Source organism: Heloderma suspectum, chromosome 2 (assembly GCF_057233095.1).
Source record: "Heloderma suspectum isolate Gila_16-S chromosome 2, 16-S_ref, whole genome shotgun sequence".
Classification (NCBI taxonomy): Eukaryota; Metazoa; Chordata; class Lepidosauria; order Squamata; family Helodermatidae; genus Heloderma; species Heloderma suspectum.
Genome location: NC_139459.1, coordinates 296,396,784 through 296,864,944, shown reverse-complemented (window position 1 = coordinate 296,864,944; position 468,161 = coordinate 296,396,784). Strand labels below are relative to the sequence as shown.

Here is a 468,161-nt window from a genome sequence, read left to right as displayed (position 1 = left end):
CCAATATCCCCTTAGAGACACACAGAACTCTGAGATTCAGACCAATGCAGTTTTATTTGGCAGGAGACAAACAGCGCTGTTCAGGTGGATTGTCGTGGCTAACGCGACAAAGGAGAACCACATCCTAGATGTTTTTGGTACAGCTTATATACATTCAGTAGATACTGAAGCTGAAGCTCAAATATTTTGGCCACCTAATGCAAAGAGAAAACTCTCTGGAAAAGACCCTGATGCTGGGAAAGATTGAAGGCAAAAGGAGAAGGAGATGGCAAAGGATGAAATGGCTAGATAGCATCACTGATGCATTGAATATGGACTTGAGCACACTCTGGGAGAGAGTGCGGACAGGAAGGCCTGGCGTGCTATGGTCCATGGGGTCACGAAGAGTCGGACACAACTAAACGACTGAACAACAACATATACATTCAGTATGATGACCTCATTAGCTATGCAGGGTGGGCCACATAATATTCATGAACTTCATTAAGCATGTGTAGTTGACATGTCTCTACAGCTGACCTGCCCTTGCAAGCTGGGCAGGAAGCGATCTATCTGGAACTGGTTCTAACCACCTGCAGGAGTGGCGGCTACTGGGGGGGGGGGGGCTCCTCTGGCTGTACCTGATATGAAACAGACCATTACTATTGGTGTCGACAAGGCAGTTGATAAGACTATCTTCCTCTGGGACTTTCCACTGTGGGAGGCTGCCTCAGATGGCTGCCAATACTTTCAGATGGTGCCTCTTTGGTTCTGTCATGGGGGCAGCAGAGAAATGTTTGTTTTGTGTTTCACGACTGAAGTAATACACATGACTGTTTAAATTGCCCCCCCCCCCCACACACACACCCATAAGATCATTAAGTGCAGGGTCTTTGTTTTTACCCACAAGTAAAATTCCTCTACCAGCCCTGCATGGAGGCTAAAAAAGGGAAAACACTTCCAAAGGTCATCCCCACCCCCCACCCGTTTAGCCACTGTGTATGGAAAACAAACATCTGGAGGGGATAGTTTAAACTACCTGCATGTGGACATCCCAATCTGGATCAGGGCCTTGCACACTTACTTGTGAGTATGACACAGAGAGGGGGTCAGCTGCATGCTACATGTTTCACATAATATGTAGTCATTCAGTAATGTGATGATAGATGCAAAAAGTTTCACCACAGCCTTCCCCAGCCTACACCCTCCTGATGTGTTTGACTACAACTCCCATCACCCCCAGTGAGGGCAGCATGGCTGGGGATGATGGGTGTTGTACTCCAACACACCTAAAAGACACCAGGTTGGGGAAGGCTGATCTACCAAGTAAAGGCTTATTAACATAAAAAATCAGTGACAGAATCGGACCATCTGCAATATCCTCTTTGGCTCTAGCGTAAGTTACATTGCACTAGCCTAAGCAACCCCTACCCCAATGTCAATAGTGTTTGCTGGTGCGATGGGTTTTGAATAGAATACTGCCCCATTTACAGACAAATCTTAACCAAATTATACCAATTGGTGGTGGTGAAACAAAACATTATGATGGGTACAATGTACATATGTGTTTATTTTAAATATTTATAGGCTGCCTTTTCAGGCAGGAGCCCTCCCAAATAGAAACATTTCTTGTACTTTTATAGCGACTACAGAAGCGACCATCACGAATACAGATGGCAGCAATTAACCCATACAGGAAAAGGAGGTTCTAGTTTAAAAAAAGGAACAGAGACTGACAAGACAAAAATAGAATGGCTAAAGGAATCAATGTAGTAGTTTTTCAAGGTTAACTGGTATCACTCAGAGCCTGGAATACTTAATCTTCATAAAGCCTTCCGCAAAGGAAACCTTGAAATAAACAGTTATAAGTGAAATATGGGAATTAGAAAGCTTAAATACAAATCTTAATAACAACCCTTGGGCACCAACTTTTCAACTAACAATTAGGGTTGGATCCAACATCCCTCCAGGCAGATTTGGGGGTCATGAAGGAGGCTGCACAGAGGAGGAGAGGATGGGGAAGTTCTGCCTCACCAATGTTCTCTGTTCGAATGGCAAAGCAATGATGCTGGATCCTTAATGAGCTAAATCTGGCAAAAAATATTTATTTGAACTGCTTGTATCTGCTTGCTCTGGGTGACTCAACCTTCTGAAGTGAGGTGGGTAGATATTGGGGACAGGGTCTTTTCTGTTGTGGCATCTAGACTTTGGAATACCCTCCCTGAGTTCCAAGGCATCTTTATTAACCACCTTGTTGATCTTTAGGCACCAAGTAAAATGCGTAGGGTGTTGTTGTTTTTATTTTTATTCTCTGTTTTATGATAATAGATTGTTTTATTATTGTTACTAGCCCCCTTGGGGGCCTAAATTTGATAGAAAATGGGATATATAAATATTTTAAATAACCAAAACAAATCTCTAATTCCACCCCATATGCTTGATGGTTTATACTAATTAAAATCATAAAATGTATAATAACTTTGAAAACAGATACAGTGCAGTCTGCAGCAGCCTCATCATATACATTGTTGTTGTTGTTGTTGTTCAGTCGTTAAGTCGTGTCAGACTCTTCTTGACCCCATGGACCATAGCATGCCAGGCCCTCCTGTCCTCCGCTCTCTCGCGGAGTGTGCCCAAGTTCATATTCATTGCATCGGTGATGCTATCTAGCCATCTCATCCTCTGCCGTCCCCTTCTCCTTTTGCCTTCAATCTTTCCCAGCATCAGGGTCTTTTTCAGTGACTTTTCTCTTCACATTAGGTGGCCAAAATATTTGAGCTTCAGCTTCAGTATCTGTCCTTCCAATGAGCAGTCAGGGTTGATTTCCTTTAGGACTGACATCACATACATATCTATGCTAAATTAAACATTACATGAAAATCAATGGCACTTATTTCACCACCAGTTCCCATAGTTGAGATGTAGAGTTGGAAGGAGATGCTTCAACCTGACCTGGTCCCCAATCATAGAATCATAGAAGAGTAGGGCTGGAAGGGGCCTACAAGACCATCGAGTCCAACCCCGCAATGATGAAATCATAGAATCATAGAATAGTAGGGTTGGAAGGGGCCTACAAGACCATCGAGTCCCACCCCGCAACGATGAAATCATAGAATCATAGAATAGTAGGGTTGGAAGGGGCCTACAAGACCATCGAGTCCAACCCCGCAATGATGAAATCATAGAATAGTAGGGTTGGAAGGGGCCTACAAGACCATCGAGTCCAACCCCGCAACGATGAAATCATAGAATCATAGAATAGTAGGGTTGGAAGGGGCCTACAAGACCATTGAGTCCAACCTGTTCAATGCAGGAATCCCTGACAGATGGCTGTCCAGCCTCATCTTGAATGCCTCCAGAGTGGGAGAAACCACCACTTCCCTAGGTATTTGGAAATGCCAGGCTGTGTATTCCTTGAGGCTGGCTTTTCAGCCTGAGTACAGGGTTATCTAGGGGAAATGGGTACTTGAAATACAGCACCCGCTTAGAAACATGTGAATTTACAATCTGGACACATCCTTGGGTTTCTGCATTCAACATTTGAGTTGTTCACTGCTTGGGGTTAGGTGGCAGGATTCTGGCTTTTTGGCGAGTGTGTTTGCATGAGCGCATATGTGCAGGGAGGGTGCCTGTGGTTTGGATCCAAACTTAGTCATACTTAGAACAGACACATTGAAATGGGACTGGTTAGTCATAAGTTACTTAAGTGCCATAGATTTCAATAGATCTACTCCAAGTATGACTAAGTCTGGATCCAACCCTCTAATAATTACAGTGTCATTTCTAATTTCATGTCATGCAATTACCTGTGTGTAGCAATCAGTGGAATTTGCTCGGGACAGAAACTAAATGTCAAGGTGCCGTATCATGCTGCATCACTAATTCCACAGATTGCATTTATGTGAATAGTCTCTCATAAACGAAAGACTCCAAGATCCTGGCTTGTCCTGTTGATCACACCTGTGCATTCATCACCTGATAACTGCAGCATCAAGTGGTAACTTGCATGTGTACTTGAGCCATGACATATCAGACACCACAGAGAGATGTCATATCTCACACAGTGTGATGGAGTCAATTCACACATTCAGTTTAGGAATGGCAACTTTTCTTTTTCACTGCCTCTCCTGCTCTTTCCAGCAACTCTGGTCTACAGACATAAGCAGGTGCTAGATTAGCAGGTGTAGATAACTAATGTCTGCAACACTGAGTTGCTAACCTCAGTGTTGTGGAAATGCATGTGGAAATGCAGTTAAAGGCGCAGAACAGGCAGGGAGATCTTTTCTCTGCTCAGTTGGCAAGCCAAAAATCAGCCGTAAGCCGTTACATTGTTGAGTCTTTAAAAGATATCCATGCATTTGCGAATCCCTTACTAGTGTGTAAGTTCCATTGAACTCAGTATGACTGAGTTATCAGTAAGCATGCTTAGGCTGATGTGCACAACAAACAAGAGGGAAAAAGAGAAGCCAAACAGTAGAATTTTTACAAAACACAGCCAGACAATTTTTTTAACTTTATGAATCGATGTATGCAGGTTATCCAATGCTTAAATTTGAAAATGCTCTATTCACAGCTGTATAAGCAAAGATTACTGTGTCATCTACAGCAGATCTGCTGTAGCAAGAGTGCAACTGGCAGCTGGCCAGGATGGCAGGAGGAACAGTACTGGGATTGGGTGAGAAATTCATTGGGTTCTTGTTTTTTGTGAGAATACTGAATTCACACCTCCCTTAAACAAAATCTGTATATTTTCAAGACTTGCAATGAGTTTCGGGGAGTGGGGTGGGGGGTGGGGAATGCATATAAAGAAAAAATCATATATTTGAAATGTGTGAACAAAGAATGTGTACATTAAAAATGCACCCCAAACTGCTTTTCTCAATGGGAAAAAATGTACATTTAAGAAATGCATTCAAATATTGCATATGAGTATGCTTATGGAAATATGCATAAGCTTCCATGCAGAGGGAAAAGGGCTTGCAATCCTGTGCGGACCCAGGTCAGAACAACCTGGGCAGTGGAAAAATGAAGACCTTGATGAGATCAAGCTTGACATATTTGTCCATCCTAGCACTGCTGTCTAGGGGCAGCTCCAAGTTTGAGGAGACCCTGGACAAAATGCTGTCTGGTGAGCCTACATAAGTAGACTTCCTTGGCCTTACATGGCAGTGGCGATGGCAGCAGCATTCTGAGGGTAGCTGAGCTACCCCTGTAATTGCCCACAATGCCCTGCGGTGCCTGATGTAGCACCTCCCCAGGGCACTGTGGGAAATTTAAATAGCTGCTTGCACATGGTGGTGGTGGTGGGATCAGCAGCTATGCTAAGCTGTCAGGTGCTAATGCTGGGCATGCTGCTAGAGGCAATGCCCTCAGTTACAGAGGAGCACCATATATGTGGGTTTTGAATAAAAACTCTCTCATGATGCTGATCAGTTCTATTCAGCTGGGTGAAAGGATTGGGAAGAAGGTGCCTAGACTGGGCCTGGTTAGAAGCACTAACTAATTCTACAAACAATTCTCTGAATTCAGCCATTAATTCAAGTAGAAATGTTTTGGAGAATCAGTAAGGCCAGCCTGCATTTCTGTAAGCGAATTCCTGGCAGTTTCACCGTTTCTACTGGGCAAAATACCGTGCCTGAGGGCACAGCAAACGAGAAGGTAAAAGCTGGCAGATAACTGTCTGGTTGCCTAGGTAACACAACATAGAATCTCTGATTTGTGCTCACCCCAGCTGCTTTTGTCTGGTGAAGAGGCACGGTTCTAGGCTGTGAAAGAAGTGAGTGGTTTAGGCTGCTGAAGAATGTGAGCCCAGGACCAGTTACTTGGGACTCAATGAAGCTTACTTCTGAGTAATCAAAAGTTCGTGTTTACAGGTCGTGACCATCGGCACAACATTCATTTTTTTAAAATGGGAATGGGAAAGAGGCAGCATTCCAAATGTTACCAAAGTGCTCCCACTTCCTAATAGATCACATATACATACATGCTTTCTTGCACACTGCTGCACACTGACGTTTTAACGAATTTAAATCTATAAAACATGTGCAGTTCTACTGAGCATGTGCAAAGTGTTCTTTCTTGGTTTTAAAGGGTGGTTAGTGGGAAACAGCGAGCTTGCACATCAAGAGCCCCACAGACTGTGCAATCCAGATCTCTGCCACTTAAAATTTTTTGTTCTCTCTCCCCACTACACCTTTTAAATTTTTTTAATTAAAAAACTGCGGGTGGTAGTGGCGGACGGCGGGGGAGTGGGAGGAGCTGATTTTAGACATGAACTTGGGGCATGGATAATAACATTTTTCATTCAGGCTGTTAAATAATAGGGATAAATGCCAAGTTCTGCACCTAGGAAAAAGAAACCAAATGCACAGTTACAAAATGGGGGATACGTGGCTCAACAACACTACAAGCGAGAAGGATCTTGGAACTGTTGTCAATCACAAGCTGAATATGAGCCAACAACGTGATGTGGCTGCAAAAAAGGCCAATGCTATTTTGGGCTGCATTAAGAGAAGCATAGCTTCCAAATCCCGGGAAGTACTAGTTCCCCTCTACTCAGCACTGGTTAGGCCTCATCTGGAGTACTGTGTCCAGTTCTGGCACCACACTTTAAGAAGGATGCAGACAAACTGGAGAGGGTTCAGAGGAGGGCAACAAAGATGATCAGGGGACTGGAAACAAAGCCCTATGAGGAGAGACTGAAAGAACTTACAATGATCAATGGAAGAAAGGAATATTTTCACACAAACGTCTCATATGCTATATCATAACATCAAGGGGAAGAAAGGAGCCACTGTTGCATAGTTTTGCTCCAAATGAGAAAATTCCAGATTATGCGCTGAATCCAATTGTGCCATTCCCCTGATGGAAATAATTCCATCAGCAGGATCAGGAGGGTGCAATTTCCTCTTTCCATACAGGCCCCCATGGGCCCCTCAAAATCTGCTCTGGAGGGTTGGGAAACCCTCTGGAGCAGTTTTTCTGGGGGCACAGAGGGCCATGGAGAGGAGAAAGTACTGTCATGCTAGCAGATTTTCACTAACACTGTAGCAGCCATATCGGGGGTCAGACTAAGTAGCCTCATGCAGTCTCATGCTTCATGTTCTTGCTGAGCTCTTTCTCCCTTGAATATATTGTTGTAAGCTGACGAGACACAGGAATTCCTTATCTTGTCAAAGGTCATACAATTATATATCTTGTTCTCTGCTGTTCTCTTCTGTTCTCTCCTTATCATGGCTACCCTATAACCCAGTTCTTGTATTATAAACAATGGTGCTAGGAGGAAAAATGTTGAGGATTGCAACCCCATGCGGGAGGGGGAGGAGGAGCCGTTTCATATGTGTCACAATGTCTATAAAACCAATGTGCTGATGTACTTCGGGGCTTCTGGCTTTTTGGAAATGATTCCAGCCTTATGCCTGCACGTTAAATAAAGAATCTCTTTTTCCTTCACTCCGTGGTCTCTCTAACTCTGGGTTCTGCAACTTAAATGGTGCCGTGACTCGGATGTGGCAGGCTCTGAGCCAGACAGGTGGCAGTTGCCTGCTCTTGATCGCCGCACCGGGAAGACGAGCTCGGTGCATGCCTCCCTTTCTTGGTGCCACCGACCTTTTTGTCGAGTGAATGGGAGAAAGCCTGCACCGGGATCACCCAAACGGCAGCGAGTGGCAAGAGAACCTTGAGAAGCGGAGGAAGGAACTTGAGCCCTGCCTGTATCGCAGCTGCAATTGAGTTGAAACCCACATTGGAAGCCTTCAGGAGAAAGGCAAGTATATGGGAAAAAGAGGGCCCCGCCTTTAGGGAGAAAGGCCACTGGGCAGAAAAAAAGAGGGCCCCGCCTTATGGAGAAGGTCAGTGTTGGTGGTATACGTATACAAAAGAACCTACTCCTTGCGGGTAAAAGGGGGGCCTGATCACACCCCCGAGTGGGCGCCAGTACCCAGCACGCCACTACTCAGTAGGAAGCTGAGGAAGCTGGGGAAGCCGCTTTCTGCTCTGGTAAAAAGTGGGAAAAGTGGGTGGCAGGGACATATGGATGCAGTGGAGAGACTGATGATTGTGTGAGTGGCTACTGCGGTTTCTGACGCATACCGTTGACTGTCCGGGTGCCCAGGCCAGTAGCAAAGTGCGTGGTGTGTAAAATCCTCTTGTGTCAGCCAGTGAGACCCCTTACTCACTGACCAATTCCCATTCCCTAATTGTGTCTGTCTTCAATTTAGGAGGGAGGCTATGGGTGGTGGGGGAAGCAAACCTTGCACCCCCTTGAGATGTATGTCAAACAAAGAAGGAAAAAGGTTTTTTTAAAAAGATTCAGAATAGAGAGAGAAAACAGCAAAAAGCTCAAGGTCGAGCTGAGAGGAAAAAAAGAACAAGATCTGAGGCTGTTAATTAGAAAAATGTTGCAGGACAGTCTGGCTTTTAACAAAGCGTGGGAGCGTGAGAGTGTAAGGCCGAAGAAGTAGCTGTTAGCCTAGCGTGCCGAGAGGGGGGGGGCAGGAAAATTGCCCACAACGTTCTGAGTTGTGCAACATCATCACCTCGCCTAGCACAGGCTAGACCCCTCTTCGAGTGAAAAGTGTGCCATAAGACTGTCCTAAAGCAGAATGAAGCGGAAAGACCATGTTGAAGATCTCTGTCAAGGTAACCGTGTTTAGCTTTGAACTGTGTTAGAATTGCGTAGAGCCTGTAGCTACTGACCATCGGCTATATGATTTCTGAAGAGCATAACCATTAAGCTTTTGCCGTGGGATTCCCTGCAATGAAGAAATCTCACTGATTTGAGTGTCCAGTGTTACACTGCCTAAGTGTGTGTGCTGAAGAGACCGAGAAACCAGACAGCATGTTCCTTGCCAAGCCAAAATCACGCTACTACCATGCTCCTAAAAGCTGCAATAAACTGTGTAAGCTGGGAGACCCAACCTGATTGAGAAGAAAAGAAGATATTGGAGCAACTGTCTTAAAAAACAATGAGATCTGTGTAGCTGGCTGGCTGATGCTGTCAGTGATGTTACAGCTTTAAATTAAGACTGTTTTCCTGTTTGAGACCCCAGCGAAGAAAGCTGACCCGAGTTATTTGTTGCCCGTGCCAAAGCAAGAATTTGGCTGCCCTGTACCTCATCATGTCCTGTTTTGAGCTTGGGATTTACAAATACAAACAAACTAAGAAGCTTGCCTTTGAAGTCCTGCAAATCACCCCACCGCCTCCCCGAAGATTAATGGCTGCCTGAAAAATGCAAGTATAAGGCGATGCCCATCACCCCCCAGCGTCCTGAGTTTCGGCACTCAGTGTTTCAGTGCTTTCGTGTACCAGGTTAGAAAAGAAAAAAAAAAGAGTAAGTTTTTAGAATGTCTGTGAGAACCTGACAGAAGTAAAATAAAATTTACAGAAGAGTTGCCCTAGTTAAAGCGTCACGGCTAGAGAGGTGAGCTGTGCCGCTCTGTTTAGACAGAGGCCTTGCTAAAAAGTTAAAGGCCCTTGTCTGTCAGAAGGGGTGTAGGGCCACACTTTCCCTTTTTAAACTGATGCAAAAGTGGAGAGCCTTTGCTGGAAACATCTCATCTTCATTGCCCAGAGCCTTCTCTATTTGCCTCCATCATCATCTGGGCTTTTTAGAGACACTCTGTACATGGACTAAAATTTTAAATTGTCAAAGACTTGCCATGGACAGTACTGTGAAGCTTTTGATAAACTTGAACTCTCATCGCTGTGGACCGTGTGTCTGTGTTTGTAGTCAGCTCAGTGTACAGCAAGCTGAGTTTGATCTATGACTTTTAGATTTCCTTCTGCCAGAACTCATGCAGCATAGAGATGCCGATGCAAAAATGGTCACCTAGAATTCTTTGCGTGTGTGGGTATGCCCGTCCCTTGATTTTAATGGGCCCTGAGCTTTCAGCCAGAAGAGCAGTATGATTGCTGGATCTGCTCCATCATGCCTTACCATGCAAAAAGTGTTTTCCATTCATTGTGTTAAATTGCAGAAAAAGTTTGTTGTGTATATTTTATGATTTCTTAAATATCATGAAATATATGTGATATTTGCAAATTAGTGTTAGTTGCAACTCCAAATGATACTAAGTGTGGTTCCCGATGGATGACAAGGAGAAAAGACAAAGGCAAGTAGAAAAGAAGGAAATAGAGAAAGTAGCAGACAGATAGAGAAGGGAGAAAAAAAAGAAGAAAGAAAAGGCAAAGAAAAAACATTTGTAGAAAAGAAGCCATAGTTGCCCCCAGGGTAAATTAAAAGCAGCTGATTGTGCCTGGAGCTCATTACCTGGGGTAAAGTAGCCACAATAATGTAATAGTTCTTTAAAATGAAGAAAATGTAACTAGAAGGAGAAGAAGAGCCTATCCCAAATGTGTGTCATTGGGACTAGTGTAAGGCAGAAAGGTTTAAGTAAGTGAGTTTAACTTAAAAAAGACAAATAAAGAGACAAGGCTGGTGCATGGAGCAGAAAGTTTTATATAAAAAGTTTGAAACATGATCTGCAATACAGGCAGATCAGCAAAGAAAAAGAAAGCAAAAGAAAGAGAAAAAATTTGTCTTCCCATACTAATGAATAAAAGTGTTATCAAGCACTTTGGGAAGCGAAGTTGTTTACAGGAAGCTGTGCCTGAGAACCAAACACTTCTAGCCTATGCTGAAAATGCTTGCTAGTGTTGTGTTGCCTCATGGGTAACATGTATGGTATAAAACCCATTTAGCCCAATAGTTCGTGGTTCAGAGAAGCTGTCTGATCCAACCATTAAGTACGCCTGCGTGCTGTAAGTTACCCAATAAAGTCTCCTTGTAAGTAACCCCCCCCCCTGCTGGAATCCCAAAACACAAGTTGGGCTAGAGTGCCTCACCCAGTATCAAACCCTGCTGTTAGAAGCCATGAAAGCAGGTATGAAGAAGTCAATTAATATGACCAAAGTGTCTAAAGTGCTGCAAGGTGCCACCGAGGCCCCAGAGCGTACTTGGAGCGTCTTTGAGATGCCTATCGCCAGTACACCCCCCTCGACCCAGAGGCCCAAGAAGACATGGACGAAAGAAGAAAAGAAGAAGACCCGGCAGAGGCAAAAGATTCTTTAAAAAGAACCAGTGTGCCCAGTGTAGACAAGATAGACATTAGTGGCCCAAATAAAATAAATCAAATACACAAAAGAGAAAACCAAAGGGGCCAGAATGGGCAAAGAGGGAGACAGCTTGAGAGGGGCCATGACATTGACTGTGAGGGGCCGTGACATTGACTTCATAATTGACACTGGAGCGGCATCAAAAGTAAGCAAAGTTAGCCTTAAACAAGAAGTCCAAACACTGAGCAAAGTTCTTCAAGCCCAGCGTCGCTTTGTCTTAAAAAATAAGCCCCCAATTCCCATCACAGAAGTTCATCCTTTCCAACCAAGAGTTAAAGTATGAGTTAAAGAGGGAAAAATAACCCTTTGACTCCCAGATGGAGAGGACTGAGAACTATCATACTTTCCACCCCTGCAGCTATGAAAGCAGCTGAAGTTAAACCCTGGATACATTGGACATGAGTCAAGAGAGCAAGAGGGGGAGAGTAGACTGTAAACAGAAATCCTGAAAATCCTTTAAAAATCATTCTGAAAAAGCAGTAAGAAGACTCAGGCTAGACCTTACTGTAGACACACCGGGAGACTGTCCCCCTGCATACGGTCAGACCTGCAACTGGAGAATTGAAGAAGGGGACTAGATCTTACTGCAGCTTGCCAGGTGAATAGCTGCCCGGCGTACGGTCAGATCCCAAAGAAGATCAAACATGCGTGTTGTAGTGTTAGTAGTGTTGCATTGTGTTTCCTTAATAAGGTGCAAAAAGGGGGGTCTGCGCCTGGAAGGAGAAGTTTGTCCCAGTGATTTGCTGATAATTACTGGCTCCACATGGCTAACATCACGAGAGTAAAACATTTTTGTTTGCCAAGAGGTATACCTGCAAACAGGCTTATTAGCTCTTGCCTAATACCTGTCTGTAGACATCCTGGGAAAATTCAAAAAGATACCATGTTAAGAGTTTATGGTGTAAGTTTAACTTATTCCCAAAATGCTAATTGGGGCTGGTTGCAAAGATCCTACCCCCTACAGAGTTCACTCTACGCACCCCCATCGTTGCTGAAACAAATACTACGTGTGCATGAATGCTTAATTGTCAAAAATTTTCCAGAAAATATAAAGCTATCCCTGGCCCCCTTCCACTGTAATAAAATTCAAAACATATCTTTTAATGATGCCCACATACTTTTGCCTCATGGATGGTTTTAGACATGTAGTTCCTGCACTTGGTCATTCATTCCTGCCAACTTGTCTAATAACCACCCATGTTGCCTCAGCCGCCAATTGAACTGGTGCCAATTCTTCCCCTGTGGCCCCAGAAAATCCGTCGACGGCAGCCTCGAGCACTCCAACTAACTAAAAATTGTAATAGTCATGTGCAGTTATATTCTGACTCAGAAAAATTGGCCTTAACAACGTCACTGGTTGGGGTTCCAGGTTTAGCCTTGGCTGATGGTCTGAAGATCAACCGGTTAGCTTGCAGCTTAGCCAAAAGCATAAATGCCACCTCACGAGCATTGTCATTGTTAAATAAAGAGTTGCGTGATCTAAGAGGTGCAGTTCTAGAAAATAGAGCTGGTATAGATTACCTCTTCCTTCTTCATCATTTAAGTTGTGAGACACACCAAAAGCTCTGTTGTTTTAACTTAACTGATAATGGCAATGCTGTAGATGAGCAGATCAACAAGCTGCACAATATAGTAGCTAACAAAACAATAAGACAAAACAATTAGCTCAATTAGTTAACCCCTTGGCTTCCAAATCTTAGCTGGCTTGAAAGCATTGTTCATCCTAATTCTACCAGTGTTGTTCATAGAGATACTGTTATGTCTCTGCGTTCCTTGTCTTATGCGCTGTTTAACCAATATGTTTTATGTCTCAGCTAGTAAAACTGCTGCCCTCTACGCTCTAATAGCCCAACAAGAGGCTAAGTAATATGTATGTCACAAAAAGCTTTGTATGGTTATCAGAAATGCTATAATTGTAATGAAATTATGCATTTAAGGGGGGAATGTAGCAGCCATATCGGGGGTCAGACTAAGTAGCCTCATGCACTCTCATGCTTCATGTTCTTGCTGAGCTCTTTCTCCCTTGAATATATTGTTGTAAGCTGACGAGACACAGGAATTCCTTATCTTGTCAAAGGTCATACAATTGTATATCTTGTTCTCTGCTGTTCTCTTCTGTTCTCTCCTTATCATGGCTACCCTATAACCCAGTTCTTGTATTATAAACAATGGTGCTAGGAGAAGAAATGTTGAGGACTGCAACCCCACGCGGGAGGGGGAGGAGGAGCCGTTTCATATGTGTCACAATGTCTATAAAACCAATGTGCTGATGTATTTCGGGGCTTCTGGCTTTTTGGAAATGATTCCAGCCTTAAGCCCGCGCGTTAAATAAAGAATCTCTTTTTCCTTCACTCCGTGGTCTCTCTGACTCTGGGTTCTGCAACAACACAATGCTGAATTTAAGCTTTTTACTGTTACCACACCATTATTTTATATTAGCCACGCTAGCCCTGGAAACACCTTGTTAGTATTAATCCCGTGCTCTGGCAGGATTTAATTGGCTTTCTTGAAATCTTCCACCGAGTTAATATTTCTGAAACCTACGCAGTGAAAACAAATATAAAAACTTGTCAGTAAGGTTTTCAAACACCTGTTAACACACACTAATCTGTGTCTGTGGGAATACAACAAAAATGAATGTTTAGATGTTCAGATGCAGGGATTTCAGAAACATGACAGTGAGTAGCTTTAGTTGTCAACTAGCAATCACTAACATGACAGTTAGTGCTTAAGTGTGTACTGGAAGCATGAAAAAAAGACCACATGTTTATCAGTCTTCCTCCAAGACCTCAGGGCAGTTCAGCTGGGTCTCCCTCTTTATATTTTATTCTCACTGCAACACTGTGAAGTAGGTTACACTGAGAGACAGTAACTGGCCTGAGGTCACCAGTGGGCTTCATGGCTGAGTCAAGACTTCAGTCCTAGTCCAGCGCTAACCACTACACCATATTTGCTGTCTCTATAATACATTTCAGGTGTCCAAAGCACTTCACATTACATTCTTCCAAAATTTGTCAAGGTAGGCCAATATTCTCCCTGTATTTCTAAAGGGAGTGGAGCCTGGGAGAATAGTGGCCATCTAGTAAATTTGTCACAGGGATGCACATTCAAAGCACTTTTAGGAGGGACAGAGAGGCCAAACATCACCTTTTAATGTAAACACGTGCCCTGCTCCTATACTTGCGTTTTTCTTTAGGGGAAAATAAGACAGGGGGCATCTCAAACACCAGCCTAAAATCCTGCATTTAAAACGGGGCTTTCTGTTTCCATTTTAAATGCAGGATCGCAACGATTCTCTTTTTCACATGCTTCCTTTCCCCCCTCCCCTTCCCCTCTCCTTCTCCCCGTATCTGAGTCTTCCATATCTTTCATTGATCTTGTTCCTCTTCTTGCTGCTTTTCCTCTTTTCATGGAGGGAACTGAAGCAGAACACAATGGTATAATTTGGTAGCTCATTATCTGCGATCTATTTAAAAATGGAATAAAGGGCACTTAGCTGGAGGGTCACAGCATCATGTCCCCTTCATGGATCACTGCCTTGTTGTGGCAAAGGGGCTTGCATAACTCAGTGAAGCCATAAGCTATGCCGTGCAGGGCCACCCAAGACGGACAGGTCATGGCAGAGAGTTCTGACAAAATGTGGTCCACTGGAGAAGGAAATGGCAACCCACTCCAGTATTCCTGCCAAGAAAACCCCATGGAACGTATCACAAGGCTAAAAGAGATGACGCCGGAAGATGAGCCCCTCAGGTCGGAAGGTGTCCAATATGCTACTGGGGAAGAGCAGAGGGTATTTCCAAGTAGCGCCAGAAAGAGTGAAGCGGCTGGGCCAAAGCCGAAAGGACACTCAGCTGTGGATGTGTCTGGTGGTGAAAAGAAAATCCGATGCTGTAAAGAACAATATTGTTTAGGAACCTGGAATGTCAGATCAATGAATCAAGGTAAGCTGGAGGTGGTCAAACATGAGATGGCAAGATTGAACATCGACATCTTGGGAATCAGCGAACTAAAATGGACAGGCATGGGCGAATTTAATTCAGGTGACCATCATATCTACTATTGTGGGCAAGAATCCCTTAGAAGAAATGGAGTAGCACTCATAGTCAACAAAAGGGTGGGAAAAGCAGTACTGGGGTACAATCTTAAAAATGATAGAATGATCTCAGTACGAATCCAAGGCAAACCATTCAACATCACAGTAATTCAAGTCTATGCCCCAACCACTGAGGCCGAAGAAGCTGAGGTTGATCGGTTCTATGAAGACCTACAACACCTTCTAGAACTAACACCAAAAAAAGATGTCCTCTTCATCATAGGGGATTGGAATGCTAAAGTAGGAAGTCAAGAAATCACCGGGATAACAGGCAGGCATGGCCTTGGTGTACAAAATGAAGCAGGACAAAAGCTAATAGAGTTTTGCCAAGAGAACATGCTGATCACAGCAAACACTCTTTTCCAACAGCACAAGAGGCGACTCTACACATGGACGTCACCAGATGGTCAATATCGAAATCAGATTGATTATGTCCTTTGCAACCAAAGATGGAGAAGCTCCATACAGTCAGTAAAAACAAGACCTGGAGCTGACTGTGGCTCAGATCATGAGCTGCTTCTTGCAAAATTTCAGCTTAAATTGAAGAACGTCGGGAAAACCACTAAACCGTTCAGGTATGACCTAAATCATATCCCTGATGAATATACAGTGGAGGTGAGGAATAGATTTCAGGGATTAGACCTGATAGACAGAGTGCCTGAGGAACTATGGACGGAGGTCCGTAACATTGTTCAGGAGGCAGCAACGAAATCCATCCCAAAGAAAAAGAAATGCAAGAAAGCCAAGTGGCTGTCTGATGAGGCTTTACAAGTAGCTCACGAAAGAAGGGAAGCGAAAAGCAAGGGAGAAAGGGGAAGATATACCCAACTGAATGCAGAGTTCCAGAGAATAGCAAGGAGAGACAAGAAGGCTTTCTTAAATGAACAATGCAAAGAAATCGAGGAAAACAACAGAATGGGAAAGACTAGAGATCTCTTCAAGAAAATTGGAGATCTCAAGGGAATGTTTTGTGCAAAGACGGGCATGATAAAGGACAAAGAAGGCAGGGACCTAACAGAAGCAGATGAGATTAAGAAGAGGTGGCAAGAATACACAGAAGAACTATACAGGAAAGATCTGAATGTCCCTGATAGCCATGATAGTGCGGTCACTGAACTTGAGCCGGACATCCTAGAGAGTGAAGTCAAGTGGGCCTTAGGAAGCATTAGTAACAACAAAGCTAGCGGAGATGACAGTATTCCAGCCGAGCTATTTAAAATCCTAAAAGATGATGCTGTTAAAGTGCTGCATTCAATATGCCAACAAATCTGGAACACTCAACAGTGGCCACAAGACTGGAAAAGGTCAGTTTACATTCCAATTCCAAAGAAGGGCAACGCCAAAGAGTGTTCAAACTACCGCACAATTGCGCTCATTTCACATGCCAGCAAGATGATGCTCAAGATCCTACAAGCTAGGCTTCAGCAGTATGCGAACCGAGAACTACTGGAAGTACAAGCTGGGTTTAGAAGAGGCAGAGGAACTAGAGATCAAATCGCCAACATTCGCTGCATCATGGAGAAAGCAAGAGAATTCCAGAAAAACGTCTATTTCTGCTTCATTGACTACGCTAAAGCCTTTGATTGTGTGGATCACAACAAACTGTGGCAAATTCTTAAAGTGATGGGAGTACCAGACCACCTTACCTGTCTCCTGAGAAACCTGTACGAGGGTCAAGAAGCAACAGTAAGAACCAGACATGGAACAACCGATTGGTTCAAAATTGGGAAAGGAGTATGACAAGGCTGCATATTGTCACCCTGCTTATTTAACTTATATGCAGAGTACATCATGAGAAATGCCGGGTTGGATGAATCAGAGGTCGGAATTAAGATTGCTGGGAGAATTATCAACAACCTCCGATATGCAGACGATACCACCCTAATGGCAGAAAGCGAAGAGGATCTCAAGAGCCTCTTGTTGAGGGTGAAAGAGGAGAGTGCAAAAGCTGGTTTGAAACTCAACATTAAAAAAACGAAGATCATGGCATCTGGCCCCATCACTTCCTGGCATATAGAAGGGGAAGAAATGGAAGCAGTGACAGATTTTACTTTCTTGGGCTCCAAGATCACCGCAGACGGTGACTGTAGCCATGAAATTAAAAGACGCTTGCTCCTTGGGAGGAAAGCTATGGCCAACCTAGACAGCATAGTAAGAAGCAGAGACATCACCTTGCCGACAAAGGTCCGTCTAATCAAAGCTATGGTTTTCCCAGTAGTAATGTATGGCTGTGAGAGCTGGACTATAAGGAAGGCTGAGCGCCGAAGAATTGATGCTTTCGAACTGTGGTGCTGGAGAAGACTCTTACGAGTCCCCTGGACTGCAAGGAGGTCAAATCAGTCCATCCTAAAGGAAATCAACCCTGTGTGCTCATTGGAAGGACAGATAATGAAGCTGAAGCTCCAATATTTTGGCCACCTAATGCGAAGAGAAAACTCCCTGGAAAAGACCCTGATGCTGGGAAAGACTGAAGGCAAAAGGAGAAGGGGACGGCAGAGGATGAGATGGCTAGATAGCATCACGGATGCAATGAATATGAACTCGAGCACGCTCCGGGAGAGAGCGCAGGACAGGAAGGCCTGGCGTGCTATGGTCCATGGGGTCACGAAGAGTCGGACACGACTGAACGACTGAACAACAACAACACAGCATCATGTAAAGAGCCCACAAAGGAGCAATCCCAATCATAGGATAAAAAGTCAGTGTGAAGGAGTTGCACGCATGACCTGCAGATCTGAGGACCTTAGGAGCTGCTTCAGGACACATCTTTTTAGCCTTAGCCCTTTTTCTCAGGATGAGACAGAAGGCTTTTCTAAAATTAATTGTAAATATTAACAACTCGAAGGTTTCACAGGGCTTTGTACAGGCACAATAAGAGTGTAGTATTACCAGGCATTTTGAGTCTGTTCATCAGGGAGATCAAACTTTCCAGGATGCTGTGAATGCGGTACACTATTGGAAACCAAATGACATGTGGTTATGTACACAGTCTTAGAAACAAGAAAGAAGTGGGGAGGCATCGTGATATCTCCATTACAAGCACATTTCATTTTTGAGTAATCAAACTAGTACTGTTTTAGTAATAATGATATCTCAAGACTTCAATCATATACACACATTTCTGGGAATAAACCCCACAAAACACAATGCAACTAACTTTGGAATAGATATACATAGGATTGAACTATAAAATGTGATACCCTGGATCTAAATATGAAGCAACTTATTTTGCTCTCTAATGTGGTACATACAAAATGCTTACCTAGGCTAAAATAGATTCCAGTTGTTTCAAAGGCTGCAAAGGTTATTAAACCAATACCAAGGGAAATGTACCAGTCTAAAAAGATACATATTTATATGTTACATATTTTTCTGTGTTTATCAAACCAATGAAATCAATACATTACAGTGTTGACTTACTGTTATATTGGTAGTAGCAAACTAATACAGTTCCAATGGCCAGGCAAGCAATGACAAAGTGGAAGAATTGATCTGAAATGAGAAAGAAAAGAAATATCACAGAGTCAAATTCAAGGGTTTGATTTATGGGCTGTAATTCCCAAATGTTCTGACACCAGTGAAAACCTTTTCCTTTTGGAGTGAGACTGTGTGTGAGAGAGTGAGATCTGATTATTCATGTAGTTTAGATAGCAGCCAGATTTAATCTGGATCAACTGCGTTGACAGAAGTGGACTTCCTCACCCCCTTCTTCCTATGGAATCCCCTCCAGCCCCTGATGAATGGGGTGAGCTGCAATGTGTGGGGGAAAGGGGAATCCTAAATATTGGGTGGAGGAACCTTCCATCAGGCAGATAATGGATCCATGGAAGGCAGATACTGGAAGGCAGATACTAGATCCAACCTTCTACCTTTATTAGCTGCACTCAGCATAAATAATATATGTATGCTTTTCAGATGCATGATGCATTGTTAGATTTGAGTAGAAAAGAACTTGAGTCAGCAACCTGCTTAGCCATATACAATATTTAAAATTTTGGAGTATGTGTTATATAATTCACAGACATGTAGAGATACTGAGTTATGAGCATATTCAGAGATTAATTGTCAAGAGGAGTACAGGATATTTACTGAGGCCATTCTGTCTGGATGTCCAAGATGTGGAGTTTAGCTATGAATATTTAGTGTTGGGGAAAAGGCACTCTACTCATGCTCTCATGTATGATTTCACTTGTTACTTCACAATCTAGGACAGAACTCTGGTATTTAAAACAGGTGGGTTGGCCAGGTGGGTCAGTAAGAGCAGACCCATTGAAATCAATGGGACATAATTTAGTCCCATTATTCTCAATGGGTCTTCTCTAAGTATGACTAAATCTGGATCCAACCTGATATCTTGGGTTGAACCCTGGATAATTGAGCAGGCTTTGGCTAGGTCTACAGCTTGTGTCATATCATTACAATCCCATCACAGTAACACTATATCCTTCTTGCGCATTTCTACCTTGTAGGACACAGAATGACATTTGTTGCGGTATATTGGATAATGTGGAATAAAAAGCAGGAAATAACACTACAAAAGCAGTATATCGAATGTGTAATGTGCCCCAACAGTTATCAGTGTGCCTCAGTACTGCTATAAAATAGTAGCGTAGATCTAGCCTGAGTGATTATGTTTGTGGTCACTTAAATTCTTACCATCTTTTTATATTCTTGGTATCGACCATCCACCAAACATCGACCATCTTCTTTTATACACTATGGGAAATAAAACTTGAATTAAAGAAATAGTTAGACAAGCCCCTTTAGCCAAGGAATGGCATGAAGCTGGAAAATATAAGCTTAGCCAATAGGTTATCCTAGGGTGCTTTCCGGTGAATGTCTCCTAAGTGTTACCAGTCAAAAGACAGTGGCTTGGATTCAAATAATTCATTCTGCAAGCAGGAGGATACCATTTGTGGAATGGGAGGTCCCTGTCCTCTCCTCCCTGCTGTCCTCTTCTCCACTGCCTCCAAATCTGCTCCAGAGGAACCCCTACCTCTTCAGAGCAAATATGGAAGGCAAACGGGTGTCTGCCAAGTAGAGGAGAGTATGGGGAAACACCATTCCACAAAGATCTGGATCCAACCCACAGTGCTGCCATACCATCTTCCTCCTTAACAGGTTTTTGTAGAAAGAAAAAAGATGGAACAAGGAGGAGGAAGACATGGGAGGCTTACAGGTAAAAGACAACATCATCTGGACTTCCTATATTTCATAAATGAGGCAAGTTGATTATACAATGAAAGCCTTACCTGGAAGCACCCCCACAGTACTGGATAGTAATGACATTTCCCAGCAGTCAGGCCAGGACTGAGCACAGATGTCACATGCCAAGATGCCATTCCTCGCCCAATTCCAAAAGATCCTCTTCTAGCTCTTTGGGTCCTACCTTTGTTTTGGCTCCAGTATCCCAGTTATCTCTACATATCTTTTCCCCAAGCATTAAGATCGCTACCTTGGGCTAACTTCAGGAAAGGAAAATGGAGGAAGGGAATCGGGATCTCGTATAATCGAGGCATACTGACTCCGAGATTGGAAGATATTTATTTATTTAATTATTTCATTTCTATACCGCCCAATAGCCAAAGCTCTCTGAGTGGTTCACAAAAAACCACAAAGCACAGCATAAAACAATATAAATATGAAAGCATAAAACCACAACAGTACAGCCAGAATAAAACCTAGCAGCAATGCAGAGATTTGAAATACAGATTTAAAACACCAAAGCTAAAAGACTAGAGTGCTAAAATGCTAAAATACCTGTAGAATAAAAGGTCTTCACCTGGTGCCAGAAGGAGTACAACGTAGGTGGCAGGCAAATCTCTCTAGGGGGCTCATTCCACAGCCGAGGTGCCACAGCAGAAAAGGCCCTCTTCCTGGTAGCCACCCACCTCACTTCCTTTGGCAGGGGCTCATGGAGAAGGACTGCTGAGGATGATCTTAAGGACTGGGCAGATACATATGGGAGGAGGCAATTCTTCAGATAACCTGACCCCAAGCTGTTAAGGGCTTTGAATGTAAATACCAGCACTTTGAATCGGACCCAGAAATGGACTAGCAGCCAGTGCAGTTGGAAAAGTACTGGCCTAATGTGATCTCATTGGCCAGTCCCTGTTAACAATCTTGCTGCCCTAGTTTGGACTAGCTGAAGTTTCTGGACCATTGGATAAGGGGTTGGATCCAGATTTAGTCATACGGAGAGGACCCTTCCTCTCAAAGAAAACAGAGCCTGGATCCAGCTCCATATGGGAGTCAATCAACAGTGCTCCACTGACTTCTTTGGAGAAAGGGGAGGGGGTGCAATAAGGACAACCACTGACGGAGGGAGCCCTTCTGTATTCCCTGCGGCTGCACCAGCGACCGGGGGCGAGCCAGGTCCATCCGGTTACTCCAAAAGTTAGCCTGTATATGGGGCACGTGGGATACGGTGTTTTTGTTTCACATTTGAAGTCCTTTCTGAAAGGCGATAATGAGCCAGGACATGGAAGATGGTGCAATGTTTAAGCTTTCTTACTCCAGCAGATAACTAGCATAAGACATGGAATGAGAAGGAAAAGGTACAAGTTATATAGGTAGAAAACCCACAAATGTTTAATCTGTCATTTATATTTACCAGCTGCAGGTGCCTCTTCTTTCCTCATAACCTCTGAAAAAGAACAAGATTTACATCAAGAAAGACAGTCCCTAAAAGGGCTTCAATTATACATGTCATACATGTCACAACGCTGGGATGTGTGCACGTATGTGAATCTTCCCCCCGGAAATAAATATTTCAGCATCTTAAAAAATTACTTTCTTCGCTCATCAGGCTTTCATGATTGTAACTCATTAAGCAAAATAGCTGAATTATCTTAAATGCGCACAAATCTTTGGTTGTAGTGACCACTAGAGGGAGAAGTGAGAGACTTGAAACACCCAAAAGGCAGCAAAACTAGATACAAAACAAAACTGAAAACCAACAGTTAAAAAAAAAATAACTTGATGTATGAGTCCAGGGGAGCTTCCAGACAAGGCTTTTTTTTTTCCCACCATTGCCTTGCCTCGTTTATGGTGAGTCCAGATATCACCTGTTCATGGCCAATGCCATGTTTTCTTACTGCTTCTTTTGTCTTTCTCATTGACCCAGAAAATCTATGACGGAGAAAAAGACAGAAGAGCTGCACTAATGCTAGGAGCCCTCCATCTGGGAGCACCCCTGGAAAAAACAGACCCCCCCTCAAAAAGGCAGTTGCCTCCCCCCAATATAGCTCCTTTATTAATCCTTGCCTTTAAAAAATGTTTGATAAAACTGCATTCCTGCCATTAACATACCTGGGGCCCTAACCCCATGGAGACTGCACACATTATGTGGCAACAAACATGTTTTACCTGCACATGCTTGTGTGGCATGGAGCCCTGGCCAGTCCTGGCTCCCCAGCATATGTCTCCTTATGATACATTCAGTGGTGAATGATTGGAGAGTGCGTGTATGTGTACATGTAAAAAATATTTTGTACATGTACATAAGAGCCATGCTGAGTCAGACCGAGGGTCTATCTAATCTAGCACTCTGAAACCCACAAGTAGGTCATCCCACTCATGTTCCCCAGCAACTGGTATACAGAGGCATACTGCCTCTGATACTGGAGGGAGTATAGCTATCATGACTAGTAGCCATTGATAGCCAGCGAGAGCAATCCTATGCCCCCTAGAATGTGTCTGGGGGACACAGGATATTTCAGTTTCCTGGCTCTGAGCTCAGAGACAGGGCTTGGAGCTCAGAACCAGGAAACCATACTCCCCGCCTCCTCTCTCACCGCCAGCAGAGAGAAAACTGCACTGGATGCTGCTACGATCTCACAAATGAGAGCTCATAGGTGGTGAAATGGAGCGTTCCTGGGGGAGGAGACTGGGGACGTGGGGATGCAAGATATTCCCAGCCATCCCCAGCCTCCTCCCCTCCCCGAAGCCTCCTCTAGATGGGTGAAATTGCCTGTCTAGCTAAAATGCAGAGCGGGAGGTGCATCCTGTGTCCTGCTCTGCATTGGATACTTGTAAGCCTCCACGTTCAGAGGCTTATGAGTACCCAGGGTGGATCCGAGAGGATTGTGCAATCCTCTTGGATCCACCCTGGGTACTCATAAGCCTCCGAACTTGAATTTGTTTCATCTCCTTTTAAAGCCATCCAAATTCATGGCCATCACTACACCTTATGGTAGTGAATTCCATTGTTTTAACTATGCATGGTGAAAAAAAATGTAATAAAAGCAACATGTGATATAGTCCTCAGAATTTAACTTAATTTGCTTGCTTGCTGTGAGTTTGGAAAACATTCTTTCTAGAATTCCCACAGAATTCCTACAGTAAAATTAATGATGCGCAATGGGAATATGTGTGAATTTTTTTTTGACAGAACTCCATAACATTTTGTTATGCATCCCTGTATGTCTGTGCCCATTTCTCTTAGGGGGCAATCTGATACTGAAGGCCTGCTGGCCAAGGGGCTATAGGATTTGACAGAAGCCTCGCTACACTGCCACCATGACAGATGGCGCAGCACCCCAGACGTACCAGCGGAATTGCTGAGATGGATGGAGATCAGGCCTTTCCCTACCAAGGCCTTTCTGCTTCAAACTGAACTTCCCAGAGGCTTTTCTCTTTTCATTAAACAGCAGCAGCAGCAGCAGCGGGACTTTGTTACACATGTTTATCGTAGTCAGACCCTGGGTCAATACCAAGCTGCGGAGAATTGTGATCTGTGCGTTGCCACGGGTTGGCATCCATTGGGCACCTGCTGAGGCCTGCACCCCAGTAGAGGGCCCAATGCTGATCTCCTGGGCCTAAAGTTCCTCCTCTGTGCTGTTGCTGCTTGCCCATTTGCCTTAAGCGAGCAGTGAGAAGACCACGGTGCGGAAACAGTAACCCCCATGTGCTTTGTTCTCCCCCCCCCCAGAGGTTGTGCCAAATGAGTCCAGAGGAGAAGTGAGAAAATGGGCAGTGGGAACAGATGAAGAAGAGGTGGGCCCCCTCAGAGCGTCTTGCTTGAGGACCTCCAAAATCTGGAATGAACCAGCATTGGCTGCAATTGTGGGAGAAGCAGTAAAAGACTAGAAGGGCCTAGAAAATCAGGGGTTCCCAATTTCTCAATTGGCTCCTGTGCCTTTAAAAGCAGCTTGACGATCTATAGTTTTCAGCAAGTGGTAATGCTTAACTCCATGCCCTGGAAATGGCATGTGTGTGCCACCATTTTGGAGTTGTTGTTCTTCTCTCAGAAGAGCAACCTCATGCATTAATAAAGTAATTAACCAAATCCTCCGAACACATGTGACCTCCAGTCCTTTGGACCACAATTTCCCTGACACAATGTTAGGTCACTTACCTGTTTCATGGTATGGAATGACTTCTTTGGGTGGATCTAAAAATGATGCACAGACACATAATAGATAAAATTACTGTTTGTTCATTTAAACATCTAACTTGCTCCATTCAAATTATGTGGGCACACATGTAGATCAGCCTTCCCAAGGATGGCTGACGATGAAGGGAGTTCTAGTCCAATAAATCTGGGGGTGGGGGGGCACCAGGTGGAAAGGCTGATGAAGATAAAAGAAAAAGTGATGCTGGGTGGGGGGAATGCCTTCCCCCAAATGTCCAGTATACTGTTATCAGTGGGCTTTATCACTGGGCACCTATTTCACTGTGGATATTGCATAAATATACCTGACCTTGACTTTAAGGGCATCTCTACACCAGCCTAAAATCCTGCATTTAAAATGGGGCTTTCTGCTTCTGTTTTAAATGAAGGATCACAGCGACTCCCTTTTCACACACTTCCTTTTCCCCCACCCCCACCCCCACCCCCTTCCCCCTCCTTCTCCCTGTATCTGAGTCTTCCATTACCTGTCATTGATCTCGCTCCTCTTCTTGCCACTTTCACAGAGGAAACCGATCTATTTAAAAACAGAACAAAGGGCATTTAGTGCAGGAGATGCCTTGAATGATCACAGTGTGATGTAAAGAGCCTGCAAACTTCCGTGAAGGAGCAATCTCAATCGCAGGATAAAAGCTCGTGAAGGAGCCCCAAGATTAAAATATCCTCTTGTTCAAAGTGGCCCCCTTACTGAAGGCTGGGGTTCAAGATACTTCCCAGCAGGGGCGTTGCTAGGGTCTTAAAAGATCCGGGGCACAGGCCCATAACACAAATTTGCACATACACACACACACACACAAACTTATATACGAGTGTAAGCACACATCTAATATGTGTGTGTATGTTTGTGTGTGTGTGGTGCATGCATGCAGTGTGCTTGCGTGTGTGTATAGATTACATACATACATACATAAGAAGTGTGCACTGAGCCCCCACCCCACTTCAACTCAGACCCCGATTCAGCATTTTGGAAAACATCCCACTTCTGCTCTGGCCAATTTGAAGTCGGGCCACTTCAGCCCAGCACCAAACCTGAGTCAAGGTTTGGAAAAATGAGTCTTTATGCTTCCTGTTGACTACCATGGGAAATTAGAAAGAAAAAAAACACCTGTAACTTTTTTCTCTTGGTCAGAACTGGATAATAGTAGCCCCCTAGAAGGGTATTGCACCTGCCCAATGTCAGGAAAATAGGTGCAGGGTTTATATTTTCTTTTAAAGGGAACTGCCAATAACGTTTTTTTTATTCCTTGAAAGAACTGGATAAAAAATTCAGGATTCATTGCCCCATCAGAGGAGATCATGTCTACCAAATTTCAGAATGCTGGCCACAAGAGTTTTTGTGCAAGGGTGGCCTTGACATTTTGAGGTCTCCAAAAGAAGACATACTTACCTCCCTATGTTCCTTGTGGACCATTGCAAACACAGATTACTGGGCTTTTCCGTGCTGCCTGCGAGGCAGAGTGGAAGGGGGGCAAGGTTGGTTCCTGGAAAACAAGATATCCTATGGCCATCTAGCCGCTGACTAGCAGCCATAGGATTGCTCCCTTACCCGTTGTTCTCGTTTTGGAGTAATTTGGATTGGCAGCTAAGCTCATGTTCTGATGTTTGATGTGTTTCATTCTGCTTTTTTACTGTTAGAGTTACAGATTATTTTAAATTTTGTATTGCTGCTAATAATAGGTAATTTTATTATTGTTTCTTATTTCTTGATTGTAAGCCATTTTGAGAAAACCTTTTAGTTCGGAAAAGTGACATTAAAAACTCATTAAAAAAAAACACCTTACGGCTATCCCCTCTTCTGGTTCTTCCCCCAACCAGATGGTTCCCAGTGGCTTTACTAGCATGCCTTCGGGTCTGATGCTGCTGCTGCTGAATGCCAGGTTAGTCCAAAACAAAATCTCCTTCATCCATGATTTGATTGTGAATTAGGGGGCCGACCTGGTATGCATTACTAAGACCTGGGTGAGGGAACTGGGAGGGTCCCTCTCTCCCAGCTATGCCCTCCTGGGTACTCAGTGCAGCACCAACACCGACTTGAGGTTCGGGGGGAGGGGGGCGGTTGCTGTGGTTTATAGGAATATGATTTCCCTCTCTAGGCTTGCTCTTCAATTGAGTGCGGATCTTGAATGTTTGTACCTCGTGTGGGTAAAAACACAAACCTGAACCTTAAGAGGAAGTGCAACACTGTCCGGAACAGGTTGAACACCACCTCATTAGTCAAGAGCAAACAAAACCTGTTTTATATCAAGTTATACTATTTGTTTATCAAGCCCAGAATTGTCTACTCTCACTCACAGTGGCTCCCCAGGGTGTCCAGCAGAGGTCTTTTACACAATCTCCTACCTGATCGTAACTGAAGATGCTAGAAATTGAAACTGGGACTTTCTGCATGCACTCTACCACTGAGCTATGGTCCCTCCCAGGCAAGCCACATACCGACGACACCTCGGTCTTATCTGGACTGAGCATCAGTTTATTAGCTCTCATCCAAACCATGCCACCAGACATCTGTGTAGCATATCTACCGTCCCAGTTGCATTAGATTAAAAGGAGAGATAGAGTTGGGCATCATCAGCATGCTTATGGCACATCATGCCAAGTACCCAGATGACCTCATTCATTGGTTTCGTATAGATTAATATTAAACAATATTTGGGGGGTGCGGGGATAGGAGCCCTTCAGTACCCCATGGCAATATTTGCCCGGTATCATGTTCTGGAAAAGATCTGCCAGGTAGGAACCGCCAGAGTGCAGTTATTAGCATAATCCCCAAGGATTCCATGGTTGACAGTATCTGATGGTACTGAGGGGTCCAGGAGAATTAGCAGGACCACACTCCCTGTCCTCCTAACATGAGCATAGGTCCTCCAGCAGGGCAATCAAGGCAGGTTCAGTGGCAAAACCAGGGCAGAAACCAGATTGAAATGGATCCGGATAATCATTGTCTACGAATACACCACAGCCACCACTCATGCAAACACCTTGCCCAAAAGTAAAAGATTGTCACCTGCTGATTGTTATCACCGTCTTCTGGATACATTTAGACAAAAGGATAAAACATTGAAAGACCGCTTGTCTTATGGCAATTACATGCTGCTTCTGTTGGACTTCTGATGCTTGTCCTTGGAGGAGTGATCTGCAGAGGCACCATCTACTCTATCGAACTTGCACTCCCCAGACATAAGGACCCCCTCCCCCTCCCTTGAGATAATCTTTGTGGTTATTCTGTAACAGCCTTCTCCAGCTTGGTGCCTTCCAGTTGTGTTGGACTACAACTGCCATCATGTCCATCCAGTGCTGCTCATTGGCTGTGCTGGCTGGAATGATGGGAGTTGTAGTCCAACACATCTTCATGGTACCCGGTTGGGAGAGGCTGCTCTGTAGCTATAGCAGACATTATGTAGCATGCACATTCATGCTGTATGTATGTGCTTCCCAAATGGCCATAAGAATGAGGGGAACATGTTTATATCCACAGTGTACACGTGTGGAATAACCTGAATAAATACAAGGTGGCAACTGCATGTACTACAGGGGGAATGCAACCCTGTTAATTCTGTTCCATCTCTCATCAGCTTTTGATACCATCAACCATGGTATCCTCCTGGATCAACTCCTTGGGATGGGTATCAAAAGCACTGTGTTACAGTGGTTCCAGTCCTACCTATGGGGCCGATTTCAGACAGTAACACTGGATGACTATTCCTCAGCCCTTTGGCAATTGAGCTAAGGGGTGCCGCAGGGCACCATCTTGTCCCCAATGTTGTTTAACATCTGTATGAAGTTGCTGGGAGTGGTCATTCGGAGATGTGGAGCTAAATGCCATCAGTATGCTGATGACATGCAGGTCTATGTCCCTATGACATCTGAATCAGGAGAGGCTGTGCAGGTCCTGGATCAGTGTCTAAACTCAGTAATGGGCTGGATGAGGGCCAATAAACTGAAGCTGAACCCTGGCAAGACAGAAGCTCTGTGGGTCAGTGGTTCCTGAGTCGGGGAGATAGGTGCATTGCCTGTTCTGGATGGGGTTGCACTCCCTTTGAAAGATCAGGTTTGTCATCTGGGGGTACTCCTAGATCCATCATTGTAGCTGGAGACCCAAATGGCCACTGCGGCTTGGAGTGCCTTTTACCAGCTTTGGCTAGTTCACCAGCTACGGCCTCTCCTGGACAGGGATAGCTTGGCCACAGTGGTACGGGCATTAGTAACCTCAAGACTAGATTACTGCAATGTGCTCTATGTGGGTCTGCCCTTGAGGCTGGTCTGGAAGCTGGAGTGCAGAATGTTGTTGGGAGCTGCCCCTTTTCAGCATGCAACTCCTCTGCTGAGGGAACTGCACTGACTGCCTATTCACTGCCGGGCCAGGTTTAACATATTAGTACTACTGTACAAAGCCCTAAACAACTTGGGACCAGGATACCTGAGAGAGCGCCTTCTCACTTACCAACCTGCCCAGTCACTGAGGTCACTGCGCTTGCAGAAGCGCTTGCTCCTGATGGTTCCACATGGACCTATAGCTCGGTTGGGGTCCACCAGGAACAGAGCCTTCAGCGTAGTGTCCCCTGTGGAATTCCCTGCCTTTGGAGGTCAGGCAGGTGCCAATGTTGTGTTGCTTTCGGTGCCTCCTGAAGATGTTGTTATTCCGAGAGGATTTCCCTGAGAGACCAGCCACGTTTATTATGTTCATCCGTTCTTTTAAAATGTTTTAATTGTTTTAATTACGGGATTTTATTATTTTATCTTGCTGTTCACTGCTCCAAAATCTTTGATGTGTAGTGGTATATAAATATTGCAAATAAATAAAAATAAAGTAACTATCTAACACAAAGATTACCAACCCAATCATCACCAAATAATGGTCATCAAAGACAAAGATAGCAAGGGTTTAACCAAAAAGAATCAAATGCGTTGGTCAAATGAAATATAGGGAAGATTCTGTCTTTAACAGTAGCCTACAAATCATTTTAAATAAGTTTGAAACATATAGCACACTAACAAAGCACTTACCAGTACAATGCTTAGACTTTCAGAATAGCCCTGTTCTTTTTAGGTAATGCACCAGGGGCTGGTCAGGATCCAACCTACAACAAAATTAAGGCTTTTCTGAAATAGTAACACAGAAGCATATAAAACGTACAGCGGTGACTCCTCACATGTATCCACAGAAACAAGACTTTTTGGTCTGTTGAGCTGCGCTCCTCAGATGACATTGTTACTCACAGACTTCGTTACTAATGGCTCAAAAGCTATATGCTAAGGGTTTATGCTAATTTTATTTAAACCTAGTGGTTTCATAATAACGCATTGGTACATTCGACTAAGGTTACTTTTTCCTGCTTGTGGTAAGAAGGATCTTACACAAAACAACGTGACTTCCCCCAAATGGTATTGAGAAGCTGGAAGATTGCTTCTTCTGAACTGGAATTGGGATCTTGTATTGGACTAATCATTCTGATCCTTCTGGTGTCTGGAAATTCAGACCCTGAGAAGATGTTGTCATCTGCCTAAAATCCATCTCAGACCAGATATTTAGATAACTGTTTAAAAGTTTGCTTTTGTTGAGAATTCAGATAAAGCATTTTTGTGCAGCTGGCATATACTATGGGGCTTATAGTATGATAAGTATGCTGGATATGCTTATAGTATGATAAGTTTATAGTATAATAGTATGATAATGACTACACCTGCAATTTATTGCAAATTCATCATTGACCACTCATGGAAGTTTGCTGCTCCATTACATGACATCGTGATCCTCCAGTGATTTTCCCGCCATTCCCCCCCGCCTATCCCATGTTATCCCCAAAGAGAAAAACTTCTGTATTTTTTCAGCCTGCACAACAGGCACGCTGTGACCTCCCCATGTGTTCTTCCCATAGCATGAAGAAACCACTGTGTGTGTGCATGGCTGTGGCTGGTTGTTTTGGTTTGTTGGGGGTGCAATCATGATGGCAACAACAGTGACGTCAGGGTGGTGAGCATGTTGGTATACTGACTTGCCGGCTTGCCGCCATGCTGTGACTAAATGCAATGCACTGGCTTTCGCTCCCAAGCTTACTCCACAACACAGAATGGCCAACATGCTGGCATGTCAGCATTCCAGCAGTTCACTGGGAAGCCGGTGCCTGTGGGGGCGGGGTTCGGGCAATTTGGTGGAAGTTGCTGTCCACCCTCATTGCACGTCAATCACAACCAAACCGCCAGTAATCTGTTAGGGGAGGAAAGGGGGCAGGATCAAGGGAAAAAAATTCACGATGCCCCCAGTGTGTGTAATGGTTTTTCACGTAAAAGTAGCAACCCCGTGAAAAGGTAAGGGATGGAATATAACGAGATGGAAACAACTGTGTAAAGGAGCCCGAATCTAATCCCACGATTGGGCTGGATGGAGAAAGCCCCAGTACTGATGCAGATTTCTGCCCCCATGTGATGAACCCACATGTGAGACCAACCTCTTCTTCTTTGGAAGCCCAGAGGAAGTTTGCTACTTAATTGAGCGGGAACCTTTGGAGACCGTATTTCATATCAAGGAAGTGTCCTTCCTTGACCTCTCTAGCAGTAAGCAGAATATCTCAGAAAATCAGGGGTTAAAAATGAGGATTGCCTTCTAGTTTAGCTCATAGCTCCACAACTTGCCTAGTTTGGTGACACACATAATTGCTTCTAATACTTTGGCATTCACAGCATGCAGTTCTTTGCAACTTCAAAGCAGGGAGCAGCAACATAGGTAATTATCTATAGGTGTTAAGTTTATCCAACCCACCCTTTGGGGAATGTGCTGTTCAACAGAGGAGACAAGGATTATGGATAGCAGGCATTTGCAGTGCAAGAGATCTTCATCTTTGGGGAGCTTTTGCTCCCCACTATTTTACAGTGAATTTATTTACCTTTTGGCCTCTGCTCATTTCTGTGCTGCCAAACTGGGAGTGTAGCTGGTTCAACCGTATCAGCACATAAATATCCCTGGCATTTATGGGCGGGGTTTGCTTACCTCACATTTAAACAGGTGAATGAGTCTGGCTGTGGGCTGCAGCTTTTGTATGACAATGTCAGCAGAAAGAAAGAAGCAGATGGGGAGCAAATTACACACACAGCAACAACCATGGTGGCCAAGTCTCAAGTTTCATGTGAGATTTCCTTCTGTGTGTGCATTTTATTTGCAACGCAAATTCTATATCATCGTTTTGCTGTTCTGCTTCCAAGAGGTGAAAACAAGTTAGATAGTCCATCCATGCAATATTTAAAAAGATGGCTACCTTTTGCAGATTTTTTTTTTTACAGCTCCATTGGCCAGCATGTAGAGTTTGGTTTAGATACCTTCTAATACAGTCTTCCCCAACCTGGTGCCCTCCAGATGTGTTCAACTACAACTCCCATCAGGCCACGCTGTCTAGTGATGATGAGAACTGTAGTCCGGCACATCTGGAGGGCACCAGGTTGGGGAAGGCTGGTTCAGCACATAGCTTCAGTTCTTCCAAATAATCTCATTGCTCTCCTCCATTTTCCCTTTTACTCTGATCTTTCGTGGCACCATATTACTTGCGGTACTATAAGGATCATGCTACATTAAATACATAGCATGCAGCTGAGCCTTTCATTGTTTTTTACTCATAGGTAAGCATGCAGGGCCCCAAACTGGATTGGAAAGACTACATGAAGGTAGGTGAGATTTAAACCTTCCACCCCAGTGACTTCTTTTCTGAAATCCCCCTTCCCCATTGGGACTAAAAAAAGGAAAATGCCTTCAAGGATTCCCCCCATCTTTTATAGCCCCTGCATAGCGGCGAGAAAATGGCTGGAGGGGAAGCTTTAAACTTCCTCTACCTCCACAGAGTTGTCCAAACCTGGATGAGGGACCTGTGTACAGACTTCTGAGTAAAAAGCAAGGAGACCATTAGCAGTATGCTACATATTTAATGTAACATGTAGTTGTTTAAATGTGTAATGTCAGATGCAAATAGCTCTACCACAGCCTCTTCCAACCTGGGACCCTCCAGATGTTGTAGTCCAGATAGGCTTGACTGCAGTTCCCATCATCCCCAGCTAACATGCTCATGATTGAGGATAATGGGAGTTGTAGTCCAACACATTTGGAGGGCGCCAAGTTGGGGAAGGCTGATCTAAAAGTAAGGGTTTATTAACATAAAAATCAATGAGACAATTGGGCTATATATTTAAGAACAAAACTTAGCACAATTATAGTAAATCTTACATGGGGGGAGCAAAAGATTATGGTAGGCACAAAATACATATTAACATCTTAGTCTTTCATGTAGACTAGAGAAGCAAACATCATGAACGCAGATGGCAGTAAGAAACCCATACAGGAAATGGAGGTTCTAGTTTTAGAGATGAACAGAGACTGACAAGACAAAAAATAGAATGGCTAAAGGCATCAATGTAGTAGTTTTTCAAGGTCAACTGGTATCACTCAGAGACTGGAATACTTAAACTTCATAAAGCCTTCAGCAAAGGAAGCCTTGAAACAGTTAAAACCACCACCACTACAATTTGTATACCACTTTTCCACATAAATGTGTCCAAAGCGGTTCACAACATCATAACACATATCAATACATCATTACAATCAATAGTCTAGTACCAATTCATCTCGGCATGTAATACAACAACCCAAATAAACAATTCATTTCAATAATGTGAACATTCTAACTTTTTTCATTCACTATAAAACAGACAATACCAATAATTAAAGCACAATACCAATAATTAAATGTGGAAGATGGGAATTAGAAAGCTTAAATACAAATCTTAATAACAAGCCTTGGCACTAACTGTACATTTAACAATTAATGTTCCAAGTCTGCCAAACTTATTTATTTGAACAGTTAGTATCTGCTTGTTCCAGGTGACCTGACCTTGGCTCTCTTCACACCTGGCATTTTATTCCACTACAAACCATTCCTTTTGATTCCTGATCCTTTCCGGGATTTACACTGGCCCTTTAAACAGGCATCTCTCATAGCGCATCCTTCAGCATTATATCTTTTCATGGCTGAGCAGAGCTGCACGGAACAATCAGGACAGAAGGGGGCTGCTGGCTCCATGCCCCCTCCCCTCCTCTGATCATCGGTTCCAGTAACTTGATTGATGGCTCCGCCCCATCCTCCACTCCTCTACAGCAGGAGGGAAGTCGGAAGCAGTTCTAGTGGGCAGGATAGGGGGCTATGGGAGCTGGTCCCCTCCTTCCTTCAAGGAAGAGACAGCCTTCTCGGTGGCTAACCCCGAGGTTGCTGGCACTGCTAGTCCTTCTCTGCTAAATATGTCAGTGTGCAATGGAATTAAATGCAGTATATTGCTTGCACTACTCAGTTTGAAGGGTATACTGATTCCCGGGTTCCCAACTACAGAAGTAAGAAATCCACAAATGGACTTGTATACAGTCAATGCAGCAAGCCATCCCTAGTAGCCGCCTCCCCCCAGCAACTGCTTCACAGCGGACACCTTCTTCATTAGACCCAGCTTGCTTCCCTCCCACACACTGTTGTTGCTCTCCCCCCTTATTCTGGCTTCCCAATGACCCTGCAAGGTGGGCTAGGAAAAGAGATAGTGGCTGGCTAGGTGGGAGGGAGCACTACGGAAAACCACTTCAGCATCACCACCTTACCTAAAACAACTCCACACACACAGAAGAAACCATTAAAAATGATAATTCCAAGCTCTGCATAATGAATTTATTCCAGGGGGGAGAAAAGGCACTTTTAATACCCATTGAAATCCTAACTGTCAAGCCTTTCTCCTGCGTGGCTGAGAAGGGAGATTTCTCCATCACCTGGGAAGAAGAAAGCCCATCAAACTGGTGAGCAAAAGGGAGAAGAAGCAGTCATTGAAGTCAATGGGAGGGAGAGGTTCCAAGTACATGCATTGAAGGGGATGCACGCCTATGCATGCCTACTCAGAAGCAAGCCACACAGATTTCAATGGCACTTACTTCCAGGAAAGGAAAGCCTTACAGCCAGTGAGCTTACTCAGAAGTAAGCATTGCTGTGTTCAAGGGATCTCGGAGGCCGTAGTGAAATGAGAGAGGCAGAAACGGTCACTGGAAGCCTGGACAGTGACCTGCCCCCCCCATCAATTTGTTGTCATGACAATGTTATTCAACACTGCCTAGCAACACTCCCTATCACACGCACATGCAAAGCGGGACAAAGCGCTAAAGAGGAAATAACAGGGAGGAGACAGCACTTTCAGTTGCAAGCACAGAAAATGCCAGGTTTTCCCCATTCTCAGATAACACAGAAAGAGGGAGTCAGAGTTGTGAGATAGCAGCAGGAGAGCAGCAGTGTCATCTAAAGCTCCTGCAAAAACCAGTGATTAAAAAGAAAAATGATCCTGCTAAAAAACTCAGGTGTGAAGAGAGCCCTTTTGAAGTGAGGTGGGTGGCTATTTGGGGCAGGGTATTTTCTATGGTAAAGGGGCTGCGGTGGCTTAGTGGTTAAGATGCTGAACTGCAGACTGGAAGGTCGGCAGGTCAGCAGTTCGAGACCCGAGTGCTGCGAGACGGAGTGAGCTCCCGTCTTCAGTCCCAGCTTCTGCCAACCTAGCAGTTCGAAAGCAAGAAATTGCAAGTAGATAAATAGGTACCGCCTCGGCGGGAAAGGTAACAGCGTTCCGTGCACCTCGGTGTTCAGTCATGCCGGCCACGTGACCACGGAAGCGTCTTCGGACAGCGCTGGCTCTTCGGCTTAGAAATGGGGATGAGCACCGCACCCTAGAGCCGGACACGACTGTTTGGGGACACCTTTACCTTTTACCTTTTTATTTTCTATGGTAGGACCCAGACTTTGGAGTACCCTCCCTGAGAGCCCAGCCATCTTTGTTAGGTATCTACCTTGATAATCTTTAGGCACTAAGTTAAATGCTTGGGGTGTTGTTTTTATTATTTTTATTTTGTTTTATGATAATAGGTTATTTTACTAGCTCCCTAGGATTATTTGTTATCAGCTCCCTAGGAGGCTTTGATTTGGTAGAAAAGTGGGATGCACAACTAAACAAATATCTAATTCCACCTCATATGCTTGAGATGGTTTATACTAATTAAACCCATAAAATGAATAATAACTTCAAAACAAATACAGCAGCCTGCAGCAGCTGCACTGTCTACACTAAATTAAACATTACATGAAAATCAATGGCACTTATTTCACCACCAGTTCCCATAGTTGAGATGTAGAGTTGGAAAGGGATGCCTCAACCTGACCTGGTCCCCAGTGATCCACAGAGCTGAAAGGTCAGGCTGTGTATTCCTTGAGGCTGGCTTGTCAGATATATCCAACTGAGTGCAGATTTCCAGAGAATAGCAAGGAGAGACAAGAAGGCCTTCTTAAATGAACAATACAAAGAAATCGAGGAAAACAATAGAATGGGAAAGACTAGAGATCTCTTCAAGAAAATCGGAGATCTCAAGGGAACGTTTTGTGCAAAGACAGGCATGATAAAGGACAAAGAAGGTAGGGACCTAACAGAAGCAGATGAGATTAAGAAGAGGTGGAAAGAATACACAGAAGAACTATACAGGAAAGATCTGAATGTCCCTGATAGCCATGAGAGTGCAGTCACTGAACTTGAGCTGGACATCCTAGAGGGTGAAGTCAAATGGGCCTTAGGAAGCATTACTAACAACAAAGCTAGCGGAGATGACAGTATTCCAGCTGAGCTATTTAAAATCCTAAAAGATGATGCTGTTAAAGTGCTGCACTCAATATGCCAACAAATTTGGAACACTCAACAGTGGCCACAAGACTGGAAAAGGTCAATTTACATTCCAATTCCAAAGAAGGGCAATGCCAAAGAGTGTTCAAACTACCACACAATTGCGCTCATTTCACATGCCAGCAAGGTGATGCTCAAAATCCTACATGCTAGGCTTCAGCAGCATGTGAACCGAGAACTACCGGAAGTACAAGCGGGGTTTCAAAGAGGCAGAGGAACTAGAGATCAAATCGCCAACATTCGCTGGATCATGGAGAAAGCAAGAGAATTCCAGAAAAACATCTATTTCTGCTTCATTGATTATGCTGAAGCCTTTGATTGTGCGGATCAAAACAAACTGTGGCAAATTCTTAAAGAAATGGGAGTACCAGACCACCTCACCTGTCTCCTGAGAAACCTGTATGAGGGTCAAGAAGCAACAGTAAGAACCAGACATGGAACAACCAATTGGTTCAAAATTGGGAAATGAGTACGACAAGGCTGTATATTGTTGCCCTGCTTATTTAATTTATATGCAGAGTACATCATGAGAAACGCCAGGTTGGATGAACCACAGGTCAGAATTAAGATTGCCGGGGGAACGATCGACAACTGCAGATACGCAGACGATACCACCCTAATGGCAGAAAGCGAAGAGGATCTCAAGAGCCTCTTGTTGAGGGTGAAAGAGGAGAGTGCAAAAGCTGGTTTGAAACTCAACATTAAAAAAACGAAGATCATGGCATCTGGCCCCATCACTTCCTGGCATATAGAAGGGGAAGAAATGGAAGCAGTGACAGATTTTATTTTCTTGGGCTCCAAGATCACCGCAGACGGTGACTGTAGCCATGAAGCCATAAAAGATGCTTGCTCCTTGGGAGGAAAGCTATGGCCAACCTAGACAGCATAGTAAGAAGCAGAGACATCACCTTGCCGACAAAGATTCGTCTAATCAAAGCTATGGTTTTCCCAGTAGCAACGTATGGCTGTGAGAGCTGGACTATAAGGAAGGCTGAGCACCGAAGAATTGATGCTTTCGAACTGTAGTGCTGGAGAAGACTCTTACGAGTCCCCTGGACTGCAAGGAGGTCAAATCAGTCCATCCTAAAGGAAATCAACCCTGACTGCTCATGGGAAGGACAGATACTGAAGCTGAAGTTCAAATATTTTGGCCACCGAATGCGAAGAGAAAAGTCACTGGAAAAGACCCTGATGCTGGGAAAGATTGAAGGCAAAAGGAGAAGGGGATGGCAGAGGATGAGATGGCTGGATAGCATCACCGATGCAATGAATATGAACTTGAGCACACTCCAGGAGAGAGCGGAGGACAGGAAGGCCTGGCGTGCTATGGTCCATGGGGTCACGAAGAGTCAGACACGACTTAACGACTGAACAACAACAACAACAACAACAGGGTTATTTAGGGTAAATGCAATACAGCACCCACTCGGAAACCTGTGAACTTATGAGAACTTACAAGTCTTCAGGTCTCTGCATTCAACATTTGAATTTGTTGCTTGGTGTAAGATGGCAGGATTCTGGCTTTTTGGTGTGTGTGTGTGTGTGTGTGTGTGTGTAAAAAAATGCTATGTATAAAACCAAAGAAATGTCAGAATCATATGTCAGAAGTAATCTATTTAGGTTATAAAGTATGAAGTGGTAACAACAGTCCCTTAACAGATAAAGCGGAAGCTATTAAAAACTGGTAACCCTCTACTACAAAGAACCAAGTAAGATCATGTCTGGAGCTAGCAAGTTATTATAGGAGATTTGTTCCACACTTTGGAACAATGGCTGTCCCATTGACTGAACGAACAGGGAAAAAGAGCCCTGACAAAGTTGTATGGTCCATGGAGTGTCAAAGCGCATTTGACAACTTAAAGGATGCTCTAATATCATTACCTGCTATTAAAGCACCTGCTATATGAGAACGTGTTTTTTTGTTTGTTTTTTCAACTGATGTGTGTAATGTGGGTTTAGGAGTAGTGCTTTTACAAGAATATGAGGTAGTGAATATGTACCTAAGCAGAACACTAATACCAAGGGAAGTGAACTTGTCATCTCTACAGAAGAAGTGCTTGGCCGTAGTGTGGGCTATAGCCAAACTAAGGACTTCTGTATGGGGTCAAGAAGTTACAGTGCTGACCGACCACCGCTGGTTGCAGACCATGAGTAACACAAATACAAAACTGCCAAGTTGGTCATAGATTCTGCAAGAGTTCAGTTTTAAGGTAGAACATATACCAGGTAAACAGAAACTAATAGCAGAGGCATTCTCTAGACTATTGGAACACTGCATACAATATCTTGGATTGGAAGACTGTATTCCACTTGATCCTTATCCCTCATTTTGGATTGGAAGAGGGCCCCCAAACCAGACTTCTCGCCTACATTGACAGATGCTGCACCTGTGACCAAGGAGGATGCACGTATGAAGATGTGCCAAGGTGCTGCAGATCCATGTGTCTAGCTGCAGGCATCTTCAGCTGCATCCAGCACTTGTTTTGTGCCGCAGCTGCAGTGCAGGGTTCACTAGCACCTGAAAAGTGCTGCTTTTCATCCCCAGGTTTTGTAATGACTTTCACCATTACGTAAATGCTGTCAGTTCTGGTTCAGCCCACAGTGCCGCCACGCCTCAGGGACAGCGCCAATGTAACTGCGGTCAGTTTTCTTGGTGAGACTGTCTCTGTCACGCTCGACAATGCACTGCATAAATCCTTTGCGGGCATTTGGAGTCAAGTACTAAAAGTTCATCTCAATCCTAGGTACAAATTCTGCACTGTTATAGGAAAAAACAGAGGCTAACTTACTCACAACTACTCTTGCAGGAAATGAGTACGCACTCAGAGTCAGTTTTGTCGCATCTCCATAAGTGTGCAGGAGGAGGGCACCAGCTTTTTCTGCTAGTTTTCAGTGGCGTTGGATATTGCTTTTCCCAGAGGGGAAACCTGTGTGGTTTCCACAGGTGTCAAGGTTGACAGTTGGAGTGCTTCAATGCTTTCACTGTGATAGGTTTGTTCCAGATCCTTCTGAATTGTCTCATTCCTGTAAATACTCCCACATTCCTTTGCAATTGGGGGCGGGGGGGATTTGAGTAGTCTTTGAATTTTTTTTTACTATGTTGGGAAACTTGGAACATACCCTGCACCATTTTATCAAAATGCCCATAGTGCCAGCCATTTTGATAAAAATGTTCAAAGATGTTGTCTTTCGGACTGTGGTCTTCAAAGCTTCACAACTTCAAAGCTTCGAAGATCATGCCTCAATTAGAAAAGAAACATCGCGGAGAAGCCCCGATTCTGCGAGGATAATGCCTTAATTTAAAAAACACACAACCGGAGCGGGGGATAGGAGAGGGTAAAACTTAATCTCATTTGAAGGGATAGAACAACCCCCTGCTCAGTGCAGGAAGCCTGATTTCCAGGCAGTCGCCCATCCAACTACTGACCAGGGCCGACCCCGCTTAGCTTCTGAGATCAGACAAGCATGCGCACATCCAACCCTTTGTTTGTTGCTGAGGAAATGGGGGCTGCTGAGGAAGCTATGAAATCAGTAGCTGGAAGAAGACATGGGGCCGTCGAGAGCTGTGATTGGACAGGAGGGAAATATAAACAACGCGGTATATGGACAGGTGGGGGAGGGGACTACAACTGGATACGGTAGCAAAGGCAGAAAATCAGAGCACATTAAGGGGAAATACAGGGATATTAGGGTATTGAAAGTGGGAACACGAAAGTGGGAAATTCTGGTTCCAATTCGAGGCGGGTACTGCGTAGTGTGCAAGGCGGGTGGTGAAACCTTATTGGAAGCAAAAAAAGGTGGTAAGTGTAGATCCAGCCCTATTTTCCCTGGTATACCATACAGAACACCAACATATTTTTCAGGACAACAACCATCATGCGAAAGGATAAATTCTAGTCACTACAATTATAATCAGAGGAGAGATGGTTCTCAGCCTCTCAGTTATACTTCTTGTGGGGAGGGAGTCTCAGTCCTCAACTATAGTTTAGGGAGGGAAGAAAATCTCACCCATTCTTTGCAAGGCATCTTCATTTTCCCTTCTCTTATTTTCCTGTCTTCCCTTTCTTCCTTTTTTCCTTCCTGTCTTAATTTCTCTAATCATCCTCATGTACTATTCCCTCTTTCATATATATTTTTTTCCATTAGAAAAATTTTGGGAGGTGCGCACACATTGGGAAGGGTGCACTGGCTTCTTGTGCGGCTGGAAAAAATGCATAGAATAAACCCTGTCCCACCCACCCCCATTTCTCCCACACAACTGCAGATCATTGGCATTGTGAGAGGCTTTATTGCTATCAGCATTGGTGGGGGCCACTCAGCGTCCAAGAGCCTCACCGTCCTGTTCTCACCATACTTCCTAGCTGACTGTGGGAAACCTCTGCTGTTCAGAAGCTATGATCTTTTTGTGACCAGTCAAAGGGCTCCTTCACACGGAGCTTTTATCCTGCAATTGAGATTGTTCCTTCACGGAAGATTGTGGGCTCTTTACATGACGCCGTGACCCTCCAGGACATCTCCTGCACTAAATGACCTTTGTTCCGTTTTTAAATAGATCGCAGATAATGAGCTATCAAATTACCCCATTGTGTTCCGCTTCAATTTCCTCCGTGAAAAAAGTTAAAGTGGCAAGAAGAGGCGCAAGATCAATGGAAGATCATGGAAGACTCAGATACGGGGAGAAGGAGTGGGGAAGGGGAGGGGGAAAGGAAGCGGGTGTAAAGGGAGCCAGTTGTGATCCTGCATTTAAAACGGAAGCAGAAAGCCCCGTTTTAAATGCAGGATTTTAGGCTGGTGTAGAGATGCCCAAAGGATTACTGATTTGTATGTGCAAAGTCATTTGACCATAGTAAACTAAGCATGTAATCCTATACAGGGGAGTAAGTCCCATTGAACTCAATAGGACTTACTTCAGAGTAGACATGCATAGGATTGCAGTGTTAACCACTTGGAGCTTTGTTCCTTTAAAGGACAATCCTATGCATGTTTAGACAGAAAAAAGTCCTACAACTCCCAGCATTCCCCAACCAGCATATTTTAATATATATATATTTTAAAGGTTTTGCCTGGAGCACTATTTGGAGTAGCAAAAGGCACACCCTACATTAAATAAAGTCAGGTCTGACATTTAATGTCTCTGTTGGTACTTCATGCACTGGGCTATTCCTGTGGAACAGTTTTTGGGTAGTTCAGCCACAGTTTTGCAGTGAGAATTTGGAACATGCATTTTTCATATTTATACAAAGCTGTAAACAAAAAGCAGCATAAAACATGTGTTACAGTAAGCAGCTTCCAAACTCATCTCGAGGCTTCCATGTCTTTATTTATTATAAATAATAATTTGATTTTTTTTTATCCCATCCATCGTGTGAGCTTAGCAAAGCGTACGTGGTTCTCTTCTTCCCTGCCATTTTATCCTTTATGTTTTCAGAAATCAAGCCTGGCAAAGAGGCTGAATAACAAAAAGGGCCCAATGCTTGCTTAAAGGAAGCTGAACAGAATGACAGTTTGCCCCGGCAGGACAGAGGAATTGGCTATCGAAGGATACAAGGTGTTGTCATGGCAGTGGCTCAGCTGGACTTTCAAGGACTACGCCGACAAGGTCTGCACTCGCAAAAGCTTTATTCAAGATGGAATACTGACATCGCGATGGGTCACTCCTCTACACTTGAGTGACCCTGAGTGGAGCTTCCAGCTCCCTGATATGACGGGCATGATAAAGGACAAAGAAGGCAGGGACCTAACAGAAGCAGATGAGATTAAGAAGAGGTGGCAAGAATACACAGAAGAACTATACAGGAAAGATCTGAATGTCCCTGATAGCCATGATAGTGCGGTCACTGAACTTGAGCCGGACATCCTAGAGAGTGAAGTCAAGTGGGCCTTAGGAAGCATTAGTAACAACAAAGATAGCGGAGATGACAGTATTCCAGCCGAGCTATTTAAAATCCTAAAAGATGATGCTGTTAAAGTGCTGCATTCAATATGCCAACAAATCTGGAACACTCAACAGTGGCCACAAGACTGGAAAAGGTCAGTTTACATTCCAATTCCAAAGAAGGGCAACGCCAAAGAGTGTTCAAACTACCGCACAATTGCGCTCATTTCACATGCCAGCAAGGTGATGCTCAAAATCCTACAAGCTAGGCTTCAGCAGTATGCGAACCGAGAACTACCGGAAGTACAAGCGGGGTTTCGAAGAGGCAGAGGAACTAGAGATCAAATCGCCAACATTCGCTGCATCATGGAGAAAGCAAGAGAATTCCAGAAAAACGTCTATTTCTGCTTCATTGACTACGCTAAAGCCTTTGATTGTGTGGATCACAACAAACTGTGGCAAATTCTGAAAGTGATGGGAGTACCAGACCACCTTACCCGTCTCCTGAGAAACCTGTACGAGGGTCAAGAAGCAACAGTAAGAACCAGACATGGAACAACCGATTGGTTCCAAATTGGGAAAGGAGTACGACAAGGCTGCATATTGTCACCCTGCTTATTTAACTTATATGCAGAGTACATCATGAGAAATGCCGGGTTGGATGAATCACAGGTCGGAATTAAGATTGCCGGGAGAATTATCAACAACCTCCGATATGCAGACGATACCACCCTAATGGCAGAAAGCAAAGAGGATCTCAAGAGTCTCTTGTTGAGGGTGAAAGAGGAGAGTGCAAAAGCTGGTTTGAAACTCAACATTAAAAAAACGAAGATCATGGCATCTGGCCCCATCACTTCCTGGCATATAGAAGGGGAAGAAATGGAAGCAGTGACAGATTTTACTTTCTTGGGCTCCAAGATCACCGCAGACGGTGACTGTAGCCATGAAATTAAAAGACGCTTGCTCCTTGGGAGGAAAGCTATGGCCAACCTAGACAGCATAGTAAGAAGCAGAGACATCACCTTGCCGACAAAGGTCCGTCTAATCAAAGCTATGGTTTTCCCAGTAGTAATGTATGGCTGTGAGAGCTGGACTATAAGGAAGTCTGAGCGCCGAAGAATTGATGCTTTCGAACTGTGGTGCTGGAGAAGACTCTTACGAGTCCCCTGGACTGCAAGGAGGTCAAATCAGTCCATCCTAAAGGAAATCAACCCTGAGTGCTCATTGGAAGGACAGATAATGAAGCTGAAGCTCCAATATTTTGGCCACCTAATGCGAAGAGAAAACTCCCTGGAAAAGACCCTGATGCTGGGAAAGACTGAAGGCAAAAGGAGAAGGGGACGGCAGAGGATGAGATGGCTAGATAGCATCACGGATGCAATGAATATGAACTTGAGCACGCTCCGGGAGAGAGCGCAGGACAGGAAGGCCTGGCGTGCTATGGTCCATGGGGTCACGAAGAGTCGGACACGACTGAACGACTGAACAACAACAACAACAAATAACTTACGCCAAACTACATTCTTCCGTGCTCCCTGTATCTCCTATTCATCATTGTGGTTTCTCATAGAAAACAATAATGTGTTACGCTTCTCGACTTGAAGCCTAGATGTAAATTCATAAAGGTCAGGATGACAGACAGGAAAATGCTAGACCACAAGCTCTATAGGAAACTGCAGAAACCCACAAACTACATCTTGTTATTGTCTACCTTCTCTCCAAGCAAAAGCCTTTCAATAAGTATTGTGCCTTGCCTTCCTGCCCTAATCTTATTGTGGCTGCTAACTTAAAATGGAGTCTCTTTGGCCAAAGCTAAATGTCTGTTACAGCCATGACAGTGTCAAGTCCAGACCTGGAAATGGTTAGAACAGCTGTACGCAACTTGATGTCCTCCAGATATTTTGGATCTAACTCCCAGCATTCCTGCCCATTTGGGCAAGACCAAAATATCTGGAGGATACTGGGCTGGGGAAGGCTGCACTGGAGGCTTCTTAATTAAAGGCAATATTCCTTGCAAAAACACAATCCTATGCATTTTGACTCAGAAGTAAGTTCCACTGAGTTCAATGGGGATTACTCCCAAGTATGTGCATTAGGATTGCAGCCATTACATGTCTATTTGTTATTTATGTAAATGGATTTTTTTAAACTGCAGAGAATGCTACCGCTACTTCCATTGCTTTATGAAAGGCAATTTGTGCATTCCTTCAGTTTCCTTATTGTATTCTGTCTGTCATTCGATGAATTTGTGAAGTATTATCACCACCTTGTGGTATATGATTGCATGTTATATCTGCTTCATTTCAACAAGTCATAAGTTGAATACAATACTCCTTTTAAATAAGGCTGAATCCCACATGTCACTTTCCCCCAACAGGTGTTTCTTTTTAAAACCAAAAGCATTTTCTTAGGGCCAAAATGCATGTGATGATGGAGATGCATAAATAATTCTCAGTATTTTTATATTTTTTCTCCCAAATTGCAGCTGTAGGGAGGCCTAATCCCTATTGGGACCACAGCACAGATATGTGTGCGTTAACCATTTCCCTGATGAGAATCCCTGCCTGAAGCTGCTGTTTGTTCTTATAGGAAAAACATGTGTGTACACATACATGTTTTTCCAGCCAGGGCAAATAGCAACGTGTGTGTGTGTGTGTGTGTGTGAGAGAGAGAGAGAGAGAGCGCAATTTTGATCAGAAAACTAGTGCAGGGCATAATTTCCCTAAACTACTGTCCTGTTACAGATCAGCACACACACAACTGCTATTTGGAAAAAAGGCAGCTACAAACATAAGGCTCCAAAACCTATATTAGTCCAATATCTTTATTAAGCCAGCCAAAAGACCACCAAAGATGTGCAAGCTTTCAAGATTTTCAGATCTCTTCATCAGGGAAGATGTTATAAAAGCAAGTGTGTGTGTGTGTGTGTGTGCGTGCGCGTGAACATGGGGGGGAATAGGGGAGGGAAAAGAAATCTGACATGATGTCAGTGTCCACATGTTCAGACTCCCAAGATGGAATGGAGGTCTGTTGTTGTTGTTCAGTCGTTAAGTCGTGTCCAACTCTTCGTGACCCCATGGACCATAGCACGCCAGGCCTTCCTGTCCTCTTCTCTCTCCCCGAGTGTGCTCAAGTTCATATTCATTGCATCGGTGATGCTATCTAGCCATCTCATCCTCTGCCGTCCCCTTCTCCTTTTGCCTTCAATCTTTCCCAGCATCAGGGTCTTTTCCAGTGACTTTTCTCTTTGCATTCGGTGGCCAAAATATTTGAGCTTCAGCTTCATTATCTGTCCTTCCCATGAGCACTCAGGGTTGATTTCCTTTAGGATGGACTGATTTGACCTCCTTGCAGTCCAGGGGACTCGTAAGAGTCTTCTCCAGCACCACAGTTCGAAAGCATCAATTCTCCTGCACTCAGCCTTCCTTATAGTCCAGCTCTCACAGCCATACGTTGCTACTGGGAAAACCGTAGCTTTGATTAGACGGACCTTTGTCGGCAAGGTGATGTCTCTGCTTCTTACTATGCTGTCTAGGTGTGCCATAGCTTTCCTCCCAAGGAGCAAGCGTCTTTTAATTTAATGGCTACAGTCACCGTCTGCGGTGATCTTGGAGCCCAAGAAAATAAAATCTGTCACTGCTTCCATTTCTTCCCCTTCTATATGCCAGGAAGTGATGGGGCCAGATGCCATGATCTTCGTTTTTTTAATGTTGAGTTTCAAACCAGCTTTTGCACTCTCCTCTTTCACCCTCAACAAGAGGCTCTTGAGATCCTCTTCACTTTCTGCCATTAGGGTGGTATTGTCTGCATATCTGAGGTTGTTGATAATTCCCCCGGCAATCTTAGTTCTGACCTGTGATTCATCCAACCTGGCGTTTCTCATGATGTACTCTGCATATAAGTTAAATAAGCAGGGCAACAATATACAGCCTTGTCGTACTCCTTTCCCAATTTTGAACCAGTTGATTGTTCCATGTCTGGTTCTTTCTGTTGCTTCTTGACCCTCGTACAGGCAGACATTCAAATTAGGTTCTGCAGGTCATGTGATGGTTACAGGTAGGACCTGCTACTAGGGTTACTAGGAGCAAGAAAAGGAAAAACTTGGGATCCTGCATTTTTTAAAATATGAAATCCAGCTGTTCTCAGAAGTGTTTTCCATCCTGGGCAAACCACATGGGTTCCTTTTACTGGTGGACCACAGGGAGAAATAGGCAGCATTTGACGGGGTTTGGATGTCAGGATAGCCCACGATGGGTTAACTAAGCCACAATGGGTTAATTAACCATCGTGGGTTATTGTGTTGTCTGGTGGGAGTTTTTTTTTAACCCAAGATGGCTTATTTGTCGAAAATAATGCACTCTGATAACCCACGGTCTGCAGAGTGAGTTATTTAAACCACTGTGGGTCATTGTGTCCTCTGTTGGTCATTGTGGGTTATTTTGGTCAGCCAAAGAGCTGTGCGGGAAGAGCAGTCAAAACTGCAGCTGCTCTGCTCTTTGCTGGCTTAGCGCTTAGAAGCACGTTAAAGCGGCCAAGCGAGCAGTGCAAAAGGGGGGGGGGGTCGGGATAACCAGGATTTTGCTGACAGCCGCGAAACTCCCAGGTGCAGCAAAAAGGGGGAGATACCTGTAATATCTTTGGGGTTTGCAGGATTGGGACCAAGCCTCATGGCTAGCCTCACCTACTCAGGACGCACCCCATGCATCCTCAAAACCCAGTGCCCTGACAGCAGCGAAAATCCAAGGTGGCTAGAAAACCTTGGGGGTTTGCAGCATCCAGGGAAAAAATGCAACTGCAGTATTGGGAAGACCTTAAAGCCTCTTTGCCGGCAATGGCTATGGGGAGAATCGCACTTTGAGCGCCTCAGCAAAGGAGCGTCACATCTCTATGAAGCTTGGTCCTGATCCTGCAAACCTCCAAGGTTTTATGGCCACCTTGGATTTTTGCTGCTGTCAGAGTGCTGGGTTTTGAGGGTGCATGGGCTGCCTCCTGAGCAGGGGAGGCTGGCTATGAGGTTTGGTCCTGATCCTGCAAACCCCCATGGTGTTATAGGCACCTCCCCCTTTTTGCCGCACTTGGGATTTTTGCTCCCTTGGGGTAATTGTACAGGGTTTTGAGGGTGCGTTGGGTGCCTCCCAACTAGGAGAGGCTGTGTGTGGAGCCCATTCCTGCAAACCCCCAAGGTTTTATAACCACATCCCCCTTTTTGGTGTACTCGAGATTTTCTCTGCTTGGTGAGTGGTTGTGCTGGGCTTTGATTGTGCCTCCTGACTGGGGCAGGCTGCATATGAAGTTTTGTCCGGATCCTGCAAACTTCCAGCGCTTTAGAGGTGAAATGGTGCCACTGCTCAGACAGGACGACTGCAGCAGGACAGGGGGCAGGATGAGTCAAATCACATACAATAATTTATTAACCTGGTCTTATGGTGGGGCATCAGGGACTATTTAAAAAAAATAAGCTACTGTGAGTCGCTTATTAAGCCACCATGGGTTATTGTGACGTCCGAATGCAGCTATAATATTAACAAAGCAGGGGATACTTTTAGATGCTGTTTCAGGTTAAAAAAAAGAAAAGAAAAAGAAAGTACACTGAAGCCCAACCCAATTGGATAGCTTTACCTACTAGCTGGAGGGGATGAACCCTCAGAGAATAAAGTCTCAGTGCCTGGTGGTATAAAACCCCCTTCCTCCGGTGCAGGGCGGCTAAATTTGGTATTCTGAAATTCTCACAAAAAGCAAAGGTAGCTGTTTTGATCATAAGTAAAATTCCAAAAGTGTAAGGATGTAACCCTATGCGCACTTTCCTGAGTGGGGTTTACTTCTGAGTAGATGTTTATAGAATTGTACTGTCAGTGGAGCAACAGCCTGGAGGGACTGTTTTGTTTTCTTTGTCCTGGCCAGTTTTTTGCTCAGTATCACCACAAGCTGCTTTTTCACCTATGTTGGGGACGAAAATACAAATATCACTGTAAGCATGTTATATTTTATTCTGAATAAATATTTATACTTCAGTTGGGTTTGCTGTTAATACTACTTTTTTTAAAGAGATGGCATCGAAAGAAATGGTACATTTCTTAGCTGTTTGTTGTTTGTTTACCTATTCAAAATCATTTTTAGGCCACCTTTAAGCGCAGAACCCTTTCAAGGCAGCACTTGCTGTGAGTCCTAACCTTTTTTTGTGCTGATAAAAGGAGCAGCTTGATAATGCTATGTCACTAGGATGTTTCAGTATCATATGCTGTGCTGTTCAAATGCTTTCCCAAGCTGTGCCTGTCCCTTATTGTACTCATAGAAGAGAAACTAATATGATCTAAACAGCATGGCTACTATTATTCTAATCTAGGTCCAAGGGCTGCTTCACACTCTTGTGTTTTATTTCAGTTCACAATGCCTGGGACTCATTGTGTACATAACTCAGAACACTTGTGAAAGCTTCATCTTGTAAGAGTCCTTCCAGTCCTTTTTCTGCCGGCACGCTGCCAGCATATCTTAAGAACTAAGACAAACTGACATGCAGAAGAATCAGCAATTTCTGTTCCACTTGGTGCAATAGCCTTCAGTGAGCTGCTTTTTCACCTTGGCACATCCTTATCTTTAGAACCCAGTCATTCTGCCTGGGCACTTTTGCCTGTCATTATTTTGCACCAGATTAGCTCAGCCTGAGGCTTCTCAGACCAATTTAATGTGTATTTGGGGTGGGGGGTGGGGGGTGAAAGACAGCAATCAAGTAGTGGGAAGGGGACAAATTACTGTGATGAAAAACCCACCTCTTGTCCTGTACTTAACCACCACATCCCACCTTCTCACTGCCAAAATTAGTCCAAGCCTTGATTGATTTCTATAGCTAGTTGTAAGAGTGCTCAATTAGTGTAAACTATCGTGATGTCCCTCAAAGGGACGGCGGTGGCTTAGTGGTTAAGACGCTGAACTGCAGACTGGAAGGTCGGCAGGTCAGCAGTTCGAGACCCGAGTGCCGCGTGACGGAGTGAGCTCCCGTCTTCAGTCCCAGCTTCTGCCAACCTAGCAGTTCGAAAGCAAGAAATTGCAAGTAGATAAATAGGCACCGCCTCGGCAGGAAAGGTAACAGCGTTCCATGCACCTCGGTGTTCAGTCATGCCGGCCACATGACCACGGAAGCGTCTTCGGACAGCGCTGGCTCTTCGGCTTAGAAATGGGGATGAGCACCACACCCTAGAGTCGGACACGACTGGTTGGGGACACCTTTACCTTTACCTTAGGCTGTAACCCTATGCCTATACCTAGGAGTAAGTTTCACTGAACTCAGAAGGACTTATTTCAGAGTAGGTATGCATAGGATTGCACTGTTAACTACCTAATGTTGAGGAACCAAATGAAATGCGTGTGGAAAGGTGAGAAGAAGGATTTAAAATTGTCTTCCCACAGTATTATGTCCCTCATGTATATGAGGGACCCAAATCCTTAATCAATTCACTGACTAGATTCAGTAAACTTTTACCTGCATGCTAGAGTATGTGCAATGAAATTCTATTATTTACTTTTTTATTATTTACATAATTTTTAAATTATTTATAAAATATTCAACTTTTTATTGTTGACACAGAGCTCAAGAACATTCAGTTATTTGTTCGCTCATTCCAGTATTTATTTTTTAAATGTGTAAGTTGCTTTTTGGTGAAAGCTTCCAAGGTGGCATACAGTAAAAATATAAAAGTGTGACAAAAGTGTGTGTGTGTGTGTGTGTGTGAGAGAGACAGACAGACAGACAGACAGACAGACCTACAAAAGAAATTAAGAGAAAACAAAAGCTGAACATCTGAAAGAGCCAAATTTTAAAAAACACACTAATTGGTTTGCCTGCTTAAATAATGTGGTCTTCACTCAGTTCTGAAAAACTCAAAGGAAAGGGCTTTCCAGGGAAGGGAGTTCCAAAGTGTGGATGCTACAACCAAGGAGGGTGTAGCATCCCACATAGGTACCAACCTTACTACAGACAGTGATAGAATGCCAAGCAGGGGTGCCTTGGCAGATGGGTGAGCAGGTTCATGCAGGAGCAAGTGATCGTCCATGGAAATGAATGAGATTTCAGGATGAATAGTCTATGATCTGTAAAAGGGTTTATTGATGAGGACCTTTTGACTTCTTTTCACTGAAGGTTCAGACTATAGACTGATGGAACTTATCACCAACATATTAGAAGAACATCATCCAAAGCCACAGAATATCTTTCTCCCTTTTTTAACATATGGCTTCCTATGTACAGGAGAAAGTAACTGAAAATTAAAATAACCTAGGTATATTTCCATGTGATCCTACAGTCTACAATACAGCCTTGGAGCACAATGGCCTTGAAAGATGACCCAAATTCCATGTGGAAATTGTGCACAGCATGCTTGGGCACATCCATTCCCTTGTTTCACCACATAAGCATATGCAATTTCAAATTACCCTTCTTTTTCTGCACTGGTGCCTTGAAAGGCTTGCTGCAACAAAGGTCAATGATCATTTGATCAGACTTCAGCTGATGAGCCAAGAGGAATCCTGCCTTTAAAGGAACTGAACTGAAAATCATGGGGCTTTGTTGTTACACAATGAAGGGCACAATCATATGCATGTTTAGACAGAAAAAAGTCCTGCTACTCCCAGGATGGCTGGCTGGAGCATGCTGGAAACATGCATAGGATTGTGCCCTAAATTACTCCAGTGCAGTATTTCAGAGTTGTCTCCATGCTCCCTAGATTGTAATTAAAAATATCCTCCGTGCTTCCCAATCCATTATCTAATCTAAAGTGACATACCTGCAGGGCAGCTCTTCGCACTGGTCAGCTCGGAGTTATTTTACTGAAGCATTCATGCTAAGGAGCACGTCCGCATCTTCTCCTTTTATCAAATCTAATTTAAAAACAGCCTTCCCTACCCTGGGACCCTTCAGATCTGTTGGACTATGACTCCCAGGTTAATATCCTATTATGCCCATGCGCTCACGTGAATAACCCCAAACAAGCGGAAATGCTTGTTTCCAGAACATGGCAGGTCAGCGGAGCTCATATACGGAAGCTCTGCTGATCTGGAACGAGTGTTTCCACTCGCTTCTGGGGTTAGTTTTAGAAGTGTGAAAGCCCCATTACACAACCATTCACTCCCACAAGTGGAGGCAGAGCAGCCGCATTGGATACTGTACCCACTATCCCCAGCCCCACAGATCTGTGCTGGCTGGGGATGATGGGGATTTTAGTCAAACACATCTTGGGGACTCCAGTTGGGGGAGGCTGCAGTATTCTTTATCACCTATAAGTATCTTCAGGCAACTGAGCAGAACAGGGGTACAAGTATTTCATGTTTCTCAGAGGAAGCAGAAAGACAACAAGGATGCAAAGGGAATAAAAACCAGCAAATTTGTCTGTATCTTGTGTATTTGTCTGCTTCAGTTACCAGCATTCTGTTCCTTGGCACATTGCTGCTGATGGATTCTATGCAGCATTCTTTTGTGAGCCGTATTGGTTGTTGTTTGGGCTACACACAGGTTTCCACCTTGTATAGTAACTGGGTTGTGCTTTCCTCTGTGGTGGCAGGGGCGGACTTTGTGGGGGAAAAGTCTCAAAAAACCTTCACCTGATTCATCTGTCTTGGTTCACTGGTTCGCACCTGATTTCTGTATCCTCTCATGTGCATCATTGATGTGCACGCAGGGATGTGCAAAACTAGAAAAGAAGTGGGAAACCACTGAAAAAAATGGTATCCATTAAAAAGGGGTGTGTGAGAACCAAATTACATACGTTGTTCTGCTATTTTTCCCCCAATGCAGCTTTATAATATGAAAAAGCACCTATGGGTGGCTTCAAGATTGAATTGACTGGTGTGTGTGTGGGTGTGTGTGTGTGTATGAGTGAGTGAGTGAGTGAGTGTGTGTGAGAGAGAGAGAGAGAGAGAGAGAGAGAGAGAGAGAGTACTATCACTGAGTACTATGGGCTGGAAATTGTTATATTAAATTAAGTCCCTCCTGTAAACCCAACAAGAGAAGCAGATGTTGTATTTATCGTATTCACATAAGAACGTCTAATAATTTAAGTAGTCTGTATCTTAAGTAAACTATATTTTCTAAAATTTACTCAAGGCATGTCCCTCGGTTCATTTTCATTTCATTAAAAAAAAAAATCTTTATAACTCCCACATGAATTTTCTTCATGGTCTTTCTCTGTATGTTCCTTCTGTTGAACTACAAGACTGCAGAATTTGGCAGGCTGTAAATTTTCAGATTCTTGCTTTAGGATTTGTTCTTTGACGTTTACTTATGCTCTGTCACAACAAGAAGCAATTTGTATTGTACACTGTTTGTGTATAGTGACCTCCTGGGGAGCCAAAAAGCATTTGTCTAAGCCCCTAAAGGCTTAAGGAGTCGCAGACTGTACATCCAGGAAGGCAATACTAATATGGGCCTATGGACATATGCCAAACACCCAGATGACCCATTAACAAAAACTCTTTAGGAGCTGGCCTCTGGGATATCCTCAGGAAACAGAACAAGGAGGAGGAGGAGGATTATAAATGCTGATTTAAAACTTCCATGCTACAGAAGATTTTTACTTTTTTGGTGGATGAAAATAAAATAAGCCCCCTTAGCCAGAAAAGCCAATAGCAGGAAAAAAGCATACATGTTTAATCAGTTACAGAGGAGAGATTTCCTTCTGTCAATTAATTCCTCCCACCCACCTTCCGCCAAATGTTTCACATAGACATATAAATTACTGCTGAGACATTTCCATTTGTGCTAATAATTGCTGCACAAACAATGTTCCCATATCTGGAGTTTGTTTTAGAGCATACATGTGGTGGTGGTGGTGTTTTTAATCACATGGCCTTTTGTTATATAAGTGACAGCTTGTGCATAACTACTCATTAAAGGCAGTGAGATTTCCTCACTGCTATAGGAGTCCATGATCATTGTCATCTCTGCACATTAATGAAACCTACAAGATCTCCAGTCCAAGGAGATCTTCTTGTTCCAGGCCATTCTCTGGTCAAGCTTATAGAAAAGGAATGAACATAAAAGAGCTTCCAGGGTTGAATTTGACCTAAAAGGGGCGGGGGGAGTGTGTGTGTGCTTGTATTTGTTTGTTTTACTGTTGGGGTATCATATTAGAGGGAAATTCTGTTTAACAGTTCACTTCCTGTGGACAGGAAAGCTGTATTTTGCCCTGAAACTTGGGTCGGTGACTGGAAATAAAAGCTCTTTATTCAGTCAGCTGTTCTTTAGCAATTTTCAGAGTGCTTTTTCCATGCTGAAAAGGGCACTCCATAGCATAAGCTACAGAATTAGGAGGAGCAAGCGGGGGTGAACAGCAGGCAGATTAGAGGCAGAGAGGATTGAAACAGAAGGGAAGACTTTAGGAAAGTGGGGGAGCTTTGCTAAGGAAACCACTGGGAACTCCTACCTGCATTCAGAGGCATTGGGGGTGTTCAGACGATCACAGGGGCAAAAGAAGCCATTGTGGTTTCTCCTCCTGCACATCTGATTTGCATAATTACTCGAGCTGCAGCACGGTTGCCGTGTCACCTGAACCTGGTGCGGCAGGGCTGGCTTTGTAGCCACTCTACAACTCTTACTGAACGTTGTGAGTTGTAGGTGGGTACGAAGCCACCCCCACCATGCCACGTGCCAGGTTCGGACAACATGGCAACCTGCAGTGCAGCACAGGTAATTATGCAAATTACAGTTGTGCACAGGGGCAGGGAGAGAAACCAGTGGAATCAATACAAACCAGTTAAAGCCACATTCAATATATTTACAAGTCAGCTTGTGGGCCAAAGGCCTGTCTGAACAAGGATGTATTTGCTTGCTGATGGAGTGTCTAGAGATGTGGCTAGCTAGGCCTACAATAGCAAGGAGTTCCAGAGCCTGTCAGCAGGTATGTCTCATCCCATGGTAAAAAAATTTCACACGCCTCTACACATGCATCATCAACATTCTGGAATACTCCTTGTTGTTTTTTAAATGAAAGCCAGTGAATAAATCCATATCTATATGTGCTGAACAACAGTATGATGTGCTCTGCACTGCAACATTTTAGAAATGTTTCTTGATTGCTTGTCATTTGCTGTTGTGGTACAGAACAGCAAGTGGGAAAGAAGCTTAGAGGAATACTATGATGTTTAAGGTTTTTATAAAGCCATCTACCACATTTTCCCCAGATTTCCAGAATGCCTTGTTCATAAATGTATCTTAGGATGACAGAAAATTATTTTTTCAGATACTAGGCAGAGATTTCATAATCAAATTGTCAGAATTATTTTATTATGCATTCCTATTGATAGTTAAAGAAAAATATTACAGATAATCTGTTGTTTATATTTTCCCTTTTCCCTTTGGGCTGAAAAGATATTATAGACAGCAATAGAGCTCCATTTTAAAATCCTATTAATCATATACCAATAATACTGCCAAGATAGTTCTACATAGTTAGCAGGTCTTTACCTGCTTTTGCTAAATTCCATAATTGTCATCCGTAGGCTTGTGTGTATCAGCAAAATAAAAACTAGCCAAGCCAACGTGTATATAACTGCATAGTTCTTGAACTGACATGAATCAGAAATAATGTTTACTCAATAACAACTAGATTAAAGAGATTACTCTGCATTGCACTTTTACAAAACATCTTGAATGAGATAGCTATCAAACTTTAAAGAAAGCTGTTTCTTCAAAGCTTTGAAGGAACATGTAACATTAGACTGTTTATTGTAGGAAGGAAATTTGTGGTTGAAGCTGTACAACAATACCCTTTTCCTCCCTTAAAAAAAACCAAACATACAGTGGGTTGTATCCAGTGGTGGTTTTGTGCTAGCAGAAAGCCTTTACTCTCATGCAAATGAGGGCCTTCAATTTTCAAGAGTCTCCCCTACCCACTGCAATCCCCACCCCAACCCCAGAAAAGCTGTTTGTATATTGGATATGATGTAGAAACACTCAGTGAATTGAATCGCTATACCCCTGAGAAAAGTTTCCACCAAAAGACATAGGGCATGTCACCATTTTTATTAACATTCTATGTGTATTTTTTTCAGTACCATTTTGAGATGTATGTCTCTCTTTTGTATTTAGTGCCGACTCCTCTCTCTCTCTCTCTCTCTTGTGTGTCACTGGGCAAGACAGGCCTGCAACCGTAGAAACTGCTATTATGAGAATATGATAATTGGATAGATGGACCAATGGTCTTACCTAATATAAGGCTCCATATGTTCATATATGATCAAACACACCACTGTATTTTTAACTGTGGTGCTTATGTTTCCATGACTGAAGGTGTTTAGAGAGCAGCTGTGGAAAGGCATTCGTTTGGCATAGATAATCCACAGTCCTTAGTTGCTATTGGGTTGTACTGCTGCTAATATTATAGTGCTCCAGGAGCTGTTCCATCGTCCAAGTGTCTTTTTCTTTTAGTATTCTGTTTTATAAAGCCTGAAAATTCTATTCATTTAAAAATTAAGACAATTTGTCTTGCCACTAGGAAATTTGGCATGGAACATCTAAATTGTGAGGGGTATAGTCCGAGCAAATCTCAAAACATTCACATGAAGAACAGTTGAGAAAGCAATTTTGTCACCGAAGAAGAGGCAGCATAGTGTCCCTTCATGTTTGTACACTCGCACCTAGTTTTTTGTGTTCCCAAAACATGACTCCCCCCCCCCTTTGGCTTTTTAAAATATGCCACAAATGGTAGGGTATGGCAAGGTTGTGCCTTTAACTCCTGTGGTAATTTCCATTTTAATGGAAGTATGAATTGCAAGTTTTGTAACTCAGATCCGTTTGGCAGATTGACCTTTCCCTGGTGGAAGCTGCTTCCCCAGAGAGAAATAAGGGTTGCCAGAATGAGCAGGTAGTGTGTTGTTGTGGATGTGGGAAGTGGAGCTGCTGCATCTGCGTGTTTTTGAATGTCATACGGTGCTGCATGCGCTCGTGCATGGAGTGCAGTTGGTTCCTGATGAGAGTGTTTGTGTGTGATGCGCTGCTGAATACTGACGCATGTGCTTTCATTTGGTTTAGGGAGAATGACGTACATTGGTAGTGAGAGGCTATGGGGTGGGGGAACAAGGTTGATAGAACAACACAGTGGCACCATTGAAGCTGGACTTTGGAGCCTAAGGCTGCAATCCTATGCACGTTTAGACAGAGAAAACTCCTACAACTCCCAGCATTCCCCAGCCAGCTGGGGAATGCTGGGAGTTGTAGGAGTTTTCTCTGTCTGAACATGCATAGGATTGCAGCCTAAGCCTAGAATTCCACAACCCCTGGCCTTGGGGGTGGGGACAAATGCCCTGGCTTTCTATACCCCCTGTCCCAGGATTGAGCCTAGGGTGGTTGCTGGGGCTGCCAATCTGATCTCCACCGAAACCACAGCTTGGAACTATAATTTGAATTTTAAACTGCAAGCAAAGGGTACCAAAGAACGGTACTTTGAAATCCAAGCCAGAGCTCCAGGCAGCAGTTTTAGTGAGAGATCGGACTGACAGGAGCCCTGGTCAGGCAGCTGCCTGCCATTTTAAAAAATGGAGCTAAGAGGCAGCAAGAAGGAAACTATGCGATGTGATTACGCAGCATAGTCTCCTTCCAACTGGCCATCATTTTCAAATCAGCCAGAGTTTCTGCTGTCAAGCTCTCATCTAAGCTGTCACAGAGGGTTGTATTTTAAAGTGCAAGCTACATTGGGGCTGTGAGCCAACCAGGAGGCTCTGGGGGTCAGAAAGGAGGCATGAGCTGTGGACATCTGCACAGCTGTAAACATATTGCAAAACGGTGCCATTGTGGGGAAAAACATGTGTCATCCCCCCCCGCCCAACTTAGGAGTTTCAATGCTAAAGAGTAAGGCAAAGACAAAATCTGGGCCATGTCTTGACCACCCTCTGAGCTGTAGCTCTTCACTTATTAACACCCCTCTTGCTTTTAGAAATGCCCATTCCTGCTCTCCTTTCTCCTCCTAGAACTTCTTCCTTTTTCCAGGTCTGGCCCAGTGGGCTAATGTTCAGGGATCTTGTTTCCCATGGCCTGCTAGCCCCTGGGGCTCTTAAACAGCACTCGCTTTCTGCAGTTCTGTAGCCACTGGCTGTTTTCTTGGGTGACCGCTTACGCATCGCCCAAAAAGAGGACAAAGGATTGCATGGTTTTGCATGAACTTGACATATGGATGATGATTGATATGTATATATGCAAATTTAGGAATAATTGCTATATGTTAAATAGAAAACCAGTACATCTCACATAGTAGGAAAGACTGTGACCAGGTGACCTGTGTGTGTGCTCAGCCTACTTGCCCAGGTGCTCACTGTCGACAGGCAACTTCAAGGCCCCTGCTGCTCTCCCTCCTTAGGGTTCTTTAACCTAGACTTGGACTGGACAGCCCTTCAACTAGAGGAACCTTCAAATAGAGGACTGTCCTCTGTAAATAGGCCAAATGGCCACCCTACTGCTTGCTCAGACAGGGCTATTAACCTCTTCTGGCTGGAGCAGGGGTGGGAGAGAAAATAGGAAGGAATGTCTTGGTGGTGCTGTTCAAATTAAGCCAACGTGGAGGAGTGGAGTGGCCAGGGAGTGCAGGGGTCCCCTCCAGACCCCTTCTCCAGGGCACCTCAAACCTGTCAATGCTCCTATATAGAGACATGAGAATGGGAACATGCGGAACAGGGGCAAGAATGCACCTGTTTCATCGTGTCATAGTATGTTATTGGCCTTTTCACTAGATTGGTCTGTTTAGAATGAATGAATAACGTCTGTAGAATTTACAACAGAGCAAAAAGTAAGTCCAAACTCCTAGTGATCTGATAATGCTTGAATAGTTGCTGTTCTGGTTTTGCTTTTAGTTCAGTGTGCGCAAAATTGTGCTCTGCAGTTTAAGCTAAGCTATGCAGGAGGTTGGTTGTCAGAATTAAGAGTTCAAAACAAAGTTTGTCATAACTGAATAAGTATTGCCTTAACCCGCAGGGAAAAAAGGATTAGGGCTGAACAAAGGGCAGTGTAGGCCCAGGGAGACAAAATTGTAAGCGAGAACAATACATGAAGCTTTAGAACAGGGGGTACAGAACGCCAGGCCACAGGCCCAATCCAGCCCACCTGGGGTTCTAATCCAGCCCTGTGGGGTTCCCCAGATGGCCTCCCCACCTTATTCTGGCCCCTCACCTTTGCCCAACCACCACTCAGTTGTTGATTTCCCAGCTTTTGCACATGCCCCCACCCCACTTCTAAAAGGTTGAAATTCCTAAGGCTTGGTTACTGGCTTTCAGCTAAAATATACTGATATTTTTAGCATTTTGGCCCTGCCCAATTTTTCCTCAGCCTCTCCCACCACTGGAAGATGGCCCCTGATAGGTACTCTGAAACTGAATTTGGCCTTTGGGCTGAAAGAGGTTCTGCATCCTTCTTTTAAAACATGTCAGCGTTTATGTGACACAGAAGTTAACCCCTTGGGCTCAGAGGACAGCATGGCCCATCTAGTCCAGTGTCCTGTTTCCAACAGCAACCAGTCTTTATGATATGTGGGTAGTTTTGATGAAGGCTCGATCAAAACAGGTTTTACCAGCTGCCACCATATTTATTATATAACCAACATTTCAAGAGTGACTTACTGTGCAGACCTAAGTGGGGTTGAGTGTATGCAAGGTGGCAGCCCAGCCATTTTGCTGCCCAAGGCGGAGAGCACTACGCAATGCTCCCTTTGCAATGTCAGTGTTCAAAGGCAAGGCAAGGCACTTGAGTTTTTTTGGCACCAGAAGCAGAGTCTCACAAGCACCTCTCGCCCTCCCTCCTAGGTAGTCAAAAAACAACAGCAACAACTAATAATTGGCTCCCTTTTCATGACACCCACAAAATCAGCTGCCCGAGGCAGCCGCCTCACTTTGCCTAATGGTAGGACCCGTGGGCCAGTTCTAGTATGCTTATGTCCTGTACGTTACTTAACAAAAACTATCAGTACCAGCAGCTTTAGGATCAGTCTGAGGATATATGTGACCATATTACAAGTACAAAGGTTGGGCTGAAATTCTAAAGACATTTTCTTCAAGCTGTGTGCCTCACCAGAATGAGTTCAGACATGTGAGGGACATTTTGCCTCATCAGTGATTTAAAGTAATTAGAGAGTGCACTGGTATATTACACTCTCGCCATCAGCACAACATACATGTTTTCACTTAATGATGATCATTGTAACTGTGAGCTCCTTTTGTGCAATACAGCAGGTCATAATTTCCATACAATTTGCAGTCATTAGCACAGAGTGCATTAGGCACTTCCAGCCATAAGTGCTCTTAAGGTTTTATTTGAAGGAGAGCAGCTTTGCAGTCTTCACAAAGGGGATGAAGTGGGGAGTTGGACTTGAGTGCTGGTAGAGATGATATACACCAGGCTTTGTTCATCTGAGGCCTTTGCTGTACTTGACTCTTATGCTGCTGGAGAATTGGCTTACCTCATGTGAAAAACATGAGGAATTGGGGCCTTTTTGTACATACTTTCTTTTGCATGTAATAGATTTGCAGTTGTTTGCCACTAATTTCAATATATCATTTAGTTCATACATTTAGATCCTACCTGTCTCCTAAAAGGCAGTGTAGGGGGATACACAACCATATACATTGGGGGAAAACATATTTCTAATCTTGTATCCAGCCCACACATTTTCCCTCCAGGCAGTGCTTTTATTGACTCAACATCTTTATATGTGTGTGTGTGTGTGTGTGCAATCTGTAGTGTTTTGTATCTGGGGAATCATGCTGCTTCCCCAAACAATACACTATTGCCATAGTGTGGAATCTGCTTACCTGTGTAAAGAGAACCTGTGTCGTATTGTTTGTCCCCAAATGGGTGATAAGCCTGTATCATTTTTAGGGTGGGGTGGGGGGCATACTTTAAGAAGTAATTCTTGGAGTGCTGCTATTCAGCTTTTGATTGGGAGCATGCATTTAATTAGAATATTTTAGAAGTGAAGAGTGTGTGTGTGTGCGTGTTGAGGGGGGATCAGACTAGATCTGCCCCCACCCCTTCCTGGTATGGCCAGTACTATTTTGTGAATGTTTTGTTTGGATGCTATGGTTTCTAAAAACAAAAAACATTTGCCAGAGGATAGCCATGTTAATCTGCTTCAGCAAAAACAACAAAGGGTCCTGTGGCACCTTAAAGACTAACAAATTTGTTCTTGATATGCTATTGTAAACCATAGCCTACTTCATCAGATGCATGGAGTACTGTGGCGAGTTTCAGGTTTATATACAATACATGTGGTGGTAGTAGAACTGTAAGCAGTGAGGTCAGAAGAAATTAAAACAAAAAGTTTGAATCACATTATTAACAGTGGTCATTCACACTGCAGTCATTAATGATAACTCAAACACTCTGGCATTAAGTAAGCCAACTAACACATGTAGCGTGAGAAAAATTCAAGCCTCTGGTGATAGGATGAAACTTTATTTGGAAGCTGAGCACAATATTTCTCCTATGCAGGAATCCACATCTTCCCAATCTTTGCTTGGGAAACTAGGAAGAGAAAAAGTGTGTGGGCAGGAAATAAACACAACATTCCAGAAGCTAAAGCAAATACATTAAGGGTTACTCCTTCTTTTCACATTTCATTCCAGCCCCTTCAGATATGAAGAAACCTCACAGGTAGAAAGGGGTTGTGGGGCTGTATCGATGGACCGGCCCCAAGGCTGTATCGATGGACCGGCCCCAAGGCTGTGTGGCTTCTCAGCACCTGCTTCATGTGAGCTGGAACCCTGCGTGAGAAATCTATGGGCACAAGCTTTCTCCTGCAGATGTCCACGCCTAGCATGTGGATGTTGGGTGTGGGGAGGGAAGAGCCCTACGACTGTGGCAAAGCAGCAGTGCAGCCCCTTTCCACACAATATACCTGTTCACAGGATTCATATGCGAAGGGGCTCTGGTCATGGCCAGCTTGCTGTAGTGATAGTGAGAGCCAAAGTGTTAATGAACCACATCAGCCTTTCTTAACCATGGCTGGCTGGAGGATGCTGGGAGTTGTAGTCCAACACATCTGGAGGATGCAAGGTTGAGGAAGGCTGAACTAGATGGAGGATAGCAGTTCTGGGAACACTAGCAGAGAACCGAAACCAAGGGAAAGTTCATGGTAAGAGGAGAGTGGTACCAGAGACAAAAGGAATACAAAAGATAGAAGATAAAATTATGTGTATATATATATATCATTAACCTGGATGACAATTCCTAGGTTTTATACCACTCACACCTCTGTTTTTTCCTCCTTAGGAGCTTTCATCTCCCAGCATTCCAAACTGCCACACTTGGTATCCATTTAACATTGCAGCTACTGATGAGGCCGGAAGCTGAAACATTTAGCACTAAATATATTTCAAAATTACTTTGTTGTTAGTCTACCTATATTTCATATACATCTCTCCATACACACACACATACATATAATAAATTGCATACTGTAGATGAAAAGAAATGAGACTCAGCTCCACTGTTAACATCTTCTCCCTTTCTCTTTGTTTCTCTCCTTCATTCTCATGTATAGTCTATCAAAGTGAATTTTTAAAAGCAAATCTTTCATTCAAAATAGAGCTCTTGAGATCTGCAAAATGATCTGTCTGGCAGTTTGCTTTGAGCTATCAATGCCTTTGAGCGATCAATGTAAAATACCACAGGGAATGCATCAATCAGCTGTCAGAAGCAATGTAATTTTCATTTGAAAATGCATACCTCTCCCATCAGCCGTAGCTATCATACCCAATGGTGAGGGATGCACACCTTGCTTTAATAGCACAAAGCTTCTGACAAAACATTTTGCATCCTTGTGTTGTTACTGGAGCAAAAGCGTGTAGGGTCCTGAGGCCCCCCCTTTTTTAATACCTCATGATCCCACTTCTAGTCACCACTTGTGGGGTTCCCTTTACCCAAGGGGGGGAGAGGTCACCCTCCATCCCTTCTAACCAGTATCTATGCTCCTGTACTAGCAAGGTTCTCCCCAAAATGCCTTTCCTAGTCACCGGGTCAGGTGCTTTGGTCAACGTCTCTCCTCACCCTGCCACCGTTAGGCTCTCACCCACAACCCTGTGTTGGTGTATTGTGATGCTTCACCACTCTCTCAACTGCTGCCACCAATAACCCTTTTACAGCTGCTGTCTTCCTTTTCGGTAGCACAGACCAAGCAGCCAGCCCGTGGGCGTTATTCCACAAAACCCTTCTTAGTAACTAAAAAGGAAACTGTCTTTTAAAACTGAAAACAAAGCAGGTTTATTTGGTACAACAGGATTGGAAATAGGAACTGGGTTGGGATGAGGAAAGGACATCAGGAATGATGATTAAAATATGGCAACGCTATGAACTGCACAGTACAACTCTTGCTTTTAGTTCTATATTCAAAACCCTTCACACCCTCTCCCACACTATCTGACACACTCTCGCTCACCCACAGCCTATTTCACTAGGTGTTCTCGCTTTTATCTCCCAGTCTAATCCCAGACTTATCGAGCTGTTCCAGTCTATCTAACTCCAAGACTTACCTCACTCACAGAAGCAATTACCCCACCTTTTATGCACAGGCTCTCCTCCAATCACACTGCATTCCATTCTCACTCAGCCACTCCCCCTTTCCTCCACTTGCCAGACTGTCATTCTTGCCCACGCTCTGCCAAACCCCGCCTCACACTCACCTGTCAATCATTCCAGATACATACCAGCCACCATACATATATACAAACCTTTAGTATTTACATACTGAACATGTGGAATTGCCACAAAGTGGTCCTGCCTTTGTATACTAATTATAGCCCAAGGACTCCTAGGGTTATAAACAAAACCTAGGCAGCCTTAATAGCATGAAAAATGATTATATTATTGCCTTACATCTTCAGGTGTTTCATCCTTGCTCTTCATTATGACACAGGGGTGATGGAGGGGAAAAAGGCACATGCAGGACAATCCTGCGCATGGCTATTCAGTATGTTTAGGATTGCAGTCTCCTTCTGCTTTACAGCTTTTGTCATCTCCAATTCATATCCAGATACCTTTAAAACAACCCTTTGGTTATAAGTCAGAGAGGAATGAAAAGCTGAAATGTATATATGAGTGTTAAATATCACTGTTACTTGATCTTTGCTGTAGGTCCCTTTTTGCCGTTTCCCCCCAACTCTTAATTCATTGTAACTTTAAACTCAACACTGAGTCCCAAAGCCATCTGAAGTTCATGGGGCAAAATATCTACATTGGAACAATCCATCATTACGAAAGGAATTGAAAATAAAACTGGCAATATCGTAACGCCTTAATCAAATCTATGATGCAAACACATTTGGAATACCATGTACAGCTCTGGTCACCGCACCTCAAAAAGGATACTGCGGAGCTGGAAAAGGTGCCAAAAAAGGCAACCGAAATTATCAAGAGGCTGGAGCAACTCCTCTGTGAGGAAGGGTTACAGTGTTTGAGGCTTTTTTTAGGTTAGAAAAAAACGAGTAAGGGGATGGCGCAGTATGAGACTATGCATGTGGAGAAAGGAGTTTTTCTCCCCCTCCCATAATACTAGACCCCACTGAAGCTGAATGGTGGGGGATTCAGGAAGCACTTCTTCACACAGTACATAGTTAAGCTATGGAATTCACTTCCATGAGATGTAGTAATGGCCTTTTACTTGGAAGGCTTTTATGGAGGATTAGACAATTTCATGGACGTAAGACTATTAATGGCCAGTAGTCACGTCAGCTGTGTGCTATCTCCAGAATCAGAGTCAGCGTGTTTCTGAAAACAGCTGTTGGGTAATAACAGTGGGGTTGCCGTCATACCCTGGTTGTGACCTTCTCATATACATCTGGTTGGCCTGTGGGAAACAGGATGCCAGACCAGGGAGGCCTTTCATCTGATCCAACAAGGCTTATCTTATGTTAACAATCACACTTAAAAGTCAAAGGATGGCTTTGTTAGGGTACAGAATTAATGGCATTGTGGCAGGAAAAACAACAGCGCATAAATAAATACAGCTTTCTAAAACATATCATATTCTAATTAGGCAGACTTAGGTTTCAGCAGAGAGCTTGCAATGCAAATCAACAGAAGAAAAAGCTACTCGCCAGTGTCAGAGGTGAAGGGTGTGAAAACAATTCAAGGAATGGTCGAGTTTGCACGGAACACTAAGCCACCTTGGAGGATAAGCCAGCATGAGTTGGTTGTTTGCTTGCCAAGCCATGTTACTCCCAACAGGTGGTTGGGCAAGCAGGAGCTCTACATGACTTAATTCCCCTCAGTTCTCCAGCCCACTCCCCACATATATTGCAGTGTCCTTGGCAGCACAACACATCTCATCCCAGTCCCCTCCCTGCTCTGACTGCTAGCCTTGTTCAGAGCACTTACTTCATTTGCCACTTTTTGGGGGGTGCGCCTCAGAATTGCTCAAATGGGGTCAGGGTTTGGGGGGAGGGGGGGTCTTTCACAAGTGTGCAAGATTGCAGATTTGACTGTCTGCTATGTGTAATCTTGCATGGACAATTTCCTTGTATGTTTCACTGTCAAAGGAGCACCGAATTAGAGTAGGTTACATATAAGGAAACTGACATGGCAAGACTGACTAATATAGGCTAAGTTGCATGCAGAGGACCTGTGGGGGGGAATATGAGGAACCCATAAACACAATTCAGAAGCACACAAAAAAGGGGGGGAGGGATGCAAACAAAGTAGGTGCACCAAAGAGGGGTGTGTGTGTGTGTGACAATATATCCCACTTTACCATGTAACTGTCTCACTTTAAGTCTTGAACTGACACCTGCCAGTGTCCTCCACCCTTTGAACATTTGATGAAACCCCTCCTCTCTTCACCCAGCCTACAGTCTCTCAAGACGAGGGGTGGGGGGTGGGTCGTCTTTGCTTCCATCTAGGCAGGTTATTCCCACCCACCTCAGGTTTCCACCTTTTACCAACTTTCTTATACTCCTTTGGTTTCCTAGAGTATAATTGTGTGTGTGAGGTGTGCCCATTTTTAACTTCTCCCTAGGTTAAGTATAAGTAGCGTGATGAAGACATCAGTACAGATTTGATGTAAAGGAATCAAAACAATTTATTTATATTACTATATGGATTGAGTTTAACGATAGGTCTCTCAACCTAACCTATGCTAAACTAAAGCCTAAAACTACCAACTACCTCTCCCTATCCCCAGGAGATGTTTTATCTAAGAGATCAAATCCCTCTCTCCCCTCCCATCAGCATTCTCACTGACCAATCACACGTCCCCAGGCACTCAGCCACTCACACGTCCCATACATTCTCACCCACCCACTAGGCAACCTACAATGTATGGAGAACTTATAAACCTTTAAGGGTGCAATCCTGTGGGGATAGGCAGCCGCCTCTGAACTCGGAGGCGACCACCTATCCAATGCAGGGCAGGAGAAGCATGGAGGGGATTGTTCCCTCCACGCTTCTCCTACCCTGGGAAGGTGGAGCAGGAGAGGAGGCTGTCGGACGACACATAGGATGTGTCGTATCGGCATTTCCGCCTTCCCTGCCCCAGAACACCCCCAGGAACGCCCCATTCTGGCTGCTCTGTGCTCCTCTTCCTAGCATGGAGCGCAGGGGCAGTTCTGCACTGCCTGTGAGGCAGCGTGGCAGCGGGGGAAGATCAGTTCTCTGGGAACTGACCTTGGAGCGCGGGCTCCAAGGTCAGTTGCAGGAAAACCACATATCCTAGCTGCTGACTAGCGGCCATAGGATTGCTCCCTAACACTGTGTTTAAATAAATAAAGCCATTGAGATGTGAAAATGGGGGTGGGGGGAGCCAATAATTCTGACTGGAGATAATGGCGATTCACTTGCTGGTGTGCACCTGCAGTGGAACCCCCCACTATTATTTCTGATTTGTGTTCAGAGGTAACAGCAGGAATGCTGGATGGCTCAATTCACCTGTGCTGGGGAGAGCAGCTGCTCCCCTTGGCATAGGCAAGGCCCGCTGCCACACCACCTCCCATCCCTGCTGCTCACTCCAACCTGAGATCAGTGATAACAGCAGGGATGGGGATGTGGGATGGCCTGTCTATGTTTCACCCACCCCGCCTCTTCCTCACAATGGGGTAAAGAGGCAGGGCAGGCAAAGACGGGGCAGAGCCAACCTAGTCCCCATCCCTCCAGGCTGGCTTGGCTTGGCTGCACACAGGGCTTACCTAACTGGGAAAGCCTGTGCACAATGAAGTCTGGCCCTGGGCCAAGGGCTGGACGGATGATCCACCCAGTGCTTAGGCCAGGGAGCAAATGACAGGTGTGGCCACACCTACTGATGTCAGGGCCACAGCCAGGCCCACCTGATGTCATGGCCCACGGAGGGCTGGGTGGGGGCTCATTTGCCCACCCTCCCATCCCAAAATAGTTCTGTGCCACTGTACTATGGAGTAAGCCCCATTGAGGACAGTGGGACTGATTCAGAATTCAGAAGACAGTGGGACTGATTCAGAATCAGTGGAGGCTGATGGCTCTGATGTAGGTGGGGCATTGAATCCACTCTGGATTTCAGTCAGAATTCTAAAGGAGCCTTGGATTGTTCCTTTAGAGTTCTGACTGGTTTTGACTGAAACCTGAAGTGGATTCACCATCCCACTGACATCGGAGCCATCAGCCTCCACTGTTCAGAATCATGGAATTGGAAGGGACCTTGGAGGGCAGCTAGTCCAGTCTCCTGCTCAGTGCATGCATCTTGCAACTACAGGAGTCCTGACAGATGGCCATCCAGCTCCTGCTTAAATACCTTCAGTGAAGGAGAGCTCACTACCTCCTGAGGCAGTCCAGTCCACTCTTACTCTTAGGAAGCTTCTCCTAATGATTAGCTGAAATTGGCTTCCTTGCCATTTCCATTCATTGGTTTTAGTCCTTCCCTCTGGAGCAATAGAGCACAAATCTGCTCCATCTTCATGACAGCCCATCAGATATCTGAAGACAGCCAGCATGCTCTCCCCTTAATCTTCTCGTTTTATTTCTGAGTAATCATGCATCCTATGCACTATGTTAAACCCACACAGAAATAAAAAGGATTAAAAAGCTTGCAAAAATAAAAAAGGTCTTCACCTGGCACCTAAAAGTTAACAACACAGGCATCAGGTAAGCCTCTCTGAGAAGTGAATTCCAAAAGCAGGGTGCCACAACCAAGGAGGCCATATCTTCTTCTTCTGCCCACCACCTCACCTCAGATGCTGGGCAACCCAGAGAAGAGCCTCTTAAACATGGACAGGTTGATTTGTGAGAAGACAGCCTCTCTTTCCACCATTAAATGGAAGTTCTGTTTACTGAGCTCCAACTGAGAAGAAGCCATTGCTATCTCCTGACATTTTTTTCATTTTAAATCTGTGTCTTTAAAGAAATGAGAATTCAAAAGGATGAAAGTAGAGCTGCTGTGCTTTCTTCAGCAAAAATAGCCTTTTAATTAATAGAATTACCTCCACTAATTCGTCCTTAATCTGATCAAGAAAGCTAGCTGGAGGAAACATTCTCCTTTAAACTGTAGAGCAAACACAAGAGAGTATCAATTTCACACCTCATCAAAGCAGCCAACAGGTTAATAGAGGCTGGAGAACATAAACCAGAAAGGTAATTTACAATACAAAGCAGGTTCTACTGTGGGAGAAATGTTTACTGCTGGAGCTCTGTCTAAACCACTGAAGAATGATTAATCCACCCTGTGTTTCCTACTAAATATTGTATTGGGAAAAAGTATACATGTACTGGGGAGCAATCATTATATGTATACCCCGTGTATAAATGGGAGGGGCCAAAGCTCTGTAGTGGAGCACATGTCTTGCAAGCAGAAGATCCCACCTTCAATCTCTTACATCGCCAGCTGGGGCCAGCAAAGAATCCTGCCTGAATGGCTGGCAGGCAACGTCAGCATTACTGGGCTAGATGAACTAATGGTTTGACGGTATAAGGCAGTTTCCTATGTTCCTAACACACAGTTAAGGAACTAAGGGCAAATCCTATGCATGTTTAGACAGAAAAAGGTCCTACAACTCCCAGCATTCCCCAGCCAGCACAGCTGACTGGAGATTGTTGGGAGACTAGGACTTTTTCTGTCTAAACATGCATAGGATTGCTCCTTAAGCAGAATTTTTTAAGGGAGGGGCCATAGCTCAGTGGTAGAGCACATGTTTTGCATGCAAGAGTTCCCTGGTTCAATCTCTGGCATGTTCAGGCTGGGCTGGAAAAATTCCTGCCTGAAACCTTGGGGAGCTGCTGCCAGTCAGAGTTGACAATACTGGGCCAAATGGACTCATGGCCTGACTTCAGATAAGGCAGCTTCCTATGACCACTTCAACTCCACACCAATATAAGATTCAGACAGGGATGTTATCCACAGAGATTGAGAAATCCCAGTTATCTAGTTGTCAAGGCACCTAGAAAAGACATAAGAATTTGAAAGAATACTTTGCATCCTAACCCACAAGTACTACCTGTGACTTCATATTTGCATCACATCTTACTGTGAATCCTTTCCAAGAACTACTAGAGAGCTAGAACTTGCAAAACAATAAATAAATCAGCAGCTAATCATGTCTCGTATCCCTGTAAGTCAGAGACAATCTAAGGTAACAAATACAGGGGAAGCAAACAAATACATGACTAAAGATTAAGAGTGGGATTTAGAAGGAAGGGTAATTACCAGTCCCTGAGTGGTTCCTCAGCTGCCTTTACACAAAAGGGCTGTTTGTAGCACTGGTGAACAGCTGAAGATTAAATATTTTCCCTCCCCCTCCACAGAACTCTCCCATCCCTGCCCAACCAGGGAATTCGTTTCTTCTTGAGTAAGCACACTCAGAATCTACTTTGCAATACAGCCTGGCAGATGGCATGCCAGACATATTGGAATTTGGGCTCCCTAGTCATTTCCCCTGTGTCTCTCCCTGTGGCAGTGAGCCAAGATACTGCCACTGAGATAGACAGGCAAGTCTCCTGCTCCTTCCCCTCCCCATGCGGTGCTAGTTTCTCGAAATTCAGTATGGCCAGCCAGATTTTGGATTGAAATAACTTATTTCTCTGTCTGCTGCTCTTTCAGGGCTTTTTCTTGTTACACACATTTCTACCATGTATGAGATGGAACTGATTTCATTCATAGCTGGATCCAAGTGTTCTATCATGGAAATGGACAGAGTGAATTCAAAAAGAGAATGCCAGATAACCGAGTGGTGGATTTCTTTTGGCGGGAGGCATTGCATTGGGAGCGCCCGGTTTCCTTCTAGGATTGCAGCTCCAGCAGCAGGCAATGCATTTCTGATATAGCACTGTTCTGTTCTAAGGGGCTGGCTTCAAGTGGGGAGAAGATGCTAGCTGAGCCCAGCTCCTTGGGTCGGTGGGTGAGAGCATTCGTTGCTTGCGTCTTCAGGGAGCTGCAGTCATTGGCTTGGTGAGTCAGAGGCAGGGCCAGACCTCCTTGCTCCGCCTACACACTAGAGGAGGGGTGGGCAGAAGGTAGACTTTAACTCCCAGCATTCGTGAGCATTGTTCTTGCTGGCAGGGGCTTCTGGGAGCTGATGTCCAAAACATCTGGGGATTATTCACTTATTTGCAAGATTTATATGCTGCTCTGTATCCAAAAAGATTCCTAAGCAGTGAACAATTAAAAGAAAGGGGGGAATCAAAATACAGAACTAAAATCTGTAAAATCAATTTATGCAGATCAAACTATGGCTGGTCAGGAAGGAAGGCTTGTTCAAATAAAAATGTCTTCAGCAGGTGCTGAAAACAAGACAATGTTGGTGCCTGTCTGACATCGACTGACCTACCTTCTGCCCTGTCCACCCTTGGTTCCAGCAATTCAGTCAGACAGTTTAAAAACCACTTTTCTAAAGAGGAAAGTTTTAACAAACCTGTGGAATGCTGTTAAAGAGGAGGCAAGATGAGCCTTCCTTAGAAGGGAGTTCTAGAGCAGGGGTGCAGAACCTCAGGCTGTGGGCCGAATCTGGTCCTCCAGGGGTCTGAATTTGGCCTTCCAGGGTATCCCAGATTGCCATGTCCCCTTGTTCTCAATTACTGATTGTTTGGTGGATTGTTTGGCAATTGAGCCCTTTGTTGTTTAGTCGTCAAGTCGTGTCCGAGTCTTCGTGACCCCATGGACCATAGCACGCCAGGCCTTCCTGTCCTCTGCTCTCTCCCCGAGTGTGCTCAAGTTCATATTCATTGCATCGGTGATGCTATCTAGCCATCTCATCCTCTACTGTCCCCTTCTCCTTTTGCCTTCAATCTTTCCCAGCATCAGGGTCTTTTCCAGTGTCTTTTTGCGTTAGGTGGCCAAAATATTTGGGCTTCAGCTTCAGTATCTGTCCTTCCCATGAGCACTCAGGGTTGATTTCCTTTAGGATGGACTGATTTGACCTCCTTGCAGTCCAGGGGACTCGTAAGAATCTTCTCCAGCACCACAGTTCAAAAGCACCAATTCTTTGGCGCTCAGCCTTCCTTACAGTCCAGCTCTCACAGCCATATTGAGCCCTATTTGCATATAAAGATCAACTGCACTGAATTGATATAATATACATGAACATTAAGAACCTTGTCAATAAAGCCAAGCATTTCTCAGCTACTGAGCAGCTGCTGAAATTGAATATGGATATTTTTGAACAGTTTCTCATTTGTTCCAGGAGATACAAATATATTTCCCCAACGTTGTCACATTTTAGCAACAATAACACTACGGTATCCTATTGCTGGGGAAAATATCCCCTCCTTTTCCTTGCCTCAATCTCACTAGTGAATGGAGTTTCAAACGTGGTTGTGCAAATGTAACAGGGCACCTACTGACTAGCACAACCTTCCCTAACCCAGATTCCTCCAGAACAGCTTTCCCCAACCTGGCGCCCTTCAGATGTGTTGAACTATAACTCCTATCAACTCCATATGGCATGGCCATACTGGCTGGGGACACTTGGAGCTGTAGCCCAAAACATCTAGAGGACACCAGGTTGGGAGAGGCTGCTCCAGATGTTCTTGACTACAATTCCAATCAGCTAAGGTCAGCATGGACAATGGGCAAGAATGATGGGAGTTGTCATCCAAAACATCTGTAGGGATTCAGGTTGGGGAAGGATGAGCTGCCATCTAGTGCAGGGCTGAGCAACATGTGGGCCCCTGGCCTCTGGTGTGGCCCCTGCCAAAATTCATTGGCACAGTGGTGGCAAAAAAATTGTGGTTTGCCACTGAATTCAGTGGCAAACTGCGAGGGTCTGTTGTAGTTTGCTGACAAAACTTGGTGGAAAAGCACTGTTTCTTTGCTGCTGATGCATTGCCAAATTTCATGGCATGGGGTGGCAGCAGCAGGAGTGCATCCCTGAGGGCCCCAGGGGGTGTAAAAGGCCCCCGGACCCATCAGAGTTGCCCACCCCTGATCTGGTGACATACCAGCATGGGGATTCAAGGTTAAGCTACAGCTGATCTCATCTCCTAAAGATGCATAGGACTTTGGTGTAACAGAGCAATCCTATACATGTCTACACAGAAGTAAGACCCACTGAGTTCAATGGGGCTTACTCCCAGCTCACAGCATAAGAGTGTGAGACATGAGCCAGGAGGTCCTCAGTTTAAGTTCTACCTTAGCAATGAACCAAATTCCCTTAGGCAAGCCATATTTATTTATTTTGTTGTTTAATTTCCCTCTTCTGCAACACAAAAATAGCACCATTTAATTATTTTAACTTTTTCTATACTGCTCCTTCATCACCAAAGGCAATTGCAGGGTGGTGCACATAACGTGTACATAAATGCAACATAATACAACTGTAAAATTAAACAGTTCCGTTTAAAATTAATATTAAACATTACCATTCAGGGCTCTTGTAACAATTACTGAGATGTAAACCCTGAACATTTGAAATGCACAATATAAGCATTATGTCTCACATTATAATTTCCATATTGTAGTCAGTAGGTTAAAAAGAAACAGTGGGCGGATTGCACAGGCCATCCGTTTCCTGCCTAACAAAGATAGAATTCCCAAAAGACATGTTGGGTAATTATGCCTTGATGCAGGTGTGGTGATTCTGGACTCAGGCCAGTCTGGACAACATAGTCATTATGAGCTTTTATTATGCTAATCACATAGTCTCATCCTCTCACACATGTTCCATCTTTGGTAGTCTGCCATTTTTGAAACACAACCAGATGCGCCTGTGAAATAGCAGTTCCTGCTTGCCGCTGAACACTGTCCTTCATATTTTGGGTGAGACTGCTGTCAAAACAGAACTAGGAAGGCAAAAGCAGATCTGAAAACTCACAGGCTGGGTTTGTACATAACACTAACCCATGGTATGGGTTGTCGTGTTGTGCAAACCTAGCCATGCTAACAAACCATAGTTTGTTAGCCATGGACAACTCAGAAAGAGAACCCATGGTTTGTTGTGGGTTATGAACTCTGGTTCGTTTAAAACATGGGTTGTCAGTACAGGTGAACCCAGAACTTTGGGTTGTTTTGCCAGACTACAGAGGTGATGCACAAGAGTGGTAAAAAACAAAACAAAAACAAACCCCCCTGCTGCTCGACATGCCAGTACTACAGCATTGCAAAGGTACTTGGGATGCAAGGAGGGAGTGGACAAAGGATAGGAGAAACAAATAACCCAAGGAAACAAACTGTGGTTTGTTTGATCATCTGTCAGATAGGATGTCTCTACAAGAATGATATATTGGCAGTGTGTAATGCTGGTGTAGCACTATGAACTTGCTGAGGAAGGACTTTCCTGGATTCAAACCACATGTCTGCCATGTAAATGCTTGAGCACATTTCTGGATCACAGGACAATCAGAGGGAGGAGAGGGTAATGCCTCACTGCAATGAAGGGAGACAGATCTGATCCCCCACCCCACCAAGCTCAGCATCAACATCCTCTGTTGATTCAGAGCACCCCATTAAGTTCAATGGAGCTTACTCCCAAGTAAGTGTGCCGAGGGTTGTAGACATGGCACAATCTTACATCTACTCAGAAGTAAGCTGTAGCTTTCCTGTGGGCTTCAAGGAAACAGTACGGCACAAGTTAAGCAACACAAACAAGAGGGAGTAGGACCCCCACTCCTTTGCCCAGATGTCAGGGAGGGAGGGAGGTGCTCTCTCAATTCAAACTATGTACCTGTGGTGTAGAGGAGCCCAGCCTAATCCTGCAGAGAAACTGAAAGCAGAAAGCCCCAGTAAGGATGCGGGTTTTTTACTTAATGTAGAAACACCCATAAACTCTGAGTAGGACAACAAATCATGGTTTAAATAACAAACCAGGTCACAGAGGCTCTCTTCACAACTGGCATTTGGTTCCACTACAAACTGGTCCTTTTGATTCCTGATCCTTTCCGGGATTTACACTGGCCCTGTATACAGGCATCTCTCCTACCGCGTCCCTCTGCTCTATACCTTTTCATGGCTACACAGAGCTGCACGGAACAATCAGGACAGAAGGGGACTGCTGGCCCCATGACCCCTCCCCTCCCCTGATCATTGGTTCCTGTAACATGATTGATGGCTCCGCCTGTCCCTCCATTCCTTCTAGTGATCTGGATAGTGGGCTATGGGAGCTGGTCTCCTCCTTCCTTCAACTTTGTGGCAAGGGAAAGAGAGTCTTCTCAGTGGCTTACCCCAAGGTTGCTGGCGCTGCTAGTCCTTCTCTGCTAAATATGTCAATGTGTGATGGAATTAAATGCAGTACATTACTTTCACTACTGAGTTTCAAGGGTATACTGATTTCCTCTTCCCAACTACAGAAGTAAGAAATCCACAAACGGATTTGTATACAGTCAATGCACGAAGCTATCCCTAGCAGCCCCCCCCCGACCGCTTCACGGGGGACACCTTCTTCATTAGACCCAGCTTGCTCCCCCCCTCTGCACACTGTTGTTGCTCTTCCCCCTTATTCTGGCTTCCGAATGACCCTGCAGGGTGGGCTAGGAGAAGAGATAGTGGCTGGCTAGATGGGAGGGAGTACTATGGAAAACCACCTCAGCATCACTGCCTTATCTAGAACAATGCCGCACACACAATGAAAGCATTAAAAATGACCATTCCAAGCTCTGCATGATGAATTCATTCTGGGGAGGAGAAAAGGCACTTTTAATATCCATTGAAATTCTAACTGTCAAGCCTTTCTCCTGTGTGGCTGAGAAGGGAGATTCCCCCATCCACCCTGGGAGGAAAAAGGCCCATCAATCGGGTGAGCAAAAGGGAGAAGAAGCAGTCAGTGAAGTCAATGGGAGGGGGAGGTTCCACGTTCATGCATTGAAGGGGATGGGAGACCTTAAGACTGCTACTCTAAGTAGACTTACAGTACACTCCTATGCATGCCTACTCAGAAGCAAGCCACACAGATTTCAATGGCACTTACTCCCAGGAAGGGAAAGCCTTACAGCCAATGAGTTTACTCAGAAGTAAGCATTGCTGTGTTCAGAGGGATCTTGGAGAAGCATTTGGGATGGTTAACCACTTCACAGTTCAAGCTCCCGTAGTGGAATGGGAGTGAGGCAGAAACCCCCACCCTCCCACCAATTTGTTGCCATCACAAAGTTATTCATGTTACTTGCCCAGCAACACCCCCTAGCACACGCCCACACAAAGCAGGACAAAGCACTAAAGGGGAAATACACAGGGGGAGATGGCGATTTCAATCGCAAGCACAGAAAATGCTGGGGTTTCCCTGTTGTCAGATAACATGGAAAGAAGGAGGGGAAGTTGTGAGATAGCAGCAGGAGAGCAACAACAGCGTTGTTTAAAGCTCCTGTGAAAACCAGTGATTAAAGAAGAATGGTTCTGCTAAAAAACTAAGGTGTGAAGAGAGCCAGAGTCACTGATCATCCATGGGAACATTTGTTTTGGTCCTCTGTGGAAATGCAACTTCTCTGTTCCTTGGGGGTTGGTAGGGTTTGACCTATATAGCTTCTGTTGCTTTTTGAGGCATAGTAGGATTTTGCTTAGCTCTTGGATAACTGTAGAAATCAGGATGCCAGATTTCTACAGGCATATGCATGCCCAGGATGGATTTGGCTTACACTTAATTGCCAGGAGGATTTTAAAGTCCCCAGTTACTTAGTCAGCATTTCAATTTCTAGAAAACAGACTTAGTTCTCGAGATACCTGTTTAACGTGATACTAACCATGATAACTTGCTAAGTTGGAGATGACTTACTAGGGCATAAATATGCTGAAATTATGACTGCAACTTTAGGCTGGATCTGCCTGGGGCAATCTCTGAGTTAACTGCAGATACCCTGTATACAATTTACCTGTATAAGCTTCATCATGCAGGAGGTCAGCTGACTGTTATTTGGTGGAGAAAGAGGAAAACGGGGTATGGCACAGATCATGAAAGGCGCTGTGTGATAATTATCTTGGGATCTGCAAGGATCTGGGCACAAGATTAGGGCCAAGTTATGTCTTGGCTCACTTAACCTAATTTTAAAGATTTGATTTGTGTCTTTTCTGCTCACCTGTGCAGTATAAGCGCTGCACAATGTTAAGCAATATTTGGAAATTCTATTTCTTATCAATGGAAAAGGCTAGAAACACATCAATTCTGTCCAATCATATCCTCATACACTGACTAAATATCACCCTAGGCTTCCCCTATTTAGGAGAATTCCCAGATGTCTACATTACATAAAGAATCAGATCAATTTTTTAAAATTCAGATTGGAAGGCCTTCTTTACTTACTTGCCTGACTAGTTGACCCTGAATAGCCTTTAGTTTGTTCCTGCTGTTTACAGGATGTGGAGCAAATCATCTTTGTTGTACTTTATACCAAAAGATTCTGCTACTGACTTTTCTTTTGTGGAATTTAGAATGCCAGGTTACAAACTATGGAGAAATGGTTCACATTAAGGTTTGAACATATTAATTTTATATCAGCTTTGGATAATATATTATTTAATAATATATTAATAATATAATAAAATCTCCAAGCAGTTTACATATAAAAATATAGAAGTAATGCCTTAATTTCTGTGGTGATGGGTAACAGTTTGAATTGTCCAGCACCATTTCCTTTCTCTTTTAAGAGTAATAACTCAGTATAGTTACTACTCCATTCTGAACATAGTGTATGTTGGAATGTAGGCAAAACATATTGTTACTATTTATTTTCTAATGTCCAGTTTTTTATTATGTTTATAGCCTGCCTTTCTTCTATCATGGAGCTCAGAGCAGCATACATGGGATTCCTAGGTGGTCTCCTATCAAGGCAGTGATGAAATCTAGACATGCTTAACTTCAGCTGCATCATGTGCTAGAGACCATGACTAGGATACACTGACTTCACAATAAATTAATTTATTATTTATTAGACAGTTTTGGAATAGTACTATTGGATAAACTGTTCAAGTGCATAAATACAGCAAGGTGAAAAAACACGAACTATTGTTAGATTCAAATATAATTCATAATGTTAATGTACAAATATTATGCTGGGGAAACTCACCCCTGTATATCTGCTCTTGTTCAACATCTTTATCAGAAATAGGACACACATGCACACTGCAAATGTAAAGTGGCCTACTTACTTATGATCAGGCTCAGAGGTTCTGACAAAATTCCCAGCACTCGCACAAGTAAGGGCATCATCCTTCTTTGTTTTTTCCTGGCAGGAGACCTGCGCCTAACACCTGCTCGGAATTCAGAAATTTGACAGGGCAAGATTTTCTGGACATAAAGAGGAAGTGATGGCAAATGTTCACCTACTACATTTGTGCATGTTGGAATGTTAAAGGCAAGGGAGCCTTTCCAGGAAAAAAGAGCTTCCCTACATGTTATTATACCCAATTGTCTTTGTTTAAGGGTCTGCAGGATACCTTCAGAAGAGCACTGTCAAGAAACTGACATCTGCTAGTCTAACAATAAAATGTGAAGCTTCTGATGAACAAAGCAATTAATGTTATTACATTTCTTCTGTCACGTTGCAGAGCTTCTCACGTTAATTCACCTAATGCAGCTTCTGATAATACTTTAAGTTCTTTGTGTGCATGTACGAAATGGCAGAGGATACTGTGCGACATTTTCTCCCTGGCCTTTTCAAATAGAGCCAGGGCGGTTTCTCAATTGAGCTAAGTTAGACTAGATTAAAGTAGTGACAATTAGAATGAGGGGAAAACATGGCAGGAGAGACAAGCACCCAGACTTTATTGTCTCCACTGAACTGAGAAATGTTATGAAAAACATTTAATGCTTTGCTGGAACTGGAAATGTGGTTTCAACTGCTAAAGTTGGTAGTTCTTGCACAGCCTTTGGATGCAACGTGAGGGAAGACTTACTGCCTAACTTGCTGCTGCATGAATGCACGTGTTAGAATTTGGAATGGGCTGTATCCATGTGTGACATGAAAAACACTGCATAGGTTGCCAGTGTTGCAGGTATAGATGCAACAGCAAGTGTTTTCAGTATAAACAGTGTTTAAGAACATAAGAAGAGCCATGCTGGATCAGACCAAGGGTCCATCTAGTCCAGCACAGTTCACACAGGTGCCAATCAGTGGCCTACGGGAAACTCACAAGCAGCACACAAGTGCAACAGCACCTTCCTGCCCGTGTTTCCCAGCATCTGTGTACAGGCATACTGCCCCTGATACGGGAGGTAGCATATAGCCATCAGGACTAGTAGCCATTGATAGCCTTCTCCTCCAGGAATTTATCTAACCCCCTTTTAAAGCCATCCAAATTGGTGGCCATCACTACTTCTTGTGGAAATGAATTTCATAGTTTAACTATGCGCTATGTGAAGAAGTACTTCCTTTTATCTGTCCTGAATCTCTCACCAATCAGTTTCATGGGATGACCCCGAATTCTAGTATTACTAGAGAGGGGGGAAAATGTGTCTCTATCCATTTTCTCCACACCATGCATAATTTTGTACACCTCCATCATGTCTCCCCTTAGTCGCCATTTTTCTAAGCTAAACAATCCCAGCTGTTGTAACCTTCCCTCATAGGGGACTTGCTCCAGCCCCTTGATCATTTTAGTTGCCCTTTTCTGCACTTTTTCCAGGTCTACAATATTTTTTTTAGGTGTGGTGGCCAGAACTGTACACAGTATTCTAAGTGAGATCGCACTATAGATTTATAGAAGGGGAGTATGGTCTTTGCAGTTGTAGTCTCAGTTCCTTTCCTAAGTATGCCTAACATGGAATTTGCCTTTTTTACAGCAGCCGCACACTGGGTTTAATTTGTGTGCCAAGGCTACTGACAAAACTGTACTTTGAATGCCAGGATACAGCCATATAACTGACAGCCAGTTCCCAGAGCTCTCTGACTCTAGTGAAATCCAGAAACCGAACCTGGAATTGGACAGTGCAGATGGGGCTGGCTTGGCTCGCAGTAGCTCCCAGCAAGTTCTATATAAATGAGACAATATAAATGGCCTTCATACAGGACAAGTGAGAGGTGGCAAAAACCATCTCTCACCACAGTGCCTGGGAGTAGTAAGGTGGCCGTGCTGATCAACAATTTCCCCTTCTCAGCTGAGACAATAGCAACCCTGGGCATATCCAGTGCCTTGCACCTGCCTAAACTAGTTTATAAAGGTGTAGGGTTCCTAGTCCTCTACCCTCTGCTGCTCCAACACTCCCCCCCCCCATTTGCTCCCATTCCTTGCAAACAAACAACCCTGAGTCACTCTCTCCACTTCCTCAAGGGCACTGGAGGGAAGCACAGGGCTGGCCCTGCCATATAGCAGGGTGAAGCAACCTGCTTCAGGTGCCACTGTGTGGGGAGGGGAGAGATGATGGTAGGAACTGATGCCTGAATGGTGCACAAGACTTTTACAAGGAAGGGATGGTGAAGGAATTTGCTTGACTGAGAAGAGAGAGAAGGGAGCACTCCACTTCTATAGCTGCTGCAGGAGAAGGGAATCCACTTCCACTGGGGTGGAAAACCTGTGGCCCTCCAGAAGTTGTTGGACTACAACCCCCCTCAACCTTGCCCATTGGCCATGCTAGCTGGGGCTGATGGGAGCTGAATTCAAATAACGTCTCAAGGGTCACACGTTCAGCAGCCACTACTGGAACATTTTTTTGCACAGCACAGGGCCGGTTCAAGATATTTTGCTGCCTGAGGTGGAACAGCAAATGGTGTGTTGTTGTCCTTCCTTTCAAGGTGCATAGTATCGAAGGCCGGGCAAGTTACTTTAGCACCTGGACTCCTAGCATGGAGGGGAGCGGGTCTTTCACCCCTTGCACCTTGCTGTCGTCCCAATCTAGATGGATTCTCCTGTGCCAGCAATGTATATTGCAAAAAAATGACACTTTGTTGCATTCGATCACTTTTGGGTAATATAAATTACTGGTGTAGAGGCTACAGATTGGGACTACAGCAGATTGCAAAGGTTTAAAGATACTCTACCCCCCATGCTAGGTTGTGATCCAGATCAGATCCTCTGCAGTTACCTTCAGTAAAGAAGAAAGCAAAACATAGTTGTTAGCTACATTTTAAAAGTAACATGCAATTCAGCTGCCTGAAGCAGCCACCTCACTCTGCTTAATGACAGGGCTGAACCTGACAAGACTGGCTTCCAATTAAAATCCACACATAAGTAATATGTTGATGGGTGTGGCGGGGCAGTCTCTTCTGGTCCATTTCAGGTTCTGGACTCTTTCCTCAAACTGAGGAGACAAAAGAAGCTAGAGGAGGACTTGGGGCTTGGCTAATGGTAATTTGTACACCAACAAACCAAAGCAGCACTTCTGTTGAGGTGCAGGGTTTTCTGGCACCTGGCATCACTTTTAACACAACTTTTAGGGCCAAAACAGATATTACGTTAAATCTGTGTATAAAGCTGATGTCTTCCCCCGATGTCTAGAGTAGGTACAGGGCCTCCTGATCTGAATTGGGACTGTGTGTGTGTGGTGGAGGGGGGAGGGAAGCTTTTATGATGAGGATTGGGCCCCCTGCACCTACTCTAGAGTAAAACTTAAAAAGAGAGCCATAGCTGCTTGGTACAGTTTTAAAGTAATGTCTGTTTTGGTCCTTCTATTCTAGGCTGGAAGGTATTTGGTTGGAATTCAGCATCACGTGTAATTCTTGGGGTTTCGGTGTCAACTTTTTATATTAGGCTCCCAGCTGTTCCCCATCTGGGTACTGATGAGGCTTACACTCGCTTAGCTTCAAGTGTACAGGACTGCATGCTCCCGTTCACTGAGGCCCCATGTAAAATTTGTGAGAACCAAGACCACAAAGGGTCTAATTAAATCCAAGTCACATGGATCTGACATGAGCTGAGGATAAAATTAACTGAATACATTCTAAGGTGTCCAAGTACATGTGAGCGTTTTCAGGGCTGAGCCAATTAAACCTCATTTTAGAGTTTTTATATTTTGGCTTCAGGCAAGTTTTATAACAAAGAAGAGAATGAGGGTGTTACCTCCATTTTGTCACATGATAAATCTAGTCTCATCATATGCATGACATGAAGTACCAAGTTTGCATAAAATCCATAATAAAAAAAATACCCAGGTTGGCACATGATTCTGAAGCTAAACTTCCGTTGTGCCAGGTTGTATTAAAATGATTGAAAGCTAGATGATTAAAGTGTTTTATAAAGCCCTTTGGCAGTAGGTAGGGCAAATCTTCAGTGATCTAATCCTTAGGTGTGTTCAGAATGGATAATGGTTTTTGTTTTAGTTGGCACTTGTCTTCTCAATTCACTACCAATTATTTCTGATGACAAGTAAAATTGTGATTCGCATTGGCTTCTGTTAAGTGAGAAGCCCGGTTTCAGAAGGGATATAGAAGGAGCGCAATGTATCCTTCAACTAGCAAATTAAGGGCACAATCCTATGGCTGCTAGACAGCGGCTAGATGGCCATAGGATAGTTCGGTTTTCAGGAACCAACCTTGGAACCTGCATTCCAAGGTCAGTTCCTGGGAATCCACCTCCCTGTCCCCACCCCGCCACCTTGTAGGCAGTGCAGATCGTCCTTGGGCTCTGTGCTCAGAAGAGCAGTGCAGAGCCAGGCAGAAGGGGGCATTCTTGGGGGGCAGGGAGTGCAGAAGTGCCAGTATGACACTTCCTATGTGTCGTCTGGCCTGCTCCCTGCTCCAAAGCCCCGTGGCTAGACAGCCAAAATCAGCTGTCTAGCCACAAATGCAGGGCAGCCAGAGCACAGAGGAGAAAATCCCCTCCATGCTTTGCCCGCCCTGTATTGGATAGGTGGTTGCCTTTGAGTTCGGAGGCGGTGGCCTATCCTGATAGGATTGCTTCCTAACTAATTTCAGAGAAGTTACCCCAGATTTGGGGGTTGGACTCGATGGCCTTGTAGGCCCCTTCCAACCCTACTATTCTATGATTCTATGATTTACTCTGGCATAACAAACCAGAACTAGTCAAAACAATTAGCTGTCTGTTTTATCTGTAACTTAAGTGTGTCTTCCTGCCACATAGAAGCAACTGAATGTGATAATTCGCTTGTTCCATTATGGCCACGGAAAGTTTTTTTAAAAATTGCAAATACCATATGCTTATAGGAAGCCACAAACAGGACATTTAGTTGTTCCTCAGCGACCGGTATTCAGTTAGTACATAGCCCACATGACTAGCAGCCATGGATAGCATTATCCTCCATAAACCTGTCTAACCCCCTTTTAACGTCATCTAAGTTGGTAGACATCACCTCACCTCGTGGCAGTGAATTCCATAGTTTAGCTATGTGCTATGCAAAGAAGTACTTCCTTTTACCTGCCTTGAATTTCCCACCAATCAGCTTCATAGGATGACCCTGGGTACTCGTATTATGGGAGAGGGAGAAAAGCCTCTCTATCCACACCGTGCATAATTTTATAAACCTCTTTCATGTCCCCACTTACTCATCTTTTTTCTCAAACTAAAAAGCCTAAAATTTATTTATTTTATTTATTACATTTATATCCCACCTTTCTTCCTCCTTAGAGAACCCAAGGCGGCATACATAATCTTCCTCCTCTTCCATTTTATCCTCACAACAGCAGCCCTGTGAAGTAGGTTGGGCCTAGAGTCTGTGACTGGCCCAAAGTCTCCCAGTGAGCTTCCATGGCCACGTGCGGACTAGGACCTGAATCTCCCGACTCCCCGTCAAACACTCTAGCCACTATACCACACTGGCTCTCCTAATGTTGTAACCTTCCTCATGGGAACTTGCTTCAGTCCCCTGATAATTTTGGTTGCTGACTTCTGCATCTTTTACAGCTTTTCCATATCCTTTTAGAAATGTAGTGACAAAAACTGTACACTGTATTCCAAGTATGTCCATTGACTTGGACAAAGGCATTATTTTATTTTTTATTCCTATTGTAATGATTCCCAACATGGAATTTGCCTGTCTCACAACAACTGTACACTGGATTGACATTTTCATCAAGCTATCCACCTTGATCCCAAGATCCCTTTCCTGGTCAGTCAGCACCAGCTTACTGGTGCCACTAGCACATATGCAGTTAGGATTCCCTCACCCGACCCTGCCCTGCCAATGTTCATTACCTTACACTCACATTGGACTGCGAATGGCATTTGCCATTTTAATGCTCACTCAAATCAACCCTGACTGCTCATTGGAAGGACAGATACTGAAGCTGAAGCTCAAATATTTTGGCCACCTAATGCAAAGAGAAAAGTCATTGGAAAAGACCCTGATGTTGGAAAAGATTGAAGGCAAAAGGAGAAGGGGACGGCAGAGGATGAGATGGCTAGATAGCATCACCGGTGCAATGAATATGAACTTGAGCACACTCCGCGAGAGAGCGGAGGACAGGAGGGCCTGGCATGCAATGTCCATGGGGTCACGAAGAGTCGGACATGACTTAACGACTGAACAACAACACCCAGTTTAGGGAGATCCTTTGGAGCTTTTTGAAATCCACCTGTGTGTGTGTGTTTACCCATGTGAAAACACTTAGAATTGAATCCTGAAAGTGGATGGTGCAGAAAATGGGTTTCCAGATTCAAATCCCTGTTGAGCTATATGAGGCTCACTGGATCAGCTTGGGAAAGCAGCACTTTCTCAGCCTGACCATTCTCACAATTTTTTTTTGGCTACTATGCTGCTCTGAGCTTCTTGGAGGAAAGCTGCATACAAACATGATAGAGAACCTTACTCCCAGCAGGCCCTAGGTATGTAGTGAGGCCTAGAGGCATTCTGGGGAAATGAAGATAGCAGGCGGCTGCAGCCTCACCGGCCAGTTTGCTTCACAGCTCTGGCCTGAGTTCTGTTACCCCCGTCACAGTAAAAATGTTGTTACATTTAAATAGAGATGGGCAACTTCGGCAGGTCTGGAGGCTGATTTCCCCCTCTATAACCCACTAGGGGCAGTCCTCATTGAAATTGCTGCCACCACCAGGCTGATTTCACCAGTGAAATTTGGCAGTGCAATGCCAGCAAACGAAACCATCATTTCCCTTCTTAAAAAGCGCACTGGGAGCATTCATCTTTTGGGGAAGCAAAATCGCTCTCCTGGGGAATGCAATTTTGCTTGTTTCACATGCCAGTAAGGTAATGCTCAAGATCTTGCAAGGTAGACTCCAGCAATTCATGGAACGAGAATTGCCAGATGTACAAGCTGGGTTTAGAAAAGGCAGAGGAACTAGAGACCAAATTGCCAATATCCGCTGGATAATGGAGAAAGCCAGGGAGTTTCAGAAAAACATCTATTTCTGTTTTATTGACTATTCTGAAGCCTTTGACTGTGTGGATCATAACAAATTGTGGCAAGTTCTTGGTGGTATGGGGATACCAAGTCATCTTGTCTGCCTCCTGAGGAATCTGTATAACAACCAAGTAGCAACGGTAAGAACAGACCACGGAACAACGGACTGGTTTAAGATTGGGAAAGGAGTACGGCAGGGTTGTATACTCTCACCCTACCTATTCAACCTGTACGCAGAACACATCATGCGACATGTTGGGCTTGATGAAGTCAAGGCTGGAGTTAAAATCGCTGGAAGAAACATTAACAATCTCAGATATGCAGATGATACCACTTTGATGGCTGAAAGTGAGGAGGAGCTGAGGAACCTCATGACGAAGGTGAAAGAAGAAAGTGCAAAAGCTGGGTTGCAGTTAAACCTAAAAAACCCCAAGATTATGGCAACCAGCTTGATTGATAACTGGAAAATAGAGGGAGGAAACGTGGAGGCAGTGACAGACTTTGTCTTTCTAGGCGCAAAGATTACTGCAGATGCTGACTGCAGCCAGGAAATCAGAAGATGTTTACTTCTTGGGAGGAGAGCAATGACAAATCTTGATAAAATAGTGAAGAGCAGAGACATCACACTGACAACAAAGGTCCGCATAGTGAAAGCAATGGTATTCCCCATAGTAACCTATGGCTGCGAGAGCTGGACCATAAGGAAGGCTGAGCGAAGGAAGATAGATGCTTTTGAACTGTGGTGCTGGAGGAAAATTCTGAGAGTGCCTTGGACTGCAAGAAGATCAAACCAGTCCATACTCCAGGAAATAAAGCCAGACTGCTCACTTGAGGGAATGATATGAAAGGCAAAACTGAAGTACTTTGGCCACATCATGAGAAGACGGGATACCCTGGAGAAGATGCTGATGCTAGGGAAAGTGGAAGGCAAAAGGAAGAGGGGCCGACCAAGGGCAAGATGGATGGATAATATTCTGGAGGTGACAGACTCGACCTTGGGGGAGCTGGGGGTGGCGACGGCCGACAGGAAGATCTGGCATGGGCTGGTCCATGAAGTCACGAAGAGTCGGAAGCGACTGACCGAATAAACAACAACAAGGTGTGGGCTCCTCAGACAGTGCACGCCTTGTTTCAAAAGAAAAAGGGATGCCTATCTGTGCTGCCGCCGCCCTTGCTACTTGCTAAGCTTACTGGGAGAGTACCAGCGTAGTGCTGGGAGGGGGGCAGAGGGCATCTCGCTCGGAGTCGCCTCGAACTTGGTGTCAGCAGTAACTCTCAGACCCCCTCCCCACCCCGTGTGTAGCCAGTGGAAAAAAGTCCTTTGCACGCAGCTAAGCAGGTCGATGTTCGCACGCTTTGAACGTGAGCGTCTGTCGGATTTTAGTTTTAATTGATATCGCAGACCGTTGTCTGCACTGAACGAAGATACAACAGAGAGCCACGGCCGGCCTGAGGAACAATGTAGCCCCACAGAGCAATGAGCGTCCTTCCGGGCACGGCCTGCAGAGGTCAGTGTTCCAAGAGGGAAGCCGCTTTGCCGCCACAGCCACACTTGCGAGTTGCGGCGCCGACAACAACGGCGCTCGCCGCGAGGCTCTTCCTCTACCAAGAACTCCTCCAAGAGGGCAGGGCTCGCTTCCATCTGTGCTCGCCCGCCCTGTGCATTGTGGGATCCGTAGTCCGCAAGGGCCAGAGACTCGCTCGGCGCAAAGGAGCCGAGACTACGAGTCCTACAATGCCGCAGGGCAACTGGCTGGCCGTTCCTTTTGAATGATTTCACTGCGGTTTACATTCCCAGCGAGTTTCGCAGCAGCAGCAGCAATCATGGTGTGAGGCGGGCGCGCATCGCGGGCGCGTTCGGCAGGCAGGGCGATCCAGGGCGCCAGGAGCCCGCCCGCTGAATGGTGCTGAGGCTGCGGGAGGGGGCTGCCGCCGCATCCATCCTCCCTGCTTGCGCGCTCGCCCGCTGCCTCGCCCGCGAAGATGTCTCTGGCCACGGAGGAGGAGGAATACGCCAAGCTGGTGATGGAGTCGGAGCCCGAGTGGCTGCGCGCCGAGGTCAAGCGGCTCTTCCAGGAGCTGGGCGAAACCACCCGGGAGAAGATCCAGGCGGCGGAGTACGGGCTGGTGGTGCTGGAGGAGAAGCAGCAGCTCAAGCAGCAGTACGAGGACCTGGAGCTGGAGCACGAGACCATCCGCACCGAGATGGAGCAGCTGAAGGAGGTGAGGGTCGCGCGGGGGGGGGGGGGGCGGCAGGGTCGTGCGGGGGCGGCTGCGTCGGCTGTCTATGGAGTTGCGCGGGAGGAGGGTGATTAAGAGGCGATCCGTGCTGCAGGAAACAGGGGCCATTTCGGACGCCGGCTGCTTTCTGCTGCGAATAAATGCAGACGGCAGGGAAGCGTGGTGAGAGCGCAGTCGGGACCCTCGCGAGCCAGGCTCTGCGCTTTCTAGGCCGTTTAATCCGCTGCGTGCGTGTTATGTAGTGGTGGGGCGCGCCTAATTTCCCACGCCCCGTGACAAGCAGGCATTCTCTGAGTTTGCACGTTTGTAACAGAAGCCGTGGAGGGTCGATGGTGATGTTGCGTTCTGCGGAAAGCGTCCCCCAGCCCCACTTCCACCCAATCGTGTCCTAAGGCCGGCAGGGCTGCGTGTCCGGTGCTGCCTGTGTGTGTGTGTGTGTGCTGTAAGCGTGGCGATTGTAGCGCCTAGCAAGCCCTCCTCCTGCTTGCTTGGGACGTCCTGTAGGGAGCCCTCGCCGGAAGGCAGCTGCTGGCTGCATCATCTTTTGGTTTTCCATCCAGCCCACACGAGGCTCATCGCCCCCCGCTCCCTTTCCCCCCGTGCGATGGGGTGTCACAGGAGCAACCAGGATCCGGAGCATTGGCCCTCCCCCTTTTTTTCTTTTGCTGGCGTAATGCCGTGCAGCCCCCTTAAAGGGGCAGCTCAGCAATTCTGCTAATGCGCCGTGTCCTTCCCGTGACATCTGTTGTATCTTCTTGCCCTGCCGTGAAATGTGCAGGACAGAGGATACTTTGAGATTAATACTTTTGAGCTCGGATGACCGTCTGCCCACCAGAAACGGTCATTCTTTGTCCTTTCCCCTTGCAGAGTCTCATACCTGTTGGTGAAGAGACGGCATTCCATTGGCTGTTTAATGGCAGGGAACCCAGTACAGGCCTCTGCAAGAAATGTGCTTTTTTTTGTTCTTGTTCCAAATTGCCTCTTTAGAATTAGGTACATGTTCTGAATTCAATTATTTCTCCCTACTTCAATAGACTGTTGTATTGTGTCTTCAGATGTACAGTTCTTACATTTTGGAAGCATGGATTTCCAGGACTTAAGCATATTGCCTAACCTAAGAGCAAAAATGATTCTGAATTTTAAAACAGAAAATCACATTTAAGGGTTCATTTGAAAAGTTTTCTCTGCTCAAAGATTGCGGTGTTGGTATTTGACAAATAGAGGTGAGGTATATCGAAAGCAAGAAAATAAACTGATTAAGGATCAGTGAGTAAATTGCTATCACCCTTCACAAGACTGCAGTAACTCAACTATCTGGATTGCTATCAGCTATCTGGTCTTAGAAATTTGATAGCAATGCTTAGGAATTTGAAATCCCAAGAATCCGATTTTTTCTGTCACTCTAGCCCATTGTGTGCTTATGTTTATAAAATATATGCTTTTTACTGAATATCCCTTCATGGAATCTTATTTTGAAGACACAGTCAAGGCCTCTTTTGTAGTTCCCCTGCACCAGGGTTGGGGAACTTTATTTGGGCTGGATGATGTCAGGGGCAGGCCACATGAAGTGTCAGATGGAGCTCCTCCAGCTGGTTCTTCAGTTGGGAACCTGGCTTTGCTGCATGCCGGTTTTCCTGGCTGGGGAAAGCCCCCACACAGCAAAGCTGGGTCCTTGACTAAGGCTCTGTCTCCTCCAGCTGGTGCCTTGTTCAGGGCAGCTTTGCCGGTGGGGAGGGCACAGGGCAGGCAAAGAGCACTGCGTGCTGCTTGCCTTCTCAGCTGGGACAGTGAGTTATCTCCCATCAGGCTGACATACACAATTGTCCATTTGTTTCTATATTCTCACAGCCTCTGTGATATAATGGAAGAGTGGGTGCTTCCTATGGTTTCTGATTTTTTGGATATACTTTAATCAGGTGACCGCCCCCTAGCGCATGATTCAGTTTTGCCTTTCTAGGTTTTCTACTCTGGGACATCAGTTTTTAACCTTCTTTTAGTGGTGCTCTGACAGTTTATTGTGCAAACAAATGTAGTTTTTCCTCCCATCCTTTTGGGGGCATGGTCTTTAAGGTTGAGGAAAAGGATGGACACTGTTTTGCTTTCATCTGTCCTGCTCAGTAACAAGGCAAGGAGAAGAGTTTGAGGGAAGACTGGGAGTTTGCAGGCTGGGGACAAACAGGTGCTGGCTGTCTCCTTTGCCATACCAGTTGTACTGAATAGTGAATTAGGAAGTGGGAGCCAGTTATCTCTTGGATGTGCTTTGGAGACAGCTAACACTGAAGCAAAAACAGAGAAGGGAACATTTGAGAGAGATAAAGAACAGGTGTGCTTTTATTGTGGCATAACGTTAGTAATTTGCTAGCCACGGGGGCAATAGTGCAGGTTCAACTTAAATAACTACTTAACAGTGCAAAACTTCCCTCTGATTTAATTAAACAGTGCAAGTCCCTGTGCTAACACAGTTTACTAATGAAACCTGTCTTACAGAACTGTATTTAATGTTGTCCACACCATCCAAGCAAAAGAGTTTTTAGGAAGGGACCATAAACTAAATCAGGGTGTCTTTCAGGCCTCATTTAAATCTATGCAAGTTTTCGATCTTTGTCAGTTGCTGGAAATGTATGTCTACAGAGTCATGGGTATATCTGGAAATGCTACTGTGGAGTCAGGAAATATTCTTATAGGGAATGTGGTTGCCTGTATCGCCAACAGTTTAATCTCTGTTTGCTCCCTATTGTCTACCCCTCCTGTTCTGTACCATAAGCACAGACAAGAGGCCTTTTTGTGTCTTGGCTGGAGAAGGAGACTGGATTTCCAGTGATCAGATGGGGTGATTCAGTGATCAGGTATCCTTTCCGGAGGTAGTTGCCACTTCGTATGACTACTAGAATTGGAATATGTTATGCCAGAAAAATAAGCAGGTATTTGCAATTTTTTCAGTCTACACAAGTAACAGAATTCATTTTTCGTTTGTGCAGAATTTTCTTTTATGTGAAGAGTATACACAGTGTTGACACTGATTGCGTATGGGCTGGGCTTGGGAAAATTATAGTTTTTAAAATCTTTATGATGTTATGGAGAAATCTGGACCTCATAAAGATCTTCTAAATCTTTAACAGATGTACACTAAGCAGTCTGGAAAAAGAACTCTTAGTTATAGGGATTTTTTAAAATACAGAAACTTGGTATTTTGTAAGTTTGTGTGGAAGATTTTCAGTCTTATCCTGGCATGTTTAGTCAGAAGTAAGTTCACCTGATCTTAGTGGGGTGTTTCTCTAAGTTGCCAGGTCTAGCTGTGAGTAAAGTTAGCTTTAGATCCAGCAAATATTCTACAACAGCAATTACTGAGGGTATGAGTCAGAAGACCTTTTTACTTACAACTTAGGGGCAGTATCCAGCCGCTGCCACTCGGCTTATGCAATTGGTGTAGCACTAGCATAAATGACTTCTAGCACAATGGCAATAGCATATGCTGAAGTGATGGGTTTTCTGGGGAAACCCGTTGCTCCAGGATGTACGATTGGTGTTGCTCTAGAGGTCACTATGCTAGAGCTACGTCAATGGCATAAGTGGAGCAGCAGCATTGGATACTGCCCTAAGTTTCTAAGGTGACAGTATTTAGGCCCTGTCCACATCATATGGCATAGTGCTATGGCACAATACAAAGAGCAGGGTACACAACAGGAACCAACAGCTTGCTAAGCCTGAAGAGGTTATGCAGCAAGGTCTGATCACTCTGTGTGCAATGATATCCTGTATACTGAAAATGGGTGACGGTGGAATCAGAAACCTGTAGGATGAACTCAGTGGGCTGCATCCAATGGTATCATTCTGCTGATTGAATAAGTGCAGGAACTCAGTCGATACATGTTACTACTTCTCCGCAGTTTTGTTTAGACAAAGGCAAAGAAGCCTGCTGAATCTGGAGGCATGCTATTTCTCTGTGTTGTTTCTAAAGTCTAGGCAAACCTATTTAAAAGGAAAATAAGAAATGAGTCCTTCTGTTGAAATGACTGTAGTCCTCACATTATTGAATGGTTGGAATTATGAACACCTGTGGGTCTGTAACGTAGTTCCTGACTTTCCCATTCTCTTGCAGCTTTAGGTTCTGGAATTTTCTGTTACTTCTTTCAGTTATTAGTGGAAGTGGAAACCTCCTGTGAAAAAGAATGCAACTCAACTATTTGTCAGGCAGTGATGAAAAATATGCAATTTTATTTCATTTGAGGAGAAAATGATGCAGCTAGAACTTGTACAGTTACCGTGTTTGTCCTCTTTGTCATTGTTGCTCTTTACCAGTATTCTTGAATTGAGCAGTGAGATTTTAAAGGGTAAGATAAAGGTAAAGATAAAGGTAAAGGTGTCCCCAGCCAGTCGTGTCCGACTCTAGGGTGCGGCGCTCATCCCTGTTTCTAAGCCGAAGAGCCAGCGCTGTCCGAAGACGCTTCCGTGGTCATGTGGCCGGCATGACTGAACACCGAGGTGCACGGAACGCTGTTACCTTTCCCGCCGAGGCGGTGCCTATTTATCTACTTGCAATTTCTTGCTTTCGAACTGCTAGGTTGGCAGGAGCTGGGACTGAAGACGGGAGCTCACTCCGTCACGCGGCACTCGGGTCTCGAACTGCCGACCTGCCGACCTTCCAGTCTGCAGTTCAGCGTCTTAACCACTATGTGAAAGTTCAGGTTTGCATGATAGTTAAAAAAATGGGAACATGAATGACAACCATTCCAATCCTGCCAATGTGGCCCTTGCAGGAAACAGGAGTCTGTTCACTGGTCACCTTGCTGAACATGCTGCACAGAACAGGGATTGCCCAGGGTAAACATTTCTGCAGCTACTGCCTTGAGGAGGTCTGTATGCACATCCCCTGGTCAGCACTGTTAGGTTCTGGGGTTTATACACGGTGCCCCATCCCGTCTTCTGTCCTTTTGACAGCTCACTCCGTCCTTCTGTTTTATCAGGTGCATGCAGGGGGAGCCTTGCACGTGGAAACATGTTGTCTGCCTGCTAAAGTGCATGAAGGTCTGTGGATCAGGCTCATCATTTCCGTAGCAGGACAAAGTGTGACGTGTCCTCAGCTATATTTGGAGGATGACTCTTCTAAAGGTAGCTGAGAGCTTGTCCGCACTTTACAGTCGTTTCTTGAAGTTCCAGGAGATACGACACTTTTGTGGTTATTCTCAACTGATCTTTGTAGAAAGACTGCTTCAAGTCTTATCACATTGCACTTCGCGTCATAGCAGCCTTTTCCAACCTGGTGCTCTCCATAATTTAGGACTACAACTCCCATCATCTGTGATCATTGCCCATATGGCTGGCGCAGATGGAAGTGGTAGTCCAGAACATCCAGAGGGTACCAGGTTGGGGAAGGCTACTGTATAGAATGAGAAAGGGGAGCTCTTAACGTCATGGTCCTCATTCCACTGACTCTAATGCCCACCTCCAGGATGCTACAAGACATTAAGATTCAAGGAGACCAGTTATCTCCCTCCCTTTCCCTTCCTCCCCACCCCCATTTGATAACCTAGATATTCTGTAGGTTCTGGAAGCTATTGAGGAAAGGTCCTAGCTGGATGTTTAAAAAATGTTTTATTATTATTATTTTTTTCAAACTAATATCCTTTCACGTACCTGAGGAGGCTCCTGAGTATTCAGAAACCACTGCCTTTTTGCAGAGGCATGGTGGAGAAATTTAGCTGCCAGGCTGACAAGTACCGGACCATGCAAGTTCAATATTAGAAAGAAAGATGATGTACTAAACAGTATAGTTCTGATTTGAGTATGTTTTATGGATGTGCTCATATTTGTTAAGGACAGTACGGGCAATGAGCACGGAAGAAAGGAAAGAGATTGTATTGCAGCAGGTGGTGATGTGTGGTTAGAAGTGGCAGAGGAACTTGGAGTTGGGGACATTGAGGAGGTTCTGGGTTGTATCCAATGTTAGTCTAACTTAAGCCCCACTCATGTCAATGGATTTACTCTAAGTAGAACACATGCTATTTTTCCTGGCCAATGGCAATTCTTGAGCTTTTGCTGTCTTTTCTGCATAACCATGAGGGTTGGAAACACTGAAAGCAACCCAGAGAAATTTAGATTTCTTGGTACTGACATCTATTATCCGAAGCGCTAACCTATGAACATAGTTCTGTTATTCTTTCTCCACCCCTGATGTAATTTAGGTGTACTTTATTTTCTCTGTCTTTAATCCATTGGTTTTGACTGGAGAAAAAAATCTTGGATTTTCAAGAAATCAGTGCTTTGCCACAGTACCCACAGCCCCACCTTTACTTCCCTGTAAGTGGTTCTATTTTAGATAGCACTACCATTATAAATCAGGATTACTTGTTTGAACTTTGCCAAGTCAGTTTTGGCTTCAAGATGGTGGTTGTATCCAGAGCTTAATCACCGGCTGTCTAGGTGATCTGTTGAAAAAATGAGGCTTACAATCTGTACTTCAAAGGAGGTTATCTGTTCTGCATGGTGCTTTGATCTGTATTTGTGATGTCAGCTAGATTTATAGTTAGCTAAAAACTTAATGAAGTTGGCTGCTGCCTGGAGCTGCTTTCTGATTGGCTGCAAAGGCCAGTGGGTGTCGTCCTCATTATTAAATTCCTTGGTGCACACAGACCTGACAATACTCTGAATTATTAATTTTTATCATGCAAGGAGTGTGCAGTAATAAAGCATATAATATGTAAGATGGCATGACTGGCTTAAGAGGCTAGAGCCTTTAAACGTACTTCTGAGTAGACATGTACAGAATTGAGCTGTGATTTGTATGCTTGGTGGGAAAATCTCCAAATTGGTAAGAATTTCATTTGTGGATATGTGTGCGACCCTGGATTTCCAGCATATTCCAGATGTGGCCCTCAGCCTGAAGATGTTGTGCACCCCAGTTTTAAAGCTTTTGCAAGTACAATATATCAAAATCCAAGTCTCTATTAACATTTTGTGACGGTTATTCTGAGTGAAATTCTGCTCGGGGGATATTAGAACTAGTGGAGAGAAACTGCATCCAACCCAATATGCAGTATGTTCTTGCTGCTATTTTAGGTCTTATTTTGTGCTAGTGCTGTTTTTATATATTTTATGCTTGATGGGATTGTATTTTAAATGATGTGTTTTAATTTTTTGTTGCTGTCCTTAGATTCTGTATATAAGCTGCCTCGAACATGTTTAAAATTATCAGGCAGAGGACAATTTCACCCTCCTGCCCGAACAAATAAATAATTAGCATGGAGCACAATCCACCAGGGAATTAATCTCTGCAATTCACATTGAAATGCTCTTGCGAAGCTGTGGGGTTTGCTCAGGAAAATTTACTGGTGGATTGTGCCCCATAAGCTAGATCTGTGCTGTGTGTGCAGATATACAAATCTTAGTGTTTGAATTTCCTTTTAATAATAAAAAGGGTAAAAGGGCTGAAGGAAATTGCCTGGTCTTTATAGTTATGATGAACATATCTGCTTTGACATACTAGGCTTTATTTTTTTTTTAACCTTCTTTTCCCCTGAAGGAGCTAATTCATGTATTCCAGTTTTTCTTGTGCAGAACGTTGAGAAGAACCAGTTAGACTGCATATTGTGGAAGTTTTATTTATGCATAGGTGACATTCTCTTAGGCTGCAATCCTGCATTTGCTCCCCTATTGAATTCAGTGGGGCTGACTTCTAAGTAGACATGTCTAGGATTGTGCTGTTAAGCATTTAAGATAAGAAAACCTCTTTCTTTCCTTCCTTCCTTCCTTCCTTCCTTCCCCCTCTCTCTCTCCCTCCCCCACCCCATTTTCTCTCTCTCTCTCTCTCTCTCTCTCTCTCTTTCCCTTTCTCTCACCCATCTTGTCCTTCAATTCCACATAAAGACAACATGGTTAGTTGCTCAGACCCTGGAATCCTGAGGTGAAAGAGAGCAGCTGAGAAGCCTAAAGGGTTCTTTGAAAGGAATTGTTAGTGCAATCTGAACAAAACCAAGATGAAATGTTGAGAAGCCGCGAAACATTTTACAGATGGTCTCCAGATGAGTTTTAAACTAAGGTTTCTTCTGTCATCTAAAAAAGATCTTTGCCATCTCTGATAGTGTTGGGGCATTCTTAGTAGCACAACTGGCCCCACATCCTCTGCTTGTTTTTAAAATGGGCCCACAAAAATGGAGGCTGGAAAACAGTGCTCCCTCAAGCAACTTTGGGTTGCTGCCCCGAGTATCAAATCAAAATAACTTTGCATCTTTACCTTCATATATATTACCCATTAGTTGAATTTGTCTTTAAATGAAAGGCTATATGTAAAGGCTAACATTTGTAGAAGGTAAATCCTTGTGATTTGAAAATGGTTTCCTTCTTAACAATGGGGACAGCTCACGAGTGAATAGCTTCACCATTTCCTTTTTTCCAGTCTACTATATGTGAGGTAATGACTAATCTGTTACACTGCAGGGCCATAAGGCTACTTCCAGTGGGTGATTCATTCTCCAGGCATTCATCTGAGCTTTCTCTGTCCACTTCTGCCAGAATGCTGAGATGTATTAGTTCAGAGTTGGTAACAGAGCAACAAAAGAATATGGCATGAATTTGGAATAAGATCTAGGAAAATCTTAACTGACGGAAGAGACACAAATAAAAGTTGGCATCTAAGTAATTTTCATAGCTTGAGGTGTGTGTTTTTTCCAAATACAGCAGTGTGTGATTTTTTGTGTGTGCATTGGTTGGGTTTCCGCTTCTCTCCCCCCCCCCCCCGCCCACACACATACTGACGAGATCCTTAGTAGTGAAAAACTGCTGATCCTGTTGTTAGAAACGGGAAGAGAATGTTTGCATCTCTGTAGGACATTCTTTCTGTCTGCTGGCTTGCATGCTTGCTTTCAGATGAAGTTTTGCCAAAGGCTGGTTCTTTTTTTAGAGGGGGTGAAGGGAGAAATGTATCTATCTCAAGATGAAGCTGGACAGCCATCTGTCAGGGATGCTCTGACTTGGATTCCTGCATTGAGCAGGGGGTTGGACTCGATGGTCTTTTAGGCCCCTTCCAGCCCCGCTATTCTATGATTCTATATCCTGGTGTGAACAAGTGCCTTAATTTCCCCTCAATGTTTTCTTAACATTTAGCAAAACAAAGTTTGCACTAGCCGAGCTGCATGTTTTAAAAAAACTATTGTATAATCTAAGGCTTTATGTTTGTGGGAATATGATGGTGGAAAACTTTCCGCATGAATCTCAAACATGTTTATTTTAAATCCCACTGAGTTCTATGGGACATACTCCCTAGTAAAGGTATTTAGGGTTGCAGCTATAATCCATTATCTGTTTGAGTGTCCTTGGCCCTAAAAGGAAAACAAGTTAGTTTTTAGGTTTCTTTATCCCATTTGGCAGATTATGCAAACTGGTTGAACGGGCAAATAGTGGAATAGCTGTTGGGAAAAAAATTGTAAAGCTATTACTACCTGATTGTGGCTATACATCCCCTGGCAGTGACAAAATGCGAACAAACTTATTAATGAGAATATTGTTGACTGTAAGGCTGATACTTTTATGCTGGTTTTTAAAAAATCCATTTTGTTTTTAGCTGCATGGTTTTGTTTTATAATTTTGCATTTCTGTGTCTCAACAAATAACTGAAGTTCTCCTGAACAACATAACAAGTAATGTAAGCCAAAGATACGTCCATGCCCAAAGGAGCTTCCAGCCTTAAACTTAGACTGGGGATTGGAGTAACAATTCAACAACATCCAGAGGATCACAGGTTCCCTGCTCCTATACAAGATCAAGCTACAGCTCCTTGGAAGAGCTTGGCTTCTTTGCAGAGTAATGAACATAAATCCATTAAGAAAAGTGACATTTACAGACTTCTTAGAGATTGCAAGCAGCAGACTAAAAGAAAAGCTCCCCACTGCTTCTTCTGAAACCTGCCTTTTTAAGGCAGCAGTAGGGTAGCCACTTATGAATAGCCAAAAAGGAGGAATTGTATCATCCCAAAAGAGGGCATGCTAATTTATATGTATAGCTGCAAACTGCAATAGAATACAGTACATCTCACCATCATGAGGAAGACTGTGGCCAGGAGACCAGTGTGCCTACTCAGTTTGTTATCTAGGTGCTGTTGATAGACAGGTTCAAGGCTCACCTTTTCCTTCTGATGAGTGTACTGTACTTGGACTGGGCATCCCTTCAAACAGAGGATGCCTTCAAAATAGAGGATTGTCCTCTGTAAAAGAGAATACATGGCCACCCTGGGCAGTCGTCAGAGGCCTTATGTCTGTCCCAGCCTTGAGCCTTAGGCTGCTCAGTGAATCATTGCCAGAGGCTTCCTCCCACTGTCACATATTAAAATGTCGATGGTGAATGACGAGTGATTTAGAAGCACCTATGTCTAATAAAAATAAATTGCACCCTACTTACAACATGGAATATTTTATGTGCTGCTTGTAATCTTTCAGCACATATTCATATCTTCTTACAAATTATGCAAGGCAAAAAGCTCATGGTCTGCCCAAGGCACTGGAAGCATGAGAACCAATATGACAGTGTGGCATCTTTCTCCCCATTGTACAGCTGCAAGTTCAGGCACTGGGATTAAACAGGCTCCTGAAATGCATTTAGTGTGACAAAATCTGTAGGAAAATTCAGTGCATTTGTCTCGCTTTTGACAAGTCTATACCTTGGGGAAATCTTTGCAGCCTTAACTTTTCTTAGAGAACAACTCTGTTGATTTGTTTGTTACAACAGCATGATAAGCTTTGTAATCTTAACTGCACTTTGTCAGCCGCCCTGCCCTTCAGATCTCTGACCAACACCAGGGAACTTGAATTTGAATGGATTGTGGGTTTTCAAGCTGAATGAGATCTTATGTTGCATATACATCCAGTAACACCACAAATATAATCTTTAGTACAATTTTAAAGATGCCTTAATGGCTTATTCATTTTGTTTTTGTATAGCAGATACTAAAATGCCTGTATTTATGTTTGCATTAGCTGATTATAAAAGCTTTTAATTTTGGCAACATTTATTTTTTGCTATGATCTAAAAGTCCCCCCCCCACCATTTATTTATTTAAAATAAATAAACTTTACTTAAATGTATCTTAAATGAAATGTGATAAACTGGGCTAGGAGCTCTTTCCATAGATATGGCAGTGCACTTTGATTTGTGGCATCAGAAGCTCAAAGACAAATTGACCATAAACTCTATTGATACCAAATAGTACTGTCTAGCAGAGTTTTTGGTGCTATGTGCTGTTCCTTCTAATAGTGGATTCAGTTACTCAGTGCCGCAAAGCTTGTAGCCAAAATGGGGCCACCGAAAAACAAGAGGGAGGTATCGCCAAGCTCAGGAAAGGTATGCAGAATACCAAAAAATCTTTAGGAAAAATCCTAAAGTGGGCAACCTCTCCACCCCCCCAATGAAAGCAGAGCATATTTAGTGGCCATGGAATACTTTAATCTTGGTGGAGGGTCAGCCTGGAAAACTTGCAGGGAAGATGGAATAAAGTGTCCTGGAAGAATGGCTGGCTGGAACACCGACTAGGAACAATCCACACTGCAACTTTTTGTTGCAGGTCCCACTTCCATGAGTTCTAATGGGAACTGAAATAAGTTTTGTTACAGCATTTTAGTAGATACCCATCATATAAGTGGGCTGATTCCTCTCATTTGTCTTCCATGGTTTACCTTACAAGGCTTTGACACTGGTTTTTGAATTCCCGTGTATCCCCATTCATTGTGATGGACTGAGAATTGAGTGGAACCATTCTAGTGTCACAGTGACCTGGTTCACACAAAATGCCAATTCCTGGGTTAAACAACCCAGAGTTTTAACCCAACAACAAACCATGAGTTAAAACTCTGGGTTGTTTAACCCTAAGTGCCAGATTCACACATCTTGACAAGAACCCAGGTTGTTTTAAAAAGCAGAAGGGGGTGAGTGGGTAGGAGCCAGCATGCTCACTCATGCTCACAGTCCATGGTTTGTAAAGTAAGCGCATGGCTGGTATCCCTCAAGATGCATCCAAGTGACTAGTGTTCACTAAACTTACAAATTATCACATGACAAAAAGGGAAAACTATGCATGTAGTACTATAAAAGAATTTGCATACACTAGCGAAGTTATGATAAAACAATAGCATTTTGAAATAGAAATATTGCATATTTGGACTGATGGCATAAATTGAATATGACTAAATTCTTTAAGTTCCTGTGGTCTAGAAATACTGTCCCGTACAGACGAAATCTTGGCTTTGTACATGGTGTCGTGTCATTTAATAATCAAATGGGATAGCTTAGTGCTTTCATTTCATCAGTGTGTAACTGGTAAGTACCTAAAACCTTGTTGAATCAGATGTGCATGCAACATGATGTCAATGATCATGAGTATAAGTTATGCATGACTTCAGTCATAACACACTTTTGTAGTTTGAGCAATATTGCCAAATTGATAACCTTCCACTACTTCACTGTCAGTGGTTGTATTTAGAGTCATGGTTAACTTGATGAGCTCTGGAGGAATACTCCACAGGTTGTTGTGACACCTTTTGATAGTGAAAGTGCGCGTGTAAAACATTACAAAAGGATGATGGATTAGTTTACATTATTGAAATATTGATTGATTGATTGATTGATTGCATTTCTGTACTCCCAATAGCCGAAGCTCTCTGGGCAGTTTATACGTGGTGGGACTAACTCTTCAAAGCTGACTATGAACTCTGGCTAAACCTTTGGTATAGATGGGAACTTCAGTGCTGGCAGTGTGGCTCTCACCTCCCACAGAATTCAAACCGTCTTTGTTTTTAAAGCTTTTCTAAAAAGAACGAAAAAGGCATTGTGCTCCAATTACTCACAAAATTAAAGACTTAATGGGAGCACAGACACTGAAATCTAATGACTTGGAAGGCAGGGCCCATTTATCTTAGATTTTGGCAAAAGCAGTATTCTGCCCCAGCAGTACGGTGAAACACCATCTCAGCAAAAAAGATTAAGAAGGCATTATGCTTTGGTTGTTCTTAACAAAATGCTGTTTTTCAGGGTTGTATTTAGTCGGTTTTCAAAGCAGAAGTTGTTTTGTCATTTTGGCTCTCTCCACTCTTCCCCTCTGCATTTCAAATCATTTAGCAACATTTTATGGACAGGAAATAGGAACTTCTGGTTCATACACACAGCTGGTTTAAATAAATCTCAAAGAGAAGAGAATATGCAGACCCTTCCCCCTCCTGTCCTAACTATATCGAAAAGATCTCTACCAAATTTAGATCACTGTACACTTCCAGTGTATCGTTTGTTAAAACTGCAATCCTTGTAACAGGTATATTTTTAAAAAAGAAAATACCTGCCCTTCAGTTTGTCAGAATTACTACTGTGGCCTCAGTACACAATATTAAAATATCAACATCTAAACATGCAAAAAAGAAAAACCACAAAAAAACAGCATAGACCTAAATCCGACATCGTGCAAGTGGACTTCACCATGTTCTCCTTCTCCCACTGCAGGCCCCCACGTCTTCCAAATCTGCTCTGGAGTGTTCCTGAATCCTCCAGAGTAGATCTGGTATGTGTACAGTGGGCTGCAGAAGAGGGGAAAATAATTCCACCAGCATTTTTTGTTCAACTGGTGAACAGTTAGGGTTGGATACCCATAAAAAGGACAGCATGAAACCAAGAAAATAAAGACATTGGAATAAATCCCAAGGACAACAGTAACATTCCAAAATAAAAATTCAGTTACACAGAGGCAAACAAATACGTTTTTTAAACAACTTAAGAGTTGGCACCAGGCACTGCCACAGAGAAGGCCTTGTCCCTAGTTGCTACCCATTTGAGGTGTCACCTAATCTGTCACCTGCCTGACCTTTGAAATACTCCTAGCCTTGCCTCCTTCTGATCCTCTTAAAATTCTAGTTGTGGGTATGATAAGGCAATTTCCCAGAGAAAAGCTAGCTTTAAATAGGCTGCTGGTCATTACCATTTAACTAGTTTTTCCTAGTATTCATCAGAGAAATGGGAAAAATGTCAATATTCTAATTTAAAAAGCCTGTTTTTAAGGACTTGATTTGCTTTTAAGTGATGTACACTAAGTTGCCAATATACAAGCTACTTTGTACTTTGCTGTCTAACGCATTATGTCCTAAGAAGGCTGCACACACGTATAAATCTTTAGTTTTCTTATTTTAATATACATGTGAGCAGTGGGCCCTTGCTTGCTTGAAGGGATTAGGCCAGAAGTGGGGAACCTTTTCCAGTCCAAAGCCAGTCTGAGAAAGGTGTGGGGTGATGGTGGAGGAATGCATCTCATTGGGGTGGGGTGGGCAGAGCCAAAATGTGATTCTTACTGATTTTGAGCCTGTTCAGAAGTAAGCAGGACACACCTCTTTCAAATAATGTCCAACAGCGCTGTACCAACTCCGTCTGATACGGCGGCTGTGCCCCTTCCTTCCCGACCAGCGGTAGTACGTGCCCTGGTCTCCTCCCATTTAGTCTACTGTAATGCGCTCTACGTGGGGTTGCCCTTGAAGACGGTTCAGAAGCTGCAGCTGGTACAGAATGCGGCGGCTCGCCTGATTACAGGCAGCTGCCGGCAAGATCACATCACTCTGGTGCTGAAGGAGTTGCACTAGTTACCAGTTGTTTTCCAAGCCAAATTCAAGGTGTTGGTTTTGACCTTTAAAACCCTATATGGTTCCGGCTCAGTCTATCTTAAGGAGCGCCTCCAGCAACACCAGACAGGCAGCTTAACAAGATCAGCCCTGGATGGCCGTCTCTCTGTCCCATCAGCCGGCACAGCTAGGCTGGTGAGGACAAGGGAGAGGGCCTTCTCTGTGGTGGCCCCCACTCTGTGGAACTCCCTCCCTAGGGAACTCCGCCATGCCCCCTCTTTAATGAGCTTCCGTCGCACATTAAATGTGGTTGTTCAGGCAGGCATTTGGGTGGGTTAGGGTATTTTTTATGATGTTTGTAATGTAGAATCTTATTGTTTTAACTGTTTTGTTGTTGTACATCGCCCAGAGTGGCTGGGTGACCAGCCAGATGGGCGAATAATAAATTTAATAAATAAATAAATAAATAAATAAATAAACAAACCAATACTAAGTATCTGCATGTCTACTCAGAAGTAAGCAGAATAGGCCTCTGCGTGTCTAGTTAGAACTAAGCAGGACTGAATCACCAAGCAGCACTTTCCATTAGCATACCAGCTACCAAGCCTCTGCACATCTACTCAAAAGTAAGCAGGGATGAATAATACAGCAGCTTCCTGCCCAGGCACCATCCTTTTTCCCCAGTAGGAAAAAGCTCATCTTATCTTATCTTATCTTACCTCACCTCACCTCACCTCACCTCATCTTATCTTATCTATCAGCACTGGTGCTCAATTCAGTGGACTGAATTCACCTTCTTTCCAGCAGTGGAACAGGGGAAGGCAGTCTTATCTGCAGCTTCCTGTATCACCTTCCCCACTGTTCTGGAGGGTCCACCAACCTTCTGCAGCAGACTTATGGGGGTATAGGGGAATGCATGGAGAGAGGGGAGGCCTATAGTCATAGAATCATAGAATAGTAGGGTTGGAAGGGGCCTACAAGACCGTCAAGTCCAACCCCCTGCTCAATGCAGGAATCCAAGTTAGAGCATCCCTGCCAGATGGCTGTCCAGCCTCGTCATGAAGGCCTCGAGTGTGGGAGAGCCCACCACCTCCCTAGGTAATTGGTTCCATTGTCGTATTGCTCTAACAGTCAGGAAGTTTTTCCTGATGCTCAGCCGGAATCTGGCTTCCTGTAACTTGAGCCCATTATTCCGTGTCCTGCACTCAGGGATGATCAAGAATTGATCCTGGCCTTCCTCTCTGTGACAACCTTTCAAGTCCTTGAAGGGCGCTATCATATCTCCCCTCAGTCTTCTCAAGGCTAAATATGCCCAGTTCTTTCAGTCTCTTCTCATAGGGCTTTGTTTCCAGTCCCTTGATCATCTTTGTTGCCCTCCTCTGAACCCTCTCCAGTTTGTCTGCATCCTTCTTAAAGTGCGGTCTGCAGAACTGGACACAGTACTCCAGATGAGGCCTAACTAGTGCTGAGTAGAGGGGAGTTAGTACTTCCCGGGATTTGGAAGCTGTGCTTCTCTTAATGCAGCCCAAAATAGCATTTGCCTTTTTTGCAGCCACATCACATTGTTGGCTCATATTCAGCTTGTGATCGACAACAATTTCAGGATCCTTCTCGCTTTGTAACTGTGCATTTGGTTTCTTTTTCCTAGGTGCAGAACTTGGCATTTATCCCCATTAAATGTCATTCTGTTGTTTTCTGCCCAGCGCTCCAGTCTATCCAGATCACTTTGAATTTTGTTTCAGTCTTCCAAAGTATTAGCCATCCCGTCCAGTTTTGTGTCATCTGCAAATTTGATCAGCATTCCCTGCACCTCCTCCTCCAAGTCATTAATAAAAATGTTGAAGAGCACTGGGCCAGGACTGAGCCCTGCGGTACCCCACTCGTTACCTCTCCCCAGTTTGAGAAGGTCCCACTGATAAGCACTCTTTGAGTCCGATTCTGTAGCCAACTGTGGATCCACATGATCGTTGTTTCATCTAGCCCACTTTGAGCTAGTTTGCTCATCAGGATATCACGGGGCACTTTGTCGAAAGCTCTGCTGAAGTCGAGGTATATTATGTCTACAGCATTCCCACGGTCCACAAGGGAGGTGACTTGATCAAAAAATGAGATCAGATTCATCTGACAGGATTTGTTCTTGACAAATCCATGTTGGCTTTGAGTAATCACTGCATTGTTTTCAAGGTGCTTCCAGATGGATTGTTTTATCATCTGCTCCAGAATTTTCCCAGGGATTGATGTCAGACTGACTGGTCTGTAGTTCCCAGGTTCCTCCCTTTTACCCTTTTTGAAGATAGGGACAACATTAGCCCTCCTCCAGTCATCTGGCACTTCACCTGTCCTCCATGATTTCTCAAAGAGAACAGACAGCGGTTCTGAGAGTTCTTGTGCCAGTTCCTTTATGACTCTAGGATGCAGTTCATCTGGCCCTGGAGATTTGAACTCATTCATAGTAATGAGGTGTTCCTTGACCATATGCCTGTCGATCTCAAGCTGCAATCCTGCCCCTTCAGCCTGTACTTCGCCTTTGCCAGGGGGGTCATAGCCCCTCTTTTGGGAGAAGACTGAGCCAAAGTAGGAATTGAGCACCTCTGCCTTTTCTTTGTCATCTGTTACCATTTTGCCATCCTTATTTAATAGCTGAACAACCATTTCTTTCCTCTGCATTTTACTATGCATGTAGCTGACGAAAGCCGTTTTGTGGTTTTTAGCATCCCTCGCTAACCTCAGCTTGTTCTCAGCTTTAGCCTTCCTGACGCCATCCCTGCAATTCTGTGCTACCTGCCTGTACTCTTTCATAGTCGATTGAGCCCTGTAGGTTTTAGAGTATGATTGCATATTTGCAACACATGATCCTGAGAAGTATGAAAGTGAAGCTGTGGAGGCTAATTGCGTGACTTATTGAAGCAGCGCAGTTTGTCATTCAGTAGGTAGAGATCTGATAACTCCCTGAGAGATGCAATAGTCACTTCCTGGAAATTTCCTCTTGACTTCTTTTCTAGAGTAGACACAAGGTCCCCTGCACTGGATTGGGCCTCCTACTGTAGAGTAAAGATGAAAAGAAGGCATAGCTGCTAGGTACAGATTTTAAGAAATTGCTGTTTTGGTCCTGGGTTTAGAATGAGCAAGATCATAAACCATGGTTTGAAGTTGGTGTAAGATCCTGGCTTGTTCTGAACCTGGTAACCATGGTTTCTTGGTTTGGACAAAAAGGGTAACTATGGTTATTTGGAAACTTCCAGGTTTAACTGCTGAGTGCCACAAAGAGAGGAAAGAAGAGACTATGTGTGCCGGCACAAGCTCATTCATATCACTGCTTATTAAGCAGAAATATGATCATCCAAACTGGGCCATTGTCTGACCTGATATAAGGCAGCATCCTCTGTTCCGGAGCATGTAATTGGGCAACGCTGTTTGTCAGCCAGGCAGGAGCAATTATGTGGCCTCCTCAGGATTGTTGCTCTTAGCAACTGCACTTTAAATGAAAAAGAACCTGATTCACATAAACTAGGACACATGTCCAGAGCATTGAGACTAGAGGGCTGGATTCAAATGGTCTCTACCTGTGTAACATCTGCTATTATGTCAGTGACTGTACTGTTTTTCACCTCATTCAATTTGCAAGAATGCACATTGAGGGAAACTGATTTTGGTACATACAGCTCAGTGCTAGAGTTTAATCCTAGATTTCAGCTCATTCATGTAGCTCTGTTGAGAGATTATAATATTTAGGGCGACGAATATGCAAGGAAAGGAGTGTATATGGCAGTTGGAAAAGCCCTCATCCAGACCAGAACTTGAATCAAGAAATTGCATCAATAATACTCCCTGATTCCCTAAACCAAAGTCTATTAGATCAGTGGGTCGGGGGAGAGGATGATTCCCCTTCCCCCTCACATTGGTAGTATAGTGCAGGCAATTAAACCTGAGTGGATGGGCTTAGCTAATTTAATGTGACCTTGATGTGAACTACATTAAGAAATCTATTTGAACACAATATGAAACCTAATCATTTTAAAAGCATCTGTCCCCATGACATGCAACTGGAAGAACATGTCACTCTAAAATCTATGGGATGCCACTGGGACATGTGATTATATAAATTATTGGAAATGTTACAGCTGGGGAAATAACTGCTTACTTGGGGATTTTTCTGGTTGCATTGGCAAGGTTCCTAGCATTGTGAACTCTCCCTTTAAATGGGGATTGTGACTGAATTTTCTTTTGTCTTTTTATATAGTGTGTATGTGTGGGTGGGCAGTGGAAGTGATAATTCAAACCATAACAGCTTGTACTACCTTTTTTATCTTTGTTTTTAAAAAGCCCTTGTGTAGAATTATATTTAATGGGACTGTCCATTTGGTTTTGGAGAGGATACATATGAATAAACTTACTTTTGCAAGGGGGTAACACGGGAACAATAACCTTTTCCTCACTTCTGACAGTTTTCATATGAATATCAAGGGGTATTCTGTGCAAATACTCATGGAAACTATTAGTTGCCCTAAATTAAGTTTCAGGTAAGTAGGGGTGCTGGAGAAATCCGCAATATATATAAATGCATTTGGATTTCTTTGAATCCAACCTACGGATTCCACAGTAGACTGGCTTTTTCCAAATCGTGTGAACTTATGACCTGTTTTTTAAATCTTTGGAGGATTTGAGCAAATTTGCACTTGCACTAACGTGCATTAGCGCATGTGTGAAGTAGCTCTACTGTGCATTAGCGCAAGTGGAATGCAATTTGCATACATCCCTAAAAAAAAATCAAATTCTGTCAATGAGTGGACAACAGAACAAAAGACACCTGACAATCTGCAAAACACAGATGGAACGGATTTAACAAAATCCATACATCCCTTCAGGTAGGTACTCCGATACAGACTTTTCACTGTTTTGTGTGAAAAGTGGGAAACATACAAAATGCTCAAAAATTCGCAACAGTAAAAAGCTCCGTGTAATGCTCCTTGGATTTATTCTCTGTGTCTTCCCGGTCCTATTTAGATAATGGGTAGTATTCAGTGGTGCTGTAGCACTAGTGCTAATAATGTTGCAGTACCATAAGCCAACAATAGTGCAATGTCAGTAGTCCCTGCTAGGGCAAAGGGAAAAAGTTGCGAATCACCACCTTTCTCCTTTGGACTAGCAAGTGATAATGATGTTGCACTAGGGTCAGTTTATGCTAGTGCAATATCATGAGCGCTAGTGCCATGTCAGCTTTAGAGCTTTCGTAACCCAGTGTACTTGTACACCTACTTTCTGTCAAAAATTGAATGACATTATAAGGAGTCGTTGCCTGTCCAGCTTCCTGTCCCTGTGCTGCAAAGGGGCAGGGGCAAAACATCTATCTGTGAGAATAGGATTCAATCCCAGCACTGATTTCTGATACTCCTTTTTGTCATCACTGAGGGCCAAACTAGACATTATGCAGGAGGTCCACGATCAGGGTCTCCTGTGGGTATTGTTTGGTTGGTTTCTACTAATTAACAGCCCCGTGTAATGTGGCTGCTTTGAAGGTGGGAGAATTGGCACTGTTTGGTCTGGAGTATGAACCCTTTCCCCTGGCACTGTTTTCCCAATCTGTGCTCTCTCTCCCCCACCCCCTGAAACATAGTGTTAGCTCTTGAGGGCACGGGGAGGATGAAATCCACAGGTTTGTTGGGTGGGACAGCTAATTAGAGGTTTAAAAAGCAAAAGCAGATATCCATGATCATAGATACCCTGCGTCATGTCTAATTTGGCCTGGAGGCTTCAACTCCAATGCAGGTGCACGTAGGATGAGCTCATAGCTGCTCTTACATGGCTCTCCAATTAAGGAAAATATGCATCTATAACTGTGTAATCGTTCCTAGATGAAGCAATCTGCCAAATGGAATTTGGACAATAATGTAATTTTGTTAATAAGCATGCCAGCTGCTTCTGTTACTCAAACATAGTTAGCTGTATACATTCTTTGTATCTTCCCATACCTAATTAGCTCAATAAAACTAGCTGGAGCATACTGGCAGGAGATGGAAGTGTTGGGGCTGCCTGTAGGGGAGGCATTTCCATGTGCTCTAAGGCTGCCTTGCAAAGACATGAACAAAAGTTAACAAGCCCCAACTGTTTTTACTGGCTCAGCTGTTCACAAATACGTACCTGTGTTTAGTAACTTGTGATCTAACAGAAAGAAGAACCAAGTTCTGTAAGTTACGCTTGCCTTGTCCCCTGATCAATGATATTGCTGGCACAGTTGACCAAGTAAATGGCTTTAGTTTTTACAAACGTGTTTTAAGGCTGAGGTGTTTTCACATTTGGGGTTTTATTTATTTATATAGCATCATTTGTGGGCATGGAGCATTACAGAATGTAAGAGGACAGGTCCTTGCCCTGAGGAGGTTATAATTTAAATTACAAAAAAAACCCAACCCTGGTTTGTGGGTGTTGCTTCTGATTGGGGTGCAAAATATTTGGCCCTCCAGATGTTGTTGGATTGCAACTTGCATCAGCCTTATCCAGTATAGCCAATGCTGAGGGATGATGGGAGTTGCAGTCCAACAGCATCTGGAGTGTTACATTGGGCAGTATCCAGCGTTGCCATCCTGCAGACTCAAAAGAGTGCTTGTGGATCGCTGATGAATATTTCTGTTGTGCAGCTGGTTGTGCATTACGCTTGCACAACTAGTGTAGGTGGTTTCAAACTGGTTGCACAAACATAATGCACAACAGGTTGCACAAGTGTAATTCAACATAATGCAGAACTGCTTGCACACCTGCACTTGTGCAAATGTAATTTTAGTTGGATTCTCTTGCACATAGTTTGGAACCTAGCACAATGTCATTTGCACTAACGGGATGACACAGTTGGATACTGGCCACGAGCACCATCCCTGCATCCTGTGGGACCCCCAACTTAAGATGCTCTTGAGCCGCTAGTCCAGAGGTGGGGAACCTCTTTGAGCCTGCGGGCCAAATTCAATTTTGGAGAAGCTCTTCGGTGCTGTACTCCACTGATGGGCTGAAGGCAAAGGGGGCTTGGCCAAAGGCAGACAGGGTGGACCCCCCCAAACAAAAATATATCAAATACTAGCATATTGTAGCTTCAAGCTCATATTGCCAGGAACTAAGCCTTAGGAGAGGCATTTCAACCTTTTAGAATGGAGGAGAAACTGCACAAAAGCCAGGATGGCATCAAACGAGAGAAAGTGCATGGGGCCATTGGGAAAACCCTGGAGGGCTGGATTGGGACCCCAAGAAGAAAGGATTTGGCCTTCAGCTTCTAGGATAGCAATAAGCAGTGCAGCATAACAAGGAGCTAAGTATTTAGCTTATGGGCTAAGCTGTGGGGGAAGGAGGACCAGCCAGCAGCTGACCAGGTGGATCCTGAGCCTGCTTCTGCCCCCGCCCACAGGTACTTAAAGCGGGGCTGCCAGAGGCAGCGCCTCGGCGTGTGCCTCGGTGTCGCGCCAAGTGCAACGCTAAGTGCGCACTTAGCGTCGCACTTGGACTCGCGTAGAACAGGACTGGAAGACCTACCCACCTGCCTCTCCAGAGACACCAGCAGCTAATAGCAGCAGCAGAGGGCAGCAGCTTTAAAGACGAAGGAGGAAGGGGAAACGTGGACTTTATCTGCTCCTTCTTAGCTGCTGTTCTCTTTTATCTCTTTTATCTTTTATATTCTTTTATACTGTCGAACATTTTATACCCTAACATTTTAATATGTGCCTGGGAGGACTATTGGGCAACTCAGGGGGTCGGGGAGGTGCCACTATAACTGTGGCCATGGGCAGGGGGAGGTATGGCGTTGGGGGATTAACAGGCCAGCTGAGGAGAAGAGGGGCTAGACACCTTACAGCTGTCCCCTCTTCTGGTTCTTCCCCCAACCTGATGGTTCCTGGCAGCCTTACCAGTCTGCCCTCTGGTCTGGTGGTGCTGCTGCTGAATGCCAGGTCGGCCCAAAATAAAATCTCCCTCATCCATGATTTGATTGTGGATGAGGGGGCTGACCTGGTATGTATTACTGAGACCTGGGTGGGGGAACTGGGAGGGGTCACTCCTGGGTACTCGGTGCAGCACCAACACCGACTTGAGGGTCGGGGAGGGGGGGTTGCCGTGGTCTATAGGAATTCAATCTCCCTCTCCAGGCTTCCTGCTCATTCGAGTGCAGATCTTGAGTGTTTGTACCTTGTGTTGGGTACCCGGGACAGATTAGGGATTCTGTTGGTGTACCACCCACCCCGCTGCCCATCAGACTCCCTGCCTGAGCTGATGGAGGTGGTCTTGGACTTGGTGTTGAGGACCCCTAGGATGATGGTCCTGGGGGATCTCAACTTCCATGCTGAGGCCGCTGTATCTGGGGCGGCTCAGGACTTCATGGCTGCCATGACAACCATGGGGCTGTCCTAACATGTTATCGGCCCAACGCATATAAAAGGACACACGCTTGATCTGGTTTTCTCGACTGGGCAGGAGGATGGTGATCTGAAAGTGGAGGAATTAACATCTGTCCCTTTGTCATGGACAGATCACTTCCTGCTGAGGTTTAGACTCCTGGCAGCCTTCCCCCTCTGCAAGGGTGGGGGACCTATTAAAGTGGTCCTCCCTCGGAGATTAATGGATTCTGATGGATTCCAGAGGGCTCTGGGGGATTTTCCTGCAGGTATGGCTGGTGCTCCTGTCGAAGCCCAGGTCGCTCTGTGGAGTGCAGAGGTGACTCGGGCGGTTGACATGATCGCGCCCAAGCGCCCTCTCCCTATGAGCAAAGCCCAGCCAGCTCCTTGGTATACACCTGAGCTGAGGGCAATGAAGCAAGAGGGGAGACGGCTAGAACGCAGGTGGAGGAAAACTCGTGTTGAGTCTGACTGAACACAGGTAAGAGCCCACTATCACGCCTACTCTGTGGCGGTGAGGGTGGAAAAGAGACAGTTCTTTTCCACCAGCGTTGCATCTTCTCAGTGTCGTCCAGCAGAGATTTTCTGAGTGGTTCATGGCCTGTTACATTCTGGGCCAGGGAGAGAGACGGTGGAACCCTCGGTAGCACGCTGTGACGAGTTTTCACAGCACTTTGAAGATAAAGTCGCTCAGATTCGTCATGAATTGGACACCACCATTAATGCAGTTCCGTTGGTAGAGGCGTTCAGAGCACCGTCTGGTCCAGTTTTATTGGATGATTTTCAGTTACTGAGGCCTGAGGATGCGGACAAGGTGCTTGGCCAAGTCCGATCGACCACTTGTGTGCTTGACCCTTGCCCTTCATGGCTTATTAAATCAAACAAGGAGGGGATGTCTGGCTGGGTCCAGGAGGTTGTAAATTCCTCCTTGAGAGAGGGAGTGGTGCCTGCCGCTTTAAAAGAGGCGGTAATTAGACCACTCCTGAAAAAGCCTAACCCGGACCCAGAGGATGTTAACAATTATAGGCCAGTGGCCAACATCCCCTTCCTGGGCAAGGTGCTTGAGCGGGTGGTTGTAGGACAGCTCCAGGCAGTGTTGAATGAAACGGATTATCTAGATCCATTTCAGTTGGGCTTCAGGCCTGGTTTTGGAACGGAAACTGCCTTGGTCGCCCTGTGGGATGACCTTTGCCAGGAGAGGGACAGGGGGAGTGCGACCCTGTTGATTCTCCTGGACCTCTCAGCGGCTTTCGATACCATCGACCATGGTATCCTTCTGGATAGGTTGTCTGGGTTGGGAGTTGGAGGCACTGCACTACAGTGGTTCCGCTCCTACTTGGATGGCCGATTCCAGAAGGTGGTGCTGGGGGATTATTGCTCTGTGCCATGGCAATTGTGCCATGGGGTTACACAGGGCTCTATTTTATCCCCCATGCTGTTTAACTTCTACATGAAACCGCTGGGGGAGGTTATCCGGAGGTGTGGGCTGAGGTGCCATCAATATGCAGATGACACCCAGCTCTACCTTTTTCTCATCAAAACCAGGTGAGGCAGTGGCTGTTCTGAATCAGTGCCTGGGCACGGTAATGGACTGGATGAGGGCCAATAAACTGAAACTCAATCCAGACAAGACGGAGGTACTGTGAGTGGGTGGTTCGTCTGCCCGGCTAGGTGATATTCAACCTGTTCTGGAGGGGGTTGCACTCCCCCTGAAGGATCAGGTTCATAGTTTGGGGGTGCTCTTGGATCCAGAACTGTCACTTGAGGCACAGGTGAACTCAGTGGCACGGAGCACTTTTTATCAGCTTAGGTTGGTATACCAACTACGCCCTTATCTGGACAGCGATAGCCTAGCTACAGTTATCCATGCTCTGATAACTTCTCATCTGGATTACTACAATGCGTTATACGTGGGGCTGCCTTTGAAAACGGTCCGGAAACTTCAGCTGGTCCAAAATAGGGCAGCAAGATTGTTAACAGGGACTGGTCTGCGAGCTCATATTACGCCAGTACTTTTCCAGCTGCACTGGCTGCCAGTTCATTTCCGGGCCCAATTCAAAGTACTGGTGTTAACATTCAAAGAAAGCCCTTAATGGCTTGGGGCCAGGTTCTCTGAAGGATCGCCTCCTCCCATATGTGCCTGCCTGGACCTTAAGATCATCGTCAGCGGCCCTTCTCCGTGAACCCCTGCCAAAGGAAGTGAGGCGGGTGGCTACTAGGAGGAGGGCTTTTTCCACTGTGGCACCCCAGCTCTGGAATGAGCTCCCTAGTGAGGTTTGCCTGGCACCTACATTGTATTCCTTTCGGTGCCAGGTGAAGACCTTTTTATTTTCCCAGGCATTTTAGCATTTTAGCTTTCTAAATTTTTAGCTTTGCTGTTTTAAATCTGTATTTTAAACTCTTGCACTGCTGCTAGGTTTTATTGTGGTTGTATTGTTATATTGTGGTTTTAATGTTCTATATATTTTAAATTGTTTTATTGTGTGTTGTTTGGTTTTAATTTTTGTGAACCGCTCAGAGAGCTTCGGCTATTGGGCGGTATAGAAATGAAATGAATGAATGAATAAATAAATAAATATTTACCCCAGAACCTCTGTCTCTTCCCATCCTCATTTATTGTATTTTTAGTGAGTAATAAATGGACAGAACTGAATGATTCCTATCCATCTGTTCTTTGCTGAATGCTAGATTAATTTAGGATTTTGTTGCTTGTCGATTCTTTGCTCAAAAATTCAGGCAGGGCAAACAAATGTTATATTGCAGGCTATACCATTGTGTTTTGCAGTATATCATGTGAAATCACAGAATGGAACCGGTTAACCTTGCTTGATCCTTGTTTATAATATGGCCTTTATGTTGCAGCTCACAAGTATTGGACTCATTAGTAAGGAACAGAATGGATACTTGTCTGAGAAATTTATTTATTTATTTATTTATTTTCTATCCTGCCCAATAGTCAAAGCTCTCTGGGCAGTTCACAAAAATGTAATGATCACATTTCAGATTTTTAAAAATACAATGAATGATTTCAGTTTAGAATTCTCTTTAGAAAATGTACATGGCTGTTTTATGTTGATTATTTTCTTATCTTGAAATGTTATGGAATGGTTCTCCCAATTGGTCTTAAAGTATTAGGATTGCCTTTTTCTTATATTACATGCACTTATTTGAATAGACCCTATAAACGTTTGGGAATATTCCTTCTAGACATTCTTGTTGTGCTCAGTAGTTTTTGGAGCACTTCATGTACGGGCTTTAATAGCAATCCATTAGCTTGAATTTTTTCTTCATGAAACTGGCCTAAGGTGATCAAGCAACAGAGAATCATTAGACTTTGTGACTACATATGAGCGTCGTGATTCTGGAGTATTTATTCCTTAGAGCTGTTTGTTGTTGTTTATTCGGTCAGTTGCTTCCGACTCTTCGTGACTTCATGGACCAGCCCACGCCAGAGCTTCCTGTCGGCCGTCGCCACCCCCAGGTCCCCCAAGGTCCAGTCCGTCACCTCCAGAATATCATCCATCCATCTTGCCCTTGGTCGCCCCCTCTTCCATTTGCCCTCCACTTTCCCTAGCATCAGCATCTTCTCCAGGGTATCCTGTCTTCCCATTATGTGGCCAAAGTAATTCAGTTTAGAGCTGTTTATTGGTTGCCAAATCCTAAATTGTTTGTAATGTGAGATATGTAGAAGAACTGTACAATATGCTGAGTTGTTTTGCAAAGTATTTCATAGCAGCCTTACAAATATGTCCCCAGAATATACTAGCCAGCAACAATTTTACTAGATTGCCTGTCAGTGCATATGGATACAGGTCATTTGGGGAACAGTTGGTTCTCTTCCAATTTTAAAATAACTTGGTTACCTTGCTTTCCTGGAACCAGTTCTTATAATAGGCAAGTAGGGGAGCGGCTACTTACAAGCCTGTTTTATGGTGGACTTAATTTGTTTAGTTTAAATAACCACGCATAAATAAATTCTGTACTAGTTGCTTTGCATTTGACTTACAATCTGTGAGCATTGGGTGAAGGGCTTTTACTTAATTAATTAATTGCTTTGTTTAGTCTTGTAAAGTCAGATGCTCTGAAATATACATGGATTATAGGTCACGAAGAGTCGGACACGACTGAACGACTGAACAACAACAACATAGTGAGTCTGAGCAAATGTGGTTTCTTTTTTAAAGCTCTGACAGCAAGTCTACTAGCATAAACATTGGTCTGATGTTCCCTCTGACCTTGTAGTTTGCAGGGAACTTAGTAAAGCATTCACTCCTTTCTTTTTTGTCTGTATGCTGGACTGCAGCTGGGGCCTGTGTCTTGGAATCTACCTGTTCTTGAGTATGTCCCTGGCAAAGCTATTACAATACTTTTAACAGAAAATGATAATCGCCCCCAGGGTGGTGCCCGCCAGATGTTTTGAACTACAACTTCCACCAGCCCCAGCAACCATGGCCAATGGTCAGTAATGATGGGAGTTATAGCCCAAAATATCTGGAGGGCACCACACTGGGGAAGACTGGACTATGAGGTTCTTAGTTTTTGGAATTGGTAAGACAGAGAGCATTTATTGACCCGTATAATCTAGACCTGGTTCACACATAGCAGTGGCAAATCATGGGTTAATTAATTAACCCATGATTTGCTGTGCTACATGCTGCATTGGCCCAATCAGAAGCTATTGCGTGACATGCAAACCCAGACACTATGGGTTATTTGTGGTTTAAACAACTCAAAGTTAACCTTTGAGTTCTTAGTTTGATTAGTTCTTAGGTTACCTTTGGGTTGTTTAACCCACGAATATCCTGTAGTGTCCAAGTTCACATGTCATGCAACAACCTCTGATCAGGCCAGTTGGAGGTTGATTATGCGAAACAGCAGCGGCTCGTGCAGAGCACGTGACCCACGATTTGCTGCTATTACATGTGAACAAGGGCATTAGTCTGCTTATTTTGCTGAAGAGTAGTCCTTTATCCCCCTCTTGTTTCACACCATCTCAGCCATACCTCTCCCCCATCTCCCCCCTACACACTAAAGAATGGCTTACTGTTAGTCTTGCATTGCATTTTACCTGCACTTCATAAAAAGAATGTCTTTTCCTTGTCCTGTTTCTATTGCTTCCTTTTGCAGCCAGGTCAGCTGCAGAGGCAGCCTGCAGCAGCGCACCCTCTCTTCCTTTTTGCTTTGGGCTTCAAGACTTGTTCAGTGGCTCTCTGCTACTGTAGCTCTCTGCTACTGTACATAATGTTAGCTTTTGCTTGTCAGATATGTGCCTTGTACTTCAGTAAACACTGAAAGGGTCCATTCTCTAGGGAGGCAATCCAGTGTTCGGGTGATTTTTTCCCATTGTAGCGCTACTGAAAAGAACCAGAGGGCATTCCATTTTATAGAGACTGCTGATGTTCTCCCAAAGAGGCCAAAGCTAATTGTTTGTCAGTTTAACAAACACTTCCTTGTCAGCAGTAATCAAAATTCTGAAGGCTTCCCGTTATTTTAAGATGGGCTTGCCCGTCTGTGATGACATTGTGAAATACCATGATAATTCCAAGCTAGTACTCATCTAGTTTTATTTTATTTACTGTGTCATTATTGCAGAAATCTCACTCCCTTCTGTGTTTTTAAAGACAATAACCTATAAAATCAGTGTTCATATTTAGAAGGCCTATAGCTAAGGCATGGCAGTTCCCTTTCCTGTTGCCTTTCTTTAATGAGACCTTATCTAGCACAGTGTGATGAAGCATGGCTGTCATTGTATCTGTGAATGCTTGTAATGACTCTTGGAATACCTACAGGTTTTTCTCAAATTCCATCTGTGAACGTGAGTTCCACTCCTATGCATGTTTCTGTGTAACAGAATTTCCCCCAGCTGTTTGCCCTCAATTTCACTTGTATTTCTTAGGCCCCCTTTTGGGATCTATAGCTGTGCTTTGTTCTTCACTGTGATTTACCACCCTGAGCCTTGGAGGGGCGAAGTATAAATGTATTTATTAGACTACATTCGAATGAGAAGGGTGGTGATATGCATTTTGTTCCTCTTTTCATTTGAGAACAATGGCTCTTCCTTCAAAGTTCCAGTGCTGTAGAAACTTTCATTGTTGTCTTCAAAAGCCAAGGGGTGGTTTTGAAGTGGGTTTCTTCTCTCCCCCACTTCCCCTTTTATTTACACAGATGACAAACTAAGCTAGAATGTATGCTCATGTTGAAATAAAATGAGTTGAAATTGCACAGAGTTGGGTAACAACCGCAGTCTGATTTTTGTAATGTTTTGCATCGTTCTTTGTGTGAATCGAGGACACTGTGTGGTGAACATATAAAACTGTCTTATATTAAGTGAAGCCATTGATCTGTATACCTCAGTATTGTCTCTTATGGTCTACACGATCACTGGAACCCACCATGGTTTATTTAAATTACGGTGCTGTGTGGTGCATGTTGGCAGTCATTTTGAATTTTCAAGCTGTGGTGGGTGGTCACAGGATGGCTTATGGTGGTGGTTGTCCCGGCAGTTTCTATTGCCAGTCCTACTTTAGGACCTTTCTAAAACCAGCCCTTCATTCTCTTTAGCTCATACAATCTTCATACATTGAGACCTGGTTCGCATGTAACTGGGTTGCGTGCCATGCACAAGCTGTTCCTGCTTTGTATAATCAACCTCCAATCATGCTCATCATAAGTTGTTGCAGGATGTGTGAAGCTGGACACTTTGACCTGGCATACTGCGGCAGGAGCCAAATTGCATATGCAACCCCTGCTCTGGGGTTGTTGGGTTGTGCAAACCTGGTGGGCGTGGGTTATGTGAGGGTTGTTTAACCCATGCATAAACCAGGCTTGCCAGGTTCATATGACAACCCTTGAATGGGGGTTGCATATTCAAAATGATGGTGGCATGTGCCCTGTGTGTGCCACAGCGTCGTTGTGGGCTGTCATGGAATGCAAACAGCCTGTTTGGGTTATTCGTGGGTTAAACAACCCAGAGTTGACCTATGATTAGTTCTTGTGTTAACTTTGGGTTGTTTAACCCATAAACAACCCAAAGCGTTCAGGTTCACATGTCACGCAACAACCTCCAGTCGGGTCGTTGATTATGCACGATAGGAGAGGCTCATGCCCGGCGTGCAAACCAGCAAACGTTGACCTAATTAACCCACAATTTGCTGTTGCTATGTGCAAACAGGCTTTGCCTTTCATTTCCTGTGTGTGTGTGTGTGTGTGTGCACGCACTGCTGGAGAAAAGTGCACTTTTATGTTCCTGATATTGAACATGTATGTGGAAGTGGTATTTTGCTCTCAGACAATGCCTGCTTTTCATGGCCAACATCAAGAATGTCCCAAAATAATGGACTGCTTCTTAAGCGTCTAGCGCACCTAACAATCTATAGCTTTTGATAGGTTTTCATTCTTGAAGGGCGTTAAAGCAGGAATTTTATGTAGTTATATTGCACAACAGCTTTTGCTAATGCATTTTGTGGAAATCTGATTTTGCTTGGTTTTGCAGAATGAAAGTATTTCAATAAGGCATTTTCTTTGTTTTTGCTTTCTTGTTTTTGTTTCTTAAGCTTTCCATTTACATTTTAAGCCTCCAGCAGCCTGGAGTTGTTGCCTGTACATTTTGACAACTTCTCTTGTCCTGTGTTCTCTTAATTTGCATGCTGATGAATGAGGAGTTTGTGCCTGAAGTGAGATAGTGATGTATATGCAAAAGAGCCAGCAGCTGTTCCTAAAGAATTCAAGTTTATTTTCCTCCCTGTGGTGCGTGTCTCCTTGCCTTGCACTTTAGAAAGTGTATGAGGACTCCATGCTGATGACAAAACCTTTGTTGATCGCTCACTTTTTTCCTCTGCTCTTCTGGCTATGCCGATAGCCCAGCACAGAAAGATTCACTGGATAATAGCGTTTCATTGTTGCCTGTGTCTGCCAGCTTCTGTTGCAATTAAGGGGTAATCTTTTCTAAATGGTGCTAAATTAAGCTTAAATCCCTCTCTCATGCCACATAAGAGGATGAATCCCTGGTTTTCTAAAAAGAGCTTATTCTTTCGGACAGCGGCCTATCCGGTAGTACAACAATGGTTTTCAATATCCTGCTTTGTGGGTAGACTTCTCAAACTTACTATTTTTCAAAGAAAGGAAAGCATAGGCAATCTAAGGACTCCACCAGTACAGGCAAAAATCTTTCTCCTTGCTAAAAGATCTCATAACTTCCCCTTGTCTATTGATTTCATACATGAGAGAAAAAAGGCTGCTGCACAATGACGACTCTCAACTACGACAGTAACATTTATTTTCTCATGTCAAATAGATGTGGTTTTTTGTGTAATATGTATCTCGCCTTATTATGGGATTACCCTGCCCCTTTTGATCTGATCTTTGATTTTGCTGCCCGATTGATTTGTAAAGGTGGAAGTTGGCAGCTGGCAACCTTTATACCGGATTGTGTCCGTTAATGTTTGTCATCTGGCCCAAAGATAATTTACCACCCCTTGTTGCCACTATTACTAGCCTGATGGAATTGTTTTCATCTTCCTGGTGAGTGGTAGGTGTAGAGGCCCTAAATTGGCCCTCTAACCCCACTGACTTTGATTAATAGTGCAATAAATGAAAAACGAAAGAGCAGTTAAATTGTGGGTGGGATGGTCAATGAATAGCATTCCTGTTAGTTAGAAATAAAGCTGTACAGTATAGATTTCTATATGGGCTTTGACCTATGCTAATGAATATGACACGCAAGCTGCTGATTTAAACTGAGCTAAGAATCTTTTATTCCAACACATTTTGACATGGTTTCCTGGAGAATGTTCTAGACAGCTGACCATAATGCACGGATATAGGCCCACTGGCTGTTGGCAGAACGTTGAACTGTCCATTCATGGTTTGCAGCATTCGTGTGATGTTTGAGCCAAAACCACTTTGGAGCTGGGCTCCAACTGGAAGCAAAAACAGCTGTCCCAAACTGTTAAAGAAGGGGATGGATGCTAAAAGTCTGTGGTGAAATAAACAAATTGAAATGGTATGTATGTATGTATACACACTTTCTCTTTCTCTCTCCAAATAATATGGGGACATGTGGCTAAGCTAATACTAGAACAAATTTGTACTAGCTGAAGAAATTGTTTCATACTGTTAATTGCTGTTTACCCTGGGATTTATCCTAAAGTTGAACAACTTTGATACATTTTGTAAAACTAAAATTTCCGTCTCAATTTTTCTTTGTGGGCATTGTATAGGCAAAGAGCTTTCATCTTCCCTGTAGTGCCTACAGTTGTCTGGGAGTAAGCCCCATTGAACTCAGTGGGATTGAGCAGAGAGGTATAGGCATCGGCTCGCACAGCTATCCCTATGTTCAGCAGAAATTACCTCCAGGATTACAGCAGGGGATCGTAGCATGTCCCAGTGTGAATAGGATTGTCCTGTTCAGGTGTGGGAGGTGATATACTGTATGATATAGATTCACAATTTTTCAAGGTTTCTGTCCCTCTGCAAAACTTCGTTACATTACTGGCTCACTTGTTCCATTAGCACATGGGCAAAAACCACTCCCTGCTTTTGAGTTGCTTGCTTTTATGTTTTATATATATTCCATTAATAATTTATAATCCATAAAATGAGAAAACATTGTGCACATATACATTTTAAAATTCAAACTGGTCAGTTCCCATGAAATACTGAGGGCTGTTAGTATGTATGAATGAGATTTTTTGCTGGGCAGTGAGGGAGGCTGGCATCTTCCAAACATTTTCATCAGCTGAGGAAAAGTGAGTCCATTGGCAGGTGGGGGGCCCTGTGAAAAGGCAGAGAAACTGTTAATCCAAACAGGGTATGGATCAAGCTGATCTGGGAAACATTGCTGTTACTCTGAATTGGCTTTGTGACATTGTCATGCAGCCAGATCAGATTGGGGTTATGATATGACCTTGTTCACTGCATGATTCCCAATTTACTGTGATCGCTTCTCAGGAACAAGAAGTCCTGGATTTGAAAACACACACACACACAGTTGCCAGAGTACCTGCTAATTTTGTGGCGCATAGCCAGCAAAAGGTAAATGTGTTGGGGTATATTTATTTCAAACCTCGTCCTCCAGCTCTACTTTTACACTGAAAATGTTCATGGGAGAATACGTGGGCTAGTTCTTACTATAAAGTGAAATTATGGTCAATGTAGTGAAGGGCAGAGAGACAGAATTGCCCTGAAGAGGAGCAGAAGGATGGAAAACAAGACAGAGGCTAGCTTGTGAATGAGCTGCAAACCATGGTTTGCAGGGCCCTGGCCTTATGACTGCAGCAGCCCTGACACAGAACTTCTTGAATCTAGACTATGATTGCAAACTGAACATTCAGGTATGGAGAATATCAAGCTATCTTTCAATCTTAATTTTAGTGTTCATGAAATTGTAAAAGTATACAAATATGCCATGATTACAGTTGCTGTTTGGCCCCATTGGAAAATAGTTGTTTCTCAGATGCTGGCAAGTGAGTTGGAATCAATAACCCTCAAGCTGCATGTGTGCACTTTAATCCTTCTACTACTCCAGTAGTTAATTAAAACAAAATTGACATTTTTTTAATTAGATGTGCAGTCCAGCAGGCAATGAGATCCTTAGCAGAATGCTAAAGGTCTTGATAAATTTAGGGAGCAATCCTACTGGGATAAGCGACCGCCTCCGAACTTGGAGGCGACCCCCTATCCAGTGCAGGGCAGAAGAAGCGTGGAGGGGATCGTCCCCTCTGCACTTCAGCCACTTTGCATTTGCAGCTAGACAGCCGATTTTAGCTGTCTAACTGCGGGAAGGCGAAGCGGGGGAAGCAGCTGCTGGATGACACGTTGGATGTGTCATACTGGCATTTCCGCCTTTCCTGCCCCGGAATGCCCTGTTTTTGCCACTCTGCACTTCTCTTCCAAGCACAGAGCACGGGGCTGTTTCAAGCTTTCTATGAGGCAGCGCAGGACGGGGGGAAGGTCGGTTCTCAGGGAACCGACCTCGGAGTGTGGGTTCTGAGGTCGGTTCCTGGAAACCAACATATCCTATGGCCATATAGCTGCTGACTAGCGGCCATAGGATTGCTCCCTTAATTATAAGAAGTTTTCAGTTAGTGGCTGCCATCTGTGACAAAAAAAAACAACCTCTAGTTGCATTACACATTCACAATTTCTCACCAATTTCTGCTGAAAACTGTGTATCAAATGTAGGTCACAGTTGTAGCAGAGCAGTATGCCTTTAAGTTGCTTAGGTGAAGAAGTCAGCTTTAAATTTGTAATGGTTTATAAAAACATTGGTTAATGCTGTTGGGTGGTGGAAAAATATGGTAGCAAAGATCCAAGTATGGACACTGTTGGATTTTCATTTATTTCAACATAGCTATAGGTTTGGTGTATCACTGTCTTCCAACAATAAAAAGGGTGTCTTGATTATTATTTTACAGAAAGGCCAGGGTATAAATACAAGGGAAAACATGAAACTGGAAACCAGCCCTTTGAAATATGCTCCCTCCCTTTCCTGATTAGGTCTTTGAGCCAGTGTGGTGTAATGGTTAGAGGGTTAGGATTGGGACTCGGGAGACCTAGGTTCTAGTCCCCGCTTGGCTATAAAGTTCAGCAGTAACTTTGGGCCAGTCTTTGACTCACAGCCTAACCTGCCTCACAGGGTTGTTGTGAGAATAAATAGAGAGGAGAACCGTGTACTTTGTCTTGGTTTCCTTGGAGGAAAAGGCAAGATATAAATGTAACAAATAAATACATTTACCCTTTCTTTCCTGGTTTTAGCTATGGTCACATCTATGCATAGTGTCACAAACTATGGGTAATGCATAAATCGTTCCTTTGTAAACCAGGGGATTAAAACTATGGTTATGAGGGGGGACCTAGTTTGCCTTAACCATGGTTTTTATCAGTGCATATGTAATGAGCCCCATTCATGGATCACTACCTTGTTGTGGTGAAGGGGCTTGTGTAACTCAGTGAAGCCATAAGCTATGCCGTGCAGGGCCACCCAAGACGGACAGGTCATGGCGGAGAGTTCTGACAAAATGTGGTCCACTGGAGAAGGAAATGGCAACCCACTCCAGTATTCTTGCCAAGAAAACCCCATGGAACGTATCACAAGGCTAAAAGAGATGACGCCGGAAGATGAGCCCCTCAGGTAGGAAGGTGTCCAATATACTACTGGGGAAGAGCAGAGGGAATTTCCAAGTAGCACCAGAAAGTGAAGCGGTTGGGCCAAAGCCGAAAGGACACTCAGCTGTGGGTGTGTCTGGTGGTGAAAAGAAAATCCGATGCTGTAAAGAACAATATTGTTTAGGAACCTGGAATATAAGATCAATGAATCAAGGTAAGCTGGAGGTGGTCAAACATGAGACGGCAAGATTGAACATCGACATCTTGGGAATCAGCGAACTAAAATGGACAGGCATGGGCGAATTTATTTCAGATGACCATTATATCTACTACTGTGGGCAAGAATCCCTTAGAAGAAATGGAGTAGCACTCATAGTCAACAAAAGGGTGGGAAAAGCAGTACTGGGGTACAATCTCAAAAACGATAGAATGATCTCAGTACGAATCCAAGGCAAACCATTCAACATCACAGTAATTCAAGTTTATGCCCTACCAATGAGGCCAAAGAAGCTGAGGTTGATCGGTTCTATGAAGACCTACAACACCTTCTAGAACTAACACCAAAAAAAGATGTCCTCTTCATCATAGGGGATTGGAATGCTAAAGTAGGAAGTCAAGAAATAACCGGGATAACAGGCAAGCATGGCCTTGGTGTACAAAATGAAGCAGGACAAAGGCTAATAGAGTTTTGCCAAGAGAACACGCTGATCATAGCAAACACTCTTTTCCAACAGCACAAGAGGCGACTCTACACCTGGACATCACCCGATGGTCAACATCGAAATCAGATTGATTATGTCCTTTGCAGCCAAAGATGGAGAAGCTCTATACAGTCCGTAAAAACAAGACCTGGAGCTGACTGTGGCTCAGATCATGAGCTGCTTCTTGCAAAATTTCGGCTTAAATTGAAGAACGTAGGGAAAACCACTAAACCATTCAGGTATGACCTAAATCATATCCCTTATGAATATACAGTGGAGGTGAGGAATAGATTTAAGGGATTAGACCTGATAGACAGAGTGCCTGAGGAACTATGGATGGAGGTCCGTAACATTGTTCAGGAGGCAGCAACTCAATCCATCCCAAAGAAAAAGAAATGCAAGAAAGCCAAGTGGCTGTCTGATGAGGCATTACAAGTAGCTGAGGAAAGAAGGGAAGCGAAAAGCAAGGGAGAAAGGGGAAGATATATCCAACTGAATGCAGAGTTCCAGAGAATAGCAAGGAGAGACAAGAAGGCCTTCTTAAATGAACAATGCAAAGAAATCGAGGAAAACAATAGAATGGGAAAGACTAGAGATCTCTTCAAGAAAATCGGAGATCTCAAGGGAATGTTTTGTGCAAAGATGGGCATGATAAAGGACAAAGAAGGCAGGGACCTACCAGAAGCAGATGAGATTAAGAAGAGGTGGAAAGAATACACAGAAGAACTGTACAGGAAAGATCTTAATGTCCCTGATAGCCATGATAGTGCAGTCACTGAACTTGAGCCCGACATCCTAGAGAGAGAAGTCAAGTGGGCCTTAGGAAGCATTACTAACAACAAAGCTAGTGGAGATGACAGTCTTCCAGCTGAGCTATTTAAAATCCTAAAAGATGATGCTGTTAAAGTACTGCACTCAATATGCCAACAAATTTGGAACACTCAACAGTGTCCACAAGACTAGAAAAGGTCAGTTTACATTCCAATTCCAAAGAAGGGCAATGCCAAAGAGTGTTCAAACTGCCGCACAATTGTGCTCATTTCACATGCCAGCAAGGTGATGCTCAAAATCCTACAAGCTAGGCTCCAGCAGCACGTGAACTAAGAACTACCGGAAGTACAAGCTGGGTTTCGAAGAGGCAGAGGAACTAGAGATCAAATCGCCAACATTCGCTGCATCATGGGGAAAGCAAGAGAATTCCAGAAAAACGTCTATTTCTGCTTCATTGACTACGCTAAAGCCTTTGATTGTGTGGATCACAACAAACTGTGGCAAATTCTGAAAGAGATGGGAGTACCAGACCACCTTCCCTGTCTCCTGAGAAACCTGTACGAGGGTCAAGAAGCAACAGTAAGAACCGGACATGGAACAACCGATTGGTTCAAAATTGGGAGAGGAGTACGACAAAGCTGTAAATTGTGGCCCTGCTTATTTAATTTATGTGCAGAGTACATCATGAGAAACGCCAGGTTGGATGAATCACAGGTCGGAATTAAGATTGCTGGGAGAATTATCAACAACCTCAGATACGCAGACGATACCACCCTGAGGGTGAAAGAGGAGAGTGCAAAAGCTGGTTTGAAACTCAACATTAAAAAAACGAAGATCATGGCATCTGGCCCCATCACTTCCTGGCATATAGAAGGGGAAGAAATGGAAGCAGTGACAGATTGTATTTTCTTGGGCTCCAAGATCACCGCAGACGGTGACTGTAGCCATGAAATTAAAAGACGCTTGCTCCTTGGGAGGAAAGCTATGGCAAACCTAGACAGCATAGTAAGAAGCAGAGACATCACCTTGCCAACAAAGGTTCGTATAATCAAAGCTATGTTTTTCCCAGTAGTAATGTATGGCTGTGAGAGCTGGACTATAAGGAAGGCTGAGCGCCGAAGAATTGATGCTTTCGAACTGTGGTGCTGGAGAAGACTCTGACGAGTCCCCTGGACTGCAAGGAGGTCAAATCAGTCCATCCTAAAGGAAATCAACCCTGAGTGCTCATGGGAAGGACAGATGCTGAAGCTGAAGCTCAAATATTTTGGCCACCTAATGCGAAGAGAAAAGTCACTGGAAAAGACCCTGATGCTGGGAAAGATTGAAGGCAAAAGGAGAAGGGGACGGCAGAGGATGAGATGGCTAGATAGCATCACCGATGCAATGAATATGAACTTGAGCACACTCCGGGAAAGAGTGGAGGACAGGAAGGCCTGGCATGCTATGGTCCATGGGGTCACGAAGAGTCGGACACGACTTAACGACTGAACAACAATAACAATGTAATGAGCATATTAATGCTGTGGCCAAAGTTAATGTCAGGAATTGAGAGAAATTGTTTTGAAGGGGGGAGCTGGAAGGAAGGAAGTTTTCCCCAGACTGGTGTCTTATTAGGAAGTCATGGTTTTAAGCAATATTTGTTCACTGCTATCTCCAAGTAAAGGGTTATTTTCATCCTCCTTCACCTCCCTTGACAGGGGCTATCAGGTTTCATTAAGGTTTTTAAAACCTGGAATGGTACCTTTGGTCCACCTAATAGTTCTAATGTTTCTCTAACTGATCCCCTCCCCAGTCCAAAACTATTCCTTCTGATACACTGTTGAAAATCTTTATTCGGTAGGGTGTCTACTTTGATTTCAAGATCAGCTTCTATTTTTCCATGACTGTAGATCTCTCAAGAGAAAATCCATTTAGTACATTGAGTTTTTGCATTTGGATATAACTTTTTTTCAGAGACAAAAAGTAATATATATTAGCATAGCTCTCTGTATCTTATTCATAAAATCATAGAATAGTAGGGTTGGAAGGGGCCTACAAGACCATCGAGTCCAACCCCTTTCTCAATCACTTGATGATCCATGAAGGTTGAAAGTATTACATAAGTTTTGTGAAAAAGGTTGAGTAAAATTACCTTCCAACAACTTGACTAAGTATTTGCAGTTACTCAGTCATGTGTCCTGTTGTTGCTACCATATTGGAGTGGCTGGTGCCTGTATAACAGGACATAAGGCCATTGCTGTCTTGACCATATGGCTGTTCGGCCATATTCTGCTGAGTTTAAGACTGCAGCTACCCTGCTATTTCTACACACTCTTAATACAGTGTTCCCAAAGCCGGTGTCCTCCACATATTCTGGACTATACCTCCCAGCACTTCTGAACATTGCCCATACTAGCTGGGGCTGATGGAAGTTGAAGTTCAAAATATCTGGAGGGAAGGCTGCTCTATTACTTTGAATCTCTTGTGGGCACAGGCAAGAGGTACATAAGAGAGATGAGAATTCAAGAAGTGGCCACTCTAGAATAAAGACCACTAGAAAAATAGGCCAGGAATGTGTGTGTGTGTGTTTGTTTGTTTACAATATTTGTATCCTGCTCCACATCCAACTGTTTCAGAGCGGTGAACAGCGGATAGGATAAAAGAATAAAAACACCATGTTAAAATAATTACTATTTTTAAAAAGAGACAAAGTTCTGATAAAATCAAACTCTGTTGAATTTTAAAAACTTACCTAGCTATCATATTAAACTCAACATAGTAGTGGAATTATGTTTGGATTTGAGGGAACCTCAAATTATTTGAAATCATTCAAGAGTCTCAAATTGAGAAGATGATCCTAGGGAAGGATCATGTTAGGGAAACATAAATGTAGGGATCATAACCTTATTTCGTATAGTTTCTAAGCCTTTCTGTTACGGATAAAAACATCTTGGCAGCACGAGGGCTAGAGTTTTGTTTTACTGTTTAAAACTTACTGTCTTGGGGACCCAAGGTTTCCTACTAGCTCTGAACTGCTCACCTGTGTTAAGATTGTATTTTTTTTTTGTATATTTCTGAATCGACCTTGCACTGAATGAGTGCTTGAGGTGATTTATAGTGAAACCATAAAACCAATAAAATGCAACAATTTAGAACAAATTAAATTTAAACGGATAAAATACATACATTGCAATAAAACCGGGGCTTCGACAATCAAGGAAGCATTAATCACTAAAAGCTTGGCAAAACAGCATAGATTTTACCAGCCATCTAAAGGCCAATAATGAGGAAGCCAACTTAACCTAAGATGCATTGACCCAGCTTGTATGTAACGCTAAGCCACTGTGGGTTAATTAATCTGTGGGGCTTTGCAGTGTGGACCGTCCACCATTTTGAATATGCAAGACATACAGGGTACACTCCATGGCTTGTTGTGCCGTGCAACCCATGTGGTGTGGATTATGTGAGGATTAAACAGCCCTCAGATAATCCTAGAACAATGTATCAATTGTTTAAGCCTCACATAACCCACACTGCCTGGGTTGCACGACACAACAAGCCACGGAGCTTGTACAACATGGTAAGCCATGGTGCACACCCAATGCAGCTTGTATGTTCAAAATGGCAGCTGGCGCATGCCACAAAGCCCTGCAGGTTAATTAACCCATTGTGGCTTAGTATTCTGTACGAACCAGGCCAGTGTCTTCATCTCTGCTTTTAACCTATTGATAGTTCAATTGCTTTTCTCTTTCTGGTGTTCAGTTTTGTTTTCAGCTCTCTCATCTGAAAGTTTGTCCCTTCCTTCTCCATATTTTCACTATACGTCAGCTTTTTCCCCTTGCAGAAAGAATGAATATGTAAATTTTACATTGTAAAGCAATAAACTTTAATGACCTAAGGTAATCTACTTCAAGCTGTGCTATGTTTTTTGATGTTTTGTAGTACTGTAGAAACTTCCTCTAAGCAAAATCTGTACATTATGCTCATTGAAAGCTATCTAGTCACTTTGATTACAGTTTCTCTGTATATAGAGAGAGCACAGTTTAGGCATTCTCTGTAGAAGATGATTTCACTATTGCATCAGTATTGCCTTCAAAGCATGGCAAAAAGCGCTTTTGTGTTTACAGTAGGAAAACTGCATCAAATTAGGACTGTGAAAGAAAAGCTCTATTTATTGTGCTTTGTTAAGAGTTCACAGGAAGCCCATAGATCTTACTTCTTCAATGCAAAGCTGATCTGAGAATTACGTCTTTATTGGACATTTACAAAAGTTTCTACTAGGGTATATATGAGATGTGAAAAGCTGTTTGACTTAAAGTAAAGTATCCCTTTAATGTACAAATTGGACTTTTAAAAAATGCACACAGCAGAATGTTAACAATGCCCTTGTATTCCAACTCACAAGCAAGCAGACGTGTAATGGCAGCAGGGCATCTGCCTCCACAGCAGGTGAGCAGTTCTGCTGAACTGTAATAACTTTAAAATTGCATGCCAGACTTCTGACCTGAATCATTGGTCTGTGTTCTAAGAGCATGACAGACCTCTTGTTCAGCATATGCAGCTTTAAACAATGATTAGCTGGTTTGTGCTTCTTGTTTTGTTTTTAAAGCCTCATTTAGTCATTTGATCCTTGTGGTTCAGGAGTTCCCTCCTTCCATTTAAAGCTAGTGGGATGGCATAATGCTGGGAAGCAGAAACTTGGGTCTACTATTAACGCAGTGCTGGTCAGATTCTGTTTTTGGATAGGTACCCATACATCACAGTTCTCAATTGGCACACCGATATGTGAGAGAGAGGAACTTTAATGCTGTGGAAGATTTAGCATAAGTAACAAGTGTGGGGTAGAATAGTCTTGGGCAAAGTTAGAGTTAGGGTTCCTGTTCAACTTCACCTGCTGCACTGCAAGTTTTGACTCTTCCTCCTGCAACCCTGCACTGCTCCTTTCATGGTTCTTTATTGTGATCCAGGCTCCCCATATGTGCCTCCAATCCGTCATCCCTCAAGATCCATCACTGAGCTACAGGAGGGGCTGTAGCTCAGGGGCAGAGTACATACCTTGCATGCAGAAGGTCCTTGGGTTGATCCCCTGCATCTCCAGCTAGGGAGGGCAAAGAAAGAATCCCATCTGAAACCCTGGAGAGTCACTGCCAGTCAGTGTTGACAATGCTGGGCTAGATGGGCCTTAATGGTCTGACTCGGTGTAAGGCAGCCTCCTACGTTCCTAATATTGATATTTGGGAGTACATAATAGCGCACCAGTACCTCGATTGTACAACCTCTCTTCGGACTGCATGTGAAAGGCAAGGCTGAAGTATGTATGTGTGTGTGTGTGTGTGTGTGTGTGTGTGTATATATATATATATATATATTCCACCTTTCGTCCATCGTGGAACTCAAGGGGGCTACATGTGGTTCCCAGATGGTCTCCCCTCCAAGCACTGACCAGACCTAGACCTGCTTTGCTTCAGCAAGGTGGCTGCCACATGTGCCTTCAGCCTATGCCCTGGAAAAATCTGGCCTATGCTCAGCAAATGGGCCAAGACTGGTATTATGGCCCTGGCACAAGGAGATTTTGACTGAATTCGTGAAGGAGGGGAAAGGGGGATTTGCAAAAGAACTTCCAAAGAAAGGCGTTGAAAGATAAAGGGAGACAACATGGCCAGCCACAGAAGGAGGTATGGAATTATGAATGATAAGGTGCTGTCAGTGCAAGACTCCAGACCCATGGTTTGTTAGTGCTGGAAAATAACTACTGAATCCTTACACTAAGAATAAAATGGTGCCAACATATTACTGTTACAGCATCTGGACTGTTTAGCGAAAAGGCAAGTAAGGGAAGAAATGATAGAGGTGTACAAAATGATGCATTGGTGTGGAGAAAACGGATAGGGAAACATTTTTCTCCCTCTGTCATAATATTAGGACCCAGGGTCATCCCAGGAAGCTGATTGATTGGAGATACAGGTCAGGTAAAAGGAAGTACTTCTTCACACAGCACATAGTTAAACTATGGAATTCACTACCATAAGACGTAGTGATCGCCACCAATTTGGATAGCTTTAAAAGGGGGGTTAGACTAATTGATGGAGGAGAATGCTATCAATGGCTACTAGTCCTGATAGCTATATGCTACCTCCAGTATCAGAGGCAGTATGCTGGGAATATGGGCAGGAGGGTGCTGTTACACTGACGTCCTGCTCGTGGGCTTCCTGTAGGCAGCTGATTGGCCACTGTGTGAACAGAATGCTGGACTAGATGGACCTTTGGTCTGATCCAGCACAGCTCTTCTTATGTTCTTATGTATCTCAGGGCCTGGCTTTGGCACTGCAGTGGGCCTTGTAGGTTATAGCCATGATTTGATTAGAAGTAGCCTGGAATGGCTTGGGCCTATTCAGCCTCTGGAATGTCAACATCTGTGTGAACTTACCTCTGTCAGTGTTCTCAGAGCAGAGCCAGTGGGAGTCACCCGACTCCCTGTCTCCGTGTTGGTCTGGCCTTGGGAGGCTTGAAGCTGTCTGTGGGAACCTGACAGAGGTGGGGTGGAGTTTGCAGAAGTGTCGCCAAGGTTGAAGTGTCCCTGCTGGAGGGCTGAGCAGTGCTGCCCTATCTGGACAGAGGCCTTGCTAAAAGGCCGAAGGCTCTTGTCTGTCAAGGGATCCGGAGGGGGTGTCTTACAGTCATGTCTTCCCTTTTAAGCTGATGCAAAGGCGAAGAGCCTTTGCTAGGAACATCTCCTCTTCATCGCCCAAAGCCTTCTCTGTTTTGGTTCTATCATCATCTGGGCTGTTGGAGGCACTCTGCACATGGACTCTCCCTTAATTGGAACTTTTCATGGGTCTTTAGCAATCCAAAGTACTCTGAGCCTTTTAATAGACTTCAACTCTAGTTTGCTGTGGATTGTGTGTCTTTGTTTGACATCAGCTCAGTATATTGGCAGGCTGGGCTTGATTTACGACTTCTGAACTTTCTTCTTCCTGGGCATATGCAGCGTGGAGTTACCAGTGCGAAAGCAGTGGCACAGGACTCCCTGTGTGTGTCTAGGTTTACCTTTATCTTGATAGGCCTCAACCATGTAGCCTGGAGTTATCAATAAAAGATTCAAAGTTGAACTCTCTATGGGTGTGTTTTTGTTTAGGCCTTTCAAGAATTTATCTCTTGTTTGCCTGAGGGGTCATTCCAGGAATCATTCCCATTCCTTGTCTAGGGTTTGGAACACCATGTAAGGATTCCCTGGATTAGGTATGCCAGGTATCTAGAGTCCCTTTCCCTGTGTTCAGAACCATGGAGATGGCACTGGGGAAACCACATTGATGAGGATCTGAGTCACACTAGTAGTGTTTAGCTTTAGACAGTTCTGGAATTACATAGAACCTGATTTCTGAAGAGTGTAACCACTAAGCTTTTGCCGTGGGATTTCCTGCACTAAAGAAATCTCACTGGTTTGGGTGTCTGGTGACAGATTGCCTGAGCGTGTGCGCTGGGGGGGATTGGGAAATCTGACAATGTGCTATCCAGTGTTGTTCTGTATTCCTCTTATCTTTCCATTGTTCAATATTGGTAAGAAACCTCTTTGATTTGATGTCATTTTGATGTGTGGCTATTGCATGGAGGATTATCTCAATCTGGCCAAATGTGGTATGCCAACATCAAAAGGCTTTATGTTTGGAGCAGGGTTTGCTGTGATTGTGGCGTAGAAGCAGGGCTGGTAAAGAGCCCAATGGGCACTTAGTTATCCAACTTGCTCTCCAGAGAATAGCAAGGAGAGACAAGAAGGCCTTCTTAAATGAATAATGCAAAGAAATCGAGGAAAACAATAGAATGGGAAAGACTAGAGATCTCTTCAAGAAAATTGGAGATATCAAGGGAACGTTTTGTGCAAAGACGGACATGACAAAGAAGGCAGGGACCTAACAGAAGCAGATGAGATTAAGAGGTGGAAAGAATACACAGAAGAACTATACAGGAAAGATCTTAATGTCCCTGATAGCCATGATAGTGCGGTCACTGAACTTGAGCTGGACATCCTCGAGAGTGAAGTCAAGTGGGCCTTAGGAAGCATGACTAACAACAAAGCTAGCAGAGATGACAGTATTCCAGCTGAGCTATGTAAAATCCTAAAAGATGATGCTGTTAAAGTGCTGCACTCAATATGCCAACAAATTTGGAACACTCAACAGTGGCCACAAGACTGGAAAAGGTCAGTTTACATTCCAATTCCAAAGAAGGGCAATGCCAAAGAGTGTTCAAATTACTGTACAGTTGCGCTCATTTCGTATGCCAGCAAGGATATGCTCAAAATCCTACAAGCTAAGCTTCAGCAGTATGTGAACTGAGAACTACCGGAAGTACAAGCTGGGTTTCGAAGAGGCAGAGGAACTAGAGATCAAATCGCCAACTTTCACTGGATCATGGAGAAAGCAAGAGAATTCCAGAAAAACGTCTATTTCTGCTTCATTGACTACGCTAAAGCCTTTGATTGTGTGGATCACAACAAACTGTGGCAAATTCTGAAAGAAATGGGAGTACCAGACCACCTTCCCTGTCTCCTGAGAAACCTGTACGAGGGTCAAGAAGCAACAGTAAGAACCAGACATGGAACAACCGATTGGTTCAAAATTGGGAAAGGAGTACAACAAAGCTGTATATTGTCGCCCTGCTTATTTAACTTGTATGCAGAGTACATCATGAGAAACGCCGCACTGGATGAATCACAGGTCGGAATTAAGATTGCCGGGAGAATTATCAACAACCTCAGATACGCAGTTGATACCACCCTAATGGCAGAAAGCGAAGAGGATCTAAAGAGCCTCTTGTTGAGGGTAAAAGTGGAGAGTGCAAAAGCTGGTTTGAAACTCAACATTAAAAAAGCTAAGATCATGGCATCCGGCCCCATCATTTCCTGGCATATAGAAGAGGAAGAAATGGAAGCAGTGACATTTTATTTTCTTGGGCTCCAAGATCACCGCAGACGGTGACTGTAGCGATGAAATTAAAAGACGCTTGCTCCTTGGGAGGAAAGCTATGGCAAACCTAGACAGCATAGTAAGAAGCAGAGACATCACCTTGCTGACAAAGGTCCATCTAATCAAAGCTATGGTTTTCCCAGTAGCAACGTATGGCTGTGAGAGCTGGACTATAAGGAAGGCTGAGCGCCGAAGTATTGATGCTTTCCAACTGTGGTGCTGGAGAAGACTCTTACGAGTCCCCTGGACTGCAAGGAGGTCAAATCAGTCAATCCTAAAGGAAATCAACCCTGAGTGCTCATGGGAAGGACAGATACTGAAGCTGAAGCTCAAATATTTTGGCCACCTAATGCGAAGAGAAAAGACCCTGATGCTGGGAAAGATTGAAGGCAAAAGGAGAAGGGGACAGCAGAGGATGAGATGGCTAGACAGCATCACCGATGCAATGAATATGAACTTGAGCACACTCGGGGAGTGAACGGAGGACAGGAAGGCCTGGCGTGTTAAGATCCATGGGGTCACGAAGAGTTGGACACGACTTAACGACTGAACAACAACAACATCAGGGAGCCAGGATTCTGATTTCAGCGGCTTCATGTGGGGGCTTGCAGGACTAGCAGTGGGGCCCACCAGGAGTACATCATGCATGAGAGGGATGTGTAACACTTTCAGCAACTGATTTGGGGTTCCAAACCTACTTGAATGAACAGAGAACATGCATCAATACTGAATAGTTTCCTTGTAGTTCGTTCTCTTCTTCCCCTCCTCCCCAAATGCATTTTTGATGCGGCAATTCAAAAATAGCTATCGGTGCTGTTAAGTAATGTCATTTGATCCTGCTGTTTCTTTATACTTGCAAAGTTTTTATTTCTAAAGGAGTCCTATTGGGTAAAAATGAGGGCATGTAAAGACAATTACTCCTTCCTGTAATCTTGTAAGTAATTCTTGGCACTGCTTATTCCTTGGAGACATCTGACCAAATATATCTCCAGCAGGAATTTTCCATTTAGTTTTGTTTGTTTCTTTGTTTAGAATGACCTTAAGTCATTATTGACTAATGACATCACCATAATGCTGGCTGCAAGTTCCCTCACACAGTTGCTCTAGATATTACTAGTGTTTACTTGGGTTTATTTTAAGTCATGTTTCTTATACTCCCGGTTGCTTCAGCACCAGCACATAATAGCTTTGGGCCCTGGGGCCCACCTGTGACATGAGCAGTGGTTGCTGGATGACCTTGGGCTGACCTGGAAGCTGACAAGGGGACTGGGATAGGCTGGTTGGCAAGGATGGAGTGTGACCAAAGTGGTTTGGGCCACTCAAAAGGCAGGCAGAAAGCAAAGAGGAATGACAGGGCTGGACCAGAGTAGAAAATGGAGTGAGGAGGCAGCAGGCTATGGCCAAGATGGAGGCTGGAGAGGTGTTAAAGGAAGAGGTGAGAGAGCAGGAGAAAAAGGCATGAAGTAGAAGGAGACAGAAAGAACCTGAGGGTGACCAGCAGAAGTGGGAGAGGAGAGAAAATGGAATAAGAAGCAGAGAGGTGAAGGCCTAACAGAAACGTGGCCAAGAATCAGGAGCAGTGCACTTGAGGATTAAGACCCATGCTCTGTGCATGGCTTTGGTTGGGGGATCCAGAAGAGAGCTTGGCCCCAAGTGAGCCTAATCGTAACAGGGTGGGGTGACACCACCTTCCCTATGGCAGATTGATTTCTTACTATCTTTTGAAACAACATTTGCATGCTGCCCCATAACATAAAGTTTTCTGGGTGGCTTATGATAAATAAGTAATAAAAACCAATTTAAATAGAAATGAGATATAAAACCATAAAATCAAAACCAGCATAAATACAGCAACAAAACCCAAACCTGGCAGCAACCCAGGTCCTCTCCATGATAGTTACCGGCCTGCTTCAGAGGCCCCCTTGGAATGGGGCCTCTGAAGAAGATAATAAGTTTGGGTAGGTACATATGGCTGTTCCCAAGCCATTTACGGCTTTAATGGTTGTGGTGAGTGGGGGAGGGGGAGATGGATGTGGCAGATGGGAGGGACGGCAGAGATGGACGTGGCAGGCAGGTGGATGCAGCAGTGACCATGGCAGGTGGTGGCATCAGCACATGCGTGCTTTCCTGCCTTGGGTGGTAGGAGAGCTGGTGCTGCAGATTTTGTGTGTGTGTGTGTGTGTGTGTGTGTGTGAGAGAGAGAGAGAGAGAGAATAAAGAAGACTAAATGTCAAATAATGTGTTCTTGTGGTTGCAAATGTTGAGCTAACAGCTACATTATAATGCCTTTTCGAAGTAGCTTAGCACAGACCATCTTCTTTAGCAGAAGTTCAGCTGTTGGCACTGGAAGTGCAAAAGCTAATAAAGAATTCACCCAGTGTTGACTCATTGGAGACCCCTGGGCCCTATGAAAGGATGTATTAAGGTGCCTCTTAATAAACATTGAATTGTAGCTCCACATGTGGCTGTCACTAGCATATTTAACAAGCAACCTCTGTGACAAACATCATGGCAAGAATGTATATTCTTTCAGACTGCAGGCAACAGTGCCCTTTTGAATTCTTTGCAAGAGAATTCCCCACACCCCTTTAAGAAGTGGATGTTTCTGTCATAATAAATATCATTCCTGCCATCTTATGTTTCTGATGGAAAGGTGTGGTTCATTGGGAGGAAAAGGTGGAATGTATAGATTCTAACTCTAGCATCCTTCCCTCATATCTTCCAGTTCTCTGCTCAAAGGACAGATGAGTGTATGTGTATACTCTTTGAGCGTTGTAATTAAAGGGGTTTTGGTGGTTGGTATTCTAACATTTTAAACATCGGCCCAGCCATTTAAAGAAGAAAAACATTTAAAACTCTTTTCAATGTGAACTTCCTTGAGGCATTTCTTAGTAGCATTACACAACATTAATTAATTGATTTTTAATTTTGTAGTTTCACTTCAGTACAATTAACACTGCGTTTCCGGGGCCAAACTTTAAACTCAGAATTATATATGTGTATTCAACCCCTTTCTGAATTTTCGGACAATGCCTATCTGCACTCGCAGACATGTTTTACTCTACAGTGTAGTTCTGGACAAACTCTCTTGTGGACAGAAGTCAAGAAAGGATCTGTCTTGAGTTTTTTCAACTCTGCTTGGTATAGAAAGCTAGAGCATCCTATGCAGATAGAGAACAGAGTTACGAAAGGAGGCCTGAAGGGGAAATGCCCATAAACATACTTAAACGTAAAACCCTGGATAAGGATAAATATAAGCATTTACTTCCAGCCCCTCAGATTTCTTTCTGAGGCAAAGCCTGTTGTCCTGGAGACCCTGCCTTGAACTGTGAGGGGCTTATGTGCAGATGCCTGCTACTGGCAGACAGAGAGCCTTAGTTAGTTCACTGGTGCATTATGATGAATCAGAAAACTGTGTTGGGGAGGGAACCTTACTTAAACTGACCCATTTTTCAAAAGAATTCAAAATTACTGCTTAGCGAAGTCTTTCCTTCTCTTATTTTTTTTACTCTCTGCTGAATGAACCAAAAGTACTGTAATTACATTCAGCAAAATTATTTGGGGAGACTCTAATTTTTCTCCTCCTCTGCAGCTACTTTGCTGTTTTCTCTGAAGACCTCTGGATGCCTGCCTGTTTTTTAAGCCACTTAAAAAAACCCATCTCAAGCCGCTGTTGGTTCAGCAGTTTACTCTCAAGCCATCTTTGAGCTCACAAGGGCAGCATCTCCCCCCTATCATGAGTAATGTTTTGTGAACTGCGCGACTATTCAGTGGCATAGAAATGTAATAAAATAAAATAATGTGGTTGCAGGCAGCAAGTCAGATTTGCCTACCTTAGGAGCATCTGTCTAATTGCTTTCCCCTTCTCCCTCTTTCTCTTCCTGTTCCCAAAAAAACCAGGGTGCAAGGAGGGACCCAGTTTCTATGGCACTAAGAAAAGAGGCGTTGAGAAAATGCCTCATTAAATGTCCAAATGTGTTTTGGCATGGAGGGTTCACTTGGCGTGTGTGTAGCAAGGATCTCACTTTCAAGGCCATGAATAATGATCACAGCCTCAACTGTGTTTAACAAAACAAGATTGCCACTGAGCAGGGCAAAGGTGTTTGATTTCCTGTTTCCTGGTCAAAAGAGTTCACATTTATTTTAAGCTGGAAAAAATAAATGCTGACAGATGAAGCACCCTCCTGGCTGTGACTAACATCCCTTGGCTTTTGATGCTTTGTAATTAATCTTAGGACTACCCGTTTCCCCACATTGGGAAAAGTGGTTATCTAATGTGGTATTTGTCAAACATTGCAGACATGGGAGTGGGAGCCAGCTTCCTCCTTCCATAATACTAGAACCTGGGCTCATCCCATGAAGCTGATTGGTGGGAGATTCAGGACAGATAAAAGGAAGGACTTCTTCACACAGCACATAGTCAAAAGTATGGAATTCACTACCACAAGATGTGGTGATGGCCACCAATTTGGATGGCTTTAAAAGGGGATTGGACAGATTCCTGGGGGAGAAGGCTATCAATGGCTACTAGTTCTGATGGCTATATGTTACCTCCAGATTCAGAGGCAGTATGCCTATGTACACTGGTTGCTAGAGAACTTGGGTGGGAGGGTGCTGTTGCACTCATGCCCCACTTGTGGATTCCCCGGGCCACTGTGTGAACAGAACGCTGGGCTAGATTGACCTTTGGTTTGATCCAGCATGGCTCTTCTTATGTTCTAGAGTCAACACCACCACCACCATCACACAAACACTTTCCAGTCCCATGCAAGCTCTCCGAGTATATGAAGATCCTTGCAGTCATGCATGTGGCTCCTGAATTTTGCCCACAAGGATCTGTGGGATCAAAGCAAATGTTAGCTGCCCCTATTGCAGACATAATTAATTAATTACTTTTGTATCCCTATAAGGAGCTTACAGTCTCATATATTGTATTGTTGCCTCCCCCCCCTTTTATCATCACAATAACATCACAACATCACATCACAAGTGACCTTCATGGCTGAGTGTGGCTTTGAATCTGTGGAACACTGTCCACTGCACTACAGTTGCTGTCATTCAATAAACATAGATGTTAGGGACAGCAACTAAACATGTCCATTCTCTAGCTCAGCCTTCCCCAATCTGGTACCTTCCAGATGTTTCAGACTATAACTCCCTCAGCCCTGACCATTGGCCATGCTGGGTAGGGCTGATGGGAATTTAGTCCAAAACATCTGGAGGGCACCAGGTTGTGGCTGCTCTAGCTGCTGGTTGACTTCCCACTTGGGGTCTTGAGGTTGAGAGGGGAAATTGGATAGCATGAAATGATCAGCTTTAGCCAATGCTCATCTTTCAGCAGTAGTGATTACTCTCAAAATTTGTGACCCTCTTGCAGGTATCTTTTGACTCAGCCATAGGCACTAACATAATGTTTCCAAACCTTGTTGCGACTGTTAATGAATATTTGGAACTCCTCAAGCTCATTATGGATACATTTTAGTTATTTATTACATTTTTATACTGCAATCTAGCAAACATCTCTCAGTAGTTTGCAATAAAAAAATAAGACCCCAGCAATCACATTGACAGATACAAGCATCTCATGAAGCAAGGACTAAAACCAATACCACCACTAGAATACCACCAATTTCAGCTAAAAGCTCTCTGAAATGAAATAGTTTTAACATGCCAGATTAAGGCTTTCAGGCTGAAATCCTGGGAGTAAATCCTTTGAACTCATTGGGCCTTACTTCTGAGTAGACATGTATAGGATTGCACTGCAAGTCTGTTATACTTATCAGCTTATCAGAAATACTTTTACTAGTATTCTGTAAAAGGAATTTCAGATAGTTGGAAACTAGTTTTTTTTATGTCTACAACATCTGTTTCTTCAGACGTAGATTGGAGCTATTTAAACTTAGTTGAGATTTCTTCCCCATGTCTCTTTACTGAATATTTTACAGATCTGTGGATGTAGTCCTAAATCAGCATTGAATATATATCTGATTGGAATTTAACCATTATATTAAAAATGTATCAATGTTTTCCTATTTTTCTAAACTTTTAAAAAATAAATAAACAGTAAAAGAGACAGCGAAAAATGGCGTTAACCTGCATTCTGGGATGTAAGTGTATGTTTGTTATGTTTACTGAATGGGGTATTTAAGGCAATGCAAGATATTAAGGCAAGGGTCCACCTCTACCAGCAGAAAGCTGTATATATATATTTAGCAGGGCTGGGGTGTTGCCACTGAGAAGGATCTATCTTATAGTGATGGTGGCGGCACTGTCAGCAGCACATCTTTGGATGATCTTAACATTTCAAAATTCAGACGTGCTCCCAAGTGAATATTTCATCCTAAAACCACAATTGCAGAACTGCATTTAAGAACTGCAGGATTAGTAGGAATAAAAGAGGCTGATGGTGTTTGTTCTATATCACTCTGCATGACGACGACGACACAAATAAAGGCTGGCCTGTGCATATTAAAGGCATGACTATGGAAACAGCTTAATATGGAAGCTGTTTTAAATTACTTCATAAGCATATGGCAATTGTTATAGCATGGTAAGCCATTTGTGGGCAGCAGCACATCATGTGGTTGAGGCAGTTTTCTCTATGCCATGTTCATGTTGAACATTTGTTCTGTGTGGTAGAAGGCATCTCTACTGTTATGCACTGAAGCTTTGTACACAAATAACTTTTCATGTGAAATCAGCTGCCCTGTGGAAAGGCTTTTAAGTTGCTTCTTTCTGGAGGTAGTAGCACTTAGACCAGTCTTTAATCTCTCTCTTTCAAAAGCAGTTAAGTACATGTTCAATTTTTTTAAATCCTTGAAAATGTTGACTATTACAAAATTGGTGGTTGAATTCCTATTGCATTCCACAACCCCAAGATACTTTTTTTGCATTCTGGTCACCTAGAATGTGAAAGGTTTCTTACAAACACATGTCAAATAAAGTCCTTTGTTACATGAGGGTTTATTTGGGAGACAAAAGGGAGAGCAAAGCATGGCTTTTGTTCCTCTGATCTTGTTTGTATTTTAGTACACAAAAATGAAACCAAGGCACAGCAGGGAAAGTTTAATGTGCTAATGTTTCTTAGTACCCACTTCCAGATCCAGCTAATGGGGGTCAAGTACCTGGATTGTGTAATTCCTTTTTTATTTCCCCCCCCTAAAGAAGAAGTTAGATCTTGGCCTTCTACTTTAATGATGGCAATGGGAAACTACTCTCAATAAGACTACATTATTTCTTTTACCCTCTTTTTTCTCCTTTCCCCCTCCCTCCCTCCGTCCCTCCCTCCCTCCGGTACTGCTTTGACTGAATCACAATACTTGTCTTTTAGTCGGGGGGGGGGGGAAATCATGTATACACATTTGTTAGCTTCGAAACACAGTCTTATTGTGAAGTGGGGTGCTGTACATGGTAATGTAAATGTAATAGGGAGAACCCAGCCCCTTGAACCTGCCTGTGAATGAGTGAAAGCAACAGTTAATGCCTCATGTTGGTTCATCTGTTGAGTACAATTAGCTTCATCTATCAGCCTTTCGCTTCAGAGAAAAGGGCAGTGTTGCATTTATTAAAGGATTGCCTTGTTTTGCTTGACATTTCAGAGCCACATGTCACTTGGGTGGCTCAGTCAGAGGGACGGGCGTGAGGCTGGGGGAGCACCAATGTAGGCTGGATTAAAATCGGCAATGGCTTGGAAATGTGAAACAAATGTTGGCTCTTAGTGGTGGTGTGAGCACAGAGAGTATTCGAACCGTGAGTTCTCTCTCTCTCTCTCTCTCTCTCTCTCTCTCTCTTTATGACATGCAAAGCTTTCGAGGAACAATTTGCTACACAGACTCTCCCTCTCTCTTGCCTGGCCTCCCAACCAAGCATCAGCCTCCGCTCCATGGGCCATTAATGATGCCCCTTCTCCCACTTCCAGCAGAACTGTTTAATTGGCGCCTGCTGTGAGGAGAGCTCTGATTCCAGGACGCACACAGTGCGGTAAAGGTTACATCATTTCAGTGCCAATTTAGACTTTGGTAACATGTCGAGCTCTCTTCCTCCCCCCCTTATTTTTAATAACTGTTGTAAAATATGTATAATTATATGTATGTGGGTTTTCTCTCTTTTCAAAAATCCCTGCCCAGAATTGGTCAGTGAAATAATTTCTCTACACATGAAGGGAAGAAGGATGTGGCACATAGTTGGACTTGTTGCTTTTTAGTGTAATGTCAGAGTAAATGGAAATCAAAGATATCACACAAGAAGAGCCCTGCTGGATCAGACCAAGGGTCCATCTCGTCCAGCATTCTGTTCACACAGTGGCCAACCAGCTGCCCATGGGAAACCCACAAGCAGGACATGAGCTGAAGTGAATTCTATAGTTTAACTATGTGCTGTGTGAAGAAGAACTTCCTTTTGTTTGTCCTGAATCTCCTACCAATCAGCTTCATGGGGTGACGCCGGGTTCTAGTATTATGAGAGAGGGAGAAAAATATTTCCTATCCACTATCCACCTAACATTTCTGAACTGCAGCCTTCTGCATGTGGAGCAGTTTTGGGTGTTCTGGGCAAGCCATCTTGCATTTGTATGGAGACTGCGTAGCAGTAGAAGATGTGGTTTGCACCTGTTCTCTATGTGCTTTTTATAAGGAATTGAATGGCAGGGAAGAAAAATGAAAGGTGCAACATCTGTAGCATACTAGTGGCATTCCTCCCTGACTCTCTTGAAAGGCTGTTTACAAACCAAAGCCAGGCAGGTGTGTATTTTTTGTGTTATTTCAGTGGTAATTACACATCTCAGCTGAAAAACCTGGATTGCATGAACTACTGTGTGTATGTTAGGTCAATGTGCTTGGCATATGATGGAGTCTTTGCTTTGAGAGCAGTGAGACTTCTGGAAAAGTTGCATATCTTCACACACAGATTTCTATCCAGATTTAGCACCATCTGGATATCTAATGCCTGGGGTAGCAAATCTAAATGCACTACCCCCGGCCCCGTTAATGAATACAGGTCCTGTCCAGTGTTGTGGCTGTCGCACCCAGATTCAGAACTGGCAGGTCTGCTCTCCATCTCAGGACCCCAATGTCACCGGCCCGGAGCTGCAGAAGCTCAAAACCAGTTCCAGAAGCATGGCAAGCAGAATGCAGTGCTCTGTTGATCAGACAAAGACAGACAGCGAGGAAAGATTGAACAGAAGAACTTCCCAGTGGGTCTATGTTTAGAAAGAAAAGTGGGGGTATACATGTCTTAAAAATAAATAAAAATAGTGGGTCAGATCTGGTTGTCTCATTCTGCTGCATTTATTCGCACCCCTTAAACAGTTGCCTAACCTTGCCCCATGGAAGGACTATCTCTCCATGTGGGTGGGAGGAGGGATACTTGGCGCTATCAATCCAGGGACGGTGAAAAGCAAACATTCTTATTAAACTACACAAGTATACATTGGGTTGTTTGGCACTGCTTATACTGCAAGCATCATTGCATTCAGTAACCGGTGGCATAAATACATCTGAAGCAACAAAGCCACCTTAGTGCCATTTTGTGGTAGGAAGGTGGGTACAAATAAAATACAATCCATCAATCAATAGCTCATTATTGGATCACTCTCCAGTCTTGTCACCTTCCAGGCTTTTCCCCTGGGGATTCTTCCATATGGATGTATGTCAACTGCAGTATTTTGGAATGCTCCTGTGAGGTCTGATGAAAGTCAAGGCTGAACTTTGCTGCATGTCTCACAGGAGACTAAAAATAATAATATGCAGGATCCAAGCTTTCCCTGTGAATCTGTCACCATTTCTCATTGAATCAAAGGACTTCATAGTTTCTGCATAAGCCACTACTTTTCTGCAAATAGTATAAGCAAAGCAAGCTACTTAAGCACAATTTTGTGGCTCTTAATATACTTTCATATTTTGCTACCGATTCTCCAGTTGTGTAGGTGGAATCTAAGGGGTTACCCACATTACATGGCAGCAAACATAGGTTTAAGATCAAGTCTGCACTTGAACGGGAGCTCTAGCCAATCCTGGCACTCTAGGTATACATGTTTGCTTCATTCACACATTACATTTCACTCTAAAAACATAATGCTTGAATAACCCCTTACATAGATGGTTTCTGTTGACTGGCTGATAGCTATGATAATGAGTGTTCGTAGTTCTCTGCTGATTGCCTCCTTATGATTGGGTCGAGTGAGTGGTGGTGGTTCAATTCCAGGCTCTCTTGGATGAATCTGATTATCTAGACCCAGTTCAATCCAGTTTCGGGCCTGATTGTGGCATGGAAATTATTAGGGCTTTGATTGCCCTAATAATTGATCTCTATCAGGAGAGGAATAGAGAGAGTACAACTCTGTTATTCTCCTTGGTCTCTCAGCAGCTTTTGATATCAACCATAGTATTATTGTAGACTGACGCTGTGGGTTGAGAGTGCAAGGCATGGTGATATGGTAGTCCTGCTCCTATCTACATGGTCTGTTCCAGGAAGCAGCATTGGAGACTTCCTGCTCAACCCTGTGGCACTTGTGCGGTGAAGTTCTGCAGGGGTCCATGTTATCCCTCACAGTCTTTAACATCTATATGAAGCTGCTGGGTGAGGTCATCCAGAAATTTGGAGTGAGGCGCCATCAGTATGCTGATAACACCCTGTTCTATTTCTCCTTGTCATATAAATACGTTGAGGCTGTAGAACTGATGCACGGATATAGTAAAGGGCTGCATGATGTCCAATAAACTGATGTTGGACCCTGATAAGACAGAGTGGATGGTGAGTGGATGGTTGTTGGACCAGAAAACTGGTATTTCTCCTGTTTTGGATGAGGCTGCACTCCCCCTGAAAGAGCAGATGTGTAGTTTGAGGTTACACCTTGATTCAGCTTTGTCAGTACAGAACCAAGTGGACTCAATGGCATAGAGTGCAATATCAAAAACTGCTGAGAAGTCCAATAAAATCAACAGGGTTGCACTCCCCCTGTTCCTCTCCCAGGACAGGTCATCCCACAGGGTACCAGGGCAGTTTCTGTTCCAAAAGCAGACCTGAGGTTGGATTGAAATGGATCTAGAAAATCAGTTTAATCCAAGAATGGCTGGACGTGATAACTGACCACCCACTTGAGTACCTTGCCTAGGAGGGGGATGCTGGCAACCAGCCTACAGGGTCCCCCACCCCCATCTTCTGGGTCCAGATTAAGTTTCTTCAGGAGTGGCCTGATTATGACCTCTTTTAAAAGAGGCTGATTCTGCTCTCTCTCTCAAAGAGGAATTTACAACTTCCTGGACTCCATTGAACATCCCCTCCCTGTTATTTATTTTTATTTTATTTATTTATTGCATTTATACTGCGCCTTTTTTCCTAATGTTGAACATGCAAGTAGTCTTCTGGACTTGACCAAGTATCTTGTTGTTAGTCAACAACTAAATTTATCCAAGGTCATTGGACCAGATTGTGTTCTGTACAATTCCACTATCGGAATTGCACTCACTGTGGAGTCTTAACGTTGTGGTGGATGCAAGGAACTTTATCTTCAAAGTGTCTCACAAATTTGTTCCACTAAGGGTGTAACCAACTCTCTCTGTGCCAGATTGTAACGGGCCCCATACCACCTGGAAAAGCTCTGCTGGAACAACACTGTGGAGATGTGACAGAAGTGAAAAAGACATCCTTCTTCGCTACCCTGTCTGCAACAGAATAAGTTTGATAATGGGCTTGAACCTGCATTTGATTGATTTTGACATGAGTTCTCCTACACTTATGTTATAGCTGATGTCCTACGTACTTCATTGCCCTCTGCTCAGGTGTATATTGAAGAGCTGCACGGGCTCTGCAGAGAGGGAGAGAGCACTTATGCATAATTATGTCAACTCACTGCCTGTGACATCTCCATATCCCCCTCTGTGACATCTCCATATCCTTATTTAGATTACTATCCTCCTGACTGTCTGAGAGAACTTCTAAGTGTGTTCTGTGTCATGATGGATCACAAAGAAGAGAAACGGGTTCTTAGGATGTAAAACTGAATTTATTATAAGAAGCCCATGAAGGGCTTCTTACAATAAATTCAGTTTTGCATCCTGATAACCCATTTCTCTTCTTTGTGATCTACAGTACTTTGGATACTCACCTCTTTCTGTTTTCTGTGTTACGTTGGGACAGCCCATGGTTGTCACGATGGCCATGAAGTCCTGAGCCAAAACTAGAGGCCTTGGCATGCATGTTGAAGACTATCATCCTGGAAGTTCTCAGTACCAAATCCAAGACCATTTCTGCCAGCTCAGGCAGGGAGACTGATGGGCAGCGTGCAGTATACCCGTAGAATCCCTAATTTGCCCCAGTTGCCCAACACAAGATATAAACAATCAGAATTGATACTCAAATGAAAACGGAAGATGGGGATGGAATCCCTACAGATTACAGCAATCCTTCCTTGGCATCTATGTTGGTGGTGCACTGAGTACCCAGAAGGGCACAGCTGGGAGAGACTTGCTCCTCCCTGATGCCCCACCCAATCATGCATACCAGGTTGACCCCTCCTTCACAATTAAATGGCAGATGAGAGAGGGTGTATTTTGGACTGACCAAGCATTCTGCATCCGCATCAGTAGTCCAGAGGGCAAGTTACTAAGGCAAACATGCTTGTGCATGTTCTTCAGAATTAAGGGTTTTAGCTGTTTTATTGTTGAATTTTATGTTGTGATTAATGGATTGTACACTGTCCTGGAATTCTAAACAGAATGAAGAGTGATGTAAAAATGTTTTAAATAAATAAATGGTGTAATCTAGATCAGGGTTAGACAGAAGGTAGATCCGGATCTAGTGGCAGATCTTTGGATGACTTGCTGTAGGATTTCTGACTCTCAGTTTTTTAACAGAAGCAGCCACAAAATGACCCTCTCCTCCAAATTATGCTGCTGAAATTAAGAAAGCTTGGTGTAACCAGGAGTGGATTTTTGTGTGGCAGGACCGTAAGCCCACTTCAGTTCTGGTACTCAAAACAAATTCCTGGGCTCAGAATTCTTTAATTCTGTGAGTATCTATTTTTTCACCAGGCTCTGGTTGGTGGATCATGGGATTCTAGTTATAAACAAAAAACAAAAAGTAGATCCCGGAAGCCTGAAGTCTGCCCACCTCTGATTTAGACAGTCCTAGATAGTGGCTGTTTCTCAAGTGTGGTGTCTCTCAGCCAAGCCTTATTGTCAAGTTGTTAGTAATGAATCGTGGAAAATATTGATCAAATCTGTAGACATTCTGGTAGCGGCTTTTGTATGGTGTGCTCCCTTATACGATAGTAAGGAAATTTATTTTTAAAAATTCTTTGTCCTTGACCAGACTATTTCCTGTCATTCTTATTTCTGCCCAAGATAGGAACAGAGAAGTACAATAAGCAACTTGCCAGACTTATCCAGTGTCTACAGCAGAGTAGGATACTTTAATCAGAGACATCTCTATTTTCATGTGGCTTGTGCCAGCAGTAGCACAAGGAAGGATCTTGGCTGTTCAGCATTTCAACATTTACAGGAGAACTCTATGCATGTAGATTCAGAAGTAATCCCCATTGAGTTCAATCCCGTGCACACTTTCCTTGGATTAAGCCCCACTGAACACAGTAGATATGCATAGCATCGCACAGTTAGCTGCTTTATTATTGTACAATTTTGCATATATCAAGCCAAAACAAACTTTAAATGAACTTAAATGTATTATTTTAGCAGGGTATATTTGGTCATTCTTATAATCTTGTGTGGGAGGAATGTTTGGATGGGAATTTTCAACCAGAGGTAATGAGTGATTTGAAGATGCATATGCGGGGTATACAGTAAAGCCTGATGTAACAGCTTGGGATGATTCTTCTCTTGGATGTTACTGTGCCAACTCCAGATTAATTTTCAGTTTATAAGAGATGCATGTCATCATTATGCTGCTGACCAGTCTTTAACCCCATAGCTATATCATCCTCCCTGTATGTGAACCTCAGTCCTTCTGTCCTTTTGAATGTGTTGTAACAAAGTCTCTAGGGATAAGATTAAGATTGTTGGAAATGAAAATGTAAAAGGCAGAATTGGCTAGAATTGTTACTCTCTTGTGGTAAATGTTTCCTAATTGCTGGATTCTTGGAGGAAATGTGATGTGTGTATGTAAGGGGGGGGAAGAGGCCCCCCCCTTTACTGTTTTAGTAGAAATAATCCCATACCAAAGCCCTGGATCAGAACAACTGTGTTAGGGGAGGAGGAATGGGTGTCTTGGATTTTCATTCTATTTCTGAGATTCTGGAGACACACAGGCCCTGATCTTCACAAGATTGCTATGTACATTTTCTCATACAAGCAGACCTGAATATTGTGCTTTAACCAATTAAAGCATTGCAACTGCGATTCTGAATCTTGTACTTTTAATAAATTCAGGAGTGTTTGGTTTGCTGTTGATTGCACCGCCCTACCCCACCCCATCAGTCTTGAAGCATGCAACTGGGGCAGCCTCAGATCCGTAGGCTGCCTGAGCTGCATCAAAAGCATTATTTGTGATGCCTGGATTCGGCCCACTAATTGTTTGGTTTACAAAGTAGCCTTCTCATAGGGACCACGTGGTGCAGTGGGTAAGTCACTTAGGGAGCAATCTTATGGCCGCTAGTCAGCAGCTAGACTGCCATAGGATACGTCGGTTCCCTGAGAATCGACCTTCCCCCCCCCCCCCCCCGTGCTTCCTTGCAGGCACCTTGGAATGGCCCTATGCTCCACGCTTGGAAGAGGAGCATGGAGCAGCGAAAACAGGGCATTCCTGGGGGCGTTCTGGGGCAGGGAAGGCGGAAATGCTGGTACGACACATCCTATGTGTCATACTGGCAGCTGCCTCCTCCGCTCTGCCTTCCTTTGGCTTGACAGCCGAAATCAGCTATCTAGCCGCAAATTCAGGGCAGCTGAAGGGGACAGTCCCCTCCGCGCTTCTCCTGCCCTGCATTGGATAGGCGGTTGCCTCCAAGTTTGGAGGCAGCCGCCTAGCCCAATAGGATTGCGCCCTCCAGGCAATTCTTCTCAAAGTGACCTTAAGTTGGGGCTACAGGGGAGTCCACAAAGTATTCAGGGTGGTGGCAGGCAGTGCCACAGCAGAGTCATATCCCTTTACAAAGTAGTGGAACAAGCTGATTCCTCTACTGCTTCTTCAACTATCCTTGGTGGCCCCATTTGGGCAACGGTGATATGTGCCTCATTGAATCTGTTGTTCCCACTTATGAGCAAATGTTCCTCAGGATGACATCAGCAGACTTTGGCAGCTACTTAAAAAACTGGACGAAGTCTTGCTTGCTCTTGTATGCACATGGTTATGTGCAAAGTGCCGTGCAAATTATTTTGCCAGCATAGGCTGGAAACCCAATGTCCTTCGGGAAAATAGCTCTCAGTCTAGCCTGTGTTCACAAGGATAGAATGAGAGAAAAATACAATAATTCCTGAGACTTCTTGGGATAAAAATCTGAAAATGGAATGTTATACTCTTGTGTCTGTTAAATGTAGTGATGTTGGGGGGAATTGAGGCTAGAATTTGTCTGTTTCTTCCTCTCCTTATGTGCGAATGCAAACTTGCACATTTTTGTTAATTGCTTGCCCTGTGGTGCTCCACTAAGGATATGTGTCTAGATGAGCATAACTGTGTGTGGAGCAATGCCATATTATTCCATGAATTTAAAAGCTGCAAAAGCCCTTACCATAGGAATGAATGGGACCAAAAGACTTGCTAGGCCCACCACCCCTTGTGCAAACGACCATCCTGAGCACCGTGTCCATGATCCTCTCTCAGATCAAGCAGTGCAGTCCATGCCGCAGTGTGCGGCAAGCAGAGAACAGGTAACCGGATAAGGACACTGCAGAGCAAATAGCTTCAGATGACTCACACCAGTGAGCCAAGTAACATGCTGTAGGGGAAAGCAAACGGTAGACAATCAGTAAGAACTTGAGCTCGAACAAAATCTACCTATATTGTCCTCCCAAAGGAAAAGTGGGGAGTTTTTTGTTATGTTTTTTGGAGGAGCGAAGCACAACTATAGCTATAAGGAACCCTTTAAAGCAGCCTTTCTCAACCTGGTGCACTCCAGATATTTTGGACTTTAATTCCCATCAACATCAGCCAGCATGGCCAATGGTCAGGATTGCTGGGAATTGTAGTCCAAAACATCTGGAGGGCACCAGGTTGGGGAGGACTGCTTCAAAGTAAAAGCTAAGATTCGCAACATTTTTTTTATGCATCAGGTACCTGTGTAAGGCAGGTATGCTCCCAGCCTAGTATAGATAAGCTCCTTATTCCTTCCCCCTTTGTGTCTGTGGGGGCTGGGTCTGTGTCCTTGTGTCTTACTGCTCCTAAGGCAGTTGCCTTTTTGCTGGTTAGAGGAACTGCCACTAACAACACTGGAGAATTTTGGAGCTCCTGCTCAGTAATGGCTCAGGTCTACTCTGCCAGCAGTATCTGGTATAACCTTAACAAATCACGTGGAGGCCGCTCTGCATTATGCAGGACAGCCTGACCCATTTGCCAGCAAATCTATTTGCAGGGCAGGGCAGGTCACATGCTGTGCCGACTGTGGGATTGCATTGGCAAATAAAGCTTCTCGCCTCTGGGCTCCTGAGAGCACTGTTTGCCTTAACTGCATGTCTGTTGTTCAGTCATTAGGAAATAATTGTCATGGGGGAGGAGAGGGGAGACTACTGGAAATATTCCAAGCAAGAAAGCTGTAAAGCCTTCAAGGTGTGTTCTGGTCAGGTGACATTGCTGCGATCAGATAGCAGCTCAAAACGCCTGCCTTCTGATTTTAGTTTAACTGCTGAGAACAAGAGAAACTGTTCTGTTAACATTTACTTGTTATGTCCTTGTGCAAAAAGACGAAGAAGACAAGGTTATAATTGTTTGGCTTGTTATAATGTGAGTCATTGACTTACATACATCTTATACACCTTAGTGAATAGCAGTATCTTGACACTCCAATCAGGTTATTGCACAGGTCAGCGAGAGGGAAAGCACTGCCATCATACCTGAAATGCAGCTGTGCAGTCCTAGTGTTCTGTTACTTGGGCATTGGAGGCCATGCACAAATTAAAGTCTCACCAGTATAGTCCAGAAGACTGCTGCAGGGGAGGGGCAGGTGGTACCGATTCAGGCCTGGGATGAGTGCAGTAAATCATTTGTCTCTTAGGGACTCTACACATCCCTAGGGGTAGGGAGGAGTTACCAGAGGTCTGTGATACATAGTAAATTGAGGGCATGCATATAAAAAGTCTCTAAAGCCAAACGTTGTGCATGTTTCTGTATTGCTGCTCCCTGCACCTCTTTGCAACACGGATAGAATATCATCCTGTACTAACTCTAATGAAGTATAGCAATATTACTTTACCAACTTCTTGAATGAAATCGGTAAGTCTGTGTTCTTTCTGTGTATAAGTATAGGCTCTAATTATTGCACTACTAAGCAGAACAGGAGGGCTCGGGAGGCTAACTGTTAGTTCTATCCAAATCTGCCTGCCTTTGCCTACAAACATAATTGCTAGTTGATGGATGGCTGCCCAAGTGAGCAAAATTGATGGCTTCAGGGAAGTTGCTTGTGGACAGATGTCCACACCACAACAAACCCTAGGGATTACATTTAACGGCAGTCTGACTGTCTGGGGCTGGCTGTATTCAGGTCTGGGGCACTGCCAAATAACCACAGCAAATCCAAGGGACTTAATGATATAGCAGTCAGAAAATCTGGGAATCCCGGTTTTTCCAATCTTCAAGCCTTTGCTTCTAGCTTTGGGAGGATGTCAGATGATCTGATGTTTACAATCACATCATTCAGATTACCTTTCCCCCTCTATTTGCCACATGAGAATGATTAGAACTGAAAACAACTCCCTCTGTTGCGTTAAACCTCCCCTATATTTGCCTGTGCAAAGGGCCCACAGATTGGTGGTGCAGCGCAGGCTACGCATGCAGAAGCTTCCAGGTTCAGCTCCCATTTAAAGGATTGTAGGTAGCAGAGCTGAGCAGGTGTCATTGGTGAGCTTCTGCCAGTCAGAACAGCCAGTATGAGGCTGAATGAGCTGACGGGACTATCTCACTTAAGGCACAATGCTATGCATGTTTAGACAGCATGGGGCTGGGGGATTCTGGGAGTTGTGGGACTTATTTCTGTCTAAACATGCATAGTATTGCACCCTTTGTCTACTAGTATGCCTGCCAACCTGACCCTATTCATGTGAGCTGAACTTATTTGAGGGGGAAAAATTATCCTTGACTAGATTAGCGGGTTTTTGTACCCAGACTCAAATTCTTTGCTGGTGTGGCTTTCTTGTATGGGGACGATGCTCCTTTGGTTCAGGATTCTCAACATGCTATATACTGTCCTACAAGTGGAATTCAAGTCACTGTACTAGAACTAGAACTTTGTGCATATCCACGTTCAAATTTTACAAAGTGCAAACAAATAAAAATTAAAATTGTACACATGCAATGATCAATTTTTACTTAATGGTAAACAAGTGAATTCATTCAGCTTCTATCTGTGAGCAGGTATCTGAGCACTGGAATCTCTGTCCATCTCCAGCTCTGGCTTTTGAAATGTCACCAGATCCTTCCTCCGTGATCTCATCTTTATTATCCATAAGGAATAGATCCATAAGGAATAGATGCTTTCCTTTTAAATGAAAGCTGAAATTCTCAGGATGCTGGATTCTCAGGATGCTGGATTCCCCACCTGATGCTCCATGCTTGCATGATGCCAATATGCAAGCACATAGAAGTGCACAGCCCTGATCATGAGCAAGATAGTGCACAAAATATAGGGTAGACCTGAAAGCAAATCCTTTTTCTTAGATTTTAAACTCTGCTAGCCAAGGGCGGGGGGGATCACTACCTCTGTAACAATAATAAAAAAGAAGTAACTATGTTCTGGAGCTACAGTGCAAAAGTGTGAACAACAGCAACAAACCTATTCCCTTTTACTGCTAATTAAGCAGGTGATTAGTGCAATGTTGATAGTTAAAAGCTGCTGCAAAGCTGCTGAGAGCCAAATGAGAAACTTTAAAGTGAACATCTTAATGCTCATTGAAGAGTTTTACAGTTATAATAATGGAATAATGTAGGCCCAGTTCATTTTCATTTGCACCTCAGAGCTAAAAGTTTGCTCTCAAAACAAAACTTAGGCTTTATTTCACACTTGTGATTCCACCTGGATATTTTGATTTTCTTTCTCAACTGGTGCTAAAGAAACATTATGTTTAATTTCATTATTACTGTGTACCAAATTTTTACCCTGCCTTTCCCTTCCATTGTGCTCGAGTTGGCTTATAATGTGCTCAAAACAAAACAGATACAGCAACTGAACAACAATGCAATAATAAAACTGAACCACAGCAATGTAACCAAAACAATGTAAGAAGATTGTTCTTACATTGCCATGGCCACTGGAAACATTCTCCCCATGTTTATGCTGCCTCTTAAAATGCAAAAAATGACTGGAAAATGACGACAAGATTCAGGGCTGTGTTTGGACGTAACACTAAACCATAGTTTAGCCTTATGGGAATGAGTGTAGTGTGTCCCTAGGCTTGCACATTTCCTCCTTCTCATCTGGCGTGGCTGCCAGAAGCAGTTTGGAAACATTTGCTTTTTAAAAATTCACTGCAGCTTGCAGTGCCATGCAAACCTGGAGAAATTGTGGTTAATGGGAAAACACTACCATGTTGCATATCCGATTCACCTGATGTTACCAGGAGACACAGGAAAGTGATGTGATTTGGCTGTGGCTGCACATTTCAGGTAACATCTAGTTTGATAGCATGTGGCATATTTATGTAAAAGCACTCCTATTGTCCACACCTTGGTTGTTCAATTGTCATTATTGCCTGCATTCACATGACTTCCCTGTCAAAATGTATAAATGAACTTCTGACTATCTGAATGTTCTTTATATAGTGGTTATACAATATTTCTGTAATGTGTATTGCAGAGAGCTCCTATTTGGAGGGGAAAATCCATTTTCCCCTCCTTTAATTTGTAAACAAAGTTTCTGTTCATGCTTAATGCCCTGGAGAATTAATCAGTTTTTAATGAAAGTGTTGCTGGGAAAGGGTTTATCTGTGGGAGAAAGGGAAGCAGAATACAAAAGATATTACGAGATCAGGAGGGAGGATGTGTCATCTGTCATCTGCTTGATGTGCTAGTCTGAGTTTAATCTGAGAGTGATTTTTCCTCCTCTGACAGACAACATAATGGAGGAAAGAAATATGCATATTGCGAACTCCACCTGAGTACTAGTCCTGTCAAGAAACACATCAATAACATACACGGTCACAGTAGGACACATAAAGTATTCCTAATCAGGCTTTAATTGCCGTGCTAGAGATCTTATTAAAATAAGCCAGTAGGAGGCAAGCAAATTGTTTAAAAAGCAGCAACCACCCAACACCACCCCACTTAATGGTCTCAAATGCTCTTTAATTGCTATGCCATTTAAACATGCTGCACATATATAATGTTTAATCTTGTGTTAACCTCCTGTGGGCCTTGTAGGTTAAAAGCTAGTAATTCCAAACCGGCAAGCTCTTTAGGTGCCAAGCTAATTTTTCTCACCTGAAACGTACTTTAGCATTTAAAAGATTTCAGCCTAATAATCCACTGGCATGGTTAAAGTTGCAAGGGCAGTGAAACGACTTGCCCACAGCTGCAAGAAATTAATGGGCACTTTGTGCAAATTATGGTCAATGCAGGGCTTCAGCATTTGCCTACTGATGATCTGAAAATGCATCTACGAAAGTAGCTAAAAATATATAGGTGTAAATGTGACTCCTTTGTATCGACAGGAGAATCAGTGTCCCTCCACCACAATTACTTATCTTATTGTTGATGTTGCAGAAGGCAAATACCATAGGACAGCCTTCCCCAACATGGTTACCACCAGATCTTTTAGACTGTAACTCCCATCAGCCACACCAGCATGGCCAATGGTCAGGGCTGATGAGAATTGTAGTCTAAAACATCTGGAGGGCATCAGGTTAGGAAAGTCTGCCCTAGGGATATTGGTCAAAACAGGCTTGTTTGGACATCATGGCGGCAATTCCTGGGTTGTTTAATCCAGGCATTGCCACAGACAAGTGCCATGCATGAGCTGTGCATGAACCACTTCCCATTTCAGTTGACAACCCAAGAGTGCTCCATTCCTGGGTCGTTTCATGACATCTGAACCCTGGACATCTGTCCGACATACCTGGACGGTGCTAGGTTCAGGAAGGCTGAGTTAGGAACTTCAGACCAATCTGTAATGTGGAACAAATAAATAATGTTTTTTGTTCACATCTGCTACATTGCAGGTTCAAAGGTTTTCCCCAAAAGGCATAAAACTACCTGTGTAACTTCCTGGCATATAGAAGGGGAACAAATGGAAGCAGTGACAGATTTTACTTTCTTGGGCTCCAAGATCACTGCAGACGGTGACTGTAGCCATGAAATTAAAAGACGCTTGCTCCATGGGAGGACAGCTATGGCCAACCTAGACAGCATAGTAAGAAGCAGAGACATCACCTTGCTGACAAAGGTCCGTCTAATCAAAGCTATGGTTTTCCCAGTAGTAATGTATGGCTGTGAGAGCTGGACTATAAGGAAGGCTGAGCGCCGAAGAATTGATGCTTTCGAACTGTGATGCTGGAGAAGACCCTTACGAGTCCCCTGGACTGCAAGGAGGTCAAATCAGTCCATACTAAAGGAAATCAACCCTGAGTGCTCATTGAAAGGACAGATACTGAAGCTGAAGCTGAAATATTTTGGCCACCTAATGCGAAGAGAAAACTCTCTGGAAAAGACCCTGATGCTGGGAAAGACTGAAGGCAAAAGGAGAAGGGGACGGCAGAGGATGAGATGGCTAGATAGCATCACCGATGCAATGAATATGAACTTGAGCACACTCCGGGAGAGAGCGCAGGACAGGAAGGCCTGGCATGCTATGGTCCATGGGGTCACGAAGAGTCGGACACGACTGAACAACAAAAAACTTATGTGCACCTGTTCTAATATTTTATACACAAACCAGATACCTTCATATTCTACTGACCAGTAGCATATTTTTGTGAGCAGATGCCTGTATGGTACAGAAAACAGAGTTGTCAATATCTACAATCAAATAAACAGTGTGTGAAAAAATAGCGACTCACGGAGATAAATCTTTGCCTGTTATTCAGAAACAGTAATAAGAATTGAAGGGTCTGTTTTTTAAATTGCAGCAAGAAATTTGCAGTGTACACCGCATGCATTTGAAAGGAAGAATGGGTCGCTGAAAGGCATGAGGGAACATACTTTGTCATGGCAACCGTTTGTTACAAGTTCAATGGGTTGATAGAAATGAGAAAAGAAACTGTTTATGATAAGTATATGATTTATGCAATTAAAAGGGGAGGCAAAGGTTCAGTCAGCATGACATCTTAGAAACTGAGACCCCAGGTTCCCCTATGCAAGGCAGAAATTCTTTAAACTGTATACTGATTTCATAACAAAGACAGCCAGACCTTTTCATAATGGTTGTGTTTGGGAGCAATTTTTCATACACAATTGTGACTGAATGGGCTAAGAGCTCTAGGAAGGATGCAAACTGAAAATATCTTTTAAAAAATGACCTGTCAAATTACAACAAATGAAAATTTTGTATGTGCGTCTAATCATGAGGCTTAACTCATAGTATGAGCATGTAATGTGTGTTTGCTTTAAGTATACGTATTTGTGAAAACGTATTTGTACTAGGTGGGAAACAAAGTCAGCATTTCAAGAGTTTTTGTTGCAAAGCAATTGCAGATCAAGTAAGCATTTCTGTTCTGTTTGTAATGATCATAAAGCGTGTGTGTGTGTGTGTGTGTGTGTGTGTGTGAGAGAGAGAGAGAGAGAGAGAGAGAGGAAAAAACCCCCTCAGAATATTTCCAGGCCTTTTACTGAGCATTGCAAATTCATATAGCCCCAAAGGTATGATTAGGTCCCAGTCATATGTTACACTAGTGGTGTGGTAGCTTCTTGAGAACAAAATGCGTTTCTTCCATTGTATCTGGGAAGCTGTTTGTGTGAAGAAGCTTCCCATGTGCTTTGGCCAGTTTCAGGGCCTTTCCAGAATTTTCTGCTGTTTTCCTCACAGTTTGGCTCTGGATGGCTATATACAACCTTCCCAGGGAGCAAAAGCAGGAGAATGTTATTGCCTATGGGAAGCCTACAAGCAGGACATGAGGTCATCTGGTTGGCCACTGTGAGAAACAGGATGTTGGACTAGGTAGATCTTTGAGCTGATCCTGCAGGGCTGTTCTTAATTCATAACGGGCTGTGTTGTGTTTATGATTTAAGTTGAGCTAATTGATGGCACAGCCCTTCGTTTGAACTCCTTGCTATTCTAAGGATTTGGATATAACTTAAGCTATTTAGGGTGCAATCCTATTGAGATAGAGAGTCGTCTCCAACCTCCTCTGAAGTTGGAGGCGACTGCCTATCCAATGCAGGGTGGCTGAAGCACAGAGGAGAGGATCCCTTCTCTTTTCTGGTTGCCCCGCAGTTTGCCTGAGGCACAATGTGTTGTGTGAGCACATTTTCACTCATGCAATGGTAATTCCATTTGTGCAATGGGACTGCCCTGTCCTCTCCTCCCCCTGTGTGCCCCAAATCTACTCCTACAACCCTCCAGTGCAGATTTGGGGAGTGCAAGGGGGGCTGCAGGGGGGAGAGGAAATCCATTCCTCTAGTGGATGGCCAGCATTGGATCCAACCAACTGACCTGGTTCGCACAACCCATGGGCTGTTGTGCAAGAGTGGGAGAGAGTGGGATAGTTGTTGGATTAACCACTGGGTTGTTTAGCCCCGAAACCACCCAGCAGTCCTATGAAGGAGCTTATTGTAGGTTGCTGAGTAAAAAAGCGGATATGGCAGGTGCACTGCAGGCAGTGCATGTGCTCTCTGCCACTCATCTCCGACAGCCCATAAGTTTTTTAACCCATGGATTGTCATTACATACAAACTGGCCCAGTGTGTATCTTTTCTTGCACCCGCCAGCAAAACAGTTGAGGTGTTGAATGTTCACATGTATGTAACTTCATGAAGATTACTTGGCTTCTGGCCGTAAGTGATATTGTCCTTTTCAGATAATATTTACGAACAGAAAGGAAAGTGATGCCTACTGCTGTAATCCATTTGTTCCCTCTACATGTGTTGTATTAGCCCTGGTTTAATGTCCGAAAAGCTCTACTCCAATTACATTTTCCATGTTAAAATGGGTAATTGGGTTAAATAAATACAGACAATATCAGTGAGAAATTCTGTGTGGACAGCTGTTTGTTATCCCAAATGTATCAAGGTCTGTTAACTTAATAAATGTATTGGGGGAAAACTTCGTATTAAACTTTTAATTTGTATTTTAGTTCCATGTGACCCTCTTCTTAATGGAGGATAGTAGAAGACGGGGCATAGTAATTCATTCTCCTGAGCCACTTTGAACATGAGCACCTATTGAGATTCTCTTGGCTTTATAAATGGCTTATTTATCCACTAATAAGGCCACATGCTTATGTTCTCAATATGAAATAGTGCTGCAACAGCAACCAAATTACTAAGGAATCTTTTTAAAGATTCTGTATTCGGACCGGTGATTTTTTTACTTGTTCATAAATGAACTGGGATTGAGAGTGAGCAGTGAGGTGGCCATGTTTGCTGATGACACCGGCTTATTTAGGGAGGTTGAAACAAAAAGGGATTGTGAGGAGCTCGAAAAGGATCTCTCCAAACTGGGAGAATGGGCATTAAAATGGCAAATGCAGTTCAGCGTAAGCAAGTGTAAAATGATGCATGTTGGGGCAAAAAATCCCAACTTCATGTATAACCTGATGGAATCTGACCTAGCATCACTGACCAAGAAAGAGACTTAGGGGTTGTGGTGGTGAGCGCGATGAAAATGTTAATCCGGTGTGCGGCTGTTATGAAAAATGCAAATTTTGTGTTGGGCATAATTAGAAAAGGAATTGAAAGTAAAACTGCCAATATTATACTGTCTTTATACAAATCTATGGTGTCACCACGCTTGGAATACCATGCACAGTCCTGGTTACTGTACCTCAAAAAGGATATTGTAGAGGTGGAAAAGGTGCAGAAAAGGGCAGCAAAAATGATCAAGAGGCTTGAGCGACTCCTATATGAGGAAAGGTTACAATGCCTTGAACTGTTTAGCTTAGAAAAAGGCTCAGTACAGGGAGACATGATAGAGGTGTGCAAAATTATGCATGGTGTGGAGAAAGTGGATAGGAAATTTTTCTTTCTCATAGTACTAGAACCCCATCAAGGTCATCCCATGAAGCTGAATGGTGGGAGATTTGGGACAGATAAAAGTACTTCTTCACACAGTCCATAGTTAAAAGTATAGATTCCACCACCACAAGATGTAATGATAGCCACCAACTTGAATGACTTTAAAAGGGGATTGGACAAACTCACGGTGGATAAGGCTGTCAATGGCTGATGGCTATATGCTACCTCAGGTATCAGAGGCAGTGTGCCTATGTACACCAGTTGCTGGGGAACATGAATGGGATTCGCACTCATGTCCTACGTGTGGGCTTCCCACAGACTGCTGGTTTGCCACTTGTGTGAACAGAATGGTGGACTAGATAGGCCGTTGGTCAGATTCAGCAGGGCTCTTCTTATGTGCTATGCACCAATTATCTGTGGCGTTTTTAGCAGTCTAAGCTTCCATACCCTCTTGTGGGGCAGCTCTACACAGATGTTGCAGTAGACTAGTTGTGATGTAACCAGGGCGTGGATACTTGTTCCCAAATGAGACTGATTCAGGAATGGCTGCAGTTGGTACACCAGATGTAGCTGTGCAGATGTACTCCCTGCAGTCTGTCACCTGGGAATCTAGGGACAGTGTCAGATCAAGGATCATTTCGAAGCGATGAACCTGACCTTTTAGGGGGAGTGCAGCTCTTTCCAGAACAGGTTGAATCCCATTCCCCGAGCTAGGCGCCTTGGTTTTGTCAAGATGGAGTTTTTAAAAGGAGCAAAAAAACCCTCCATTCGTGCGTTGAGGGTGTGCGTGTGTGCGAGTCTGTTTGTGTATATATACGCACCCCCCCCCCTTTAACATACACAGAGATCTTGGGCTTTTAAGCTGCTTTGTACAGTTGAAACTCATTTGACAGCAACTTGCACAGATGGCGTTTTAGTTTCCATCTGAAATGTGATGCTTTTTAATTTCCCTTGGGGCTGCTTTGTAAACCTGGCCAGAATTTACTCAATGGGTATTTGTCTCTGGTTTCTCTGATTTGCTTAACTGAAACCGACTTCGATCTGATAGGAGCAGTAAGTGGATGCCTTGAATGCAGGCCAGTTCAATCATATGTTTCAATCCAGCTTTATTCGATAATTGCTGTATCACTGAATGCCTCCTATCCAATATATCCAAGTAATGAAATCCTGAGGCCTGTTTTGTGCATGTTGGAAATACATTTCCTCCTGTGATGACAGATATGGGCTGAAGGGCTACAATATAAATGACTAATGGAAAACTGGATGGACAATTAAACAAGGAGGTCTGTTTGGAGAAGGAGGTGAAGCTGGTTTGCCCTTGACCTGATTGAAAGCACGGCATTCTTATTAGCAATCTTTCCTTCTATGAAAATGTGTCTTTTTAGAAACTGGGATGTTGAACTTATCTGTTCACCTGGAAGATCCAAATCCATCTTGGAAGACACTGGGTTGCAAACACACTTTCATTCAAAAATAGCATTTATTAATCTCCTTGGCTCCAGTCCATCTGTCAGACATATTGTTGCCAGAGTATGCCTATTCAAAATGTTAAAAGTCTTTTCTTTATAAACATATGTTGAAGAAAGCAGTTAACTGGGCTCCCAAAGAGCTAATTGCAGGTATTTGATAACACCCAGAGAGATAAAGAGCATCACTTTTGCATCTTGCAACAGATTTCACGTTCCAGTGGCAGCAAGAAAGGACAGCTTACTAGCAGTAAGCAAAATGAAATGAATTTCCAAACAACTTAGGGCAGTGCATATGAATCTCACATAGCATGTGCAACTCCAATTATACCATCTATAAATAAAAGGCTGTACCTCAGGGTTACATATCCATACCAGCAGGACAATAAATCCTGTGAGCATATTTGCAGTTTAATAATAGCAGTGGCACTCATAGTCAACAGTTATCATTTTAATGTTTTAACCAGAATGTTCTCCATAGATAACAAGGGAACATTTACATTTAGCTGGCAGTTAAATCTCATACACATGGTACTGATGTAGGACATAGAACTGAAATTTTGTAAGATTTCATTTTTCATTGTGAAAATTGCTGTTTAGGAGGGGGAAAATTCCGGGGTGGCGGGAGCTGTCTTCAGGTCTTGTGCATTTTTTCATGCCTGTTTTAAAGTGATTGTTTCCCTGATTTACTGCTGCTTTGGCAACATTTTTATTCCAGGCAGTTAAGGATCACATAGTGAACGTGGCCATGTTAATCGCATACGATAACCAATCAGATTTGGCTATATGGCATCATCATTAAGGGAAAAGAAAGCCCTGGCAGTCTGAATGATGGCAGCGTGGTGGTGGGGGACCCATTACCACTGGCCATCACTCCCTGTGTTTCCACACTGTCCAACAGTACTGTGCGGCAAGACTTTCACTCTGCTTCAGTTCTGTACTCACATAAGCTCCCGTCACATGATTAAAGGGTGGCAGGACCATGCCAAATGTCCAGCCCCCAATGTTTTGCTCATTTTCTGGCTCTGTTCCCCCAACCTCCACATGTTGAGCAAAGGTCTAGAAGGAGAGCCAGCTGTAATGGCGGAGACTCTGCCTTGTGAGGCAGGATATGGACTGGGGTGCACATGTGACTGCACATGCCATTGAAAGTAGTGCAGTGTGGATGAATGACTTCTACTGCCAGGTGAAAGCTGGTGCAGATGTTGCCCATCCACACTCATTGCTCTCAATGGAATGCGCATTTGGATGTGCATCCAGGTGTGTGTACCCATCCATGTTCTGCTCTCAGCCAGTCAACAATGTGTGACCAGATCAGAGTGAGATAGTGCTGGTTGAATTGACAACACAGCCATGTCCTTCTTCCCTCAAGACCCACCCACTTACGAACAGTTTTGCACCCTTTTGCAGCAGGGTGTGAATATTGCCCCAAAGGAGGATATATTCCAAGGAGAAATTGTTTACAAAATGCACCCCATTTTGATTTGGCATTAGTAGGGTGTAGATTAGGATGGCAGATGTTCTAATGTAAATGTGGCCCAAAATGTACAAAATATGTGGTTGTAAACTTGTTGTAGGAAACAAATGTGGATCCTCTTTTGGCTCTGTTGGTTTTTATTGCACATTTGAACATCAGGCCCACAAATCTACTTCTGATTTTGTGCAGCTGTATACCTACTCAGATATTGGATTACCCACTGGAATTGTTTGCATATATTTTTACTTCATTCATTTGGTCTATTGTTTTTTCCTTGTGTTAACTGTATTTAATTGGTATGTATCTTTTGCAAGTATAATACATTTTAAATATAAACTTTAAAAAAGAGGTAAAAGAAGGAGGCCTTCAAGTGGTTACATGAGCTGAGCTCCATTAACTTCAACAAAAGTGTACTGATTTTAGTCTTGTGCCAGGGATAATTTGGTTTGGCCAGTGCCTATGTGGCTCATCTGTGGATTCAGTGCATTGTCCTTAGCACTTTACGATATCTCAGCCTTGTATCTGTAAACTGGAAACCTACTGACCTAGCTGAACAATTGTGAAGACTTAACAAGGCCTTAAACTGATAGTTTTAAATCAGCCTTCTACAACCTGGTGAGGTTAGACTACAACTCCTATCATCCCCATGATGGGGGCTGTAGTCCAACATGTCTTGAGGATGCCAGATTGGGGAAGGCTGTTTTAAACAATTAATTTCCTTGGTTATGGTTGCCATTTTGAAAAATTCAAATTTTCTTTAGCTTAAGCACTGCTTTACATATGACATTCTCCTCCCACCACAAAGAGATAATTTCATTAGAAGAGGATGTATGTGTGCCATCATGTATGAAGTAGGTTGCTGCCTGCTCACACACGGAGATGCTGGTGTGCTCATCAGCTTCTTAACCAGGGTATTTTCCTGTGCACTGTAAACATCCATGCTGTTTAGATGCAAATATCTTTATCAAAGGTCTGATTTCTTTTTCAGGCTTTTGGTCAGGCTCACACTAACCACAAGAAAGTAGCAGCAGATGGAGAGAGCCGGGAAGAGACCTTGATTCAGGAGTCCGCCACAAAGGAAGAGTACTACATGAAAAAAGTCATGGAACTGCAGACAGAGCTAAAGCAGCTGAGGAACGTCCTTGCCAACACCCAGTCTGAAAATGAACGCTTGAATTCTGTTGCCCAGGAACTGAGAGAGGTGAGGGTGGTTCTTATGTGAGAATGCCTGAACTGAAAGAGCTCTGAAGCCATCTTGTTACATTCCCTCATAATTCCATGGCTATTTATGTGGTAGATTCTTCTTAAATTAGATATGTCGAGGACTGTTCAAAGGCATTCTTTTAGTTTACTTCCGTTTAATAATTTGGCTTTCACTCCAATGGGGCCCTTGAGACTGCTCCTCAAGATAGCTGTATTACAAATGTCATCCTTGAAGCCATTTAAAAAAAATAACTTGTCACATGCATAGGAAATTTAGTTAATTTCAAGGGAAGCGCTGCAGAGGTATCTGACACTGAAGGAAGCCCTTGAGTTCTTCAGTTGTGTATCATGCACAAAGCTCTTAAAATTCTCTAGCCATCACTAGTTTTGCATCTGTAATATGCCTTCACTTAATTGTTCCCAGCCGATAATATAGATTAGCAGGATGCAACATTTTGTACAGTCATAATGTCACCACTGGTAATACTGTGTGGTAAAATTAACCCTGTCAGCTACGATGAAAGCATCAGCTCCAGTTCCAACATTTGTGAGGCCAGTTTTTTCTCATGGTAGAGGATCGAGCGTACAAACCTGTGGATGTCCTCAAGGTACGTATTTGTAAAAGGGTCTTTTTAACATTGGCAATAATGCATCTTTGGCAAGGTGGAAGCCAGTAATCCACACATTTAGAAGCTTCTTCAAACAAGATTTATTCATCACAAGCAAGAATTTAAAATGTACACTGATTAATTAGGAGAAAGTAACTTAGTAGACCCACTGTAATTCAAATACAAGCATACAAATCAATCACAAACTTCAGAGACTGTGGAAAGAACCGGATTATGGGGAAATTAGCTCAGTTCTCTTGCAGGCTGAATCTGAGGGTTCCAGACCGTAAACTGGACTGTGGACATGTGCTAACAGTTCAACCTGTAATAGGATGGGCTTGTCAGTGTGAGAGGTCAAAGAGGTGGGGATTAAGTAAATCACAGTCCTGAACACTTGGGAAAGGAAAAGAAAGCTTTGGGGGTCAGAGTATGGGGATGAGGAAAAGTTTTTTTAGGGAGGTTGTGCTAACAAGAGACAGTGTGATCAGGGTAGCCCTAAAGCACAGTCACAATAATGAAAGAGGATGGGGGAAGAAGGCTACCTAGAACTCCATAATACGTGCACTTCAATGTATAGTGATTTATGTATTTTACTCCTGCTTTTGAAATAACCACCTTCAACTTGAACAAATCCTCCAGAGGATTTGGACAAGTGAGGTGGAGCATGAAGCGGAAACAGGAAGAAGCAAATAGGGGTCCCAGCTGCAGTTCTTTCCACTAGTTGACCAGGAAAGTCTGCACAAAATTAGTGCACACATACACACACCATAGAAAAGGGGATATAGGGCAAAAGGCGACGCAGTGTAGAAAGAGTACCTGAAACTAGGATAGGGTTTTAAAGATACCTCTCTCTGGGTTGGTTTGACCCATTCCTGAAGCTGAAGACTGGGGTACATTGAAACCCCTGAGTCTCCGCAGCAAAGGAAAAATATGTCTGTTTAAAAAGGGGCCTTTGCGGACCTAAGCAGCCAGACTAGGCTTAGTCTGGGCAACAGAAGAAGTAGCGGAGGAGTGAGAGAACTGCAGTGTCCAGTACTCTTTAGGCCATTCTTTCTGGGTTTGTCCAAGGGTAGCAGGACTCTGGGGTTGTCTCTCTCTGGGGGGAGAGATTGGCTGGAGCCCCTGCCAAGAGTCCGAAGTGTCCAGTAGTGAAGGCCCAGATAGATGTTACTGGTCGATCAACTATGGTTGGAACTGCTCCCAGGCCGGCACATTGAGTGCACAAAATTCAGGATTTTTATTCATTTTTCGGCTCTCATGACAAAGAGCACAAAAGTTGGAGGACGATTCTCAGTAACAAATGACCATTCCTGGATGAAAACAAGTTTGATCACCCTAGTACCAGAGCCATCAGAACATACAGAAGTGGGTGATTCTTGGAAATGGGTGCTCCCTCCCATGGAGCTGTGCCCAAACAATGCAAAATTGTGAAACCTTTATAAACTAAACCATTTCTGTTTCTTACAACTCAGGGGTGTTTCCTGTAATCAGGAGAGGGAAACTATGTCCTGACTGGTTATTTGCAAATTTTATTTTATCTCTTGCCTGCCTTGAGGCTTTTTGCATATATGCGGCTTTGATTGATTTGGTAAAGCTCAGTTGAGCTTCACATACATGACCTCAACCTGCTGAGTAATTTCTTTTGTTAACGCCAAAGTCTCCCATCTTGGACTGCCACTATCTGGGAGGGTGCAGGACCTGCCCTACTACCGAGTAGCCTGCTAACAATATTGTGTGACTCATGTGGTACCCAACAGGTTTTTATTGGCCGAGTGGCAGATAGTCACAAGCAGGTGGATATTGTGGCAATAATGTCAGGAAAAAATATGACTGCAAAGTTTTGATAGTGCAGGAAAATGTGGAAGGGGAGAAAACTTCAAAAGTGCCCAGGCAAACAACAGTGTGGGATATTGCATGCAAAGAAAAGATCAAAGCTTAAAATAAGATGAAAACTCTGTAAGATATTAAATCCAGGGCACACAGTGACATAACTGCCTAATGGAAATATTTCTTGGTTTGCCTTTTGTAATATTCCCTGTTGGCTACAGCGGAATACAGAATGCTAGACAAGAGGGATCACGTCTGTCGGTTGGCCTGTCTCAGCCAACTGGCTTTTTTTTAACTGGTGCTGTTCTCCCCTTTAAATATTGATACATTTAAACTTAGACGGATATTACGTATGACTAAGGCAAGCTGTTTCTCTCAACTCAGTGAATTTGGTATTTATAAGTGAAAAATATATGGCAGAGAAACTGTGTAGTGGGAGCCCTTAAATCTTGTTATAGTGAGACCGTCCATAAAATTGAACAGGCCCAGCAAATTTGAATTAGCATTTTGGAATTAGTGTTTTTCAGTACAAATTGCTGGGAGTAATCAAAGAGGAGTAATCGTAACTCTTCTCTGGCTTCTCAACTGCCAGGCCGCAGGGCTATTAAAAGTGGAACTAAGTTGTGCCTTTTGTGTTTGGGCAACGTGAGAAAGGAGAGCTGCTCTCCTGGAGCACTTCCTTTAATTTACTATGCATTTTACTACTTTCCATTAAGGTCAATTAGAAATATTCCCCATTTAATTTATCAAAGGCTGACCTGCACAACTACTGAGTGTTTTTACTGCACATTCTCTGTTCATGGCCATGATGACAGATAGGCCGTTCTGTTGAGATGAATAGAAGTTGCACTGAGTGCAACCTTTTCCAACCCTGGGTCCCCATATGCTGTTGGAGTACAACTCCACCATCCCCAGTCAACATGGCTGGTCGAGGATGATGGGAGTTGTAATCCAACATCATCTGGGGACCAAGGTTGGAAAAGGCTAATAGTGAATGTGATATCACAGTCTGTGCATGGAACGCTCCTTGAACTATCAAGATGTGTATACAGTTGTGTTTTTGGAAAATGCAACATGGTGGCTTCAATAGAATAAGCTGTTTGCTTGGTTGTGGTGTTGCCTTTGTTCCGCCAAAACATATAGTTTCATACTTGAATGTAAATTTAAATGTTTGTGTTTTGGGGACAGGCAGGATGTTGAAGTCAGATCGTTGATATTTCACTTCCTTGCAGTAAGAAAAAATAAAGTGCTGACTTGATTCTCTAGGTTAGTCCTTCTCAAACTGCATGCTCCCCAATGGAACAGATTGGTGCTGGGTTGGGGGACCCATAAAGGCAAAGTCAATTTAAAAGGGAGAGGGCAAACTCAAAGAGCTTGAGGAACCTACTGGTCAAGGCAAGGAAGCTGTATCTTCATCTCATGTATTTGGTGATGGTGTACTTCTCTGCAGCATATTTTATTATATTAATATTATTTGTTGAGTACCTATAAGTCAGTGTACTGTAAAGGGGACCTGGTGCTACTTCTCTATCCTATCACATTTTTTTTAAAGTATGGCATGGTGATGATGTGTTGGAAGGGGAGACGTGCTTGAAAACACACAAGGAACATATTTTGTAGAGTTGTAATCAACTACAGCTTCTTGCCACATATTATCTTTGGATGTTATGGTGTTCACTGCACATTAAACACTGATGAGACTTCTGCCATGTAAAATTTGAGTGGCTGTTCAGATGGGACTGTGGGTGTCATATTTTATCAAAAGTCTAAAATGGGTGGGCATCTTGTGGTCCTCCAGATGTTTTGGCCTAAAAGTCCCATCAGCCCTAGCCAGCATGGCCAGCTCAGGACAATTTGCTGCCTGGGGCAGAACAGCAAATTATGTCCCCACTTCACCATCAAAGCGCAAAGCAGACAATCTCATAAGTCAGTGTGGTGTAGTGGCTAGAGTGTTGGACTGGGAGCCGGGAGATATGGGTTCTAGTCCCCACTTGGCCATGGAAGGTCACTGGTGACTTTGGGCCAGCCACAGACTCTCAGCCCAACCTACCTCACAGGGTTGTTGTTGTGAAGATTAAAAGGAGAGAAGGAGGATAATGTACGCCACCTTGGGTTCCTTGCAAGAGGAAAAAAGGCAGGATATAAATGCAATACATACATACATACATACATACATAAAATAAGTGCCTCTCCCCCTCCATAGCAGTAAAGATACAATAATTCATCCATTCAATCAATCAATCAATCAATCAAATAAATAAATAACTAAAATATTGCTGCCCTTTCATGTTTGAAGCAGTGCCTCGCTGTGCCTAATGGTAGGGTAGCCCTGCTTATAGAAAATACCTGCTCTCTCATAAGTAAAGCATGGGCTGTAGTTTAAGCATGTTAGTATTGACAGCATCAGCTACAAGCTTAGCCTTCTGGGGTGCTAATAAACAAGATAAAAAGTTGCCAAAGATCTGGGAACAGAGCTTAAATCTAATTATTTAATTATTTATGTAATTTGTTACATCTCTACCCCGTCATTCCAGAAGAAAATGCCCGAGACAGCAAAATATGCCAGTTTGTGCTAAGGAAGAATGGCATATAAATATTTTAAATAAAATGTAAAAAAAAAAAGTTAGGTGAGCCTGAGCTTAGCCGAGTTTAGCTTTAGACCCATTTTCAGTGCCTGACCACTCCAAGCTTGTTACTTACTGCTGTTTAATAATGCTAAAATAAAGACATCTAGGCTTTCGCTCTGCAAAACTATCCATCATCGGTGCAGCTGCCTGCTTCTGTTTTAAACTCTCAGCTTTTCTTGAAACCGTGTGTGCGAAAAAACCTTTCAGAATCCTTTAATCCATTCAGAGTGATGTCTAAACATAGGCTATTTTTTAACTTTGTCTATTTCTGCTTGAACAGGTCTGAAAGTTTCCGACCTCAAAAGAGTCCCTACGTTAGCCTGCCTCTGCAACGTTTTCAGGAGTTAAATCGTTGCTGTTTTATTTGAATGAAACTGGGAAGAATCATCATAGGAAAGAGTGCCAGGCATAGGCCCATCTGATTGCAGCTTTTGGTTAGAATCAACTGCACAGCAAAAGTTCTGAAAATAAGTGAAAGTTACCTTTAGGGACCTGTTGACACAGTGGGTTGTATCCAGTGTTAGTCCAACTTAAGTCTCATTCATTTCAGTGGGTCTACTCTAAATAGGACTAACTTTGGATTCAACGCACTGTGTGAGGTCTTAGCTAATCAACGTTGCATATGAGGACAGACTGCAGATGAAGATCTGTATAATGCAGAACAGAAATCTCTTAATAGTGAGACTGCAAGGTTGAGGTCAGTAGAGGTCATTCATTGGCTAGAATCCACCATGCATGTGGAGGGGAAAGTGAAGATTGCAGTTGAAGCTATGGTTCTGCTGGAGATAGGTGAAGATATTGTTTTTTTCTATTCTGCAGCTCTAGAATCAAGTCTCTATGTCTTTCCAGATGTTACTTACCAGGAGATATTTCACTGGATGCACATGTATATAATGTATGCATATATGTAGCCATTTTGGTCTCCTCACTATGGAGGAAAGAAGTAATGTGTAGACCCCAACTGTGCCTTATTTCTTTGATAAAGCTGTTACTAAAAGCTTCCATTCCTTCACAAGACAGATAAGGGTATGAGAGTGATAACGTTCAAATAAATGTTATACAGCCATGATCAGATTGGAGGTAGACAGAAAGTTCCAGCCAGTATTCCATTCTACCTTTAAAGTATTCCACTGCCTGATGTGTATTCTCTGCAACAATAATATTTACTCTATTTTTCAGCAACATAAGTTGTTCTACTAAGAGCGATCACCTTTCTGAGTTTGTATATCTTTTCAAGAAGTCAACAATTTAATAAGCAGCAACCGATTTCTCTGTAGAGATGGTGGGGTCATCAACCTGCCATCCATGAAAACGAAACATGGTCTGTCAGGAAAAAGCTTGAAGGTTGATTTTGCAGAGAAGGCAAAATAGCTTGAAGGTATATTTTGAAGAATAGGGCGACTAAACTATGAAAGCAAGTCAAGACTGTGCAAGGACTGCCGAAGGAAAAAGGAGCCGCTAACGCAATGCTAGTCAGGGAGCAGCATTGCTAATGAGAAGCTTCCCTTCCTTTGAAGTGTCAGAAGGCGCTTTTATGTTTGACATTAGCTAGTCGGGGTGCTTTCTTGGCTATAAGAAAAGCCCTGCAGGATCAGACCAAAGGTCCATGTAGTCCAGCCTTCTTGTTGTTTCCCATAGTGGCCAACCAGAAGCCTTCAAGAAGCCGTGAGAACATGAAGGCAACACCCCTCTCCCACTATTCAGTGGTAGAACCAGAACTGGCCCAAGATACTTGCTGCCTGAGGTGATGATAAAATGAGCCCTCCTCACCCCGCCCCCCATTTTCAGCTACAGAGGATGACCAGACTAGCAGTATATTACTTCAACATTGGTGATGGAACAGCATCTTCCACCTCACCTGAGGGCAGAAGGCTAGCTTTGGGGGTGCAGGCCAAGGCCACATGGAACACACAACTCTGTACTCCAGCAGAGGGGGACAGACAGGGCTGCCCTCTCTGCCCGCACCACACACCGCCCATCACCTGCTGCTTTACTTTACCTAATGGTAGGGCAAGTTCTACTGTGTGCACCACGGAGCCGCTGTCTTAACTACTCAGCCACAACTTCAGTCAGTCAGCAATCCATTGGCATGGCTACATCAGCACTAAATCATATCTGCAGGACCATTAATAAACACTGGGACCCACTCATTCCTGGTTGAGTTGTGCACGCCATCCCTAATATGTTCTGTGACATCATATGCTACAGGTGAGGGTCTGGGAATGAATTTTAGGTTGCTGCCCCTTTTATGAATGCATATTATAGGCATTGTAATGGCTGCTGGGTGGGGCACTGTTCCCCTCTTATGCAGCACTGCTGTAAGGAATCACACAGTGGGGAAACCAAACAGCACATTTGATTATATCAATGGACAGATAAGCATCTCCAAAGAATAAGCATCTCTTACAGAATAAGCATCTCCAAAGAGGACTGGAAGGTCTAGCTAAAAAAAATGTCTCAATATGCTGAGAAATTCTGGGGGCGTTATCATAGACTAGTTTTAGGAGCTGATATTTCCAACAGATGAGGGCATCCTGGATCAAAGAGACTTCTTTACAAGATGTGTGTCAGAACATCGAAAAGGGGGCCATGGACTCTTGGGTCTTTCGCAGAGTGGGCCAATAAGCTGCATGCAGCCTATTGAGTTCAATTTTGCAGTCACCTCTGTAATCCTCTTACACATGTTGAATGTATTTTTTAGGGCTCTTTTCTGTAGCCCGTACCAGTTTTTTGAGCCATTTTTAAAGCTAGACCTGCCAGTCCTCTTTGGAGATTATTATTCTGTAGCCACGTGCACATATGTATGCGCACAGAAACTATCCTCCCATTTCCAAGGACATTATGGACCTTTAAGACATATGATGCAAACGAAGTAATTGCCAGTGGGTGGGGTGTTTTTTTTGTTTTGTTTTTGTGGGACAACTGTTTGTTCAGTTTTCCAGTTTGTTCCTGTTCAGGCATGCTGATAGGGTGGTTACTGAATATGAGTCTGGTTGTTGCCATGAGCTAGCTCAGCAAATTATGCTTCCTGAAAAACAATGTACCACTGATTTTCCCATTCTGTCATTCAGCATAGGGCCATAGCTTAGTGGCAGAGCACATGATTTGTATGCATCAAGTCTCGGGTTCAGTCCCCAGTATCTTCAGCTTGGGTTGGCAAAGATTCCTGCCTGAAGTACTGCTGCCAGTCAGAGTAGAGTCTACTTTGGGGTCACTAAGGGAAAGCCTTTTCCCCACGCCAGTGACCCTGACTGGGATTGCTGTGGGATCCCAAAGTCGGCGGGGCTGCCCCAGGCTTGTGCAGGCTGCCTGGAGAGTGGAGGAGGGCCGCATGTGGCCCAGGGATTGCCTAGCCATGGTGTAGACAGTATTGAGCTTGGTCAGCCTTGCCCAGCTTGGTGCCCTCTTAATGTTTTGGACTTCAACTCCCACCAGGCCCAGCCAGCGTGAACAGTAGTGAGGAATGCTGGAAATTGCAGGCCAAAAACTTCCGGAGGGCACCAGCTTGGAGAAAGCTAAGCTAGGTGGACCTGTGGTCTGACTTCCTATGTTTCTGTATTCCACTTAGCAAGGGGATGGTAAATAAAACAGCAATGGTGCCTGGAGATATTGCTGCTCCTTAAGATCAACCACGTCGTTTTCTAGGTTCCAAAAATAACAGAGCACTTCCATTTTCAGAATAAAGTGAAAAACAGAATAGTTCTGCAGTTTATACATCCCATGAAGCAACCAAATGTTGCTTAAAATGTATTTGCTTTTAAAGAAAATCAAAACAACATGGCTATTCCTAATCTTTCATTAAATCACGTTTGGAAAAAACAGAACTCTGGATTCATTCACTGTGATCAGGAAGGTATGAGCAGTTTCTATTCCTTTTTAAAACCTTTAAAAGGGAGCAATTCTCCTGAGGGTACTTTTGAGGAAAGTTTCTTTGTTATTTTCAATCTACATTAACACTCATCTTCACTAGGCAGGGCTGCATAAATAAACCACAAGTTAATCCACAAAATGCAGTTTCCCTGATTGTAATGCTTGCAGTCAATTTTCCTCTTTCCCTACTTCTTGCATGATTTATATTAGCAATCAGGCTTTTATTCAGTAAAGCTGTACTGGGGCTATACATTTACTGAAAAGGAGCTATACAAATACATTTGTGGAAGGACAAGTGTTTTTGTCTGGGCCTTCCTTATTTAGAAATGGCAACCTTTTACCTTTTACCAGATTAAAAAATCTTTTGGAGCGAGTGAAAGAAAGAACATCAAGGTGAGTGGTTGTCTGGGGAATTCATGTAGAGTTAGTGCTCTTCTTCGCTGTATTTCATTCCTTTCTGTTCTAGTATGAACAAGCCTTTTAGTTTGTCTTCATTCTTCAGGTTGCGATTCCTTATATGATTCTGTTTGGCCACTGCAGCAAGTTCAAATAAAAGATCTCTAATGTTTGTCATCTGTTCTGGTGACATGTAAAGGCTAGATCACTGTTGGCGTAGGGTTGTGTTTTTGTTTTTTTTTAACACTTTGGATTGGCAGTTTTGAATCTTGTATTACTTTACAGGACAAACAGAAGCACTTTCAAGCTGTGTCTCTGGTTCCTCTTTCCACAAAGCCCATTTGCTTCCTGTTGTCATGCAGTCATTCCAACGGAGGCAAGAGATTATGGCATGAATTATCCTGTAATGGCACTTCCTCAATATTGCAGCTGGTGGTCATGTGTTTCTTGCAGTCCACTTCGCTTTTGCTCACATTGCGTGGGGCAGCAATGGTGTGAAGATGCCACTTGTCCTTGGTTTTTGTTTCCCTGGTGTTTCGGCCTGAAAGTGCCCCTCATTCGAAGTATACATGGGGAAATGCTTCTACCCAGAGTGAACTTAAATCATGATTTAAATACCAAGAAAAAAGTTGATTTAAATTACTGATTTAAATCATATTTCTCATTGAAACTTTTCATATATTTCCTGAACAATGCTGCAAATCTGCTCACTAAACCACGTTGATTTACAACTACATAGAGTATTATTTACACTTTTTCATTTTTACAAGCAGGCTTTTCATCTCTTTGTCTCAATGTATATATTTGCATGCTTTCTTTTTTTACCTATAGAAGACATGTCTTTAAAATCTTCCCATATAGGATCTTTCTTATGACCAGCACCCATGACAGTTTGAAGTTAACAGCACAATCTTATGCATGTCTCCTCAGAAATAAGTTTAATTGACTTCAATGGGGCTTAGTCTCAGGTAAGTAGGTATAGGATTGCAGCCTTAATATGAGAATACAGGAAGAGCCACACTGCGCAATTTTGTCTTTTCTTTTTCTTTCCAGTGTTGTGCCTTCTTGCTTCGCTCTCTTAGCCCAGCTTCACCCTCACAAAAAACAAAGTAGCAGGCAAAATCGAAATGCTAATGACTGAAAGGTCAAACCAAGGTTTGATCATTAACAGACTGAAAAAAAATCCGATTTTAATTTTTTTTAATCATTTTTTTGTTTTATTTTAAACATCGGTTTTATTCCCCTGCTGTTTTGTATTTCTGTCTTAACTAACTCCTCTGCCTTGCTTAGCCCAACTCTACTACCACATAAGCACAGAGCAACAATCCTATACAGCCTGTGTTGTTGCGCACGTGACTTTAGTCAGAGAAACTGAACGCCCCAAACTTTCAAGAAGCAAGAGCTGTTCGGCTATTTCATGATCATGATCTCTATTTCATGAGATGAAAAACTGAAATTAACGCCTGTGTTTAATTGTTAGGCAACTTCATTTTTATAAGACTCTTAAATTTGGGTTTAGCATATTTATGATGAGATTTAATTGTAACATATGTTATTTTTTAAGTTAGAGAGAAATGTAGTATTTATGTTTTTTAAACAAATACAAATTTGATTTAAATCAAACAAATCCTATTTAAAATTTTAAAATCTGATTAAATTTTTTTAATGATTTTTATTCACCCTGCTGGTGCTCTCTGTATAAGATGGGGATAAAATATTTCTCCCTTCTAACCTGTAAGTTACTTAGCTGGGATTTCTTCAGGCTGACTCTCTCTGAATGTATATTCAATTTTGAGGTTTTGCCAGTAAAAATATAAATACAGAAATACAAATACAGGTAATGTATGCCTGGGGGAAAAAGAAATCTGGATTCTGGTCTATTCATCAAGATTTGTTTGACTGTATATAAGGCTTCCCCCGCCCCCACAGGCACCTTCATCTCCCCCCGCCCCCAATTCAGCTAGTGTTATTTCCAGCAAGTGTTTATTTTCAGGTGCCAGTACTGTCACCATAGTAGCCAGCTAAGCTTGTTGTTAGGCCCCATCTGCCTACATTGGCTCTGTCTGGTGCTCTTTTCTATATACACAGTAGCCTAATTGTTCCAGACCTCCAAGTTCCCATAAGCACCTGCCTTAACACCATTACCGAGGGCAGAGTATTCCCAAAGTCAGGGGTGCACTTCTGTTCCCAACAGGAGTTATAGCTAAAATGCTGATTAGTCCTTTGTGTATCATTATCCTCAAACAGCTAAAATAGTCAGATAAGAGGGGCAGGACAAAAACTTGGGCCGTACTTTGCGACTAGAGGTTTCCTAAAGCTTGCACTGACAGCCAAGACTAAATCAAGTGTTCTAAGAACATATATTTGCTTTACAAATGGTTGTTGTTTAAAAATAATAGACAAAACATAAAGCTTCTTTACATTTATCTAATATATAGTGTTTGGCAGGTAATAACCTGGATGAATGTAGATGTTCCTAAGGAAAAAATCTGTATAGTGGGATGCTTGGTTCATGAAGAGCTATTAGTGGTCCATTAAATGTATTAAATGAGTGATAGATTTTTTTTTTAAGGATTTTGTCCCTTTCATGTTAATGTTGTCACAGTGTTACCCAAGTTGAAAAACATGACTCCGAGGACGTGAACAAATCCGACTCATTCCCCTGACAGTTCAGAATAAAAGCCCAGACTTGTCATAATTGCAGCACAGCAAGATGAGGTTGTAAGATGCACATGAATCATATGTGCAGAGTGTATCTTGAGTTCATAGAACTGATCTCACTCCCTGTTTAAAAGATAATATCAAAAGAAAATTGGCAACGTGGTAAGGAAAAGGAAAGCATGCAAAAATGAAAGAGAATAAAATGAAAATAAATTCCATAGCATGTACCAGTGGTGTTTTTTTTCGGAAAAAAATACTTGAAGAATCTGCCAGGAAAGTACATGTGCAGAGTGCAATGTAAGGAAAGAAGGAACAGTAGAGGTAACAGCTGCAAAATGGGAGGAAGTGGAACAGCCTTGCAGCTAAGTATAAAAATTAAGTAATTCCACACAGAAAATGTAGTTAGCTATATGCATTTGTGTTAGGGTGGGTAGGAATTTAAATTAAGATGCTGCTGCAGTAAGCTACACTTGGTGCTTCTCAACCTCTGCACCCTAAAACAAGGGAAATGACCCCAGATATATGAGAAATATGGCAGAGGACAGCTGTCTTCATAATAGCCTTTGAACGAAATCTTGGCATGCAGTTGAAATCATGAGCATAACGATTTTCACAATCCTAAAACCCATGTCCAGAGCGTAAACCTTAGAATTCTAGGATATTATTTTTTAAAAGACTAAAATTTTTGCCTCTCTTGGGAGACAACCAATCTTGTGCTGACAAGATTGATTCAAAACAGAAATAGGAGCATAATACAAAACGTGCCTGTAGACAAATCACATTTCCACCATATAGACAAATCACATTTCCACCATAAACTCTACAAGGTGACTTTTCCCCGCTCCCTGCTCATTAATATCTGTTAGGGCATTACATAGCCGTGGGACCAGGACCCAACATCATGGCTCTCTCCCCCTAGGCCAGCCACCTTTCCTTAACCGGTTAAGCATTACCCAAGCAGCAATGTTAACGGCAGCTTAGGGATGTTGGAGGAATCCAGAATGGAATCAAGTGAGTTCAGATTTCTATGCATCTGATCCATGGATTCCACAGCAAACTGTCTTGTCCTGAGTCACATGGATTCTATGGACTTATGGACTGATGCATAGTAGTGCAAGTGGAACAATATTCTTTGTGGTGCATCTTGTGGTACAAAAAAGTGGTATATCCGTGAAGAACATCCAGTTCTATCAATGAGCAGATGATGGAACAAAAGACGCCTGACAATCCATGAAATAGAGATGGAACGGATATAACTGAATCTGTACATCCCTACAACAGCTAAGTAATCAGGATATCAACGTAACCTGGTTTTGAAAATAGGGCTCCTAGTTTGTTTTGAATTCTAGTTAAGCCGGAACCCTGCATTGCCTGAACAGAGATTTACAGGTCTAGGGCAGGATCCAATGGTGCCCTTATGTGGATGGCCAGGTCCACCGGTTCTGGTGTGCATGCAGCCGGCCCCTACTGCTGAAGGCCACAATGTAGCACTTCTGCGGGCAAGCCCCGAAATGAACAGAAAGACTTGTTTCTAGCAGGAGCATGACTTGTCCCTTCCAGAATGTGTGTTTCTGCTCATTTCAGGGCTTGCCTTCGGAAGCGCTACATTGGGGCCACCACACCATTGGGAGTGGTGGACCTGGCTGCCCGCACAAGGGCACCATTGGATCTTGTCCCCAGTATCCTACTTGTTGCATGTGGTGGAGGGGCTTATAATATGCTAAGCATGAGGACTGATAAATACTTATTTTATGAATGGACTCTTGGCAAGTATGAATCCAATGTATCTGGGAGTGAGATTCTGCAAGGCCTAGATACTGGGTGTCTGGAATGTGTTTGTGATAGGGCCTAGGGCGATAGCACTTCAGCGAAATAATGTGATGTAAAAGGGCTCTTAGGATTTAGGAACAGCAGTTAAGCTAAACCCGAAAACAGAGTGGTAGCAGATTGAGACGGTGTGGAGCCTAAGAAGTAACTGTGACATGGTGAAAGCTATTGTATGAAGGAAGAGGTACATTTTTTGTATTGCCATTGAGTATATTCCCATGAAATTCCTCCCACTGCCATTGGAATACAGTTGCGGTGTATCATCTGTATGTAGATTGTGGTATTGTGAGAAAGCACTTGTTTTCTTCAATAAATGCATGTGCTAATACCTCTAATATTAATTTGTATTGAGAAGGATGCCTGCTTTGCTGGGAGTGCTCTGAAAGACTGCCACACTTAACCAACTGATGGGCTGTCCCTGAACCTGGTGTTCTGCCATTTTTGATGGGGAACCCTTTTTAAGAATCTACTGACTGCTTTTCATAGTGCAGTGTGTCAGCCGGCTTATCTTTCACTGCAGTTGCTGTGTGGCAGTAATGATAGGTAGAGAAGTTCTAAGTGGGTCATGAAGGAGAGATCCTTCATGGGCTGCCAAGGCATTTGGAGCCCTGCTGGCACATAGGGGAGGAGGTGTGTTTTTTTTCCTCCAGTGGTTTCTCTCTCTCCCCCCCCCCCCACAATTGAAATACATGGATGGGAAAATACCTGCTGCTCGGGCCGCACAGGAGAATAGAGGTGTTTTGGATCCAGCAAGTCCAAAGCTGCCCCCATCCCCAGAACACTGGTTTAGGGCCTACTGATAGCTTCTGACAGTGGTAGCTTTTTCCTTGCAGACCTTTCCACAGACATTACTGTGACCTACTTCTTCTTGCATGTTGGTTATCCTCAGTTACTGAATGCCTGAATAGGGCTTTCTGCTCCTTCCCACGTGGGAAGGGTTGTATCCAATGTTGGCCTAACATAAGTCCCATTCATTAAGTGGGACTAACATCAGACACAACTCAATGCTTTTTGTTAATGCAGGCTAGAGAGACCCCTTTTTGTCCTATAGAAACTCATATCAAATTTAGTCTGCAGGACCAGTCCTTCTACTCCAATATATTGCCCAAATTAGGAAGGTCAGCATATGGTTCCTCCCCACCCCCTTTTGATTTTAAGGCACCAGAAAGCATGGCAGGATAAACTGGCACAGTAATTGCATTTCTTACATTAGATTCAAGAAAATTTAGGTGCAGAGAAGAGTAGTCCTCTGCTGGGTGCTGTCTCAGTGTACTGTGGACTGTTGCAGATGGCAGCTGTTGGGCTTCCCACCTTTTATCTTTATTGAAGCTGATTTTAAACTGACAGTTTCTTTCTTTGTCTCCCCCCACCCCTTAGAATAATTAGAAGAATTTTGTATTTCACTCAGTAAGAAGCTATCATTTATCATTTGTAGCACTTTGAGAGCCCATAATGAAAAAAAGCATCCCAAAGATGATGAATTGTGATGGAAATGCAGTTGGGATGCTCTGCATATTATTTAAGGGGGCATCTGTTTCTGATTTCCTCCATTGTTGTTGTGCATTGATATATTCAAAAGAGGGTTGTTAAGAAGCAGCATATCTCTTTTAAGGGTGACTGCCTGGAGTCACAGTCTCTGATTAATTCAGAAATCTGAAGAAGCATTCTGATTTAAAACGCACACCATTTTCAGAAAGCACTGGTTTTAAAATAATGTATCAGTGCAAATATTGTGTTTAATGTTTTGATTTAATAAATCTGTTAACCAAATGTCTTACACTCCTTTTCTCAGCTGTACTCTGTTGTTTGAGAATTAATACTCTTACCATGGATGAGTGAGGATCTATCCTCATCACTTAACTTTTAGTTAAATCATTATGTGACCATAAGCTCCATTCTGGTAGAAGAGGGTTTGCCTCCCCCACTCCCCCAAACAATTGTGGCTTGCTTTGACTTTCATTTTGACTTTCAGCCTGCTGTAAATTAATCAGCATAGAAATAGTAATCACAGCCTCTTGCAAGGTATTTTGTGATGATGGGGGTGGGTGGAGTATACTTAAGGGTACAAACATCAGAATAAAATGCAAAACAGCAAAAATCTGAGTGCAGGTGCTCTAATATGTTTGTTACTTAATGTATTAACAGAAGTTAATTAAACATTAGGTAATTTAATTCATTTAGGGCACAATCCTACGGAGATAGTTGGCAGCCTCTGAAGTTGGAGGCTGCTGAGTATCCAGTGCTGGTGGCTCCAGCAGGATGGCTGAAGCGCAGAGGCGATCTTTGCCTCTGTGCTCTGGCTGCCCTGCATTTTCGCTAGATGGGCGATTTTGCCCGTCTAGCTGCGGCACTTCTGAGCGAGGGAGAAGGAGCCTGTGGCACACATAGGAAGCAGCATAACGCAGTTTCCCTGGTCTCCTCCCCGCGCCGCCCCCGGGAATGCCCCCTTCTTTCCATTTCTGGGCACAGAGAGAACTGTGCTGGCTCAAGGGGGAGTGGGTAGGAAGTGTGGTTTCTGAGCTCCGAGGTCAGAGCCCTGGTTCCGACCACGGATTCCAGAAACCAAACAATCCTATGTCCTGCCCAGATGCTCTCTAGAGGGCATAGGGTTGCTCTCTTAATAGTTATGGTTGCTAGGGCCTGAGAAGACATTTGTGGAAAGTCACTCTCCCCACAGTCCAATGGTAAAGCTATTTTTATTTACTTTATGCCAGTCTCCTCCTCACTAATAAATATCCAATGGTGTAGCGTGTATATAAACCATTCTGTAGTGCAGAGAAGGGTGATGACCTAAAGGCAGTGGTCTTGTTCTCCGATAGTTACCTATTTCTGCTCTCTCTTAATTTCACCAGCTCAAATGCCAGCTCACAGCAACTCCATATGCAGATAAGAGTCATGAATATTATTGCATATAGCTGAATTACGTAACCACCCTTCCAACCTTACATGATGTTTCCAGAGTGATTTTCTCTGTAACATCTCAGTTTAAACAAATGTGAAACAGATGTTTAGTTTGGCTGTTGCTTTCTTTGTAAATGAAGCTAGGTTTTTAAAAATATTTTTCATCAAAGATCTTGCTTGGACCACCGCAAATATTGCTAGGCTGGATCTGCAGGCCACCCCTTGGCTATGACTTGATGCTCATCCCTTCCCTAGAGATTGCTTGCTTAGTTCTGCCAGCCAAGCCAAAACTTGTAACCATTAGCTGCTGTCCCTAGAAATGTCAGGCTGCTGTAGAGCAGAAAAGCTCAGTTGGGGTGGGGAAGAGGGACTGGCTACTTTTGTTGTGCATGGCCAAGGCACTCCAGGTGTCTTAGCCAGGCATGTGCCAACAACCCCCATCCTTTCTTCCAACTTTTGAACTGAGGAAGGAATGATGATAGTCATGCGACCACTGAGGCGACCTCTGCCCACCTTGGCAATTTCAAATTTGGGAGAAATGCCCATCACTCATCATGCTTGCCAGACCCCCCTCCCCTCCTACATGGGCACAACTGCCTTTGTCTAGATCCTTTTGCTTAATGCAGGTGGTCCTGGAATCCAACTTTTCAGGTGAAGGTGTTACTGGATGATCAGCCATAATAAACCCTTCTTCGGTCATTACTTGTCTGGATCTAAAATCTAAGTCTAAGTCTAATTTCTAAGCCGCCTTCAAAGGTAGAACCCTCTCAAGGCAGCAGACAAGATAAAACCATACAAAGGGGATACTTAAAAAAAAAAAAGAGTTGAAGGGGTGACATGAGTAGAAAGGAGCTGTGAAGCCCCACCTTTGGCCCTGCCCCACTGTTGTGTGATTCTTTTCTGGATTCCAACATGTTTTGGGGAGACATTTGCTGCATGGCAGCTGTTATGCAGGGGCCCCACACAGTTTAGAACCCATATTCTGCAGGGACGCCTACATGAGTAGATGTTTGCTCTGAATACGTAGGAATCCGGAAAGAGCAGTGCAACAATGGGCGGGGTGAAGGTGCATCCTTTTGTACTTACATAGCCTCTTCAGGTGAATAACAACTGAATAGTGCTTAGCGCTGGTTTTCCAGACTTGTTCTGTGGAACGCCTTGGTCTTCTCCATAGCTCATTGGGAGTTCCCAAATGAGAAGGCCAGTAATGGAAGACAAGATTTCCTGAAAGATGGCTTTCCCACAACTACTGAACCTCCCTGTAACGTGCTGCTGCAGGCAAGTATTGAGTGTGTTCCAGGGTGCACTCTCAATTTACGTGCAGCCCAGCAGGCCTCATGCCGATGGTTTTGAAACTCTGAAAATACTCCACTGCCGACAAAAGAAAAGCAGGTGGAGGAAAGATGGAGGTCCTCTCTGTTTCTGAGACCCTGAACGTGAACTCTGCAACCAGCAGTGGGATGAAGGAGCTGCTTCAGTTCTTGCAACCAGCAGTGGGATGAAGGAGCTGCTTCAGTTCTTGTCCATTGTGTCAATGTCTAGGGTAGCCAGGTGGGTCCTGCTGCCAGGGGATGGGAGTAGTACTTCTGCTAACATATTCTTCAAAACCCATTCACTCCGATTCAGATTCTGTGTTTAAGACTCTCCACACATCCACTGAACTGATAGTTAGTGCCGGTTGGTGGGAAAAGTAGAGTAAGTTTACATGGAGAGGCAGGTGCTAAATATTTGAGAAGCACCCCATGGAGTTGTCTTCTGACTGATCTAGTTGCTTTTAAAATGAATGGCCTTTTTGTCAAGGAGTACTCTAGTCTTATGCAGCTTTAACGTAACATAAAGAACCAGAGGTGTGCGTTATTATGCATACAGGATGTTCAGATCATGGCCATTACCATTTTACACTTCAGATATGGAAGTGAATCAAGAAAAATGCATCCTCTGTGTGCCCCATTAAAAAGTAATGCATGAAGCAGCTGTAAAACATCATAATCATTGCGATTCCATAATTGTCACCCAGGGGGTAGGGAAAGAGGCTTTCCTTTACATTTATTTGTATCATTTTCACAAGACTACGCCCCAGCATCTGTGATTCCTTCAGAGGCAGTTCTTGCTAGAAAACCTATGCTAATTAATTGGGAGAGAAAGGAAGTCCCTTGAAAAAATATATCCAGACAGCTGTCCAAATTACCATATCTTCACATTTGTTTCTCTGAATTACACACCAGCTCAAAGGCATTGTTTGTGTCTCAAGTATGGGAAAATTGGGCAGGTTTCATCATAATGAATGTTGTATTTTATTTCATGGAATCATGAATATGTTTAGTGTCTTTTCCAGCAGCAGCAACAACATCATCAACAGCAACAAACTACACGGAAATAGCAGAGCAAAACTTGGTAGTAATATGCTAGCTTTCCTAATACACTTTTTAAATTTTAGCGATGTTCTCTGTATAGAAATATCTTCAGCTTGGAGTAGTAGATGCGTTTATTGCAGTGTGTGTGTGTGTGTGTGTGTGTGTACGATTGTGGCAAGGATTAGTCAAGCGAATGCCTGACGTGGATCTTATATCCAGAATTAATAATGTTTCCAAATTTAGGGATCACAGCTGCGGATGTAACTGACTGTGGTGAACAATCTCACATGAATGAAAACTGGCAAGGTCAATCATGTTTGTGAGGCTACGTCTGGCTCATTTGAAAAAAAGAGAGAGAGAACAATATTTGAACTTAGTTACAGCACTGAAGGAGAAGGGATAATAGCTGTTCTAGTTAGTTGCTTGTATTAGTCTCATCTTGCTTGTATTTCAAGAGTGAAGCATCTCGGCAATCTGGAAAAGCATCTGAGGGCTTTTGCAGTTGGTTCCAGCCAGGTATTCTGTACAGAACTACCCAAGGACTACGGGTTGGGGGCAAGTGACAGTGAGTAGCAAAGAGCCAGTTTGGCCTATTGAAATTAATTGGTGCTTGATTTGCTTGATCCAGCATGCGTGTTCCAAGTCCTGGGATAGCCTGAAGATACTTTTGGTAAAAGTAAGAACTGCAACAAAATGTTGTAGTGTGGAGTGCTTCTGTTCAGAGATCCTGCCAGCCATGCCCTCTTCCAGGATACTTTCTTCCATTCCCATCCCCAACAGTCAGCAATTTGCATCAACTGAGCGTGCTTGGTTCTCATTGGGCTGATACTTTTTTTGCTCCTCCTCCATAGGGTTTTTCTATCATCATCATCATCATCCTGCAAACCTTTGAGTTTCCCCAATCTTGCTAATAACAAACCCTTGTGAATGGTGCCATTTTGGCTAAATAAGGATCCACTCTTTGAGAATTGAGTTCACTATTTGTATATAGGATAGTGGCCACCCCACTGTCCAGCAGATACCCTAAGCTAGGAATGGGCAGAAGGTAGATCGGAATCTACTGGTAGATCTCTGGGTGATTGGCAGTAGATCTCCAAGGAGTTTTGTTTCCTAATACTTTAACAATAGGAAGTACAATTGTAAGTAAAGAAAAAAATCTCTGTCATGGTTGACCTTGTGCTAAATGCTTATCTCTTGGCCTCAGTGTTCCTCACCTGTAAAATAGGAGTATTAATTTATTGCCTTTGACCATGACTTGGTCAGCTCTACTGGCACTTCGAGAGTTTTGAGTTAAAACTCGTGATCTATAGTAATTTAGATACAGATTTGTATATACCCGGTATGGCCCATGGGGTTCAGTAGATAATTTACTCTGTCCCCTGAGCCACCATTTTGTGTCTGGCCCTGGTTGGTTGACCTTTGGGTTCTAGTAAAAAAATAAAATAGATCCTGCAAGCCTGAAGTCTGTCCATGCCTGCCCTAAGCCAACTTGTTTTGGAGGCCGTGTTGAAGTCTCCCAGAATTATTATGCATGGAACAGAAGGGAGCAGTAATTTCTGTCTGTCCCTGTCAGGGTGGACACTGAGCCCATAGAATCCCAGAGTAGTTCTGATTCTGAGGAAGAGGAGTCACTCCTGGGAGAGGAGCACGCTCCTCTTTCCCAGGGCCAACAGCTGATGGAGATTCCTCCCACCAGCATTCCTAGCTTAGATAGCAGTCCTGGGAGTGACAGAGCGTGGGAAGCAGACTTGATGGATGTGCGATGCCGACGCAGAGAGCGGCGCCAAATGGAGGGCGCAGAAAGGAGGCGTAGTGCCCGTTTGGCGCGCAAACAACGGCTGCGCCCAGAGCATCCAAGGGAAAAGGGGAGGGACTCTCCCTAGTCCTTAAGTTCAGGGGTCTGCCAGTAATTCCCTTTCAAATGGGGACCAACTGTTCCAACATACGGCATAGGTACTCTGCTGCTCATATCTAGTTGCTAACGGTAGAGTTGTTAAGTTGTAAAAGAGGAATAAAGCTTTGAAAAGAATCCCTTTGTCTGTGTCTGGACTTGGCTACTGGATTAGACTGAGAGAGGCCTCCAAGGAGCCCTTGACAGTCCCTATACTTCCCCATTCTGCTCCAAATATTTATTGAAAATAGCTTTGTGCTTCCCGTCATCTTACGTTGCCACAGTAGTGTACAAAATGTAATAAAAAATCCTCATACACTATATAATAAAAGCAATCAAACAGGATCAGCTACAACCATGAAAGGCAGGAAATACATAAAATAGAAAGCTCACATCAACCAGTGTGACAACGCTATAGGTTGGCCAGTTCTGCCATAGATGATAAATCTCCAAAATATGGCCCTTAGCCACTATTTTACATCAGTCAACAGCTGTGCAGAAATTATTAGCCAAAGAGAGTGAGTTTTTTTTGTTTATCTTGCCTGTTTGGCATTCTATTCATTTGTAGCAACATATATCCTGTGCACACTGAGATATCGGAACAGCATTTGCCATGCATGTTCAGGGTGCAATTCTACACTCCAGGTTTCAGTATCACTCGACCTCAGAGATGTAAAATATGTAGTTTTTGGAAATTGTTTTGGAAGAGCAAAGGCTAGGAAGTAATATATGAACACCTTATCTTAAACATGTTATTCATTACTCTAAAAGAAAATATTTTGTAATCCAAAATTGTTCAGTTTTTCCAAGGACCAAAATGGTTCTTGGAAAAAAACAGGAAAGAAGACCCAGAATGTTTGTGTGTTTTCTGGGCCTTCACAACTCTACCTTATCCCCACATGCCCACTTCAGAATAGAAGAAGAAAATATGAGATATATAGTTAAAGCAGTATCTGTCTTGAAGATTGTGATAACTGAAGGGGAATTGATGTGCTCATGACACAATTCTGTGTTGCAAGTTCAAACCCCATCCCCACATCCATTTTCAAAGGGATAAGGAAAGATGCAAAACACACTCAGCTGGAACCAAAATAAGCCTCCCATTAGGGCTCCTTTCATCTGCTAGAGTCTTCTAATCCAGTGGTAAAATCCCACTGGCAGAAGGTGGGGTAGGCAATCTTCGATTCCCCCCTCTCCCAGTAGTCTCCTATGCCACCTGAAAAACTGCTCCATAGGGTTGGGGCATCCTCCAGAACAGTGTGGGAGGTGATGCTGTGAACTGCAGAGGAAGGAGGGAATCAGCAAAGATTACCTTTCCCCCATTCCACTGCCAGGAGTGTTGTGAGTGGAACAGAGGCTACTTGTCACTGGCATAATAAAAATTAGGTTCTGCCCACTGTACATTTTTATCTGCTTGAAGTGTGAACAATGGTTGAACTCCACACCCCTTTTACTGAGGGAGGGGAAAGGGATTGTGGAATCAACTATAATGCAGTATCTGAACTGAGGCATCTCAAACTCTGACTGGTGACGCAACACGACAGCCCACGCTCAAGGTTGAGTATGGGTTGAATGCAGCTTGTCATTGAACTGTGGGTTGTTGCGTTGTGTAAAACCACCTGTGCTAACAAACCATGGTTTGTTAATCATGAACAATCCACAGTTCACAGCCCAATAACAAACCATGGGTTCCCTTCATGGGTTGTTTGTGGTCAACAAACCATGGTTTGTTAGCGCAGCTGGCTTGCACAACAATCCACACTTCAACAACAACCCACGCTTCAATGACAAGCCACACTCAGCCTGTACTCAACTATTAGTATGGATTGTCATATTGTGTGAACCCAGCTGCTGTGTTTTACTAGTGTATATTAACCTAATTGTGTGTAAATAAAGAACATACATTAGCCATGGTACTCAGGTTCAAGATCAATTTCTAACACGACCCTGGATTCTGAAAAAGTCACAAACATCTTTATTTATTTATTGGGTAAGTGGGGAAACCTATTTCTTTAGGCTTGACCATTTCACAGCATATTTTTGTGAAAAGTAATGCAGGAAAAAGATGTTTGGGATTCACAAACTAAGCTATGCAAATAAATATTTAAATATCTTCTACATTTACAAAGCAGTTCAAGGCAAAACTCCTGTAAAATTGCTGAGTGCACAGTTTAATGCACAGTTGCTTTCCTCATATTTTGGAAAAACAGGCTTTTATATACTGTATTAATCAATGTCATGGAATATTGTTCTACTGTGCACCAGTCATGGTGGTAGAACACTGAACACTAAAAATGAAAAAGGAGAAGAATGGAACAGGGTGGGGGAAGAAAGGGAATGTAAAAAAAAAAAAAAACTATGGTGAGATGTATAATCGTATTGAGTAGAGAGATTATTAGAGTCAGGATTTTAAATGAGAAATATTCTTTAAAAAAACTATTATTAGCCCCTATAGTGCTACCTTTAGGTGACATCATTAGACACAGGGAAAACTTGCTGGTCTAGTGAGTTCTAGATTTAGAAGGGTACCTAAGCAATTGCCTCCTGCCACATGAACTTGTGTGGCATTAAGATCGTCCTTTGAGGCCTTTATCTGTGCCCCCCTTCTCCTGCTGTCAGAAGTAAGTTGAGTGGTGATCAGAGAAGTCGTTCCTTTCCACTTGTTGCACCCCACTTTTGGGATGCTGGCTCCAGGTAGGATTACCTGCCACCATCCATAAGTTCATTTTGGTGCTTAAGATCTTTATATTTCCCCAGGCATTTTAGATTTATTTGTTTTTAAATTTATTTGCTTTCATTTTTTCTTTTTCTTTCCATTTTTGTTTTGTGCTTGATTTTATTATATCATTTCTTGTATTCTTGTAAGACACTTTTGAGAATTATTTTTGCTGAAGAGCAATGAATAAATTCTGTCTTTGGCTTTATCTCTAGTGATCGAAAGGCAAGTGTGCAACACAGTCCTTGGCAGTTTCTCCAGCCCTTTGCTTCGGTTTCTACTCCTCCCTCATGATGGCATCCAGTAGTGATGGCAGTGCCTCAGCACTCTCCTTCCTGCAATCATCCAAATTAGGATGGGTTGGAAGCTAGAAAGTTGCCTTTGTAAAAGAGTAAATTTCAGACCACTCCAGATTGCCCAGCATTGTCTAAACTATGGAAGGCTTTGGGCCAGTGAACCCTCTAGCACCAGACTTTGTTTCTTTGTGTCGTTTCCTTTCTTCTACATACCCATTTGATAATTGTGATGTTACTTCATCAAGACTGTCATTATGCATACACACAGACATAAAGAATATGTGAAGGTCCTCCTCCGGGTATCCTTGCCTACTGAGTTGGGTGGTGGCTGAAGAGAGGGCCTACTCAGTAGTTATGCCCTTCCTACACAACTCTCCAGGGAGAGGCTTGTCTGGCACCAAGGGCTGTGGAGGCAGACAAGGCCTCTTATTCACTCAAGCAGTTTTATTTATTTATTTATTTGCATGTATGTACGTTTGTTGTTGCAGGCCCACTTTTAAGCCAATTTACTGTCTTCAGTTACTGTGCTGTACATTATTGTGTTTTATTGCTTTATCTTAAGAACATGAGAAGGACCCTGCTGGATCAAAGCCCTATTTTGTCCTGCATTCTGTTTCCCACAGTGGCCAACCAGCTGCCCCGGGAAGTCCACAAGCAGGACATCATTGCGATAATCGGCTCCCGCTGGTATTTGGAGGCATCTCATAACTGTGAGCCATGGAGGGATGGGATACTAAGGGCACAATCCTATGTAGATAGGTGGCCGCCTATCTCCAATGCAGGGCAGGAGAAGCGAGGAGGGCATTGTTTCTTCCACGCTCCTTCTGCCCTGCATTTTTGGCTAGACAGCCACATTTGGCTGTCTAGCTGCAGGAGGGCAGAGTGTGGGAGGAGGCTGCCGTACGACACACAGGATGCGTAGTACAGTCATTTCTGCCCTCCCCGCCCCAGAATGCTCCTCCCAGAATGCCCCGTTTCGGCCACTCCACGCTCCTCTTGTGAGCATGGAGTATGGGGCTTCTCCACACTGCCGCACAGACAGTGCAGAAAGGGAGGAAGGTTGGTTCCCGGAAAACAAGATATCCTATGGCCATCTAGCCGCTGACTAGCGACCATAGGATTGCTCCCTAAGTTCCATAAAGAAAAGCTGCTGTTGCTTATGTGCTTCTACAGTACAATTGATCCTGGATATACCTTTCTTGCATGAATTCTCCCATAACGTCTTGGATATCGCCTGGCTATTCCTTGCTTCCTTGTAGCATCAGCTCTTCCTGGTAAGCAGATGTTTATGCACTGAGATGGTGTGAGAAAGAAAGCATTCTGTCCATTTGTTGTTGAAGCACGAAAGCTGACCTCTATAAAATGCATTTTGGGTTTACTGGAGCTAGTCCTAACCTGCCTAGACATTGCTAGTGCAGTTGCTTTAGGAAATAGAAGATGTTCCAGTAACAATGAGGGGAAAAATTCAATTTAGCACAGGGATACTTAATATGGATGTGCGAACCCTCCCCAGCTCGGGTTTCTGGGCACCTGCTGAAGCACCGTCCCGGCTTCCCTGGACCGGTGCTTGAGCCCCCATGAGCTCAGCGAGTCACCCACACTCACCCTGGACCCATCTGGTGAGCGTCTGCCATTTTGCCACCTTTTTTTAATAGAAAAAAGGGAACTAAAAAAATGTGCATATTTAAATATGTGCAGTTTGGGCCTGGAAAGCTTAATATGCACAATTTTAGGGTCCTAATGACAAAGCAATGAAAGTATGGACAGAAGGATTAGGAGCCTCATCCTTACCGCCCTCTAGTATGAGTGCTGATAAATATCTATTTTGGAGGCATCCTGGACACTTGCAAACTTGAAAGTGTGTTTAATGCAAAGAGAAAGATGGAACAGGCAAGCCACTAAACATTAATTGCTAGTTGCATACCACTGCTGGAAGTGAATAAGGTTGTCTTGCTAAATGTTGGCTGTGCTGTTGAGTCAGTGATGGCATAGATATAGTGACGCCACCATGATTACTAAACTACTACAGAAATCCTCTGTATTCTTTTGCTGTTTAGATCTCTGTGGGAGGCTGTATGTAGTTACAACTGTATTTGGCTTTTCTTTTACAGCTGAAATTGTATAACAACTTTATTTTCTCTTCTTCTTTTCTCCCATCCCACCATGATGATAATGTTTAACAGACAGCTGAAGTAAATCATAGATTCATAGGAGAATCACAGATCATCAGCCAGCTTCTCTGTACTTAAATGATACCTGACAGATGCTCATCCGCTCCCTCTTTTAAACCACCGGGGAAAGAGAATCCATATCTTCTCTGGTCAATTTTGTTCTCTTTAGGAAATAGAGAACAAACTGTTCTTGCATTTAGAAGCATTTCCTGATACCCACTGTAGTTCCACTTTGCTCCAGTTAAGTCATGTTGTCTCTTCTTTATAGCAGCCTTTTAGCTTCTATAAGGGCCTCTTTAAATAAATTATTAAATCCAGGCTTATAGTTTTAAAACCAGCACTTGAAGGTTATGGTCTTTTGAAAGGATGCCTTACAGATGAATTCAAGTCTCGCCCTTTAGGTGCTGTTTGCCTTTGTGATGGTTCTTTTTCTGGGCAAGGGGAGTAGGGAAGAGGTATGGTTATGTGTGAAATATCAAATAGTTCCTTACGATGTTCTAGATCATAAGGTCTTGTAGAAAGACAAATGGTTAATTAGTTTCTGTCCATTGCAGATAAATCAGAATGTGGAGATCCAGAGGAGTCGCTTGCGTGACGACATCAAAGAATATAAATTCCGAGAAGCTCGAATGCTGCAAGATTACACTGAACTTGAGGAGGAGAACATCTGCCTTCAGAAACAAGTGTCTGTTCTAAAACAGAATCAGGTGGGTGTTGAAATATCTTGCTTTCAGAGGCAGAACACAAATCAGGGTTGGTTGTAGACCTGGAAGGCTTCTAGTTTCCCTTCAGTGCCACAAATTTCAGTCCTGAAAATCCCAAGATCGGCTTTTGTTACGTATTACAATACCACTGTTGGATGATATCGGGCAGTTTTCCACAACCTGGCACCATCCAAATGTTTTGGATTACAACTCCCAGTATTCCTGACCATGAGCCATGCTGGCTGCTGGGGCTGATGCGAGTTAGTCCAAAATATCTGGAGGGCACCATATTGAGGAAGGCTACTATAGAAATTCATCTCTTCTTTCTTATTTTTCCGTTTGCCTGTTTCACTTGGCAATGCAAGCAACTTTAATATATTTTGTAGAGGGGTAGCCATATTAGTCTATAGTGGCAAAGACAACACTAAGAGCCTTGTGGCACCTTAAAGACTAATAAATGTATTACAGCAGAAGCTTTTGTGGACCAAAGTCAGCTTCATCAGATGCAAGAAATGTTATCCTCAGTTGGCAGGTACATGTTGTGGGATCTCTTGGATGTGTGATTAGACATGTTAGTTTCATGACAGTTTTACCTTATGCAGAAATTTGTCCTAAAATTTGATATGCATCTGATGTTCCAAAGTGACAAGTCTATAATAAATTAAAATAATCCTGATACAGAGGTCTTAGGTTAGGCAAGACAGGTCATAATTAAGAGTACAGTGTTTTGCAACTTTGCAATGTTGATATCTTAAGAGAAAGGTAAAAGTGAGGTAACATCCAGCCTTTTCCTGTAAAATATGTTGCTGTCTTTGCGCCATCTTCTTGTATGAACAACTCTTGACTTTCTTGGTCTCACATTCACAGGTGACATTGGAGCATTTTACTACTTTCTCTTTAACCTTTTCATGTTGGGCATTTTAGTGACACTTTTTATGTCATAGGTGGAATTTGAAGGGCTGAAACATGAAATCAAGAGGCTTGAAGAAGTTACTGAATTCCTCAACAGCCAGCTAGAAGATGCCATAAGGTTAAAAGAGATATCTGAACGTCAGCTTGAGGAGGCCTTAGAAACCCTGAAGACAGAACATGAACAGAAGAATAACCTTCGGAAGGAGCTGTCTCATTATATGAACATCAATGATTCCATGTATACCAGCCATTTGAACATCTCTTTGGATGGACTGAAGTTCAGCGATGAAACTACAGAGCCCAATAATGATGAAATTGTGAACGGCTTTGAACAGAACTGCCTGAGTAAAATCAACAATGGCAATAATAAAGCACCCATACCCAAGAAAAATGAGAGCTTCCCTCCAGCCCCTAGTCTTGTATCTGATCTCTTAAGTGAGCTGAATATATCTGAAATTCAGAAGCTCAAACAGCAGCTTATGCAGGTAAATATTTGTTACCCATATGTGTACATTAGCATCCTGAAATTAAGAATTTAGCAAAAATATGTTACTTTTGGATTCTGTTTTGTTACAGGGAGCTTCTTATTGCTACAGTGATATAGCATCAGGAAGTATTTGAATTTATCTTCGCAACATGTGTCTCAGGCAAATTTGTAATATTAACTCTAAATGACAAAGATCTCAAGTTATAAGCAAATCAATATTCTGAGTTCCAAAAAAAGGTGGACATAAGACAGGGAATTAATTTTAGTAATTTCCGTTGGGTGCTAGACCAGGCTTGGGTACTGCCTTTCTCATATGGGCTGACATCCCCTCATACTGTATAAACATCCTTACACAAAGTATTGTTTCAGTCACAACAAAATATAAATAATCTGTTAAAATTTGAAGTCTTCTTTTTGTCCCAAGTTCTGTAGGATCCCACGGACAGCAGTAATGTCACATTTTGTCAGTTGTACAGCAATGTATGCATTTAAAATAGATTATTTCTCTTACGGTGTGACTTTTTCTATTTTTAAAGTACTGTTTTAAGGAAAGAAAATGTTCCTAAATTTCAGCGCATGAACCTGTGCTCCTAATATATTTTAATTGGGTATGTGCTGTTGTTGTAGAAAGGGGCCTAATTCTGTACATGTTTGTGCTAGGAACTCTGTGAATGGACAGAAAAACCCAGTTTGCATGTAGCAACAATCCATGAGTTGTTTAGCTCATGAATTGTTGGGGCTTCATGTGAGTGAGTGTGCTGGATTCCACCTGCTCACCACTTCCGCTTTAGGACACAACTCAACATTCCTGGGTTGTTGGTTGTGTTGCCCAGAGTTTTAACCCAACAACAAACCATGGGTTAAAACCCTGAGTTGTTTGACCCTCAATAATCCAGAGTGCTGGGTTCAAACGTCACAACTAACAACCGGGGTGTATGTAGGGTTGTTTCCCAAAGTGGATGCAAAGTGAAAGTAGCGAGTGGGCAGGAGGGAGGTGCTTTGTAAGGTGTTAGAGCTTACTTTCTAAAGATACTTCTTATTTCTGTTTCCATAAAGGGTGTGTGTAAGTATATAGGCTTGTTTTGACCCATTAATTATTTTCTTTTAGGACTTATAAGGTGCTGCCTAAGTACTATTCTTAGATAGGCATAGACCAGGGGTGGGCAACTTGTTGCCTTCCATATATTTTGGCTTACAGCTCCCATCTGCCCTAGCTAGGAGAGGCAATGGTGAGGGATGATGGGAGTTGTAGGCCAAAACATCTGCAGAGCCACGAGCTGTTCATGCCTGACATAGACCCTAGAGAAACCTGAGGCTGCAATTGTGTTTGAAGAATCAATTATCAAAGTGTAATGCAAGTCGCATTAAGTTTTGCAGCATTCTTATTGATGCACAGGCTGCATGATCCATGAAGAACATAGCTACTGGCAAAAATTAAAATGAATAGTGTGACACCTTAGTCATCAGCATTTTGTGAACACACTTGTAGCCCCAGGTTGCAGTTGATCACTTTGCTCATGTGTCAATGCAGAACACAACTAGCTGAAAGAATTAATGTGAATTATACCGAGTCAGATCAATGGTCAACCTATGCCAGTGCTTCTCTGGAATTAGCTGACCATGGTCTTAAGGAGATATCTACCTCTACTACCCCTGTTACCTGAGATCCTTCAACTACTGTGCTCTACTAAGGATCTATGGATCTTTTATGTCAGCTGTTAAATCAGATGTATGTTCAGAAAGGTCAACATTAATTTTTATTTATTATAGATGGAAAGGGAAAAAATGAATTTGTTGTCTACGCTCCAAGAGTCTCAAAAACAACTGGAGAACACCCGGGGGGCACTTTCTGAGCAGCATGAGAAAGTTGGCAGACTCACAGAGAACCTCAATGCCATGAAAAAGCTCCAGGTCAGCAAGGAACGTCAGTCAGCACTTGACAATGAAAAGGAACGCGACAGCCATGAAGATGGAGATTATTATGAGGTTGACATCAATGGCCCAGAGATTCTGGAATGCAAGTATAAAGTGGCTGTGGCAGAGATTAGCGACTTAAAAGAAGAGCTTAAAGGCCTTAAGGCCAAATATGAAGAGTGTCACTCCAAGTATGAAGAGGAGAAAAACAGGTATGAGACAGAAACTCAAGCTCTGACAGAAAAGATCACTTCGTTGGAAAAATCTAGTAGGCAAGATAGGGAACAAGTAGTCAGATTGGAGAAGGAACTCAAGAAAGTCAGTGATGTTGCCGGGGAAACGCAAGGCAGCCTTAGCGTAGCCCAGGACGAACTGGTCACCTTCAGCGAGGAGTTAGCCAACTTGTACCATCATGTCTGCATGTGCAACAATGAAACTCCAAACAGGGTGATGCTGGATTACTACAAAGAGGGGAAAGGAGGACGCACCAGTCCAGAGGGCAAAGGCCGCAGATCGCCAATCCTGCTCTCTAAAGGCTTGTTGTCTATAGACTTAGGAAAATCAGAGAGTGGGAGTGGTGACAATAGCCCTTCACCAGTTTCATCTCTCCCTTCACCAGTCTCTGATCCCCGGAAAGAACCCATGAACATTTACAACCTGATTGCCATAATCCGTGACCAGATCAAGCATCTGCAGGCAGCTGTAGACAGAACAACAGAGCTGTCTCGACAGCGAGTGACTACCCAAGAACTTGGGCCAGTAGTGGACAAAGACAAAGAGGCTCTTATGGAGGAAATCTTGAAGCTGAAGTCACTGCTGAGCACCAAGCGGGAGCAGATAGCCACTCTGAGGACTGTACTGAAGGCCAATAAACAGGTGGGCAAGTCTGTGAGTATGTGTGAGTGGATGAGTGTGTGTGTACATCTGCAGTGTTACACAGGGCTTGCACTGTAAACAAAAGGGATTCAGCATATAAGTGGTTCTATTAAGCCAGGTTTGAAAATAAATACTAGCTCACTGCATGCATTCAGATATGCAAATAATAATTTTACTAGCCCGTTCGCATGCATACTAGCTCATATGTGCCATATGCTGTATCATGCTCCAATAAATGCCAATTTTTCCTGTTGGTTCAGAGAACTCTGGGCTGGATATTACATTAGATATGAGGATCACCATCTCTGTAGTACCATGGTGTTCAGTGGGCAGGAGGTCTTTGACCTTCTTCCTGGACGTAGATTCCTCTACACATCAGCCCTCCTCTGTAATCCACCCTTCCCAACTCTTTACTCTTTCAATTCTGCAGCTCCAAGTCGTATTTCTCCCCTGTCCTGGGTAGCCAGTATTTCACAAGTAAAATAACGCATTTTGGTAGATTGAGGTTTGGGATCTGAAAATCCAGTAAAGTACGGAAGTTCTATTTTTTACTTTCATCTTGCTCCCAGACTCACCAGGGCTCCCATTTTGGCTGTGTCCAGTACCCTTTTCAGGAGCTGGGAGGGTAGTATTTCTGCGATCAAAAGTTGTTATCTCTACTGTTATCTCAGCTGAAAGCCCATGCTGCCATAGCTTCTGCCTTCGTTAAGTCATTCAGGCCTGCCCTATATAGCAGCATGAGGTGGGAGGTTCCTGAGATGGTGGCATGAACTGCAGCACTGCTGCAGAACGATGTGTGTGTGTGTGTGTGCGTGTGAAAGATTTGAATGCTTGCCCTATATTAGAAACTACCTGCAACTGGAAAACCAGCACATCAGCCACAACCGGTTAAGCTAGAGCCATGTCCCCTGATGTGCTAGTTGTTTTTTTTGTTTTTGTTATTCACATGCTTTTTTTTAAATGTGGGGAAACATCTAAAAGTGGATCACCCACCTGTAGTCCAAAGCGGCCCAGCCCATTCTTCCACCTCATTCTACTGCATTTGTAGACTCCACCTCTGTCTCTGTATCCCTGAGTCCTGACTGCCGCTAACTAGATGCACAGCCTTGATCTTTTGCACCTGAAAAAGCACACCCCAGGCAGGTATTTTTCAGCAGCACCCTATGTGCAGGTTTAATGTTCAAACTTTATCCTATAGCCCTTGAACCTGCTCTCCATGGCAGCTGTGACAAAGGCAAATTCACTGCTCAGGATCATTTGGAAAGACAGCGAAAATAAAACTGCAGCATATAATTTTATAGCGTAGCCACATTTGGAATATTGTGCACAAGTTCTGGTTACCCCATTTCAAAACGGAAACCTTGGAGCTATGAAAAGTACAGAAAAGGGCAACCAGAATGGTCAGGGAGTTGGGGCATCAAAGGTTTTTTTAAATCTTAGAATAAAGAGAGGGGGAATATGATAGATAAAATTATGTGTGGTGTAGAGAAAGTGGATAGAGAGCAATTTTCTCACTCAGAATACTAAACCTCAGGGTCATCCAATGAAATGGATTGGCACTATATTTAGGATGGGGAAAGAAAGCACTTTTTTACACAATGCACAATTAATTTATGGCATTCGCTGCCAGAAGATTTGGTGGTGGCCACTAGCTTAGATGGCTTTGAAAGGGGATTAGACAAATCCATAGCAGATAGATCTGTCAGTGGCTATTAGAAATTATGGCTGTATACAAGGTCCATAGGCAGGATATTATTGAGCACCAGTTGCTAAAGAGCAAGGGCAGAAGAGGGCCTGTGTACTTCCCAGAGGCGTTTTGGTTGGCCATGGTGAAAAGTAGGAATCTGGACTAGAGAGACCTTTGGTCTGATCCAGTAGGACTCTTTTTATGTTCATTCGATGTTCAGTAGCAAGCAGTTCCTTTCACCTTGCATCTCTGCTGAACCTCACTGGTAGGGTAATATGCTCATATTACAAGAGTACTCCCTGATGATTCTATACCTTCAATAGGCATCAGTCTGAAGTAAACTCATATTGTAGTCCTCTGTTTTCAGCTCCTGATTAAGCTTCAGAGCTTCGTGACATCAGCTGTGTGAAGTTCTAGGATGCTTACTACTTAATGTTATTGTTTCTTATTTAGGTGTAGATATAAGGAGAAGAATATTCTCAAATGTAATGTTGTTGTTCAGTCGTTCAGTCATGTCCGACTCTTCGTGACCCCATGTACCATAGCACGCCAGGCCTTCCTGTCCTGCGTTCTCTCCCGGAGCATGCTCAAGTCCATATTCATTGCATCACTGATGCTATCTAGCCATCTCATCCTCTGCCGTCCCCTTCTCCTTTTGCCTTCAGTCCTCAAATGTAATAAGATGTGATTTATTTAATTGTCCTATGGAATTGACTCTATTGCCAAGTCATTGTTTTGGTATGCAAACAGATTAAAACCCTCTTTATTCAACTATTTCATGAAAAGTTCCATTAACTGTGAACATTTTCTTTTGCTCTTTTTTGTAAACAATAAGACAGCGGAGGTTGCCCTCGCCAACTTGAAAAGCAAGTATGAAAATGAAAAGGCCATGGTTACAGAGACGATGATGAAGCTGCGCAATGAACTGAAGGCTTTAAAAGAAGATGCTGCTACATTCTCTTCTCTGAGGGCCATGTTTGCTACCAGGTAAAATGCACTGAAAATTCTATACAAGATGGTTACATAAGAAATAAATAGAACTTACTTGCTACATTGTCAACTTTTGGAAGTATAAATTAATGAGCTTACTTGATAAGTGGAGTGTGTATGTGTATACAGGCATGTGTGTATATACATATATACAAGCGTGTATGTGTGTGTGTGTGTGTGTGTGTGAGAGAGAGAGTTGGATTGGAGCCCATACAGCCCCAAAGCAGTTCTGATTCTGAGGAAGAGATGGAAACTATAGGAGAGGAACCCACGCGCTGTTCAGAGGCGCCACCAGAGAGAGAGCCCCTCCCTGCTCACATTCCTGAGAGTGGTAGCAACCCTGGCAGGCAGGGGGAGGGACAACTGGAGCTTCGGGATGCTAGGCGCCAGCACAGGGACAAGAGGGAGATGGAGGGTAACAATCCTGTTGCATTATGTGGTGGAGGCGGTTCCAGCCAGATCAGGCAGGTGGAGAGTTGCGTCCCTGCACCAGCACTCCAGGAAGTTAAGCATGTCCGAGCGGAACTATACCATCTGGGAGAAGGAACTGTTAGCGATTAAGTCTGCCCTGGAGACGTGGCGTCATCTTCTGGAGGGGGCGCAGCAACCCGTCGAAGTCAGGACTGACCATCGCAACCTGGAAAATCTCCAGACAGCCCGCACCTTAAATCAGCGGCAGATTAGGTGGTCTTTGTTTTTTTTCCCAATTCAGCCTGAAGATCTGCCATGTGAAGGGCACTGACAATCAGCAAGCAGGCACCCTCTCTCGTAAGCCGGACTTCCAGCCAGGGGGTGAGGAGAGTCCCTCCCCCACTCTCATTCTTCCCCCCCCCCCGAAAGTCTGGCCGCGGCGGTGGGGCCTTGGTCTGGGGAGGAGCTCCTTCGCACTGAACAAGCTCGGGATTATTTGGTCCGCGAGAAGGTGGAGGAGTTGGGGCTAGCCTCTGGCCCCCCCAGTCTACCCCCTTCTCCCTGCAAGGCAGGTTGCTTTACCATTCAGGCGGGGTATATGTGCCTTCTAAACTCCTCCGCGAAACAGTCCTCCGTCAGTGCCATGATTCCCCCACCTCTGGGCATTTCAGCTTCGCCAAGACCCTACACGGGGTGATGTGGGAGTTTTGGTGGCCCCGAGTGTGTTGGGACGTCAAGACTTATGTTGCTTCCTGCATGACCTGTCAGTGGGCGAAAGCCCTCCCGGGCAAACCCACGGGTTTACTTCACCCTCTGCCTGTCCCCTCGGGTCCTTGGAAGCTGCTCTCCCCGATTTCATCACCATCTTGTGTCGCTCACAAGGTAAGACCACCATTCTGGTGGTGGTGGATTTATTTTCTAAGATGGCTCACTTCATCCTGTGCTCCGGGCTGCCCACAGCCAAGGAGACGGCAGAGCTCTTTTTGTCGCATGTTTGCTGTCTTCATGGATGGCCGGAGGGACTTATTTCGGATAGGGGGGCCCAGTTCATGCCTTTCCTCTGCTCACCACCCCCAGATGGATGGTCAGACCGAATGCACCAATGCGACTCTAGAGCAATAATTATGCTGTTATGTAAACTACCAACAAGATGAGTGGTCTTCCCTGCTGCCTCTGGCAGAATTTGCTTATAACAATGCCTGCCATGCGTCTACCCACCAAACTCCCTTTTTTGCCAATTTTGGGTACCATCCCAAGGCTTTCCCTTCCTTGCTTGGTCCATCCTCAGTGCCCGCAGCCCATGAGTTTTTAGAGGAGCTGCGCTCGGTGCACCACCTCCATCGAACAAGTGAAAGCAGCGTAAAAAGAAACTGCAGACCAGTGTCGCCAGCCCAGCCCGCCCCTGCAGCTGGGGAACTGGGTTTGGTTGTCCACCCGATACCTCCCCTCTCACTCTCCCATGAAGAAGCTCGCAGCCCGTCGCATGGGTCCTTTCCAGATTACGGCCCAAATTAACCCTGTCGCTTTTCGCCTGGCTCTTCCCCCCCCCCCATGAAAGTGCATCCTGTTTTTCATCATTCCTTGGTCTCTAACAACCCCCATCGCTCAGTCTGCTCGCCCCCACCTCTGGTGCTGGTGGTGGTGGAGAGGAGTTTGAAGTCACTGAGATCCTGGACTCGCGCCTTTCCTGCAGGTGCCTACAATATTTGGTGGACTGGAAAGGCTATGGGCCAGACGAACGTTCCTGGGAACCCGCTGAGCAGGTGCTTGTCCCTTTGCTGCTGCGGCACTTCCACCAACGATACACCCACAAGCCGGGGGCTCCGGGGGGGCATGAGAGGGGGCCTCATGAGAGCAGGGATAATGTCAGGGTTGGACCGGAGCCCATAGAGCCCCAAAGCAGTTCTGATTCTGAGGAAGAGATAGAAACTGTGGGAGAGGAACCCATGCGCTGTTCAGAGGCACCGCCGGAGTGAGAGCCCCTCCCTGCTCACATTCCTGAGAGTGGCAGTGACCCTGGCAGGGAGAGGGAGGGACAACTGGAGCTTTGGGACACGAGGCGCCGGCACAGGGACAAGCGCGAGATGGTAGGAGCTGAGAGGAGGCGCTCAGCCCGCTTGGCGCGATGTCAACAGCTGTGCCCCGATGCCCCACAGGAAAGGGGTGGACTTGGCCTCCTAGCCCTTAAGTTCAGAGGCTTCTCGCCTTTCCCCTCCAAACGGAGACCAACTGATTCCCTAGGGCTAGAAACCCCTGGTAGGCAGCTCTCTTAAGTTTCCCTCATTAGGCTCAGGCAATTAGCATCTGTAAGAGTCATTAGGTTGAATGGAAATAAAGCCTTAGAAAAGAGCCCTGTCGTCTGCATGTTGATTCTGGCTACTTGAGGATTTCAGAAGGCAGCAAGGGCACTCCTGACAGTGTGTGTGTGTGTGTGTGTGTGTGTTTGAGAGAGAGAGATTATTTCCCATAGTAAAATCTTTTTTTCTGGTTCACAAGAAAGTAATAGATTCTCTTTAACTATATGCATTCTCTCTCGCTCTCTCACTCACACACACATACACAGAATTCCTCATGTTGACTATGTGTGTTTTCTATAACATGAAAGCAGGAAGGCATCACTAATGGAAATGAGTGTTACTTGGGGTTAGAATTCCCTGTGTTAAAAAAAAACATAAAATGAGAATTTAGAGCATTATGAAGCATTATTATGCTATACTTCAACAACGATTAATAACAGACAAAATTTGGTAATATGCCAAGTGTGGATAAAAAGTGAAGATACAAACAGACTTGTACCTGTCTTACCATTCAGTTTAATAGTTTAATCACTGAATCACAACATGTGACGAAAGTTTGTTTCTCTTAGTCATAGATGTGGTGTTGTTGGAGGACATGGTTGTATATTACATGCCATAAAAGGTGGTCTGTATTTTATCTGCATCTTGCAAATCATCACCTATCACAGGCATACTTTTTAAAATCAATATTGCTGAGGACAAGTATTGTGGGAAAACAGGGAAGAACATTTTGTCATGTACATTTCAGCTGAGAAATCTTTGCGGAAACTGCTGTGAGGAAATTATTCTGGAAATGTAATTGGCAGTAGGTAGGAACAATAAGAGCTAATGTGACACCTGGGATGGGAGAAGCCAATGAAGGGACTATATTGCCAAATGCAAGAGGGACCAGACAGATGTTGGTTATGACTACCATTTGATATAACTTGATAGTCTGCATGTCTGACTGAAATAATTTTCACAAGCCACATGGGAAAAGAACCTGAATGAACCTTGAAGGGTATTGCTTGCATCTTTTTCTCATCTGGCATGAATGGTTTTTAAACTGAAAGGAGATGTTGTGCAGACTTGCTATGCAAAAACAATGGCATTTTTTCAGATCTTCCATGGGGCTATGGTTCGTCATGACAACATTTCATAGAATAAGGTTGTAGCATATGAGTAGAAGCCTATTCTGCTACCCTCTCTTAAATACAGTCATATTTCAAGAAAGGGTTAGAATGCACCTCTGGTTAAAACAAGAAAGGCAGCAGTCTTCAGGGAAGGTTTGAAGAATGACTATGTGGTTATTATGAATATTTCAGAAAAACTAATATGCTACATACAGAGTACTCCTTATTATTTATATTTTCATGACTCTTTAACACAGTGTGGACAAAGTGTGGCTCTCCAAATGTTGTTGCACTGTGACTCCCATCAGCACTTGCTGCATACCCAATAGTGAGAGATCATGGGAGTTGCTGTCTAACAACATCAGGAGGACCACACGTTCCCCACCCCTGCTTCAACAGAGGCTACATAAATTCTCTGCACAGCTAGACTGTGTTTTTAAAATCAGTCTGAGAATGCAAGAATGGATCAAAACAAAGGGCTATTTAGTCCTCCATCCTGTTCCTTACAGTTGCCAACCAGCTGCCTGTGGAAAACCCACAAGTAGGACATGAGTGCAACAGCAGTCCCCCACTTGTGTTCCCCAGCAACTGGTGTACCTTTTCCAGCTCTGCAATATCCTTGTTGAGATGCAGTGACTGTAACTATACACAGTATTCCAGGTATGCTCAGTTCTCAGATTTGAGTTTGTGTCTGCCTCACAAAATCAAAATTTTTGATGCTGAAATAACGAAGTCAGATTTCAGAAGCTAACATTTTTGTTTCAGTTAGTTCTGTTCGAATTATTAGGATTTCATCCACTAAGTATACGTATGTGTGTTGATTCTTAAATTGTAGTGACCTTTCACTTTCAGTCCAAATTCGTAGTTCTTGAAAATCAAATGTCCCTATTGTTGCATGTCTGCACTGGCTCCCTGTCACTTTCCTTTGGGTACAGTTTGGCATGACAGTTAAGAGCATGTTTCTGTTGCAAGTGGTAAGGTTTTGTTTCCTGGGACATTGGTCTTTGTTTTCCTTGTGCAGCATGCATTTTGAGCTGTGTGCACTGTGACTGGCTTATGTCACTTAAGTGCTTTCATCTTCCCTGCTTCCTGGCTTGCTATCTGAATTGCTGAGGTGAACCTAGAATATTTTCTCCCTGCTGCCTGTGGGAATAGAACATGAATGTCTGGAATGCATTTAGCACCATGTAGCACTGGGTTCTTAGTAATAAAGGGTCCTATCCACACCCTGCAACTCTCAGCTCCTTGTAAAAATGTGTCAGAAAGGTTACTAGCCTGATTGTGTGTTTTTTATAGCCTGGTAAGAGGCTACTAGCCTCTCAGCAGACTAGTAAAAACGCCTTCTACCAAGTGGCTGGTGGAGGAAAGATCTCCTTTCCTTGTCCACCAGCCTGCTGCATTTCGTTGCTGGTGATGGAGAAAAGAGCTGGCCTTCCTCCGCAGCTAGCACGGAAACCATGCTGTCCCTCCCCTTCCACCCCAGTCGTTTTACTGGATTAAATTCTATGCGCTTGCCTTCATGGAATTCCTTGTTGCCTCTGGCAACCCAGCGAGTAGTTAAATACATGGCTGCATTAATTTGTTTTGTCTTTGGAATTAGTAGCTGTTAGATATATTTTTTTAAATAGCTGCTAGAATTTCTGGTTAAAGAACCAGTTGCTGTTTAGCATAGTTAAATGCAGCTGGTTCTTTAACCAGAAATTCTAGCCCTTGTGTTAAGAGAAATAGTTGATAGGGCAAATTAGAAACAGAAATTCACAGCTCCCATTACCTTAATACTGAATTGTGTATGGGACTTTGCATTCTGTAGTCGCCGGTCTTCTGCCTCCATTTTCTTTGATCTCGTGTGCCGCTTACATTCCCCACTACAAGTATTGTAATTCCACTTATGGGTAAATTTTCCGATTCTGCTATGTTTCTATTCCTAGGGTAGAATAACACATAATGTGATGCACATAGATCAGCCTAATCCCAGGGTGGTTCTGAGGATAAAATGGAGAGGAGGAGGACCATGTATGCCACCTTGGGCTCCTTGGAGGAAAGGTGGAATGTATCTGTAACGAGTAAATAAATAAGAAGAGGAATGGGGCATTGTGACTTAGGAATCTAGTCCCTGTTCCTCATTGAACAGGGATTTCTTGCCAGAACTCCCTCACATCACACCTGTGTTTCCCCAGCCAGGATAAGCTGCTTGGCAGGGTTGGAGGATTCTGTGGGAAAGACGGGCAACCTTTCCAGTCTCCCCTGGACAAAGACTTGTTCTGACTCCCCTTTCACCCCTTTTAGCAGAGACCAGAGAAGCCAGGCAGGCACTTGAGCAAAAGTCCCGAACATACAAGTTCACCAGTCAAAGCAGATCTCTAAACTAAGGCACTTATTTGGGAAAGGGACACATAGAAACATTAGGAAATGGCAGAGTTCCAGACAGCCTTAAAAAAAAGAAAAGAAAAAGGGAAATGATTTATCCGATACAAAACGTGAAATCCCACGTGAGGGAAAATGGACTGAAATTCTGAACAGCCGATGACATTCTACAGGGCAGATGAAGAATTTCAGTTCTGCAGTTTGGAGAAAGACAGGCTGGAGGGAAACAGCTTGCCCAAGTCAACTCTGTCCAATGAGAGAAGATTTTCCCATAGCCATGTAGGATAGCATTATGCAAACAGGGTAAGGTATGTAATGCACATCAAACTTGGATGCCTTAGTAGGATCAATTGACTTCACAAAAAGATCAAAAGGAAGGGAAATCTTTTCCAGTCTCTGTGGAGGAGACCACCTCTGTCCCTTTGTGTCCTCTCTCAATCCTTTGGAGGGTTCTTAGCCCTCTCATTACCCAGGCACCCTACGGAGTCATTAGGTAAGCCGAATTAGATCGGTATCTAGTTTCTCCAGCTTTACCACTGAGACCAGATCCATTCTGAAACACCCAAAGAAGCAGTTGCTGCCATCAACTACTGTGTTTTAAAAACAATAGGACTCGAATTTTATGGGAGAAGAGAGCAAACTGTGATCATAATTGGAACTCTGCCAACTTACAACCCCTATCAACCCAGCTCTCCTAGAGGACTTGCACACAATTTGCCATTGTGTGGCTGAGAGGACCAAGGCAATAATGCTGGACAGGATTATTTCGAATCCACACAGATTGGAGCACATCCATATAATAATGCACAAGTTAGGTTTACTAACAAACAGGCGTCAAGAAATCCGCTTAACACAGCAAGTGTGACGCTGCCCATTGGCAACCGTGATGAGTGGCGGACCTTCCTCCTGATTTTGAACCGGCAGCACCCAGCAATGCACATTCCCCACCCTGCCTCCTGATTTTGAACCGGCAGCACCCAGAAATGCACATTCCCCACCCTGCCTTTTTGGGGGAAGGGTCCTGGGGCAGTGTTGGACGCTGCTCCTGAAGGCACATGCGGTGCCTTCAGGCAGCACTACCCAAAGGTCCAGGTGGAAATACGGGGGTGAGGGTGGGAAGCTTGACCGGGGGGGGTGGGGACTACAAATTGTAGATCTCTGTTAACAAAACACACAGAACATAGACCTGCAGTCAAGTCACAAGAGAGAAAATGTTGGGTTTAGCTACTAATACTGGCCCTAGCTGTTAGAACAGGCTGGTAGGTCATACCTTGCATGCTATCAGGAACTATAGCAACAAACACACGTTGAATCAGAAATCACATGCCTCTGTCTGCCATTCTGGGAGAAGGTATGGCCTGGAATCTAGGGAGTATAGCTTCTTTGAACTCCAGGCTGAAGATGGTTAAGACAGACTAGGTTGTACATTTATAGGACTATGCTTGTGATATTGGCTCAATGGCCTGCTTTAGGCTATCAGTCAGGGGTGAAACAAAGGCCAACCAGTTCAGCAGCACCTTGTTTTGCTCCTCAGGCAGAAAGGAATGCAGTCTAGGGGTCTGAATGAAACAAAGTTTAACCAATGTAACAAGATGCACTTTTGCCCCTTAGGGAGACAGGGAGGTGGGTCTGTGTATTGCCCTTGCAGTAGGCTTTGAACTCTTAATTTAGAGGTGCCAAGATAGTGATAAATCAGATCCAGGTTTACTTACAAGGGGATACTTTTTTGAGTACAATCAGCACACAGGTGTACCCAGTGGTTGGATCAGGCAGCCTCTCTGAACCCAGAGCCATGGGGTAAAATGGGTTTTATACCATACTTGTTAGCAGTGAGGCAGCATGACAGCAGCAAGCGTTAATTAGTGTTAGTTCCCAGCACAGATACCTGCAGCTTTAAGGCAAACACACTTCGCTTCCCAGGCACATCTTGATATGACCCTCTAGTTTGTTAGTATGGAATGTGCTTGAGGCCGCACAATTGGCCTTTGACTCATTCTGGTAAATCAAGAGGCCTGTTGGGGAAAACAGCAGCCTTCTGAACCAAAGTCAGAGAGCATTATGAATCATCTAAGCCCCTCTAAAACTACTAATAGCTTGGTTCAGGCCTGGGGCCTTACAGTCTGAATGAAAGAAAAAATTAGATGCAGACTTGTGAATTATCTATAATTTAAGCCTGTGTGCACCAGTGTGGCCTCGGGACACCTTTTGTGCCGCCCACCAAGTTGCCCTACCCTACCTACTTTAGAAATGAAACTAAACAAAACAAAATGTCTTACTGGGAGCTGGGATCATTTCAAATCAAAGTGAGGGCCTCTAGCTGCTCCCGTCTTCTTTTCCCATGAATGCCTCTGGGCCACACGTGGGGCTTTGAGACATTTTTGGGAAATATAGATGGCAGATGGTTGCTGGCCAGTGCTTTCATCTGCAGTGTGCCCATTTTGTGTGGTGCTCAGGACAGTTTCTCAGATTACCAAATGTGCCCACAGGCCCAAAAGGTTGCCTACCCTGATTTAATCTGTTGCATCCCTAACTGCTTGTGACACCCTGCTAGGCATGACGCTTTCCAAGCAGGAATCCCAGGGATAGGTGATCAGCATATACACCCTCTACATTATGCCCTGGCTGACTGCTTATGGTGCCAGGAAGGTAATTTAATCTTAAAGCAGCTGAGGTTTCAAAATGTGGGTTATCAAAGATGGGACTCCTATATCTAAAAATGAAGGGGGTGTTTCTCCACAAGACCACAATCAGCACAAAAATGAAATCAGCTGGTTTGTGCACCCAATTCTGTAGGGTACATGCAAATTGGCATATGGTCCAATATGGAACTCTTGGAGTGCCATGTAGGACCATATCTGCTGTTTTAATTGCTGTTCCCTTAGTTTATTATCCACCTTTTGAATAAGAAAAATAATTTTGAGGTCTTTCTAAATCTCATTTAGGCTGCAATCCTGAGTATACTTACCAGGAACTAAGTTCCATTTGAACTAAAAGGAAATCACTTCTGAATAAACTTTCTTAGGATTGGCCTTGTTAGTCTTTTGAAAAGAGTTTAGTGTGGTTGAGGTTAATGTAGTACATGGTGTCACCCAAGGATATGCTTGTTAAGTTTATTTTTTCCATTTTGTTACACGTTGTTGCTTTTAAAGAAACTGGCTTGAAAGTCACCACTCTGAAACTACAAGGGAATTATGGGAATAATTCATGGCAGGTGCCACTTTCAAGTAAAGATCTTTAACTGTATGATGTCATAATGAAATGCCGTTTGGAAAATAACCTGGGATTAATTAACCATTTTTCAAATGCAGTATTGAATTGCAGATTATTAAAAAAAAAGTATTCAGAGAAGTAGTAGCATGTGGCATTTTTAATAAGTAATACTGGTGCTGACTGCTTTTGAAGCTGTTAGTAATATAACTACTAACAGATTAACCCCTGACATATTTTAAAGAGAATAATATAGCCACAACTATAGCATCTTAAAGGTTTTGAGCGTTGCCTTGTCTTCAACTTTTCAACTTTTTTTCCCTCTTGTCCCAAAGACTTGGAGGGCACAGTCCTATGGGGATAGTCGGCCACATCTGAGCTTGGAGGCAACCAACTATCCAATGCAGGGTGGGCGGAGGGGATCTTCTCCTCCACTCTCCGGCCGCCTTGCATTTGCGGCTAGATGGCCAATTTCGGCTGTATAGCTGGGGTGCTTCAGAGTGGGCGGGCGGGGGGGAGTCTAGACAGCGCATAGGAAGCGTTGTAACGGCACTTCTGCCATCCCCTCCCCATCCCCTTCTCCCCCGCTCTGTGCTGCTGTCATGAGCACAGAGCCGGGGACAAACCGTGCTGCCTATGAGGGTGCTGGGGAGGGGGCAGGGAGTCAGTTTTCTGGGAACCGACCCCAGAGTGCTGTCTCCAAGGTTGGTTCCCAGAAAACTAAAAATCCTGTGGCTGTCTACCCACTGTCTAGCAGCCATAGGATCGTTCCCTAAATTTATTGCTACATTTTTTATTTAAAACATGACAAATGAATGACATACATTAAATTCTGATTTTGTTATATTATTAGGGCCGAGAATGTGCTTGATGTGATATCAAGCCTTAGTCGTAAGTAACCTTACCTTTGTAATTTAAAAAAAAAGATGTAACACTAGTAGCCAAGCCTGCAAACCTAATGGAGGCTCAGTTATTATCTTGCGTTCTGCCTGTTTAATGATGTCACAGTTTAATAAATTGGCTTTGCTCATACCATCACATGGAACTTTGGGGGTAAAAGCTTTCTAGCCATTGGCCGTGTCTGCACAAAACAAAAACCCAGGATTCCTTCCTGTTTTGTTCCTCCCTGATTTTCTTGAAGAGATCTCTAGTCTTTCCCATTCTGTTGTTTTCCTCGATTTCTTTGCATTGTTCATTTAAGAAGGCCTTCTTGTCTCTCCTTGCTATTCTCTGGAACTCTGCATTCAGTTGGATATATCTTCCCCTTTCTCCCTTGTTTTCGCTTCCCTTCTCGATGGCCTTGTAGGCCCCTTCCAACCCTACTATTCTATGATTCTATGATTCTTTCCTCAGCTACTTGTAAAGCCTCATCAGACAGCCACTTTGCTTTCTTGCATTTCGTTTTCTTTGGGATGGATTGAGTTGCTGCCTCCTGAACAGTGTTACGGACCTCCGTCCATAGTTCCTCAGGCACTCTGTCTATCAGGTCTAATCCCTGAAATCTATTCCTCACCTCCACTGTATATTCATAAGGGATATGATTTAGGTCATACCTGAATGGTTTAGTGGTTTTCCCTACGTTCTTCAATTTAAGCCGAAATTTTGCAAGAAGCAGCTCATGATCTGAGCCACAGTCAGCTCCAGGTCTTGTTTTGACTGACTGTATAGAGCTTCTCCATCTTTGGCTGCAAAGGACATAATCAATCTGATTTCGATATTGACCATCTGGTGATATCCATGTGTAGGGTCACCGCTTGTGCTGTTGGAAAAGAGTGTTTGCTATGATCAGCGTGTTCTCTTGGCAAAACTCTATTAGCCTTTGTCCTGCTTCATTTTGTACACCAAGGCCATGCTTGCCTGTTATCCCGGTGATTTCTTGACTTCCTACTTTAGCATTCCAATCCCCTATGATGAAGAGGACATCTTTTTTTGGTGTTAGTTAGAAGGTGTTGTAGGTCTTCATAGAACCGATCTACCTCAGCTTCTTCAGCATTAGTGGTTAGGGCATAGACTTGAATTACTGTGATGTTGAATGGTTTGCCTTGGATTCGTACTGAGATCATTCTATCGTTTTTAAGATTGTACCCCAGTACTGCTTTTCCCACCCTTTTGTTGACTATGAGTGCTACTCCATGTCTTTTAAGGGATTCTTGCCCACAGTAGTAGATATGATGGTCATCTGAATTAAATTCGCCCATGCTTGTCCATTTTAGTTCGCTGATTCCCAAGATGTCAATGTTCAATCTTGCCATCTCATGTGAGACCACCTCCAGCTTACCTTGAATCATTGATCTTATATTCCAGGTTCCTAAACAATATTGTTCTTTACAGCATCGGATTTTCTTTTCACCACCAGACACATCCACAGCTGAGTGTCTTTTCAGCTTTGGCCCAGCCGCTTCACTCTTTCTGGCGCTACCTGGAAATTCCCTCTGCTCTTCCCCAGTAGTATATTGGACACCTTCCGACCTGAGGGGCTCATCTTCTGGCGTCATCTCTTTTAGCCTTGTGATATGTTCCAGGGGGTTTTCTTGGCAAGAATACTGGAGTGGGTTGCCATTTCCTTCTCCAGTGGACCACATTTTGTCAGAACTCTCTGGCATGACCTGTCCGTCTTGGGTGACCCTGCACGGCATAGCTTATGGCTTCACTGAGTTATGCCAGCCCCTTCGCCACAACAAGGCAGTGATCCATGAAGGGGATGCTCCTGGATGAGACCAATTATCTGGATCTATTTCAGTCAGGGTTCAAGCTGGCTTTGGGCATGGAAACAGCCCTAGTTGCTCTGTAAGATGACCTATGTTGGGAGAGAGACAGGGAGTTTGACCCTGTTGATTCTCCTTGATCTGTCGGCAGCCTTCAATACCATTGGCTATGGTATCCTTCTGGGGTGATTGCCTGAGCTGGAAATAGGGGTACTGCATTGCAGTGGTTTAAAAAAGTTTTAAAAAAGAAAAAAAGACTGGCATCAGCTTTGGTGATCCCTGGTGTTTATTCACCATGCAGGTACTGACACCAGGCCTGCCACCAAGAACTGTGGATGGTTTAGAATCTTGGAGACACAAAAGAGGAAGGAGAAATCATTTTTTTCCCCATTATGTATGAACCAGGCCACAGTCACACTCTCAGCTGAACTACCTCACATAAAATGGATGAGGGAAGAATCATGTATGCCCTATTGGGCTCTTTGGAGGAAAGGTGGGATCCAAATGTAATAAGTAAAATATACTGAAATATATGGTCAGGAAGTAACCTGCAACTGAATAATGGCCATATTGATGATGGCCAATTGGTTAGAACATGTGACATCTATATTGTACCAGTTGCACTCGTTGCAGGTGTGTTTCTGGGCCCAATGTAAAGTGCTTGTATTGACCTTTAAAGCCCGAAATAGTTTGGGACCAGATTACTTGAAATACCACCTTCACCCCCTATCAGTCTGCCCATACCCTGAGAGATGAATGAGATTGGTGGGTATGAAGGTTGACGGGTTTCTCGGTGGTGGCCCCACATCTGTTGAATTCGGTTCCAGTTGAAATAAGTATAGCCCCATCATTACAGGCCTTTAAGCAAACTTGAAAGACCCATTTGTTTTAAAACTCCCTTCCTAGAGAACAGTATTTCATTGGGTTGCTCCATGATATGGCGCTGGTCTAGTTCTAGCTATTTTATTTGTTTCTATTTGTCTTACTGGGCTGGATGTTGTGAATAGTGATATTGCTAGTTCTTGTCATTTTATGGTTGTTATTATAGGTCTTCATGGTTATAATTGATTATTGGTTATATATTTTGAATTTATATGCTGAACCCGGAAGCTGCTTTGAGAGCTTTTGATCCTAAAAGGCAGCACATAAATATTTTAAATAGTAAATACATAAATAAAGTATGAACTCTCAATGTCACTGTTCTCCTTATGAGCAAAGGGCATTGCCTAATATGCAGAGTCTGCAGCTGGAAAGCTGCAGTGTGTCAGATACTGAAACTCTGAGCCTGATAGATCCCTGCAGCCATCTCTGAATTCTTGCCTCCCCTGAAGCACCATGTCCTTACCCTGTCCTTGGGCCACTCGGCATTAGGCTGACATTCCAGCAGCTCTCTGCAAAGTACGTCTGAAATGTAATGCTACATGTGTGATAGATTCTTAATTTTTAAAAGAAGTTGTTCCAGGGTAGAAGTCCACTTGGTTTGGGTGCTCTTCTTCCCAATCTTGATCGTATGAAGTCCAGCTTTGGTTACTTAGTGGTAAGGGAAATCCTCTGGTCTTGTTGCAGGGCTGAAGAGTTCCCATGTGAACTCTTTCTGTGTGTGTATGTACGTGTGGAAGCCCCACCTTAAATAAGCACTAGAGGTTATGCAAAGCATCTATAAGGTCTATAACTAGCACTGGAATGACACTGCATGACTTTCTCGAAGATTGTTTTTAAATTAATATGTTAACGAGACTGTTATAGGTACATAAAATGTACTACTGATACCTTCTTGCAAGGAAAAGAAAATAAACAGTGTTCTGCCCTAACTAATGAGGAATGTGAGTTATATTATAAGCTGTGGTTTGAAAATATTGCAACAGTAGTATTTCTTAAAACCTGAGGGCTGGACAGTAGCCACTCTGAAGCTTGATCTGCAACTGAGGATAGTCCAGTAAAGAAAACACACATTTCAATAGTGGAATGACTGTATTATGAAGTGTGCAGAACTTTGGGAAGTGGAAACAAGTATCTGGATTTTCATAGTATAACTTTTATTGTTGCCCCAAAGTCTGCAGTTCATAACAGTCTTAAAATGGAATTTAGCAGAAGTTATACAGACAAAATTGGGTTAGCCACCCTGTGTGAAAGACAAAGTGCAGAATGCACCTAGGGCCATTGGGAGAAAGAAGCAAAATATGGCTGTTCCTCCATTTTAAAAATATATAAAATCTAGTTGTTACTTGATTCTGTCTCCCAGTCCTGATCTGAACATGCAAGTCCTATGTGAGACAGAGAGTAGAAGTAAAGAGAATTATGGCAGTTTTTATATGAGCAAAGTTGGAGAATAATTTTGGGAGGTGCACTAGGTAAAGAGTCAATAGAATCCAACTTGGGCAGTATTACTTCATGATTAGAGGGTGCATAACCTGCCACATTCCTGACAAGATACAGTTCCTTTGTGTGTGTGTATATGAGTATGAAGTTCAGCCTGAAAGCACACTTCAGTGTAAAAACCATACCCCATATGAAAAGTTTGCATTTCCTTAAGCCAGATGGACACTTCAGTCTTGGAGCAGATTAGTTTTGACTACATCTGTAGGTTTTGGAAGCCATATACTTGCATAATCAGTATATCATGTAAGCTAGGAACTCATGGTTCTCTGTTATACCAAGATCTATTTTACCCCTTCAGAGACCCCAGAAGCTGCTGCAGTTAAGGTCAATGTACTCTCTTGGCATACATGTTTTGCTGCTCGTACGAGTGGATTGCTCTTGTGAGTTTCAGAAGTGACTAAAAGTAATAAGTGAACCAGCTCTTGGATGTTAGTCAAAACTCTGTTGCTTAAAAGGTGCTTCTTTCATTGCAGGTGTGATGAATATGTCACCCAGTTGGATGAAATGCAACGCCAGCTCGCTGCAGCTGAAGACGAGAAGAAGACGCTGAACTCACTGCTTCGTATGGCCATTCAGCAAAAGCTGGCTTTGACCCAGCGCCTTGAGCATCTTGAGCTGGACCATGAGCAGTCCAAAAGGGTGCGCACAAAGTCTGCTTCCAAACCCAAGAGTAGTACCCCCAGCGTAAGTCATATACGATCGTGTGGAGACAGATCTGAAGGGTCTGGGCTTAATAACCAGGTGTTTTGCAGTGAGAAATATAAGATCTGTTGTGATTAAGAATGCAAATAGGAGGCCATAAAAATGCTTCTGATGTTTGTGCTGTTGAGTGTCAGCATAAATCCCCACTATATTAATGTTGCAGTGATGAGTGGATTTGTACTAGTATGTTGTTAAACCATGTAATACAGCCTGTATTATAGTGGTCTTAACTGTAACGGATTCACAAGCATGGGGAGGGGGGATGCTGTTAACAAGTTGATGGTGGAAAAGCCCTTGGCTCTTTCCACAATGAGCAACTTTGGTTTTTCTGTTTATGGGTAAGTGTTAAAGGTGAGTGCCAGGTATATCTCACCTGGTGTTACTAACTGTAGCTTGTATAGCACAAATGTGATCCTTTCCCCTGGGTTACAAGCATTCTTCAAGTAATGGAGATAACTTCACTGGCAAAAGCATCTACTTGTTTAATATGATTGAGAAGTGGTGAAATGCAACATTTAAAATTAGGTGCATAGTATGGTCATTAAGAAACTATGTGTAAAGCCAGAACCAAACCTGAATTAAAATGGCTGTGGCAGTGGTATGCTGTCATTATCACCACTAACTTAGTTCTAAAAAGCTTTCTTATAAGCTGTAAAAGCTGGGACAACCTAGTAGGAAGGATAGTTTTTGAAACCCTCTGGTTCCCACCCGGCTTGGCTTCAGGGTTAACGTATAGAAAATTGCACACTTAAAAAAAGAAAGGAGATATGCAATATTACCTGCTCTGGAATAAAACGTAATGCTAAAAAAACACAAAATTAGGATTCAGTGCTTCAGAGCAGTTATGTTGTGAGACACTACCATATACTACAAAGATTTCTGTAGTATCATGTTGTTGCTTCTATGCCAGAAAGAAAATGTATTACGCTTTGGGCTTCATCTAGCCAATTAAGCTCCTTTTAATCTCCTTGATTTCAGTGAAAAGTTAAACAAGTGTTTAACTCTCTGTCATTGCAATCAATGGGATTTTAAAGTGATTAAGGTCATGTCCATTATTGCTATATATCTGCACAGTATATGTATACAGAATTAATAGGAGTATGTTCTAGTATTGTCAAGTTGCAATGCAGTTCTCCTTAACTGTCAGTATTAAGGCTTATAGGATAGTATTGCAGAGCTCTGAGTTTTGTTTAAGTAAAAAAAAAAATGCATTTTCTTATGCACGCACACATTTCACAGGGCTCTACATTCTAGGCACCAGAAATTAAATAATCAGTTTATTCTTGCAAATAATTATGAAGTAGGTTAGCATATACGTATTACTCTATAAAAAGGTACTTCATCCACTGTTGAACTTTTAAGGGGCCTTTTTAGCCACTTAATTTCAGTAGTCTGATAATTTTTGAAAAGTGTACTTCATAATTGGTGCCTATAGAAGTGGTAATGTTACAAGACTGGAGGAAAATGTTGCTTTTAAAATTGTGGTAAATTTAAGGAGCACAATAAGGCGCATTTTTTTTTTTTAAAAAAAGAAGGAACAAAAGAATTCAAAAGTGCCTAGCCTCAAACTTTGTTTAATGTAAAGCCCTGTTCATTTTGTACTCTTTTCAAATAACTTTGTATGCTTAGAATATTACTAAGAAGTAATGCAGGACTGCACAGCTGTGTCTGCTGATAGTAGTACAATTCTTTTTTCCCTAAAGCCATGCTAATAATAATCTTGGTGTTGTACTGCCTCATCTCACGTTTCTTTGTAGATGATCAGCAGCTTGCTTCTTCTGTATTGCCGCTCTGCCTATAAAGTAGTTAGGAGATATTGCAATGTTACTGTAAGGTAATAAGGGGAGTGCTGCCTGCTTTCCTAGTGAAGGGAAGTCAACTACTGCTTTGATGTCTAAAGAGATTAGGAAGAAAAACAAACAAACAAACAAACTAGAAAAACAATCTGCAAAATGATAGTTTGGGCGTCTAGAGATTAGATGAGTAAAGTCATATCTGCTGATGTAGAAACAATTGTGAATGGGCCAGTTTAATGTATTCCTGCATATTCAGCAAACATGAGAGGTAATTTTAAATAGGTTGTTGCCTAAGGTCAGAATGGCAGGCCCTGTATGCCTCACTTTATTACTGCATCTGCAGAAAACACTGTATTCTCCTGAATTTGAGCTTTAATATTGCTGTTTAGCAGGTTTGATGTTTTTAGAAGCAGAACACCTTTTAACAATGTGCAATCCTGCTTTTCTCCTCTTTGATGCACAATAATCCAAAAGGCCTTTTTTAACCCCTCCCCCCTCTTACAAAATGCCTTGGAAATAACCAGGCATTTAGAACACTAAGCTATTTGCTCCATTAGAAGCAGCAATCACTTTTGCTTCCATGTTGATGGGGAGCTGTTAATCACAATTCTAAATGTATCCTTTTTTCTGGTGGTGCTCATGACACTGAATACTCACCAGGGGAAAGGAAATGTTTAAGAAATCAATTGCATTGGCAAGTTTTCAAGTTAACTGGAATGAAATACGGAGGTCTCAGTATTGTGAGATGGCCACAGTGTGTCAGTTCGTATTACTCAATAAAGCTTATTTACAGCTTGAGAGTTTTCAGTAGGCTTACTAATAGTTTCCATTGTTCTCTCTCCCACACCTAGAAAAGCCTTCAGCCCAATAAACCCTTGCACCATTTTAAGTTTGGGACATGCGCAACAGTTGGGGTTAGAGGGTAGTGCCCCGGAGCAGCCCAGCTGCACTTCCTCATGGGTCAGTTCTATGTGTCCAGTAGGTTTTAAATCCTGGTAGAAAGAGACATTTGGGATAATCCACAGAAGTGATTTGTTCATGTGTGTACACTTGGACTGTGTTTGGGTGGGCTTGCACCGGTTGGGTTATCAGCTCCCTAAAACTAATTCTATCAGTGTCTCATACTGCTTTCGTTGAGTTGGGATACAGCATGGGAAACTTACTAAGCCAACACCTACCTCTGCAAGCAGGACTTCTTTCCAGAATGATTTGACTGTTCTTTGCACTGGCTGGCATGATACACTGACTGACCTGCATGTTTCTGGAGAGGCTACAGCTTCACTGATAACTTCTCTTGCATTCTCACTGCCGTTTACTTCTGCTTGAGCAGCGTAGCTTGATTTCAGGACTTGTAAGGAACTTTTCTTCCTGCACAGCTTTTGCTAACAGACCGCGCACCAAAGCATTGTTTCAGATGCTTGAAAAGCACACACGAGCTACATTGGCTTCTTCACCTTAGAAGACTAACAGATGCCCCTCAGCTGACTAATGTGCTATGGACTTCTTGCAGCACACCTTTGTGTGTGTTTTTTACGTTTTCCTTTCTTGAATAGAAGAATGACTTTTTTTCGTCATTTCTAATGTTTTTGTTTTTTACTTTCCACTTTTCAGCTGTAGAGTAGTTCCTGGAGAAGGCCATTGCAACAGTGCAACTTCGTTTCTTAGCCTGTGTCGTTATGGTTAGAAGTGGTGGTTAGCCCCTTGCACAGCGAATGGAAACCACTGATAATGAACCTCTTTTTTCTTAAAGCAAAATCACATAATTTTCAATATGCAACCTGGTTTGTTTTTTCTTTTCGGCATTTTATGTCTGGATACAAACAAATAAAGCTTTATCCTTTAAGTGCTGCTGCAGGAAGAAAACTTACAAATGCTGAAGAAACCTACTTCATAATCTAATAATTGCCATGTTAGTTTATTATGGCTTACTTAGGAATGTTCAGATGGGTTTTTTTTTCCTTATTTCATTATAGAGCATTCATTTATTAAAACAAAACAAACAGTCTGATTGTTTAAACCTGTGCACTTTTAATATTTTGATATTTAGTTTAACGTCTTTTTATTCTTTTTGTAGAAGAGTTTATATTAAAGAAAAAAATCCAGTGACTTATGCCAATAGTCTCTCTCCATTTTGGGCTTGTGCTTGATGTTTTCCCATCCGCATGTGGCAGAGTTTATACTATATTGTTTTGCTCGACACTGTGTTTAGAAAAGAGCTTCGACACGAACCAGGAGTTCTGCTAAACTATATATGTGCTGTGCATCAGCAGCTTTTTTTCTTTGTTTTTTAATTATAAAATGTTACGCTTTATCTGTTTTAAATTACTGATTTTTGACTGCCATGTTAATTGAGAAATCCAGGGTATTCAAATTCTGGGATTTTTTCATATTGTATTATTATTCTTAGGAATAGTTCAATGTAACAAGAAGAAAACTTGACTTTGCTCTGGTTAAAACAGTTATAGGCACTTGAAAATAAATATTAGTGTTACCTATAAATTCCAGAATGTCTGGGTTTTAGGAAAACCTTATGGTGTATGATTGGTTAACAGAATTTTATACAACTATACCACTTAAATTCCAAATTGGAATTGTTTTTGTTACTACTTTGTTTTATTGTGCCAAATTGTGGTACATTTTAGAAAGACAAATTCTAAAGTTGTCAGTGCGAGGGTGTTCTATTTCAGCGCCTTTTTGTCATTTAATTCTTGCCAGTAGTGCCTTTCATGATTTTAAAGGGAGAAGCCTAGGCTAGCTTAGTCTGTCCAAGAAGAAAGGAACCATGGTTTTGAAACCTAGTAGTTATGTGGAGCAATAAGTGCAAAGCAAACTCCCCTGTCGCACATTTTTTAATGGGTAACCCTACTATAGAGAAGATATATGTGCAGATTGTAAAAAATTCTGTTAGTCAACGATACTCCATCATGCAAATTCAGGGGCACAGAAGAAAAACAAATGAACAAACAAATGTTAAAACAAAACCCGAATATACTTTGTGAACCAAAATGGACTTTATGGAACAAAATAATAAGCAAGATGTATTAACACATTTGTGGTTGCAGTACAGAGGATGTTTTGGGAATGTTGGTGTTCTGGTAGCTTTGTATGGTGGTGGATCCAGTTAACCATAGTATTGTTTGCAAATGTGAAGAAGAAAAACAAGACATTTAATATTTTTCTCTTGCATGCTGTATCTAATCCATTGTGATTTCAGGAAACAGAAACTGATATGTGCATCAACAAGATGTACCTGGTGGTGCTATTTGTTGAGGCTAACTTTCAATTATCAAATTTGGTACTTCTGGGGAAGGAGAAACCACCTTCCTCTTTATTTAAAAAAAAGAGAGAGAGGAGAAATTGTAATAATAATGTCACGGGGAAAGGCTTTCTGTTTGCTGGAAGAAACTTTATTATTCCTAGAAGGTGGGGACTTATATTTTCATCTTTTTGGTTACAGTATTGATTCATAAGTGATTACATTTAAAATGACATCTCTATGTGGGTATTTATTTGAAATGTCAAAGTACTGTATTATGTTTTTATGTGCATTACCTTTTAGTGGTGGATTGGTCTCCATTTTATTGTTATATGCATGTACTCTTGCCAAGTAACCTTTACACAGACCTGGAAAAAGAAGTTAATGTAATTGCTTAAAAGGAATATGTGGAAATTGATTAAGGTACAACTATTTTGTTAAATTGATAATTTTAGGAGGTGTAGAGGACAAAAATGTTAATTCTAAATTAATCCAAAAAGAGCATATGTTGTATAGGAAAGCAATCTACCTGCATAAAGGTAGTCACATTGGCAGTATCAATAAAGGAGAAAGAAGACCTTCTGGCTGGTTTGTTTTTGAAGTACATTACTTTTCTTTGCTGAAGCATTTCGAGACCTCTTAACAGTGTTACTATACAAAGCATATTTTATTTCCCCCTTTAGGATGGTTTTACATCATATAAACATGATCCAACCAAAGTTACACCCCACTGATTTCAATAGGAAGAATTTAAGCATGCATACATAACTCTCCCAATGAAACCAATGAGACTTAGAAGGGATTTAGCTGGACTGAGTGCTATTTAGTATAAAATGCACCCCCCATACCTCAAATATGTTGCCAAAGATAACCGTAGTGGTATTTCTCCTTCTACTGATCTTTATTAATGGTTTTATATAATTTATGGGGGGAAATAGCCTCTCTTCTTATGGTATGTGGCAGAAAAAGGGTTATCGTTTTATTCCTGAACCATTTATTTTATGCTGCAATATTACAGTAGACTAGCCTTGTTTAATCTAGACCCCCCGCCCAGATGTTTTGGATTTAAGCTTCCATAAGCTTCCATCCAGTATGTCCACAGTATGTGCAATGTTGAGGAAAGCTGGGAGTTGTAATGCAAATCATCTGGAAATCGCCAGGCTGGACAAAGGTGCAACTGACCAATAATAGATTAGGTAAAACAGGTTTCAATCAATGTAAATAAAATAATTCATTCAGATAAATATTCAGATTGTTCTACAATTAATCAAAAACTATAAGTATCTTGACACAGATTTCTTTTTTCTTTCCCTTCCTTATGTTTAATTAGGTGTGTCTGTTTTACACAAAGCAATGTATTCCACACTCTTGCGATCCAAACATCACTAAATAACATTGTTAACGGTTTCATTTAGATCCCAGTTTGGTTGCCATGGGTAAAGTTTGCAACCTTAGGAAAAGGTGGAAGCTGCAGGATGACAGATGTTACTCTTAATTTCAGGAAAAGGAATCTTCTACTAATGTAACACTTACTCCTCCCGTCATGAACAATTTAATGCGGAGTGCTTGATGCCCGTCTGTAGTGAGGTTCTTGACGTCCCAAAAATGATTGGATTATGGCGTAACCTTTTGTTATGAGAATAGAATAGAGTTTACCACAGCCTCCCCCAACTTGGTGCCTGCCAGATGTTTTGTACAAAACTTGCTGTGGGGGGCAGCTGATTGGGGAGAGCTAGTTTTCAAGAATTAGTTGACTGAAACTTCAAGCTGTTGAGTTTTCTTATCTTCTTAACTTCAGAAAGTGCTAGAATTATTTGTCTTCCTGGAACATCACATTGTGGAATGGATAGAGTGGAGAATATAGATTTTTTTCTGCATCACATCCTTGGCTGTTAAAAGAAGATGACAGCAGTGATGCCTTCTGTTGCCTAGAAAGACATGAAAATAGGATTGGTTTTGGTAACATAAGCTCAACACTTTTCTACCTAGAATTAAAGCAACCAAGTTTCATGGACAACATCTCTACCCAGAAAGAATGTGCCCAGCTACTATGACATATTTAAAATGGGTAAGTCATATTTGGGCTGTGCCACAAGGTTTTTGTTAGGCACATCCTTTGTACAATCCAAATTAAGCAACTTTCAGGGCTTTACCTCAACCTTCTGAAAGTAGTCATGTCACGTGTCTAGAACATTTACACATAAAATTATGTATAAATAATATGCATACATACGATTTAGGCCAGTACATTAATGTAAATCACAACCCTAATCATGCATTCAGGTGATCACATGTGGGCTTACAGTGGGGAGGCAAGCCCAGCTCTCAACATCCCCATGCATGCTAGTTCCACTTCCATATTGAGAATGTAGTTCTGAAGGGGTATTCTAAGCACATTCAGCGTAACACACTTAGGGCACAATCCTATGGCTGCTAGACAGTGGCCAGATGGCCATAGGATTTTTTTTTTAATGGGAACTGAGCTTGGAGCCAGCACTGTTGAGGTCAGTTTCCAGAAAACTGCCTCCCCTGTCACCTCGTAGGCAGTGCAGTTTGTCCCTGGCTCCGTGCTCATAAGAGCATCATGGAGCCAGGGAAAGGGGGGTGTTCCTGGGGGCAGGGAGGGGAGATAATGGTGGAAGCATCGTTACAACACTTCCTATGCGCCATCTAGCCTTCCCCCCTGCTCTGAGGCACCCCAGCTAGACAGTCAAAATCAGCCATCTAGCCACAAATGCAGGGCAGCCAGAGAGCAAAGGAGAAGAGCCCCTCCGTGCTCCATCCACCCCGCATTGGATAGTTGGTCACCTCCGAGTTCGGAGGCAGCCAACTATCCCCATAGGATTGCACCTGTTGCTGCCCTGATTGGGAAAATGGCTCCAGATCTTCTGGCCTACAACTTCCATCATCTCTCACCATTGGCTATGCTAACTGATGAGAGTTGTGGGGTAAAAGGTCTGGAGCTCCAAAGTTGCCCAGCTCTGCTCTATAGTTTGTGCCCTCACACATTTACCTGAACACCTGAATAGGGCTACTGAAGTCATATGCATCTGCAACTAATTAGAATTTCTTAGGGTGGGAAACAATCTGAAACTCATGGAATGAAGAGGGTTTCCGTCTACTTAACAGTTGTGAAGCCAGTTTTAGCTTTTATGTTTCAGCCCAAGTGCCTAATCTATTCAAGGCTATTGCTATTTGGGGGTGGGGGCTACATTTGTGGCCTGTTTTTCCTCCAAGGAGTGGTAAATTATGTTTCTAGGGTTGCTTAAGACTATCCAAGCCTTATCTAGGGGTTATCCCCTCGTGTGATCTACATTATTTGAGGAGGAGAGCAGGGCTGTGCCTTCTGGCCCCTTCCCCCATTGCCCATGTATTGGGTGGGAAAGTCTGAAAAGGGAACCCTACACACATAGACTGCACAACAAAAAAGTATAACAAGGTTGATCAATCCATTTTTCCATTCACCTGCTCTCCAGATAGGGAAGTATGGATTGTGTAAAATCTGTTCCATCTGTGTTTTGCAGATTGTCAGGCACCTTGCATTCTGTTGTCTGCCCATCAACGGAATCAGACTTTTTTGTTTCCGAATTTGTACAAATGCGCAATTGTGCGATTTCACATGTGTGAAAATGCACAAATCCCCCAAAATGCACATTTTCATGCTTTAGCCTATGGGAGGGTGAATGCGCATTTTTGGTCATTTTTTTAAAAAATGTGTATTTTCCTTTGATGAAATTTGTGCAAATTCAGGAAAGTTGGAAAATCAGTCTGCAAGTCCACGGAATCTGCCTGACGGGGGAAGCAGAGCTGCTGTGGAATCATTGGGGCGGATTCGTGAAAATCTGAACTCATTTGGTTCCATTGTGGATTTCTCCCACATTCCTGTTTCCAACTCCTTTAAATAAGTGACAGTCATTTTCAAATATCTCTCCAAATATGTCTAATACCATTTCTCTCCAAAGTGACTGCTACAGAGGTGAGGAGGTAGTTTTTCTTCATAGCAGTAAAGCTAATACAAGCATAGCTGATGGAAGAAATTAATGGAAAGGATAAATGAAGACACATCAAGCAGCAGCCATGTAGCATTTGAGGGTTCATTTACAGGGGGGGAAATCATTTGTTATAAGCTGCTTTGACTTTTGTTGAGAAAGGCCGGATAAAAATGGTCCAATAAACGGATGCAAGAATTAATCAAGATGAAGAATAATACTTTCATTTTTTAAAAGAGAATGTCATCCATATTGTTAGAGGGGTGTGGTTTTTGGAAATGAGGGAAGCTTGACTCGATTAATACAACCAAGCTTTTTAAATGTTAATATTATATTTCTTATAATGGGTAGATATCATGGACATTAGAGGCATTAGGCAAAGCACATGGAAGTAAACCTACCAAGTTAAATTCCAATTTCTGAGAAATCAAGATCTAGAAAATGAAGATGTAATATATTTCTGTTTCTGTGAAGACCTAAGGTAATTTTCTTTCATGATGTCCTAACTTAGGGCAAGACTGCAACTTTTGCCTGGAATAAAAGTTTGTTCCCTCATACCTAGCATGATGATGATCAAATGGAGGGTCAGAGACCACCTTTGGGTGAAGAGAAGCCTGGGAATAGATGAGCAGGAATGAATAGGAATTCGGAATTACTTGATACAAGAAACTATAGTCAATGTAACTTCTGACTCAGTAAATGTGACTATCAAGCTCTGACGAAAGCTGTGGGAGCTATTGATCAGGAGCAGTATGACATCATAATTTGTAGTCATGTTGACATATTTATAGTCTATGCTTAAATATGCTATGAATATAGTACCCTTGTAGGACAGTTCTCTTCCTGCCCAACACACTGACAGCAGAACTGAGGATCTGTGGTTAAGGCAGTAATCCTAAACTAGAATCAAACCATCATCATCCTTTCTTATACCAAAAGGAAGGGATGTTGAGCCCCTTGTAAGGAGTAGGGAGCCCAGAACTCTTTACTAGGTGCATGTCAAGAAGAAATTTAATGGGTGCAGCTTTACAAGAAACTCGAGCCTTGTGTGGCGCAGAGTGGTAGGCGGCAGTATTGCAACCGAAACTCTCCCCACGACCTGAGTTCGATCCCAGTGGAAGCTGGGTCCCAGGTAGCTGGCTCAGGTCGACTCAGCCTTCCATCCTTCCATGGTCGGTAAAATGAGTACCCAGCTTGCTGGGGGAAAGGTAGTCACGAGTGGGGAAGGCAATGGCAAACCACCCTGCTACAGTCTGCCATGAAAATGCCAGCGCAAGCGGCGTCCCTCTAGGAGTCAGCAATGACTCGGTGCTTGCACAGGAGGAAGCTTTCCTTTCCTTACAAGAAACTCAGCAGCCCCTTCGCTCTGTGAAGTACAGAGCTGGAGGGTGTTAAAGGCAAACAGCAGTGCTAAGGCCTACCAGTTTTGAAGTAAAAAGGCCACTTCCAGATAGAAGTAATCATATGAATACTACTACGCTAAGAGACTTATGCAAGGAACAGGCCTAATCTACCTAAAGACACATAAGTTACACCATTCAAGTTGGTTGCCGTTCCTTTTCAAGACGATTCTCCTATATTGCCAAATTAAAATATGCCTAAAAATAATACTGATGGATAATAAACATTCTATATATTATTTGTACTAACACTGAAATGGTCCTGACACACAACATGGATTCTCACTGAACAACTTTTGTCATAGCGTCTATCTACACTTTTTGGTGCTTCTTTTCTGTAGGAACACACACAGATGTATGTCCAGTGTATTTCTCATTGTGCTCTGGCACAATGCCACTATACGCCATTTATACCTTCTGGAATTTATTTATTTATTTATTATTGCATTTACATCCCGCCTTTTTTCCTCTTGCAAGGCACTCAAGGCGGCTTACATGATCCTCCTCCTCTCCCTTTTATCCTCACAACAACAACCCTGTGAGGTAGGTTGGGCTGAGAGTGTGTGACTGGCCCAAAGTCACCCAGTGAGCTTCCATGGCCGAGTGGGGACTAGAACCCGGATCTCCCAGCTCCCACTCCAACACTCTTGCCACTACACCACACTGGCTCATTTTGCAAAACAACAGTTGTTTTCAGTCATATTATTACAGGAAACTTCACTCTCCATGCTCATCAATTCAAAGAAAGATGAGCACTTGTGATGACACACCACAGCTGCACTGACTGATGCCTTTTGGCGGGGGGGGGGGGATGGCCACAGTGGAACTTTCAGCCTTAATTTCAGCTGTGTAGATGCAGATTTCAGCAAAAATGACAACCAAACCAGGTGAATTATAATTGCTTTCTGGAGAGAACTGAAATATATCTATATATCTATATATATCTGGAACCCTTTATTTATATCCTGTCTTTCTGGATAGAAATGCTTCAGAGATGGCTTACAAGTAACACAGATATTCTATATTAAAACAACTCATCAACATCCTTCCCACAGGGCAGTAGATAATTCATTTTAGGGGGTCCTCCACATCACAGAGCATGCATTATTGCCTCGCCATGTCCATGTGCCATAAACCTACAAACCAGCACTATTACAATTTGCATGCTTCAAGCAGTTTATCCGTGTTAACCTAGACAAGTGTCATTATTGCCCTCTGCAAATTTATAGGCTGTTCTAGGCAGTTTGACAGAACCACTTCCTGGCATCTCCTCTTTTTGCAACAACTATTGATCGTAGGTAATGACAGCTGGGCTGTCTGTACAGGGAATGTGATACCAGGAGCTTCCTCCTTCCACGTCTCCCTTCCTGTGAGCCTTGCTTGCTGCTTACTCAGATTTCACATCTGACTTGCCTTTTAGAAGATATTTTTAGGTGGAAAGAACGGTGTGTGTGTGTGTGTGTGTGCGCGCACGCGCACGCGTGTGCATGTCTTTTGGAGTTATATTTTTTCATTTTACAAAGGGGGCAAGAAACATGAGAGCCAGTGTACTGTATTAGATATGCATATTAAAAGAGAGTTTCAGCTATTGGGTGACATGAAAATGTAATACCTTTTTTAAAAAGAGCCAGTGTGGTGTAGTGGCTAGAGTGTTGGATGGGAAGTCAGGAGATCTGGGTTCTAGTTCCCACTCGGCCATGGAAACTCACTGGGTGACTTTGGGCCAGTCACAGACTCTCAGCTCAGCCTACCTCACAAGGTTGTTGTGAGGATAAAATGGAGAGAAGAAAGTTTATGTACGCTGCCTTGGGTTTCTTGCAAGAGGAAAAAAGGCAGGCAATAAATAAATAAATGAATGAATAGATAAATAAATAAATAAATAAATAAAATCCCTGTTCAGTAATGAATCTCACTGTGCTCCACAGCTTAAGCTATTATTTCCCTGCCTAACATACCTCATAGCAGGATTTTGAGGATAAATGAAATATATTGTAATCTCTTCTCACCACTCTGTGGGGGCTGTGCAAGTAAGATATATATGGAGCCATTATAAACATACGTTCAAGGTGTGTATTATTTTTTCAGGGCCAGCGCTAGACATTTTGCTGCCTGAGGTGGAGCAACAAATCTGCCCCCTCCCCCATCACAATGCATAGTACCCATGGCTGGCCATGTTATTTTGGTATGTGAGGCAGAAATTCCACAAGTCTCTCTACCTCACCCTGATAGTAAAAATTCAACAATAATAAATTAAATAACAACTTGCTGCCCTTTCTTAACACCCTAAGGGCACTGCTGGCTGAGGAATGCTGGGAGTTGTAGGCCTTTTTTCTGTCTAAACATCCATAGGGTTGTGCCCTAAATCAGTTGCTTGGAGTGGCTGCTTCACTCTGCCTAATGGTAGGGCTGGACCTGGTTTTCCTAATAATTTGCTTGGAACAATTACCGTCAAGAAACTTCTCTCCATCTATTTTTAAACAAAGAGGCATCAGAACAGCATCTAGAGCAGTAATAGTAGCACCATGGATTTGGAGGGAGGAAACAGAGTTGAGAAGGGCTGGATCCATAATTAGTCATGCTTAGGCATGACTCATTTAAGTCCCATTGATTTCAGTGGCTCTACTCTAAGCATGACTAAGCCTGGATCCAACCCATTCTATCAGAGTCAAGCTTACTGAGGAACATACCTCTCTGTTATCTGTAGGAAAACAAGAATGAAGACAACTTTCCACTTGTGCCCTAACCACTGGTGTGATACCAGTTTGGAAGCAGGCATAATACCGGTTTTATGTATTATTACACATATATCTTTTCTCCAAGGAGCTCAAGGCAGCATCCATGGTTCTTCCCTGCCTCATTTTATCCACACAACAACCCTGTGAGGAAGGTTAGGCTGACAGCCAGAATGCAATAAGAGACTCAGACAGCAGCACATAATTCTCAGAGTGTTGTTAATGCAAGGAAGCAATTAATAGTTCCCTAGCAGGGCTGTAGGGGCTTTAACATCTGGTTGATTGACGGTTACTCCACAGCAGTGTCTCTGCACTGGGAAAAGCTGCCCTGGCTGGGTTTCTGTCTCCTGCTGCAGTAGTTAAAGACACAGAAGGACTATTGAAAATAAGGCAGTGAACAGCTTTCTCTTAAGCAGAACTACTAAAGTGAACATAGTGAGGGATTCAAACAAACCTTTCTACACAACTAATATAATTGGGAGACATATAACAATGCAACCACTAGATGGTAGTGCAGCATAAAATGGTATAATAGCAGCAGCATCCAATGCAAGTAGGCAGAGATATCAAGCAGCAGCACTAGATGCAACGAAGATTAAATCCCCTTCTTTTTAGGGTATTTGACTTTTCCGCTACAGAGCCTTTCATGTATTTTACAGTATATGTTTCCTTTGCAAAATAGTTATTATTTGCTCAAGTTTTTTTTTAATAGAGCAATGTGAACTTCTGAGCATGTCTATCTCAATGTGGCAGCACTCTTGATCATTTTTTAAAAGATGAGGCATTTTGTCCAGCATGAAGCGTATGTGCCTAAACAGATGTTGGTTTAACCTAGAATCATCTACCAGTCTGTAGCTCTGGGACTACCTCTATACCAAACACAGCATGTTTTAAACTTACTTTTGAATAACTTCACTGTATGTAGGGAGTGCATGTTGAGGAAGAAAATGTATATTTTCTGCGGTCTGCACTACTTATTCTGTGTATGTGGCCTGCTAATAACACTGGTAAGTCTGCAAATAGTGTATGTGACATCATTTAATTTTATGCCTTCCTTATTTACATGCATACATACTGTTTTCCCCCTGGGTGTAGAAAATCAGCTGATGAACTGGAGTTGGACTTCAAAGCTTCTGCTTTCCCCTGTGGTTAAAACCACAAAAGAAGTCTTCCCATCAGCTAGAGAAGAATTGTTTGTTTGTTTTATGTTTTAATTCAGTACAACAAAAGGATGTCCTGTAAACTATTACTAGGTGCTACTGTAGCAGCTAGTCTCACCTCTTAACTCCTACACTTCTTGCCTACAACATTTAAGAGAGGGATTGGCAACTGGATGCCTTGGACCGAATGTGATGCTCTGAGAGGCCACGTCTCCACTTGCCAACCTAGAGTCAAAAAAGAAAGTGGCATCTGTGGCAATAGACCTGGTGCAAGTCCACCCAACCACCAACATGCTGGCTGGGAATACTAGGAGTTGCAGGACTTTTTTCTGTCTGAACATGCATAGGATTGCGTCCTTGATCTGAAATCCTACACATGTTTACTAGGGGGTAAGCCCCCCTGAACCCAGGACTTATTTCTGAATAAGCATGCATAGGATTGTGTTGTTATTCCCTTTTCAGTGATGAGGGATTGAGTTAGGGACATGGAATTATAATATCTCAAAATGTGATCTGGTGCCAAGAATGACGAGACCCCATCTGGCTTTTTCTTCTCTTGATCTCAGTAGTTCAGCTGGAGGGCACTACAAGCCATCACCCATATTGGCCAAAGTTTGTCTGACCACCTGCCCCTGGTCCTGAAGCAGCAGATTGGTTGGTTCACTACTGTCATTCTGAAGACCAGAGGCAATAATTGTAACAGATGGCCAAATATTTACTTTGGTGATAAAGTAGTGGTGGGGAGATAAGGGCTGCATATACACAACTGTTTCCTCCCCCACCCCATGTATTTTCACGAAGAAGTGTCAAAGTAATTAGTTAACAAGGGAACAAGTGCAATGCACAAGACAGCTTTTCATGACAAAAATGAGCTTCATACCATTGCTGAAGAAGCAACGGCAGCATCATTTCATCCCAGAATGCAGGACACGGAATAATGGATTCAAGTTACAGGAAGCCAGATTCCGGCTGAACATCAGGAAAAACTTCCTGTTAGAGCAATATGACAATGGAACCAATTACCTAGGGAGGTGGTGGGCTCTCCCATGCTCGAGGCATTCAAGACGAGGCTGGACAGCCATCTGTCAGGGATGCTCTGACTTGGATTCCTGCATTGAGCAGGGGGTTGGACTCGATGGCCTTGTAAGCCCCTTCCAACCCTACTATTCTATGATTCTATGAACTTCACAATTACCATGGATATTATACCATTATTGTTGTTACTTCTTCATGGAGAGTGTCAACAATCTCTCTTTGTATTCCAGTAGTGGAAATCTTACTACTGTGTGTCATGTACAATTATAACCGCCTTGGCTGTGTGAATGCACCACTAAAGGAATATTCATTCTGCTGGTCTCATATTGGACCTGAGCTTCATACCTGCTGGTCTCATATTGGACCTGAGCAGTACGAGACTCCAGTTTTGCAGTAAAGGTAGCAACATCAGTGTGACAGCAGGGTGTGTGTGGTGTAATGTGTAGTGGCTAGAATGCTGGATGTGGAAACCCAGGTAAAAATTGCCATTTGCCTATGAAGACTACCATGTGACCTTGGGCTCTTGCAGAATATATTACCTCATAGAGTTCTTGTGGGGTTCAACCACTGCTTTGAGCTTTTATCCTCAGAGAAAGGGTTGGATAAACATGTAATTTAAAAAACAACAGTACATCAACTGTAATATACAAGAAAAGCCACAAGCAAGTTCCTTGAATTGGGTTTTTTATGAGGAGTGATACAAGGATTAACTTGTGGCAAAGAGACACATTTTTAGCATAAGAAATCTGCTCATGGTACCTTAAGAGATTTTCAAAGCAGCTTGTTCCTTAAAAGGCAATCATTTCAAAACAAGACCAGCCAGTCAGTTAATTTTGAAACGTTGCCACCTAGTGTTTCAAATAAAAATTAATACCTGTGCTAGGGGCAAATATATCAGCATTGGGTTGTAATTCTGTGGATACTGACTTGGGAGTAAATCCCATGGAAGAGCATAGGTCGGACTTCTGAATAAACATGCATAGGAGCCGGCTGCCCACACCCAGCAACAGACCCTGTTAATTAGGTAGAAGAAAACTGCACACGTTGCTGTGGCTGTAAATGATCCAGACATTACTTTTTTGTACTTGAAATACAAGACCAAAATGTTTGGCGCTATTAACCTGTTTCAGATGACTTTGCCTGTAGTAACATGGTGGGCGGGGGGGGGGGGGGTTAAAACTAAATGATCTAAAGGCCTGTCTCTTTTTGTATGAACCTGCCTACACACTGAGATCATTAGGAGAAGCCCTGCTGCATATCCCATTGTCTTGGGAGGCAGGACGAGAGGAGAGAGAGGGGATTTGGCCTTCTTTGTAACAGTGCCTAGGCTAAGGAACTCATCACCCCCGGAGGCCTGGCAGACTCCCTCACCATGTTGGTTAGGTGTGTTTAGGTGACAAGTATAAGTGATTTTGTTTCGGCATGTTTTTCTCTATGAATATTTTCTGCAATAACATATGAATATTATTTTTGTTAGGGCTGTGCATGGACCCCCCCCCCTCACTTCACTTTAGATGGTGCTTCGGACCTCCAAGAAGCCCCACTTTGCTTTGGACTGATTCAGACCCAATCCACTTTGCTTCAGATCCAAAGCGAGATTTGGAGATCCGAATCATTCAGCTTTGATGTTTTCCCATTGACTTACATAGGAAAAGAGAAACAGCCATAACTTTTTCCATTTTCATGATAAATACTTGAAATTAGGAGACCTGTCAGCCCCTATGATTTCTGACAGTTTTGGCCCAGTAGTAATAGTGCTAGGCGGAGTTAAAATTTTATTTTTTTCAACAAAAACTCTCAAAGCAAAGGGCTATAACTTTTCACTGTTTCCACAGACATGCATGAAATTTGGGGGCCTGTCAGCTTCCATGGAGGGGATTCCACCTGCCAAATTGCAGATAGTTTGGCCCAGTAATTTGTGTGACAGGCACAGATAAAATGTGCTGTTCTCAGAAACTCAAACCAAAGGTCATAAAGAGATAATCAGAGAAGTTAGGTGTATAACAAGTGATTAGGAGGAGGTCACTATCCCTAATCTCTGCTGTAGGATTCTTTGAAGTGCAAATAACCCCTCTCCCCTAGTACTACTAAATTTGGTAATCTGGGGCCAGATAAAGTTGGCATCCAGCATCTCACCCATCTCTGCCCCTGCCAAGACGTGAAAGATACCTCATATTGGGCTTGCTTGCTTTGCCACACAGTGTAGTATTATTTAAATAATAGATGTAGCACTTTGCTCACTGTATTTTGAAATGTGGATGTGTGTAGTGCTTTGCTTGATCATAACCCAAGCACACACATGCAGAGACACACAAGAGCAAAAGAAAAGCAAATGCAGAACTACTGACAAGCAAAGAAAAGTGTTTTTAATTTGTTTTGTTTTAGGGAAAAGATATAGAGTTCAAAAATGGGAAGGGAAGGAATACAGAAATTGAGAGGGGTGGGGCGAGAGCCAAGAACAAGGAAAGAAGGAAATCACACACATACATCTAGAATGTAGTTGTAGAAAACTACAAAGAAAGAGTTGAATTGAGAACTTGAGGGGTGGGGGGAGCTGGAGGGCAAGGCAAGGAAACTAAAACACTAAAACTACTTCTTAATATTTTTTTAAAGAATCTAGAAAGAACGAAAGAAAGAAAGAACAAAAGAGAAAACTAGTAAGAATGGTTGAATGATTCAGAAAGGTGGGGAGGGTAGCCAAAGAACAAGGAAAGGAAAGGAGGAACCTAATGTTTTTGGTTTTTTAAAAAAAATTATCTAGAAAAGAAAGTAAGGGAATAGTTGAACTGAAAAGGGCTGGGTGGGAAAGAATAAGAACAAAGCTGCAGTGTGGTGCGGTGCAGTGCAACATGCGCACGCGCACACACACACGCACACATCTAGCCAACTAACCGACACATCTCTCTCTAACTATAACCACCAGCTCTCTCTCTCACAATGAAACAAACACAGGCTGATCTCCAATATATCCGGTATCTTCCCCCACCCCACCTCAACCCACCCCCACCACTGTCACTAATTGGAGACTGCTGGGTTATGTTCAGCCCTAATTTGGCAACTAGAGTTGCCATTCGCCAAAGCTCACTCCCTCCCCCTGCTCCCCTCCCTTTCCCTCCTCCCTCTTCCTCCTTCTCCCTGATCTTTCTCAAGTTGATACATTTTGGAGATGGGCTGTCTGGGCTTCAGAAGAGCTCTGAATCTCTGAGGCGAACCAAAGTGCTTCAGTGGTGACCCGCTTCACTTCGGAGTGCCTTGGTACTGGCGTGATTTGCTTCAGGTTGCACCAAGGCACCCCCAAAGCGCCCCAATTTGCTTCGGGATTCAGATTCGGCACTGAAGCAATGCACAACTCTTACTTTTGTACTGCTCTAAGTCTAGGCTCTCTGGCCTGCTGCTGATTATTATTACTTTGTTTATATTGCTTATTTTTATTTTAATACGATTATAGGTTTTGTGTACATTGTTAGCCACTCTGAGGGCCCTTTTTAGGGCCAAAGGTGTAGGCTATAAGCTAACACAGTCCTCAGCATTTAAGCGGGCTAAATTGCACCACTGCACCTTTCTCACTGGAGAACCAGCTAATACAAAATTGTCATGAGATACCGCTATACAAAAGAAATATTAATCACTGGTACAACACCCTACAGTTAGGTGGCCATGATTTATTGGCTCATATAGCAAATCATCATATTTATTTCTTTAAACTTGTAGACCACCACATCTTGGAGGCTAGGGCAAGAACAACTCACATTCATGCTCTCTAACTCTTCCCATCTCTACTCTCCCAAACACAGAGAAGGCGTTGGAATCAGGAATCATCACATTAGGTCTTATGGTGAGAGAATAGCATAAGCCTCGCTGCCTTTTTTTTCTGATAATGGTATCCTGCCATTGCATATTTTCTACTTCAGGCACAATGAGCCACCACAAGTCTACTGTCGGAAAACTACGTAAATATAAATACGTTACATACAATAATACATAATTGTGATTTGTACTAAAAGATACCCCTTCATGGATCACTGCCTTGTTGTGGCGAAGGGGCTTGCGTAACTCAGTGAAGCCATAAGCTATTCCGTGCAGGGCCACCCAAGACGGACAGGTCATGGCAGAGAGTTCTGACAAAATGTGGTCCACTGGAGAAGGAAATGGCAACCCAGTCTAGTATTCTTGCCAAGAAAACCCCATGGAACATATCACAAGGCTAAAAGAGATGACGCCGGAAGATGAGCCCCTCAGGTCGGAAGGTGTCCAATATGCTACTGGGGAAGAGCAGAGGGTATTTCCAAGTAGCGCCAGAAAGAGTGAAGCGGCTGGGCCAAAGCCGAAAGGACACTCAGCTGTGGATGTGTCTGGCGGTGAAAAGAAAATCCGATGCTGTAAAGAACGATATTGTTTAGGAACCTGGAATGTCAGATCAATGAATCAAGGTAAGCTGGAGGTGGTCAAACATGAGATGGCAAGATTGAACATCGACATCTTGGGAATCAGCGAACTAAAATGGACAAGCATGGGCGAATTTAATTCAGATGACCATCATATCTACTACTGTGGGCAAGAATCCCTTAAAAGACATGGAGTAGCACTCATAGTCAACAAAAGGGTGGGAAAAACATTACTGGGGTACAATCTTAAAAACGATAGAATGATCTCAGTACGAATCCAAGGCAAACCATTCAACATCACAGTAATTCAAGTCTATGCCCTAACCACTAGGAAGTCCAAGTAGCGCCAGAAAGAGTGAAGCGGCTAGGCCAAAGCCGATCGGTTCTATGAAGACCTACAACACCTTCTAGAACTAACACCAAAAAAAGATGTCCTCTTCATCATAGGGGATTGGAATGCTAAAGTAGGAAGTCAAGAAATCACCGGGATAACAGGCAGGCATGGCCTTGGTGTACAAAATGAAGCAGGACAAAAGCTAATAGAGTTTTGCCAAGAGAACATGCTGATCATAGCAAACACTCTTTTCCAACAGCACAAGAGGCGACTCTACACATGGACGTCACCAGATGGTCAATATCGAAATCAGATTGATTATGTCCTTTGCAGCCAAAGATGGAGAAGCTCTATACAGTCAGTAAAAACAAGACCTGGAGCTGACTGTGGCTCAGATCATGAGCTGCTTCTTGCAAAATTTCGGATTAAATTGAAGAACGTCGGGAAAACCACTAAACCGTTCAGGTATGACCTAAATCATATCCCTGATGAATATACAGTGGAGGTGAGGAATAGATTTCAGGGATTAGACCTGATAGACAGAGTGCCTGAGGAACTATGGATGGAGGTCCGTAACATTGTTCAGGAGGCAGCAACGAAATCCGTCCCAAAGAAAAAGAAATGCAAGAAAGCAAAGTGGCTGTCTGATGAGGCTTTACAAGTAGCTCACGAAAGAAGGGAAGCGAAAAGCAAGGGAGAAAGGGGAAGATATACCCAACTGAATGCAGAGTTCCAGAGAATAGCAAGGAGAGACAAGAAGGCCTTCTTAAATGAACAATGCAAAGAAATCGCGGAAAACAACAGAATGGGAAAGACTAGAGATCTCTTCAAGAAAATTGGAGATCTCAAGGGAACGTTTTGTGCAAAGACGGGCATGATAAAGGACAAAGAAGGCAGGGACCTACCAGAAGCAGATGAGATTAAGAAGAGGTGGCAAGAATACACAGAAGAACTATACAGGAAAGATCTGAATGTCCCTGCTAGCCATGATAGTGCGGTCACTGAACTTGAGCCGGACATCCTCGAGAGTGAAGTCAAGTGGGCCTTAGGAAGCATTAGTAACAACAAAGCTAGCGGAGATGACAGTATTCCAGCCGAGCTATTTAAAATCCTAAAAGATGATGCTGTTAAAGTGCTGCATTCAATATGCCAACAAATCTGGAACACTCAACAGTGGCCACAAGACTGGAAAAGGTCAGTTTACATTCCAATTCCAAAGAAGGGCAACGCCAAAGAGTGTTCAAACTACCGCACAATTGCGCTCATTTCACATGCCAGCAAGGTGATGCTCAAAATCCTACAAGCTAGGCTACAGCAGTATGCGAACCGAGAACTACCGGAAGTACAAGCTGGGTTTCGAAGAGGCAGAGGAACTAGAGATCAAATCGCCAACATTCGCTGCATCATGGAGAAAGCAAGAGAATTCCAGAAAAACGTCTATTTCTGCTTCATTGACTACGCTAAAGCCTTTGATTGTGTGGATCACAACAAACTGTGGCAAATTCTTAAAGTGATGGGAGTACCAGACCACCTTACCTGTCTCCTGAGAAACCTGTACGAGGGTCAAGAAGCAACAGTAAGAACCAGAGATGGAACAACTGATTGGTTCAAAATTGGAAAAGGAGTACGACAAGGCTGCATATTGTCACCCTGCTTATTTAACTTATATGCAGAGTACATCATGAGAAATGCCAGATTGGATGAATCAGAGGTCGGAATTAAGATTGCTGGGAGAATTATCAACAACCTCCGATATGCAGACGATACCACCCTAATGGCAGAAAGCGAAGAGGATCTAAAGAGCCTCTTGTTGAGGGTGAAAGAGGAGAGTGCAAAAGCTGGTTTGAAACTCAACATTAAAAAAACTAAGATCATGTCATCTGGCCCTATCACTTCCTGGCATATAGAAGGGGAAGAAATGGAAGCAGTGACAGATTTTACTTTCTTGGGCTCCAAGATCACCGCAGACGGTGACTGTAGCCATGAAATTAAAAGACGCTTGCTCCTTGGGAGGAAAGCTATGGCAAACCTAGACAGCATAGTAAGAAGCAGAGACATCACCTTGCCGACAAAGGTCCGTCTAATCAAAGCTATGGTTTTCCAAGTAGTAATGTATGGCTGTGAGAGCTGGACTATAAGGAAGGCTGAGCGCCGACGAATTGATGCTTTCGAACTGTGGTGCTGGAGAAGACTCTTACGAGTCCCCTGGACTGCAAGGAGGTCAAATCAGTCCATCCTAAAGGAAATCAACCCTGAGTGCTCATTGGAAGGACAGATAATGAAGCTGAAGCTCCAATATTTTGGCCACCTAATGCGAAGAGAAAACTCCCTGGAAAAGACCCTGATGCTGGGAAAGACTGAAGGCAAAAGGAGAAGGGGACGGCAGAGGATGAGATGGCTAGATAGCATCACGGATGCAATGAATATGAACTTGAGCACGCTCCGGGAGAGAGCGCAGGACAGGAAGGCCTGGCGTGCTATGGTCCATGGGGTCACGAAGAGTCGGACACGACTGAATGACTGAACAACAACAACAACTAAAAGATATGTAATAGTATCCAAGCATTCAATATACATGCTAATATACAAAGATGTAAATTGTTACATAAGTAGGGGTACTAGGAGAGGGCCCATAGTGCAATGGTAGAGCACATGGTTTGCATGTATATGTAGTTCACCCCATAAGAGTTCTAGTTTAAGGAGCTCAGGGACAAAACAGACATTACTTTAAATGTGTGTCTAGCAGCTATGTCTTTTTTTTCATTTTTACTATAGTTTGTTTGTTTGTTTATTTATTTATTTTACAATATTTATATACCGCTCCTCATCAGAAGATCTCGGAGTGGTGAACAACATGATAAAAGAACAAAACAATGGTTAAAGGAGTTAAAAAATTTTTTAAAAAAAACAAATCCCAACAAAGTAGAGTTCAACAAACCACGGTGCCGGAGAGGGCACTCAGGTGCGATCATGTCGATGGCCCTCAGCATCTCACTGTTCCACAGTGGGGCTAGGGCCTCGGCTGGATCACCAGCTCTCTCCACTGGAAAATCACCAAGAGCATTCAGAAATCCATTGGATTCCATCAGTCTCCTGGGACGGACCATCCGAATAGGTCCCCCACCCCGCGGGAGGAGAGTAATGCCGTAAGTTAAAATCTCACCAGGAAATGGTCTGACCATGACAATGGGGTTACTTGGAGCCCCCCAATCTTCAGACTACCCATCCCACAAGTTGGAGCAAAAACCAGATCAAGGGTGTGCCCTGCAGGGCCCCTGATTCAGATCTTAAAATCTCCCACCCTACTCCCTACACTAGGGTCCTGACTCTAGAGTACTCTGCCTACTCTAGAGTAAAAAAAGACATAGCTGCTAGACATCAATTTAAAGTAATGTCTATTTGGGCCCTCAGGTAGCACTTTTGGGGAAAAACTCTGCCGGAGACCTGGGAAAGCTATTGTTAAGAGTAGACTGCATTGGTTGAAATGGACCCCTACAAGGCACCTTCATATTTTATTGCAGAATATTTTTTTTAAATACGAAGGGTATCAATTATGATGCTCCCCCAAAGTATTGTCATTCAAGAACTGATGTTGTGGTTGGTTAGAGGCGTGTCTTCTGCTGCTGCGCCTGCTCCTGCTGCCACCACCAACCCCAGTCCTTCCTTGTGGACTTCTGCCTGGCAAAATGCCTTATCTATTAACTTCTAAATCATATATGAAAAGCTAAACGCAAAAATATCCAAAGATCCCCCCTCAAATGGCATGCCACATATCTAATATGTCAATACACAGCAGCCTCCAACCTATCACTGCAGAACAGAAACCTTCCTGTGCAATTGTATCATTTGCAAGATGGCTTTCTCCACTGCAGGCCACCACGAAGCCAATTTATCCAATGAGAATGGGTTACAGGGATAGTAAGTAAGACACAGGTGTATGTTCTCTTGAAACCTTCCATATGAGGAACCGATGAGTGCCTTGGATGCCTTGTCTTGAACTGGGCTTCCCATGTAGAGTTGTTTCTTGTGGAATATTACTAGAGGCAGGTACTGCAAAGGCCTGCCTGCCTGGGGCCCCTAATTGTCCTGAGCATATTAACATATGCTTAATTCCTAATCAGCATAGACAGATTCTGCACCTGAGTTGCAACATTGCTGACTGGAGAGGAACAATGCACCTTGCAACCTGCTTTCTGTCATGTTGGAGCTGTGGTGGCCAGGGGTGGCTGATGCCCAATGAGGCTGGTGGGACAGAGAACAGGGCAACACACCGTAGGTGAAGCCAGGCTGCACGACAGGCAGACCTAACTTCAAGAGGCAAGTAAGCAGACCCACACAACAGCACAAAAGCACTCCCTTGGACCCACATTTTCTTGCTCCAACAGCAGTCCATTGCACAGAAAAGGCAACCTGAGGCAAGTAACTTCAAGAGTATGAGTGCAAGCAATAAAAAAATGTATGTGTGTGTGCTTGTTCCAGGGGACCTGTGCTTATGTGCTGCTAGCACAGGAAGCCTTCAAAATGATGCTCTGCTGTGGTCTTCTTTCAGGCGACTCCTCTAGCCCCAGTTGTATCTGTTTCCTGAGGTATAGACTAATTGACAATGCGTCATTATAAACTTGCGTTGCAACTTATTTCGTAGTACACATTTCAGTTTTCTGCATCCAGAAGAACAGTTTGAGAGGATTTGGGGGTCAGTATAGCTGTGTTTCCTGTTTGTAGCATAACCACATCTTAATTCCATCACTGTTTCTGTTTTATGTATGATAGAGGCTCAGTCTGAAGCACTGCAGTAGCAAAGTGCAAAAATAGTTATGGTACAACAATTTCAATTCATCTTGGTGTGAAAATTCTCATGTAAGAAAATGAGTTCTAATTTAAAAGCTTGCAATTTATAAATGGGGGGCTTTGCACAAAATAACTATTTTGTACATTCAGAAGAGTATCATATGATGGCAAAAGTACATGAGGGTCATTCTGAGGATTACCTCATTCAACAGAATGAAACACGTATCTCTTATAAGAAACATGTCGGGAGACACTGTCTACTTTCAAACTGTTGTAGTTTATAGACTCTGAAGTCTCATAAAATAATGAGGAATTTATATATAGATTTATCTGTCATGGACATATTTTGGGAATCTTCAGTAATGTGAAAAGCAAGCACTAGGAAGAACGGAACTGTGCATAAAATGCTTTCCTTCTGGATGAATTTTAATGCATTGTGGACAGCAAGAATGAATGGTTATATAAATTTGAGATGAACTGATCCTCCTTACCCCATGCATCAGTTGTTTATTGCCTCCTAACTCCATGTTTCGTACTAAAATATTTAATTTTGTGCACACACACACATGCGTGCACACACAAATCGAATGCCTGCCTGAAAAATAAAAACTGAGTTAAAGCTGAATCCCCATTTACTGGGAAAATAGGCATTATAGTGGAAACCTCAGATCTAGTATCATATACCAAAGATTCTGTTTTCTTAGGCTGTAATTTTAATATAGGAAAGATGGATACAGATTACCATTTACTGAGTGATAACATACCACAATGTGTATGTAATCACTTGGGCTTTAGTATGTGCTGAGGAGAATCTGCTTCCCAAGATTTCTGATGAGGTGAAAAAGCATGGTACAATTTTCCTCAGCACTGAATAAAGACAAGATAGGAGACTGACCTGGTAAGACAGGTACACAGCGGCAAGTTACCACTTATCTCTATGGCCCCCAAGTTTATCAGGGATCTGGATCAAAAACAGTTGTGTCAAACCATTATTTATTTACAAGATTTATATACTGTTGTGCAGCCAACAAGATTCCTGAGTGGTGAATGATAAAAAAACAAAATCAAAATACAAAATTAAAATCAAATCATAACAATAAAACCGTGCATGGTCAATCGGGGAAGCTTCTTTAAAGAAAAATGTCTCTATTTTGTGCCAAAAATGTCAGGGCCTGCCTTTAGAAAAACATTGGCAAAAGATTCACTGGAACTTCAGGGGTTTGTTTTTTTAAACTTAAATGAGGAAGAAGAAAAAGTTATGTCTCGGTAAGAGCACAGAAGAGATTTAGGGAGGTTTTCCCTTTTTCTCCCTCCCTCATCTGTCACTTGTCAGCAGCCATTCCATCAGGCTGTAACAGAGGGAGAGATGGGAATCAGAGCCACTCCATCAACTCTGGTGAGAGATTAGCTCCACTTGACTCCTCCCTCCATCAGCTGCCACCTGGCTGCACTAGAAGGGAAGAAGGGACTGCAGAGCCACTCCATAGGCTTTGCTGAGAGACCAGCTCTGTTGGGTTCCTCCTCTCCCTGAAATGTTTCCATTCCAGCTGGTGTTATTATAAATAACACTTACGTGTTTCGCTGCCTGAGGTTGCTTGCTTTTCTCTTCCCTGCTCACACCTTTTCCCTTGTGTGTCTTGTCTTTTAAGACAAGGTCTGTCTTGTTTTTATTGAACTTACGTAATCTGTTCTGCGAAACATTTTGGCTGAAGAGTGGGGTAAAAGTGCTTCAAATCAATCAATCAATCAATCAATCAATCAATCAATTTGTTTGTCTGACACAACATACTTCTCTGTAACCTCACACATAATTGTTATCTAATTAACCTGTAAGCACTTCCCCCATTACTGTCTTAAGTTTTAAACAAAGTGTAGACTTAAAACTACCCCTCCCTCACCACATCCAGAAGTATAATTTCCCCCATACTATTTTTAAACAACTTTGGGAACAATCCTATGGCTGCTAGACATTGGCTAGACAGCCATAGGATATGCTGTTATCCGGGAACCGACCCCACCCCCCAGAACAGCCCCATCCTCTGCGCTCACAAGAGGAGTGCGGAGCAGCCGGAAAGGGGAATGGCTGGGGGTGTACTGGGCGGGAAGAGTGTAGCTGCTTGTACGACACATCCAGCAGCCTCCTTCCCCGCTCTGTGGTCCTGTGGCTAGACAGCCGCAATTGGCTGTCTAGCAGAAAAAGCACGGCAGGAGGAGCACGGAGGGAACGATCCCCTCTGTGCTTCTCTTGCCTTGCTTTGGATAGGGGGTCACCTCTGAGTTTGGAGGTGGCCACCTATCTAGATAGGATCGTACCCTTTATAGAAGAGTTCTGTATTACTCAAAAGCTCATACTACATGGTAAATATTGTTTAGCCATTTTGGCTAACGTGGATCAGCTTTGTAACATCTGATGTTCCAGAAGGTGGTGTCAACCGTTGGCTGGTGACTGCTTGTTTCCAGCTTCTAATGCTGTTCTAAGCTACATTCATTAACATGATATTGCAGATGCAGTCTGTGAAACTTCCACCAAGACATTCCTACTGGACCTATTTGTCATGAACTGAGTCTGTGCCCTAAAACCAGCCCATGCTCCCCTGTGAATTACATTGCTGGAAAAGTAATAATGGGGTGGGGTAAGCTGTCTTTCAGGCACATTGTATCCACCATTACTAAACTTTTTACATAGTGGTGTGCCTTTCTCTTCAAGCTTCAAAGGCAACACCAGGCTTCCACATGTTGCAGGTTAGTAAATCACTGCCTCGTTGTAAGACAGTGAAATCGCTTGGAAAAATATGGATTCGCTCTATAGCTCAATGAGCAAAATGACTGCATTTCCTATAGTGAGTAATGGGAAAGGATGCAGGCAAAGAGCGTGACACATAAGTCTGAGGAGTGTAGGCTCAAGTGATACCACTTAGGATCGGGCCTATAACACCATCGAGTCCAACTCCCTGCTCAATGCAGCAAAAAAAAATTTGCAGCAAATTTTTTCAGCAAAAAAATTGTGTTACTTAGGATCAACGGTAGTAGTGTTAGTCTGCTGCAGTAAAAAAAAAAGGAAAAAAAGATAAAAATGAAAAGAAAGGAAGGAAGAAAATTATCTTGTGACACCTTAAAGACTAGCAACTTTATTATGGCAGAAGCTTTTGTGGATTACACTCCACTTCATCAGATGAAACATCAGATGAACGGCCACAAAAGCCTATGCTACAATAAATTAGGTAGTTTTTAAAGTTGGTTTAGAGCAGGGGTGGGAACTGTGGGAGGTCAATTTTTGCCCCCAGACTCCTCTTTCTCCTAGCTTGGCAGCACTCCATAGGGAACTGCTGTCTGTGAGGCACCCCATTTCAAAACAAAAAACAAAACACATTGGCAGTTTCCCACAGAAATTCAGAGGCAAACTGCTCTGTAACATTCTAAGGCTTACATTCCGCTTGTTTGCAAGATGAAATAAACTCTTCTACCACTCCGCAGCAGCTACAGAGCTTTTAAAAGCTCAGATTTAGCTTGCAAACAAGCTACATTTAGGGCACAATCCTATGCATGTTTAGGCTGGCTGCAGAATGCTGGGAGTTGTAGGATGTTTTTCTGTCTAAATACGCATAGGACCTTTAATCATTTTAGCAGTGTGTAGTGCTAAAACCACCTCCCCACCCCCAAATATTTTTGTGTTGCCGCCAGCTCTGGCCGCATGGTGGCAGGTGCTGCACCAGGAGGGAAGTGGGGGCCACCTGTGGCCCACCCCTCCTTTAGGATCAGACTTCCCACATTCCAACAGAGCTGGCACAGACAGATTGTATGATCTTACTTGGGGGCCAGAGCAGAGCAACTCCAGAAATTTGGGAGAGTGAAGGTATGGCAAACTTCATTAGGGGACCAAAGACTTAATCCATAGGACCTTAACATACTGTAAATGAAAGCTAGGAGGTGAATGATGAATTGGGAAATATTGGAGGGAGGGGTTTGCTACTAGGGTGGCTATGTGTTCTACCTTACACAGAGAAGTCCTCTCTTTGAAGGTGTCCTCTCTTTGAAGGGCTGTCTAGTCCAAGCCTGGTTTAAGGATAAAGAACTACATAAGGGGAGAGCAAGGGGGTCTTGAAGTTGCCCATCAGCAGTTAGCACCTAGGTAGCAGCTTGAGAAGGCACCCAGGTCACAGTCTTCCCAACTATGATGAGATGTATTGTATTTATATTTAAGTGATAGTAATTATTTCTAAATTTACATCATATGAATCAGCTCATGCAAATTGTATGCAAATCTGCCCTCTTTTTTTTTTTTTGGCCATGCCTAAGTCACTACTTGCCATCACCCTTGCTACCCCACAGCATCATGGGGCCTGAGCTGCTTGGCTCTCCAGAGTTCTCACCTCACCAAGATGTGTCAGATTCTGCCCCTTATTTCTCCTGGTACTGGTGGGTGTGTGGGTTGGCAGGAGGCCCTGAGCCTCAATGTTCTTTCAAGAGCGCAGAAGAAAGATAACACACGGAGTCTTGTGTCGCTTTAAAGCAGCGTTCTCCAGTCCTGCACCATCTACACGTTTTGTACTACAACTCCCAGAATTCCCGCTGACCATTAGTCACGCTGGATGGGGCCAATGGGAGATGTAGTCAAAAATATCTGTAGGGCACAAGGTTGGGAAAGACTGCCTTACGCTGCTTTCCTATCCATGTTGAGACAGAAACAAGGCCTAAACTCCCAGCTTGGTTGTCTGATTCTGGGAGTTGTAGGATTTTTTCTGTTTAAACACGCATAGGATTGCGCCTTTGACAACTAACAGATTGCTCCTCTTGCGGCGACAGACTTAACGGGGCTACTTCTCCAGGAAAAACAGCAACCCGAATGGTTCTTTTTCCTGGAAAGGGAGCCCTGCAGACGAAGTCACTCTCGGAGAGGTTGGGGCTCCGTCCGTCCGTCCCCGTCCCCCCCGCGTGCGGCTCGGGCCCTCTCTTTACCCACAATGCCCCGGCCTCGAGGGAGGCCAAGAGAGCTTTTTCGCTCTTGGCTGTGGAGGGGATGGGAGCGGGGAGAGGAGGAAACCTGAACCTGAGCCGCCCCCCGAGCCTCTGCAGCGCTACGGCTGCACCTGGCGCCTTGGCAGGCTGGGCGCGTTCCTCCCCGCCGGGTCGGCCGGCCCCAGCCGACGAAGCGCATCATCAGCCTCGCCTGCTCGCGACGGGTGGAGGCCGAGGCGGCAGAGCGCCCTTTGGGCAGCGCTTTGGGGAGGGAGGCGCACCGTCGGCCTCCTCCCGGCCGATGCCTCAAGGCGACATGCAGCCGCCGGAAAGAAAGCGCGCGCTGGGAGCCACTCTCCCTCTCCTCCTCCCCCCCGTCGGCTTCTGAGGCTGCCTCCTTTCCAGTCGCCCAGCCTTGCATCTCAGCCCCCGCCGGCCCCGTCCAAAGTAGCAGAGAGCTTCTGCATCCAGCGTTAAACAGAGATGGACTCGGAGGGTGAGTGGGGCGGAGGGGGGGGGAGCGTGAGCTTTGTGCTGGGGGAGGAGGGGAAAAGAAGAGTCGCTGGTCTGGACAATGCTAAAGCTCTACCCCCCCAAAGCTGTACCCCCCCCTTCTACGCCCCCGGCAGCTGCAGTCCCCCATGTCAGTTTCCAAGACTGCCTGCATGTGCTTCCCATCTCCCTGTACCTCAGGAAAACTTTCCGAGCAAGTTTTGAGTTTGGACTGCCAGATGGGTCTGCGCCGGAGCCAAAGTCCTCCATTGTCTCTGCCCCCCTCCCCCAAACTCCCGTCTATACTTTCCTAAAGGATGGGGGTGGGTGCGCTGGGGAAGCTGCCTTGTGGTGGAAAACGCTTGAGTGGATTGGTTTTCCTTTAAAAACTTCAACGCAGAAGGTTAGCTGGAACTCGCGTTGATGTAAACCTCCACCCCAGACCTACGTTTCAAACGTTGAACCCAGCCTGGCTTGCTTGTCTCCTAATAAATCCAGAGACCGCGCATGTCACTGAATCGAGGCAAAGTGGTTGATTCCGGCTCTGCCGTGGAGGCAAACACCTTGCTTTATAATGTTAACTTTTTAAAGAAGCGGGGACTGGGATTTATATTTTGGCACCTGGCAGCATCTCCATGTGCTGGGCTTTTTGTGTGATTAGAAACAGTTGGATTGACATGCATATGGATGATGATTGTATTGGAAATTAGATTAGTGTCTGTCTTTGGAAAGACAATACTGGGAGGACCTAACTGGGAGGACCATAGTTAAGAACTGCCTTGCTGGATCAGGCCAAGAGTTTTCTAGCCTGCTGTTCTGCTTGTCAGTAGTGGCCTACCTGATGTACTTGGAAAGTTCTCAAGGCAGGGAATGATGTGACATTTGCCACCTGTTTTTTGCTATAACCATTTGGTAATCATGTATAGTGCCTTTGGCCATGGAGATTCCATTTACCTATTTTCCTTAACTTGTTCACTCCATTTTAAAAACTGAACTTATGTTAGGGCCCATCACAATATCCTCGTGGGAACAAATTGTTTAAGTCAGATGCATTGCATGAAGGTGTACTTCTTCTTGCCTGTTCTGACCCTACTGTCCCTTAATTCCATTCATTGGGTGACTTCAGATATAGCATTATGAGAGAGAGTCCAGTCTGTCTACACCATTCATAATTTTGTAAATATCTATCATGTCTTCCTAATTTTTTTAAGCTAAAGAGCCTTACACTGCCCTTGCTAAAAATTAAGATGCTCCAGTTAGTACAGCCTTCCCCAGCCTGGTGTTCCTCAGATGTGTTGGGCTACAATTCCCAGCATCTACCAGCCATGCTTATTGGGGAATGCTGGAAGTTGTAGTCCAACAGATCTGAAAGGCACCAGACTGGGGATGGCTGAGTTAGTATATGTTTCTGGTTTCATTGGCATCTACCTCTGGGTATTAACGTTGTGCTGGTTTTTAGTTAGGATGATTGATTTTAATTGATTATTTAAAATTATTATTATTACATTTATAACCTGCCTTTTTTCTCTTTCAAGGAACCCAAGGCAGCTTACATGGTCTTTCTCCCCCTCCCCATTTTATCCTCACAACAACCCTGTGAGGTATGCTGAGAGCCAGTGACTGGCCCAAAGTCATTCAGTGAGCTTCTGGATCATCCCAGTCCTAGTCCAACACTGTAACCACTGCACCACACTGGCTCTATGAGTCTTTTGGAACAAAGGAAATTGCCTTATACCGATTCATACCGTTAATCCATCTAGTTTGATGTTGTCTACACCAGCAGGCAGGGGCTTTCCAAGTTTCAGACAGGAGTTTTTCCCAGCCCTATTTGGATATGCCTGGGATTGAAGATTTGGGGATGAAGAGCAGGATGTAAATATATGAAATAAGTAATCATAGAATCATAGAATAGTAGGGTTGGAAGGGGCCTATAAGACCATCGAGTCCAACCCCCTGCTCAATGGAGGAATCCAAGTCAAAGCATCCCTGACAGATGGCTGTCCAGCTTCATCTGAGATGGGGCAATCAGAATTGTACATATTATGAGATGTGGGTGATCAAAGCTGTACACAGTTCAAGCAAACTCAATATGTTTTTTAAAAAAGTTCTTTCTTGCTTCTTTCCTTATTTCTTCCTTCAGTTTCTGTCATCTGTTCGTTCTCTGGGGCAGAAACATTACTGCTATGAATTTGTGAATAGCTCCAAATGTTTGGGTGCTGATACTATTTCTTTCTCTTCCTCTTTCACATAGACATTTCACACTAACGTCTTTGGTGACGACCTATAGACCAGTCCTAGTTAACAACAGGCAACCTCTGATTCCTGCTGATATCCTGCCAAGTTCATTGTATGGTGGATTTGGCAGACTGGAGCAGCTGCTGCATTCAATTATTGTTCAGTGGGAATGTACACCAAGTACATATTGCATCTTTTACTTTCAGGCATCCCCAGAGTGTTTGAAGCTTGAACCAAGTTCTAAAGATCTCGCCAGACCTGTGAGGTTAAATACTAAAAATGTGTTGTTCTCTTAAAATGGTCTTCAAGTGCAATGCTCAGGTTGAAATGGGACCTTTTCTCCATCTAAAGTGGTTTGCTAGTTTCCATCTGCATAAGAGTAAATTCTCTTAATAGGGCCCAAACAACAGTTAACATAAAAACACATGGTAAGGCTGTTCTTGGCTCATGTTTTTTTCAGGCAAGGGATAAAAGTGTATGAGGTACAGGTTAAGAGTGTCAGAGTTAACCTTAATGTTGTATTTTTCAAGTTTTTTTTATCTTAACATACTTAGCTTGTGTTGAACCCAAACTTTATGATGTGTCTTTGACGTTATCAGCATGTAGGCACAAAAAAATTCCCTACAGTTAAATATTCTTGGCATGTGCGTTAAAAACACAGTTCTTATAAGGTATTATAATTGGAACTGATATCTATAATAATAAAAGAGGATGTGTGTCTGTCATGTGTGTCATCAGCACCATAGCTCCAAGGCTGTGAAACTTAGACACCCAAAACTTTGAATTTAAATTAAAAGGACCCTAGGGGTATGTATTTCAGAATTATTTTGTTTTTAAAATACATTAGGGAACAATTCTATCGAGATCGACGGTCGCCTCCGACCCCGGGGGTGACCGCCTATCCAGTCCAGGGCGGGAGGAGTGGTGATGAGCAGATCTCTTCCTTGCTCCCCCTGCCCTGCTTTTGTGGCTAGACAGCCAATTTCGGCTGTCTCGCCACGGGACCTCAGAGCGCAAGAAGCAGTGGTTGGATGACACATAGGATGCGTCGTACCGACATTTCCGACTTTCCCAGCCTGCCCCCGGGAACGCCCCATTTTCGCTGCTGCACACTGCTCTTACAAGCGCGGAGCACGGGGCCAATCTGCGCTGCCTACGAGGCGGCACGGGAGGGGCTGGGGGTCAGTTCTCTGGGAACTGACCTATCCTATGGCTGTCTAGCTGCTGACTAGAGGCCATAGGATTGTGCCCTTAATTAATTGTAATTAATTGTAATGTGTCTATGTGGATGAAGCCTGCAGTATCATTTTCATTCACTAGGGGCAGGCTTCCCTAAACAGCGCATAGCTTTGTAGTCGAGACAGTGTGAAGTAGGAATGCTGCAGGCACCTGTCTCGGTCCAGGAGTCTGACGGACTGCCTGTGCCCCTGAGCCAATCCCACCGAGCCCCTGTCCCCGCTCAATCTCCCCCATGCTTGTCGAGCCGACCACACTTACCCAAGCCCCATCTCCTCCACTGCAGTCACTGCAATAATTTTTCAAAACATGGTGATTGCAATACTGCGCACATAGACTTATACACAAAATGGTGCTGTAAATCACCCATATACACAAGATTCACGGCGCCATTTTGTGTATAAGTCTATGCTTGCAGGTTTTTTTTCAAAACATAGTGATTGCAGCAGAGAGGACGGGGTCCAGGTAAGTGTGGGGGGCTTGGTGAGCAGGCATGGGGCTCGAGTGCAAGTCTGGGGCTTGGGCAGACACCTGGAGAACTCGGACGGGGGCGGGGGGAGCCCTCCCTCCCTCCCTCCCTCCCTCCCTCCCTCCCTAGTTTGAAGCCAGGGGAGATTAGTAGGCCAAGGGAGAGAGTTATATGCCTGCCTCTCCCCCTGCTGTGGGGCAGCTGCAGCTCCACCTTATGGGGATGGAGTGGGCAGACCTCTCCCTTAGGGTGCTATAGGGATGCACCATGGCAGGGGTCATGCCTAGGGGTGCCAGCAGGCATGCTTACACTCAGACAGGGTGGGTACAATGTGTCCAATTCTGACAGCTGGTAAATTTTCTTAAAGGCACCACTGTTCCAGTCTGTGCAAAGCCAGGTCCATTTGCGTGTGTGTGTGTGTGTGCGCGTGAGAGAGAGGGAGGGAGGGAGGGAGGGAGGCACTTTTAAGAAACCAGTTTGAGCTATTAATACAAATATTACACTATTTAGCTTTTTTCCACTGCTGAAAAAACCACTGACCAACGGTGGTTTCTAGCCTAGGCTTGACTATCTCCTCAAGTGCTACTATCTTATTTTTAAAAAGAATACGTTTCAGATTCATTTTTAGAACATTTGAAGCGGCACGCTTGTCACTATTTCCATTTCCTTTATTAAAAGGTGGGCTAAATACGTGTTGAAGTTCAGTGTCCAACATACCACTACAACTCTGTAAAACTGCGGTCATCCAGCCAGATTCTGTGAGGTGCTGTGCTGAGGCAAAAGCACATAGGATCAGGTGCCAAGGTTCCAGCATCTCTCAGTACTAGTGCTTTCAACACCATGCAAGGGGTGTTTTTCAGGGCATGGAAGTATGTAGAAGGAAGCGAAGCAGCTCCCAGTCTCCTATATGAGATCCAAGGCTGTTGGAGCAGCTTTGGATTTCCAGAACAATTCTGTAGTAGCAGTGTATAGTATCGAGAGGTATTTTCCTGCAGTTTCTAAGAGGGAGTGGAGCTGCATGCCGTGCTGCAGTTAAAGCCTTTAGGTGTGAAAATCTCATCTTGAAAATATTTTGCTATATTAAAAAGTTCTTTAAACAGCTATGTTTGTATATAGGCCTGCCTTCCCCAACCTGGTGGTGTTCAAACATTTTGGACTTCAAATCCCAAGATTCCTGACTATTAGCCATGGTGGCAAGGGCTTCTGGGAGTTGAAGTCCAAAAGTCTGGAGAACTACCTTCTGCCCATCCCTGATATAGGCAATCGAGGGAATCACAGCTTGGGGTTCGTTAGGACTTGAATGGATCTAGAGAAACAAATAGTTAACAGAGATGTTAACAGAGGTCGTATATGATACAACACAAAGGATCATCACCTTTTGAAGTCATGGGTCCTTTCCTTTGTCACGGTGGTGGTCGTGTTAGCTTAGTGAGGCTCCAGAGACTTATGGACTCATTCGTATTCCAGACACTTTGAGGAATGACAGTGCACATCAGGCTGATCTCATTCAATTGTGCAGTTACTCCCAAGCATCCATCACTTCCCACTTTGTCAGCACAAGTTTAAAGAAGATCTGAGGTGTATGAAGCAGAAGGGAGGGTGCAACTCTACTTGTACTGAAGCCACCTGATTGTGGCCTAATCATTTTTAAAAGATACAGCTATGCCAGGTGCAGCAGCAAAGAAGCCTTTCTTCATGTCTGCCTGCCACTGGCCCTGTTCACACATCACAGTAACCCAGGGTTTTTTAAAAGCCTGGGTTGTTGTGAACGAACAAGCTGCCCAAATTGTTCCTGCTGTGAGTGGGAGCAGCTAAACAACCCAGGGATGCTGCGCCCCTGGGTTATTTGTCATGATTATGAACCAGGAACTCTGGCTTCTCTCTCCCTGACAAGCCAGAGAAATAACCCACGGTTTGTTGTTGGGTTATTTCTCTGGCCTGTTGGGGGAGAGGCAAGCCAGAGTTCCTGGTTTACATGTCATGACAAACAATGCCAGAGCCAGTATGGTGTAGTGGCAAGAGTGTTGGACTGGGAGCTGGGAGATCCGGGTTCTAGTCCCCACTCGGCCATGGAAGCTCACTGGGTGACTTTGGGCCAGTCACACACTCTCAGCCCAACCTACCTCACAGGGTTGTTGTTGTGAGGATAAAATGGAGAGGAGGAGGATAATGTAAGCCACCTTGGGTTCCTTGCAAGAGGAATAAAGGCAGGATATAAATGCAATAATAAATAATAAATAAAATGCTGTTTAGTCATTCCTGCTGAAAGCAGGAGCAATCGGGCAGTGTGCAGTGGCATGCTTGCTTGTTCACACAACCCAGGGTTTAAAAATCCCTTAGACTGTTGTGACGTGTGAACCAGGCAACTGTGTCAGCTATGCACCATCTAATACAGAGGAGTTGGGTGTGTTAAGCAGACTTGATGGTTAATGGTCTGGTCAGTCTGAAGACACCTAAGTACCACCCGTTTCCTATATTCCTGGCAGTCTGGCTTTGGCCTGGATAAGGCAGTGATATTGTGCTTGTGGCTTTGGTTAATCACCACTTAGAGATTGATACTAGAGGTTGTCTGTGGCCTTTGATACTGCCAGCTATGAGGTTTTGAAAATGTGGCAGCGGGTCCTAGAAGCTGTTCAGGGGGACTTACTGAGTGGGTTGTATTTGCTCTTAGCAGAGAGATTCTAAAGGTGATGGGAGATGGTTGTTCGTCATTATTTTATTTATTTAGAGTATTTTTACCCCACCATTCAACATTAAAAACATTCAGCGTGGCTTACAAAATGAAAATCCCATATAACTTGGATCTGTGCTTCTTTCATCAACCACCAACAGGGACGAGGAGGAACCAAATGGTAGTTATTCATTCTTCCTTTCACTCAGATATTTGCATCTTCTGCTGCCAGTGGATGGGGTCTTGCTGATGTCTTTCACTTTGATAAAGGCTGGTAGAATGGCTGCAGATGGATGTTGAACTTGGAGGGGAGCGATCCAGTGGCAGTTGGTGCCAGCCTGGCCAATGGAGGCCTGGAGGCCATCCTCCCTCTCTTGCTGATCATTCCATCTTGAATTCCAACGAGGTTCCATCTTGTCTTCCACTTCTGTTAAACTTGTATTTAAGACCAAGAAGTGAGATGATTGATATAATGCTTAGTTGCCACCCCTTGGTGCCCAACTCTATCCCTCCTCTGTATATGATGCAGGTTCTGCAGCCTTTGTGGTTGCCCAGTGTCTGGCAATGTTGGGGGGCTGGATATAGTTGCACCGATTGAAGGTCAGTCTAGGTATAGCTTAACCAAGGGTGAACTTATTACATATGGAATAGGAATGCCAATAATTAATGTTCCGCTTTCTTGGTTCACTCAGTCACAGCATTGAGGTATTTCTAGATTAACTGCAGTTCCTGTATCCCATCCATCCATCCCCCCCATGCAAACTCCTCCTCCTCCCCCACTCCCCCCAACTTCTCCAAGATTCTCTGCTTCCCTTCCCTACACACCCTGTTGCTCCCAGTTTCTCCCCCTGCCCTCTCCACTCCTAAGCTTACTAGACAGGGGCGAGGGTACTTTTTCTCCCCCCTTCTTCATTTTTTAAGTGGGGCCCAGAGGCATTCTAGGAAAATGAAGATGGTGGGTGGCTGTAGGCCAGGCAATTTGCTTTATAGAGTGCTTGGCTTCCAGAATTTACTTTTTAAAATTATTTTTAAAAAAAATTCAATTGTGGTAGGGGACTTGTTAGGTGATAAGGGAGGCCATGGCCAAAGTTCCACATTGAGGAACTTTCTCCTCCCCTTTCTCCTGCCACAATTTCCCAGTTCCAGAGAGATCCTCCTCAAACATCCCATCAGTCTGACAACAAACAAATGAGAAGTTCTTGGAGGTTAACTTGCATCTCCAAAACCCTGTTATCCTTGAGATGTGCAAATCTGCAGTGTTTTTCAGAAGTGCTATGAAATCTTTTTGTTTGTTCAGACATTAAAGTTTGTTTTATTATTTTAAATTGCCTGGTGTTAAAAATACCTAAATGTTTTCTTCTTTGCATTTGGTTTTGTAGTATTTTTGTTAGCTGCCATGAGCCCCTATGAATAAGTCAGAGAAATGTCAGTACCTGGAACTTTTGTGAAGGACAGATGATTAAGACCGTAAAGCACTTGAACATAATAATATATTACAGCTTGCATAAAGATTGTGTTACACCTTGCTGGGGGTAGCAGGCAGGCTTCATTCCAAGGTCTACTGAAGATAAGTCTCCAAGTCAGTGCATGAAAATGCTATTAGAGGAAGATTACCTACTGCCTTCTGAGCTAAACATAAGGTGCTGGTGATGATATATACAGTCCTAACTTAAGGACAATAGCACCTTTATGCTCATGTTTCGCAACTGGTATTCAGAGGCATTCTGCCTCTGACACTAGAGGTAACATATAGCCATTTTGACTAGTAGCCACTGATAGCATTATCCTCCATGAATAGCCTTACCATATCCTTTTGTCAGTATAGTAGGAATACCGCATGACTTTGATGATATTCCTAAAAAGGCAATAAAATAAACAATTCATATTACAGGAAAAAATTAGTTTCATGAGTCTTAATTTAAGAACAGTTCAGATCCATTTATGGATAAAATATGACATCTTACAGAACAATTCTTAGGATGTAAAGAACAAACCCACAATGTCCAAAAATCTTGATCAGCCTTTCAAGATTATTAAATATGATACTTTGGCACTGTTACTACTTTGCTGTATGACCTCTTAATATGACAACTCAGTTTTAATACTTTCCCCAGAACCATAAAGGATGGAAACAATTTATTTTTAAAAGGATGAAACCTGACACTCTGTTTCTGATGCACCTTATATCTTAAACCACAGCTGCACAATATTCCTGGCAAACAGATGCTACTTCCATATGCATAATAGCAATTCTTGTAATTTTTATAACTTATCTTCCATATATAATGGCTAAAAGTAGTAATAATATGCTAATGAGAACAGCTGTTATTATAAACGCACCATTCCCATTTATAGTGCATTTTTAAAAGTTAGTTATATATCCTTGTAATAGTAATATTAATAGAATAAAAACAAGAATAACGAAAATGGTATTACATTAATTAGCTTTTTCAGTGCAAGTTTGATTTGAGCTGATCCATCTGATAAAAGTTCAGATGACTTGATGGTCTTGCAGGCCCCTTCCAACCCTATGATTCTGTGAGCGTAAGTAACTTAAATGCACCACTCCTAATAGTCCAGTTACAGATCACAAACTCTATCCTGTTTGAACTTGTAAAGCTTTTAGAAAATGAGATCTTAGTTTTGATAAGACTGTTTTGTTCCTAAGTACTGGCACCCTAAGCACAGGATTTGGATGTGAGGCTCATTGAATTCAACAGGACTTAATTCTCAGTAGTTGATTTAGGGTTGGGTTTCAGAAAATTATTCTGCAGGCTAAAGGCTCGGTTGGGAGATCTAAAGTGAAGCCTGCTGTTTGGCACAGACTGTTGCCTTAATCCCACAAGGGAGATCAGCACACAGAAATTGGCTTCTGTGTATAGATTCCCATGCTAGGTTGGGAACTGCATGTGCAGGTCAGATCTGGGTGTGCATCCTTCACTGCAGCATTCCCCCATCAGGCAATGTGTTGGATCACAACTCCCATCATCCCCAGCAGTTGGTGTGGTGGCTGGAGATGGTGGGAGCTGTAATCTAATCTATTTGGAGAGCAACAGGTTGGGGAAGGCTGCTTTAATGTGATCTACATCTGTACTCATATGTGGCCAGGAGTTGGTGATCCCCATCCAGTTTGCAATGCTGATGAGAACATGTACCCACATCTACTGTCTTCAGCCTTTGGTCTTAAAGTTCACCTTGTTGCACATGACTGTCATTGGATCAGAGCCAGGTTAAGGTTCTGCAGCTGAGAAAGGCAAGTTGTAAGACATTTCAAGTATCTGAACTTCTACACAAAAAGATCAGCTTATATATCTGTTGCATTTAAGGCTGTGTTATGTCTGGACTAAGTAGACAGATATCTATATTTACTGTACAGTGCTCAAGCTTCAGTACAGTGGATGGTAATTCATACAGTTTCTCAAAAGTTGCATTAACAATGTTCTAATTTTTTGGTAACATCTACTTGTTTTCTGTCACTTCTTGTTAATTAAGTGTGCAATCCTATCGGGATCCTCGTCAGCCTCTGGACTCGGAGGCTGATGGGTATCCTACACAGAGCGGGAGGAGTGTGGAACCAATCTTTGCCTCCATGCTTCTCCCACTCTACATTTTTACTAGACGGGCTTTTTCTTCCATCTAGCTGAGGCTCTGCGGAGCAGGAGGGAAGGAGGCTGGTGAGGCCAGAGGATTCTTCATCAGCTGGCCTCCCCAGTCCCCTCCCTGCCCCCTTTCCCTCCTCTCCGAAGTCACCTGTGTGACCTTGGAGAGGCAGCCGGTGTGGTTGTCTCTGTGCTGGCGGGGAGGGGGAATGGACAGAGTGCTGTCTCTGACCATGGATCCAGGAATTTGAACTATCCTATGGCCCCCCAGACGCTGTCTAGGGGCCATAGGATTGCTGTCTAAATTGTATTTTTGATAAATACTTAATAACTACTAATTTCGTTTTCATTGCATCATTTAGCTTTAATGTGGAAACTAATGTTCCACGGGAGAATAATTTGAGTATGTTATTATAAAGCTAATTAGTATGGTTGCTACGCTCACAGTTGTCCATTCTGAAAGTACTTCAATATTTTAAAAATTACCTTACCTGAGGGAGAAATGTTTAAATCCTCCCCATCCCCCATGGTCAAATAAAGATGAGATTAAAGTTCTTTGTTTTCAGACTAATGGTTTAAAGAGTTGTTTAAAAGTACTTCATACTATTTTAGATTATTTTTAATAGCGATTTTTACAGGCACTATCCTACCTAAGCAGGAATTTACACTGTGAATGGCAAATACAAAATGGCAAATGGTAGCTCACATGCTTTGCATGCCAAAGATCCCAGGTTCAATCCCTGGGATATCCAGCTAGGGTTGGGGAAGACCCCTGTCTGAAAACCTGGAAAGCTGCTGGAAACCTGGAAAACTTCTGCTAGCCAGTGTAGACGGTTCTGAGCTAGGTAGATCAACGGTCTGACTTGGTATAAGACAGCTTCCTATGTTCTTGTGGTGGTGGGCATGGAATGACTTCTGTGAAGTAGCAGCAGGGGCTGAGTATGTAACCAGTTCTCTACCTGCTACTTACTCCCTGCAGTTCCTCCTACCAGTCCCTCTCCCATCCAGGAGTCTCACGTACGTGTTTGCTTCTTCAGGTGGAAAAAAGGAACTCGGGGAATTCTAGGAGAAACTTTGGGAAGAGAAGGGTTAATGAGAGGTGTCCCCCTTCTACTCGCCACTTCTCTACTAACAACACTTTCCTACGTAGCTTTACAGTGAAGAATAAGCAACTCGATTTCGTAGACCCAAGTTTGCTGTTGTCAGTGCCCATCCAAATAAGTATGAGCTTGGGGTTGTTCAGGATGGTCCCACAGGATTATCTTGACCAACTGCAAGCTCATTAACAACTCTGGATTCCTGCAGAGAGGATTCCTGTGCTGGACCTGGGTCTGAAAAGGAGAAAGAGAGCTGACTTTGGGTTGTATCCAATGGTGTTATTTTGCTAGTGGAGGGAACTGTTGGTGGAACTGATTTCCCCTTCTCTTGTGCAGCCCCCTATGCCTCCCTAAATCTGGTCCAGAGGGCCCAACAGGTTGTACAGAGGGAGATAATCAGGAGAGCAGGGCCATTCCACCAGCCCTGCTGAAAGGCCTCCCTCATGAAGGCTCCTCCTCCCTCAACTGTCATCAGCAGCAGCCATGCCAACAGGTTGTACTGAGATGACAGGGAGCCATTCTGCCAACCCTGCTGAAAGAATTAATTCTCCCGCTCCGCCACCCCTCCTTTCATACCCATTCCTTTTTCCTTGTGTGTCATGCCTTTTTAGATTGTAAAACTGCGGACAGGGACTGTCTTGTTTAGCTGATTATATGTAAACTGCTCTGGGAGCCTTTTTGGCTGAGGAGTGGCATAAAAATGCTTCAAATAAATATTGAATGAATGAATGAATGAGTGCACCAACCCTCTGGAGGAGATCTGAGGAAGATGGTGGAGCAGGGGCTACAAGGAGAAGGAGGGGAATGGAAAGTTCCACTGTGCAATGCTCCTTGTGCAGCATTGGACGTAGCCCTCTAAACTGCAATATTTTAACAGCACTCCCAAGTTGCCATCCTTGGCAGCATGGTACACACAGAGAGATGCCTATTTGAATGTTTTTTCATGATCATTTCTCAGTTCATCAATATGTCTCTCATCTCATTTTATCAGTGTTTCTGCTACCTTCCTGCAAGAGATGCCTTTGCTTATAGCTTTTGTAGTGATGGCCACACATTTGGATGGCTTTAAAAGGGGATTAGACAAATTCATGGAGGATAAGGCTATCAATGGCTGTTAGCAACGATTGCTATAGCCTACCTCTAGTATTGGTATGCCTGTGTACAGCTGGCTGCTGGGGAACATGAGCTGGAGGGTGCTATTACACTCATGTCCTACTTGTGGGTTTTTCACAGGCAGCTGGTTCACCACTGTGTGAACAGAATTCTAGACCTTGGTCTGTTCCAGCATGGCTCTTATGTTCTTAATCTGTTACTGCCCATATAATAGGCAAAATATTTCTGAAGGAGGTTTTAAATTCTTGCCTTCAGAATTTATCCCTCTAATTACAGATTTTTGGGTTTTTCCCCAAAGATTTTTTTTGTAGCTAATGAACCAGTTGATAAACAGTCTGGCAGAGCTTTTCCATGTACTTTATGCTGATATCAGGATGCATACTCCAATCTTTAGACAAATATACACTAAAATAGTGTTAGTAAGCTGAAGGAACCTCATGCAGTTCTCAGACAATAGCTATTATATCCAAGATTGTTGTGCCATGCTGTGGAATGTAGGCAACAATTCATTCCTTATTTATGGACAAAAGATAACCAAGAATTAGTTTATTGTGAAAACTAGACTGAAGAGATTATAGGACAAAAAATGGCAGAATTTAGAATTTTAATTATGTAATATTTTGGTGTGTTATTAAGAACTTCAGGAGTATAACAGTACATTCATCTGCATGTCTACTCAGAAGTAAGTCAGATTAAGTTCAGTACAACTTACTCATAGGTAAGAGAGGATAGGATTGTAAGTTACTGTTTTGAAATGACTTCTGTATATGAAGAAGTGGATGGAAAACATTCCGTTCAACTTGAGTTCTTTTATGGGTAGGAAAAGGCAGTTCTCTCGATGACACAATCTTCAAGGCACTAGAAGACTCCAACTAAAACTGGCTAGAGGCAGTTGTAGTCTAATAAGGTATTGTTAACTATTTTAGGGCCTCGTGAATCTTTTTAATGTAAAAATGAATAACTTGATACTCACAGGCCATGTTTTTCAAAATATTTCATTGCATTGTAGTGTATTGTGCATTGCTTTGATGGCTTCCCTAGACTTAGACAGATGTCTTTTCAGTTACAGAAAGTATTTTTATGCCAGACTGAGGGATGAATGAATAAAGCACTTGTAATTCTGCTGTCTCAGAGCCCTTCATAAATATTGCAGAGCTGAATCATCACTGGCATATAGTGACCTCTGGGGTGTGATGCAAATGAAGTTTTATGCCAGCCTCTGGATTTTATTTGGTGAATTGATTATGTCTGTTCGATGCAGGAAAAAAAGCAGCTGCACGTGTATAATTTATAGCCACTTGTTTGCTCACTACTACACAACTTTGCTGAAAAAGAATTTTGATAAGATGTGCGCTCCCCCTTTTCCAGGTCTGAGGTGCTGCCAGATCCCAGAGCAGTAAGGCTGGACCCTATGTAGAGCGAAAGGCCTGGCTTTTCCTTCCTCAGTAAAAACCTGTAATACTTCTTTATTCTAGTTCTGTCTTTATTCTGTGTGGGTGTTTTGACCACCTCCTCACCCTTCCCTGGAAGTTGCTTGCCAGTTTCTGCTAGCTTCTACTAATCTTGCCAGTTTCTCCTAGCTTCCTCTTTGGCTCCTCTGGGTCATAATGGCCCCCTACCACCCAAGTGGAGACCTGGAGACCATGGCTTCCTGGGAGCTGCACCCTATTCCAACTGGGCCCACCCATGTAGTCGGTCATGCACTAGACCTTGTGTTTGTTTCTGGAGAAGAGGGGAGTGATCTGGAAGTCGGGGGATATCCACACCCCCTCCCCTTGTCATGGTCAGATCACTATCTGGTGACATTGGACTTCTCGGTTCCACAAACTCTCCGCAGGGGTGGAGGACCCATTAAAATGGTCCACCCCAGGCGTCTTATGGATCCAAATGGATTCCTGAACGTGCTTGGGGATTCTCTGGAGCATGCAAACGGCCACTCGGTCAAGACCCTGGTGGGTGGATGGAATGCCACAATCACTGGGGCATTAGATTGGGTGGCTCCGAAATGCCCTCTCCCCCTGAAGAGGGTTCGAACTGCACCATGGTTCAATCCGTGGTTATGAGCCCTGAAACTGGAGGTGAGACGGCTAGAGCGCCAGTGACAGAAGTCTTGCTGCAAAGACCATCGGACATGGGCTAGAGCTGTATCTTCAGCCTATCATGTGGCAGTGAAGGCAGCAAAAAAGGAATATTATGCTGCCTCTATCGCGTCTGCACAGTGCTGTCCCAGGAGGCTGTTCCAAGTGGTCTGGAGCCTGGTCAGTTCAGTTGCTCCGGAACCTCTGGAGCATTCTAAGGCCTCCTGTGAGGCTTTGGCAAGGCACTTTGCGGATAACATTGATTGGATTAGGAGTGTTATTCCGTGCACCATGGATACAGTTAGTGAGCAAGAGGCAGTCTGTGGCACACCGGTTTTGTGGGATCGGTTTCAGCTTCTTCTGATGAAGTGGACAAGGTGCTTTCATCTGTAAGGCCAACCACCTGCTTACTTGATCCTTGCCCATCTTGGCTCATTATGAGCTGCAGAGAGAGGCTGGGTGAGGGGATCAGGGTTGTGGTGAACGCCTCCCTTGAGGAGGGAGTGATGCCATCAGCTCTCAAGGGGGCAGTGATAAGACTGCTCTTAAAGAAGCCCTCCTTGGATCCCCAAGTTCTGAACAACTTTCGCCCAGTCTCAAATCTGCCATTTTTAGGCAAGGTGACTGAGCGGGTCGTGGCGATACAGTTGAAGGCACACTTGGAAGAAGCCGATTATCAAGATCCATTTCAACCGGGCTTCAGGCCTAGGCATGGGACAGAAACGGCCTTGGTCACCTTGGTGGATGATATGAGGAGGGCTCTGGATAGGGGCGAATGTTCCTTCCTTGTTCTCCTCGACCTCTCAGCGGCTTTTGATACCATTAACCACGGTATCCTCCTGGACCGCCTGGAGGGGTTGGGCATTGGAGACACCGTATTATGGTGGTTTCAGTCCTTCCTTTGTGGCAGGTAACAGAGGGTAGCACTGGGAGAGGAGGTGTCAGACCCATGGCCGCTCATGTGTGGGGTGCCACAGGGTTCCATCCTCTCCCCAATGTTATTGAACTTCTATGTGACGCCACTGGGGGCTATCATCAGGAGATCTGGGATGCGGTGTCATCAATATGCGGATGACACGCAGCTCTATCTCTCGTTCAAATCTTCACCAGGGTTGGCCGTAGAATCCCTGTCCAAATGTCTGGAGACGGTGAGTGGCTGGATGGGGAGGAATAAGCTGAAGCTGAACCCTGACAAGACCGAGGTACTTTTGGTGGGAGACAAGAGGAGGTTGGGGGATGTTGACCTGGTGTTGAGTGGGGTACGGCTACCCTTGAAAGACCAGGTCTGCAGCCTGGGGGTCATCTTAGACTCCCAGCTGTCCATGGAGGCACAGATGTCAGCAGTGAGCCAGACAGTGCTGTACCAACTCCATCTGATATGGTGGCTGCGCCCCTATCTGCTCCCATCGGTAGTACATGCCCTGGTCTCCTCTCGTCTAGACTACTGTAATGTGCTCTACGTGGGGTTACCCTTGAAGACGGTTCGGAAGCTGCAGCTGGTACAGAATGCGGCAGCCCGCCTGATTAAAGGCAGCTGCCGGTGTGATCAGATCACTCCAATGCTGAAGGAGTTGCGCTAGTTACCAGTTGTTTTCTGGGCCAAATTCAAGGTGTTGGTTTTGACCTTTAAAACCTTATATGATTCCGGCCCAGCCTATCTTAAGGAGCACCTCCAGCAACACCAGACAGGCTGCTCAACAGGATCAGCCTCGGATGGCCTTCTCTCTGTCCCATCAGCCAGGACAACTAGACTGGTGGGGACAAGGGAGAGGGCCTTCTCTGTGGTGGCCCCCACTCTGTGGAACTCCCTCCCTAGGGAACTCCACCATACCCCTTCTTTAATGAGCTGCCACCACATGTTGAAAACGTGGTTGTTCAGGCAGGCATTCGGGGTGGGCTAGGCAAATTTTAGAAATGATGTTTTAATGTGTAATTTTATTGTTTTTAAACTGTTTGTATTATTGTACATCTCCCCGGTCAGATGGGCGATTAAGAAATTAAATAATAAATGAATGAATGAATAAATCTTTTCCATTGATCCTCCCAGGGTTTTCTGGGAGTGCCCTCTCGCCACAACTTTGTTAATAATTATTTCTTGCGCCAACTTTTATAGTTACATCTGTTCAATACTAGAACTGTTGGTTCATTAAAAATGGCTACAGACATGGCTGGCCCAAGACATTTTGCTACCTGAAGCAAAGAGCAGGATAGCGCGCCCCCCCATTCCATGTACAAAAGCTGAGTGGACTGAAAGATAAATCTGTCTTCAGCATTGATGATGGGACAGCATCCTCCACTGCATCTGAAGACAGCAGGCTAACTAGGGGGTACAAGGCAAGCTGCATGACACACAGATCTCTCATCCAACATCTGGCAATCTGCCACCTGAGGTGACTGTTTCACTCTGCCTAATGGTAGGGCCAGCCCTGGCTACAAAGCACCTTTGGCTCCAATAAGTACTCTAGATTTTTAAATAGACATTCTGATGCCTAAATGTTAATACACAAACCTAACTTCAAGTTGCTATTCTAGAATCTTCTGGTCAACTCTGTTATCTTTCCAGACCATGCAAAAATCCATTTACTTCCCATCACTATGCAGTAGATACAGAATGAGGAGTTTGTGTGATAAAGGCACTGTTTGAATATGTCTGGCAGGCTGATAATATAAAATTGGTTTGCAAACCACGGTTTATGCTAATTGTGGTTGAGTGTTGTATCTACACTAAGTTATCTAGTGCTGACATAATACTAAACCAGGGTTAACATGAACAATAGTTTACTGCCTCAAATCTGGATAAGATCCCAAACAAGCAGTAAAAGCCCTGCCTCAAGATAGGGAGGTATAGGCATATGTCAATGAGAACTTCTTGTTATCTTGCAAGTAGAGAAGTTGGAGAGATAGGGAAACTGTTATAATTATAGTTGGTGTAAATTCTTCTACAAATGTTTTGAAAAAGCATGCTTTGAAGAATTAGGTTATTTTATTAATATTAAAGCAATTGATCTTTAAAAATGGATACATTTTAAAAAATGGCTTCCTAATGCTTGAAGAATCTGAATGGTTCAGTCATCCAGAAGAAAATGTAAAGACTTTTCTGTTTCAGTTCTGCAAATTGGCTTGTGACAAATTTCTCTCCTATTGAAAAATAACTAATGGCCTGGATTAAGGTTTCCCATGGAGCAGTGACAATTAAGCCATGTTTCAGTCTTCCTTTCTAACTGCTATGGAAACCCTTTTATTCTTATTTAGAACAGAAGAAGTAAGCAGAATTCTTAAAACCAAAGCTACAGCTTGCATTGTAGACAAGGACTGAATTGTATCGTCTTGTGCCTGAAACAGTTTCAGCCCACCATCTACTCTCTGAAGCTGTTGCCTTTCCGACTGTTGTGAGTTGCCAAGTACTGCTTTCACATGTCACATTCTAACCTTTCTGAGATCCTCAAATTGCAGTTGATGCCAAACTACCACTATTATTAATTATTTGTTGTATTTGTCTTTGTCTTTCCAATAAATGGTGGAATGCACTAAAACATAATGGAATACGAATTACAAAGATGATAAAGAAGACGCTTAATCCAGGCAAGACAGAGGTGCTCCTGGTTAATCAAAGGCAAATCAGGGAATAGGGACCCAATGTGTGCTGGATGAGGGTACGCTCCCCCCTGAAGATTCAGGCATGCATTTTGGGTGTACTCCTGGACTGGGCTCTGAACTTGGATGCCCAGGTTTTGGTGGTGGTCAGGAGTGTGTTTGCACAAATGAGGCTAATCTGCCAATTCTGCCCATTACTACATAACTCTGATTTGGCCGTGGTCATGCATGCCTCAGCTACATCCTATTTAAACTACTATAGCGTGCTCTACATGGCGCTGCTTTTGAAAACTGTTTGGAAACTTCAGCTGGTCCAGAATGCTGTGGCCAGGCTGCTGACCAGAGCAGGTTAAAGGGAGTACGTGACTCCCTTGTTACAACAGCTTCACTAGCCTCTGGTCTGTTTCTGGGCACAATTCAGAGTGCTGGTTATGACCTATAAAGTCCTATATGGCTTGGGATGAGGCTACTGGAAAGACTGCGTTCTCCCTTATGAGCCTGCCTGGGTTTTAAGATAATTGGGGGAGGCCTTTCTTTTGGTGCCACCACCATCAGAGGTGTGCTTGGTGGGAACATGAAAGGGGGCCTTTTCAGTGGCTGCTCCCAGGCTGTCAAACTCCCTGCTGAGGGAGGCTAGGTTGGTGCCCTCTCTGCTGTCCTTCTGTTGGCGGGCAAAGATGTTTTTATTCAAACAGGCCTGTGGTGTGTAAGCTGGTCTGCTGGGTTGAGCACTGTTTTTCTTTCTTTTATTGTTGTGTTTTAAATTGTGTTCTAATATATTTGCTCTGTAATTGTTTTAATTATGCTTTTATTTTAAAGTATTTTGTTGTAGCTGCCCTCAGTGCCATTTCCTGGTAGAAAAGCAGGGTATAAAATAAACCAACAAATAAATACAAAGCAGGTAAAGGGTCAATCAAAACAACTAGTTAAAAATGATTACAACATATTTATAAGTCAGCATATGAGCCAAAGGCCTAACTAAATAAAAATATATTTGCCTGCTGGTGGGAGGTCATCAGAGAAAGGGCTAACTGGGCCTCTCTTGGCATGATGTTCCAAATCATGGAAGAAACCACCAAGAACTATCCCTGCCCCCAATGATCTTACACCCAGGCTGGCTCACATTGGAGAATGTGGTTCCACTATTCATTTAGATCTATTTCTTCACTGCCTTATTACTGCCCAAGTGTTCTGCACGAGTTTGCTTGGGAACCCACCAGTGTATGGTAGTGCATAAGTTCATTGGAACTTATGCATTTTGTGCTCCCTGTACTTACATTTTGTTACTTATTTTGCTTCTACTCAACTATGAGCATTTAGGAGAAGGATCTTTTTCTCTTCTTCATAATATTGTTATACACTCTTAGTTCCTAAACTATGTCAAATATAAATAAAAAGGAATAAAACCAGAGCCAATTGAGAAAGAAAAAGCAGAACAATTGCTAAGGGCTGTGGTTAACAGCACATGTAAAATGTGTGAGTTAATTTTTGTACCATAATTATATACAAACTTATCCATCAAGAAAGAAATTCCAATTTTAAAAAAAAGATGTTGCACTGCCATGGTTTCTATTTTCCTCCTATGTGGAAGCCTTTCAAGCTTCAGATCATAGTGAACTTCTCCGTAGGCTCTTTTACTATGAGCTTATCTGTGATATGCTAAGGACTGTAATTGGTGAGTTGTCCCCTTAGTAGTGATCATGCTATATTACTATGTGTGTTCTTCCTTTTTGTTGCCTGTGGTTTGGATCCTGAGTTGCTGTTCTGTGAAAAGAAGGGCTCCTTCCATTCACAGACGGGACTGTGATCTAATAGAGGCTTCTGCTGGCAGAAAGGGAGAGAGGTGATTTTCACCCATTTCCCTTTTGCCCTGCAGCTTCCAACACCATTTCCCATGCTGAGGGTCCCACAATCATCTGGAGCAGATGAAGATAAAGGGGCATCAGCAATGATCTCCTGCTTCCCCTTCTGCCAGCAGTAGTATCCCATGAGTAGTGTTCCAGTTACAGAAACTTAGTATCTAAGCCTGTATTTTTTAACTGAGAATACAATTCTACTTTAAATAATATTTTAGTAGTTTATTCAAATGCCTGTCACTTCTGAATACAAATGGCCAAATTCATATAAATGACTATTCCTGTAATTCTGTAATCCTGCAAATACCTTACCTGAGTTAGCATGTCCCACTGAAGTCTATGCAAGTAGTCATATAATAAAACTCTGCTGCTGCTTTGGAGATCAGTTCCCATTGTTCATTCTTGGTTATGTTGTGCGTGAGTTCACAGTTTAGAATGTAAGAATTCTGCATATGTCAGCCATATGCCATGCCAAATAAGTGATGGAGTTCACCATATGAAGCAGCAGTAACAGCACACAGATGTGCCTCATGTTACAGGAATCCCCTTGCTTGGTGTTACTTGAATCAGTCATCAGAACCCAACTAGTACATGAGAGTGGTACACAATTTGGGTCTTGTTGATGGATGATAGTGCAGTGTGATGGTGATGAGTGATGGACCAAGCCACCTGTTTAATCTGCAGTCCAGCATGTGACAGTAGAAGGGACACAGTTTTATTTTGTATTCTGAGATGTGACTAGCAAAGTAACTTAAATTTACACATGACTGATGTTGAAGAAATGTCACACATGTACACTTTAAATGTGGATTCATTTTGTTCCTTTATATAGCTGCCTTTTATTATTTTCCTTTTATATTACTTCATTAGTCTAAGTGTCACCTTTGTGCAGTCATTTGAAATGTGTTATTGTAAACCACTCTGTTTGTTAAAGGACAGTAGGAAAAAAAAGGAAACTTCTGAACTAGGAAACAAGAGGTATCAAAACACTTGCAAAAATATGCAAGAAAGCAACAGTAGTTAAAGCTACTCAACTTTCAATACTCATGGCCAGAAAAAAAAGTCTTCCAAAACTTTAATTTTACTGCTTTACTTATTTGTAAAGACAACTCGCCTTGAATTAGAGGTTAATCACATTGAAGTTACTGGGACTTATTCTGTGGATTGCACTATACATCAATTAGTATTTCTGAAAGCTTGCTCTCAGAAATTACTGTGCAGCACCTTCTGAATAGTTAATGCCTGAAACTGCATTGGTGTAGAATTCTGAAAATTCCACGACCCTAACACTTTTTAATGCTGTTCTGTACATGGAACATGAAATGGTTTAGAGCTAGGAACTGGATAGTCTGGGCAAATATAGGTGTAGTATAATTTTTCAAAGGAGATTGAGATCATGGACATCCTCCTCCTTTTCCTTGATAGTAGGTTGATGTTATGTCTGACAATCGTTTACTAATGTTAACACAAACTTGGAGCCAGTCTGAACCTAGCTCTTGCAACTTAGGATATATCTGAAATTAAAAGTCTCTCAAATTCAAAAACAATTCCAGAGGGGTAATCATTTTACTCTGTTGCAGTAAAATGACGAAAGAATCTTGTGGCATCTTAAAGACAAATGTATTAAATCATAAGTACACAAAAAGCTTATGCCATAATGAAGTTGTTAATCTTCAACAAATTTAGGCTTTGTTGTCCCAAATTATTATTATTATTATTATTGTTGTTGTTGTTGTTGTTGTTATTATCATTTCTATACCACCCAATAGCCGGAGCTCTCTGGGTAGTTTACAGAGATTAAAAACATTAAAAATACAATATACAGAGATTAAAAACCATTTACATGAAAAACACATGAACAGACAATATACCCAGAAGAGACAAATATCTAAAACAACTTCAAGCAAATAATCTCTAAAACAAACAACCATAACCATAAGACATTCCAGGATTGATTAAACACTTATCATGTACTGCCAAATGCCTGGGAGATGAGAAAGGTCTTAACCTGGCGCCGAAAAGAACAATGATGGCGCCAGGTGGGCCTCGTCAGGGAGATCATTCCATAATTTGGGGGACACCACCGAAAAGGCCCTCTCCCTTGTCTCCATCTTCCACGCTTCCCTGGGTATAGGCAGCCGGAGGAGGGCCTTAGATGTTGAGTGTAGTATACGGGTAGGTTTGTGTCGGGAGAGGCGCTCCGTCAGGTATTTTGGTCCCAAGCTGTATAAAGCTTTCTAGGTTAAAACCAGCACCTTGAATCAGGCTCAGAAACATACAGGCAGCCAGTGCAAGCGGGCCAGAGACGGTCTTATATGTTCAGACCTTCTGGTCCCCGTTAGCAATCTGACCTCCATATTTTGCACAAGCTGCAGTTTCCAAACCATCTTCAAAGGCCCACGTAGAGTGCATTGCAGTAATCTAACTTGGAGATTACCAAAGCATAGACAACTGAAGCCAGGTTATCCCTGTCCAGATAGGGGCGTAGCTGGGCCACCGACTGAAGTTGGTAGAAGGCACTCCGTGCCACTGAGGCCACCTGAGCCTCAAGTGACAAAGATGGATCAAGGAGAACCCCCAAGCTATGAACCTGCTCCTTCAGGGGGAGTGCAACCCCATCCAGAACAGGTTGAGCACCCTCCATCCGGTCAGAAGAACCACCCGCCAACAGCATCTCAGTCTTGTCTGGATTGAGTTTCAGTTTATTAGCCCTCATCCAGTCCATTGTCGCAGCCAGGCAGTGATTTAGCACATCCACAGCATCACCTGAAGAAGATGAAAAGGAGAAATAGAGCTGCATGTCGTCAGCATACTGATGACAACGTGTCCCAAACTCCGGATGACTGCACTCAATGGTTTCATGTAGATGATAAATAGCATGGGGGACAGAACTGAGCCCTGTGGCACCCCATACTGGAGAATCCACGGGGCCGAGCAATATTCCCCAAGCACCACCTTCTGGAGCTGACCATCCAAGTAGGAGCGAAACCACTGCACTGCAGTGCCTCCCGCTCCCAGCTCAGACAATTGTCCCAGAAGGATACCATGGTCGATGGTATCGAAAGCCACCGAGAGATCAAGGAGAATCACCAAGGTCACACTCCCCCTGTCTCTCTCCTGACATAGGTCATCACACAGGGCGACCAAGGCTGTTTCCATGCCCAAACCTGGCCTGAACCGTGACTGAAATGGATCTAGATAATCGGTCACATCCAAGAGTGTCTGGAGCTGGTTGGCAACCCCCGCTCAAGAAGCTTGCCCAGGAAAGGAACATTTACCACTGGGTTAAAATTACTAAGATTTTCCAGGTCCAGGTAGGGTTTCTTTAGGAGTGGTCTCACTACTGCCTCTTGGAGGCGTCCCGGGACCACCCCCTCTCGCAAAGAGGCATTAATCACCTCCCTGGCCCAGCCAACTGTTCCTTCCCTGCCAGTTTTTATTGGCCAAGGATCCAGTACAGAAGTGGTTGCACGAACCTGTCCAAGCACCTTGTCAACGTCCTAGATCTGTACCAGCTGAAACTCATCCAGGAGAACAGGACAAGGCTGTGCTCTGGATACCTCACCAGATTCACCTGCTATAACACTGGAGTCTAAGTCCCGGCGGATGCAAGAGATCTTATCCTGGAAGTGCCTAGCAAATGCATTACAGCGGGCCTCAGAGGGATCTACAGTGTCCTTAGGGGCAGCATGTAATAGCCCCCGGATGACTGTGAAAAGCTTTGCTGTGCGGCAGACAGAAGATTCAGTAGAGGCAGCAAGATGATGTTTTTTTGCTGCCCTTACTGCCCCTGAATATACTTTACCATAGGCACATACCGGCATTCGATTGCATCCACTAGGAGTTCTTTTCCATCTGTACTCAAGTCATCTCCTATTTTGTTTCATCACTCTCAGCTCTGGGGTATACCACAGAGCAGTTTGAACTCTACTCATGAGAGGGCGCTCAGGAGCAATCATGTCAACTGCCTGGGTCATTTCTGCTTTCCACCGATCAACCAGGGTAAATGAGCACCATTTGGGGGAGGGGAACAGTGGGATATAAATTTATTTATTTAATTAAATATATTGATGTGGTAGCAGCCCCACTTAAACCTGGTGAAACTGCTCATAGTAAAAATGTTTTTCTTTCAAGTGAATAGATGCACAGGGCCCTATATCTCTACTCTGATTTATATTTTGCTAACAGTTTACAAGACAGCGGCATGACATGCACTGCCATTTGTTTCATAGAGATATTAAGCATACTGTTCATAAAGGTCTGTTGTTTTTTCCTTGTTTTACTACACTGGGTATGAAAAGAGTTTTCCTTTACCATTAATACATTCAATTCCCCCCTCCCTTCCTGCTCTGCAGAATCTTGCTTTGCTTGTTCTGCTGGTGCCAGACAGCAAGGAGAGGTCACACTTAAATAGATTAACAAGGGACAGAGAGAGATAAGGCCTTGCTGAACTATTGGGATAGACAATACTTTCCATGATGTGCTTGCTGAGCAGATTGAGAAGCAGCAAAAGGGTGCCTAACACAGGGGCATAGATCCCTTTTGATCTCTCTATTGCAATAATTCAGCACTTGGATGCTAATATAAATTAGTTGTGAGTACAGCCTACTTGAGAGATGTCTCTCATTCATAAGAAAGTTCCTTTGCCAGTTCTTTAACATCTTTTTATGAGGCCCTTCCCTGTGTGTCCCCATGGGGTGAGGTAAGGGATCTGGCTTCCAAGAAAAGGTCTTTCTTTATAGGTGGCACCTCTCTTTTTGAAATGACCTTCCCAGACAGATCCATGAGGTGCCTTCATTGGAGATCTTTAGGAGCTAGGTTCAGGCTTTTTTTCTTTGCAGTAAGGCTTTGCATTGATGATTTGCTAGTTCCTGGTTTAACTATTTGAAGGATTACTAATACCGCTTTTTGTGTTTGTTATTAGTTTTATTGCACTGGTTACCAGTTGTTTTCCGGGCCAAATTCAAGGTGTTGGTTTTGACCTTTAAAACCCTATATAGTTCCGGCCCAGCCTATCTTAAGGAGCACCTCCAGCAACACCAGACAGGCTGCTTAACAAGATCACCCTTGGATAGCCTTCTCTCTGTCCCATCAGCCAGGACAGCTAGACTGGTGAGGACGAGGGAGAGGGCCTTCTCTGTGGTGGCCCCCACTCTGTGGAACTCCCTCCCTAGGGAACTCCGCCATGCCCCCTCTTTAATGAGCTTCCACCACGCATTAAAAACGGGGTTGTTCAGGCAGGCATTTGGAGTGGGTTAGGGTATTTTTAGAAATACAATGTTTTAATGTAGAATTTTATTGTTTTAAACTGTTTCTATTATTGTACATCGCCCAGAGTGGCTGGGTGACCAGCCAGATGGGCAATTAATAAAATAAATAATAAATAAATAATTCTGCTTGCTTATTTTTAAATCACATTTTATGTATATTGTCTTGGATACCTTGGGTAGAATAGGAACTAATAAATTATTTTTTAAAAAATGAAAAAACAATTTCTCCTCATCTTGGCAATCTGCCAGTGGAGATACTAGTGCCAAGGAAAGATGGATAGGAAAGCCTTGCACTACCTCACTAATCTATGGAGGGAGACAGGGTAGAGGATCTTAGGCCTGTCCTGGTCCAGCAATTCCTCCATAGTAGATTTGGCTGGTTAACCCAAATTACTTTGTGAAATTACGTGTTCATTCTTTCTTACATGTTCACTGCCTTTTCAGGGGTTCCTGGTCCATACATTCAGAGGATACTGGTAAGAATTGTATAGAAGCGAGATGTTACTTTCTTTGTACAAAGAAGGCCATACATTAAGTATACTTTAATAATTAATGTGTTTTCTGAAATGCTACAGAATGTTTTCAGTTTCTCTCCTGCCAAAGAAACCTTCATATTTTTTTTTTTTATGAGCTTATTGTGTGGATAGACTCATGTGGGTGGGGATGCTCCTTAAGATATCTTAAGGATACCTTGTTGTGCATACACCTAGTTTCCATTTCTTACAATGGGGCAAGAAATGTCTGCATACATGTATCTCTGTAGACTCCTTCTATTATGGCAGCTGCCTGTTATGAATCAGTTTGTGTTCCAAAGTTGGTTGCACATTACTAGGATCCAAAGAGTTGCACGTGAACTTGGTCTTTTTCAGAGCACTAACCTGTGAGAAAACACCTGCAAACTACTGTTTAAATTCTCCCAAGTTAAAAAACAGTTTGGGGATTTGGTTCAAAGGTTTAAACAAATAATTTAAAAGGGAAAATGAGGGTGCTGCAGTGGGGCATATAAAAGAGTGAAGTTCTCTTTTGAAAAGCTGTTTTGCTGAATCTCCAAACTGCTTTTGGAGCTAAAGTGAGTTTAAAGATCGATTTGTGAATTTTCCAAAAGGCTAAGCTTGGGGAAGATTCATCTCTCTCTCTCTCTCTCTCTCTCTCTCTCTCTCTCTCTCTCTCTCTCTGTGTGTGTGTGTGTGTGTGTGTGTGTGTGTATACCAGCCACTGGATCATGATTCTCATATTGATAAGCTTTGAATTTTTTTCATAAGGACAAGGAAGAGTTAATAATTTTTCTTCAATTACTTAGTTGTACCAGTAGGAAAAACAGGATAGTGCAACCTGTTTTTCGTTTCTTTTTTCCACTTGCTCTTTAATTATAGGCTTGATATGGACCTTGCAGTTTAGATGGCATAGTAAGCTTTAACTGTGTATTTTTTTAAAAAACAGGAACTGATAAACGAGTTGTGCTTTCTGTCAGACTACACCCCCATGTTCCACTTGGAAAAAGATAGCAGCGAACTTTAAACCAAGAATAAAATCCTAATTTTTTTTAGAAGATCATTGGTTCATAGACCAGAATTAATAAGAGGATACAGTTCTGCTAATGAATAACCGTGCTGGATCTGGAAGGGCTGATGTTCAGCAGCATGGAAATATAACTTAGATTTGGCTCGTAAGAGCCTGTTAATGGAGAACTGCAGCTGTGATGTGTGACATGTATCCCTTCAATCCAGACTCCAAGATAGTATTCTTTCCTTTGTGACAGCTGATATAAAGAACTCTGCCTGGTAAGATTTTGCTGGGAAGAGAATGGGGTATGGTGACTGTGGACTAAAGGAATAAGAGAATTCCTGTTTTATTTCACCACTTTTCTATTAAATCGGATTCATTTTGAAATCTTAGATCCCTGTGTATTTGCCGGTCCTGCTTGCTGCCGTCTTTCAGGGAGCCCAGGTGGTAGTGGGGTTTGCTTTGGCTCTTGTGACGGTTAGGTCAGCCTGCTAGATGAAAAACGTGTCTGTCATCTTCGATAATCATCTTCTGCCAGCTGGTGCTCTGCAGGAAATTCCTAATTGTTAATTTTGTTAGGGATATTTTTTTTCCTTCACACTGCCAGTTTGACTTATTCTGGGCTGGCAAGCATTGCCCTAGGGCATTGTGACAGCCAAGGAAACCCTAGAACAGAATTAAGACATCAGCAAGAGCAAAAGTGCATGTAGAGAACAGAGAGACATTTCTACTTTAAAAGTGTGCGGCTGCCTAAATTTCATCTTGCATTAATCAACTTTCCATTTTTTCATTTGCTTGAAGACCCTGCATTTCGCACGTCAGTAGGGAGCGGGGGTGGAGTGGCTGAGAAGGGATTTGTATTACAGTGGTGAATGTCTATACAAATGTTCTTTAAACTGTTTGCGTGTGTGTCGATCCTTAAACATTGCTTCCAAAGTTCCCAGCTCATATTGGAATTGTTTCTTTTAGACCAGCCTTCCCCAACCTGGAGCCCTCCAGATGTTTTCGACTAAAACTCCAGCATTCCTCACCATTGGCCATACAGGCGGGGGATGTTGGGAGTTGAGGTCCAAAACATCTGGAGGGCACCGGATTGGGGGAGGCTGTTCTAGACCGTTAAGAGAAAATGGGAGATTCCCCCCTCTTATTCCACCCCCCTTCATCAGGAGGTGGCAGCCTTAACAGACAGCATGTGCATGCCTGAAGAACTTCAGGATCATGCCACTTACCTGATATCAGCTGCTTGGGCCCATTGAATTCATTAAGCAGCTGGGACTGTTCCCAAGAACTTGTACTTTTGGAGGAGAATATATGCTTGCAGTTGCTTGAGACGCAAAATGACGCCTATGAGAGTAGACAGTTTGCAAGAGTTTGTACACTTAGGCCAATGTTTTTTAAGCTTTCCACATAAAAGGAACCTTTTTTATTTGCTTCTCTGCCATGGAACCCCTGCACACCAGATGATAAAAGCTCAAGAACCAAATAACACAAAATAGTTTTCATTGAAGATCTAAATACTAAGCAGAGAAGGGGCCTGATGGATCTCCAGAGGAAGGAAATCCCACAATGTTGGCACCACACCCAAAAAGCCCCTGTGATGGGTACCCACTTACCTGATATTGTGTAAGGATGGAGCCACTAAAGGCACTCAGATGCTGATCTTAACTGGCAGGTAAGCTCATATGGGAGCAGACTGTCTCTGAGATAATCTGGCTCCAAGCCATTTAGGGCTTTAATGGTGAAAAACAACATTTTAAATTGAGCTCAGATGTAAGACCAGAGTAATGTGCTCTGATTGCTGAGTTCCAGATTGTAGAAATATGTTCTGTTTTACAAATAGGAATAACTGAGGTTGCAACAATGGCATTCCAAAAACAACCATTGAGAGGTGGCATTTGGGTCAAAGTCCCCATTGGCTCTGTGGTAGTTTCAGAAATGCCACAGAGATACTTCACATACTATATGTTGAAAGTTTACCTATAATGTGTTTTGAGTTTACATGTAAAGCTTTCATATGTTACATTGTTTTATGTTGTATTTTGTAGTTTTAATTTTTATGAACTGCCCAGAAAGCTTTGGCTACTGGGTGGTATAGAAATTAAATAAATAAATAAAATAGAAGTTTTAATTGCTGAATCTGACAAATGTATGCATAGCACCTACCAGGAAGCTGCAAACTGTTCCTAACAACTTGTACTTCTAGAGGAGAACATAGGTTGCAGTTGCTTCAGGCACAAAAGGATACCTACAAGAGTGCAAAGGGTTTGCAGCCAGTATGGAGGACAATTCACATTTCCTTGGCTTAAGTAGGCTAGGTCAGAGGAGCAGAATCTCAGGCCCAGGGGCTTAATAAATAAATTCATCCCGCCTGGGGTCCTAATCATCCCGCCTAGGGTCCTAATCACGTCTATCCCATGGCCCCACCCCCATTCTCCCAACCACTGATCGTTTGGTATTTTCCCAACTTTTGTGCAGTTTTCCCCCATTCTAAATGGTCAAAATGCCTCTCCTAAGGCATTGTTGCTGGCAGTAAGAACTTTAAGCTAAAATATGCTGGTATTTTTGGTGGTTTGAGGCCCACCCTTTTGCCTTTAGCCCCTCTTACCACTATATTGCAGCCCTTGAGAGTGTCTCCAAAATGGAATTTGGCCCTCACACTGAAAGGATTCTGTACCCCTGAGCGAGGTCTACCAGTCAGAATAACTATTCTGCAAGAAGCTGTGAAGCATAGCTTGTGAAGCATAGCTGTGAAGTGGTTATAAAGCATAACAACCCTTTCTTTGAAGCAGAACTTTTCAAAAACATTTTTTTGCACTTTTTCTAATATCCATATGTCAAAAACGTTTCTGGATACTTTTGCCTACAAAGATCTAAAATGATGTCTCCCATGCTTTGACATCTGGCTGAGTGCCTTCCATATGGCTCCCTTAAGAATCTCCTGGTTTCTGTCAAGGACTATAGAATGGTGAGAATGGTTGCTTTTCACTGATGTGGGATATCCATTATTTACTGCAGTATGTTGTAAGAAAATGTTAATTCATTTAGCCCGATTGAATATTTTATCTGCACTTGATTTAATCTGTGGTTTAACTTTTGTGGCGCTAACCGGTTTAGGAGACCACCCTTGTTTTCACACAATAACACCCTTGTGAAGAGGATAACCAGTAGTTTATATGGAATACCTACCAGAAATTATATTTTCCAAAGTAGACACTGGCAATTGCTTGTATAATGCCAGTTACAAGTTAGAACTATTAAGTTAATAGCTCATTGCTGCGAAAGTTGGGATTTTAAGATTATCTTTACTCTGTTTCAATCCACATGGTTTATGCATACAGTTTAATCCAACAAGATACCTGCAATTAAGTCTGGGTTGTGCTCAGTAATATGTATTCATGATAGAGATTATGCTTTGCTTTCAGAAACACAGGTAAACTTACTTACTTTATTTAATTTAAGAAATGTCTTACCCACTCTCCACTATAAAATAATCCCAAGGTGGAAAAGAAGGAATTGAATGCAGTAGGATAATACAATATCAACAAAAACATAATCAAACAGGAGAGAACATAAAAGATAAATAACAGTATTGAGTAAAAAACCTGGGTAAACAAAGAAGTCTTTAGCTGGCACTGAAAATTTGTAAGACTTGGGGAGGGAGTTCCACAGTTGGGGTGCCTGTATGGAGAACCCCCTCTCTCAGGTTACTGCGTATCAAACTCCAGGCAACGGTGGCACTGTCAAGAGGGCATCCCCACTTGATCTTAATATCTGGGCAGGTACATAAGGGAGAAGGTAGCATGTAGGGCTTTATATGTGATCAAAACACACCTTGAACTTGGCTTAGTAACTTATTGGCAACCACTGCAACTCCTTCAGAACTGGTGTAATATGTTAGGGCAGCATTTTGCACTAGCTCTAAAAAAATTCAAATTTTATGTCAAGTTAATACAACTTCTGCACCAAGAAAAGTTAAAGGCTACAACCCATACAAATTATGCAAATTAAGAACATGTTTATGTTTTATTTAGTCTGTTTTAAACTATTTTTCATTACTCATGTTTGCTAGTTATGGGGAGAGACAGGGAGCATTGCAAGGTACTGTAGCCTAGACCATAATCACTGGAAAACTATTTGGGCACCCCTTTGGCTTCTGTGATTTTAGCAGAAATTTTGAAACCTACATACTTTCAAGCATATCTTGGCAGCCGTATGAGCAAGAAACATTTTTATTTGTGACTGAAGCCAGTGCTTTATACCAAAATGTTTCACATTTTAAAATCTGTTTTTATTTTATATCTATATAAAATAAATCAAATCTAAGGATGTTTTAATGTTTAAATTTTTACATCTATAAATGTATAAACTGGATGCTCTACTTGTGGTATGTTTTGTTTTGGAGCGCTGTATCATGCACATCAGATCACCTACATATCATTATTTTTAATTTATCGATGCCTGATATTCTCAGGAAGCTCAATTCTGTACCCAGAGGTAAGTCAGTCATGTGTACACCTCTCCTAGGAAGAGGCATGTCACTTGTTGGTGGCTGTGAGGAGCAGGCAAGGAGGCTTTTAAAAAAAGAAATCACATGCTTGGGGGAGGGGAGGCTTTTACTCTTATTGCTCAGAAAACTCTTTGCAGGTGGTGGAGGGCAGAGAAGGAGAAGAAAGAGGAGGGTGAATGAAAACGGCTTCTCTGGCAGGCACAACTAAACGCTTACACACACACACACACACACACACACACGGTTTAACTCTTATTTCTCACAAAAGACTTTGCAGGTAGCGAACAGGGAGGGGGAGGGAATGGAAGAGTTTCCCTCTGGAGCCAGCAAAGGCAAAACACCCCCGGTACACAAAGTGTACCAATAGTAAAAAGGCTGCTGAGATAGCAAATCCACGAGGGCTCCTGGGATATGTTCTGGGAGCAGGTGGGAGGACTAAGGGGGAAACAAGCCACAGCAAGCCATAAAGCACTTGAATGTCTGTTGGGAGTAACGTGGGTTAGCAAGAAAATAAACAATCCACCATGGGTTATTTTCGGCATGGCTTATTGTGACATGCGAACCAGACCAATACCACATTCTGTCAGGTTTTTGTGCTCTCAGAGAATCATGGCATAAAGGCCCTCTTGATAGTCTTGGTTCTACATTCATAGCTTTAAAAAATGGTTTTAGGTGCTGTTTGATAACTGAGACAACTTTTATTCTAGAAATGATATCTTATTAGAATCTCTTACAGCAGAATTGTCAAGTATAAAGCCTGGAAGATCCCAAAGATCCTGCAGCACCCTTATCGCATTCCACACATGATTGAACCATGTTTGGCATTAGGAGGTGATTCTTTTAGTAGGGCAAAGGGGTGAACCTACCAGTGATTCTTGCTGGATGCTACAACATCGGCCTCTCCCCGCATTCCATTGAAATTGCCTATACAAGTGTCAAGGACTGTGGATCCTCTAGTGTGCAGGCTTTTGCAGCCAAGTGAGGAAGATGTGAATTAAGGTGGTGGCCTTTGCTGCAGGAAGAGGAGACTTAAATGTTGGGCATGCTTAGGCAGCTGCTTTGAAAGGATTTTGGTGGGTGAGTAGTGGCATATGGGAAAGAGTTTTAGTTGATGGGGAGGTGAGAGCTATGGAAAGATGCTCTGATGTGGATGGGAGTTGACCAGTGGCGGAGCAAGGATGGCACATTGAACTCGAGTAGCACCAAGTGCTAGGCCCTTCCCCGGTGGATTGGTGAAGGAATCTGGGTTCGTCCCCTGGGCATTTGCTGGGTGTGGAGTTTAGCGTGCAGAACTGTTTTAGTGTAATGCTCCTGTCTTACAGTCAGTGCTGATGTACTGTACTGTACAGTACAGTACAGATGTAGTGTATTCTTAACTGCAGTTAAGAGCTTGAGAGGAGGCTGGTGATCTCATGTTTTCTCCCCCTTTGGGAGCAAAATCCTCCCATCTTAGAGTAATTAAGCACTTTGTTGGCCTTGATGTTAAGGTTTACCAGGATTTCAGAGCAGACCTAGGTATTTCTGACTGTAGGTGGAATCCACATCTCCATAAAGTTATTGGCAAGGCTCCTATTGATTTTAAAGGTTTGGGATTATGCTCTGTATCAGTTGAGTACTAGAACTGTGCTGTAAAAAATGTTTTTCTGCCAATGCAATTCTGCATCAATCCACCAGATGACACTTGATGACTAAGGTTGAGATTGACATAAATAAATTTCCACTGGCAATTAGAGTCCTCCTCCCCATACATTTTCCACATTACCTCTGCAATTCTAAACATGTGCACTGCAAAATGCAGATGTTTTACATTTCAGTCTCTCCATGTCACTAATTTAAAAGAGAGAATCTGTTACATGTTTACTGCTGTTTAATAGGAACGCTCAGTGGTGCAAGCTGAGCAATGTCACGATTTCTTTGTTATAATTGGTAGTGAATGAGTTGCATCTGGGAGAGAGAACAAGAAGTTACTAACATCACCTACCCAAGGCAGATGCAGCAGGCAAAACTGCTTGCTCACTTCTTCTAAGGCGTTTCAGCCAACAATCAGTGCCCCTCCACGTGGCTCAGGTGAGAGATGCTCCTTTGAAGCATGTCAGAGCTGGTGAGATTCAAACATGATTGGGGATGGGTGGGGGGTGGAGGCAAATGTACTGTTATGATGGGTTTTTTCCAGTGGTGGCCTTCTGTTCATGGAAGAAGGGGAAGATGATTTCAGCTGATTCCCCTTCTTTCTGCACCCTCCCCCACCATGGGAGGTAGTGCAGGGCTGTAGGAGAAAGGCAGAATTTTCATGAACAGAAGGACAGCATTGGATTCAGCCCAGTATAATTTCACATGTGACTTTAAGACAAAAAGATGCTTATTTTGGCTATGGAAGGAAAAGAGAAGAATCCACTAAAGCGCTGTGACGTGATTTTGTCCACAGTCCGCCATGTAAGTGAACTGCTTTATTTTACTCATTCTCCCACCCCCCAATCTAGCATTCCTCAGAGATAAATGATTGCCATGGCTTGATTGCAACATCAAAATGTATCTGGAATTCCAGGGGTGTTACAGTATCTGTAAATCAAACCATTTTAACAAAAACGTTATCGCCTTTTCTAAGGCAGCCAATAATTCTTCTCTTGTTCTTTATGATTATTGTTCTACATAGCTTTTCTTTCTTTTCAATTGAACTGCTGTGCCTAATCAGTATGATCAGTCTGCACGCTCTTTTCCTGGTAAGGAAGTGGAAGTGTTATGCTCCAATGAGTTTGATTTGCAGTACACTGCTGTAGTAGCAGGTCCAACAAAATGGGTATTATTGGAAAATATATGCTTATTGTTTACTTCCAAATGTGCTTGGCTCTACCCTTAAACCCACACATGGATAGAATTGACGTTTCTACAGTGCATATAACTAATGATACCCTTGTACTGCTTTTTTTGGGGGGGGGTAACAAATAGCATTCCTGTTTCTATGGCTGGTCTTTTCTTAATTTCTTAATTTCCTCACTAACATAGCAGGCCTTACAAAAGAGGGCAAGAAGGGTAGATAGGGGAGGGATGGGGGGCGGGATGAAAGGGACTGCCTTCAAGGATTCTGAGCCCTCCCACCGAGTAGTGAGAGGACAGAGGCTGGCTGTGCAATCCACAAACTCTTTTATTCAGTTAATAGTACCTCTTCACACCTGTACAAAGGCTGGGAGCTGCCCTCTGGGCCTAATTAGCTAAACAGAGTTTTTGTTAAGGGAGCTACTAAAAGCAAGGCAGTTGCCTTTCAACTAACGGTTTCCCCCTGTGCTCGACAGGCTTTTTCTGGGCTCCTCCCTTCAGGGAGGATCCTTCCAGCCCAACTTCTGACGGGCAGCCAATCTGGCAGGACACCTCCCACCTCCTCTCAGCTCCGCCCGCTGAGGCGGTGGGCTCTGGAATCTGTCAGTGCCAGTGCTTCCTCCCCTTCCTAGAGGGGCCAGGTTCCCACGGGGAGGGGGGAAGATGGTCTCTGAGCCTGGCCCCCCTGCCTGGTAAGCCTGGGAAGGTTCTTTGCTGACTCCTGGAGAGTCTTCCGGAATTTCCTCCCCTGCTGCCTATCTTGGCTGGGCTTCTTCTAGCTCCGCCTCCAAATCTGAATTAGAGTCAGATACCAAACCAGGGAGCCTAGGCCCAATCCTGACACAACCTGCCTGCTCTTTCACTAGTCACTAGCGGTTCCAGTGGGAGCTTTAAAAAACCCTAACTGCAGTGGGGGGGGGTGCCTGCTGGGGAGGTAAGGGCCAACCATCCTCTTCCCAACACTGCAAAGCCCCTTCAAAAAAGCCCCCCTCCCTTGCCACAATCAGGCTTTTTAAAAGCCTGATTACAGGGGGGAGGGGGAAAGGTGTGTGTGTCACATAGGGGGCAATCACATAGTGGGGTCCCATGCCAGCAGTAGGATGGCCCTCCCCACTTTGGGATATGGCCCTGCTCATTGTGGGTATGTCTGGGTTGTCCAGAACCAATTTGGCCCTTGGGCCGAAAAGGTTCCCCACCCCTGACTGGTGGATATAGCATAGTATATGGGTCATGCTCAGCCCTTTGTCTTCTAACACTAGCCGGCCACATGGAATGAAGGCAGCATCCATCCTCTCGTATTTATCCCAGCAACTAGTAGTTGCCTGAATATGGAAGATGTGCTTGCTGCTATCCTGACAGCAGCCACCTAGAAGACTATGTTTTTTCAGTTATAACACTAATCTTTTAAAGCTTTGGTGCTGTGGTGGCAGTGAATTTGATGGACTAATTATATGCTGTAGAGCATTACTCTGTGCTTCTTCATGGACACTAGCATTCTTATTTCCCTTTCAACTACAATTGCTCCTTGAAGCAAATATGTATATTGTGGCATTTTAATATTTACCTATTGTATTGATACATATGGAAGCATGGTGCCCTCTAGTGGTTCATTCACCAAAGAGATCTTATCAACCAAAGCATTTAACAACAAAATATTTATTCATAGTTGCAGCAACTGTGGTATCTGTCCGTATGCAGCACACTGAAAGTTTAGGTAGCTCCTAAGATTTGTGTGGGGGAAACTGCACCCCTGCTCCAGGCTCTTTTCTTTAGGGCCAGTAGTGCAGCTAGAGCTGGACTTCGGGGTTGACGTCCAGGGCTCCCCCACCCTAAATGACTATCCAGAGAGCAGAAGATGATGGGGGCCGCAGCATAACAAGAGTATGCCAAGGCCCACCAGGCCTGATGCTACTTGCCTCATCATCTTATTTTTAAACATTTTAGGGTTGGGGAGCCTCCAACTGGCATGTACATGGTTTCAGATGCTTATTTTATTATTTTTACTTTAAAAATATATTACCCTTTTTTCTCTAAGAAAATGAGACTTATTCCCAAATAAATGTATTTTGGTTCAGGTCAGCAGACACAAATTGTGTGTTATTACTATAGTCATGATAGTGCTATGAATTGAGTTTAAAATGTAAAACTGCACATGCTCAGAGATTTTTTTAAAAACCAGGGTTGGCAAACAGGCTTTGTTTTGTTATCAGGAATATAGAAGCAGTTGTGAAGCATGGAATGGTGGGGGAGGGGGCAGAAGAGAAATATTAGTTGTGTGGGTCACAACTGAAGCAATGCACATGGCCAACTAACCCCCCACCACAGATCATTAAGTCCAGGGTCTGAAATTACCTAGCTGCACCACTGTTTTAGAGCTGCAGTGTCAATGCCAATGAATACACCTTCTAAAGTGCCCATTCCCTTCAGAGGAGATAGAGGCAAGGAAGTAAGTAGTCTGTCATAAGCATGCTACAGAATTGATGAGGTTGCTTTTAAGCGTCACTAAAAAACACAGGAAAAGAGACCAAATGTTTTAGGGTAGATAAAGGCACGTGACAAAGCTAAACATAAGAAAACGCTTGTGTCATTTTGTTCTTAGGGTAAAGAGGTTATTGTCTTGAATTTTTTTTTGTCCCATTTTCCTGGCTCATCAAAGATTGATGAAAATTCTTTTTTTCTCCCCAAGCTCACTCCCCAAGTGTTCATAAATTACCTGGCAAATCAGGCCTTTCATTCTGATCTCTGGTGGGTTTGCGCAAAATGGGCCTCTAATTTTTGTGCTTTCATGTTTTAAACTCTAGCCATCCTGCTCTGTTATAGTTCATTCAGCCAATACTAAGTTGATTTTTTAAAAGAACATTTAAAATTTTAATGTACAATCCTCTCTTTGGCTATTACAGTAAGCTTTTTATTTCTTTTTTTTACAACTACTGTTTATAGAGATTATACATAGTATACTGTCCAAAACATTTTACATACATTATCTCAGTAATCCTTACTGTGTACAGTATGTGAGTGAGTTTGTAGTTAAGGAGAAGTTTGATCTGGGGACTTCCCAGCTCTTGCTTTTTAGTTACTTTGCAACACCAGCTGTCAGTGTTGCCCATCCTGTGTGGAACACTAATTATATGATCTTCGAACTGCAGAGTGATCCAATGGATTATTAAGGTTCCCCACTAGAGGCTTGTCCAAACATTTCTTGAAAACCTCCGAGAAAAGAACTTCCCTACCTTCCCTGGGCAGTCTCTTCCTTTGCTGTACTACTCTTAAATTCAGGAAGTTCAACCTTATTCTAAACCTAAATCTAGCTCACTGTGTGTTCAAATCATCTGCTGTGGCCCTGCTCTGGTTACCTTCACCTAGGTGAACCAAGTGATTACCGGGGACAGGGATTCTTCTGTGGTGGCACTTAGATTATGTAAGGCTTACTAGGTAATGTCAGGCCACATAAATTGTTATCTTTTGGGTGCTGGCAAATGTTTTAACTTGCCTTAGTTCTTAGCAATATTAAATCTCTAATTTTATTTATAATTTATCTGTTTTATTGGATGCTAGTCTTGCTTTGTTTGCTATATTTAATGTAATAGGTTGTCTGTTGGGGACTAATATTTGGTGGAAAGATGGGATTAAACACACACACACACACACACACACACCATAGCTCCACGTCCTATCCTTAATAAATATAGTGATCAGCTTCTCCTTCTTCTCCCTGACATGCTAAAATATTATAAAACTATTAGCATAGCCTTTTTTTATTTGTGCATTATTTACAGAAAATGCAAAAAACTTTAAAGACCACCAGTATGCTGCTGTGGGGCTAAAGGCCTGGGTATTGAACATCATGGGAAAAGCCAGGGTCACCATATCTGTGATCAGCCATGAAATTCACTGGGTAGCTTTGGGCAAGTTATAGTCTTCCAGCCCAATTTACCTTACAGGATTGCTACGAGGCTAAAGTCTTTTAGCTAGTGGGAGGACATTTTGCTTGTTTAATACATACATACATATAAACTGACCTTCAGTGTCTGATTTACATTCCCAGGGCAGCTTACAAAAGAATTTTAAAAATGTAAATATTACAAAATAAATAATACAACAGCACAGTACAGGAGGAAAACACACACATTCCAATCAATAAGAACTCACAATAGCTTAAAAGAATTAAAAACTTTAACAGTTACCAATGTTTAAAGGCTTGGGGAAATTAAAAAGGTCTTTGGTGCCAGAATGATAGCAATGTAGGCAGTAGGAAAGCCTCCCTGGAGAGGGCATTCCACAGGTGGGGAATGGAGGGAATTTACTTCCCCGGTGGAGGGAATTTACTTCCCCAATGGCAGGAAGTAAATAGTGGGGTCCCACAGGGATCTGCATCAGGACAAATGTTTTTCAACCTGTTCATAAATGATCTGGAATTAGGAGTGAGCAGTAAAGTGGCCAGGTTTGCTGATGACACCAAATTATTTAGGGAGGTGAAAACAAAACAGTATAGTGAAGAGCTCCAAAGGGTCCAAACTGGGAGAATGGGCATATAAATGGCAAATGCGGTTCAATGTAAGCAAGTGTACAGTAGTGCACATTGGGGCAAAAAATCTCAACTTCAGGTACAGCCTGATGAGATCCGAGCTAGTGGTGACCGACCAAGAAAGAGATCTTGGAGTTGTGGTGGACAGCTCAATGAAAATGTCAACCCATTTTCTGTGAAAAGCCACTATAAAAAAAAAGGCAAATTCCATGTTAGGCATAATTAAAAAAGGAATTGAGAATAAAACTGCCAGTAGCAGGGAGAATAAAAAAGTCTTCACCTGGTGCCAGAAGTAATACAACGTAGGTGCCAGTCGAACCTCTCTAGGGAGCTCATTCCACAGCCAGGGTGCCACAGCAGAAAAGGCCCTGGTAGCCATCTGCCTCACTTCCTTTGGCAGGTGTTCATGGAGAAGGACCGCTGAGCATGATCTTAGAGTCTGGGCAGGCACATATGGGAGGAGGCGATCCTTCAGAGAACCTGGCCCCAAGCTGTTAAGGGCTTTGAATGTTAATACCAGCACTTTGAATTGGGCCCAGAAATGGACTGGTAGCCAGTGCAGCTGGAAAAGTACTGGCGTAATGTGATCTCATTGGCCAGTCCCTGTTAACAGTCTTGCTGCCCTATTTTGGACTAGCTGAAGTTTCCGGACCATTTTCAAAGGCAGCCCCGTGTATAACGCGTTGCAGTAATCCAGATGAGAAGTTATCAGAGCATGGATAACTGTAGCTAGGCTATCTCTGTCCAGATAAGGGCATAGTTGGTATACCAGCCTAAGCTGATAAAAAGTGCTGTGTGCCACTGAGTTCACCTGTGCCACAAGTGACAGTTCTGGGTCCAAGAGCACCCTCAAACTACGAACCTCTTCCTTTAGAGGTACTGCAACCCCCTCCAGAACAGGTTGAATATCACCTAGCTAGGCAGACAAACCACCCACTAACAGTACCTCTGTCTTGTCTGGATTGAGTTTCAGTTTATTGGCCCTCATCCAGTCCATTACCGTGTCCAGGCACTGATTCAGAACAGCCACTGCTTCACCTGGTTTTGATGAGAAAGAGAGGTAGAGATGGCTGTCATCTGCATATTGATGGCACCTCAGCCCACACCTCTGGATAACCTCCCCCAGTGGTTTCATGTAGATGTTGAACAGCATGGGGGATAAAATAAAGCCCTTTGGTACCCCATAGCATAATTGCCAAGGCACAGAAACAATAGACCCCCAGCACTACCTTTTGGAATTGGCCATCCAAGTAGGAGTGGAACTACTGCAGTGCAGTGCCTCCAACTCCCAACCCAGACAACCTATCCAGAAGGATACCATGGCTGATAGTACTGAAAGCTGCTGAGAGATCCAGGAGAATCAACAGGGTCACACCCCCCCTGTCCCTCTCCCAGTAGAGGTCATAGGGCAACCAAGGCAGTTTCCATTCCACAACCAGGCCTGAAGCCCGATTGAAATGGATCTAGATAATACATTCCCTTCAAGAGTGCCTGGAGTTGTCCTGCAACCACCTGCTCAAGCACCTTGTCCAGGAAGGGGATGTTGGCCACCGGCCTGTAGTTGTTAGTGTCCTCTGGGTCCAGGTTAGGCGTTTTCAGGAGTAGCCTGATTACCATCTCTTTTAAAGAGACCGGCACCACTCCCTCTCTCAAGAACGAATTTACAACCTCCTGGACCCAGCCAGACGTCCCTTCCTTGTTTGATGTAATAAGCCATGAAGGGCAAGGGTCAAGCACACAAGTGGTCAACCGGACTTGGCAAAGTACCTTGTCCACATCCTCGGGCCTCAATAACTGAAACTCATCCAATAAAAGTGGGCCAGATGGTGCTCTGGACACCTCTACCAATGGAACTGCATTAATTGTGGTGTCCAATTCATGACAAATCTGAGCGACTTTATCTTCAAAGTCCCATGCAAAGTCGTCACAGTGTGCTACTGAGTTTCTCTCCCTGGTCCAGAATGCAACAGGCCATGAACCACTCAGAAAAGCTCCGCTGGACGACACTGAGAAGATGCAATGCTGGTGGAAAAGAACTGTCTCTTTGCTACCCTCACCACCACAGAGTAGGCTCGATAATGAGCTCTAACCTGTGTTCGGACAGACTCAGCATGAGTTTTCCTCCACCAGCGTTCTAGCCGTCTCCCCTCTTGCTGCATTCCCCAGCTGGCTGGGCTCTGCTCAGAGGGAGAGGGTGCTTGGGCGCGATCATGTCAACCGTCCGAGTCATATCTGCATTCCACAGAGCGACCTGGGCTTCGACAGGAGCACCAGCCATACCAGCAGGAAAATCCCCCAGAGCCCTCTGGAATCCATTAGAATCCATTAGTCTCCAGGGGCGGACCATTTTAATAGGTCCCTCACCCTTGCAGAGGGGAAAGGCTGCCAAGAGTCTAAACCTCAGCAGGAAGTGATCTGACCATGACAAGAAGACAGATGTTAATTCCTCCACTTTCAGATAACCATCCTCCTGCCCAGTTGAGAAAACCAGATCAAGCGTGTGTCCTTTTACATATATTGGGCCAATGACATGTTGACAGCCCCATGGCAGCCATGAAGTCCTGAGCCACCCCGGATACAGCGGTCTCAGCATGGAAGTTGAGATTCCCCAGGACCATCATCCTAGGGGTCCTCAACACCAAGTCCGAGACCACCTCCATCAGCTCAGGCAGGGAGTCTGATGGGCAGCGGAGTGGGTGGCACACCAGCAGAATCCCTAATCTGTCCTGGTTACCAAACACAAGGTACAAACACTCAAGATCTGCACTCGAATGAGCAAGAAGCCTAGAGAGGGAAATCGAATTCCTATAGACCACGGCAACCCCCCCTCCCCGACCCTCAAGTCGGTGTTGGTGCTGCACTGAGTACCCAGGAGGGTACAGCTAGGAGAGAGTGACCCCTCCCAGTTCCCCCACCCAGGTCTCAGTAATACATACCAGGTCAGCCCCCTCATCCACAGTCAAATCATGGATGAGGGAGATTTTATTTTGGAACAACCTGGCGTTCAGCAGCAGCAGCACCAGACCTGAAGACAAGCTGGTAAGGCTGTCAAATTTGCTCAAAGGGATTCATTCCCCTCCCCTTCTGGTCCTTCGGAGGTACGCAAGTGCGCACATATGCAGGGCTGCAGTTTACATTCTTAAATCGCATCAGTATGACAGCAGCTAGTACGGTACCCAAGCACATCAGTATGCCTTCTGCATGTCTAGAAGTGCCACTTGGCAAATTCCCCATCCATAACATCTTGAAATACCAGCTGTCAAATTACTCCTCCACTTCCCTTGACTGCAAACTCTTAAGGGGTGGCTGAGCGAGATGGGGACTTTTGCTGCTGGTGTAATTTCCACGAGCGTCTGTGAAGCTTATTTCTGCTTTGTCAATTTAACAGTCAATGAAGCATGTGATTAAAACAGGAAAATATGCCTTATTGCAGTCCTGCAGACATGCGTACTTGTGCAGGACTGAAGATTTTTAAAAACAAAACCAAACCCTTTTGGACAATTTTTAAGGACCCCCAAAATACAAGGGCTGCCAAGTATTGGTGAAGGCGTGCACACTGGCAGAACTGGCAGCAAAGAGGAAGGTGGATGGCAGTGGCACTAGCAATATCATGAGAAGCAGTGATCAGGCTTTTTTTCCTGCTCTTGTCAGGCAGCTGTCTCACCATTTTAAACAACCCACGCTCCACCAGGTTCAGACATCACAACAAGCCACCCTAACAAGCCACCCTAAACAACCCTACTACAAGCCATGGGTTCTTAGGGTGGCTTGTTTGTGAAAAACAACCCACGACGGAAAAGCTGTGCCAAGTTTGGACATCATGCTAAGCTACCCTGCAACTACTCGTGATGACAACCCACTGTGGCTTAGCATGATGTGCGAACCAGGTCATTGTGTTGTACCACAGAATTATGTGGTGGTGGTGGTGGTGGTTATTCTTATTCTTATACTTCTTTATTACATTTCTATACTGCCCAACAGCCAGAGCTCTCTGGGTGGTTAACAAAGATTAAAAACATTAAAATTACAATATACAGAGATTAAAAACCATTTACATGAAAAACACATGAACAGACAATATATACAAAAGAAACATATATCTAAAACAACTTCAAATAAACAATCTCTAAAACAAGCAACCATAGCCATAAGACATTCCAGGATCAATTAAACACTTACCATATACTGTTGAATGCCTGGGAGAGGAGAAAGGTATTAACCTGGTGCCGAAAAGATAACAATGTTGGTGCCAGGTGGGCCTCAACAGGGATAATTTTGGGGACACCACCAAAAAGGCCCTCTCCCTTGTCTCCATCTTCCACGCTTCCCTGGGTATAGGCAGTCGGAGGAGGGCCTCAGATGTTGAGTGTAGTATACGGGTAGGTTTGTGTCGGGAGAGGCGCTCCGTCAGGTATTTTGGTCCCAAGCTGTATAAAGCTTTCTAGGTTAAAACCAGCACCTTGAATCAGGCTCAGAAACATACAGGCAGCCAGTGCAAGCGGGCCAGAGTCGGTCTTATACGTTCGGACCTTCTGGTCCCCGTTAGCAGTCTGGCCTCCATATTTTGCACAAGCTGCAGTTTCCAAACCATCTTCAAAGGCCCACGTAGAGTGCAATGCAGTAATCTAACTTGGAGATTACCAGAGCATAGACAACTGAAGCCAGGTTATCCCTGTCCAGATAGGGGCGTAGCTGGGCCACCGACTGAAGTTGGTAGAAGGCACTCCGTGCCACTGAGGCCACCTGAGCCTCAAGTGACAAAGATGGATCAAGGAGAACCCCCAAGCTATGAACCTGCTCCTTCAGGGGGAGTGCAACCCCATCCAGAACAGGTTGAGCACCCTCCATCCGGTCAGAAGAACCACCCGCCAACAGCATCTCAGTCTTGTCTGGATTGAGTTTCAGTTTATTAGCCCTCATCCAGTCCATTGTCGCAGCCAGGCATTGATTTAGCACATCCACAGCGTCACCTGAAGAAGATGAAAAGGAGAAATAGAGCTGCATGTCGTCAGCATACTGATGACAACGTGCCCCCAAACTCTGGATGACCGCACTCAACGGTTTCATGTAGATGATAAATAGCATGGGGGACAGAACTGAGCCCTGTGGCACCCCATACTGGAGAATCCACGGGGCCGAGCAATATTCCCCAAGCACCACCTTCTGGAGCTGACCATCCAAGTAGGAGCGAAACCACTGCACTGCAGTGCCTCCCGCTCCCAGCACAGACAATTGTCCCAGAAGGATACCATGGTCGATGGTATCGAAAGCCACCGAGAGATCAAGGGGAATCACCAAGGTCACACTCCCCCGTCTCTCTCCTGACATAGGTCATCACACAGGGCGACCAAGGCTGTTTCCATGCCCAAACCTGGCCTGAACCACGACTGAAAGGGATCTAGGTCACATCCAAGAGTGTCTGGAGCTGGTTGGCAACCACCCGCTCAAGAAGCTTGCCCAGGAAAGGAACATTTGCCACTGGGTTATTATAATTACTAAGATTTTCCGGGTCCAGGTAGGGTTTCTTTAGGAGTGGTCTCACTACTGCCTCTTGGAGGCGTCCCGGGACCACCCCCTCTCACAAAGAGGCATTAATCACCTCCCTGGCCCAGCCAACTGTTCCTTCCCTGCCAGTTTTTATTGGCCAAGGATCCAGTACAGAAGTGGTTGCACGAACCTGTCCAAGCACCTTGTCAACGTCCTAGATCTGTACCAGCTGAAACTCATCCAGGAGAACAGGACAAGGCTGTGCTCTGGATACCTCACCAGATTCACCTGCTATAACACTGGAGTCTAAGTCCCGGCGGATGCAAGAGATCATATGGCATATACATGTCAGTGCAGGTGCTTCACAAGGCAAAATGTCTCTTTTTTTCTTTTTTTAACCCCGGGGGCAGGATTTTTGGCATGTGAGCAGGAGGGGAGGGAAAGCTTGAATCTCCCCTCCTGAATCTCCATGGTCCTGAATTGGTGCTGTGTGCACTTAACCCAGAGGTGAGTCAATCCTGCATAGGTGCATAGCTGTGCTGGGAAGCGGAAAGTCACTTTATAACTATAGTTGCTAAATTATGTTCAGGTTACATAGGAAGAATGGTCACCATCTTCAGGGTCATTCAGTGAAGATAAGAGAAACTTGACTTTCAGGGGGAAATGCTGGTTGTCAAAAGACGTGCCATGCTGGAGGAGGAGGGATGGAGGGTACCGTGAGGAGTGGTCAGGGTTTTTGCTGCTGTCACTGGGCATCTCTGTAGCTTTTTCAAACAAGCCATGCTCAATCCATCGTGCCAGGTTTGCATGACATGACAAGCCACTCTGAAAACAAGCCACCCTGAACAACTCAACAACAAGCCATGGGTCCTCTGAGTGGCTTGTGCGAGGGTTAAGACCCCTTGCAGAAACCTGTTTGTTTCAGAATAGCTTATCGTCTTGTCTAAACCTGGCATGATGGCTTAAGCTTCAGTCTGTTTCCCGCCTCCCAGCTGAGCAGAGCAGAGCAGAGCAAGCTGCTCCAGCTGGTCCAGGGACTACAGAAGCAGGCAAGCTCCCAGAGAGCGAGCGAACAGGGAGAGCAAACAGTAGTTGGCCAGGGGAGTTGCAGTGGTTGAAGAGACAAAGGAGACAAAGGAGACAGAGGCTAAGAGGTAAGTGGGTTGCAGGAAGCCCAGGGGGCTGCCCTTTATCCTTCTGATTGGCTGTGAGCTCACCAGGTGCTTCTGAGAGCTCCAACTGAATTGGAGGGGTGTGGCCTGAGTACTCCCAGCAGCTGACTGGGCGGGAAGCTTCAGTCTGTTTCCCGCCTCCCAGCTGAGCAGAGCAGAGCAGAGCAAGCTGCTCCAGCTGGTCCAGGGACTACAGAAGCAGGCAAGCTCCCAGAGAGCGAGCGAACAGAGCGAGCGGACAGGGGGAGCAAACAGGAGTTGGCCAGGGGAGGTCAAGGGGGAGGCCCCTAACATTTTTTAAAAATTATTTTTATTTTTTATTTTAACTCACTTTTTTCCATTTATTTGTCTTGTAACACAAACTTTCACACCAGTGGGACTCTGCTTTTAACCTCTACTGAGTAGAGGAGCAGGCACAGGCTAGTCTAGAACAATCACAAACCTAGACACAAAAAGGGAAAAGAGGCTATGGAAGGACAAGACTCTCCAGTGGTGGTGACCTGCAAGGTGTGTGCAATGTTTGTTTTCTTGCCGGAGAACAACATGGCCTACACCTGCAACAAGCGCAAGTTGATCACGCTGCTGGAGGAAAAAGTAAGTGGACTGGAGCGGCGACTTCGACCCTCCGGGGAATAAGAGAACACGAAGAGTTCTTGGACAGAATGGGGGAACTACAGCAGCAAAGGGCAGACCAGAAGCTTGAAGAGCAACAGCAAGATGAGGCAGTGGGAAATGCTGAGGTGAAGAAAAATGGAATAGAGGATACTCCTTGGAAAAGGGTGACAGTTAGGAGAAGAAGAACTAGACGCCACTCTGCACCAGTGGAAGCAGTGGAGCTGTGGAACCGATTCCAGGTACTTGCGGATGAGACTGGAGGACAGCCTGCAGAGGAAGAATCACAGGGGAACCTGCATGAGAGTGAGCAAGAGGCTAAAGGTCAGTCAAACAGAGGCGATGAAACCCAGGCCTACAAGAAGAAGAAGAGAAGAGTGGTAGTAGTGGGAGACTCCTTGCTGTGTGGGATCGAGACCCAAGTATGTCGCGAAGGCCCATGGACTCGCCAGGTATGTTGTCTCCCGGGAGGACAGATTAGAGACGTGACTGAAAGGTTGCCTGCACTCATAAAGCCCACTGACAGGTATCCCTTTCTTCTCATCCATGTGGGAACAAATGATACCGCCAAGCGGAGCCACGAAGAGATCACGTCAGACTTTGAAGCTTTGGGAAGGAAACTCAAGAACTTTGAGGCCCAGGTAGTTTTCTCATCCATCCTTCCAGTAGTTAGAAGAGGGACAGAAAGGGAATGAAAAATACTCCGGGTGAATGACTGGCTACGAAGGTGGTGTCGACGAGAGAGATTTGGATTCTGGGACCACGGGCTATACTTCCTGGAAGATGGGCTGTTGGCTAGGGATGGGTTGCACCTCACAAAGGCTGGGAAGACTGTGTTTGGCCACAGCATGAAGAACTTCATCAGGAGGGCTTTAAACTGAATCCTACGGGGAAGGGAGATGTAATGTTGGGGGTAACAATGGACATAGGCGCATGCACTGTAATGGAGAGAACAGCTCTGATAGCGCCCAATAATAGTCTTCAGGCACATGTAGGAAGAAAGCCAGACTATGAAGCACATGGTCTTCGATGTCTATATACTAATGCCCAGAGTATGGGAAACAAACAGAACGAACTTGAACTCTTAATACAAGAGGGAAATTATGACCTGATAGGTATAACTGAGACTTGGTGGGATGACTCTCATGACTGGAATACAGCAATGGAAGGATATAACTTGTTCAAAAAGAACAGGAGGAACAGAAAGGGAGGTGGGGTTGCACTGTATGTGAAAAATACATATCTCTGCACAGAAATACAGGAGGAGGAGCTTGGTAGCCCCATCGAGAGCATCTGGGTTGAAATAAAGAATAAAAGGAACCTGGTGTTCGGAGTCTACTACCGGCCACCCAATCAAGGAGAAGACAAGGATGAAACTTTTGAAAAGCAAATAGCCAATGTTTTAAGGAAGCATGATGTAGTAGTAATGGGGGACTTCAATTTCCCCGATATTTGTTGGGAGACAAATTCTGCAAAACATGGCCCCTCCAGGAAATTCCTGACTTGTGTGGCGGATAACTTCCTCCTACAGAAAGTAGAGGAAGGAACTAGAGGATCGGCTATCCTTGACTTGATCCTAACCAACAGAGATGACTTAGTGGATAAAGTAGCAGTTACAAGAACTCTGGGGGAAAGCGACCATGTTGTACTTGAGTTCTTGGTTGTGAGGGAAGCAAAAGCCAAGTGTAGTCAAATGCATACCCTGGATTTTAGGAAAGCTAATTTTCATAAACTCAGAACAATGATCAGTAAGGTCCCATGGCAAGCAATGCTAGCGAGAAAAGGAGTCCAAGATGGGTGGGAGCTTTTTAAAAAGGAAATTCTCAAGGCACAATCACAAGCAATTCCAACAAGAAGAAAAGGTGGAAGACAACAGAAGAAGCCAAAGCTTTTTTTGGCTTCACAAAAAGCTTAGGGATGACCTGAAAACAAAAAAGGACACATATGGGAAGTGGAAAGAAGGCCAAGTAACAAAGGAAGAGTACAGGCAGATAGCACAGAATTGCAGGGATGGCGTCAGTAGGCTAAAGCTGAGAATGAGCTGAGGTTAGCAAGGGATGTTAAAAACAACAAAAAGGCTTTCTTCAGCTACGTGCATAGTAAAAGGCAGAGGAAAGAAATGGTGGTTCAGCTATTAAATAAGGATGGCAAAACGATAACAGATGACAAAGAAAAGGCAGAGGTGCTCAATTCCTACTTTGGCTCAGTCTTCTCCCAAAAGAGGGTCTATGACCCCCCTGGCAAAGGCGAAGTACAGGCTGAAGGGGCAGGATTGCAGCTTGAGATTGACAGGCATATGGTCAAGGAACACCTCATTACTTTGAATGAGTTCAAATCTCCAGGGCCAGATGAACTGCATCCTAGAGTCATAAAGGAACTGGCAGAAGAACTCTCAGAACCGCTGTCTATTCTCTTTGAGAAATCATGGAGGACGGGGGAAGTGCCAGATGACTGGAGGAGGGCTAACGTTGTCCCTATCTTCAAAAAGGGTAAAAAGGAGGAACCTGGGAACTACAGACCAGTCAGTCTGACATCAATCCCTGGGAAAATTCTGGAGCAGATCATAAAGCAATCCATCTGGAAGCACCTTGACAACAATGCCGTGATTACTCGAAGCCAACATGGATTTGTCAAAAACAAGTCCTGCCAGACAAATCTGATCTCATTTTTTGATCAAGTCACCTCCCTTATAGACCGTGGGAATGCTGTAGACATCATATACCTCGACTTCAGCAAAGCTTTCGACAAAGTGCCCCATGATATCCTGATGAGCAAACTAGCTCAAAGTGGGCTAGATGAAACAACGATCCGGTGGATCCACAGTTGGCTACAGAATCGGACTCAAAGAGTGCTTATCAGTGGGACCTTCTCAAACTGGGGAGAGGTAACGAGTGGGGTACCGCAGGGCTCAGTCCTGGGCCCAGTGCTCTTCAACATTTTTATTAATGACTTGGAGGAGGAGGTGCAGGGAATGCTGATCAAATTTGCAGATGACACAAAATTGGGAGGGATAGCTAATACTTTGGAAGACAGAAACAAAATTCAAAGTGATCTGGATAGACTGGAGCGCTGGGCAGAAAACAACAGAATGACATTTAATAGGGACAAATGCCAAGTTCTGCACCTAGGAAAAAGAAACCAAATGCACAGTTACAAGATGGGGGATACGTGGCTCAACCACACTACAAGCGAGAAGGATCTTGGAATTGTTGTCGATCACAAGCTGAATATGAGCCAACAATGTGATGTGGCTGCAAAAAAGGCAAATGCTCTTTTGGGCTGCATTCATAGAAGCATCGCTTCCAAATCCCGGGAAGTACTAGTTCCCCTCTACTCAGCACTGGTTAGGCCTCATCTGGAGTACTGTGTCCAGTTCTGGGCACCACACTTTAAGAAGGACGCAGACAAACTGGAGAGGGTTCAGAGGAGGGCAACAAAGATGATCAGGGGACTGGAAACAAAGCCTTATGAGGAGAGACTGAAAGAACTGGGTATGTTTAGCCTTGAGAAGAGAAGAATGAGGGGAGATATGATAGCGCTCTTCAAGTACTTGAGAGGTTGTCACAGAGAGGAAGGCCAGGATCTCTTCTTGATCATCCCAGAGTGCAGGACACGGAATAATGGGCTCAAGTTACAGGAAGCCAGATTCTGGCTGAACTTCAGGAAAAACTTCCTGACTGTAAGAGCAATCCGACAATGGAACCAATTACCTGGGGAGGTGGTGGGCTCTCCCACACTGGAGGCCTTCAAGACGAGGCTGGAGAGCCATTTGTCAGGGATGCTCTGACTTGGATTCCTGCATTGAGCAGGGGGTTGGACTCGATGGCCTTGTAGGCCCCTTCCAACCCTACTATTCTATGATTCTATAAGCATGGTTGGTAACCATGCACAACCCTTACATAAGCCATCCTTGCCCAGCTCGCAGGACACGATAAGCCATGGCAACTGCCCACCACAGTGTAAAATATTCAAAATGGCAGCTGGCACACAGTGCGACCCACCATTGCTTAAATAAGCCAGGGTGGGCTGCGGTGATCATGCAAACCTGGTCAATGTCTTTTATAAGGCAACCTTTTAAAAACTATATAGTGGCAAGGCAGGGCTGAAAGGGAGAGTGAGTGTTACATGGCCCCCCCCATCCCACTCAAGATTCCATTTGTGTATATGTGGATGATTGTTTATGCTTTCCCATGCTTAATTTAAAACAAACAAAATATCAAACCAGTTTCAAAATTGCTCTGGGCATGTATGGGTTGGTGGAAGACGAAGAGGAGAGTAACCATTCCTCATGAGCCAGTCATGCCAAAATAATGCTACTGCAGTAGTACTAGCCATGCTGCTGGGAGCTAATTTCATCTTTTCTCAGGCATGAGGTGCTTGAGAAGCCTACAAGATTGGTTTGACCACGGACCAGTGCAGGGCATTAAAATCCAAAATGTGTTCTGGGTACAATGACAATTCCACAACTCTGTCTTCAACCCTCTGAAAAACTGTCAGCTATTCATAGCCTGAATGTCTCCCACTGTGTGCTATAGTGTCACAGCTTTAAGTAGTAATGATGCTGACTCTGGTACTCCTTTGGTGAACTAATCAATCTTCAGCTCAGTCCCATAGGGTGATATTGAAATGACAAGCCTATATAAGTATTGTCAAAAGTTATGGGGAAAGGTCCCCCCCACCAACTTAGAATTTTCTAGGGCAGTAGGACTCCCAAGATGCATCAAACCACCTAGTTTGGTTTTAGATTTGCTTGGTACAGCACTCTACTTTTTTGCCTGGCCTTTGAAAGAGTACTGGGAAAGGTTGAATTTGTTTTGCATTTTGATAGATACATTAGAAACACTCTTCCCTGTGGCAGCAACCGTATGAAGTGATAACATCTCAAAGACTTTTGCTAAACACGTGGGCACAAACACATGCACCATTACATGCCAGTGTATCATTTCTCTGCAGATGCTGGCTTGCAGCCTCTGAATGGATTTCAGCTGATGCACTTGGTAAGAAGATACTAAAAACATGGTCTTGAAATACTTCCTCTTCAGTCTGGAATAAAGGCACACGGAAGAGCTGATTTTAGGAGTCATTGGTTGCTGCTATATTTGTTGTATGGCTACTTATTTTGTAGTCTGCCTTGAATTCATTTTGGGGGAGAAAAGGTGGGATATAAGATGTTAAAATAAATAAATATTAAGGTGGTCTGAGTTGGTAGCTTCATACTTTTTATAAAGATTCAAAGCCTTAAGTAGCACAGTAGGGGCTTTCTTTATATAGCGCAACACATCTGGATGGCACCAGATTGAGGAAAGTTGCACTATAACTTCCACCATCCCTGACCATGGGACATGCTGGCTGGGGATGATGGGATTTGTAGTTGAACATGTCTGGGGGGCACCTGGTTGGGGAATGCTGGTATAGTGCATTCCACTCCTTAGTTACAGAAAACGCAGACATCCAGACGGGCTTTCTAAGAACTTCCTTTTTCAGGAGATTTACAGCTTATGCAGGTGATATCAAATATTTTGTATATGGGGAGATATTTTAGTAACAAGATATAGATACATTTTTTAAAGGTATGTGTTTCCTAATATTATGGCATGGATGTTTAAACGTATTCAGAGGCTTATGGCTGTCTGTGTGTTTTGTTTCTATCCCCGTCCCCCAGGCATTTAATCAGTATCTGCAGACTGAAAGAACCAGTGTTTTTAAATGTTGGGGAGATCTTGAATACTACTTCTCAATTCAGCATGAATGGTTTCAGCTGATTTTTAATGGAAGCACTGACCAGATCCAGCTTGGGCTGATAATGTTGTTCTCTATTCTGAGAACAAACCCAATGCAGTATTAGAAGCCAGCTGTTGTGGGAAGGGTGTGTGACATGCTGTTTCCTCTTAAAACTGCATCTTTTACATTTGCATTCGCTGACTTTTCCTTTGGAAAAGAAGACTTCAAGTATATATTTGCAACTACCAGTAACAGCCTTTCAACACTAAAACACATTCTTACTTATGGCCCTCAATTTAAATCATCACCATGATTATATCTAATTCTTCAGCAAGTTCATTCTCTCTGACACTATTATTTCAAAATGTGATAACTGGCACAAAGACTCCTCTGTGAAAATGCAAATAAAGCACTTTTTGGGTGTCCTAGTTCTTGATGGCAAGAGATAGCAGCAGTTGGTTTAAAGACTTTCATCCCATCCTTCTGTGGCAAGTCCATATGTATTAAAAAGAAATAACACTAGTTCGCAGTGAAACAATTGGAATCTAAATCAAATGCAGGTCTGATCCTGGCAGTAATAGTAAAACCTTCCCTGCTTCTTTCACAGTCCCCATTCAGCCTCCGTTCAAAGCTTGTCTCTGTTCAGAAGCAGCATTTGTCATCACAGGAGCCCCCTCCCCTTTCCACATTTATTTCCATGGTAACCTTTTTAAAGCATTCTGCAGCCTGAAAACTACTTTTGCTCTTTCATCATGCAAGCTGGCATTGTGAAGGGCTCAGTGTATTTCTGCAGCATCTGAATGAATATCAAAATAAGCAGCAGTTTGGATGGACAATTTGTTTTTTTGTTTTTTAAGAGACCCTAATAAAGGACATAAAGCAGTAACCTTCATAAGACCTACTGCCAGCACATTGCTTACTAAGGAAAAGCAGTCTTAATTAACTGATTAATTGATTAACTTTGTGGGTAGGTGTTATCAGAATGATCATTCCATGAAGTCAACAGAGCAATACCCTGAATCTACTTCAAGGAAAAAATGGGCAGATGGCAGGCTAGGTTTTGCTGGTGAATTGCGGGTAAGCTCTCAAGCTGTGATCTATTGCAAATTTCATTTTTTTTCTTGTAGATTTTTTAAATGTATATGCAGGAATTGTTTATAAAATGGTGTCTTAATAGATGTCACGTTCTTTTGTGTTATGAATTTGTCTTTTAAAGTAAAGAAAAAAGGTACATTCACAGCTGTATTGACTGCTATCTCAGATTTTGTGTGCACAAAACAGTATTTGATGCTGTACATCTTTTCTGTGCTTTTCTTGCTTTCATGACCTGGATTGACTTTATTATTGTTGTTGTTGTTGTTATTATTAAAAGATTGCATAGGTATTGAGGCTTTTCTTCAAATACCTAATCAGTTTAAATCTTGTCTATTTATTAGATGCAAAAATGGCAGAACATGAAATTCATACAATTTTATAAATTGAGTTTTCTAATCTCATATAAAAATATTAGATTGCTTATCAAGGTAATCTTATTGCACCATTTCCACATCACAAATTGATGTGGCAGTAACTTTTCAGAAAATTCTGTACCTTTGTTTGTTTGAATGTGTGATTCAATTGATTATGTGAATGGTGTGTTATATTAATAGTGTTATAGCTTTATATATTAATAGTTTTTTGGTTTGTAAAACTGGGACAATGTGTGGTTGACTGGTGTAGTGGCAAAAAAAAAACCCCTAGGGTTTTTTTTTGGTGTGTTTTTTAATCTGAAGTACATAACGATTCGAGTATCACCATGACAACATGGTTCCCATTTCACGTTTTCTTACTATGTGCTGAAAACCTTGGTATTTTCACATGCCTTTTATACAGATATACATTATATTGCTTCATAATGTGGGAACAGTATTATGTTCTTAACATAATTCTTACAAACTCATTATTGAATCTCTAACTGTATCATCCTCCATACATTCTTTCTTCAGACAATCTACTCTCTTAATTTCTCTCCTTTGTATAGTTTAATTGTTCTATTACAACTGCACATTTATTGGCAAATGTAAAAACAATAGAATGTATGTGTATGACACACATACACAGAGCAATCTCTGGTGTGTGTGTGTGTGTGTGTGTGTGTGTAGAATCAAGAGAGTATCTTTATATATACAAAGAAACATACATCACTTAAAATAACTTTATTAAAAGAGTTGCTGCCAGCGTGAGTGGAAATGATGCAGTGCTGTGCTTGGGCAGACTTCCTCGAAATACTCCTATTAGTTACCGTGGTTTGCCTTCTGCACCCCTGTGCCCAAAGTATCGTATCAGATCCCTCTGGAGCTGAGAAAAATCTGCCAGAGTAATTTTCTTCACATGCTGCTTCTACTATGTATCTTTGTAGTGTGACCTCTCCCTTTCTGAATTCCCTATATCCATTCAGCATGGCTTCCTGAGATGGAATGAGAACAATCTTAAAATGTGCTTATAATTATGCATGTAGTTCTGAATATGTAAGAATTCAACAGCATCTACTTGTTTCCTTTAGAAATCACAGATGGCTATCAATAGAGATATTAAGCATAATGTTGATATATCAGTGGTAGCCTAACATATCTCAGGACTTGTGGGAACAGCACAGAGGCGTTTAGAATAACGATATAGCAACAGCTGTAGTACTGAGCTGTTAGTAAGCATGAGTCTTGGTGGGATTACACCTGAGTTATTATGGCAACATAGACAAATGGCTTTCATGACTATTTAAAATGGGGTGTCAGAAATGTTTCCAGATGTGAAGGCTTGGGGGTCATAAATAGGTTGTCTGGGTTAGGAGTTGGAGGCACTGCACTACAGTGGTTCCGCTCCTACTTGGATGGCCGATTCCAGAAGGTGGTGCTGGGGGATTATTGCTCTGTGCCATGGCAATTGTGCCATGGGGTTCCACAGGGCTGTATTTTATCCCCCATGCTGTTTAACATCTACATGAAACCACTGGGGGAGGTTATCCGGAGGTGTGGGCTGAGGTGCCATCAATATGCGGATGACACCCAGCTCTATCTCTCTTTCTCATCAAAACCAGGTGAGGCAGTGGCTGTTCTGAATCAGTGCCTGGGCACGGTAATGGACTGGATGAGGGCCAATAAACTGAAACTCAATCCAGACAAGACGGAGGTACTGTGAGTGGGTGATTCTTCTGCCCGGCTAGGTGGTATTCAGCCTGTTCTGGAGGGGGTTGCACTCCCCCTAAAGGATCAGGTTCGTAGTTTGGGGGTGCTCTTGGATCCAGAACTGTCACTTGAGGCACAGGTGAACTCAGTGGCATGGAGCACTTTTTATCAGCTTAGGCTGGTATACCAACTACGCCCTTATCTGGACAGAGATAGCCTAGCTACAGTTATCCATGCTCTGATAACTTCTCATCTGGATTACTGCAATGCGTCGTTATACGTGGGGCTGCCTTTGAAAACGGTCCGGAAACTTCAGCTGGTCCAAAATAGGGCAGCAAGATTGTTAACAGGGACTGGCCTGCGAGCTCATATTACACCAGTACTTTTCCAGCTGCACTGGCTGCCAGTCCATTTCCGGGCCCGATTCAAAGTGCTGGTGTTAACATTTAAAGCCCTTAACGGCTTGGGGCCAGGTTACCTGAAGGATCGCCTCCTCCCATATGTGCCTGCCCGGACCTTAAGGTCATCGTCAGCAGCCCTTCTCCGTGAGCCCCTGCCAAAGGAAGTGAGGCGGGTGGCTACTAGGAGGAGGGCTTTTTCTGCTGTGGCACCCCGGCTCTGGAATGAGCTCCCTAGTGAGGTTCGCCTGGCGCCTACATTGTATTCCTTTCGGCGCCAGGTGAAGACCTTTTTATTTTCCCAGGCATTTTAGCTTTCTAAATTTTTATCTTTGCTGTTTTAAATCTGTATTTTAAACTCCTGCACTGCTGCTAGATTTTATTGTGGTTGTATTGTTATATTGTGGTTTTGATGTTCTATATATTTTAAATTGTTTTATTGTGTGTTTGGTTTTAATTTTTGTAAACCGCCCAGAGAGCTTTGGCTATTGGGCGGTATAGAAATTAAATAAATAAATAAATAAATAAATGTCAAACATTGTGACAGTGAATATTGTGTTTTCAATTTGACAGTAGAAGGGTATATTGTTTTTATTTGTGGTGTATATATCATTTTTCAATAAGAAGGTCAAGAATCTTGCCAGTGGGCCATTCTTCAAGGGCAGTCCTACAACTTAGTCTAATACTGCTGGGGAGTCAAAGGTCTGGTCTGGATGTCACGACAACCCAGGGTTGTACTGGTGCATGCTGCTTGATCACTCTTGCTGCAAGCGGGAATGGCTAAACAACCTAGGGACACTCCACTCCTGGGTTGTTTAGCACTATGTGATAATGAAAAACTCTGAGTTCCAACTGTGGGCTGTTTGTCCCCGACAAGACAGAGTTTCTGGTTCACACGCAACACTAAACAGCCCAGGGACAGAGCGCCCCTGGGTTATTTATACGCTCATGCTTGCAGCAGGAGTGGTCAGGCAGTGTGCATCTGCATGCTCACTTACAACAACCTGAGGTTTAAAGAAGCCCTGGGTTGTCATGATGTCTGAACCAGGCCATAGATCATATCTGCAAGTGAATCTAGTACTATGGATTAACATGTGGAAAGAAATGTATACTAGTGACAGTGAGTATTTTGCCATGATATATTTATTACCATAATTTCTACTGTTGGAATCTGCTGACACATATTTGTAAAAACAAATTTAAAGGAAAGATGATGCTAGGGATCTCTTAAAGGTGGAAAGTTTTTTAGCTGGTATCATACTTAAAGCAGGTCAGGCCTAATCTTAGTATGTTGGGCAGAGCCGTAAAGTAAAGCCCACACCCTACCTTCCTATGCAAAATTTATTCCTACCGAAGTATCAGAGCAGGGTTTTGCCAAAAAAGTTGGTTCTTCTACTGATCAGATATCACACATGGTATCCTACAAATGTTTTTATGTAGTACGTTTGTACTATATTTGTATCCTACAAATGTTTTTGTATAGTTTTTATATAGCACATCTCCAGAACCGCAGCAGGGAACAACCTTTAGGATTGAATTGTTGATGGAGTCTCCTAGAGCTTGTCTGGGAATGCCTCTTCACGTTGGTACAGTTCCAAAAATGTTGGTGCTACACTCTGGGATCAGAGATCCCAATATTTGGCTCATGGAGCAATTTGTTCTGTTGACTTTATTAAATTAATCCATCAATTAATTGTTTTATGGATTGGATAGAAATGTTCAAGAGCAGCTTTGCTGAAGTAAAATGGCTGTATTTGGATAGTTGAGCCCTCATGACTTGAGGGGCAGTCCAGGGCTTCTGACAGTTCGTTCTCTTGGGTCAGTCTCTTACTTTGTATATATTTATTAAAATGCCCAATATCCAAAGTTCTTTGAGTGGTGTACAATAATTATAAATCTAATACAAACATTAAAATAAAACCAAAATAAAATAAAAACGGAGCAGAAAAAAATCAAGATAAAACCATCAGCAAAGGGTAAAACCATTCCATCACATAAAACTGAATTAAAACCAGTGGCAGAATAAAGTGCTGACAACACTAAAAACAGTGCTCTTCTGCCCTTTCACTTTCATTTAGTATCATTTTAATAACTGTGGCTATAACCTGGTTGGGTTTTAATGCTTCGATGAGTCAAATTTTGATGAAAACTGTGACACTGGCTAAGCCGTGGCTTGGGTGAGTCACTTACGCAACAACTCGCATAGTCAGCAGTTCTTTGCAGCACTCCTGGAGAGAAGTGAGAGGCCTGGCTATGGTACTGACGTGGTCCTTCAATCCTTATTGTCCTGAAATTTATTGCTCTGCTGCTATCTGATCCCAGTCTCATTGTACTGGGGATAAAGTCATTTCATGGGCCAAGGTCTACATAGGTAGTGTATGCCAGAGTTCCATGGTCTGAACTCGATGGTCTTATCGGCCCCTTCCAACCCTACTATTCTATGATTCTATGATCTCATAGTTCAGACTTCACTGTAGCTCTCCTGCCAAAATATTTGGCCACTGCTAAGCGACTGCAATTGTGGGAGAAGCTTAGATACTAATTATCTCAGATAATTATCTGAGATACTTTGCCATAATTAAGGCAAAACTTAAGGTCTCAGTAATGTCACAGGAAATCTTAAATGCCCATCCCACTGCTGAATCTCAGGCCCTTTTTATGCAAAGGGTTTTTAGTAGTAGGAATACACTGCGCTAATACATATCATCTGCTTGTGTTGAATCCAGATGACGTTCTTCAAGTTAGTATATTGATTGCAGGGATAGCAAAGAATATTTCCCCCAATGATTCAGTTGCAAGTAATTTTTTCCCATACTCAAAACAGCAAGGTGGTGTTGGCACATTTTTTCCCACCACCTAGCAAGCACTTTAGCTGGAAGTAGGAATGGAGTGGGAGTTTTGATCCTCTTGAGCGCAGTAGTATGCACGTAGAGGTGGAACTGAACTTATTCTAGGTCAGCTAATTGGAAGGAATGTTGGGGAATTCATTTTAAAAACAGCTTTTAAAAACAGCCTCCATTAAGGGTAAAGAATGATTTCATTCTGATTATTCTGGTGATAGCGGTTCTAAATGGGTAAAATTCACAGTTGAAGTAGGTTTACTTTCAAAGTCTTCTATTGCTGAACTGTCTGGTTGTATAAACTAATGTGAAAGCAAGGCTATGGGTGAATCACAAGGAAATAAACCACCTTCTTTAAATGTGTATTCCTGTCAAGAAGAAAGGGTTACCTGTGTCATGGACGTCCTGTTTCAGTCACTTTTGTTTAGTAGGGCTGTATGAAATTCTGCCTCTCCCTCCCCACCCCAGATGTATTATTTGAGGGCTTTTAAAAACAACATGGCTGTTTGCAGCTGCTTTGTTCTCCTTTCTCCTGTTTCTCGAGAACCATTTTCTCTTACCTTCCCTTTGCGATTCCAACCAGTGAAAGATCACATAGTGACCAAGGTGACATCACAGTTGTACATATTTGGCTACATTCCATGTGCTGGCACTGCATCCTATACCACTGGTTGTCTCTCACTGCAGAAGAGAAGAAACACATTTCTGCAGTACTGAGGCAACTGAGCAATACTTCAGATCTTCCAGTGTCACAAGGCACAATGAACCATCCATGCAATGCAGCACAGGAAGATTGGGAGTGGTGCCCAGTTACCTCAGAGATGCTGGGGTGTGTTGCCTTCTTCCTCCCCTCCCCCGCACAATGGGTGAACACTTTCACCTCTTTTCATGTTCTCAGTGGGTGAAATGTTTGCCCATTGTATGGGGAAGGGAAGGAGGAAGGCAACACATTCCTGCATTGCTGAGGCAACTGGGCAATGGTCCCAGTCATCTGTTGCAATGCAGCAACAGTTCAGTTCATTGCCTCTCATGGCACTGGAAGACATGGAGTATCACTCAGTTGCTTCAGCTAAAAGGGGATGCTTTTAGTGACGGTGAGAGAAGCCTTTGCCAAAAGGGGCATCCATTTTGGCCCAGGACTGTTATTTAGGCAACATCACTTGCTCAGGAGCTATCCAAGAAGACTTTGATTAAACAGTAGCTCTTGGTGTGATCTGGAACTACTTTTAAAATTGTGACATATTTAAGCTGTGTTTAATTGTATTGCATAGCAGTCAAGAGAAACTGGGGTTCTCCAGATCTGCCATCATTTGTTTGCCTTGGAAGGCTGCCCTTATTGGACTGGTGTTTCACTGCTGTTTGAGTCAAACATGGTTCAGTTGTTATTTATATTGTGTTGTTTTGCTGCTGACATAATTTTGTTTTTGTTTTATTGTATTGAGTATAGCTGTGTTAGTTGTTTTGGTTCGTTTTGTTAAACATTTTGAAGCCATGGGTGAAACTATTGCAGCATAAAAACTTTGCAAATAAATATATGATTGGAACCTTGATGGCAAAAGGTTGACAGTCATGAGAACTGGAGAGCCCACACAGAAAGTTCTGAACATCAAGCAGAAATGGCTGTAAATGGTCTTGGAGAACTGACACCGCCATATGTACATTTATTACATGATGGTGTTGCCATCATATGTACATTCATTAGTTTCTTGTCCACATTAGCACTATCATACTAGTGATGGAGCTGGCATTTCCTTTTATGATGAATTAGAAAATAGTGACAAGTGATTTGTGCTTTTTTGTGATTTCAGCAGGGATCATTCATCGCTTGGAGACAGTTTTCATATGATGTCTGTAACAAATAGAGTAGCCCTGTCTAATTCCCTGTTGCTTTGGGAGTAATGAAGAAATTCAGAGAGCAGCATGTAGGAGATTGCTAAGTACCTGTGGTATGTGTTCAATCGTTCTCCGCATTCCCCTTTGCCCGGAACAGGCTTGGTGATGACACAAGAGCCCTTTTCAGATTCTAGCAGCACACCGCATGTTCAATGGGGATGGCATCATGGCAATGGACTCCGCCCAGCCACACACATTTGTTTGCATGTCAATGACATGTCTACACACTACACATCTCTCCATGCAGTCAGAAACCCTGCATAAGCATGAATCCTTGCAAATGTGCAAATGAATGAAGGTATGATACTGTTGGAATCTCCCCCCACCACCCTACATGTGTTCATTGAACATATGAAGTGCTACCTGAAAAATGTCTGAAAAAGGCTATGCTTTTCAGAAGAAAGGTGAGAAACAAGCCCCTCCACTAAAGTAACCGTGACTCAGTGCTAGAGTGCAAGCTTTGTCCCGGGTTTAATCCTTGGCATATTTAGATAGGGCTGGAAACCCTGGAGAGTTATTGCTGCCAGTCAGTGTCAACAATACTGGGCTCGATGGACCAGTGTTCTGACTCAGTATAAGGCAGATTCCTATGTTCCTATGACTTGCTTACAGTATGCTGTCAGCAAATGTAGTTAGTAACAATTGATATTGCACTGATTAGCTGTGGATTTAGAATGCTGTGAGATCATATGAACTAGAATGTCTTACTGCAGTGGTAGACGGAAATGTCTGTCTTTCAGTTCTCTTGTGAAGACTCCCTTTTTGTAGGGGAGAAGGTTTGTCTTTTACTTACTTACCTGAATACAACTAATTTTGTAACTGTATTTCATCTCCTTTTAGTTCAAGTCTGATGTGTTTTAAATGCATGAAGTAGACCCTAGTTATATATATTGGATTTGCTTCATCTCCTGCTTAACTCTTGTCATTCTCTGTGGTAAGCTCATTAACTGTGAGCATAGAGAGCATGACTCAGAGCCATCACCTTGCCAAAGATGTCACACACTGCTCAGTTTTAGCTTGCTGTGTGATTTGGGGGCAAGCTTTTTAAATATCAGGATCTCTGTATGGGCTTCAGTGAAGCTATAGGAACAGCACAACCATAGCAAATGGAGGCGGGGGCAGGAGGCATCACAAGACAGTCTAAACTAGAGCTGTGCACAAATGGCCTCTCAAAATTCTCTAGCCCAGTTGTGGGCAGAGTAATTTGGGGGGACAACTTCTCCTAGGGGAGGAGAAATTCTCCAACAGTTTCTCAGAGATAGGGCTCACTATTGGCAGGGGTTGTAGCACAGGTTCTTTCTTTTTTCCTCAGGGTTTTTGGTTTATTGCACTGCTTCTGTAGGTGGCAACAGCATCAACTGTGTTGAGGCCTCCGCTTTTTTGAGGCAGGATTTTTAATTTCTTTTGGTGGTATTTTTGAGCTTACCTAATCGCTGAGAGGTGGCTGAGGGTGCTGTCTGTGTTTCCTCTCCCTGTTACGCATCTTTCCGTTGCTCTGCAGCCTCCCAGGCCACCAGGACTTTCTGAACTGAAGAGACCACATGGGAGGAATTGCTGCATGATGCCGTCCTCAGGATGGCTTTAACTGAAGTGCGGGAAGCCAAGGAGGGTACAGGCTGCCACAGAGATTACTGTACAGTGACAGACAGGACACTCACGCACACTCCTCAGCTACTTCATAAGTAAGATAAGCACAAGAACCCCAAACCCAACCCATGAGAATCTCTCCGAAATTTCTCTTTCGAATTTCTTTTCAAAAGCAATTTTTTTCCCTGTTAAATTGAATGAGAATGGTCGAAAAAAAATGGGAGAAATTTTCGGCACAGCACTAGTCTAAACATGTGGCAAAAGTGTCACCCGCAGTGCTCCTGTAGGCCACTGCTGCCTACAATAACGTAATAGTAAAGATGGGCTGGAAAGAAGCAACGCCTTGACTTGGTTCAGTCCATACATACATGCTTATAATATAGTACATGTTCTTCAGTCTTGCCCAGCAAATGTTTTTGTCTTTTGCAACATTAGCACTTTTCAGTACTCTGGTAGTTGAAAAAAATCTCTAGTGGGCAAGTATATTAATTCATTTGTTTATCAACTAGGCTTAGCTTGAGGCACATGGAGGTAATTTTTTTCACTTAACAATGTGGGCTGGTTTGCATGATCAAAACAAGCCATGGTGGCTTATTTAAATAAGGGCATGATTCCCATAATCGCTGCCCACGTGTAGCTTGTTGTGTCGTCTGAGCCCAGGCAGTATGGCTTGTTGGAGGGGGAAACAACCCTCCAGTAACCCTACAACAGCTCATGGGTTAAAAAAGGGATGGATTATTTTGATCGTGCGAACCAGGTCTGTGAACCCAGAACCCATGGCCTGTTTTAGCATTGTGGGTGGCTTGTTAACTACCCCAACAACCCATCCTTGCTGGGTTCACACATAACAGCAAGCTACAGCATGCCCCCACCACACCTCGAATATTCAAAACAGTGGCTGTCACCATGACAAAAGTCCCCACAGGGAAATTCAGCCATGGTGGCTTCTCATTATGAGCAAACCCATCCAGTGAATCCAGTAGAAGAGCCCAAGCTGGTGCAGCATTTTCACTTACATGATGACTCCTGTCCAAGTGTTAGTAATTTCCCCTCTCCTAATCCCCAGGATTGTACTTGGGGAGAGATTGGGATGGGTCATGAGATCTCATGCTTCCCCCATATACAGATATCTCAGCTTTATTGTTTTATAAAAACAAAGGACAGCCTACCCATTTTTTAAAGTTAGCTATTCGAGCCCTAAGAAAAGCTTTTCTTAATTTGCTACTTCAAACAGTGTCTTAAGTGCATTTAGGGGGTAGATATGTTAAAATCCCTGTGAGTTGTAACTTACATATTTGTGTGGCAAAGGAGAAGTGGGTGACATTACAGACAATGTTGCTCTTTAATATTACTTTCATAGGGAAAGATTTCCGAAGGAAATTCTGGACGAGATTTTATTCTTAGATGATAATGATGACAAAATGATTAATTTGGTATCTGATTGGGACAAATACTTCACATACATGGTTGCTGTGTTTACCATAGTGGCCAAAAGAGTTAGGTATGCATAAATTTGATACGTTATGCTGGGAATTACCTCTAATAACTTGTAATACTACCTACTGTGTAGGTTGTACCTTCACCTGAAGTTTGTATAAAATGATTTCTTCTCATGTTTGTGATGACCAATGATTTTTATCAAATAAAACTTGACTAGATTTTTTGAATTGGGTGGGGCATGGAATCTCCTCTGTTCAATGTTGTGACCTTGTTGTAAATCTCTTGGTTGCATTTTTAAAGGCATCCTTGTTGGATGTTAGAGGTGGGAGGATTCTTGTTTGCTCTTCTTACAGGAAAATTTTAGCCCAACCTGAGCCTTTGCTGCCTGTTGAATTTCTGACGTTGCTCTTAACATCCTACATAGCAGCCAGGGAAAAGTGGCAAAAGATATGGAAACATTGAGGAAGGCTGATGCATTGGCCATCTGGGTTGATAAAGAGAGGAACCATCAAATAGCTTCCGCTCTCAAGATGGTTTCATCTAGCAATCACAGTAAAATTCAAAGAATTACAGTTTTGAAAAATAAAGATGGGTGGGAGGGGATAAGTAACATGGCTATTCTACCAATCTACCTGCAGACAATATTGTGTTATTATCTCTATGAGATCATTACTAATGCTAAGAGGAAAATGCATTTGGCTTCTGTGTCATGGATTGGTACTTGACTTATATAATTAGACAATAATCAGTCTTGGATATGAAAAAATGCTATCATGATCATCAGTTTATTTGCATGGCACTTTTCCATAGTAAAACATGCTCTACAATATCAGAAGAGCTAATTATTTCCCAAGAAACATGTGATTTAAATCTGCCAAGACGCTTGGAGCAATTACTGAATCTGTGTCCTTATTTGCATTCGGGAACTCTTTGGGACAGGGTGTACAGTTAAATATGAAACAGAATGCTAGGCTGAACATGTTCATTGGACAAATAGGGCCCTTGTTCCTAAATCAGTTCTTGCTGTAGATAAGATACTGGGAAATCATGATATTGCTGTTCTTTGTTCCATATGCCCTGGTTCAGAGATTTTCCGCCACATCTTGCTACATTACACATACTTTAGGCCTTGGAATAAAAATGTGTTTTATTGCTGTAGGCTGCCATGGGAGGGCTTCTGCCCTGAAAGGCAGCCAAGAAATATTTTAAATATATACATACATTTCAGCTCCTGTGACAAGGGTTTTTTTTATCTTTCTGTACCCAGGACCAGGTTTCCCAAATGATGATAGTGGGGCGGGGGGGGGGGCAGGGAGGGATATATAGCGGGGAGGGGGACACTTGGTTCCAGTTAACAGAATAGTATAGGTCTCCCTGGAACATAGGATCAGCTGATGTGTGATCAGTGTACCATCTAAAAAAACTTACATAGAAAGTTTGGCAGAAAACCAGCTTCTGAGTTTTTCTCAACATACTAATTAGAGCAGTCTTGTGAGATGTAATATTTTCATTAATTCCTAGTAACATCAATTATACTGTGTGCTTTTTCTGAATGCCATTAAGAAAGCGTGTGACTTCAGGGCTGTGTTTTTGTATACATATATTACATATTCACATGCACCTTTTATTGTTGCTCACTTTCAGCCTAATTGTGTCCTGCACGCTAGTTAGTAATTGTGGCTTAGAGCTAGGGCAGCACCCTGTGCAAGCATCTGAAACCATGTAGCTTTGCCCCACTTGCCCTTTAACTCCTACCACCTCCAGTTTTATCATAGAGCTATTGCTTTGACTATAGTTGCTCACATCCCCCAAGGGAGATTTGAACAGCCCCACCATGGCCAAAGTGATACGGCTGGGACAGACCCCACCCAGAGTTCTGTCTTTGACCCTGTGTAGGTTGTTCAGTTGTTCAGTCGTGTCTAACTCTTCGTGACCCCATGGCCCGTAGCACGCCAGGCCTTCCTGTCCTGTGCTCTCAGGAGAGGGCCCACAAATCTAACTTCCGGTGTCAGAGAGTAGGGATTCATTTAGGTTAATGTGATGGTGCACAAACAAATCAGTATAGTTTTAGCACAACTTCAGGTGTCCTTTGTGTAAGCTTTTCTTCTAAACTGAAAGGAGATTATAATGTATCAGCTCTGTTGTGTAACTGATACAGATGTAATCTCTTACGGGTATCATTGATTTGAAATATGCTCTTCGATTCTACCACAATGAATACATTGGTGCCATCACACAAGGCATCATAATCTTAAAACACTGAAGTGTACCAAGAGGGTTCTCGCTTGGTTTAGAGCTGACCTTCTGCACAGAGCAAGCAGCAATGGCTGTCTCAAGTTCTCCATTTCCCCAGTCTGGCGAAATCTGAAAGCTGTACTGATTTTCTTTTAAAACATTAGCTCCCTGCTTTAGCACACCTTAGAAGACATCATTAGTTTTAACAGAACCCATTTTAAAATAGCATTCACTTCTCTTTAGCATGAAATAACATTCATGACTTTATAAAGAAAAGTTTTTCAGGGATTTAAAGTCTGGTAGATTTGTAGACTAAAAGCGCAGTTCCTGTTATGTGCAGGGTGGAACATATAGCAAAACAGGAGAAGAAACGAGATGTCATTTTGGGGCTGGTGAAGTGAATGTTCAGTGGAAAATTCATTTTATTTCTGGAAATAACTGAAGTACAAGTAAGTATTGCTCTCTCTCTCTTTCAGCATTAAGGCTGGAACTGTAGGCTATACTGGAATGCTTTATCTCCACACACCCCAAAACACAATCTTCCTGATATCTGGGTGCTCACTATAAACTACTGTTGCTGCAAGCACCTTGGACAATTCTCGTTAATCTAATCTTTACTAAGATTATCAAGATGTTGTAGTCAGTTCATTATACAAGCAACTAATGCAAGAAACTGTTTATTGCTCTGTACAACACAATTAAGAACTTTTCTGTAACAACTACTCCTTACCCCTTCTCAGTCTGGGTCAGGTTACCCCATACTTACTTTTGAGTAAGAAAAGTAGTGATGTAGTTGCATGGTATATATTAAAATTAACATGTAGGTTGGACTGCAGTGTGTTCCTACTAATAGCACATTTCCTACCCCACGCATCCCTTTTGTGGCATTTCCAGGCAGGCTTGGGATAGGCTTTTGCCTGAAAACCTGGAGAGCTGCTATCAGTCAGTGTAGAAATACTGAACTAGATAGGCCAGTGGTCTGACTAAGGCAGCTTCCTATGTTCCTTCCTATGTATCACACCTGACCTTTCTGTGGTATTGTAGCAGATGACAGGCTCCTGTCTCCTACAGCTTCCTCTTTCCTCCGTCCCTGAGCAACAATGTTTTAATCTTTCTCTGGGTTTCTGCATTCTTTCCTAGGTCTCCTGCTTCCTGCACCGTCCTTCACTTTTGTCTGGCTGTCAAGAGCATTCCAAAGCCCTGTTTAGAAGAAAGAATCTTGCATTGATTTCACATGTAAGCAGCAAGCTGGGCCATACTGACTAGCCCCACCCTTGATGTCGCACATGCCAATATGATCTGCCCCCTGATATCTGTTCATATAGCATGAACGCCTACAAGGACAAAGCCTTTGCGCATACAGCTGTATGCACAAAGGCATCCACACAATCTGGAACCTTGTGTGATTTGGGTTCCAGATTTCATGGAAGCTTTCAGGCTGTATGCGCAAAGACGTCCTCCCTGCACATGTCTGTACTGTATGTATGGGCATCAGGTGGCAGGATAAGCCAGCATGTAAAATGTCAGTGTGCTACATACATTGATTCAACATGTGGGCACTTCTTCTGAACAGGGCTGAATACTGTGTCATTTCTGAAATGAAAGATGGCACAAATGGTTACATCTTGTAGCATGGAACACATTTTTCCTAATTCTACCTGTTCGGGAGTTGGCTATAGTTACACAGTCAGGGCCGGCCTTAGGGGTGAGTGAGCTGGGTGGTCGTCCAAGGTGCCAGGGTGAGCTCAATGGCTGGTTTGTTTTTTTTTTATGTACTATCTGCAGTGAGCTAGGGTGGCAAAAAGCAAGTGTCTGTAACCTTTCTTTAAAGGTTCAACAAGTTGTTTGGGTACTAAACACAAAAATTATCTTCCTTCAAGTCACTTTAAAGTATATTTCTTTTTCAATTTCCACTTTGATGTAATTTGCTATACACAAGCCATACAACTTGGTAACACTGCAAAGCTGCGGAGCTCCCTGGAGATGCGTGGGGCAACTAGGGCAATTTTCCCCAAGCCCCCACAAAGCAAGCCCCCCCACCACCTCAGTTCTTATGCATACCATTGGCCTCTGCCCTGACCCTGCCACATCGCTCACCAGAATTCTTGGTATTTTCTTGAAAGTTTTCATAAAAAGAGGAAATGGTGTATTAGAGTGTAAGATGACACTGAATCTCAAGATGTAAATGTGACATTAGGGGACCTCTCCCTGGCCATGTGGAAGTAAATATTTTACATGGTTGTGTATGAATCATAGAACAGTAGGGTTGGAAGGGGCCTATAAGATCATTGGATCCAACCCCCTGCTCAATGCAGGAATCTAAGTCAAAGCATCCCTGATAGATGGCTGTCCAGCTTCATCTTGAATGCCTCCAGTGTGGGAGAGCCCTCTGCCTCCCTAGGTAATTGGTTCCATTGTCGGATTGCTCTAACAGTCAGGAAGTTTTTCCTGATGTTCAGCCGGGATCTGGCTTCCTGTAACTTGAGCCCATTATTCCATGTCCTGCATTCTGGGATGATCAAGAAGAATCCTGGCCTTCCTCTCTGTGACAACCTCTCAAGTACTTGAAGAGCGCTATCATATCTCCCCTCATTCTTCTCTTCTCAAGGCTAAACATACCCAGTTCTTTCAGTCTCTCCTCATAAGGCTTTGTTTCCAGTCCCCTGATCATCTTTGTTGCCCTCCTCTGAACCCTCTCCAGTTTGTCTGCGTCCTTCTTAAAGTGTGGTGCCCAGAACTGGACACAGTACTCCAGATGAGGCCTAACCAGTGCTGAGTAGAGGGGAACTAGTACTTCCGGGGATTTGGAAACGATGCTTCTATGAATGCAGCCCAAAAGAGCATTTGCCTTTTTTGCAGCCACATCACATTGTTGGCTTATATTCAGCTTGTGATCGACAACAATTCCAAGATCCTTCTCGCTTGTAGTGTGGTTGAGCCACGTATCCCCCATCTTGTAACTGTGCATTTGGTTTCTTTTTCCTAGGTGCAGAACTTGGCATTTGTCCCTATTAAATGTCATTCTGTTGTTTTCTGCCCAGCGCTCCAGTCTATCCAGATCACTTTGAATTTTGTTTCTGTCTTCCAAAGTATTAGCTATCCCTCCCAATTTTGTGTCATCTGCAAATTTGATCAGCATTCCCTGCACCTCCTCCTCCAAGTCATTAATAAAAATGTTGAAGAGCACTGGGCCCAGGACTGAGCCCTGCGGTACCCCACTCGTTACCTCTCCCCAGTTTGAGAAGGTCCCACTGATAAGCACTCTTTGAGTCCGATTCTGTAGCCAACTGTGGATCCACCGGATCGTTGTTTCATCTAGCCCACTTTGAGCTAGTTTGCTCATCAGGATATCATGGGGCACTTTGTCGAAAGCTTTGCTGAAGTCGAGGTATATGATGTCTACAGCATTCCCACGGTCTACAAGGGAGGTTACTTGATCAAAAAATGAGATCAGGTTTGTCTGGCAGGACTTGTTTTTGACAAATCCATGTTGGCTTCGAGTAATCACGGCATTGTTGTCAAGGTGCATCCAGATGGATTGCTTTATGATCTGCTCCAGAATTTTCCCAGGGATTGATGTCAGACTGACTGGTCTGTAGTTCCCAGGTTCCTCCTTTTTACCCTTTTTGAAGATAGGGACAACGTTAGCCCTCCTCCAGTCATCTGGCACTTCCCCCGTCCTCCATGATTTCTAAAAGAGAATAGACAGCGGTTCTGAGAGTTCTTCTGCCAGTTCCTTTATGACTCTAGGATGCAGTTCATCTGGCCCTGGAGATTTGAACTCATTCAAAGTAATGAGGTGTTCCTTGACCATATGCCTGTCGATCTCAAGCTGCAATCCTGCCCCTTCAGCCTGTACTTCACCTTTGCCAGGGGCGTCATAGACCCTCTTTTGGGAGAAGACTGAGCCAAAGTAGGAATTGAGCACCTCTGCCTTTTCTTTGTCATCTGTTATCGTTTTGCCATCCTTATTTAATAGCTGAACTACCATTTCTTTCCTCTGCCTTTTACTATACACGTAGCTGAAGAAAGCCTTTTTGTTGTTTTTAACATCCCTTGCTAACCTCAGCTCATTCTCAGCTTTAGCCTTCCTGACGCCATCCCTGCAATTCTGTGCTATCTGCCTGTACTCTTCCTTTGTTACTTGGCCTTCTTTCCACTTCCTATATGTGTCCTTTTTTGTTTTCAGGTCATCCCTAAGCTTTATGTGAAGCCACATTGGCTTCTTCTGTTGTCTTCCACCTTTTCTTCTTGTTGGAATTGCTTGTGATTGTGCCTTGAGAATTTCCTTTTTAAAAGCTCCCACCCATCTTGGACTCCTTTTCTCGCTAGCATTGCTTGCCATGGGACCTTACTGATCATTGTTCTGAGTTTATGAAAATCAGCTTTCCTAAAATCCAGGGTATGCGTTTGACTACACTTGGCTTTTGCTTCCCTTACAACCAAGAACTCAAGTACAACATGGTCGCTTTCCCCCAGAGTTCCTGTAACTGCTACTTTATCCACTAAGTCATCTCTGTTGGTTAGGATCAAGTCAAGGATAGCCGATCCTCTAGTTCTTTCCTCTACTTTCTGTAGGAGGAAGTTATCCGCCACACAAGTCAGGAATTTCCTGGAGGGGCCATGTTTTGCAGAATTTGTCTCCCAACAAATATCGGGGAAATTGAAGTCCCCCATTACTACTACATCATGCTTCCTTAAAACATTGGCTATTTGCTTTTCAAAAGTTTCATCCTTGTCTTCTCCTTGATTGGGTGGCCGGTAGTAGACTCCGAACACCAGGTTCCTTTTATTCTTTATTTCAACCCAGATGCTCTCGATGGGGCTACCAAGCTCCTCCTCCTGTATTTCTGTGCAGAGATACGTATTTTTCACATACAGTGCAACCCCACCTCCCTTTCTGTTCCTCCTGTTCTTTTTGAACAAGTTATATCCTTCAGTTGCTGTATTCCAGTCATGAGAGTCATCCCACCAAGTCTCAGTTATACCTATCAGGTCATAATTTCCCTCTTGTATTAAGAGTTCAAGTTCGTTCTGTTTGTTTCCCATACTCTGGGCATTAGTATATAGACATCAAAGACCATGTGCTTCATAGTCTGGCTTTCTTCCCACATGTGCCTGAAGACTATTATTGGGCGCTATCAGAGCTGTTCTCTCCATTACAGTGCATGCGCCTATGTCCATTGTTACCCCCAACATTACATCTCCCTTCCCCATAGGATTCAGTTTAAAGCCCTCCTGATGAAGTTCTTCATGCTGTGGCCAAACACAGTCTTCCCAGCCTTTGTGAGGTGCAACCCATCCCTAGCCAACAGCCCATCTTCCAGGAAGTATAGCCCGTGGTCCCAGAATCCAAATCTCTCTCGTCGGCACCACCTTCGTAGCCAGTCATTCACCCGGAGTATTTTTCATTCCTTTTCTGTCCCTCTTTTAACTACTGGAAGGATGGATGAGAAAACTATCTGGGCCCCAAAGTTCTTGAGTTTCCTTCCCAAAGCTTCAAAGTCTGACGTGATCTCTTCGTGGCTCCGCTTGGCGGTATCATTTGTTCCCACATGGATGAGAAGAAAGGGATACCTGTCAGTGGGCTTTATGAGTGCAGGCAACCTTTCAGTCACGTCTCTAATCTGTCCTCCCGGGAGACAACATACCTGGCGAGTCCATGGGTCTTCGCGACATACTTGGGTCTCGATCCCACACAGCAAGGAGTCTCCCACTACTACCACTCTTCTCTTCTTCTTCTTGTAGGCCTGGGTTTCATCGCCTCTGTTTGACTGACCTTTAGCCTCTTGCTCACTCTCATGCAGGTTCCCCTGTGATTCTTCCTCTGCAGGCTGCCCTCCAGTCTCATCCGCAAGTACCTGGAATCGGTTCCACAGCTCCACTGCTTCCACTGGTGCAGAGTGGCGTCTAGTTCTTCTTCTCCTAACTGTCACCCTTTTCCAAGGAGTATCCTCTATTCCATTTTTCTTCACCTCAGCATTTCCCACTGCCTCATCTTGCTGTTGCTCTTCAAGCTTCTGGTCTGCCCTTTGCTGCTGTAGTTCCCCCATTCTGTCCAAGAACTCTTCGTGTTCTCTTATTCCCCGGAGGGTCGAAGTCGCCGCTCCAGTCCACTTACTTTTTCCTCCAGCAGCGTGATCAACTTGCACTTGTTGCAGGTGTAGGCCATGTTGTTCTCAGGCAAGAAAACAAACATTGCACACACCTTGCAGGTCACCACCACTGGAGAGTCTTGTCCTTCCATAGCCTCTTTTCCCTTTTTGTGTCTAGGTTTGGATTGTTCTAGACTAGCCTGTGCTTACTCCTCTACTCAGTAGAGGTTAAAAGCAGAGTCCCACTGGTGTGAAAGTGTGTGTTACAAGACAAATAAATGGAAAAAAGTGAGTTAAAATAAAAAATAAAAATAATTTTTAAAAAATGTTAGGGGCCTCCCCCTTGACCTCCCCCTTGACCTCCCCTGGCCAACTCCTGTTTGCTCCCCCTGTTTGCTCGCTCTGTTTGCTCGCTCTCTGGGAGCTTGCCTGCTTCTGTAGTCCCTGGACCAGCTGGAGCAGCTTGCTCTGCTCTGCTCTGCTCTGCTCAGCTGGGAGGCGGGAAACACACTGAAGCTTCCCGCCCAGTCAGCTGTTGGGAATACGTATAGTTCTTCTGTGTATTCTTGCCACCTCTTCTTAATCTCATCTGCTTCTGTTAGGTCCCTGCCTTCTTTGTCCTTTATCATGCCCGTCTTTGTACAAAACGTTCCCTTGAGATCTCCGATTTTCTTGAAGAGATCTCTAGTCTTTCCCCTTCTATTGTTTTCCTCGATTTCTTTGCATTGTTCATTTAAGAAGGCCTTCTTGTCTCTCCTTGCTATTCTCTGGAACTCTGCATTCAGTTGGATATATCTTCCCCTTTCTCCTTTGCTTTTCGCTTCCCTTCTTTCCTCAGCTACTTGTAAAGCCTCCTCTGACAGCCACTTGGCTTTCTTGCATTTCTTTTTCTTTGGGATGGATTGAGTTGCTGCCTCCTCAACAATGCGACGGACCTCCGTCCATAGTTCCTCAGGCACTCTGTCTATCAGGTCTAATCCCTGAAATCTATTCCTCACCTCCACTGTATATTCATAAGGGATATGATTTAGGTCATACCTGAATGGTTTAGTGGTTTTCCCGACGTTCTTCAATTTAATCCGAAATTTTGCAAGAAGCAGCTCATGATCTGAGCCACAGTCAGCTCCAGGTCTTGTTTTGACTGACTGTATAGAGCTTCTCCATCTTTGGCTGCAAAGGACATAATCAATCTGATTTCGATATTGACCATCTGGTGATGTCCATGTGTAGAGTCGTCTCTTGTGCTGTTGGAAAAGAGTGTTTGCTATGATCAGCGTGTTCTCTTGGCAAAACTCTATTAGCTTTTGTCCTGCTTCATTTTGTACACCAAGGCCATGCCTGCCTGTTATCCCGGTGATTTCTTGACTTCCTACTTTAGCATTCCAATCCCCTATGATGAAGAGGACATCTTTTTTTGGTGTTAGTTCTAGAAGGTGTTGTAGGTCTTCATAGAACCGATCAACCTCAGCTTCTTCGGCATCAGTGGTTGGGGCATAGACTTGAATTACTGTGATGTTGAATGGTTTGCCTTGGATTCGTACTGAGATCATTCTATCGTTTTTAAGATTGTACCCCAGTCCTGCTTTTCCCACCCTTTTGTTGACTATGAGTGCTACTCCATTTCTTCTAAGGGATTCTTGCCCACAATAGTAGATATGATGGTCACCTGAATTAAATTCACCCATGCCTGTCCATTTTAGTTCGCTGATTCCCAAGATGTCGATGTTCAGTCTTGCCATCTCATGTTTGACCACCTCCAGCTTACCTTGATTCATTGATCTGACATTCCAGGTTCCTAAACAATATTGTTCTTTACAGCATCGGATTTTCTTTTCACCACCAGACACATCCACAGCTGAGTGTCCTTTTGGCTTTGGCCCAGCCGCTTCACTCTTTCTGGCGCGACTTGGAAATACCCTCTGCTCTTCCCCGGTAGTATATTGGACACCTTCCTACCTGAGGGGCTCATCTTCCGGCGTCATCTCTTTTAGCCTTGTGATACGTTCCATGGGGTTTTCTTGGCAAGAATACTGGAGTGGGTTGCCATTTCCTTCTCCAGTGGACCACATTTTGTCAGAACCCTCCGCCATGACCTGTCCTTCTTGGGTGGCCCTGCACGGCATAGCTTATGGCTTCACTGAGTTACGCAAGCCCCTTCGCCACAACAAGGCAGTGATCCATGAAGGGGCCAAGAAGGGTGGGAGCTTTTAAAAAAGGAAATTCTCAAGGCACAATTACAAGCAATTCCAACAAGAAGAAAAGGTGGAAGACAACAGAAGAAGCCAATGTGGCTTTAGAAAAAGCTTACAGATGACCTGAAAACAAAAAAGGACACATATAGGAAGTGGAAGGAAGGACAAGCAACAAAGGAAGAGTACAGACAGGTAGCACAGAATTGCAGAGATGGCGTCAGGAAGGCTAAAGCTGAGAACAAGCTGAGGTTAGCGAGGGATGCTAAAAGCAACAAAAAGGCTTTCTTCAGCTACATGCATAGTAAAAGACAGAGGAAAGAAATGGTTGTTCAGCTATGGCAAAATGATAACAGATGACCAAGAAAAGGCAGAGGTGCTCAATTCCTACTTTGGCTCAGTCTTCTCCCAAAAGAGGGTCTATGACCCCCCTGGAAAAAGCGAAGTACAGGCTGGAGGGTCAGGATTGCAGCTTGAGATCAATAGGCATATGGTCAAGGAACACCTAATTACTTAGAATGAGTTCAACTCTCCAGGGCCAGATGAACTGCATCCTAGAGTCATAAAGGAACTGGCAGAAGAACTCTCAGAACCGCTGTCTGTTCTCTTTGAGAAATCATGGAGGACAGGTGAAGTGCCAGATGACTGGAGGAGGGCTAATGTTGTCCCTATCTTCAAAAAAGGTAAAAAGGAGGAACTTGGGAACTACAGACCAGTCAGTTTGACATCAATCCCTGGGAAAATTCTGGAGCAGATGATAAAGCAATCCATCTGGAAGCACCTTGAAAACAGTGATGCACTGCGGAAAACATGCAGTGATTACTCAAAGCCAACATGGATTTGTCAAGAACAAATCCTGCCAGACGAATCTGATCTCATTTTTTGATCAAGTAACCTCCCTTGTAGACCGTGGGAATGCTGTAGACATCATATACCTCAACTTCAGCAAAGCTTTCGACAAAGTGCCCCATGATCTCCTGATGAGCAAACTAGCTCAAAGTGGGCTAGATAAAACAACGATCCAGTGGATCCACAGTTGGCTACAGAATCGGACTCAAAGAGTGCTTATCAACGGGACCTTCTCAAACTGGGGAGAGGTAACGAGTGGAGTCCCACAGGGCTCAGTCCTGGGCCCAGTACTCTTCAGCATTTTTATTAATGACTTGGAGGAGGAGGTGCAGGGAATGCTGATCAGATTTGCAGATGACACAAAATTGGGCGGGATAGCTAATACCTTGGAAGACAGAAACAAAATTCAAAGCGATCTGGATAGACTGGATCGCTGGGCAGAAAACAACAGAATGACATTTAATAGGAATAAATGCCAAGTTTTGTACCTAGGAAAAAGAAACCAAATGCACAGTTACAAGATGGGGATACGTGGCTCAACAACACTACAAGCGAGAAGGATCTTGGAATTGTTGTCGATCACAAGCTGAATATGTGCCAACAATGTGATGTGGCTGCAAAAAAGGCAAATCCCATTTTAGGCTGCATTAATAGAAGTATAGCTTCCAAATCCTGGGAAGTACTAGTTTCCCTCTAGTCAGCCCTGGTTAGGCCTCATCTAGTGTACTGTGTCCAGTTCTGGGCACCACACTTTAAGGAGGATGCAGACAAACTGGAGAGGGTTCAGAGGAGGGCAACAAAGATGATCAGGGGACTGGAAACAAAGCCCTATGAAGAGAGACTGAAAAAACTGGGCATTTTTAGCCTTGAGAAGAGAAGACTGAGGGGAGATATGATAGTGCTCTTCAAGTACTTGAAAGGTTGTCACAGAGAGGAAGGCCAGCATCTCTTCTCAAACATGCCAGAGTGCAGGACACGGAATAATGGGCTCAAGTTAAAGGAAGCCAGATTCCGGCTGAACATCAGGAAAAACTTCCTGACTGTTAGAGCAATCCGACAATGGAACCAATTACCTAGGGAGGCAGAGGGCTCTCCCACACTGGAGGCGTTCAAGATGAGGCTGGACAGCCATCTGTCAGGGTTGCTCTGACTTGGATTCCTGCATTGAGCAGGGGGTTGAACCCGATGGCCTTGTAGGCCCCTTCCAACCCTACTATTCTATGATTCTATGAGGTTACTTGATCCAAACATGAGATCAGATTCATCTGGCAGGATTTGTTCTTGACAAATCCATGTTGGCTTCGAGTAATCACTGCATTGTTTTCAAGGTGCTTACAGATGGATTGCTTTATAATCTGCTCCAGAAACAGAATAGATGCTAATTTGAGACCTAAGATGGCTGTAAAATGGCTGGAAGGGATGAAGGGGTCTGCTTATTATAAGGGAGTCTAAACCCATCATGGTAAGGTAAAATCTTTCTTTTGGTCTGGGCAGCAATAGAGATAAGATTGGTCAGGCAGGCCAAGTAGCCCCGGTTGCAAAGTTCAGGAGAGAAGAACAGAGAAGACTTTCAGGAGGGATTCTGTGGCAAAGCAGGGGGCCTCCTCTGGTCACAGGCAGAACTGTGTTTTAATTGTTTTAATATGATGTTTTATTCTTTTATCTTGTTCACCTCTCCAAAATATATAAGTGGTATATAAATATTGTAAATCAATAAATTAAATTCCAGGCCTCCCAAGGAAAGAGTTCAAGGAGGAAGGAAAGGAGTGAACGAATACTACCTGTGATTTACAAACAAGATGCCCCTAGAGAGTAATTTTCTGTAGCTGCCACCACAGGAAAAGACGTAGGAATGGTATGAGGCCAGGCCGTAAGGGAGGAATCCTTCCTGACTCAAGTGAGGAGTGGAGTTGGCAAGCAGCAGGCCACAACTAGAAGACCTGCGAGACTGAGCCCCAGGAAGCAGAAAGAAGTGCTACCAGAATTTTGAGGAGGTATTCAGGAGAAGCACAACCCGATCCCTATTCCTTTATCCCCATGTAAGAAAAAATAAAGCATATCTATCATCCTGCTTGATCCCAGGGCAAGGAGGAGCTGCAGGCAAGAATGCTCCAATGCAGTCCATGCATTGCAATGCAGCAGGGCCCCCTACACCTCCACCAGGCCCCATAAACCCTCAGGGAGGCCTGCAAAGCTGGCCATGGGGGGTTTCCCATGTTCCCTAAATGAAGATTTTCAGTTTTATATTTTAGTTACTTTGTTTGAACTGGATTCATTCATTCATTCATTATATTTCTATACTGCCCCATAGCCAAAGCTCTCTGGGCAGTTCACGAGCATTAAAAACCATTAAAATACATTATATAAAATATAAAAGTATTCACATAATGACAAAGAACACACACAACAACAACATATATCTAAAACAATTTAAAACAATCAGCCAGAGACAATCAAGAGACTCATTATATGCTGCCAAATGCCTGAGAGAAGAGGGCAGTTTTAACCCAGCACCAAAAAGATGGCAGTATTGGTGCCAGGCAGGCTCATCAGGGAGATTATTCCATAAATAGGCAGCCACCACCGAGAAGGCCCTCTTTCTTGTTGCTGTCCTCTGATCCTCCCTCAGAGAAGGCTCCCAGAGGAGGGCCTTAGATGCAGAGCATAGTGTACAGGTCGGTTCGTGCTGGGAGAGGCGTGTCGTCAGGTACTGTGGTCCCGAGCCATGTAGGGCTTTATAGGTCAGAACCAGCACTTTGAATTGGGCTTGGAAGCATGTAAGCAGCCAGAGCAAGTGGGCCAGAATCGGTCTGATATGTTCAGACCTTCTTGATAAAAAGATTAAGGTTTTAATTAAAATTTAAAGTTGCTGGCTGCTGTGTTACATAGTTATACGTGTTAGATAAGGCCAGTGACCTCTGAGTCTGAATCTTGGTGGTTATTTCCTGATGGCTAAATATCATGTTCTTACAGCAGTGAAGCCTGAATACAATAATTATGTTGAATGGACTGATTATGTGTGATAGTATCATGCCGCCACTGCTGGCACCCAGGATGATGAGATGCTGGCATACTCATATCCCACATGGCTACCTATGTCATAACACACTCAGGTTTATATGTTACTTGTACAGTGTAGGTTCCACCCATGAGGAAGTGGTGTTTAGGATGCAGAGGTAACATACATCTCTGTGGGTGGCATGTATTTTCATGGGAACATCAGCTGTAGTATTATATAGACTGGGGCTTAAATCTAATGTTGCATGAGTGGACTTCCCCTTGCTTTCCTCTCTCCTGCAGACTCCTGCATACCTTCCAGATCTGTTCTGGAGGGTCTCCCAATCTTCTGGTGCAGCCTTGGGGCATGTGGGGGACTGCAGGGGAGAGAAAGAAAGGCTTCTGCCACTGGTTTCTGTTCTGCTGGTCAAGTTTACATACAACTCCTTGACAGAAGATGCTTGATGCCAAAGCAAAGTAGCATCTCCTAAATAAGGTGCAAGTAAAGACAAGGCCAGCCCAAGACATTTTGCTGTCTGAGGCGAAGCAGCAAATGGTGCCTCCCTTCCTCAAGCCAAGGGGTGCATAGTGCGCAAGTCCAAGTCAAGTTATTTTGGTACCTGAAGGAGAAAGTGCCTCTCCTTGTCCCTGGCAGTAAAAATACAATAATAACAAAGTGAATAATGAACAATTTACTGCCCTTTTATGACACCCAAAATCAACTGCGTAAGACAACTGCCCCATTCTGTCTAATGGTGGGGCTGGCCCTAAGTAAAGATAAAATTGGTTGTCTGGGATATGTGGATTTAGTTGCCATTTTCTTAATCCTTAAGGAGGTTGAAGGTAGTCTGTTTTCTGCTCAAGTGTTGTCTTTTAGTTTCATACATATCTTGTACATTATAATTCGGAAAAATATTGGATCTGAAGAACAAGAATATATAGCAATGTTTGTAGGATCAAATTGTATGTGGTGGTGATACAGAATAAAATTAGTCTATTATTTAAAAAAAGTTCCCGGTCTACTTAAATCAGATATTAAACATTTTAAATGTTGTGCTTAATTTTAAGTCAGTTTTTATTGTAAACTTTAATTTTATGACAACCCGTATTTTTCACAGCACAATCATAACTATATTCACTCAAAATTAAGCATCTTCAGTTGTTTTTTCATCAGTAGAAGTAGCTTAAAATTGAAATCTTTAGTACACTTTAATCAGAGGTATTTCTCATTAAATGTGTACTGTTTTGTTTGAAATAAGAATCTATCTGAATACATTATAGTTCAGGTTTACTTTGCTGTTTAGTAATAGTCCCAACCCTTAGTTTTTAATATTTAATTATTGTAATCTGTCTCGGAGAAGAAAGCTCTCAGTTGTAACATGCAAACTAGGGGTGATTTACAACATTGCACTGGTGGAAAGGAGTTCATGCAACTTGACTTCCCTGCCCCGTCCTTCCCCTGGCAGCCTCCAGAGCCCTCTGTAAATTACACAGAGCATTGCTGGAACCTCCAGAATTGGGCAGAGGCATCTAACATGGGTGGAGATCCTGCTTGTAGAAGGAACCTCTGCCCAATTTTTGGGGATCCCCTGTCTTTGGCCCCCTCACCACAGCCCCCCCTTTAGAAGTGTCCCCTGACTCTGTGTAGCATTTTCAGAGGGCTGCCAGGGGAAGAAGGTGGCAGGGAAGTCAGCTTCCATGAACTCTCTTCTGCCAGTATGGTGTTGGTTATCTACCTTTACATTTATATGCTTATGTACTTTCTAAAATGTCTAAAGCTGAACTTTTTCAAAAATAATGTGTTTGCTGCCTTAACTGGCACACCAATAGGAAGACATAACACGTCCTTTTTGAACCCCTATATTCAGCAGTAAGATTGAGCAGCACTAGCTGTATTGGTAGAATGGATGAATGGTGACACAAATCTTCAGTAACTCATGGTGAACTGCCAGTGCTTACCTCGTGTGTAGGATTGTGAGCCAGTAAGCAGGGACCTGTTCTTTTTATTACTGTATTACACCTGCTGTATTTTAAGTGTTCTTATAGATCAGGCACGGGCAATGTCTGGAGGTTTGGGCGCCATTTTCAATCCCTGGCACAGGCCACAGCCCATGTGGTACTGCTGGGTGCCCGAAAGAAAGAAAAAGCCATTGAAATCGCTGTTTTGGCACGGCTAGAGTTTCGGAGGTTAAATTTAGCTTATTTTCATTTGGCCATTTGGGCACTCCATAGCAGTTATGAACACAGTGTGTGTGTGTGTGTGTGTGTGTGTTTATTGGGGGGGCAGGGATGGGGGGCCCTGCAGTGGGGGACAGCCTGCAAGTTGCCCATCCACCCTGTTATAAATAAATAATAAATAGTTGTGATGTATAACCATAGAGGTGATACAAGACTGTGCTGTATAATGTAGTTTGTATGTATTGCAGACGGTTGGATTTTTTTTAATGCAATGTTGTATGTTTCTTGTTTTCACTTATGACATCGGTGGTGCCCTTTGAAAAGGAAGTGGCTTTTTAATAATTAACTAGAAGTTCACTGAACTGTGTTCTTCACATTATTTGAGCGAGATCCTTTAGCTGACATGAATTGATGAGATCCATTTAAGACCAGCAAGCTGTTAGATTACACTATCTCAAAATATGCAGCTTTATTCTGAAATAAATGTTGTGCTACCACCAACACTAAAACCACATATATTTATAATGGTATTGATCTTCTAATACATTAAAAAACAAACATACTGGCTAAATGGGTTCTGTTTTGGTGTCTTTCCCAGACATTAACTTCTCATAGTATCTAATTGGTAGCTACAGAACAACAAAAGCAAACATTTAATGCCTGTAAGTGAATTATATAATATATTGAATGTTCCACAAGAAACTAGTTAAGACTAATATTGTAAAACCCGTCTGGGTTCTCTTGTACAATCTGTCCATGCACAAAATAAACTATACATGAAAGTTTTAATATGTTCTGTACCAGTACATGTAAGTGCTTAAATAATAAGCAACATTAGCTCCTTCATGCATTACACATGTGAAGGAAAATCCACAGGATGATGTGCTGCTGATCCCACCCTTGGCTTTTTGCAGTCAAGCTAACCCCAATGACTACTGTTGAGCATGGACAGCTGGAGAAGAGCTCCTGCACATAAGCAGCTGCTCATACATAGGGACCACTTTTCGGGCATCTATGCTCAACATGCAGACATCAGGGATGGGGCTAGACCCACCACTGCATGCTAGGGACAGGGTATGTTGTATTGCCCCAGTCCTCACATGGATTCCCTTCACACATGTGATATATTATGTGAAGGGGGTGACTGTCACTTGTAAATCTTTTTTTATTATTATTTTGGCAAGAATGATGACATGCTTATTATGTCAGACTTTGTAAGCATGATTGCCTGGTTCAAACTGGTAATTTACTATTGACTTGAGTAAAAAATTGGTGCCTTGCCTCAATGCTGTATCCTTCAATAGTACTATGGATGCTTTAAAAATTATATGGTTATCCCCACAGTCATTCAGTGTTAGAATAATTTAGAGAGTATAATAGACTGCTTGAAGAATGGATCATGAAGGACGTTAGGTTAGCATTCTCTTATAAACCATCTTGTATGTAATGATGATGATCAGGATGAATGTATTAAAACTGATGACTTTAAAGCAGATGCATCACTCTTAATATCGGCTCAGCAGCTGCCAAGACTCTTCTGCTTGCTCTTTAGCAAAAGAAGAAAGTACTAACCCATTCCTTTATTCCAGGTTGCCCTCATTCTTCTTTTCAAATCAAATGTCACATTGACTCAAGGCCAGTGCTGGAAACACATGGTGAGTTGCAGCGTGTCGATCCCATACAATGTGCTCTTCAAGCCGGAAGAAAGCCCAAAACCAAATCCCATCTGACCAAAAAACATCCTCTGTCAAAACCCCAAGGTTTGTAGTTTACCTCTTTCAGTATTAACATGATTTTTAAAAATTGGGTTGAACGATGCATGGTCCCTAGGGATGGACAAATCCTTCAAGTTCTGTTCTGCTCAGTTTCTCATTTTTCCAATATTAAGTTTCTTTTGTCCCTTTTCCACATCAGTTTGCAATTTTTTTAAAGTTCACGTGAAAATTCGTACATATTTTTGTGTGCACCTTTACTAATTTATGTACTTTTTGCAATATTTTCCTCTAATATAATGTGTATTGTGCACACGTTTCCCTAATATTCATATTTTATGTATACTTTCTGCTATTATACATTTTCATATGCATTTTTTAATTTGCGAACTGTGTTGCAAAGTTTGGATAAGTGTGGATATCATTGAATAGCTCCATTCCAGTTTGTGCGCATGTTTGGCAGGTGCAAATTTGGTAGGTTCATATTAAAATGCAAACTAAATGAATTTCTCATCCATCACAATGGACCCACCGTCACCCCATCAGGCATGTCGAGAGGCTGTATGAGCTAAAGGACCTGCATGCATGGGAAGGTGGGGATTGGATTTGTAGTTGTATAAAGGATTAATCACTTCAACTAGGTTGACATCAGAGGAATGGAGTGTTCTAGTTTTGGTATCACTTTGTGTGCCCTTTTATAGCAGCTGTTTTGATTTACAATCTCTACAAGGTACTTTTTTGCCACTGTTCAGTATGAGATACTAATGTGCTACCATTCTGCTCCATTAAGATCTGTAGGACCATATGCATTTGCAGATGGTAGGCAGCATAGGGCAGTCCTTCTCAATTAACACCTAAAAAACGTAGAGTGAGCTGAATTTGCGCAAAATAATATGCTAGCAATTGAAATCCTGTCCATGTGTAATAAATATAGAAATAGATTTATTCCACAGATATTTCTTCTGTATTAAAAGTTTAAATCTCTGGATAATATCTTACAGCATTTCTGTATATAGAAAATATAGTAATGGCTTAATGTAAAAATTGGATAGTTAATAATTACTTAATATCCTTTCAATAAGGTGCATCTTGGAAAGACTTTGTTTCTTTCATCTCCAGGTCTGACATGCTCATTCTTAGATTACAAGTTGAGAGAATTGTGTCTGTGCAGACATAATAATGGAATGCAAAGAGGTTATTGATTATCTATAATAGGATAGGGGAGAGACTGATCCTGGATTGTTTGTAGAGGTATGTGAAAGGGGTAATTAAAGCTAAGGAAGAAACTCAGATTATACAGTTTCATTCAGATAACAGCCCCCCCCCCCAATCCAATCCACTCCACTCATTGGTGTAGTATATCCAACTATCAGTCCAGTAGAATAAAAACCTTTTTCCCAGAAAACATGACCTATGAAGAACATTTGTGTTGGGATGTGAACATCTTCAATATTTGTCACAGCTATTTTGATAAATGTTGTTAAATCAAGCAGGAGTTAGATACCAACAAAATAACTATTTTTATATTTTTATTAATACATATTTATGCAAGGAGACAATGTAAGACTTTTCATGAATATAGTGTGCCATACATTTGGGGGGAATGTTATCCCATTTTACCTTCACTCCGAGTTATTTCCCTTTACAGTATGTAACCACAAGTTGCTCCTACATTCTGTAGCACGCACATTCTGTAACCATAGATTGAGGAAATGTCTCAAGCTGGGCTCCTAGCAGCCAGCCTCTGCCCTCTTGCGTCCGGTCCCAGCAGGCCTGCATTCTGACTCGAGACTTGCAAGTGGGACTGGATGCATGGAGCATGCTGTCGAGGCTGCACTAAAGCCCTTCCATCAAGTCCCTCAGGGATCGGACCAATTTGACTAGCTCTTATAAACACTGCATCTTGAGTGTTTGGTCTTCAGTCTGAACAGCATTTCTCATTGGTGAAGTTCCTGCTTGGCCAAGTGCCTGCTCCCTTTTCCCACACTGCCCCACGCTTGACTTCCTGCCTGTCACATTCCCCACTATGGCCCTTTTGCTCTTTGGTTGCCAGTGTTGGACTAGATCTCTGATAACCTTCCTTCCTATGGCCCTGTTGGACCTGTAAACAGCTCCCCTGGAACTGGAAATCTGACTCCTGTTGGACTCTTGAAAGAACTCTTCAAGGCAGAGATTGTCATTCCAATGTGTATGGTAAAAGACAGTAGTTTGTCTGATAAACTGCAATGTAAAATGCTTTTCTTGGACATCTATCTTAATGTCCTGACTTTGCTTCCTAATATTTTCTCTTTTACAGGTGGTATACTCACAGGAGGGCAGTCATAGCTTAGCACTAATAGCACCAATGAGTGCTAAAACATACTGCTTTTAAGAACTTTTTAAATTGTAACATCTTTTATCATCCCCTTCCACCTGGCCTGAGTGTTGCTTATGTTACTTTGTAGAGTGCTATATACATTGATGGCAATATATAAAAACAGTATGTGATTTTTTGTATATGGTACCCAACTTCTGCAATAGAGAGAGTTCAAAAAAGTATGAACATTTAGCCTTTTTCCCATCAAGCAGTCTGAACTTGTGAATGTCGGTAGCAACTGCCGAAGGATGTGAACAACTGGAGTTAATTATCCCTAAGGGCACAATCCTATGTGTGTTTAGACAGAAAAAAAGCCTACAGCTCCCAGCATGCCCCAGCTACCCATTTTGGCTGAGGCATGCTGGGAGTTGTAGGCCTTTTTTCTGACTAAACATGCATAGGATTGTGCCTTAAGTCACTTGTTTAGCATATAGCTATAAGGGCCAGTTAAGTTAAGTTGCTTTTAGCTGTATGCAACAGGGATAATGCATGAACTTGTTGCTATGTGTTATTGCTTGCAAGCTTGAAAGAAAAGACAAAACTATTTACCCGCAAGCGGTATAAGGAACTCACATGGTTGTAGTATTTTCCAAAAGGCTACCACAGTAGGACTAAGTGGATAGGTGTTTCATTGTCCCCCCTGCCCCCGCAAATACCAGACAGCAATACATGGTAAGTGCTTTGTTAAAGCAATGTGTTTAGTGCAGTAGCGAAAGAGGAAGGAAATTTATGCAGATTTTACCACGAAGAGGTGGGGGAGGGGAACAGAAGAAAAAATGGGTTGTTCTTAATTTGCTTTCTGTATTTCCAGAAGAGTGAGCATAACACAAGAGAAAAATCTATATTAACTCTATATAGATTTTGTTCAGTGTTTTAGTCCAACAGAACTCAAGGTTGTGGGCCACTTCTACATTGAACAAAATGTTCAGCTCAGTGCTGAAGGTTGTGGTGTAGTTTTTGCAAAATGCAGCGCCTGGGTATGTTGTACATCCTGTTTAGCAACAAGGAAGTGGTCACATTCTGCCAGTCTCTGAAAGTTCTAACAAAATGCAAAAGGGAACGCCAGTACTTCTTAAGACAAATTGTGTTTATATATAAAGATAATCTGAATCTACATTGTTTCCGCTGTAGTAAAGCAATGGTTGTTCCAACCTTTCATTGGAGCAATTGGCTTTGTTGCTATTAAAGATGGAACAGTCCTTTGTTTTTGTTTTTTAGTACCTCCTAAACCTGTTCATCTCCAGTCTTCTGGCCAGGAGAAGATTCCTCCAGCACCATCTAGGCCTTTGCCAGCAGATCCAAAGTCATCAAGAAGCCTACTGCCTGAAGAAGAAACAACACAGACCTCAGCAGACATTAACAGGCTCATTGAAAAATTTGAAAGTATTAGGTAAGCTTTGGTTAATTTTATTATCATCATCATTTCCTTAGCAAAAAATACATTTTTAACAGTGGAATTATAACAACTCATGCATACAAACTGAAGTACATTAAATGTTGTATGGGTCTATTATAATGCTGACAGTTAAGTCCATCTTAAAAGCGGAGAGTTTTGAACTCTGCCTGATAATGGATGATTATTTATTGGTGAATAGCTCAATCAAAACACATTTTTGAAAGGGTTTTTACATTAGTAAAAAGGTATGGTTTTTCGGGTTTTACATTTCATATCATTTAATGGCTTGAAGCATATCATTGGACTGCCAGCCAGAAGTTCAAGAGGACAAATGTATCACCATACACTAAAAGGCTGTACACATTTAGTCCTGGAATAAGTGTGCTTGGACAACAATTGATTTATTTAAGGTTAAGAATTATTTAAGGTTTAACTTTTTCTGTAGAGAAAGTTTGATTTTAAAATTGGCACACTTGTCAGAGAACTGAGAATTTACAGGTCTGTGTTGTAGTATTTAACATGTTTAGGAAGCATGCTATTTTTATAATTTTATTCCATTTGGATGTTGTGGTTTTGATGAGGATAAATATACTTCGCTGGCCTTTAACAGCCTATAAATGGTTTACTCACTATTCAGGGTTAATTCCATTGAATTCAGTGACTTCCTCAATATAGTTCCCTTAAAAGTTTAAAAGGACAAATTTGTGGCTTTCATTTGTTCCGTTTCTTTAAAAATGAAATTCTATTACTGTTCATTTATTTCTTTATTTGGCTACCTACTACATTATCAGGATGTATAGAAGCCATTCTGACTGCTTATGTTTTCAGAAATTCTTAAAGCTTCAATGCCCATTTGCTGCTGTAATCCAATGCAAACTTAGAAGCTTACAGAGACAGCCAAAGACATTTTGGGGCCCGAGGCAGAAAATTCAGACAGTATCCTTCATGGTAGTAAAAAATATATTGAAAACAAATGACAATTTGCTGCCTCTTTAATTGCGCCCCAAAATCTGCTACCTGAGAGAGGCCCACCTCATCCAGGCCAAAGTTAGAGGTGATCCTGGGAGCTAATATCTCTGGAATTGTGATCTGAAATGCATTGGACATTAAACCAATGGTGCCTGATTCAAAATAGATTGGTTCACATGGTAGTCCTGGAATCTGGCACATGATGTCGTTGTTGTCATTTGCAGGTGGCCCATCCATGTTGTTCAAAGAAACCAGTTGAATCTAGCTTTTAAGATGGAACCTGGAACGGACTCTTCTAAAGAGTCTTGCCCAAGTGTCTGTGATATGGTAGCTTCCAGTGCTGCTTCTACAAATGAAAATAAAGAGCTAAATGAGAGTGAGTCTGGCATCTTGTGTAGCACTGAAATGTCTAATGCTGACGTAATGAAAATTAAGGAACTAAATATAGATGATACCACAAGCACTGAAGACTGTACTGATGCGCACATCAGCAAAGCACCTGTGGAAGAGCATGGCTGTAAGGACTCCTCTGTTGAGTTGAACGGTAATGGCAAAATTCCCAATAGGGACAGTGGAATTGACAGCCCTTCTTGTAGTGTGGCCGGAGAGACTTTTCTGCATGAAGATGGTGCAGAACATAAAAAAGCAACTGTGAATGGGAATCCAACAGAGATGGAAACTGACAAAAAGGGTGTCAGATTTTCTGCTGGGGAGAACAAGAGAGACTCTGCTCAGGATGAAGACAGTGACATAGATGAGGGAAGTAGTGAAGAGCAAGAAACAGCAGAGGCACCTAAGCTCGAATGTGTAGACATTAACAAGGTAAAATATTTAACTTTATATGCTGTGTTTGCAATAGTATGCTGTGGAGAAATTTACTTTCAAAGTAGGAAGCTGCATTATGCAGAGTTAGACAATCTATGCACATAGCCCAGTAACCTAGTACTGCCTCGCAGTGGCCCTCTGTTCAGGCAGGTGTCTGTCTTCTGTATGCAAAACATTGTTTTCCCACTGAGCTATAGCCTCCCTTGTCTTAGGGCTCCATCCTGTACTCTTTTGAAGTGCAGCATATTAACGGCTTTTTAGAAGAACAGCTTTTACATCTTTATTGGCTAAACAGCATGCAAGTGACTGATTCTTAAGCAAACGTGATAATTCTGTTTGCAAATTGCACATTTAAAAAAAAAAGTTCTTATATACAGCAGTGACAGATTAAAGTGTTTAGTAAGGGTAAATGTGACCTAGTAAAAAAAAATACTATTGCAACCCTGTTTTTATTTTTCTGGTTTTTAAACTAATGCCTACATACTAAAAGTGTAACTATCACCTTGTGAGTATTTATAATAGTTGTGCCTTCTGATGCAGGGGAGCTGGCCACCCTAGTTAAAATATCCTTACTATAATTAGTGTGATGCCCACGAAATAGTGGATATGTATACTTAAATGTTGCTTCTTGTGGGTAGTGATGTAGTTGCGTGGGCAAGAGTGTGCTCACTGAGGTGTCTTAGTCCCACCTTTCCTTCTCTTGATCCTTCAACCCTTGTTTCTCTGCCCTGTCTCTACCTTTACCTGCCTTATGTTGATCCCTGTAACTTTATTTTGCTGATGCTTATCCTTGTGGCCAGGTCTGCCAGGTGACTACCAAATATTGCTGATGTGGCATGCCATTTTTAGCTGACAGGATTTTTCAGCCCCTACTCTTTCGGGCCTTTTTTTCCTCCTCTTGTCTGTCCCTGTGGATGCTTTTTTTTTTTTTTGTCCTTGGTCTGCACTGTTCTTTTCTTTGTTCTTTTCCTTGCTCTTTCCTGTAGCTCTAATCTACAGTGGCTTTGTGGTTAGTTGAGTGTCAGGACCAACTTCCTTTTTTTTAAATGGCTCCAACTTCCTCCCTGTTTGTTCCTCCCATGTTTTTGTTTTCTGACATTTCAGCATACCAAGCAGATTTAAAAGGTCCATAACACCTGTCTAGAGTTGCTGTGGAAGTTTGCTCAAAGTTTCAGGATTCTGAAAAGGGCACCTCAAAGAGTGGTGATCTTTTAACACATGCACGTGCCCACCCACACTTCGAACTATTCTCCAGGTTGGATCTATATCTGGGCCAGAGAAGGGGCCTTGGGTTTCCTTCCAGCCCCCAAATTGCTTTCTCCACTTTTCCTTTTACTGTGAAGTATATTGGGATGACAGAGAGGAAGGTGGAACAAAAGAGTAAAAGTTCCTCCTCCCCTCTCTGTGCTGCTGCTACAGCTGCTGTTTCAATTCCCTGCTTATAGCTAAGCAAATGGAAGGGTGAAGATGGTGCTTTGGAGGCTAGTGGGGAGGGGTGTATGTCTTCATTTCCTGACATCTTCGAAAATTAACTAGTTCATTTCCATTTTTTTCTGGAAAGAAATTGGTTCATTTCCAGGTCAGTCTGAGGAAAGCCTGTGAGAATTTGCCCATCTCTAGTTCTGTGGCTTGTTAAGCTTTAGTTAGTTAGTTAGTTTTATACTCTTCTTTTCTGCCAAAACATGACACTCAAGGCAGCTCTAGTGGGCTTGTTCTTGCAGTCCAGAAAGCATGTTGTCCATGGCTTGTCCTGTCATTTCCATAGCTCTCACTGAGCTTTGGTCCTGGAGTCTTGACACCCTGTTCCAGGTAATTCAGGCCTCAAACCTGAGTTCACTAAGCTCCACCCCATTCTGTTTGTATCTGGAATATTTCTTGCCTTCCTGTAGCAATAGATAACGTCTTACAATGGGATCAGTGTTCAATGTGGTGGCTTTAATGGTCAGGCTCTGTTTGTAGGCTCTGCCTGCATGACAAACTGGTGACTTGTTCCTTCCCCAGTGTGAGCTTGGAAACACTTAGCTCACCCTATTGCTGTAGTCAACAGTTGATCAGCTGCCCCAAAACCTAGAGTCACATTTTTAAGCAACCACCATAAGGTATGTGATCTTCTTTCCCACAACAGGACTGTTGCATGCATAATTGTTATCTGACTTTTTTCAGCAAACGTGTTTTGTCTTCTTTAGTCAAAACAGCAAAGGTACCACTAGTCTCTTTGTTGTTTTCGCCAGACAAGATGCCATTCAAAGTCAACAGTATACATATGTAGATAAGACAATCAGTTCACATATGTTACTCAATTACAGACCACAAAATTAACATTGAAAGGTCTCCTAAGCACTGAGCTGCCTGGTTCCAGACTGACAATTAGCCAGTGGTAGCCATAGGGGCTTCAGCAAAGGAGATTGTTACCGTGTCGTGGTGCTGGAGCTTGAGCACCTCAATGATGTCATGAGCTAAACCGTGAAGGGACACCCAAGACGGGAAGGTCATGGCAGAGAGGTCAGACTAAATATGATCCCTGGGGAAGGAAATGGCAACCCACCCCAGTATTCTTGCCATGAAAACTAAATGGATCAGTACAACCAGAGATATGTCGGTATACCATCGGAAGATGGGATTCCCAGGTCGGAAGATGGTCAAAATGCTACTGGTGAGGAACAGAGGATAAGTTCAACAAGCCCCAGATGTGATGACGCAGCTAGCTCAAAGCCAAAAGGACGGCTAGCAGCCGATGGTGCTGGTGGTGAACGATGAATCCGATGTTCTAAAGATCAACACACCACATCAACACACCTGGAATGTAAGATCTATGAGCCAGGGCAAATTGGATGTGGTTATTGGGGAGATGTCAAGATTAAATATAGACATTTTGGGTGTCAGTGAACTGAAATGGACTGGAATTTATTTATTTATTTATTTATTGCATTTATACCCCGCCTTTCTCCCTCTTGCAAGGAACTCAAGGCGGCTTACATTATCCTCCTCCTCACCGTTGTATCCTCACAACAACAACCCTGTGAGGTAGGTTGGGCTGAGAGTCTGTGACTGGCCCAAAGTCACCCAGTGAGCTTCCATGGCCAAGTGGGGACTAGAACCCGGATCTCCCGGCTCCCAGTCTGTCACTCTAACCACTATACTACACTGGCTCTGGAATGGAATACACTGGAATGGGCCAGTTCACATCAAATAACCACCAGATCTACTACTGTGGACAAGAGGACCACAGAAGAAATGGAGTAGCCTTCATAATTAATAATAAAGTGGCTAAAGCAGTGCTTGGATACAATCCAACAAATGACAGAATGATCTCAATTTGAATGCAGGGTAAGCCATTTAACATCACAGTGATCCAAATATACGCCCCAACCACAGATGCTGAAAAAGCAGGAGTCGATCAGTTCTATGAGGATCTGCAGCACCTACTGGATAAAAAAAAAGGTAAAGGTGTCCCCAACCAGTCGTGTCCGACTCTAGGGTGTGGTGCTCATCTCCATTTCTAAGCCGAAGAGCCAGCGTTGTCCGAAGACGCTTCCGTGGTCATGTGGCCAGCATGACTGAACACCCAGGTGCACGGAACGCTGTTACCTTTCCCGCCGAAGCAGTACCTATTTCTCTACTTGCAATTTCTTGCTTTCGAACTGCTAGGTTGGCAGGAGCTGGGACTGAAGACGGGAGCTCACTCCGTCACACGGCACTTGAGTCTCGAACTGCTATCCTGCCGACCTTCCGGTCTGCAGTTCAGCGTCTTAACCAAAAAAAGATGTTATTTTCATTATAGGAGACTGGAATGCTAAGGTGGGTAGTCAAATGACACCTGGAATTACAGGCAAGCATGGTCTGGGAGAACAAAATGAAGCAGGACATAGGCTGATAGAATTTTGCCAAGACAACTCACTGTGCATAACAAACACTCTCTTCCAACAACCTAAGAGACGACTTTATACATGGACTTCACCAGACGATCGACACCGAAATCAGATTGACTACATCCTTTGTAGCCAAAGGTGGCGGACATCTATGCAGTTGGTAAAAACAAGACCTGGAGCTGATTCTAGTTCAGATCACGAACTTCTTATTGCACAATTTAGAATCAGACTAAAGAGAATAGGGAAGACCCACAGATCAGTTAGATATGAGCTCACTAATATTCCTAACGAATATGCAGTGGAGGTGAAGAATAGATTTAAGGTTCCGGAAGAACTATGGACAGAAGTTCGCAACATTGTTCAGGAGGCAGCAACAAAAAACGTCCCAAAGAAAAAGAAAACCAAGAAGTCAAGATGGTTGTCTGCTGAGACACTGGAAGCAGCCCAAGAAAGAAGGAAAGCAAAAGGCAACAGTGATAGGGGGAGATATGCCCAATTCAATGCAAAATTCTGGAGGTTATCCAGAAGAGATAAGGAATTATTTTTAAACAAGCAATGCGCGGAAGCGGAAGAAGATAATAGAATCGGAAGGACAAGAGACCTCTTCCAGAAAATTAGAAACATCGGAGGTAAATTCCAGGCAAAAATGGGTATGATCAAAAACAAAGATGGCAAGGACCTAAGAGAAGCCGAAGAGAGCAAGGAAAGGTGGCAAGAATATACGGAAGATCTGTATAGGAAGGATAATAATATCGGGGATAGATTTGACGGTGTGGTCAGTGAGCTAGAGCCAGACATCCTGAAGAGTGAGGTTGAATGGGCCTTAAGAAGCATTGCTAATAACAAGGCAGCAGGAGATGATGGTATCGCAGCTGAACTGTTTAAAATCTTGCAAGATGATGCTGTCAAAGTGATGCATGCCATATGCCAGCAAATTTGGAAAACACAAGAATGGCCAACAGATTGGAAAAAATCAACTTATATCCCCATACCAAAAAAGGGAAGCACCAAAGATGTTCAAACTATCGAACAGTGGCACTTATTTCACATGCCAGTAAGGTAATGCTCAAGATTTTGCAAGGTAGACTCCAGCAATTCACGGAACGAGAATTGCCAGATGTACAAGCTGGGTTTAGAAAAGGCAGAGGAACTAGAGACCAAATTACCAATATCCGCTGGATAATGGAGAAAGCCAGGGAGTTTCAGAAAAACATCTATTTCTGTTTTATTGACTATTCTAAAGACTGTCTGTGTGGATCATCACAAATTGTGGCAAGTTCTTGATGATATGGGGATACCAAGTCATCTTGTCTGCCTCCTGCGGAATCTGTATAACAACCAAGTAGCAACGGTAAGAACAGACCACGGAACAACGGACTGGTTTAAGATTGGGAAAGGAGTACGGCAGGGTTGTATACTCTCACCCTACCTATTCAACCTGTACGCAGAACACATCATACAACGTGCTGGGCTTGATGAAGCCAAGGCTGGAGTTAAAATCTCTGGAAGAAACGTTAACAATCTCCGATTTGCAGATGATACCACTTTGATGGCTGAAAGTGAGGAGGAGCTGAGGAACCTCATGACGAAGGTGAAAGAAGAAAGTGCAAAAGCTGGGTTGCAGTTAAACCTCAGAAAAACCAAGATTATGGCAACCAGCTTGATTGATAACTGGCAAATAGAGGGAGAAAACGTGGAGGCAGTGACAGACTTTGTCTTTCTAGGTGCAAAGATTACTGCAGATGCTGACTGCAGCCAGGAAATCAGAAGATGTTTACTTCTTGGGAGGAGAGCGATGACAAATCTTGATAAAATAGTTAAGAGCAGAGACATCACACTGACAACAAAGGTCCGCATAGTTCAAGCAGTGGTATTCCCCGTAGTAACCTATGGCTGCGAGAGTTGGACCATAAGGAAGGCTGAGCGAAGAAAGATAGATGCTTTTGAACTGTGGTGCTGGAGGAAAATTCTGAGAGTGCCTTGGACTGCAAGAAGATCAAACCAGTCCATACTCCAGGAAATAAAGCCAGACTGCTCACTTGAGGGAAGGATATTAAAGGCAAAACTTTGGCCACATAATGAGAAGACAGGATACCCTGGAGAAGCTGCTGATGCTAGGGAAAGTGGAAAGGAAAAGGAAGAGGGGCCGACCAAAGGCAAGATGGATGGATGATATTCTGGAGGTGACGGACTCGACCTTGGGGGAGCTGGTGGTGGCGACAGCTGACAGGAAGCTCTGGCGTGGGCTGGTCCATGACGTCACGAAGAGTCGGAAGCGACTGAACGAATAAACAACAACAACAGCCATAGGGGTTGTGATGCTCTTGAAAATCTAAGGATCAGAACAGATGAGGCAAAGGCATCAAAAGAATTGGGTTGGAGTCTGCCTTGTTTAGGAGGGGATGGCATGAGTGAGAAGTTGAGCAGATGGGGACCATCAAGATTAAGGATTATTGCTCTCTCAGTGTCTTGGAGTATTTATTCATTTATTTAAAAGATTAATACACCATCCTTCAGCAGACTTTTGGAGTGCTTTAAGAAAGATTCCAAGGTAGTTTACAGGGTGATTTAGTTAGCTAGCTGTGTTTAGGAACATTGGAAGTCAAATTAGCCATCACTTGCTGTCTTTGCCTACCAGAGATACAGTAGTAGTACAGATTAACATGGGAATAAGCTTAGAAATAGTCTGTGTCTCTTATCCATATGCATGAGCACTGAGTCTGAGACCAATCAGATTATTAATATGAGTCAAGCCAGAGGAAAGGGCAAGAAACATTGATTTTGGTGTCATCGCAACCATTAATGGTAGAGTAATAGTGGACATTAAGGCAAAACCTGAAAGTATATTCTGGAGAATGCAGCCTCTGAGAGTGTATGTATTTACTTCACTGGGCTATAGTATTGCATGATGAATGAATATAGTCTGTGATACAATGAAATCTGTGGTGCCAAATCTCTAAATTATAGATATGACGCTTATATCTATCTAGTGGGAGTCCGGATCTAGTCCGGGTTGCATTATAGCATTAACCAATTGATCTGTAAAGTACATATCAATATCTTTAGGATCCATTTTCCCATTCAGCTTTTATTATTCAGTTTTGCACACCTTGACAGTACTTCTTACATTCTAATTATATACATGGTAATGTGTGTATATATAATATAAGACAAGACAAGACTTCTTCACGTCATTTGGGGTGATTCCCCACTCCACCACAGTTCTGTGTGATGTACTGTTCAGGAGCCCCCACCTTCTAGGGAGGATTTTGGGGGATACAGGGCACTGCAGGGGGCAGGAGGGAAAGAGGAAGAACAGTTGTGTGAACTGCTTTCCATTCCTACAACCATTGGGATACAACTAATGATCTTCATTCTGTTGATGTTACCAGTGGGATAAATGATAGGAATATTACTGTTTGGAGAACTATAATAATAACAACAATAATAAGGCTAAAAGCAAATTTAATTGAAATTTCAAAAATTGAAATTTCCAGACTCTTACATCCCAATCTGGGGTGACTCTGCTAATTTAAATGTGTGGATTCAACATGTTCCTGAATCCTCCATCTAACATATTATGACTATTAGCCAGATTCCTTTAGCCAATGTATCTCGCTGCTCATGGTCCATGCCTTTCTTGTCATACATGACTTTATGTTAGTGTCTGCATTTCTGAAAATGTGTGTATCAAATAACATGAGAATGGTTCCAGTTATTTTGCATTGTGTGACATGTTCTAAAATTATCTAAAAGAAGAACCCAGTAAGGACAAGGTATCTTCTACTGATAGTTTCTATTTTTCTTTTTAAAAAATATATTAAAAATGCATGGCTTTAGGGAAAGTCTATGTGCAGGCTTCTTTTTATTCCTTTTTATGTGAGTGAGTAATTCAGTACACCTGATCCCTCCAAAACCTATAGACTCCACTCTTTGGTCTTGTCCACATAGCTGAAGTGTGAAACTACAAGATAAACATGTAATTTCTAATTTGTCAATAGGGGAAGGGTTAAAAAAAAAAAAAAAGGTAGGTAATCTACATTAAAGCACTGGACAGGATACATGGGAAACTCCTGTGCAGATGGGCATGATAGCCTGCCTTGCTTTAGGGGCTCCGTGCCGGTAATATCACTTACTCAGAAAAAGAAGGCATACCCCTGTGCTTAAAGAGCTCACAGTCAAAGTAAGTAATACAACTCGCTTTGGAGAATAAGAGAAGGCCAGACTGTAATATGAAGACTGGGTTCAGACAATCATAGGGGAAAAGAAGCCATGGCTTCTTCCCCTGCCCCCACACGTGCTGCGCACACAACTTACCCCTGCACAACTTGCATACTTACCTGCAATGATGCACAGGTTGCTGTGTCTTCCGAACCTGGCGCAGTGTGCCAAGGGGCTGGCTTCTTACCACCCTACAACCCATGGCTTGTAGTAGGGGTTGTGGGCTGCTGCGCACCATGCCAGTTTCGGATGACATGGCACCCCGTGTGGCATCGCAGGTAATTACACAAATGGTGGTCATGAGTGCGGCACAGGGAAAAGAAGCCACGGTGGCTTCTTTGCCCCCTCTGATCGTCTGAATATGGCCAAAGAGTGGAGGAGGAAGTACCTGAGAGACTAATCCTCCCACCATTCCATTTTATAATAATGACCTTGCAAACATCTCCTAAATCATATCATAAATCCAGTCATTGCAGCAGTCAAACCTGTATGATTCTAATGGTCTAAAGACCATTACTCTAGGATTGCAGAATGACAGGGAATTAATGACCTGAACAGTGGCCTGGTTGTCACACCAGAAGTGCACCATGGAGTTGGACATCTGATCAGCCCACAAATGAGCTGCTGCATATATGGGGGAAAACTCCAAAAAAGTGAGATCCTGCAGCTAACCACCTGCAGCTAACCACTCCTCAGGCCATTGTGCAGAGCACCAATGGTCCCTAAAAATTACTCCGAAACCCAGATGCATCAGAGTGTATCTGCAGCTCTGCCTCCAATAACAGCTCTCGTCTCCAAAAAGACATGCCATTGAATTTGTGCAGAAATTGCAGCCAGACTGGCAAATCATCCCTCATAGCAGCAGACACTCTGACTCGGTGGTGTGGGAGACACAACCCCTGCATAGCACTGCACAGGTGTCTCAGGAATGCCCCTGTCAGGAGCTATAACCTTGCAAGCAAAATTTAGGTACCCAGTTCCTGGGGGGTGTGAAGTGTTACCTTCCTAGCAATCAAAACCCCTTTAATTCTATCCCTCAAGGACAGAAGCTTATCGCTAGGTAGTCTACAGGATTGATTAATGGAATCTAATTCTATCCGCAAAAACATAACCAGTGGTAGAGGGCCCTCCATTTTCTCCTGTGCCAGAAGAATGCCCAATTCCTCCATCAGTGCAGAAAACTCCTGCGTTAAGTAAGCACACTGAGAAAAATCCTTGGGACCAGCAAATAAAAAATCATCAAGTTAGTGCACTGAGCTCTGCAATCCAGTCCTGTCCTTCATGGCCCACTCCAAAAAGGAACTGAATTTTTCAAACATGGCACAAGAAATAGAGCACCTCATAAGGAGAGCTCTGTCCATGTAAAATTGGCCCTGAAATAGAACCCTAATAGGGCAAAATTGACAGGGCAGATAGGAAACAGGTGAAATGCAGACTTGATGTCATATTTGCCCATCAAAACCCTGTGACCACAAGCCCTCACCACTGCTACCACAGAATTGAAAGAACTGTGCACCGCTCAAAGGTGTTCTGGTATGGCATCATTCACTGATCCCCCTTTTGGAAAAGACAGGCTGTGAATCAACTTGTGTTCTCCAGGGGCCTTTTTTGGCACCAATGCAACCAAGGTGACCACCGGACCAGTGGAACTAGTCAACCCCCCAGGAAGAGGCGGCACAGCCCCTGCAGACTGGGCAGCTACAGCATCCCTCCGTGGGGCTGGAAAAGGCCAACCCATTCCAGCCATCCAGGGAAGCCACCCCCAGGGTGTAACTGGGCCCAAACCTTGCCATGGGAAAGATGGCCCTTGCCCTGCACCCTCATCTTGGCCTTGAAAAGCCGACACAGCAGGATCTGGAGTCCGACCCTGATCCACAAGGACAGGAGCAGTCAATGAAGATGTAAGCCCAGCAGAGCAGCAGATGACACAGATGCAAGCACTGGAGCAGGATCACTAGGGAAAGAACTCGCAGGTGGAGAAGATGCCTGAGCAGAAGCAGAACTAGGAGAAGCCTCTATGGCATCCAGGTGTACAGAAATGGAAAACAAGAGATTCTTCTGAACTTGCCTCCTGGTCTACCTGGACCCAGGGTCCCCAACACCATGTTGCACTGGAGTAACTGCACTGGGGTCCCCCTGTATCCTTCAACTGCCTCTAGCCATGACAAAATTAAAGCTAAAGCAGGGCTGTCATCATCAGAAGAGGATGAATCTGCTCTATGGAATTGCCGTTTAGCTGGGGGGGGGGGGGAAGATGGCCTTCCCTTTACCTTTCTTCTCCCCAAGCCCCTTTCTTGGAGGCATCTCAAGATCAATTAAACCAAATCCAACAGAAAAATCCTCCCCAGCCTTCAAACAAGCCACTAATGAAGGCCCAAAGTGCCCACTCACACAGCTTTCAAGGCCTACCCAGCACTAAAACCCGGGAGGGGGGCGTTGTCCCAGAGGGGTGGGTGGGCACAAAGCCTTCCTGCCAGAAGTTCAGCTGACTAGGCCCACAGTAGTAGTGGCAGCACTGCCCAAAGGACACACAGGGGATGGGGGGAATGGCTGTCCCGTTGAAATTAAGCAGACTAGGCTTGTCCTGGAAACGGCCGCTGCCTGCTACCCCAGAGGGAAGGCCCAATGGCCTGCCTTCACAAACTGCGGCAAGAGGTCCCTAGCCCCAACCCTCAAAAGCCCAGTGCCACCCAATCAGAGGGATGAGGCTCTAATGGCCTTCCCAACAAACATGTGCAGAAGTTGCTGCATGGACCAGGCACCCTCCCAAAAGATGGTGCGTGCAGCTGGGCTGGCGCCGTGATCCAACAAGGCAGAAATGCCACCTGTCAAGGATGAGGCTAGAGATCTGCTGCCACTGTTGCTTCTGCCCGGGTCGACTCCTTCCAGGCCTCAGGTGATGCGACGATGCTGCTCCCAAAGCGATGTGGATGGTTGCTGCTGCCGCCACCACCCAGTCTCCTTTATCCCAGCTGCAGAGCATGTTCTCACCTCCAAAATCATATCATAAATCCAGTCATTGCAGCAGTCAAACCTGTATGATTCTAATGGTTTCATCACCAGTGGATTTGTAAAGAGCTTCCTTATAAGGGGTAAAATCATTGGTTTATCTAACCCAAGGCTAGGCATCTTTTTGAGCTTTGGACACAGTTAGCAATTTGAGAAGCTTTCCTGAACACCAGCATAAAATGGCTGCCATGGGAAGTGTGGCAAAGCAACTAACCAAAAGACTGAGTACCAAGCAGAGGTGGGGTCTGAGCCCCAACACACTAAACAACTTCTTTGAACCCACACTTTTCAGGATCAAGAGAATCCTATTTCACAGCAATCCCAGCTACCAGTAAGAAAATGTGTTTTTAAAAAATATTTTTAAGTGAGTGGGGTAAGGCACCTTGGGGGGGGGGTGCCAAGAAAGGTGTCTGTTGGTGCATTGATACCCGTGGGAACCACGTTCCCTACCCCTAATCCAGTGCTACCTATTCACACTGTCGATGCGAGTCCAAGATTTCCAGCACAGGTATTTCATCCCATTCTAGAGATGTGAGGGATTGAACGTTGGAGCTTCTGGATGAAAAATATGTGTTCTAACATTTCAACACAGCCTTCAGATTATTTTATAAAATAAGTAACAAGTAGCCATGTTCACTACTCTTCTTGATACAGCTCAGTTTGAATCTTGATGCTGGGATAGGAATGGACAAAGCAGTCTGTTTCCAGTACACATCACTTTTGCGTATGTTCACTGATAGTCTATTCCATCCTGTTTCTGCATGAGCCTGTGATTTTTTTTTAATCCACACCATAGAAAGAAATGCAAATGTTTAAATTATGTTTTTTCTTAAGATATGAATTTTAAATGTGTTTTGATAGATTTTTGAGCCAAAACTAAGTGCTAATCAAACATTTGCCCTGGAGATACAGATCAGGTCAGTTCATATTGGAATTTGAACAGATACAATTAATTCCTCAAGAATCCCTTGATGGAACACATTGGGTTGGATCCAGACGTACACAGAGTAGACCCACTGAAATCAATGGGACTTTTACTTAGATGTGACTAACTTAAGTCTAATTGATTTCAGTAGGTCTTCTCTAAGTATATAGAAGTCTGGATCCATTCCATTGGATTTACGTTAAAATTTTTTCCCATAAGTAAGTTATAATGACTTTATAGGCAGACGGAGGAATAAATAAGAATTAAATAATGCAATAATCATTTTTTTCTTTTTTCTTTTTTAAATTATCATTTCCAGCCAACTTAATTAAATTATTTATTATTTATTTGGCACACTTAATCCCTGTGCATTCTATTATACAAAAATATATGAAACTTAATGAGAAAATGGATAATCGTGTGTGTGTATGTGTGTGTGTTTAGAAGGAGAAAAGGAAACAGATACCAGTCTTGCTTGCTGACTTTTAAAGAAAATATTCCTCAAAGTAAGAACATTCCCATTCAGTCCTATAGGTGGTGCCTGTATCTCCTTGTTCGTTTAAACCTGCCCAGGTACAAGTTTTTGTGAAAACGTTTTTTTCATGACCCAATACTCTGTGGTAGGGAGTGGCGCATATGTTTCTTATAAGTGCTCCAAAACCAGCCGTGAAGCGAGGCTAGAAGAAGCCAGTTGCCCAAGCATCTTCTCTGGTCATACTTAGTGCCTTTCGGGAAAGTGGACATGAACTGGTGTTTCCTTGCAACAGATTTTGTAGAACTCTAGTAAGTTTAAATGCCCCATGTCACATTACTCCCCTTGGGAGTCTTCTCTCATGCTTTACCACATCACTGTCATTGCGTATTTGTTGGAATGTGAATACATGACTGAATAATTGGGGGTCTTACCTATCTTTTATCCAATGAAACCTGACAAGAACGAGCTTATTAGATTTGATAATGTCTCTCCCTCTCTGAGCTGCTGATATGTTATGAGACATGTTAGCCTTGATGCTTCTGAAAGAAGAAATGGCATTAAAGGCAGGCTAGGGTCATTAATTTTAACGGTTTTACAACAGCATGCCTGACTGTGTCTGAGTTCAACTATCTCATGCCATTTTGTTTAATTAGCTTTTTATTAACAATTCAGTTATGTGGGTGTGGGCGGTGAGGAAAGATATGATAATATTCTACATCGGTACCAAGTGGTGTGAGTGGGTGAGTGACAGAGGCCTAGTCATTTCATATAGAGATGAATTACTTCCTCACATGAACGCTTTCTTCCCATTGAAGGATGTTGTCATTAGGAGATGAAAAACATATCTTGTCATGAGTTGTGATGTGACCAAGCTATCATTGCTTGGTAAAGCTAACAGGCTTTAATTGCAATTCATATGTAAATAGCATGTTTGTCTGAATTGGCCACAGACACGCTTGTTCTTGAATTCCTTTGTTCTCTCCTCTACCTGCTGGCAAGCAGCACCATATCTTGGGAAGAAAACAATATAGAACAAGTAGTTGTGAATGTTCTTACATAAACCCTGAATTATGATGGGCAGAGATGAGGTTATGGGCTGGGAACTTAAGCCTGTTTCAGATCCTTGTTCCTCTCAAGTATGATGCTCTGCTTTGACCATCAGCTTTTGATCAGATGTGCTTGGCATGTGATATAGAGTGCTTAGCCAGTGCAGGCTGTCTTAATTTGACGTAACAGAGACCTCAAACTCTTTAGGTTTAGTTCCAGAGCCATCAGTTAGAGTTTTGCACCAGATTTACTGAGATCAGAAATAATCAAGGAAGTTTTGTAATACATTAGACTGTGTTGCAAAGGATAGATTTTTTTTTTATTATCTAGCATTCCTAGCCCAGCATTTTGGAGCCTTTAAAAAAAAAGTTGACAACTGCATATAGCAATAGCTTTGTTTGCTTATAGCAGGAGTAGACAACATGCTTCCCATGGAGGTTTTTTTTTTTATGCCTCCACCACACTGGTACCTGCCTGGTCTGTTATGACATGAGCTTTTGGAAATGAGCTTTGTGTATATCAGGGCTGGGCAATGTGTGACCTGCTGTCTGCAAGCAGCCCCATGTAGCCCCCCCCCCCCGCCTCGTCACCCCAGAATTGTAACAAAAATAACAAAATGGTGTCTGGAGCAGTCATTTTGAAGCTTTTTTTGGCCCTTTGGGTGCTCCGTAACTGCTCTGGATGCTGTGGTTTAAAATTTATTTTTATTAAAAACATTTTTTTTCTAGTGCTGTAGGGCAGGGGAGGTGTGGCCCATAGAGGGGTTTGGGAGGGGAAAATGGCCCCTGGAGCACCCAAACTTGTCCACCCCCGCTGTAGATGAACTAAGAAGTTGGAATTTATGTGGTTTATCCTCTAGTATACTTTAACCCATGTGTCCGTGTGTGTGTGTGTGTGTGTCCAAACCTGGCCATCCACCAGCAGAATGGAAACCACTGGCAGAATGGTTTCCTCCTCTGTCCTGCAGCCCCCCACTCACCTCTGAGGCTGCGGTGGGGTGGAAAACAAAGGAGGTCCTGTCACATAAATGAAAGAATGCTCATGCAGCATTAGATTTAAAGCATACTTTTTAACTTTTTCACTTCACATAAAACATTTAATAACTATTGCCTATGAAATATTGCATTATGTTAGCTAATTTGTCTTTGTCCCTAAACACGTTTTCATTTCCCTTTTTGTTTGCTTGTTGTTGTTTTTTCTGAAGGAGCAGCGATGCTCAAACCTCCTGTGTTGAGTTTGGACATGTGCATGGAACAGCTTTCCCTTTCCCCCTCTCACTGGAATAAAGCAAGCACTACAATGTACTTGAATAATGCCTTGGAGGGAATTATGTAGTTGGAATTTGCTAAATATACAGATTAGCTGGTTGTAAGCCCCACTATAAGAGGCTGAACTGTAAACATTTGTTATTAGAAATACAGTGAAACATACTCACTACATAATCATTTGGATGAACCAGCTGAATGAAATGGAGGAGCTCTCTTCGCTGGAGATCACATTTCAGCTATTGCAAGGAAATAGTATGAAAAGGATTCTTTATTTCCTTGGTACTTGGAATGTTTATTTAAAATAGGTTTTGCATTTTTGGTATTGTTGCAGTGCTCAGAGCCCCAAAAGCTGTTTAACATTGCAAATGAGCTTCTTCATACAGAAGAAGCTTATGTTAAGAGACTTCATCTTCTAGATCAGGTAAGTCTGCTTCTACTACATTTTGCTTTTCTGAAATATATTATTTGTATTCTGCCTCATCCTAAAGGCTTGCAATCAGTCTCATTCAAACATTTTTATATATTATTTGTATTCTCCCTCATCCTAAAGGCTTGCAATCAGTCTCATTCAAACATTTTTATATATTATTTGTATTCTCCCTCATCCTAAAGGCTTGCAATCAGTCTCATGCAATCATTTTTGTGACTGGTTAACAACAGTCTGCCAGGCCAGTTTCCACCATTCTAATGGTAGCTGCCTTTCCAGAGTGATTGCATTTGTCTACAGCAGTCCCCTCTGATGGTTCACTTTGCATGAAACAAGCCAACCCAGTTACAGCCTCACCATTTCCAGTTGCATCCTCACACCAGGTAGACTGCTACAACAAAAACATTCCGTTAGGCTATGGCTCTTCCCACATTGGCCAACATAAGTTTGCCCATTACTGAATGAGCTGTCAGTGTTCCACTGAACTTCTGCTGGGAATGTGTTCCTTTCTAGGGCAACCCAATGCCAGTGATTTCAGAAAGAACCCACAACTAAGGCAAGGTTGTTCAACGTCTTTCAGCCAGGGGGCGAAATCCAATTTTGCGAAGCTTTTGAGGGTTTCCCCTTTTCCTCCTGCTGTATGATTCAAAGATTCTCAACTGCAGTAGAACTGCAACTAGAAGCCCAAGCAATGCTCAGAAATGTGCTTCTCCTTTTTTAATGATGTGTATCTTCTCTCTATCCTATTGGAGTGATGTTTACTCAACCACATGACTCTTCATGTTGGCTTTCCCTATTACTTCAGCCCTTTTACTTTAAATTATTTCAGCTCTGTCAGATAAGGTTTGGAAGAACCCTGGGGGACAAAGCAGTCACCACAGAACTTCTTCATGAATTCTATAATAAATCACAGATTGTTAAACCTGAAAAGACTTAAGTTCCGGCCAGATTTTGATAGCACATTCCAGACATTCTCTTGTAAAATATCCCCACTTCCATATCCTATGTTGGACTTCCCAGTATTATTAAGAAGGTAGAATGGAACAGAGAAAACAAGTGGGGATCCTGATTGAATTCACACATTGATGTTTATACCTCAGAAATCACAATCCCAGGTGATATCTTGCAGGTGTGAAACAGCTGTCACTGTTTCATAGGAGGACATAGAGACCTTTCATATCACTTGACATCAACCCAAACACAACCCAATGGAGGCTGGTCATTGTGAATCAGCTGTGAATCAAGCATGTACATGCATGTGTGAATTGGTTCTGTCTTTTCTAGAGGACTTTTCTACCCATTTGCAAGTAAACAATGACTGTCTGCTAAGTGGGGAGAGTATAGATTAATGTTTATTAGAGACATGGATAGGCTTTGGAGAGCTTACAGGGTTACTGTAAAGATTAATAATAGTTCTGAAGACCTTTGAGTGCTCCAAGACACTGCAAAAATGCTAATTGTTGTTATTAACTCCAAGATAACAGATATAATGTTCCATAGGATATCAACCTTGCTAAACTTGTAATAAAACAATCACTGTCCATAGAAATCTCATGATGGATTTGTTAAATTGTGGTGTTTCCTGTTTCTCCACTAGATCACTTCATTTTGAACAAAGTATGTCAATAGAAATGATGGTAGTTATTTTGTTCCTCAGTCAGATTTGTCTGTAATAGCTAACTGAAATGTCTGTTGTCCTTGAACCAGTTGTGTGATGTCCAGTGTTGAAGTAGGGAAAATATCATTGATGCACATTGTAAAGAAACTTTTCCTTGGCATTCACTTGTTTTTTATGTATCAGAAAATTATTTATGAAACATATTTGAAAATACCTGTAACGCGCTTTTAATTTTGATTTATATTTGAAGTGCTGTATTAAGCAGTGTTGAGGAAAAGCACACCTAAAAGCACATCTAAATGGCCAAAATGTCTCTTTGAAATTAAGCAGGTGGCAAAGCATTTATTGCAAAGGGGTGTGTGTGTGTGTTTGTTTGCATTTGACAGAGGAATCCTAACAAACTACACATTTCTCTTGAATATGTATTAGTAAAATATTCCAAAAATACATATTCTGTAGACAACAGTGAGTTATCTGTCAAAATCCAGTTGCTCTAAATTAGTATAAATCATATACTTTTGTTTCTGATGTTTGTGGGATTATGTTTTTGTTTTTCTGATTTTTAGGTTTTTTGCACTAAATTGTACGAGGCTGGGATTCCACCTGAAGTGGTAACAGGAATATTTTCAAATATTTCTTCTATCTATCGCTTCCACGAACAGTTTCTCCTGCCTGAGCTCAAAACAAGGATTACAGATGAGTGGTGGGTAAATGAAGGGTTACAAACAAATGTTTCCATGTTTAGAACTTTTTAGTAATGAAAAATGTCCGCTTCCGGAATATGCTAGATGTAACTTTAATAGACTAGCTGAATGTATTTGTATGTAACATCTTTAGGTTTGAGAGTTCCATGTCTTTATTTTATGCTAGAGTGTTCCATGTCTTCACTTTGTATTATCTCTTAAGACTGAAGTAATGTCTCAGTTGGCTTTCCAGTAGTAGGTCTGAAACAATCGCATTTATTAACACACACACACCCTGGCAGTAATACAGTACAAGCCTCTGCAGGACATTCGTCTTACTCATTGTCTTCAGTGTTGGGCCTAGTTCCAGGTTTGTATCTCCACTGCATATGTGGACTTGGCTCACCATTGTAAAAGTTCCATTACCCATTCTAGGACACACAACTTTGGACAGAATCCCTGGTCAGAACTGGATCCATAAACATACATATATCTGCTAATATTTATCCGTTAATTAATTAGACTTAAATACTGCCCAACTGGCAGAAGCCTTCAGGTTGTTTACAACCATAAGAAGCCCAAAACAACAATAAAATAACAACCAAAACAATACAGTTGATATATGCACATTATCCAAGGCCTGCTGGGAATTATGCATAATGGCCAGAGAATGTGCACAATTTCTTTTCATGAATGGACTATATGCACCTTCTCCATGAAGTGTGGTGAATATGCACAATGGCTGGTTGTTACACACATTAACCATTCAACTCACATTACCCCTAACATATACACCAGATTGATTTCTGTAGTATACGAAAAGTAATTATAGCTGACTGTATGGAAATGTCTTGGATCCAGACTTCACTTCCGCTGGCAGAAAAGAGGAGGCAACTTTTCCCGATTCTCCCTTCCTGTTGGGAGATCCTTTAGGGCAGTGTTGGAGGTGGCATTGGAAGTTGCAGGAGGAGCAGCAGAAGTCACCATCCACCTTCTTTCAGCAGGTTCCCTCTGATGGATAAAAAGCCTTCCATGGATGGAAGTTAGATCCAAACTTCATCTTTGCAAAAACTGAGGTTTGGATCCAACCAAGATTGTTGTTCCCAATTAGTGTGGCCTTCCAGTTTCCATGTTTATGTCTTTAAATGTGTTTGGTACTTTCTACAGGAATACAAACCCAAGGCTAGGTGATATCCTTCAAAAACTTGCTCCATTTCTGAAGATGTATGGAGAATATGTAAAGAATTTTGATAGAGCAATGGACATGGTGAACACATGGATACAGAGATCAACTCCTTTTAAAGATGTCATTCAAAACATACAGGTATATTTAGTTAGTTAAAAACCCTTTCTATACCATCTTTTGGCCCTAACAAGGTGATTCACAAAACAAAAGCCACAATTTAAAATCACATAATTAAAACAGACTATTAATACCAAATGGGCCGCGGTGGCTTAGTGGTTAAGACGCTGAACTGCAGACTGGAAGGTCGGCAGGATAGCAGTTCGAGACCCAAGTATCATGTGACGGAGTGAGCTGTCTTCAGTCCTAGCTTCTGCCAACCTAGCAGTTCGAAAGCAAGAAATTGCAAGTAGATAAATAGGTACCGCTTCTGCGGGAAAGGTAACAGCGTTCCGTGCACCTGGGTGTTCAGTCATGCCGGCCACATGACCACGGAAGCGTCTTTGGACAACGCTGGCTCTTTGGCTTAGAAATGGAGATGAGCACCACACCCTAGAGTCGGACACGACTGGTTGGGGACACCTTTACCTTTACCTTTTTATTAATACCAAGGAGAGCAGAGTTAAAACCTTTCATCTCAAAGTAAAAAACCATTAAAAGCCAGGTAGATTAAATAAAAAAATTTTTTTGCCTGCCTTGAAACCATCAGAGAATGGGGCTATTCTGATTTCCTTCGGGAAGGAATTCCATAACCAGGATGCTGCCACAGAAAAGGCCCTGTCCTGCACCTCCACATAGCTAACCCTCTTTTGGACATGGGCCTATACAACAGCACCTATGGCTAGGTTCATACAGGAGGAGGAGGTTTATGTAGTAGGTATTTATATCAGAAAAGATTTTACATCAAAAAAGGAAATTCCTTTTTTGTCCTGTGTTAATAATATTGTTGTAAAGTTTAAAACTGATAAAATTGAAATGGCAACAAAAGATCTTAAAATACATTGGGTGGGTTTCATAACTGAATTTTGAATGCATCCAGAAGTGTGTCTGTGGACCTTGTTGAATCATGCCTCTTAGGAAGCAATCCTATGGCCTCTAGACATTGTCTGAGGGCCCATAGGATACTGGGGATTTCCCCCTCTGAGGCTGGAGATGGCGTTCTGAACTCAGAAGGGGGAGTCGGTGATCTGACCCCTCTCCCATGACCCCTTGAAGCCAGTGTGGAAAAAACCCATGCCAGCTGCACTCCAAGGTTGGAAAAACAACTTCAGAGCGGGGGGAAAGTGTGTGTTTCAGTGGGTGGGGAGGGGAAAAGACTGGAGAGGCCAGTCAAGCGATCCTGAGACCTCTCCCTCTGAAGCGCCCCAGCTAGACTGTCAAAAAAGTCCATCTAGCAAAAAATGCAGGGTGGGAGGATAGGGAGGTGAAGATCTTTTCTGCGGTTCCTCCCACCCTGCATTGGATAATTGGAAGCCTCCCAAGTTGGGGGACGTCCAATCAGCTACTGAAATCTCTTTCCACCCCACTGATATCTGAACAAGCACCCTGGCACTGACTATGGACCACAGCTGTCATTAAGGGTACTCCTCCACTTGTTTACTACAAAGCAGTTCAGAGAGCTCTATGTGGAATGTACGATTGTCCAAAGGTGGGTTAAACAAAACAGATTTGCGGTTTTGTCTAACTTATTTTAGTATGCCATGAAATCTAGGAACCTTACCATAGTTTAGCCCCAGATTGCATTGCAGTCTGTGCATCATGATTAATAGGAAATGAATTTCCAGGAGAGAAATGTCATTTCTTTTGACCTTTCACCTTACTGTGTGGAGAGTACAATTTAAAAATGGCACATTCATGCACAAATGGACTATCATTCATTGGTTATTGCTAATGTCTAAGATTCCATGCAGGACTCTTGAGATGTTTTGTGTGGTGTATTTGTAATAAGGGCATTGGTAATTACTCTTAAGATTGTATCAATACATGAAAAATGCATCATGAATCACGAGTATTGATTAACTTATTATGCAAGTCCACTGTTGCAGTCAAGTGTCCAAATGTTATCCTAATGGTTGCCAGATGCACCGAGTTCCTTGTTGCAGGTTGATGATAATTAAATTAGAATATAATGAAACAATTAAGCCTTGCATTCTGATGTAAACATTTCTTAAGTTTAATACAAAGCAATGAAATTTTCATTATCTCAGTTTGTTAAAATACATAACATAGCTATTGCTTGTGGGGACTTCTATGCTGTCCTAATGTCATATACCACAAGATGGTTAAAATTAAACTTGAGGGTTTTTTTCGAGATGCTCATTGCATTTATTAATGTCTGCCCAGTGGTGCAGCTAGATAATTTTAGACCCTCAACTTAATGGGTAGTATCCAATATTAGTCCTATGCAGAGTAACCCAATTGTGCCTAATGTAAGACCCATTCATTTAAGTGGATCTGCTGTTCATAAGACTAACATTGGCTACTACTTAATGGTCTTATCCCCCTTCCTCCCTTTAGACAGCCTTGTGTATGACTTCAGTTGAGAAGTACACTGTCTTTTCTCTTCCCCCCAACAGCCATTCTATGCTTTACAACTGCTTCTACTTTCCTGATATATTAAAATGTTTGCCAGGCCGGATAAAAGAAATGCTCTTGGAATCTGCAGTTTTGCATTTTAAACTCACTTCAATCATAGCACCATCATGACTACAGGAATACAGTGGCAAATGCAGTTCTGCTACCCTGGTGTCCTCATCACCTGGTATTCTCTGGTGTTCTCTGCTGAAGGGCCCTGGACTTCGGTCCCAAGGTCCTACCCCAGCTGCACCACTGTGTCTGTCTAGAAGTACCTTATAGACCTTTGGTTATTTGTTTTGCCTTGTGATAAATAAAATACGAAGAAGTTATTTCTGCCTGCATTGTTCTAGGGAACATGAAAGGAATGTGAATTGGCTAGGAGAGGTGAGGTCGGACTGCTGTACCATACAGTGTCTAGGTTGAACTTAGGGTATCAGTAAGAGAGAAGCTGATTATGACTTTGGGCCTAGTTTCAAAGTGACATATTAAATTAAATGCTCTTTCACCTCCCTTGCTCTTTTATTTTGGCATTAGTACATCTAAAGCATCCCATAGGATATTTTGCTTGATTCTGTCTTTACCTTGCAATGATTGCTATCATCTTCATGAGATTTTTTTTTTTTTTAAGCCTGGGTTACTGAAGCATATTGATCTACCAAGAACATCTGTTTCCAGCCCTAATCAGTTTTGCAGATTTAAAGACCAGCCACATCTGCTTCATTAAATACAGATATATAACAGTTTAAAAAAAAATATCAGCCAGAACAATATATCTTTTCTGGATTACAGAAACAAGAAATATGTGGGAACCTGACACTACAACATCACATGCTGGAACCTGTACAGAGAATTCCACGCTATGAGCTTCTCTTGAAGGATTATCTTAAAAAACTTCCCGGAGAGTCACCAGACAGGAAAGATGCTGAAAGTATGTACAATTTTCAGCCATATGGTTAGGAATGACCAGCTTATTCTGTTAAGTTCCATTCAAGAGTGAATGGAGACTACCCATGAAATACGTTACATGTTTTAAAGCCTTTAAAAATAAAACCCTTCCCTCTTTTGCCATAATTTGATCCTCCCAAAAGAAGATATGGATTGATTTGGATTGTAGGCTGGTAAAACCAAGGGCAGGGTCTTCTAATTTATTTTAGTTAATATACAGCACTTAGCATATACATAACACAGGTCCATGATAGCTCCTTGCATCTATATTCTATTGTTTTTGTGGTAGTGAAGCCTGTAATTCCAATTGGTTGAATTAGCATGCTGACACTGAACTTGCAGGCTGAAATTTCAGCTGCTCATGGTACAGATCGGCAAATCTCTCAGCTTCAATCTTGTTCAGGTTTTCATTTTTCTCCACACTAGGCTTGTTCCATCCCAGTTCTACATCAGCTTGTGAGCCCCACCCTTTTTTTCTTTGCACAGAAATTTGTATATATTTTTCTGTGCATTTTTCAAAACATGCACATTTTGTGTGCATATTTTTCTAATGTACGTGTTTTTGTATGGATGCTAATGCGTGTTTTTGCGCATTTTTCAAATTTACACATTTTTTCAGTGTACATTGTATTTTGTTTTTCAAAACATCACAAACACGGAAATCTATAGCTTTCCAACCATAAATTGCATTTGAGTCCATCTTTGTTTCTGGGAGATGCACATTGGGTAATCTCCCATAAAAATGTGGAACCAGTTAATTTCTCACCCATCCCTAGCTCAAGGAACAAAGCTGTTTCCCACCCAACTTTTGTGAGAGAAGGGAAAGCTTTTTGGGTGGGATTAAAACCTTAAATAGATTTGTGGAGAAGTACTGGGAAGATGTCCTTGTAGGTAGTAAAATGTGTTTTTTTCTGCTAGGAATTAGGTAAAATATTTTTGCTGTACAAAAGTTTACAAGCTAATTCATGCGTTCCCCACCCCTTTCAAAAATTAGATTACAGATGTGATGGAACACAGAAGCAAGGCTTCCACCGCACCCTGTCACTTGCTCAGTCTGACTGGTCTGACTTATATGACTAATTTACACAAACTCTAACAAGGCTTCATGTCCATTGCAGTTTTCCTTCTGCAAACCGAAGTTCAGGCAGAGGACGACTGAGATGTGTTACACTGATCCTAGAGGCAGCTTCAAAAAGGGCTGGTTTGCACGTAATGCTAAACCATGGTTTGATGCTACATAAACAAACTTGAATGACCCTGAGCAAAGCATCAGGCTTGCGTGCTCCCCACTCTCCTCCCATGCAGCCAGGAGGAGGACTTTGGCAGAGTTTAGTTTCACTTTCCTTGAAAGCCAGCTTGTCATTATGTACAAACCAGAGATCATGGTTTAAAACAAGCTCTGGTTAGTTAAACAAGCCAGTTAAACAGCTCATGGTTTAAAGTTGGCTTGTTTAGAAACTGTTTTAAACCACAATCTCTGGTTTGTATATAACAATAAACCAGCTTTCCTTAGAAGTGAGAGTAAACTCTACCAAAGTCCTTCTCTGGGCAGGGGCAGGGGGAGCATACAACCCTATTGCTTCACTCAGGCGTGTTCAGGCTTATCCACATAGCACTAAACCATAGCTTAATGAGTATGTTCCAGAACAGCGTGGAACCAAAAAAAAGCTCAGGGTGAGAAGTGAAATGTAAAGCTACAGAGCGGAATGCAAGGCTGGGGTTGAACACTGAACAGCCTATATTAGTCCTGACTGCAAATTAAGGAACAGAAATTCCTGTCCTACAAGCATAAATAGGAAGTTGTATAAAGTTATAGGCTGTGCCTGAGCAAAATACTTGGTCATGTATAACATGCTCTACTGCTTTCAGCAATTTAATGGATCTTGAGATCTAAGTATATAAAACTTCCTTCTCCTTACTTCGTTCCCCATTGTGTACCACCTACCAGAGGTTGTTTATTTAAAAAAATATTTGGTATATTAAATGGAATACTCTTCCATGCACACTTGACCCTGACAAGCACAGGAATATGATGCAAAGCGTTCCTCCATACAAAAGTCATTTGTGTGCGGCAGTAATTCTGAAGTCAAGTTGTTCACAGCAGGGATATAAAAACTGCACTATGAACTGATAGCAATCTTAAGAATGTATAACTGCTGCTGCCTGTATTTCAGAATCACTGGAGCTCATTTCTACTGCAGCAAACCATTCAAATGCAGCCATCCGAAAGATGGTGAGTAGAAACTGTGTAACATCATCGTCATCTGAGCCATTAACTGAGATGCTTATTTGAACCAGTGACTTTATCATTACCATATAGTGCTTTAATGTTAGTTTTCATACTGACTGAAACTTTCTGGTTTAGATCAAGCTGAACTATTAATCAGTACTTTTGTATATTTATTATCTGTTTGTGTATGTGTGTATTTTGGCCCTTTCTCTCACTGCTTCCTATTACTATTAATGATTTATGTGGCTAGTCTCAGACATTCTTCTATAAGGTTGCAATCCTATGCATGTTTAGGTAGAAAAACATCCTACAACTCCCAGCATTCCCTAGCAAGCCATACTGGCTGGGGCATGATGGGAGCTGTAGGACCTTCTTTTCATCTAAATATGCATAGGCTTGTACTCTGAGTGTTTTGGCATACCTGAACCTTTAACCATTGTTCTTGCACATTAACTGCATAATCCTGTGCATGGCTACTCAGAAGTAAGTCCCACTCGGTTCAGTGAAACTTACTTCTAGATAAGTGTGTACAGCATTGCAGCCTAAGTTGGCCACTTCAAGCACTTGACCCAGTGTTACAGTTAATGTCCTATGTATGGTAGAGAGCAGGCCTGTGCCTTGGCAGTGTTCTCACATGCCACCATGACAATATGATCATACATGAGCTAAGTGCTCACATGACATTGTCTGCGATCCTCACACCCCTTTGGGGGGTGTTATCTATCCTAGATATTAGACAAATTATCTTTTGGAATGCATGCTTCATCATGAAGCTTATTTGCATGATGGCAAGTGAATATGTTTCTGAAGTTGACCCCCACTATGTATATTGCCAGGCAAAATGTGAAATGAACCCGAATTAAAAGCCATATGTCTACTATAAAGAAGGGATCTTTCAGGGCAGCTTGTTTATAATTGGAGATCTTATAAGTTGTAAAGAAATGTAGTACTAATGGATTAGGTACCATTAATAACAAAAGGAAACATCATAAGAACATAAGAGCCATACTGGATTAGACCAAAGGCCTATCTAGTCCAAAATGATACAAATCCAGTGTTTACATTTATGTAGACTAGGCTTTTCAGGAAGTAAATTATATCCAGAAATAAGCCCTGCACTCTGGCATATAGATTTGATGAGAGTGTTCCTGCACATGGTTCAGAGCAAGGACAGAGAGAGCCTTGCTGAAATCAGGGAACAGGCTGCTGAGGAAGAAACTCGGGAAATACTGAGGCTAGGCTGTGCTGAAAAGCACATGGCTGGGTTTGATGTTAAAGATCCTTTAGGCTGGGTGGGGAACTTGTGACCCTCCAGGCGTTTTGGCCTACAACTCTCACCAGCCCTAGCCAGCATAGCCCATTGTTAGGGATTATGGGAGTTGTAGGCCAAAACATAGGGAATTGGTTGAGCAGCCACATTCGGATTGATATCAAATTGATAAAAAAAAAAATAACTGTTCAGTGCTCAGAAAATACCTGAGGTTAAACTGAATTCAAAAGTAACAGTAGGTAGAGTAACACCTACTGGTGTTATATGGACCAACTAAAAATCTCAAAGTCATACAAGCTTACAAATTCTCTAGAACTCAAGCTGGATATTGACCACATAAAACAAAACTGTGGGGAAGAGAAAAATGTGTGTGAAAGGAAAGTCCCGAAGTTTGTAGTTTGTAACAGTCAAGATGCACATTACTGGCTGCTGGGCATGAACACACGATATAACAATGTCATTTCATACATTTCCCCTGTTAAGTATTATGAGAGTGAGAGAGAAGGAAGAACTGAATGCAAGACTGCTGTTTTGTAGCAGCAGCCCCTAATCAGCAGGCTATAATCCTGCATACACATACCTGGAAGTAAGTCCCACTGAACTCAATGGGGCTTATTTCTGAGTAGCCATGCATAGGACAGCTCAAGGTGGACAGTTAAAATGGAGTGCAGGAAGTGTTAGAGGGCAATGTTATGTATGTCTGCTTAGAAGTAAGTTCAGTGGGACTTGCTTCCAGTTAAGCATTTGTAGGACTGGATCCTGAATTAGGTTAGATCATGCAGAGTACAAAACAGATTTTAGGTTGCACTAAGACCCCTTGGGTCAAAGAAACAATGGCTGTTTTCTCTTTGAAAATATAAACACTAGTAGTTTTGAGTTTTTCTTGGCTTTTTAGCTTAGGGCAGGAAGACTTATGGTTGAAGATTTACAGAGGGGGAGGGACTGGATGTGTAACTGCTGATTTCGGCAGCAGCTCTTAGATGAGCTGCACCTTTAATTCCAACCTATAAATGTTTCTTTCGCTGGAAGCTCCCCTAGTTTCATAGCCAGATACTGAGCTCTGTGCAAACATGGGCTGCCCCACTCAGTGCCTGGAAAAATTTCACGGATGCAGTGCGAATGAATGCCCAGACCTATGCTGTAACATGGATGTATAAAGGGAGCCTCTGCTTACTCAGATTTAAATGTAGACATCAGATCCCCATGGAGTGTCACCTATAGCTTTCAACTCTTTACACTGCAGTCATGATGACCTATTCGCACGACGTGGCAGCGCACCATGGATTAATTCATCCACAAGGTGCACCAGCCGCCGTTTTGAATATGTAAGCCACGGTGAATGCACATCATGGCTTGTCATGTTGTGTGGAACCCGGGTGTTGTGGGTTATGCGAGGGTTGTGTTGTGGGTTATAAACAACCCTTGGATAATCTTAGAATAACCTGTGGTTAACCCTCGCATAACCCACAATGCCCAGTTTCGCACAACATGACAAGCCATGGTGTGTGCCTGCCACAGCTTGGATATTCAAAATGGCAGGTGGCACACACCACAATCCACCGTGGCTTAAATAAGCCACAGGTGGCTGTCGTGATCATACAAACCCTGTCTTACTGCTCCCTTGTTAGTTTTTGCTGACTGCTCTGTTATAGGGGACATTTTGGGATTCTCTGGCAATGCATGGTAGTACAGCTTTACTAAGAGCTGACCAAAAGAGTAAGAGTACTGAAGGAAGTATTTTACACTGCTCGAGTGCACGCTCTTTTCATGGTTGTTTTTAAGTTGGTGGAAAACCACATAATTGTACTATATGTTTCTTCTTTGATGTATTACTGCCTTTTCCATTTTCACAAGCCACTCTGGATACTTCCTGGTAGAAGAGATATATAAAAATATTGTATAATTATCATCATTATCATCCAATGACTAACATGATTTTTTCCCATGAATTAACTATATTATGTTTTTCTGTCAGAGGTTTAATTATAAATTAATAAACAAAGACTAGCTGGTAGCTGAGTTAGCATTTCCTTTTGTGCTTGCAGGAAAAGATGCATAAACTGTTAGAAGTATATGAGCGGCTTGGAGGAGAAGAGGATATTGTTAATCCAGCCAATGAATTGATTAAAGAGGGGCACATTCAGAAACTATCAGCAAAAAATGGCACAGCTCAGGATAGGTATCTATTTCTGGTGAGTCATTTGATTTCTTTGGAGTAAAGTGTTATCCTACTTTGTAGACACACAGCCAGTCCTACCTGGCAATCTGTTCTATATTCAGGCACACCTCCACTCCTCTCACACAAGCAGCCTTTTAAAGAAATGTTATTTCTGTCACTGTACTACTCTTAGATGGGGTGTTTTTCCCCCCATGCTTGGTCTTACTCTTGTTGTTGTTGTTCAGTCGTTCAGTCGTGTCCGACTCTTCGTGACCCCATGGACCATAGCACGCCAGGCCTTCCTGTCCTGCGCTCTCTCCCGGAGCGTGCTCAAGTTCATATTACTTACTCTACCTTTGGTGAATATGCTACTAAATAGCCCACAGACATTTAACTCATTGTCCCCAAACTGGAGTATAATCTTCTAAATTATTGTTGATAATCACAAGTTTCCTGAGCAGAAGATTGATCATTAACTGCCAGAATCAGTGTATGCCAGTGGCAGCACTTTGGAAATCTAAGGTCAGGCCCATCCAGCCATTAGTTGGTAACCTTTTGACATGGTTCTCTGGATGCAAGGTCCATACATAGTTTGACTCTGTTGTGAGACTGTAACTGATTTACCAGGCTTTTCCTATTGTCATAGCGCTAAACAGACTCAGTACAGGTAAAATATCTGCTGGGAAACATTTTTTGTACACTTTTTCCATTGTGGTGTAGACCAGGGGTCCCTAATCTTTTTGGACCCATGGACACCTTTGGGCATTTGAGAAATTGCTGTGGGCACCACCACAAAATGGCTCCCATAGAGGATGTGGCTAAGCACATAATGACTGCTGGGGGTGCCTGGTTAGTCAAAAGACAAGTAATTCACTGAAGTAACTGAGTGGAAGCAGAGGAGTGCCAAAGCCAATCCACATATTTGACCCCACAGAAGCACAACAAAATATCCATTTAAGGTTGCAGTTCTGTGCATGCTTACGTAGAACTCAATGAGAATTTATTCTGATTAGACCTCTTCTCATCCTATACACACACACACACACACAAATTTCTCCTGCTCCAAGTGAAAGGAAAATGCCCCCAGCCCCAAAAGGAAAGAAAAAAGTTTTCCCTACCTTGACCTCAGGCCCAGCCACTCCATTCCCTACCTGCTGATCTACTTTCTCCTCTGCAGTCAGAGTCCCCACCCCAGAAGGTGCTGTGTGTGTGTGTGTGTGTGTGTGTGTGTGTGTGAATAAGAGAAGGCAGAGCAAAAAAGCAAGGCTGGGGGCTGGGAATAGTAAGAAACAGCAAGATAAAGAGGGGAGAGGAGGAGAAAGACTGGGAGGGAGGGGGGAATAGTGAGAGAAAGAGCAAGGCTAGGAGGGAGGAGAACAATAAGGTGAAGAGGTGTGGGGGGAGAGAAATAGTGAAGGTAGAGGCTGGGAGTGAGGGAGAAATAGCAAGACTATAGTCCGAGAGCGGAGAGAGAGAGATCAAAGGAGAAAAGTCTGTGTGGGCAGAAGAAGATTGGGCAGGGCCAGGAAGCAACTCTTTCCTTCTCTTCCTGCCTGCCTAACTGCTGATCAGCAGCAGGTTCAGTACCAGGAAGGAGAACCTCGCCCTGTTCTAACATGGTTCAAGTATTTTTTATTAAAAATAATTGTTTGGAGGGGGCAGGGAGTGGAAAGCTTTGTGGGTGCGGGCACCACATTGGGGACCCGTGGTTTAGACCATTCTTGCACAAATAGCATTGTACATTGTAGATATACTAATCAGTGTCAAATCTTTCTCCACAGCCCCTTCTGTTTCCCTTGCTTAACTGCAGTCATCTAATGCAATTAAGAAAACAGCTTTTTAATAGTTTATTAGTTGTGTGCACACTTCTGCAAGTCATTGTGCTGGTGGGAAGGCATGACTGTGTGTGCACAAGTATGTGGAAATAAACCTCCCTTAAATAAATGCAGTCAGGAGGAGACACAGGTGGGAGATGTCACAACTTTAAGTGTGGGTAGTGGGGAGGAGTGGCAGGTTACCATACCTACTCTCTAACAGAAGTAACAAGTCTCCTTACATGTGTGGATAGTGTGGTGGAAGATAAGTGGCATGACAGCACAATTGTTTGACAGGGTGCTTCTAAACCATCATTTCTTTTTAAATTAAGAATGGAAGATGCTTTTAATTAGATATTCAGACATGCCCTAAAGGGAGTTGGGAAAATATGGATGACATACCTACAGTGATGAAGGAAAGCATAGGAGAGCATGCTGATTTATGTGTCCTAAAAGCACATGCAATAATTCTGTTTGCAGTGAAGTCAAGAGGGAATTCCAGCTTGAAAAGGGAGAGTAAGTCCATAGGCTCCAAATACATAGGATTTAGAGTCAAATCAGGGCTTTTCTCAATCTCTCCATGAACTATCATTAGAAAAAGTCAAGTCCTGATAAATGTCCCATATGGTGAGAAAAATATTGCTAACAAATCTCACACTCTGTTCTAGAGCACTTGAAGAAATGTACTATGTTTAGCTTAACTGAACTTTATAATAAGGGGTAAATCACCTTACCTTGTGGCTAAATATTGAACTGATTTCTACACACCATTCATAACAAAGACTTTTCTGTCAACTGCAGTTTAACAGCATGATATTGTACTGTGTGCCAAAACTGAGACTGATAGGCCAGAAATTCAGTGTTCGAGAAAAGATCGATGTTGCGGGATTACAGGTTTGTATCTTGTTTTCTTGCTTTTATGCTCATATGCGTTTACTCCAGGATTTGTCAGTCTTGTCCCAGAAGGTCCCTTCACTGGAAAACAAGCACTTCGGCCATTCCCAAATGCTTAAGCAAAGTAAAACTCCGGCAACCTGGCAGGCAGAACAGGCTGGTGCTGTTCTAGGCAGAATTGTAGGAAATAATAAGTGGTAGCATAGCATGCATTCAGGTAGTCTTCTCCTGCCTGGCACCCTCCAGATGTGTCAGGCTACAACTCCCATCATCCACAGCATCATGGATCGTGCCTGTGGTGGCTAGGGTTTATAGGAGTTGTAGTCCAATGCATCTGGAGGGTGCCAGTTTGGGAAAGGCTGCAAAATGACACAGGCAGCAGCTATATTGACACTGCAGCACCTTCGATGCCAGCGGAAAGCTGCTTAGCTGTCTGCATCATGGCTAAATTGAAATATGGTGGGGGCCATATCCATACACTTCTCCAGGCCCACAGTCTAGAATTTAAGTCTCTTCTAGCAATTGCTTGTGCCTCTCTCAGTTGGAGTGCCTTGTTTGTAGCTCATATGTCAGCAGAGATACTGGTTTGGATCCAGGCTTGTGCTCAGTGGAGTTCTGCTGGCATTTGGAGGAAGGGGGCATGGCAGCGATATTCTATGATTCTCCTTCCTCCTGAAGTCCCCAGTGCCACCTCCCATGCTGTTCTGGAGAATTAACCCTCTTGCGCAGTGTGGGAGGTGGCACTGGAGGCTTCACAGAAGAGGTGGAATTGGAGAAAACCACACCCCCCAGCCTTTTCGACTAGTAGGAAGTCTCAGATGGATCCCATTTTCCTCCATGAATGCAAGGAGTTCTTCTCTTCGCAGAGGTGCAAGTCTGGATCCAAGCCACAGTTAGTAATGTAAAAGTAATGCAGCATAGACAGGAGATCCTAGTTGTTGTTATTAATTAGTAATTGGTTCACCTTTTTGCTGCTGTTCGTTTTGAGGATGCAAGGATTTGTCTGGAATTCATACAAGTAACTAGATTTAAATTTTTACAAATACCAAAATACTGACTTGGTTTTCTAGGTCCAAGCAATTGTCAAGCAAAATGCGGCCCACACATTCTCAATAACAGGAAAAAAGAGATCCTTGGAACTGCAAGCTAGGTACAGAATTTGTTCTGCATGTATGTATTTATTTTGAACAAGAAGTATTTAACCTTCTTCAACCTGGGTTCCTCCAACATAGCAGTTAAAAGCTGCTGTCTTCAGATTGGGTGGCACATCACATTCTAGCAAACAATAATAAATTTTCATAATTTACTATAGAGATCAAGAACCAAGTGATGTTTGCTTATAACACTGCAGCTATTAAAACTGCTGCTGGAAATCATGCACTAAAAATGTCACTGTCTGTGTGTCTTTGTATTGAAATTGCAGAAAAGAAAGCCAACGTGTCTTTTTTTCTCATTTTATAGGACAGAAGAAGAGAAGAAAGAATGGATTCAGGTTAATATAATCATATTTTACTGAACAATTTTGCCTGTTTGAATGGAACTCATTTTCAGTATTCTTTACTGAGCAAATGAAGTTGGATGTAGGCTATTCCAAGCACTTTTACTCCACTCTGCAAAAACTTTCCCAGGGAAGCTTACAATAAAAATATAAAATACAATAATGGAAAGATAATCAAAGCACTATAAAACAACACTGAAATCAGCAACATTTTATTTTATTTATTTATTATTTAATTTATTAATCGCCCATCTGGCTGGTCACCCAGCCACTCTGGGCGATGTACAACATACAATAAAACAATAAAATTCTACAATAAAAACATTTTCTAAAATACCCTAACCCCCCCACAAATGCCTGCCTGAACAGCCACGTTTTTAATGCACGACGGAAGCTCATTAAAGAGGGGGCATGACGGAGTTCCCTAGGGAGGGAGTTCCACAGAGTGGGGGCCACTACAGAAAAGGCCCTCTCCCTCGTCTCCACCAGTCTAGCTGTCCTGGCTGATGGGACGGAGAGAAGGCCATCCGAGGCTGATCTTGTTAAGCAGCCTGTCTGGTGCTGCTGGAGGCGCTCCTTAAGATAGGCTGGGCCAGAACCATATAGGGTTTTAAAGGTCAAAACCAACACCTTGAATTTGGCCCGGAAAACAACTGGTAACCAATGCAACTCCTTCAGCACTGGAGTGATGTGATCTCGCCGGCGGCTGCCATTAATCAGGCGAGCTGCCGCATTCTGTACCACCTGCAGCTTCCAAACCATCTTCAAGGGTAACCCCACGTAGAGTGCATTACAGTAGTCTAAACGAGAGGAGACCAGGGCATGTACTACCGATGGGAGCAGATGGTCAGGAAGGAAGGGGCGCAGCCGCCGTATCAGATGGAGTTGATACAGCGCTGTCCGGCTCACAGCTGACACCTGAGCCTCCATGGACAGCTGGGAGTCCAAAATGACCCCCAGGCTGCGGACCTGGTCTTTCAAGGTTAGCTGTACCCCATTCAACATATAAAAGAGCAGCATAAGAACAGACACCAGAGATAAAAACATACTATTCAAATGCCAAAAAGAATGAAAAACTCTTCCCTGGGGCCAAAATTAAATCAAAGTAGGTACCAGGCAAAGCTCCTGCAGAGAATATTCCATAATCAGGGTGCCACAAGAGAAAGGATCCTGTTCCTTAACTGTGTTGTTGTTGTTCAGTCGTTCAGTCGTGTCCGACTCTTCGTGACCCCATGGACCATAGCACGCCAGGCCTTCCTGTCCTGCGCTCTCTCCCGGAGCGTGCTCAAGTTCATATTCATTGCATCGGTGATGCTATCTAGCCATCTCATCCTCTGCCGTCCCCTTCTCCTTTTGCCTTCAGTCTTTCCCAGCATCAGGGTCTTTTCCAGAGAGTTTTCTCTTTGCATTAGGTGGCCAAAATATTTGCGCTTCAGCTTCTGTCCTTCCAATGAGCAGTCAGGGTTGATTTCCTTTAGGATGGACTGATTTGACCTCCTTGCAGTCCAGGGGACTCGTAAGAGTCTTCTCCAGCACCACAGTTTGAAAGCATCAATTCTTCGGCGCTCAGCCTTCCTTATAGTCCAGCTCTCACAGCCATACATTATTACTGGGAAAACCATAGCTATGATTAGACGGACCTTTGTCGGCAAGGTGATGTCTCTGCTTCTTACTCTGCTGTCTAGGTTTGCCATAGCTTTCCTCCCCAGGAGCAAGCGTCTTTTAATTTCATGGCTACAGTCACCATCTGCGGTGATCTTGTAGCCCAAGAAAATAAAATCTGTCACAGCTTCCATTTCTTCCCCTTCTATATGCCAGGAAGTGATGGGGCCAGATGCCATGATCTTCGTTTTTTTAATGTTGAGTTTCAAACCAGCTTTTGCACTCTCCTCTTTCACCCTCAGCAAGAGGCTCTTGAGATCCTCTTCGCTTTCTGCCATTAGGGTGGCATCGTCTGCATATCGGAGGTTGTTGATAATTCTCCGAGCAATCTTAATTCCAACCTGTGATTCATCCAGCCCGGCGTTTCTCATGATGTACTCTGCATATAAGTTAAATAAGCAGGGTGACAATATGCAACCTTGTCATACTCCTTTCCCAATTTTGAACCACTTGGTTGTTCCATGTCTGGTTCTTACTGTTGCTTCTTCACCCTCGTACAGGTTTCTCAGGAGACAGGTAAGGTGGTCTGGTACTCCCATCACTTTCAGAATTTTCCAGAGTTTGTTGTGATCCACACAATCAAAGGCTTTAGCGTAGTCAATGAAGCAGAAATAGACGTTTTTCTGCAATTCTCTTGCTTTCTCCATGATCCAGCGAATGTTGGCGATTTGATCTCTAGTTCCTCTGCCTCTTCGAAACCGAGCTTGTACTTCCGGTAGTTCTCGGTTCGCATACTGCTGAAGCCTAGCTTGTAGGATTTTGAGCATCACCTTGCTGGCATGTGAAATGAGCGCAATTGTGTGGTAGTTTGAACACTCTTTGGCGTTGCCCTTCTTTGGAATTTGGAATTGGACTGACCTTTTCCAGTCTTGCGGCCACCGTTGAGTGTTCCAAATTTGTTGGCATATTGAGTGCAGCACTTTAACAGCATCATCTTTTATGATTTTAAATAGCTCAGCTGGAATACTGTCATCTCCGCTAGCTTTGTTGTTACTAATGCTTCCTAAGGCCCACTTGACTTCACTCTCAAGGATGTCTGGCTCAAGTTCAGTGACTGCACTATCATGGCTATCAGGGACATTCAGATCTTTCCTGTATAGTTCTTCTGTGTATTCTTTCCACCTCTTCTTAATCTCATCTGCTTCTGTTAGGTCCCTGCCTTCTTTGTCCTTTATCATGCCCGTCTTTGCACAAAATGTTCCCTTGAGATCTCCGATTTTCTTGAAGAGATCTCTAGTCTTTCCCATTTTGTTGTTTTCCTCGATTTCTTTGCATTGTTCGTTTAAGAAGGCCTTCTTGTCTCTCCTTGCTATTCTCCAGAACTCTGCATTCAGTTGGATATATCTTCCCCTTTCTCCCTTGTTTTCGCTTCCCTTCTTTCGTGAGCTACTTATAAAGCCTCATCAGACAGCCACTTTGCTTTCTTGCATTTCTTTTTCTTTGGGATGGATTTCGTTGCTGCCTCCTGAACAATGTTACGGACCTCCGTCCATAGTTCCTCAGGCACTCTATCAGGTCTAATCCCTTAAATCTATTCGTCACCTCCACTGTATATTCATAAGGGATATGATTTAGGTCATACCTGAATGGTTTAGTGGTTTTCCCTACGTTCTTCAATTTAAGCCGAAATTTTGCAAGAAGCAGCTCATGATCTGAGCCACAGTCAGCTCCAGGTCTTGTTTTGACTGACTGTATAGAGCTTCTCCATCTTTGGCTGCAAAGGACATAATCAATCTGATTTCGATATTGACCATCTGGTGATGTCCATGTGTAGAGTCGCCTCTTGTGCTGTTGGAAAAGAGTGTTTGCTATGATCAGCGTGTTCTCTTGGCAAAACTCTATTAGCTTTTGTCCTGCTTCATTTTGTACACCAAGGCCATGCCTGCCTGTTATCCTGGTGATTTCTTGACTTCCTACTTTAGCATTCCAATCCCCTATGATGAAGAGGACATCTTTTTTTGGTGTGAGTTCTAGAAGGTGTTGTAGGTCTTCATAGAACCGATCAACCGCAGCTTCTTCGGCATCAGTAGACTTGAATTACTGTGATGTTGAATGGTTTGCCTTGGATTCGTACTGAGATCATTCTATCGTTTTTAAGATTGTACCCCAGTCCTGCTTTTCCCACCCTTTTGTTGACTATGAGTGCTACTCCATTTCTTCTCAGGGATTCTTGCCCACAGTAGTAGATATGATGGTCACCTGAATTAAATTCGCCCATGCCTGTCCACTTTAGTTCGCTGATTCCCAAGATGTCGATGTTCAGTCTTGCCATCTCATGTTTGACCACCTCCAGCTTACCTTGATTCATTGATCTTGCATTCCAGGTTCCTAAACAATATTGTTCTTTACAACATCGGATTTTCTTTTCACCACCAGACACATCCACAGCTGAGTGTCCTTTTGGCTTTGGCCCAGCCGCTTCACTCTTTCTGGCGCGACTTGGAAATTCCCTCTGCTCAGTAGTATATTGGACACCTTCCGACCTGAGGTGCTCATCTTCCAGCGTCATCTCTTTTAGCTTTGTGATACGTTCCATGGGGTTTTCTTGGCAAGAATACTGGAGTGGGTTGCCATTTCCTTCTCCAGTGGACCACATTTTGTCAGAACTCTCTGGCATGACCTGTCCGTCTTGGGTGGCCCTGCATGGCATAGCTTATGGCTTCACTGAGTTACGCAAGCCCCTTCGCCACAACAAGGCAGTGATCCATGAAGGGGTCCTTAACTGTGATGGAGATCCATATAAGGCACCCTAAGGATGCACTTAAGGCAGTCTCGTATGTCAAAAGGCAACCCAATTGATATCCTAGTCCCAAGCCATGAAGAGTTTTAAAGGAAAGCACTAGCACTCTAAATTGGGCCCAGAAACAGAGCCAGTGTAGATGCCCAGTCCCAGCTAACACTCTCTCTGCAGTATTTTGAACTAAGTGCAATTTCCAAACTCTCTTTAAAGGCAGCCTCGCATGTACTTAATTACTGTAGTGAAATATGGAGCTCTGGGGCTATGGAATAATGACTTCTAAAATTGTAATCTTATCTGTGCCCTATCACCTATGTCACCCTTTATAAAATTCTGATAGTGTGTTTCTGATCCCGCAGTTCCATGCAGTCTCAATTTTTATGTGTCATGCTTGAAAACTGTTAATTTTGTAGGAACCACATTCTTAAGCAATGACACCTCCAACTGATAACTTTTAAGAAATACTGATGGTTTTATTTTCTAAACAAGAATTTACTAAAAATTGTAGGTTACCTTTACATACATCTTTTCTTGCAATTTTATTCCAGGTCATTCAAGCAACAATAGAAAAACATAAACAGAACAGTGAAACATTTAGGGCTTTTAATAGCTCCTTTTCTCAAGAAGATGAGCATCTCCCAGATTCATCAGTAAGTGATGAGTGATCTTAATTCCTGTGGTTCTTTGCTATAATATATTTCAGTCCCTGCAATAGACTTAAGCTTGCCATTTTTCATTTTTGATATTCAGCCTATATTTGTAGCCTTCTTGATTGTATTATCCCCATATGTTACTTTCAAATGTATTTAAAATGATTATCTTCTACATTATTGCCCATAAATTGTCACAAAACAATTCAACCATTGGTTCACTGTTACAGAGACACTGTAGTATCTCTATATAGATATAATCACTAGCTCTTGAGCATTTTAAATGTGATCCTTTTACATTATGTTAGAACCAAAATGTTATGTTATGTGCAGTGATATGCATTAGCATTCCTAGTGGGGTGTAGTAGCTGGAGTGTTTGGTTGGGTCATTTGAACCCAGGTTTGAATCCCTACTTGGATATGAAGTTCACTCGGTCCTTAAACAATTCAATATATCTCAGTCAAACCTAACTTACAGTGTCTTTGCTGGAAAAAATATTAAAATGTGAGCTCCTTGGAGAAAGGGGGTGGGGAAAATATAGTAAATTATAGTTACAGGCATCTTGTAACTCTATGTTAGATAGAGCAAGTCTATTATGATGTCTCATGTAAGCTTACTAGCAAATATTAGCTGGGTAGAACTGGACCCAAAGTGGCTGAAAAGCCTTTCAGGTATTTTATCTCACTGCCCATTTTCTCTACCAATTCTATGCTGCAAGACAGATTTCTGAAAACCTGTTAAATAATCCTGGTATCTGGTGCCAATGTAGCATTACTGACCCTCACTGCACGTTCTGGATCAAATTGCAAATGCCAGAATAGTACCAGAGGGTATGATGATGCACTGCTGGTAGAGAGATACATGTGGTCTGACAGCCCCCTTCCATTATGTGCCTCGCTGCTCGCTCCAGCAAGCTGTGAACTCCTGTTGCTTGCCGCCACCAGTGCTGGTGGTGGCAGTTGCTTGCCTGTAGAGCAACTCTGGCTTTTCCTTGCTGGAAAGAACAAGGAAGTAGCAACCTGGGCTGTGCGTATTCCCCCATCCCTCAGCAACAGCAACTTTTCCATGATGTTGGGAGAGGAAGAACAGAATAGCAGATTATCATCGGAGAGAGAAATTGCAGCACAAAGAGGCAGGGGGTGTTGTAAATGTGTGGCAACTCTAAGAGATGTGTCTCAGAAAATACCTCAGTCACTCAGAGTAAACTGGCTGCGAGGAAGATATTGGGTCCCCATAGGCAAAAGTAGTTGCTCCTTCATAAAAAGAGCAACTGTGACTGCCGTGCAACAGCAGCTGTGGGGCCAGGTGCTGTACAGAGTAGAGAAGCCAGGCAGCCTCTGTCTAGAGATCCAGCATTCTGTGTTAGTTTATCAGGATGGGGCTGGAAGATCAGGACGTGTGAGTGCAAGAGTCAGAAAGACAGCAGAGGATGTAAGTAAGGTGAGTAAGAGCATCTGCCAGGCACCTGTGGGAAGATGATACTTACTGGTCCACAATTCTGTTTGCCATGGCAAATGTGCTGTCGCTCTCTGGCAGGAACCGTCTCCATAATAACCATGGTCTTCTGACTCCCTTGGAAGTGCCTCGGAAGTTGCAAGTGCAGGGACGACCTCCCTGTCCCCCAACTGCAAGCTCCAGTTTGGAGAGCGGAGAGCACTTTAGAGAGAAAGAACCAAATCTTTCCACCCTCCTTCCCAGCTCCAAGCATGGAGCTGAGTTGTGGAGCAGGGAATTGTTCCTGACCTCGCACCATGATGCCGTGTGAGGTCAAGAACAAGACCCCCCCGCCCCTTGAGGGAGCAGCGGGGTCCTAGCAGTCACAAACATTTGGTTGCCCCAAAATAAAGTATTAATAGAAGTATAGCTTCCAAAACATGGGATGTACTAGTTCCCCTCTACTCAGCACTGGTTAGGCCTCATCTGGAGTACTGTGTCCAGTTCTGGGCACCACACTTTAAGAAGGATGCAGACAAGCTGGAGAGGGTTCAGAGGAGGGCAACAAAGATGATCAGGGGACTGGAAACAAAGCCCTATGAAGAGAGACTGAAAGAACTGGGCACGTTTAGCCTTGAGAAGAGAAGACTGAGGGGAGATAGGATAGCGCTCTTCAAGTACTTGGAAGGTTGTCACAGAGAGGAAGGCCAGGATCTCTTCTCGATCATCCCAAAGTGCAGGATATGGAATAATGGGCTCAAGTTACAGGTAGCCAGATTCCGGCTGAACATCAGGAAAAACTTCCTGACTGTTAGAGCAATACGACAATGGAACCAACTAACTAGGGAGGTGGTGGGCACCGGAGGCATTCAAGATGAAGCTGGACAGTCATCTGTCAGGGATGCTTTGACTTGGATTCCTGCACTGAGCGGGAGGTTGGACTCAATGGTCTTATAGGCCCCTTCCAACCCTACTATTCTATGATTCCTTAGCCAGTACAAGGGCTAATAGGACTGACTGATTAGGGAATTAGGAATTTATATAAAAACAAGTGGGTCTTCCTCACTTGCAAATGCTGTTCTTGGAATTAATACGACTGAGAATCCCGAAGATAATCTCAGTACTGAAATGTTTTATCGTGACTTTCTCCTACCAGATAGCAAGCACAAGTTCTGTGGAATCTATGCTAGGGACAGATGGTAGCAGCACATCTGGAGGGGTAAGTAATTATGAGACTTATGCTTCATCAAAGCAAATGTTTAAATGCTTTGTTCTGAGAAGAGAGCAAGAGAGATTGCAAAAGAGAGAAAAAGAAATCTGTTCCAGTCGCAGTCATACACTAGTCTATATTCTCTCTTTGCATTTTATTTACTAAAATGTTGCCTTTTCACCATTAGTGAAAGTTACATCTGACCTTTTCTATTGTAAAACCTTGACATTTGTGTCATTTTTTAAATGTAAGACCCTATCCTGTCTAAATTTGCTGTTCTTCCTTTGAACGCTATTGGAAAATAAATTATTTTTAGCTATTTAAAAGGCTGGTAGGACCCCTAAAGCCAGTACAAACATAAACAAACCATTATTACTAGGCATATCTGTTCTGTGCTTCTTTAAGACTGAGTTAAAGATTAGATAGAAAGATAAGCTTGTCCATACTATATTTCCACTGGAAATGTTTGAATTATCAGCAGAGACACTTTACTTCTGACAGCTGGGAAATGGATAGTAATTCTTTCCTAATGATTGTTTTCAACGTAATCACTACAAAATCATGGCTCGCATCCGTACTACTATGCAGATGTCTTTTATTAGAAAAACCAAACTTATTAGGGCTGATTTAGATATCAGATGGCACTTCTTACATGAAAACCATTGCTCTCAGCTACACTGCTTTGTCTAATTCAGCTGTGCCATACTTAGTATTCTTTATCATTAGGACTGTCATCTGATGAAAGAAACTGTATCCCCTTAATCACACGAGTTTCAGCTTAGTAATTGATCGGTTGATTAAATCGGTGTAAATTTGCATTTGAATAAAACACTTCTTCTGAAGGCGAAAAAAGCATATCCTTTGTTTTTAGATGTTGCACATGTATGTCACAACAGGCATAATCTTAGAAGAGGCATTACCTCCTTTGGGCAAGAGGACAAGGAATGCCTCTTCTAAGATAGTGCCTATCATCTACAGTCAGGGACGCCTCAGGCAAGGCAGACCCACAGCCACCACCTCCCTCCTCTGTGCCCCCCACTTGCCCTTTAACAAAAATACTTGCCACTGCATTAGTGGTTGCAGCGCTAGCGATCTATCTCACTTTTCCATGCCCCACGCTGAGCATGCCTTCTTCAGAGCATGATGTTGGATGGGTGTCCCTGAAAGGCTGAGGTTGTCCAGTATGCCACAGTAGCACAGGCAATCTCATCCTCCCGGGACAATCTTTCCCTTCGATGTCTTCCTCAGAGTGCAGCATTGTGGGTGAGGTGGCCACAGACAGTGCCTGCACCACTTTGTCGCAATATTTGCCGCCTTTGTGGAAAAGCAGTGGTGGCGCAGGCACCCTCCGTGGCCACTCGTCCATAATGCCTTGCTTTGAGGAAGGACTGAGAAGCATGGAGCAAAGCACAGTCTGGAGAGCACCATAGGAGCACCACCAGCTGCTCTCACTGCGGTAGTTGCCACAGCAGTGAAAGCAGTGGCACCATTCCTTGGCAGGTGGGCAGCTGAGCAGCAGTAGCTGCTACTGGTGCTGCACTTGCTGGGTGGGGACATGGCAGCAATGGGTGGGCTGATGGGCAGCAGGCGGAAAGTCACAATCGACTGCCCCTCCCAGGCTGCCACCTGAGCTATGAGGATCACTGTGGCTCATGATAGGACCAGTCCTGCCTGCAGTGTTTGTAAGAGCTTGCATTTAAACATTAATCTGCTGCCTGATTAATTAGAGACACATTTTAGTAAATCAAACATTCATTCATCAGTCAGATCAATGGCTGCTGTCCTACTTACAATTTAGACCACCACATATCATTCACACTGTAGTATTCTCTAGCTGAGGACTACAGTAGACAAGCTTCCTCTCTAGAGATTCTTATAGGTCAAGACATATTTTTAATAAAACATACCCAGAGGACTCAAGGAAAAAAGATGTGTGGCAGGTTATCTGCAGTTGTAGCCAGGATAATTTCCTAGGAGATTTGGAAGCAGGAGGTCATGTTGCTAAGCTTCCCCCACCCCAGTATGCAATACTGTTACACTGTGTAGTTTTATGCAGTGCTGAGCTATTTCTCAGTCCACTGAACAAACCCTGGGCAAATCTGGGATGGGAATTGGTGTGATCCAGCTGTCATGCAGCAATTGGAGATGCTGCTGTAACTGCCTGGCACAGTCATAAGAGCTGCACGAACAGGGCAGGTTACGTTCTGGCCTGGACTTGCTGCAACTACTCCAAAAAATCTCAGCAATCCCAGCCATTGTTTCTTGGCAGCTGGTCTAGGCTTTTGGCCATCAGCACTTCTAGCCTTTGCTCAGCTCCTTGCGCTGGTGTGTGAGAAGGAAAGATGCGTAAATGCCATGGAGAACTTTTGCACGTTGTTCTGGCCCTTTTGCTATAATATTGTTGAGAGTACATTTTTAATTTAAAATATTATAAACATCTCAGGTTTTTTGAAGTATAAATAATATTAACTTTAACTAAAGCAGCCACTTTTTAAATTTTGTGTTATATATAAAAGTTGCTCTTAATCTCAGTTGCATGACCTTTTTAAATCTTCATTTCTTAAAAGCAAAAAAACCTATGTTATTTGCTTATGACAGATTTTGCTGGTGGCTTTTGCTTTTAGTAGAAAGGTAAACAGCCTTTCTCCTGAAAGTAATGCCGTTTAAAGCTCATATAATAAATAGAGATGTTTCCACATGACTGTGTGAATATATCATTGTTGTCCTTTATTTTACCTTGTGTTTGCCAAGCAAATGGTCAACTGGCATCTGTGAATTGTGCCATCTAAAACCTTGTACATTAGTACAGTCCTTTTGCTTACAACTTATGCAACTAAACCACTTGGTGGTGATAATAGTCAGCAAACTAGAAGCAGCCTTCTTAATTCTGTCCAGCTTGCTAAAGAAATACTTAGCACATTGAGATACCATTAGTATTATTAGGAAAGCTATACCCTTTTGCTTACATTAAAAATGTAAAGAATGCAAAATACGTTTGTAAATGCCAGTCAACTATTTTTTAACCCAAAGACTGGGTTCACGTGACACAAGAGTTGTTAATAAACCATGTTGGCCTGTTAACCACCCCTGCCCATGCCAGCTGATTTCCCTAATTAACCTCACCAGGTGCAGGTTGTCGTGCCATCCAAATCCAGCAAGAATGGGTGACTGGGGTGGATGACAAACCACGCAGAAACCCTACAACAGACCACCCCTTTTGTTTGTTTGTTAACCACCCCAGTCTCCCTTGCCAGGTTTGGGTGTCAAGCAGCCTGTATCTGCTGAGGGTAATTAGAAAAATCAGCCAGCACACGTCCAGCATATGTGGGGATGGTTAACAAGCCACCTCTTGTCATGCGAACCAGGCCGAAAGACAGAGGGTGCTTCCACCTGAGGCTTTTATTGTGCAATGGGCCTACGTCATTCACATAATTTTATTGGGGGTCCAGATGACATCATCTTCCAATTCCCTCCCATGTTTGCCCACCTCTTCTTCCATCTTTTTTTCTTTCCACAAAAAAATCCATTAAGGAAGAAAAGCTGCACAATGTCTTTTGATTGGTAGCGCTAAGAGCTGCCTGTCTGGAAGCACCCAGAGACACTGTTGTTGCTCTTGCATTTGCAGGTTAGCACACTTTCTAACATTCCCTCTGTGGTGAATGACCATGTCTTCCCTAAGTTTTTATGTGCTGAATTCTTGACGCCATACAATCACTCCCTAAAATGTAAACTCCAAATATATTCCAAAGCCTATAGCATTATATGGGGTTAAACAGATAAGAGTTAAATACATTTCAGTGCACTCTCACTGGCTGCAACAGGATTCCTTTTGAGGATGAATGGGAACTGCCCTTCTACTGAAATGATTCTGGGAAAAGTCAAACTAGCTTCTGAGGACATGTGCTCAAGGCTGGAGCCGGCCAGGCATTTCACCCCTTGCTTTTTGCAGGGCTCTTATGAACTTCTGCAGAGGATGCTGCACCTAACAGAACACAGCCTGTTGGAAGCACCAATGGCAGCTGATATAGTGCTAGGGCTGAACCAAGTCCCAGTGACAGAGCAAAGGTGCAAATTAGTGGCAGAGCTGTGGTCTGTATGGCTGGTCCCACATGCTCTAACAACACAATGTTGGTTGGGATGTGGGGCTTTCTAATTAGATTTCTTTCCAAAGCTTTGGTATACACCTGAAAGAAATGTCATTAAGAGCTACTTGTAACTGTTAGTTGCTATAATAATTCGGTGCTTCTTTACACCAAGTGCCATGCTGAAATGGTCTCTGAGTGCATGGCCTGTCATGAAAGCAGCAAGGGCATGTATGTAAGAGCCTTAGGGTGCAATCCTATGCTTATTCAGACAGAAAAAAGTCCTACAACTCGCAGCTGGCTGGGGAATGCTAAGAGTCGTAGGACTTTTTTCTGTCTAAACTGGAATAGAATTGTGCCCTTAGCAACTCTGTAACGCACTCCATTCAGTTTAATTGCAAGTCATATCTGTACTTCCTTTGGGGCAAGAAAGGAATGTTAATATAAATTAAACAACTTCCCTGAAATGGGACAAATGTTTGATTCTGCGTGGTGTTGCCATTTGCTGCTTTGCTAGTAACTGATACTGTTAAACAATTGAAATCTTCACAGCTCCCACACTGAGTGGTATCTCCTGTCACTGTTCCTGAAGCAAAGATTTTCAAACTGCATTAATGGAACAAGCTACAGTTTGAGTCTCCTGAAGAGTAACTTATGGTGATGAATGCAGTCGGGACATGGAGGGGCAAGGAGATACTTCTGTTTCTCCTGACAACTATTGGTACCTCACTAGGGAGCCCTGCACCACACTTCGAATACTGTCTCAAATTCTTCATACAAAGAAGTCTCACGCCAATTACAGACACTGAAAGACTTGCAGGAAGCACCATCCTTTTCTTGCATATATTCCACCTCTTGCTAGTGCAGCAGGAAGTATCATCTGAGGGAGAAGGCAGCTCACATATCAGGAAGGGTAGAGAGACCTTCAGCATGTAAATAGACCTTAAAGAAAATCTATAATTGTTACTAAGTGGTGTTTTAGCAAATTCAACCGTTGTTAGAGGCTGTCTAATAGCTGCTCCAGCCACCCTTCCAAATGTCAGGGGTCATTTGGCTAAGGCAGTTTTATCAGCCAAAGACTACTGGCAGAGCTTGGATCAAACTATATCTTGCAAATGTAATGCATCTTTACTATTTGACTGCTAAATGTCTGCCTTACAGGCACTAGTCCCCCTTTTTAAATAGAAGAGTTCAAGCTGCCCTTACTTCTTTCTGTAACCTTGTTTAACTTCAATTTAATTTTATTTTCCATTCCAGCCTGAATGCTGCAGAAAATCTTCCAAATCGAAGAGAGAAAAGGAGAAACAAGCTTGCAAAAGTTGCAGTGAAAGCTTTAACTCCATTACAAAAAGACGGCACCATTGCAAGCAATGTGGAGCAGTGAGTACTGGAGTAAAAATTCATTGTTTTGTGATACAATGTTGTTCTTTTGGAACAAGCTGGGTTTTTGCTACAAAATTCTGTCAAGAAAGGGGTATAACCTTTGATGTATTATTATTTATTATAGATATTTTTATATTGCCCATCAGTAAAAATTCTCAGGGCTGTCTACATAAGTACATAGATAAGGGCTCGATATGCATGTGAGTAGATTTATCTACTGTCCACAGTTTACCTTCTGTCTGTCATGTTAATTAACAATGGGGAAATCAGGATAAAAGAATAAAATATATATATGGAGCTGTATAATTCTCACATACCTTTGAATCAGAAAAATCTCCTTCTGGTATTCATACATTATATATTTTAAATGAACACACTTGGAAATAAGTTCCATTGAAATTGGTGGAATTTTAATCCAAAGCCCATTGTCTTCAGTAGGATTTATTTGTCTTCATTTTTTCTGCTATAATAGTCATTTTGCCAATGATTTACTTGGTTTAATATGAAACCTCCAAACATTAAAATATATTGAAAGATTAAAAGGTTATTTTTCTCATCTGATAGGAACTACTGTCAGACACATCCTTCACTGATAATCAATCCCCAATATTTCAGATAACTTTGTTGTTAAGGATATTTATATTAGTCTCCTGAGCCCAGAAAATTCAAAGAAGGCCAATGGGACCTGCACGTTCTCTTGTTAGATTAGATAGGTATTTCTATGCCGTGTTTGGTTTTCTTCAAATTCCATCAGTAAACCTGAAATTATCAATACATCTAACATCAATTGAATAGTTTGGTAATATTAATTTAACAGCATTTACATTAAGGGTGCACAACCAACAGCCCCCTGTGGGTGCCCACCACCACCTCCAAATCCCACCTCTGTTCCTTCCACTTCCTTCCCCAGATATCTTCATAGAACTTACTCTTTTTCCATGGCTGCTAGCAGCGAGGAAAGAGTGATCCGTATCCGGATTGCTGGGATATGTGACTGTGTGCTTATGTCTCTGTGTGTACGCGTATGTGACCCCTGAGCCAGCAGCACATGTGGCCCTCAGGGCTGAAAAGGTTGTGCACCCCTGGTTTACATGAATGTTTATATTCATTCAACATTAGTTGCATGGTCTGGTGGTGTTAATCTTACAGGATTTACATAGTCCCTTTAGAAGCATTTGTATTCTGAAAGTCAGGATATACATTATTTAAATAAACAAACAATATTTAATAAACAAAACAAGTTCAAAAGGCTGAGTCAAAAAGGATGTGGTGCAATACTGCAGGCATTTGGCAGTAAGACACAAACAGGGTCTAAGCTTCATGAAGGCTTGCATGCGTCCAGACGGCTATGGAAGTGTGTAGCCAGGAAATGTTTCACAATATCTTTCTGGGTTGGTATGTCTTTCCTTCTTGAGTAGGTGCATTCTTGAGAAGTGGATTTCGCAATCTTATGAAGTTTGACGTAACACATTCTTAACAAAGAATGCCATGAAACTGAAAATCATTAAAAAACAACAACATAAGATGAAATGTATGCCACAATGAATTCATATCCTCGTAGTCCTGATTTCACAGAAGAACCTTCAGATAGGGTATCATAGAGCATTCAATCCCCATGTAGCAGATTATAGGATGCGGGGCGGGCAGGCCTGTTGATGGGGTGAAAATGGAAAGCTCTGCAATCCACAGCGCCTGAAATACCTATAGTTTCCTTGTCTATTTCAGCCATGTTTCAAAATCTTTGTCAGTTTCAATCGCAGCCAAACTTGCAGGCTTGCAGACTTTGCACTGTTTTTTTGTTACCTGTTCTGGAAACATGCATGCTTCAAAAAAACAAAAGATGATAAATGTTTGTCTTCCTTCTTCAAGACTTACTTAATGAAAGAGATCAATATATAGCTTTTCTTGTATTTACAAGAATTGGGTTTTTTATGGCCTGTGAACTAGAAATAAAAAACTACTGACTTAAAGTATTTACAAACTATTTATCCTCAGGAGCACCAAAAATTACCAAGCAAAACGTTTGTATGTTGTTCTTCCTTGATGGTGAGCTGCATGGAAGAATAACACACACACCACACACACAGAATGTTGCTATCTGTCTGATGAATCTTAATATCAATGTTGGCTTGGATCCAATGGTATCGTTCCACTAGTGGAAGGGAAACTGCTGGTGGAATGGATTTCCTCTCTCCCTGCAGCCCCTAAATCTGCTTCAAAGAGAAGGTCATGGGGGGATGCAGGGGTTGAGGAAAGGAGGAAGTCCCATTGCAAACGAGGAAGTTCAAAATACTTATCTAAGGGTGCAATCCTATGCATGTTTACACAGAAAAGTCCCACAATTATTGTAGAACTTTTTTTTGGTCTAAACATGTATAGGATTGCTTCTTAAATCAGGTAAAGGCATTGCTCAGAGTGGATAGGCATATAGGAAGTTCTGTTCTGCCAGGCCAAACTGTTTGTCCATCTAGGCCAGTACTTTGTGCTCTGACTGGCAGGTTCTCAGGAAGATGAAGTCTTTCCCCACACCTGCTACCTGGTCTTTTAACTGGGCAGACCAGGGATTGAATCCAGGACCTTTTGCAGGCAAAGCATTTGCTCAGATCCTGAGTTGTTGTCCCTCCTCCAAATGATCCCCCAAAGTGGATATCTTTTGGCTGTATCCTAAAAAACTGTAGCAACCATGTATGAGATGCTGGCAGTGCCTAGGAGTAGCAAAGGTCAGTTCAAGAGCAATGGTGATGGAAGAGGGTTGGTGGATCTAATGAGGCTTAGGAACTACCTTTCTGGGAAGAGCACCCCAGAGTATGTGGCTAGACAACTGAGGTTACCAAATGGAAAGCCCTCACATAGCGAGCTAAATCAAATGATCTTGCAAATAGCTGTAAACCTGTTAAGGGCATCCTCACTTAACCTTCTGCACCTAAGAGATGGTACGTTGTCTACCCCTTTAATTAAAATCCGCTGAGCTGCTTTGGCCTATAGCTATCCAATTACCACCTAGTTAACGGCATGCTGCATGTCTCTCAGCAGATCTCTAGAAAGTCATCCACAAGGACTGTTGAAGCTTTACCCAATCTGCTTTGCATGCACCCATATCTTCTGAATATATATAGATCTTTATTTACTAGTGAACAAGCATGCTTAGTGCCAGTATCCACATGCAGTTTTTACAAGAGAAAGTGGTATTCTGCCAATATGCCAGATTCTTTCCTACCTAAAATTATCTTTGAGCAATGTAGTGATTAGAGTGCTGGACTGGGACTTGGGAGATCTGGGTCCCCACTCAGCTCCCCCTCTCCAATCCTTATGAATACCCCCCCATTCATATGGGGTACAATGAATGTTCACTACAGTGGCTCACACCTTTCCTGCACCAGACACTTCAAAATTACTGAGGTACCTCCCAACGGTGATGTAATTCTCCCCTGAATGCTGCAGCAACATTCTAACTTTGGATGCATTGATTTTCATTTGCCATTTTATCAAGTATTATGGTTTGGGCCTAGTTGCGGTACTTATATCCTAGACATGAAAGGCCATTGTTGTTTAAACTGATGCTTTCAGTCTTTTCAGTATATGAGCTAGTTAAGTCATGGTCAGCATGACTACTGTTACTCTATCCATAATAGACTCTGAATGAGTGGTCCAATTAGCATCATGCCATTACAGCATCGATGGCTTTAGAGACCCACAACAGAAGTAACTCTTTGAAGTATTTCCTGTTCCATGCTGCCAGTCCTGATTTGAGTCAATGTTTAGAATTCTTTCTTTCCCTAAGAAAGAATAGCTTGCTATTCACCCACCAGTTTGCTGGTGTGGATCCGTGTGTGAGTGCATATGTGCGCGCCTTCTCTCTCATTGTTGAATTTGTGTTACTTTGAAGAAAATAACGTTCTGTGGCAATTGTTGCACTATTGCACGGTTGGGGAATCATTTTCAGCCCCTGGGCCACATTGCTTTGGTGGCAATATGTTGGGGGCCACATGCCAGCAGTGGGCAGGGCCAAAAGTGAGTAGTGCCAATGCTGGTAATGGGCATGGCCAGCCCACACTCTCCCATACATGTGCACACATGCATACATACACTCCTACACCCACATACGTGCATTCACGCACACTCATGGGGATGTGCTCATGGGCGCATGCACACACACTCATACACACAGACAGCACCATCCCCCCAGTGCTTCAGTTAGGCTTGGAAAGTGCCTTCCACTAGCTTCAATGCAAAGTTTTTCCCAAACCTAATTTCAGCATGGGGGAGGGGGCAATTTGGGGAGAGCAGCTGCATCCCACCCCCGCAGCAACTAGCTTGAAAAAAGATTTCCATTGTCTTCAGCGGAAGGCCATTTCTAAGCCTAATTTCAGCGTGGGGGTTAGGTCGTAGTATATGGGAAGGGTTACCAGTGGAGGCTTTTAAGTAGCCTAATTCTTGCATGGGAGTGGGGCCCTGGGCTGGACGGAAAGGCTCAGTGGATCATATCAAACCGGAGGTTTCCCCCTTCCTGCTATACTGATTCCAGAAAATATCAAGCAAATACATAGGAACATAAGAAGAGCTATGCTGGATCAGACCAAGGGTCCATCTAGTCCAGCATTCTGTTTACACAGTGGCCAACCAGCTGCCCGCAGAAAACCCACAAGCAGGACATGAGTGCAACAGCACCCTCCCATCCATATTCCCCAGCAACTGGAGTACATAGACAGACTGCCTGTGATACTGGAGATAGCATAGACCCATCAGGACTGCTAGCCATTGATAGCCTTCTCCTCCATGTATTTGTGTAACCCCCTTTTAAAGCCATCCAAATTGATGGCCATCACTACGTCATCAATACACCTAGACATATTGATGAACGTATTGGGTCAAGTTTACCATTACCAAATTGTGGCTGAAGTGTGTGTGTGTGATGCTAAACTCAAGATGATGCGAAGGAGACATCATATTTCCAAGACATCAAGAAACCTTTCATAAGTGGGTCTCTTTTAAACGTATATTTGGATAAGCTTCCAGGAAATCTCAATTACACTGGATTAAATATTTATTAGAAGCGCATTATAACACTGAACAGAAAAGCAAACCCATATAGGCATGATTTTGCCTTTATTTCTATAATCAGAATCTTGAAAATAACATAGAACAGAAAAAAAAAACCATTCCTTAATGCTAAATAAGTGGGGGAAACAGAAGGGAAGTAATCTTGTCTTGGAGATAGGATCTGAAAATCCTTTATTATTACTATTATTTTCAGAAACAGAAACTAAAGTGGTTCTAATCATATGGGGATTTTGTTTTCAGTAATGACGTAAGAATGAAGTACTATGTTTTTGATTTAGGTTATCTGTGCAAAATGCTCCGAGTTTAAAATATTTGCTGATAACAGCCGCAACAATCGCGTGTGTAAAGACTGCTTTCAACTGCTGTCAGGAACCTCATGGATCTCAGCTAATGAAGGTGCAGGAGAACAAAAGAAAAAGATTGCCATGGAGGTATATTTATCTTGTTAACCAATCCTAAAATGACTGGTTGCTTTAGCAAAAGGATGGTTTTCAGTGTAAACATCCTTTCACAGTCTGACCTCGCAATCATTCATCATATAGGCCACAATCCTATGGAACCTGGGAGGGTATCTGTGGAGAGGGGGGAGAAGGAGGTCACACACACACCCCACAAACCTCCCCATTGTGGATGTGGAAACCTCCACTGCTCTTGTCTCTCTGCTGTTGGTGCTTTGGCAGAAACAGCAAAAAGGGGGCATGCCAAGTGGATGAAGGTTCCCTGTTTCTCCAACATGACCCCAGAATGGGGTGGTGGCCAGGGAGTATGCCATTCCTGGAGGGGAGGAAGAATAACCAAAAAAGAAGGGGGAAAACGTAGGAAAATGCCACTGCCCCCATGCTGGCACAAGCCAGCAGGGCTTTGGATTTGATGCTTCCTCCGCCTTGGATTATCCCGCTACCATCCCTGCTGGATCGCTCTGTTAGTAGCTCATCATTTGTTACATAGACCTACCAGAGGGGCTGTTGCATGGTTGCTACTATGTGGATTGTTGTTTCTTTCAAATAATTTCATTTTACATATGCCCTCCTAACCTCTGGTGTTGCACATAATTCTCATTCATTTTTGCTTTTAGCACGAATGGAGTGTTGCACATTATGGCTTGGATCATGTGATCATGTGAGTTGACATCTGCTCACACAGTATGACCTGTCCTCTCCTCCCCTCTGCAGCCACTGTGTGTGCTCCAAATCAGCTCTGGAAGGTCCCCCAATCTTCTGGAGCAGATTTGGAAGCGGGAGTGATGGGCTGCATGGAGGGAAATCCAGCCCACTAGTGGTTTCTGTTCTGCTAGCAGATGACCTGTGTTGGATCCAGCCCTATGAAATAAAGCCCAATTTCATGAGCAGAGCTGTGCATATAGGAATACTGCTTTATGTTAAGTTAGCACATAATTATTCTAATGTTTGCACACTAGAGAATTCTGCTGTCTGAAATCTCATTCTCCTTGAAGTGTGGATCGTAGCTGAACCATAAAAAGGGCAACAGCAATTGCTCTACGAAGGGTTGGTTTGACCAAGTGGGCAAAGTGTTGAACTTGGATGTGGAACATGGGGATTTAGATCCAAGCTCAGCAGGTGGGCTAATGCCAAGGTCTGTTTTCCGTCTTTTCGGTGTGGCAGTCGCCCTTTGACTTTTAAGATGTATGGCCATATGAGAGCCAGATGCTAATACTATGTGCAGACGTCAGCATCAATCACGGATAAGGACTGTAAACTTCTTTGGTCTGTTCAACTGAGGGGTAGGCAGCCTTCTTGGGCTCATGGCACATCTGGGATTTTTGAGTGAATTTTGAGGAAGTGTTGAGGGCACCACCACAAGATCGGCTGCTGTTGGGGTGTGGCTGTTGGAGTTTAGCTGTTAGTGCTCGGCAACACAGCACAGCAAAAACACAGGACACCAAAGTCATTAAAGAGAAGAATTTATTAAAAATTTCTGTAATAGCTTGATTTATTGGGGATGGGGGTCACTGAAACTTTGGGCCTTCTGCATGCAAAGCATGTGCTCAGTGGTTTTATGAGTGAACTCACACTCATCCAGGCAGATAGACACACATAAACGCAAAATAACCATCAAAATGGTCCGCCCCAGGCGTCTTATGGATCCAAATGGATTCCTGAACGCGCTTGGGGATTCTCTGGGGCATGCCAACGGCCACTCGGTCGAGACCCTGGTGGGTGGCTGGAATGCCGCAATCACTGGGGCATTAGATCAGGTGGCTCCGAAACGCCCTCTCCCCCTGAACAGGGCTCAGACTGCACCATGGTTCAATCCGCGGTTACGAGCTCTGAAACAGGAGGTGAGACGGCTAGAGCGCCGGTGGCGGAAGTCTCGCTCCAAAGACGATCAGACATGGGCTAGAGCTGTATCTTCAGCCTATCACGCGGCGGTGAAGGCAGCAAAAAAGGAATATTATGCTGCCTCCATCGCGTCTGCAGAGGGCTGTCCCAGGAGGCTGTTCCAAGTGGTCCGGAGCCTGATCGGTCCTGTGGCTCCTGAACCACTGGAGCATTCTAAGGCCTCCTGTGAGGCCTTGGCAAGGCACTTTGCAGATACAATTGATCAGATTAGGTGTGTTACTCTGCACGCTGTGGATACAGTTAGTGAGCAAGAGGCGGCCTGTGGCAAACCGGTTTTGTGGGATCGGTTCCAGCTTCTTCCTCCTGATGAAGCGGACAAGGTGCTTTCATCGGTACGGCCGACCACCTGCTTACTTGATCCTTGCCCATCTTGGCTCATTATGAGCTGCAGAGGGAGACTGGGTGAGGGGATCAAGGCGGTGGTGAACGCCTCCCTTGAGGAGGGAGTGATGCCATCAGCCCTCAAGGAGGCAGTGATAAGACCGCTCTTAAAGAAGCCCTCCTTGGATCCTCAAGTTTTGAACAACTTTCGTCCAGTCTCAAATCTGCCATTTTTGGGCAAGGTGATTGAGCGGGTGGTGGCGGTGCAGTTGAAGGCACACTTGGAAGAAACTGATTATCTAGACCCATTTCAGTTGGGCTTCAGGCCTGGGCTTGGGACAGAAATGACCTTGGTCGCCTTGGTAGATGATATGAGGAGGGCTCTGGATAGGGGTGAATGCTCCTTCCTTGTTCTCCTCGACCTCTCAGCGGCTTTCGATACCGTTGACCACGGTATCCTCCTGGACCGCCTGGAGGGGTTGGGCATTGGGGACACCGTATTGCGGTGGTTCCGGTCCTTCCTCTCCAGCAGGTACCAGAGGGTAGCACTGGGAGAGGAGGTTTCGGACCCGTGGCCACTTACTTGTGGGGTGCCACAGGGTTCCATCCTCTCCCCGATGCTATTTAACATCTATGTGAAGCCGCTGGGGGCTATCATCAGGAGGTTTGGGGTGCAGTGTCATCAATATGCGGATGACACGCAGCTCTACCTCTCGTTTAAATCTTCACCAAGGTTGGCCGTAGAATCCCTGTCCAAATGTCTGGAGATGGTGAGTGGCTGGATGGGGAGGAATAGGCTGAAGCTGAACCCTGACAAGACCGAGGTACTTTTGGTGGGAGACAAGAGGAGGCTGGGGGATGTTGACCTGGTGTTGAATGGGGTACGGCTACCCTTGAAAGACCAGGTCCGCAGCCTGGGGGTCATTTTGGACTCCCAGCTGTCCATGGAGGCTCAGGTGTCAGCTGTGAGCCGGACAGCGCTGTATCAACTCCATCTGATACGGCGGCTGCGCCCCTTCCTTCCCGACCATCTGCTCCCATCGGTAGTACATGCCCTGGTCTCCTCTCGTTTAGACTACTGTAATGCGGTCTACGTGGGGTTACCCTTGAAGACGGTTCGGAAACTGCAGCTGGTACAGAATGCGGCAGCTCGCCTGATTAAAGGCAGCCGCCGGCGAGATCACATCACTCCAGTGCTGAAGGAGTTGCACTGGTTACCAGTTGTTTTCTGGGCCAAATTCAAGGTGTTGGTTTTGACCTGTAAAACCCTATATGGTTCCGGCCCAGCCTATCTTAAGGAGCGCCTCCAGCAGCACCAGACAGGCCGCTTAACAAGATCAGCCTTGGATGGCCTTCTCTCTGTCCCATCAGCCAGGACAGCTAGACTGGTGGGGACGAGGGAGAGGGCCTTTTCTGTGGTGGCTCCCACTCTGTGGAACTCCCTCCCTAGGGAACTCCGTCATGCCCCCTCTTTAATGAGCTTCCGTCGTGCATTAAAAACGCTGTTGTTCAGGCAGGCGTTTGGAGTGGGTTAGGGTATTTTAGAAAACGTTTTTATTGTAGAATTTTATTGTTTTAAACTGTTTTTATTGTGTGTTGTACATCGCCCAGAGTGGCTGGGTGACCAGCCAGATGGGCGATTAATAAATTTAATAATAAAATAAATAAAATAATAAAATAACTAGCTTGCTCACTCACCTACTGTCTTGTGACACAGAGGAAGCAAGCATTTATTGGGGTTGGAGGTCACTGGGACCTTCTGCATGCAAAGCATGTGCTCGGTACTTTCTCTCCCTCTTACTTGGCACGCTCTGGATTTCTTTTTCTCTTGCCACCCCCCCCACTGCCTCTTCCTACCCTTTCCCTGCTTTGCCTTCTGTGCTCGTCTCCTTTGTTTCTTCCACTTCCTCTCACCCACTCAGGATTTCCTTTCCCTCCTGCTTCTCCTGTCCTCTTCTTCTCCCCCTGCCCCAAGTCAGGATTTCCTTTCCCTGCTGCTGCTCCTGTCGTCATCTTCTTTCTCCCTGGACCGCTGCTGCTGCTGCTCCCCACCTGCCAGTTCTGCCCAACTGCCCCCACTTCTGCCACCTTCCCAGCACTGCCTTACCTGCTGCCACCTGCCGCCATCCCCACATGCCTGCCCACCTGCGCTTACCTCAAGAGAAAGGAACCAGGAAGCAGTGAGGAAACACCAACTTCCCGCTTCCTTGCTGCTGAGCTGAGGGAGATAGTCAGAAGAAGCGGTGGTGGGAGTGAGTGGGGAGGGATGAGTGAAGGGGAAGGGGGGTCCTGATGGGCACTAGGTTGCCAAACCCTGGTTTAACTAGTGCATAAGTGATCAAGTGCAAGCAACATAAACCATATGATCAACTGACCAACCACGTAGCCTGTATTATTTTCAATTCTACCTCTTCTCTCTCCAAAATTAAAAATCTAGCCAAATTTTACTGCATTTTCGGCCAAAATTGGTTCTCTCACAATATCTTCTCTCATCTTGGCCACTGATTGCTTGCCTCTGCCCAAAATCTGCTGCTAAGATCTCCCACAAATAACTTCCACTGCATTAACCAGGTCAGACCTCCTTTCATTTCTCGTAAATGACTTACCTACAATGAAGAAAGCATAGAGATCACCATGATCCACTTACTTAAAGCTTGGTGATTTCAGGAACAAAAGGCTTGGGGTTTATATGATCCATCAAATAACTGTAATAATTTTTGTTTCTTTTCCACTCTGAAATATGCTTCTCCGAGTCATTGTGCTACAGATAGTTCCATTAGTGTCTCATCATAATCCATAGAAAACTGTTGTAGCAGAGCTGTCTTCCTACAGTGGGAAAACCATTGCCCCCCAAATCCAAGTTTTTTGATAATCCTAAAAGCCATGCAAATGCTTAATAGCCAGTGAAGTGTGAGCTGCTCTGTAACGTTCAGCTCCACAGTGTTCAAATTAAGGAGAAATGAGGTATTTTTCCTTAATAGGGTTAGACATTTAGCTCTGCGCTAAGTCTTTGAAATTTGGGTAAAATGCACAAGGGAAATGCAAAACACAAAACAGAAAACCCCAGCCTAATCTGGAGTGTTGTTTTTTGCTAGGAGGTAATTGATTGACATCTGTGGGTTACATCCAAGCAGATGCCTCTCGGATTAGGGGTTCAAGTGTTTTCCGTAGATTAATGTTTCATGAGCTCAATGTCTCTTCAGGCGTTTGTCACTTTTTCTTGATCTATGAGCAGATGCAAGACTTCTCTGGAGATTTGTTATGCAAAATGTATCATAATAGGTACAGTGTTTCCATTCATAAATGCTCTTCCTCATTTTTGAGGCTCTTGGTTCTTGTGGGAAATTATTTATCTGATTCTTCTCTCTTCTCAGCTGCGTATTCTTCTCAGAGAGCTTCAGCTATTGGGCGGTACAGAAATGAAATGGAATGAATGAATGAATGAATGAATGAATAAATGAAATATTGCAGAGGAGGATTTCCACTTCCTGAAAACTAAGAAGTGAAGTCCTTACTCCAGTAAAGTCAGTGGAAAGACATTGAAGGCTCTGTCACCTCAGTTCGCAAAACCTTGTGCCTCTCTTATTGTTATCGTTATTTCTTCAGAGAGGTGTTTTTCCTTCTCAGGTCTGCTCATTCAGCCCAGCCTTATCTCAAACCTGCTCACACAGCAGATGTGAGCATGAAAAATCCCGCAATGCATCTTGCGGGGGAGGCAGGTGGCATGCAGATTGCACTGTTCCTCACGCTTCCAGCTACATGTTCAGGCACAAGCTGGGAGTATCAGCAGCTCCACATACATGTGTACCCTTATCAGATGAGAGTCAGTGTGGTGTAGTGGTTAGGGTGCTGGATCAGGATTCAGGAAATCTAGATTCTAGGACCTACTCAGTCATGAAGCTCACTGGTGACTTTATGCCAGTGACTGACTCCCAGCCTAACCTACCTCACAGGGTTGTTGTGAAGATAAAATAGAGAGGAGCAGGACCATGTAAGCCACCTGGGATTCCTTGCAAGAGGAGTAAAGGCGGGATATTAATACTTACTATTACTACTACTACGCAGTCTGACATGAACTGTTCCTGTGCAAGCCCCACAGGAACAAATACCATTGCATTTTGTTAGGATATTCGTACCAGTGCTAGGTTGAGTTAGAAAGCAGGGAATTGGCCCATTCTAGAAGAGCACTACCTTTCTCTCATGTTTGTGTTTGCTCACAAATTAACGAAAGCAATATATTACAGATGAGATTGATGGAAATGTGCCATGATAGTACAGAGCTGACCTTTCTGTAGTATGGTTTTGCTCTGTCCAGCTGCAATCCTGCGCACACCTGATGGGGTCCTATTGAGCAATATGAGCATAGCTTCCAAACAAATATGACTACGAAAGGGCCGGAGTGCTCATCTCATTTTCTGACTCCATTCCCTTGTGCTGAAGCAGCTTCCTCAGTAACTTTCAATCTCGTCCCAACCTACTTTATGCCTAACAGTAGCTGTGTCATCTTAATTGCTATTCTCAACTTCTGCTGTGGAGGTGGAATTTTTAGCTTATCATTCTCCAAGAACAGTAGTTCAGCACCTCCATCTAGTTTCTTTAATCCTGATTGTATGTAATGATTATTAAGGCCCTGTGCATTTAAAGACTGATTCCTTGGTAATCACACTCCTGTGCACATTTGCTATGCGTGAACAAATATTTAAACATCAACTGCTAAGGTGTATAATAAATGGTAAATGCCTTCAGCATGAGAGCAGGAATAGACACTGCTTAGCTTATTTGTTTTTTTTTTAATAGAAGCAAAGTGTTTGGGGAGTGGAAAACAGTCTTTTCAGCAGCCACCTCCTGTTCCAAGAAAAAGGAAAGACTTGGTGTAAAGTGTGGGTCACCATTCCTAAGACTGAACCCCTCGTCTTATATCTGCAAGGAGGAAATCAGGTAAAAATCTCAGCATGTTACACAGCAGTTAAAAAAATATTATGCATGTCATTCTGAGAAACGGGCTGGAACAGTAGTTCCCAAACTGTGTGCCAGGGTGCGCTGCTTTGCTGTGAGAGAACGGCTTGCCTGCCATGGGAAACTAATTGATTAATTTGACGGTTCTTGTGTGCTCATACCTACCCAGTGGGGAGGCTGCCTGCTGCAGCTCTGCGTGATCCAGTGGCCTAGCCTTTCCCCCTTTCAGTCAGCTGCTTCTGGTAATCCTGCCCTGTTTCTGTACTGAGTGTGATTGGTGCTTTTAGGGTGAAAAAAGCCCTGAAAGGGGGCTGCCCATTGTGCCTTACATTAGTGGCCTACAACACAGCACTTCTGGGCACCCTGGCACCCTGGGGGGGCCAGGCTGAGGTGCCTGCCAAGGTATTTTACCCCTGTGCAAGTGAATGGTGCAATTCATCCATTCACTTGTAGGGTGGGGGGAAGCCCTCCTTGCTGAGAAATGGCCGGGGGCTAGGGAGGAAGTGCACCACCCACCAAGGACCCATGTGGAACAGCGTCCTCGGCAGGGGGTGAGCTTTGCCCCCCTCCAGACAATTTTGAACAGGGGGGCTTTTCGCTCCCTATACAAGCCTATGGAGCGATTCCTTATAGGCTTGTTTGGGGAGTGAAAAAGTCCCACTGCTGAAAAATGGTTGGGGGAAAAGCCAAATTCCACCACCAGGGACCCTTGGGGCAACAGGGTCTTTGGTGGAAGGTGAGCCTTGCCACCTGTCCAACTCCCCCCTCCAGCTGATTTTTCCTTCTTCCCTATTCAAGTAATGGATTGATCTGTCCATTAACTTAAATAGGGAGAGGGGAAAGTCCTCTATGCCAGAAATGGCTGGACAACCCTTGGGGCAACAGGGTCTTTGGTGGAAGGTGAGCCTTGCCACCTGTCCAACTCCCCCCTCCAGCTGATTTTTCCTTCTTCCCTATTCAAGTAATGGATTGATCTGTCCATTAACTTAAATAGGGAGAGGGGAAAGTCCTCTATGCCAGAAATGGCTGGACAACCCTTGGGGCAACAGGGTCCTTGGCAGTGGTGGCCTTCACTGCCCCTCCAGCCGATTTTCAGCAGGGTGCTTTTTCTGATCCCATGCAAATGAATGGAGAAATTGCCCTATTCAGTTGCATGGGGATGAGGAGGGAGAGAGAGAGGAAGGAAGGAAGGAAGGAAGGAAGGAAGGAAGGAGAGAGAGAGAGAGGAAGGAAGGAAGGAAAGGAAGGAAGGAAGAGAAAGAAAGAAAGAAAGAAAGAAAGAAAGAAAGAAAGAAAGGCCAGAGACGAGGTGGAGGGAGAAAGAGGGACCAGAGAGAGAAAGAAAATAGCCGGGGCAGGGGTCAAAGAAAAAGGAACAAGAGAGAAAGAAAGAGGAGCCAGAGACAGAAAGGAAGGAAGGAAGGAAGGATGACCAGCCAGAAGGAAGGAAGGAAGGAAGGAAAGAAAGAAAGAAAGAAAGAAAGAAAGAAAGAACCATGAAAAGAGCCAGAGTCAGTAGCACATACGCAGGGTGCACATACATGCACACAGACACACAAACGCTCCTAACATTTTGGTGATTGTCCCCCAAACCCATCCCCACTACAGCAGTCAATTTGTGGCAGTGCTCAGTGCACTTCTTCAAAATGCCAAATGTGCCCATGGGCCCAAAAGGTTGGAGACCTTCCTTTCTCCCAGTCAGGTGTCATGCCCAGATCAGTGACTCCTGCAGAAACCCAGGAGGCAGGGTGGGCTCCTCTAAGCGCAGGTAACTCTTACACATTTTCAGGAATGCAGTTTGCCTCCAATTTTAATTCAGGGGGAAAGTGTGTGCCCAATATCGGAGAACTGGGGAACACTGGTCTGGATGTATTTGGCTTGCTTTCAACAACAGAATGACCTTGCTCTGTTCTGAACTTAGCGAATATTCCCAGAAAACATTCTTTTCTTCAAAAAGAACTTCTTACTGTCTTCAGAAAAGGAATAAAGCTATGATAATTGCTTATTTGCTTTTGTTCAGTTTTGTTCAATTTGTTCAAAATTGTTCAATTTTTAGAGAGGTGTTTTTTCCCCCCAAAATGAATACTTCAGAGGGTTTATGGAACTTGAAAACATCCTTCCAAATTAAAAAAAAAAAATCACAAGCCTGTGACAGTAAGGCAGCATGACTTTAAATCTTCTTCTGATTTATGAAGTTCAGCTCTCTGACAGTATTAGATCTGTGCTGTTGGAGAACTGCTGAGAATGTCGTTTGATAATGCATAAAACAAGTAGATTTCCTCAGCTCTGGCATACTTAGAGCTAAACCACATTCAAGCAGAAACATACAAGATTAATACACCAATAGAAGCGACCTTTAGGTTTTTTCCTGGTGTCTACACTGGAATGATAAAGAGGAGCAATATGATGGCTGACAGAATATGCAGAAAAATTGCTTTCCCTTCCTAATTGCAGTGGAAGTCACCATGTGTATAATGCGGACATATGCACACCCACCACAGTCTCAGGAGCCATGTGAGAATGGCAGGGAGGAGGACGAATAATGATAGGTTGCCAATATTATTGCAGGAAAAGAATAGCAGAAGAAGCCTAGTAAAAACAACAACCCAGAACTCGGTACATTTCTGTGGACGCCTCCTCTCTGTTGCCAAACGGGTGGTAGTTCCTTTCTGGTTCTCATTCATGCAATCCCATGTGGGAGTCTTCCCCAACCTGGTGCCTTCCAGATGTTTTGGATGACAACTTCCAGGATTCTTGACCGTTGGCCATGTGGCAGAGGCTGATGGGAATTGAAGTAAAAACCCTGGGGAAGGCTGCTGTATGGAGTTGTGAGGGAACTGTAGGGCACTGTAGCTAATGCAGAAATGTCACGGTGGCCGATGTTGCAATACGTTGAAAGCAGGGGTGGGCAACTTGTGGCCCTTTAGATGCTTTGGCCTACAACTCCCATGATCCCCCACCATTAGCTATGCTGGCTAGGGTTGTAGGCTAAAACATCTGGAGGGCCACAAGTTGCCCACTCCTGATTTAAAGAAATGTTGCTTTCTTGGAATACACCTCTTTGAAGAATGCTGGCAGAGTATGTATATAGAATCAGTAAGAGATGTTATCAGTATTGAATGAAGGCCATCTGAGCCTCAGAGCTCATATTTTTAGTTTCCCAAGTTTCCATATCCTAGAAGAAAGGTGAAAGCAACTGCTGCTGGCTGAGGCCCCCTTCAGAACAGAGATTCTAGACAAGGGAGCTGCATTTTTGGAAACCTACTGTTCTTCTCTTTCTAGGTTCCCTGACTAGTTTCCACTGAACAAATGCAGCCTTATCCCTTCTCTGTCTCTCTGTCTCTCTCTCTGTCTCTCTCTCTGTCTCTCTCTCTCTCTCTCTCTCACACACACACACACACACACGGCTACCTTACCCCTACAGTCCATGCCCTTCTCTTTTTAGAAATTAAACAGCATTTCCTGACTCTCTTGCAAGTGTATTGTACGCAGTATAAAATACAATCTCTCCCACTAAAAATAACAACAACGAAAACCTCCCTTCAAGTGTTCAAAGTTTCCCCCCTCTATCTTCCAAAAATGTAAATTGGGAGCTGGTCCTCAAGGCAGCTTTCCCTCTGCCTGCAGCCCTGAACCCCACGATAAAATAAAATGAAGTTTATGCTGGTTCTCCTCTTTTCACCAGGATGCAGCTTCAGCAGAGGGACTCTTCCAAGCTGCCATCAAAAAGGAAAGGAAAGCAGCAGCAGCCCAGCAGTTAGCCTGAGCCAAACCTTGCCAAGCCAGCCCGCCTGCCCAAGCACCAGCATGCTAGCTCATTTGCAGGTGCCAGAGGTGCCTGATACCCTTCTGAGTCCATGATTGGACAGTAGATTCCATAAGAACCCACTGATCAGGCCTGCCCATCTTTCTGCCTCCCACCACCCCATTGCTCTGCCCATAAAGACCCTTTTGTACCTTTAAGAGGGAGAAATGCTGTGTGCCTGTGAGGCTTTGTAAGGAGGGGCTTGCCTTCTGAATTCCACAGTGACAAGACTGAGAGGCTGACCAAGACAAGGGCTGACAGACAATGTCATCCCTGGAACTGGTTGAAAGTAGGGAGGCAGGCAGGAGGGGCCTGGCTGGGCAGCCTAAGCTTCGTGGGACAATATCCCATTTTCCCTAAGGGTCAGCTGCCTGTGTCCATTGTCCTTGGAGGTTTCTCCAGCAGAAGATTCCTCAGAGCTGCTTCTTAAGACAGTCCAGGACAGGATCTCCCCCAGTGTCTGGCCCAGTTCGCACAGTCACTACGGTCTAAAGCCGAGGTGCATGCCAGGCACTATTTGCATAACCATCCACCCAGGCGCAGCTTGTCATGTCATCTGAACCTGGGCAGCAGGGCTTGTTTAAGGGGGAAACAACCCTCAAATAGCCCACCAACAGGCCATGGGTTATTTGAGGATTGTATCCCCCTCAAACCATGTTGCCTGGGCTCTGACAACATGACAGGCCACACCTGGGTGTGTAATTAGGCAGATTGCGCCCAGCACACACCAGCATGTGCCACAGCTTTAAAAAGCCACTGTGGGTTGTTTAAGCCATGGTGATCATGTGAACCGGGCCTGTCCTTGGTGTTCCAGGACTACTTTGATACACAGACATTCTAGCCCACACCAGAAGAATTCAATTGTTATGAAAATAAACTACCTTGTTATCAATTTTTTTAAAAATATGTATGCTCAGTCTTATAAATTATTTTTTAAAAATCCATGCTGTCTTCAAGTATAACTCATTCCTAGGAAATTCCTGAAAATCAGGTGAACTAATGACTTCTATGCTGAAACGTTCACCCTGTTTATCTGTTATATGCTGTTATATATGTGCTCATTTCCAACCTTTTCATCTTCTTTTCACGCCTATTTTTGTCACATGTGTGTTAGGATGGACGGATTCCACGCAGTATACCCCTACCAGGATATGAAGTTGACTTCCCACATTCTGGTGAGAGATTCGAATCAAAATACGTTTTCAAACTCTGCCAATCCCATCAGACTATCTATTTCAGTGCAGAGGATGAAGACTTGCAAATAAAATGGATGGATATTCTCACCAAAGCAGCTAAAGGGGAGACTTATGATTCAAGTGAAGAAGCCAGTAATCCCTAATGTCTTTTTATGTGATCCAAACTATATTGGGGAGAGAAAAACGTCACCTGAACTCAGTATTCATGGCACTTTGAAAATCTACATTGCTTTATATTTCTGTATGTCTGTATAGGAATTTCAGTAGTTTTTCCCCCTCTCCCTTTTTTATCGTACATTTCATCACATACAGTACTGATTATCCAGCATATATGTTGTTAGATGGGATAAGTAGGTGTAGTTGTTAATGGTGTTTATGTTGATGTTAATGACAAAGGGAAAAAAGAGAAAGCATTAATTTTATCAAAGGTAATTGGAAAACCATCAGTTCCCTGCTAGTATTTCTTAGCAGCTCCCCCTATATTTTTGTTCTTTCAATTGCTGTTTGAGTGAAGGATGTGTATAGTCTGTGAGTTAAAAAAGTGCTGCCTTTAAGTTAATTGTTGTATAAGGCTTGTGGCTGGCCACTGACATGCTGTTCTCTGTCTTCCTTTTGGGGATTTCTTTTTAAAACTCGTCTCCCCTGTGCTGTACAAGCAATGTAGTAGATTTGGGGTTTTGGGGGGGTAATACTTCTCTTTCATGAAATGCTTTTTTCACAAGACAAATACTGTAGAATATATTTCTAAAGTCTGCTGAAAGCCATTGCAGTAGACATCTTGAAATCTCAATTATCAAGTATTTCTATATATAGATATATAAAAAAAATTGGTTTTTTTACGTTTACCCACACTTTTCTTATTTCTTTATATGTCCTCCTTTTTAATGTATGCAAGCAAATGTTTTATACTGCAAACTGGGATGCTACCAATAAATGGAACATTTTTAGTATACCCAGTAAGGTAAAAATAATTGTTTAGAATGATTAACTTTTTTGAGTAATCAAGGATTTATTTATATAATTTGTAAATACCACATATTAAGCATTTTTTACACAACTGATCTGAGACTTAGTCATCAGATTAAGACATTGTATAAACTGAATTTGTAATTTGTTTCCTGTGTACTTTTGTTTGCAAAAAATATTTATGTATGCAAATAAAAATCCATGCCATTGATTCATGAGCCAGCTACTTAGGTGAATATCACAGATGTAAAACCAGTTCCTTGGATTCAGTCACTGGGTCGCATTGCCTTTCTAGTCCATGAACGGTCTTGTTCTTCCTTCATCATGGCTTTACCTGGCCCAGTCCAGCCCATTCCTCAGAAGCCTTGTCATATATTCTCAGTGCAGTGTTCATCACTCCTGTCTCTTAATAGTAAGGGCAAGGACTATAGAATGTGGCATGTAGCCTCCTTTTGCAACATGGAGTGGATAGGAAAAATTGAGAGTTTGTCTGGAATCTGATTGACTGCTGGACATCAGACACTCCTACTTGAAAGAGGAAGTGCAGAGGACCACACTTCTTTCTACTAACCAGTGAGATAGAAGAAAAAGTGGGATTGTGGGAGACTGCAAAGTTATAGGACAGTGGAGCTGAGGCGCTTTGTCAAGTAGGTACAGGTTGCTGTTGGGACTGATGGTATACATTGCACAGTCATGGTGATTAGGCTGTGAGCCCTTTCCATGCTGCAAAGCTGTTGGCCTCACTGTTAATGGTATAATATACTCTTCTGAGGAGAAAGAAGAAGAAGATAAGACGACCCATGCTGGATCAGACCAGAGGCCTGTTTTGTCCAGCATTGTGTTCTCACAGTGGCCAACCAGATGCCATTGAGAAGCCCACAAGCAGGACATGGGTGTAATAGTACCTCCCACTCATGTTCCACAGTAACTGGTACTGTGAAGCATGCTGCCCCTGATACTGGAGTAATATACACACATCATGACTGGTAGCCATTGATAGCTTTATTCTCCATAAGGAAACCTTGCAGGTAGTTCTTCACTGGTGACTAAGCCCAGCAGAGAACACAACTTATCCTGCCTCCTGATGGCCATAATTACATACATTTTAATTGTTTAATATATATACAGTCAGGGCCAGAAATATTGGAACAAGGATAACTGTTTTGGCAGTTGGCCTCTGTACACCACCACACTGAAGTTGAAAGGAAACATACCCAGATGGGAGCGAAGTCAGGGCTTTCAGCTGCAATTCAAGGGGTTTGACAAAAGTGGTGCACTAACCATTCAGGAAGTACGGCCAGTGGCATACACACACACACATTGTTGGCGGCTCATAAGTAATGGAACGAATGGCTGACAAGCAGCTGCATGGCCAGGTGTGGCCTGTTTCCTGGGTACTCCATGACCATGCAAGCAGATAAAAGGCCTGGAGGTGGTTCTGAGTGTTACAGTTGCATTTGGTAGCTGTTCACTGGAACCCCAACATGAGGTCCAAAGAGGTATCCATGCGAGTGAAGGAGGCCATCAGGCTGAGCAAACAAAACAAAACAAACCCATCAGAGAGGTAGCAAAAACATTGGGAGTGGCCAACACAACAGTTGGAACATCCAGAAAATGAAGGAATTAACTGACAAGCTCAGCAACAGCCAAAGGCCTGGAAGACCACGGAAGACAACTAAAGTGGATGACCGCAGAATTCTGCTCGTGGTGAAGAGGAACCCTTTCACAACATCTAGCCAGGTCAAGAACACTCTTGAGGAGGTAGGCATGTCATTGTCAACATCTACAGTCAAGAGATGGCTTTATGAATGTAAATACAGAGGTTTCACAACAAGGTGCAAACCACTGGTAATGCTCAAGAACAGACAGGCCACATTCGCCTTTGCCAGCAAACACCTAAAAAAGCCTGCCCAGTTCTGGAATAAAATTCTTTGGACTGATGAAACCAAGATTAATTTGTACCAGAATGATGGGAAGAGAAAAGTATGGAGAAGGAAAGGAACAGCTCATGATCCGAAGCATAGCACATCATCTGTCAAACATGGTGGTGTCAGGAGCACCCTAGCTGCCTCTTGCAGTCCCCACCAGTAGCCAACTCAGGACACAGACGATGAGGAATTCTTTCCGAGACTTTATTCCTTTATGACTCTTTCAGAATACTAGTAGCTAGCGCCAAAGCAAAGAACAGCACTGGGGAAAGATAGCTGAGTAGCCTAAGCTCCAGGTAAGGCAGTTGGTCCCCATTTGAAGGTGAATCACGGGAAGACCCTGAACTTATGGGCTAGGGAGAGATCCTCCCTCTTTCCCTTGGGTCCTCGGGACGTGACCGTTGTTTACGTGCCAAACGAGCGCTACGCCTCCTTTCCGCACCCTCCATCTGTCGTCGCTCCCTGCGTCTGCGTCGAGTGTCCAGCAAGCCCCCCTCCAGCGCTCTCTCACTGCCAGGGTCACTATCTATCCCAGGAATGCTGGCAGGAGGAATCTCTGCCAGCTGCTGTGCTTGTGAGAGATGAGCAAGCTCCTCTCCCATGGATTGCTGTTCCTCCTCAGAATCAGAACTGCTCTGGGGCTCTATTGGCTCACTTTCCACCGTGACAGGTGGAGGCAGTGTTACAGCATGGGCATGTATGGCTGCCAATGGAGCCGGGTCACTGGTGTTTATTGATGACCTGACTGCTGATAAAAGCAGCAGGATGAATTCTGAAGTGTATAGGGCTATACTTTCTGCTCAGATTCAGCCGAATGCTGCCAAACTGATAGGATGCCGCTCCATATTGCAGATGGATAATGACCCAAAACATACAGCAAAAGCTACCCAAGAGTTTCTCAAGGCAAAGAAGTGGGATGTTCTTCAATGGCCAAGTCAGTCACCTGATCTCAACCCAATAGAGCATGCTTTTCACTTCCTGAAGACAAGACTGAAGGCAGAAAGACCCACAAACAAGCAGCAGCTGAGGGCAGCTGCCGTAAAGGCCTGGCAAAGCATCTTGAGGGAGGAAACTCTGCATTTGGTCATGTCCATGTGTTCCAGACTTCAGGCGGTCATTGACTGCAAAGGATTTTCATCCAGGCATTAAAGGTGATCCTTAACTTTGGAATGATGTTGGTTTGTTCCATTACTTATGAGCCACCAACGATGGGGGGGGGGTATGCCACTGGTTGTACTCCTTGAATGGTTAGTGCTCCACTTTTGTCAAACCCCTTGAATTCCAGCTGAAAGTCCTGACTTCACTCCCATCTGGGTGTGTTTCCCTCAGTGTGGTGGTGTACAGAGGTCAACTGCCAAAACAGTTATCCTTGTTCCAATATTTCTGGCCCTGACTTTATATATACAAGGGAGTAATTATGTTTGACATGACTGCAAGTATATCGTACAAACATGCACATCAATGAAATTGATAGATGCGGTCATAAGTGTCACAATATTTTACTTTTATAAATTAGTCATTTTACCTTTTAGTCTTCTGAGTTGGCAACCAATTTTTGCCCATATTTTCCACCACTGAAACCATATAAAACCTGAAAGAACTGGGGAGCCATTTTATGATGAGTTGCAAAGAAACAGTTAATTCATTTGAACAGACGCTCTGAATAAATCCATAATATGTAAAATAATTACTGATTTTAATGTTTATTTAAAAATGCAAAAATTTCTAAAATTTTCTATTTGTAGGGATTTTAGAGGAAACAATTTGAAAAAACTTGGCAACTAACCATGATGGGTACCAGTAGGGATGTATGGATTTTGTTAAATCCATCCTGCCTGTGTTTTGTGGATTGTCAGGCATCTTTTTCTCTGTCATCCTCTCATGTACAGAACTGAGTTTTTTTAAAACCAGAATTACATTATACTTGTGCTAATTCACATTAGTGTTAATGCGCAAATGTGCTAATCTGCATTAGGTAATGTGCATTAGCAATAATGTGCATTAACTAATGCAGATTTGCAAAAGTGTGCATTTGCACTAATGCACACAGTTGCTAATCCGAATTAGCACAAATCCTCCCTAAAAGTGAAAAACCAGTTCTCAAATCAGCAGAATTCATGTCACTTGGAAATAACCCTGAATCCACAGGTCAGATGCAGAGCTATCCGAACTCATTTGAATCCATTGTGGATTTCTCCAACATCCCTAGGTGCCACTTATGATAAAGGGGCTATCTGCACATAATGACAGCCCATTGGTTAAAAAACCAATAGGTTTTCGTGCACAAATGGGAGAGAGTGGATGCACTACCTGCAGCATGTCTGTCCTCTTCCTCTTTACAGCACAACCCGTGATTGGCTCCTTTGTAGATTGTGCAGGGTGACATGTGAACTGTTTAGGGGCTAAACAACCCAGAGGTTAACCCATAGTTTGTTGTTGGGTTAACTGCTGAGTAGTTTAGCCCTTAAAGAACCCAGCGGGTTGTATTCACATGTCACCCGCACAACCTCCAAAGGAGCTGATCATGGATTGTGCAGTAAAAGAGGAAGAGGCCTGTTCGCGCAAGTCAACTGAAAGGTTTTTAAACCAGTGGGGGTATCATTACATAATTACATTACATAAACTAGGTCAGTGAAAACATGTAAGACTAATGGACTCCACCTCCTTTTTTTTCTTCCATCTTTTCCCCTGATATGCTTCCTTTTCTTTGTATGCAGTTTTCTTCCTGGGCAACTAACTAGCCTAGGTTTAACCTTTCTTAGATGGAACGTTTGGTTTGTACTGCTGTTTTCCCCCATCTCTTGGGGTGCTTCCAGATGGAGGGGTTCTAGCACTAAGAATCCAAAGGCATCATGCTGCTATTCCATCTTTTTTTCCTTCAAGGATTTTCCATGGTAAGCAAAAAGATAGAAGTGGTAGAAAAACCAGAAGGGCCATCAGTGGAAGATGATGACATCTGGACCTTCCTGCATAATTCTGTAAATGAGGCAGGAGGATGGTGCCATAAAAGTCTCATCTGTAAGCATACTTGGCACTCCTATTTCTCCTCATCCCACCCCAAAGTGTCTACAACTTGGGCATCATCTTTGATTCATCCCCGCCCTCTTTCCCTGTGGTACTGCATGGCAGATCCCTCCCATGGAGCACCTGATGGCCATACCTGGGTTAAAGAGAATGGACCATAGGAGTAAAGGAGGTGGTAGGAGTGGAGCTCTGTTAATCCCAGTTACAGAGGAATGTAAGTGGCCAATAAAGAGGTGGTGATGACCACTGTTACTATGGGAAAACAGACGCAGTTTTGTTCAAATTCTATTTTAATTAATTAATTTTTAAAGGAACAGCCCACACACTCTATGATGGTACGTTAGACCCATTGGCTAAATCGATTGATAAGAACTCTCCCTTCCTGCATAGCGCAAGAGCTGGAATGTGGCAGTGGTGTTGGGAGGGAAGGGGACTCCCTTACAGTGCATCCTATAGATGTCTACTCAGAACTAAATCCAATTTATTTTGCTGGGGCTTACTCCCAGATCAGTGGGTTTAGGGTTACAGCCTTAATCTCTCATTTGCTGTTGAGTATTGGGCTGGTAAAGCTAAAAAATCTTTATTCCCCCCAAGGCTTAAGATCACTTTATGCAGTTCTCAGACAGAATGAACTAAATCATACCAGTAAACCAGTCACATCCTCTTCTGTTCCTGCATAGGATCTTTTAAACATTTAATTCACTTAATACAAGCATTTGAAGTTTGCTCTCTTAATCAGATTGGTCTCCCATGCCATAGAAATTCATGAAGGAAAATTAGATGGGAATCTTACGCCTTTTAACCACTAGAGAGAAACCTTCCATGAAGCCACTTCCACTGCAGTGATCCAATCTAACTGTAACTGAATTTGATCGTTAAGGTGAAAAAAGGGAGGGGGGTTGTACGGATGATATGGCAAGAAACTAATGCCAGCAACAGAATAATAATGTGCACAGAATTGCAGTATAAACAGGATTACTGAACAGTGGAGTTCACATCATTTCATGGAAAGTCACTCCATCTACCTCATTATTGTCTACTAACTGGCAGTGGTTGTCAGTGAAAATTGCCTCCCTGCTCTTGCTCCATTGGGAGTGTCCTGTGAGTGGAGTTCTGCTCATGGGAACTCTGGATCCAAACCTTTTTCCTTTTCTTTTTACATGAATTGTGCTGTATAAAAGGCACACCGCATGATGAGAAACCAGACATGCATCTTACTGCATTTTTTTTTTTTGTCCCTTAATACTCCTGCTGCTCTTTTCACAGACATGCTTTGTCCTCTTGGGATTGCAAATTGCTATTGAAATAGTTAATTAAAAAAAAGAAAGCTTAAGCAAATGCAGAGAGTGCTGTGTGGCTAATTTTGCAGGAGTCAAGAACCGAATGAAAGGAGGGAGGAATCTTGAGCTGTCCTTGTGGAATAGCAAGGTACCTAGAGATGAACAGACCCCTCCCACACATGCACATGCAAAAGGACCTAGTGTTGCTAGACATCTGAAGCCCAGAATAAAATCCTTACACAGCTACCAAGCTTACTGGTTAGCCTTGGGCAAGTTGCAGTATCTGCCTAACATAAAGCGGTTTTGAGGCTAAAACATTGCTCTGAGCTCCTTCGAGGAATGAACAGGAAAAACCCCTAATATATAAATAGCAAATCAGGCATCTGTTGATGGGGATGGAGGCATAGATGTGACCCGCACGCACTCAGGCTGGGGGGAAAAAAGCTTACAGGTAGACAAACAGTGAAATTTCATTGTTATTGTCATTATTTTAGAATGTACAATCTAAAAGAGGAAATGGGAAAAACAAGGGAGGAAGAGAAAAATGTGAGCAAATGCTGTTACATGTACTTATGGTTACATCTGGGAATGAAGACTGAGGGGGAAAGCCATAGCTAGTATGAGGGATATTTTGAGGTGACTGTCTAAGGGCAATATCTATTCTATACCTAATGCCTAAATAAGATAGAAATGAGTAAATACGTTTCGTATTAGAAACTTCATTATACATTCTAAATTGAGTGGCTCCTAGTCCATCACAAAGTCTGTTGTTGTTCAGTCGTTCAGTCGTGTCTGACTCTTCGTCACCCCATGGACCATAGCACGCCAGGCCTTCCTGTCCTGCGCTCTCTCCCGGAGTGTGCTCAAGTTCATATTCATTGCATCTAGCCATCTCATCCTCTGCCGTCCCCTTCTCCTTTTGCCTTCAGTCTTTCCCAGCATCAGGGTCTTTTCCAGAGAGTTTTCTCTTCACATTAGGTGGCCAAAATATTTCAGCTTCAGCTTCATTATCTGTCCTTCCAATGAGCACTCAGGGTTGATTTCCTTTAGTATGGACTGATTTGACCTCCTTGCAGTCCAGGGGACTCGTAAGAGTCTTCTCCAGCACCACAGTTCGAAAGCATCAATTCTTCGGCGCTCAGCCTTCCTTATAGCCCAGCTCTCACAGCCATACATTACTACTGGGAAAACCATAGCTTTGATTAGATGGACCTTTGTCGGCAAGGTGATGTCTCTGCTTCTTACTATGCTGTCTAGGTTTGCCATAGCTTTCCTCCCAAGGAGCAAGCGTCTTTTAATTTCATGGCTACAGTCACCATCTGCGGTGATCTTGGAGCCCAAGAAAGTAAAATCTGTCACTGCTTCCATTTCTTCCCCTTCTATATGCCAGGAAGTGATGGGGCCAGATGCCATGATCTTAGTTTTTTTAATGTTGAGTTTCAAACCAGCTTTTGCACTCTCCTCTTTCACCCTCAACAAGAGGCTCTTCAGATCCTCTTCGCTTTCTGCCATTAGGGTGGTATCGTCTGCATATCGGAGGTTGTTGATAATTCTCCCAGCAATCTTAATTCCGATCTCTGATTCATCCAACCCAGCATTTCTCATGATGTACTCTGCATATAAGTTAAATAAGCAGGGTGACAATATGCAGCCTTGTCATACTCCTTTCCCAATTTTGAACCAATCAGTTGTTCCATGTCTGGTTCTTACTGTTGCTTCTTGACCCTCGTACAGGTTTCTCAGGAGACAGGTAAGGTGGTTGGGTACTCCCATCACTTTCAGAATTTGCCACAGTTTGTTGGGATCCACACAATCAAAGGCTTTAGCATAGTCAATGAAGCAGAAATAGACGTTTTTCTGGAATTCTCTTGCTTTCTCCATGATGCAGCGAATGTTGGCGATTTGATCTCTAGTTCCTCTGCCTCATCGAAACCCAGCTTGGACTTCCGGTAGTTCTCGGTTCGCATACTGCTGAAGCCTAGCTTGTAGGATTTTGAGCATCACCTTGCTGGCATGTGAAATGAGCGCAATTGTGCGGTAGTTTGAACACTCTTTGGCGTTGCCCTTCTTTGGAATTGGAATGTAAACTGACCTTTTCCAGTCTTGCAGCCATTGTTGAGTGTTCCAAATTTGTTGGCATATTGAATGCAGCACTTTAACAGCATCATTTTTTAGGATATTAAATAGCTCAGCTGGAATACTGTCATCTCCGCTGGCTTTGTTGTTAGTAATGCTTCCTAAGGCCCACTTGACTTCACTCTCAAGGATGTCTGGCTCAAGTTCCGTGACCACACTATCATGGCTATCAGGGACATTCAGATCTTTCCTGTATAGTTCTTCTGTGTATTCTTTCCACCTCTTCTTAATCTCATCTGCTTCTGTTAGGTCCCTGCCTTCTTTGTCCTTTATCATGCCCGTCTTTGCACAAAACGTTCCCTTGAGATCTCCGATTTTCTTGAAGAGATCTCTAGTCTTTCCCATTCTGTTGTTTTCCTCTATTTCTTTGCATTGTTCATTTAAGAAGGCCTTCTTGTCTCTCCTTGCTATTCTCTGGAACTCTGCATTCAGTTGGATATATCTTCCCCTTTCTCCCTTGCTTTTCGCTTCCCTTCTTTCGTGAGCTACTTGTAAAGCCTCATCAGACAGCCACTTGGCTTTCTTGCATTTCTTTTTCTTTGGGATGGATTTCGTTGCTGCCTCCTGAACAATGTGATGGACCTCCATCCATAGTTCCTCAGGCACTCTGTCTATCAGGTCTAATCCCTGAAATCTATTCCTCACCTCCACTGTGTATTCATAAGGGATATGATTTAGGTCATACCTGAATGGTTTAGTGGTTTTCCCGACGTTCTTCAATTTAATCCGAAATTTTGCAAGAAGCAGCTCATGATCTGAGCCACAGTCAGCTCCAGGTCTTGTTTTGACTGACTGTATAGAGCTTCTCCATCTTTGGCTGCAAAGGACATAATCAATCTGATTTCGATATTGACCATCTGGTGATGTCCATGTGTAGAGTCGTCTCTTGTGCTGTTGGAAAAGAGTGTTTGCTATGATCAGCGTGTTCTCTTGGCAAAACTCTATTAGCCTTTGTCCTGCTTCATTTTGTACACCAAGGCCATGCTTGCCTGTTATCCCGGTGATTTCTTGACTTCCTACTTTAGCATTCCAATCCCCTATGATAAAGAGGACATCTTTTTTGGGTGTTAGTTCTAGAAGGTGTTGTAGGTCTTCATAGAACCGATCAACCTCAGCTTCTTCAGCCTCAGTGGTTGGGGCATAGACCTGAATTACTGTGATGTTGAATGGTTTGCCTTGGATTCGTACTGAGATCATTCTATCATTTTTAAGATTGTACCCCAGTACTGCTTTTCCCACCCTTTTGTTGACTATGAGTGCTACTCCATTTCTTCTCAGGGATTCTTGCCCACAGTAGTAGATATGATGGTCACCTGAATTAAATTCGCCCATGCCTGTCCATTTTAGTTCGCTGATTCCCAAGATGTCGATGTTCAATCTTGCCATCTCATGTGAGACCACCTCTAGCTTACCTTGATTCATTGATCTGACATTCCAGGTTCCTAAACAAAATTGTTCTTTACAGCATCGGATTTCCTTTTCACCACCAGACACATCCACAGCTGAGTGTCCTTTCGGCTTTGGCCCAGCCACTTCACTCTTTCTGGCGCTACTTGGAAATACCCTCTGCTCTTCCCCAGTAGTATATTGGACACCTTCCGACCTGAGGGGCTCATCTTCCGGTGTCATCTCTTTTAGCCTTGTGTTACGTTCCATGGGGTTTTCTTGGCAAGAATACTGGAGTGGGTTGCCATTTCCTTCTCCAGTGGACCACATTTTGTCAGAACTCTCTGCCATGACCTGTCCTTCTTGGGTGGCCCTGCACGGCATAGCTTATGGCTTCACTGAGTTACGCAAGCCCCTTCGCCACAACAAGGCAGTGATCCATGAAGGGGATCACAAAGTCTACTCGTGCAAAATGCAGTGGCCAGATTACTAATGGGGACCAGAAGGTCTGAACATATAAGAACAACTCTGGCCCGCTTGCACTGGCTGCCTGTTATGTTTCCAAGCCTGATTCAAGGTGCTGGTTTTAACCTATAAGGCCTTACATGGCTTGGGACTACAATACCTGACGGTAGGGATGTTGGAGAAATCCTCCATGGACACCAATGAGGCTGGATTCTATTGAATCCCCCCCCCCCCGAGGTCCATGGAGGATCGGATCTCCTACCTTGTCTTCCAGCGCGAAGTCCTTGCCGGTGGATACTCCCTGCCACCAGCTCAGAAAACCCAGCGATACGGCCACCATGGCTGTAGCACTGGACTGCGGACACAAATGGCACCCGCTACACCATTTGCGTCCCTGCTCTTTAATGTGATGGGCTACGTAAATCTTTACGTAGCCTATCATGGTACAGTGCAGGGACGCAAATGGCATAGCAGATGCCATTTGTGCCCCTGCACTGTACCGTGATAGGCTACGTAAAGATTTATGTAGCCCATCACGGTAAAGTGCAGGACGCAAATGGTGTCCGCTAAGCTGGATGCCATTTGCGGACAAAGACCGGCTGTGGCCGGAAGTCCGGCAATGGCCGGCCCTGGCCGGTGGCTCCGTGGACTCACCATGGAGCTGAGCCAGCCAGGGAGGATTCCGGGTGGAGGACCGGATTGCCTCTCCCCCCCCCCCCGGAGACCCCCCAGTGGACCCAGGTAAGTGGGGTTTGTACACCCCTACCTGACGGAGCACCTCTTGTGACACGAACCTACCCGTATACTACGTTCAAAATCCAAGGCCCTCCTCCGGCTGCCTACACCAAGGGAAGCTCGGAAGATAGTGACAAGGGAGAGGGCCTTTTCAGTGGTGGCCCCCAAATTGTGGAATGATCTCCCCAAGGCCTGCCTGGCGCCAACATTGTTATCTTTTCGATGCCAGGTTAAGACCTTTCTCTTCTCCCAGGCAATCGACAATATATGACAAGTGTTTAATCGATCCTGGAATGTCTTATGATTATGGTTGTTTGTTTTTGAGACTGTTTGAAGTTGTTTTCAATATATGTTTCTTTTGAGTATATTGTCTGTTCATGTGTATTTTATGTAAATTGTTTTAAATCTCTGTATATTGTAATTTTAATGTTTTTCATCTTTGTAAACCAACCTGAGAGCTCTGGTTAATGGGCGGTATAGAAAAGATGATGATGATGATGAAGATGATGATGATGATGATGATGAAGATGATGATGATGATGATGAAGATGATGATGAAGATGATGATGATGAAGATGATGATGATGATGATGATGATGAAGATGATGATGATGATGATGATGATACTCCTCAAACTGAAAACTATACATTAGCCCAAGGGTGGATAAACTTTTTTTTTTCTGTTGAAGCTGCATTTCCTCAGGGGTAATCTGTCAGGGGCTGCATACTAATGGTGAGCAGGGTTAGAACCCTCAGCGGGCAGAGTCACATCCTATAGTAGGCAAAGGAGAGGCTGTGTGTGAAGTTTGGTCCCGATCCTGCAATCCCCCAAGATTTTCTAGCCACATCCCCCTTTTTGCTGCCCTCAGGATGTTTGCTGCTTGGCGAGCGATCGTGCTGGGTTCTGATGGGGCATCAGGTGCCTCCTGACTGCGGGAGGGTGTGTCTGAAGTTTTGCCTGGATCCTTCAAACGTCCAGCACTTTAGAGGTGAAACAGTGCCACGGCTTGGGTGTGAGGCAAATTACACACAGTAGCTTAGTAAACTACTCACAAGTAGCTTGTTAACCTGGTCATGTGGTGGGGCATTGTGGACTATTTTAAAGATAGGCTACTGTGAGTAGCTTATTAAGCCACCATGGGTTATTGTGACATCCGAACGTGGCCAGAGTCAACATGGGTGAGGACTGGAGTGAAAGATGGTCAAGCTGTAGCCCAATGGAATGTGCATGTGTGTGTCCGTGCTTGTACAAAGTAGGCAGGGTTTCACATAGGCTGAGGTCCACATGTGGCCCTTGGGTTCCCCACCCCTGATCTAGTAGGACTAACCCCCTTCCCCATTCCTGGCCTTGGGATAGCTGTACTAGATTGTTTCTGTGCAGTTACATGGGTATCAATTTTCTGAGTTTCCCAAATGTGTTTTTTTATTTGTGCGTGTGTGCATGTGCGTGCGTGCTCGCGCATGCAGAGCTGGCATCAAAGGCAGGCATGGTCAGGCACCTGCCGAAAGCCCACACCCCAACAGGGGCCTACTGCCAAGCCCCCAGGCCTTGCTGCCTCTGTCCATCACTGCAACCTGGTAGTTCACTTGCCCCTCCCTTTGGCCCAGGCAGTGGTGGTGGTGAGGAGGAGGAGCAGGAGATGCGCTGCCTGCTGGCTCCCTGGCTCCCTCTGCCTGTCAAGCAAGCAAGCGGCAGCAGTGAGGAGCAATGGCGGCTGGTGACAACAGGGCGGGAAGGTCGACTCTCTGAGAGAGGGGGCCCGTTGAGGGTGTCTTACCCAAGGGCCCGCAAAAACCTGGAGCCGGCACTGAGTGTGCCTGGGTGTTGCTGGTGTTAAAAAGAAGTGGTCCCAAATTCAGTAAACACAAATGGGGACACAGCATTAGAGGCAAGAGCCCTTGTTCTGAAAAGAAAAACGGTGTGGGCCTTAATTAAAAGGAATGCAACTGGCGCATGTGACGCATGAGTCACCTTGCTGATAAAGCTGCTTATGAGTGAAGTATCTGGCCCATTTGGTTAGATATGGAGAGTGTGGGTGCGAAATTTAGACTAATTTGGAGATAGTTGGCGTGTTCTTGAGTGTTTCTTACATTGTTTGCACTTTCGTTTTGGTCCTAAACTCATAAGAAAGGAAATGCCCCACCTGTATTGCTAGGTTAAACTGGCAGGAACTGGGAAACCACCGAACAATATTGATCTGCCTTCAGTTCAGAGCTCAGAAGACAGAGCTGGGGTACTAATAGCTGCAAGAATAAACTCTCCAGTTGGATCAGACCCAAGGTGGTGTATCTCTACATCTACATCTCCCCATCCAGAAGAGGTTCAGTCACTCTTCTGTATTTAACAGTGGTCACCCTGATGTGTCTGAGGTCTCACAAGCAGGGCCTGGTTGGGGGGACAGGACACATCCAGTATATCGCATGAGTGACCTCCTGCTTTTGTGGGTGTGTGCTTGAGTGTGCAGAGCAGCACCATGAGCTTCTGGCCTTCAGGAAGCAAGTCCGTTCTCTTGAAGCCAAGGCTGCAGACCTGGAGAAGCTGAGATAGGCAGAGAGGTTTGTGGATGAGACCTGATCTCATTGTTGCGTCCTTGTGTGTGCAGAAATAATGAGCAGGCAAAAAAAGTACCAGGATTTGAGCTACGAAAAAGACACTATGGGCAGTATCCAATCCTGCCTGTCCACACGTGGCCAGCCCTGCCAATTCCATTGCACAAGTGGTCCCCACTGCTTGTTCACTGGCAGTTTAGTGCTTCTGGGGGCAAGCCCCCAAACGAGTAGAAACACTTGTTTCTGGAAGGGGGCAGGTCAGTGGAGCTGCCTTGCATGAGCTCCACCAACCAACCCCCTTCCAAAGACAAGTGTTTCTGCTCGTTTCGGGATGCCCCCAGAAGCTCTAAATTGCTGTTGCACAAGCGGTGGGGGCCACTTGCACAATAGAATCAGTGGGACCAGCCCCACCATTGGATACTGCCCTATATGAGTTTAAATGTACACATTGCAGGAAGTGTGAGAGATTTAGTTTGGAGTTTTTACAATTTGGCTAACGGAAAACAGAATCAATCTTTCTTTTTAAAAATAGATAAACACATGTTCCTTTCCTTAGTTTCTCTTTTGTCACTCCTTGGTCTAGCCAACCTATTGTTACCCTCACCCCCTTTCCCGAAGCAATTTGATCTTCCAGGAAGAGGCATACCAGGGTTTGATTTCCTTTGGAAGGAGAGGTTGGCACAGCTGCCGTCAGAGGCACATTTGGTGGCGACACAAGAGAAGGCCTTCTCGGTGGCTGTTCCCAGGCTGTGGAACTTCCTGCTGAGAGAGGCTAGGTTGGCTCCCTCCCTGCTGTCCTTCCATCAGCAGGCAAAGACGTTTTTATTCAAGCGGGCCTTTGGGATGTAAGCTGCTCTCTTGGGTTTTTAATTGTGCTTTGAATGTATTTGTTTTATGATTGTTTTAAAGAAATTTTTATTTTAAATTTCAGGTGTTATTATTGTCAGACACCTTGAATGCCATTTCTCTGGTAGAAAGGTGATGCTCAAATAAAGTGGAAACAAAGTGCTTATGCAGCAAATCTATTGCCCCACTTCAGATCTCCAGAGAGAGGCTCCCCCAGATGTTTTCTAGCTTATAGTTACTGGCGCATCCATCTCTCTTGCTCTCTGGGCCAGTTTGTATGTCATGCTAAGCCACCCTGGAGAATAAGCCGTAGAGGGTTCGTTGATCATGCAACAACCCACATTACTGCAGACAACTGGTCTTGCGGCGGCTTGGCATGGCTTCTTTCCCCCTCAGTCCTCCAACCTGCTCCCTGAATGTATCCCAGTGTCCTTTGCATGGTAACCATCTTGTATCCTCATCCCTATTGTGGGAAACTTTCCCAGCCCTGTCCCCACTCTGATCACTACTGCTTTTTGGAGTGCTTCATTTGCCACCTTTTTATTATAATTTTTTTTTTTTTAAATAAAGGTGGCAACTGAATTACAGTCCTTCAAAAGTGCCATTTTGGCATCGGTGGAGGGGCAGACATCACTGGTGAGGGAGCAGAAAGGCTGGGGGTGGCACTGGCGAGATCTCAAGGAGTGGCACTGGCTTTTTTTTGGCCACTTTTGCCAGGCAGCTCTGTAGCTGCTTGGGACAAGCCACAGTACTGGGTTTGGACATCAAGCCACCCAGAGAACAAGCCAACCTCAACAAGCCAACAACAAGCCATGGCTGCTCAGGGTGGCTTGTGTGTGATTAACAGACCACACTGAATCATCTGCGCTGGGTTCACATGTCACAGTAAGCCATGGTGACAATAACAAAGCTCACAACCCACCGTGGCTTATTGTATTGTGTGAACCCTTTCTGTCTGTTGTAAAAAAAATCTGTTGCTTCTTGTCAACCCCTCCCCTTAGTCAGGGGAATTCACCTTCCCAAATCTGATACCTTTCAGAACATTCACAAGACTCATTTCTACTCATTTAGGCTAATTTCTACCCATTCCAGTCCACGTATTTCTAATTTCCCTAACAAATATGTGAATGGCACAGCTTGGCCACCGACTATTACGGGACATCCTAGGTCCTGACCAAGCAATTGCCTGACAAAGGGCATGGCTGGCGCAGGTTTGGCCTGCATTCCTCATAGTAGAAATCCCACCGACACTGCTTAGGATCGATCTTGTGCCCCTTCCAGGCTGCTAATTTAGTCTAACATTATGCATGTTTTTTGGACATTGTAATCAGCATCTTTACGTATAGCTCAGGTTTTCATGTTCTAACTTTTTGTCCCATGATAGATTAAATGTTCTCAGCTCATTCTTACAAAACAGCAGCAGCAGTGGTAAACCTGTGTGCGGAAGACACCATTTTGGACTGCTGGTGTGGGTTCGCATTAATGAATGCTCCTCCATACACACACACACACACACACACACACACACACACACACACAATGTTCTCTATATATTTTAGCCTATCCTTCATCCTGACATATTTGGTTTTCTTTCTGTAAAGAAAGAAATTCTAAACAGTTTGGTAAATAATCAACAATGGTGAAATTGTGTCCCCACCCCTTTTTGGCTCAACCCTGCATGAACCTAGAACTGTTTCACTAGCACATGCATTCAAGTGATGCCTAGTTCCCAAATATTTACTTGCTGTGCTGTAAGAGTACTGCTGCAACAGCACAACCTCCATGAGATTTTTGATGTGTCAGCACCCCATCAGCATCATGCTCTTCGAGATGGGTATGGATCCTGACAAGGCCCTCTTGGGTTTGGATTGTACAACTTCCCCTCTTATCTTCATCTTAAGTCACCTCTGCCCTGCTCTTTTCTATCCTTCCTTGTTCCCCAGTTTACTTCAAGTGTTCTGTGACAAAGCAAGCAGATATTATTCATGCAGGGCTAGCATCAAGGGAAGGCATACTCGGGTTCCTGCCAAGGGCCCACACCCCAGCAGGGGCCCACTGGCAACTGCCCCAGGAGTTCCTTGGTTTCACCATTGTAACCTGCTTGTTCACCTGCTTCTCACTCAGGCTCAGACAACGGTGAGAAGGAAGAGTAGGAGATGCTGCCGCCTACTTGCTCACTGGCTCTCTGCTTGTCAAGCAAGCAAGGGGTAGAGAGGAGGAGGAGGAGGAGGAGGAGGAGAAGGAGGAGCAACAGCAGCTGGTTATAATGGTGGTGAAACAGCAGGCTCACTGAAGGAAGGGGCCCATAGAGGGTGTCTTCCTCCAAGGCCCTCAAAAGCCTACAGCCAACATGGTATTCATGCACCCTTTCTCTGTATTTACAGCTGGGGCCTGTAGCTAGGTGGGCCCTATAATATCTCCCTGTTCTCTCATAAGCTCTGTTTGTTGCTTTCATATATCGTGAAAAAAGCCAATTATATGTCTCCTTTTGTGACATATTAAAATATTTCCCCTTTCTTTTTTTAAAAATAGAGCCCTTTCATACTCAACAAGGCATGCCACTGTTGGCAAAACTTTCTCTTCAAAATAAGACGGTGAGGGAAGGGCAGGGTGCTAGCCTGTTATGGAGACCTTTTTTTAATAAGCTAAGGTTGAGAGCTTTGGTTTCAAATATTTGATGATCTCAAATATCTGTGTCTTCACGCAAAACCTAATCTCATTCTGGAATCCAGCTCTGCAGGGGCTAGATGTTGGCGGATAATGAAATAACAGGATGTCGGTGATCGGAAAGGTGGTTTATTGGCATAGTTTGTAGATTCAGCAGCGACCCGGGCCATAACTCTTCCTAGAGAGTGAAAATAAATCATTTTCCTTTACTTCAAATCCCTTCCCATCCATCCTACCAGCCTTATCACATGCCACATTGAGAAATAAATAATTCCAGAAATCTTGGTGTGTGTGTGTGAGCGGGGCACACACTATTTTTTAAATGTACAGTTAAAGTCAACCAAGGCACGGGCTGTTTTGAGCACTACACAATCTTTAGGATTCTTTGGGATTATTATTATGTAGCCATCCCAATCCCCTTCATGGATCACTGATTTGGTGTGGCGAAGGGGCTTGCGTAACTCAGTGAAGCCATAAGCTATGCCGTCCAGGGCCACCCAAGATGGACAGGTCATGGCAGAGAGTTCTGACAAAATGTGGTCCACTGGAGAAGGAAATGGCCACCCACTCCAGGATTCTTGCCAAGAAAACGCCATGGAACGTATCACAAGGCTAAAAGATATGACGCCGGAAGATGAGCCCCTCAGGTCGCAAGGTGTCCAATATACTACTGGGGAAGAGCAGAGGGAATTTCCAAGTAGCGCCAGAAAGAGTGAAGCGGCTAGGCCAAAGCTGATCGGTTCTATGAAGACCTACAACACCTTCTAGAACTAACACCAAAAAAAGATGTCCTCTTCATCATAGGGGATTGGAATGCTAAAGTAGGAAGTCCAAGTAGCTCCAGAAAGAGTGAAGCGGCTAGGCCAAAGCCGATCGGTTCTATGAAGACCTACAACACCTTCTAGAACTAACACCAAAAAAAGATGTCCTCTTCATCATAGGGGATTGGAATACTAAAGTAGGAAGTCAAGAAATCACCGGGATAACAGGCAAGCATGGCCTTGGTGTACAAAATGAAGCAGGACAAAAGCTAATAGAGTTTTGCCAAGAGAACACGCTGATCATAGCAAACACTCTTTTCCAACAGCACAAGAGGTGACTCTACACATGGACATCACCAGATGGTCAATATCGAAATCAGATTGATTATGTATTTTGCAGGCAAAGATGAAGAAGCTCCATACAGTCAGTAAAAACAAGACCTGGAGCTGACTGTGACTCAGATCATGAGCTCCTTCTTGCAAAATTTCGGCTTAAATTGAAGAATGTAGGGAAAACCACTAAACCATTCAGGTATGACCTCAATCATATCCCTGATGAATATACAGTGGAGGTGAGGAATAGATTTCAGGGATTAGACCTGATAGAGTGCCTGAGGAACTATGGACGGAGGTCCGTCACATTGTTCAGGAGGCAGCAACGAAATCCATCCCAAAGAAAAAGAAATGCAACTTACGCAAGAAAGCCAAGTGGCTGTCTGATGAGGCTTTACAAGTAGCTGAGGAAAGAAGGGAAGCGAAAAGCAAGGGAGAAAGGGGAAGATATATCCAACTGGATGCAGATTTCCAGAAAATAGCAAGGAGAGAGAAGAAGGCCTTCTTAAATGAACAATGCAAAGAAATCGCGGAAAACAACAGAATGGGAAAGACTAGAGATCTCTTCAAGAAAATCGGAGATCTCAAGGGAACGTTTTGTGCAAAGACGGGCATGATAAAGGACAAAGAAGGCAGGGACCTAACAGAAGCAGATGAGATTAAGAAGAAGTGGAAAGAATACACAGAAGAACTATACAGGAAAGATCAGAATGTCCCTGATAGCCATGATAGTGCGGTCACGGAACTTGAGCCCAACATCCTTGAGAGTGAAGTCAAGTGGGCCTTAGGAAGCATTATCAACAACAAAGCTAGCAGAGATGACAGCATTCCAGCTGAGCTATTTAAAATCCTAAAAGATGATGCGGTTAAAGTGCTGCACTCGATATGCCAACAAATTTGGAACACTCAACAGTGGCTACAAGACTGGAAAAGGTCAGTTTACATTCCAATTCCAAAGAAGGGCAATGCCAAAGAGTGCTCAAACTACCGTACAATTGCGCTCATTTCACATGCCAGCAAGGTGATGGTCAAAATCCTACAAGCTAGGCTTCAGCAGTATGCGAACCGAGAACTACCGGAAGTACAAGCTGGGTTTCGAAGAGGCAGAGGAACTAGAGATCAAATCACCAACATTCGCTGGATCATGGAGAAAGCAAGAGAATCCCAGAAAAACATCTATTTCTGCTTCATTGACTACGCTAAAGCCCTTGATTGTGTGAGTCACAACAAACTGTGGCAAATTCTTAAAGAGATGGGGGTACCAGACCACCTCACCTGTCTCCTGAGAAACCTGTACGAGGGTCAAGAAGCAACAGTAAGAACCAGACATGGAACAACCGACTGGTTCAAAATTGGGAAAGGAGTACGACGAGGCTGCATATTGTTGCCCTGCTTATTTAATTTATATGCAGAGTACATCATGAGAAATGCCGGGTTGGATGAATCACAGGTCGGAATTAAGATTGCCGGGAGAATTATCAACAACCTCAGATACGCAGACGATATCACCCTAATGGCAGAAAGCGAAGAGGATCTCAAGAGCCTCTTGTTGAGGGTGAAAGTGGAGAGTGCAAAAGCTGGTTTGAAACTCAACATTAAAAAAACTAAGATCATGGCATCTGGCCCCATCACTTCCTGGCATATAGAAGGGGAAGAAATGGAAGCAGTGACAGATTTTATTTTCTTGGGCTCCAAGATCACCGCAGACGGTGACTGTAGCCATGAAATTAAAAGACGCTTGCTCCTTGGGAGGAAAGCTATGGCCAACCTAGACAGCATAGTAAGAAGCAGAGACATCACCTTTCCGACAAAGGTTCATATAATCAAAGTTATGGTTTTCCCAGTAGCAACGTCTGGCTGTGAGAGCTGGACTATAAGGAAGGCTGAGCGCCGACGAATTGATGCTTTCGAACTGTGGTGCTGGAGAAGACTCTTACGAGTCCCCTGGACTGCAAGGAGGTCAAATCAGGCCATGCTAAAGGAAATCAACCCTGAGTGCTCATTGGAAGGACAGATACTGAAGCTGAAGCTCAAATATTTTGGCCACCTAATGTGAAGAGAAAACTCTCTGGAATAGACCCTGATGCTGGGAAAGATTGAAGGCAAAAGGAGAAGGGGACGGCAGAGGATGAGATGGCTAGATAGCATCACCAATGTAATGAATATGAACTTGAGCACACCCTGGGAGAGAACGGAGGACAGGAAGGCCTGGCATGCTATGGTCCATGGGGTCACGACGAGTCGGACACGACTTAACAACTGAACAACAACCCATCCCAATATAGCCATAACAATAGATTCCGGCAGCTTGTTATTCAGAGTATTACCCAGTTACTAAGGCTGCAATCCTCTACACATCTACCTGAGAGTAAATCCTGATGAACTCAGTGGGACTTACTTTTGAGTAGACAGGCATACATGCAGTGCAAAAACATCTGTTGACATCCCATTTGGGCTTGGAAGACATCTGTATTTCTCCTTTGAAAAGGAGAAGCCCTTTTCAAGGAGAAGTTGACAAGACTTTTGGCCCTCAATGTTTTGGCAACATCTGTGGATTGTTTAGAGTATGTCTTGGGCAGTACATAGCAAGAGGTGTCAAGCGATCCCTCCCCCTATTATCTCCTGATATATTCTTTGTAATTGCCATTTGATACAGTCCTCCATCTGGTAGGTTTGCACTGTTTGCTAAAATTGTAAGATGTACAGGCAGATCCTACACATCTTTACATGGGAGGATGTTCCACTAGATTCAGTCCATGTGATCTGCATGCCAATTACTGGGAAGGTAATGGCTAATCAAGGGAGCGACTCCTGAGTAGCAGTTGTATTGTGTGAACTGGTTCAGGAATAAGATTACTGTGGGCAGGGAGGGATGAACGAGCAATGTTCAAGATCTCCAATATTCTCCAAACATCGTCTTGCCGCCTATCTTGTGCCTGATTCCCATTTCCATTTGAGATTGCTGCTTGTTCCGAGTGAACAGGAAATTTGCGTGAATTGAATGGTGGTTGGGAGATTTGCAAAGATCTCCTGTAATCTGCATAAATCTCCTAATTTGTGCAAGTTTCCTCCATAGACTAAAACTGGGCTGGTTCAGTTTACTGAGGAAATTTGCATGCATTATGAAATTTACACAAGTCAAACTGAGACTCAGGAACAAGATGAATGTGAGCACATGTGTGACAATTTGTGAATATTTTTGGCAGACAGATGCTCATGTTCAGAGCATCAAACTGGGCATGCTCGCATGTTTTGCAAGCAACAGCAAAATTCTCATACATCCCTAAATACAGGTTCCTATAGTCTTGTAGTTCACTGCTATCTGAATATGTTGTTCAAAATAATACATTAAAGACAGGAATGACCAAATAGCCAAAATGGCAATTTGTAGTAACTGCCCTGTATGCTAAGGTTTTGTTATCTACCTATCTTACCTTTTCAGAGGAGTTATGAAAGAAGCATGATTACAAAAAGAGTAGAAAATGAAAAACATAATATGAGCTGTAATTAAAATATTAAAGTCTTTTGAAGTTCTATGTACTCATCACAAATTGTGTGCTTATTTTGAGTGGTGAAGATTGTATGTAATGTATTTCAATTGTTCTGAATGAGTGAAACACTTATACTCTGAGACTCTAAGTGCAGCAGTTTTATGAGTCTTTTGCACTTTTGCTCATTCTACAGATCTCTTTCACCCTCTAGGTTTGCTTTGTTTTTCAAGGTTGTTTCACTGAGTCACAGTAAATTTAGAAGAAGAAGAAGAAGAAGAAGAAATAATAATAATCTTTTAAAGCACTACTGAAAGCCCAAATATTCTAGCTCCAAATGGATACCTCCTGAGAATGCTGCAGGCAATCTGTTTGAACCTTCAACTGAACAATTCATATTAATAAGAAATATTATCAGTATAATGTTAAGACTGCAGCCCTATGCATGGTTCCTTGAAATTACATCCCACTGAAATCAATGCGATGTACTCCCAAGAAAATGTGGATATGAAGGATTGGGTGTGTTGGACTACAAGTTCCATCATCCCCAGACAGCATGGCCCTTGGCTGATGGGAGTTAAGAATATAAGAACGTAACAAGAGCCATGCTGGATCAGACCAAGGGTCCACCTAGTCCAGTATGCTGTTTACACAGTGGCCAACCAGCTTCCCACAGGAAACCCACAAGCAGGTCAGGAGTGCAACAGTACCCTCCGGCTCATGTTCCCCAGCAACTGCTGGTGTACATAGGTATACTGCCTCTGATACTAGATGTATCATATAGCCATCAGCATTAGTAGCCATCAGTAGCCTTCTCCTCCATGAATGTGTCCAGTGCCCTTTTAAAGCCATCCAAATGGCCATCTTGTGATAGCATCTTGTGATAGCGAATTCCATAGTTTGACTATGCGCTGTGTGAAGAAGTCCTTCCTTTTATCTGTCCTGAATCTCCCACCAATCAATTTTGTGGGATGACCCCGGGTTCTAGTATTTTGAGAGAGGGAGAAAAATGTGTCCCTATCCACTTTCTTCACACCATGCATAGTTTTGCACACCTGTATCATGTCTCCCCACACCCTTCTTTTTTCCAAGCTAAACAATCCCAGCTGTTGTAACCTTCCTTCATTGGGGAGTTGCTCCAGCCCCTTAATCATTTTAGCTGGCCCTTTCCAGTTTGAAGAGATCCTTTTTGTTTTAACCACTCTAAGTATTTTGGTGTTTCAGCAAACGTGGCCACTTTACTGGTTACTCTGAACTCCAGATCATTTATGAATAAATTGAAAAGTTGTAGTCCTACCCATCTGCATGGGGAAGGCTGATTGTAGTGTCTGGTTTGCCGAAGTACAGCTTTTCCACACACATTAAGATAAAGTGGTCACAATACAAAGATCTAAAAGCTTGGCTGGTGAATCAAAGACTAATTTCATAGAATATTATCCTAATTTCTGAACTGCTAATCTGACAATTAAATGCCAAATGGGAATGGTTCCATAAGCAGTAATGATTTTCTTTCCTCGTAGTCTTTGGCTTAGTTATTTTTCAGTCATTTTAGTTTGTTAGTAACCATTATTAACGATCTGTGCCAAATTAAATATTTCCTTTCAAAGCTGCAGTCAGATGCTAGTTTTCAAGAGTGAATTCCAATGGAAATGCTCATCCTTTCCAAAATAAAACTGGGTCAGCCAATAACTAAAAAAACCTCCAGAAATAAATAAGTCTTGTCAAATCCCCGTTTCCCTTTGTTGTACTTGAAAACACTGCATAGGCAATTATCAGCTTATACTGTGCAATATTATTCCTGCTATCAAGACGAATAAATTATTATTTTATCTGGCAGTGGATATTTGACTTAATTAACAAGTAACAAATCTCAACACAGGCGAGATTTCGAAGTCTGGAATCCTTTCCCCATTTCCCAAATGTCATTCCTGCACAATGAAAGGGTGTGTGGGGGAACATTTGAATCCCTTCACACATTCTTTCAGGGTGAGAGGTGGTCTCAAGGTCACACTGGCTAGTCCTCCCCGTCCCTTTTTATTTATTTATTTATTTATTACATTTCAATACCGCTCAGTAAATGAAGCTGTCTGGGCAGTTCACAACAGCATTCAGAGGCTATGTGATGGGGCCATATGTACATACAGGATATGACCACTTAGAACCAGTTAGTGGCCTCACAGGATTGTTCCAGCACCATGGCCATGAGAAACAGATGCTGGTCAACCACAACAGCCGCAATGGGTTGTGGGCGTCGAGGAAGCTTTTGGCTGGCTTTTTACAATCTCCTTGGCACTGTCTGTGTAAGTAAAGCTTCGAAAGAGTTTCTAGGAATTAGCTCCTAGTAATGTTCCCATTGAATACTGTTATAATTACTTTGCGGTCTAAATATACACCACGCCTCATTTACACATATTAATAAAGCAGAGCCAGGGAGAGGGACCATTTCCCCCATTAACCAAAGGTAATGGAAAGGAAACTCTTTAGATCAACACATTCCAGCTATGGTCTCTGTAGGGTGCTTTGCAACCTTTCAGGTGCACTGTTCTGAATCATTTTTTTCCCTGACAAAGCATTGGATCTCTGTCTTTTCCCCTGCATTAAGCAAACTGTCTATTTCATACACAACTGACACAGAATTAAACTGGAGTAGAATTGATACTCTGTGATCGAGAATATGGCACACTGGAACTGATGAACTATACATTTAACTCTTATTCCATCTGACACTTTTCAGTGGCTGATCTGCTATTGCCATGGCCACAAATCTGAGGCGAAGAACCAAACATTCAATTTTCTTCTCATTTTTTCTTTGCCTTATAGTGCATTGATTATGTATTAAAAGGAGGCATTTCTTTTCTTTGGAAAACTGCCCATGACACCTGGATCTGCCATTTGTGTGATGCCATGTGTCTTACTTCAAATCCTTTCCCAAAACTACTTCTTCCATGTTTTGGCATAACCCCTCAATCGCCATGCCCCACTGCAGCTAAGTCTATGTCCATGTAACTGACATCAATGCATACTGCCCCCTATTTACCTCCTACTTCCATCTCCTCTGTGTCAGATTTTTGACTGTAAAATCCCCAGGGCAGAGACCTTAAGTGATTACTTTAAACACTTTCCAGTACAGTAATGAAAGAAGGAAGTGAATTAGATTCTGCTCTCTGCTTTATAGAGAGGAGCACTTCTTCCATTATGTATCCCCTCAGGTCTTACAACCTGCAGAGCATGCTCTATTATGCACCCCACTGATTTGGGTTATCCATTCAATGGCAGTGCAATCTGTTCTAAGGCCTCTCCAGTGGCAGGACGCTGACGTGGGGACTGCCCGCCTTATGGGGTGGCATTCTGCTAAAATTAGTGCTCAAGGCAGCTGACCATACTAGAGCGGATACAAAGTCACAAAATTGAAAAGCTACACCGGTTTCAAGGTATGTTAAAAAAAAACATTAAAAACACATAAGTTAAAATATCATTTTAGGCAAATGGTCAATTTTGCTTTCTATCTGTTGTTACAATTGCTGTTAGATTTTAGAAAAGGGAGAAATGAGAATGTTTTTTAAAAATCCACACAAAATAGCAAGAAAATACATGGACTCAAAAGGACAAATTCTGCTGTGCTGGTTTTAAAAAAGGCAATTCAATTGACAATATTAATGACATGACGATGGAGCCAGTCTTCAGGTCTTCTTTGGCAGGTCACAGTGGCAAAGAATCAAATATCAGAAAAACATGTGACGGGGAGGCCTGTCCTTTTCCCTTTCACAAAAGCCACAAAATCAATGTATGCATTACAATATAGATTACTACTGTAATGAAAACAATACATTTGTTCAACATGACCTGCCAGTACAGTTGAAAAGCCCTGCTAATTTTCTTGCACAGAGTTATTAAAATTGATCTTTGTTGTACCTTTGATATGTATACGCTGGATTTCTAATGAAAATCTATAAATCAAATTATTTGGTCTGAGAACAAGCCTTTGGAAAACTTTTTTTTAAAAAAAACTTGCTTTAATCCCACTCCACTTCCTGCTAGAATGTCGTAATTGGCAACAGCTGCCGTGACATGGGAGCAAGTGGGCACAGCCTGTGTCTTCTTAATACTCTTTGCTTGGATGTTCTATTCTTGGATGGGTGTCAGTAGACATATGTTCAGGATGTCAGGAAATGCTGTAGGAGGCCCGGCTCTCATTTGCTGCAACTTTATTAATCTGTCATTGAAAGACTTGCTAAATAAATGAAGAGCAATGTCACTGATCAAAAAGAATATCTGAGCAAAGCAACAGTAACTGCAAAGGGTTATCAGAAGCCTTTCCTAGCAGGCTGGAATATTTTATACTTCCTATAATGAGATATGGGACCAGCTTATGCTTGCCATCAGTGCCATGTGTGTTCGGCAGGATTGTGTAAGAGCAGCTGCCAGGCGGTGCTCTGACAGAAGCACCGCTGGTCAGAAGTGCCGCCTCCCCGTGAGGCCTACGCCTGTGTCTGCCACAAGTCATGCAACTGTTCATTTAGCCCAGGGGTACACAATGTGTGGCCTGTGGGCTGTGTGCACCCCGCTTTGTCCCTTGCTGCACCCCTGCCTCCCCCAAATGGTAAAAACAACAACAATGTTTTTAAAATAAAATAGCATCCGGAGCGGCCATTTTGAACTCTTTTTCACCCTTTTAATGCTCTGTAGCTACCACAGAACACCTGAAGGGTCAAAATTAGCTTGAAAACATACTTTTGACCCTTTGGGCACTCCATAGCCACTCCATATACCAATTTTAACCCCCCCCCCCAGAAAAGCACCACAGAAGGTGTAAGGCTTGCGAGGGGTAACCCGGCCCCCAGAACTCTCGAAGCTGCCCACCCCTGATTTAGCCTCTGAAGGAAAGGATCTGCTTAAATGAAACTTAGGTTTCTTTGGAAGGCAGAGTCTGTGTGAGCCTGTAGGGTGCAGTCCACCGACTCTGAAGCACACAGCGGTATTGCTTTTTTACAGATAGGGGTGGATAACCTTTTTTCTGTCATGGCTACTGTGTGAACAGAATGCTGGATTAGATGGACCCTTGGTCTGATCCAGCATGGCTCTTCTTCTGTTCTTATTCCCTCATGGGTCACTGGGGGGGGGCACATGTTGGTGGTAACCAAGGCAAATCCAGTGGTGGGCAGGGCCAACAAAGCAGGGCCACCCCCTTCTCTTTCTGCCATCCCCTTTTCTCTCTCACTCTTTACCTTCCCATGGGCCTGAAGTGATCCCATGCAGGGGACTTTTGAAATGAGGTTGAGGGATGCATAAAACTAGGCTGAGGGCTACAGGTTGTGCTTCCCTGCCGTACACAGTGTAATAACAATATGAAGGAAGTACTGGATTCAGCCTGAGTGGGTTGTGCTTCCTGGGAGGAAGCAGGAAGTGGTTGAAGGCAACACCCACTGCTCCTGGCATGAGGAGAGAAAGGCTACAGCCTGAGAGAGCTCAGTGGAAAGGCTTTGTTTAAATGAAACTTAGGTTTGTTTGGAAGGCAGAGTCTGTGTGAATCTGTAGGATGCAGTCCACCGACTCTGAAACACACAGTGGTACTGGTGTTTGTTTTTTTTTACAAATAGCACCTTCACATGACTGGATTCTGGCTGTTAGTCCACCAGCAGCCCCACTTTCCTCTCAAGTAAAGCATTATAAATGCAAGCGACCCCATCAAAATATAGTGCCTTGGCCATGATCCAGCAACAGAGTACTAAGAGGAGCAGCGGAGACTTACCCATTGTTTGCTATGAAATAACTTGTGCTCATTGTTCTCCACCTTCCATAGCCAAGAAGGGGACCAACCAAACGTGTGATTTTGTAGATCACAGGGGGGAAGGAGAGGGGTGTTTCACAGAACATAAGCAACAGCATTTGACAAAATGCTATTCCTATGAACCAATTCAGAAATTGGTTGTCTGCAAATAGTATGTGCCATGGTGGAATGGAGACTCAAGCCCTTTAACAGCGAGCAAAGCCATCTTCAACCCCACCTTAGGACCAGTACACATGGTCAGCCATGATAGCATACATGTGATGGGTGTGAGCTCACAAGAGCACTCATCCCGCTATAATGTAATGTATACATCAGTGCACACGCACACACAGGTCCTGTGATCCTTCACGATTGCAAGAATAAGGCGACGTGAGTAGAAGATACGTCTAATACAAACATTACGTTGGATGTGCAGGGATGGGTGTGTGAATGAGCCCAACACCGCCCCCATCCACATGTACACTATTTGCATAGTCAGAGAAGGTTTAAAATGGGGTCCTTGATCAATTGCTACTGACAGAATATTTTACAAGATGATTTGTGATCTATCAAGGGGATTTGTTTATTCTCCTTTTATCCCTCTACTGATGATAAAGAAGTCTTGGCACCATTATCTGTTAGTCCATTTGTTCATGTCTGCTAGAAATTGAGCAATGTTTCAAAACAAATTTTATTTGTAAGCCACATTGTGTCATTGCCCATGAAACAGAATATACATGCACAGAGCAAGTCTTGAGATTCCCAGACCTGCTTATTTTATACATTCAGCACTGTTTAGTACTAAAACCAACACCTTTCATTTACATCCTGAACTGTCGTAAACGACAAAGACCCTTGTGCCACCTTAAAGCCTAACATAAGTGTTCAAAGCCTACTGTCCACTTCATCAGAGTCATGAAGTATTATCCTGAATTGCAGGTATATATTTGCGTTTGGTTGGAAAGATATTTGTCAGTACCGGGGCAGGTTTCTTCATGAGACTGATAGATTTCTACTCAAGGGGCAGAACCCAATGGGGCGCCTATCCCACTGATTCTCTTACACCTTGCCAATTCCATTGTGGAAGTAGTTCCCACGGCTTGCACAGCAGTGATTTAGCAAATCCGAGGCAACCTGAAATGAGCGGAAACACTCATTTCTGCATGTTTTGGGGCTTCCCCTAGGAAACACTAAATCTCCCTTGCATAAGCAGTGGGTCCTGGTTGTGCAACAGAATCAGTGGGAACCACAGCTTGCAGAAGGAATAAGCACTCCATTGGATTCTGCTCCATATGGCGAAATCTGGCACCTTCCAGTGTAATAATTTCCAGCACTGCCTGGAAATGCAGAAATCCATGCAGAAATGCAAGTGGAGAGCTTGAGACAAATGGGAAATCCATTTTGTTCCTGAAGGCATGGATTAACAAATCAATTAGTTAGACTTAATATTGTCACCATGCAATTTTCAGTGTGAGTGCTTTTCTATTAATTTTCTCTCTCTCAATCTAGTTAAATTGTGGAGCAAGTATGGTGGCATTGGTGTTGGCAGAGGCAAAAGATGTCAGCTGACAATTAACGGCCAAAAAGTGCCAGTTGAGTTAGGGATCATTTTCAATTATTTATATTTTTCGATAGGATGAGGGGAGGGAGCTCAGCTTGACGAGAAACTAATTCACTGGAAAATGAGGTGGAAAATGTTGAAGACGGAGAATAGAATGGGCTGACGGCACGACAAATGACAAGAAAATCTTTGCAATTGGAAGCCACTGGGAATGCTTTCCCAGTTTTCCAGCACCTTGTATCATGTTTGGCTTTTTAAGGTCTGATCTTATTCTAAGCCATTTAAGAGAAGTTGAGCAAGTGGCTTGGTGAGAATACGATCTAGCAAGTAAATGCAACAGAGTGGTCAATTTATTCACAGTATTCCATGTGAGGGGCAAGTGTCTTCTTGCAGATGGTCATTGTCCTCAACCGGCTGCTTTGCATGATATCTATGGTTGCTGCCATCTTTGTGGCTGCTGCTCCCATGTTCTGCTGGGAGGTGTACTGCCAGCATCTTACTTAATGATGTGGAGCCAAATCATGCCACTCCAGACAATGAGTGAAACAGCCCTAAGTTTCGCCTGGTTTCCTGCAAACCAATTAGAGTCCTTTTAACACTATCTGTGAACACTTAAAATGTGAGGGTGTAAAACTATGTATTTGTGGTGGTGGTTGTTTGGAGACAAAATCATTTATTTATTCATTTAGAATATTTTTGGGTTCTCCACTCAATGAGCACTCAAGGCAGAGTACAGTCAAAATTTGAAGATCAACAGTGCAATCCTATCCATGACTCCTCAGATGTAAGCCCCATGGAGTTCAGTGGGACTTACTCTCAGGTAAATGTGTATAGGATAGCAGATGGAGGGAACAATCTGGTTTTCTGGGAACCGACCTCCCCTGAATTCCGCACTGCCTTGGAGGCAGCGCGGAACACCCCAGTTCTCCATGCATGCAAGAGGAGTGTGGAGCGTCCGAAAAGGGGCGTTCTGGGGGGCGTTTCAGGGTGGGGAGGGTGGAAATGCCTGTACATCATATCCAATGTGTCATACGGCAGCCTCCTCCCCCGCTCAGCCCTCTCATGGCTAGACAGCTGCAATTGTCCGTCTAGCTGAAAATGCAGGGCAGGGGAGGCGTGGAGGAAATGATCCCCTCCGTGCTTCTCTGCTTCTCCTGCCCTGCACTGGATAGGTGTTTGCGTCCGAGTTTGGAGACGGCTGCCTATCTGAACAGGATTGTGCCCTAAAATACATACAAATATAAAACCCTAAAACATATTTTAAAACTGTTTTTATTGATATTGTTAATTAATGGTGAAAATAGCAGCATTAAGTATCAAAAATTTGGTGGAACAATATCATCTTCACCAGCTTTTTAAAGGATGCTAAGGAGGCTAGCCTAACCTTCCTCTTGAGGTCATTCCACAATTGGGGTGCTGCTAAACAAAAAACCCTGTTATGGGTACTCTCCAACTTCACCTCTAGGAGATGGGACATACAACAGGGTTTCAGATGACCATCGCAGTTTTCAGGCAGGCTCATATGGGATGAAGCGGTCTTTCAAATACCCTGGCCCCAAGCCATTGTTGTTAACTTCATCATTAGCTTGACACCAGCAGTCTCCGGAAGACAGACTCATGTGGGAAGCTATCTGAAGTACCTCCTCATGTGGCAGTGGTGTTCAGCTGTGCCATTACAGCCCTTTCCTCTTCAGGATTGTGCATCTGCTTGATAATATTCCATTTACACATCTTCAAGTGATGAGACATCAGCTGAGCTTGTTAACTCTCTCCACTGAAATGAATTGTATAGGAGATGATGTTAGGTGACTGCGAAAGCTGACTCAGTGGTGTTTGATCTGTGGTAGCCATCTCATTCGTTGAAGTTACAATCACTGAGCACAGAACATGGCTAGCACAGCTTTGTACTACCATAAAAATACAGGCTACATTGTAGGCCTAAAGTAGGAAAGCTGTAATCTCTAATCCTCCAGACCAAATTCCCTAGAACAGAGGAATCAAAATACAAATACTAAGAGTGCAATCCTATACCTGCTTATTTGGCGGTAAGGAGTTCAACAGGGCTTACTTCCAGAGAAGTGGGCATAGGATCACAGCGTAAAGCTGAGTTTGAAGGGGAAGGAGAAAATGGGGGCACAGAAGACCAAGGGGGCTCTGGTCTTTCAAAGGAACAGGAAAATATGTGACATCAAAGGAAAAGGCTATCAATGGCTACTAGTCTTGATGGCGATGTGCTACCGCCAGTACCAGAGGCAGTGAGCCTGTGTAAACCAGTTGCTGGGGAACATGGGTGGATGGGTGTTGTTGCACTCATGTCCTGCTTGCAGGTTTCCTGTGGGCAGCTGGTTGGCTACTGTGTGAACAGAATGCTGGACTAGATGGACCCTTGGTCTGATCCAGCATGGCTCTTCTTATGTTCTTATGAAATAAGCAACACATACAACATGGCCTGATTAGCAGAACAAGAAATCCAATTGGTTTCATGCTAAATTGAGCTGTTCAAGAGAGAGTGTTTGATTTCAAAGACGTTTCTGTTCCGAAACATGGCTGCATTACTTCTGCAAAAGTTAGCATAAAAGACAAACATTAAAAGAGCCCCACTGGAACAGATATCTCTTGTCCAGCATCCTGCTTCCCATAGTGGCCAGCCAGATGCCACCATGTCGTTGTGGGCTTCCCATAGGCCATAGTCCTCTCCTGTTGTTATCTCCCCCCTCCCCAGCAATTGGTTAGCACCTGTCTGTCTGACTGTCTCTCTAATAGCCATTGATAACCCTCTCCTCCATGAATTTGTCCAATACCCTTTTAAAGCCATTTAAGTTAGTGAGCATCACCACATTCTATGATAATTCCATCGTTTAACTATGTGCTGTGTGAAGAGGTATGTCCTTTTATCTGTCCTGAACTTCCCACCGTGCGACTTCATTGGATGAACCAGATTCTGGTATTATGAGAAAAGGAGAAACATGTCTTTCTATCTGCTTTGTCCACATTATTCATGATTTTATAAATTTCTATTGCCCCCCCCCCGCCCCACACACACTTTACTTGCCTTTTTTCCTAAACTCAAAAGCCCCAAATGTCATAACCTTTCTCTTCAGGTAGTTCCTCAACACCCCTCTTGTTTTGGTTGTTCTTTTCTGCACTTTTTTTATCTCTACAATATGCTTTTTAAGATCCAGCAAACTGAAGTATAGTATTCAAACAGTATTCAAAGTCACACTTTAGATTTATATAATGGCATTATGATATTGGCAGTTTTGTTTTTGATCCCTTTCCTAGTGTTCTCTAGCATGAAATTTGCCTTTTTCATGGCTGCTGTATACTAGGTCAACATGATTGAGCTGTCCACCATAACCCCAAGATCTCTTTCCTACTCAGTCACTGCCAGCTCAAACCCCATAAGTATATAGGTGGAGTTAGAACTTTTTGCTCCGATATGGTTGCAAAAAACACCACGGTTTCTTGGATGAAGCTGGCACTGCCTATCCACATGCTTTTTGACACTTGGTGATTTTATATTTATCAATGTTTTCTGCCAATTTAATGCTCTTAAGGTGCAATCCTCTGCATGGTTAGACAGGAAAAAAGTCCTGCAACTTTCAGCATTCCCAAGCGAGCCATGGCAAATGGTGGGGGGGAAAGAGCTAGGGTTATACCGGGAATCTAGGGACCACTCTCCACCCTGTTCACCATACACAAACATTGCAGAATTGCACCCAATGTCACTAGGGGGTCTTGGGTGAATCACTGTCACTCAATTTCATTTCTTCTTCCCCTCATTTGTAAAATAGGGAAAATAACATATCCTGCAAGGTTGGCTTGGCTATTGAGAACATTATTGTGAAGCACTTTAAACAAGTAAAGCTTGGCTATTGAGAACGTGATTGTGAAGCACTTTAAAAAACTAAGGTTGCAATCCTGTGCATGTTTATGCAACCCTATGCATGTTTATTCAATCCTATGTATGCCCCAACCAGCATGGATGGCTGGGGAATGCTGGGAATTGCAGGACTTTTTTCTATCTAAACGTGCATAGGATTGCGACCTTAGGTAACTGGCTTGTAATTTCTTGGATTTCCCGCTCCCTGCCCATGAGTTCTGTTTCTTCATAATGTCTGGGGAACTTTGGAAGATGGAGAAGCTTGAATTATAATGGCTTTTTTGATCCTGCAGGGAACGATCACACTTGGGTTTTCCTTGTCAACAAGCAAGGAATTTTTTTTTTTTACTCAATAGCTTTGCAGTAGTTCTGTGAAAGCTCAGTCTTACTTACAGCTTTTATAACTGATATTAATAGTCTGGTCAAAAAATAGCTAATCTCTTGGTCCAGTTTCTAATCCCCCCCCCCTCCCATTTTATCGCTTGTGACACAAAGCTGAGGTAATGCAGTATGAAGTGACTGGTAGACAACACTGCTATTTTCTCTGTTGTTCAGCTTTGAGAAAGCAGTATTAAACCAGGCAGCACTGACTGAGAACTTATGAAATTCATTCATGCCTGCACCTTTCCTTAGATTCTCATGCTTCTACACTGCAACATCTCCTATTACTTATTCTTCCAGAGTTGTAAGGAATATTTGTTCTGGCATGCAGTGTTTCCAACCAGTTAGGTCAAATGAAAATGTCTTCTAAGAAAAAAGAGCAGGCAAATTTAAACAAAAATGATTTAATAAATAATGTGAGGGCTGGTTGACTTATATCAAGGAAATGGTGATTCATTATGAAGAGAAACAATGTTTGGTTTGGTTGTTTTAAAGCCATGGACTTTATCCTCAGCCCACATTTGCTTTCAGAGCATACATTTGCAGAATAAAATCCAGTTCTTTGCCTTTTATCCAACGAGGTAGGGTGCTTCCTGAGAAAGGGCTTTTAGTGCTAGCAATCAAAAGACCATGTAAGGCGGGGGGGCCCAACCCCTGGGCCGTGGACTGTTACTGGTCCAAAGCCTGTTAGGAACCGGGCCGTAAAGCAGGAGGTGAGCGGTGGGCGAATGTCCCTGTTGTTCAAGTAATAGGCTACGTAAATCTTTACAGCTATGCTGGATGCCATTTGCGTCTGTAGTCCTGGCACAGTGGGTGGACAGCAGCGGACAGACCTGGACTAGCCGCCGCCCGGTAGGTTCCGTCCCAGGGGAATTCCGGGGGGTGGCGGGGGGGTAGTAATAATAATAGAAATAAAGTACAGAATAAATGTAACACGCTTACATTTAAGCATCCCCCCGGAAAAATTGTCTTCCACGAAACCAGTCCCTGGTGCCAAAAAGGTTGGGGACCGCTGGTGTAAGGGATCCCCTGTCTCGCTATGAATCTCGCCGAATATTAACAACTGCAGCGGAGGCCCTTTTGAGGGCACCATTACCTGCAGAGTCCCATTTGTTGGGCCCGAGTGAAAAGGCTTTCTCCTGTGTTGCCTCCAAACTGTGGAATGCACTCCCTCAGGAACTACGATTGGCCCCCACTCTCTTGACCTTTACAAAAGGTGTAAATCTTTTCAATTTTGCCTTTTAAATCTGTAGTTTTTAATATTTTAAAGTTTTTATGGTTTTTAATGTTCTTTTTTTTGTGGCAAGGTGTTGTTGTTTTAAATGGTTGTACACCTCCTAGATGGCTTTTTAGCAGATTAGGTGGTGCCTAAATGTTAATAATTCATAAGTAAATAATTCTGCAAGTATTCCATCTTTTTCTCCATACCAGAGTTTTTGTGGAGAGAAAATCCAGTAGTGCAAAACAACTGGAAAACGCCAGGGAAGATAATACCTTGGGTGAATTCAAAATAATAAAATGTGAATATTAAAAGCCATTGGGCCTGTGACCTTTTTGCCTTAGCATGGAAATAAGGATTTAAAATGGTTTATTACATGCACAGTATGCTACCCTATAATTCTGAACTCCTCACTTTATGTTGGAATATGCATCAGTCATATATCCCTGAATTACTGCCACTCCCTCCAACACAGACCATATGGGTTAGTGCCACAAGCTGAACACACAAACACCTGAAGGCTGTTCGCAGGTCTTATCTACCCTAGCCTCCTGTAATGCAAAATCTGTAATATAGGACAGTGGTTTTGTTGCTTGGTGTGAGTGCTAGGGAAGTGAGTCATGCATAACATGACTGGTCCTGTTCGTACCTTGACCTTCCACCAAAGGTAACCATGTGTTTTCTTATACAGAGGACAGTCTTCTGTTTGAAGGGCTGTCCAGTCCAAGTCCAGTGTAAACATAAAGAGCCGTCAGCAGGAAGAGCTGGGCCTCGGAGTTGCCCATCAACAGCTCCCAGACAGCAGCCTGAGCAAGGCACACAGGTCACCTGGTCGCAGTCTTCCACACTATGGTGGATGGGCTGCATTTCAGTGTAATTTATAATAATTATTTCCACATTTGAATCCACACACATAAATCAGCACATGCAAATGTTATGCAAATTGATGTCCTTGTTTTCGGGTGATTCAGAAGTGGCCACCCTACTTCTTCCAAGGGCCTCAGGTTGGCCTATATGGGGTTGTTTCCAGTTTATCCTCAAAACAACCCTGTGAGGTTGTGAATTAGGCTGAGGTGTACTGGCTGTCAGGAGTGCCCTAGCTGCCTTTTGCAGTCCCCATCAATAGCCAACTCAGGACACAGACGACGAGGATTCTTTCCGAGACTTTATTCCTTTATTACTTTATGACTCTTTCAGATACTAATCGCTAGCGACAAAGCAAGGAACAGCACTGGGTACAGATAGCAGAGTAGCCTAAGCTCCAGAAAAGGCAGTTGGTCCCCATTTGGAGGAGAACCACGGGAAGACCCTTGTAGGCTGTCTTGGCTTGCTCAAGGGAGTCCCGTAAGAGGTGGTGTACTGCTTGCAACTCCTCTAAAAAGTCATGGGCCGCCGGCACTGAAGAGGGAGCTAGGGTGGACGGGAAAGCCTTAGGGTGGTCTGCTCTTAAGGAGGTCTGTGAGAGGAAATGTCAGCCAAGCAAAGCTGGGCAGGAACTTTCTGTAAAAATTAGCAAACCCCAGAAAACAAGTCCTTCTTGGTGGATGGAGCCTGCCAGGAGAGGACAGCCTGGACCTTTGCAGGATCCATCCTGATACCGTCAGCTGAGATAATGTAGCCAAGATAGTCCAAAGAGGTTAGGTCAAACACACATTTCTCCAGCTTGGCATAAAGATGGTGCTCGCAAAGGCACTGGAGGATAGCAGAGACATGGCACTGATGGGCGTGGGGGTCCTCAGAAAATATAAGTAAATCATCGAGGTACACAATGAGGAAAGTGTCCAAATAGTCCCGGAAGATGGCATTCAAAAAACGCGAAAACGTGGGGGGGGGGGAAGCACAGGCGAGCCCAAACGGCACCACTAGGTATTCATACACTCTGTACCGGGTGCCGAAACAGGTCTTCCACTCATCCCCCTCCCGGATGCGAATCAGATTGTAGGCGCCATGCAGGTCCAACTTTGTGAAAATCTTGGCTCGCCCCAGGCTCTCCAGCATCTCCAGTAGGAGGGGGAGGGGGTACTTGTCGGGGATTGAAACCGAATTCAATGCTCTGAAGTCATGCACCAGGCAGAGTTCTCCCGATTTTTTGTGCACAAACATGGTAGGGGCGCAGGCGGGGGAGGAGGAGGGGCGAATGAAGCCACGTCTGAGGTTTGTGCCCCAAAACTCCCACAGAGCTCAAAGTTCCGGCTCCGACATTGAATACAGCCGGCCAGCGGGAATGGTCACCCCAGGAATGAGGTTAATGGCACAGTCAAAAGGGCATTGGGGGGGAGCTGGTCGGCCTTCTTCTTGTCGAAAACATCCCAAAAAGCCGCATACTTCTCTGGGAGGATCATGGTAGCTGAAGAACTGCCAGAAGCGGACGAGAAGGGGGAGGAAAGGGTTAAGGCCCAGACTGGGACTGGCGCCTCGGTCGGGAGGCAATGCTCCCAGCAGTAGGGAGATGCAAACTCCACTTGCTGAAGCCCCCATGAAATCTGAGGATTATGCTTAGAGAGCCAGGAAACACCCAGCATGACTGGGTATTGGGGAACCTTGGCCAAGTGAAACTGAATCTGCTCAACGTGGGACTGGGCGCGCAGAGTGAGCGGATCTGTAATCCAGGTCACTGCGCCCGAAGAAGGAGGATGCCCATCGATGGTCTCCACTGCCAAGGGGGCAGGAAGAGGCAGGATAGGAATCTTGTGGAAGAGAGCGAACGTTTCATCCATGAAACTGGTCATAGCCCCAGAGTCCATTAAAGCTAGGGCCTCCACCCCACCCCACTGGGAGGAGCAGAGGTGAACCTGCAATAGCAGATGGGAGGGTGGGGGGGTTGCAGAAGGCACCCACCTGGTGGGGAACCACCCCCCACACTGGAGACCCCTAACAGGCTTGGGGGGTAGCCTAGTCAGGCCTGGGGATGAGGAGGAGGAGGAAGGAGAGGAGGGGGAGGCAGTGGGGCTGGGGTCTAGTGCAGCAGGTTTTGGCGAAATGTCCCAGCTTTCCACACCGAAAGCATCAGTGCTCCACGCGCCGCCACTCTAGTTCCTCTGGCAGCAGCGGGGCTTGGGTAGCTCCCAGCTGCATCGGGGTCTCCTCCACTCCCACCGCAGGGGTGGGGGAGGAGGCAGGAGACGTGGGGGAATGGGAGGAGGGAAATCTCGGCCCCCGGCGCCCCGTCGAGTCTGCCGGTGCCCCTCCAGCTGACTGTCTATCTGGAGGCAGTCTGGATGAGGTCCTCCAAAGTAGGCGGGCTAGGCGTGCATGCCAACTCATCCAAGATCTCGTCATTCAAACCGTCCAAAAACTGAGCCACCAGTGCGGCATCATTCCACTGTAAATCCTGCATCAGCAAGCAAAATGTTGTCACGTAGCTGGAAACTGAGTCCTTGCCCTGCCTGAGGCAGCGAATCTCTCGAGAAGCTGTCTGCGTGCGCAGGGGGTCACCGAAATAACTGGCCATCGCTGTCATGAAACCTTGATAGTAGGGATGTCAGAGAATACCGCCACGGATCTCGGTGAGGCCGAATGCCAGTGCATTCGGCCCCCCGAACTCCGTGGCAGAATGGCCTGTCACCCCCTGCCCCTCCGCAGATCCCCCCCAGGACGAAACTTACCTGGGGCGGATCTTCTGAGCGGCGGCGGCGGCTGGTCTTCTGACTGGCTGCTGCCGCCGCCATTTGCAGTCTTGTAAAAAAAAACAAAAAAAATCCCACGTGATAGGCTACGTAAAGATTTACGTAGCCTATCATGGCTGGGTTTAAAAAACACACACAACAACAACGTGATAGGCTACGTAAAGATTTACGTAGCCTATCATGGCTGGGTTTAAAAAACAAAACAAAACCGCGTATGCAAATGGTGGTGGCTACAGCCGCCACCATCTGCGTTCCTTATTTTTGGCCATCTTAGTGTATGTAAATATTTACGTAGACTATGATGGCGAAAATAAAGGGGAACGCAAATAGTGTAGCGGGCGCTATTTGCGTCCCTTTTTGATTCGCCGTTTTAGCCTGTGTAAAGATTTACATAAGCTAAAGCGGTGAATCAAAAAGGGACGCAAATAGCACACGCTACACTATCTGCGTTCCCCTTTATTTTCGCCGTCATAGTCTACATAAATATTTACGTAGATTAAGACGGCCAAAAATAAGGAACGCAAATGGCGGCGGCCGTAGCCGCCGCCATTTGCGTACGTGGTTTCCCCCCCCAGAGCCCTCCGCGGCTGGAAATCTGGCTGCGGACAGCTCTGGCCTGGCTGGGCCTGACCGACTGCTCTGCGGAGCTGCCGCGGAGCACAGCCGGCCGTGGAGGATTCTGGGGGGAGGAACGGATCGCCTCCCCCCCCGTCAAGGATTCCGGGAGGAGGGACGGAACGCCTCCCCCTCCACCATCAACATAATCCGCGGAAAGGTAAGTGACTTTCGTACATCCCTACTTGATAGTCCCTGGGTAGGGGGTCATTAGCGAGAAGAAGTCCCGAAGCCCATTTAGCTGCCACGCCTGAAAGTAGATTAATGATGAAGCCCACACGAACCTGTTCTGTCAGGAAATCCTCAGGTCGTAGGCGCATGTACAGCTCCGATTGGGCCTGGAAAATCTGAAAAAGTCCTTTCTCACCAGAAAACGTCTCTGGCAGAGCCACCAAGCACTTGTGGCAGGGGGGAATTGGAGGTGGTGGGGGTTGAACCACAGCTTGCAGACTCTGTACGGCAGTTGTCAGTTGAGCCACTTGATCACGAAGAGCCTGGTTCTCTTGCGCGAGAGCTTGCACCGCCGAGTCCATGGCAGCCTCCAGAGGCAATAGGAGCAGAGAGGGAAAAAAAAGAGTAACAAGGAGCAAGCTGTCAGGAGTGCCCTAGCTGCCTCTTGCAGTCCCCACCAATAGCCAACTCAGGACACAGACGACAAGGATTCTTTCTGAGACTTTATTCCTTTATTACTTTATGACTCTTTCAGATACTAATCACTAGCGCCAAAGCAAGGAACAGCCTGGGGAAAGATAGCAGAGTAGCCTAAGCTCCAAGTAAGGCAGTTGGTCCCCGTTTGAAGAACCGTGGGAAGACCCTGAACTTATGGGCTAGGGAGAGATCCTCCCTCTTTCCCTTGGGTCCTCGGGATGCGACCATAGCGCCAAACGAGCGGTACGCCTCCTTTCCGCGCCCTCCATCTGTCGTCGCTCCCTGCATCTGCGCCGAGCGTCCAGCAAGCCCCCCTCCAGCGCTCTCTCACTGCCAGGATCACTATCTATCCCAGGAATGCTGGCAGGAGGAATCTCTGCCAGCTGCTGTGCTTGTGAGAGATGAGCGAGGTCCTCTCCCGCGGATTGCTGTTCTTCCTCAGAATCAGAACTGCTCTGGGGCTCTATGGGCTCAGTTTCCACCCTGACACTGACTGGCCCAGTACATTGCCTAGCTGAGCAGGTTTTTGAAATTAGGTCTCCCCAGTCCATGTCCAGTAGTCTAACCACTACACCACACTGGCTGTCCTTCACTGATGTAGGAACTTTGCACACACCTCCAACTTAGTCATTTCACTGCAGTTTAATTAGCTTGCCCATTGTTGTCATCATTTGAACACTGAGTGGTCTTTCTTACTCTGCTGCCGTCAGACAAAAGATAATGCGTTCATTTGCGCAACCATGCCACGCTGACTCGACTCCGTTGGCCGAGAGATGTGAAAAGCCGTTAACGAGAAGTGAATGAGCTGAAGCCGTTCGGTTCATTGCTCACAGCACACCGGTGTTTCGCTTTGCTGGCAGCTGCATTGTGTGCCACAGAATTCAGCATGTCAAGGAAATGTTCAAGGAAGAAGTCCTTCATATGCTGAAAAGTATTCCTTCCTTAGCAGCATTCTTCAGCAATGGAAAATGCTTAAAAAGACTTGTGCACAGACTCTGGACTGCAAGGTGTCTGGCTTTTATGGCTTACAAATATAAACATGCATCAGCTTTCATGAGAGATGACAGTCCTCTATTTCAGGGTGGGGAACCTCAGGCTGGGGGCCAAATCCAGCCCTCCTGGGGTATCAGTCTGGCTCTGGCCTCTTCCTTTACAACTGATTGCTTTGTGGTTTCCCAGTTTTTGTGCACTCCCCCCCCCCATGCTGAAAGGCTGAACTGTCTCTCCTAAAGCTGAGTTACTGGCAGTAAGAACAGTAAGCTAAAATACGCTGGTATGCTTTGTATTTTTGGCCCCACCCTTTTGCCTTCTGGCCCACCCAGCGCTGGAATGCAGCCCCGGAGAGCTTCTCCAAAACTGAATTTGGCCCTCAGGCTGAAAGAGGTTCAACCCCTTGCTTTGTCTGCAGGGCTGCCCAGTTTAAAGGTGAAGACCCCTAAGAAGGGAGAGCAGCTGGGGCCTTAAAGTTGCCCATCAGCAGTTAACACCTGGAGAGCAGGCTGAGCAGGCACACAGGTCACCTGGCAAGGACCGGGGAACCATTTCTTCGATTCACATTCTAATGCAAGCCGACCAAATCTGCACTTCCTGAACCAATAGGCGAACCCAGTGGAGGCTGGTGGCTCTGATTTTATTTATTTATTAAATTTATTAATCTCCCATCTGGCTGGTCACCCAGCCACTCTGGGCGATGTACAAGCATATAATAAAACAGTTTAAAACAATAAAATTCTACAATAAAAAATTTTTCTAAAATACCCTAACCCACCCCAAATGCCAGTCAGTGGGGCTGTCAGGACTGGTCAGAACTCTAAAGGAGTGATCAGAGATGCTGAGCCTATTTAGGGATAGGGTTCAGCACTTTGGATGGCCCCTTTAGAATTCTGACTGGTTCTGATGGAAACTCAGAGCAGAGTCTCAGACCCACTGACATCGGAGCCACCAGGCTCCAGAAGGCAAACCAAAACAGTTTTCCTTCCATATTTGCATTGCACCAAATTTTGTGATGCAGTTCTTCAAAAACACATACAGAAGTGCATACATCAGTGAAAATAATGTCCAACTATACATTGCATTAAGGAAAATTGCTCGCAAAACAAAACAAAAAAGAACATGTTGGGCAAATGGCATACAAAAATGAGGAGAAATGCCCCCCAAACCACATGTTTATTTATTTTATTTGTATTCATTCATTTGTTTGTTTGTTTCTATACCACCCAATAGCTGAAGCTCTCTGGGAGGTTCACAAAAATTAAAACCACAGAGTGCAGTATATAAACAATATAAAATATGAAAGTTTAAAACCACAATATAACAGTACAACCAGAATAAAACCTAGCAGCAATGCAGAGATTTAAAATGCAGATTTAAAACACCAAAGCTAAAAGACTAGGAAGCTAAAATGCTAAAATACTGGGAGAATAATAAGGTCTTCACCTGATGCCGGAAGGAGTACAACGTAGGTGCCAGGTGAACCTCTCTAGGGAGGTCATTCCACAGCTGGGGTGCCACAGCAGAAAAGGTCCTCTTCCTGGTAGCCACCAGCCTCACTTCCTTTGGCAGTGGCTCATGGAGAAGGACTGCTGAGGATGCTCTTAGGGTCTGGGCAGGCACATATGGAAGGAGGCAGATAACCTGGCCCCAAGCCATTAAGGGTTTTGAATGTTAGTATCAGCACTTTGAATCGGACCTGGAAATGGACAGGCAGCCAGTGCAGCTGGGAAAGTACTGGCGTAATGTGATCTCATTGGCCGGTCCCTGTTAACAATCTTGCTGCCCTATTTTGGACTAGCTGAAGTTTCCACACGGTTTTCAAAAGCAGCCCCGTGTATAACACATTGCAGTAATCCAAATGAGAAGTTATCAGAGCATGGATAACTGTAGCTAGGCTATCTCTGTCCAGATAAGGGCGTAGTTGGTATACCAGCCTAAGCTGATAAAAAGTGCTCCATGCCACTAAGTTCACCTGTGCCTCAAGTGACAGTTCTGGGTCCAAGAGCACCCTCAAACTATGAACCTGATCCTTTAGAGGAAGTGCAACCCCCTCCAGAACAGGTTGAACATCACCTACCTGGGTGGGCAGACAAACCACCCACTAACAATACCTCTGTCTTGTCTGGATTGAGTTTCAGTTTATTGGCCCTCATCCAGTCCATTACCGTGTCCAGGCAGAACAGCCACTGCCTCACCTGGGTTTGATGAAAAAGAGAGGTAGAGCTGAGTGTTATCTGCATATTGATAGCACCTCAGCCCACACCTCCAGATAACCTCCCCCAGCAGTTTCATGTAGATGTTGAACAGCATAGGGGATAAAAAGAGCCCTGTGGAACTCCATGGCATAATTGCCAAGGCACAGAGCAATAATCCCCCAGCACCACCTTCTGGAATTGGCCATCCAAGTAGGAGCAGAACCACTGCAGTGCAGTGCCTCCAACTCCCAACCCAGACAACCCAGAAGGATACCATGGATGATAGTAGTGAAAGCCACTGAGAGGTCTAAGAGAATCAACAGGCTCGCATTCCCACTACCCCTCTCCCAGCAAAGGTCATCTCACAGGGCAACCAAGGCAGTTTCCATCCCAAAACCAGGCCTGAAGCCCAACTCAAATGGATCTAGATAATCCGTTTCTTTCAAGAGTGCCTAGAGTTGTCCTGCAACCACCCGCTCAAGCACCTTGTCCAGGAAGGGGATGTTGGCCACCGGCCTATAGTAGTTAACGTGCTCTGGGTCCAAGTTAGGCTTTTTCACGAGTGACCTAATTACCGCCTCTTTTAAAGAGGCCAGCACCACTCCCTCTCTCAAGGAGGGATTTACAACCTCCTGGACCCAGGCAGACATCCCCTCCTTGTATGATGTAATAAGCCATGAAGGGCAAGGGCCAAGCGCACAGGTGGTCGACTGGACTTGGCCAAGCACCTTGTCCACATCCTCGGGCCTCAATAACTGAAACTCATCCAATAAGACTGGAACAGATGGTGCTCTGAATGCCGCTACTAATGGAATTGCATTAATCGTGGTGTCCAATTCATGATGAATCTGAGCAACTTTATCTTCAAAGTGCTGTGCAAACTTGTCACAGCATGCTAGCGAGGTATTATTAGATTTGTATACTGCCCAACTGGCAAATGTCCTTGGGGCAGTTTACAATCATAAAAACAAACAACATCAACAACTAACAACAACAGAAATTCAACAACAAGAGTATCAAAATAATACAGTGTTAAAATTAAAAATATTGAAAACATTGAGGTAACGTTAAAGGCAGTAACATTAAAAATCAAGCAGCAAACTAAAGATTAAACACCTGCTTAAAGAGGAAAAATTTAACCTGACCTCTAAATGTATACAGTGAAAACTTTAGGCATAGAACTGCATAGAAAAGGGCACCAAGATCTCAATGCCAGCCCAAGCCTGTGCCCTTTTATATCTCAGACTGTGGGCCTTCTTGATGTTATGGAGGCCCAGATAACCAGCCCCTGCCTTGGATGCTAGCAAAGCTTTGTAGGAAAATTGCATTCCCTCAGCAGGGAGTCAAACCCTCAGCTCCATTGACAGACATGGGTTGCCAGCAGCGCAAGATGCTAGAAAAGCTAGCTGTTAGCACTGGAGCAAGAAAAAAGGGATGTACGCTACATTAGAGTGGCCAGGCGTCCTCTTCTACTGAAGACAGTCCTCTGTTTGAAGCACTGTCCTGTCCAATTACAGTTTAAAGATAATGAACCAAAAGAACTGTTGACCATCACCAGTTGGTGCCTGGCCAGCAGACTGAACAGGCAGGTACACCGGTCACCTGGTCATAATCCTTCGAACTGTGAGATATACCTGTCACATTCCTCCATCTTCCACCTTCAACATCAACACACTCCAGGATACCAGGCTTCAGGCTCACTACTTTAGTAGTTAACATTAGCTTCCTTACAAATGCAAATTCTAGGATACTCTCAGACTACAATGAAGACAGCTACTCCACACAATTATGAATATCAACAGAGGAGCCGAAGTGGAATTTAGAGAAGTTGCCAGCAGTCTGAACAAGAACTTCTTAGCCACACTAGCTTCAGAGGGATGCCCCTCACTTATGGTGGCTCATTTCTATGTAGGCTTTCACAAGTGGCCAACCTGCTGGAGCATCTAAACTCCACCTCTGACTTTTCCCACTTCGCTCTGCGATGGACCCTAGCATCCATCAAGTCTCGCCCCTCACTCTCCTCCTCCCCTGAAACCTGGGTTCTCATGGAGGAGGAAGGTGGTGGTGGGGAATTCAGGCTGAGCTGTCTGTGAGTCAAGGTCTTGAGAATAATGCCTTGCCATATCTGAGCTCACTAGGGAGAGAGCCTCCCCTTGTTCTGGCTGTTCCCATTCTGAATCCGAGCTACTAAACAACTCCACGTGCTCAGATTCATTCCTGACAATACCATATTATTATTTAAATTATAATAATTATTTCTGAATTTGCATCTATACTTATACATTAGTATATGCAAATGTTATGCATAAGAACAAAAAAAGAGCCATGCTGGATCAGACCAAGGGTCCATCTAGCCCAGCATTCTGTTCACACAGTGGCCAACCAGCTGCTCATGGGAAGCCCACAAGCAGGACATGAGTGCAACAGCACCCTCCCCAGCAACTGGAGTACATAGGCATACTACCTCTGCTACTGGAGGTAGCATATAGCCATCAGGACTAGCAGCCATTTTTCTCCAAGAATTCGACTCAGCCCCTTTTAAAGCCACCCAAATTGGTGGCCATCAGTGCATCTTGTGGTAGCAAATTCCATAGTTTAACTATGCGCTGTCACTGCCTTGTTGTGGCGAAGGGGCTTGCGTAATTCAGTGAAGCCATAAGCTATGCCATGCAGGGCCACCCAAGATGGACAGGTCATGGCAGAGAGTTCTGACAAAATGTGGTCCACTGGAGAAGGAAATGGCAACCCACTCCAGTATTCTTGCCAAGAAAACCCCATGGAACGTATCACAAGGCTAAAAGAGATGACGCCGGAAGATGAGCCCCTCAGGTCGGAAGGTGTCCAATATACTACTGGGGAAGAGCAGAGGGTATTTCCAAGTCGCGCCAGAAAGAGTGAAGCGGCTGGGCCAAAGCCGAAAGGACACTCAGCTGTGGATGTGTCTGGTGGTGAAAAGAAAATCCGATGCTGTAAAGAACAATATTGTTTAGGAACCTGGAATGTCAGATCAATGAATCAAGGTAAGCTGGAGGTGGCCAAACATGAGATGGCAAGATTGAACATCGACATCTGGGGAATCAGCGAACTAAAATGGACAGGCATGGGCGAATTTAATTCAGGTGACCATCATATCTACTACTGTGGGCAAGAATCCCTTAGAAGAAATGGAGTAGCACTCATAGTCAACAAAAGGGTGGGAAAAGCAGTACTGGGGTACAATCTTAAAAACGATAGAATGATCTCAGTACGAATCCAAGGCAAACCATTCAACATCACAGTAATTCAAGTCTATGCCCCAACCACTGAGGCCGAAAAAGCTGAGGTTGATCGGTTCTATGAAGACCTACAACACCTTCTAGAACTAACACCAAAAAAGATGTCCTCTTCATCATAGGGGATTGGAATGCTAAAGTAGGAAGTCAAGAAATCACCGGGATAACAGGCAGGCATGGCCTTGGTGTACAAAATGAAGCAGGACAAAGGCTAATAGAGTTTTGCCAAGAGAACACGCTGATCATAGCAAACACTCTTTTCCAACAGCACAAGAGGCGACTCTACACATAGACATCACCAGATGGTCAATATCGAAATCAGATTGATTATGTCCTTTGCAGCCAAAGATGGAGAAGCTCTATACAGTCAGTAAAAACAAGACCTGGAGCTGACTGTGGCTCAGATCATGAGCTGCTTCTTGCAAAATTTCGGCTTAAATTGAAGAATGTAGGGAAAACCACTAAACCATTCAGGTATGACCTAAATCATATCCCTTATGAATATACACTGGAGGTAAGGAATAGATTTCAGGGATTAGACCTGATAGAGTGCCTGAGGAACTATGGACGGAGGTCTGTAACACTGTTCAGGACGCAGCAACTCAATCCATCCCAAAGAAAAAGAAGTGCAAGAAAGCAAAGTGGCTGTCTGATGAGGCTTTACAAGTAGCTGAGGAAAGAAGGGAAGCGAAAAGCAAGGGAGAAAGGGGAAGATATATCCAACTGAATGCAGAGTTCCAGAGAATAACAAGGAGAGACAAGAAGGCCTTCTTAAATGAACAATGCAAAGAAATCACGGAAAACAACAGAATGGGAAAGACTAGAGATCTCTTCAAGAAAATCGGAGATCTCAAGGGAACGTTTTGTGCAAAGACGGGCATGATAAAGGACAAAGAAGGCAGGGACCTAACAGAAGCAGATGAGATTAAGAAGAGGTGGCAAGAATACACAGAAGAACTATAAAGGAAAGATCTGAATGTCCCTGATAGCCAGGAGAGTACGGTCACTGAACTTGAGCCGGACATCCTTGAGAGTGAAGTCAAGTGGGCCTTAGGAAGCATTAGTAACAACAAAGCTAGCGGAGATGACAGTATTCCAGCCGAGCTATTTAAAATCCTAAAAGATGATGCGGTTAAAGTGCTGCATTCAATATGCCAACAAATCTGGAACACTCAACAATGGCCGCAAGACTGGAAAAGGTCAGTTTACATTCCAATTCCAAAGAAGGGCAACGCCAAAGAGTGTTCAAACTACCGCACAATTGCGCTCATTTCACATGCCAGCAAGGTGATGCTCAAAATCCTACAAGCTAGGCTTTAGCAGTATGCGAACCGAGAACTACCAGAAGTACAAGCGGGGTTTCGAAGAGGCAGAGGAACTAGAGATCAAATCGCCAACTTTCGCTGGATCATGGAGAAAGCAAGAGAATTCCAGAAAAACATCTATTTCTGCTTCATTGACTACGCTAAAGCCTTTGATTGTGTGGATCACAACAAACTGTGGCAAATTCTGAAAGTGATGGGAATACCAGACCACCTTACCTGTCTCCTTAGAAACCTGTACGAGGGTCAAGAAGCAACAGTGAGAACCAGACATGGAACAACCGATTGGTTCAAAATTGGGAAAGGAGTACGACAAGGCTGCATATTGTCACCCTGCTTATTTAACTTATATGCAGAGTACATCATGAGAAACGCCGGGTTGGATGAATCACAGGTCGGAATTAAGATTGCTGGGAGAATTATCAACAACCTCCGATATGCAGATGATACCACCCTAATGGCAGAAAGCGAAGAGGATCTAAAGCGCCTCTTGTCGAGGGTGAAAGTGGAGAGTGCAAAAGCTGGTTTGAAACTCAACATTAAAAAAACTAAGATCATGGCATCTGGCCCCATCACTTCCTGGCATATAGAAGGGGAAGAAATGGAAGCAGTGACAGATTTTACTTTCCTGGGCTCCAAGATCACCGCAGATGGTGACTGTAGCCATGAAATTAAAAGACGCTTGCTCCTTGGGAGGAAAGCTATGGCAAACCTAGACAGCATAGTAAGAAGCAGAGACATCACCTTGCCGACAAAGGTCCGTCTAATCAAAGCTATGGTTTTCCCAGTAGTAATGTATGGCTGTGAGAGCTGGACTATAAGGAAGGCTGAGCGCCGAAGAATTGATGCTTTTGAACTGTGGTGCTGGAGAAGACTCTTACAAGTCCCCTGGACTGCAAGGAGGTCAAATCAGTCAATCCTAAAGGAAATCAACCCTGACTGCTCATTGGAAGGACAGATACTGAAGCTGAAGCTCAAATATTTTGGCCACCTAATGCGAAGAGAAAACTCTCTGGAAAAGACCCTGATGCTGGGAAAGATTGAAGGCAAAAGGAGAAGGGGACGGCAGAGGATGAGATGGCTAGATAGTATCACCAATGCAATGAATATGAACTTGAGCACACTCTGGGAGACAGCGCAGGACAGGAAGGCCTGGTGTGCTATGGTCCATGGGGTCACGAAGAGTCGGACACGACTGAACGACTGAACAACAACAAATGTGAAGAAGAACGTCTTTTTGTCTGTCCTGAATCTCCCAGCAATCAGCTTCATGGGATGACCTGGGTTCTAGTACTATAAGAGAGGGAGAAAAATGTCTCCCTGTCCGCTTTCTCCACACCATGCATAATTCTGTACTCCTCTATCATGTCTCCCCAACTCGCCTTTTTTCCAAGCTAAACAATCCCAGCTGTTGTAACCTTCCCTCATAGGGGAGATGCTCCAGCCCCTTGATCATTTTACTTGCCCTTTTCTGCACTTTTTCCAGGTCTACAGGATGTTTTTTTAGGTGCAGTGACCAGGACTGTACACAGTATTCTAAGTGTGATCAAGCACTGCTAATCAGTTCTCTTGTGTCCTTGTTTTTGGTGAGCTGTTTCCTCTTTTTTTGGCTATCCATGAATGGCCACCCTACACTCCACCTAGAACTTTTACAATCTTGTCTCTTCACATGTCTTGCATACATCACATTACCAGTGCCCTGTCTATTCTGATGTCTGCTGACAAACCTAGGCTGGGCCTGAAATCTTTCTGTGCCTTCACCCTTGTTGACTGGTGCACTTAATCAAATGCCAGCTAACTTTAACTTGAAGTTGAAATGTGGCGGTAATAAAGTGTCATTGTAAACTCTCCCTCTTGCTCATGAGCAATCAATGGAGTTAGAATGCCACAAAGTATTCCAATTGCATACCCTGCCATTAAACATGTTAAATTAAGAGCGACATTATGCAATCCATTCTTTGGAAACCCTGACGTTTCGTGACACATAACAATTGGAATGGTAAAAAATGGGAAGCAGCCGCCTTCTGTGACACAGCAGGGTTCCTGCAGTGACAAGATGACAGCTCTGCCATCTTTCACTCCCATGAAAGACTGCACTACAGTAGAAGGCTGGGGGGAGGGGAGGAGGGTTGCCAGAGGTTATCTGCATTTGCATTGGCTCTACAACAGTCTTTTAAGAGTCTCTGCCTCAATAGAGAAGGTGGCGGAAAATGGAGACACCTTCTTGCTCAAGGTTCAAAGAGCACCCTGTTATTCAAGGCAATTTGCAAGGGGATTATTGATCCCAGCTGCGAACATGCAGAGTGACATTAATTAAAGCAGCATATACATCAGCTGCTGGTCATTTTCAAGCTATTAATATGAGCTGTTGTGCTTCTAGGACCTGCCTGCAGCATGGACCACAGGGACAGTGGTGGTGAAGGAGACAACAGCGGCCCAGTAAAAAGGAACTAGGAGCTGCTCTTTGCACTCCTCATGCTTTGGAACCAGCATAGCTTGGTATACCAATTTATAATAAAGACACATTTAATTTGATTTGCTGTCAAGCTATCTCTGAACTTGGCTTTAATTGTAAAGCACCACTGATACGATGAAGATCCTCCTCAAATGTCATGGGAAATACTGCTTTGAAATAAAAAGGATTGTCCTAGAATTCTGCATAAAATGGAATTCCATTTAAAGAGTGGGTCTCTAGTGCAGCCTGCCCAAACCTGGTGCCCTCCAGATGTGTACTACAACTCCCATAATTTCCCCAGCCCATATGGGTGTTCACTGGTGATGGGAATTGTAGTCCAACACATCTGGAGGGCGCCAGGTTGGGGAAGGCTGTTCTAGTGTGTCAGATCAGCATCCTAAACCAACCATTCAACCTGTGAGAATTCATAGATCTGACCAAAATTGGTCATTGGCTATGGCGGAACTATGCGGTGCCTGAACCAGACCAAAAGGGCCACGTTCACAGTACCTTCTTAGACTTCCTTGGGCTGACTTGTTCTGGGGTTGTGGCATTTCCTCTCAGCTTGAGGCCCGCTTCCTTGCAGGGCAATGGATTCTCTTGCAATCTATGTCAGCCTGCCTAGTACTTCTAAATTTGGGTGGGTTGTGGAGAATTAGTCTGCAAAACTCAAGCAGTATGTTTCATTTTCCCTATGGGCAAGTATGTTGGTTAAAATGGAGAGACTGACTAATTAAAGATGCTCTAAGATAGTATCTAGAAAGCGGAAATCACCCGAGCCAGATCTACAGCTGGTGTAACGTGGCAATGCTCCACTGAAATCAACAGGGATGATTCATGCTTGCTAAGATTCTGGGCCAAATGGTATACATAGATCAAAGCAGCACATTGGAAGATTGTGAATCAACACCCTTGACAGAAACTTGGCACAGCAATTGCTGGAATTCAGCACAACCAGCTACAGAGCAGTCTGATTAAGCTATTTGACAGGGGCGCACAGAAGCTATAAACCCATCAGGAAATGTGGCTGTGGTATCCACATTCAGGAAAGCTATCTATCTATCTATCTATCTATCTATCTATCTATCTATCTATCTATCTATCTATCATCTATCTATCAATCAACTATCTGTCTATCTATATTCTTTTTTGGGAATGACCTTTCAATCTCATATTTTGACTTGATGGCATCCCTATTTAATATATTTTCCCAAACCTAACCAGAAAACTTCTGTAGCTATGTTTTATGGTGTTTATTCTTATTTGTAGTATTGTGCTTATTATGGTTTATACTGATTTTGGTGTTTTTCTGTTATATTAATTATGGATTCTGTATTTGTGTGTGTAAGTTGCTTCAAGTCTCCTTTTTGTGGTAGGAAGCAACACATAAATGTAGTTAATAATACTAATACTAATAATAAACTACTGATAACTAAAAAATAATTCCCACACCAATGAAGAAAAATCATATTAAAATATGACAAATTTCAAAATGAAATTAACTCACAGGTATGTAGAAGGGAAGCACTCTCTTATCAAATTGAAGGCCTTTTTTCATTAGTGACTGCAGGCTGCACTGTTCATCTGATTATTCAGTTCAACTTCATAGGAATACTGCTCGCTCAAAGTAAACTGTATTATAGAATTATTATGAATTATTTGGAGCAGTCTATAGCTCTGACCTCCATTAAAAGGCCTGGATCCACACAATTGGAAGCCTCGGTCCACATGCATTGGGCTTAATGTTTTCTAAATAACAGCCCTCAAGACAGGCTGGCAAAAAATGTTGTGGTGGTTGGGGGAGCAGGGGGTGGGGAGAATATATATATATATATATATATATGCATACATACACCTAACAAATTTGCCAACACAGCATAAATACAACATCAGGTATAAGAGGTAAAACCACATTGCAGGGACTAGGATAACAAAACACAAAAAAGACTGAACGTTTATAAAAACCTGGGAGAACAGAAAAGTCCTAGCTGAAAAGCTAGCAGTGTGGATGCCCTTGGGAGAGTATTCCAGAGATGGAGGGCCACCACCAAAAAAGCCCTCTTTCTTGTTGCCTCCCTCAGAGTCTCAGAATGAGGAGGCACTCGAATGAGGGTTTCTGTGGATGACCTTAAAGTATGGGCAGGTACATATGTGAGGAGGTGTTCCATCAGGAGTTTCATGTTTCTAAGCCATGTAGAGCTTTATAAGTCAAACCCACAACTTTGAAATGGACCCAGAAAAAAATTGGGAGCCAGTGCAAGGTGGAGAAAAGGAAAACATCCACTTCGGTGAACTCAAGCCCTTGGGTATGCCTAGAATAGTTCTTTGAATTTTGGCCAAAGTTGACAAATAAACTTTCATAAAATAAAATATTTTAGAATTATCCCCTTAAACCCATTTTTTTTCTAAAGCAATAAAATACATGTGAATATTCCCTTGTTTGCAATATTTGAATTTTGTCAATTAATCTCCAGTCAAAACCATCTTTCATCCTCAAATCCAACAGGCTTCCTCTCCAACAGAAATAAAACTGAAGTATGTGTTGCTGCCTATTTATTTTGTTATGTTTAATTGATTAAGGCACAATCAGTCCCACAACTCCCATGCTGGCTGGTTCAGACTGACTTTTTCCAGTCTAAGCATGCATAGGATTGTGCCCTTCACCCCTTGCTTTCTACACCACAGCGTTTCCAGCGAGGCTCATATTAACATAAAAATGCAACATAGCATAGTCAAAATAATCATGCTTAAAAGTAGCAGAAAACACAATAAATAAAACTCAAGGAAACATGTGTAATAAAATGCATGACCCCTATTTGCTTAAGAGAGCAATTCTATGCTCCCTGGGAGGGCAGTTAAGGGGCCGTAGGCTGCTTTAGACTTCCCTCTCTATGGAAAGTTCCTGTGATCACTGACCCGCCTGCAGTGTTCTGTGAGTGGTTGGAGCAATAACGGGGATGTTCTGGGGGCATGTCCGGGATGCGTCAGGGAAACCCTGACATCTGTAGGATCTGTAGGAACCTAAGCCATCTCATTTCCCCGACACACCTTCAAACAGTTAATAGTTAATCTCTCCTGTGGTTTCAGTGGGAGACAACTTTCTCTTTTTTTAAAAAAAGAAAATGCTGGCAAATAAAGCGGTAAAAAAACCAAAAAAACTGCCCCCCGCACCTGCCCTAGCCCCTGTGAGCTGGCAGGACTCTACATGCAGCAGTGACTCTGCGCAATGCAGATTTCCCCCATCCATTCCATACTACTTAGAATTGCTTTGTAAAAGGCTCAAACACCTGAGAAAATAAAGGCCTTTACTAAAATAACATCAGGGATATTGCTAGGCAAAATGAGCCTCCTTGGGAGTGGGGTTCCAAAGGCAGGGGTCCACCATTGAAAAGACTCTCTGCCTATGGACATATTCTTTTCCTGTTAGTCTTGACGTTGTCTTTCAACAGAGTCCCCTCTCTCTGTTGTTTCCTCTCTGTCAAAATTTAGACTATGAACTCCTCAGGGCAGGGACTTCTGTGTGTCAGCCCCCCCCCCCCGCTGGTTAATGGTCCGGTTTGCATGACATGACAGCCCACTGTGGATTAATTTATCCTCATGGTGCTGCTGCACATGCCGTCAGCCATTATGACTATACAAGCCCTGGCCAGGGGTTGCTGTGGCTTGTTGTGTCTTGCAAACCCAGCCAGCAGGAGTTATTCGAAGGTTAAACAACCCTTGCATAACTTTAAAACAGACTGTGGTTTATGTCAGGGTTGTTTAACCCTGAAATATCCATCTGGGCCTTACATAGTCATAATGGCAGACAGGATGTGCTGCAGTGGCCCGAAGGTTAATTAACCCATGTTGGTCTGTCATGTCATCTGAACCAGGTCAATGTGTAAAGTACCATGTACAATAACTCTACATGATAATGTAAACTCGGAATTAATGGTAAATCAACGTAGAATATCTCAAAGTTCATGCACCATCTTATATGTTCTTCCTGTGTAATCCTATTTTGACCACTTTGGAAACCAGTTGCAAACTGAAAGATGATTTGATGGTGATGATGATTGATGATGATGATATTATTATTATTATTATTATTATTATTATTATTATTATTATTATTATATTCACAGTGCTCCTTTGTTCATTGTAGTCAACTATAATCATTGTGGAGACATTCAGGCCATGCCAGAAGTATTTGCTTCTCATAAAGCAAAATATCTGTAATCCAAAGCTGATAAGGTAAAGCACTTCTGAAAGCTTATCGAACTCCTGGGCAGAATGCCCTAAAGTCCAATGTAAATCAGGCCCCTGCTGAGCATACTCAGCCATTTATAAAGGGAAGAGAGTGAAAAGTGTTCAGCTTCATCTGGGATTTGGAGGTGCCAAAAAAGGTTCAGAGCTTTATGTTGAGCTAATTGTCTCTGATCTCTTTCCTTCTCATCTGGAGACCTCTGTGAACTTCAGCTACTTTGGAATATAAATGGCATTCTAAAAATATTTTACATGATCTTTTCGTCCCTTACTAAGATCCTGTTCCTTACTGTGGCTGCATCTTTTAGGCTAAATTTTTATGTAACACAGCTTTACTTTTTAACCAAGGGTTGGATCCAGTGCTGGTCATCTGCTAGTATAATGGAACAGATTTCTCCCCCCCCCCCGAAGCCCCCATGCACCCCCCAAATCTGCCCTGGAGGGTTGGGGTCCCCCAGAGCAGATTTGGTGCAAGTGTGCAAGGCTTCAGGAGGGAGGAGAGGCCAGGGAAGCCCCACTGTGCAAGTGGCCAGAGCTGAGCTTCTTGGGATCTTGAGAGGTTGCAAATGGAAATTCAGTGTTCCCTCTCCCTGCCACAGTCCTGATCATCACCTCTCTGAAGCGTCGATTTGCATTTCAAGGAAACCTCCATTGGTGCCAATAGGAACTGCCCTTGACCATGGCAGGGAGAAAGATGATTCAGTGCCCCCTTCCTACCTCCCACAGTATCTTAGGCCTCCCTGTGGCAGCTATATATGTAACAAAAAATGTACACGTTAATTGCATCCACACAAATAACATAATCCATGGTTCGGCCCTGAAGAGGTTTTGCACCCAAACCCTGTTTTCTCTGGAAATATTCCATCTACGTAAGTCCAGCCCTTCAGCAATTTTTTTTTTTATTCTCATGCCTACCTTACCTGCCAATTACATTTTATTGCTTACTTTGGAAACAAGTCCCTTTAATATTTCATATTGTGTACAATGCAATGTTATCCTGATACCATCGTTTAGAGACCGGAGGGGAAAAAATGACTTCTGGACCATCATAATATATCTGCCACACCTGGACCAAATTCAGATGCAGCTGATGGCCTTTAATAAGAGTTGGCTTAGGGCCTATAACAGAAGGCTATGAGGTATTTTTTTAAAAGCAAACAATAACTTTGGTTCTGCAGCCGTCTCTCACATTGCTTCCTGTATGTAACTTGAAATCAATTGAAATTCTTCGGCGAATGCAAATGACGACTCATCACTGTATGGTAGTGATGTCGTTTATGGAAAATGGAGCATTCCTGCTGCTGTACATGAGGAGCACTTTGTAAACTGAGCCCTAAGATGTTGAATTCAGTCCAGTGAAGTATTTAGGCATCTGCCTTGGATCCAGCAGAAGTAATGAATTTATAAATAGGGCTCTGCACAGCGTTCAGCTCCTAAATGCTTTTACACACAGAACTCCTACTTGATTCTAAAGCACCAAGGACCCGCTCACATTTGATGTACATCTGCTAAGTGTGTTATAATTTTACAAGTTAATTTTAATTTTAGTTAAGCACATGTTCCAAGAGCCTTCTTAGAAGATGGGCAGATGTGCTTTCAAAAGCTTACTTTATCATGTGAAAACTGTGAGGAATCACCTCACAATGATGATGTATGTACAGGTCAAAAACGTGGAGATATGGTTGTGAGTCAGCAGTTTGGGAAACATCAATTAATGCTTTCATTGAAATCTCTTTCATTAGGAAAGTGTCCATCCTGGTCCTACGTGTGTCTTTGCAGAAGCAAGTGCCATTGTGCTCAATGGGTTTACTGTGTAGTAAGTGTGCATAGGATTGCAGCTTACAATAACAGAAATTTGAGAAAAAAATCTGCCCCCCGCACTGGGCTCACTCTAAGAGGAGAAGGTTTGGAGAATGTGAATAGGTTTAGGAAGGGAAAGTATTCAGTAAATGTATCCTAAAATGCAGAGACTTATGAAGTCTTTTGCTGTTTATTTTTTTATGTTCCTTATGAGCACCTCTACACTTGGTGTTTATGTAACACTTTTCTTCAGGGTCTCTAATGGGACTCACAGCAAAGGCCTTGTACAGGGACAATTCTGCTCATTTGAGGGAATGATATTAAAGGCAAAACTGAAGTACTTTGGCCACATAATGAGAAGACAGGATACCCTGGAGAAGATGCTGATGCTAGGGAAAGTGGAAGGCAAAAGGAAGAGGGGCCGACCAAGGGCAAGATGGATGGATGATATTCTGGAGGTGACGGACTTGACCTTGGGGGAGTTGGGGGTGGTGATGGCCGACAGGAAGCTCTGGCGTGGGCTGGTCCATGAAGTCACGAAGAGTCGGAAGCAACTGACCGAATAAACAACAACAAGTAATTTTACATGCATGCCAATTCACTTATTACCAAAACAATAAAACAGAGCACAGCCCTCCCAAAGTTCTGTCTTTCAGCTTGAGTCCACAACAAAAATATAAATAAAACTTCTCTCGGAAGCTTGATTTTTCTGCTGGCTGAAGAAAGAAAATAGTCTCTACTCAGTTCACCCCAGCTCTGCAGCAGTTTTCTCAAAATGGACCAGGATCCAGCAACCCATGAACAACTTGTTAAACAGCCCTTTATACAATATAAAAGAACATAAAGAAACAAGAAACTCATAGTGTTTGAAAAAAAATCATGACCCTTTAAAAAAAATTCAAAAGCAGCCCTCCCTAGTAACCTGTCTCAAAGGTTCAAGGTCTTACAGAGAGAAGAAACCAAGCTTCTTCCACACTACATTTTGGTAACTGCCTAAAATGGTGGCCCCTCCCTATCTCACTTCTTTACTGAGCATGTGCAGGAATATTACCTCAGAATTCTTAAAGAAAAACATACCAGTGGGTTACATTTACTCTGGAGTTGCCACACTTTATTCAGTAATTCTTTATAGGGTTTATACATGACACTGTCATCACATAATTGTTCTCCTGTATTTTCCTCATAATTCTTCCATCCCTGTTCAGACAGCAGAATATCCAAAGGGGGTGGGGGTGGTGGTATTTTCCACAGATATGTTCCACAGATATAGATTGCTCTAGTGCAGGGGTGGAGAACCATAGTTCTGGAGGCCAAATTCGGCCCTTCTAGGATTCCAATCTGGGGTGTCAATCCAGATGGCCATGCTCCCTTCTCCTGGCCACATCCCCTTTCTGCCAACCATTGATCCTGTGGTGGTTTCCTGGCTTTTGCCCAGCTTTTGCCCCAGTCCAAAAGGTTGAAATGCCTCTCTCACTGGCAGTAAGCGTTTGAAACTACAATGTGCTGGTAGTTTGGGTATTTTGGACCCGGTCCTGTTCTGCCTTTGGTCCTGCCCACCTCTGGAATGTGGCCCCCAAGAGATTCTCCAAAATGGAGTTCAGCCCATGGGCTGAAAAGAGCTTAAACACCCCTGCTTCAGTGTGGCTCTTCCTTCTTTTTGAAGTGGTGTCATTTTGATGTGTGTGTAATGACGTATCAGGAGGTTTAGCCTATTGGCACACATCTCCACTGCATCTTCACCTTTCTCGTCAGTGCTATTTTAAAGTGTGTTCATTTTTAATTTATCTTTTAATTTGCACTTAACATCCCTATATATTCACTTCAAAAGAAGAACCGTTCTGGTGCAAACTAAAAAACTGATTAAAAAAACAAAACAATCCACACTGCCTTTCTGGTTGGCTCCATTTTAGTACAGCGTTAAAAGTTTGTGAGGGGCCAGTCTTTCAATTAGCACAACACTTTTTAAAAAGCTATGGTAGTCATCATGGAAGAGCCCCTAAATAAAAAGCTTTTCAGCACAACCCCCCCCTTAATTTGAAATATTAATAGAAAAAATTATTTTTAAAAAGGGTCACTCAGAATTGTTCCTTCCCCTCCCACATAGCTGTGTCACACCTACTAGTGTAGAGGGAACATAGGGTGAGGTGCGCGCATACACACTTTAGAAAAATGCCCCTGAAGTGTGGAAGTCAATTGCAATTCCTTTTGTAGCTTACTGAGGAAGAGTAATGATTGGGTAACACTAGGAGCTGCCAGTCTGGAAGCACACTAACTCCGCCAATAAACATTCCACCCATGGATCCACGTACTCTTCAATCATTATTGTAGTACTTGACTCAACGCTGCTTTGAATATTACAGGAATTGGCACAACAGGATGTGTGAGAGAATTAACGCTGCTGCTGTAACACAGGGGAGATGCATGATTCCTGCGCTTTATTGTGCAGCTGAAACATGAAGAGAGGAAGCATGACTCACTTTGAAGGTTTCCCAAAACTTTTAGTCCTGGCAATCTGTGGAGCGCTAACCTACACTGAAAATAGGTATGACTTTTAGCTCTGTTGAGCTAGTGGTGGCAACCAGAAACTACCAAAGTCGGAAAATAAATTGGCAAGATTTATTCAATGACAAATGATGAAAACATGCGGAGACAGCAATGAGATATGAGAGCAGTGTATAAATCAGGGGAGGGCAACCTTCGACCCACAGGCGTAATCCTGTCTGTGGAGGGGGCAAATCCATGGAGGATTGGGCACCATTTTCAGGCTTCTCCTCTTCCCCAAGACCTGCCCCCTGGCTTGGGGAGAGGAATCTCGATGTTATCTCCTCCTCTCCTCCCATTGCAGTGCCACACCCCAAATCTGCTCCAGAGAGTGTCTTAGCCCTTCAGAGCACATTTCAAGGGTGTGCTGGGGGCTGCAGAGGGATGGGAAATCACCCCTCCCCATTTTGTGGACAGAAGCCATTTTGTTGACAGGAGGAGCTCATTAGAAGCTGCTGCTGCGGCTTACTGCTGCTGCTTCTTTACCTTAGCTAACCCTAAAGGGAAATCATCTGAGTAAACAGGGCATCGAATTGGTTTCTTCAGCTTTTCGAGATGAAAATCTTCTATGTGTTTGATTCCTATATTTTATTGCAATTTTGATTCTCCCCCCCCCACTGTTCACAACATTGATAGAAAGAGCATTAGCATTCATGCTTTTAGAAAACCATCATCCAACACATACATCTTTAATATGTACACTTTATGTTTAATAAAGCAGATAAAACATAATGATTCTGTTTTGCTGTGTTTTAGGGAAAATAATGGGGCCAAGCTATCAATAATACATTACAAAAAAGTGCTGTTTGCTTTGAAAATGTTGATTTACAATCAGTCATCTTCAGTACTAAAGATTTGTTGCTCAGCCATTTCTCGCTATAGCAATATATAGGTATATGTGTAGTGAATTTCTAACATCTCTGAGCAGAGAACAGTGTGTGAAGCCACGATGCAGTCTCATTGCCAGTGGTGTGGTGGTAAATTCTGAAGTGTGGGTGCTTATCATGACACTCCCCCATAGCCATGCTCCCAAGGAGAGTAAAAAAAAAAATGCAGGTAGCTGTGCTGGGATATGTGTGCGCATGGGATAGTTGACAACAAGATAATGATGCTGGGAAAATCACCCCTGCCCCCAACTACTGTGAGGATTGCAGCTCAGAGGGAACAGGGAAGTCTGGGGGTGGGGGCAAATAATGCCATTGTCCCTGGTAATCAAAAGGTCCTGGTACTGTGACCCTTTGAGCCCTGGTTCCCCTGCACCACTGCAGTGGATTCACTGCCCCTATGTCAGTGGGGTGGTGAATCAGTCAGAACTCTAAGGAGATATCCAAAGTGGGTTAAGCACTTTGGATAACTACTTTAGAGTTCTGGTTTTGACTGAAATCCAGATCAGATCCACTGGCCCACTGACATAGGAGCCACCAGCCTCCACTGTGCCACTGCTCCTGGCTGCTGAGTGTAATGTCTCTCTCTCACCTACTCATCTGGCATTTGGCTTGGTCTGAGCTCAGCATTGCCAGCGTATCCAGGTATTGTGCCTAAGGAGGTGACACAGAAGGGGTGTGTGTGTGTGTGTGTGTGTGTGTGTGAATAGGGGAGGAGAAGGATCCTCTGCGTGTGTGTGGGGGGTGTTGGAAGAGTATGGGGCTCGGGTGTTGCAGCTCTTCCCCCCTACAAATTGAGCAGGCATCATACTAGTCCTGGCACAATAGTCTCTTAATAGCCAATAGCAACTAGTAAGTTGTACAGATGGAAGGTGTACAGGTAGGGAAGTTATATAAAGGGAAGCTCTCTTGATAGCCCAGCAACTTTGACTTTGTCCAGCTCAGCTGTTCTGCTACCAGTGACCATATCATCACCTTGCAGAATTTCACTGGCACTCACTGCTACTTCCAAAGGAACTGAAAAGCATTGTACTGACATTGTTACATAACACGACTTGTTTAGGTAAATTGAGATGGCTGCATTTCGTTTGTACTGGGACAAAGAGATTTCTTCCCGATGGCTCATTTATGGGAAAGCAAGAGAAAAGGACATTCCCCACCCCCAACTCAAGAGGCAAGTTAACATCATAAAAGTTTCTTTGATTACCTCCCAAACACAGAAAGGAAAGGTGCCTGTCTGTGGACTTCCTCACTGGTTCATAGTTTTGAAAGAAAGGGGAAAAGCCAAGCCTGAGCAGCTGTACTTTTGCTGTCTGCAGTTGCTGATTTAGGTTACTTTGTGCATATTCTTGAATTCACCAGAGTCAGAATTCCACTTAAACAGAATGAAGCACTGTTACTATCCTTCTGCATGAGCCAGGAAGACATTTCCCAGATGTGTGGAGGGTGGTGTGTGATAACAGTTGCCATTACATTTGCAGAAGTCTGCATCTTTAGGCAAAAAAAAAAGTCCTACAACTCCCAGCATTTCCCAGCATGCAGGACTTTTGCAGGGGTCTAAACATGCATAGCCCCTTCATGGATCACTGCCTTGTTGTGGCGAAGGGGCTTGCGTAACTCAGTGAAGCCATAAGCTATGCCGTGCAGGGCCACCCAAGACGGACAGGTCATGGCAGAGAGTTCTGACAAAATGTGGTCCACTGGAGAAGGAAATGGCAACCCACTCCAGTATTCTTGCCAAGAAAACCCCATGGAACGTATCACAAGGCTAAAAGATATGACACCGGAAGATGAGCCCCTCAGGTCGGAAGGTGTCCAATATGCTACTGGGGAAGAGCAGAGGGAATTTCCAAGTAGCGCCAGAAAGAGTGAAGCGGCTGGGCCAAACCCGAAAGGACACTCAGCTGTGGATGTGTCTGGTGGTGAAAAGAAAATCCGATGCTGTAAAGAACAATATTGTTTAGGAACCTGGAATGTCAGATCAGTGAATCAAGGTAAGCTGGAGGTGGTCAAACATGAGATGGCAAGATTGAACATCGACATCTTGGGAATCAGCGAACTAAAATGGACAGGCATGGGCGAATTTAATTCAGGTGACCATCATATCTACTATTGTGGGCAAGAATCCCTTAGAAGAAATGGAGTAGCACTCATAGTCAACAAAAGGGTGGGAAAAGCAGTACTGGGGTACAATCTTAAAAACGATACAATGATCTCAGTACGAATCCAAGGCAAACCATTCAACATCACAGTAATTCAAGTCTATGCCCCAACCACTGAGGCCGAAGAAGCTGAGGTTGATCGGTTCTATGAAGACCTACAACACCTTCTAGAACTAACACCCAAAAAAGATGTCCTCTTCATCATAGGGGATTGGAATGCTAAAGTAGGAAGTCAAGAAATCACCGGGATAACAGGCAGGCATGGCCTTGGTGTACAAAATGAAGCAGGACAAAAGCTAATAGAGTTTTGCCAAGAGAACATGCTGATCATAGCAAACACTCTTTTCCAACAGCACAAGAGGCGACTCTACACATGGACGTCACCAGATGGTCAATATCGAAATCAGATTGATTATGTCCTTTGCAGCCAAAGATGGAGAAGCTCCATACAGTCAGTAAAAACAAGACCTGGAGCTGACTGTGGCTTAGATCATGAGCTGCTTCTTGCAAAATTTCGACTTAAATTGAAGAACGTCGGGAAAACCACTAAACCGTTCAGGTATGACCTAAATCATATCCCTGATGAATATACAGTGGAGGTGAGGAATAGATTTCAGGGATTAGACCTGATAGACAGAGTGCCTGAGGAACTATGGACGGAGGTCCGTAACATTGTTCAGGAGGCAGCAACGAAATCCATCCCAAAGAAAAAGAAATGCAAGAAAGTAAAGTGGCTGTCTGATGAGGCTTTACAAGTAGCTCACGAAAGAAGGGAAGCGAAAAGCAAGGGAGAAAGGGGAAGATATACCCAACTGAATGCAGAGTTCCAGAGAATAGCAAGGAGAGACAAGAAGGCCTTCTTAAATGAACAATGCAAAGAAATCGAGGAAAACAACAGAATGGGAAAGACTAGAGATCTCTTCAAGAAAATAGGAGATCTCAAGGGAACGTTTTGTGCAAAGACGGGCATGATAAAGGACAAAGAAGGCAGGGACCTAACAGAAGCAGATGAGATTAAGAAGAGGTGGCAAGAATACACAGAAGAACTATACAGGAAAGATCTGAATGTCCCTGATAGCCATGATAGTGCGGTCACTGAACTTGAGCCGGACATCCTAGAGAGTGAAGTCAAGTGGGCCTTAGGAAGCATTAGTAACAACAAAGCTAGCGTAGATGACAGTATTCCAGCCGAGCTATTTAAAATCCTAAAAGATGATGCTGTTAAAGTGCTGCATTCAATATGCCAACAAATCTGGAACACTCAACAGTGGCCACAAGACTGGACAAGGTCAGTTTACATTCCAATTCCAAAGAAGGGCAACGCCAAAGAGTGTTCAGACTACCGCACAATTGCGCTCATTTCACATGCCAGCAAGGTGATGCTCAAAATCCTACAAGCTAGGCTTCAGCAGTATGCGAACCGAGAACTACCGGAAGTACAAGCTGGGTTTAGAAGAGGCAGAGGAACTAGAGATCAAATCGCCAACATTCGCTGCATCATGGAGAAAGCAAGAGAATTCCAGAAAAACGTCTATTTCTGCTTCATTGACTATGCTAAAGCCTTTGATTGTGTGGATCACAACAAACTGTGGCAAATTCTTAAAGTGATGGGAGTACCAGACCACCTTACCTGTCTCCTGAGAAACCTGTACGAGGGTCAAGAAGCAACAGTAAGAACCAGACATGGAACAACCGATTGGTTCAAAATTGGGAAAGGAGTACGACAAGGCTGCATATTGTCACCCTGCTTATTTAACTTATATGCAGAGTACATCATGAGAAATGCCGGGTTGGATGAATCAGAGGTCGGAATTAAGATTGCTGGGAGAATTATCAACAACCTCCGATATGCAGACGATACCACCCTAATGGCAGAAAGCGAAGAGGATCTCAAGAGCCTCTTGTTGAGGGTGAAAGAGGAGAGTGCAAAAGCTGGTTTGAAACTCAACATTAAAAAAACTAAGATCATGGCATCTGGCCCCATCACTTCCTGGCATATAGAAGGGGAAGAAATGGAAGCAGTGACAGATTTTACTTTCTTGGGCTCCAAGATCACTGCAGACGGTGACTGTAGCCATGAAATTAAAAGACGCTTGCTCCTTGGGAGGAAAGCTATGGCCAACCTAGACAGCAGAGTAAGAAGCAGAGACATCACCTTGCCGACAAAGGTCCGTCTAATCAAAGCTATGGTTTTCCCAGTAGTAATGTATGGCTGTGAGAGCTGGACTATAAGGAAGGCTGAGCGCTGAAGAATTGATGCTTTCGAACTGTGGTGCTGGAGAAGACTCTTACGAGTCCCCTGGACTGCAAGGAGGTCAAATCAGTCCATCCTAAAGGAAATCAACCCTGAGTGCTCATTGGAAGGACAGATAATGAAGCTGAAGCTCCAATATTTTGGCCACCTAATGCGAAGAGAAAACTCCCTGGAAAAGACCCTGATTTTGGGAAAGATTGAAGGCAAAAGGAGAAGGGGACGGCAGAGGATGAGATGGCTAGATAGCATCACGGATGCAATGAATATGAACTTGAGCACGCTCCGGGAGAGGGCGCAGGACAGGAAGGCCTGGCGTGCTATGGTCCATGGGGTCACGAAGAGTCGGACACGACTGAATGACTGAACAACAACAAACATGCATAGGATTGCACCCTTATTGATTTTTGAAACTTTATTTAAATCAGGCATGGAGAACCTCTGACACTTGGGCTTAATACAGCATGCCCCCTTGTCTTCACCCTTCTTCCCAACCCTCAGCCCCAGCCCCCCCCAGCCCCGCAACGAAAATCTCTGATCCGATCTCTGAAGAGATCGGACAGAACAGATTGCCCCTGCCTTCACTCCCACCGTACTGTATTTAGGCTGCATTTAAATGTTAAATGCATGTTTATTAGGGAGTAGGGCCTAGTCATATTATTTTACCGAGAATTATGCCAGTTTGATTCCGTACAGAATTTAGCTACAGCCTGTATAGAATTTACCCAATTAGCCATCGGCTCCATATCAGACCAACACAGGGGCCTAGTTCTCAGCAAGGCACTCAACCTGTGCTGGTGCTGTTCCACATGTGACTAGCCCTTGGAGCTCCTCTTTAACCATGGTTTGGCATGATGCCTGACTCGAGCCATATCATAGTGTGACATCCTTGGGATCCGTTGAAGTGTTCTTACCCCTCTCCTTACCTTGGCACTCAAAGTTTAATCTTGGTAAACCAGATTAAATGAGTGTCTGGTTGCTCCAGCTTCTCCAGTGACACTTTATCTGCCCTAAAATATCCAAAGAATAAATTGCTGCCACGCCTTACTGAGTAAAGGAGTAGCAGGACTCTTCTAGATTAAGGGACGGAGATCTAACTAGAGTGGTACCAAGTTACAACTCTACTAGCTTCCTGTCTCTAACCACCAACTTCCAGAGAGGGATAGCACACTCGGTATTTATTTATTGTCAGCACTGGAGGCTAACACTGAAAGGAAACTCACAGCTTATTAAAACATAACATTCATTGCAATATAGTACAATGTATAAAACACAACCTATACAACCTAACTTGGCTGAGAGAGGACCAAACCATGAACATGCTGTGAGATAACAGTCGTTAGAAAATTGCTCTGCTCAAAACATGCCATTTTACTTCATCAAAAACTTTGCTTAACATAGAATTTCAATCAAAATAGAGCAAAATGTTGTTGCTAGCAGGCAGGGAGGTAGCAGGCAGGTAGCTTGTATCTTATGTGGCTAGAAAGCAGGGCCCTCCCCAGGTTGTTGGATAGCAACTTCCAGTGGAGGCTGGCAGCTCCTATTTATTTTGGGGATAGGGTTCAGCACTTTGGATAGCTCCTTTAGAGTTCTGGCTGGTTCTGACTGACACCCAGAGTGGGTTCACAGCCACACTGAAATAGGAGCCACCGGCCTCCACTGCTAACTTCCATCATCCCTCACTATTGTCTACGCTGGCCCCAACCCTGCTATAAAGGATCCACAATACAAAGCCGTAGCACTGAATTGGACATAAAAAGTGCCTCTCTGCCCTCCTGGCAAAAGACGCAGCCTGGAATTCATGGAGAATGGCTTCCGCCAACTCCAGAGTGTCTCACTTCATTTTTTTCAATTGTTACTGCGGCATTTTTGCCAGAACATGTAGTCTCTAGCCTGCTAGTAAACAAGCTGTTCTACTTTCCTGTTGTCACTAGAACAGCTTTCCCCAACCTGGTGCCTTTCAGATGTGTTGGACTGTAATTCCCATCATTCCCAGCCAGTAATACAAGTGTATATACAGGGCTTTTGATCCACCTCAGGGGCTGCTTCGGGGCTTCCGAGGTGGGCCCGATTCACTTTGGGCTGATTCAGGGGCCCCCAACCTGCTTCGGCCTCTGGAGCTGAAGCAGGTTTCAGATGGCTGAATCCCACTCCCCCCCCCCAAGACACCCTTGAGATGCAGTGCTGTGCAAGCCCCCAGCTGCTTACTTGGGCCCTCAGGATGCATGCCGGCAGCCGTCTTCTTGTTCCAGGGAGGAGTTTTTCTTGTCGTTGCCACTGCTGCTGCCACCAGCTCCTGGGCACTCACGACGTGCACTGGCAGCCGTCTTCTTGTTCCAGGGAGTTTTAAAAATGACAACTCGCTGTATTTCCAGAAATAGAGCCCGTGCCATTTGCGGAGGATCTATTTCCAGAAATACAGGGACTCGCCGTTTTAAAAATGGTGACTCCCTGGAACAAAAAGACGGCTGCTGGAGCGCATCCCAAGGGCCCAGGTAAGAAGCTGGGGGCTGGGTGGGTGGCGGTGGCGGCGGTGATGCGGCTGGGCTTCTGAATCACTCTGAAGCACACCAAAGTGCTTTGGAGTGACCTGGCCCACTTCATGCTGCTTCATGCCCCCTTCACCTCGCCCTGGAAGCGGCCCGAAGCACCCACTTTGGCTCAGAGTTCAGGGTTCGGCCTGAAGCAGTGCACAGCCCTACTTTTATATTCTTTGGTTTGCATCCAACGGAGTCTAACTGCATCCAGAAGATACTTCTGCTCCTGCAAGGGTGTGTGTGTGTGTGTGTGAAGTTTCTCTTATGATCACTGATTCACCTTCCCATCTGCAGCTTCCTGGGCTGCACTGGACCCTCATGAGTGCCTGTTTGGGGGAATGCAGAAGGCTTTTGTGGGAAGGAGGGGACGAGAAAGCTCCATTCTGCAGGCAGAACCTCACTCATAGTTCCGAGAACCCAAAAATACACTCCTAATGTCTTCTGAAGTAGCACCCTGGTATAAAGAACTTTTTTCTTGAGTCCTACTCTACCTTTAAGGTGCGGTTTTATTAGCACATGACTGAAAGGAAAGACTTCACTCAGGGCCACAGCCCAGAAATTCTCTGAGATTTCAAAGCCGTAAAGTAAATTATTTCAAAGGATGCCACCCCTGGTGCAGATGCTGCCATATTCCTGACTTCATAGACCCAACTGGGGCACACGCAGAGCATGAAATGAGCCACAGAAGGAAAGAATGATTAGTTAATCAGATGTGAACTGTGTCATAACTTTGGAAACCTTTAGGCTTTGAGGAACTCCCAGAACAAGTTCTTTGCAGTGCCTTAAAACAGATCAAGGCTTCTTCTCTTAGGGTGGCCATATGTCCCCTTTTACAGAGCACAGTCCTCTATTTTGAAGGCGTCCTCCATTTTCAGGGCTGTCCACTCCAAGCCGGGTTTAAAGACAAAGAACCATCAGAAGGAAGATCTGGGCCTTGAAGTCACTCCACAGCAGGTCCCCAGGTCACAGTCTTCCATGCTGTGGTGAGATGTACTATATTTCTATTTAAATCGTAAACATTATTTCAAAATAGAAATGAGCATATGAAAATTTTGTCCATTTTTTTGGGTGACTTTTTTGGTGATTTGTAAGTGGACGCTGGACTTCTTTTATATCAGGGCTGGGGAACCCTGGTCCTGGCCTCTTGGGTTCCAAACTGGCCCTCCAGATGGCCATGCTCACTTTCTTCAGGCCACGCCCACTCTCCCCCAACCACTGATTACTTGGAGGTTTCCTGGCTTTTGTGCAGTTTTTCCCCCATTCTAAAAGGCTGACAAAATTTGCATATGCTCGTTTCTATTATGCCTCTCCTAAGGCTTAATTGCTTAATTGCTGGCAGTCAGAGCTTTCAGCTACAATCGTCTGGCCCCACTTCTTTTGCCTTTGGCTTTCCCCCATCTGCCTTTGGCCTTGCCCACCACTGGAATGCAGCCCCCAAGACCTTCTCCGAAACTGAACTCAGTTTCAGCCCACTGCTTGCGCTGAAGGAGAGCCTCCACCCCTGTTTTATATGCTCAGGACCCCAAGGTAGGAGATGTTCAGGGCAATTCTGTGCCTGTTGTAGAGGGGGGAAGCATGTTGTATTTATGGCTGTCAAAAAATTAAACCTATTGTCTGATGTTGCTCTCTGTGATATATGACAATAAACACTCTTGTGTCTTCGGAGGAGAGCCCTTGCTGAATGAGTCTATTCCTGAAGTAAGCCAACCAAGCCATTATGATGAGTCAGCCTCTCTCTTCATATGCAGCTGGCAGGCTTGGGTCAGGATGATTGCTTTTCCTTCTGAGCGAGGTGGAATATTTCACCATTAAATCAAGTGCACAGGGGACCATGTTGCTTAACTGCCCTTGTTAATATGATTTAATAGCCAATGGGGTCTAACGACAAAGCAAACACTTATAACAGATTTGAAGTTCAGGCAGAATATCTAAAAAACATCCACCCCAACACCCACTTCTCTTCCCGCACCCTGGTATATGGTAGGTTCTAATAAACAGTAATTACTGAAAATTACCTGCGTGAAGTAGTCTCAGGGCATCTCTACACCAGCCTAAAATCTTGCATTTAAAATGGGGCTTTCTGCTTCCATTTTAAATGCAGTATCACAATGACTCTCTTTTTCATGTGGGTGCTTCCTCCCCGCTCCTTCTCCTCCGTAGCTGAGTCTTCCATTATCTTCCATTGATCTTGCTCCTCTTCTTGCCACTTTAACTCTTTTGATGGAGGGAACTGAAGTGGAGCACAACAGGGTAATTTGATAGCTCATTATCTGTGATCTATTTAAAAACGGAACAAAGGGCATTGAGTGCAGGAGATACCTGGGATGATCACTGTGTCATGCAAAGAGCCCGCAAACTTCCATGAAGGAGCAATCTCAATCGCAGGATAAAAGCCCGGTGTAAAGGAGCCCTCAGTGAAGGGCAACTGTATTTTATTTGGAGTAATAAACTTGAAAGAAATGGGATCCATTTGACCTCTTCCAGCCACTAGCAAAAAGTGTAGGCCGCACTTTCAAAAGCTGCTGATGTGTCAATTCACCACTAGAGCCAGAAATACATTTCTTTCTTCAGGGGCTGTCGTTTGCAAGAACCATATGATTTCGCAGGGCATGAAGATATAATAAAAAATGAGTAGATTTAAAGTTACTAACTATTTTGGGATGGATGTCAACATTCGATGGTGTGCTGCCAAACTACACAGGGCAGTTTTGGAGAGCTGAGAAGTCAGGGTTTGGTTTGTGGTGGGAATAGAAGTTAGTGTAAACATCCCACTAATTACTTTCCTTGTGTATTAAATTGTGCTGGTGGGTCTCATGGGAGGAAATAACTTGTTCGGAAAGGACTTTTGGAAGGTGATTATCACCATGCTTGGTTTTGCTGACACAAATCTGAACTTTCAAGGATATGGTGCATCTTCTTCAGCATTCTATAATTGTTCTATGCGACTGAAAAGCCAACGCAACTCCTGAGTCATTAAAAAGGGGGAAACCTCAGGGAAATGGAGAAATATATTATCTTGGCCTCTGGTTTTAAATCAGTTTTGTGAAAAATCTTCCATTGTCCCTAAGTTAGGTCTTGACTAGAAAGTTTGGACATCCCATTTGATGGGATAAGGATTTGTTCAAGACTTTATCAAGGATTTATTCAATGGGATAAGGATTTGTGCCGTGAGGGGGATAGATGAAGTCAGAAACTGGTGTCTCAATGGCGCATCAAGATGTTTTAAAGTGCTGGTACTAGCAAGGTGCATGCATGAGGCTCTGCTTCAAGCAGCAAAATGTCTTAGACCAGCACTATGTCCTAGTTTATTTCAATTATATTGATGTAGATCAGGGATATTGAATATGTGGCCCTCCAGATACTGATAGTCTCAACTCCCACCATCCCTCACCATTGACTATGCTGGCTAGGGCTGATGTGAGCTGCACTCCAATAACATCTGGAGGGCCACATGTTCCCCATCATTGGTGTAGACAAAATTTTTTGGGATTATGCCTGTTATCGTCAAAGGGAATCCAACAACTTATGTAAGGACCAAATTCACTGTGTCATTTAAGAATTCTTAAATGTTACAACTGCTAAATGTGTTAAATGCAGGGAACTGTAAATCTGTGTTTCCGCATTCCAAGTTCAACTTCAGCATCAGCGCTGTTCCTTGATTGCAGAAAGCTCTAGGATGAGTTCCTGGCTTCTCCTCTTGAAAGATCCCAGAGAGTATGACTGGGCAAGATGTCCCCCTCAAACTGTGGAGAGCCGTTGGACATCAGAATAGAAAAAAGTGGGCTATATGGATTTCTCTGACTCTCTGTAGGGAAGCTTATTATATGCTATTTTTGTCTGTTTTAAGATTAGAGTGTGCCATGAGTAATCTAGGTTTCCTTCACTATATCAACTGTTTTGGGATTTTAAAATTCCAGAAAGAAAAAGCTATTCCATAGCGTCCAACAGTGTCTGTCTGCCAGCAAATGGACAACATTGGCATAATATATTCCCCTTCCCTGCAGCTCCTATGTGCCCCCTAATCTTCTCTGGAGGGTTGTGGGACCCTCCACAGTTTGGGGGATGCACAGTGGGGCCAGGGGAGGAGAAGGTGAAATCCCATTGTGCATGTAAAAATCTGCTCATGTGACATTGGATGTGGTCCAACACATTTGTGGTACACATTGTAGTCTGTGTTCTATGTAGAGCGGCCTTCCCAGATAAGTTGGAATACAACTCCTAGCATTCCCAGCCAGCATGGGGAAGGCTGGTGTAGAACATGACATTTTGACTAATTAGTTTTGATTAATTATGACACATTTCCCTTAGCAAAGTTTCCATCTTAAGTTCTTTACTTCCCTTAAGTTTTCTTCCATATATGAAAAAAGTTAATTTGGGAGAACTCTTGATGCAAGAGACTTCTCATCTGCACTGCTTCTTTTCTGCTGCCTACCCTCCCTCCCCAACAGGTAAAGGATCTCTCTCATGCTGCAATCTTCAAAACACAGAAGCACAGCACATTGCTGGCAATTGATTACGAAAGGTGCCTGGCCTCAAGGTCAGGATGATTTCCTCTTATATTTTTTTGCTGGCTCCCAGTGGAGCATCCTCTGTGAGAAATAAATCCTCTGATCGTTTAGAGGTAGAATCCCCTAACTTGCTAATCATGCTAATATACAGAGAATATTGGATTTCTTAAGGAAACTCTTGAACTTGAGTTCTCAGAGCTTTATAGGTAATTGAGTTTCCAAGAGATTCAGCTCTTGGGTTGTCCCAGTTCGTACTTACTATGATTTTTGTAACATTTATGGAGGCCTTTGGGGGAGGAGGTTTTACAGACTATGGAGGAGGTGGAAAAGCAAGAAGAAAATAGGGTCATATCAGACATGGCAGTAGGAGTTGCAGGAACTGCAAGGGACAACAGGAGATATGGGAAGGAGGGTGTTCCTATTGTACATTGAAAGGAAGCATATTGACTAATGAGGTGGCCAAACACAATAATTAACAGGCTTGGAACATGAATTTGGCTTTCCAGTCATAATCACAGTTGTATTCCTAACTGGAACCATTTCCCCCATCATTTTTTCTCCAGCTCAGATTACAGTCCAAACCATAGAAGACTTACTTGGCAGTCAAGTCAGTCAAGCAGTGTGCCAAGCATTAGGGCTTCTAGGACATGTACCTTTCCTAGGGCACCTGATGTCCACAATAGGGATATCAGGTGCCTTCACAAAATTACATTTCCCAAGGTCCCTGGCAACTGCAATACTGCCAAAGCAGCGATGGGGAGGAGGAGGCAGAGAAGATGTGTAAAGTGATGCACTTTGGGGCAAAAAATACCAACTTCAAGTATACCTTGATGGGATCTGATCTAATGGTGATCAACCAAGAAAGAGATCTTGGAGTTGTGGTGGACAACGCAATGAAAATATCAACCCAGTGTGCGGCTGCTGTAGAAAAGGCAAGCTCCATGTTAGGCATAATTAGAAAAGAAATTGAGAATAAAATTGTCAATATCATCCTGCCCCTATACAAAGCTATGTTGCGGCCACACTTGGAATACTGTGTACAGTTCTGGTCACCAGACCTAAAAAAATATATTGTAGAGCTGGAAAAGTGCAGAAAAGGGTGACTAAAATGATCAAGGGGCTGGAGCATCTCCCCTATGACAGAAGGTTACAACAGGTGGGATTGTTTAGCTTGGAAAAAGGAGGGTAAGGGAAGACATGATAGAAGTGTACAAAATTATGCATGGTGTGAAGAATGTGGATATATAGACCCTTTTCTCCCTCTCTCAAAATACTAGAACCCAGGGTTATCCCATGAAATTGATTGGTGGGATATTCAGGACAGATAAAAGGAAGGACTTCTTTACACAGCGCATAGTTAAACTATGAAATTCATTTCCACAAGATGTAGTGATGGTCACCAATTTGGATGGTTTTATAGAGGGTTAGACAAATTCCTGGAGGAAAAGGCTATCAATGGCTGCTAGTCCTGATGGCTACGTGCTACCTCCAGTACCAGAGGCAGTGAGCCTATGTACACCAGTTGCTGGGGAGCATGGGTGGGAGGGTGCTGTTGCACTCATGCCCTGCTTGTGGGTTCCTGGTCGCCAGCTGGTTGGCCACTGTGTGAACAGAATGCTGGACTAGATGTACCCTTGGTCTGATCCAGGATGGCTCTTTTTATGTTCTTATGTTCTTACGGTGCCTCACTCCTTCCCACCACCAATGACAGAGCTGGTACTTCAGCCTCTACCTCCAGCTGGCTGGGAATGATGGAAGTTGCAGTCCAACACATCTGGTGGGCAGCAGGTTGGGGAAGGCTGTTCTACCCAGAGCATGAAACTCAGCTCTGTTGGTCATTACTGACAACGGGGCTGTTGTAATGATGACTGAGATAATGAGTGAGATCAAGTGCTTTAATAATTGGAGATGTGATTTGTAAATGCTGAGGAACAGTAGTATGAAAAGGTGAACTGGCTCAGAGTAACAGCAGTTATTATGATGTAGGGAGCTGGGACTTCTAGCAGAGCAGGCAAGAAGTAGACTAAAGTGGGTGGAGGTAAAATGGTGGAGGAAGGCCTGTGCTGTGCTATGATGAAGGAGAGTTCATCTGGTGATGTTCTATTCATATTCTTAATTCAGCAGTTGCTTAACTGCAGGATCCAGTGACAGGCTTATAAACAATTAATTAAAAAGGCAAAAATAATAATAATCTTGTATTCACTTTTATTTATTTATTTGATTGGCTGTCTTGGGAGCCTTTAGGATATGGTGGAGATGTGTTTTAAGCTTTTCATTCTTAAACCTAAAGGCTGAATACATGCATTTTAAAACAAAGCAGCAAATCAACAACAAGAACTAACACCCTTCAAGTTCTCCCATGATAGGATCTGAGGAAACCTCAGATACCATGTAAATGAAAGAAAAGCCAAACTAGCAGGTAGCATTTAGATATTCAAAACTAGATTTGCCATGGTCTTCAGTCAATTTAATTCCCTTCAAATTACCAGATACAGAGCAAATACTGTTTTAGAAACAAACAAACAAACAAACACTGTTAGATATTCTATGTTTTTTTTAATCAAGGAGCCAAGGACATGTTAAAAGCTTGATGTTGTTCAGGCGCCGAATCTGAAAGCAAATACCTCTGTGGAAATATACAGACTTGATGCAGTTTGACTATGGATGCTACTGTTACAAAACGTATCACACCAAAGAATGCAACTGCATTGTAGCGAGAGTAATACAGATAGTCTTGGATACTGCGAGTGGTGGTTTTGCGTAACACACCACTGGGCCCCTTATGGCTAATAGGATTACGCAGAAGAAAAGTTGTTTACATTGCCATACGGTAAGCACTGGATATCATCTATCCCTGAGATACATAGGAAAGGTTAAAATCCTTCATAAAGCAAACCTTTAGAAATATTTAATTCTATTACGGTTTGGAAAATGTTATAATTTAAAAAAAGCTCTCCCTGTCTTACTCATTAGGGTAATTATTTTGGAAACTATTGTAGAAGGTCTATCTCAATGAGAGACTTTTCATTCCAATGAGAGACTTCATTCCTGGATAATTTTCCTAGATAATTTTCTATACTAAAAAGAAACAAAGAAACCTTGAACTTATCCAATCTCCCTTTCCCCACTCAGTGTTTCATAACTGTTATCCCACTGTGGAATCATTCCCCAAGCTCCCCCAATTCTGGAAAAGGGCACCTACTGGAAAAGGTAGATGGGTCCTAGCATTACCAATCAAAAGACATTGTGCAGCTATTCCATCTTTCTCTCTGTAATGGATTTGTGTGGTAACAATTTTTTTTTTGAAGAAAAAGTGTGGTGGAAAAACTGGGGGTACAAATGGAAAACAATGTTGTCTGGACCCCTTGTAGAATTCCATGAATGAAGCAAGGCAATAAAAGTTTTACCTGGAAGCGACCACAGTAGCAAGAACCGCAGCAGGGTTGGACTCGATAGTCTTGCAGGCCCCTTCCAACCCTACTATTCTATGATACTATGCATACTCTGACCAGGTTTGCATGTAATGATAACCCATCGGTTTAAGAACAGATGGGAGAGAGCAGGTGTGCTGCCTGCAGTGCACTCACCCATTTTTATTCAGCAACTCACAATCGGCTCCTGCTGAGCATGACATCCAAACCCAGACTGCTGGGTTGTTAGGGGCTAAACAATCCAGCGGTTAACTCATGGTTTGTTGTTGGGTTAACTGCTAGATTCATAGAATCATAGAATAGTAGGGTTGGAAGGGGCCTACAAGGCCATCGAGTCCAACCCCCTGCTCAATGCAGGAATCCAAGTCAGAGCATCCCTGACAGATGGCTGTCCAGCCTCGTCTTGAATACCTCCAGTGTGGGAGAGCCCCCCACCTCTCTAGGTAATTGGTTCAATTGTTGTATTGCTCTAACAGTCAGGAAGTTTTTCCTGATTTTCAGCCGGAATTTCCTGATGTTCAGCCGTAACAGGTTGTTTAGACCTTAAACACCCCAGCAGTTCGGTTTTGGATAGGGATGGGCAGAACACTTACCTATGGGTCCGGGGGGGGGGTGTCCACAGGGGGGGGAAGCAATCCATCCCTTCCCCCTGGAATCCTAGCCAGCCGGCTCTGCTCCTCAGCGATTCCGTGGAGCCGCCGGTCGGCTCCGGAGCGCCAGCGATATGACCACCATTGATTGCCATATCGCTGGCTGGGTGGATTGACTGCAGACGGAAATGGTGCCCACTATGCCATTTGCAGCCGTAAAGGTCTTAGTTTAAGCTAAATGCAGTCAATCTGCCCAGCCAGCGATACGGCAATGGTGGCCATATTGCTGGTGCTCCGGAGCTGGCTGGTGAGGATCCCTCCAGGAGGCGGAGGTAAGTCTTCTGATCCTCCACAGACTCCAGGGGGCTGGATTCTTTTGAATCCAGCATCACTAGGGTCCGTGGAGGATTTATCCGACATCCCTAGTTTTGGATGTCACACTCAACAGGAGCCAATTCTGGGTTGCTGGGCCAATTGTGCGTTATGGAATAAAGTGGAAGAGGCAGGTGCACTGCAGGCAGCATACCCTCATGTCCCCAACAACCCACTGGTTTTTAAACCAATGGGTTGTTGTTATGTGCGAACAGCCCCAGTACCTAAAGACTGCTGCACTCAATAACTGTATTGTATAAGGTCTGGGAAAGAATAGGCAGAGAACCTGAGTGAGGGGAGATCCTAGCCACTTTCTTGTAATCTTTAGGGATGTATGGATTCCCCACCTTCCGATCCGGTGGGGAATCTGCTCAGGGGGGAGGTGATCCGCTCCTCCCACCCCAGAATCCTCTGGAGTGGCTCCACTCTGGGAGGAACAGCACACCGGCTCTGTACCGCTGGCGGCCACCATTACTGCAGTCCTCCTGGAGGGCGGTAAGTAATCCATTCCGCCATGGATTCCAGAGGCAAAGAATCCGGCCTCATTTGAGTCCATGGCGGAATTTTCCAACATCCCTAGTAATCTTCCCTTTCCCCCTGTCACTTTGAAATCCAATCTAGGAGTGGGGAAGGAAGAAGGTGGTATGGAGAATCCTGGATCTGTTCCCATCTCAAGATTGTACTCTGGGGTACTGCATTCCACTGGGCAAGGAGTCATCCCGGGAGCATTCTTGATGCCTCCTTGAGAGCCAGGAAGCCAGTTAAGTATGCATTACAGGGTGTACTATATTTCTTTTTCTTTTTTAAAAGTGAGTTGAGAACTTGACAAGCATCCCAAAGCTCATCTAATAGTTTCAAACAAATATTAACGAACCAAAGAAAAGAGTTGTTTTATTTATGTGCCCAAATAAATAAATAATGATGCAAACAAATGGTTTATCAGCTCTTTGAATATACACACCTGGGCAGTGAGTTGGTGCAAAGGATCCGTTTCAGTTCAAGATTAAAGGGGGAAAGAAAGCATTAAGCCTTACTGGTGTTTTAGCAGTCATGCTTTGCCAAGCAGGAAACATCTTCCCCCTTTGAGAGACCCAACAGTGGACCATCATTCTCTTGGGGTTAGTTCACACATCCGCTAAAGTACTTCATATCTTGTTTTAAGCTTGCAATTGTCTCACTGGATTTAGTCAGACTAGCTGTGTCATTAGGGATATGTGCACGGTGCAGAGAATTGGATCCTAAATCAAAATCATTGGAGGAGGAGGAGCATTCTGTGGAGCACAGTGCAAACAGGATTACTACTTCCTCAAATGCAATTCTTTTTAATGAAGTCAGTCCATACATTCAACAGGGGTCATCAAGTACAGAATAATCGAGTGATGCACAATCAGCAATCTGGTCCCTGGTTAAACCTTTTCACTATTAAATTTAAAGCAAGCGGTTTTGCACTAATTGCCCCTGATATGCCAGGGTTCCCCCAAGCCTTGCTCTTCCCCTTAAAAGAGTACAGTGCTATAGAGTCAAAGCTCCCATTAATTTCAATGTCATTTCACCCCCCACCCCACCCCCAGGAACTGTGACAGATATTAATCCTGTTTGTATTGTGACCTATTGAAAAATGCCATCTTCTTCAGAGGTTCAAGATCAAACTAGGCCGTGTATACCCCACTAATCACACATCTAGTCCAACTAAATCTGGTGGGATTTGTCAGAGTTGTAGAGTTCGCCTCAAATAAGCTCGGATTCAGCCCCTGTGGCTGTTTTCTCCACATGGTGTTCTCAGCAGCTTAATCCAACTCAAATGATCTCAGAAGCTCCCACTGGTGGTGCACTTTAATGACTGCTCCACATTCTAAGCAGTTGCTTGGCTGTCTTAAGAGATCAGCCAAAGGACGGCGTTCAGTTTCAGAGCTGGCTTGCTAAGCCTGCTGTATTTCTAGCTGGGATGCTAATTGTAACTCTGCTTCCTTCCCCTTTAAAACTGGCAGAATAATGCCATCCCAAGTATAGAGCAGGAGAAGACAAGCAAAAGTAGTGGCTATGTATTTGCCTTCCTGAGCGAGAAGAGAGGCCCTTTTCAAAATGGGTAGCTACTGGGTTTGTGTACCTGTAGGGAGTCCCCCTCCAAATATTTATGAGTTAGTTGGTTCTAGTTAATATGCTAGTTCACATGGAGCTACTGTCATTTATTTATCGATTTATACAGCAACGTCAGTGTATATGCCACAAAGGTACTAGGCTCAGTTTCGAAAGACATGAGCTTCAAGCTATGTCTCAAAGATAATGTACCTACTGTAACCCATTTCGCATGATGGATGTAGTATAGAAGCTACTGGGCCGGTTCACATGATCACAGGGTAGTTAATAAGCCTGTATGTGCTGGTTGCATGCTGGCTGGATTTACATAATTACCCTTGCCAGCATGGCTTGTTGGGTGGGGTGGTTAATAAACTACCCAGAACCCATGGCCTATTTTAGGGTTGCTGGGTGGTTTGTTAACCCCCCCAATCACCCACTCTGTCCAGGTTCAGACATCACAACAAGCTGTGCTGGCGAGGGCAATTATTTAATCTGGCCAGCACACATC

The 468,161-nt window shown here is 43.6% G+C and overlaps 4 protein-coding genes across 8 annotated transcripts; 2 read left to right on the top strand and 2 right to left on the bottom strand.

Moving 5' to 3' along the window:
• Positions 1–13,490: 13,490 nt before the first annotated feature.
• LOC146354862 (transmembrane protein 40-like) lies at positions 13,491–19,357 on the bottom strand. Its single transcript, XM_084829825.1, has 5 exons — positions 19,354–19,357; positions 18,609–18,680; positions 18,451–18,525; positions 18,078–18,140; positions 13,491–13,635 (listed from the first exon to the last, which is right to left on the bottom strand). The coding sequence occupies exons 1-5, from the start codon at positions 19,355–19,357 to the stop codon at positions 13,589–13,591; spliced, it is 261 nt and encodes an 86-aa protein (XP_084685951.1). The 3' UTR covers positions 13,491–13,588.
• LOC146354861 (uncharacterized) lies at positions 18,609–26,201 on the bottom strand. The gene is made up of 6 exons (XM_084840005.1): positions 25,988–26,201; positions 25,068–25,117; positions 24,547–24,582; positions 21,802–21,834; positions 19,845–19,904; positions 18,609–18,680 (listed from the first exon to the last, which is right to left on the bottom strand). Exons 1-5 carry the CDS (start codon positions 26,128–26,130, stop codon positions 19,852–19,854), a joined length of 315 nt encoding a protein of 104 aa, XP_084696131.1. The 5' UTR covers positions 26,131–26,201; the 3' UTR covers positions 18,609–18,680; positions 19,845–19,851.
• A 59,369-nt stretch (positions 26,202–85,570) lies between these two features.
• On the top strand, positions 85,571–215,416 carry BICD2 (BICD cargo adaptor 2). Of its 3 annotated transcripts, none has more exons than XM_084839997.1 (8): positions 85,571–86,003; positions 160,674–160,886; positions 187,588–187,740; positions 188,682–189,134; positions 190,907–191,926; positions 194,449–194,600; positions 209,552–209,762; positions 213,188–215,416. In XM_084839997.1, the coding sequence occupies exons 1-8, from the start codon at positions 85,764–85,766 to the stop codon at positions 213,191–213,193; spliced, it is 2,448 nt and encodes an 815-aa protein (XP_084696123.1). In that variant the 5' UTR covers positions 85,571–85,763; the 3' UTR covers positions 213,194–215,416. The 3 variants fall into 3 exon arrangements, with proteins under 3 accessions (XP_084696123.1, XP_084696124.1, XP_084696122.1); XM_084839998.1 differs by having other exon boundaries at positions 209,552–209,717; positions 213,188–215,401; XM_084839996.1 differs by lacking the exon at positions 213,188–215,416 and having other exon boundaries at positions 209,552–211,670.
• A 24,363-nt stretch (positions 215,417–239,779) lies between these two features.
• FGD3 (FYVE, RhoGEF and PH domain containing 3) lies at positions 239,780–390,933 on the top strand. 3 transcript variants are annotated; one of them, XM_084839993.1, is made up of 19 exons: positions 239,780–240,107; positions 321,114–321,284; positions 324,811–324,982; positions 326,182–326,779; positions 341,928–342,017; positions 344,208–344,344; positions 345,492–345,648; positions 348,874–349,012; positions 351,204–351,262; positions 354,575–354,721; positions 357,303–357,395; positions 358,466–358,545; positions 358,857–358,887; positions 363,841–363,942; positions 366,534–366,596; positions 371,927–372,049; positions 377,392–377,544; positions 384,592–384,732; positions 389,670–390,933. In XM_084839993.1, the coding sequence occupies exons 1-19, from the start codon at positions 240,095–240,097 to the stop codon at positions 389,892–389,894; spliced, it is 2,694 nt and encodes an 897-aa protein (XP_084696119.1). In that variant the 5' UTR covers positions 239,780–240,094; the 3' UTR covers positions 389,895–390,933. The 3 variants fall into 3 exon arrangements, with proteins under 3 accessions (XP_084696119.1, XP_084696121.1, XP_084696120.1); XM_084839995.1 differs by lacking the exons at positions 239,780–240,107; positions 321,114–321,284 and adding an exon at positions 324,383–324,407; XM_084839994.1 differs by lacking the exons at positions 239,780–240,107; positions 321,114–321,284 and adding an exon at positions 324,394–324,569.
• Positions 390,934–468,161: the final 77,228 nt, after the last annotated feature.

Excerpts from the sequence above, each read along its gene's own strand:
- FGD3 (XM_084839993.1), top strand. Across the intron at positions 357,396-358,465 it reads TCGATGTTGCGGGATTACAG|GTCCAAGCAATTGTCAAGCA; the intron begins GTTTGTATCTTG and ends TTGGTTTTCTAG. Across the intron at positions 377,545-384,591 it reads AGAAAAAGATTGCCATGGAG|AAGCAAAGTGTTTGGGGAGT; the intron begins GTATATTTATCT and ends TTTTTTTAATAG.
- BICD2 (XM_084839996.1), top strand. The coding sequence starts at position 85,764 with ATGTCTCTGGCCACGGAGGAGGAGGAATACGCCAAGCTGGTGATGGAG. Across the intron at positions 187,741-188,681 it reads CTGTTCTAAAACAGAATCAG|GTGGAATTTGAAGGGCTGAA; the intron begins GTGGGTGTTGAA and ends TTTATGTCATAG. Across the intron at positions 189,135-190,906 it reads TCAAACAGCAGCTTATGCAG|ATGGAAAGGGAAAAAATGAA; the intron begins GTAAATATTTGT and ends TATTTATTATAG.
- LOC146354862 (XM_084829825.1), bottom strand. Across the intron at positions 18,141-18,450 it reads TGGAATCTATTTTAGCCTAG|TGTACCGCATTCACAGCATC; the intron begins GTAAGCATTTTG and ends GGTTTCCAATAG. Across the intron at positions 13,636-18,077 it reads GAACAGACTCAAAATGCCTG|GTTTCAGAAATATTAACTCG; the intron begins GTAATACTACAC and ends TTCACTGCGTAG.
- LOC146354861 (XM_084840005.1), bottom strand. The coding sequence starts at position 26,130 with ATGGCTGCTAGTCAGCGGCTAGATGGCCATAGGATATCTTGTTTTCCA. Across the intron at positions 25,118-25,987 it reads TCCACAAGGAACATAGGGAG|ATCGGTTTCCTCTGTGAAAG; the intron begins GTAAGTATGTCT and ends GTTTTTAAATAG. Across the intron at positions 19,905-21,801 it reads AGAAGAGGCACCTGCAGCTG|TGTATAAAAGAAGATGGTCG; the intron begins GTAAATATAAAT and ends TATTTCCCATAG.